Source organism: Hypanus sabinus, chromosome 28 (genome assembly GCF_030144855.1).
Source record: "Hypanus sabinus isolate sHypSab1 chromosome 28, sHypSab1.hap1, whole genome shotgun sequence".
Lineage (NCBI taxonomy): Eukaryota > Metazoa > Chordata > Chondrichthyes > Myliobatiformes > Dasyatidae > Hypanus > Hypanus sabinus.
In genome coordinates, this window is record NC_082733.1 from 23,573,811 (window position 1) to 24,150,526 (window position 576,716).

General features: G+C 38.9%; 7 protein-coding genes and 1 long non-coding RNA gene across 13 annotated transcripts in view; 4 read left to right on the forward strand and 4 right to left on the reverse strand.

Moving 5' to 3' along the window:
• Nucleotides 1–10,450: 10,450 nt before the first annotated feature.
• Nucleotides 10,451–98,698, reverse strand: lrrc28 (leucine rich repeat containing 28). Of its 4 annotated transcripts, none has more exons than XM_059952716.1 (11): nt 98,604–98,622; nt 82,514–82,587; nt 81,682–81,897; nt 80,416–80,456; nt 77,103–77,140; nt 71,903–72,040; nt 46,770–46,976; nt 36,658–36,760; nt 24,948–25,120; nt 20,112–20,271; nt 10,459–12,450 (listed from the first exon to the last, which is right to left on the reverse strand). In XM_059952716.1, exons 3-11 carry the CDS (start codon nt 81,847–81,849, stop codon nt 12,378–12,380), a joined length of 1,101 nt encoding a protein of 366 aa, XP_059808699.1. In that variant the 5' UTR covers nt 81,850–81,897; nt 82,514–82,587; nt 98,604–98,622; the 3' UTR covers nt 10,459–12,377. The 4 variants fall into 4 exon arrangements, with proteins under 4 accessions (XP_059808700.1, XP_059808699.1, XP_059808698.1 ...); XM_059952715.1 differs by lacking the exon at nt 98,604–98,622 and adding an exon at nt 97,176–97,282; XM_059952714.1 differs by having other exon boundaries at nt 10,460–12,450; nt 98,610–98,698.
• A 12-nt stretch (nt 98,699–98,710) lies between these two features.
• LOC132382486 (uncharacterized) lies at nt 98,711–108,284 on the forward strand. Its single transcript, XR_009508349.1, has 3 exons — nt 98,711–98,840; nt 100,548–100,714; nt 105,597–108,284. It is a non-coding gene; the product is annotated as an uncharacterized LOC132382486 (long non-coding RNA).
• A 6,657-nt stretch (nt 108,285–114,941) lies between these two features.
• LOC132382314 (cation channel sperm-associated protein 2-like) lies at nt 114,942–175,959 on the reverse strand. The gene is made up of 13 exons (XM_059952448.1): nt 175,878–175,959; nt 145,618–145,799; nt 140,385–140,558; nt 138,185–138,253; nt 137,035–137,207; nt 134,934–135,095; nt 132,454–132,578; nt 128,841–129,019; nt 125,090–125,189; nt 122,512–122,556; nt 120,993–121,097; nt 119,535–119,695; nt 114,942–114,973 (listed from the first exon to the last, which is right to left on the reverse strand). The coding sequence occupies exons 2-13, from the start codon at nt 145,787–145,789 to the stop codon at nt 114,942–114,944; spliced, it is 1,497 nt and encodes a 498-aa protein (XP_059808431.1). The 5' UTR covers nt 145,790–145,799; nt 175,878–175,959.
• Nucleotides 175,960–176,025: 66 nt separating this feature from the next.
• Nucleotides 176,026–206,251, forward strand: pdia3 (protein disulfide isomerase family A, member 3). The gene is made up of 13 exons (XM_059952719.1): nt 176,026–176,274; nt 183,282–183,360; nt 184,152–184,269; nt 185,287–185,394; nt 185,930–186,059; nt 187,707–187,823; nt 190,301–190,426; nt 197,441–197,623; nt 198,781–198,889; nt 199,421–199,549; nt 199,644–199,723; nt 199,809–199,866; nt 203,196–206,251. Exons 1-13 carry the CDS (start codon nt 176,141–176,143, stop codon nt 203,313–203,315), a joined length of 1,491 nt encoding a protein of 496 aa, XP_059808702.1. The 5' UTR covers nt 176,026–176,140; the 3' UTR covers nt 203,316–206,251.
• A 1,585-nt stretch (nt 206,252–207,836) lies between these two features.
• Nucleotides 207,837–253,196, reverse strand: cops2 (COP9 signalosome subunit 2). 2 transcript variants are annotated; one of them, XM_059952720.1, is made up of 14 exons: nt 253,042–253,196; nt 250,270–250,383; nt 231,525–231,602; nt 230,601–230,726; nt 223,737–223,823; nt 222,584–222,673; nt 222,404–222,481; nt 217,392–217,566; nt 214,920–215,098; nt 214,783–214,835; nt 213,673–213,770; nt 211,968–212,050; nt 211,258–211,316; nt 207,837–210,963 (listed from the first exon to the last, which is right to left on the reverse strand). In XM_059952720.1, exons 1-14 carry the CDS (start codon nt 253,093–253,095, stop codon nt 210,819–210,821), a joined length of 1,419 nt encoding a protein of 472 aa, XP_059808703.1. In that variant the 5' UTR covers nt 253,096–253,196; the 3' UTR covers nt 207,837–210,818. The 2 variants fall into 2 exon arrangements, with proteins under 2 accessions (XP_059808703.1, XP_059808704.1); XM_059952721.1 differs by lacking the exon at nt 223,737–223,823.
• Nucleotides 253,197–253,401: 205 nt separating this feature from the next.
• Nucleotides 253,402–366,631, forward strand: galk2 (galactokinase 2). Of its 2 annotated transcripts, XR_009508350.1 has the most exons (11): nt 253,402–253,577; nt 269,765–269,853; nt 275,687–275,810; nt 279,244–279,334; nt 304,499–304,645; nt 326,026–326,124; nt 332,076–332,228; nt 341,834–342,041; nt 355,736–355,937; nt 364,299–364,383; nt 365,121–365,246. XR_009508350.1 is itself a non-coding variant. In XM_059952723.1 (10 exons), exons 1-10 carry the CDS (start codon nt 253,522–253,524, stop codon nt 365,326–365,328), a joined length of 1,377 nt encoding a protein of 458 aa, XP_059808706.1. In that variant the 5' UTR covers nt 253,402–253,521; the 3' UTR covers nt 365,329–366,631. The 2 variants fall into 2 exon arrangements, 1 of the variants encoding a protein (XP_059808706.1); XM_059952723.1 differs by lacking the exon at nt 364,299–364,383 and having other exon boundaries at nt 365,121–366,631.
• A 13,726-nt stretch (nt 366,632–380,357) lies between these two features.
• LOC132382315 (protein FAM227B-like) overlaps nt 380,358–576,716 on the reverse strand; it is a 235,453-nt gene continuing 39,094 nt past the window's right edge. Inside the window, exons 8-12 of the mRNA XM_059952449.1 lie at nt 576,433–576,534; nt 550,631–550,757; nt 548,537–548,656; nt 389,723–389,832; nt 380,358–380,543 (exon numbers count right to left, since the gene is read on the reverse strand). Coding sequence (XP_059808432.1) covers nt 380,358–380,543; nt 389,723–389,832; nt 548,537–548,656; nt 550,631–550,757; nt 576,433–576,534 — 645 coding nt within the window. The remainder of the gene's footprint in view (nt 380,544–389,722; nt 389,833–548,536; nt 548,657–550,630; nt 550,758–576,432; nt 576,535–576,716) is intronic.
• fgf7 (fibroblast growth factor 7) lies at nt 419,879–479,059 on the forward strand. The gene is made up of 3 exons (XM_059952470.1): nt 419,879–420,167; nt 472,832–472,935; nt 478,865–479,059. The coding sequence occupies exons 1-3, from the start codon at nt 419,879–419,881 to the stop codon at nt 479,057–479,059; spliced, it is 588 nt and encodes a 195-aa protein (XP_059808453.1).

The following is a 576,716-nucleotide window of genomic DNA, read 5'->3' on the forward strand; positions in this document are numbered from 1 at the left end:
AAAGGTGATGTAACACAATGGTAAACATGCCTCTGTCACAACTTTTGTTGAGTGTGTTGCAGCCATCAATTTCTAAATTTGTGTATATTTACAAAATATAATTAAGTTGGTCAGTAAAACTATTGAAAATCTTTTCTTTGTACTTTTGTCAGTTAAATAAAGGTTCACGTGAATTAACATATCACAGATTTTTCTTTTTATTGCATTTTGGAAAATATACCAACTTTTCTGGAAATGGGGTTTGTAGATCAACTTTGAAAAAAATTAACTTTCTGGCTAAGCATGCTGAAAAGTCTTGAATGCGTTTGACTGGGAATCGATCGAGTGGTGGTGGCCTCGTTAAGGCGTCGATCACCACATAGGCAGCTACCAGCATTGGACCAGGACCATATGGAGGGGCAAAGCCTGGGGGCTATTCAACTGGGGTACAATGCCAAGTCTTTCCATGTGGGCAAACTCAGCCTTCACAGTTCCTAGCTTTTCTGGGTCCAGTCTATGCACATGGGCATGTACTGGTGGGCCAGTTCTGAGAATGTGGTGCTCGATCCCATGTTTTGTGACTGTAGTGGGCTTGGTGAGATCTGGGAATTCGCCCAGCAGTCGATTAAACTCACATGTGGTGAAGTAAGTACTTATCAGAGTCATTGTGAGGAATTGACTGGTGGTGGGGGGGGGTGAAGGTAACAAACCAAGGTTGTTAATATCCACAAGCCAGCAGGTTACACCTGAAATCTGCACCAAGAAGAGGTCGAGCCACATTAGCCAGGACAAAGTCCCACATATAACTGAAGCAGGGTGTCCCCCGTTATGTCCTGTAAGTCTGGATCTTGTTGCTGTTGGAGGGCTCCAGTGAGGTTTTGTTGCTCTTTGTATTCTGATCAATAGGTGATGCTGGCAGCACATTCTCTTGAGCGCCCGTGTCACACAGGAAGCGTCGCCCTGGAAGGGTGTTCATAATGAACAGTAGTTGTCTCTGGCAGCTGGAACCCATGGTGTTCACAGATCTCAGTGTCCCAATGCACTGGGACTGTTGACACTGCAGCACTTCCCGGCATTCGTACAAAGTGAGTGTGGTAAAAACACAGACCCGGCGTAGTCTGCTTATCTTGGAGGCCTTGCTGAGCAGGCTTATTGAGGCAGGGAAAAGAGGAGGAAATATGCACTGCTGCCTGGCTGAGTGTAGACCGGGGGTCGGCAACCCGCGGCTCCGGAGCCACATGTGGCTCTTTTACGTCTGTGCTGCGGCTCCCTGTTGCTTTGGGAAATAATTGGTTGTGGCGACCCTTTTCCTGGCACATCCGAACCGACTCACAATAAGATAGCCTACGGGGGTTTGCGAGCACAGAGCTTTGGAGCCTCTGCGCCATGGGGGGGGGGGCAGGTTGAGGGAGGCTTAAAAGTGAGGCTGAAGATTTTGAATAAAGTTTTTTTCCTTCGACTGCAGTTACCGACTCTGTGTCGTAATTTTAGCGCTGCGTGTAGCACACCGCTACATGGTCAGTATTTAATTAATATGTATTTTATGTTAGTTTGTTAGTTTTTGAAATGTAAATCTAAATTTGAAGATTATGGTGATCTTGTACAATCTAAATAAGACGTTGTGGCGACCCATTTCCTGACACATCCGAACCGGCTCACAATTAGCCAGCGTTCAGGCTAAGGGAGATAGCCTACGGGGGTTTGTGAGTACGTGTCTTTTGCAGCATCCGCGCCCATGGGGGGCGGGTTGAGGGAGGCTTAAAAGCAAGGCTGTTTAGTTCGAATAAAGCTATCTTTGACTGCAGTTTACTGACTGCGTGTAGCAACCGCTACAACGTGTTTTTATTGCTGGCTGTCCAGAGGGGAGGTGCTGAAACGCTTTGTCGCGCGTCTGGAAGAAGTGAAAACTTTCCTGGGCAGCAAAGGGCTCAACTTTCCTGAGCTGGAACAGCCAGAGTGGCTGGAAAAGCTACACTTCATGGTAGACATGACAGCGCACCTGAACACGCTGAACACAGCTCTTCAACGGGGTAAGGACGTACAGCCCTGCACATGTTGGAGGATGTTTTGCATTCGAGCGCAAGTTGACGTTGCTTGCCAGAGATTTACAGAAAGGCACATTGTCTCACTTCCCCAATTTGAGAGAGTTCAAACAATGTCACGACATGATAAATTCGGAGTATTTACATTCTGCAATCATCGCAATGCAAACATCGTTTGGGAAACGCTTCTGTGAGTTCAGAGAGGAAAAAAACACATTATCCTTCCCGGTCACTCCCCTAAGCATCGATCCATCCCTACTGAATACGACTGCATTGTCAGGTGTGAGTCAACCTGAAGAAGTATGATAAATATTTTAATTGCGTATTATTTTACGTATATTCATATGTTTTCATTGTTCAGTGAAATAGTCCTTTTATTTTTCAGGTTGACAGCTGGCTGACGTTATTTTTGGTTTGCTGCTGGCGGCAAATTTAAGTTTGGCGTTTTTCATAAATACAAGAAGGACTCAAATAGACGTTGAGTATTTTACTTAAAAGTAACCTTCAACCCAACGTCTTTTTTTCGGAGTTCAAAATGTTTTTGTTGCATGCAGAAATGTAATTTCGTTTTCTCTGCAGGAGTTCATCAATTTCATAAATGCAACACATTATAGTTTGTTTATACATAGCATAAAGGCAAAACAAAACGTTGCATGCAGTGTTATTTCATTTTAAATGTCAAACGGGTTTTGCGGCTCCCAGTGTTTTCTTTTCTGTGGGAAACGGGTCCAAGTGGCTCTTTCAGTGGTAAAGGTTGCTGACCCCTGGTGTAGACTATCAAGCACTTTATCAAGCTTCCTAGAGTCCTTCACTAGTACATTAGCGAGGGCTATGCAAATGTGATCAGATACTTGTTGCATGAAGAGTTCTTTAAAAATAAAACAAGGATGGTGAGTCCCAGGAGAGAGAGCACGTGGTCCATTAGCTCTGAAGGCTTAGCAGCACCAAGGCCAGACAAGGAGAGCAACTGTTTGGAGCACTCAGAGTTTGATAGCCCAAAAGTCTGTAAAAGGTGAGTTTTCACCAATCAGTATTTATTGCGTCCAGCAGGTGCTCTAGTAGACTCACCACTCTCACAGCTGTGGGCTTCCGAACGACACTACCACATGGGAGAATTTGGTGTCTTTAGCAGTGACTTCCTGCAGTGTGAATTGGGCCTTGGCATGTACAAACCAAGCAACGGCATTTTGCTCCCAAAACTTCAGGAGTTTCAAAGCGACTGGGTTGGCCAACATGTTCAATAACTCTGGAATCGTTGTAGAGCATCGGGGTCACCAATGTAGACTTTCGCAAATTAAATGACGTGAGGTGCTTTATGTTTAAGGAAAACTGTAACAATTCATTTGCTGAACTCCAGAATACTGAACAGAAAGCATGGTAAGAATCCTTTACACATTTACGTCGTTATGTCAGACCAGCCTTTAAAGTGAACCCTAACTTAATGTCAATGGCTGTGAATTATGTACATTTCCACCAATTACATTACCTCCTGTACATAATAAAGTGGCCACTGAGTGTATGTTTATGGTCTTCTGCTGCTGTAGCCCATCTACATCAAGGTTCAATGTGTTGTGCTTTCAGAGATGCTCTTCTGCACACCACTGTTGTAACGTGTGGTTATTTGAACTACTGTTGACTTCCTGTCTGCTTGATCCAGTCTGGTCATTCCTCTGACTTCTCTTATTAACAAACTGTTTTCATCCACAGAACTACCGCTCACAGGATGATTTTTGTTTCCCTCCCACCACTTTCTGTAAACTCCAGAGACTGATGTGCTTGAAAATCCCAGGAGATCAGCAGTTTCTGAGATATTCAAACCATCCCATCTGGCACCAACCATCATTCCATGGTTAAAGTCGCTTAGATCACATTTCCTTGTTATTCTGATACTTGGTCAGCACGACAACTGTACCTCATGACCATGTCTGCATGCCTTTATATAGTGTTGCTGCCACATGATTGGCTGAATGAATATTTGCATTAACGAGCAGATTTACATGTGTACCTAATAAAGTGGCCACCAAGTGTATGTGTTCTTCTGCCTTAATTTATTTTTTAGCAACAGCGTATAATTATTCCTAGCTCAAGAATGAATTCTTGCCGTACTGTAACTGCAGATGGATGAACCTAAGAAGAATGATTTCATCGGATATATTGCAGATGACCAAATGCCAAATTAATGCTTGAAAATGGATAAGTCAATGCCTTTTGAAGACTGTAAACATTCAACCTGGTGTTTTCTTCAAATGAATGCTGCAGCTTGGTGATAATGCTACAGTGAGCCAGAGTGAAGTTTGTTGATAAGTGAGCTTGGTGACCACACTGCTATAAGGGACTGTTTTATGCGCATACATTATCTGTACATATCCTTCAATGCATTTATCTGGAGACATTACCTCACTTTTCTTGGGAGAATACACTTTCACCCTTTAAAACAATTGATGACATTGCTATTGTGCAAGCAGCTATTTGCTTTGAGGCAAAATCACATCCCCTCCTCCGCCTCCAGTTTACTGGAGGTGATAGAATGTGAATAGTAACTACCATTATTAAAATTACAGCCGCATTCTTTTGTTTTCCAACTCTCCAACTTCCCTCACTGACTACATCAGTAGGGTTCATGAACAGATTGTCATCACCTTAATGCTGGCCCGTTCCCATTTGAGAAATTCTCTTTGTCCTACCCATCTCTCCCCCATGTTTAGCATGAATTTATTTTCTTCTCCCTAGTTCTGACAAAAGGTCTTCAACCCAAAACACGAGCTTTCTTTCTGTTTTCACAGATACTGCCTGATCTGCTGAGTGTTTCCAGCATCTTCAGTTTAATATACCACACTGCCCTGCACCCCAAATGTCCACAAATGCAGTTTGCTTTTTCTATTTTGCCTTACTATAAACAATGGAACATCCAACAACATTCTAGGACTAGTCTACCACCCTCATTACAGAAGCTGCAGATGACAATGTCAAAGTCAAATTAAATTTATTATCAAAGCATATATATGTCACAATATACAACCCTGAGATTCATTTTCTTGTGTGCATACTCAATAAATCCTTAGAATAATATCCATTACAATCAATGAAAGACTGCATCAATTTTGGCGTTCTACTAGTGTGCAATGTGGAGTTTCACCATCATCTTCTCAAGGGCAATTATGATAATGTAATGAATGAGTAATGCCCTCTTCCTGAAAATGAGTATTCAGAGAAGTTAAGCCAGTTTTTCGCTAATCTTTTTTGATTAAAATGGGTTACATATAATAGTTGCTCTTATAAGTCAACAACCAAGAGGAAGCTACTGTCATGAGGGAAGCCCTAAACACCACCAGAGATGGAGGACCTCCTTTGCTGCACTAAATGCCAGCAGTGTAATGGGCAGTAAGTTATAGGTCAATATAAAACAGATGCAAGATTTTTATCTATATAAAGTTTCATTTGCATCAAATTTGACAATATACCCCAAAACTTTAATACTATTTAAAAGTATTTATGAAGGTAGTTGTCTAGAAACTAATCCCATTTCAGATGTGTGAAGTGTAACTGCATACTCAATTCTGCTTCTGAAGGTGGGTTTTAGGCAAGCGTATATATATTGTCACACTGTTTAATCTGTTTGGAAGACACACTAGCATCATGTCACCTCTCATTCAATGGGCCCCCAATCTGCTAAATATAAAATATTTTAGAAACTGCTCAGATAATTGATAGCTGACAATTGGCATGTTCCAAATTTAAAATGCATTAGAGTGGAGACTATCGGAAGGCTGAGAAGCTCAGAGCAAGGTGGCTGGCTCTAAAGGTGCAAGAGAGAACCAAAGCTGTAATCTTTATAAACAAGAATTTTTGATATTCAATAGGGAGAAATTTTCTTTCTGCAAACCAACAGATTCTAAGCATGAGAGGAATCCTTTCCTTCATCAAGTCATTTAATTCTATTTTCTTTTGTCCTTTGATATTTTTTAAATACCTGTACTATACCTCTATGGATATTTTCCATTTATACTTATGACAGACAAACACAGAAAACCTACAGCACAATACAGGCCCTTCGACCCACAATGCTATGCCCAATGTACTTTTTTATCATTTTATTCACATATTTTTGGTTTTATCTAATCTTTTCTGCTTTCAATCTATTTTACTGCATTTTCACTGTCAGTTTGTATCCCCTATCTGTTTAGTCTAATGTAGGCCATGTTCTTGGCTTCCTTTAATGGATCAGCTGGAGCCTGCAAGACTTGGCAGAAAAACCTTTACAATTGGCTAGAATACAGGTACAGAGAGGTGAAAGGAAATGTCCATATGAAAGATTGTCCTCACATTGTACGTTGGTATTCTGGGTCATTCTGGCTGTAGTACACAGCAAATTCCAGACCAGTTGTGGACAGATTTGCCTAAAAAGCCGTCTTAAAACTAGCCACCACAGCAGCTTAAAAAAAGCACTCTATCCTAGGTCTGCCTGAGTTACGGGAATGGTCCAAAGTTGAAAGATGCCCAATCACCTTAATCAATGCAATATTTAATATATAAATGTCCCATGAATATATAGTTAACCTAAGTTATAAAGTTCAAGACTCAAGTTTTGAGATTGTTTAATGTCATTTCTAGCACACAAATTTAAAGGAGAACAGCATAATTGTTACTCCAGATCTGATGCAGCACAAAGAAAAACACAAGAAGGAAAATAACACAATAAGAAGAGACACATTGATTTTATTTCCATTAAGTGATGCTAGCTACTAGAGTGCCTGACAAGAAATGATAATGTAGTGGTGATGGGTTAGTGGGTGAAAGTGTTGATCAGCCTTACTGCTTGGGGAAATGATTATTTTTGAGTCTCGTGGTCCTGGTGTGGATGCTACATGTATGGCACCTAAAACCATAGCTTATACTGGAAGAAGGGAGGAAATCAAGAAATCACTATGAAAGAAACTAACCATTTGTACATTGTTAAAAATGATAGTAATGTTGCTTACATGGTACAGTTGAAAATAGAATCAAAACAACTAGTTCCATTATCATTCAGATTAACTGTAATGATAGCTTTGAATGAAATTGCAGCCTAACTAAACAAAATAAGGGAACAAGAATTGTAGAGCAATTATCTGACCAGCTCTGCCAGTTTTCTTACTAGATGGCAGAATTGCCACAATACTGAGGATTACAAGATAATAATGTAAATTTAAAGCACACATCATTCAAATAATCAAATATAGTAACGGCATATTCATAATGAAGTGAAGTGATAAATTTACACGTAATAAGTGTGCACCATAAATCTTACGTGATTTCAAATGCGAGGCTTGAACTTGGAAAGCCAAAAACAAAGTACAATTCATCAAATCCAAAAATTCCTTCACTTGCGATCTTGCCCCACATCTGATGCTCACCCCAATATGTTGTGCATGTGTATGCAATTGAGAGGGGGGGGTTTTGAAGTTTAAAAACTGAACACTGCACACTGTAACTTTGTTCAGTTCTCCTGTGTTTTTGGGAAGCGGACAAGGGGAAATTTATACATCTTGCTTGTGTCATTATGACCCAGAAGAAGATCATTTGATCCCCAGGGTCCATGCTTGCTCCATGCAAAACAATCCCGCCAGTTCCATTTTTCTTCTTTCTCTAATATTTTTTTCTTTACATGCCCAACAACTCCTCCTTAGTACTTCAGAAACTCATCTACGCATGTGGTATTTTATAATGGCAATTTACCCACCAGAACATTTTTGAGATGTGGGAGGAAACTGGAACACACTGGGTAATGCACAACACATTAGGGTTATGTGGTAGGAACACTGGCTGCTACACCATTGTGCAGTTACTTTTACTATTCCAGGTGACGGCGAGTTTTAAATAAACATACAAAATGCCAGAGGAATTCGGAAGGCCAGGAAAAAAGTAAACAGTCGTTTCAGGCTGAGACCCTTTTCCATAGATGATGTCTGACCTGCTGAGTTCCTCCAGCATTTTGTGTGTGTTGCTATGGATTTCTGGCATCTGCAGATTTTTTTTGTGGTCTTAAATAGTCATCCTTAATTGAAGCAGCTCGGCTGGTAATACATGAAAGTATATGTTAAAACACTACATTCCTGTTGGTTGTAACTTGATATATTTAAATGAGGCAATTCAAGAGGTACAGACCACCTCACACTCCTCCCCCCAAAAAAAAGTTGATTTTGTTCAACTGGATAATGAAAAATCCACAGAATTTTGTATCAAATCACAAGCAGTAGGCTAGGTAGACAGAACCAAACCAAGCTGATGGATCCTACAATACTTACTGGTGAGCTTCTGGTTGTGTGCAAAATTTTACTCATATGAAAGTAGTTATTGTAATCATGCAAAAAGAAAAAAGATTTAGGTGCTGCTCAACTATTGCTGTTGTTGGATTGTGGTCATTTCACTACTGCCAAAACGTGTGCTGTTGCTAGTAAAGTACTGAAACTGGAACAAGAACACAATCTTTTAAAAATGCCAAGTAACTGATCTATTCCACATGCTATAAAAGGAGCCCTACTCTCAAATTTTTACTGCACCACTATTCCATTGAAATGTTTACATTCTCAGATCATTCTGGGAAGAGGAATCAATGACTATAAGGCACCAAGAGATTAAATCTCAATTCTACACAAACATAAAAGCCATGGAGCTATTTCTATTTATTATGCCAATAATTGGGCTAAGTAAAAGTAGGTTGTTGTTCTTTTCAAGCTGTGAAAAGAGAGGAGTAGGCTCAAGGTGAAGTCTAATTCATTAAGTGCTGTAGATCTATAAATCTTTCCAAAAGAAATACCTCAAGATTAACAGTTCTTTTCATCAGTGATAATTTGGAAGCAGAGACAGTTTGGCACTTTCCACTCAATGGGCCTGGAGTGCACAAGCCATATTTCTATATTCAGATCCCTGACCAGAGAATTCCATTCAAAATATCTCACCTCGACTATCTTGGCTAGCATTAAGGAATGTGAAAGCAGATAATGGAGGCTTAATGCACACTTAAGATTCTTTGCAACCACCAAGTGTAAATGACATTTTCAAGGAATATAGCATATTGTATTATGTAATGACTATGAGCAAGCCACTAATGGATGATGAACTAACCTCCCAATCAATGAAGTGGTGAACAAGACAGATCTGTCTTGAGAATGACTTGGGCAAATGCCTTTACAGCTGCTTCGATAGGTAAATAAAAACTGGTCAAAACACAAAGTATAAAATACATTTGGCAAACTACATCATATAATATCTCAACTATCATGATTTTTCTGGTCAAATTTTCAGTACTTTCAGCATTCATATTGAATGATTTCTCATACAAATTAAAGCTTTTAGGTTATTCCTTTTCCTGTAAGAATGGATCAGATAGCGCTGCTAGACAAAGAATTTGCACACATGAAAGAGCCTCATCTGTTAGAGATGGATGGCATGCAGTACAATTAAGATTTTTCTCTATGTGCTACACAAATATACAGTATAGAAGCAACTAAAATTCTAACAGTCAATTGAAGTGAGGAATGATTTTTAAAAAAGGCTTACTTATACAGAAATTTACAAACAAAATAAAGAGTAGGCCATTCAAGTGTTAAACCTGCTTTGCAATAAAATCATGACAATAAAATCTGCAACTTTCCTGCACTGAATCCCATTTCCCTCAGTACTTTCAGCATCTAAAATTCTATGCTCTTTTAAATATGCTGAAGTACAGATCTCTTGGGCAGAGAATTCCAAAGTTCTCTTCTTGCGACTACCATCGGGCAAAAAATACAGGAGCCTTAGGTCCCCACCACCAAGTTCAGGAACAACTATTACCCTAAAATCATCAGGTTCTTGAACCAGTGTGGATAACTTAACTCACTTCAACTCTGAACTGATGGCACAACCTATAGACTCACTTTCAAGGACTGTACAACTTACGTTCTCAGTATTATTAATTCACTTTTTTTTTGCAAAATTTGTCAGTTGCACATTAGTTGATAGTCTTTATGTACGGTTTTTCATAAGTTCCCTTATATTCCTTTATTTTCTTGTAAATGCCTGCAAGAAAACAAATCTCAAGGAAGTATACGGTGAAATAAACTACTTTGATTATAAATTCAGTTTGAACTTTTAAAGGATGACTGTCTTCCATCAAGAGATAATTTCGTCTCATTTCAAAACTGATGACCAGGAGTGACTTAGATCACCAAAATTGGAGACAAGGAAAAGAAATTCACATTCATAGAGTCTGATGTTAAGGAAAACAGGCTTAAAATTTAAAAAAAAATAACAAGGGAAGGCATTTCCTCCCAGGTATTGGACCTAAACCCAGAGTTGACATTTGAGTAGTCATGCCAAGCATTTAGAAGCAGCTCCAATTACCTAGGATCCCATAGGCTGTACTTAGAACTTTTTAAAGAAGCAGACCAAGTCAGCAGCAGAACTTTGGTGTAAATCCAGTGACTGGCCAATTCAAAAAGGAACTGAAACCAATTTTCATCATTTTTATTCAGATATACTGTACATTGAAGCATGGGTATAGGAAAGCAATGCTGTCGTTGAACACTGTTTGCTTAAACAATTACTCCTTCATATTTTGAAGAAAAGTAGTTTTATTTAATACCTGAGTTCTCCCTTAGACTAAGGATTGCCTTCTCCGAGGGCTATCACCTTGTCATGGTGGAGATCCTGAGAGCAAGTCTGGAGTTTAGCTATCTGGAGCTTAGCTCCTGGTAGGGTCCCTCATGGCGGTAAGGTCAAGGGGGAGGTTCCAGACAGAATGATCACCCAAGACCTCAGTGGTGGAGCTGGCAGCAGCAGTGAAGAGCTCTCCAAGTCACTGGACCTCAACACCAATCAGTCAGGAACTGTGTGGTGACAGCCACATTAAACAAAGTCACACAGAGGCATTCTACTTGAAAGGAAATCCATCCTAACATTCTGGTTATGTGGATCTCTAATCAGCCTCCACAGCTAACTGAGCTCCCACCAAAAGACAACCCTTTCAAGAACGTCGTACTCGATTCGAGTGCTCGGACTACTACTTAGACCAATCCTCCTTAAATAATTCTTAAATTTCACATAATGAACTCGTAAATTATATCGGGGCAAGAAAAGGCAATTCAATCCTTTGACATTATATCATCAAAATCTAGTAATCTTGGTCAATAATTTTTCAATTAATTGCCACCCATGTCTGATTTTTAAAACTCTCTTCACAGGTCAAAACTTGTGCCCTTTCTTTTGCTTCTGTTAATGAAATCAATTTACTTTGTGTACGTGATGCATCAAACCAACAACCAATAATCTGTACAGCTTTATAATGCATGTCACTTAGATCTCCCATTCCCCACAAATGTCACGTACAAGCAGCAAATGGCACATGAACAGGTTTCTACAATGTAGTAACCTTACAAAGAGACAACTGCGTTTGTAAATAGTAACGGCTAAAATATAAATCATGAAGTATGGAAGTATAAGATAATGCCATATCTTTAAAGTTTAGTTATTCAACCAGAATTACTGAAAGCTGTTTTTAAATGACCCTTCAATCTGCCCATGGTTCCAAAATTATTACAGACAGGTTGTAATAATGATCTTACAACAGCTGTAATAATGTGTTAAAGCCTAATGGATAAAGGAAATTCACCTTTACAGAATTCACAAATCACTAACCAAAAAATTTGCGTTGAGGAAGGAAAATCATGCTCATGAAAATTACATGATAAGACAGGAAATAAATAAACAATTTTTTAAATTTGTGTTTCTTAGAGTAAGTGCAGAATTCACTACTTCGCTTTACAGAGAATTGTGGTACAGACTATTTGCTATAAATTCAGCCCCTGTAATGCAGGGTACTCCATACTATACAATTTGCTCATAACTGCTTCATGATCTATTTTATTTGAGAATCTAATTGTGGTATATTATCAGATATGAAGTAATTCCTAGGTTTTAATAACAGAGGAAATTATGGAGAAAGTCATTCAAATTCTGTAATTAACCACTTCAAACAAAGTTAGCTTTGTCCTTCATTTCTTTAAGCCAAACTGGTATTCATTTATTTGTTTGCACATTGTCGCCTGGTACTTATATTCATTAACTTACAGAAGACAGAGTCTCAAACCATCTTGATGTCTAATTATGACAGTAACTTTCATTAATATTAAGAATTTGCACAACTGTGTGGAAATGTAATAGTTATTAGTACAAATTGAAAAGTATTATCATTTTTGCAGACCATCTCCCAAAAAATTTGGCACAGATTTTTGCAAATCATAAGGGTCTTACTGACAAACTGTGCTCATCATAGAGAGTTTCACCCAGGAATGTCTCTTCCAAGTGCTGGCAGTAATTCATTCCTCATTATGAGGTCTATCATCTGAGCAAGTCAAAAAGCTGTAGACACTTGACAGAGCAGCAGTATGCTACGAAGCTCATTTTTGTTCTCCTGTGAAAACAGAATTTATAACCGTTACTCATCAGATACATTTTGAAGGATAAAATTAGGTTCAATTTTCCTTAAGCAGTTATGGTTACAATCAGGATTTATTTTTACTTAAAATGTACTTTTTCCTCAAGTTCGACCTCCCCATCTTCAGGAGAATTTATTTTTAGATAGCATAGATTTTTGACCACATTTTGTTTTAGCTTATATGAATTATGCCTACATTTCAAAATCATTTTTTGAGAACTTCTGTACTCAATAATATTTATTTTGGCTACATTTTCAGCAAATGAATAGAAATTGGAAATAAATTTCATGAATGTAACTATAAACCTCTCCAGAACTGATAACTATTAGAACCTAACTACTGGTAGGTATCCACCAATCTACTACCTACCAAGCTAATAAAGATGCTTATACAAGTGACCTCAGCATTCTGAGAGAGTAAAATTAAAATGTAACTCAGGTTTGATCTAATAGCTATTACTTAGAAAGGCAGATAACATATTAAAATTCTGAAAGGATTTTGAAATTAAACTCAAAGGGTCAACAGCAATCTACAGTATTAATGTTCATACTTAAACTACTCAAATATAGGAGAGGCTTTGGAGGTTGTAATATCACACTCATGCTTTAACAACAGAAAAGCTCAGAAATTTGGAAAGCATAATGAATTCTTGAAAATCTTAACATCACCATGATCAAGAGGAATACAAAACAGTGACATTATGAAATATTCCATACCTTTTAAATCTTGGCTCAGATTTTGGTCACTCTAGAGACATTCTCATATCATTTAAAGTAACGTATATGACATACAATTTAAACTAATACATATGAATAATCAGGAGTTTGAGGTTGTACACAGGAAAATCTTAGCGGGTGTAATACTGGGCGATTTTAACTTCCATAACATTGATTGAGAAGGACTGCCATAACGCTTAAGGGATTAGATGGGACCGAATTTACTAAGTGTGTCCAGGAAGGTTTTTCTGAAGCAATATGTAGATTCTTGACTAGAGAAAATGTTACACTCAACCTCCAGACTAGCAAATGAAGCTGGATAAGTTACTGATGTGTTAGTCAGGAGGACTTTGGGACCAATAACCATAGTTACCTTTGTCTCAAGATAGTAATAGAAGACGACGTGACGGGTCCTCAAGTTTGAATCCTTAATTGGAGGAAAGAACATTTCAATGGCTTTATGCAGTAACTCTCAAAAGTTGATTGGGAGAGGCTGTATGCAGGTAAAGGGACATATGACAAGTGTTTTTATTTAATAAAGTGAGATAGGAACAGCTGAAAGGCATTGTGCTCTTGAATGAAGGCAATGCTGGAAAGATTAGGAAACCTTGGTTGAAAAGGGTCTGGCCAAGAAAAAGGGAGTCTCATATACCTATAAATCAGGCATAGAACTTAGGATCAACAGAATCCCTTTAATAGTAAAAGGGATGTAGAACTATACTTGAGGAAATTAGGAAGACAAAAAGAGCACATGAGATATCCTTGGCAATGAGATAAAGGAGAATCATAAGTATTCTCTCAGTATATTAAAGAGTATAAGGACAGCAGGGAGGAAGTGGGTCCCTTTGAGGATTATCGTGGTAATCTACACGTAGAGGTACAGGAAATGGGCAAGGTCTTAAATGGATACTTCTCATATTCATTATCTGTGGAGAACGACATGGAAATTAGTGAGTTCAGGGAAAGCAACAGTGATATTCTGGAGCATATCAACATTAAGACTAAGGAGGTGCTGGCAGTCCTAAAAAGTATAAAAGATGGATAAGTCCCTGTGTCCTGATCAGGTGCATCCTAGGATGTTTGGGAAGTAAGGGAGAAGCTTGCAAGGGCCTTGGCAGAGATTTTTGTTACTTTGTCAGCTACAGGTGAGGTACTGGAAGACTGGAGGATGGTTAATGTTGTACCTTTATTTAAGAAAGGCAACAGACATAGGCCTGAGGACTATAGGCTAGTGAGCTTGGTATCAGTGATAGGAAAGTTATTTGGGAAGGGACTGTGACAAACTTGATTTGTTGCATATGAATCAGAAACAGGTTTAATATCACTGGCATATGTCACAAAATTTGTTAACTTTGCAGTAAAGCAGTACAATGCAATACATGATAAAGCTAGAATAAACTGAATTACAGTAAGTAGTAAGTAGTGCAAAAGCAGAAATTTTAAAAGAAGTAGTGAGGTAGTGTTCATGGGTTTAGAAATCCAAGAGTACATGGATAGTCAGCATGACTTTGGGATATCATGTTTTATGAATTTGATTTGAGGTTTTATTTGAAGTGACAAGAGACTGATGAGGGCAGGGTAGTAGGGTAATGGACTTTAGCAAGGTTTTTCACACGGAACCTCATGGTAGACTGGTACAGAGGTTAGAACACATGGGATCTACAATGAATTAGCCAACTGGATACAAAACTGACTAAGTGGTAGGAGGCAAAGGGTAGTAATGGAGGGTTGTTTTTTCAGACTGCAGGTCTTTGATTGGTGGTGTGTTGCAAATATTGATGCTGTGGTTCCTTGTTATTCATCATATATATCAAAGATTGGCTAAGAGTGTTGCTGTCATGATTGGTACGATTGCAGATGATGGCAAACTTAGAAACAGGTTGGACAGTGAAGAGAACTGTTTACATTTACAATGGGATATTTTTCAGCTGGGAAAGTGGACAAACGATTGGAGTATGGAAGTGCAAATGATGTATTTTGGGAAATTAAACCAGGGTAGAACATACATAGCGAATGGCAGGTACCTGGCATGTTTTGATCTAGGCAAAAAGATCTAGGCATATGAGTACAGAGTTCCTTGAAAGTGCAACAAATACATATAATATTGGATCACTTTTCTCAATAAATAAATGAACAAGTATGATGTTTTTTGTGTTATTTATTTAATCAGGTTCTCTTTATCTAGCTTCAGGACTAGTGTGAAGATCTGATTACATTTTAGCTCAAAATTCTACAGCGTTCACAAACTTTCTAGCACCACTGTAAACACTAGTGCTCTTTTGTGGTTTGGTATGGAACTGAAAGTCTCGAAATTTTTCTGAAAACGAGAATTTGGATGATGACCCAGAGTAAGCGTTACATCCGCCATACAATGAAACATTTTGAGTCAATACTGCAATTTTCTTAGAAAGACCATAGGAAATATATTTTGTGTGGTATCTTATCATCCATATCAAAAAACAGTTCCTTAAGGTTGTTGTAGCCAGGTGGGTGGGGGGAGGAAGAGGGGGTAGTGGGAATAAGCTCCCACTACCTATTAAGTGTTCCCAATAGCGTACATCTCAAAAAGCTTCTAAGAACCAAGTCCAGCTCCTGGTCTTTGTGTGTGGCTTAGCTACTAAGCCCAGTGAATTCATTTCCACTGACAGGAGAAGGAGCAAAATCAGGTTACTGGCACCTTAAACACAAGTTGTTCCGGGCAGATAGGGTTCTTCAGCCATGGTTTGCTGCAAACCTAGGAGAAGGAGAACTCTGATCTCAAACCTCCACTGCCTTACAGCTATACCCACTCAAGAAGGCGGCTTCGGGAGTAAACCCAAAGGAAAACTCTGGAGCTGGAGTCCCTAAGGCAACCCTTGGTTAAGTTCAATGCGGACTGGTGACTCCTGCAACACTGCTGGTGCAAAACTCTATCGGGCTTTGCCGTCCCTTAGGATTCATCAGCTACAAGGAGGGGGGAGCCTGCTGCATGGCCAACAGGTTGCCCTCCATATTGTAGTGCCATGGCCTGCTGACTGTCTTCTGTATCACAGCTAGAATGCAAATCCATGGTCGACCCTGAGAGGCCCTCCTATCAAAAATCCCAAAGCATTTTTCAAAAAAATTAATCACTGAATGAAGGAATTGTTCATCCGATCTTACTGAAGTTATTTGTTGGATGTGTTCATGACACTCATTCTGAAATTGAGGTACGAGATCCATTTGAACCACAGACGTAGATGAAACAGGTGTTGCATTAATATCTGATAGAATTGATTACACCTATGAAACTATACTCTCACAGAGGAATATCAGAACAGGCTATAAGTCCATGTCCTAATGCTGGCCTATGCACTGAGTATCGAGAGTTAGGAAAGAGACTGAAAGGCAGGACCTCAAAGGAAGTAATCTCCGGATTCCTCCCAGTGCCACGTGATAGTCAGGGTCGGAATAGGAAGATAGAATAGATGAATGTGTGCTTGAGAAATTGGTGCAGGGGGCAGGGTTTCAGGTTGTTGGATCATTGGAACCTCTTCTGGAGCAGGGGGTGACCTGAATAAGACAGGTTACACCCTGACTGGAAAGGAACCAAAATCCTGGCTGGGAAGTTTGCTAACGCTGTTTGTGAGAGTTTAAACTTACTTTGGCGGAGAGCAGGAACCCCAGGACACAAGGTCAGGAAAAGGAGGGATTGAAAGGAAGGTAGAGGTCACGACGAGCAAGAACAGGTAGGAGCAAGGTAATAGAAAGTATGGGACAGAGAGTTTCAAGTGTGTGTATTTTATTGCTAGGAGTACATGGCTAAGAGTGGTGCACTTAAAAGCATGGATCAGTACAAGAAACTATAATGTTGTGACCATAAGACAATTGGTTGAGAGAGGGATAGGAATGAATGTCTAATTTTCTAGGGTTTCAACATTTTAGAAAAGATTAAAATAAAGGAGGCAAAAGAGTCAGGAGAGTTGTACTTGTAATCAGGGACAATATCATTGCTGTGTTCAAAAGGGAGATAATGGAGGGCTTGTCCTACGAGTCTATATGGGTAGAACTCAAAAATAAGAAAGATGCAATCATGCAAATTAGATTGAAATATAACCCCTGCCCCACCACCTATATACATCTATATACAAACTATAGCCAGCAGGACCTTGAGGAAGAGCTATGCATGCAGGTTAGGGAAAGGTGACAATGCTCCTACTAATTTGTAATGACCAGTGTGCAGAAAACTCTTGAGCTGTACAATTTTTTTGCCCACTGATAACAACATGTGCACACTGAAGAACTTATTCAACAAATAAGCCAGCTCTAAAATCTGCAGACAAATCATCACAAACTCCACGTTGTCAACACTGCCCGCAGCAGAAAAGGAAATGTGTCAGATTGTGAAATATACTTAACATGCCACTGAGGTAGAGGGAGACAATCTTTTGTGTGCAGCTTAAATTCTTCTGTATGCTAGTAGCAAAAGATGTGTGCACACACAGCTTAGAGAGAATATTGGGTATAAGAGCAACTGGGTTGTTGCAATGGGTGTCTTCAACTTCTCTAATGTAGACTGAGACATCCTAAGTGCAAAAGGTTTAGGTGGATCAGAACTTCTTAGGTGTATCCAGGAGGGTTTCATAAATCAATATGTAGATAGTCTAACACAGGAGCCTTACTGGACTTAGTGTTGGGTATTAAGCCTGGACAGGTGACTGACATATCTGTGGGAGAACTGTTAGAGAACAATGATCACAACTCCTTAGGTTCTAAGATAGCTATAGATAAGGATAAGGACTTCTTGTGAGAGTATTAAATTGGAGCAGGGCAAACTATCAGAGTATTAGGCAAGAAACTTAATTGGTAACAACTGTTTTTGGACAACTTTCATATGACACATGGAGGGTGTTCAAAGACCAACTGCAAAGGGCACAGGAGAGATATTGTATGTACCAGTAAGGAGGAAGGACAAAAATAGCAAGGTAAGGGAATGCTGAGAAGTTATGGATTTAGTCAAGAAGAAAAAGGAATTATACGTAAGATTTAGAAAGCTTAGGGAATTAGGAAAGCCAGGAGGAGTCAACAAAAAAGTCTTTGGTAAGTTAGACTGAAGAGAATCCCAAGGCTTTTGTCATGTATGTCAAGAGCAAGAGGATAACTAGGGAGAAGATAAGACCACTGAAGGATAAAGAAGGGAATATGTGCTTGATGGTATAAGGTGTGGGTGAGGTCCTAACTGAGTAGGAATAGTCAATACGATTTGGTGAAGTGCAGGTCATGCCTGGTGAGTCTGACCGAAATCTTTGAGGAAGTGACAAAACAAGTTGATTAAGGCAGAGCAATGGATATGGTGTATATGGATTTTAATAAGGAATTTGACAAGGTTCCCATGGCAGGCTCATTTAGAAAGTCAGGAGGGATGGAATCCAAGAAAACCTGGCACCTGGCTGCATAGGTTTAGAATTGGACTGCCCATAGAAGACACGGTGGGAGTAGATGGAGCGTATCCTGCATGGAATTCAGCAATTCTGCATGGAATATGGTGACCAGTCATGCTCCGGGGGGGGGGGGGGGGGGGCTGTTCTGGGATCCCTTCTCTTTGATATTTTTATAAATTAGTTGAATGAGGTATTGGAAAAAAGTGGGTTAGTAAGTTCACAGACGTCAGTATGGTTGGTAGAGTTGTGGATAATGTAGAAGGATGTCATGGTTTACAATGGGACATTGATAGGATACAGAGCTGGGCTGAGAAGTGGCAGATGGAGTTCAATCCAGAGAAGAGTGACACTATCATTTTGGAAGGTGGAACTTGAAGGCAGAATACAGGGATACATGACAGTTTGGAGGCACAAAAGGATCTTGGGATCCGCCTCCATAGACCGTCAAAGTTGCAGTACAATTTGATAGGATGGTTAAGAAGGTATATAGTGGTCTGGCCTTTATTAGTCAGGAGACTGAGTTCAAGATCCATAAGGTAATGCTGCAATTGGATAAACCTCTGGTTAGAACACATTTGGAGTATTGTGCAGAGTTCTGGTTGCTTCATGATAGGAAGGAAGGGGAATCTTTAGAAAGGGTTCAGAGAAGATTTACCAGCATGTTGTTCTGATTAGAGAGCATGACATTTGAGGATAGGATGAACAAGTTCGGGTTTTTTCTCTTCGAAGGCAAGGAGGACGACAAGTGACACAGATGAAGTGAACAGCTAGAAACTTTTTCCACATGTCAGGAATGCATTTAAAGTGAGAGAGAGTTAAGTTCAAAGGAGATATGTGGGGCAGGTTTTTTTTTATTGGCGTGTGCCTGGAATGTGATGCCAGTGGGGGGTGATGGTGGAGGCAAATATGACAGAGGCATTAAATAAATAGGTACATGAATGTACAGGAAATGGAAGGATGTGAACACTTCGTAGGCAGAAGGGATTAGTTTAGTTGGGCGTTTGATTACTAATTTAGTTAGTTTGATACCATATCCTGGGCCTGTTCTTGTGCTGTACTCTTCTACGTTCTATGACCTACTGCCTCTTGAGAAAGACTTTTAAACAACCATGACTACTCAGTTACGCAGACATAAGTAAATAGTGAATGTTCAACTAGATTCTGAAACAATGGGGAATGTTTCATGAAGACAACACACAATTACTGTGCTCAAACTTTCATGACAGAGAGAATCTTAATTATCTTAAGGGAAGTTCCAAGTACATAGCTTAAATTCCATTAGGATATTACACATAATTAATGCAAAAATTACTAAAGTATTCCTCAGTAGCAAGAATGTGCAAAATTTGATTTCGGTAAGATAATATAAAAATATGCAACTGTTTTGCCTTTGTTGCAATTTAATACACTCACTTCTCAATCAACTAAAAAATATGCACTTTCCTTTGGGTACTGGTATTTTTCATTTCAGCAAAAATCTCAATGGATATTTGAAATACAATAATTTTTTTCTATAATTACCCATTATACAAGGCAGCCATAGGGGTCTCCATCAGAGGATAACACTTAGGATAGACAATGGTAAACATTGGCTTGCTGCAGTGATGACAGTGTCCCAGTGGGTAGAATAGTAACTTGTACAGATTCCTAGGTAATGAGATTGGGGACAAGATTTCCAGACCTAGAGAAGAACATAACATTATAAATTTCTTTGCAATTATCATCCTATTTAATGAAGCTTGATTTTTGTAAATTTATGCAGCAGCTGTACAAACACCACAGTTTGAATCCAGACATGCACAGCAATTGCAATACAGGTAAAGAAATAGCTTCAATTGCTGTACATGTTATGTTACAGATAGTATTATTACTGGTAGTGTACTATATAGATATTAACAAGCCCTGATATTTTCTTTTACTTATTCTCCCTAGATCAGATGTCATAACACAAACCACTTTATTAGATCAGAGGAAAAGTCAATAAACTCTGACATCCACCAAATCTGATCACTGGAGTAATATGATTTACTGTATCTCAGTTCCTCCTTCCAAATTTTGTTTCCCATTTGGTAAAGAATGCAATTTCTGATCAGAGTCCATCTTTATAAAATGAGGACCAAAGATATACAGAGTGGGGAGCTGTACAACCATTCCCCATGTCTGATCACCCTGTAACTCATGCTTCGACATCAATACACAAGAGCATTGCACAATTCTCTGAAATTCAGCAGTTGGATGAAGCTGTGAGCTCTATGAACTCAAAAGATGGTAAAAGTAGAAAATTATATGCAATTTTCTTCTACATTTATTCTTAACCAATCAAAAACAATTTGAATATATTTGTAAGTCAATTAGAAAACAGGAATTACATTAGGTGTCTTTTACACTTAGGACTCAAACAACCAAGACCTTGCTACTAAAAGTTTAAACATTTGTTTTTTTTATTAGCAGCTTGAAGAAATAAATTTGGCCCATTCTGTTTTCTGCATATATTTCATTTAGAATTAAGACAAAACAATCTGTTTGATTGGCACTCGATTCTCTACTGCCTCCATCACTGACACATGGCGGATGTGTCTGCAGCATTTAAAAGCACTGTAGCTATCCATCTATGAAACTTCAGGAGTCTCTCAAACTCAAACACTGCCACCCAGTAGGTGCAAGGGAACAGCCAGTACAAGAGGTGCATGGCAACAGCACCATCTATCAGCACCATCTGTCACACATCACCCTGAGAGATAATATCACCTGACTTTCATCATCACTATATCTAAATCTTCAGACTCCTCAGCCCGTCACAACAAGGATGGCTCACCATTAACTTCTCAAAAACAATAATAGCTGGGCTATAAATACTGGCTTCGCCAGCAATATCCACATCCTGTAAATACATAAACAAGTGTTCTGTTCATACACAGAAATTAAGAAATCAATATGACAGACAATATTCATAACATATGAATAGAAAATACATAATATAATTAGTATATTAAAAATACATCTAATCTATGACAATCTATTCTAATTATTGCAATTCACTTGTCACATTATTTAATGGAAACTTCTACTTCCTACATAAAATAAGGAAAAAGGGAAATGATTGGAAAATATAGAATAATAAAATCATAGGGTAGTGAATCGGTGGAATTCATTGCTACAGATGGCTGTAGAGGCAAAGTCACTGGGCGCTACGGTAGCATAGTGATTAGCCAAACGCTATTACAGCACAGGGCTTCAAAGTTCAGAGTTGAAATTATCTGGCGCCCTCTATAAAGAGTCTGTTCATCCTCCTGTGGAATGTATGGATTTTCTCTGGGGCTCTGGTTTCCTCCCACAGTCCAAAGATGCACTGGTCAGTAGGTTAATTAGTCATTGTAAGTTGTCCTGTGATTGTCCTGTGATTAAATATGGGATGGCGCGTCAAAGTAGCTCGATAAATTAAAAAATAAATAAATATACAAAGCAGAGGTTGATAGGTTCTTGATTAGTAGGGACGTTAAAGGTTAAAGGGAGAAGGCAGGACAATAGGATTAATAAATTAGCCATGATGGCATGGTGGAGTATACTCGATGGGATGAACTCCCAATTCTGCTCCTATGTCTTCTTGTCCATCTTAGCACACCTTCTTACAAAATGAAAGCTTTTAACCTCCAGTTTTAAAATGAGCCTTTCCTTTAATTCATAATGATCATTCATCAGAGTGTGTTATCTTAACCAAAAAACTACCATTTATAGCAATCACAACTTTAGATTGCAACTTCGCACTGCAACTTGCCACAGAATGTCACAAGTAGTAGATATGAAATTACAAAATTTTCTGAGTATGTACTTGACTATTTACTTCATAAACACCAAATATCTGCAAGTTCTATTCAAATACTTCAACCAGATTGGTAAAGAAGCAAATCTGCTCAGTATCGGTCAAATATATCACTTGGACTTGAACAACCTAAAGTTCCCGCATCATTATTAAAAATTCTACAGTAAACCAAATGAAATGTTTTCTTTTCTCTACATTATAGGCTCCATCCCCATCTTCACTGGCTGCAGTGACATAAGCCAGTGACATAATCTTGTTTAAACTACTATTAAAAATCTCAGAGTGAATGCTTGAAGGCACAGAACAGCAGACATGAAACAAAGGGCACATCTGGTTTTCAGCAGCATAGACTGTACTGGTCAGAACAAATCAGGTAATATTACAAGCAATGCAAATCGGATTACTTGGCTGCTAATTTGACAAACGTTCTACAAGGCTCATGCACCTACAGCTCCTTGATGTGCACATAATGGACAATCAAACCTGGACCCTCACCTCCTCCTCATTAGTCAAGAAGGCACAGCAGTGCCCACACTTTCTGAGGAGACTGAGGCATGCAAGGCTCTCAGCCCTATTCTAACAACTTTCTACAGAAGCATGATCGAGCGTTGTAAGTGGCTGCATCATTGGGTGGTATAAAACCTGCAAGGAACTGCAAGAGCCTACAGAGGATAGTTAAAACTGCCAAAAGGATCACCGGGATCTCCCTCCCCAGTGAGACAATTGTGACATTTACTGGGAGCATTGTATATGAAGGGACCAACCATTGTTGAGGATCCCTACCACCCATCCCACAAACACTTTGATCCTCCAATATCAGGAGGAAGGTATAGGAGCAATCAGGACTTGGATCACCAGACTGGGTAAAAGCTTCTTTCCCCAGGCTGTGGGACTAATGAATACCCTACCACCACCAAGGTCTTATCACTAGGACGGCGACCTGTATACTGTTTACTTGTGCTGCACACTTTACATGAATTTTGAATTATATTTTATTAACTTATTTGTGGTAATATTTTGTTTTATGTGCTGTATGTGATACATGTATTGTGGGTGCACCATGGTCTAGAGGAACATTGTTTCATTTGGTTGTATAGGTAGATGACAATAAACTTGAACTTGTACTCTTAAATTAAATAGAATTCTTCAGAAAACACTGAAGATCAGATGACATTCATCAGTTTCAAGAAAAAGGTCTGTTGTAGTTTTGAAATGCACATAGTTCACATTGCAATGAAATGTCATGCATAATGCAATGTTTATGGATAAGTTTTGTTTGGAAGTGATAATGCCATGCATAATGCTAGTTTTCATAAATCGGCACAGGAATTCAGTTTTAGATTATTTGAACAAGTCTAAATCACATTATTTTTTTGTTTTTTTTTATAAGGATAACCAATACAAATTTACCATTTAAAACTCTCTACATCAAATTTTCCACATAGCCAACAAATTTTGCTCTTCCTTCCAATGTCATAATTAAAGTGAAGAATCAGATAATTGAGAAGAGTTAGGACAGTGGAAAAGAATTCAATCAATTAATGTCTTATGCATGCCACTGCAAAGGAACACACAACCAACAGAACAATTTTGTTCTTCATTCTCTAGCCTTAGAATGTACTGTAGATGAGTGTGGTAAGGATCTGTATAAAATAGGTAACTGAGAGATACACATGCAAATATTATCAGTGACTTCCTAGTGAATCCCTTATGTTGCAGTTTGAAAGTGGAATGCACGAGAAGATTTTATTTATTTTCAAAATCCTGTTTTGCAAAAGTAGTACTGTACAAAGACATGAAAATCTATAAACTACCAAAAAACAGTGCAAAAGGAATATGCTTTTATCAAGTTTAACTATACTTAATGACTAATATTGTTAGAAAGATCTTGGCATGTGTCCCAAGTCACTGATTATCAAAAAAGAAAATAACAACAAGCAAAGAATTCTTGCCATTATTATATATATTGTGGTGAGACCACTCCAGGAACATTTGATACAAATATGGTCACCTTGCCTATGGAAGGATATGTGTTTATTGGTGGGAAGTGCAATGATTATAATGAGTAGCAGAGAGCTTGTTCAGGTGGCAAGGCAACATAAGGGAAAAATGAAAAGGCTGACCACTTAGACTGGATCCTTTGCCAATCAGCTAGAATTAATGGCATTTTAGCCATTAGAAATAGGCTGTCTAAATGAAGGAATACAAATTATTGCAAAATTAGTGAAGAGTAGGGAAATGATAAATCAACCAGTGGATGCTAAAAGAATTAAAGAAAATAGCAATAATACTATTATGGAAGTGAGGCGAATAGTCTAAAACCTTATGGAAGGGATAGCCTAACCCATTTCCTGTATTTATTACAAAATTGATGAGATGGTTATCATTCTTATAGTTATTGCCTGTTAACCCCGCTGGCATGTAGGGCAGCATCATCTTTATAGTACTGTAATAAAAGCATTTTAATGTTAAAACTATAAAACCAATTATTCATATTATCAGTCATTCTCAATAAAAGGATTACTAGTTAAACATGCCTTTCTCAGATATTCGGAAAACACTGTAGATAGTTCTCATAACCATTTCTTGAAGGGTTGGCACAGGGTCATTTTCTGTTCCTATTCCCAGGATTTCATTTGGCAGAATGATGGTCATCTGTTTATGGGAAAATGACAGCTTCACATCTTCATCTTGTGTTGAGAAACCGCAACTATGATTAAATAGGAAACAAAATTATATTCATAAGTCAGTAGAGTGGATTCTGGTTAATTGGGCCAATAGTTAATCTGGGCAGCTGTTAATTTGAGAGAACTTAAAGAACAAAAATTAATCAAGAAAATAACTGAGAACCTTTCCCTTTATTTGGGATATTCTGCCGCTTACTTGGGACAAGAGACCGTTGCCAAAGTTTTTAACTGGCATCTGTCGTGTACACTTAAACACTACACCATTCTTAGAGTCACTGAAAAAGGCCCTTCAGCCCATCTAGTCCATGCCAAAACTATTTAAACTGCCTACTCCCATCGACCTGCACCAGGACCATAGCCCTCCATACCCCTACGATCCATGTAGCTTACCAAACATCTCTTAAATGTTGAAATCAAGCTCACATGCATCACTTGAACTAGAAGCTCATTCCATACTCTCACAATCTTCTCAGTGAAGAAGTTTCCCTCATGTTCCCCTTAAACTTTTCACCTTACCCTTAACCCACGACCCACCCAAATTCAGTGGAAAAAGCCTGCTTGCATTTGCCCTATCTATATCCTTCATAATTTTGTATACCTCTATCAAATTTCCTCTCATTCTTCTACATTCTAAGGAATAGAATCCTTACACGTATTCAATCTTTCCTGAGGAATCAGGTCCTCCAGACCTGGCAACATCCTTGAAAATTTTTTTCTGTACTCTTCCAACATGTTTTTCCTGTAGGTAGTAGGTATGTCGCATCCAGAATTATTTCCAGGTAGCGGACGATTTCCTTCCACGCCACTCTGACGTATTGGGAAATCGCGTACGAGGCAAGTTACAGCAGTGGGTTGCCATTGCCTTCTGCCGGGTGAGTTTTTTTTTTAAAAAGAGATCACCAGCTGTTAAAGGGAGAGTGTGCTGGATTTGGAATTGGGACATTCGAACTCGGGACCTCTCGCCTCAAGGTCCAGCGCTGATGCCACTACGCCACCAGCCGGCCTGTAGGTAGGTGAGCAAAATTGCACACAATATTCCAATTAGGCCACACACGAAGTTTTATAGTACTGTAGTAGTATTGTTTATCTTCTAATTTGTTCTGCGTTTCATTTAAATACATAATTTATTACTCAGCTAAACAGTAGTTTGTCTTTTTTGCACGTTTTTAACTATTTCCATGAAACTTTGGCTAATTGGGCAGCTGCTTTAATTGAGCCAAGGTGTACTGATCCTGATGTGCCCAATTAACCGGAATCCACTATTCTGTAGAGTCACATTTTTTGTAAGTACTGTAACATGGATTCAGATCAGAATATCTACTGGTGTGTGAAGATTTTTCTTATATTGGATATCCTAATGTCTTGGTTATCATTTATTCTTTCCTACAAGTGTTTTGTTTGACAGAAGGCTGATTTCTTTACACTGTTTACCTTCCCTTGACCCTTAATAACTGTTTTACTGTGTCATGTACCACAGCATAAGAGCAAGAACTATCTGGCTGAGTAATGGCTGCTTCCTCCAGGCTGTTAGACTTCCTAACACCTTGCCGCCACCCAGCACACATGTAACCGTGTCGGAATGCCCTGTAGGCCTGCACCTCATTCTCCAATTCACAGACTCACTTTTCATCTTTTATTGCTGCAGCTTCACATACTTACACTACTGTCCATTTAATTACATTAGTGTCCATAACGTTACACTGTTTTACATAAACATGGACCTCACACTTTACATCAATCTGCCAATCTTTCTGCCATGCCAATCAGGGACTTGTGCTAATACTATTTTGTGACTGTATGTGGTCGATCACAAGTATATGCGCTGTGTGTAACTATACGTACTGTGTTTTGCACCTGGGCCCCAGAGGAACGATGTTTCATTTAGCTGTATACGTGTGTATGGTTGAATGACAAACTTGAATTTGAACTTGAACTTGAGAGAGAAAAACATTACAAACATGATGTGAGTAATTTGGTTTCTATATGAGGTCAGATGAATAAATTCTATTGAGCAAGATTTTGCTAGCAGCAGTACATGAGCAATTCCAGCTATTTACTACACTTACCAATAGGCTTTCTACGGGACTTTGCACTGGGACTTGCTCTGAATTGAGAATTGAACTAACGCATGCTGCAGAGAACCTGGAACCTTGGTGAATGGGCAAGCAAGTATCTCCTTAACTAATCATGAGTTTGAAGCATTGCTTATAAATGAAAGCAAGTTTGAAGCAGGGATGGTCAGTCAGAGATTTAATTGATTATCAAATTAGGCAGAAAAAGTGTTAAGGTGAAAGGGAAAGCATGCTGTGGGGAGATAAAAAGTCCAAGAGTTTTATTTAAAGCCTTTTATTTCTTTGAACACTTTAACAGTAATTAAAATTAAAATGAATGAATTACATTTATGAAAACTAATTTTTAGTCCCAGGAGGTTGATTGGCAGAAAATAAAACTTCAGATTTAGTCTTTGAGGGAGGTTTTTCCAGGTTAGTTAACTGAACGTATATAATCAAAGTACGGGAAGATCATACTGCTTTGTGTATTTTAGCGTCACGATACTGATCTTGCTCAGTTTCTGCAGGAGCAGGACATTCCTGACAGCAACTTCCTGGTTTATTAAAAAATATTCTTCTATCCCTATAATCCCAGTAATCAATGGGTTTCACAACCCAGTAATCTACAAACTTACAAAAGTAAAGTTCATCACTTTATGACCTACTTTAACACAAAGCTCATGGAGAGCAAAATAAAAATACTGCAAGTTCAAGCCAAAAGCACTCCAACGTACAAACAGAAAATGCTGAAAATACAGAGAATTCAGGCAGCAACTCTGGAGTCTCTATAGATTTACTGCCTTTCAGGTGCCATTGATTTCCTCAGTACTACTTTCAGATCTCAAAACTGCATGAATCAACTAAATATGGATTTGATAATTGCTTTAAGGAACACTTGCACTCAGTATATAGCAATAACCTGGAGCTAATTATCTACAATTTCATCACCCCACTCCCACTGACCCCTCTGTTTGTGGCCTCCTGCACTGTTATAAGGAGACCCGGTGCAAGCAAGAGGAACAATGCCTCATCTTCCATTTGGACACGTTGCAGCTTCTTGACATAACATCAAATTCTCTAAGTTTACACCAGAGCACTAGAAAATGGGAGCAGGACTCGGCCACCAGACTCCCCAGGCTTGCCACCACATTTAATGTGACCATTGCTGCTCTATGCTGACCTCAACTCCTCTTCAATGTAATATCACAGAACCTTCAGTTAGACAAAAGCTCTGGATAAGAACCACTGCTTGCCATCATATGTTTCTTGCCCTCAGGGAACAATCAGGTTGGCTGAACATTTCCTAATATTCCAGAACCACATCAGCAGCGAACTACACACATTATACCTCATCTCATGTGCCAATGCATTCAACCTATCAGAGCTTTTCTTAGCATACCTACATCGATTAACTTATTTCAAAGCAGCACACACAAATCCTGGAGGAACTCAGCAGGTCAGGCAGCATCTATTGAAATGAAAGAACGGTCAACATTTCAGGCCAAGACCTTTCTTCAGGACTGGAAAGGAAGGGGGAAGTTGCCAGAATAAAAAGGTGGGGGGAGAGGGAAGGAGGCTAGCTGTAAAGTTAACAGGTGAAGCCAGGTGGGTGGGAAAAGTAATGGGCTGGAGAAGAATGGGGAGTGAACTGTAGGAGAAAACTTATTTCAATCTTCCTCAGGTCTGAAGAATAGTTCTTCATCTGAAACATTAAATAGTTCCATTTCAATAGATACTACTTGGCAAGGTTAGATTTTCCAGCATATTCTTTTATTGCTTTTATTATTGCATGATTGCACTAACTCAGTCTCTCATATCCTATAGTTACAAGTCTAGGCTACCAGACTGCCCACCAACTCACTATTAATAAGTAACTCACTAATCAAACCTAGAAGCTTAATATATTGCTAACTGGGCACATTAAGCCATTTCCATTCATCCTATCACAGATACTTCACTTACTGTACACGTTCCTCCCCAGCCTCCTCTGGTACTGAAAACTAATTTATATCATCCTCTTTTTCCAGTTCTGAAAAAATATTAAAGACCTGAAATATAAACTGTTTCTCTTTTCGTAGATGAGATTTCTAACATCTTCTATTTTTGTTACCCATTGCCTGTTCACTCATTGGTTCTAATCTAAATAAGGTATTTCAATTACTCTCCATGAATTCATAGTCCACATATCGCAGCAAATTTGGTGTGTCTAATATACAGAATATGGAAATTAAAGTATCATGATTATTATATTACCTTTGTAACCTGCATATCTAATTTCTCAGTTTATTCTACATCACCAGAACAACCACTAAATAAGTTCTTTAAAATTTGCCATTTCTTAGCTGCATGAAAAATAACCATCGCTTAATTTGCTAAGCAAAAATCTTTCCACTCTACTACCTTTATCCCATTTTTTATACCAGGTCTATCCTTCTTTATTCTATCAGTCACTTCAAAAGTTTAAGTATCCTAGCAAAGAATGGCCATAGTTCATCCCTCAGTACAGTTTCACAGGCTGAAATCAAAGCCGAAACAGGCAAAGCCCCCTCCTTTGTGAGAATCACAAGAGCACTTGTTGAGGGGGGGGGGGGGTCAGTAGACTCAGGAAGTGGGAGAGAGAGAGATGTGCAGAATAGCCACAGTAAGTGGGAGAGAGAGAGAGACGTGCCGAATACCGCGTTCTACCGGGATGCAAAATAAGGCGACATTGACTATTGTCTCATGGAGACCACGTGTAAAGCCCTCGGGCAAAGTGGGCTGGTTGAGAGAGAGATTGCATCATCCCAACCTGATTGACACCTGCGACCCCGTGAGGAAGTATAAAGGAGGGTCTGGGGGGGGGGACAGCCCCTTCAGACGCACCAAGAAGACACAACAGCGATCCCGTCGTAGTGGGAAGCCATTTTGAAGAAAGCCACGTGCGTTCCGTTTCTCCTTTGCCTGGGGAGCAGGTGGCTGATATCACCGAAAAGGACTTCGAACTAACAATGGGGAACCAACGCTCCCCTGATTCAATGGAGTGCTTCATAAAGACCCGGGCAAGTCTTCCTTTTCTCACCAATCTCTCTCTCTCTCTGTCGCAACACATGAAACCCAGCGATTCCCAAAAGGCTGAAGCCTGCAGACTTCTGAGTGACTTTTATATATCCAACGGACAATATATTATCCCCTAGACAACAGTAGAGCTCATTTCTTAATGATGATTATTACTATACCCACGCTTTAGATTGAGTATTGACGACGTGCATTATCTGAATGTTTGTATTAACCTTACTTTTGTGCCCCTTTATAAATAAAAACGTTTGAAAATAGTGACATCAGACTTCAATGGACCTCTCTATCTTTGCTGGTAAGTGATCCAGTTACGGGATACGTAACAACTTGGGGTTTCTCGTCTCCAAATTTGACATTTGGGATTTGGGATTTGACACCAAATTGGGAGGCCAGTGAATCGGGCTTGTAAGTCCAAAACTTGAATCTGGTTACGCGGGTAGCCAGACGGGAAACCAGCAAAGATAGACATGGGTGAATTTATGAAAAACCCGACTGTGGGGGCGCTACAGGCAGCCACCAAATCAGACTTGTTAAATTTGGTGAAGGGTTGAACTTCGCAGAAGTGAGGTCGTCCATGAAAAAGCGGGAGGTGCGAAGGGCCATAATTCAGTATTACATTGGGAAGAATGTGTTTGAAGCTGAGGTATTGGAAGATATCCCTGAAAAGGTAACATCAAGTGGGACGGCTCAGTTAGAGGTGGAGAAATTAAGGTTGGAATATGAAATTAAGTTAAAAGAGCTGGAAGCAGCTGAGAGAGAAAGGGAGCAGGCGTTCCACCTAAAGGAGCTAGAGGCAAAACGGGACCATGAGCTCCACAACTAAAGGGGTTAGAGGTGAAAAAGGAGCAGGACCAAGCTGAGAGGCAAAGACAGCATGAAATTCAGCTAAAGGAGCTAGAAGCAGCCGAGAAAGAGAGGGAAAAGCAAAGAGAGTATGAGGAGAAAGAGAAACAGAGGAAACATGACTTGGAGATAGAGAAGATAAGGAACGAGCTAAGAGATCAAGAGTTAGACCGAGCGGAGCGGTTTAATGTTAGTAGGGAGTTGAGATTGGTACCTCCGTTCGAGGAGACAGATGTTGATAGTTATTTCTTGCTTTTTGAAAAGGTGGCAGTAAATCAGAAGTGGCCAAAAGAGCAGTGGGTGGCGTTGTTACAAAGTGTGTTAAAGGGGAAGGCCCAACGTTGTCCCTGGAGGAGGGAGAAGCGGAGAATTATGCTGAAGTAAAGGAGGCCATTCTCCGGACTTACGAATTGGTACCTGAGGCCTATAGACAAAAGTTTAGAAATTTCAGGAAAGGGTGGAATCAAACGTATACCGAGCTAGCCCATGAGAAGGGGGTGCTCTTGGACCGTTGGTGCACCGCGGAAAGGGTGGACGAGGATTATGGGCGTCTCAGGGAGTTACTTTTGATTGAGGAATTTAAAGGTTGTGTTCCGGAGGAGATCCAGATGTATTTGAACGAGAGGCCGACTAGGTCCATCTCAGAATTTGCTAGGTTCGCAGATGAATATGCCCTAACCCACAAGGCACAGTTTTCCTCGAATAAAAGTTTCCAGAGAGACCGTGGGAATGATCGAGGAAGTCCGCCGAGTGAGGCAGAGGTCCCGCCGGGAGCTAGTGTTAAGGTTGAGGGGGAAAGGCAAGACAGCCAGAGATTTCCGGGCTTGACCTGTTTTAATTGTGGAAGGGTTATTGCATCTCAGTGCTTTGCTCCGAGAAAGGATCCAGAAAAAGGGAAAGCAGCGGTCCCTATCGGGCGTGCAGTGCTAGTCAGAGAATCGGCAAGAGGGTGCCGGGTAAGCAGAGTGCGCGAGGGGTCTGAGATTTATCTGTCACACGGCACCGTGTCTTTGAGGGAGGGGGACCCACCAATTCCCGTACGGATTTGGAGAGACACGGGGCGGAGCTATCATTGATTAGCCGAAAAGTGTTAAAATCCGGGCCTCAGAAGGGAGAGGTAGCCCTGAGAGGAACAGGAAAATGGACCAAAGTGGTGCCTTTGCATCGGGTCCTTCTAGATTGTGAGTTGGTGTCGGGATCAGTGGAACTGGGGGTCCTGCTGGAGTTGCCGGCGGAAGGCGTGGACGTCCTTCTGGGGAACGACCCAGCGGGTGGGAAGATGTGGGGTGCAGCCGTGAAGCTGACCACCCAGCCTGCGAGGGTTGAGGCCACTCCCTCAGATCCTAAGATCTATACCGCCTGCGCGGTCACTCGCAGCCTGTCGAGAGCGGCAGCTGAGAACAGGAGCAGTTTAAAATTAGCCAGTTTTGATTTGGCCGAGACGTCTTTACCGACCCTGTGCCACGAGGGTGTAAGGGGTGGAAAGACGAAGAATAGTAAAGTGAAAGGGGGTAAGGGAGAGGAGTTAGATCTGCCCTTAGTGAAGAAAAAGGTCCTAGAGGTAGGAAATAAAGATGAGAAACAGATAAAGCTGTTAAAGGGTCCAGAGTTGGACATGGATGATCTGCCTGGTTTGGCAGAATTGTTTGAAGAAGTTGAGAGTTCTAAAGGTGTTCCCGATAATGAGATGAGGGCAGTCCTAGAGGGAACGGGTATCCTTGCCTTGAGGAAGTCTGCTGAGAAGGCCGAGGAGGTTGTTTCAGCTCGCAGGGTTGCGCCTTCCCCGGGTGGGAGCTGCCCAAAGAGTAACTGGGAGGATCAGGGGAAGTTAGAATTTGAAAAAGGCACAGGTGTTGAAAGCCTGGAAGAGGCCAATGTCCCGTTTGAGTGTGTCCAAGAAGAGGATGCACTTGGTGCTGAACCTGGTAACGGAGCTCAGAAGAAGTCTGAGGTATTTGATTCAGTGGAACGGGGCGACCGTCCTTGTGGGTCAGATAGACTTGGTTCAGTGAAAAAAGGGTTAACCTTGGTAACCGTGGGAAGTGTGAGTTCCCCGGTATTTGTACTCGAAGGTGGGTTCAAAGTTAATGCTGAATTTAAGAATGGGGGGGATGAGGATTATTATTGAAGGAAACGGAAAGTCTGTAGTCCCCAAATCGAAGGATGAAATCTTAAACCTGGCAGATCGCTCACAGAGTGAGCCGGGAGATAGCAGGGCCCCCCACTCTATTGTTATGCCAGGATGGGGTGTGAAGAGGCCGCATTCGAAATGCTACTTGAACGAAGAGTTCAAATTAAAAATCAATAGCCTGAAGGGTTCTGACAAAAGGGCTAGCCACCTGGGTAAGATTAAAGAATTGGGGGGAAATGGTCTAAGTTTGGGGCATGGTGTTGATAAAATAACCCCGATGAACGAGGCGGGCGGGAGTTCACCACGCCAAATTACTCAAGTTCCCCACGGGGGGTCTCGCCGGAAAAGAGGCGACGGTTAATGGGGATGCCATTTTTAAACAGCAAAGCAGGTTGAACGGGTTTGTGCCAAAGCCTGTGAATAATAAAGACCGCCCCTTTGGAGACCTTCCGGTTAAGTAAAACAACCGAAACGATTAGTATTTGCATAAACTTTTGTAGATGCACCTAAGCTAAGATCACACCTCCTTAGTTTGGTTGCTGAAAAAAATAGGTGGTTATTTACACGATGTTAAGATATTAAAGAAAGGGACACTGTAATCGTTAACTGTTTACTTACTTGAATGTATAACGGTAGTACTCTGTGAAAAGCAAAGCTTGTGCATTGTGTTAGATTCAAAAAAATCCTGTAAGACTGTGTACCACTCCGTTTTAACCGCTGGTAAAAACGTTTTTTTTTAGAGGGTAGGTGTTATGATCCCAGCCCCCTCCTTTGTGAGAATTGCAAGAGCACTAGTTGAGGGGGGGGGGGGTCAGTAGACCCAGGAAGTGGGAGAGAGAGAGACGTGCTGAATAGACACAGGAAGTGGGAGAGAGAGAGACGTGCTGAATAGACACAGGAAGTGGGAGAGAGAGAGACGTGCCAAATACTGCGTTCCACCGGGATGCAAAATAAGGCGACATTGACTATTGTCTCATGGAGACCACGTGTAAAGCCCTCAGGCAAAGTGGGCTGGTTGAGAGAGAGATTGCATCATCCCAACCTGATTGACACCTGCGACCCCGTGAGGAAGTATAAAGGAGGGTCTGGGGGGGGGGACAGCCCCTTCAGACGCACCAAGAGGACACCACAGCGATCCCGTCGTAGCGGGAAGCCATTTTGAAGAAAGCCACGTGCGTTCCGTTTCTCCTTTGCCTGGGGAGCGGGAGGCTGATATCACCGAAAAGGACTTCGAACTAACAATGGGGAACCAACGCTCCCCTGATTCAACGGAGTGCTTCATAAAGACCCGGGCAAGCCTTCCTTTTCTCACCAATCTCTCTCTCTCTCTCTGTTGCAACACGTGAAACCCAGCGATTCCCAAAAGGCTGAAGCCTGCAGACTTCTGAGTGACTTTTATATTTCCAATGCAATATATTATCCCCTAGACAACAGTAGAGCTCATTTCTTAATGATGATTATTACTATACCCGCGCTTTAGATTGTGTATTGACAACGTGCATTATCTGAATGTTTGTATTAACCTTACTTTTGTGCCCCTTTATAAATAAAAACGTTTGAAAATAGTGCCATCAGACTTCAATGGACCTCTCTATCTTTGCTGGTAAGTGATCCAGTTACGGGATACGTAACAAGGTATCCTAGCAAAGAATGGCCATAGTTTATCCCTCAGTACAGATTCACAGGCTGAAATCAAAGCCTAAACAGGCAAATAATAAACAGACAAAGCTGTAAACTTTACAGAACTTGATAACATTCTATATTCCTGTTCATGCTTTTTTAAGATTTTAACAAACTGACAAACTAAACTCAGTATTATAATTCTCAAATGGGAAAATCACCAGGTAATTAAAGGAACTGACAATTACACAACCTTGAGCAGCAAGGCTGAAGTTCTAGTAACACAAGTCATGACCTCATCAAAATCTTATACTTACGTTAATATACACCTAGTGTCCACATTACCGGGTACCATTGCATCATCATCATTATGTGGCATATCATATGACATAGGAGATCACGGTCTGATGACCATGATTGCTCTTGGTAAATTTTTCTACACAAATGGTTTGCCATTGTCTTCTTCTGGGCCATATCAATACATGCAGGGACTCCCTAGCCATTAACAATACTCTTCAGAGATTGTCTGCCTGACATCAGTAGTTGCATAACCAAGATTTGTGAAATCCACCAACTGCTCATACGACTATCCAACACTTGTTCCTATGGTTTCATGTGACCCTGGTTGGGTGGTGGGGGAGAAGGGCTAAGCAGGGTGACCTGCAGGCTAGCAGAAGGAAGGAGCACCCAACACCCCTTTGGTAGAGATGTATCTCCACCCTGTCACCCACACCCACACACCTGTTCATTAACATAAGTATCTAATCAGCCAACCATGCGGCTGCAACCCAATGCATAAAAGCATACAAACACAGTCGAGAGATTCAGTTGCTGTTCAGACCAAATATCAGAATGGGGAGGAAATGTGATCTAAATGACTTGGACAGTGGAATGAGTGCTGGTGCGAGACGGGGTGGTTTGAGTAACTCAGAAACAACTGATCTCCTGGGATTTTCACACACGTCGGTCTCAATGGTGCGAGAAACTAAAAACATCCAGTGTATGGCAGTTCAGCGGACAAAAATGCCTTGTTAATCAGAGGAGAATGGCCAGAATGGTTCAAACTGACAGGAATGTGACAGTAACTTAAATAACCACAGTTGCAGTATTGATGTGCAGAAGAGCATCTCTGAACACACATGTCGAACCTTGAAGTTGATGGGCCACAACAGCGAAAGACCACAGCAGGATCCAATGAAGTGGCCATTGAGTGTCTAGCTGCAATTCCCTCATTGTTCATTGTTCCATTAACAGGCAATAAAAAAAGAACACACCAAAGGAGTTTACTTTGTATGAACACAAACTAACATCACAACCTGTGCAAAATCTTTATATTCACAAATTAAAATAACATAATGAACATCTATATATTCAACACCTCCAGCTTTTCCAATGTCTATGGATAATAGTTGTCTTTGACTTTTTCCCAGCTTGTCCATAACAACCAATGGACTCATTTTCAAGGACTCATCTCGTTTTTGGTATTTACTGTGTATTTATTATTATTTCTTCTTTTGAACTTGCAGAGTTTGTTGTCTCCTGTATTCTAGTTGAACACCCTAGTTGGGTGGTCTTTCATCAATTCTGTTACGTTTATTATTCTATAGATTTATTGAATATGCCCACAAGAAAATAAATCATAGGGTTGTATATAATGACATATATGTACTTTGATAATAAATTTACTTTGAACTTTCTTTGAATGGTCAAGATACTCAGTTTTATGAATTTTATTACTGCCTTGATTATAAGCAACTAATTGTCAAGTTAATGTGCTCAAATATCATTTTGCACACTTAATGGCATCCAGATACGTTAATTAAAGATTAATTACTCATTAGGAAAAGCAAAATGCTCTTACCCACTGTGGCCAATAACTTTGTTATAGAGATAAGACGGTAGTCCACATAATTGAATGTTGTTGTCTACATACACACATTGAAGCTCTGGATATCGCCCCAGATCTTAAAGGAAACATATAAAAGAAACATCCATATGACCAAAACATTTTTTAAAATCAAATAAATTCATTTCCAAAACTAAATTGAAACTTGGAAATGTTCATTAAATCGTAACGGCATCATACAGAACAAAAACAGGACCTTTAGCCCCACTGGCCTGTGACAACCAAGGTGCCAAAAAATGCTAGTCCCAGTTGTCCACATTTGGCCCATAATCCTAGGGAACTTGCCATAAGAATCTTTCTGATTGAATTGGCCGCCAGTGAAATGGTTGCTTTTTTCTCTAAAACCACAAGTCCTTGTTTTGACAGTGTACCAATTCTTGAAAGCAATGAAACCTGGTTCAAACACCTAATACCCTGCAAAAAGAACCACAGAGCTGTACAACTGTGTGGAAAACGTTTCGTCAGCACAACTCATCCATGCTGAATAAGATGCACATCTCCCATTTCCTACATTTGGCTCAATCTCTCTATTCCTTTCCTATCCATGTGCCTGTTCAAATGCTTTTTAAATGTTGCAATTATATCTGCATCTACATCTGCAATTATCATCTGGCAACTTGTTCCATGTACACATTACCCTGTCTATGCAAAACTTGCCCCTCAGATTTAAAGGTTTCCCCTCTCACCATGGAACAGATTATTTAGCCCACCTTCACCCTTTATAATCTTATAAAACCTACAAGGTCACATCTCAGTCTCCAGAACACCAGTGAGATCAATTCATATGCACCTATCTATTCATATGCTCCTTTCTATTCATAACTATTTGATATAATAGTGATTATTGAGTCAGTTTGAATGGAAAAGTAGTCCATTTTGATTGAGATGTTCCTATACTGAAGTGTTTAAGCAAGATATGTCCTGAATTCAGGTGATTCAAAGAGCTGATGAATGTTCTATTCAACATATCCTCTTATGGCATCATCACATGTTGAACAAAAGTACTTAAACACTCTTTTTATTATTTTCTCTTTGATAATTTGTTTCCCAGTACTCAGTCACAGAAATTGGAAGATCAAATTACATATCTGCCTATTAACATCAATACTGGCTTTTTTGATTAGTGGAGGAAAATGGAACAGTAGTAGAAGATTACCATGATTTTATTGAACTACAGGCCAAATGTGAGGGTAGAAAAGTCCATTATATGTTTCTAATTCATATTGTTTTAGAATAAGACAAGAGTTTAACTAATAACTCATGAAGACAAAATATTAACCAGCAATTAAGAAATCATAATACAGACTCTACATACAGAAAATAAACATTAAAGATAAAGAAGAGTTTTAATTGTCATATATACACTGAAACCTACAGTGAAATGATCATTTGTGTCAAACCACACAGTCTAATGATACACTGAGGGTAGCCTGCAAGAGTTGCCATTATTCTGGTTCTAACATAGAACCCAGCGCCTGGAAGAAATCCACGCTGTCACAGGGAGTATGTACCAGCTTATTACAGACAGCAGCAGGAAATGAACCTGTAAAGTGTTACATTAACCACAACATTTACAAAGACATAAAAATTAAAAATATATAAACATATATTGTGCTGCTTGATGATTTCCAATGATTAATTTGTGATTGTCTGTTCTGAATATACGGCTATATACATTGCATCTTCTCAGTAACCATTATATGTTAAAAAAAAATGGCCATAATCAAACGCTACTTTTAGGAACAAATTTAACTTGAATAACCTGCAGGCATACTGGTAATCTTGCATTATAGCCATTTTGGGTCATGGAATTTTGCTTTTTACGGGATTCACAACTCATAATCCAAAAAAAAAATCTGATTAGAGAATATAGCTCTCATGGAATTTATATGGACAAAATAAAGTAATTTTAAAAAAGCACATTTTCATTTCTTGCAACCCATGTTTCTTGACACCAGCACAGATAACATGGCTTCATGTTTCAGAAGATTGTGATCTGGACCATTATCAAGAAACACAATTTCAGCACCCACCCTGAGTAATGCAGCTGCTAAGTGCAATGCTTTGCCTTCTAGGTGACCTTATAGAAACAGTGAAAACATTAATGACAACACAGCATGAATGACATTAAGACTTTAGCTGTAATTGCTCCAATATTTTAGGATCCAAGTTAATATTAGCAAAACTAAGGACAACCTTAATATAATTGCAATATACATTGTTCAGTCTGAGATGAAATCTTCCACATTCATACATAAATAAGGGTATAAAATAAGGGATACGGATAATGAAATATACAATAAAGGGAATTAGCTAATCTAGAAGATAAATGTGAAGATTAATGAATTGGATAATATGGAGGATCATATTAGTGCTACAGATTGCCTGAAACAAAAGTTCAAGAACTTAAAGGGGTGAATAATAGTAAATCCAAACTTTGAGGAAATCTGCCAATGGGTTAAATAGTAATTAAAATCAGGAGTTCCAGTGTGCATCAAGCTGACTTCATGTTATTATCCTCTGTGTTTTCCAAGGAAGTGACTTACTGTTTATGTTACAGATAAATCAAAAAAAATAGGCTTGGTTATAGTCCTACAAAAAATGTGTGTTTAACTAACAAGATCGCAACGGTATCTTTCTTAAACCAAGTGAGAAGAATAAATCAGTCATTAAAGTACTATTAAAATAATGGTAGACGGGAAACAAGTAGAAACTGCAAGAAAATAAAACTCAATTCACAGAAAGAGTCAACAAGTGCTTGGGGGTCACTGTAATGACCAAGGTATCAATCGTGGAAACTCCAATTTTCATATTATAAAACAGCTTTAATGGAAGATTAACAAAAAAATTCTTTTCAAGATCAGCAGGTGCAGTGACACAGCATGCTGGAACTCTAACGTTCTGTTCCATTTGAGACAGGATGTGGATTTGTTCTTTCAGTTTCCATGTGGTGCACTCCATGCTGTTGTGATCAGGTATGGAGTAAATGGCAGGTGCATCCTCACAGGAGGAAATAAAATTAATGGAAAGCGAAGCTGCTGTCGTTCCATCAGTTAGAGCTTACTCCAAAGTGAACATAATTAAGTGATATTAAACATGCATATCAATATACATTAATCTATTATTTAAAATAAATCACTCTCAGCTGTCACCTATGTGATCATACTTTTCTACTGGTTGAAATGAACACTACACATTCACCCTAAAAAACAAAATTGAAACTTAAGCAATCAAATAGAGTAAACTTGTTCTTGTCTTTCATTTACTATCTCAGTATGCTGACGTATTAAGAGTTCATTTCATAATGGTATTAAACGAGTAGATGGTTTACTTTGGGACTTAGGTCAAATTTTGTTTTATTTTGCACCTTTGGACTATCAGCACAAAGGATTTATTTAAAGGCATCAAGCTGTTCAAAAACTATGAAGTTTTACCTTGATACGTACTGTGGGCACCACGGTAGCGCAGCAGTTAACACGATGCTATAACAGCTCACGGTGATCTGGAGTTTAATTCCGGCACCATTCTGTAAGGAAACTCTGCACTCCCATAGAATGGGTAGGCTTTCTCCCAGGTGCTCCTGTTGACTCCCACGGTCCAAAGACATACTGAGTAGGTTAAAGTGTCCCGTGATTAGTTTAGGGTTAATAGGGATTGTGGGGTTGCTGGGCAGCATGGCTTATCGGGGCAGAAGGGCCTACTCCACATTAAATAAATAGATAGATAGATAGATAGAAACACTTTTCCTCACAGATGAGAGTTTATATCTGTACAATCTGAACTGCAGATTTTCCAGTGGGAGTAAGATCATTCTTGCAATGTGAAGTGACTGATCCATGGTTTTGGAACAGAATTTAAATTCCATTCTTTTACTCAATGATTTATTTTTCTTAAGGGTCCTCACTCTTTGGAATCAAGTAAAGAACCATGAACAAAATCTAATATGAAGTACACATATAACCATATAACCATCACAGCACGGAAACAGGCCATCTTGGCCCTCCTAGTCCGTGCCGAACCCTTAATCTCACCTAGTCCCACCTACCCGCACTCAGCCCATAACCCTCCACTCCTTTCCTGTCCATATACCTATCCAATTTTACCTTAAATGACACAACTGAACTGGCCTCTACTACTTCTACAGGAAGCTCATTCCACATTTGTAGAAAATTCCAAAAATCAACATCTAAATTGTTTGTAGTGTACCTGGAACTGAACAACGTTCAGTAAGGAATAACATGTGGGCTGTCAGTGTAAACAACTTTAGAGTTTAATGACATCGGTTTTAACCAAAGTCATCTGCATGAATTGGCCATTTATTAAAACAAACATGAAATACAATTGGCTTCATAAAAATGGGGTTTCACCAATAAAACTCTGATGTAAATATTAATGAAATAGCATAAACTAGCAGCTACATCATCCACATGCTCAGGATTTTGACTAAATTTCCAGAGGATGATTAGAAAATAAAACCAGAATTTCCTGGCACAGAAGTTTAAAATCTAGTTATTACTGGGGTCTGGTAGCTTTTTTTTTGTAAGAAGCAAGCACAAAAAAAAATTACCACAATTATTGTGTGCAGCATAACAAAAGTTTCCACCTCACGCACCTGGCTCTTTCCCTCACACTTCCATGTGCTGAATTCTATCCGAAGTTCCATCACTGCAAATTTGTTCTCAGTTGTTTTATGAAACCCCAAAAGCCCCAAGTCGCCACTTCAGTACAACCAGTCCACATTACCACACTCATCAATCATCTAAAACCAGGCAACTTCCCAGTCAACCAACCAAGTGTCCTAAGTTCAGCAAAATGTAGGGAGTTAATTTTGGGATAAAATGGGTTAAGCAAATCCTTGAAAATATGGGAAATGAAGGTGCAATACCACTTTACTTTAAAAAACCCCTATTTTTCATTTTAAAGTCATAATAAATTATACCAAGAGTATGAAGGATAAAACAAGACATTCCAAAGAGCAAAATAAATGCAGTCCTATGCCTCAGTATCAAGGCCAGCTGCTTTTTTTTTGTCAAAATCACCTAACTCTATAGCAATGCTTCACTAGAGAAGTTATCTTTGTTTACCTAACAGCAAATTAACACTTTTTCACATCAAATGAATTTAGAAGCATAAAGCAGGCCAAAGCAAAATGGTGAATTGCTTCAGAACCCAAAATGCCTGCTCAAAATCATTCACACTCTGTCACCCTGTAGAGTGAACAATTATCAACCTTCTTTCTTAGTTGACGATTTATTTAAGAAATAAATGGGGCAACTTTAAGTGCTACTTAAGGTCAATTAATTCTGGGCACCTTTGGGAAGTAAAATGAAGCCACTTCTACTCTGCTGAAGGAAATTTCATGGAGAATTCTGGAGTCCTCCCCACTCCTTCCCCCCCCCCCCCCCCAACAGCACCAATATGTATTGGCCGATTAATAAAGCTATACATGTACTATAATTATACTATATTTATAGTATATTACTATTCGGCTTGGTACACAAAAGAGATTTCACATCTCTTGATCATTTCAAAGGAAGCCATTGTTCCTTCATGCAACAGAAATTCCAGTGAAGGAATGTAAAATGCTCTTGATGATTCCAAGAACAGCAGAATTTTGTGATCATGGGAATTATAATTATAATAAATCATAAATCCTAATGGTGGAAATTTTACACTGTACAGATTCTTGAACAATTCAATTAGTCTCCAGAACAGAAACAGCTGGGTCTTGATTATCAAAATGGACATTTTCCAACCTTTGGAAATAAGATGTATTCTTCACATTTGATTTGCAATCTTTACATTTAATGAAATTAAATAATGATCAATTTCTCAGTAGAAATGTAAAATGTCTAGAGGTAATACAAGAGCAGCATCAATCAGTAAGTTGAAAACTTAAATCATATTCACCTTTTTGTAGTACAAAACAAAATGACAAATTCCTAACATTTCATAATGAAGGTACAAGACATTTTGCCATGTATATATCTAATTTTAAATATTAAATGCACGTACTGACCAAATTCCAAAACTGAGTCAACTTGGAATGCACATAATAATTTTCAAATCAACTGACTGGTCACACTTCGCAGGCTAAATGCCAAAAAATAATGAGACAGATGATGACTTTAGATATGGCTCATTTCCAACTGCAACGGCTAATTTCTCTGGTTAATAAGCTGTAAATTAGTAAAAAGATTGTCTCATATTGATATATTTATAGTATTGGATGAATTAATAAAATCAGGATTTCAATCGCATTCTGCATTTAAACATAAAACTACTGTGCACTTTTCAAAGAGTACAAGCCTTAAAGGTTCATTATGGGAAGTTCAATTAAAATGGATTTCATTACTGAAATACAGTAATTATTTTGACTCCAAGATGTTTTCATGCTGCTACTTTAAGGGACTGTAAAGTACTATCTGCTTAGCTCAAGGGTAAACAGCTGTTGCAAATATAGAATGAAATACTAACTCGCATCTGAGTCAAAGCAAGACAGTAGTACCATACATTGCACATACCTGATGACAGTCATGCTTAGCAGTGTTCAGAAGGAATGTAGACCAGAACATCTCGAGAGTGATATTCTGCTGCTGCTAGAAACAGTCATCTTTTATTAGCACAGTGGTGTACTGGAATTGCTCCTAGGTAAATCTCAGAGTCGTAGGATTGTACAGCACAGAAACAGGCCCTTTAACCCACTGTATTCATTCCAACCTTTTTTTGCCCATTGACTAATCCCGTTTTCCTTCCACGGCACTGGTTCTTTCTATTTCCTGCCTATTTAAAGTGCCTGTCTAAATGTCTCTTACTGTTGTTGGATAAATCATAAGTAGCAATAAGCCAACTTACAGGAGCAAAACAGCACACCTGGATGAGTGGTGCCACAACAGCTGCTTGTTGATGTCAGCAAGGGGACTCAGTCACAGTAAGTTTAAATATGTAGATTGAATAGATTAAAAATATTTCAAAAACAAATAACATATATAACAGAAAGTGAGGTAGTTTTCATGGGTTCAATGTCCATTTACAAATCCAATGGCAGAGGTGAAGAAGCTGTTCCTGAATCGTTGACTGTGTGCCTTCAAGCTTCTGTACCTCCTTTCTGATGGTAACAATGAGAAAGGGGCATGGCCTGGGTGCTGGGGGTCTTTAAAAATGGACATCGCCTTTCTGAGGCACCGCTCCTTGAAGATTTCTAGGATACTATGGAGGCTAGTACCCAAGATGGAGCCGACTAAATTTACTACTTAATGTAGCTTTTTTTGGTCCTATGCAGTAGCAACCCTTCTCCCCCCCCCCCCCCCCCGCCGCCCCCTACAATAATCAGCCTGTCAGAATGCTGTCTACAGTACATCTACAGAAGGTTTTGAGTACTTTAATTGACAGACCAAATCTCTTGAAACTCCTAATGAAGTATGGCCACTCTCTTGCCTTCTTTAAAACTACATTGATATGATCAAATTAGATCCTCAGCAATTTTGACACTCAAGAACTTGAAATTGCTCACTCTCTCCACTTCTGCTCCCTCGATAAGGCTTGGTTCATGTTTCTTCATCTTACCCTTCCTGATAGTCCACAATCGGCTTTTTTGTCTTACTAACGTTGAGTGCAAGGTTGTTGCTGCGACACCACTCAACTAGCTGATATATCGCACCCCTGTACATCCTCTCATCTCGATCTGTGATTCTACCAACAATGGTTGTTTCATCAACAAATTTATAGATGGTATTTGAGCTATGTCTAGCCACACAGTCATGAGTATAGAGAGAGTAGATTCGTGGGCTAAGCACGCACCCCTGAGGTGCACCAGTGTTGATCATCAGCAAGGAGGAGATATTATCACCAATCCACACATTTTTGGGACTTCCAGTTAGAAGTCGAGGATCCAATTGCAAAGAGAAGTATAGTGGTCCAGGTTCTGTAACTTATTGATCAGGATTGTGGGAATGATAGTGTTGAACACTGACCTATAGTCAATAAACAGCATCCTGACATGGGTGTTTGTATTGTCCAGGGGATCTAAGGCCATGTGAAGAGCCATTGAGATTGCGTCTGCCATAGACCTATTGTGGCGATAGGAAAATTGCAGTTGGTCCATGTCCATGCTGAGGGAGGAGTTCATTCTAGCCATGACCAACCTCTCAAAGCATTTCATCACTGTAGCTGTGAGTGCTACTGGATGATAGTCAATAAGTCAGTTCACGCTACTCTTCTTAGGCACTGGTATAATGGTTGCTTTTTTGAAATAAGTGGAACTTTTGACCATAGCAGTGAGAGGTTGAAAATGTCCTTGAGTACTCCCGCCAGTTGGTTGGCATAAGTTTTCAGAGCCTTACCAGGTACATCATCATGTCCTGCCCTCTTGCTAGGGTTCACCTTCCTAAAGACAATCTAACAGCGGCCTCTGAGACAGAGATCACAGCATCACCAGGTGCAGCAGGGATCTTCACAGCTGTAGTTCTGTTCTCCCTTTCAAAGCGGGCATAGAAGGCATTGAGCTCATCTGGTAGTGAAGCATCACTGCCATTCATGTTATTGGGTTTCACTTTGTAGGAAGTAATGTGTTACAAACCCTACGAGAGTTGTCGTGCATCCAGTGTCGCCTCCAACCTCACTCAAATTTGTCTCTCTGCCCTTGAAATAGTCTTCTGCAAGTCATACCTGGCTTTCTTGTACAGTTCTGAGTCGCCAGACTTAAATGCCCAGATCTAGCCCTCAGCAGATGGCGTACCTCCTGGTTGATCCACGGCTTTTGGTTTGGGAATGTACAGGAAGTTTTTGTGGGCACACACTCATCCACACAGGTTTTAGTGAAGTCAGTAACAACTGTGGTGTACTCATCCAGATTCGAAGATGAATTGCTGAACACAGTCCAGTCCACTGATTCAAAGCAGTCTTGTAGGCACCCCTGTGCTTCCTTTGTCCATACCTTCTTAGTCCTCATTACTGATGCTGTAGTTGTCAGTCTCTGCCTATACTCAGGGAGTAGAAGTACAGCCAGGTAATCAGACCTTCTGAAGTGAGGGCTTGGAAAAGCACAGTAGGCATTCTTGATGCTGCTGAAACAGTGGTCCACTGTTTTGTTTCCTTTGGTACTACGAGTGATTTGTTGTTGGTAATCATTTAGTGATTTTTTTTCAAGCTGGCCTGGTTAAAATCCTCCAAAATGATGGTGAAAGCATTAGGGTGTGCTGTTTTGTCCATGTTAATCCCATTGCTCAGATAATCTAGAGCCTATTTGACATTGGCCTCAGGTGCAATGTACACCACTATCAAAATGACCACAGAGATCTCCCACTGCAGGTAAAATGGACGGCACTTGTGAGATATTCCAGGACTGAAGAGCAGAATTGGGACAGCACTGATAAATTTGTGCACCAAGAAGAGTTGATCATTAGATGATAAATACTCATTCAAGATCTTGTCCAGTTCCATACATAGGTTACTCTTTGATCTTTAACCCATACCATGACTCTCTGAGACCCTTCAAGTGTATAAAGCACAACCATCTGCTTCCCCAATTCAGAAGCAATAAACACCCCCCAGCAACCTTTTAATGAACCTATTCTTCTCCCCAGAGATAGCGCTCTGCCCTTGATTAAAATCAAAGTCTCTATGGTGTTTTGCCCCCACCCTCTGCTCTTTGCCCCTAACTCCACCTGCCTGAAGTCTATACATCATATTCTTGGCTACTAATTTTTCAAGCTGAGTTGACCACAGCTCCAATCCTTGTCATCTGACCATCCTGTCCCTCAATCTATAACCCACTAAGGCTAAACCATGATCAATTTTTAATTAAAAGAGTATGTTACACTGACTTACTAGCACCCATTTGGCTACACTAAACTTCAGAGGATTGAAGTTTTTATTAATTACTCATTTATAGTTTGGAAGTACTAGTTCCAGCATCAGCAATTTTTTTAATCTTTCTTCAATATTTATGAAGCTTTAACTAAAAATTTAAAAGCTAACTGAAATGAAATAAAGGTTAACTTTATTTTTCCATGATTGGATAACAATCTTTCAAAGCGTTACTCATTAACAAAATACTTGAAACTCACCTTGTGGTAAACATTTTAAATTGTTGCTAGTTACAGAGAGTTCTTTCAAGTTTGTAAGCAAGCAAAGTTGCCTGGGTATATCTTTAAGCTGGTTCCGGTCGGCAGACAAATACTGCAGGGAAAAGCATAAATGAAGATTCTCTGGCAACACAGTCAAGCAATTGGCTGAGACATCAAGGGTCTGCAGTTCTCTTAGATCTCCAATTTCTGTTTAGGAGAAAAATAAAATAAAGCCCAGTCATAAATCATTTATATTGTCTCCACTCTACAGTTCTCAATGAAACAAGTAACATCTTCCGGAAGAATTAAATGAATCCACCCCTTCCACTCCATTAGGAGCTTGAGGGGATTTGGTATGTGGAACCAAAGACTCGAGCAAATTTCTACAAAATTATCTGGCATGGAGACACCAATGTACCAATGTCTCTATGCTGTCATAAGAGGCTTTAGAGCAGGGGTTTCCAATATGGGGTCTACGGACCCCTTGCTTAATGGTATTTGCCCACGGCATGAAAAAAGTTGGGAACTCCTGCTTTAGAGGATTGTAAGTTCAGCCAGATCCATGAAGGGCACAAGTGTCCCCACCATCTTCAAAAGGTGGTGCCTGAAGTAGGCAACATCTATCATGAAGGATCCTCACCATTCCCCTCTGCCATCAGACTTCTGATCGTCCATGAACTCCTAAACACTACCTCGCCATTCCTCTTTTGCATTGCTTGCTTCTGCATTGTAATTTATAGTAATTAGTTATGCCTGCACTGTTGTTGTTACAGACTTCACAACCTGGATTCTGAATCGAAAGGACTAAAACGGCTTGAGCATTTTAATAATGATTTTCAGTCATGATTCACACATATGGTTGAATATTGTTTGCAAATCAATTCCTTTATTTCATTTTACATAAACTGCTGCATTTCACTTTATTTCAATGGAAAACAAAGAAGCAGCAGTAGGCCTTAGAGCCCTTGGAGCCTCATAGCCCATTGTCTACAGTGCCATATTTCAACACTAATCCCATATCCTTACAGTCTAAAAATATGCCAATTCCTGTTTGAAATGTACACAATGACCAAGTCTCAATGGAGCACTGGGCTGGAAAATTCTAAATTTCACCACTCTCTGAAGAGTCTCAGTCTTAAACAGCCTACCCATAATTATGACACACACGCCCCATGTTAGCCAGGCAAAACACCCTTCCTGTATCCAATATCAACTCCTCCCATTATGTTCGACATTTTAATGAGATCACTTATTCTTCTTCCCTCTGCAGACCCGTTATTCCCAAAAGCAGTCTACTGAAACTTTGCTGCACTTCATCAGGACAAAGAGATCAAAACCGTACATAGTGCAGTCTTAGCAAAGCCTCACAAAGTTTCAATAAGACCTTCTAAAATCAAACCGTCTCATAATAAAGGATAATATGCCATATCCTTCAAAACTCACAGCCTCTATCATCTAGGACAAGGGTAGAAAAACATATATGAATATCATCACCTATTAGTTGCTTCCAAATCACATACTATCCTGACTTGGGATTATATTACCATTCCTTCACCATCAATGGGACACAATCCTGGAACTTCCTTCTAAGCATTGTGGACAATGTTCCCTCTAAGGTGTGTAGAAAAGATTGTCACTCTCTTGCTTGTCAGCATATTAATTATATTGCACGATCTTACATAATCACACTTCCTTTTTCAGTTTCTGATGCGGACTGTGTTGACACCATGGAGTTTGCTACAATTTGTCAGCAGATTTTAGAACTGGATTATTTATACTGTTTTTATTGAAGATATTTTTCAGTGCGCATAGGTTGTTGTCACTGGGTAAAAAATTGCGCAGCACAAGATTTTTGCGCACACTGATCATTACAAATTAGAGGGAACTCTGCGGGTGAAAGCATACCTCAAGGACTGCGGCAATTCAAGAAAGCAGCTCACCACCAGCTTCTCAAGGGGAACTCACTACAGGCAATTAAATTCTGGCTCAGCCTGTGAAGCCCACATCTCTTGAATGAATACAACAAAGTTTTATTTATTTATTTTACCTCCATTTTGATCTTCAGTAACTTATGCAAGTACCCCTAGGTCTCCACAAACATTAACCACTTACTCAGTCACCATTTAATAAACACTTTGCTTTACTGTTCTGTGCACAAAGTGACTGACCTCATACTTTTCAATATTATATTCCATCTCCCATGTTCTCACCCACTCAATCAACTTGTTCATATCCTCTTGAATCTTTGTACATCCTCCTCCGTACTCACAATTTTAGAATTATCAGCAAACTTGAAAAGATGACATCGTCTCTTCAGGCAATTTGCTGTTATATTTCCGGGGCACTGAAGGGGAACTTGCACTATCTTGTTCTGGGGAAACACTTTAGTTACGCAATCCGGGAACAACGTGTTCTTGCTGCACATCTAGAGACTCAAAACCGAACAGATACGCACAACACTTACACATTTGGACTCTCCCAGGCTGTGCAACAGCAACTGCCCCAAACATAGATCTTAAGATCAACCCACAATCCCACCCCACAGCTGAATCTTGTAATTCATAAGCAGAATGTTTTCCCAAAACCCTAGTGAGTAACACCAACTCGCTTAACCCCAATGAGTCAACACTTGCCTCCTTCCTCCCAATTCCTAATGACTGAACATTCCTTCCACCTCCCCACCCCTACACAAAATGCTGGATTTCAGAACTTCCTACGCTGGCCTGATCAGATTCCATACACAATCCTTGCAAACCCTGGACAGGGAACAAAACAGTGCATTTTCACATTTAAGGTCAAGTTTATTGTCATTCAACCTTATACAACATTTCTCTGGACCAAGGTACACAACACAGTATACAGAACTCACACACAAAGTAATATTACAAAATAAATTTACAAATAACAAAATATATTCCACAAGTTTGACATTAAGCTGAACTGTTGCAATCAATGCCTTGGATTGCAATGTAGTGATGAAGGGTCTTGGCCAAAATGTCAACTGTTTATTCCTCTCCACAGATGCCACCTGATATGCCAAGGTCTTCCAGTGTTCTGTGTGTATTACCTTGGATATAATTCATTTGGTGGGACAACAATTAAAGTGACCCTGGCCTTCGATATCCATACCCTTATAGTTATTCAGTTTCTCAGCAAAATGCAAAACAAAACTGTTAGGAAGGAAGGAGAGAACAAAAGTGCGACTCTGCAACAGTCCAGAAGACAAGATTAAATGCCAAAAGGGATATGGTTAAAGAAAGAGTAATGGAATAAGTAACAAAAATAAGATCCCTGAGCTGAAGTAAATGAGAGAAGAGAAATCATTATCTAAAAATGCTGAACTCAATGTTGAGTCTGAAGGCTTTTTGTGCCTGCTTGAAAAATTAAATGGCATTCTTCAAGGTTTTATTAATTTTTTAGGACTTGTATGGGAAGTTAAAGAATGATGTGATACGTGCTCAAGAAATTTACTAACTAGAAGGCCAGGATGATACCTATAGTCTGAATAGATATGTTCTGCAAAGCAATCACACAATCTCTGTTTGATCTCCACAACGTAAAGACCTGCTTTTGACAAGCAAATGCAATATACACCATTGAAAAGAAAGGAAAAAATACATAATTTTACCACATAATAACAGGAAGAGCTGAATATTCACAACTGGAACTACAACATTTGTGGAGAGTGAAACATTATAGATCAATAGTCCTTGTCCTTCAGAATTTGAACATCGAGGAAATTTGCAGATGGAAGGAAGGTTGGAGAAAATGAAGGTGATATTTGTGACTGCAGTGTATGAGAGTGGAAAGGGAAGAGGTTAATGAGCATATATTTCAAAGAACTTTTATATATGGCCTATGTCATACATTGCACTTCTAATACCATCTCTTTTCTTTCTTTTCAGAAGCATAACTTGGATCTCTTTAACCTCAGAAGCATAAGGATCTCTTTAACCTCACCTTCCAACTCACCAAAGAAAAGTATGTGGTTGGAACAGATTTTTATATTTAGCATCCTTTAATGAGAGAAGGTTATTCGATGATTCAGTTTTAAGGGGCCTTTGGGGAACAGAGATCATAATATTAAAATTGGAAGTGATTTGTTTAAACTCAAAAACCAGGGTATTAAGGAAATTACAGGAGGTGAGTTGCATGGAATGGCTGCAGTAGATTCAAAAACTATTAAAAGACATGACAACCCACAAGTGAATACCAACATATGAGGAATTAATATATAGTATATAAATCATATACTATAAGGCATATACTGTACTAGCATTAATATCCCATTGTAAAGCACTTTGAACTACATCACCTGTATGAAAAATGCTCTATATACAAGTTATTATTATTAATAATATATTCCATTAGACAAAATGAAGCCAAACGGACGAACAATCCAGATGCAGCTGTCAGGAAAAGTTAAAGATGGGGAATTTTAAGAATTCAGGGAAGAAGGGCCAAGGCATTGATAAGGAAAGAGGAAGTAGGATATACAAGTAATCTTACCAAAGGAACATAAAAACAGACTGAGGGCTTCAGACCGGAAGGAATACAAACAGGAACTTAAATAAATCGTTATTAGTCAGAATAAACAGGAAAGATATAGGATTAAAGAACTTTTACTTTAAACGTTACCTTGAACCATGAGAGTGTAGCTATAGGGTGCTGGTTTCAAATAATAAGTAACTCTGTACCAAACTGAATGCCAAACTCTCAATCCACCAGCTAGTCTATTAGACAAATAATACCACCAATTATTCCCCCATTGATGGGACAGTAGCAGATGAAAGATTATAGCTCAGGGAATATCAAACAAATATGTAACACACTCTCAAAGGGAAAAAACAGATTCATTAAAATGATTGCCCATGTGTGTGAAACAAAAACACCAAACTACAGTCAGGCCCCATTTCCTTTGCTATCAGATGCATCAGCTGCTGAAAGGATGTTATTCTATTCACTGAATGATCTGCAAGCAAGAGAAGTGGAAGTCTGTTTATGATTCTCAGGAAGTCTGGCTGGGTGGAAGAATACCAGAACAGGATAAATGCATCATATGAAACTCAAGTGGATAATAAGGTCAGTTTGCATCATAGCCAATCTGACCCTGTGTATTTCACAATTGCAAAATCAAACACTCCATTTAGTATTGCCAGACCACTGAATTCTTATCCTAATTTTTATATATACTACAGAAAGGAGATAGGATAACCTTCCCGGAGATCAGAAGCATCATTTTAAATGTGGTCACTTTTGCAATTAAGTATAAAATTACAAGCGTCAAAGTTTATGAGCCATTCCCATTTTACCTCCAAACGTTTTAAAATTAATCTTTCTTTCCTTCAAAGAAATGATAACACAGCTAACAGCAGTAAAGCATGGTTACAAAAGCAATTGTCTAGTTGGCTTGCACTTCAGTTGGAAACAATACAAATTCTCATCAAATCTGAAATTAAATTGTAAACATCCATGTACAAACTTTAAAAAAAACTCAAAGGAAATAAGTACCTTCAAAATAGAATTAAATGAACTGTAAACCTTTAGCAGGTATTGTGAAATGTAACGTACAGCATAAGAGACCTGAATTATACTCAGACAGTGGATAATCCAATAGAAGCCCATATTAATGATAAACTAGCTCTCAAACAACTAATAAGAGAATGGAGTAAGAGGATAAGAAGCTAGCATTTCTTATTTCAGAATCAGAATTAGGTTTAATATGACTGGCATATGTCGTGAAATTTGTCAACTTAGTGGCAGCCGTATCGTGCAACACATGATAAATATAGAGAAAAATAAATAACTGTAAGTATGTATATGTATATTAAATAGTTAAATTAAAAATAGTGCAAAAACAGAAATAATAAAAAAATTGAGATAATGTTCATGGGTTCAATATCCATTTAGAAATCAGATGGCCGAGGGGAAGAAGCTGTTCCTGAACCGCTGAGTGTGTGCCTTCAAGCTTCTGTACCTCCTTCCTGGCAGTAACAATGAGAAGAGGGCATGCATTGAGTGATGGAGGTCCTTAATAATGGATGCTGTCTTTTTGAGGCCCCGCTCCTTGCAGGTGTCTTGGATAATACGGCTACTACCCATTATGCATCTGATTAATTTTACTACTTTCAGTACTTTTTTTCAATCCTGTGCTAAATGGTGATGCAGCCTGTCAGAATGCTCCCCACTGCATATCTATATAAGTTTTTGAGTGTTTTTAGTGACAAATCAGATCTCCTCAAACACTTAATGAAATATAACCGCAGTCTTGCCTTCTAAATAGCTGAATCAATATGCTGGGACCAGGTTAGGTTCTTAGGAACTTGAAAGTGCTCACTCTCTCCACCTCTGATCCCTCTATGAGGATTGGTTTGTGTTCCCTCCTCTTACCCTTTCTGAAGTCCACAATCAGCTCTTTGTCCTTACTGATGCTGACTGCAAGGTTGTTGCTGTGACACCACTCAACTAGCCGGAATATCTCGTTCCTGTATGCCCTCTTGCCTCCACCTGAGATTCTGCCAATGATGGATCAGCAGATTTATAGATGGGTATGAGAGCTATGCCTAGCCATAAAGTCATGGGTACAGAAAGCGAAGAGCAGTGGGATAAGCATTTATCCCTGAGATGTGCCCGTGTTGATTGTCAGTGAGGAGGAGAATTAAGATTAGGCATTTTCCAAAAGACCTTCATGTTAAACTGTGCAAATAACTTGAAAGTGCCCCTCTAGATGCACGCATCGCAACAATATAGCATATCTAAACAGTCTTGCTGTTGTTGCTTCTTCATCATGATCTTTGATAGCTGATTTACACTGCCATGGTTCATCCTGTTAGGAAACTAAAGCATATTTGCAATGATGCTAACTCATAATGTGAAATTAAATTCAAATATTTTCATACTGGTAGTAAACATTCATCCTTAGCGTCAAAAGCACAAATAGGCTCGTGTTCCTCTCACCACAGGTTCGCTACAAGTCATGCTGCTAGTACAAGCAATTCCAGATGCTTCGTCATATAAACATGAATTCAAACTAAACAGGAGTTTCCACTGCAGTGCACAATGACTAAAATTACTTCCATCAGCAGCAATGTGGTTAGATGAACGGTGGCAGCACAGAGGGATGGCTACAAACTGGATGAGTGGAGGATGAAAGAAGAGAAAGGGAAAGGCATGTTAACTGGGGATCAGTGCCTTAAGCGGAGGTGGGTATAGAAAGCACCAGCATAAACCACATGGCTGTATGGAAGAGGATGGCTAATTCAGTTAGGTGAAGGGAGGGAGATGGTTCTTCTGTAGAAATAAGAGCTGCAAAGTGAGGATGCTGGAGAGAAAGGCAGTGCTAAATTAAAGACAAGAGGATTACCTAGAGAATGGTTGTGGGGTTAGGAGAGAAGTGTCAGCATTAACTGACATAATTGAAGAGACCATCTTTGTAAAACGGTGGCTATTCAGTCTCTTATGCATGGCTTTGGCAGAATGACTTCAGGATGGAATGCACTACATAACTAGCACGTGAATAAAACAGACAACAAAATCTTTGGCAGAGTGGTAGGCAAATGTAAGCATTTTCAAAAATGCACTGCTCTGAACCTCTGGCTTTGACCAGAGTTGTCATAGGAACTTCTAACAAAATGAAAACAAAAAAAAACTTCAGTTGTGCTTCCCCTGTGTAGGTTGCATTTATCAGGATGCAATGCATTCAGTGCCTACAATTATAGCAGAAGGGAGCAACAAGTTATTTTGTGTGTCTTATTTTTGCAATATGTTGAACTTATAAATGCCTCAACTAAATGTAAAATCAAGATAAATTTCTAGTGTACAGTATTAAGGGAGACAGAGTAATATTTTTTCCAGACATGTTCTGAAATTTTAGGAAATTGGTTTTTGTACACCAGCCAAAATAAAAACATTTCAGCACACAGTGTTTTACGGCCATGCTCATTGATGTATTTTGCTTGCAGGAGATTCTAAGATTTAACTGTTGCCCAAGATCAGCAGATAGTAAAAATGAAAGCACTTCTTGAATTGTTCTCTTGCCCATTTCAAATACTGACTAATTAGGTTTAGGATTTTCTCCAAAGGATACTATGCAAACTATGTTCTCACCATTTGTGTGCATGAAACTGTGTTATTTAACCAGGGAGTGCAAATCCCTTTCCATAAACAAAAACACCAATGTATTACTGCTGAAATTCTGCCAGTATCAACATCCAATGAGATTACATATATAGGTAAAAGTCTCTCATTGGATTCCTGCAATTTCACCAAGGTATTCGTTGTCCTTTATATTGCATTCTTGAGAGAAAATACTTTCCATAGCATAGCATAGCACAAGAAATAACAAACTGGAATATATCTTAATCTATGCAGCACATGGTAGACTTCTGATATTTGAAAAATGAAGCAGACAAAATAGTGCTAACTAGAAAAGGCAACGATCAATTAAACTGTCCACTAAACGGAATATCATCAAAATTATTTCCCTAGAATTCCCAATAGATATGGAGATAAAACATGAAAATCCATTGCTCTTTTCATCAACTTTTTAATAACCCTTCCTTAAATAGGACTCACTAAAGGTAAACATATACACTAAAAACTCACACATGTTAAATGCAAAATCCCCACTTGCAAAACAGAAACTGAATCAGAGGCAGGTTTAATATCACCAGGAAGCAATACATAATAATACCAAAAAATATGAAGTAAATAAATATATAATTCTAAATTAATGAATTAAAGGAGGAAGGCAGCGGAAAATAAATTATAGACCAGTTAGCTTGACCTCAGTGGTTAGGAAGATGTTAGAGTCAATTGTTAGGATGAGGTAATGGTGTATTTGGTAACACAGGACAAAACCAGCAAGGTTTCCTTCAGGGAAAACACTGCCTAACAAACCTGTTGGAATTCTTTGAGGTAATTACAAGTAGGATAGATAAAGGGAATGCAATGGATGTTGTATATTTGGACTTTCAGAAGGGCTTTGATAAGGTGCCACACATGAGGCTGCTTACCAGGTTAACAGCCCATGGTATTACAGGAAAGTTACTAACATGGTTTCAGCATTGTCTGATTGGTAGGAGGCAGCAAATGGGAATAAAAGGAACCTTTTCTGGTTGGTGTTCCGCAGGGGTCGGTGTTGGGACCATTTCTTTTTATGCTGTAAATGACTTAGATGATGGAATAGATGGCTTTGTTGCCAAGTTTGCAGATGATACGAAGATTGGTGGAAGGGCTGGTAGTGTTGAGAAAACAGGTAGGATGCAGGACTTAAACAGATTAGGAGAATGGGCAAGAAAGTGGCAAATGAAATACAATGTTGGAAAACGTATGGCCATGCACTTCGGTAGCAGAAATGTGCAGTCTAAACGGCGAGCAAATCCAGGAATCTCAGATGCAGAGGATCTTGGGAGTCCTTGTGCAGAACACCCTGAAGGCTAACTTGCAGGTTGAGTTGGTGGTGAGAAAGGTGAGAAAAGCATTCATTTCAAGAGGTCTAGAACACCAGAGCAAGGATGTGATGCTGAGGCTTTATAAGGCAGTGGTGAGGCCTCATCTTGAGCACTGTGAACAGTTTTGGACCTCTCATCTTAGAAAAGATGTGCTGGCATTGGAGAGGGTCTAGAGGAGGTTCACAAGGGTTATTATATGAGAAATGTTTGATGACTCTGGATCTGTACTTGCTGGAATTCAGAAGGATGAGGGGGGATCTCATTGAAACCTTTTGAATGTTGAAAGGCCTAGACGGAGTAGATGTGGAAAGGACGTTTCCCAATGTGGGAGAGTCTAGGACAAGAAGAACAGCCTCAGGATAGAGCCCTTTCAAAACAGAGATGCGGAGAAATCTCTTTAGCCAAACAGTGGTGAATTTGTGGAAGTTATTGTCACATGCATCTATGGAGGCCAGGTCTTTGGGTGTACTTAAGGCAGAGGTTGATAGGTTCTTGATTGGACAAGGTATCAAAGCTAACGGTGAGAAGGTCAGGAACTAGTGTTGAGGAGGAGATAGAAAAAGAGGAACAGCCATGATTGAACAGCAGAGCAGACTTGATGGGCCAGATGGCCTAATCCTGCTCCTATGTCTTGTGGTCTTATGGTCTAAAATAGTTAAATTAGTGCAAAAATTTAAAAAATGTATAAGGTAGTGTTCATGCATTCAATATCTATTCAGAAATCAGATGGCAGAAGGGAAGAAACAAATCATTCCACCTTTCAAGTTTACGACAATATTTGACTCTTCCTGAGCTTAGTTCATCCCAATTCAACAACTTAATTTTCTGTTCTTCCTTTCTCATTTATGTAAATTCTCTTGGCAAATAATCACAAACCTAGAATATTGTTCTCATGGAGTTGATATTTGTAAGAAGACAATTACAAGAATAAAAGCTTTGTTCAAGATGAAACATATTTAAAGAGTTGTACATGTAAAACTTGCATTTGTGAGACATCACAAACAGCCTGGGTCATAGATTCTGGTGACATCACAAACAGCCTGGGTCATAGATTCTGGTGATTTTTTAAAATTAAGTGTGCTTCTTTACATTTTCTAAAGATATACTGAAAATACAGTGCCTAGGACAAAGTCAATGAACCAATGAGTTGATTTAATTTATAATTAATAGCTTTTCATCACATAAAGAATGAACCGCCTTTAACATGTCAATGGACCATTTTTATTGATTTAAACAAAATCCCTTCTGCATTTCTATATTTTGTGACTTTGGCTAAAATTTTTGCTATCCTACCAGTTCTCTGGCACTTCCAGAGATTATAGAGTCTTAAGATAATAAAAATTCCAAAGACTCAATAGTTAGGGGGACAGACAACAGATTCTGTGGCGACTAGAGATGCCAAGATGATAAACTACCTCCCACATGCCAGAGTCAAGAACGTCTTAGTGCAGTTGCAGAACATTCTCAAAGAGAGGGTGCGCAGCCAAAGATTCTGGTGTACATTGGCACCAATAATATGGATAAAAAGGGAGATGAGGTCCTATACTGATAGGAAAGAGGCTGAAGAACAGGACTTTGAATGCACTAACCCTTTGGATACACCTTGTAGAGGAATGGAAAGATAAAATAGATCAATGTGTGGGTAAGAAACTAGCGCAAGTAATAGAGTTTCAGGTTCTTGAACCATTGGAACCCCTTCCGGGGATGGGGCAACATGCACAAGAATGACAGGTTGCACCCTAACTGGAGGGGAACCAATATCCTGGTAAGGCGAGGGGGGGGTCACTAGTGTTACTTGGGAGGGTTTAATCTGGCAGGGTAAACCAAAGCAGTAACTCAGAAAGTGGAGGAACTGGGAGGAAGTTATATGACATGACCCGTCAGAACAGGCAGTAACAAGATAATATTTACAACAGGATGGATGAGTGTGTGCATTTTAATATTAGCAGCACTATGAGTAAGGGAAACAAAGTTAAGAGCATAGATCAATACATATAGATCCGGCCATTACAGAGTTTTGCTTGAGAGAGGGAACGAATAGATACTTAATTGTTCAAAGGTTTAAATGTTTTAGAAAAGATAGAGAAGGAGGTAAAACTGGTGGGGGACAAGTACAATTCTACACCTGCACATAAAGGGGACATAATGGAGGGCTTGTCCACTGAGTCTATATGGATAAAGTTCAAAAATAAGAAAGGTGCAATCACTCTAATTGGATATTAGAGCCCCAATAGCTAACAAGGCACTGAGGAAGAGATATAAAGGCAAATCAGGGAAAGATGTAAACACAATAGGGCTGTTGTAGGGGTGACTTCAACTTACTTAAAATAGACCAGGACCTCCTTAGTGCAGGAGGTTTCGATGGGGCAAAATTTGTAAGGTGCATTCAGCAAGGTTTAATAAACCAATATGCAGATATATATATCCTTTTGTTAGACTTGCCTGTGCATATATTTATTTAATATACAAATGGCCTGGATAAAATGTAAACAGGTAGGTTAATAAGTTTAAAGATAGTACAAAGATTGGTGGTGGCATGAGTAACGTAGATACTGCCAAAGAATACAGTGGGATGCAGGTATGGGCTGAGAAATGGCAAATGGAGTTTACCATGGCCGTATGACATGTGTTGCACTTTGGGAGATCAAAGTAAAGGCACAGTTAATGGCAAGATCCTGGGGTTCAAGTGCATAACTCCCCGGAAGAGGCTACACAGGTTGATAGAGCGGTAAAGCCTGCTTGCCTTTATTAGTCGATGAATTGTGTTCAGGAGTTGGGAAGTCATGATAGAGCATTATTAAACACTAGTTAAGATACATCCGGAGTACTGCATTCATTTCTAGTCACTCCTTTTATCAGGAGGATGTTGAAGCTTTGGAGAGGGTGCGGAAGAGGTTTACCAGAATGCTGCCTTGATGAGAAGGCACATAATACAAGGAGAAAGTGGACAAATTTAGGTCATTTCCTCTTAAGTGGTGGAGGCTGAGAGATCTGACAGAGGTTTATAAGATTATGAGAGGCAACAGGCAAGAGTAATCAGCTGGTATCTTTTTTCCTTAGGGTTAAAATATCTAATATCAGCAGGCATGCATTTAAGGTGAAGAAGGCAAGTTCAAAAGAGATGGGTGGAGAATGTTTTTTTAAATACAGTGAGTGGTGGGTGCCTGGAATCTGCTGCCAAGGGTGGTGGTGGAGAGAATTACATTAGATATATTCAAGAAACTGTTAAACACATCAATATGCAGGCAGTGGAAGGATATGGCTACTGAGCAGGCATAAGGGATTAGTTTACTTGAGCATTTGATTACTAATTTAATTCAGCATAACGCTGTGGCCCAAAGGGCCTGTTCCTGTGCTGCACTGTTCTGTGTTCAATAAAAAATATAAAATTAGTTATCCAAGACACTTATCTTCCTTTCACATTCAGCACTCAACCATGTCACTTCTAATGTCTTGTTGTTGAATCTAGCTATAATTATTCTCCCTCTGAGATTACTGTCATTTAAAGAGTTCAACTGCCCCAATTCGTCCAACATGATTAGCTTTCTCTGCAGTAAAGAAATGCTTTCTGTACTACATTCACATTGGTTTAATACTAGGATGGCATTGTGGCAAATAGGGATGGGCTTGTATATACTATGAATATTAGTTTGCATGGAATTCATTCACAGAATATACAAAGAACAGTACAACACAGAAACAGACTCTTTGGCCCACAATATCCGTGTCACCCATGAAGGCAATTGAAACTAACCCCATCTGCTTATATTTGGTCTATATTCCTCTATTCCCTGCCTGTTCATATTCTTGTGTACATGCCTCTTAAGCATTACTATCATATCTGTTTCCATCACTTCCTCTTACAGGTCTTTCAAGCAACCAAGGTATTGTAAAAAAAAACTTGTTTTGTGAATTTTCTTTAAACCTTCACCCTCTGGAATTTGTCTAATAAGACATGAAATATCCAGCATAAACCCATGCTATCCTTATAACTCTATACTTCTTCAGATATGAGTAAATCATATCCATTGAACAAAACACATTGATGAAGGTAGAGCAGTGGATGTGGTGTATATGGATTTCAGTAAGGCATTTGATAAGGTTCCCCAAAAAATAATAAGGTATGGGATTAAAGGAGACCTCGCTTTGTGGATCCAGAATTGGCTTGCCCACAGAAGGCAAACGGTGGTTGTAGATGATTCGTATTCTGTATGGAGGTCAGTGACCAGTGGAGTTCTGCAGGGATCTGTTCTGGGACCCCTCCTTTTTGTGATTTTTATAAATGACCTAGATGAGAAAGTTGAAGAGCGGGTTAGTAAGTTTGCTGATGGCACAAAAGTTAGGGGTGTTGAGGATAGTCTGGAGGGTTGTCAGAGGTTACAGGGCGACATCGATAGGATGCAGAACGGGGCTGAGAAGTGGCAGGTGGACTTCAACCCAGAGAAGTGTGAAGTGGTTCATTTTGGCAAGTCAAATTTGAAGACAGAATATAATATTAATGGTAAGACTCTTGGCAGTGTGGAGGATCAGCGAGATCTTGGGGTCCGTGTCCACAGGGCACTCAAAGCTGCTGCGCTGGTCGACAGCGTTGTTAAGAAGGTATATGGTGCATTGGCCTTCATCAACAGTGAGACTGAGCTCAAGAGCCATGAGGTAATGTTACAGCTATATTAGACCCTAATTAGACCCCACTTAGAGTACTGTGTTCAGTTCTGGTCACCTCACTACAGGAAGAATGTGGATACTATAAAGAGAGTGCAGAGGAGATTTATAAGGATGTTGCCTGGATTGGAGAACATGCCTTATGAGAATAGGTCGAGTGAACATGGCCTTTTCTCCTTGAAGCGACCAAGGATGAGAGGTGACCTGATAGAGGTGTACAAGATGAAGTGAGGCATTGATCGTGTGGATAGCCAGAGGCTATTTCCCAGGGCTGAAATGGCTAATATGAGGGGACGTAATTTTAAGATGCATGGAAGTAGGTACAAGAGGGGTTGTCAGAGGTAAGTTTTCATGCAGAGAATGGTGAGTGCAACGACAGTAAAGACAGATACAATACAATTTTAGATAGGTACATGGAGCTTAGAAAAATAGAGGGCTATGCGCCAGGGAAATTCTAGGCAGTTTCTAGTGTAGGTTACATAGTCGGCACAACATTGTGTGCTGAAGGGCTTGTAATATGCTACAGATTTCTATGTTTCCTTTATGTTTTCTATGTATGAGAATCTGTCACAATAATGTCCATAACATTGATGTACAGCTTAATACCCTAAATTTCCTGGTTTGTCATTATTGCCCTTTTTAAACAAAGGAACAGCATTGGCTATTCTCCAATCCTCTGGGACCTCACCCAGGGCTGAAGAGGAGATAGGCCCCTGCAATCTCCACTCTTGCCTCTCTCAATACATCAAGCATCCATATTTAACAGCACCTAGTGACACTAATACTAGTTTTAGAAGGAAATTAAGTATGATATTTTTTAAATACCTTTAACACAGTAAAAACAAATAAGAGTTCTTCAAATCAGTGCAGACCAAAAGGGATAGTGGAAAAGTTGAGGTATTAAGGAGTTACTGAAAAAAAAGGGAGTTAAAAAAAAGGTAGTGCTGCATAAAGACTTTTTTATTTTAGCAGAACCCTAGCTCAGACAGATTCAATTATTAATTTTCTGAAGATGGTACTACTTGTGATTCTTTAATTAGCAAAGTCACAGAGTCATACTGTCAGGTACGGAGCAGTTTTCACTTTAGAATTTCCAGACACCTGCGTATGTTCTAACCCAATTGTTAAGGTCACAGTTATCTTTAGTGATCCTTCGGCATCAAACTGCTGCAGAGTGCCTGACTGATTGTCAATGGAGAAGTCCTGCACTATGGCAAGGCCTTGTCCACATACATATCTTCATTAGTTTGAAGTGAAAGTGGGTGGAAAGATCAATTTAATATCAGAAAATATATACAGTATACAACCTGAAATCCTTACTCTTCACAGACATCCACAAAACAGAGAGGGAAAAAATTAATGACCGAAAGCGTCAGAACCCCAAAACCCCCCTATCTCCCATGCACAAGCACCAGCAAAAGCATCACTTCCCCTTTCCCCTTCTCCCACTTGCTTCAGATTTAAGTACTTTCACAGTGTGCCATGTCTCATTCTCCCTGCCTTATTCAGCACTGGGGCAGCACTGATAGCATTGCGGTTAGTGCATCGTTTTACAGCAGGCAGCTATAAGATCAGGGTTCGATTCTGCCGCTGCCTTGTAAGGAGTTTGTACATTCTCTCTGTGACTGCGTGGGTTCCTTTCGGTGCTCCAGTTTCCTCTCACCTTCCAAAGAATTACACCTAAGGTTATGGGCATGCTAAATTGGCAATGAAAGCAGACTGCCAGTACAATCCTCATGTTTTGATTTGACGCAAACAATATATTTCACTCTACGTTTCAATGTTTCCATGTACATGCAACAAATAAAGCTCATCGTTAAGTCTGGAAACCATTTAATTGTAAAGTTTAGAAACTTGCAAACACTACAACAAAAAGAAATTTATTAATATATTTAAAAATGCTAAACTAATGGCACCTACAATTTAAGTGACAAGAGAAAAGCTACAAATTTGAACTCCACAAACGTGCAGTGACTAATATTGGAACACAGCTGCGAAATCAATGGCAAGTAGATCCCAACAAATTGAGGATTGCTTTTACAATCACCTCACTTGCACATACAAAGGGCACATGACGTGTAGACTTTTGGCACTTTCCTGCAAATGTCTGAGCCAATGAAAATGCATCAATTATTTTTCATCAAAGTGGACCAAAAAACACCTCAGATTGATGGGCAACTGAATTTCAAATCCAGACTGACCATATCTATTAAAGTGACTTTTCATTATTTTGAACAAAATTAATGCAAATCCAGTTATTTCCTTTTTAAAAAGAATTAATCCTTATAAACCTCTGCTTTCCTATTACACTACATTAGTCAACAAACTATGCTCAATGAGTATGCATTTCTTAAATCATGAGATTAACACTCTGTCAACTAAACATGAATCTGGACTGATTGCACACCAGTGGAACTAGGAGGCAGTCTAAATGGTTGGCATGGCAACACTCACTTCAGCTAAGTCTTCTACAATTCTTAAGCCGAAAATGCCCCACGTATATCACAAAGACTAACGCCAATTTTCCTACAACTCCAATACCCGCATTCCTTTGTCTGAGACTGGCTAACTGATTATGCCTGATAAGATCTAATTAATGCATTGAGCTTAGGTCAGGTGAACATTCTACAACTTTTAGATGGAGGATGGGTTTTAACGAACCCAAACAAATCCTCATTTCATTCTGCATACTTCACGAGCAGAGAGCAATTGGGATTAGGGTTATAGTTGACTTTTTGGTGTCTGAACTTTCGGGCTACTATTGATCTTTTTTATGCATGGGGGGGTGGTTTGATTTTTTTTCTTTGAATGGGTTGGTTCCATGGTTCTTTGTTTCAAGGCCGTCTGTGGGGAAAATGAATTTCAGGGTTGTATCCTGCATAACTACTTTGGTGAATAAATGTACTTCGAATCGTGAATACAACAACTATACAATCCTACAAAAAGTAGTGGACACAACCCAGTCCATCACAAGCCCTCCCCACCACTGAGTACATCTACATGAAACACTGTTGCAAGAAAGTAACATCCATCATCATGGCCCCCACCACCCAGGTTATGCTCCCTTCCAGCTACTGCCACCAGGAAGAAGATACAGGAGCATCAGGACTCACTGCACCCTGTTCAGGAACAGTTATTACCCCTCAACCATGGACTCACTTTCAAGGACTCTTCATCTCATGTTCTCCATATTTATTGCTTATTTTATTATTATTATTATTATTATTATTATTATTTCTTCTTCTTTATTTTTGTATTTGCAGAGTTTGTTGCCTTTTTCACAATGGTTGAATGGTCAAGTTGGTGCAGTCTTTCATTGATTCTGTTATGGTCATTATTCTATTATGGATTTGAGAATGCCCGCAAGGAAATTAATCTCAGGGCTGTATAAGGTGACGTACCTTATAAGTAAATAAGTTTACTTAATAAATTTAAATAAATAATAAATTTAAACTTACTTTACTTATTTACTTTGAATTTTACTGTGTTAACAATAGGACGTCACGAGTAAATGGGTAGCAAAACATGGTATAGTGACAAGAGGAAAAGGATTTGAGCCCTGCTGCAGGTTAGAGAGATATGAAGGTCTGAACCTTTATCTCTATGCCAATAGAAGTAGGGATATGGAGGAGAATGGGATCAGCGTGGTCATAACCCTGAAGCCTGTACCAAATTCAATGAGACGAATAAAGCTTGCTTAGGTCAGTGGGGCGAGCACTATTCCCACAGTTGCATTAACTTTACACAGCCCCAAAGTCAGATCCTGTTCCAGCTGCTACTTCCATCCTGCAAAAAACAGAGTGGTACATGACATGCGACTAGGAAGCGAACACTGAGGCCCCACCTTTGACAGATCTGGTGGCCGCTTGACTCTGTCAAACGCTATTAAGCCACTTTAAATCGTGATAGTGATGATTGGTGATGTTTATCCACCTTGATTTTGTGAAATAAAAAAAATATATTTTCTACCAAGGGTTGCGATATACAAGCCAACCACACCCAGTGTGAAAGTGAGTGGCTGAATGTGAGTTGCTTCTGTCCCTTCAGGTCAGTGCATTTGTGTAGAACCCATTGGCAGATCAGGAGCTCGGAAGTACTAACATTTGACCCTCAAGCTCAAACCTGATTTCAGCAATGCAATGTCAAGAGCCATTACAAGAGCAGATGTCAAGATTGAGCAGGCAAACACACTGAAAGATCAGTAGTTCTCTAAACACAAATCAACTTAAGAGCAATGCCGCCCCACTCATGGTAAAACAAAATCTGAATTATTTCTAAACCTTTCTTTAGAATTGTCTGTGGCAAAAAACAAACTTTTAAATACTGGAGTATCTATGACTGAAAACCCAAACAGTTAATCAATATTGTAGGCATAGATAATTGCAGCACATGACATTCATTTAAGGAGCATTGCAATTCTTACTTGGAAACCAAACCATAAGTAACTTGGTATTTTACACTGTGGTACCTCTGCCATCTGCTGGCCTACTGCTACAATTGTTATGAAAGAGGCCATTAATGAGTGAGATGAATTAAATCTGCTTTCTCTGGAAAAAGTAATTATTTTTCCAATTAGTTAATTTATATAGTGCCTCCAAAATCAGCAAATTTCCCCGAGCATCTCATAGTAACTTCTGAAAGAAAAAGCAATTAGAGAATGGCAAACACTCAAATAGTTAACTTCTTACAGAATTCTTTCCAAACTCTGCAAAGATGTAAAAGTATTCTGTATATACTAATTTCAAGATTATGGCATTAGACTGCACTATGGCGGACAGAAGTGCCCTACACCAGGCACCAGTCTATCTGCCATTAAGGAAATACAGAAAGGTGCAGGAAAAAGGCTAGTGATATCATGAAGGATCCCAATCATCTGACTTGTCCCACTCCCATCAGGGAAGAGGCTAGGTAGCATCCATGCCAGGATCACTAGACTCAAAAAGAGTTATTTCCCCCATGTGGTCAGGCTGGTCGACACCTCCACCAATTTACCCATCCTACCACCGCTACATACCAATCACCTGGCATCACTTAATGTACGTACAATCATTCAATGTATACAACTGACTTGTACATTGTGTTTTTTTTTGTTTCTGTATTGTGTTCTTTATGCTTATTATTGTTTTATGCTGCATCAGTCCCGCATAACAATCATTTCATTCTCCTTTCCACTTGTATATTGCAGAATAACAATATACACTCTTTAATCTTGAATCTTGAAGTCACCTGGGGTCTGGAACCAGATAAACAGAATGCCTAGTAGACCAGAGGGTGTGGGTATCAGAGCAGAAAAAGATTGAAATCATAAGCTGGAGTTAAATAGAGCAAATCTTAACACATACACAACATAATTTTCCAGTAGCCCAATCATATCGAGATCAAGAAAGGGGTCAACACACAGGTCCAAGTGAGGTTTAAAAAAGGAGCATTCAAGGGTGTTTTTCTGGCAGCCCAATCGAATTAAGAGCAAGAGAGGAGACAACTCACAGGTTCGTGAGTGAGATTTTAAGTTTTTGGGGGCTTTCAGCATTTTCTGGCAGCCCAATCAAATCGCAATTCACCATCAAGGGCTAATAAAATTAAGGAAGGGACAAGTGGAGTGGCCATTGAGTGAGTGGACTAGTGTTAGAGTGGGGAGGCTTTGGCACTTCAGGCTTCGCGAGAACAGGGTTGGGCGAGGTATGTATCTGGAAAAATTTCTTCATTATTCTTCATTCTTTGCCTGTTAGTGCATAGTTAGACCAGTAAGAGTGGCTCCATGAGCTGTATTGTGTTCTTTATGTGAGATGTGGGAATTCTGGAAGGCCTCCAGCCTCCTGGGTAACCACATCTGCACCAGGTGCACCGAGCTGCAGCTCCTCAGAGATCATGTTAAGGACTGGAGCTACAGCACGATGATCTTCCACTCAAATAGGAAAGTGAAGAGGTGATAGCTAGAAGCTCCTGGTAGATAGTGACCCCTAAGTAGCAGAAGGCAGATACCTAGGTGACTGTCAAGAGAGGGAAAAGAAATTGGCAGCCAGTGTGGAGTACCCCTGTGGGTATTCCCCTCAATAGTGACTATACCACTTGATACTGATGGGGGTGGGGGGGGAATGACTCACCAAGGGGAAGCTGCAGCAGTGGGGTCTCTGGCACTAAGTCTGGTGCTATGGATCTGAAGAGCAGTGGGGAGAAGAGGATTACAGTAGTGATAGTTAGAGGAGTAGGCACGAGATACTGTGGACACGATAGAGATACCCAGATGGTATGTTGCCTCCCAGCTGCCAGGGTCAGGAACTTCTCGAATCAGGTCCATGGCATTCTAAAGGGGGAGGGTGTGCCAGCAGAAGTCTTGATACACATTGGCACGAAAGACGTAGGTAGGAAAAGGGAGAAGGTCCTGAAGAGCAAATGTTCAAAGGTTCATTTAATATCAGAGAACATAAACAATATACAACCTGAAATTCTTGCTCTTCAGCTTTCTACCTAGGGAGCTAGGTACAAAGCTGAAAAAGCAGGACCTCCAGGGTTGTAATCCCTGGATTGCTGCCTGTGCCAGTGAAGGTAAGAATAGGATGATTCAGCTGATGAGTACATGGCCAAGGAACTAATACAGGGGACTGGGTTTCAGGTATAAAACCATAAGACCATAAGACATAGGAGCAGAATTAGGCCATTCAGCCCATCAAGTCTGTCCTGCCATTCCATCATGGCTGATCCCAGATCCCACTCAACCCCATATACCTGCCTTCCCACCATAACCTTTGATGTTCTGACCAATCAGGAAGCTATCAATTTTCACTTTAAGTATACCCATGCTCTTTGTCTCCACAGCTGTCTGCAGCAGAGCATTCCACAGATTCACTATTCTCTGGCTAAAAAAAAGTTACCTCTAAAGGGTCGCCCCTCAATTTTGAGGCTGTGCCCTCTAGTTCTGGATACCCCCACCATAGGAAACATCCTCTCCACATCCACTTCATCTAGTCCTTTCAACATTTGATAGGTTTCAGCGAGGTCCCCCCACATTCTTCTGAATTCCATTGAGCACAGGCCCAAAGCTGCTAAACACTGCTCATATGCCAACCCCATTGCTCCCAGAATCACCCTCGTGAACCTCCTCATGAACTCTGTCCAATGACAACGCATCCTTTCTGAGATATGGGGCACCAAACTCTTGGCAATACTCCAAGCACAGCCTGAGCAGTGTCCTATAAAGCCTCAGCATTATCTCTTTGTTTTTATATTCTTTTCCCCTTGAAATGAAGGCCAACATTACATTCGCCTTTTAGATCATTGGGATCTTATCTGGAGAAAGGGTACAAAAAGGACGGATTACACCTAAACCCCAAAGGGGATGAATATCCTTGCAGGCAGGTTTGCTAGAACTGTTGGGGAGGGTTTAAATTAATTTCGCAGGGTAATAGGAAACTGAGTGATAGGGCTGAGGATGGGATAATTGGTATATAAACAGAGGCAGTGTGCAGTGAGACTGTCAGGAAGGATAGGCAAAATTGCAGGCAGTGGAATGAGTTGCAGTGTAATGGGGACAAAATCTAAAAGGGTGCTGAATACAGAACTGAAGGTGTCATATTTGAATGCTTAGTATATAGAATAAGGTAGATGACCTTGTTGTGCAGTTAGAGACTGGTAGGTATAACCTTGTGGGTTGGGGTCCTGAGTGAAACAACATTTTAGTTAGGAGCTTAACATCCAAGGATACACTGCATTGCAAGGTCAGGCCGGTAGGCAGAGGCATGGCTCTGTGGCTTCAAAATGAAATCAAATCCTTAGAAAAGAGTGACATAGGACCAGAAGATTTAGAGTCTTTGTGGGTACAGTTAAGAAACTGCAAGGGTATAAAGCCCCTGGTGGGAGTTAATGTATATTCAGGACTCTGAACAGTAGCCAGGATGTGAGCTACAAATTACAACAGAAGGTAGAAAATGCATACCAAAAGGGCAATGTTACAAATGTCAGAGGGGATTTCAATATGCAGGTAGATTGGGAAAATCAGGTTGATGCCAGATCCCAAGATAGGGAGAATGCCTATGGGATGGCTTTTTAGAGCAGCTCCTGGTCCAGCCTCTAGGGGATCAGCTATTCGAGATTAGGTGTTGGACAATGAACCAGATTTGATTAGGAAACTTAAGGTAAAGGAATCCTTAGAAGGCGGTGATCATAATATCATAGAATTCATCCTGCAACTTGAGAGGGAGAAGCAGAGTCAATTGTGTCAATATTACTGTGGAGTGAAGGGAATTACAGAAGGAATAAAAGAGGAGCTGGTCAAAGTTGATTGGAAAGGGATACTAGCAGTAATGACAGAGCTGCAATGGCTGGAGATGCTGGGAGCAATTTGAAAGACGCAGGATGGATACATTCCAAAGAGGAAGTCTTTGTAAGGCAGGATGACATAACCATGGCTGACAAGAAAATCAAAGCCAATATAAAAGCAAAAGAGAGGGCATATAACAGAGCAAAAATTAATGGGATAACACAGGATTGGGAAGCTTAAAAAAAACAACAGAAGGGTAAGTTTTATAAAAGCTATAAGGAGAGAAGATGAAATATGAAGGTAAGATAGCCAATAATATCAAGGAGGATACCAAAAGTTTTTTCTGATTAATAGAGTAAAGGAGAGTCAAGAGTAGATATCTGATGACTGGAAAATGACGTTGGAGACGTAGTATTGGAGGACAAGGAAATGGTAGACGCACTGAAAAAGTACTTTGCATCAGTCTTCACTGTGGAAGAACTAGCAGTGGTCCAGAAGTTCAAGAATATCAGGGGCAGAAGTGAGTGCAGTTGCTATTACTAGGGAGAAGGTGCTTAGGAAGCTGAAAGGTCTGAAGGTCGATAAGTCACCTGAATCAGAGGGACCATATCCCAGGGTTTTGAAAGAAGGAGCTGAAGAGATTAGTAATTGCATTAGTAATGATCTTTCAAAAATCATTAGATTCTGGCATAGTTCTGGAGGACTAGAAAAGTGCAAGTATCACTCTACTCTTTAAGAAGGAAAAGGGGGGGGGGGAGCAGGAACAACATTATAGGACAGTTATCCTGACCTCAGCAGTTAGGAAGATGTTGGAATCGATTGTTAAGGATGAGGTTTTGTGGTACTTGGAGGCACATGGTAACAAAGCCAAAGTCAGCATGGTTTCCTAAGGAAAAGTCCTGCCTGAGAAATCTGTTGGAACCCTTTGAGAAAATAGCAAGCAGGATGTAGATGTGTACTTTAATTTTCAGACAGAAAGCCTTCGAAGGCTTCATGCTGCACATGAAGCTGCTGAGCAAGATTAGAATCCATATTACTGGAAAGGTACTAGTGGGTACAGAGCATTGGCTGATTGGCAGGAGGCAAAGAGTGGGAATAAAGGGAACCTTTTTTGATTGGCTGCCAGTGACCAGTAGTGTTCCGCAGGAACTGGTGTTGGGACTGCTTCATTTTACGCTGTATGTCAATAATTTGGATCACAGAATTAATGGCTTTGAGGCTAATTTTGCAGACTATAGGTGGAGGTGCAGATAGTGTTGAGGAAGCAGGGGGCTGCAGAAGGACTTAGACAGATTCAGAAAAGGAGCAAAGAAGTGGCAGATCAAATATAGTTTCAGGAAGTGAATGGTCATGTGCTTTGGTAGAGACAACAAATACTATTTTCTAAATGGGAAGAAAATTCAAAAATCTAAAGTGCAAAGGGACTTGTGAGTCCTCGTGCAGAATTTCCTACAGGGTTAACTTGCAAGTTGAGTCAGTGGTGAGGAGGGCAAATGCAATGTTAGCATTCATTTCAAGAGGTCTAGAATATAAAAACAAGGATGTAATGCTGAGGCTTTATAAAGCACTAGTGAGGCCTCACTTGCAGTACTGTGAGCAGTTTTGGGCTAAGAAAAGATGTGCTGATGTTGGAGCAGGTTCAAAGAAGGTTCACAAAAATGATTCCAGAAGTTAAAAGCTCATCATATAAGAAGTGATAGGGAATCTCACTGAAACCTTTCAAAAACTGAAAGGCCTTGATAGACTGGATGTGGAGAGGATATTTCCTATAGTGCGGGAGTCTAGGACCAGAGGGCACAACCTCAGAATACGGGGATATCCATTTAGAATTGAGATGAGGAGGAATTTCTTTAGCCAGAAGGTGGTGAATCAGTGGAATTTTTTGCCACATGGAGCTGTGGAGGCCAGGTCATTGAGTGTACTTAAGGTGGACGTCGATAAATTCTTGGTAAGTTAGGGCATGAAAGGTTACAGGGAGAAGGCAGAAGAATTGGGTTGAAAGGGAAAAGGACCATCCATGATGAAATGGCAGAGCAGTCTCAATGGGCTGAATCACCTAATTCTACTCCTCTGTCTTATAATCGCTTATGGTCTTGAAATCAAGGAGCAGAAGGATGAAGCCATCAAAAGAGCAATTCACAAATGACGAAATTTGATTTTGAAAAAGAAGCAATGCAAGCCATAGTATTATGGATGAAGCATGACAGGGGCAAGTGCACGGAACATTTCAAATTTCATAATGAGTCACATGAAAGATATAAATCAAGAAAAGCTCCTGATCTCTCTGCACCAATAACCAACAAGTTACACTTAGGTACACACAAATGACTGAATTCAGAAAAACAAAATCAAAAGCCCTGACAATAATTCTGTTTCTTTGTGGATATTTCTACAGGATCAGTAAATGTTCATGAAATAATTAGCAAGATGTATTCAATATTATAAAGCCAAAGTCAACTACTAAAACATCAATACATTTAAACCATTTTCCTTTCTTTACAATTAAAGGTATTTTTGTAAGCCTTATTCATGTTAAGTCAGCTTTCATAAATTGATTAATTTTTGAGTACAATCATTTAAAGAACTCATACTAAATACTAAAGATGATGAAAATATTACCTACATTATAATAAATATATTTTTTTCAATTATATCAGATTCAGATACCTAAAAGGATAGGAAATCAATTTGTCTCTCCACATGTGTACTTAGAAAACAATTCCAATGTCTTCCACAGATTGTACTTCAGGCCACTTCCTTACCAGAAGGAAGAAATTTCAGTCGGTTGTTCATCAATCGCAGATGCCGTAAAGATCTCAACTGACCAATCTCAGGGCAAAGGATAGCCAAGGCGTTATTACTAAGATCCAATGTCTGAAGTTTAACCAGGGTGCCAATTGCTAGAATAGAAAGAAAAAAAATGTAAAATTAACATTATCATCACTAATTTTAAATGCTTTGGGATTCAGGAAAGCTATTTTCTAAAATTTCAGAAAAGTTTTGTTTATTTGTGATATGACTAGTAGAATATACTTGAACAGTGAACCAGTGGATGTGGTGTATTTGAATTTTCACAAGAGGTTCCATACAGGAGGATGGTCAGCAAAGCTAGAGCGCACAAAATCAGGGTAATACGTTTAACTTGAGAACTGGTTGGACTGCAGAAGCCAAGAGTGGGATTAAAAAAGGTCATCACAGGTTGACGGGCTGTGACCAGAGCAAGGGGTCAGTGCTTGCATCACAACAATCCTTGATCTATGTGGAAGGAACCAAAAGTTGTTTTACTAAGTTTGATACAAAACTGCATGGATTGTGAGTACAGATAAGGATACAGACCAGTTAAGAGGATGGGAGAAAGAAATATAGCAATGCAATATAATGTGGAAATATGTGTATTATCCACTTTGGTAAACAAGAACCATGGTAACTTTTAAATGGTGAGAGATTGAACATGTTTACATTCAAAGAGAACAAAGTGCCCTTACATATAAATCACTGAAAGCCAAGGGTGCAGAATGCTGGCCTTCATTAACATAAGATAACAGCAGCAGAATTAGGACATTTGGTCCATTGCCTCTATTCCACCATTCCATCATGGCTGACTTATTATCAATGAATTCCACAAATTCACCACCAACCAGTGAAAGAAATTCCTCCTTATCTCCGTTCCTTGCATTCTGATGTTGTTTCAATGAAATTCTCCCCTCATTTTTCTAAACTCCAGAGTTTACTGGCCCAGCACCATCAAACATTCCTCATACATTAACCCTTTAATTCATGGTATCATTCTCATGAACTATCCAACACCAACACATCCTTTCTTAGATTACAAGAGGATTGGGGAACAGAGATAAAAATAATTTATTACTATCATACAGAGCCTTGGAAGACTGCACTGGGAGTTCTCTGGAGAGTTTTAGTTTGTCTTGTAAAAATCTGGCATATTTGCAATAGGGAATGAATGGTGAACAGTCATTAGGCTGATTCCAAAGATTGCTGATGGGCTATATAAAGAAGATATTGAGGTCCATATTCTCTTAGGTTTAGAGGATTGAAAGTAGATCTCATTGGAACACAAAATTTGTAAGGAGTTTGAGAGGCAGATTACAGGGAGACTGCTTCCCTAGCTGAAGAGTCTAGAAATCGTATTACTAGTCTCACAATAAGGATAGGCATTCAGCACTGAGGTGAAGAGAATTTTCCTCATGTGGACACCGGTGAATTTCTGAAATTCTCTGTCCTGATGGCTGTGGAGGCTCAAGGAATGTATTAATTCACAAAAGAGATTAATGCATTTCTGGATATAAAGAGAATGACAGGATATAACAATAGTTCAGGGAAATGGATCTGTACTAGAAGATCAACTATGATCACAGCAAATTGTGAACCATGCTTGAAGAGTCAAATGTCCCAGCATGTGTGCCAATGTTTTTAAATTATTATATCAATGATTGTTTATTTGGACGATGTCGACCAAATCCTAATGCTCAGCTACTTTTCCAACTGTTCTTAAATGAATTACATATGCTCAGTAGAAAGAGTAGCTGTAATGAATTATTTATAAACCAAACATTACACAATAGAAGTACACCACCTAATGTTAACATGCTGAAAACAAGATATTGCCAATCATGATTTAAAGGCAACTACTATTTCATAAATAACCCTTCAGGTTACCTTTATTTTAAAGGATTACAAAATATAACTAAAATTAACTATAGCTTCATGGAACTGAACTATTACCCCTTTAAAATTGTGCAAGCATAGATTTGTTTCTCATCCTGTGGATGTCAGCTAAGATAGTTTGCTCTTCAAAATAGCTTACCACAATGGTTTAAATGATGAATCACTTCAGCATACATTTTTTAATCATTTGCAATCTGGTCCAGAAAGACCATAATCACAATCATAATTGAAGATCCATCAGACAATTTCAACACCATCAATATCCCAAGAGTCACCACCAACTAGAAACATAACTGATTTATCCATGTAGATATATGATTATAAAGCAGTTCTATTACAGGGAGTATTGTGGCATTTGATTTTCATCCTGAGCCCCGAACACTTTTCTCTCTCAGCACAACATAAGTATGATGGAACATTCTTATTTTCCTGGATAGCAAAGCTCCAAAAATGCAGAAGAAGTTCAGCAACATTCATGTCAGAACTGCTCACTTAATTGACACACAAATCTCGGGACTAATCGCTCACTCAATCATTGTGTGCACCTTGGGCATATAATCGCAACTACAAACTGCAATGATGCAAGTCACCATGGCTTCTTCAATATTACCTTCCTGAAATACTTACTACCTAAACAGAAAAGAACAACAAGCACATAGCGCCTCCACTCTTGTAAGGTATAGCAGCATCTTCTAATGAACTATAGCACTTCAAGGTGGTGGCTCACCAATGAAGCCAATTGGGTACCAGTGTTAAACAGTGGCTTGTTTATGATAGCCAATATTCAAAAATGAATTTTAAAAAATAATCTGCATTCTGCTAAAGAGAGTGACCATGAGAGAGAAAAAAGAAGCAAAAATTTATACTCTCCCTCATTCCCCTGTAGGAATCATAGCCTGAATGACTTGTTCCCTTTCGCATCTGATGTTGCCTTTTTTAAAAATATTGTGATAATGACAAAATAGTCTGCTAACATCTCCACCAATTTGTGGAAATATTCATATTAGTTTATTATCACTTCATGGACAAAGGTACAGTGAAAGGCCTGCCTTGCATACTGTCCATACAGATCAAATCAATACACCGTGCATTATGGTAGAACAGTAACAATGCAGAATAAAGTGTAGCAGCAACCAAAAAAATGTAAGTAAACAATAAAATAAGACATTACGAAGTATTTTGTAAGGTCAATAGTCATTTTATCATTCAAGAGTCTGAAAACAGCAGGACAGAAGCTGTGTAGAGCCGAGTGGTATGCAGTTTCAGACTTTTGTAGCATCTGCCTAATGGGAGAGGATAGATGGGGTCTTTGACTTTCCTACCTGTTTCACTAAGGCAGGGGTCGGCAACATTTACCACTGAAAGAGCCAATATGGACCCATTTCCCACAGAAAAGAAAACACTGGGAGCCACAAAACCCGTTTGACATTTAAAATGAAATAACACCGCATACAATGGTTTTTTTTTGCCTTTTGCTATGTATAAAGAAACTATAATGTGTTGCATTTATGAAATTGATGAACTCCTGCAGAGAAAACGAAATTACATTTCTGCATGCAACAAAAACATTTTGAACTCCGAAACAAAGACGTTGGGTTGAAGGTTACTCCATAGTTAGCCTACCTTGGATCGAAGAATTAAAAGAAAGTGTGCACTGGCGGGTGTCAGGCATTGGCAGTGGTGATGTATATTAATAGCGATAAAAAAACACGTAGCGGTGTGCTACACGCAGCGCTAAAATAAAGATACTGCAGTCAAAGGTAACTTTATTCGAACTAAACAGCTTTGCTTTAAAGCCTCCCTCAACCCGTCCCCGTGGGCGTGGATGCTCCAAAAGACACGTACTCACAAACCCCCGTAGGCTATCTCCCTTAGCCGGAACGATGGCTAATTGTGAGCCGGTTCGGATGTGCCAGGAAATGGGGTCTCCACAACGTTTTATTTAGATTGTACAAGATCACCACAATCTTCAAATTTCGAATTACATTTCAAAAACTAACAAACCACGGGGAGCCGCAGCACAGAGATGAAAGAGGCGCATGCGGCTCCAGAGCCGCGGGTTGCCAACCCCTGCACTAAGGGAACAAAAGGTATAGACAGAAACAAGAGAAAGTCTGCAGATGCTGGAAATGAAAGTAATACGCACAAAATGCTGGAGGAACTAAGCAGGCCAGAGTAAACAGTCCATGTTCCAGGCCGAGACCCCTCAGCAGCACTGGAAAAAAAGAGATGAGAAGTCAAAGTAAGAAGGTGGGGGGAGGGGAGGAAGAAGTACAAGGTAGTAAGTGACAGATGAAACTGTGGGAGTGGGGGGGGGGTTGAAGAAAAGAGCTGGGAAGTCAATTAGTGAAAGACACAAAGGGCTAGAGAAGGGGGAATTTGATAGGAGAGGACAGAAGGTCACGGAAGAAAGGGAAGGGGGAGGAGCACCAGAGGGAGGTGACGGGCACGTAAGGAGATAAGGTGAAAGATGAAAATGCAAATAGGGAATGGTGAAAGAGAAGTGAGGTGGGGTACAATTACCGAAGTTCGAGGATGCTATGCAGATAGAATATAAGGTGTTGCTCCTCCAACCTGAACATAGACAGAGTCCATATTGGGGTTTTCCTGAATGTGTTGTGACCTGCAGTTTTTTGCAGTCACATGTAGAGCAGTTGCCATATCAAGCTGTCATGCATCCAATGCTTTAAATGGTGCACTATAAAAATTGGTAATGGTTGACAAGAACATGCCAAATTTCTTTCGCCTCCAGAGGAAGCAGAGACTGTGATGAGCTTTGCTATGACAGCAATTCAGTTGGACCAGGACAAGCTATTAGTGATGTTCACTCCTCGGAACATGAATGTTTTCAATCTCAACACCGTGTATGTAGACAGGAGCATGTGTACTTTCCCCCTTCTTGAAGGTAACAACCAGCTCTTTTGTTTTGATGACACTGAAAGAAAGATTGTTGTCATGACACCATGTCAGTAAGCTTTGAATATCCTTCCTGTACTCCAATTAATCATTATTTGAGATAAGGCCCACTACGATGGTATGGTTTGTAAACTTCCAGATGGAGTTAAAGCAGAATATAATAGCACCAAATATATTGCTATCCTCCAGTCATGCTGAATCCCCATCTTCAGTGTCTTTTCAACAGCACTCCTGAAGTACATTCACCATAAGATCTGCAGTAGTTTGGAGTCAATAAATGCTGTCTTTGCCAATAATGCAATATTATGAGCATATTTGAATACTGAAACAGCAAATATTTTTTGTAAAGATTATGCTTACCTTCTGGAATTGCTTCTATGTTATTGGAATGCAAATATCTAGAAAATAAAATGGGTTGCATCTTAACTCAGAAAGTAACTATTTATTCTCATAATTTACATAATGCCAGCATTCAAAAAAGGTTGTGATATATTATAGAAAGTAGCTAACATTTAACCATTGAGTCAAACACTAGTGTCAAGATAATGTTTGACTTACCAGGTTTTCAAGAATCAGTTAAGAAATATAAGTATAGCACTTTGATTGTTTAGCATAAGGAACTGAATCTAAGGGTAATTTTGTTGTACAAGGGTTCCAGATGCCATAATATTCTTATTGACTCATTAGAAATAGATGTTTGTTCAAAAATACTCTTCAATTTGTTCATCTTAAATAATTTTCCTGTTCAAATTATTTTCCCCGAGTTGTTCGAACACACCATCCATCCAGAAAAGATAATGCAACAAAATCCTCTTGTGCAGAATTGCACTCAATGCAAAATGAAATTTAATAAAATTATTATTCAGAAACACAGATTTAAAAGTGTTAATCAGAGGTGTGCTGAAGGAGTGGAAATAGTTTCCCTCTTTCATCTGGCAAAACTGGTCCTCACTCTCAATAATTTCTCCAAACCCAAGGGTAACTGCATGGACTCCAGCTATGCCTGCCTTTTCATTGGGTGTGTGAACCAGTCTGTGTTTTAAGCCTACACTGGTAACACTTCCCAATTCTTTTTATGCTACAATGATGACTGCTTTGTTGCTGCTTCCTGCACCCATGCTGAGTTCATCATTTTCATAAACTTTGTCTCCAACTTCCACCCTGCCATCAAATTTAATTGGTCCGTCTCTGACACCTCTTCCGCCTTTCTTGATCTTTCTGTCTCCATTTCAAAGAGACAGATTATCTTCTTTTTTGCAAACCTACTGGCTTCACAGTTATCTTGACTATACCTCTTCCCACACTGTATCCTGTAAAAATGCTATTCCCTTTTCTCAGTTCCTCCGGTCTCCATCGCATCTGTTCTCAGGTTGAAGCTTTCCAATCTAGAATATGTGAGATGTCATCTTCTTTCAAAGAATGGGGTTTTCCTTTAACCACTATTGATGCTGCCCTCATCCACAACTCTTCCATTTCCCACACATTTGCCATCATACCTTCTCCTCTCCACCACAACGGAGTAGGGCTCCTCTCATCCTTATCAAGCTACAAATGTGCATTACTAGCACATCATTCTCCGTAACTTTGACCACATACAATGGGATTTTACCACACTGAGTACATCTTTCCTACCCTCCCCCTCCACTTTCTATGACTCCTTTTTCTACTCGTCCCTCCTCACTGATCTCCTTCCTGACACTTATCCCTGTGGTATACCTGGTACAAATGCTACACCTGCCCTTACACCTCCTCCCTCACCATCATTCGGGGCCCCAAACAGTTCTTCCAGGTGAGGTGATATTTCACCTGGGAGACTGTCAGGGTCATCAATTGGATCTGGTGCTTCCAGTATGGCATTCTGCACATCAATGAAACCCAATGTAGACTTGATCGAACAACTTCAGTCCGTCCACCACAAAAGGCAGGATCTCCAAGTGGCCACTTGTTTCAATTCAACTTCCCATTCCCAACATATCTATCCGTGGCCTCCTCTGCATCCACAATGAGGCCACACTCAGTTTGGAAGAGCAACGCATCATATTCTGTCTCAGTAGCCTCCCACCTGGTGGCATAAACATCAATTTCTCTAACTTCTGGTAATTTCTCCCTCTTCCCCTTCTTTTTCCATTCCCCATTATGGTTCTCGTCTCACTCCTTCTCAACTGCCCATCACTTCCTTCGATGACCCTCATGGTCTTATGACCCTCTTTCTCTTTCTGCCATGGTTCACTTTTCTCTCCTATAAGATTCCTTCTTCTTCAGCCCCTTACCTCTTCCACCAATTAGTTTCCAGCTTCTTACTTCTTCCCCACCTCCGTCCCCAAACTTTCTTGTTTGGGCCTCTGCCCCATTCCTCTCTTAATCTTAATGAAGGATCTCGGCCATAAATATCAACTGTCTATTCCCCTCTACACATGCTGCCTGACTTGCTGAGTTCCTTCAGCATTTCTATGCATTGCATTTGTTGGTGTAAAATGCTATTAGTTATCGGCAAATTAAGCAATTTAAATCTATACATTGCATTTATAATATACATGTATTTGAAGGAGACGAGTCTTACAAGGTGAACCAGCATGTAATTGCCCTTCCCTTACTGCTCTTGAAAAGGTGGTGGTAAGCTGCCTTCTTGAACTGCAGCAGTCATGAGGCATGACTATACCCACAATGGTTTTAGGGAGTGATTTCAAAGATTTTGGCCAACAGCCGTGAAGGAGTGGTGATATCCTTTCATGTCAGGATGGCTACTAAGTGCTGTCTGATGTCAGGACGGCAACTTTTAGATAGTGGTGTTCCCATTCTTGTACTTTTTGACTTGTAGAGTTCGTGTGTTTGGAAGGAGCTGTCTAACGAGTATTGGTGAGTTGCTGCAGTGCATCCTATAAGAGAGTACAAACTGTTGCTACTGTGCTATCCATAGCCTACTCTACTGACACGATGAGAGCACACTTAGGTCGGAGGAATAATACATCATATTCTGTCTGGGTAGTTTCCAACCTGGTGGCATGAACACAATTTCTCTAACTTCCACTAATTTTTCTCCCCTTCTCATTCTCTCTTTCGGTTCTGGTTCCCCTCTTACCCATTCTCTTCTTCTCACCTGCCTATCACCTCCCTGATGGTGGAATGAATGAATGATTGCGCACAGGGTGCCCATAAAGCTTGCTACTAAATGCTGTGTGATGTCGAGCTTATTGAGCGTTGTTGAAGCTGCAGTCATTCAGGCAAGTGGAGAGTATTTCATAGCACTCATAATTTGAACTTTGTGGATGGTAGACAGACTTTAGGGAGTCAAGAGATGAGTTACTCACCATAAGATTCCTAGCCTCTGACCTGCACTTGTAGTCACATTGTATATATGGCTATTTCACTTCAGTACCCAGGTACGTTCATTGTTAATTTTACTTAAAGATACAGAAAGGTAACAGGACCTTCTGGACCATGAGCCTGCGCTACCCAAATACACCATGTGACCAATTAACTTACTAACCTTGGAATGTGGGAGGAAACTGGAGCACCCAGGGAAACCCATGCGGGCACAGAGAGAACATACAAGCTCCGCTAGCCACTATACCACAGTGCAAACTATGCTGTTCCCTTAATGGTGCCAAAGAAGATATAATGAAATAAAATCCATGTGAACTAAGCAACAAATAAACAAAGAACTGATACTCACAATTCAATAAGATTTGGAAGCTTCTGTCCAAGGTTTTCTGGCTAAAAATAATAAAATATAGCGCTTACAATTTTTTTTCATGTGTTTATAGGTGACCCTTTGGAAGTGTAAAATTGAATTTACAAAAGCAATCTCATATTTCTCCTTCATGGTATGACAGCAGCCCACACAAAACTACAATGCAATCTGCTCGGTTGCTGCTGGTTTTAAGGTTTCCACAGTGATGTGTTCCCATATGTTCCCAAGTACAAATGAAATCACTGTTATGTAGCAATTTCATCTGTCAAAGAGAACAAAATGCTGAAGTCCAAATATAAATTGCTGTCATCTATTTCCCCCCCAGGTTGAGGTATTCATTCAGCAGCTCTCATGAACTGAATGGCAATTAACATATCCCAATCTCCAAAAAGAGCACAAATGAAGCAACTAATGTAGCTCCAAAATCTTTTATCTTTGGCTACTGGAATAATTCCATCTTCCTTTTGTTTTCACAGAGCAGTATCACGTTCATTTTGGTTCCTTCCTTGATTTTTACTACCCCTCTCTCACTTTCTAGGCTTCTGTTATGCACAATCGTTGCACTCTGAAATCTTATCCAAGGGAACATTACTTGCTTGTGGACAATAAAACATGCTAAGATGCCATAAACACAAGATGTTCTGCAGATGCTGGAAATCCAGAACAATGCACTCAAAAATTGCTGGAAGAACTCGGCAATTCATACAGCAACTACGGCGGGGAATAAAAAGCTAACAAAGGATCTCAGCCCTAACACTGACCATTTATTACCCTCCACTGATTCTGTCTGACCTGCTCAATTCCTTCAGCACTTTGTGTGATGATGTTTTGATACCACCCAATTAGAGAAGTAGGATGATCGTCATTTGACTTCCACTCAAATTTCCAATAGTGCAAGTTGTAGGCAATAGGGACCCTTGCTATTTTTGTTAGTATCCTAATCACCATTTTGTCTGTAATCAGCTACCTCAGATCAGACTGACCACAAATCACAGGAACAGAATTAGGCCATTTGGCCCATCAAGTCTGCTCCACCATTCCATCACATCTGATTTATTATCCATCTCAATCCCATTCTCTTGCACATCAAACATGTAAAACCTTCCAGTTCTACATTCAGCCTGATATGGGCACAAGTTAAAATATACCTTTCAGCCACTAAACCTAATAAAGTTGGTATCACAAAAGCACCCACAAAACTTGCCTTAAAAACAGAAAGCAACCAAGTACCAGAAATGTTAAAAATACCAGAGTTGTTAATGAATTCATCTTCATATAGAGATGCTCTAAGTGATGTGAGCCACCATCTTTCAGTAGTTCATGAGGGAATTTGCGGAGGTTCTTGTAATTTAGGTACAGATTTCTGTGCTTCTCCTGCTTGGCAACTGTGATTATTTTCCACAGCTCCGTGTTCATGATCAAGTTCTTTTAAGCAGTAGCCACTATATCATGTATTCATGGTTCCTTTTGAAAAAGAAAGTCTTAGGTAACTCAAAAAACAAAATTAATCCTTTTGCAATTCATCATCATTAACCAAAGACAATAAAAGAAAATATAGTTACAATTTTCCGAAAGATACAGTCATCAAAATATTAAACACTCTTTAAAATATTTGTAACCCAATTTTACTTTAATAATCATATTTTGAACAGCTTAGTTATGCTTTGTGAGCAATACAAGTTATTTCAACATTTTTAAGGTACAAACTAACAAAGTAAAACAAATAGTGCAAAAGCAATTTTTGCTTAATATATGGGTGAAAGTGCAGACAGACCCATGTTAAGGGGTTGAGGGGGGCGGGGGGGGGAGGCAAGATGAGGGAATTTGTGTTCCAAAAAGAAGGTCCATATTGTGATTCCCCATATCACAAAGCTGTATCATCTTCAAAATTATCAAGAAAATGCAAGCCGAGAAAAGGTTCCACGTCAAATTATTTATTTATACATAAACCCCACAAGAACAAATTTTATTTTGGCAAATCTTTGGATTGTTATTTGTGAATTCTATAAGGGTGAAATTTTGTAACCCGAAAGGCCAGTACCTCAAATTTCTTAGTGGTATTGTAATGCAAATGTCTTACCTGTACAACTGTATTGCAGACATAGCTTTATTACTAGTACGTCATTCGGCTTATTGTCACCACTGGTTTTATGCCTGATAGAAATTCAGAAAATCAGAAAAGAGATCATTTATTTATAAAGCTGTCCTACTACCTGGTACAGGTTACATGCCACAGAAAGCTTTCTATTTTTCAAACTTAATGTACCACAGGATGTTCACTTGAAGCTTTCCAGTTGATAAGATGCATGTTAAGATGCAGGACAAACTTGACTATAAATTTCTAACAGCAGAAGTCATCAATAACAGAAATCCTTGCTATTTTGTTAGCATTCCTGCCATCATCTTGTAATATAACCGTTTACATCAGATAAGACACAGAACCTTTTCAGTTCAAGCGACTCAGTAGCAATTTAAAACTTACGACCTTTGTGTTGGGTCATATTTTATCAATATTCAGTTTATCTGAGTATTTTCCATCTCTTAAAATGTACTTGCATTGGGACAAATTAACTTAAGAAATTATGACACCAAAGTAACAAAGGCATAACAGCACATTTTGTTTTTCAAATATCATACACACCAGGAACAAAGCAATGGAGATGCTGCTGCAGAAACTGTAAAACAAAAGACTAATTTTAAACATGTGAAACCCACCCAAATGCTCTTGTAAACTAACCCTTAAAATTGTTGGACATGGAAGCAAATCAAATCAGACCATACCCACAAAATAATGCCCACAAGGACAAGCAAAATTACAAGATTAAAACTGCGCTCTTCAAATCTCTCCCATTTTCTTAATACCCGGGAAACAGTGAGCACAATATAGAGATTTGTTTCTCAAATCAATTAGCTACTTAGTTACAAATTAATATGACTAATACACAACAATGAACCCACATAATTAGTCAGAAGAATAAAGAATGCAAGAGATAGTAGAAGTCAGGTATTCAGGCCCCCCTGCTTGCTGTAACATTTAATAAAATTATGCCACTAACATCACATCCTATGATTCTCTTAATAACCAAAAATCTATCATCCTCTGCCTTCATAATTAAGCTTCATGTCAAGTCACTTTTTATTGTCATCTTGACCATAACTGCTGGTACTGTACTGATTCACCATCAATAACTCTCGGAGACAGGAAGTGAACGATAGGCTTTTATTAGCAGCAAAAGGGACCACGACATCTCGGAGACTGAGGGAGGAGCAGTGCCCCAATCGCCTTTATACCGGGATCTATGGGAGGAGCCACAGGAGCAGTCAGCAGAGGGGCGTGTCCAGACAGGTATACATAGTTTACCACATGTACACAGTGAAAATGAGACATTTTTCAGGGCCATGGTGCTACATCAAACAGTACAAAAACTACACTGAACTACGTAAAACAACACAAAAACTACACTAGAGTACAGACCTACACAGGACTGCATAAAGTGCACAAAACAGCGCAGGCATTACAATAAATAATAAACAAGACAAAAGGCACAATAGAGGGCAGTAAGTTGGTGTCAGTCCAGACTCTGGTTATTAAGGTGTCTGATGGCTTGGGGGAAGAAACTGTTACACAGTCTTATTGTGAGAGCCTGAATGCTTCGGTGCCTTTTCCCAGATGGCAGGAGGGAGAAGAGTTTGTATGAGGGGTGCGTGGGGTCCTTCATAATGTTGTTTGCTTTGCGGATGCAGCGTGTGGTGTAAGTTTCTGCAATGGCGGGAACAGAGACCCTGATGATCTTCTCAGCTGACCTCAATATTTGCTGCAGGGTCTTGTGATTTGAGATGGTGCAATTTCCGAACCAGGCAGTGATGCAGCTGCTCAGGATGCTCTCAATACAACCCCTGTAGAATGTGGTGAGGATGGGGGGGTGGGAGATGGACTTTCCTCAGCCTTCACAGAAAATAGAGACACTGCTGGGCTTTCTTTGCTATGGAGCTGGGGTTGAGGGACCAGGTGAACTCCAAGAAATATGGTGCTCTCAACAATCTCTACCAAGGAGCCATTGATGTTCAGCGGAGAGTGTCCACTGCATAGAGAAATATCTTCTCATCATCAACTTAAATCTGACTTTGAGACTGAATTTGTTACCAATTTTTAAGAATGTGACCAGTTTGAGGAGATGCCATACCTGTAGCTACCTGTAAGAATTCTGTATGCTTCAATGACATCACCTCACACTTTTCCATACTCAAGACAGTACAGGCTCTGATTGCTCAACCTTTCCTCATAGGATAAATGCATAATACTCACTATTCCAGCAATTAATTTGGTTAACGCAACACATACAAACAAGCTGGAGGAACTCAGCAGGTTCAGCAGCATCCGTGGAAAGAAGCAGCTTCCACGAATGCTGCCCGACCTGCTGAGTTCCTCCAGCTTGTTTGTATGTGTTGCTTTGACCACAGCATCTGCAGTGTACTTTATGTTTAATTTGGTTAATGTTTGCTACATTCTATATATAATTGCCAAAAGATACATTGGTTCAATTCAAATATGTTTGCATTCAAACCTCTAGCAATAAAGGCTAATATTCTTAACTAACTGCTCATTGTATCTGGGTGTTTTTTTATACATCTAACATGTTGTCCATCTGGCTGGCTCATGGAAGATATGTAATCATTTTTTTGTTAAATGTTCATTCATATGATTTGGGCATCATTGGCTATGCCAGCATTTAAAACTTATATCCTTCAAACAAGAAGTCTATGGTAAAGGGAATTCCAGCAATATTTATTCACATTATATGACTTGAAGGTAATGGTATTTCCACATCTCTCTTCTTTCTGCCCTTCTAGATGGTAGATATCTCCGCTTCGGGAGGCATTGCTGAAGCACTCAAGATAAGTAGCTGCAGTATCTTTTAAAGGTGGTGTCTTGATGCATAGTGATAGGGAAAGTGAATTTTAGGATAATGAGGAAACACCCATCAAGTGGGTTGCCCCAGAGTGTCATTAGAACTGCAGTTATCTATAAAATGAAGAAAATTCTATTATGTTCTATTCCTGATGCGTCTTGCACAAATTATTAATGTGAATTCAAAAAAATCAGGCAGGAAGAACAGAAGCTTAAATTCCAACACCACAAGGTTCAAATACCTCCCTTCAACCATTTGGTTCTTGAACCAATAGGCAAAACCTTAGTCACTGTAATTTTGGAACACTATGACCACTTTGCATGAAAATGAATTTTTTTTCTTTGCTATTTGTGTATTTTTTTAAATTGTGCATATATGTATAGGCAGCTGTCAATCCTAGGGAATCATGGGTTTGCACCTCTGGTGGACTGTATCCTCCCCAGGGTGCAAGCCTGGGTGGAAAGATTTGAAGAACCGGCTGTTGCCCATGCAACAGGATCCCCCTCTCTAGGTCAGCCAGTGAGAACAGCGAGAAGAGTTTAAAAATGAGAAAAGTTATTTCTTCTAGGCCACTGTCACATGACCCAGGTTATTAAGGAGCACCAGGCCATTGTCTCCTATACCATCAACAACCTTATCAGCTCTGGGGATCTCCCATCCACTGCCACCAACCTCATAGTTCCCACAACCCGCACTTCCCTTTTCTACCTCCTACCCAAGATCCACAAACCTGCCTGTCCAGGTAGACCTATTGTCTCAGCTTGCTCCTGCCCCACTGAACTCATTTCTGCATACCTTGACACTGTCTTATCTCCCCTTGTTCAATCTCTTCCCACCTATGTTTGTGACACTTCTCACGCTTTGAATTTTTTCAATGATTTTAAGTTCCCTGGCCCCCACTGCCCTATTTTCACCATGGACATCCAGTCCCTATATACCTCCATCCCCCACCCGGACAGTCTCAAAGCTCTTCACTTCTTTTTGGATTCCAGACCTAACCAATTCCCCTCTACCACCACTCTCCTCCATCTAGCGGAATTAGTTCTTACTCTCAATAATTTCTCCTTCAGCTCCTCCCACTTCCTCCAAACCAAGGGTGTAGCCATGGGCACCCGCATGGGTCCCAGTTATGCCTGCCTTTTTGTTGGCTTTGTGGAACAGTCCATGTTCCAAGTCTATACAGGTATCCGTCCCCCTCTTTTCCTTCGCTACATCGACGACTGCATTGGCGCTGCCCCCGTGCACATGCTGAGCTCGTTGACTTCATTAACTTTGCCTCCAACTTTCACCCTACCCTCAAATTTACCTGGTCCATTTCCAACACCTCCCTCCCCTTTCTTGATCTTTCTGTCTCCATCTCTGGAGATGGATTATCTACTGGTATCTACTATAAGCCTACAGACTCTCACAGCTACCTGGACTATTCCTCTTCTGACCCTGTCTCTTGCAAAAATGCTATCCCCTTCTTGCAAATCCTCCGTCTCCGCCGCACCTGCTCTCAGGATGAGGCTTTTCATTCCAGGATGAAGGAGATGTCCTCCTTTTATAAACAAAGGGGCTTCCCTTCTTCCACCATCAACTCTGCTCTCAAACACATCTCTCCCATTTCCCGCACATCTGCCCTCACGCCATCCACCTGCCACCCCACTCAGGATAGGGTTCCCCTTGTCCTCACCTACCACCCCACCAGCCTCCAGGTCCAATGTATAATTCTCCGTAACTTCCGCCACTTCCAATGGGATCTCACTACCAAGCTCATCTTTCCCTCTGCCCCTTTCTGCTTTCCACAGGGATCCCGACTCCCTTGTCCACTCGTCCCCCCCCCCATCCCTTCCCACCAATCTCCCTTGTACAATCTTATCATTGTAAGCAGAACAAGTGCTACACCTGCCCTTACACTTCCTCCCTCACCACCATTCAGGGCCCCAGACAGTCCTTCCAGGTGAGGCGACACTTCACCTGTGAGTCGGCTGGTGTGGTATACTGCGTCCGGTGCTCCCAGTGTGGCCTTTTATATACTGGTGAGACCCAAGACCATTTCACTGAACACCTACGTTTGGTCCGCCAGAGAAAGCAGGATCTCCCAGTGGCCACACAGTTTAATTCCACGTCCCATTCCCATTCTGATATGTCTATCCATGGCCTCCTCTACTGTCAAGATGAATCCAAACTCACGTTGGAGGAACAACTTATATACCGGCTGGGTAGCCTCCAACCTGATGGCATGAGCATTGACTTCTCTAACTTCCCCTCCTAATGCCCCTCCTACCCTTCTTACCCCATCCCTGACATATTTAGTTGTTTGTTTTTTTTCTCTCTCTCTCTCTACCCATCACTCTGCCTGTTCTCCATCTCCCTCTGGTGCTCCTCCCCCCCCCCCCCCACCTTTCTTTCTCCCAAGGCCTCCCGTCCCATGATGCTTTCCCTTCTCCAGCTCCGTATCACTTTCGCCAGTCTCCTTTCCAGCTCTTAGCTTCATCCTACCCCCTCCAGTCTTCTCCTATAATCTCCCATTTCCCCCTTCCCCCACTACTTTCAAATCTCTTACTGTCTTTCCTTTCAGTTAGTCCTGACGAAGGGTCTCGGCCCAAAACGTCAACAGTGCTTCTCCCTATAGATGCTGCCTGGCCTGCTGTGTTCCACCAGCATTTTGTGTGTGATTGAATTTCCAGCATCTGCAGATTCCCTCGTGTTTGCGGTTATTTCTTCAGCAGTTTGATCGGGGCACGACTGCACAAGCGCATGGAGGTCAGTCAGTCAGAACTGAGAGAAGAATTTAAAAAGAAGACAGCTTTATAGGGTGGGCATCAGAAGAGCAGGCAATGGAGTAGAGGGAGACAGAATAAGAAGGCTTTGTCTCAACAGGGCTTAGGCGACAATGGGTCCAGGCGAGGGATGTTACTTGTGTGGAATACAGATAGTAAGTATGTGTGAGGACGGTTTTCTGTGCTCGGTGCCAGATGTGGGAGGTCCTGGAGACTCCTAACCTCCTGTACAGCCACATCAGCACCAGGTGCGTCAAACTGCAGCTCCTTAGGGACCACGTTAGGTAACTGGAGATTCAGATTGATGACCTTCATCTGGTCTAGGAGAGTGAGGAGGTGATAGAGAGCAGTTATAGGCAAGTAGTCACTCCGGGGCCTCGGGAGACAGATAAGTGGGGAACAGTCAAAAGAGAGGACAAGAGGCAGATGCTAGAGAGAAGCCCTGTGCCTGTACTGCTGTTTGAGGACTGTTGGGGGAGACAGCCTCCCGATGAAGGGTCTCAGCCAAAACGTCGAACGCTTACTCCTATCCATTAGTGCAGCCTGACCTGCTGAGTTCCTAAAGCATTTTGTGTCAACTGTTCCTAAACCTGAGGCTCTTGTTCCGTCTTCCTGATGGCAGAAGTGAGAAGAGAGGATGGCCTGAGTGGTAGGGACCCCTGAAGATGGTTGCTGCTTTCCTGCAACAGTGTTTCGTGTAGATGTGTTTAACAGTTGGAAGGAATTTACCTGTAAAGGACTGGGTCCAATCCACTACTTTTTGTAGGATTTTCTGTTCAAGGGCATTGGTGTTTCCAACAGGGGACATACATTCATTAAAACCTACTCCCTTCAATCAAATCTTTAATATAAATTCTAAGTGGTTGAGCCTGCAACAATGATCCCTGCAGTATCTCACTAGCTTCTGACTGCTGATGTGAAATAAACCACTTATTCCTGACTCTTTCCAGATGTTAACCTTTTCAGTATCCATACTAATATACTTCCCACATTACACACAGTGATCTTTGGAATCCTCCAGCTTAGCAATCTGAGTACAGGGGTCACCTGCTTTCCAAACGTTCGCTTTACGCAGCTTCGCTTTTACAAAAGACTTACATTATTATCTGTTTTCGCCAACCGAAAGAGGATTTTTGCTTTTACGAAAAAAGACGCCCACTTTAAACTTGTGTTTAACCCGAGAAAGACTACCATGACTGTGAAGCCTTGTGCGGGCAGCTGTGTGCGCATGTGTGTACGTGCCGATTTTTTTTTCTACAAATCAGTTTTGTCTCAATCTTCCTGATCCTGATAAGTGAAATTACATTGTACATACATTATTGCTACTTTATATAGCTGTGTATTTATCATATCATTCCTGCTTTTACTATATGTTCGTGTTATTTTAGGTTTTATGTGATATTTAATGTGATTTGGTAGGTTATTCTTTGGGTCTGGGAACACTCAAAAATCTTTCCCATGTAATTTAATGGTAATTGCTTCTTTGCTTTATGCCATTTCAGCTTACAAACGGTTTCATAGGAACGCTCTACCTTCGGATAGTGGGGGGGAACCTGTATATTCTAGTTTGTAATTGATGGATTTCTGGATACCAAGGAAAGTGAACAGCAAATTCATAAGCTATGATATTAACTGGGCTCAAGGGGCTTTATGAACTTATCATGCTATTTCTCATATCCTTCACTACAATAAGTTCCAAGTGGCAGAGCCTGTCAGTTTTTAATCTTTTCTAGTTTCATACCAAAAACTGCATGGGGGGGGGGGGGGGGAATTAGAAATCTAAGATGAGGTTAAGCAAAACCCAGTGATACACATGAGGCTGCTTAACATGATAAAATCCTACAGTGTTACAGGAAAGATACTGGCATGAATGGCTGACATGCAGGAGGCAGTGACTGGGAATAAAGGGGGCCTTTTCTAGTTGGCTGCCAATGTCTAATGGTGTCCCTCAGGGGTCAGTATAGGGGCTGCTACTTTTCTCATTGTTTATCAATAATTTGGATAAAGGAATTGATGGCTTTGTGGCAAAGTCTGGAGGTGATACGAAGACAGGTGGAGGGATAGGTAGAGCTGAGGATGTAATATGTTTATAGCAGGACTTAGACAAATTGGAAGAATGCGCAAAAAAATGGCAGTTGGAATACAGTCTTGGGAAATGTATGATAATGCATTTTGGTAAAAGGCGCAATAGTGCATATTATCTAATTGGGGAAATGGCTCAAGCATTAGGGATGCAGAGGGACTTAGGAATCCACATGCAAGACTCTCATAAGGTTAATTTACAGGTTGAGTCTGTGGTAAAGAAAGCAAATGCAATATTGGCATTTATTTCAAGGGGATTAGAATATAAAAACAAGGAGATAATGCTGAGGCTTTATAGGACACTACTCAGGCTGTGCTTGGTGTATTGCCAATAGCTTTGGGCTCCATATCTTAGAAAAATATGTTGTCATTGGTGAAAGTCCACAGGAAGTTCACGAGGATGATTCCAGAAATGAAGGGATTAACATATGAGGAGCGTTTGGGAGCTTTGAGCCTGTACTTACTGGAATTTAGAAGAATGCGTGGGGATCTCATTGAAACCTACTGAATGTTGAAAGGACTAGATAGGGTGGATGTGGAGAGGATGTTGCCTATGGTGGGGGTATCCAGAGCTAAAGGGCATGGCCTCAAAATTGAGGGGTGACCTTTTAGAACAAAGCTAAGGAGGAATTTTTTTTAGCCAGAGAGTACTGAATCTGTGGAATGCTCTGCCACAGACTGCAGTGGAGGCCAAGTCTGTCGGTATATACAAGGTGGAAAGTGATCATTTCCTGATCAGTCAGGATATGAAAGGATTTGGTGAGAAGGCAGGTATATAGGGTTGTGTGGGATTCGGGATCAGCCACGATGGAACGGCAGTGCAGACTCGATGGGCTGAATGGCCTAATTCTGCTCCAAAGTCTTATGCTCTTTTGGTCCATACACATGTCTGAGAGTCGATGAGCAACCACATTTGTGGCCAAAGATTCATTCATACAGAGAGTTTGATAGACAGATGCAGCATAATCTTCTAGTCATTCACTTTATAATGCTTGCAACATAAATGGGATGTGTATTTTTAGAGCAGACTGCTGTTTTTAAAATCTGTCTGCTTCTGGCAGCAATGTGGAAGGAATTAGATAACGTAGAACAGCACAAAATCTAAAATCTTTCAGCTTAAACGTTGGTGCTTACACTTCACTGCTCAGCACACCAAATTAATGCCTCCTGTTGTTTAGGCTTTAATTTGGAAGTTTCTCAGCAATTACTCTCAACCTTTGGCTGTAAATCCACATTCTCAACACTTCGGAAAGACAAATCTCTGCAGAAATTGCTAAGAATTCTCATCTATGTATCGCCAATAGCTTTGGGCCCTACCTAAGGTGGAAACATTTTTTTCATATTTGTAAACTTATAACTAAATTGATCTTTAAGTCTAATGCAGGATCTTAACCCAAAACATCAACAATTCCTTTCCTCCCCACAAATACTGCTTGTCCCAGCAGTTTAGATTTTACTCCAGAATGCTTCGTCTACAGTACTGAGCAAAAGTCTTAGATACAGACATATAGCTAGGGTACTAAGACATTTGCACAGTACTTCATTGTCAACGTGGAGCAGAGAATGAGTTTGTAAATCTGGTGGGAGCAAAGAATGTTGGGAAAGGGGAGGGTGGAACGCCAGGGAAGGGGTGTGAGACAGGTGGCAGAGAAGGAGTGCCAGGGGTGGAAGGATAACACCAGCCTCAAGGCTGGTTATTGGATCAAGGTTATTGGATCCTAAATAACTGGTTTATTGATCTTTACAGAAGACTCTCTGGTGCTTCCCACTCTCCCTTCCCCTTTTCCAAACCATGATTCCCCTCTGCCTGCACCCTTCCCACTCTCAAACCACAATAGAAACTCATAATAGTCAGGTTTATTATCACTCACATGTCATGAAGTTTGTTTTTTTCTCTCAGCTAAATGTGTGCCTAAGACTTTTACACAGTACTGTATATTCTCACGTGACTCCATTTTACTACTCCATTGTGTCCAATATGAAGTCTCTTCTCTGAAGGGTTTCCTCTTCTCTTCTCTGAAAAGTTTCCTCTTCTTTTCAATCATCAAGAGCATCTTCTAAAGACACTACCTCAAGAAGGTGACATCCATCATTAAGGATCCAGGATGTTGCCTCTGTTCATTATTACTACCACCAGCTAACCAGAATAAGCTTAAATATCACTGTCATGAAATTTGTCGTCATGCAGCAGCAGTACATTGCAATGCTGTCAAAATGGTTGCTGTGATGCGTCTACTATGGTAATGTTTGTCGCTCTCACTTTCAGCTTCCACTGTGAAAAGGATAGCCGAATGTGCAAGTCTCACTGACAGTACACAGCCTCTCCAACAGCAAACCTCATTTTGTGCCTCCTCGCTGGCGACACACAGAACTGAACTCCTTTTGGTCTCAGGCTGAACTACATAGGATGGGAAGGAGGTCTGGCCCCTTCACATGTAGCACGCAGATCCACCATTGTGTGGACATGCCCTGGTGCTCCTGAACCAGAGCCCCAGCAAAGGGTAACTAACCCCACTGCCTTGTGAGCTGCCTTGGGAGAGACAAAGGCTACGGGAATAAACACAGACAACATCTCAGGATCTCCATACCTTCCACCCAGGCTTGTGATGATGATCATCATCATCACCCATTGTCCTTCGAGACAGACGGATGCCAACCAACCACCACATTGCAATACATTGTAATAAAACTGTAAATTAGAGGACAGAGGAATTCTGCAGGTCAGGCAGCATTTATGGAAATTAATAAACAGTTAACGTTTTGGGCCAAGGCCTAAAAAGTTAAATCAAATAAATAATGCAAAAGTTGGCACCTTATCTCCTTGCCCACCCATCACTTCCCTCTGGTGCTCCTCCCTCCTTTTCTTTCTTCCATGGCCTTCTATCCTCTTCAATGCGACTCCCCTTCTCCTGCCCTATATCTCTTTCACCAACTTCCCAGCTACTTACTTCATCCGTCCTCCGACAGGTTTCTCTCTCTCTCCTCCTCCCCCACCATTTAAATCTAGTCCTCAGCTTTTTTTTCTCCAGCCCTGCTGAAAGGTTTCAGCTTAAAACATTGACTGTACCTTTTTCCCCCATAGGTGCTGCCTGGCCTGCAGAGTTCCTCCAGCATTTTGTATGTGTTGCTCAGAAGAGTCAGTGGCAATGAATTCCGCAGACGGCTACTCATCTATGTTCTAAAGGGATGTCCTTCTATTCTGAGGTTGTGCTCTCTGGTCCTAAACTCTCCCACAATATCTAGGCCTTTCGATATTTGGTAGGTTTCCACGAGATCTTATCTCGTGCTTTGAAACACCAGTAAGCACAGGCCTAGAACCATCAAATGCTCATCATACAATAATCCTTCCATTCCCAGGATCATTCTCAAAAAACTCCTCTGGAGCCCCTCCAATGCCAGCACATCCTTTCTTAGACAAGAGGCCCAAAACTGCCCACAATGCTCCAAATGTGGTCTGAGCAATGCCTTATAAAGTCTCAGCATCATATCCTTGCTTTCGTATTCTAGGCCTCTCAAAATAAATGCAAACATTACATTTGTCTTCCTTATTACTGACCCAGCCTGCAAATTTATCTTTAGGGAATCTTGCACTAGGACGTCCAGTGGAGGACCTCCACTTTCTAAATCTGCTCCCCGTTTACACTTTTATTCCTCCTACCAAATTGTATTACCATAAATTTCCCTACACTGTGTTCCATCTGCCCATTTTCCTGATCTGTCCAAGTCCTTCTGCAGATTCCCTATTTCTTCAATACTACCCGCCCCTTCACTTATCTTTGTATCCTCTGAAACTTGACTACAAAGCCATCAAGTCTGTCATACAAATCATTAGCATATAAGATTCAAAATTGTTTCATATCATTTCCAATACACAAGTATAAAGGAGAGTAAAATAGTAGTTACTCCAGCTCCAATGCTACACCAAAAAAAGATAAAGAACACAATGAATATAAATAACTTACATACATAGATTGATTGAATGTCCATTAAGTGATGCTTGGTACAGGAGTATCCATACACAAGGTGACTCTGACAGGAAATAGTAAAGAAGTGGTGGTGGGGGTATAGAGGGGTGGGTTGGTGGTTAGAGGTGTTGATCAGCCTGCTTTGGGAAAGTAACTGCTTTTGACCCTGGTGGTCCTGGCATGGATGCTACACAGCCTCCTCCCTAAACAGAATAGGTGGAATCCTTCATGAAGTTACTGGACCTTTTCCAGCACATTTCTGTCCAACATGAAAAGTTGCAGACCCAACAACACTTGTTACCAACAGCCAACCAAACATAGGCACCCTTTATTCCCATTCTTTGCCTTCTACCAGTCAGCCAATCTTCTCACCATGCTAGTGTTTTTCCTGTAATACCACAGGCTCTTATCTTATTTAGCAACTTCATGTATGGCACCTTGTCAAAGGCCTTCTGAAAATCCAAGTCAAAAACATTCACTAACTCTCTTTAGTCTATCCTGCTTGTTATTTCCTCAAGAATTACAACAGATTTGTCAGGCAATATTTCCTCTTAAGGAAACAGTGCTGACTTCCACTTATTTTATCGTGTGCCTGCAAGTACCCTGAAGACTCATTCCTTAATAATGGATTCCAGCACCTTGCCAACAACTGATGTCAGGCTGACTGGCCGATAAATTCCAGGCTTTTGCCTCCATCCCTTCTTGAAAGTGGAGTGGCACTAGCAATTTTCCAGTCCTCCAGAACCACTCCAAAATCTACAGATTATTGAAAGATCACTATTGATGCCCTCAGTCTCTTCAGATACTTATTCAACTTGTCCAGAATTTCCTTGTCCCCATTACTACCTCTCTGGTGTCATTTTCCAGCTGTCCAATGTCCACTCTTGCTTCTCTTTATATATCTGAAACTCTTTTGGTGTCCTCTTTTATATTATTGGCTAACTTACCTTCAAAATTTCATTTTTTTAAAATTGTTTTTTAATTGCCTTCTGTTGGTTTTTAAAATCTCCCAATCCTCTAACTTCCAACTGTTATATTGTGTGTTCTCTCTTTTGCTTTTATGCTGCTTTGATTTCCCTTGTCAGCCATGGTTGCCTCAACCTCCCTTTAGAATGGTGGTTCTTCTTTCGATCCCAAATTACACCCCAAAACTCAAACCATTGCTGTTCAGCCTTCATTCCAGCTGGTGCCCCCTTCCAATCAAATTTGGCTAGCTCCTTTCTCTTGTCCTTTACTCCAGTGTAGTAAAGATATATCTGACTTTTCTCCTTCTCAATGTGCAGGGTGAATTCTAATATATTATGATCACTGTCTCCTAAAGGCTTCTTTATTTAAGCTCCCTTTCAAAACACGATATTCAATCCAAAATTTTCCCTGATGGACTCGACCCTAAACTGCTCTAAAAAGCCATTTCATAGGCATTCTAGTTCCCTCTCTTGGGCTCTAATACCAATCTGATTCCCCTAATCTACCTACATATTGAAATATCCCAAGGGTCATCAGAGCATTGCCCTTTTTACATGTCTTTTCTATCTCCCAGTGTAATTTGTACCCCACATTCTGACCACTGTTCAGAGGCATGTATAAAACTCCCATCAGGGTCTTTTTACCCTTCCAGTTTCTCAGCTCTACCAACAAGGATTCAACACCTCCTGACCCCATGTCACTTATTTCTAAGGATTTGATTTTTTTTAAACAAACAAAGCCACCCAATGCCTACTCCCCTGCTCCTTTGATACAATGTGAATCCTCGGGTGTTAAGCCACCGGCTATGATCTTCTAACTACAACTCTGATATTTGCAACTTCATATCTGCCAATTTCTACCTATGCTATAAAGTCATTCACTTTATTCCATCTACAATAAGCATTCAAATATAAGACCTTCGGTCCTGCATTCACCACCATTCTTTTCAATTTTGTCTGCCTCTTGCCTGAGGTTAGGTTCTTACCCATTTCTAAAACTTTTGTCTTATTATTCCTTCTGGAGACTTTTGTAACATCTCCTGCACTCTCCTTCCCTTTTACTTAATCCATAATTTTCCAACCTGTTGAACCCATCTCCCTTACTGTTGAGTTTAAAGCCCTATCCACAACCCTAGTTATCTGATTTGCCAGAACCTTGGTCCCACCAGGATTCAGGTGGCACCCATCCCATTGGAACAGCGCCCTCCTTTCCCAATACTGCTGCCAATATTTCACGAATTCAAACCCACTTCTCTTGCACCTATCTTAGATCCAGACATTCAGCTCTCTGATCTTATTAACCCTGTTCCAGTTTGTCCATGCATCAGGTGACAATCCAGAGATTATTACCTTTTTGGAGCTGTGTTTTAAGTTTGTCCTCTAGCTGCTCAAACTCCCTCAGCAGAACCACTTTCCTGTTCTTCCTATGTCATTGGTACCCACATGGACCACAACAGCTGAATCTCTCACTCCAAATTACTCTGTAATCAGATGCAAACTAGGCAACAGGCAGATAACACAGCCTTTGGGACTCTCAATCCTTATGAAAGAGAATTATGTCCATTCCCCTGACTATACTATCCTCAATTACAACTACATTTCTCTTCTCTGCCACCTCTAGAACTGCTCTCTGAACCATGGTTCCACAGTATGGTTGCTCATCATTTCTACAGCCCCCATTCTTATCTGCACAGAAAGCAACAATGTTCAGCCTGTGGGGCAAGCTCAAGAGTAGATACTCCTCCAGCACTACCTCTTGTATCCCCGACCTGCCTCACCAGCATTCACATTCTCTTGTCCCTGGTCACAGACCAAATTCCAGCATTTACTCCCCTTGAATCTTCATTGCACTGTACTCAGCTAGTTGTCTCAATTTCAAAACATAATCATGACCTCTGTAACAGCCCAAGATATAGTATACAATTTAATAATTAGACCCTATCTCACCCACCTCTCAGAGTAAAAGTCTATAATTCCAAAGGAACTAACATGAACAACACAAACCACAAAGTAAAGATTGTATCTCATCATCTACACGACAATATCTGTACTTACATGCACATAACATTTCAGGAAGAAATTGTCGGAATGACCATCACAGCACTGAGCTTTAGTTCATTTGATGCACAGGGATGACTTACTTGCACACCAGAGAAATGTGACTAAGGAAACAAAGCACACCTTTACAATTATAAAGGATGAGCATCCCTTATCCAAAAATCAAAAAATCTCTGAAATCTGAATTTTTTAAGCATTGACATGACGTCACGAATGGACAATTCCACAGGGTGCTGGTAAGGTTTCCGGGTGATGCACAGGTCTCTATGTACTACAGACAGTTCTGAGAAGTCACCACACATACTTAATGAACAGAAGTTAATGAAAAATAGAAAAACACTGCATAAAACAAAAAATGAAGGTCTCAACCATGTATTGAAAGAGTGGATTCATCAGCAATGGAGCTAACATATGCCACTTTAACAGCATGCTGATCATGAAACAAGCAAAGATCTATCATGACGAACTCGTGATTGAAGAGAATTGTGAATATTTAACCGGCTGGTTGCCAAAATTTAAGAAAAGGCATGGCATTAAATTTTTAAACATTTAACAACAGCGTCGGCTGATCATGGAGCAGCAGAGAGATTTATTGATGAGTTTGCCAAGATCGTTGCTGATAAAGAATCTAACACCAGAACAAGTCTACAATGCTGATTGTTTTTATTCCTTATATAAAAACCAAAATAAGTAAAATACAAATACAGTGTACTTTCCCTAGATGCTGCCTGGCCTGCAGAGTTCATCCAGCATTTTATGGTGTGTTGCTCAGATTTCCAGCAGATTTTCTCACTTATGACAGTGTACTGTAACCTTTTAATCAAAACACTGTATTATAGATGAATAAAAGCCTGCTGTTGTTTGTTGTTACTCAGATTCAAGTATTCACCCGATGCTGCTGTTGTGCTTTGTTCCCTGCTCACATTGTTTCATTAAATTGTATATAATATTTTTTACTGTTCGATACATATGTGTGATGAACAAGTGTAAGACAAACTGCATACCGGTAGGACATAAATTCAGGATCAGAAATTATGCTGATTCAAAGCTATCTCATTATATATTGTGAAATCCAATATGTGAAATACGCCTGGCCCCAAGCATTTCGGATAAGGAGTACTCAACCTGTACAATCTCCCAATGCATTTTATAGCCCACGATGCGCCGCTGAAGGTTGTCACCATTGTAACATGCAAATAAAACAAAGTAGAGTTTTGGCATTGTTAAACAAATGGCTGACAACAAAGAAGTTATTGGAGATGCGAGGCCCGATTCAACCGGTGGCCATGCCCCCGGCCCCAGTGAACACACAGGAACCCGGACAGACGCGAACACCCTACTCTCGGCTTCGGTACTACAGTCGGAGCCCATTCAATCTCACACTGGCAGCACACACAAATGGAAGACATGTTAAAACATCATTACCCTCACCTGGACGTGACACCGACGTACCACAACAACCGTGCCCCAAGCCACCTTCTGATTCGTTTACCTTTGTCAATAAAATACCAGAATCTCATACCGGAAGCACAACGGCTTCCGATTGGTCGGTGGCTCGCTGTGCATTCTGGGGAGTGTAGTCCATGTGGCTCGCGTTCTCAGTTTTCGAATGACTGCCGATTAACTCGGTCCTCTCGGAATGCAAGTTTCCTCTTCGGCTCAGTGGGTCAGAGTCTTCTCTTTCAAGTTTATTAACTTCATCCTGTCTAGGATTGGGAATGAAATCTAGGCTGAAATGAAAATGATGGAGTGAGGCTGTTACCTAAGGGAATGTGCACTGTCGGAAGTGTGTGATCCTTTCGACTCCGATTTAAGATTCCGTGTTATTATTTCAAACGCGAATAGGGGAGTTCTCCTCAGTATTCTTGCCAATATTTAATCTTCAACCAAAATCAATAAAATCAGATTTCTATTTGTGATCCTTTGGCTCCCCCCCCCCCCACCCCACCCCAACTTCCTTCAAACAAAAGGGGTAGCCATGGGCACTGGCATGCGTCCCGGCTAAGCCTGCCTTTCTGTCGGCTATGTGGAACAGAACTATGTTCCAAGCCTACACCGGCGTCACGCCCCAACTTTTCCTGCGCTACATCGAAGACCCACGCCTGCACCCACGCCGAGTTCGTCGACTTTGTCAACTTTGCCTCCAACTTCCACCCTTCCCTCATATTCACCTGGTCCATTTCTGACACCTCCCTCCCTTTCGAGATCTCTCTGTCTCTATCTCTGGAGGCAGCTTATTTCTATTGCAAACCCACAGACTAACAGCTACCTGGATTGTACTTCTTCCCACAGCGTCACTTGTAAAAATGCCATCTGCTCTTCCTCTGTCTCCAAGGCATCTCTTTTTCATTCCAGAAGGAAGGAGATGTCCTCCTCTTCCAAAGAAAGGGGCTTCCCGTACACCACCATCAATGTTGCCCTCAACTGCATCTCTTCCATTTTGCGCATGTCTGCCCTCATCCCATCCTCCAGCCACCCCACCAGGGATAGGGTCCCTCTTCTCCTCATCTACCACGCCACCAGCCTCCACGTTCAGCACATAATTCTCTGTAACTTCCACCATTTCCAACGGGATCCCACCACCAAAGACATCTTTCCCTAACCCCTACCCCCAAAACCTGCATTCCGCAGGATTGCTCTCTACTCGAGTGTCCATTCATCTCTCCCCACCGATCTCCCTCCTGTCACTTATCCTTGCAAGCGGAACAATTGTGACACCTGCGTTGCTACCATTCGGGACCCCAAACAGTCCTTCCAGGTGAGGCAGACCTGTGAGTCTTTTGGGGTCATCTATTGTATCTGGTGCTCCCAGTGTGGCCTCCTGTACATCAGTGAGACTCGACGTCGATTGGGAGACTGCTTCGCCAAGTATCTAAGCTCCGTCCACCAGAGAAAGCAGGATCTCCATGGGGCCTCCAAATTTAATTCCACTTCCTATTCCCATTCCAACATGTCCATCCAGGGCCTCCCCTACAGCTGCGATGAGGCCACACTCACGTTGGAGGAGCAACATCTTAAATTCTGTCTGGGTAGTCTCCAACCTGAGGGTATGAACATCAATTTCTCGAACTTCTGGAAATGCCCCCCCCCCCCCCCCGCTCCTCTACTCCCTATCTCCTTTTCCCTCCCTCACCTTATCTCCTTGCCTGCCCATTGCCTCCCTCTGGTGCTCTTCCCCCTTTTCTTTCTTCCATGGCCTTCTGACCTCTCCTATTAGATTCCGCCTTCTCCAGCCCTGTATCTCTCTCACCAAATCAACTTCCCAGCTCTTTACTTCACCGTTCCCCTCCCAGTTTCACCTATCATCTTGTGTATCTTCCTCCCCTCCTCCCACCGTCTAACTCTGACTCGTCCTTTCTTTATCTCCAGTCCTGATGAACGGTCCCGGCCGGAAACGTCGACTGTACTCTTTTCTATAGACGCTGCTGCACGGCCTGCTGAGTTCCTACAGTATTTTGTGTGTGCTGATTGGATTTCCAGCATCTGCAGGTTTTCCCTTTGTTTGTGGGATCGTGTAGCGTGCTGGATTGTCTGAGGTATTTTCTTCATTTGTAAAAAATAACACGTTGATGATTGTGTCAGAAGGTCAGATGTTTAAGACCAGGAAAGATACAATATAAAGAGAGACAGTGAAACAAGAAACAGCGTAAGATAGAATCTGAAGCAACAGTGAAAATGCTGGAGGAAATTATTGTTCCTCGCTGGGACATTCCTCTGAAACCTAATGATCAGAGATCAGCATCTGTAGAGGGAAATGGACAGTCAATATTTCAGGCTGAGAGCCTCTATCTTGGTCAAGATGCAATATAAGCCTGCTCTGCATGTTTTAGCTTCTCCATTTTCAATATTTATACGCGCACTTCCGTAACCCACTGCCCAATCCATCCTATAATCATCTATCTGAATCTCCTACCTGTTAATCATTTACCAGATCACCTCTCTCCAATCATCTACCCAACTAGTGTGATATCTCTCCAGATATCTGCATGACTCTGCACCAGCCACTCCCAGCCTGAAAATCATCTTTCTGATTATTTCCTCAGTTGTTTACCTTACCCCACTCATCTCACCTTCCTTCTACCATGATTTTCTGCAAATATCCAAACTCTTAAAAATCGATTGTACTATTTCTCTTGTCGATCAATGAGTTATCCTCAGTATAGTTTACATACTTCTATATTGGACCATCAAAACAAATTCCTGTCAATGTTTCTTAAAGTATTTCAGTGAGCTTGCATAGAAACATAGAAAACTTATAGCACAATACAGGCCCTTCGGCCCACAATGCTGTGCCAAACATGTACTTACTTCAGAAATTACCTAGGGTTACCCATAGCCTTCTATTTTTCTAAGCTCCTATCCAGAAGTCTCTTAAAAGACTCTATCATATCCGCCTCCACCACCATTGCCGACAGCTCATTCCACGCACTCACCACTCTCTGCATAAAGAACTTATCTCTGACATCTCCTCTATACCTCCTTCCAAGCTCCTTAAAACTGTGCCCTCTCCAATCATCTACCCAATTAGTGTGATAGCTTTTGCTATTTTGTCTCCTCTCCACACTGATGTCTTCCCGCACTCATTTTCTTCATGAGATCAACTTCTTGTCCTTTTAACCCTATTACCACTAAATTCCTGACCAGTATGCTTCTAGCGAAATGCCTTTGACCGCAACTCTATTTCTTTTTCCATTTATGATGCCTTATGAAGCTGAGTGCTTACAGCATTTTCTGATTCTGTTTCACAAAGCCTCCTTCCACTCAAATGTGTTGTAAAGGTTCCTATCCTTTTCCAATACAAAGGTGTCATCATCACCGCATTTAAACAAACAACCTTTGATCCTTCTATCCTTTTAAAGTATCAACACATCTCCAATCCATGTTTCCTCACCACAGCTATTGTTATGGATCACTGATCATGCTTTCTCCAGGGGTTCACAACCTTTTTTATGCCATGGACCCCTACAATTAACCGAGAGGTCTGTGGACCCCAGATTGGGGACCCCTACCTGAGACAAATGGTCTGTTGTCCTTGATTTGCATATTTCCTTATAACATAGAAAGGGTCGAACCAGTCTATGCTGGTTTATGGAACAACCCCATTCTCCTACATATTCTATCCACTTTCCCAAAAAGAACCCCTCTTCCAGATTCTATCATTCACCTAGAGTATGAAAAGGGGAAACTTACCTTGACCAATTAAACAACCAATTCGGACATAGATGGAATGTGGGAGGAAGTTGGAACACCCAGAGGAAATCAAGTAGTTATAGAGAGAATGGTTTCTAAGGTTGTCATAGCCGGGGTGGTAGTGGGGATAAGCTCCCACTACCTATAAAGTGCTCCAAATGGCGTGCGGCTCGAACAACCTCTGACAACCAAGTCCAACTCTTGGCCTTCACAAGTGGCTTAGCTACTAGGCTCGTCAGAACTGTTTCTACTTACAAGAGAAGGGGCATAGGACCACTGGCGCCACAAAACCTGTTGTTTTGGGCAGGTGGGCTCATCAGCATTGGACGGCAGCCCACCTAGGAGAAGGAAAACTCTGATTTTAAACCTCCGATGCCTTGTGGCCATACTCCCCCCCCCCGCCCCATGGGAAATGCTTTGGGAGTAAACCCCGAAGAAGAAATCCGGAGCTGGAGTCGCTAAGGCAGTTTGATGTTTACAATTTCACTCTGGCAACCTCTGCAATGACATTGGCGCCAAGGTGTATCGGCGCTTGCCCTTCCCTTGGACTACATCAGTGACATGGAGAGGGGGGACCCACTGCATGGGCAACAGCCAGTTCTTTAAATCTTCCTGCCCAGGCTCGTGCCCTGGAGAGGACACAGGCGCAAATCCATGATTCCCTGAGATCAACAGCCCAGCGTATCTGTAGATGTGAACTTCCCACTATTCAGGACATTTATAAAGACAGGCATGTAAAAAGGGCCCGAAGGATCATTGGGGACCTGAGTCGCCCCAACCACAAATGGTTCCAGCTGCTACCATCCGGGAAATGGTACCGCAGCATAAAAGCCAGGACTCCAGGACAGCTTCTTCCACCAGGCCATCAGACAGCTTAACTCATGCTGACACAGCTGTATTTCTATGTTATATTGATTATCCTCTTGTACATACTATTTATTATAAATTACTATAATTGCACATTACACATTTAGTCAGAGATGTAACATAAAATTTTTTACTCCTCATGTAAATGAAGGATGTAAGTAATAAAGTCAATTCAATTCCCTGTAAGGTTGGTTACAAATTATTGCACTTCCTGGATGTATTGAAAAAATGCATGAGAACATTACTTTTATTTAACTTTGTAGATTTATTATTTATCTTTCCTGATAAATGGCCCGAGTGTATTTGGAAGATCTACCATGAATAATACTATAGTTTCTTTTGAACAGTTCAGGCAGCATCTATAAGATATTTAAACAAATATCAGAAATAATTTATCCAAGAAGTCAACTGTTTCTCTTTGTACTTACACTGCCTCAGAGCTTACAGTATTTTAAGAATTTATTTCAGATTTTTGCCGCACTAGCTGTATTTTTCTTTTCTATATATGATTGGACAAAATCAGCACAGACTAAATTGGAGAACTTTGAAATCTAATGTGGAGATTTAAATGAATAATTAACCTACACCTGAAATTACAAAGCAGGAGCATGCCAATATTATGCTGCTATCTCATTTGATTGATTTCTGTATCTTGTCAACCCTACCACACCACCCATAGGTGGAATGCCAACAAAGGACAAGGTCTTGAACCGCTGAAGTCAGTTACCGATTGACTATGCTGTTTAAAACTAGAGTTTTAGAAACAGACCCTTGGGCCCAAATCATCCATGAAGATATAAAGGTGTTTTCCTGAGCTAGTCCCATTTGCCTACATTTGACCTATATCCCTCTAAATCTTTCCTATCCATGCACATGTTCAAATATCTTTTCAAAGTAAATATACCTGCATCTACCACTTGCTCTGGCACTGAATTCTGTATATTCACCTCGTGCCTGTGAAAAATTTGCCTATTAGGTCCTCTTTAAATCTTTCTCCTCTTACCTTAAACCTATGCCCTCTAGTTTTAGCCTGGAAACAAAGATAGTAAAAATCCAGTCTGTCCTTATTACTCTAGCCCTGCAATCCCAGCAACATCCTTGTTATCTCTTCTAGCAATCACATTCTTCCTATAGTATGGCAACCAGAACTGCATACCATATTCCATGTGTGATCTTGCCATCACTTTGTACAGCTGTAACATTACACCCCTCCCCAGGGGTGCCATATGCCGCCTTCTTACCCTGTCTACCCATCTCACCACTTTTAAGGAATTATATATTTGTGCTCCTATCTCCCTCTGTTCTGTGGCATCCTGCAGGTCAGCCAGCACTCTTAATGAGAAACTGTATTAGGACTTGTAGTTCAGTCAGACAGGACGTGACTCTGGCTGGGGGGAAAATAAACTGTACTTGATCCAGGTGATAGAAATGGAAAGGGAGAGTAGTGCTCTGGGAGCTAGGAAGCCTTCCAGATATTCAGAAAGTGGAGGAAGAAGATTGTTATGGAGGTCGAGGCCAGCTGTCAGCTTCCAGGGACCTGTTTGTAGTACTTCAGGGATTAAATAAGCACTGTAATTGAACAAATGAGGTCAGGATTGGTGATGCATTTTTAAATTCGCTATCTTCCAAACCACATCCAAGCTTCAATCATTATGACATTTATATCAAGCTAGTCATCTGCCTGATAAATACTCATTCTTGTCATCCACGTGCTCCTGTACACTACACATACTTGACATTGCCACAAACCTCATGTCCATAGCTTTTATCACACTTGCAGCTATTCAGACAAAACAGAGGAATTATTCACATTGCATATGTATTGTGTGGCACTAATTGACCTATGTTTTTCTTTCTGGCAAGGCAAAATGCCGGTCATGGAAGCGGAAAGGGAATAAGAGAGTCCTCCATAACACTTACTGTGGTGAACTACATATACCTGTCTGGACACGCACCCCCCCCCCCCACTCCTGCTGCTGACTGCTCCTGTGGCTCCTCCCACAGACACCCCGGTATAAAGGCGATTGGGGCCTGAGCCCTGCCATCAGTCTCCAGGATGTAGTATGGCGGTCAATTGCTGTTTGTTGCTTGTTCTTTCTTCCAGTCGATAAAAGCCTATATCTCACCTCACGTCTCAGAGAGTTATTGATGGTGCATCACTTATGGAGGTGGCCATTTTGGGTGCTACTGGAATAGTCATTGATGGGGCATAGCCAAACCACTGAAAATTATTGTACCCAAAGTCCTCTTCATCCAGCCATTCTTTTGATTTTTAAATACAACATTGTTTCCAATTTCCAAACTGCAGAATGCATGTCTGATTTCTTACATTATGTTATCCTTTTGTCTTTTTCGTTTCAGATGCCCAGAATGTGCAAACTGACTGAAAAATGGAAGTAGATCAAGCAGGTAGTTCCAATGTACAGACAGGGGCTAAAGGCATAGATAAGGATGATAAGTTAAATTTTTATTACAGTGCAACAAGATTCCATCTGTAAATTCAATCTGGTGCATTTAATGAGGACTTTCATTTTTAAGTTGTAGTGAGGAAATAATGCATTTATCAGTTACTATGATGTGAGTCTGTCCACATTGTTTTCACCCTTTCCTTTCCTTCATGTTTCTCTTCCCCAAGAACTGGGCATGTAGATGATGACAAGAAATATCTCTTCACCATGGTGAGATTGCCCAGCATGCAACCACTCATACCCACCTCAGGTTCCTCATAAAGCTCTTTAGGCAGTGCAATATGGCAGCATGGCTTTGACTGCAGATTAAACATAGTGTGAATCATCATTCACACTTTCATTTCCCCTTATGGCTCAAACATAGTCAGTACATCAAGCTGTCAGAAAATGAAGGCTTGATGATTGGTTTCAAGATTTGCAACCAGCGGTCACAAAACAGCAAGGCTTTATCTATCTGCTACAGAGCAGGGTTGACATATGTCCACAGGCATGAAGATAAAAGAAACTGCAGATACTGGAATCGGAAAACAAAACAACAACATTCTGGAAGAGCTCAGCAGAGTCTATAGAGGCAAAAGGCAATTATTGTTCTCCTAATATCCAAAGTGGTTGCCTCTGTAGATACACAAGGACACATCTGCCTTCTCAATTCTTCTGTGTTTTGGCATTTCAGGACAGAGCCCTGCATTAGGATCACTGTCCTTTTCGTGCTTGATCTCCCAGCAGCTTGACTTCTACTGTAGGCCCTGTGTTCATTTGCTCATTTATGCTTTATTGCAAGGGATATGGCTACTATGTACTCATGTCAGAAAGCAAACGTTTGCACAGAAGCTTCTAAGTTAAGAACTTAATCACCACTCCCTGCAGATTGGTGCATCATGAAATAAGCATAGTAGTTACCAAACATTTAATGGGTTAGCTAATGAAACCAAACAGAAACTAATTTCAAATTTAAGTTTAATCGCCATTCACCCATACATGAACACCCATGAATGCAGCCAAACAAAACAGCATTACTCTGCAGCCAAAGTGCAAAACGCAGTACTAACAGTCACACACAGCATAAGGCACGTATAGCTTATATAAGATATCATTAAAATACAGTCACATAAAAAATATAGTCTAAGACTTAAAATCTATCATGAATGTTGCAGGAGTCTGCAGTCAAACACAACACAGCTTGTCTTCTACTGAGTGAACACTATGGGGCAGCACTGACTCCAGCTTGGACGATGTATCATGCCACCTCTGGTGGAGCACACTGATTCCAATGCCTCTCTCCTGGGCAACTTTAAGTAGGCGAATCCGCGGCTTGAGGCCTAGTCCTCAAGATGACTGAGGTCAAACAGCTCCTCCACCAGCTGCCAAAAAATCGGTGAATCGGATTTACAGCATTCTGCATTAACAATGTCCAATAGGGTCAACTAGTCGGAACATGGTCAATAATTTCTTCAATGTGTGGATAGCAGAGTGAAGTGAGATTAAGTGTAATGGTATGATGGCAGGAGCATGAAACTACATTTCTGCAATCTTGACACTGCCCACCCTTCTCAGCAGACATGTAGTTTCACTGATGTCAAACACAATTCAGTTCAGGGACTTAAGCAGCTAATTTTGCATTTTGAGGTCTTAAAGGTTATCAGTTGAAATGCATCAAGGAATATTGCTTGATGGAAGGAAAATGCAAAATAAAGGAAGGAAAATAAACAAATTGAGAGACTTAGAACTGGCTAGATTCAACCCGACATCTAAAATCAAGAATATTTCCTAATACCAATAAAAAATGCCTTCTAATTGCTAAGTAAAGAACCTTATGCTGTAGGATTTTGTGAATAAAACATGCAAGAGTCATTTTATGTGCTGAAGTAAAACCACAGCCCATTGCAAACAAAATAAATGCAGTTGCCTTATATGGGCGCCTGTATGTCAGACACTGTTTCTTAAAAGTGAGCACATGTTTGTGACTTATGTAGAGCAGCTTCTGTTATGAACAATATGTGTCATCTATTACATTACCCTACAATGTAATTTGCAGATGCAGAACTTGACAGTTATAAAGAGTTTTCATCAATATGCTGAGCAGTGGTGAAATATTTGCATATTTCATTTCAGATCTTAGATGTGGGTGCCTGTTCTATACAAGCAAAACGGTTTTAATCCTAAGTAACTTCTAAAATGTAACTTTGCAGCTTTGGTTTTGTGATTGTCATTTTGCAATGACCTTATCACTACCTTGTGCAATTTGTAAACAAAAATCATAAACTTTGCCAAAACTTTGCCTCGCAAAAATATTCATAAGTAAGCGCATTCTCCATTTTGAACAGAAATTAACAAAGGTGGCTAAAGCCAACAGAAGCAAAAAAAAACTATTCCAGATAACAGTCTGTCTAACGAGTTCAAGAAGGCGTCATTGTTATCGGCACACTTGGGAGCTGCTCTTTCTTTTAGTTAGATCATTTTACTGCCTGAATACAGCAATGAACAGGTTACTGAATTACTGAAAAGTTGTTAATGAAAACATCCATTGTATAATCTGTTTTATAGATAGTCATAATTGTTAAAAAGTTTCAATACTTCAGTCTCTTCAATTACCTTCAAGCCACTCAAATAACTTGAGTATGAAGGTATGAACATTTAAATTAATTATTTCTTGTTTTACAACCTGTAGTAAAATGTCTTGCTTACTACTTCTTCTCTTTTATTCTCTGAAGGAAGTTAATGAATCTAATACCGTATATTATTACAGTCCAAGAATTCATTGTAAGTTTAGGACTACAGATATGTGGTCAGATTTCAAAGGTTCATTCTCCTTTCATTTAAATTAGTTCTATAAAGAATGCAAGAGGAAAAAGAATATAAGATCATAAGATATAGGAGCACAATTAGGCCATTTGGCCCATTGAGTCTGTTCCACCATTTCATCATGGCTGATCCATTTTCCCTTCAGCCCCAATCTCCTGCCTTCTCCCTGTATTCCTTCAAGCCCTGACTAATCTAGAATCTATCAAACTCTACCTTAAATATACCCAATGACTTGGTCTCCACAACCGGCTGTGGCAATGAATTCCACAGATTCACCACTTTCCGGCTAAGGAAATTCCTCCTGATCTCCATTCTAAAAGGATGTACCCCTAATCTGAGGCTGTGTCCTCTGGTTCTAGACCCCACCACAGGAAACATCCTCTCCATTTACACTCTATCGAGGTTTTTCAATGTTCAATAGGTTTCAATTAGGTCATCCCCCATTCTTTTGAATTCTACTGAGTAGAGGCCCAGAGCCATCAAATGCTCATCATATGACAAACGTTTCTATCCCAGAATAACTTTTGTGAACCTCCGTTGAACCCTCTCCAACGTCAGCACATCTTTTCTTAGATATGGGGCCCAAATCTACTCACAGTATTCCAATTGAGGCCTCACCAGTGCTTTATAAAGTCTCAACATTACATCTTTACTTTTATATTCTAGTCCTCTCGAAATGAATGCTAACATCACATTTGCCTTCCTCACCACCAACTCAATCTGCAAATTCATCTTTAGTGAAGCCTGCACAAGGACTCCCGACTCCCTTTGCACCTCAGATTTTTTAAATTTTCTTTCCATTTAGATAATTGTTTATGCTTTTGTTTCTTCTATCAAAGTGCATCCCCATACATTTCCTTGCTTTATATTCCATCTGCCACTTCTTTTCCCATTCTCCTAATCTGCTTAAGTGCTTATGTACCCTTTCTACATCTTCAAAACTACCTGCTCCTTCACCTATCTTTGTATCGTTCACAAACTTAGCCACAAAGCCATTAATTCCATCATCCAAATCATTGACATACAATCAGTCCCATCACAGACCCATCTGGAACACCACTAGTCACCAGCAGCCAACCAGAAAAGATCCCTTTATTGTCATTATTTGCCCCTTGCCAAGCAGCCAATGCTCTATCCATGCTAGTATCTTTCATGTAATACCTTGGGCTCTTAACTTGTTAAGTAGCCTCATGGGTAGCACCCTGTCAAAGGCCTTCTGAAAATCCAAGTATAGGCAATATAATTGATTTAAAATGCCATTGTTGCTCTGCCATCATACCTGCCAGTGTTCTTTTCCAATCAATTTTGTTCAGCTCCTCTCACAGCCCGCTGCAATTCCCCTTACTCCCCCTCAATATTGATACATCTGGCTTCAACCTCTCCTTCTCAAATTTCAGGATGAATTTTATCATATTATGATCACTGGTTTCTTTACCTTAAGCCCTCTAATCAATTCTGGCTCATTGCACAGCAACTGAATCCAGAATAGCTGATCCCCTAGTGGGCTCAACCACAAGCTGCTCTAAAAAGACATATTGTAGGCATTCTAGAAATTCTCCCCCTTGGGATCCAGCACCAATGTAATTTTCCCAATCTACCTGCAAATTAAAATCCCACATAACAATCGTAACATTGCCTTTATGACATGCATTTTCTGTCTCCCATTGTAGTTAGTAATTAGTAGACCACATCTTTAATACTGTTTGGGGTCTAAATATAAATCCCATCAGGGTCTTTTTACCCTTGCACTTTCTTAGCACTACCCACAATGATTCAACACCTTCCGAACCTATGTTGCCTTATCCTAATGATTCAATTTCATTTTTTACCAAGAGCTGCACCACCACCTCCACCTACCTGCCCGTCCTTTCAATACAATGTGTATTCTTTGATGTTAAGCTCCCAACTCTAATCTTCTTTCAGTCTCAATTCAGTGATGCCCACAAAGGCATACATGCCAATCTGTAACTGTACTATAAGTTCATCTACTTTGTTCAGTATCCTGCACGCATTCAGTTCTGTGTTCACCCTTTTCAATTTTGATCGCCTCTCATTGCATCTCACCCTGTTAACCGCAGTTTTGCCCTATCATCAATTTCTCCTTGCTAGCAGCCTCACTACACACTGCCTCTTTTTGTAATCCAAATACCTCATCCTCAGTACTATCACGCTGGCTCCCGTACCCCTGCCAAATTGGGTTAAACCTTCTGGAACAGCTCTAGCAAACCTGCCCACAAGGATATTGGTCCTCCTTGGGTTCAGGTATAACCCAGCCCTTTTGTACAGGACCACCCAGAAATGATCCCAACGATTCACAAATTTGAAACCATGCCCCCTACACCAGTTCCTGAGCCACGCATCTATCTGCCACATCATCCTATTCTACCCCTCACTGGCACGTGGCATGGGCAGCAATCCAAAGACCCTGGAGGTCCTGTTTCTTTTGGCTTCTACCTCACTCCCTAAAATCTCTCTTCAGGACCTCTCCACCTTTCCTACCTATATCATTGGTGTCAATATGTATCAAGATGTATAGGCTGCCTGTTGCAAGAAACAGCTATGGCAAAGCTCAGATTTACACTTCAAAAACTAAAAGCAGCAAGTAATACTGTGAGTAAACTGGTGAAAGTATATTCTCAATGAAACTTTAAACACTCTACCCTACACAGGCATTCTTTCTTGTGCCTTCTTCCATTGGGAAGAAGATGCCATCTCCTGAAAACAAATACCACCAGGCTCAAGGATAACTTCTATTCTGCTGTTCTAAGGCTATTGGATAGTCCCCGAGTACAATAACATGGACTCTTGACCTACCATTTACCTCGTTATTATCTTGCACCTTATTGTTTACCTGCACTGCACTTTCTCAAAATCTTTTACACTTTATTATGTATTCTGTTGTTGTTTTACCTTGTTCTACCTCAATGTAATGTGAAATGATTTGTTCTGTGTGAATTTCACTTTATTCTGGTACATGTGGCAATAATCAACCAATTCCGTTTCTAAAACGTTTTTGCCTTTATAAAGTCATATCATTGTGGATATTCACTCTTGCTATCATTCATAGCTTGATTTCTGCTTCAGTACTTGCAATGCATTACTGTTTACACAAACTCAGATATTTTACCACTGTCATGCTATTGTCTGCCATTTGCACTTCAGAATTTTGCAGTTTCATTATCAATGTTTTGTTTTACTCAGACTGAACATTGAAATTGAAAATAATATTGAAACTGAAAGTGGTCAGCTGGTGGTTAAAGAGAATAGATTACCTGGCTGCATTTGAAATTTTGACACTTCCTATGTCGGCAGATACAACAGCTGATTTGCATACAGTAAATACCCAAGAGTAAATTTGGTACATGATTGCTTATTCTATTCTAGTAGTGTTAGCCAAATAAAAAAAGATAATGCATATTACCATAGCTAGGAAATGAGTGTTTTAAACTAATATATACAAATAAAACACACATTACCTTGCATGTCCTGTTCAATGTCCTGAATTGGATTTTCCATACACTGGGGTTCATTGAAAATTATGGTATATATTTATTTACTGATCCATATTAATTAGAATGTTGTAAACCAACCATGACAGCTAGGAAATTTAATGTCAATCTTTTGAATTAATCTTTCATTACAACTTGGTTTCAGCAATAATAACCACAAAATTGAATATGGCATAGAACTCAACTGAATTAATTTATCGTTATCCTTCAGCGAAGGAAATCTGCTTTATCAGGTCTATGCTGTAACTTAGCCCCACCAATGAGATTGACTCATATCAGCGACTTTATCAGGAGAAATTCAAGATGACTGTTAAATGGTGACAACACTGCCTTTGGACTGTGATTAAATAACTTTTAAAACATCCAAATTCATTGGAGAGATGTTTAAATGTACTAATGAACTTAAATGAATAGGCCATATAATTGATTTAAAGTAGCAAAACACGTATTATTATGATTATATCATGTTAATTAATTCATATAGTCTTGAATCTCACAGCAGCTTCACATGGAATAAGGTAGCATAGTAATTAATGATGCTATTACAGCTTGGGGCGTCAGAGTTGGGAGTTCAATTCTAGTATCCCCTGTAAGAAAGTTCATATGTACATTCCTCGTGTGCACGTGGGTTTCCTCCCGCAGTCCAAAGGTGCACCAGTTAGTAGGTTCATTGGTCATTGTAAGTTGTCCTGTGATTCTGTTAGGGTTATTTAAGTTGCTAAGCAGCACAACTTATTGGGCTGGAAGGGCCTGTTCTGCACTCTACCTCTAAATAAATAAAATAAATGAAAGGGACTCAAAGGGCTTTGAACAAATTATCATATTTCTCAGCTGTTTTTAATATGAACATTGGAAACAAGAGCAAGTATCAGCCATGTTCCCTAATAAGCACAAATTCTTATTCAATAAGAATGTGACTGGTTTGACTTTGACCTCAGATCCACTTTTTTCTTTTTCTTAAACTCTGAATGAAACACAAAATCTGTCTATTTGGTCTGGAATTTACTCAGTAAGTCAGACTTGCTAGAACTCTGCAATAGTAATGCACAAATACTTGTGACCTTCTTAGAGAAGAGATACTGATCACGTCTGTCTTAAATTGGCAACCTATTATTCTGAAACTATGAACTTTGTAGACTGTCCTCTTCACAAACTGCTTGCTCATCTACATTTGAACTGGCTGCAGTACAGTTGGTCATTTCATCAAGGTTGTTATGATAAACCACAAAAATCTGCTAAGTGTTACACCTGTCCCTACACATCTTCCTTCATCACATTTAGGGTGCTAAGCAGTCTTTCCAGGTGAGGTAGAACTTCAATGTGAATCCATTTGGGGGTCATTTATTGTATCTGGTGCTCGTGGTGTGGCCTCCTCTACATTGGTGAGACCCAACGCAGGCTGGGGGATCACTTCATGCAGCACCTTCTGTTTGTCTGCCATAACACACAGGATCTCCCAGTCATTTTAATTCCACTTCCCAATCCTATACTGACCCATCTCTACTGCCACGTTGAGACCAAGTGCAGATTGGAGGAGCAACATTTCACATTTCTTTGTATTCTCCAATCTGACAGTATCAACATGGATTTTCTAACTTCTGGTAACATTTCCCTCCATTTTGTTTTCCCTTATCCGTCTGGCCCCTTTATCCCTTTTCTTTCCCCTATTCTGCCCTCATGACCTGTCCATCACCTACATCTTCCCTTTATTCCATGGTCTACTGTCCTCCCCTATCAGATTCATTCTCCTCAGCCCTTTGCCTCTTCCACCTATCACCTCCCAGTTTCGCACATCATCCCTTTTGTCCCCCCCCCACCCCACCTTTCTGTCAGCTCACATTCCTCCCACTCCCCCCATCCTTTCATTCTGGCTTCTGATCACTTTCATTCCTGTCCCGCCAAAGGGTCTCAGCCCAAGACATCAACTGTCCATTCCCCCCCCCCATAGACGCTGCCCAACCTACTGAGTTCCTTCAGAATTTTTTGAAGTATTGTTGAACCCTACAAGTTAGATTTGTTAATCTGTAAAAGAGCAATTCATACTGAAGCTCTGCTTTCTGTCTGTTAGTTAATCTTCTATCCCTGTGAATGCCTTGGGTTTTGACTCTGCAGAGCAGTCTTTAATGTGGCTGTTTATTAAATTCAATATTGACTGCACAAACCTTATGTATCTTCACTAATTTGACCCAATTTTGAATAAGTGTTAGACAAAGACTACTTGCCCACATCAAGTCCAAACCAGCATTTCATCAGTTACTCAATATTTTTCAAAACACCAGTTAATTTCGTCCAAGTTCTTTATATTATGAAGTTCTCCACTTACTGAGGTAGGGGAGACAGGGCTATACATAAGAACATAAGAACAACAAAAAAAAAGAACAAGGTGGACCTTTTTGTTCTTTGGACTTGTTCTCCCATTCAATAAAATGATGGCTGTTCTTTAGACCAATTCCAATGACCCTAGAATCCTTCTGTATTAAAAATCTATTAAAGTATGTCCTGAATATATTTAATAACTATGAGAATTCAATAGATTGACAAGATTTTACCGCAGGGGAGTACTTTGTTGTTGGTGAACACATATTCAGCATTACCTCTGATATTCACCTCTGATATGACAATACTGGCATCAAATCAAAACCGGGGGGTGGGGTGGGGGGGAGGGGGTGAAGTAAAGAGCTGGGAAGTAGATAGGTGAAAGCTATTCTGCAGATATTTACAGAATATTAAGATTATCTACAGATAATCTCAATATTCTACAGTTCTGGGAATTAATTGAATTAGAGTAAAAGTATAAACCCAATATATAGCAAACTAAACAATTGAAACAATAGATGGTAGTAAGTGATTTCACAAATATTAGTAATACAGGTATTACCAATTTTATTTTATTTTCTTGAGCATTTCGCCATTCACAAGAAGTCCATTTATACATCATGTATATTCATGAGGGCTTGAGCTGTAAAAAAACAAAACAACACATAAAATACAGATGGTAGATTCATTATTTAATATAATATGTGGGGTAAACATTTATCTTTCTTTTATTTCACAGTTCCATAATCTGGTTATGCCCCCACTCTATTCTCTATATCTATGTGATTGTACTGCTCCAAAGCAATCTTCAAATTCACTAACAACACTACTGGATGAGTTACAGGTGACAATGGGTCAGTTATCCAGAACGAGGTAGGTCACCTGGTTGAGTAGTGCCACTAAACCAATTTCTCACTCAGCATCAGCAAAACTAAAGAGCTGATTGTTCACTTCAGCAAGGGGAAGGAGAGCAAACATATTTCAATCTAAATTGGGGAAATGTCAGTGAACAGAGTCATAAAAACAAGGGATTCTGCAGATGCTGAGAACCCAGAGCAACACGCACAAAATACTGGTGGAACTCAGCAGGTCAGGTAGCATCTATGGAAATGAAAAAACAGTTGATGTTTCAGGCCGAGACCCTTCTTCAGGCCTAAAAAGGAAGGGGGAAGATGCCAGAATAAATGGTAGGGCCAGCAGTTTTAAATTCCTGGGCATTAACTTATCAGATGATCTGTCCTGGGCCCAACATATAGATGTATTCATAAGGAAAGCGTTCTAGTGTCTTTACTTTCTTAGCAGGCTAAGGAGGTTCAGCTTATCATCAACCACTCTGGTGGACTTCTACAACTGTACTGTTGGAAGTTTCCTGACTGGTTGCATCATAAATCTTCAGAGAATAGTGAACTCTGTCCAATACATCATGGCCTCATCCCTTCGTTCATTTGGTAATTGATGCACCATCAATAACTCTCTGAGACGTGAGGCGAGATATCAGCTTTTATTGACTGAAAGAAAGAACAAGCAGTAGTTGACCATCATACTACATCCTGGAGACTGAGGGCCGGGCTCAGGCCTCAGTCGCCTTTATACCGGGGTCTGTGGGAGGAGCCATGGTCAGTGGGAGGAGCCACAGGAGCAGGGGGCGTGTCCAGACAGGTATATGTAGTTCACCACAGTAATATCTACAGGATTTGCTGACTCAAGAAGGCTCCACCACCCGGATGATGTGATCCTTTTACAACTACCATTGGTCAGACAGTGAAGAAGCCTGAAGTTCCACACCACCAGGTTCAAGAAAAGCAACTTCCCTTCAACCATTGATTTCTTGGACTCACTGACAATGTACTACTTACTAACATTTAGCAACACTATGAATATTTTGATCACTTTGCAATAAAATTGACTTGTTTTGTTTTGATCTAATTGTGTTTTTTTTTGTAAAAATAAGTGTTTAATTTACGTTAAACACAAACAGCAATCTTGGGCAAGGATAGGCTTGGGAAAACTGAAAAATAGGACCACCAGGGTAGTAATCTCTGGATTACTACATGCACTACATACCATTGAGAGTAAGAATAGGAAGAGATGGCAGATGAATGCATAACTGAAGAATTCATAGAGTTTCAGATTTATGGATTATTGGGATCTCTTCTGGGGAAGGTATGACCTGTACAAGTGGGACCGATATCCTTGTGGGTGGATTTGCTTGAGCCATGGGGGGGGGGGTGTTAAAACTATTTTGGCAGTGGTGGGAACTAGAGTGATAGGGTTGAGGATGGGGCAGCTTGTATACAAGGAGATGCAGTGTGTAGTGAGATTGTGAGGAAGGACAGGCAGATGATAGGGCAAAACTGCAGTCAAGGGGGATAAGTTAAAGTGCAACATGGGGCAAAGGTCAAAAAACGGTGATGAATACCCTTTATTTTTTGAATTCATGCAGTATACGGAATAAGGTAGATGATGTTGTAGATGTTGTTAGAAATTGGCGGGTATGACGTTGTGGGCATTTCTGAGTCCTGGCTGAAAGAAGATCATAGTTGGGAACTTAATATCCAAGAATACACATTGTATCAAAAGAAGAGGCAGGTATGCAGAGGGGTGGGGTGGCTCTATTGGTAAAAAATGAAATCCAAACCCTAGAAAGACGTGACATACTGGTAGATCAGAGGATGTAGATACTTGTGGGTAGAATTAAGAAACTGAATGAGTAAAAAGACCCTGATGGGAATTATATCCAGACCTCCAAACAGCAGCCCAGAGGTGGGCTACAAATTACAATGCGAGATAGAAAAGGCATTTAAAAGGGCAATGTTGCAATAATCATGAGGATTTCAATATGTAGGTAAATTGGAAAAACTGGTTGGTGCTGAATCCAAAGAGTGGGAATTTGTAGAATGCCTGCAAGATGGCTTTTTAGAGCAGCTTGTGATTGAGCTCATGAGGGGAACAGCAATTCCAGATTAGATGTTATGTAATGACACAGCTTTGATTGGGAAGCTTAAGGTAAAGGAACCCTTAGGAGGCAGTAATCATAATATTGTGGCGACCCATTTCCTGGCGCATCCGAACCGACTCACAATTAGATAGCCTACGGGGGTTTGCGAGCACAGAGCTTTGGAGCCTCTGCGCCATGGGGGGGGGGGCGGCGGTTGAGGGAGGCTTAAAAGTGAGGCTGAAGTTTTCGAATAAAGTTTTTTCCTTCGACTGCAGTTACCGACTCCGTGTCGTAATTTTAGCGCTGCGTGTAGCACACCGCTACAATATGATAGAATTCACCATGCAGCTTGAAAAGAAGCTAAAACTGGATGTGTGAGTACTACAGGGGAGTAAAGGGAGTTACACAGGCATGATGAAGGAGCTGGACAAAATTGATTGGAAGGGGACACTATAGCAGGGATAATGGCAGAAAAACAATGACTGAGATTTTGGGAGAAATTCAGAAGGCACAGGAAAGACACATCTCCAAGATGAAGACATATTCTAAAGGGAGGACGAGGCAACCGTGGCTGACAAGAGAAGTCAAAGACAGCATAAGAGCAAAAGAGAGGAAATAGAATATGAAAAAACAATAGTGGGAAGGTAGAGGTTTGGGAAGGCAACTAAAAAGGCAAAAAGAGAGAAATGATGAAATAGGAATGTAAGCTACCCAATAATACTAAAAAGGATACAATTTTTTCTGATATATAAGGAGTAAAAGAGAGTCAAGAATGGATATCAGACTGCTGAAAAATGAAACTGGAGAGGTAGTAATAGGCGAAACAGAAATGGTGGAGAACTTAGGTATTTTGTGTCAGTCTTCACTGTGGAAGACAAAGAGAATGTTAGAAATGTAAAAGTGTCAGGGGGCAGAAGTGAATGTATTACAATGGAGAAGGCACTTGAGAAGCCGAATATTCTAAAGGTAGATAAGTCACCTGAACCAGATGAACTACACCCCATGATTCTGAAAGAGATAGCTGAAGAGATTGTGGAGACATTGGTAACATTCCTTCAAGAATCAATAGATTTTGGCATGGTTCCTGAGGATTGGAAAATTGGAATAGCCACTTTAGCTTTAAAAAGGGAGAGGCAGAAGAAAAGAAATTATAGGCCAGTTAGCCTGACCCCAGTGGTTGGAAAAATGCTTGAGTCTTTTATTAAGGATGAGGTACTTGGAGGGACATGATAAAATAGGCTGTAGTCAGCATGGTTTCCCTTAGAGGAAATCTTGCCTAAAAAATTTATTGGAATTCTTTGAGGAAATAACAGACAAACAAGAGTCAGTGGATGCTGTGTATTGGATTTTCAGAAGGCCTTTGACAAGGTGCTGTACATGTGGCTGCTTAACAAGATAAGAGTCTATGGTATTATGGGAAAGGTAAAATAATGGACAGATTAGCTGACTGGCAGGAGGCAAAGAGTGAGAATAAAAGGGGCCTTTTCTGATTGGCTGCTGATGACTAGTGTGTGATGCAGGGGTATGTGTTGGTGCCTCTTCTTTTCATGCTGTATGTCAATGATTTGGATGAAGGAATCGATGGCTTTGCAGACAAATTTTCAAATGATACGAAAACAGGTGGAAGAGTAGGTAGTGTTGATGAAGTTAAGTGTCTGCAGAAAGACTGAAGGAATGGGCAAGGAAGTGGCAGATGGAATAAAATGTAAGGAAGTGTTTGGTAATACACTTACACAGAAGGAATAAAGGTATGGATTAATTTGTATAAGGAGAGAAACTCAAAAATTAGAGGTGCAAAGGGACTTGGGAGTTCTCATGTAGTATTCCCTAAAGGTTAACTTGCAGGTTGAATTAGTGGTAAGGAAACCAAGTAAATGTGCTAGGTTTTCTAAAATGGACTCCTTCTACCATAGGCCACAAACTTATCAATCACCCCTCATATGTAGCACAAAGCTATTGAACCTTTGAACTTTGGTCAGCCTTTCAATAATGTTAGTTCCATTTTTCCATGCCAAGCTTACTTCCTGATACCCTTAGTATCTGGGTCACTATTCATTTCTGTCTTAATGCAATTGATAAAGAATTCACAAAGATTCACATTCCTCCAGATAAAAATATTATATTCATATTACTCCTGTGGTTCATTACAATACTAAAACATTCTGCAGCTTATGCTGATCAAGAGTCAAATTCTATCACCTGTATGATCTAATAAGACTGTTAGTGATTAGCACATTAGTTCCTCAAATCAAAGTGACACACCAACCTGCTAGAAATTGCAATGTCTTCCGTTCCTCCAAATTATATTGGAGCTGCTCAAGTAGCTCATAATAACGAAACAAGGAGTCTCTTGGCCAAATAATCTTCTCTCTTGTTGGGTTGTATTTCATTAGTTTTATATTTTTACGAATGTAGTTCCCCCAATCTACATAAAAATGAAACTGATTTGATTTTAGTTTCTACTTCTTTTCATATTTAGGAATCATGTTATAGCTATTAAAAAGAACAAGAAGTGTATTTCATTCTATACACTTATGTAGCGGCAATCACTTTTATTAAGGAGTTTGTTCTTGCAGAATTCTGACAAAGGTAAAGCACTGCCCATGGAATGGCATGTGGTTTCTATGGGTTTATCTCAAGGAGTTTCAAATTGCTAATTATGTATGTACAAATTAGTTACATTTAAAGCATTGTTAGTATGCATACAATACTGTGCAATGGTCTCTACCACTTATCTCTCACCTCTCCCACGGCGCTCCACACTCACCATTCCCAACATCCTTTGCTCCCGCCAGATTTACAAACATGCTCTCTGCTCCATGTTGACAAATACAGTAGCGTGCAGAAATCTTAGGTACCTGTTGCACAGTCCTGTATTTATCAATGTGGAGTGGACAGCAAGTTTGCAAATCAGGTGGGAACAAAGGGAGTGGTGAGGGTGGAGTGCCGTGGGAGGGGTGTGAGACAGATGGCAGAGCAGGGGGTGAGGCAAGGGAGTGTGGCTCCGGTGCAGGCATACCCAGTCATGAGACACCAGGCAAGGGCATTTGATTCCAAATAACTGATTTATTGATCATTACAGAATATCTCTCTAGTACATCCCACTTCTCGTTTCCAAACCATGATTCCCCTCTCCCTGTCCCCTTTTCAATCTCAGTCCACAACAGAGACCCATGTCAGAATCAGGTTTATCATCACTCACATATGTCATGGAATTTGTTTTTGTTTTTTGAAGCAGCAGTACAATGAAATACATTAAATTTCTAAAGTACTGTGCAAATGACTTAGTCACCCTAAATATATATATATATATGTGTGTGTGTGTGTGTGTGTGTGTGTGTGTGTGTGTGTGTGTGTGTGCCTGAGACTTCTGCACAGTACGGTCAATACATGTATAAGTTACATTTTGCTATGTGCAGTAATCACTAATAGTTGTATAAGAGAATCTAAGTGGAAATATATAATCTAGTTAATTAACTAATAGAAAATTAATTTTAACAATATAGATTTCCAGTGTTTGTGTTTTGTACCCACACAAAATCCAAGTTGAAATAATTCTGCAAAAGAAAACATTAACAGCAATTGGAAATAAATTGGGTTACTGTATTTGCTACAATTGGAAAATGTCAATTGCTATAAGATTTTTTTTATAGTTTATGATATTAGTGCATTTTGATCAATATTTAAAACTTGTTTTCATTAAATTTAAATTTCCCTCTTTCCTTTACCTGCGGCCATAGAGGAGGCCTCACTTGAGTAACTCCCTTGACTGCTCCCTTTGAAATTAACTTCACTGAGACCAGAATATTCAGAGTCTGCTTTCCCCATTCTGCAGATAGAAAGGAGTAAAAATGCTCTCTGTTACAGACTAGCTTCGCCCCACTTTATTCACAACTGAGACAGTTGTGTATATAATATTTCAGTAACATTTGAATAATCATGTACTCTATATAATATATATATATGTATATAGATAAAACATTCTTGTTCATTTGAATAATTCACTCTGGGATATATGTATCAATATGTAAATTGAATTATGTCATCCCGCTACCACATGGTATGCCTCACTTAAACTAGGAGTTACATCTGTATCTCAGACTCTCATGTCTTCCTCTGTATTTGTTTAACATTTTGAAGGTACAACACATAACAGAGGTCACTGCCTCATTTCCAGAAGTACCAAACTTCACTCAAGTGGCTACAGTTCCATATAAACACAATCTGGTCCAAATTTTTCTACAACAGAAGAATGACATTCTTTCTGCTGATAATATTAGTGAAACTGTCTATACCAGAGACAAAAGTTGAATTCCTGTTTCCACATACAAAGGCTTATTCAATCACAGAAGGGTCTTTTTTTCCCTTATTACCTAGCAATCCATATTTTCTCTCAACACTATATTTCATCCTCATGTCAGTGATATTTACCAATTTCAAAAAATAACCTTCATCACAATTTGGAAAAAAAACTGAATTAAATATTATACTATTCTTGAAGTAAAATAGAAAGGCCACTTATGTGTTTGCATCAAATCCAAAACAAGAATTCACTTCCATAAGTGTTTCAACAAAACGTGTTAGTCTCCATTCAAAAGTATAAAAAAGCTAAAGAAAATTGCAAATAAAACTATATAGAACCATGTTACACTAAGCTGGGTGAAGTTTGAAAATATTCCTGTGATTTGGAGAAGATAATATAAGAATCAACACATAGAAAATGCTGGTGGAACTGAGAAGATTAGGCAGCATCTATGAAGGAGTTCCTACAGCACTTTGTGTGCGTTGCTCCAGATTCTCAGATCTGCAGCCTTTCTTGTGTCTCAGTATAAGAATTAAACAATTGACAGCAAGACTAAGATGGTATATTTATATGGACGATGGTTTGGAAAAGGAAGTTATAGTAAAACTAATTGCAAACCAAACTACAGGATAATAAATGTCTCTCAGCAACCAAATTAAATATGTATGAGTTTAGTGGGGAAATTAATCACAAAGGAGGAGGACACTGAAGTGCTTCTTTTTGAGAATGATTGTGATGTTGGTGAATACCTGTATATGCCTATGTATACATCAACAGAGCTTTATGTCAACCAAATTGATAAGTACTAGTACTTTTACTTGTACGAACTTTTAGAGTTGTGGTAAGTTGGGGTACTCAGATAATGTCATCAAATTTATTGAAAAAAAAGCAAGGCATGCCTTATTTTCATTTTTCCTTTAACGAGCTGCAAATAACTTACCCTTTACCCAAAATGTCCTTTATGTTCGTTGGCTGACTCATCCTCCTGTACATAAGAAGTTACAAAATAGTTAAGTTTCTTTTTACCTGCTCATCCACAATTCCCCTTTTGCTGACTCTGAAAGTGAAGATGAACAGCTTCAGTCAAGGAATCTTTAAGAAACCAGCCATCCCAGGGTTAATATTTATCTTCCCAACTAATATTACACCAGCAGCTAGATGTCATTCTGGATGAAAGTTTTTCATTCGGGAGGAAGTTACAGTTTTTTTTCAAAGTAGGTTTTAAGAACATTCCTGAAATATTATCGATACCCCTGGTAATCTCCAGCCTTGACAGTAGTCAGAGTAGAGTGCCTGCTCATAAATGCAATATCTAATCAGCCAATTATGTGGTAGTAACTCAATGGATAAAAGCATGAAGACACGATCAAGACCTTCAGTTATTGTTCAGACCACACAACAGAATGGGAAGAAATTTAAGTTTTAAGATGGTAAACCTGGTGGAGCACAACACTTGTTGGTAACAAATAAAACCATCAATTACCATGTTAATCACTCTGTTTCTCAGATACAATCACTGCAATCAGCAGTCTGTACCTTCCCTTTTGGAGTTGAGTTTTTGAGCTACCTGTACGGCCTGATACTTTTCTGGTGAGAACTGAAGTCTGGAAGGTGCAGGAAAGTTGCAGTGTGGAGGGTAGTGACCAAATCAAGGTGGTGGAGCACTAACCCGAGAGCAGGGAATCAATCAATGTTTGTCCATTGCTGGAGTGGACTTGGAGGCAACTGGATGCAGCAGAATTGAAGTGAGGCAAGTGAAGGCGAGGCAGAGTTGAGGCTTCAGGGCCCAGGCCTGGGTACAAGAGGTCTGGCCGATTTAAACACCAGGCCAGATTGAAAAGGTCAGGGTGTCGGAGCAGGAGGTGAGAGAGGGACCAGTGTTTAGCTCGCTGCTCCACAAAGTTTACTCGTTTTCGTGCTGAACTGAGGCTGGGGCCTGCAACTAATGGCCCCCAGGATTGGCCGCAGCAATGTCTGGTTTTGTGGCTGTGACCTCACTTGCAAGAAGTTTGTTTCTGAGTGTCATTTGCTTACTTTTATTATTTGCACGATTTTTTTTCTGCACATCGGGTGCTTGATGTTTTTTTTAATGTGTTTCATTGGGTTTATTTGTTTTGTGGCTGCCTGTAAAGAGATGGATCTTGAGTTTGCATAAAGTATACAAACTTTGATAATAAATGTACTTTGTACTTTGAAATGTGATCTAAATGACTTTGACTGTGGAATGATATCTGGTGCCAGATGGGATATCTTCAGTATCTCAGAAATGAATGATCTCCTGGGATTTTCATGCACAAAAGTCTGTAGAATTCACAGAGAATGGTGTAAGAAACAAAAACATACAGTGAGTGACATGACTGTGGGGAAAAATGCCTTGTTAATGAGAGAAAAATCAGGGGAGAATTGCCAGACTAGTTGAAGCTGACAGAAAGGCAACATTAACTCAGTTAACCACGTTACTACAACGATGTGTAGAAGAACATCTCTGAATGCACAACATGTCAAACTTTGAAGTGGATAGGCTACAGCAGCGTACACACAGTGACCACTTTATTACATGCAAGAGGTCCCTAACTATCTACTGTGTAGATTTTTATTTTGATAAATCATAATATTGCTTGAAGACCTCCCATCAAAGTAAATATTTAATTTAGGAATAAATAATTAATTCTGTTCCGTTTAGCAAAACCATCTAATGGCATTCATATTTGACACTTTCTACCAGATTATACTAATAAATCAACATGTACAAACGAGCTGAATGAATTCAGCAGGTCGGGCGGCATCTGTTGAAATGGGCAGTCAACAAATGCTGCCCGACCTGCTGAGTTCATCCAGCTTGTTGATTTGACCACAGTATCTGCAGTGTACTTTGTGTTTATTATACTAATAAACATTATTTATTTATTTACTTACTTATTGAAAAACAGCATGGAATAGGGCCTTCTAGCCCTTCGACCCACACCGTCCAGCAATCTCCCGATTTAATCCTAACCATGGGATAGATTACAATGGCCAATTAACCCCCCAAATGGTACAACTTTGGACTGTGGGAAAACCCACGCGGCCACAGGGAGAACATACAAACTCTCTACAGGCAGCAGCAGGACTTGAATCCAGTTGTCTGTTCTGTAATACATTGTGCTAACCACTAGGCCACTGTGCCACCATCATCTTTTCAAAAGCAGTCTTTAAAACTACTTGTAGAAGCAGGTGTACACTTTGAAAGTGTTGATGGGGAAGACACTTGGTATTTCTTAGTTAATTTTTTTTTCTAGTGGGATTGGAAATACTGCAAATCTTTTCATTGGACATGGAAAATAGAAGAGATTTGTAATCAAGTCATGGCATCAAATTTCCTCACTTTAGAACTAAGTTTAAGGTTGGGGGAATGTGATATCTTTCAAAGAGTGAAGCTAGCTAACTAAACAAAGGTAATTTAGCCAGATATAAATTGCAGTTAAATGTATTTTGTATTTTTCCTGTACTGCAAACTATAATAAAATCTTGACACCTACCTCTGCATAATCTGTTGTTTAAACTCCTCTGCCTTCCGTTGGTCTTCAAGTTGTTGAACTTTTGCTGAAAGATCTTTCCTTATAGTCTGAAAATTGCTCACTGTGGATGAAGTAGTTGAAGTATTTAGTAGTTGCAATAGGTATCGGATTATAACTTTGAAACTGTGAAATTTTATTTTCAGTTTTGTTGTACTTATAAGGCAGAGTAAGTCAGTAGTTATGTTACCCAACTAGTAAAACAGAAGTTTAGGCTGAAAATCCAATTATGATTTCAAATAGCATCATGTCAGTTAGGGAATTTAAATCAAATTAATTTGTTAATTAAAAAATGTAATGTCAGAATCAGCAATTGTATTGATGAATTCACAGATTGTCAAAAAAGTCCATTTGGTTCACTAATGTCTTTTAGGGAAGGAAATCTGCTATCCTTTCTCAGTGTAATGAGACTCCAGAGCAATGTAGTTGATTGATAGCTTCCTCTCTGCAATTGGAAATGAAAATAAACACTTTCCTTTCCAGCATTACTCATATCCAGTTAGTTATTTTTAAAAGATAAGGCTCTTTACGTTTTCTACTGATTTACACCCACTCTTAACAGAAAATCCTCCAAGAGGACCACAATCTTGTTGTGGTTAGGGGGCTCATGTCCCTCAATGACCCAGAGAGCTACGTTGGCTGGAGTCAGGGCTTTACGCTTTGCCTCTTGGTTGCATCACCCATGCCAAGCAGGTCAAAGGGTAGAGGCCAGACTAAGAGTGGTCCACCGGTCCTCCAGATTCAGGGGTTCAGCTCAGGGCCAACAACCCTCACTGGGCAAACAAAGCTATTATGGAAACAGCAATGAAGAGTCCTTCAACATCCCTGTGTCTCCACCCAGAACCTGCATAACTGACAGTAGTGAAAACCAAGCTACTGGCATGATGGAGGAAGTCCTGAACACCGGCAGAAATGGAGGACCTTCATTGCTGCCTGAAATTCCAGCGATATATTGGACATTAGATAGATAAACAGAAAATTTATTTTATATCTTAATTCTACATGGCAGCTGCAAGTGGAACCCATAGCATATTAGAAGGCCATACCAAATCAAAATCTTCAGTTACACTTGGCAATACAATATACTTTATTTGTTGTAAATCCTCTGGACATTTCTTAAACTATGGAAGTAGCCTTTAGAGATCTGAAGCTACCTTCTGAAACTTGCTATCAAATGTGACTGGCCCTTTAAATGGAACTCAATTTAAGTACAACTGCCAATCAACAATTGTGAATGAACCTCTTCTCTCTGATTTAAATTAGCAATGCACAGAAAATTAAGAAAGCTAATTAAGACATATTGAGCAAATTAAAAAAAATCTGAGAACATAAGTTGTAGAGTCCTTGACATTGAGTCTGTAGGTTGTAGAATCCAATCAGAGTTGTGATGTTGTTTCAGGAGCCTGAAGGTTGTGGGGTAATAATTGTTCCTAAACCTGGTGGTGTGGGACCTAACGCTTCTGTATCTTTTGCCTGGTGGCAGTAGCAAGAAGAGAGATGGTCGGGGGTGGGGGGTGGGAGTCCTTGATGATGGATGTTGCTCAGTCCTTAATAATGGATGTTGCTTTCTTTTGGCCTTGTAAATGTACTCATTGCTGGGGAGAGCTTTGACAGTAATGGACTGGGCTGTATCCACCACTTTCTGTGGCTTTTTCCATTCCGGGGCATTGATGTTTCCGTACCAGGCCATGATACAACCAGTTAGGATACAACCATTGTGCATCTATTGAAGTTCATCAAAGATTTAGATAACATACTGAATCTATGCAAACTCCAAGAAAGTAGAGGTGCTTTTGTGCCTTCTTACATGCTGGTCCCAGGACAGATCCTCTGATACAATAACACCAAAAAATTAAAGTTAATGACCCTCTTCATCTCCAGTCCCCTCATGGACCTCTGGGTTCTTCCTATGTAATTGATAATCAGCTCATTTGTTTTGCTGATGTTGAGTGAGAGGTTGTTGATGTGACATCATTCAACTAGATTTTCAATCTCTCTCCTAAATAGCGATTCATCACCACAATGATTTGGCCCCCAGCAGTGGGGTTCTCTGCAAACTTAAATATGCTGTTGGAGCTGTAGCACTTAGTCCCACAATCATAAATATAAAGTGAGTAGGGCAGGGGGCTAAGCACACATGTTATCACCTGTGCTGATGGTGATTCTGGGAGAGATGTTGAAGGTACTGATGAAAGGTCTTTTCCATGGATACTGCCTGGCCTGCTGAGTTCTTCCAGCACTTGGTGTGTATTTCTTTGATTTCCAGCATCTGCAGATTTTTTTCTTGTTTGGGAGAGATGTTGTTGTTAATCTAAACTGACTGGGGTTTTCCATTAAGGAAATCAAGGATCCATTTGCACAGGGAGGTATCAAGGCCTACATCCTGAACCTTAGTGATTAGCTTCAATGCCCAGGTGTAGTCAATGAAGGGCATCCTGATGAATGCATGTCCTGGTATTCCAGAGATGAGTAAAGGGCCAACGAAATTGCTTCTGCTGTCAATCTGTAGGCAAATGGGAGTGAATCCAGGTCACTCCTCAGGCAGAAGTTGATATGCATCATGCCCAACCTCTCAAAGCACTTCATTCCAGTCAATATGCTGCTGGACTTACCCTGTTCACAGATAAACTGTATTGTACGAATCATTTTGGGCTCAATTGTAAATGAAATAAAGGCATTTTTTCATCAGCTTTCCTTATTTGTCCCCGTTTTAGCTATCTCGGTCTTTTATATTGTTACAGCCGCATGGCATCTCATTAAAGGAAAGAACATTTCCAACTTAAGTTTCTTTATTCAAGCATAGCAGTTGCTTCATGGTAGCTGGAACTTCAACTGAGCTTTGCATGAGACTTTGTCATAGCAACCAGGTTAGTTAGTAGCTCTTTTATCTCACCGTAGAAGGTTAGCATGGCACAGTAGTGTAGTGTTTAGCACAATGCTCAGAAGTATAGGCAACCCTGGTTCAATTCCCGCCATTGCCTGTAGCTTGATGTACATTCTCCCTGTGACCACGTGGGTTTCCTCCGGATGCTCTGATCTCCTCCCACAATCCAAAAACCTTCTAATTGGTAGGTTAATTGGTCAGTGTAAATCGCCCAGTGATTAGGCTAGGATTAAATTGGAGGATTGCCGGGTGGCACAGCTTGAAGAAACAGAAGAAAATTCATTGCAGAGTTATCCTTGGCTGATAAGTTAGTACAGTACTTATTAAGGTGAGTTTTACTAAATGGGCTACCGATCGTCAGCTGAAATATCAAACTTTAATCATGTGACAATAAAAGATCACATGATACTACTTTGATAAAGAAAAGGGTAGCTATACCCAGTGTTCCTTAATTGTCAGCCTTAAACATTATCCAGACATTATTGTATTATTGTTTGCAGGACTCTACTGTATGCAAATTAACTGCTGTGTTACTCTTCAAATTACTCTTCAAATTGCCAGTAAAGCACATTGGAATGTTGGAGGTGTTGAAAGTTGCAATAGAAATGCAGGTCTTTCTGTCTCTCTTTAAGCACACATTTTGATGTGTACTACTTAACATAAAGTTCAGACAATTGGTCACAGAGAAAGGCAAAACAAATACTGCTTTCCAAAATGTTCTTACAAATTGTTGCTCTTCATAGCCATTGTAAATAAGTAAAATATAAGGCAACTGGCACCTCTACTTTTAATGTGGTGATAGCCAACTCTAAAATAGCATCTTTTGCTTACCCATTATTCCTACAATTATATTTCTGAATATGAAGGCGCCAATCAGGATCCAGAATATTATGTAGATGCTACTTGCAAGTTTGTCAACTTCGTCTACTTCCCATATGTCAAGAAACAAACTATGCCAGTGGTCCAGGGTAAATAGTTGAAAAAGGGTCTGCAATGTATGCAGGATATCACTAGCAAAACAAAACAAAGGTAAATTAAATATCTTCTACAATATAATATAAATATAAACAAAGTATGCATTTGTTGAACCAGTTTTCCTTCCTTCATGGATGACTGAATAATGATTGGAAAATGGAAAGATTTGATTAATCTTGGAGCAGGTTAAAAGGCTGACAGAACATTGTGGGCCAAAGTCCCTGTACTATGCTGTAATGTTCTATAGTATATATTCATGTCATTAATGTCATTAAGGGCATATTAATGTCATTAAGCCTGAATGTCAGTGGTAGGAAATATGCTGGAGTCAATTATAAAAGAGGAAATTACGACACATTTGGATAGCAGTAGAAGGATCAGTCTGAGTCAGCATGGATCTATGAAGGGAAAATCATGCTTGACTAATCTTCTGGAGTTTTTTGAGGTTGTAAGTATAAAAATGGACAAGGGAGAGCCAGTAGATGTAGTGTACCTGGACTTCCAGAAAGCTTTTGATAAAGTCCCACATAGGAGATTAGTGGGCAAAATTAGGGCACATGGTATTGGTGGCAGAGTACTGACATGGATTGAAAGATGGCTGGATGACAGGAAACAAAGAGTAGTGATTAACGGTTCCCTTTCAGAATGGCAGGCTGTGACCAGTGGGGTATCACAAGGTTCGGTGCTGGGACCGCAGCTGTTTACAATATACATTAATCATTTAGATGAAGGGATTAAAAGTAACATTAGCAAATTTGCTGATGACACAAAGCTGGGTGGCAGGAGGATGTCAGGAGGATGTTATGAGAATGCAGGGTGACTTGGACAGGTTGGGTGAGTGGGCAAATGTATGGCAGTTGCAGTTTAATGTGGATAAGTGTGAAGTTATCCACTTTGGTGGCAAGAACAGGAAGGCAGATTACTATCTAAATGGAGTCAAGTTAGGAAAAGGGGAAATAAAATGAGATCTAGGTGTTCTTGTACATCAGTCAATGAAAGCAAGCATGCAGGTACAGCAGGCTGTGAAGAAAGCTAATGGCATACTGGCCTTTATAACAAGAGGAATTGAGTATAGGAGTAAAGAGGTCCTTCTGCAGCTGTACAGGGCCCTGGTGAGACCCCACCTGGAGTATTGTGTGCAGTTTTGGTCTCCAAATTTGAGGAAGGACATTCTTGCTATTGAGGGAGTGCAGTGTAGGTTCACAAGGTTAATTCCCGGAATGGCGGGACTGTCATATGTTGAAAGATTGGAGCGACTGGGCTTGTATACACTGGAATTTAGAAGGATGAGAGGGGATCTGATTGAAACATATAAGATTATTAAGGGATTGGACACACTGGAGGCAGGAAGCATGTTCCTGCTGATGGGTGAGTCCAGAACTAGAGGCCACAGTTTCAGAATAAGGGGTGGGCCATTTAGAACAGAGATCCGGAAAAACTTTTTCACCCAGAGAGTGGTGGATATGTGGAATGCTCTGCTCCAGAAGGCAGTGGAGGCCAAGTCTCTGGATGCATTCATGAGAGAGTTAGATAGAGCTCTTATAGATAGCGGGGTCAAGGGATATGCGGAGAGGGCAGGAAAGGGGTACTGATTGTGTATGATCAGCCATGATCACAGTGAATGGTGGTGCTGGCTAGAGGGGCCGAATGGCCTACTCCTGCACCTACTGTCTATTGTCTATCATTTTCATTTCAATAATTGTTGAATTAAGTAAAAGTTAATTACCAACATTGATTTTTTTAAATTCCCATGTAGATTGTTAATAATAGTGGGTTTTCAAATGTTTGGTAGTAATTCCTAATTAGCTACAGCTATTTGTAGTCTATCATATTAACACATTGACATTCCAACCAATTAGTTTCCTGGATATGAAGGAGCCAATCAGGATCCAGAATATTGTGTATTCCTGGGTTCAAAGGAGGCAAAATTATTCTGGGATTGAAAGGCTTATCATCTGAGGAGTGTTTGATGTCTCTGAGCTTGTACTCACTGGATGCAAAGAATGAGGAAGGTTCTCATTGAAACCTATTGAATGTTGAAAGGAATCAATAGAGTGAATTTGGAGAGGATCTTTCTTATGGTGGGGGAGTTTCAGACCAGAGAACACAGTCTCAGAATAGAGGAATGTCCATTTAGAATGGAGATGAAGAGGAATTTCTTTAACCAGAGAGTGGTGAATCTGTGGAATTTGTTGGGTATACTTAAGGCTGAGGTTCATAGATTCTTGATCAGTCAGGGCCTGAAGGGATACAGGGAGAAGGCCAGAGATTGGGGCTGAGAGGGAAAATGGATTAGCCATGACGAAATGGCAGAGCAGACTCAACGGCCTAATTCTGCTCCTATATCTTATAGTCTTGTGAAGCAAGATTCATACGGTATCTCCAGATAGTTAAAGATCACCTATGATGATATTGAATAGTACAACTGGAAAAGCCTCCTCCTACTTCGTTTCTCCTCAGTGTCTATGTATGCCAATGCTTAAAGGGAAACAGTTGGAGACAGTGGCTAGCTTGAGATCTCATTGCTGGAGGAGAGGTAATATTTACTTCAGTTTCACTTCTCTGGAGAAAATTTGACTTGTTTTGGTGCAGGCTGATCTGCTGATCATTGAGGGTATGTTATATTGGCGCAGGAATGTGTGGCGACACTTTGCGTGTTTATCCATAACACATCCTTATGTTGCATTGGATGTTGATATAAACAATGCATTTCACTGTACATTTCAAAGTACACGTAACAAATAAATGAATATGCAGTCTGTTGGCTGATCACAACAAAAAAGCCTATTTCTATTATCTAATTTCTCCATTAATTATAAGTAAAAATGGAGTGAGTTTATTAATCCATTGTGATGTAGCAATTATCTTTTAAATAATAGATATTAAAGGGATTTATTCTAAAATCCACTGAAAGTACTAATGACTAGTGGTAAAAACAGCAACAAAATGAAATCAGAATACCTGTTGATAAAATAAATTGAACAGACCACATGTGTATCCTGTATCTTCCTCAGTCCCCACTTTTTAATGACGGTAACAATATCATACTGAACTGACTGAAATCATTTCCGGCAAACTTAAGTGCAAAATAGAAACTTTTGATAATTAAGTCGAAGATGTTATTTTTATACAGAGCCCACAATCGCACCTGTGTAAGGGATGTTACATAAGTACACTTTCTAGAGTCCTGCTGTGGTTGTGGTTATAGGACTTAACACAACAATTCATTCATGTAATACATGACTTGCAGTGCTGACAATGTGATTAAAGTTTTATCATTTTTTTATGCAGTGCAATTTTTTTTGGTTCAATCTATCTGTCTTTCAATAAAACCTTTAATGAGATTTAATTAAAAGAATCTTTTCCATGAACAATTCCCCAAAGTTTTGAAAAATGTTGCGTGTAAGGCATCATGTTTCTTTAAAGCTAAATAAATTCAAGTTTTTGAGAGCTGTTAAAATACACCTACACAAAAGCTGTCTTATAAGCACGCCCAGGGTTGCTTGATTCTGTGTAGCTCCGAAACAGTGACACTCCAATGATTGCAAAAGCATAGGCAAATATCAACACCAACAGCAAGATGAAAGTCATTGCCTAGAACAGATAAAAATAGATTGTCTGTTTTCCGTATAGATAGATAGGTAAAGTACAGCATTTTATCTTAATTTTGGAAATAAATGAAACAAGGAGCAATTGGAAAACTATAGTATTAATGCCAAAAATTATTAAAGTATTAAAATTACTACATTTGTGGAACAACTTAGAAATCCAGGGAGCCAAAGACCTGAATTTAAAGGTGCAAAGACCTGAATTACTTTGATTCTGAGCATGTCTTTCCAGAATAGAGGAGCCAAAAGTACAGCAGAGAGCATTGAAAGCTCCCAAAATTACTTTATCCCAAGAAAGCACAGTGGGAGAATCCTGGTGATTCTGTGTGAATGAAACTTCCTTATGCTCTAGAGAGAGGCAGTAATGTTGGAACTGTTGAGGTCAGGATTGGATTCCAGAGTACAAACTCATCCTACCATCACCTCTCAAGACTAGAAATCTCGGAACTTGTGAAGAGGAGTGGATACTGAATGGGCAAGCCAGAACATGGGAAGAGAAGCATGCTACTCAAGCCGTTCTGCAGGGATTTCATCTCATCTGATACCTACTAAGCTGTATTCATTACTATCGCCCTAAACCACCTTATTTTCTCAACTATCTCAGCAATCACTGTCTTGAAAATTTCTCTCAAACCTACAGTACTGTGCAAAAGCCTAAGGCACATGTAAAAAATTCTGTAAAGCGAAGATACTTTCAAAAATAATGAAAGGAAAAGTTTATGAATATAAAAAAAATTACCAAAAAGCATATAAAAATTATAAAAAGCAGTAAACAGTAAAAAAAAACTAAATCAAAACAATATTTGGTGGGACCACCCTTTGTCTTTAAAACTGCATCAATTCCCTTAGGTCCGCTGTCATGCAGTTTTATAAGAAAATCAGCTGGTAGGTTGTTTGAAGCATCCTGGAGACCTTGCCACAGTTCTACTGCTGATTTTGAATGTCTTGCTCACTTCTGACTCTCCAAGTAATCCCAGAGAGCTGCGATGATCCAGGCTCTGAGGAGGCCATGCTATCTGAAACCATATAATAAATCTAGGGTGCCTAGGACTTTTGATCAGTACTGTATATTCAGACCATTAAAGATGAAGATATTCTAGATATTCCAGCATCTTGCATGAAAAAATTATTTCTGATTTTGCTTGTTAAGTGGCTTAGTTCACATTTTGGGATTTGCATTTTCTACCTGAATCCTTCACTAGTTTTGTTGCATCTAATGCCATCAGTGCATTTTATCAATTTAAATTTGCCAAAAACACCCCACTAAGTCGAATATCAGTCAACCTTATGCAAGATGTATCAGTTCCAATCTAGAATCAACCATCCCATCAAATTATACTGAGATGCCTTGTCCAAGATTGAACACAATAGTCCAGACAATATTTGAACAATGTTCTATTGTTACTCTGTTATAAATCCAAGCCTTTGTAACAGGTAATATTTCATTAGCCTTTCATATTATATTTGTAGCTTTACATTAATTTTTATAAATACCTAAATAAGGACATACAGATTCCTTTGCTTTTCCACAGCTTCTAATCTCCCACCAGTAAGAAAATATTCCTCTCTAGCCACCCAAGTCTTTATTGCCCATTTGTAACTTTGTGCAACAATCTACAAAATTCACTGTATGTAGTTCTCAATATCCCTTCCAAATTATTAACATATACTGCATAAATCAAATGATTACTTTTCACCCCTTTTCCCTGGACTATGTGATGCATTTTGATTTCCAACACCTGCAGTTTATCACTTTGTTGATATATATATTTTAAAACTTCTGCATGTATTTTCCTCTTTGTTGCATTAAACATTGTGCTTTTTCTCAGAGCGGGTATACAGTATCAAGAGCTTGTAGTTGCCATGTCATTCACACACTGACTATTGGGAAGTCGGTTGGTATCTTTAAGTGCACCTATGCTGGCAGTCAATGTCAGAAAGCTGCCTTGGAGGTGAGGGTAATGTGGGGGGGGGGGGGTTAGAGTGGTCACTGTGACCCTGCTCCTTTCACCAGCTCCCTCTGCAATTCTCAGCAGTGACTGTCACTTCTGCAAATGCAATGTAGAAATATATAAATCTGCAGAGATTGCACAATGTCTGTGCCCTGATTACAAACATAAAGCAGCATAAAATAAATCAGGCAGATAAAAAGAGCAAGACATCATCTCCAAGATAAAATCAATACTCTTTATTATTTGGCGAATTAACATTTGGCTGAATTGTATAACTATTTGGCATTCCTGTGTCAAAAGAATTTTACATAGTCATTCAATTTATTTCAATAAAACAATTCCGAATCATATGGATATTAACAAACTAGAGGCAATCGACATAATTTTACCTTTAGTGCTTTTGTTACAGTCAACAGAAGTAGTCGGAATTGATGAAATTTTCTCATTCTTTTCAAAGAATGTAAAACTCTGAAGATACGAAAAACTTTTAAAAAATGAAGTTTACTGCCAGTTTGGTAATAAATTGTCTTGATCACCTCTGGAATGATAGACTAATTATATAAGAGATTTAGATTATTATGAGCATATGGTGAATTTTTTTCCAGTCTATGTAGCTTCTGATGAGCAAATTTCTATTAAAATAATCCTTACTTATGACAAAGCCTGCACAATAATTTATGGCCAGAAAGCTCCTTCCTCTAAACACCAAGTCCCACTCTTCCCAATCTTTATTGCTCCTTTCAACAAACCCACACAGGCATTAATCTATCTGGCCTCAGTGTCCCAAATCCACTCATTTCACATTTTTTCCAATTCTATTTTCTTCTTACATGCAAGTGTCCAAGGAGATTATTGGCCTTTATTCCGTTTACAACCCGTGGTTTGCCATTAATGTAAAAACAAATATTAACTGAATAAAAATTATTTTCTTCAGGTTGATTTATTTAAAGTTAGCCAAAATGGAGAGAAAATGAAAAATGGCTACTTTGTCCTGGCAAAGGTGAACCTTCAAGTTGTCCTACACAGAAAATGCTGGAGGAACTCAGCAGGCCAGGCAGCATCTATGGAAAAGAGTGAACAATTGAAGTTTCATCAGGACTCAACCCAAAATGTTGAATGTTCACTCTTTTCCATTGATGCTACCTGAAGGAAGTGGCTGGACAATAGTAAAAATCATCGAATGTAAAAAAACATATAGATGAGAACAAAGTGGAGTAAGAACACAAATAGCAAAATACTACACCTGTCCCTACACCTCCTCCTTCACTACCATTCAGGGTCCCAAAAAGTGCTTTCAGGTGAGGCAGTACTTAACTTATGAGTCTGTTGGGGTCATATACTGTGTCCGGAGCTCCTGTTGTGGCCTCCTGTATATTGGTGAGACCCAACATAGATTGGGAGACCACTTTGCTGAGCACCTATGCTCTGTCTGCCAGAAGAAACGGTCTCCCAGTGGCCACTCACTTTAATTCCACATCCCATTCCCATTCTGATATGTCAGTCCATGTTCTCCTCCACTGTCACGATGAGGCCACACTTATCTCCTTGCCTTGGCGCTTCTCCCCCTTTTTCTTTCTTCCACAGCCTTCTGTCCTCTCCTATCAGACTCCCCCTTCTCCAGCCCTGTATCTCTTTCACCAATCAACTTCCCAGCTCTTTACTTCATCCCTCCCCATCTTGGATCCACCTATCACCTTGTGTTTCTCTCTCCCCTCCACCCCCCTTTAAAATCTACTCCTCATCTTTCTTTTTCCTCAGTCCTACTGAAGGGTCTCAGCCTGAAACACCGATTGTACCTTTTTCCATAGATGCTGCCTGGCCTGCTGAGTTTCTGTAGTATTTTGTTTGCTAGCAAAGATGTTGAAGGCAACTGGGTCCAAGATTGATAAACAACCAACAATAATTATGCAGGGGCATCTAAATAGTGAACTAATTCAAAAAGAGGGAACAAAAGAGAGAACTGGCAACTTACGGTCACTATTGTGAAAAGCAAAGTCCTGCAGATATGTTTATCTGAATGAATGATTTCCCACTTGGGTTCAATAAAGTATGTATTTTTAAATTATTGTTGTTATCCTTATTATTATGTCAACACCAGAAACACTCAGCAGTTGAGCTGCATTATCTCTGAACAAGAAAGAAAGTTAAATTTTCAGGTTGATGAGTTTTCCTTCGAAGTGACATGACTTAGAGATTTTCCTATTCTTTCTCTCTCTGTGTAAGTACTCAAACTTATCCACCTGTGTATACCAGAGTCTCTGGAGATGGAATGATAATATTGCATATACTGTAATTAGAACAGTAAGTGTAGGAGGCACTAACACTGTCTAAGGAATCATAGCACCAACGTGCTAAGACTGAAAAGATACACATTATAATTTTATACCATAGGTATCCCTAAAAAAAATTAAACCTCTATTTAAGTTAAGTAGGAAGGCAACATAAATAATTATAGTAAAGACCAGAAATGCTATAACCTGCTTTTCTTACAATAATTAGAACTGTCAGGTCAAAGACGTTCCAACCGCTTCTCCAAAATCCTACAAAATCTTTAAGCCACCTGAGTATAATTTCACTCATCAGTACTGAGAGGATGCACCAGTCGATGACTGACAATATGGTCGTTAGGACAGAGAAATTCTTTCCAGGATTGTGAGCAACATCTGAGGAAGTATCACAAACATACCTTGGTAATCAAAGCAAACAGTACATACCTAATTCAAACATGTTACCATCATATTTATTTATTTATTTCACTATACAGATACTCAGTGTGTTTATAAGGTGTTTCATGAATTTATCTCCATCATATGTTCAATTGTTCAATTTAATATCAGAGAATGTATACAGTTTACAACCTGAAATCCTTACTCTTCACAGACATCCACGAAACAAAGAGGAAAAAATGCAAAAGATGAATGACAGAAAAGGTTAGAACCCAAAAGCCCCCCTCCTTCCCTCCAACCACAAGCAGAATCAAAAGCATTATCCCTCTCCCCACTTGCTCCAGCAAAAGTAGCAACCCTCCACCACCCACCATGCAATCAATAGCAAAGTCCATGATCTAGAGTCATGGAATATCTTTCTAAGCTGGTATTTTTAAACCTCCACAGTTCTCGGCGCCTTTGTGACCAGTAATAAGTAAAATATCAAACTGGTATGTCCTGATGTTGCATAAAATTAACTCTTTTTAATTATTTCAAATTTTAAATATTTAATAATCCTCAATATAGCATGAGGAGAAATAGAATTCCCAGAGTATGAGCAGAAATTCTTGGCAGCATGTCATACAAAGCCAGATTGTGAGCAGAGCTTTCAGAACCATTTTTTTCCCATTTTCACACCGTAATGAGTGATTGTAGCTACATTGTAGAAACTTTACTAGTCCAGTCTTTAAGACTGTCAGTGTGAATTTCAATGCTGGGGCCTTAACTATAGTATATACAGTACTATGAATGCATGCCATGGCTTCTCTGTATATGGAACGAATTTCAAATTAAATAGATTGCTCTAGTTTTGTATATATTGCCATTTAGATAGTATAGTAATTATATCTATACACTAGTGGTTTGGTGAACTGTTTTATTTGTGTTGCATATTTTTAGGAAACAACAGAGGCAGAAAAAATTGTTTGTCTTACCTACTAACACGCCAAATACAACAGTATTGATGATAATGAGGTACAAAATAAGATTACTGAAAAATGTACCTATTTGAATGTGATCAGGAAAATATACACAGTATTGGCCCCAAACACAGAATTATCCAAAGTTTAAAAATTTCTGAAAATACCTACATAATGGTGTTGACATATTAATACCTGACTATCTTATCATTGAGTAATTGAATTAACACTAGCATTTCATCATTCAGTGTTAGATTTTTCAATCTCATTCAATGATTTTTTTTCCCAAGCAAGCATTCAAAGGTATTTATCTGAGTCCCCTGCAGGAATATTCTTGGGTGCACGTAAAGAAGGTAAAACATTCTACATATTTTGTGGTCACCGTTGTGATGTTGGTGGTCTTGGATCAAAAGGAGGGGAGATTAGGCCAGGAAGAGAGTGAATTATGAGGGGAGCAGAGAGGACTGGAAATGGATCTAGCGGTTCAAGCAAGGTAGTATTCACTGTTGGGCATGTTGTTTTGAAGCTCATCATACAAAATGTGTTTCATAGAAATGTGGTCACATTTGGATGGGACATGGGAGGATAGGAGTACATGAAACATTGGTCTTATTTCCATTAAGTTTGGACAGGGAAAGCAAGAGGAATAAATATACTAACTAGATAGAAAATAAATTTTCATAAAAGTTTACCTAGATAAAATAATTATTGTTGAGCTTTTTTTTAGCAACCTCACTTTAATTGATAGCATTTCAAAGATAAACTTCATGCATTATCAAAGTGTGAACATGCACATAATTCCAACTGTTCACTGACTGGCGGCTAAGCTTATACTTCGATGGACAACCAAATGTTTCATTGTGTTGTATGCTCTGTTTGAGGATTTGTCCAAAAGACTATTTTCTAAGTTATGTTCCTCTTCTCAATCACTAGATGTATTCTAAGTTTTCTGGTTGTGCTCTGTACAGTCAGAGTGTTAAAATTGGACAGTACAGAAGCAGAGCCTCTGTCCAGTTGGTCCGTGAAGGCCAAGGTGCCCTTATCAGCTGGTTTTACTTGTTGTGTTGGGTCCACATCCCTGTAAACTTTTCCCATCCACACATCTGTCAACATTTCTATACATTGTATTTCTACCCATTTCTACAGCTTCTGCTGGCAACTCATTCCATACACCCGGCACCCTCAGTGTGAAAATGTTTCTCCTCAGTCCCTTTTAAATCTTACTCCCTCACCTTAAATCTAGGTTCCCTTTTTAGATTCCTGCCCTAAGTAGAAGAATGACCATCCACATTTTCTACACCCCACATGAACTTATACACCCCTGTAAGATCATACTCAGCTTCCTATGCCCCAGAACTAAAAAAAATTATTCATTACTGTGTAACTCAAGCCCTCCAGTCCTGATATTTATCTATTCTGCATCCTTCCACCTTTCTTATTGGTGGGCACCAGAACTGCTCACAATACTCCAAGTCTGGCCTCATTAATGTCTTGTACTGTTGCAACATGGTGTTCCAACTTCTGCACACTAACTATACAGGCAAGCATGCCAAAACCTTCCTTCACCATCCTGTCTATCTGAATCACCACTTTCAGGGAACTACCTATCTGTACCCCTAGATACCTCTGTGCTACAACATTCTCCTTACTATTTACTGTGTAGGCCCTGCCCTGGTTTAAAGTGCTAAAAAGCAAAACATCACAAAGATGACAAAGTTTGCAGATGCTGGTCCTGATGGAGGATCTCAGCCCGAAACGTCAACTGTTTACTCTTTTCCATAGATGCTGCCTGGCCTGCTGAGTTCCTCCAGCATTTTGCATGTGATGCAAGGCTTCACACTTGCCCATATTAGATTGCATCTACCATTCCTTCACCCACTTCCACAACTGTTGACAAGATCTGTGCCTCATAATACACCAACAATATTGCTAGTCCTAGCAGAGTTCTAATCTCCAAAGTCTGCGATTTCAGGATCTACTCACAGCACATGAACACTAGGAAGATGCATTTTGACACTTCAATGCCCAAGATTATCTCTTAAACAAAATATTTAAGTTTGTCTCTTCCCTCACAGTGGACCTTCAGTGATTCCGTTAGATGAGGAGGTAGGCCCTCAGTTCCCTGGACCTACTGCTTAGATGGTGTGAGAAAGTATTACTTTCCAATTTTTAAAAGAATTTTAATTCTATATGTCATCTGTTTGATAAAGGATACTTTCTAAGATCCATGTTGCCCACATATTGAGTGGTGGATATTTGATGTAGCGATACTGAAGATAATTTCTCAGTCTGTGATTTGAGGAGATATTGATATTTCGAACTGGATTAAAATCAAAACGCACCAATTGCAGTGAATCTTCAATCATCAACTTGGTCAACATCTTTGGATCTTTTAAATAATGAAAACCCATTATTAATTTTTTTTTCATCAAATACATTACTTTCTACACTGGTTACATGCCTTCTGTAGTTTTAATATGAACAATTGTTAATTATAAAGACAAATTTAAAATCATCAGCAGGATTCTAAATGAACTGCACTGTAATGCTTTCTGCACTAGTTCGAGCTTCAGACTTATATTTTGCAGTTTCCATGCAATCTATTCCCCCCCCCCCGCCCTCATAGTTGCTGTTCGACCCACAGTAGAATACTTGTTGCTTTACAATCAATTTACAAAATGCAAATATAAAGGTTTTGATGGGAAATGTCAGCAGTATCTTCCATTATTTCCTCACAATTTTCTGAAATGTGGGATTTGGTCATTGTGTAAGTCCCAAAGGTATGGTTGGACCAGATCCAAGACATAAGAGATCCAACAGATGCAGGAAAACTTGAACAACACACACAAAATGCTGGAGGAACTTAGCAGGCCAGGCAATGTCTTTGGAGGGAAATAAACAGCCAAAGTTTTGGGTTCTTATGTCAACTGGCAATTTCTTCCCTAGATGCTGCCTGACCTCCTGAGTTCCTCCAGTATTTTAAGTATGTTGCTCAGACTAGATGTTTTCTTAATCACTTCAATTAAATTGAAGGCACCTAAGGAAATAAAATAAATATACCTAATTAAGATTTCCTAGCTAAAATGTTGCCTGATGGTCTGAATATTTCTATCATTTTTAAAATTTTCGTTTTCCAGTGACCAGTATGTTGAGTTTTCTACACACCCTGTTGTTCCACTCTACATTTTGTTCCCGCTCCAACACCATATACAAGTTTGCTGATGACGCCACTGTTGTGGGCTGTATCAAAGTTGGTGATGAATCAGCATTCACGAGGGAGATTGAAAATTTGGCCAAGTGGTGTAATAACAACAACCTCTCACTGAATGTCAGTAAGATCAAGGAACTGATTGTAGACTTCAGGAGAGGTATGAGGTTCATGAGCCAGTAATCATCGGAGGCTCAGAGCTGGAGAGAGTCAGTAACTTTAAATTCCTGGTTGTCGCCATCTCAGAGGTCCTAGACATATCATATAAATATAATTGCAAAGGTAACACAACAGTGCCTCGACTTCCTCAGGAATCTTCCTTGATTCGGCATGTCATCAAAAACCTTGGCAAACTTCTATAGAAGTGTGGTAGAAAGTGTGCTGACTGGCTGCCTTAAGGCCTGGTTTGGGAACAATCAGTACCTTTGAGTGAGAAATCCTACAAAAGGTAATGGATTCAGCCTGGTACATCATGGGGAAAACCCTCATTGGGAACATCGACATTCAACGATGCTATGGCAAAGCAGCACCCATCATCAAAGATCTTCACCATCCAGGCCATGCTCTTTTATCGCTGCTGCCGTCAGGTAGAGGGTACAAGAGCCTCAGGACTCCCTACACAGGTTCAAGAACAGTTACTACCCCTCAACCATCAGGCTTTTGAACAAAAGCGGTTAATTTCCGGCGTTCCCACAACCGATAGTCTCACTTTAAGGACTCTTTATCTTGTTATTTCATACTCGTTAGTTATTGCCGTTTATTTATATTTACACTTGCACAGTTTGTTGTTCATTGATCCTGTTTAACAGTTACTGTTCTATAGATTTGCTGAATATGCCTACAATAAAAAGAATGTCATAGTTGTATGTGGTGACATGTATGTACTCTGATAATAATTTTTACTTTGAACTTTGAATAGTTTATCTTTCTTATTTACAATCCATTTAGTCAACACAGATGTAATTAGCTTGCCTTAACCATGTCCTCTCAAGTAACACTGACACCACCTGTTTATCCAGTTTCCCTTGGTCTTCACCCTATCGTGGATATTTCCTTTAGTCCAGTCACTCATCCCCTTCTGCTCAACTTTAACATACTTTTTTCTAGCACTTCTTAGTTCTGATGAAAAATAATCAATTTGAAATTTTAACTTTAATGTCACCTGACTTTCTGAATATCTCTTGTAATTTCTAGTTTTATTTCAGATATACAGTGATAACATTATTTTGCATTAAAGAATTATTTTCAATTGCATGAATGTATTTAATTGGTTGTGAAGATGCTTAAGAACTTTAATTTTCATTTTGGTCTCAAACATTATTTAAAATATAGTTTATAGTGTGAATATTTCTAATGAAGCTTGAATATTTCTGAAAATTATGAGAGATTTACCAATCCTTGTCCAAGATCAGTGAAAATGTTATGAACTCATCTTCCAGCAATTGCATAGATTATACCACATGTTTTACCTTTTAAGTTGCACTAGGGAGTAGCATGAAATGAATGTATCTAGAAATGGAACCAACAGCTCCATGTATTTAAAGTGGAATATTTAAAATACTGTATTCTAGAATATATAAAATTAAAAAAAATATCTTAGCATAATTTTTTAGCTAATATTTTGCTTTGGAATTGAGATTCTCGTGATAAACCATTCAAATTCTGAAAACTGATCTAGTGCTCTCCCGGAATGTATGACAAGTAGTCTTCTTGGTCTTCTAGCTGGGTACAAGTATTGATTTTAATCGACGTTTCAATGACAAACTCTACTATTTTCATCAGGGTTGATGCTTAGGCATGTCTAGTCTGGTATATTTAATATAACCCTGTCGTCCGTTCCTCCTGAATGGTTAGTCCTCATCCAATCAGGTTCCCATTGTCCCACCTTATTTACAATCAAATTCCAGCTTTTCCTCAGAATAAAATTTCTTTTGCTCTAATTTTGTTAAATTTCTTTTTCTCTACTTTTATTTCAATGGCTTCCTTCACCAGGCAGTCCCAAAAGCCATTGGCACAGCACAATAGTTTTGTGCCATCGAAGTCAATCCTACGGCCATTGTGAATGCAATGTTCTGCTATTGCCGATTTTTCTGGGTAACCCAAATGGATACACCTTCTGTGCTCCTTGATGTGGGTTTCCACTGTGCATCCCGTCTGGCTGAAATCGCTGCTCCACATTCACAGGGAATTCTGTAAGTAACAGCCATCCTGATTCCCAGGTCATCTTTGATCCACATAAGCTGTGATTTGAGCTTTCTTACGGGTTTGTGGGTGGTATTAATCCAGTATTTCTTCAGGATCCTGGCAACCCTTCTAGAAACTGTGGAAATATAGGGACGACAGGGAGTAGTTACAGGAGCCTGGTTTTTCCACTAGCCCTTTTAAGGGCCTGATTGATTCCCTTCACATTGCAACCATTCTGTAGGAACATCATGCATAATCATCTTATTTCCTTGTGGAGACTCTCTGGGTCCAAAATAGTTTTTGCACTGTTAATCAATTAGAAAAAACTGCTCTATGTTGGGAGGCATGATGGTGGCTGTTATTATTGAGGTATAAGTCCATGAAAATGGGTTTCCGATAGACAGCATTCCCAAAGTGATGTCCAGTTTCCATCATACTAGAATGTCTGGGAATGGGAGGCAACCATTCTTCTCCATCTTCATCATAAATTGGATACTTGGATGTATGCTGTTCAGTTGGAACTGGAACTGCTGGAGTGCCTGGAACCCATGAGGCTACATTATGAAGGTGTCATCAACGTATCTGAAGAAGCACTTGGGGCATGAGGGCGATGAACTCAGAGCTCTCTCCTCAAAGTCCTCCATGTAGAAATTAGCAATAGCTGGCAATTAGAGCGATCCCGTGGTCAAAGATGACCTGGGCCTCAGGCTGGCACTTACAGGATTCTCTGTGAATGCAGAACAGTGTATATCTGCCAGGACACGACGCATGGTGGAAACCCGCATCAGGGAAATTGGCAGTAGCATAACATTGAATCTGCAACGGCCATAGATTTGACTTTGATGGCACAAAACTACTGTGCAATGCCAATATCTTTTGGTACTGCCTGGTGAAGGAAGCCATTGAAATTAAACTAGAGAAAAAGAATTTTAACAAAGATGAAAGTCTCGCTCTGTAAGAACTGGAATTCGATTGTAAACAAGGTGGGACAGCGGAAACCTGATTGGATAAGGACTAACCAATCAGGAGGGACGGTCGATATGGGTATATATGCCACTGGACTGGATGTACCTAGTACCTAGGCATTGTCCCTGATGCAGATGAACAGAGTTTGTCATTGAAATGCTGGTTAAAATCGGTACTTGAACCTGGCTAGAAGCCTGAGAAGAGCTTATTCATCATTCAAATTTTGCTCTGTAATCAATCAAATATCACAATTTTTCTTGGTAATTTATATAATACTAATGTAGCTTCATTTTCTTGAAGATTTTCAAAAATGTTGTTTCTTCTCTGCCAGAACAGATATTCTATTTTACCTTTGGACCAAAGCCATGCAGTTTCATTAATCAGTAAAATGATTTCATTTTCAAGGAAGAATATCAATTTGCAAAATTAATTAACTCATTGTATATAAATGACAGGACATGTAGACATTATTCTATCCAAGACTGTCTTAAAGATACTGTGTGAAAAACTTTGGATAAGCTCAACTCACTAAACTTAGGAGTCAATTCCCACAAGATATTATGTTTTTTTAAAAAAAAGCTCACTGCCAGAACTAATATGTACAGTGAATTATCAAAGATCAGAAAAATATAGCCCTTCTCTTTCATTTACCAGCATTACATAACAAAATGCTCCCACCACAAGTGTAAACATACATATATTGCACTTCGTCCACACAAACTCTGCTCTAAATTAATTTTCCAATTTTACTCTGCTTTGTCCACTGCTTGCCTGTTAAGTGTCACCATAACAGCTTTGATCACTTTGCACTAAAATGGACTTTGCATTTTTGTTTTAATTTTATTCTTTCTTGTAATTTTTTTTAATAATTTTTGTTAATTTTACGATTTTCCTTTAAATGCCTCATAGATGATGCTATGTTCCTGTAATGCTGCTGCAAGTAAGTTTTTCATTGCAACAATGCATACATGTACTTGTGGATATGATAATAAACTCAACTCTGAATGATGACTTTGAATTAGATTTTTTCTTTAATTATTATTTGAACAACTCAACCCAATTTTGTCAATTTAATGTTTCATAAAAATACCTTTGATGTCATTCATATTATATTTTGGATCATTGATGATTGATCCTTGAAAATGATCCAATAAATTGAAATCCTGAATGAGCTTTGATCGGATAGCTTCTGCCCGAGGGTTGGCCTTTGAAAATATTTGGGAAACGCCTTGACTTTCCAAAATAGATGTTGATTCGTCCATTTTTCAGTATCTATTCAACAAGAGGGAAAAATGTTCATTCATTCTGAAAATGTTCAGACAACAACCATCTCTAGATCTACAGACTATAAAGATGACTTACTTTTCCAATGCTGATCATTTGCAGATTATCAATTTGAATTATTCCACCACTGGCTGATGTGCTTATAGTGTCACTATTCCTAATCTCTGGAATTCTTTAATAAGAAAGACTAATTTGCCTGTCTATTTCAAATGCTCCAAAATACATCATTATCAGTGAAATACTCTATGTTAGTGATGTAATGTAGGAAGAGTTGGACCCAACTTGCACAATGCAAACTCTGAGAAATGGAAATGTAATTGTACCCTTTGTGATTTACCTATTTATTGCAGGATTGCACTTTATTCTTATCAGTATTGGACCGTGTAACTCCCCTGTTCTTCAAAATACTTTTTTTTACATCCGTTTGAAAGAGCTTCAGTTTCACATTCAAAAACAGCATTTCTAACAGCAAATATGGTAGTTCTTTGGAGCGTCATCCTGGACATCCATACCCAATTCTGTGCTTAGAACTCACAATTTTGACACTGAACTGTAGCTAACTCTATTTCATTATCACTCTTCGTATATCCCTTGACGGGTTAGAAGTGGCGCAAATGTTACACCTGGCTGGATTGCCCAGAAATAATGGTCACTGTCTCATAATAAAGGGTCAGCCATTCAGGCTGGTGATCAGAAGACATTTGATCAGCAAAAATAGGGTGAATCTTAGGAACTGATTATCGAAGATGGCTCTGAAGGCTCAGGTACAGAATATATTGAAGACAGAGAACAATGGGGTGTGGGGATAATGGTGCTCAGATCAAAACCAGTTGCAATCATTTTGAATGGCAGAGTATGGTTAAGTGGCCTGCAGGGCCTTCTATTTCTTCTGTTTAGGGCAATATTTATTAGTGAACCAGTGTCCTGTTGAGAACTCTGATCTACATGTTCATTTCTTTCACATCCTTCTGCCAACCTCCTATCTGTTCATATCTGTTCTTGTTCTTGCTGCGTAACCATAATTTGCCCCATGTGCCTCATAATGGAGCTGTGGACTACATTCATACGATCAGTGAGATATTTTTGATTTCCTGTCTTTAACTGGAAGCCAATGAGAGACAGATTTTGAACCAAAGCTGCTTGATGTGGAAGCAAGATTGGTGACTTCTTCGTCATGATCACTCTGCTCAACATGGGCATCCTAATGGATCTTGATGTTTATAGAAGGTGGAGTTCTTGTGCTTCTCATGCATAACCTCTCGGGAGCTCTCATGGATGCTGTTATGAGCCTCTCGAGTTACCTCAGTAAGCATCTGAGACCTCAGACTTCTACATGCTCTTTATTGAGTGTTGCCTGGTCACCTTTGATCTGTGAAGCCACTACCTGGTTGAGCCTTCTGCATGTAGTCAGACCTAATATTGGTTGTACTCTCGTTTCAACAATCAGTAGCTGTGCCTTTAGGTGCTGCCCTTTATGCATAAAGGTCACTGTACAGTCCCCTTTTACTGGAATGTTCTCTCCTTTGTCTATCCCACATGTTATTTCCTCAAAGAATTCCAATAGATTTGTCAGGCAAGAGTTCCCCTTAAGGAACCAACGCTGACTTTGGCCAACTTTATCATGGGCATCTAAGAACCCTGAAACCTCATCCTTAATAAAAGACTCAAACATCTTCCCAACCACTGAACGTAGGCTAATTAGCCTATATATTTTTTTTCCTTCTGCCTCCCTCCCTTCTTAAAGAGTGGAGTGACACTTGCAATCTTCCAGACCTCCAGATCCACTCGAGAATCTAGTGAATCTTGAAGGATCATTACTAATGCCTCCACAATCTCTTCAGCTACTTCTTTCAGAACCCTGGGGTGCAGTCCATTTGGTCCAAGTGACTTATTTACCTTTAGATCTTTCAGCTTCCCAAGCACCCTCTCCTTGCTAATAGCAACTGCAGTCATGTCTGCCCCTGAAACTCACAAATTCCTGGTGTCTTCCACAGTGAAGATTGACGCAAAGTACTTGTTAATTTCATCCACCACTTCTTCGTCCCCTAGTTGTACCTTTCCATTGTCATTTTCCAATGTTCCAATATCCACTCTCACCTCTCTTTCACTCTATATATACCTGAAAAAAAAAAACTTCCGGTATCCTCATTGATATTTTTGGCTAGCTTACTTTCATATTTTATCTTTTCTTTCCTTATGTTTTTTTCCACCTGCCTTCTAATGTTTTTTAAAAGCTTTCCAATCCTCTAACTTCCCACAAATTTATGCTATATTATATACCCTGTCTTATGTTTTTATGTTGTCTTTGACTTCGCTTGTCACTGACAGTTGTCTCATTCTCCCTTTTGAATATTTCTTTTTTGGGATGTATTTTCTCTGTACTTTCCAACTTGCCCCACAGAAACTCCAACCAATGCCATTCTGCTAATGTCTCCCTCCGATCAACTTTGGCCAGCTCCTCTTTCATGCTTCTCTAATTCCCTTTACTTTACTGTAATACTGATACATCTGACTTTACCATCTCCGTCTCAAATTGCTGCGTTAATTCTATTGTATTATGAACACTGCCTCCCAAGGCTTCCTTTCCTTTAAGCTCCCTAATAAAATCTGGTCCTCCACAACCTGGATTAATACTTTGACGTCATGTGGAGGTTTATGTGCTTCAAGGACTCCATCAGGTGATGCCAACTCAGGGCCAGCTATGTTGGAACAGCTTTAGACGAGATGCCAGACAAAGATTGATCCAACCCCAGCTCCCAAACGGACAGACTAGCATTTGCCCCTCCCAGGCCACACTTCAACATGATGCAGCCACAAGCTGGAGGAGTGGCTTGACAAAAAACAATTAGAAATTTGAAGAGAAAAAACACCTGCTGTACAAAACAACAACATCAAATCTAGTTCATTTCACATCACCCAGTTCAGAACATTTTTACCCCTGCTGGGCTCAACCACAAGCTGTTCTAAAAAAAATCTCATAGGCATTCTACAAATTCCCTCTCTTGAGATTCGGTACCAACCCGATTTTCCCATTCTACCTTCGTATTAAAATCCCCCATAGCTATCATATTGCCCATATTACATGCCTTTTCTATTTCCTGTTGAAATTTATATCCCACATCTTGGCTACCGTTTGTATATAATTCCCACCAAGGTCTTTTTATCCTTGCAGTTCTTAACTCTTCCCTCAAGGATTCTACATCTTCTGATCTATGTTACCTCGCTCTCATATCTTGATTTCATTTTTTACCAAAAAAGCCACCCCATCCAGTCTGTCTACCTGTCTGTCCTTTCAATACAAGGTGTATTAAGCTCCCAGCTCTGATCTTTGTTCAGTCATGACTCAGAGATGCCCACAACATCGTACCTGCCAATCACAATCTGTGTTGCAAGATCATCCACTTTATTCCGTATACTGCTGTGCATTCAAATATAACACCTTCAGTCCTGCATTCATCATCTTTTTCAATTTTGCCCCCATGTTACACTTTGCCTCATCCCACTGACTGCAATTTTGCCTGATCATCTGCCTGTCCTTCCTCACAGTCTCACTAAACACTGAATCAACTTGCGTACCAACTACCCTATCACTCCAGTGCCCAGCCCCCTGCCAACTTAGTTTAAACCCACCTCAACAGTTCTAGCCTGCAATGATATTGGCTGCCTCACGTTCAGGTATAACCCATCTTTTTTGTACTGGTCCCACCTTCCCCAGAAGAGATCCTGATGATCCACAAATCTAGATATTCAGGAAATCTGTATATTCATTAGAAATTTAAGAACCCACTTTTTGAACTATAGCGATAGGCGAGGAAAGAACAAACTTGGGCATAACATCTCCTGTTATCATGCAACTCATAATCAAGACTCCTGTAACTAATAGCCACTTGGAATTAATACTGAAAAATATCACTACTCAGGAAACATGAACCTAACATGTTACAAATAAACAATATTTGTTAAATGACGGGAGAAAATATGCCTCACAGCAGGAAAGCCTGGATTCAATCTTGCCTGTGTTACGTACCCCTTAACTGGGTGTCTGACCAGCAGAGAAAGAAGAATCCATTGGAGTCTGGTGGTACCAAACTAAAGGTGTTTATTAGTAAACTACACAATACAGTATCAAGAATGCAAATATATATATATAAAACAAGTTAGCAGTAATAAACCTAAAAGTGTAGGAATAATAATAATCAATAATAAACAAGCTCTACCGATGTCTAGGGGTAAAGGAATTGTCATAGGAAAGTATAGAGTTCAGTTCATAAATGCTGAAGTAGTTATGGTTGTTGTATTGAAATCGTTGGAGAGAGAGAGAGCGAGTGAGATGTAACAGCAACAGTTGCGGCAGGCAAACCTTTTTGTGGCTTTCTTAATCTGTCGTATCATTGTGGTCATTCAGTTATGACCCCTCTGGTCTTCAGCTAGACTGTTCTTCTGTGGTGGACTCGTCACTCTGGTATGAGTGGACACGCACATAAGTCCCCACCGGCCCTGCTGTAACACTGTGAGCTTTGCTGACCGATCTCCTGGTTTGGTCTCCGAAGCCCCCACCTTTCTTTTTTTTTACTTTTTTTTATTGTATTTCAAGTAGTTACAAAATAAAAGTATGAAAAAAATGTATATTACCCATCCCCCCTCCCCTTAACCCCTCCCCCCTAGCATCCCTATAGAAAAAAAAGAAGAAAGAAAGAAAGAGTGCCTGGATATTGGAAGATCCCCACATGCTCCATGGAGTTCGTAATAACTTCAGTATATATATTTATTTCTTTCCCCAAATAACCAATTATTTCATCTTCGGAGCACCTATATGTTTAATCCTGTCTTTTGTAAATATGGACACCAAATTTTCAAAAATGTTTCATATTTATCTCTTAAATTATAAGTAATTTTTTCAAGTGGAATACAGCTATAAATTTCTTTCTTCCAACGATCTATACTTTTTTTGGCTACTGCCAATGCAATTTTTATAAATTCTTTCTGATATTTATTTAATTTGGATATCAGTTTTATCCCTTCAATATCACCTAGTAAAAATAATATTGGATTATGTGGAAGTTGTATTCCAATAATCTGTTCCAATAAAACTCTTAATTTGTCCAAAAAGGTTAAATTTTAGAACAAGACCGAGTAGAATGTAAAAAAGTACCAATTTCTTGGTTACATCGGAAACATTGATCGGATAAATTTGGGTTTAATTTATTTATTTTTTGTGGTGTAATATATAATTGATGTAAAAAGTTATATTGCACTAATCTTAACCGGACATTTATTGTATTTGTCATACTCTCAAGACATAGTCTTGACCAATTTTTTTCTTCAATTTTAATATTCAAGTCACTTTCCCATTTTTGTCTTGACTTATGGACTCGTTTAATTGCCTGTTTTGAATCAAATTATACATACAAGAAATGAATTTTTTAATCTTTCTTTTTTGAATTAAAGTTCCTATTTCATTAGATTTCAGCAATAATATTGTTTGACCTAATTTTTCTCTTAAATAAGCCCTTAGTTGAAATTAACAAAAAAGACTGTTGTTTGATACTTTATATTTATTCTTTAATTGATCAAATGACATTAGTATACCTCCTTCAAAACAATCACCTATATATCTAATCCCTTTTTGAAACCAATTATATAAAAGTTGATTATCCATTGTAAAAGGAATAAGTCTATTTTGAATTAAAGATCTCTTTGCTAATAAGGATTTCTTTATCTCATCGTCAACATTTATCTTATTCCGTAAGTCAATCAAATGTTTTAATATAGGAGATTCTTTCTTTTCCCGGATCCATTTAGATTCCCATTTATATATAAAATCTTCTGGTATATTTTCTCCTATTTTATCTAGTTCTATTCTAACCCATGCCGGTTTATCTTTCTCAAAAAAAGATGCAATAAATCTAAGTTGATTTGCTTTATAATAATTCTTAAAATTTGGAAGTTGTAACCCTCCCAGATCAAATTTCCATGTCAATTTTTCCAACGATATTTTTGACATCTTATCTTTCCAAAGAAACTTCCTCACATATTTATTTAACTCTTGAAAAAACTTCTGGGGTATTTGTATTGGTAGTGATTGAAATAAGTATTGTAATCTAGGGAATACATTCATTTTTATGGTATTTACTCTACCTACTAATGTTATTGGTAATACCATCCATTTATCAAGATCTTCTTGAATTTTTTTCAATAGTGGTAAGTAATTTAATTTATATAAATTCTTTATATCATTATCAACTCCTATACCTAAATATTTTATACCATTTGCCGGCCATCTAAATTGGGTTATTAATCGGCATTGACTATAATCTCCTTTAGTAAGAGGTAAAATTTCACTTTTATCCCAATTTATTTTATAACCTGATATTTTCCCATATTCTTCTAATCTATAGGATAATTTACGCAACGAGTGTAATGGGTTTGTTAGATAAAGCAGAACATCATCAGCAAATAAGTTAATCTTGTATTCTTCCTGATTAACTCTAAAACCCTTAATATCTGGGTCCATTCTAATTAATTCAGCTAATGGCTCTATCGCCAACACAAATAAAGCAGGTGATAATGGACAACCTTGTTAACTGAAATGGTGTTGAAATTTGACCATTTGTCACTACTTTAACTTTGGGATTAGTATTTAAGGTTTTAATCCATTTTATAAAAGATAATCCTAATCCATATTTTTCCAATACCTTAAATAAAAAATCCCATTCCAATCTATCAAATGCTTTTTCTGCATCTAAAGCAACTGCCATACTCATTTCCTCCCTCTTTTGCGCTAAATGAATTATACTAAATAACCGAGTTACATTATCTGCCGATTGTCTATTTTTAATAAATCCTGTTTGATCCATATGTACTAATTTTGGTAAGCATTTAGATAATCTGTTAGATAAAATTTTTGCTATTATTTTATAATCAGTGTTTAATAAAGAAATAGGTCTATATGATGCTGGTTTTAAAAGATCTCTATCTTTTTTTGGCAATACTATTAAAATAGCTGTCGAAAAGGATTCTGGAAGTTTATGCGTTCTTTCCGCTTGGAGTATTAACTCCATAAAAGGAGGAATTAATAAATCTTTAAACTTTTTATAGAATTCAGGCGGAAAACCATCTTCTCCTGGAGATTTATTACTTTGAAATGATCCTAGGGCTTCTTTGACCTCTTTCAATGTAAAAGGCATATCTAATCCCTTCTGTTCTTCTGTATTTAATTTTGGAAGAGTTATTTGTGATAAAAACCTTTCTATCTTGACATTATCATTTTGTGATTCTGATTTATACAACTCAGAATAAAAATTCTTAAAAGCTTCATTAATTTCTAAAGGTTTATAAGTAATTTTATTTACTCTTGTTCGAATTGCATTTATCGTTTTAGAAGTCTGGTCTGTTTTTAACTGCAATGCAAGGACCTTATGTGATTTTTCACCTAGTTCATAATATCTCTCTTTAGTTCTCATAATTGCTTTTTCTGTTCGATATGTTTGGAGTGTATTATATTGTAACTTCTTATTAATAAGTTGTCTTCTTTTTTCTTCTGTCATATTTCTTTGAGATTCTTTTTCTAATTTTATAATCTCTTTTTCCAATTGATCTATTTCTATCATATATTCCTTCTTAATTTTAGAAGTATAACTTATTATCTGACCTCTCAAACATGCCTTCATTGCTTCCCACAATATAAATTTATCATCAACTGAATGTGAATTTGTATCTAAAAAGAACTGAATCTGCTTTTTCATAAAATCACAAAAATCTTGACATTTTAGTAATATTGAATTAAATCTCCACCTATAAATTGATTCCTCTTTATCTATCATTATCATTGTCATTATTAAAGCAGAATGATCTGATAATATTCTTGCTTTATATTCCACATTTTTCACTATCTTGAATGTTCGTTGATAATAAGAAAAAATCTATCCTTGAATATGTTTTATGTCTATTTGAATAAAATGAATAATCTCTTTTGGACTAATTCTTCTCCATATATCAATCAAATTTAAGTCTTTCATCAATGATAGAGTAAATTTTACTGCTTTTGATTTTGTAACAACCTTTGTTGATCTATCTAAAACTGGATCTAGACAAAAGTTAAAATCTCCACCTATTAATATTTTATCATGTGCATTAGCCAAATTCAAACAGACCTCCTGTATAAATTTTACATCATTTTCATTTGGTGCATAAATATTCATAAGGGTCCATAGTTCTGAAAAAAATTTGACAATGTATAATTAGATATCTCCCCGCCAAATCAATTAATACGTTTTGTATTTTAATTGGTAAATTTTTATTAACCAAAATTGCAACTCCTCTCGCCTTTGAGTTAAATGAAGCTGCAATAACATTTCCTACCCAGTCTCTGTTTAATTTCTGATGTTCTATTTCTGTTAAATGAGTTTCTTGTAAAAAAGCTATATCTGTTTTCATTCTTTTAATGTATGTTAAAATTCTTTTTCTTTTTACTGGCCCTATTAACATTAAAACTTTAAAAATTCAGTAAATTAGTCATTATTTTTTTAAATTATATTACTCCAATCTATAATAATACCTAATCTTTTAACTTTCGTGGTATCCTGGGAAATCTTTCTAAAAGTCTCCATGTTGCTATGTGTGTCCCCACCAATCATCCAGGCAAAAAGATAGAAGAAAAATAGAATATAAGGAAAAAAACAAAATACCCCCCTACTAATGTTGTGGAAAAAAAACACAACATTACCTCCCTCTGTTGTATGGGTCATGGCGATCGCCATGATTATACACGTGAATCCCGCAGAAACCGGTCCAAAGCTCCCCAGCCCCCCCGCAACATAAAAAACTATATACATAAGAAGAAAAAAATACTATTCTCAATTAGTGTTTCTAAAATTTTGCTTTTCTCCACTATATTATCCTTAAATGTCCATCACTTCTGTTCACTGTCTCTATTTTCATCTTTAATCCATTACGTTTGGAAGTCTCTATGTATAATTAGCCACTAGATGGAAGTTCTTGTGCGAACACCTCCGCTTCTCGATAATCGGAAAAAAATCTTCTTTTTCCCTCCTTCAAAAAAATTATCATTGTTGCTGGGTGACGCATTATAAATTTATAACCTTTTTCCCATAAGGCTTTTCTCACTGGGTTAAATTCCTTGTTTCTCTTCAAAAGGTTATAACCTATATCAGGATAAAAAAGAACTGGTTTCCCTGCTATCATCAATGGCCCATTTCTATTTTTGGAACTTTGGGCAGCCGCCTTCAGGATCTTTTCTTTATCTTGGTATCTTAAGCATTTTATCAAAATTGATCATGGATTTTGATCAGGTTGAGGTCTTGACCTTAAGGTTCTGTGAGCCCTTTCTATCTCAATTGGAGTTTCTCCTTCCATTTCCAATTTTTCAGGGATCCATTTTTGAAAAAAACTTATTGGATCATCACCTTCTTCATCTTCTTTAAGTCCAACAATTTTAATATTGTTTCGTCTACTAAAATTTTCAAGCTTATCGATTTTTTCCATAAATTGTTTTCTTTCTGATGTCCAAGCAGTATTCTCATCTTCCATTTTGTTCATTCTTTCAACCATGTCTTCCGTTGTAGTTTCCAAGTCTATAATTCTCTTTTCCATTTTTTCCTGTCTCTTTGTCATTTTATCAAACATAATCTCCATATTTATTATTTTTTCTTTGATTTCTTTTTGATTACTTTTAATGTGTCTAATTTACGCATTATTTGCCTCAAAGTCTTTTCTATATTTCCAGAAGAATTTTTATCTCCATCTCCGTCTGATCTTTCCTGAGAATCTGACTCTCCCTCAGATTCACTTTCACTTTTGGTTGCAGTCATAACTGGGCTTTGGAGTTCTGGTTGCTCCCGTTTGCGCATGCTCTTTCCTTCATGCTTGCGTAGTTCTCGTTGGTCTTTTCCTTTAGGAATGTCCAATGTTGCCACAGTTTCCTGTTCTGTATCGCCGGTAGTATAATGTACCTGAGTCCGTGGTTCTTTGGTAGAAGTGGGCCTTGGTTCTGCTCCAAGTTGCGTTGTCTTCCCGGTAGTGATTTTCTTCATCTTCCGTTTTTGAGGCATAGCTTAAAACAATCCGGAGTAGTTTATAAGTAACTTTTAGAAAGTATTGACTAACTTTTCTTCACTTAAACATTAATTTATTGATATTTTACGGGAGAGCTGGGTTCCAGCGTCCTGATCCTATGTCATCACGTGATGTCCCCAGCCCCCACCTTTCTGTGGGTTCCCAACCCTCAGACAATGTCCACTGGTGTGTCTGAAGGGTGTCTCTCCAGACCTGTCTTTTATCCGCACTCATGGGGTCTCAACTATCCATCAACTCTGAATGACTGTGTCCATCAAATCAGGCCACTCCTGCTGTCTCCTGAGGAATGTTAACAAGCAAAGTACAGTCCTTGTAGTAGAAGGTAAATAATTCAGGAAGAGTCATAATACAGTAAATCAACAGTCTCTCTCCCCCTCTTATCTGTAGCAAATGTTCTTGTCTGGGCTTTATCTCTCTCTCTCTCTCCCATGAGCAGCATGGCAACAGCAATAGTTCGTAGTTCTCAGGAGGGGGGGTTGGGAATGGTTAATTCTGTACCCCATTGACCATCAGGTCACTCATAACACCTGTATGTAATTTGCACACACCTCCTGTGGCCACATAGAAATTCTTTGGGTATTCTGCCTTCCTCCCACATGTAAAGGCATGTTGGTTTGTAGGTCAATTGCTCATTGTAAATTGCTGCTAGTATATAGGTGAGTGGCAGAATCTCAGGGAGGTGATGAGAACATGGGGAGAATAAAGATGGGATTAGTGTAGGATGTTCGACTCTACTTCATTGATTAAAGTGTCCATTAATCACCGATTAAAATGTCGAGGAAGGTTGAGACATGGAGGAGAATGCAGAAAACGAGCCAGAGTTCAGCACTGACTGCCTTCCTTTAGTTAACTGCTAAGAAGGAGCCTGTGAGTGGCCTATCACTTTTGTAGCTTGCTGTTGCAGGCAGGTAGGCTTCTGCACTCATGTGGTGTCTCTGTTTTGATGATGAAGGAGGATATTACTGTGGTTCTGCGTTATGCATTTATGGACTGTGAACTTTCTCAGACTTACAGTTTTTATATTCTGTATTTTTCGGCTGTTTCCATTTTGTTGTGTGAGGGGAGAGGGTTAGCTGGTCGATGTTCTTGTTTCATTTTGTGGAGGTAAGGGGGGGGGAGGTTTGTGAATCGATGATTGGATTGCTGTCCTTTTTTTTGCAGAGCTTGGGTCTGATGTTTTTCTTTGAACAACTTTAGAAAGAACTATAGTCTGCAAATCGACTGAATCAAGTACAGCGGAATCAGACAAGCCAATTGCCTTTGTTCTTGCCATGAGGGAGGAGTTGGAGGCTGCCATTTTATGAAGACACTCTGTTTTATGTCCTCCAGTTTGTGAGATGAAGTTGCTTGGCTTTCTGTGTTTTAAAGTGGACACAGTGATGCCTCAGAACTAAGGATCATTTCCAAATTTGTGAGTTGTTCTTTGTTTGGATACAACATGCAGGTTTGGGAATGTTGGTCTGTGTGACTCAAGCTGGTTGAGAACAAAGAGCCATAAATTACCGATTGTCACTTGCTGGGAAGATGGCAATAAGTGGATACTAGCCTTGAGCAGAGCCAATGAAGAGGTATTAAAGGTCAGCCACATGAACTACAACCAATGACACTGGAATGCAGTATTTGAATTGGTAAGAAATGGATAGAAAAACAGACACTTCAAGTGTGCTCGTGGTGGTAACTCAGTAGGAAGATAGCTATTGCGGATGTGAGATGCCCCGTGGACATGTGGAGATTTGAAACAGGGCTATGAGGAACATGTGACCAACAACAGAAGCTCCCTTTTAAATGGTATTATATTTTCTGTTCTTTGACTGTTCATGGAAATTCAGGAAAACTTAATAGGTGTGCACACGTGTATTGGTAGTGGAAGTTCCTGTGTCCTTCTGTTGAGACGGTAAAGGTACTTGCCAGTAAATGCAGATTTCTCTGTGCCTCCTTGATCATTATTACATTATTCTTATACCAACTTCCATGCTGTTTCTTTGTTTTGTGGATATCTGGAGAAGACGAATCTCAGAGTTGTATATGGATACATACTTTGATAATAAATGAGCCTTTGATTAGTGTAAATTGATGGTTGGCATGGATCTGTAAATTGAATGGCCTATTCTGTGCCATATCTCTATGATTCCATGAACTCCTGACACTATAATCGCTCAGAGAAGAATACATAATTTTTGCTTTTCAATATTATAATCTATTGTTACTGATTTATAATATATTTTTCACAAGTTTTCCTTTTGGTCTTACCTGATTGCTAAGTTCCTAACAAGAGAAGCAGAACATTTATAATATGGCACTGTTGATGTATTTCTACATGTAAGCTGAACTTGTTTTCAAATGATTCATATCAAAAGATACTCTCTGATCATAATGACATCACTATATTATGACATCAGAAAAGAACCTTAATGGAAACAGTACTTAGAATGGTAGACCTTGAGATACTTCACAAAGAATTCATCAGGACCAAGTTTCTTAACTTACCAGAGCAATTGACCCAACTTAGCCATCATCTCACTACCATTCTGATCTCTGCAGAAATACACATTAATCTTCTGACTGTATTTTAATTGTTTTCATTCATTAGCTAAATTTTTGGTCTCATAACTTAATCCAAGCCTTCACTATTCTGTCTGACTTTCTTTGTTATTTCTCAAAACCATTGCTTACTTAGTCTTCCATGCAGGTGCTGTTTTCATGTAAGTTATAGCTAAGCTTTCAGAATATAAAGCTGATAGAATATAAAGTGTACAATTAAACAAATTACATTACCACCAAAGAATGTACTGATATCATACAACTGATCACCTTTCTAAATGCACAATTTTGATCAAGCATTTAATCTATCCATACAAGCTGCTGAACATATCTTCCATTAAACAGTATCTGGCAAATACATTGCTAGATCAGGGGTCGGCAACCCGCAGCTCCAGAGCCGCATGCGTATCTTTCATCTCTGTGCTGCGGCTCCCTGTGGCTTTGGAAAATAAATGATGAGTATTTAATTAAAATGTATTTTATGTTAGTTTGTTAGTTTTTGAAATGTAATTCTAAATTTGAAGATTATGGTGATCTTGTACAATCTAAATAAAAAGTGTTTTTTGTCGCTATTAATATACGTCACCACTGCCAATGGCTGACACCCGCCAGTGCGCGATTTCTTTAATTTTTTGATCCAAGGTCGGCTAACTATGGAGAATTCTAAAAAAAGAAAAGTGATTGAAGAAAACAGAACGTTTAATGATATGTGGGCAGATTCATTTGCTTTCACTGCTGACGAGACTGGTTTACCGGTATGCTTAATATGCAATGAGAAACTAGCAAACAACAAAAAGTCAAAAGTTGCAAGACATTTCCAGGATAAACACACAGCCTTTGCTCAAAAATATCTGGATGGACATGAGAGAAAAAAAGCAGTTTCGGAACTGAAGCGGAAGGTTGATCTGAGCAAAAATCATTTCAAGAAGTGGATGATGTCTGGAAAATCAATGACATATGCTAGTTTTGTTGCCGCTCAGGAAATAGTCAGGCACGGGAAGCAGTTTACAGATGGTGAATATATAAAAGAATCTTTCATTAAGATTTCAGAACATTTATTCACGGACTTTAAAAACGAGTGAAATTGTGCAGAAAATCAGGGATATGCCCCTCTCTGCAAAGACTGTCAAAGACAGAACCATAAAAATGGCAGAAGACATAACAAGACAGTAAATTAAAGACATCAATTCAGCTGTGGCCTACTCGATTGCCTGTGATGAGTCTAAAGACAAAGGTGATATTGAACAAATAGCGCTGTTCTGCCGGTATGTAAACTCTGCCGGGCCACAGGAAGAAATGATTGAGTTGATAGCTCTAAAAGGCCAAACATGGGGGGAGGACATCTGTGAGGCTGTCTTGAATTGTTTAAGAGCCAAAGCAATAAAGACCACCCACCTGGAGTCAGTAGCTACTGATGGGGCACCAAGAATGACAGGAGCGCACAAGGGATTTGTGGCTTTACTGCAGAAGTCGCTGGACGGAAAGCTGCTGACTTTTCACTGCATCTTGCACCAAGAGGCACTGCGCACTCAAACATTTCCTCTGGAATGCACAGAAGTAATGGATGTTGTCATTCAGATTGTCAATAAAATAATGGCAAAAAGTTTAAATAACAGACAATTCCGTTTGTTACTGGGCGAGCTGGAAAGCGCATATTCTGATCTCCTGCTGCACAACAAAGTCCGGTGGCTGTCAAGAGGGGAGGTGCTGAAACGCTTTGTCGCGTGTCTGGAAGAAGTGAAAACTTTCCTGGGCAGCAACGGTCTCACCTTTCCTGAGCTGGAACAGCCAGAGTAGCTGGAAAAGCTACACTTCATGGTAGCCATGACAGCGCACCTGAACACGCTGAACACAGCTCTTCAGGGGAAAGGACACACAGCCCTGCACATGTTGGAGGATGTTTTGGCATTCGAGTGCAAGTTGACAGTGCTTGCCAGAGATTTACAGAAAGGCACATTGTCTCACTTCCCCAATTTGAGAGAGTTCAAACAAGGTCACGACATGAGAAATTCAGAGTATTTACATTCTGCAATCATCACAATGCAAACATCATTTGGGAAACGCTTCTGTGAGTTCAGAGAGGTAAAAAACACATTATCCTTCCCGGTCACTCCCCTAAGCATCGATTCATCCCTACTGAATACAACTGCATTGGCAGGTGTGAGTCAAACTGATCTTGAGATGGAACTGTCCGACATAGCCGACAATGACATATGGGTGTCCAAGTTTAGACGCTTGACAGCAGACCTTGAAGATGTTGCCCGTCAGAAGGCCGTTCTTGCTCAGAATCACAAATGGCGTGATATTGAAAACCTCCCCAAACTGGACAAACTTGTGTTTGAAACATGGAATGCTATCCCCGACATTTATGTAAACATTAAAAAGTATGCGCTTGGAGTCCTGTCGATCTTTGGATCCACATATGTATGTGAGCAGGTGTTCTCCAACAAGAACTTTATTAAAAACAAACATCACGCACGCCTCACAGATGACAGCTTGCGATGCTGTGTAAAGATGAAGGTGACGTCATACAGCCCTGATGTGCAGATGCTGTGCGCTGAAGTCCAGAAGCAGAAATCCCATTAACCAAGTATGATAAATATTTTAATTGCCTATTATTTTACGTATACTCATATTTTTTCATTGTTCAGTGAAATAGTCCTTTTATTTTTCAGGTTGACAGCTGGCTGACGTTATTTTTGGTTTGCTGCTGGCGGACAATTTAAGTTCGGCATTTTTCATAAATACAAGAAGGACTCAAATAGACATTGAGTATTTTACTTAAAAGTGACCTTCAACCCAACGTCTTTTTTTCGGAGTTCAAAATGTTTTTGTTGCATGCAGAAATGTAATTTTGTTTTTTCTGCAGGAGTTCATCGATTTCATAAATGCACCACATTATAGTTTGTTTATACATAGCATAAAGGCAAAGAAAAACGTTGTATGCAGTGTTATTTCATTTTAAATGTCAAACGGGTTTTGTGGGCTCAGTGTTTTCTTTTCTGTGGGAAACGGGTCCAAATGGCTCTTTCAGTGGTAAAGGTTGCCGACCCCTGGTCTAGATAATGTTAAGACTTCATTTCCGTACAGTTACAGAAAGCTGAATAGCATCCTGTATTCTTGTCTGGCAAATCTCTTTCTCGCTTTTCTGTGTTCAGTACAAGGCTCTTCCTTAGTTGTTTACCAAAATGTTCTGTCACAACCAGGGGTCATTTTTTAAAGAAAAAAAGGATTTTTTTTCAGTTAGTATGTGGACTGTATTTCCTCAATGTCACCTCATGGGTTTGCAGTGTTCCTTAGATTGTTTACATTTTATGTCTAATTGTTTGTCTTTGGGCTAGCGCCGGGCTTTCACTTTGTTTTGCAGGTATCTCATTTGGAATCATGGGGGTTGTTTTCCTCTCTTTGTTTATCACTTTTGCTCAGTCTGGGATAATTTAATTAGCACAGTATTATCTATGTCTCGCATTCCTACATGCTCCTGAGGGTGTACTTCAAGGGGGCATGCTAACCCCTCTCTGCTCCACCATTCTGGTTCGTTGTCTGGTGAAACTCAGACCAAGTTCTTCTGTGTATCTTGAGTGATTTCAGTTCATCACCATTCTGTAGAGTTTGCCTGAGCTCTTGTTAGATTTTCTGGTTAATTTCTGTAATAAATCTTTAGGTTTGTTTGAATTGCCAAAGTCTCTGGGATTCCTGCACTTGAGTTCACCAGTGAACCTCGTACGCAGCCGACAGGACTCAGCACAAGAATGCAACTGAGAAGATAATGTGTGGTCATCAACCTTATGAGCATAAACTTGTAATTAGAATTCAGCAGAAAAGTTAATGGAACAATTGCAGATATATTAAAGCTAAAGGCCTTCACCCTTTCACTTATGAAATATTTGCTTTTCATTTTCCCCCATCTCTTCATCCAATGATTAGATTGTGCTGCATTTACAATCCAGCACTCTGCTGCACAGAACTGTTTCGAGGTCTGTCCAACCGAGAGCATACCAGAGCACATATTAATCCTCAGCATGGAGTTGGAGGGGAAGCACATATTGATTTATCATTGCAAGAGATGTAACATGAAGAATGTCCATCCAGGACTTTCTTTCAATTATTTATGTCAGGATTAGAAGTTCATAAAGCATTCTTACTATTTTACTTTGATAGCTCTGTTAGAGTATATCTTGGGTTCATTTAAAAATTTATCAGGCAGCTTGTACAGGTTAGAAGCATAAATGCAGGACTCTCTACCTTCATTGTAAAAACATCTAGCTGAGTTGGAGACAAAATGGAGAACACGCCTACTCCAGCAGCTGTTCGTATACACTCCAATTGCTGGTCATCTGCCCAATTATCTGGGAACCTATAGACCTACTGATTGAATCTATTGAAGTTTATGTGCACAAATATGACGGGACAGTTTGAGGCTACCATTACTCAGGAATTTATCTCAATGCACCAGTCTGCTATGAAGGAAAGGCACTAAGTTAGATTTTCAATTGAATAGACATCATGGCTTCCTTGCAACCTTATTCAAATTACTATAGGTGTGGTCTCAGCAAGGAAACAAAGGAATGATTGCAACTTTACTTTAAGAGGACCACAACCTTGTCGTTGGGTTTGGAGGCTTGCGTGCCTCAATGACGCAGAGACCCATGTTGTTTGGAGTCAGGGCTTTGGGCTTTGGTTCTTGGTAGTGTCACCCATGCTAAACAGGTCAAAAGGTAGAGGCCAGACTAAGAGTGGTCTGCCGGTCCTCCAGGTTCAGGAATTCAGCTCAGGGCCAACAACCCTAACTGGTAAAACAGAAACAGCAATGAAGAATCCTTCGACATTTGAGTGCGATGGTATTCCTGAACCTCCACCTGGGACTTGCATGACTGACAGTAGTGCAAACTGAATGGAAGCTACTGATATGATGAAGGAAGCTCTGAACACCACTGGAGATGGAGGACCTGCATTGCTGCCCTAAACACCAGTGCTGTAATGCGCAGTAAGTAAATAAGTAAGATTGCAACTTTACATTGAAGCATGCCTGTGTCATCTATGACTGAGCTAGTTCCAATCTTTGAGATGCGCACTGACATCTATACATACCCTCCACCCACTATGTAAATACTTAAGAGCATATGATCAAATATTAGAAGTCACTAGCCTTTAGAGGAAAGAGAAATATCAAATGTCATACTCAACCTGTGTGGAGAGAGCAGTTAAGGACAAAGAAAGAAGGATAATACTTCAGATTCATAACATTTCATCAACCTGAATTGTTGTTTTGTCTCTCCATAGTTGTTCTTGGCCCATTATGCATTTGCAGTTTATGTTTACTGCCTGTTATCCCACTGGCGTTTAGGGCAGCAATGAAGGTCTTCCATCTCTGTTAGTGATCAGAGCTTATTTCATCATGTCAGTAACTTCCTCTCGGTTTTCACTACTGTCAGTCGTGCAAGCCCTGGATGGAGACTCAGGAGTGCTGTCACACATAGATGTAGAGGATTATTCATTGCTGTTTCCATAGCAATTTTGTTTTGCCAGTCAGAATTGTTAGTGCTGAGCTGAGTCCCCAAACCTAGAGGACCAGTGGACCACTCTTAGTCTGGCCTCTACGTTTTGACCTATTTGCCGTGGGTGACCCTATCAAACGCCAAAGCATGAAGCCCTGATTCCAGCCAACACAGCTCTCCAGATCACTGAGGCACGCAAGTCTCCAAACCCAATGACAAACTTGTGGTCATTGTGGTGCATCTGCCGTATTTCCTGTTTTAAGATCCGATGTCAAACATCTGCAGAAATTGCTTTGCAACTTTCAGCATCATTTCTGGGTAATAAACACTGAACAAAAAATTTATACTAGCTTAGTCTTTAACATGCCCTCTGTTATAGGGAGAAATTATGCAAATGTTTTTGGCAAAGATGCAATAAATCTGGGATTCATGTAGCAAGGGTTTTGGGGAAATGTAGAAACAGCAGTTTTGCTATGGAAATGTAAGCTATTTAATTTAATGTTTGGTTATATTGACATTTCATGCTTATTGTCACCAAATATTTAACAAATAATTTCTTGGATATTTTTGTTTTTTGCTATCTTTCTTTTTACTTTGTTTATTGGACCAATTAAGTGGGGAAATTGTACAGAAAATGAGGAAGCTATAACCTTGGTGAACTGGACTAAATAATGCTCCAGCACATACTATGATCTACTAAATAGCTAGTAATGTAGGTCGTCTGGAAGTAGAACATGTATGCTTTCAGTTTGTGGTAAAAAGTCCGGATTGCATTAGTAAATATGTGGTTTATAAACCCTTTTCTTCAAACAGCTGCATTGAAGCTACTTCAACTTTTCAAATAATATTGATGAAATTACTACTTTAAAACTTGAAGACACTTTTACAGTTAACAGGCAAGCACTTGAATTGACACTTTGCTGTTTAGTTAAATTTTGAATATATGAGTGACTACTTATTTTTCAGTTGCACCACATCCACGGTAGGTACTGTATAAACATGAACCACATTTACCACCAGTCAGAATAATTCACAATATAGTGAAAGTAGTGTGCTGTCTTCTGTTAATGGTTAAAAAGGAGTTGATCAAATTACTGAATCCAGCAAATGATGATTCAATGACCCACATGATACAATGGAGCATTGAAATGAGATCTGACATAAATCTGCCATGGGTGTTGGAAGCTGTGCCCTTCACAGTCAATAAAAGAACTGTCTGTGTTTTGTGATTGACTTGCAAATCTGTCTATAGAGGTTTGTGCTGTTTATGTTGGTCTGCTTCATGAACCTTGGTCAAATCAACAACTGATTACATAGTTCAAGCAAATGAGTTCTACATATTGGGGCATATGTATCTGAGATGCGCAGGTTGGCACACCTGAGCTGTTATTTTCTTTGCAAACACGAGGAAATCTGCAGATGCTGGAAATTCAAGCAACACAAACAAAATGCTGGTGGAGCACAGCAGGCCAGGCAGCATCTATAGGAAGAAGTACAGTCGACATTTCGGGCCGAGACCCTTCATCAGAACTAACTGAAAGAAGAGATAGTAAGAGATTTGAAAGTGGGAGGGGAAGGGGGAGATCTGAAATGATAGGAGAAGACCGGAGGGGGAGGACAAAGAAGCTAAGAGCTGGAAAGGTGATTGCCAAAAGGGATACATAGCTGGAGAGGGAAAGGATCATGGGCCGGGAGACCTAAGGAGAAACAAAGGGGGAGGGGAGCACCAGAGGGAGATGGAGAGCAGGCAAGGAGTATTTGTGAGAGGGTCAGAGAGAGAAAAAAGACAGAAAAGAGAAAAGAGGGAATCAATAAATAAATAAGTTAATAATTAAATAAGAGATGGGTAAGAAGGGGAGGGGGCATTAACGGAAGTTAGAGAAATCAATGTTCATGCTATCAGGTTGGAGGCTACTTAGACTAAATATAAGGTGTTGTTCCTCCAACCTGAGTGTGGCTTCATCTTGAAAGTCGAGGAGGCCATGGATAGACATATCAGAATGGGAATGGGACGTGGAATTAAAATGTATGGCCATTGTGAGATCCTGCTTTCTCTGGTGGACAGAGCATAGGTGTTCAGTGAAATGGTCTCCTAGTCTCCCAGTTTTATTTTTCTCTTTGTGATGAATGTACCACAGCTCTGAGGGGCCGAAGGGTGCAGGGTAGCCCCCTCCTTTGTGAGAATCGCAAGATCACTATTGATTTGGGTCAGGAGACCCAGGAAATGAGAGAGAGACGTGCAGAATGTCTCGTTCCCCGGCAATATAAAGCTACGGGACACGGCCATTGTCTCTTGAAGACGAACTTGTGTATTGCAATACTGTGCTACATGGAAGCCCGCAGGCAAAGTGGGCTGGTTGAGGGAGGAATTGCATCACCCCCAACCTGATTGACATCTGAGACCCTGTGAGTCAGGATAAAAGAGGGTCTGTGGGGACTGCCCCTCAGACACACCAGAAGAAACGCTAGCGATCCCGTAATAGCGGAAGCCGGTGGGGAGGCCACGTGCGTTCAGTTCCATTTTGCCCTGGAAACCGGTGGCTTTTACCACAGAAAAACGGCTTTTAGCTAATAACGGGGAAACCAACTCCCAATGACTCGAAGGATTAATATCATAAAAGGACTGGGCAAATTTTAAACCCGTCTTTCTCTCAAACCAAAACGCTGCAGCGTAAATGAACTAATAGTGACTTTTATATTTCCATCGGACAATACATTATCCCCTAGACAACGATAGAGCTATTTCTTATTGATTATTATTATACCCGCGTGTTTAGATTTGGTATTGACAACGTATATTGGCTGTCTGGTTGCATTGATATTATTTTGTGTATTTTTATCAATAAATACTGTTAAAGATAGTACCATCAGACTTCAATGGACCTCTCTATCTTTGCTGGTAAGTGACCCAGTTACAGGGTTCATAACATCTTCTTTTTCAAAGTAGTTATCATTACAATTAACAAACTAACAGTTCTTAATTTTGATCGTGTGGTGAAGTAATGGTGGCAGGATGAATGCACCTGTCTAATTAGTCAAACAAAACTAAAATAATAATAACTACCATTTATAACTCACTAGTAACATTATGTCTGAAGACACTTCAGAGCTCAGTAAATGAAATTCGACATCAACCTATTTTATGACAGACAGTCAAAAGCCTTTGAAGACAAAGCAAATGAACGGAAGTTAATGAAGAGGATTCAAAACAAAGAAATTAAAGTGATAGCCATCAGGGAGTGATTAAAACCTGGGCTCGTGCAAAATGCCAGAAGTGGAGATGCCTGCTTGACTGGAGGAAGTTATAAAAGAAGGGAAAGATGTGTAAACAAGAATGAGAAATTTCAAATGTAGGTATTGCCAATCCAGTTAAAATGTACATTTTCATAAATACAATGGCAGAGGCATTTTAAGTTAAAGGGAAACTGTAGCAAATTACTTTATTGTCAACCCAACGCAGAACATAAAGCTCAGTAAAAAACTTCACATCATTATGTCATCGCATCAGACCAGCCTCTCAAAGTGAACCTCAACTCGATGTTGGCGACTGTGAGTTATGCATATGTTTCCACCTATTACATTATCCTACAAAAACCATGCATCTGTAAACTCAGGTAGAGTAGGTGAATGGTAAAACTGAAGACATGAGTTGTCAAGATCAGATTTATTTCAGGTGGGAAGTGAAAATCTCCTCGGGGAGCCCTTGAGGAGTCAACTCTTGAGTAATTAAGAGGTAAATAGTATTTCAGCACTGGAAAGTAATTAAGTGTGATGTATGTCAAGTTAATGAAGTCTGAGACTGATAGCGTGGGTAGGTGCTCAGAATCACATCTTGGGGTTAAATACACTGAGAAGATTCTCAAACTTGTCAGCCTCAGACAGCTGACAAGAAGAGGGACTGAGTTTATGTCTGGGCTCGAGGACATTGCCTTTAAATCAGTAACAATAGGGAGAACTCCCCTGCCATGATTTTCCTAAACTCTGATGCTGCACAAGGCTGCATCCTCAGCCCCCTACCCCACTCCCTGTGCACACATGACTGCATGGCCAGATTCCACTTGAACTCCACCAACCGGTTTACAGAAGATGATGATTCAGAGTATAGGAAAGAGATAGAGAGTTTAGTAATATTGTATCATGACCTCAGCCAAGACAAAAGGGCTGATCAGTGACTTCAGGAACAGGAGACTGAGAGGGATCCTAGGAGTGAACATCACTGATAGCTTGTTGTGCTTCAATCACATCAGGAAAACTCACAATGTTTCTACTTCCTCAGAAGGCTAAAAAACTTTAGCATGCAACCATTGACCCTTTTCAGTTTTTATCGATGAACCACAGAAAACATCCTATCTGGATGCAGAATGACTTGGTAAAGCAACGGCTCTGCACGTGACTGTAAGAAACTGCAGAATCACAAACACAGCTCAGCATGCCATGTCAACCAACCTCCCCTCCATGGACTCTGGCTATCCTTCTCACTACATCAGTAAAGTGGCCAGCATGATCAAAGACCCCACCCAGCCCAGCCACTTTCTCTTCTTCCCTCCTCCAGGAGGGTAGACACATTAGCCTCAAAGCATGTAGCACAGGCCCAAGGGTATTTCTAATTGGCCTCAGCCTGAGACATTAGCTGTTCATTCCTCTCCGTGGATGCTGCCTGACCTGCTGAGTTACTCCAGCATTTTGTGTTTGTTGCTCTGGTTTCTACTCCACTGTCATATGACTATTAAATGGCTCCCTAGTATGATAAGACGGATTCTTGATGGATTCATTATTCACAAACTACCATGTTATGATCTTGCACCTTCTTGTTTACCCACACTGCATTTTTTTGGCATCTCAGCAGCAAAGCACTTGCTTGAAGCCCTGTGTACTTCGGAGTTCAATTCCGGCGGCATACCGCAAGGAGTCACAGTACATCCTCCCTGTGGAAGGTGTGGGTTTTCTCTGGGTCTTCTGGTTTCCTCCCACAAATAAATATGATTGTAGACACTACAAATGGAAGCACATTGAACATAATACTGCACAGGACCAGGACTTCAGACCACAAGGTATGTGCTGAACATGATGCCAAATTAAACTAAATATGTACATGATCCATATCTCTCCATTTCCTCAATATCCAAGCGTCCACCAACCTTTTAAATGCCAGATCAGGCTGGGGCGAGGTAAGTATGCGGTAAGTTTCTTCTTCCTCTTTATTTTTTCATTCCTTGTCTGTTTGGGCAAGGTTAGTGCAGTGAGAATGGCTCCAGGGGCAGAGTGAGATGTGGGAATTTTGGGGGCTCTCCAGCCTCCCAGATATCCACACCTGCTTCAGATGCTCCTTAGAGAATGTGTTGAGGAACTGGAGCTGCAGCTCGATAAACTTCAGGTCATAGGGGAGCCTGAGAAAGTGACAGACAGGAGCTACGGGGAGGTCGTCACCCCTAGGTTGCTGGAGGCAGGTAACCTGGGTGACTGTCAGGAGAAGGAAGGGAAATGGGTAGCCAGTGCAGAGTACCCCTGTGGCTAATCCTCTCAATAACTTTGGATACTGTTGAAGGGGACTGGGTCTCTGACATTAAGTCTGGCATGTGGCTCTGAAGCGAACAGAGGCAATGAAGACTGCAGTGGTGATGGGAGATTCTATAGTCAGAAAAGAGATGAGATTCTGTGGGCACGATAGAGATACCCGGATGTTATGTTGCCTCTCGTGCCAGGATCAGGGATGTCTCAGATCAGGCCCACAGCATTCTCAAGGGGGAGAGGGAGCAGCCAGACGTTTTGGTACCTATTGGCACCAATGACATAGGTAGGGAAGGTGAGGAGGTCCTGAAAGATATTAGGGAGCTAGGTAGAAAAGCAGGACCTCCAGGGTAGTAATCTCTGGATTGTTGGCATGCCATGCACTAGCAAGGGTTAGAATAGGGATCTCTTCTGGGAAGGTATGACTTGTACAAAAGGGATGGGTTACACCAGAACCTGAGGACAACCAATATCTTTATGGGCAGAGTTGCCAGAGCTATTCGGGAGGGTTTAAACTAATTTGGCAGGGGGATGGGAACTGGAGTGATATTGCTGAATATGGGTAGTTGGTTTACAAACAAAGGCCATGTGCAGAGAGACTACAAGCAAGGAGAGGCATGTGATAGGGCAAAATTGCGGTCAACGGTATAAGTTGCAATGTAAAAGGGGGAATAAATCAAAAATGGTGAATACAGGACTGAAGTTGAAATATTTGAATGCATGCAGTATATGGAATAAGGTAACTGAACTTGTAGCAGATACAGATTGGCATGTATGATATGAGCATCACTGAATCGTGACTGAATGAAAATTATAGCTGGGAGCTTAACATGCAAGGATACACACAGTATCAAAATTACTGGCAGGTAGGCAGAGGGTGTAGGGTGGCTTTTAATAAAAATTGAAATCAAATCATAAGAAAGAGGTCACATAGGATCGGAAGGTGCAGACTTGTTATGGGTAGAGCAAAGGAACTGCAAGGGAAGTAACAGCCTGATGGGACCCCCAAACAGTAGTAAGGATATGGTCTACAAATTACATTCGAAGATAGAAAATGCATGTCAAAAGGCCAATGTTTCGATAGTCCTGGAGAATTTAATATGCAGGTAGGTTGTGAAAATCAGGTTGGAGCTGGATCCAGAAAGGAGGGGTTTCTAGAATGCCTACAAGATGGCTTTTCAACAACACACACAAAATGCTGGAAGAACTCAGCAGGCCAGGCAGCATCTATGTAAAAAAGTTAAGTCGACATTTCGGGCCAAAACTATTTGGAGAAGAAAAGCTGAGGAGTGGATTTAAAAGGTGGGGGGAGAGAAGGGAGAAACACCAGGTGATGGGTGAAACCTGAAGTGGGAGGGATAAAGTAAAGAGCTGGGAAGTTGATTGGTGAAAGAGACAGAAGGCCATAGTAGAAAGAAAAGGGGCTGGCTGCCAGTGACTAGTCTGTGTTGGAACCAATTCTTTTTACATTATAGGTTAATGATTTGGATGATGGAATTGATGGCTTGGTGGCCAAGTTCGTAGATGATGTGAAGATAGGTGGAGGGAGGGCTAGTTTTGAGGAAGCAGAGAGACTACAAAAGGACTTAGACAAATTAGGAGAATGGGCAAGGAAGTGGCAGATGGAATACAGTGTCAGAAATTGTATGGTCATCCAGTTTGGTAGAAGTAAAAGAGTAGACTCAATGGAGAAAAAAATCATACATCTGAGGTGCAAAGGGACATGGGAGTCCTCATGTATGCTTCTGTAATGGTAAATTTCCAAGTTGAGTTGGTGGTGATGAAGGCAAATATGGTACAGCATTCGTTTCGAGAGGAGAAGAATATAAAAGCAAGGATGTAATGTTGAGGCTTTATGTAACACTGGTGAGGCCTCATTTGGAGTATTGTGAGCAGTTTTGGGCCACTTATCAAAGAAAGGATGTGCTGACATTGGAGAGGGTACAAAGGAGGTTCATGAAAATGTTTCTGGGATTCAAAGGCTTGTCACTTGAGGAGTGTTTGATGGCTCTGGGCCTATACTCACTGAAAATCAGAAGAATGAGAGGGGGACTTCATTGAAACCTATCAAATATTGAAAGGCCTCAATAGAGTGGAAGGGGAGAGGATGCTCCCAATGGTGGGAATTTCAAAGACCAGAGGACACAGCCTCAAAATAGAGGGATGTCTATTTAGAAAGGAGAGGAGTAATTTCTTAAGCCAGAGAGGTGAATCTGCAGAAGATGTTGCCACAGGTGGCTGTGGAGGCCAAGTCATTTGGTATGTTTAAGTTAGAGGTTGATAGATTCTTGACCAGTCCAATAATCCAATAACTAAACATACAATATGAATGTGGTTTCAATTTCATAAATTTCTTGGATTGAATAAATTTATCCTATCAAGTCCTATTGTATCTAATTTTTTCTTCCAACCTTCCAGAATTGATCAAGCTTTTCTTGTATGGAGAACAAAGGGAATAACATGTTTTCATGACTTATTCATGGATAACTGTCTTACGTCTTTTGAACAGTTGTCTAATAAATATAGTTTGCCTAGATCACATTTTTTCAGATATTTACAGATTAGAAACGTTTTGAATATTATGTCACCTACTTTTCTGGTATCACATCAAACTGAAATTACAGAAAATTTTTTAGGTTTATACCCCTATCAGAAGAGATTAATAGCAATAATTTATGATCTGATTACAAAAATATGTCTAGGTACATCTGTTAAAATTAAGAATAAATGGGAAAGAGAACTTCAGGTATCTTTACCTAAAGAGAATGGAAGAAAATTCTCCAACTAGTTAACACTTCTCCAATGTGTGCTAGACATGCTTTGATATAATTTAATGTGGTTCATAAGGCCCATATGTCCAAGGATAAGTTAGCTCATTTTTATTGCCATATAAATCCTGTCTGTGACAGATGTAAGTGTGAGGTTGCTTCCTTGACACATATGTTCTGGTCTTGTCCCCTTTCAAAAAAATATTGGAAAGATATTTTTGATATTATTTCAGCAGTTTTGCATATTGATTTACAACCTCATCCTATTACTGCAATTTTTGGATTACCAGTGATGGACTCTTGTCAATTATCCCATTCAGCTTGCCGTTTGATTGCATTTGCTACATTAATAGCCAGAAGATCTATTTTATTTAAATGGAAAGATTCTAATCCCACTACTACATTTCAATGGTTTTCCCAAACTATAATATGTTTAAACTTGGAAAAAATTAGGAGTGGCACTATCAACACTTCCAATAAATTTGAAGAAACTTGGAGACCATTTATTCAACATTTTTGTATGATGGAAGCTGACCTTTTCCGAGTGCTTCTCAATAACTTTTTGTTTGTGTGTTGAGGAATGGAGTTAATGACAAATAACGATTTTAACCGATGAAACAAGGCAGCCCAGGTTTTGTTTTGTTTTTATTCTGTTTTTTTTTGTTAGTTTAGGGGAATTTTTTTCTCTTGTAAAAATCTTTTTTCTTTGAATCTTTCTCATGTTTACTTACTAAGAGATTGGGAGGCTTAGATTACACATGTTACTCGGAGTCTGTTTAACTGTTATTAATGTAATCCCGATCTCTTTGTATTACTATCATTGTTATGTTTATCTATTTGAAACTTAATAAAAAAGATTGATAAAGAAAGATTATTGACTAGTCAGGTCATAAAGGGATATGAGGAGAAGGCAGGAGATTGGGGCAGAGGAGGGAAATGGATCAGCCGTGATGAAATGGCGGAGCAAACTTGATGGGCCAGATGACCCAATTCTGCTGTTATGTCTCATTGTCTTATGTTTAGCAGGTTTTTAATAATAATATCATGAATTGATACACTTCCTTTGTTTGTGTTTATATCTCATAGCTTATGGCCTGTGTCTCTTTATAAATGAGATACAGTGTAGTGACTAGTAGTCCCAGTTTTCAGCACCTCTGGATTACGTAAATGCAACGTACAGTAAAATTTCAAACAAAGAAAAGTTACAGTATGGGTTTCTCCCTGAATTAGTAAATGATTTCTCCCAAGCAAGTACTGCCACCTGCTTTGGATTTTTAGAAGGAGTTTGATATGGTCCTAGATAGGATGTCAATCAATCAGGCTTGATCACCTAGAAATGGAGGTAATCTCATTTAATAAATTGGGTATTGAGAATTGACGGTTTTATGCACAATTTGAAAGGCAGAATAATGTTACACCTGGGTGAATCCACACAGCATCCAATGACCCTGTGACCTTTGTCTTGGAAGTTCATGTCAGAACATCCATGAAGAGGGCTACGGGCCCCAATGGTGTACTTGGCCAGGTATTGAAAACCCCTGCCAATCAACTGGCCCGAGTGTTCAAGCACATTTTCAACCTCCCATTGTTCTGGTTTGAAGTAGAGTCATAGTGGGATATATATCAGTTGTGGATATGGGTGAGGTAATGGCAGATAGAGTTTAATTAAGCTAAATATGAGGTGCTGCTGTTTGGGAGATCAAATGTAAAGGAACAATATATGATTAAGGGCAGGACTCTTAACGGTGCTGATGAAGAGGGATCTTACCGTCCAGGTCCTTAGCTCCATGAAAGTTGATAGGGTGGTTCAGAAGGTGTATGACTTACTTGCATTTATTAGTCAAAGTATGGAACTCAAAGATCAGAAAGTTATAGAAGCTTTATGAAACTCTGGTTGGGCCACCTCTAGAATATATTACATTCCATTACGGTCACTGCATAACAGGAAGGATGTTGAGGTTTCAAACAGGGTGCAGAAGAGGTTTACCAAGATGCCATTTGGATTAGAGGGCAATTGCTTTAAGACAAGGTTGGGCAAACTTGACTTGTTTTCTCTGGAATGGTGGAAGCTGATAGAAAACCCGATATAAGTTTATAAGATTACAAGAGGCATAGGCAGATAGTCCTAGGATTTAAATGTCTGATACATGAGGGCAAGCAGTTGAAGGAGGAAAGCTCATTGGTTTTGTGCAGTAAGTGGTGTTGGCTAGAATCTGGTGGCAGATGTGGTGGTGAGAGATGCAATAGAGGTGTTTAAGAGTCTCTTAGTTAGTTCAAAACAACATTGTGGGGCATATAGACTGTTCCTGCACTGCTTTATGAATAAATGAGGAGAAATTTCTTCACTCACAGATGGCGAACCTTTGGAATGTTCTGCCCTACAGACATCTCTAAATAAACTACATAGTATCAGCCATGATAATGAATGATAGAGCAAGCTCCAAGGCCTACTTTCCTTCCAAGTTCACATATTCCTTTGCTGAGAGGTCCAAAAGATTGTGCTTTTTTCAGCTTTCTAGTTTATGTAATAATTTGTCTTTGACCCCTGTTTCCATCCAATGGGTTAGTGTGGACATGGTGGAGGATTACAAATACCTGGGGATACAAATTGACAATAAACTGGACTGGTCAAAGAACACTGAGGCTGTCTACAAGAAGGGTCAGAGCCGTCTCTACTTCCTGAGAAGACTGAGGTCCTTCAACATCTGCCGGACGATGCTGAGGGTGTTCTACGAGTCTGTGGTGGCCAGTGCTATCATGTTTGCTGTTGTGTGCTGGGGCAGCAGGCTGAGGGTAGCAGACACCAACAGAATCAACAAACTCATTCGTAAGGCCAGTGATGTTGTGGGGGTGGAACTGGACTCTCTGACGGTGGTGTCTGAAAAGAGGATGCTGTCCAAGTTGCATGCCATCTTGGACAATGTCTCCCATCCACTCCATAATGTACTGGTTAGGCATAGGAGTACATTCAGCCAGAGACTCATTCCACCGTGATGCAACACTGAGCGTCATAGGAAGTCATTCCTGCCTGTGGCCATCAAACTTTACAACTCCTTCCTAGGAGTGTCAGACACCCTGAGCCAATAGGCTGATCCTGGAATTACTTCCACTTGTCGTAATTTACTTATTATCATTACTTAATTACTTAGGGTTTTATATTGCTATATCTCTACACTATTCTTGGTTGGTGCGACTGTAACGAAACCCAATTTCGCTCGGAATCAATAAAGTGTGTCTGTTTGTCTGTTGAGAAAACATGAATGTTTATTTTCTCTGTTTAGGTTAATTTTATGTTGATTAAAATTCAGTGGGTGGGAAAGAATGTAAATTCAGTACCTGTTTTTATTTAGGATCCTTTCTCAGGGTACATAATTAATTAACCCACTTAACATTTATATTGTCGTTTGCCGTAAAAATGCATACGTACAACATGCTTTAATGTACCAGTGAAGTAACAGGGTGGGATTTATTATTATGGAATCTTATTTATAGGGCTCCACGTGGGCATATGCTTTGTGAAAGTGAGATAGTTTTTGTTCCGCCGCTATTGAAAAAAATAACTAGCCAAAGTCTTTCTCAATACTTTCACTGATGCAATGTCACTCCGGGGCAGACAGCTTGAACATCACGTTAACAGAATGACAGAGCAGCTTTACCCTCAAATCGTACTGCGCAGACTCCCGGGCTATGATGCTATTGGTCCAGATCGGAAGTTGTGCGGCTCTGCTTCGACACATATGATTGGCGGGGTATCCTCCACGTGAGCGCAAACCGTCCAATTGCGAGGCGCCACACGCCGACTCCGGGTGCTTCCGTCTCCTCAATTGCTCTTTCACTTTGCCATCACTCGGGGAAGTAGAGGGCTGGTGGCCGTGTCGAGAAGCGGTACCGAGGAGTGAGCTCATACGAAGCCGCAGCCATGATCCGCTTTCTGCTCCTTGCCTGCACTGTCGGCGCGTCGCTCGCCAGCGACGTGATCGAGCTGACGGACGACGACTTCGAGGATCAGATCGACGACTACGACTTGGCCCTGGTCGAATTCTTCGCTCCCTGGTGAGTCTCCAGGGTGTGGTAGCCCCCGGACACTCCTGTGCTGCTTTCCCTCCGGTGAAGCCTTTACCTGACGAGTCCGAAACTGAAAGGTGTCAGACTCCTGGAGGTTGCCCCCATTTCCTCTTCACCCCCCGCCCCCCTCAGATTGGGGGTCTCTGTTGTGTTGCCGCTGAATTCGCTGTGACGCGTTTTGTGTTGGAGTGCCACTCAATTTACCTCAGGGGATGTAGTTACCGCGTGGGGAAAAAAAGGGTGCGTTAATTTGGAGCCCGGTTAGTAGATCACATCCATGCAACGGGTGGGTGTGTTGGTTTTCTGCGGTGTGCGGGTAGAGGTTTTCGGGACTTGTAGTTCATCTGCTGGTGGGTTTTAGGTTGTCCATACCGGATGAAACTACAATACCCAGCGTGCCCGGCTGCGGCGTTCTGTCGTGTTGCCGCCGCATTGACAGCGGAAATGATGAACGCACCTCTCGTGGCGGGTGCTGATTGGTTCTCAGGGAATCGGTGGCCAGCTCTCATTGGCTCGTCGTTCCTCCGCCAGTCGCGGGTGTAGATGCTGAGGGTAAATGGTGGTGTGGTTCTGTTCTGGGCTTCTGTGCAACCTCCGGGACACCGACCTAGCTACATTTCCGTCAGTACGGTAGAAAACCATGAGACACCGAAGAAATTTATCAAATGGTGCTCGCTAATCATTTATCCCCTTTCTTGTGTAATATTAATATAGATTATATCATGAGATGGTAACAGATATAAATGTGGTATTACTCTGGTTCATGGGTAGGCAACCAGGACAAATGGTGAATTCAGCAATGCAGAATGCAGATCTACTTGTAAATGGCATGACCTGGACAAAAACAGCAGATTGACTTCAATTCAGTAGACTGTAGTCTTTGCTCTTGAAAAACCACTCTTAAGGGGCACCATTTGCCTTATGGATAGGATTACAACAGTGAAAACTTGTCGTTCTTTTCTGTTTATGATTTCTTTGTAGGGACAGAATAAACAAGTTCAACTTGATTCAATTTGTGTTCTATTACTCTTTAATGACCCAGAGGCAGAATCTGGTAACAATTTCTTCTGGTGGGGTGTAGCAATTTGTACACATTTTTACAGAAACTCTTTATTGGTACATTTCTCATATTCAGTTACCTTTTTCCAGGAAAGGCAGTATACCATTTGTTTTCCCTATATTCATATTTTGGTGATTTTTGGATGAAGACATTAGATTCTTCTGAACACACAGCCTTGTAATCTACTGTTGGATTTTTTTTTAGTTGCATGCTTTTTTTTTGCAGTTATACTTTAGCTGCATTGTGCTTACTTAGCCTATTTCCACAATTTTTTTAAATTGCGTCATTCTCTTAGCACATACTACCACCTAGATTTTGATAAAGGTTAGTCTCAATCAGCCCCTATTCATCTGCAGCAGACCTGGTCATGAAATAGTAAACTCTAATGGAAAACAGAGAAATGGTCCTGTGCATGATAATTTTCAGTATTCCTCAAAATAAGACTTACTAAAAATATTTATAATATTATAAAAATCAAATGTTTCTGCTTCCACAGCCACACCGAGAGTCATTTACGTCACTGTTTACTTGGTGACAGATATGTTTTGAAATGAAACTCCCAACCAGTACCATCTTAGTTTCTAGGTGCAGTATACAATATTCTGATTTGATTAAATTGTGTTTGCAAATTATTTGACTCTAACAAGAATCAGGTTTAATATTACTGATGCGTCATACAATTTGAATAGTTGTATATATTATTATTTATAGTTCTTGCAGTATTGCACTCTACTGCTGCAAAACAAATATATACAATAGAAACATATATGAAACAAATACGGCAAGCCACCTCCTCTGGTGGTAGCAATGAGAAGAGGGCATGTCCTTTGTGATGCATGCCTCGTGTAAGAAGCAACATCTTTTGAATGCAATCTCTACGCTGGAGAAGGCTAGTGTATGTGGAGCTGGCTTGAGTTTTCAACCCTCTGCAGCTTTTTCTTATCCTGTGCAGTAGCTCCCTCCATACCAGTTGGTCATGAAATGTTAGAATGCACTTCATAGTACATCTGCAGAAATTTGCTAGTCTTAAGAAGATTTGGTTGTCACCACACTCTTAATTAAAGACTCTTCTTGGTAATTGCATCATTTATGTTGGACCCAGGATAGCACTTCAGAGATGTTGACACCCAGGAACTTGAAACTGTTCACCCTCTACTATGGATCCCTTAAGTGTGTCTTCTCTTGCCTTCTGCTTCATGAAGACGACAATCAATGCCTTTGTGACACCACTCATCCAGCTGATCTCACTCTTTGTGTCTCCTCATCACCATTTGAGATTCTGCCAACAACTGTTGTGTCATTGGCAAATTTATAGGCGGTCCAAGAGCCAGTGGGATTTACCTATTGTGGTAGGCAAACTGCAGCAGATCCATCCTAAGAAAGCCATCATATCATTTATTTATCTTGGTTTTTACAATTAAAACAAGTCCCATTCAGTTGCTATTTCCTGCACCATAATAGTTTATATAACTGTTCTACATGACTTTCATGTAACAGTAAAAAGGTTCTCTGCAAGATGGCATTCTGGTCAAAGAACATATTGCTGAAGGTTGGACTAACATTTGTGTTCAGGAAACAATTTTGTGAAAATTTTATTGAATTCACCCCTGTTTTATTGAATCAATTCAGGAGTCAAGTAATTGAAATTTACACAGTTTTGAATTGATGCAATGTTACTTTTGCTCAGAATGTGAATTAGTCTTAAATTGGAAATTGGATGGTTTATGAATGTGACATGGACAAGTCGTTGAGGTGATAACTCATTTCTGTAAATATGATGACGAGTGATAAATCAAGAGCTATGATTTTATACTCTGATCTGTTTGATTTTGGTTTATTGGTTATGCCAGAAATGGGATAATTTAAAATATTTTGCCTGTTTGGGAATATTGATCTATGATCTCTCCATTGTGGTGTCACAGAAATTTTTTTGTTCTGTGTCTCTTGTATAGCCCTTTATCTAGTATGAAGCATGTGGCAGTGGTCCAAGGATTGTGTAGGGCGAAGGAGTAAAAATGTATTCTGACCTCTGTACCTTTGTGTTAATCTATGCACTGTTTCATTAAATAATGAGTCATAAGATGTGGCTAATGTGTGTGTGATTCTCAAATTTCAATTGGACCAAAGCATTCACAAATTTTGGAAGACTGTAGTACTTCCAAACACATTACAGCATTAAAGCTGATTGTTCATTGATGTCAAGGGGAAAATAAAATAAGATATTGGCCCATAAGAGAGTTGGAGATTTGGATAGATGGCTTACTTTGTGTAGATAATAAGGTCTTGAAACCAGTCCACAACCAAATGCTGCAAGATGTGGGCTGACGTATGCCACAATAGTACTTGCCATCTGAGTGCCAGGCTGTGATGATACCCAACAAGAGAAAATACAGCTGTCATTTTCTTGCATTCAATGATGTTCTGATCAGGACCATCAATATTTTTGAGGGGGGGGGGTGTTACTATTGACCCGAAAATGAACTAGATAAGGAACTCAATTCTTAACTCTGAAAAGCCTGTCCACCATCTGCAAAACTCGAGTCAGAAGTATGATGGAATACTCTCCACTTGCCTGGATGAGTGCAACTTCAACAATGCAAGAAACAACATTGTACAGGACTTAGCAGCTGCTTGATATACATCACATCCATCCACCTATTGGAGAAGTTTGCACTGCAGCAGGGAATCAAGTCTACTTAGATAATTCAAATACGTGAAGGCAATAAGAAATTGTTTCCTTTGGTTGCATTATGTAGTTGGAAAGGGTCACTTTATAGAAATAAATCATAATTTTAAAATGTCCTTTTTCAGCCTCCTTGCTACTTGTAACACTTATTTAGGTATCAGCAATGACTAAATAAGTGCTCCAGATCAGTGTATTGTGTTGGCCTGAGATGGAAGTTGGCCCTTATTTTATGCAGTGCCCCCAGTGAGAGCTTGCCAGAAAGTGATTGTATAATTTAGTGTTCAGGTTCTGCCTAACAGAGTATCTGAACATGTATACATGGAATGTGAGCGCAAGACAAGCTGATCAACTTTAGCTGCTCATTTTCTTCTCTTGTTTAATATTCTCCCCATTTATTTTAATTTTCTTTTGAGCTTTAATTCCTTTTTCTTTTTCCATCTTTTTATTATCAATAACAACAAAATAAAATTGGTACATAATGGGATTACAAACATACATATTTCAACTAACTATAAAAGATTACAAGAACAATGATTACAGTATAAATGAGTATTCCCATATCATAAATGATACAATATACAAATAGACAAGGCAAACCTAGGTGTATCATAATATAGAATAAAAAGGAAAAAAAATCATTATGCAAAAAACTAATCTAAAAATCTAATAACTAATAGAAGAGAAAAAAAAAGAAAAAATAAAATAAAAAAAAGAGGGGAAAAAAGGGCTGTTTATAATAGCTCACAAAAATACAAAATCATCAGTGTCGTCAACTCCGATCCTCTTGACATATATGAAATCAAAACTGGAAAATCAAATAGGCCTGGAACAGGGTCTTATTACATCATGAAAATATTGAATAAATGGTCTCCATATCTTTTCAAATTTAATAGAAGTGTCAAATACACCACTTCTAATTTTTTCTAAATTTAAACATAACATAGTTTGAGAAAACCAATGAAATACAGTAGGAGGATTAATTTCCTTCCAATTCAACAAAATAGATCTTCTAGCCATTAGTGTAAGAAATGGAATCATTCGACAAGCGGAAGAAGATAAATGAAGTGAGTCCGTCATTGGTAAACCAAAAATTGCGGTAATAGGATGGGGTTGTAAATCAATGTTCAATACCGCAGAGATGATATCAAAAATATCTTTCCAATATTTTTTCAAAAGCGGAAACGACCAGAACATATGAGTTAAAGATGCTATTTCAGATTGACATCTATCACAAATAGGATTTATATAGGAATAAAAATGAGCCAATTTATCCTTGGACATATGAGCCCTATGTACGACCTTAAACTGTATTAGTGAATGTTTGGCACATATAGATGATGTATTAACTAATTAAAGAATTTTATCCCAATTCTCAATAGGAATAATAAGGTTAAGCTCTCTTTCCCAATCATTTTTTGTCTTATAAAGGGGCTCTGAATGTATCTTCATAATTATATTATAACATTTTGATATAAGCCCTTTCTGAAAGGGGTTTAATTCAAACAAATTCCTCAAAATGCCTGAAGACACAAAGCTTGGAAAAGTAGGAAGTACAGTATTAAAAAAATTCCTAATCTGTAAATATCTAAAAAAATGAGATCTAGGCAAATTATATTTATTAGATAATTGCTCAAAAGACACAAAACAATTATCCAAAAATAAATCAGAAAATCGTAGTAATCCTTTAGTCTTCCAAGCCAAATAAGCTTGGTCTATAATTGAAGGGTGGGAAAAAAAACAATTGGATACAATAGGAATATTTAATTCCTTTTAATCTTTTCAATTTTCCAAATAGGTTGCAAAATAGAATTACATATTATAATTATCTCTATAAACAGCTTCTTCAAGGTCCCATTTTGATTCATTTGTGGCTGTCTAAACTTCAGTTATCTTGGGGGAGCAATTTTTTACAAACTGTGAAATTCCCTTCAGCTTGATTTATTATCCTCCTGGTTTTAAGAGGCGCAAAGCATTTTAATTTCTCAAATAAAAAATCACACCAGTACTGGTGGTCAGAGAATGGGGTAGGAGGCAGGGTTGAGGAGCCATCTGAGAGATTCAACAGCAGGGATGTAGATAATGGGATTGCTCTGAGTGCTGGCATAAACTTGATGGTTTTAGTGACCTTCCAGAGGGTAGAACAGTTGTGCAGTTATCTGAACTGCTGCCTCATATCTTCAAGAGGTAGCGCAGAAATGAGGCCCTTGGCCTATTACGTCCAGGCTGACTTTTCCCATTTTATCTCATTTACCAAAGTCATACTTATTTATTACCCCTCAACCATCAGGCTCCTGAACCACAGGGGATAAATTCACTTACCCCATCACAACTGTTTTTGCAACCTATCAATTCACTCTCAAGAACACTTTATCTCGTGTTCTCGATATTTTATTTGGTCTTTTACTCATTAGTTGTCTGCCCTGTTGATGCAATCTTCCATTGATTCTATTATGGTTGTTGGATTTATTGTGTTTGAGCAAAAGAAAATAAATATTATGGTCGTATATGGTGACATATATGTACTTCAATAATAAATTTACTTGGCAGTTTATGTAAGTGCCTGCCTAAATGTCTTTTAGACAGTGACTTTTTTTAAAAATAAATTTCACTATCTTGGAAAAGTATTCAGACTATTATACCTATGCCTTTTATGATTTTATGTCCCACTATCAGTTCACTCCTTGGCTACCTCCTCCCTAGGGGGCAGTCAAGTTCGTCTTTTCTCTAGAGTCCTGGCAACATCCTGTTGAATCTTCTGTTTTCTGTCCAATGCAACTACACCCCCCTTTGGTATGGCAACAATGTTTTCACATACACTCCACCTAACAGCTTAACCAGTGTTTTGTAAAGTTATTTGGTTTCTTCAGTAACTCTGTTTTGGTCCTGACTTCTCGTCAGCCTGTATAGAATTTCTGAATTCTCTCTGTAACTATGTGATTGTCTCTCCTTATTGCTGTATTTAAATTGCTTATCCCAAAGATTTTTTAGCATGGTAGATCAGTTGGGGACTGTAATTAGTGTGGTAATGTGGCTGTCATTTGATTGGATATCATAAGGAAATTTGAAATGCTCATCACATCTTCAGCAACGTTTCAGGACAATAATCTTTCATCACAAAAACCAAAATTGTCAGGTTATTTTTGTGTCTATTTCCTTACAATATATGAAAATCTTGATTCAACCTAATAGTGCAAATGAGTAATTGTGTCAGGTATCTGCTAGTTCTAATAAGTCCTTCACTCTCTGCAGGTGTGGCCACTGCAAACGATTGGCCCCAGAATATGAAACTGCCGCCACTAGGTTGAAAGGAAAAGTTCCTCTAGTTAAAGTGAGTTACTGAGGCTCTCTGCATGAACGGAATAATTGCTAATTGTGATATATTATGTGTTGAAATGTTGTTAGTTTTTAACAACTGTGCCATGCTGCTTAAAGATTTATGCCAAGTTATGGTAAAGTTATTCAAATGAAACACTAATTATGAAACAATATTTACTAATAATGATGGCTGAAATATGCATGTACTTTGTAATATTAGCTTGATTTTACAGTTTATATAGTTTAGGACCAGACATTTTAAAAACCAAGTTAGAATATATCAATATGCTGTATGCTTAAATTCTATTGGTTTTCTCCTAAAATTAATAAAATGCATATCAGAGTTAAATTCTGGCATAGTCGACCAAGAACATCACTAGAACTGCTATGTTAATTTATTGCTCTAAATCTGCAGGACCATTATGGTTTGGTGAAAATGGAAGTCACATTTTGGATACGAGATGGGGAAAACACCAGCTTTTTTTTTAAGATCTGACAGAATATTGTTCCTTGTGAATAATGTTATTATGAAGAACTAACTTTTATTCTGGTAGGGTGGTGAGTTTAGAAATTTAAGGATGAGACTATCAAAAGACACTTGATTAAGGAAGTGTCTTAATGTGAAGAGTAGTTATTATATTTTAAATATAATGTTCATACTTTTAATCTTGTGTCTTAAACTATAGATATCCTTTCCAAGTAGGAAAATATCTTTGGAATTTTACTTATGTGCAATATTGAATTTGTATTTTCAAGCATTTCAGATAAATGGATTCTGATGTGCTATATTTTGATTCTGCCAAGGTTGACTGCACTGCAAATTCAAACACATGTACCAAGTATGGAGTTAGTGGTTATCCAACTTTGAAGATATTCCGTGATGGTGAAGAATCTGGGTCTTATGATGGTCCTAGAACAGCGGGTATGACTCTATAATGCCTGGGAACTGGTGCTTGATAGGGAACTATATACTCTGGTTTTAACCTTGATTTGCATATCAAGTTGTTACTGGCATTTCTTTCAATTTCTAAGGCAGCTACCTGTTCTTGCATCCTTCTCCCATCTATGTTGTTTTGCCTGTGAATCCCTCTTTCTGTTCCCTTAATTCCATTACTATGTACTCCCTCAATTCTGAAGTAGTTTATCTTGCTTTACATTTGATAACTAGGTGAATGGAACAATTTTTGCTTTGTTACTGAAGTTCAACCATTTACAATACATGCTTCTCATTCTGTTTGAATGCGGTTATCCCTGTTCCTCAGGAAATTATTCTTGTGTCTTTTCATATATGCTTGCTTCTTCCCCCCCCCCCCAATTGGGGAAGGTGCCTTTATTTCCATGTATACTTGGATGCATCCAATTGAAATTTTCCTTCACCTGCTTTTCCTACAAATTTTGGAACAGCTGCAGTCCAATCTTTGTATTAAAAACAAACTATTACTTTCAATTCCAATCCATACTGAGGCATGATCTCAAACCTCCGTGAAAAAATTACACTTTCCTATCTCCATAACGTTGTTCGGAATCAGAATTCTCAGAATTGGGTTGATTATTATTGGCGTGCGACTTGAAATTTGTCATATTGAGGCATTTTTTTTTTGTTGCCATCTAGCTGGCATTTGGATCTGTGCCTGAACCAAATACATATCCTGTCCTGCACTCATCACTCCAATTCTTGCTGTCCGTCTTTCTTCAGATCCTGATCTCCTAATGTCACCAGTTAAAACTTGTAGCCTTTTCCTCTAATTGTAACAAGACTTTTCGAGAACTTTGCATTCCTTTGACTTGTTGTGGCCTTGTATAAAATACTGTCTCTTTGGTGAAAGATGAACTGTTCTGAGTTTGTACTTTGTCTGGTGATTCTTCAGGCTTATTGCACCTGCTTAGTTGCAAGGCTGACTTCTCTGTAGTAACTTATCTTTCTGATACATTTGTACAGATGGTATTGTCAGCCATTTGAAGAAACAGGCAGGACCCAGCTCTATTGAAATTAAAACACTGGAAGAATTGGAGAGTTTTATTAATGACGCCGATGCTTCAGTTATTGGTATGTAGCTGCCTGTAAAATTCAGTTTAAAAAAAGAGTTAAGTTTAAGGTGCTGTAGAAAGCAGCATATTCTTTACTATGGTGGTGTTTGATAGTGCTGTGGAGTCAGTGAATTCACTGGAATAAAGTGGGCATGTCCAGATGGTTTAATATTTAGATGCCAAGGGGCAAAGGAATTGTCATTCAAATTGAAGTTTGTCCCTTTGGAATTCCTGACTAGAATAATTTTATGGAAAATATGTTCAGTTATTTAATTGAGCTAGAAGAACTTCATCTGTGTAGTTTAGGTGTGCATGTTTTCTGCATTATAGCTGGCATCCAAATGTTCAGGCCTTCTGTTTTCAGCTACAGCTTGTTGGAAACAGGAATATTTTTTCTGACTCTGAATTTGAAAATTGGTACGTTTGTAGAGGAATGCAATGTACAGTAAAGAGAAAGTCCTAAATGAAAATTGTGAAATTTGTTTCTGATGCTGATTTCTCAACGGTTAAATTAGTTTGATTTTAGTATTAATATGTGCGTGCTTATTTTGCAGGTTTCTTTGCTGACCCTTCTAGTACATCGCAGGCCGATTTTCTTAAAGTTGCAAGTGCATTGAGGGAGAGCTACCGTTTTGCTCACACCAACACAGAAGAACTAATTAAAAAATATGACATTAAGGATGAGTATGTACTGACATGTATCTGGAAAGATCTAATTCTGATTAATGGGCAATAATACAGAAGAGTCCTTTGTCTAGATACTTAGCGCCTTGCATGTGTATTTTAATGGGTTTTCCTTTTTTTTGCTGCTTTAAGCCACCATATAGGTGGATTCTCTCCATATGGAAAGTTCCATTCTAATATATTAGTGTCTGATTATTTTCTGCTGTTTTGCTGAATTTTAAAGCATTAACAATGCTTAAAATAATTTTAAAATTGTATTGTGAATACTCTTCACTTGTTTCTCAGAGCAACTTATTAATCTTAAGTGGAAGACCATTTTATCTTGGTGTACATGAGTTTCAATGATAACTCAGATCTGTGTTGGCAGTGATCAAATTTATCTTACTGAAATCTTGTCAATCTCTGCTAGATCTTTAGAAATTCAGTTCAAAGTTGTAATTGAAAAGTTATTTTTATTTGGATGATGATAGATGTTACAGATAGATGGACAGTCCTTGTCTGGTGAATCTTGAACCAGGAAATAATCCTGGAACTCTTTTATTTAGAACTGAGATGAGCATAAATTATTATGTGGGTTATCAAGTTTTGGAATTTTGTGTCTCGGTACTGTGGATACCAAGTCAGTGGATGTGTTACAATCACATGATATTTTTTGTATAGGGACATAAAGTGAGTGTAGACCTGAAATTTGTTCAGCTGTGGTCTTAATTGTATGGGAAGGGGGTCCCTGCTCTTGTTGCAGGATTTTGCTCTATAATGTATAGAATGTCAGCCATCGCTTAGTTAATAGCACTGCTGTCTGAGTTAGAAAGTTTTGGGTGAAAAATACAGACACTTAAATATTAAAAATTACATCAGCATTCCATGTATAATTATAGCATGTACTGAATTTCAGTTGGACATTAAACGGAATCTGTGGGCAAAGTTCTTTAGAAGAGAAACAGGTCATGTTGTTCTGGCATGAAGATCTTAGTCCCCTGTGATTTGTTTTTATTAGAAAAGTGCACAATGGGGCAGCAATACTGCCTATGATGGGAAATCTGAAACAAACAATTGCGCAGTATGAATAAACATGCTACCTTTGACTGAAAAGCAACATAGAGGCCATTATTTGACTTTTGAACCTTGTCAAATAATTCTGCAGAGCCTTAGATAATTTTTTTAAAAATTGACAGCTTTGTATCTTTGGTAGTTGGGGAAGGTAGGTGGTTCTACTCATTTTGTAATGCTTAGGTGGATTAGCAATTTTAAATTCTTAGATTTTTAAATTAGTAGTCATAAGTTTTTCACAGTAGACCAGGGCTTTTTCCTCTACTTTGCAATTAGTACTTGAAACCCAAGTTGTTTCCCAGTTGGTTATTTGTTGACGATTGTAAATCTGCTTTGAAGGTCAAAATATTTTAAAATGGGAATGACTAGTAAGTTTTGAAAATTTTTAACTGTTGCAATAAAATCCTGCATTTCGACAGCTACGTTTCATGATAAGAAGAGTGGAAGCTATTTCAGAAGGATTTCCATTAAATTTACTACTAATTAAACCTTTCGTAATATCGTAAATTCAGTGGAAAATTGTGTTTTAATTTATGTGGTACTGGTTCTCTTGCTAATTATGAATATTAAATATCTGCTTTGATTATTTTTCAATAGAGGCGTTATCTTGTTCCGACCTCCAAGATTAGCAAACAAGTTTGAGAGCAGCACTGTTCAATATACAGAAGCAAAGTTCTCAAATGCAAAAATAAAAAGATTTGTTCAAGACAATATGTAAGTTCAAATCCTATTTTCAATTTTATGGTGATGTTTCTATGCTGCATGTTTTTTTTTAATTGCAGAGAAAAGGATAAATAATGTTGCTATGTTCATGGTCAAATTAATGAGCCTCAAAATTGACACAAAGGGGAAAAAAGTTCATTAAATTGCTTGTGGTTGATTATCCCCTTACTTTGTGTTGGTATTTCATAAAACTGCTTTCCATTTCGCCTACTAATGTCGTGGTTTTTCGTGCCTCACAAATGACCAGGAGACGCAGAAGATTCTTCAAGAAGGGTTAAACTTTAATTTGCAAATCAAAGCTGAGACAGTCAGTGAGCTAGTTGCTGATTGCCCACCAATCCTTGTACATAGCATTTTTTATAGCAATCTCCTGGTTTAGTTGCATTAGCATATCCAATCGGTCTATAGGTGCATATCACAAGTACATCCACCACTATTGTTTCTACCTATTGATTTATTCATGTTCTACTCTACATCTCTTAGCTACCTCTCATTAACACACCATTGTCTTCTACATTCTTAAGGTTTCATTCTCCTACTAAATTGGGTACATGCATAGCAAATAACAAGTGCAAACTACATAATCTACACCAAGGCTGACTACATAGTTTTGGTTACACAGCAAAGGAGTTCAAAGCAAAACATCTCTTTGCTACCTCTCATTACCACACCATTGTCTTCTACAGTCAATTGGATACATGCATAGCAAATAGCAAGTTTCAAAGCTGACTACATCTCTTAGCTACCTCTCATTAACATATATTAACATTCCATTGTCTTCTACATTCCTAGCATTTCACATAGTTTTAGTTACACAGCAAATAATACAAGTTTTATACTCCATAATATTCTTATACTCCAATACTAACTAGCCTGAAGAAATGGATTTATTTAGCATTTTGCTAAATTTTATATTTTGGTTTTAAGTTTTTGAAGTGAGTCTTTATTATGCCACAAGTAAAAGTCCTGGGTATTGTTACGTACCCCGTAACTGGGTGTCTGACCAGCAGAGAAAGAAGAATCAGTTGGAGTCTGGTGGTACTATATTCAAAAGTGTTCATTAGTAAAATAAGCAAATCAATACCAATAATGCAAATATATAGATAATACTCATTAGCAATAATAAACTTAAAAGTTAGGAATAATAATAAGCAATAATAAACAAGCTCTATCGGTGTCTCGGGGTCAATATATTCTATGACAATTCAAAGTTCAGTTCATGCGTGCTGAGGTAGATATGGTTATTATGTCGTAATCGGAGAGAGAGTGAGAGCGAGCGAGATGTAACAGCTACAGTCAGGCAAACCTTCCTTTGCGTTCTTGATCTGTCATGTCATTGTGGCCATTCAGTTATGACCCCTTTGGTCTTCAGCTAGACCATTCTTCTGTGGTGGACTCGTCACTCTGGCATGAGTGGACACATACATAAGTCCCTACCGGCCGTGCTGTAACACTGTGAGTTTAACTGACTGGTCTCCTGGTCCGGTCTCCGATGCCCCACACCTTCCCGTGGGTTCCAACACTCAATCAGTGTCCACTAGTGTGTCTCCTGGTGTGTCTGAAGGGTGTCTCTCCAGACCTCACTTTTATCCCTACTCTCGGGGTCTCAGCTATCAATCAATTTTGAATGTCTGTGTCCATCAAACCAGCCCACTCTGGCTGTCCACTGAGGAATGTTAATGAACAGAATGTTACAAGATAAATAACCCTCTCAGAAGTCATAATACAGTGAATCAACAAGTCTCTCCTCTCTCTTATCAGTAGCAGATGTTCTTGCATGTTTCCTCCTCATCTCTCTCTCTCATGAGCAGCATAGCAACAGTAATGGTTTGTGATTCTCACGGGGGAGGGAACATGGGCAACTCTGCACCCTTCTGCCCATCAGAGCTGTTCATCCTTCATAACGGTATTCCTTATCATTAGTGTAAGTGTTCTTAAGTTTTTGTTATTTCCCTATTTCATTTTGTGTATACCTTCTAAATGTGCATAAATCTTTCCAACTTCAACCTTGTCTGCATTTACCTGGCTTATCCTCCATTTTTAAATAGACATGTCATTCTCATCACTGTCTAAGCCTCTTAAACAATTCTTGTTTCCTTGATTAGATAATTATTAATCAATAATAAATCTGATATGTTGCTTCTTGAAGTGATCATGGAGATAAATTAAGGAAAAAATGGGAATTTGGGGTTTGTTACTGGTCGATAAACTGGAAGGGAAATGGTCTTGGAGTAAATCTCTAGTGGATTTGATCTAGAACACTGCCAGGTTTAGTTGACGCTCTGCTCCAATGTTTCATCATTCTTGTATGCATAATTGATTGTAATTATGTTGCATGTAATCGTATTACAAAGTATTTTTAATTAGTTTTAAACTTGTATTTAAGATCTGTTGTGATTTCTGTTTAGCATTGTGTAATAGTTTTTAATTAGGTATAAAAAAATTAATACATTTATGTTCATTTGCAGTTTTGGTATCTGTGCCTTCATGACTGAGGACAACAAAGACCAATTAAAGGGAAAGGACCTGCTGGTAGCATACTATGATGTAGATTATGAAAAGAACCCAAAAGGTTCCAACTACTGGAGAAATAGGTACTTGCTCCATGGGAAATGGATGGTTCAAGCATTCAAATGCCTTCTGTTCTTATTTGCATTCCAACATGTTTAATGATTATGATATACAACTTCTGGTTTAATTTTATTGTGCCATCCAATTAAGTTTTAACCAACTTCATGGGGAAACAAATAAGATTGAATCAGTTTGTAGATCTAGATCAAGAGTTCCCAACCTTTATTTATGTATGTCATGGACCAAATGCCTTTGAGCAAGGAGTCCATGGACCCCAGGTTGGGAATTCCTCTAGACCGAATCCAAGAATTTTATCTAGATTAGGTGATAATGAAATACAGCTGACCTTCCAATTAATTGATAAATTTATCAATTCAAGTCTGAATGAAGGCTTGAAGTAATCATTCAAGTCTTAATACTTTCTCCTTTGTAAGGTATGAGGGCAACAATATAGTACTGTGCATAAATAAAATATGCATGTTTCCTTTGGATGTTGGTATTGTTACGAACCCTGTAAATGGGTGTCTTACCAGCAAAGATAGAAATATCCGTTGGAGTCTGTGATACTATTTTCAACAGTATTTATTAGTAAAAATATATGAAAATAATATCAATGCCAATTATACAGATAATATACGTCAGCAATGCTAAACCTATAAGTGCGGGTATAATGATAATCAATAAGAAACAAGCTCTATCGTTGTCTAGGGGATAATGAATCGTCAGATGGAAATACAAAGTTCAGTTCATGCAAGCTGCGGTAGTTGTTGGTTGCGGTGTTTCAATTGTTGGAGAGAGAGAGAGAACAGTAACAGCTATTAACTTGCCAACTTTCCTTTACGATTTTGCTCCGTTGATGCGTTGTTGCTGTGGCCATTCACGTATGACCCCTCCGTCCTTTAGCTAGACTGTTCTTCTGTGGTGGACTCGTCACCCAGGCAAGGGTGGACACACACACAAGCCCCCACCGGTCTCGCTACAAAAACCCTGTGAGTTAAAATTTACCTACCCTCCGTTCGGTTTCCGGTCTCCCACCCCGTCTCGTGGGGGTTCTGATGCTCTCTAGCGTTTCTCCTGGTGCGTCTGAGGGGTATTCCCCAGACCTCACTTTTATCCCCACTCACAGGGTCTCGGGTGTCAATCAGGTTGAGATGATGTAACCCATCAAACCAGCCCACTCTGGTTGCCCCCTGAGGGGTTTCAATGAATAGAACAGTACCAAGTACACAAACCTTCTCCAAAAGACAATAGCAGTAATCAATGGTTCCGCTCTCTTTTGTTGGTAGGAGACATTCCACTTTGTGTATCTCTGAGTTGTCTCTCTCTCATTAATTTTCATGAGCTGTTATCAATAACAACTGCCCTGGCAGCTGTCCTGTGTCTCTCTCATTTCCTTGATAACAGCATCGAACTAGTAGCGATTTGCCATTCTCCAAAAAAAGGGGGGGGGGCATTGGCGATTTTGTACCCTTTTGCCCATCAGAGTTGTTCATACTTCGTAACACCCCCATCCTTCTAAGAATTTTCACCAAAGGGGAAAAATAACTAATACAGAGTCTTACAGAATTACAGAATCTAACACAATAAAGTTTTTTTTTAACTACAGAGTAATACAGATATACATTCAACTGAGCATCTAAACAGTTCGCGATTACACTGTCACTTCCTTTAATATCTTGTACCTTAATAAGTTCCTGTAGCATCAGACTCCAATTTAATAACCACCTATTTTTATTCCTTTTCTTCAGCAAGACAAAACTAAAGAGTTGTGATCTTAGCTTAAGTGTATATTACAGAAGGTGAAACAATAGGTGTGATTATTCTGTAGTACATTACAAAAGTTTATGCAAATACTAATCTTTATTTTACTTTTAAACTTAACAGTCAATCTTCCATGGAGTTGTCTTTATTATTTACATGCTTTGTCGAAATCCCTCAAAACCAGATCCTGTTATTTAAAGTGGCAGTTTTGTCAACCTTTGCCTCTTTTCCATTTAACTCTCACGTGGTTAGCTTGCTCACCAGTGTGGAATAGGCTTTCGCATACTCCTTACATAGGAGTTATTTTATCAACAATGTTTTTCAAACTTAGCCCATCTTCTGAACTTCCACACAATTCTTTATTTTTAAGCAAGTCATTACTTTTATCTTCAGGACCCTTCCTTCTATTAGTTTTCAGTTTAACATCTGCAAGGTGTTTACCTTTAAATTCCAAAACAAACTGTAATTGATTCACAGGCACCTTGTTAACAAGCCATTGTTCCTTCAGCCTGGTTACTGCTTCTGAAACCAATCCAGATTTTAAGTTTTCTTTATTCAATTTCGGAACTACACTTTTCCCTTCTCCTTCAATAATATTCACATCACCAGTTTTCTCCTCACTAACTTTTAACACACCTTCTAATACAAACAACTGAGAATTCTCACTTCCCACAGGTACCAAGGTTAACCCTTTCTTCACTGAACCAAGTCCATCTCACCCAAAAGGACTGCATTCCTTTTCAACTAAATCAGATACCTCAGACTTTTCCTGAGTTTCATTACTAGGTTCAGTACCATGTGCATCCACATCTTGAACACACTCAAACGGGACATCTGCCTCTTCCAGGCTTTCAATACTTGTCCCCTTTTCAAATTCTAAATTCCCCTGATCCTCTCAGTTACTCTCTGGGCAACTCCAATCCGGAGTAAACTTAACCCTGCGGCTTAAAAGAAGTTCATCTGCTAACCCAGCAGACTCCTTCAAGGTAACGGTATCCTTTTCATCTGGGACTGCCCTTATATCATTATCGGGAACACATTTCAATTTTTCAACTTCTTCCAACAAAGATCATCCATGTCCAACCCTGGACCTTCTAACTACCTTATCTGTTCCTCATCTTTACTCTGTGCCTCTATAAATTCCCTCTTGGCTAAGGGTAGGTCTACCTCCTTTACTCTTTCACCTCACTATTCTCCGTTTTACCATCCCCTAACCCCTCTTGGTACAGGGTTGGTAAAAACGTCTCAGCCAAATCAACACTGGACTCATTTAAACTGGTCTCTTTCTCAGCTGCCTTTCTCGACATGCTGCGAGTGATCACGCATGCAGGATAGATCTTGGAATCTAGGGGCGGGTCCTCAACACTTACAGGCTTGCTCGTTAGCTTCACGGCTGAACGCACCTCACCCCCTGCTAAATCATTACCAAGAAGGACGTCCACACCGTCTCTCGATAATTCTGACCGTACCCCTATTTCAACTGGTCCAGATACCAGGTCACAATTTATAATGATCCTATGCAAGGGTACAGCTTCTGTCCCTTTTCCTATGCCTCTCAAAACTACCTCTCCCCTCTCAGGACCAAAATCTAGTACCGTACTGAGAATCATTAACTGCTCGGCTCCAGTATCTCTCCAGATCTGCACTGGAACTGGGGTTTCTCCCTCTTTCACAGACATGGTCCCTTCTGAAATAAATGTCTCACGCCCCTCTCGTATTTTATCTACCTGGGGCTTCTTGTCGATTTGCTAATCAACACAATACACGCTGTAGGGACTGCTGCGTTCCCTTTTCATATCTCCTTCCTTGGAGCAAAGCACTTAGATGCAATATGACCAATCTTTCCACAATTAAAACAGGTCAAGCCAGGAACCCTCCTACCAGCCTGCCTTTCTTCCTCCTTACTTTTACCACTAGCTCCCGGCTTAATTTCTACCTCAGCCGGCGGGCTTTCTCTACCATTCCTACGGTCTTTCTGGTAACTTAGTCGAGGAAAACTTTGTCTTGTGGGTTAGGGCATATTCAGCTGCGAACCTGGAAAATTCTGATATAGACTTTTTCGGCTTCTCGTTCAAATACATCAGGATATCATCTGAAACACAACCTTTAAATTCCTCAAACAGAATTAACTCTCTGAAGCACCGAAAATCCTCTTCCACCCTTTCTGCCGCACACCAACGATCCAAGAGCACACTGTTCTCATAGGCAAACTCTGCATACGTCTGATTCCACACTTTCTTTAAATCTCTGAACTTCTGTCTATAAGCCTCAGGGATTAACTCATAGGTCCGAAGGATAGCCTGTTTTACTTCCTAGTAATTCTCAGACTCCTCCACAGACAACGCCACATATGCCTGTTGAGCCTTCCCTTTTAATCCACTTTGTAACAACACCACCCACTGATCTCTGGGCCACTTCTGATTCACTGCCACCTTTTCAAAATGCAAGAAATAACTATCAACATCTGTCTCCTCGAACGGAGGTACTAACCTAAACTCCCTACTAACATTAAACCTCTCCTCTCGGTCTGCCCCTTGGACCCTTCTCTCTTGCTTTAACTTCTCCATGTCCAGCTCATGCTGCCTCTGTTTCTCTTTCTCCTCATACTCCCTCTGTTTTTCAGCTCTTTCCTTCTCCTTTTCAGCTGCTTCCAGCTGTTTTAACCTAAGTTCATGCTCCCTCTGTTTCTCTTTCTCCTGTACCTGGAGCTCATACTCCCTTTTCTTCTGTTCCAGCCTTAATTTTTCCAACTCTAACTGAGCTGTCCCAATAGTTGGTACCTTTTCAGGGACATTTTCCAATACCTCAGACGAAAACACATCCTTCTCAATATAATACTGAGTTATGGCCCACCGCATCTCCCACTTTTTCATTGACCTCTGCGAGATTTAGTCCTTTCGCAATATTTACCAAGTCTGTCTTTGTGGCCTCCTCTAGCGCCTTCAGTCGGGTTTTGTGTAAATTCGTCTACGTCCATCTTTGCTGGTTTCCCGTCTGGTTACCCACACAACCAGATCAAAGTCTGGACTTAAAAGCCCGATTCACTGGCCCTCCAATTTGGTATCAAATCTCGAGACGAGGCCCCAAGTTGTTACGAACCCCGTAACTGGGTGTCTTACCAGCAAAGATAGTATCCGTTGGAGTCTGTGGTGATACTATTTTCAACAGTATTTATTAGTGAAAATAGACGAAAATAATATCAATGCCAATTATACAGATAATATACATCAGCAATGCTAAACCTAAAAGTGCAGGTATAATAATAATCAATAAGAAACGAGCTCTATCGTTGTCTGGGGGATAATGAATCGTCAGATGGAAATACAAAGTTCAGTTCAGTTCATGCAAGCTGCGGTAGTTGTTGGTTGCGGTGTTTCAATTGTTGGAGAGAGAGAGAGAACAGTAACAGCTATTAACTTGCCAACTTTCCTTTACGATCTTGATCTGTTGATGCGTTGTTGCTATGGCCATTCACGTATGACCCCTCCGTCCTTTAGCTAGACTGTTCTTCTGTGGTGGACTCGTCACCCAGGCAAGGGTGGACACACACACAAGCCCCCACCGGTCTCGCTACAAAAACCCTGTGAGTTAAAATTTACCTACCCTCCGTTTGGTTTCCGGTCTCCCACCCCGTCTCGTGGGGGTTCTGATGCTCTCTAGCATTTCTCCTGGTGCGTCTGAGGGGTATTCCCCAGACCTCACTTTTATCCCCACTCACGGGGTCTCAGGTGTCAATCAGGTTGAGATGATGTAACCCATCAAACCAGCCCACTCTGGTTGCCCCCTGAGGGGTTTCAATGAATAGAACAGTACCAAGTACACAAACCTTCTCCAAAAGACAATAGCAGTAATCAATGGTTCCGCTCTCTTTTGTTGGTAGGAGACATTCCACTTTGTGTATCTCTGAGTTGTCTCTCTCTCATTAATTTTCATGAGCTGTTATCAATAACAACTGCCCTGGCAGCTGTCCTGTGTCTCTCTCATTTCCTTGATAACAGCATCGAACTAGTAGCGATTTGCCATTCTCCAAAAAAAGGGGGGGGGGCATTGGCGATTTTGCACCCTTTTGCCCATCAGAGTTGATCATACTTCGTAACAGTATGGACTTTGTTTCGAGGAATTGGCTTAAGTCTAAGTGAACAATGAGCATTCTTAGACAATCAGTGTTGAAAGCATTCTTGACTATGTTATGATGCTGAATTTAACTGTCAAGAGTTTTCATTATGGATACATCAGAAATAATTTACATGTGCCCCACAAACTAGGATAAAAAGATGTGAATATTGACTCAAATACACTATTAGGCTAAACAGTATTTTCAGGCTCTGGCATTGTTGAGTTTCTAATCAATGCTGACTTAAGTGGACCAAGCTCTTCTCAGTATTTGATGCTTGGTAAGAACCCCCATTTTTAAATTCATATTGTCTACCAGTGTAATTTTGTCTTGCATTAAGTGTTGGAGATGAGGAATAAGGAGAGGGGAAGGCTGGGATTTGCTTCTCAAAATATTTTGTTTCAAACTGAAGCACTAAAATCATAATTTTGAAGATGGTAGAGTGTGTCACGGTAGCGGAGCAATTAGCACAAACCTATTACAGCCTGGCGGGGTTTGAGTTCGGACTTCAATTCTGGTATCCCCTCCATAGAATGCATGTTTTACTCCGGGTGATCTGGTTTACTCCCACAGTCCAAAGATGTACTGGGTGGGTTAATTGGTCATTGTAAATTGTCCTGTGATTTGGTTAGCATTTAATTGGGGTTAGCTGGGATGGCACGGCTCAAATCTGTGCAGCATAGCTAGAGTAATAGATATGTTGGGGGTGGGAGAAGTACTGTTACATAATTTACCCTTGTTGCACTAATTAAGCACAAGTATTCGCAGTGCATGTAATATTTATCTCTAATGAATTTGCCCATATTTGACGGAATGGGCTGGGTTTAAGCAAAGAAAGGCCAATTGCCTCATGTCCGTGCAGCTCATCAGGTACTTTTTCTCCAATGGTCCACTTGGCCTTCTATGCCTTGGTGATTCATGCGTATTGTTTTAAATGCTTTGAGAGTACCTGACTCTTCTGCCCAAGCAGATAGTACATTCTGGATTCCAACCATCCTCTGAATGAAAGAATTCTTCTTGCCCTTTCCCCAAGCCGCCTTGGGAGAAGTGATATTGAAGTATATAATTCATTAAAGTTAGCTTTCATTATACAGTAATATTCTAACATGCATATATTGTTTAGACTTCTAAACTTTTGTTTTTATTTATTCTAATTGTACAGAGTGATGAAGGTTGCTCAGAAATTCCTGGAAGCTGGTGAAAATCTGCATTTCGCTGTTGCCAGTCATAAAACCTTTGGCCATGAGCTCTCAGAATTTGGCTTGGATACTGTCAGTGGTGACATTCCTGTAGTTGCTATTAAAACAGCAAAAGATGAAAAATATGTGATGCAAGAGGAGTTCTCGTAAGTATCATAAATCAGATATGGAAGCTGGCTGCTTTTTGTCTTCTGTGACTGAGGGTCATGAGTCTCAGTTATAGGAGAAATGCAAAATTTTGGCATTTTAGAATCTAATTTTCTTAAACTAGGTTTTAAAAAGCTCGTCTTTGTACTAAGTGATGCATACTTCAAATTAAATGGCTTGAGCTGTTTGTGTAAATGTAACAAGAGACTGTGTAGGCAACGTTCCCTCTTAATTTTTTTCACAACTGTGCAGACCAAGCATCACTCTGAGCAGGAAATTCTTACATGACCTGAAAACTGCATAGCAATTTAATAAAACATTAATATAAAAGAAAATTCCAGCCACGCAGCTTAGAGGGGAACAGAAGAAGTAGGAATCTAGACCATGTTCTTCAACACAAGGAGGCTAAATCATAGCTGGTGCCCTGAATTTTGTCAACTGACAAAATCACTCTTGAAAAGGGAGTTGATTTGCATCATTGGTACCATCATGGAACTGTGGAAATATGGTATGTGAGGCTGTGGGGAGGGTACCTCATGGAACGTGATGATTGAGATGGATGGTTGTGCTAATGAGGTGTAGTCAGGGATTTGAAGGGGTTGGACCAGATAATGTCAGACTCCTTTAGGGTATTAGCAGTGGAGGTAGTAAACTATCATAAATAATGTAAAGTTAAAGGTTGCATCTACAGTAAGATGCATACTCCTATTTCTGGCTGTTGCCCTGATTGGGTGTTACTCTTAGCCACAAAGCAGGGCACTGCCCTCCAGATGTAACTTGCGTCCATGTTCTCACGAGCCTTGCACACAATATTAGTATGCATACTCGATGATTCTGTATGTCCTCTTCCAGTCTGAGAATAATGTTTGGGTTTCCCAGGATTTAATTCAATCTTCTATAATGAGAGTTACTGCTTGGGTGCAGAACGTTAATATACTATAGACAATTTTAAAAAGTCTGATACATTAAAGGTTCTTTGTAGAATTGCTCATAGTCTTTTGATTGCTGATTAGCTACTTGTCAAGTTTCATGGACCTAAATATAATGGATTTTGACGGTAGTTGTGCAGTGGTTCACTGTGAGCATTGTTCAATTAATAGGTCATAGTTAAAAATAACATTTTGTAAGTTGATGTTCAGAGACCTTTTGTTTCTAGGCGTGATGGAAAAGCATTGGAGCGTTTCCTTGAGGACTACTTCGCTGGTAAACTGAAACGTTACTTGAAGTCTGAGCCAATCCCAGAGACAAATGATGAACCTGTGAAGGTTGGTCTCTAGAAAACTAGAACTCATTTTTTATGTGAAAATTCATTTTCTTGGTAGCATGGTGAATTTATGCTAAGTTTTAAATGTTTATCAGTACTATTCAGGACTGAAAATTGCATAATAAATGGAAATTTTCATATCCTCTGAAACTGCCCAAACAGTGGGTGTTTTGAGAGATTTGACAGGAACTAGTGGATTTGCTTCTCCCAATATGACCATCTTGGAGTTGGGTGGCTGGAGGAACCTGCATCTATTGATTATCCCAGATTTTTTCTTGAATTGGTAGTAGGTAGATGACAATAGGCTACATTATGATAGTTTGGAATCACAAATCCATATCAGCTGATGATAGCAAGCTTTTCTGTTCTATGGGCATGAATGAATAGAGGATTTTTAAGATATGTGTAATTTGAGGTTGTCCTTTCTTGGTACTAGCTTTTTATTTTGGATTTGATTTATTAGCTCAGCTTAATCTTGCCAACTGTTCACTCCCGCAGCTGCTTATCTGCTTTTATACATTTCTCTTAACAGGTTGTAGTAGCTGAGAGTTTTGATGATATTGTAAATGATGAAACCAAGGATGTCTTGATTGAATTTTATGCTCCTTGGTGTGGCCATTGCAAGAGCCTTGAGCCCAAGTATAAAGAACTTGCAGAGAAGGTTAGAATCTATTCTATTGTCTTCTCTGATTGTGAAAGTGGATTTTTTTTGCACTTGTATTTTTTTAAATGCCTTGTTACGTTCTCTCAATCAGGTGAGCAGTGATTCCAATATTGTAATTGCCAAGATGGATGCTACAGCCAATGACGTGCCTTCACCGTATCAAGTTCAAGGGTATGATCAGTAAAAATGGCAAATTTTCATTATTAATTTAAATCACCATCTGGAGCTGCTTCTGAATGTTTGTTTTAATATTTAGGTTCCCCACAATTTATTTTGCGCCAATGGGTAAAAAGAAGAGTCCAAAGAAATATGAGGTACGTTTTGTCATATTTTAAATTTTTTGTAATAAAATGGTGACTGCATTGTTAGTTTTAGTGCTGAAGATTGTAGTGGCAAAGGAAGGAAAGTTTAGCTTGTTTTACTTAGCTTTTATCATTCAGTTGGCAGACAGCTGTATCATTTAACAAAAGACTTATTTGTCTGTGTCTAACCCTCTATCCATTGCAATTCTCCTGTTCAATTTCAAAACGAGCAGTTGGGAAACTGCCACATATAGAACATCTTTTTGACAAATCAAACATGATCTCATCAAACATCTGATGACAGTAAATGTCAAGCTACAAGGTTGCACACCATACCATACACAATCACACAAAATGTCATCTTTGCAATGGGATCTTGCTCATCCTGCTTTTCTAATTTTTGCTTGCACTTGAGGGTTTTTTTTTGAGCGATTTGACACATTATGCAGATAATGGAATGAAATTTCTCCATTTGCTTTTCCCTCAGAAGAATGTCCAGTCAACTCTTATAAATATAATGGCGTTATAGTTGCAGTGTTTAATTTTCCCTATTTTTGCCTTAACTGGCCAATAACTTGGAGTTCAAAGGGGTATCCTTTTGAAGAACGATCCCCCTCCACCTCTTGTATTTTCACCCTAACTTGCATTTCATTAGTAAGTGTCTAAATTATGATTAATCCATCTTTCTATTAAGTAGACAACTACTCTCAGATTGCTAGAGCATAGGAAAATTTCCAATGCAGCCGACTGTTGCAACCTATGCATTGTATAGCAATATCATTTTACAGTGACTTGAAGCATGATACAGAAAGCAAAACTTGTGTGGACAGAGGTTTGTGCAAGGCACTTGTGTGGCTTCGGTTAGATGTTGAGAACTTAAAAGGCAAAATATATTAGTGTTGGATGATCTTAACCATGCCAGCCAGCTTGCTTAACTCGGATGATTTCACTTGTACCAGATTGGTATTCTTTCCCCTCTTTATTCTTATTGTCTTTCCTCTGCTTATTATTAACAAGGACAGAAGTTGTCCTTAAAATATATTTTAATATATATATTAATATATATTTAATATATTAAAATATATTTTCAGATTTGAAATGTAATCTTGCACCTGCTTTTACACTTTGCATAATCACATTTCTTATAGCAAGGATGTACAAGCTGCTGTAAGTACTTGGTTTATTCCTGAAGTAATATAAACAGACTGCTTCAGTTTATATCTTAGCAAGAGCTAGGCAGCATTCCTTTGCACTTCCACATTTCTCAATTTGAAATAATGCTGATCAGGAATTTCATCATCATGCCCAATCTATTAGTACCTTATCTCCAATCCAATATGAGTGATTCATGTTAGTAAGTATTTGCTAGTTTGCATTTCAACATCCAGTTATTTAAAGAATAAAGGCATCAATTTCTAGCAGTCACTATTGAATATTTTGTTTTGGGGAATAACTTGATCTTTTTCTCTAAAAAGTATCCACAGCAACATTCTGGCTCCTGCTGATAATCCTTTATAATATAGGACCAGAATTAGGCCATTCAGCCTGTTTTCTCTATCATTCCATTATGGCTGATTTATGATCCTTTTCTACCCTACTCTCCTGCCTTCTTGTGACCTTTGACATCCTGACTATTCAAGAGCCTGTCAACCGCTATTTAATATACTTAATGACTTGGTCTCCACAGCTGTCTAGGCCAATGGATTCCACAGATTCATTACCCTCTGGCTAAAGAAATTATTCATCTGTGTTCTAAATGGACATCCCTCTATTCTGAGGCTGTGCCCTCTGGTCCTAGACTCTCCCACCATAGGAAACATCCTCTCCACGTACATTCTACTGATGTCTTTCAATATTCAATAGATTTCAATGCAACCTCCCCATCCTTCTAAACTGCAGTGAGTATAGGTCCAGAGCCATCAAATGCACCTCATATTTTAACCATTTCATTCTCCTGGACTCTGTCCAATGTCAACACATCTTTTAATGGATAAGGGGCTCAAAACTACTCTCAATACTCCACATGCAGTCTAACCAGTGCCTTATTGGTTAGCATTAACATTACATCCTTCTTGCTGTCTTGAAGTGAATGCTAACATTGCATTTGGCTTCCTTACTACCAACCTGCAAGTCATCCTTAAGGGAATGCTGCATGAAGACTCCCTTTGCACTTCTTGATTTTTTTTGAATCTTCTCCATTTATAAGATAATCTACTACTTTATTCATTCTACCAAAATACATGACCATATACTTCACAACAATATATTCCATCTGCCACTTATTTGCCCATTCTCCCAATCTCTCACAAATCCCTTTGCGGACACCCCACTTCCTCAGCACTACCTGCCTTCACCTATCTTCACATCATCCACAAACTTGCCCACAAAGCCATCAGTTCCATCATCCAAATCCTTGACATGTAACATGAAGAGAAGTGGTCCTAACACTAACTCCTGCAGAACCACTAGTCACCGGAGACCAACCAGACTAGGCCCCTTTTATTCCTACTCTCAGCGTCCTTGCTACTGAATGTTGTAGCTTTCCTGTAATACCATCAGCTCTTGTTAAGCAACTGCATGACCTTGTCAAAGATCTTATGGAAGTCTTAAGTAAACAGCATCCTGACTCTCCTTTGTTTACTTTATTATTTCTTCAAAGATTTCCAACGGATCTGTCATGCAAGAGTTCCCTTTAAGGAAATTGTGCTGACTGGCCTATTTTATCATGTGCCTCCAAGTACCCACAAACCTCGTCCTTAATAATGGACTCCTATCATTTTATAAACCAATGAAGTCAGGCTAACTAACAGATAATTTTTTCTAATGCCTCCCTCCCTGAAATAATGGAGTGACATTTGCAATTTTCCAGTCCTCCAGAACCATTCCAGAATCTAGTGATTCATCAAAGATCATTACCAATGCCTCCAGTCTCTTCTACTGCTACTTTCAGAACTGTGTGGGGTGTAGTTCAACTGGTCTAGGTAATTAATCTACCTCCAGACCTTTCATCTTCCTAAGCACCTTCTATTAGGAGATACTTTAATGATAATCTTCTGTTGCTGGTATTAGCCATTTGAGATAATTATATGTGGCAAGGTGTAATGTCACAGCAGCATCAATACTACATTTTTGTTTCAAGACTTCCCAACTTTGTATGGTTGATCTTAGTTTTAGGACAAATCTGCAGTTAGAAAGGACAAGAGTTTATTTGAAACCTAGATCTTTTAATCTAACTCTGAACAGTGTTGAACAACGCAAAATGCGTCATCATTTCGCATTAAATCCTAGTTAATCGTATTGCCTAAATTGTGAAATACTGACAAGTGTTTTTCTAAATCCAGGGAGGCCGTGAAGTTAATGACTTCATAAGCTACTTGAAGAAAGAATCCACACATCCTCTGAATGCAGTGGTGGAAGAAAAGAAATCCAAGAAGAAGAAGAAGGACAAGGAAGATCTGTAAATGACTGGAAACAGCACAGCTGCTAACATTGTTATGCAAGGATTAATTGGAGCTGGGGTTGGGTTTAGAGATTTGGTGGTGGTATAGTCACTTTCTAAGAGGATCAGCAGTCTGCCATACCAGTTCCATTTCTGTATCAATTTTACGATGCACTATCAATGAGTTACTGATTCAAAAGGGGGCAGAAATTCAGGTTTTGTTTTGGTCTCATTTTGTACTGGTGAATGTTTTTTGTACATTTTGAACAATAAACCCCTTTAAACCAAACTGATTCCAATGCACTATGTTGCAGAGTAACTTTATAACATGTTGTACATTTTCAGTTTCATATCATCAGATGGGGTTTTAATTTCAAAACAAGTGCAGGTACAGCCCTTCAAGCTTCTCAGTGATAAATCTTGAGTGATAGTTACAATACCAGAAATCAACTCACCCTGTCATCTAGTAGAGGTAGATATTTAAGTCACATCAGTGACATCCTGTTTTCTAATTTCTTCCTGCCTGATTTGTTGAATGGTTAAATAATTGCATCTACTGATGGCTGCGGGAAATAACTGTATGAACTGTAGCTTCCCTCTGAGTAATTTTGTGGATGATCTAAAAGTACACTACATATTAGCCCAAGCATCTTATCATTACTGTCTACTGGGTCTGTGCAAAGCAAGATTTGAGGTGGGTGTACTTGAGCATAGCCATGACTGGAGAATATCTGTGGTTTTATTACAACCCTTCAACCTTTATTGACTCCCTCTTTTAGCACACCTTCTGAAATAGGATGGATTACTATCTCAAAATTGTTGGATGGTCCTTGTGGAGAGATTTTTATGGCTGTCATTAAAATTATTTAAAAAAAAAACTTACCTTCCAAAGAGTGACATTCATCCTGAAGGCAATGTTCAGAAGTGTGGCAAATCAGTTGGCTCTAAATTTAGTCTGAGAATCACCCACCTGAGGTGACAATCCTGGAGTACAGCAATAAAATGGTACAATATCACTGCTCAATTCTTCAAACTCTGCATCTAACACATTAGACCTCATCGATCATCAATCATCCATGTCTTTCATTGATCAATAATTTGGCAAGAAAATCTGCTAGTTAGTAATTTCTGCCCCTAAAAAATGGTCATTTTATTTCTAGACAGAGCTGAACAAGGATAATTCTGTGGTTAGAAATCATTCTTCCATGCTGAATATAACACTTTAGAAAATGGTACCAGTTGGATGGAAATGAGAAGCTGGAAGACCTTGTTTAAGTGTAATGAGTAAAGTGTTTAATGTATTTTAAATAATCGAGGCTCCGAAATAGAAATGCATTGCTATAAAGTTTGGAGATGAGTTGATAGTCTTAAAGAGAAGCTGGACATAATGCTTGAAAGTGTGGTTGTGTAAAAATGAAATAAATACTTAAATGTACAGAGGTGAATGGAATTGGATAGATGCAAGGAACAAGGAGCTGAATCTCCTGAATTATTGCACAGAGCCATGCTTGTATTTCAGTTTAGATAGTTAATAAGGCAGCTCCTGTGTTTTACCTTACATAGTTACCAGTGTACATAAAGAGCAGATAAAGCTCTTAAATAATAGAGGGCCTTAACGAAGCTTGACAATTCAAGAGGGGAATTGAAAAGTGGTGTATTGAACAGCTGGACTGTAAAATGCTGGGTAACTTAAAATTCAAAATGCCAAATTGGTTTAATGTTCAGATTGGGTAGTAAAAGGAGTTGAGATGTAGCTCAGACTTAATGCAATTGCTTATTTGCTTCTGCAGCTTTGCTCTAACCATCTTAAATCCTTACAACCAATGTAATTTTATAGTTTTGCATAGGTTTAATTTCAACTAGCCACACTTGGGAAAGCAGGAAGGCATTATCATCTTTGCACCACCTCTACATCACATTTTGGGATGAAGCAGATCAGTGGCAACCTTGTCATGAGATTTAAAAACTTGTTGAATAACTTGTTGCTAAAGAGCCCCAAAAGAGTATTCTGCAATTGTTCAAAAAGTAATTTGAAAATTAAATATTGCTGTATTAATAACAAATGCTTTGGAATAAAAACCCTTTCTTGAACAATTGACTGAGTGATATATAACCTTGGAATTAAACTGAATTCAATCAGTTTAAAAATGTACTGCACCTTAGCTCAAAAGGTCAAGCAATGTGGCCACATGACAATCATTAAGATTTTATGCTTAGACTTGAGATCTAGTCAAAATTATGGCTATATTACATGTGCACAAATCAATTTGAAGTATGTTAAGTCAAATTTGCAGCACATTTTGAACAACTTTATTTTGGTACAGCATTACTGAAGTACTAAAACATTTCAAAGTCATGAATGTATAAAATTGGAAACTTACAAGGACAACTAATTGAATTTGTCTTTGTGCAAACATTGACACTGAAATATTGAATAAATTAATGCAGACTTGCCAGTGAATATAGAGGCAGTGGTGATCACAGAATTAACAAATTTCAAGCAATGTATGAAATTGGAATTCTATTCAATTATGGAATACTATTAGAAAATGTAAAAATCAGGGCAAGATGGTCTGTATCAATATTTAACAAACCAATTTAATATTTACATAATAACCTTGCCACCAAAATTGCACGTCACTTTGACCTTTGAGGGATTTGTGTGCCATAGTACTCATTGCAATGGAAAAAGGAAATCTGTAAATGCTGGATGTACAGTAATGGCCTGCTCTTCCATCTGCTGCTTTTTGCAAACTTCACTGTAAATCAAAGCCCTGTCATTTATGAACTATCTTAATCTTGATGTAACAACACACTGAAAATTTTACATTATATTGTCTGAGTTTTCAAAACATTCAACAAGTTGACCCTTAACCATTTTTATATGTGCCTTGCCGTTCCTACATATTTTTGAAATTCCATGGAATTTAAAATAAAATGTATTTTCTTTACTCAAAATTGTCTTGTACTTTACCCAATAATCTTGATGCAGCAACTGATCTAAAAATTAATGTTCTAAAACATTTAGTATTGTTTAATTTCTCCGCCTGCTTGAAAAATCAGTGCCAGAAGTTCTCCAAAATTAGCAGATACCACATTGCTGCATCTTTCTCAACAGTCTCCTTTCAGACCAGTGTAAGTGCTATCATCATTATGGCAGTTTGTATGAGGCTGAACCTCAAGAGCACCAGAGATCCAAGTTTAATCCTGATCTTGGGTGAAGTTGTATGTGAACTGTGGTACATTCTTCCTGTGATCCTGTGGGGTTTCAGTTATGTGGTTTAGGTTATTAAGTCACTATGAATTGGCCCTTGTAAGCAAATGACAGGTTGATGAGAGCGTGTGTGCATATATATGTGGGTGAGGGAAGGAGGGAGAGAAAAGAAGTTGGATTGATGTGTAAATGGGTGGTTAAAAAGGTCTATTTCTGTGCTCTATTTGCAACTGATTCAGTAGCTCTTGCCATTATTCCACAAACTTTATCACACTCTCCTTTAGTTAAAATATCATCTAATCCTCTGCTTGTTATTCCCTTGACTTGTCGAAAACACCGTTCTGTGCAAATTATATGGTCATCATCCGCAATAGAGCAATGTATTCTTAAAATTGAATTATGTTTGCAGCCCACTGCGCCATTACACCAGAAACTGATGAACAAGATCTCTGGTCAAAGCCGCACAAATGTCGAAGAGGTTCCTGCATCCAATTAGGGCCAAAGTTTGGATATTTAATGAAACAGGGCTACTAACAGTGATCAGTCAGAAACTCAAATTGCCATTGTGAAATGCAGACAAGTTTTTCTGAATGTCATGCGAGTTAAGATATACACAATTTGTAGATTATTACTACACAGGAACAGCATTTAACTGCTGATAATTGTTGTCACAGCTATTAGTTGAAATCTTGATCAATGAATAACAGGATTCATATTGCTCTTTATGATTTATAATGAATCACAGTGGTTTTTGAAGTAGTTACTGCTTGTCCATCTTAATTATAATCTTCACAAAGTTTAATCTTACTCTAACCTAGATGCAAATAATGATATTCATTAACACACCTTCATGGAAAATGCAAATACAAAAAGTGCAGTAGATACAAAATAATATTTTGGTTTTCTTCATTCAATACACTGGCTTGCCAGAAGAGAGGGCTCTGGTACCGTATTCAAGCAGTATCATTTCCCGTTTTTTTAAACTCAGACACTGGATCCTTTCTCTCACTTCCAGAATTCTTGATCCATCTTCTGGCCTTCTAGCCTTTTAAAGTCCATTCATTGCTAAGTGCTAACATGACATCAACAATGGATGTAAGTAGGTTTCATTCAATGTATGAAACCTTTTGAATGATACACAAAATGTACTTTGAAGTAACTATGCAATGGAAAAGGAACATGATTGCAAATAGTGAGAGAAAAATAGCAAGTTACAATAATCTGAAATAGTGCAGCCTTCTTTGAATTGAGTATCAAGGGCTCTATAGTACCGTCAATTGTAAACAAACCTGAATGTTTTATCTTAGTATTTTAAGAATTTGACTGATAAAGGGACAGATGTTACATTTAATCATAAATAATAAAACATCTAACAAGTTCATGTCCACAAGACTATTAAAAACTCAGGTGCGCAATGAATTCATCTTGCTTGTGTACGATAATTAAAAGTGTCAGAAATACCACGTATTTCAACTGTACAAAGGAAGCCTTTTGCAGTACTATAACTTAATTACAAACCACTCAGTAGCCCCTTTATTAGGTACCTCCTTCTGCTGCTGTAGCCAATCTACTTCAAGGTTCAACAGGTATGTTCAGAGATGCTCTTCTGCACACCACTGTCGTAACACAAGGTCATCTGAGTTACTGTTGCCTTTCCGTCAGCATGAACCAATCTGCCCATTCAACTTGACCTCTCATTGACAAGAAGTGTTTTTGCCGGCAGAACTGCTGCTCACTAGATTATCTTGGTTTTTGTAAACTTGAGAGACTTGTGTGTAAAAATCCCAGATCAGCTGTTCCTGATATACCTATCTGGCACCAACAATCATTTCATGGTCAAAGTCACTTAGATCGCAGTTCTTCCCCATTCTAATGTTTAGTCTAAACAACTGAACAATGTCTGAATTATTTTATGCATTGAGTTTCTATCACATAATTGGCAGATTTGATACTTACATCAACTAGACAGGTGTACCCAGTAAAGTGACCACTGAGTGTATATGCCATGTGCACAGCATATCTTTTATGCCCATCTTAAAAAAAATAAAGGGGCAACTTGCAGTTAAAGCATCTATGATTTCACTACTTTCTAGTCATATACCTGAAACCTATTTTTTCAGTAAATAATAATAAAATGAAATTATTGTTACACAACTGTTATAATTTATGTGCTAGCATGACTGGATTATATCTAGTTTTAGATTAATCATATCTTTTGGTCTGACTGCAGGGGAGGATTATTTTACACAACTCTTGAGGTTCTCTTGATAAGTAAGAGATCTGATTCTGATGGCAGGATTGATCACTGCAGTCTTTCCTCTGGAATGGACATTAAGTTCATTGGTCAGTTCCAGATTTGCACATCTATCACTTCTACTTTAAAAGTTATCTGATGCTGTAGTTTTAAAAATCAATGCTTCTACCAATGCTTTCCATTTTGTGCAGGAGTTTTCACTTAAAGGAAGCAAAACTTGTAAGAAGGCAAACAATACCAAAACCACTTGTGTGGTTTTGATCAAATAAAAGCCATTCTTTTTTAAATAGAAATCAATCCTTTGGAAATTAAGGTCTTCATGCTCAAGCCCATTGCACACCACCTCTATATATTTAAAAAAAATAGCTGCAGAACTATTAATGCAAAGCTAAACATTCAATGCAAAATTATAAATTTTAATGTTGCTAAAAAAATACTAGAAAAAAACTTTCAGCTTGGGCATATTCCTTTTGGTTGTAAAAGATAAATTAAAGATTTTAAATACAAAATATAAATGTAGTGTTCAAGACCTGGAAAACTCAGATCATTCCAGGTCAACAGTCTGGTGTCTTTATAGAAAGTTCTCTCAAGCATGTTATGAAATACATTACGTATCATAAATTCATTTGCAACTTAGCACATCATATATAAACTATCTGAATCTGTAATCATGTACATTTATCTTCCGTTAAATTAATTAGAACAGGAATGCCAATTTCATAACCAAAATTAACAGTAGCATACATCATGCTTAGCACAGTTCAAGATAAAAGTTAAAACTTTGCTTCAGAAAAGGACACCTTATTTTAAATAGGTTATAGCATGCAATGGAAATAATGAAATGTTTAGAAAAAAATATAAAAAATGTAAACCTCAAATGTGAATATTATAAAATTAAGGTTATTCTTCATTCAAGACAAATAACCAGGAAATAAATGGGCAGAACACAGAAGAACTTAAGATTTGTCCATCCCAACTCGGGTAACAATATGTTGAATACTAAACGACTGTGATAATTAGTTTATTTTTTGATTTATCAGTAAAAGACATATTAAGAAAAAAACAAAGCAATTCTTAATGTCCAAAATCAAAGTTCTGTATTTTGACTATTCATCCAGGCAGCACCCTCAAGAATAACTGCAGTCAAACAGCTTCAGCCAATCAAAGCTTTGCACAGGTTGAATGCACACAAAACCCACAAGACGTGTATTGTCCAAATATAAACTACTTAATGATATGTGCTTTCAGTTATATGTACTTTGATTAGCTCATATACTAATTGGGGACTGGACAAAAATTTAAGGTTACTTTTTTGTTGAGAAACATATTCCTGACTTGTCTGAATAAATGCTCTACTTCACAATATATGTGGATCTACTGGGGCCAAAGAAATGGAATATGTGCATGGTTTTCATATGAATTGCTGAGGAAAAAAAAACAAATGGAAGCACTCCAAAATTACAGCATTTCCCATTTCCGAGCTCTATTTTATTTTGCTGCTTTAAACCTGATGTGACAGTATGCCACAGAAGAAGGTTCCTGTCTTAATTTTTACTACACTGCAGGTACAGAAAACTCATGGGCCACATAACTTGGAAGTTGACGTGACATTTTGCAGAAAGACGCAAACATGCCAAATCATACATGAAAGAATGCATCTTCAAAAACTAGTACGCATATCAAATTATTGCAAGTTTTGTTTAACATTTCAGTGAGTTTTTTTTAAACTGATGTTTTTTTTACTTAGATGTCAAAGTGAAGAGTCTGTTTTTAAATTATGACACAAACAGCTCTCTGACGGTCAATTCCCTTATGATGGAGGACACAATGTCAATACACCATAAATCCTGCAGCAGTTTGGTTTTCTTCAGATTAAAGCTGTGGTCTTGGGACAAATGCAGCAACAAAACACGAACCAGTTCATCAAAAAGCACTTCTGCCATTGCTCTGGTAGTTTTCAGGGCCAACCAACAGCAGCACTTCAGCCATTCTCAGTTTTTAAGGTTTACATCACTGCATCTTTTCCATATTGTATTATTGTAGAAGCTTAAATTGAATCAAGCCAATTTACTGACAACTGCTTGGTTGAGTGTATTAAGCTGATTGGTCCATTTATCTAATGCAGTATATCGGGCTCCACCTCTCTTCTGATGATCTAATTCAAGAAGTTGGTTGACTTGATCAATCCGCCCATGAATAGTGCTAGAAGTAAAGCACAACAGTTATTTCAGCAGATTGAAAGAACTTTTCCATTATCATCTTATTTACTGTAGAACGAAAAAAATGTAGTGTTAAGAGTAATAATGATAAATTACATAACCATGGGTCACTCAATTCATTTTCAATTAGTTACATTTCACCTGTTTAACGTAGGAGAAAATAATACTTAACCAATTTTTAAACAAAATACTATTATATCCTTGCTGTGACTGATTATGAAAATGTTTCACTAACACACGAATTTGAAACAAACAGATTGTCAGAAAGAGTACTTACTTGTCCAGTATGCACTGCACCAACAAGCTCTCTACATCAGCTACATCTATGTTCAACTCCTAAAGCAAAAAGCAGGATTGATGAAAGAGAGTAAATTACATAACATTAAAAAAATTGCCAATGAAATAAAATCTGATTTCAATGAAATTCGTTTCACACTTGAGTGGGTAGAACAGAAACAGGCTCTGCAGAATTAAATGAACCAGTAATGACGCAAGGGAAGCAAATTACACAGAAAACTCAATCCAGGCAATAAAGACTGGAAACATAATTAACAAAAAGTTCATCCTGTCAGAAGCTTCTGGAGTCCATTTCAGAGACAATGCAACCACTTAAAACATCACCTAAAGCTGTCCAATAACCATAGGGCAAGAGGTAATCCAAACACACCATCACCTATGGTCAGTCATCTCTGTCACTTGAGGGCTCAGCTCACTGCCTAATCGACATCACTTCAGGTCACAAAATTAAGCCACTTCTTCAACTTAAGTATAGGGGCTTTAGAATTTTTATTAGCACTGATTTAAAATATTTTACAACAACAATGATGGTTAAAATAACAGTATGGAAACAGAGAGTATTTAAATTGAAATAACTGGCTGCCAAAACTTAAATTGTTAATGATAATGTAACTAGAGGGTACTTTTGGAATTTTTTAACCAAATATTGAAAAAACCTGATAAAATATCAACTTAAAAATAGGAACTCACCTTTGAAATAAATGGTATATGTATTCTAGTGTAAGGCTTTATTAATTTTATCAAGACTTGGGTTCTGATGTTCCTCAATAGTTCTGTGAGGGTGAAAAACCAACATCAGGAAAAATACAGATAAATAATATTTACTTAATACACTCACATTTCTAACTGAGTACAGGATACTGGCTTTTGAGTTGCATGTTAAATCGCATTAAGATTAACAGAAGTATGCATACAATCTGCCTTTTCTCCCCTACCTGTTAAACATGCCAGAGTATATATTGCTGTGGAGTGGAAATTTTAAAGGGAACTGAGTAAACAAACAAATGTATTTTAAAAGTGACTAAAACCAGAGAAGTAATGTGAAAATACTAAATTGAATTACCTCAAGAACATAGATATGAAATAAATACTTCTAACTCTAAAATATTTATTAATAACAAAACAATCTGCAAATACTGGAAATCTGAAACACAAAGGATAGACAGAATCTGTGGAAACAGGAAATCAATGTTGAGTTTGGTTACCCATTGTTGGTACAATTTCTAACATTTCCTGTTGACAATGCTGACCTGACTAAATAAAAATATTGAATATGTACTCATAATCTGCACGTTTAGATTTTAGAACACTGACCAATTAGTATGGTGAAATAAACATTTGACATCCAAAACACAATAATAAAACACAAATTCTTTGTGACATGCATTTATTTTCATCCTCTCCTTTCATCCACCAAAATTAAGGAAGTAACAATTATAAAGGATGCTTCAGTTTATTTGCAATTCTTTGTGACAGTGTAGACCATGATTTTAAGTTTGAATGACTCGGATAGGAAGTAAAAACTGGATATAGAGCTACAAACTAATGTCTCAAGATAATCATTAACTGCTCTATTATTAGACTTCTTTTCATTTAGAATTTGTAAAATAATGTAGCAAATGTAGATCTGCAATACCCTAATATTTAAAAAATTGCATGAAACTATAATATCCATATTAGCTCTCTCTAGTTCAAGTGAACAAATCCAATATGAAATATAACTGCTATAAATTGGTCATGATCTCCTCTGCCAATGCCTCTCAGTAATTCACAATTATTTTGTAAGGCATATTTTATGCAACTAACGACCTTATTAGATCCTTCTCTGAAGTCCTGTTCAAGCAACTCTATGTGCAAGGAACTTGTGAAATAACTACTCAAACTAACTCCGAATCTGTGGTTTGGTTGCTTCCAATTGTGCCAGACATCTGAACTGATGTTGATCATGACACTGGCACTCATCCCATATTCACAATGCTGACTACTCAAATACTTGCTGGGACAAGATGGGACCTGATCAACTCTGGCTGGGTCACCTGGGTAAGGTGTCTGATGTTGAAAGACCCAAAACACCCAATGACCCCAGGTACATCACCGATGATGCGTTCCAGTTCATCCTGGGATGTATCTCAGCATCTTTTGTTAAGATGTGAACATGAGATATTATTTGCCAATGAATTTTTTTTTCATATAAAGAGCATATTAGATTGTGGTACACTGAAGGATTTTTACTGCTTTCAGAAATACCATTAGTATGTTAAATCCTTTGTTATAATAGAAATTAAGTGACATTGCAATTATAACTGTACAAAACACTTCCCAAAAGTAACGTGAAAGCAAACAATTTATAGTACAGAGTTTTGAAAATATGAAGTTGCAAATATGCGAGCTATACCTTCTATGTGTTCTCTTATAAAGGGGTCATCCATGATGTTACTGTGATTGGTTTTCAGAATCTTCTCAAATTCAGTGATGTCATTATTTTGATAGGCACTGAGGAAAAAATACAGTTCGACTTCAATTCTCTTCCAATATATGTTGGCTGAACAAGGCCATTTTTCCAAAATAAATGTTATTAAAAGTAATCCATGATTCTATTATAGTGAACAGATTTAAACATCAATTTGCTTAATTAGACTAGGTATGGTGTTTGCATCTGGAAACAGTCTGCCTTGTATTGCAGCCAAAACTGAAATCAATCTGAGTTGAACTCAGACCACCTTCACTCATGCAAGTTATTTAGCAGAGAGAAGAAAAAAAACTTAAGTATCTCTATTATAACAATTTTAAGGTTTCAGTATAACAGCCATTACATTGCCTTTTATTGTTATACTGGACATTAATTAAGCCAATCAGATTGGATAATTAAGGTGTGTTTATACACACTATGGGTCAATCCACCATCTTGGTATTTCATGTTCAGTCACCTACTGAGATAATGGAGAATATCTGGTAAATCAAAACAATAAGAGCTTTAGAGAGACAAGCAAAATGGCAAACTGGTTCAGCACAGTTCAATACTGAAACATATATAGTAACAGAGGGCATTTGGTCATGTACTGCTATTTTCCAAACTATTTCCCAATATTATCTAAACCACATGTATTAGATTTCTCCTTTAATAGAGAGAAATAAAAAAGGGATGGGGGAAACAATACACAGATAACTATCCATCCTTGGGCTATGTTACACAAAGCCATTCAGATACATGAGTTGATTAATTGTGCTTTGGGATCTAACTGGTCAAGTATTGTGATTTTGCTTTCACCCAATTCTTCCAACAAAACCTTCAGTTGCAAACTTAGACGGTAACATTCTTTTCCATTTCAATGCAACAGCAAGCAAATTATAAGAATAGTACTTGTGGAATTAAAATTGGTACCTAAAACTAGGGAAAAAAAAGCACATACTAAACTTTGCATCTTGCAACTAAATTCATTGTTTTTGGTTTGCAAGTTGCATAAATACTCAGGAAAATGACATACTTACGCATCATTTCTCTTACCTTACTAAATTTGTCATTGCAAGAATCTCTGGATCATTTTTGTAAGGTTTGGCCTGAAAAAGATACAATAAATAAGTACTGGAATAAAATGCCACACCAATATTCAAGACACTGGTGAATTCAATTTATTATTTTACCTCCTGAGAATCAAAGGGATTAATTCCTGACTTCATCAGCATGTTAGCCAAAACCAAATATTTTAGGCAAGTGGTACGCCTGGGGCTTCCTGATTCGTCATAATTCTTGAATGCTTCGAAAAAGTCAGTGTGGGCCTTTTCAAACTCTCCTTCTCTTAAGTGCATCTTACCTCCACATTCTGCAATAAATTAGAGACACTTTGAAACAACAGATGTAAATTTGCTTCTTGTCATGGGGTTTGAACTTCATAAAAGTGATTTTCAAAAAATAATCTATTTCCATTTTAAAAGTTATAAATAAATCTCTAGTTTTCCAGTATTTACTGCTGTAGATAGGTAGTTAGGACTTTTAGAAAAACAGATGCTACAGTTCTACACCTAAAGCTGGTTCACAAAATCCATTCTTTTAACCAGTCTACCACCTGCCAAGTGTAAATGGTCATTTGTTTCTGCAACTGGAAGTTAGGCAGAGATATTCTTCCGAGATGGGTGCAAGAACCACTCCTATTTTTGACTTACATTAATAACACAGATGTCTGGACTGCAAAATTTATATCTGTGTAAGTAGTAACCTATGAGGACAGAAATATGACTTCCATGACAGAATTAAATTTCATCTTGCATTCTAACTACAAGTAGAATAAAGAGTTACAATATAAACTATTTTTTAAATGTCTAAAATGGGTCCAGAAAGAGAAACTTGGATTTACATGTGCATAAACCTTGAAGGTAGTTTCCAAATCAAATCATATAAAATATTAAAACCCAAGGAATTCTTGTTGAGCACTGGTTAGACCACAACTTGAGTATTGGGTTTCGCTTAGTAAAAGGAGAGAGGTATAGAAAATTTGCATTAACAATACATTTCAATTAATCTGCCGATGCCCTCTTTCAAAAGAAAAGATTTGGAAATTTGATAGATCAGGCTGGGACAAGATAATTAAAGAGATGTTGCTTCTATTAGCAGAAAATCAAATAATCAGAAAACAGATTTAAAGAGTCTGGTTAAATCTTTAATTTGACATTCTTTTTGGTGCAGACATCGTGGGCCGAATATTTACTGTTTCTAGTTCAAGGTTCTAATTTATTATCAAAGCATGTACACCACATACAAGCTTGAGATTAATCTTCTTGCAGGCACTCACAAAACACAACAGAGTTCACTAAAAACACACACACAAAATAAGACTGCCAGATATCCAATTTTCAAAAGAGGACAAATAGTAAAAAAAAAGGTAAGAACATATGGAACATGAACTGCAGAGTGCCAGAAAGTGAATTCACAGCTGTGAAGCCTGTTCAGCACAAGGTGAGTGAATAGCTGCAGGAGCCCAATACAACTGTTCCTGAACCTGGCAGCATGGGATCCCAGACTCCTGCACTGCCTGCCCAACAGTAGTAGTGAGAAGAGAGGGAGACCAGTGAAATGCAGGCAAATAGCTATATTCATTTCCCATTCTCGTCCTTGGTGATTTTAATCTTGCTCTACACTTTAATCAGTGTGGAGTAATGGAGATTACCAAAGAGTTGTCTTCTGCTTTTTGTCAAATGTGAAAATTACACAGCCAGCAATGCAAATGAAAATAATTTCAGTGAAGCATAGTATTAACCCTGATCACTGCTACACACCAGCTTTAAAATACACTAGTGTAAGCTCTAGCAGCATATTGCCTATGCAATTGAGGTCTCAAATGGCAATATATTTTTCAAAGAAAAAAAAATCCAGTTATATTTAAAGATCATAAAGCAGATGCTGACAATACAAAGAAGGGGAATGTTGTTCGTTGACTATTTCTCATTCAAAACTATGAATCCACCCTTCTTGATCTCAGGCCAGCAAAGACAGCCAACAGGAAACACCTGAACATTAGTCTTAAGAGGGTCAGGCCAGATTAAGAACTAAGCAATAGAATCCTGTTTTCAGATACTAAGGATTAACAAGCCTTTCCTTAGAATGACACATTTTTAGGAAGCAACCCTATTATTTAACATTAAAAAAAACAAAAGTGCAACAGAGTAAACTTTTTTCACAAAATGAACAAACATTCATGTTCAGGTACTTGATTTTCAAACTGATATAAGCAAATTGGCCTGGAGCAGGAAATTTCATTGGAAATGAGGAAACATCTTTCAGTGATTAACTTTAGGCATTATCATTCACTGATTTTTACAACAAAGAAAATGATAAATCAGTTTAAACATACTTCTATTTGAGCAACAAAACATTGGAAGTGATTCTACAATATTCTGGTCATAATAAAATATTATCTAACCATGGTATATCTTCACTAAGTATATAAATACCTTTAAAGATGGAAATATTAGCAGAAGCACTATTTAAATGAACATTACAAGTTCTTGCTTTTGCAACTTGTACAAAAAGCCTTTGTGTGAATGTCCATGAAATTAGTTTTGATTTATTCACCATCAAAACAAAATAATTCTCAACTATTCTGTTATTTGAATACTCACCTCTGATGACACCCATGATAAGTGGATGAGGAATGGCAGATTTGATGTGCAAGGACTGCTCATATAGTGCTTTTAATTTCTTATTATTCTTTTGTGCAGTATACATTTGGATCTCCAGAGCATAAATTTCTAAAAGTTGTGTCCCTTTCTTCAAATCATCCTCACCATCATCAGTCTACAAAACAAGAAAAGCAATTTTGGAACACAAGGACATAAAGGGAACAGGAATAGTTTACTTGGACTCTCACATGTGCCCACCATTCAATGTAATCATAGTAGATCTTTCAAAAAGTCTTTACTCCTCTTGATTAACTGAGCTTCCACAACTCTCCAGGATATTAGAGAATCCGAGTTTCGCCACTCTCGAAGAGAAGAAATTATAATGTGTCTCAGTGTTAAATGACCATCTCCTGTAAGTGTTCTCTTGTTTGATTCTTCCACTAGTGAAAACATCTTAATATCTATCCTGTCATATCCCTTCTTCAAATATTTCTGTAAGATCACCTATATTCTTTTAAATTCCAAAGAATATGGATATAACTTCTCTTACAATATATAGCTAATTAGATATTTATTATAAATGTATATCTAATTAGATTGTGTGGCAGGGTGTAGATACATCTCTACCAAAAGAAGAGTAAAGCGTTCCTTCACTCTGCTAGCCTGCAGGACACCATTGGGCAAGGTGTAGCACCTGCTTAGCTCCCAGATCCGGGTCTCCTGAAGCCATTGGAGCAGGTGGTGGATGGTCATATGATATGAATCAGCTGCTCACAAGTCCTGGTTGTGCGACCACTGATGCCAGGCAGAAAACAAGGCATATAATGATGATGATCTAATTAGATAGGACCCCTCATACTCAAAGTTAGCCTAGTGATATTTTTGAATATCCTCCATTGCCAGTAAGTCCTTTTGTAAAAGTAGAAAGTAAAATTGTTCATCGTTCTCTAGGCCTTATGAATTGTGGCCCTATTAATGCTCTGTATAATTGTAACAATACCATACCCACCTTGTAATGAGCCATTTGCCTTCCTAACCACATGATACTTGTTAACGTTTTGCAATTTGTGCACAAAAGTACAATAATGTATTGTGCTAATTTTCATTTATTAGTAATTCATCTTTCCTTGAAACGTTGAAACAAGAACAGGGCTGGTGCAACTAGCAGAACCACTGCCCTAATTCCAGCAACCCAAGTTAGATCTCGACATCAGCTGCTTTTTCTAGTTTTATACAATATCAGAATGATATTCCTCCAAATGCTCTGGCTTCCTCCCACTTCCTAGAGATGTGTGATATGGGGTTTATAGGACATTTTTTACCTTGAGAGTATAGGTGAGTGGGAATTGATAGATACATGGAGAAAATAAAATAGGTTTGGTGTAAGATCAGTGTAAATAGGTGCTTGATGTTTAGCAGGACTTGATCGACCAAAGGGTCTGATTTAGTACTACATGCTGATTTATGAAAGGTCATCTAAAGAGTGCAACACTTATAAATTATGGTCTTGAAGGGTAAAGGATGAAATAATGACAATTAAATATTAAGGAAAGCAGGAATCATATGGGCAGGAAAATAATATTTTCTGGAAACATAATCCAGATATCAAATACTCCAAATTTTACCTAGGTAGCAAGTTCACATTATGATTGAGAGAGATGTTGTGATTTTTTTTAATAGTTTGCAAGAGAGGTTAGGTCTGTAGGAGAAGTAGAAAGATGAGTGGCTTAGGTCCTTGGATTTTGTTGCAATAGACTATATGGCTAGGATTTGGGAGTGCAGTGTTCGCAATTTAATTACAAAATACGTCTCAAGGTGTATGAAGCCATTAGCAATGCAAAAGTGTTTTTAATGTTATTATGTGTGATACCAACTGCTAAAGTAACTAAGTAATAATCTGTACCAGGCAGTTATACAGCTGTTTCAACTGATATACAGAAGCATGATAGTGTTGAAGCCCCTTCTATGTTGCAAACTTTTACAGTTATATTAAAAGCAAGAGGATAGTGAGGGATAAAATTGGCCCCTTAGAGAATCAGAGTGGTCAGCTATGTGTGGAGCCGAGGGAGATGGGAGAGATTTTGAACGATTTCTTCTCTTCGGTATTCACTAAGGAGAAGGATATTGAATTGTGTAAGGTGTGGGAAACAAGTAAGGAAGTTATGGAACCTATGACAATTAAAGAGGTGGAAGTACTGGCGCTTTTAAAAAATTTAAAAGTGGATAAATCTCCGGGTCCTGACAGGATATTCCCCAGGACCTTGAGGGAAGTTTGTGTAGAGATAGCAGGAGCTCTGACGGAGATCTTTAAGATGTTATTAGAAACGGGGATTGTGCCGGAGGATTGGCGTATTGCTCATGTGATTCCATTGTTTAAAAAGGGTTCTAGAAGTAAGCCTAGCAATTATAGACCTGTCAGTTTGACATTAGTGGTGGGTAAATTAATGGAAAGTATTCTTAGAGATAGTATTAATAATTATCTGGATAGACAGGATCTGATTAGGAGTAGCCAGCATGGATTTGTGCGTGGAAGGTCATGTTTGACAAACCTTATTGAATTTTTTGAAGAAGTTACGAGGAATGTTGACGAGGGTAAGGCAGTGGATGTAGTCTATATGGACTTCAGCAAAGCCTTTGACAAAGTTCCACATGGAAGGTTAGTTAAGAAGGTTCAGTCGTTAGGTATTAATGCTGGAGTAATAAAATGGATTCAACAGTGGCTAGATGGGAGATGCCAGAGAGTAGTGGTGGATAATTGTTTATCGGGATGGAGGCCGGTGACTAGCGGGGTGCCTCAGGGATCTGTTTTGGGCCCAATGTTGTTTGTAATATACATAAATGATCTGGATGATGGGGTGGTAAATTGGATTAGTAAGTAAGCAGATGATACTAAGGTAGGAGGTGTTGTGGATAATGAGGTGGGGTTTCAAAGCTTGCAGGGAGATTTATGCCGGTTAGAAGAATGGGCTGAACGTTAGCAGATGGAGTTTAATGCTGAGAAGTGTGAGGTTCTACATTTTGGCAGGAATAATCCAAATAGAACATACAGGGTAAATGGTAGGGCATTGAGGAATGCAGAGGAACAGAGAGATCTAGGAATAACAGTGCATAGTTCCCTGAAGGTGGAGTCTCATGTAGATAGGGTGGTGAAGAAGGCTTTTGGAATGCTGGCCTTTATAAATCAAAGCATTGAGTACAGAAGTTGGGATGTAATGTTAAAATTGTACAAGGCATTGGTAAGGCCAAATTTAGAATATTGTGTGCAGTTCTGGTCACCGAATTATAGGAAAGATATCAATAAATTAGAGAGAGTGCAGAGACGATTTACTAGGATGTTACCTGGGTTTCAGCACTTAAGTTACAGAGAAAGGTTGAACAAGTTAGGTCTCTAATCATTGGAGCATAGAAGGTTGAGGGGGGATTTGATCGAGGTATTTAAAATTTTGAGAGGGATAGATAGAGTTGACGTGAATAGGCTGTTTCCATTGAGAGTAGGGGAGATTCAAACGAGAGGATATGATTTGAGAGTTAGGGGGCAGAAGTTTAAGGGAAACACGAGGGTGTATTTCTTTACTCAGAGAGTGATAGCTGTGTGGAATGAGCTTCCTGTAGAAGTAGTAGAGGCCAGTTCAGTTGTGTCATTTAAGGTAAAATTGGATAGGTATATGGACAGGAAAGGAGTGGAGGGTTATGGGCTGAGTGCAGGTAGGTGGGACTAGGTGAGATTAAGAGTTTGGCACGGACTAGGAGGGCCGAGATGGCCTGTTTCCATGCTGTGATTGTTATATGGTTATATAAAATCTATTAGTGCAAGATTTGGACTGTAGCTTCAAGCTTACTGCAGTTGAAACAATGTCTTGGCTATTGACAAAATATTTACTAACCAAATACACTATAACATTAAATTTAAAATATTATGCACCTTATAGACTGCAATAAATATAAGGCATTACATATTTGTAATGCAAATTGTTAAGTGATTTTACAACCAAGTCACTTGTAATTATGATCATTTGTGTTATCTGAAGAAGATTCCTCCCTCTTTAATAGCATGACACTTTGGAGCACCATCTTCAAGGGGCAGCATCTACTGTTGAGGACCAGCACTGTTGCAAACAGGTCCACTTCTTATTACTACCTGGGGAGGAGGGAAAGGAGCCTGAATACCCACACTGAACATTTTAGAAACAGCTACTTCGGAACGGTCCATGAACACATCTCATTATTCCTCTTTGGCACTATTTAATTATTTCTTGTAACTGCTAGTAATTTTTATGTCTTGCACTGCACTGCTGCTGCAATTTTTTTTAAAAAAATGACATATGTTAGTGATAATTAACCTAATTATGAACAGATGAACTTAATGCACAAACTATTAATAATACCAAATGGTAGAATTAGCAAATTAAGTTTGGTTGCTAGAGCTGTATTATTTGTGGTATCAACAATTCTCAGTTTATGCCTTAAGCAAGGATTCAGTTTAAATATGAATAGGCATTTATAAACTATTCTGGTCTGATTATTTGGAAACCCAAATGCTAATGGTTATTATTTATTTACAATCTGTGGACCTACATACTTTCAAAATTGGCTGTGAACATTGGGAGTGTGGGCCAGATATACAACTGGAGCTAGGATCAAGAACATGGCTCGATTTGGCTCATCAAGTTCTATTTGCTGCATTCCCTTTAAACCGCACGTCTCAGATTCTCTAATCTTATTTCTAAACTTATTTCTCTCTAAACTTTTGTTCACTCGAAAATTTATAACATGAATAAGTAACGAACAAAAATGGTTTGGAAAAATGTGAGTGAAATCTGCCAGCCCTGCACCAAAGTATGTGGGATGCCTGATCATCAGTTACACTGGAGGATAACTTGCTTTATACATGTGCCATATCAACAACTTATGCCCACAAAATTCCTGTAATTTAATCCATATCTTATTTACAGATACTGGACAATGTCTTAATCTTAATTCATTAACAACACTTTTTCAGAAAATCAGAATACCTGGCATGACTGGTGGAGCTGACGTAATATTTTCTGTAATTTTCCAAATTCTTCTCTTTCCAAATATAACTTGCCAAGCTGAAAATAAAGATATCATGTATCATTCAAAATACTTGCTAAATCCTGGACAGTAAACTAATGAGAATTCAATGTAATAAATAGATATTTAACAGGAATTACCTTTGTGTTTGTCTTAAACCATAATCGGTCATTTTTTGCGTCTTTTAAAGCTTCAAGGGTAGTTTCATAAAACTCTTGCAATAAGTCCATCTGAAAAATAAACGTGCATAGAGTTCCATTCCCCCCAATGTATTTTCGTAGGATCATTATCCACTTTAAAATATTAATTAAAAGTGATCAGATTTGGATCACAAACTTTATGTGAACTTTAAGAGTGAATGAAATGTTTTACAATGGGTCTGTAAAACTGGTCTTTATTAAATAAAAAGTAATAAAATAAAGAAAAGGCCATTTCTTTCTCAACCCAATTCAATAGCTGTTGCAGCTATCATTAACATGTTTCGCTCCTCCCCATCAAAGCGCATCTATTACTTTGACCACATTTTGTTTTTATATCTATTATGTGTCATTCACTGGCATTCCAAAGTTTTGACAAATCATTCTTATATTCTACTATTTCTGATAGCTCATTCTTCACAATCAAAGCACTTCCGCCAATTTTGGTGATGTGGGTTGAAAGAAGACTACATTTAGTTTGTTTTCATTTAATAACAATTTACTTACATTTTTTATTTTAAAATTAACAGAAAGCTTTTCAGGAATGTAAAAATTATTATAGCATATTCAGTTTAAGTCTCACTAATTTAACACTAAGCCAAAGACAGTTTTTCTTTGAAGATTCGGCGTTTGCTTCAAAATAAACTGCACTATAAAAATACAATGGGACACAAAAGCATAAATGAAGGCCTGCAGAATGATAATTTCCTTCCATCAATCAGCCCTTGTAACACCACCATGAAACTTACAGTTGAAGTTGATTCACACATAGGCCAATCTCACCATTTCAGTAAGCAGATCATAGTGGGACCAGAAGTCTTCATTCATTACAAGACATACTCAACAACATAAACCTTGGAAGTTATGAATGACATATATTATCTGGAAACAGTGGAAAGTTTAAATGTGCTTACAATCCTGCCTTTTCCTTTTCCACAATTTCCAGACGTCTAAGCCTGTACATACTAAGTCAATTCGATGACTGATACAAGATTGGATTTAACTGTATCACCATCTGCACCAGTAAAATCAAACACTAATGTTAAAATTTCATCCACACCTTTGCCTCCTGACATTATGCAAATCTTTTTCTGACCTTTGATTCAGCTTCCCCGCCAAAGCAAGCTTTCAGGTCCGTTTCTGCGATTTCCCCGCTGCTAACCTGCCTCTTCATCGACTTCTGCTGCTCGATCATGGTAGTTTCAACACGTTCCAGAGAGGGCAGGTAAGGGGGAAAACAAAGGAAAGGGGAAGGAGGAGATAGAAATAAAAATATGAAAAGGACAGAAAGATGTTAAAATAGGAAGAAAAGGTAATGTTGCAAAAAGAAAAGGATGGGGGAAGACATACTTAAATAAGCATAAGAACAAAATAAAAAATAAAATGTAAAAACAGGTTAAAAAAAGTTGAAAGAGAAGTAAGAAGAGTGGAAAAGTATATAAAAGATTTCTAGACTTCTTCCCTTTCATCATGCTTCCTCCTATTCTTGCCTAGGGACATATATGAATGCTTCCAACTTGCCAAAGTCCTTATCACAGCAAATTAGAAAACTTGCAGTTTCTGAGGGATAAAGGCAAAAGAGATTGGAATGATGGTCCATGTTTATGCTTTAGTGGGCATATGTCAAACAAATAAGGCAAAGAATTAAAATTCTGTTCCAGTTCACCTAGCCTGGCTCTAATAACAAACTTCTCATGAAACCAGTGTTTCATGCTGACAAATAATAGAAGTACTAAGCAGGACTGTTGATTGTAATTGGGGGGGGGGGGCGGTTAGCAGGAATGCAAAAGTGTGTACAAATACAATTAATGGTATACCATAGAACATTTTGGGTTGGAAGCTAATTTTGTTTGATTTCTAAGTGGCCAATGAAAAAGCCCTTGAGCAAGTTTTCAAAGGTAAACCATGCTCTATAATGTACACACACTTAGAGACATCCAGAAATACCTGAAAACTCAAATACTGTCCTTTATAATTCATGGTTAAAACAATTCATGTTAAATTATTTTCAGGAAGTGCAGTGGTACAAAATTATTTGGGAAAACTTTTTATATTTACAGTTACAAAATATTGATGGTGGCATGTAGATTGTGATTTTGCAATAATTTGAACAAATGTCAAAAAACACATCAATTTCATATTAAATTGCTAATCTAACATATTAAATTGTTGTGATGGGAGATTTTAACTTCCCTAATATTAACTGGCATCTCCTTAGCGCAAGGGGTTTAGATGGGGCGGAGTTTGTTAGGTGTGTTTAGGAAGGTTTCCTGACACAATATGTAGATAAGCCAACCAGAGAAGAGGCTGTACTTGATCAGGTATTGGGAAATGAACCTGGTCAGGTGTCAGATCTCTCAGTGGCATTTTGGAGGTAGTGACCACAACTCTATCTCCCTCACCATAGTGCTGGAGAGGGATAGGAGCAGACAATTTTGGAAAACATTTAATTGGGGTAGGGGGAAATATGATGCTATTAGGGAGGAACTAGGGAAATGCACAGCAGAAATGTGGCAAATGTTCAGGGAATATTTGCATGGTGTTCTGTATAGGTATGTTCCATTGAGGCAAGGAAAGAATGGTAGGGTTAAAGAACCACAGTGTACAAAGGATGTAGAAAATCTAGTTAAGAAGAAAAGAAGAGCTTACGAAAGGTTCAAGAAACTAGGTGGTGTTAGATTTCTAGAAAATTATAAGGTTGCTAGGAAGAAGCTTAAGAATGGAATTAGAAGAGCTAGAAGATACCATGGTGAGCAGGTTTAAGGAAGACCCCCAGGCATTCTACAAGTATGTGAAGAGTAAGCGGATGAGCTGTGTGAGAATAGGACCAATCAGGTGTGATAGTGGACATGTGTGCATGAAGTCGGAGGAGGTAGCCTAAGTATTTAATGAATACTTTGCTTCAGTATTCACCAAGGATTGGAAAGTTGCAAATGTTGTTCCCTTGTTCAAGAAAGGGAGTAGAGATAATCCAGGAAATTATAGACCAGTGAGTCTTTGAGGATTTGCAGAGGTAGGGGTAGTCAGCATGGCTTTGTCATTGGCAGGTTGTGCCTTACGAGCCTGACTGAATTGAGGACGTAACAAAACACATTGATGAAGGTAGAGCAGTGGATGTAGCGTATATAGATTTCAGTGAGGCATTTAATAAGGTTCCCCATGCAATGCTCCTTCAGAAATTGGTCATGGGACCAAGGAAACCTTGATTTGTGGATCCAGAATTGGGTTGCCCACAGAAGGTAAAGGGTGGTTGTAGAAAGTTTGTTATCTGCATGGAGGTCAGTGACCAGCAGTGTTCTGCAGGAATCTGTTCTAGGACCTCTCCTCTTTGTGATTTTTATAAATGACCTGAATGAAAAAGTAGAAGGGTGGGTTAGTAAGTTTGTAGATGACACAAAGGTTGGGGGTGTTGTGGATAGACTGGAGGGTTGTCAGAGACAGCGGGACATCGATAGGATGCTGAACTGGGCTGAGAAATGGCAAATGGACTTCAACCCAGGTAAGTGTTAAGTGGTACATTTTGGTAGGTCAAATTTGAAGACAGAATATAATATAAATGGTAAGACTCTTGACTGTGTGGATCTGGGGTCACTCAAAGCTGCTGTGCAGATGACAGTGTTGTTAAGCAGGCATATGGTGTGTTGGCATTCATCAACCATGGGATTGAGTTCAAGAGCCATGAGGTGATGTTACAGCTATGTAAGATCTTGGTTGGACCCCACTTGGAGGACTGTGTTCAGTTCTGGTCACCTCACTACAGAAAGGATGTGGATAATATAGAGAAAGTACAGAGGAAATTTACAAGGATGTTGCCTGGAATGGAAGGCATACCTTATGGGAATAGGTTGAGTGAACTTGGTCTTTTCTCCTTGGATCAATGGAGGAAGAGAGGAGACCTGATAGAGGTGCATAAGATGACGAGGGGCGTTGATTGTGTGGATAGACAGAGGCCTTTTCCCATGGCTGAAATGACTAACACGAGGGGACATAGTTTTAAGGTGCTTGGAAATAGGTACCGAGGTGATGTCAGGGGTAAGTTCTTCCACACAGAGAGGGTGTATGGAATGCACTGCAAGTGGCAGTGCTGGAAGCAGACACAATAGGGTTTTTTTAAGAGCACCTCTTAGATAGGTACATGGAGCTTAGAAAAATAGAGGGCTACGTGTTAGGGAAATTTTAGGCAGTTTCTAGAGTAGGTTACATGGTCTGCACAACATTGCAGGCCAAAGGGCCTGTAATGTAGATTCTTATGTTCTAACTCTGATCACAACTTCTACACTTTGTTTAGTATTAACACTAAGAGAAGCAATAACCAGGTACTTCTTGGAAATCAATGTTTGGGGGTGGGAGGATGGTTGCTTCAAAGATCTGAGTTCTTCCTTTCAAGAATCAGTCATACAGTTCTCACCATAAACAGATAATATGCATTTTATAACCTCTCTGGGACTTGAACAGATACTTCACCAGGACATTTTGGGTAAGTATTGTGGGAAGTCATGTTTTCAGGAAGAGATGTTAAAAAAAAAATCCTGACCACCTTACATGGGAGAAAATGATCAGAGGGAACCATGTAAAGTATAGAAGAGATCTTATGATGTTCTGCAAATATTTATCCTCCAGATATATAAATGAAGTTTGTGCAACCATGCAAAAGAAAATTTGCTCCCCAACATCCTATATTACATCAGTGACTATATTTTAAAAGTATGGCATTAGCTGTAAGCTACTAAAATGTTCCTTTTCTTTAGGTACATAATGTTTTCCTATTTGTCGGAAACAAAGAATTGCAAAATTGAACATGTATCTGGAGGATAACAGAAATAAACCTCTTAAAATAAAATTTGTTTTTTTTTGAAACCTTCAAGTAAAAAGCATTAGAGAAAGATGTCTTTGAAGCTCTGGAATATTTATTATTATGAGCTCTGGAAGTTACAGAAAAGTTGGCATTTAAGTGATTATAATTAATTCTAAATTCTCATATTTGCCTTTATAAATGACATCATTTAGAAGATTAGAAGAAACAAGAGGACATGAATTGAGTTAGTTAAACAAAGGGCTTAACAAAAATATGTACATACACGGACATTAATATTTGATCATTTTAGATAAATAATGCTGTCATTCTACGTTAAACATTTGTAGAAATCAAATGCACATCTTCATTATATGATACAATGCCCTACATGGCTATGGACTGTTGGCTAGAAGGTGTAATTATATTAAGTAGCTCTTTTTTGCCAGGCATTGACATGATGGGTTAAACAGCCTTTTTGTTGTCAATCTTCAATGAGTCTATCTCATTTATAACTCTCTTAATATCACTGTCCTCCAGAACTTCATCGAAGGAACTGCTCTTTCTAACAGCTAATGGGTTAAATGCCAGTCAATTATTTAACATTGGAATGCAGTATAGTTGACCATAACCCTGTGTACATATCTTCTTGTAGTCTTTAGGAAACATTAAACATAAAAATAGAAACTGACAAACTGCCCCAATGCCATACTTGCAACAGCAAATTATCTAATGATGCAATTACAGCTCGGGGTGTCGGAGTTCAGAGTTCAATTCTGAAGCCATGTGTAAGGAGTTTGTATGTTTTCCCATGAATGCACAGGCTTCCTCCGGGTGCTCCAGTTTCCTCCACATTCCAAAGATGGTTAGTAGGTTAATTGGCCATTACAAATTGTTCGGTGATTAAGCTAGGGTTAAAAAATAAGTTAGCAGCTGGCAGTGCGGATTATTGGTCCAGAATGGCATGGTCTGTGCTGCATCTCCAAATAAGTACATAAAATTGTCTTAAACTCTCTGTCCATATTCAAGCAACCTGAAGTGAGTGTTGAACCTGTTAAATACATGAAGATAAAGTTCTAATTAAACAGGGGGCAATGTGAATGGTCAGAACAGCTACTTTTCATACGTGGTGATGGAATATCTCCTCACAGTTTTGATATTGGTTTAAAGATAATCTTTAAATGTATGTATAATATACTTGTAGTTGAACAAAAACTACAAAAAAAATTACCTGACTGTGACATACAAGGTTTTGGTGTAATTTTATTCAATAATTAAACCCAGTTTTCTGATTCATAAATCTGACTTAGAAAAATACAAAGTTACTTGTGTCATATGTGGAAAAAACTTACACCAAACAGCAAAAACAAACAACACACACAAAATGCTGGTGGAACGCAGCAGGCCAGGCAGCATCAAAAGGGAGAAGTGCTGTTGGCGTTCCACCAGCATTTTGTATGTGTTGCTTGAATTTCCAGCATCTGCAGATTTCCTCGTGTTTGCCAGCAAAAACAAACAACTTTTTTGTGCATTAACTTATTAAATCTTGCAGCAATTAAAATGCAAGGTACAATTTAATCACTCGATTGCATTCTTAGCCTCAGACGACACAAAACTCTCAAAGAAAATACTGACCATTGTCCAAAAACTTCAATTTCAACAGCTGCATCAAATTCCAAATACTCAACACAGATCCCATCCACTTTCTGTAAACACAATCTCAAGCTGGACTGCACTCGCAACCTTAATGCCCGTTACAAACCTGAACCTGAACTTTCTCTTCATTAGAGCAATCATGTATAACTATCTCTATCTCTGCATTGGCTTACTCACTACTATAATCCTCATACAAGTATTCACCAAGCTATTCTACCAACCTTATGTAAAATTTTACCTCCTATCCCATTTAGCACCAATGTCATTCATTCATCAGCTTCAAGCCCTGATCTGCATCATTTTCCCAAGCCTCTAACTTAAAATCATCTCCATTTCTAAATTGCACATGACCTCATCTCTCCTCAGGAACTCTGCATTCTCAAACACTTTCCCCTTGTCAACTTGCGACTCCTTTCAACCCATTATTGATAGGTTTAGCTTCAGCTCATTTGTATTCAACAGGTGCCTGTATATTCAACTACGTAGACATGGACTTCATGCCAATACCCATTTGCTTGCCACTTCTATTAATAACTACTCCTTGACAGCATGGGGCTGATATTTTTAAAATCAGACTATGCTTCTGTGAAGTGTCATTGGATAAATTTTCATTGCAAAACATGTTTTTCACTGCAAGGTAATGAACACAAGGTTTCTTTATTTTACAGTTCATACAGAAATAAGTAAATCATATACAGGAAGTCCCAGAAGTTTTGACTTCTTGTCGAAATGAAGTTAAAGTTATGGACTTTCTGTTTGTCATGGCCTATCTTTAGAATTACCGACTACTTGACTGCCAGCCATACAGACCCATGGTAAAAATATAGTATTTACAAAGGTTTACACTTTTATTTGTTGCTTGTACTTGGATTTGAGTTTAAAAACAGTGTATTAATTACAACAATTTTATCTCCATAATTTTGTTACAGGTGCAGATTTAATTAACTATCGATAGTATTCCTCCACTGCTAGCTATTGCCTGCACATAGATTCATGTCATTTTTTGCAGTAAGCTCATGGGCAATCTCCTACAGGGAAGGTGGCTCCCAACACATCTCCATAGTCCAGGGCAAGTGACTAGCACTAAACAGCTTTGACAGCCAAAGAGCCCTGTTAACATTCACAAGCATTCAAGATCACTCAGAATCTGTTAAAAGTTTTATAAAGTAAAAACACAGAATAAACACACTTAAAAGTAATTAAAATCAATTATATATTTCTCCAGGCAATCAAGTTTCTCTCATTTATTTCATATGATTGTGAAAGATAACAGATTCCACAGCTTGGGAGATACACATAGATTTATGATGACTTGTTATACTCTAGTCACCATTTCCCTGCTGGTAGTTTCCAACTAACACTCAACTGAGTAGAAGGCTGCATTTCCAGGTTAAAGCATTATTTATCAGGATATCTATATGGATTTTATTGGAACACCACCCTATTATGAACCAATAAAGGAAACAATGACGTTAATAATAAAGTTCTTATAGATGAATTTTAAATACATACCTGTTTAGAAGTAGATATATAATCAAGGATGGAGTTGATTGATTTTTCTGAATAATTTCTTGTAACTGCACTCCGGATGTATGTTAGCAGCTGCTTATATCTGTTCATCATTTCTGGATAGTTACCCTGTGGGATAAGCTTCAATTACCTTCTGTTTGTGTCTTTAATTGACTATATTTACAATTAAATATTTAGAATTAAAGAGTTGAATGTACACAAGGAAACATGTAGTCAAAATAACTAAATTAATGTCAAAATGTTGGAAGTAGTTTGTCATTTATTTTTGGTATGAGGCTATTTTTGAGATTAGGCCAACATTTTATACCGATCCTAACTATCCTCAAAGGTGGCAGTGACCCGACTTCTTGAACCATTGTAGTCTGTCTCTTGAAGACATTTCCATAATGCTGCAGAAAAGTCTGGGATTTACAGCCATGATAAAAAAGGATATATTTCCAAACCAGAACAGTGAAGATATTTGCAAGTGCTGGTGCTCACCTGGACTTGCTGCCATTCTTCTTTGTCATAGTGAAGGCTGTACATTTGGGAAGTGCTACTGAAGTATTACACATTGCAGCCACTGAGTACTAATGCAGAAGGACTGAATGATTAGGGGGATGGACTGGGTGCCAATCAGGAGGGCTTAAAGTTTCCTGAGATGTGTAACTGAGGGTTAAATGGTTTGAAGTTTTAGGAAATGAGTCACTCACGGCAGAATAATCAGCCTCTGAAATGCTCTCCTATTACAGTATTTGTGTGGGTAATCCAACTGTCAACAGTCAACTGTCACCCTCAGTTTTGACAAAATAATAATTAAGCAATTTTTATTACTTTTTCTCTTTAAAATTCAAAAATGCACAGTCACAGTATGATTAGTGAATCTCTTTTAAGATTCTGTGTAAAATACTACATGCATTTTCTTACCAGCTTAAAGTTGATTTTAATCATCTGCTTGAGTGCTTTGAATCCCCATTCACCCTTTTCACCTTCCAGTTCCAATACCTGCACAGAACAAAGAAATGTTTACCTAATTATGTCACATGGGATCCAAAGTGAATTAGGAAGTTGGATTCGAAACTGACTTCATTATTAAATGCAAAGGGCAGAGGTGACAATAGTGATTTTCTGTCTGGAGTTCTGTGACTAGAGGTGTTCCACAAGGATCAGTGCTGGAACATCTATGACTTGTAATATTTATAAATGATTTGCATGAACATGTAGCTAATCTCATTAGTGAAAGAACACTACAGCACAGAAGGAGGCCACCTGGCCCATCTAGTCTATGATGAACCATTAATCTACCTAGTCCCATCGATTTGCACAAAACACAGTCCTCCATTCATCCCTTATACACATTACTATCCAAATGTTGAAATCAACTCCGTGTCGACCACTTGCGCTCAGCAGCTCGTTCCACACTCTTACACCGTATGAGTGAAGAGGCTCCCCTCATATTCTCCTTAAACATTTCACCTTTCATCCTCATTCTTGGTGTCATCTGCAAATCTGCTGATCCAGTTTACTATATTATCACCCAGATCATTGATATAGATGACAAGCAATAGACCAGCACTGATCCCTGCGGCACTCTACTAGTCTCAAGTCTCTAGTCAGACAGGCAAACATCTACTTACACTCTCTGGCTTCTTCTGGGAAAGCCAATGTCTATTCCATTTACTAACTCATCTTGAGCTTCAAGTAACTGAACCTGCTTGACCAACCTTCCATGCAGTACATTCTCAAATGTCTTGCTGCCTTGCCTTCAACTTTTCTGATAACTTCCTTGAAAAACTTTAATAAAATTGGTTAGACATGCAGTATCAGGCACAAAGCCATGTTGACCATCCCTAATCAGTCCCTGTCTATCCAAATACTTACACGTCTGGTCTTTCAGAATACCTTCCAATAACATTCCCATTACTAATGTCAGACTCACCAACCTATAATTTCCTGACTTATTCTTAGAATATTTTGTAAGCAACAGAACGACATTAGCTATCCTCCAATCCTCTAGCATTTCACCTGTGACTAGGGATGACTTAAATATCTTTACTGAGCCTCTGCAATTTCTACACTAGCCTCCCCCCAGGGTCCAAGTGAACACAATGCCAGGCCCTGGGGATTTATCCACTCTAATTTACCTCAAGACAGCAAAGAACTCATTCTCTGTAATCTGTGTAAGGTCCATGACCTTGCTGCTGCATTGCCTCACATCTTTAGACTCTGTGTCCATCTCTCGAGTAAATACAGATGTCATCTCTTTCAGCTCCACACATTGATTACCACTCTGATCTTCCAGAGGACCAATTTTGACCCTTAATATCTTTTTACTCTTAATACATCTGTAGAAGCCCTTAGGATTCTCCTTCACCTTGTTTGCTAGAACAACCTCATGTCTTCTTTTAGCCCTCCTAATTTCCTTCTGAAGTGCTCTCTTGTATTTCTTATATTCCTCAAGTATGTCATTTCTTCCTGTCTGCCTATACCTGCTATGCACCTCCTTTTTAGTAATCAGGACCTCAGTATCTCTCAAATACTGAGATTCTCTAAATCTGTTAGGCTTTCCTTTTATTCTGACAGGAATATACAAACTCTGTGTTCTCAAAATTTCAGTTTTGAAGGCCTCCCATTTACTGAGTACAGCTTTGCCAGAAAACAACCTGCTTCAATCCACACTTGTTAAAAGATCCTTTCAACTACCATAAAAATTGAATTTTCTCCAATTCAGAATCTCAACTCAAGGACCAAACCTATCTTTTCCCACAATTACGTTGAAACTAATAGCTTTATGATCACCAGCTGCAAAGTGATGCCATATACAAACTTCTGTCACTTGCCCTACCTCATTCCCTATCAAGAGATCTAGTACAGCACTTTCTCTAGCTGGGACTTCTATGTACAGATTAAGGAAGCTTTCCTGCACACATTTGACAAACTCTTTCCCATCCAGTCCTTTCATAGTATGTGAGTTCCAGTTAATAAGAAAAAGTTTATGAATCTTTTGCATTTACCTGTTTTTCTTCATTAATTACTCATAAAATGTGGTCTGATCTTCATCTAAATTACAATAATAGACAAACACAATCTGACAAAACTAGTAACACACAAACAATTGTATTTTCCTTGTCAATACCAAGTACGTTTTAAACAAGCACAGTCTCGGTTCAAAAAGTATGTGAACCTCTGAGGTAATGCCTTCTACAAAAACTATTTGGAGCCAGGTGTTCCAATCAATGAGATAAGACTGCAGGTGTGGGTTGTGGAGGTACCCTGCCCTACAAAAAAGACACAGTTGGGTTACTGACTGAGCCTGCTCTTCTCAGGAAGATCTGATCATGTGCACCATGCCTCAATCAAAACAACTTTCAGAGGACCTTAGAAGAAGAATTGTAGAGATGCAAGTTGAAAAAGAGTACTGTTACGTATTCAGGCAACAATAAATATATGAGATCGGCAAGGGTTTCTTATAACAAACAACACATTTATTAAACACAGAAAACAAACCCCCCAAAAGTAAACAAACACTACCGTAACCGGAAACAGCTGCTGAGCGGCAGCCCAAACAGTTCGTAAAGTGATATTCCAAAAACAGTTCTTTAAAGTGGTATTGCCAAGAGTTCGATATGCTCACAGTCCATTTAAAAGGAGAGACTTTATAGGACGATTTAGGTTCTCTTTCACGTCGCTTGCTTCGATCCCCGACATCGAACTTCCCACGAAGAATTCACGAAACAGAACGGCTTAAAGGCACTGACCTTTCCTTCTCCACTACCTTCAATCCTTTCTGGTTACCCAGGGATTAACACGAAGATAGTCAACGAAATCCTTCCAAATAAGGATCAAACAAAGGTCGCCCCCCGTTTCACCGTAGAAAGCGATTCTCCTCGATCTTTAACTTCCAACTTCGAATCTTCACTCTCCTCTAATTTCGAACTAACAGAATCATAAAGAACCTGCTGGCAATAACCTTTTAAACTTTAGGCATTAAATAAAAACTTCATCCTTCAACTAAACTGCGTCATCTCTTAAAACACGCAGTGGCATGAAGTCAACCTGGCAAATCCAGCCACGAACTGCCCCTCCTCACAGGGTGGGGTCTACCTTTTATAACCTGTAAAAAAAAACCCATCACATGATCTCTACTGGCGGGAAAATGATGTCATTCCACCATCACAAGACCATCACCTCAAGTCCAGTACAGCTTCAACCCCAGTCACATGACAAGGGCTCCACTGTCATGTACGTAACACCTCCCTCCAAAAAAACATTTTTGGTCTGACAAGAACAAAAATTTTTAACAATTGCTTACAAGAAAAACAAAGGTATAAATTTTATAACATATACAATACCATCATATAACAGCTTATAACTCACAATACAGTAGGAGTGTTACAATTGAAAAAAAACCACTCCATAAAAAAAAATTACAGTGTACATTCAACATCGAGATAGACAATCAGCAACCACATTATCTTTACCTTTAATATGAGTCATCACAATATTGTACTCTTGTAACATCAAACTCCAATTTAATAATCTTCTGTTTTTGTTTTTCATCTTACTCAGAAAAACTAACGGATTATGATCAGTGTAAACAATAAGTGGTTTCTGAGTTGTACTAACATATACCTCAAAATATTCCAAAGCTAAAACAAGAGATAACAATTCTTTCTCTATTGTCGAATAATTTCTTTGATGCTTATTAAATTTCTTAGAAAAGTAAGCTACTGGATGATCAACCTCATCACCCTCATTCCTTTGCATTAATACTGCTCCTGCAGCCTCATCACTAGCATCCACAGCCAATGAAAAAGGTTTTCCAAAGTCAGGTGCCTTAAGCACAGGTTGTTGACATATCATTGTTTTCAATTTTTCAAATGCTTCTTGACAAGGCACCGTCCATACAAACTTCTCATTCTTCCGCAGAAGGTTAGTTAATGGAAGGGCAACATTAGCAAAATTCTTACAAAATTTCCGATAATATCCTACCATTCCCAAAAACCTTCTGAGAGTTTTTTTCCCCGTTGGAGTGGGAATCTCTAAAATTGCCTGAACTTTTGCCTGAACAGGAGCTACTTTACCTTGACCCACAACATAACCAAGGTAAGTCACAGTGGCATGTCCAAATTCACTCTTAGCTAAATTAATAGTTAAGTTAGCTTTTGAAAGTCTTTCAAACAATTTCTCCATCGCAATAATGTGTGCTTCCCAAGTATCATTTCCTGTCACTAAATCATCAATATAAGCATCAGTATCTTTCAATCCCTGAATCACAAAGTTAATCATCCTCTGGAAAGTACCTGGGGCATTCTTCATCCCAAATGGAAGAACATTATACTCATATAACCCAGATGGAGTTACAAATGCAGAAATCTCTCTACCTCTGTCCGTTAATGGAACACACCAATACCCTTTCAATAAATCAATCTTTGTAAGGAACTTTGCCTTTCCAACTTTATCTACACAATCATCTACTCTAGGAATTGGATATGCATCTGTTTTCGTTACAGCATTCACCTTCCTATAATCCGTACAAAACCTAATACTACCATCTGGCTTTGGCACCATAACACATGGCGAACTCCAATTCGAGTTAGAATGTCTAATGATATTATTCTCTAACATATATTCAATTTCTTTCTCAGCAAGTTCCCATTTTTCCATGTTCATCCTATATGGATGTTGTTTAATAGGTTTGGCATCCCCAACATCTACATCATGTGAAGCTATAGTAGTCCTTCTTGGAACATCTGGAAACAACTCCCTATATTTAAAAATCAACTCCTTCATCTGTTGTCTCTGCTCTAACTGTAAATGTGCTAATTTTTCATCAATATTTTCCAGAATGGTTGAATTTGGTAACCTAACAGAAACAATGTTGGATTTAGAATGAAAGTCAGATGTATCATCTATCATGTTCCTAGTTAAATCAAACTCATTCTCACTAACCACAACAGTCACAGTATCAGATTGTTTCTCAAAATATGGTTTCAACATATTTATATGGCAAAGTTGTGTTGACCTTCTACGATCTGGAGTTTTTACCACGTAATCCACATCATTGATTTTAGACACAATTTCATAAGGACCATGAAATCTAGCTTGTAAAGGATTTGTCTGCACTGGGAAAAGAACCAACACCTTATCTCCAGGCTTAAACATCCTCATCCTAGCGTCTTTATCATACCAAGTCTTCATTTTCTCCTGAGCCAACTTTAAATTTTCCTTAGCTAAGCTACAAGCTTTAAGTAACCTGTCCTTAAGTTTCAACACATAGTCCAACAAATTAGTGTGTACTTCCTTATTAATCCACTGTTCTTTCAACAAAGCTAAAGGTCCTCTAACTCTATGCCCAAACACAAGTTCAAATGGACTAAAACCTAAAGATTCCTGTACCGATTCCCTTACTGCAAATAAAAGTAAGTTTATACCCTCATTCCAGTCACTTTCATTTTCCACACAAAATGTCCTAATCATATTCTTGAGGGTAGAATGAAACCTCTCCAAGGCACCCTGCGATTCTGGATGGTATGCAGACGAAGTGATTTGCTTAGCTCCCAATTTATAAACTATCTGTTGAAACAATGCAGACATAAAATTACTGCCTTGATCAGTTTGTATCTCCTTAGGTAATCCAAAATAAGTAAAAAAAATTTATAAGGGCCTTTGTCGCAGTCTTAGCTTTTATATTCCTAAGTGGTACTGCCTCTGGAAACCTAGAAGAAGTACACATGATAGTCAACAAATACTGATAACCAGTTTTTGTCTTTGGTAATGGACCAACACAATCTACAATAACTTTAGAAAATGGTTCACCAAATGCTGGGATAGGTTGTAATGGAGCTACTGGTGTAACCTGATTTGGTTTACCCACAATTTGACAAGTATGGCACGTTTTACAAAACATCGCCACATCTTTTCTTAGACCAGGCCAGTAAAAATGTTTTAAAATCTTGTCCACAGTTTTCCTTACCCCTTGATGTCCACCTAAAGGCACACTATGAGCTAAAGTCAAAATCTCATTTCGATAAGCTTTTGGAACAACTACCTGGTAAACAACATTCCAATCCTCACTTGCAGGAATTGTAGTCGATCTCCACTTCCTCATCAACACTCCTTTTTCCAAGTAATATCCTACTGGCACCTTATCAATTTCACTATCTAGTAAAACCTGCTCTCTTAATTTTATAATCTCAGAGTCTCTATTCTGCTCTGCTATCATCTCCTTCCGAGACAAAGATAAATCTTTATAGTCAGACTTACTCCCAGAATCTTGTTCAAACAACGAAGATAAGAAAGTCTCTGACACATCCTCAAAACTCGAATCCTGAGTCGAACAGTCCTGAATAACAACCTCATTCTGCGCATCAATCTTTTTAGCCATAGCTCTAGTCACAACACAGGAAGAATCTGTGTTAGAATTCAACTCTGGCTCCTCTGACTCCATTGTCAAATGCACTTCAGGAAAAACTTGTCCACCTGCCAAGTCATTACCTAACAATAAAGAAATACCCTTCACAGGTAAGCTATGCTGTAATCCTACTTTAACAAATCCTGTAACTAACCCTGACTTTAAATTTACTTTATGTAAATGTACAGGCATAAAATCACTTCCAACACCTCTTATGTAATTTACCTCACCAGTATCAGACCCTTCATCAAACTTCAACACACTGTCTAACATCAATGATTGAGAAGCACCAGTATCCCTAAGGATTTTTATTGGCACCAGAGTAGATCCTTCTTTCAAGGATACAAACCCTTCAGTTACAAAATGATCATATCCCTTTCTAACTTGGTCAGACTCTAACAAAGCCTCATTTATTTTTATCAAACCCTGTAACTTTACAGGTGCTTCAGTATGTTGCACACAAGCATCTGGAACTGCTTCCTTCTCTTTCTTTTTCAATTTGAAACAGTTAGCTATTACATGGCCAGGCTTCTTACAATAGTTACAAGAAAGACCAAACTGTCTTTCCTTCACAGGCTTTCCTTTCTCATCAACTTTCTCATTAACCTCCGATTTAATTTCAAATTTACCTGGAGTCTCCGTGTTATTTTTCCTCTTAAAAATTCTGCCCTGAGGAAATTTGTTCTTATGGATTAAAACATACTCATCAGCTAATCTAGCACAGTCCTGCAATTTATCAGTATCCTTCTCATTTAAGTAGGTCCTTACTTCAACAGGAATGCTTCTTTTAAATTCCTCCATTAAAATCAGCTCTCTCAATGTATCATAGTCCCCATTTACATTTTTAGAAGAAACCCATCTCTCAAAACACATAGCTTTATCATAGGCAAATTCCACATAAGTTTTTTCCACAGACTTTTTCAAACTTCTGAATCTTTCCCTATATGCTTCTGGGACTAACTCATATGCGTTTAAGATATGCCTCTTTACAATATCATAATCAAGTGCTTGCGCAGCTGTTAAAGCTGTGTAAACTTGTTGTGCTTTGCCCTTCATTACACTCTGTAACAACACTGACCATTTATCTTTCGGCCACTCTGACATCCGAGCAATAGCTTCAAAATGTTGAAAATACCTTTCCACTTCTGTTTCACTAAATGGAGGGACCAATTTAATTTCTTGACTAGCAACAAACGTTTTCTTAGAACAAGAAGACTGATTTCCAGTCCTTAATTCCTCCATTGCATATGCAAATTCTCTCTGCTTTTGTTCCGCCTTCAATTTACACCTCTCCAATTTCATTTGTTCGATTTGCAACTGCATCTCCAGATTACGTATTGGAAACGACTCTAAAATCGATTCATCAAAAACACCCGAATCCACATAGTGTGACGTGATTTTTCTCTGTATCACAGCCTTAGAAGTAGTCTGCAAAATACCTTTAAGTCACAATCTACTAGCTATCTCAAACACCTCAGTTTTTTTCGCCTTCGCCATCACCTCCGCAGCTGGCGAAGCCAGAAACTCATCAATATTCATTGCTGCCGAATACCACAACAAGCCAAACAAAAGAACCGAGTAATCCCCGTTTCCAAAACACCGATTTAAAAGTCAGCAAGCATTTAAACTCAAATGATTCAATCCCGGACGAGCCCCCATATTTAATGTTACGCATTCAGGCAACAATAAATATATGAGATCGGGAAGGGTTTCTTATAACAAACAACACGTTTATTAAACACAGAAAACAAACCCCCCAAAAGTAAACAAACACTACCGTAACCGGAAACAGCTGCTGAGCGGCAGCCCAAACAGTTTGTAAAGTGATATTCCAAAAACAGTTCTTTAAAGTGGTATTGCCAAGAGTTCGATATGCTCACAGTCCATTTAAAAGGAGAGACTTTATAGGACGATTTAGGTTCTCTTTCACGTCGCTTGCTTCGATCCCCGACATCGAACTTCCCACGAAGAATTCACGAAACAGAACGGCTTAAAGGCACTGACCTTTCCTTCTCCACTACCTTCAATCCTTTCTGGTTACCCAGGGATTAACACGAAGATAGTCAACGAAATCCTTCCAAATAAGGATCAAACAAAGGTCGCCCCCCGTTTCACCGTAGAAAGCGATTCTCCTCGATCTTTAACTTCCAACTTCGAATCTTCACTCTCCTCTAATTTCGAACTAACAGAATCATAAAGAACCTGCTGGCAATAACCTTTTAAACTTTAGGCATTAAATAAAAACTTCATCCTTCAACTAAACTGCGTCATCTCTTAAAACACGCAGTGGCATGAAGTCAACCTGGCAAATCCAGCCACGAACTGCCCCTCCTCACAGGGTGGGGTCTACCTTTTATAACCTGTAAAAAAAAACCCGTCACATGATCTCTACTGGCGGGAAAATGATGTCATTCCACCATCACAAGACCATCACCTCAAGTCCAGTACAGCTTCAACCCCAGTCACATGACAAGGGCTCCACTGTCATGTGTCACGAGTACGTAACAGTACAAAAGCATTTCTAAAGACCTGAGGGTTCATCAGTCCACATTCAGAGAAATTGACAACAAATAGAGAAAGTTCAATACTGTTGCTACTCTCCCAAGGAATGGACATCCACCAAAGATCACACCAAGAGCACAGCGTGCAATGCTGAAGGAGGTGAAAAAGAACCCAAGGTTAACAGCGGAAGATCTGCAGAAATCTCTAGAAGTTGCTAAAGTCTCTGTTTTTTGTATCCACTATAAGAAAAACACTGAAGAAGAAGAATATTTGGGGAAGGATACCATGAAGGAAACCACTGCTCTCCAAAACAAAAACAATGCTGTGTCTCTCAAGCTTGCAAAAGACCACCTAGATGTTCCACAATGCTTCTGGGACAATGTTCTGTGGACAGATGAGACATAAGTTGAACTTCTTGGCAGAAATGCACAGCACTATGTTAGGAGGGAAAAGAGCCAAACACCCAAACCTCATCCCAACTATGAAGCATAGTGGAAGGAGCATTATGGTTTGGGACTGCTTTACTGCCTCGAGGCCTGGACAGCCTGCAATCACTGAGGGAACAATGAGTACAAAATTGTATCATGACATTTTATAGGACAGTATCAGGGCAGCAGTCTATAACCAAAGCTTAATAGAAATTGGATGGATGCAACAAGACAATAATCCGAAAATCAAAAACAGAATGGCTTAAAAAGATGAAAATTGGAATGGCCAAGTCAGAATCCAGATCTTAAAGTCAAATGAGATGCTGTGGCATGATCTGAAATAGTTTTGTATGGAGGAATGATCTAAAATTTCTCCTCACTGTTGTGCAAGTCTGCTGAACAGCTATAGGAAACATTTGGTGGAACTAACACGAGGAAACCTGCAGATGCTGGAAATTCAAACAACACACTCAAAATGCTGGTGAAATGCAGCAGGGCAGGCAGCATCTATAGGGAGAAGCGCTATCGAAGGTTCGGGCCAAGACCCTTCGTCAGGACTAACTGAAAGGAAAGATACAAAGAGATTTGAAAATAGGAAGGGGAGGAGGGAAATGTGAAATGATAGGAGAAGACCAGAGGGGTGGGATGAAGCTAAGAGCTGGAAAGGTGATTGGCAAAAGTGATAATAGAGCTGGAGAAGGGAAATGATCATGAGATGGGAGGCCTACGGAGAAAGAAAGGGGGAGGTGAGCACCAGAGAGAGATGTACAGGCAGAGTGATGGACAGAGAGAGAGAGAGAAAAAAAGAACAAACAACTAAATATGTCACGGATGGGGTAAGCTTATTGCTGCTAAAGGAAGTTCTGCCAATTATTAAATATAGGGTTCATATAATTTTCCCAGCCTGGATTGTGATTGATTAAACAATGTGTTTAATAAAGACATGAAAAGTACAACTATTTATGTGTTATTAGTTTAGACAGATTGTGTTTGTCCATTATTGTGACTTAATTGAAGATTAGACCATATTTTATGAGTAATTAATGCAGAAACCAGGTAATTGCAAAGGGTTCAGAAGCCTTTTCTTGCAACTGTATGTGGAAAGTTAAAATCACCTATCACAACCTTATGTCTCTTGTAACAGTCTGTGACCTTTATAAATTTGCTCCTTTAAATCCTGCAGACTGTTAGGTAGTCAATAATATAAATCCCTTTAATGTGATCATACCTTTCACATTCCTCAGTTCTACCCATAAAGCCTCACTAGATGAGCTTTCTAGTCTGTCCTGAGCACTGCCATGACATTTTCCCCTGATTAGTGATGCAACCGTTCCCCCTTTAATCCTTCCCACTCTATCACATCGAAAATAACGGAACCCCGAAACAATAGTCCTGCCCCTTCTACAACTAAGTCTCACTAATTAATGGCTACAATGTCATAATTGCATCTGCTGATCCATGGCTGAATGTCATCCGCTTTACCTACAATACTCCCTATATTGAAATACGCGCAGCTCAGAACATTCATCCCACCATACTCAACCTTCCAATTCTTGACTTTTTATGTAGACTTAGTAACATCTTTCTCCACAACCACTTCACTATCTGTTCTGGCACTCAGGTTCCCATTCTCCCTGCAACTCTAGTTTAGCACCCTCCGCCCATGCACCCATACAGCACCAACAATCTTCCTGCTAGATATTAGCCTCCCTCCAGTCCAGGTGCACACCATCCCTACTGTACAGGTTTCACCTTCCATAGAAGAGAGCCTAATAATCCAAAAAACTGAAGCCCTTCCTCTTGCTTCCTTTGCCACCTGTTAAATTGTATGATCTTCCTCACTTCCTCTAGCCTCACTAGCACATGGCATGGTTAGCAATCCTGAGACCACAACCCTGGAGGTCCCGTCCTTTGACCTAGCACCTAATTCCCTAAACTCACTTTGCAGAATGTCACCCATCCTACCAATGTCAATGGTACTGATGTGGTCTATGACCTGTGGCTGTTCACCCTTTCACTTAAGAATACTTAAGTATACCCAGATATCCCTGACCCTGGCATCCAGGAGGCAACAAACCATCCAGGAAACTCTTTCTCGTTCACAGAGCTGTTCCCCTAACCAACAAATCGCCTATCACTACAGCTCACTTCTCTTCCCCTCTTCACTTCTGAGCCACACAGCTAGACTCAGTGCCAGAGACCTGACAGCTGTGGCTTTCTTCCGCTATGTCTTCCCCTCAGAACCACCCCTAGTGCCCTAAGTGGTATAACTTGTTGAGGGGAATGGCCACAAGGGTACGCTGCATGGCTGCCTATCCCCTTTCCCCCTTTTGAAGGTCACCAAGCTATCTGTGTCTTGGACCTTTGGTGTAACCACCACACTGGTTTAACAACCGCTCAGCCTCCCAAATGATCCAGAGTTCATCCAGTTCCAGCCACAACTCCTTAGCAAGGTCTGATAGAAACTGCAGCTAGATGCACTCCTTGCAGGTGTAGACATCAAGGACATTGGAGGTGTCCTTGCCTTCCCACATCCTGTAAGAGGAGTATTCCAGTATCCTGTCTAGCATCTCCACTGCTCTAAATATGCAATAAGAAAGAATAATTTAAAAAAATCTACCTATAGTTACACCTCGAACAGCCAAAACTTCAACTCCCCACACCTGCACTGGCCACTCTCACTATAGCCACTCTGCTTAAACTTAACTTTTTATTGGTTCTTACCAAATGCCTAATTATGTGCAATCAAGAATCTCCTTGGAGTTTGCAGACAACATGTAAATTAGCAGTTATGGATAGTGAGGAGGATAGCACAGGATATAAACCAGTTGAAGTTTTGATCTGAGAAAAGGCAGATGGAGTACAATCTGGACAAGTGCGACATCATGCATTTTAAAAGGTTAAATGCAAGGAGAGAGTATACAGTAAATGGCACGGTCCTTAGAAGCATTGATGTGTTGATGAATTTTCAGGTGTAAGTACTATCTCACTGAACGTGGGAACACAAGTGGATATTGTGGCAAAGAAGATATATGTCGTGCTTGCCTTCATCAGCTGGAACACTTGAGTCCAACAGCTTATAACTCATATTACAGTTGTACAGATCTTCGTGTTCGCCAAATTTGGAGTATTCTGTGAAACGCTAGTCACAACACCATAGGATGGATGTGGAGGCTTTAAAGAGGGTACAATGTGGGTTTTCTGCATGGAAGTGTATTAGCAATAAGGAAAGGCTGGCCAAACTTGGAATCAATTTCACGGTGATTTGATGGCAGAATCATAAAATTATGAGAGGCATAGACCAGGGTAGAGGGCTGGAGTCTTTTCCCCAGGGCAGACATGTTAAATACTAGAGGGCAAACACAAGGAAATCTGGAGATGCTGGAAATTCAAGCAATACACACAAAATGCTGGTGGAACACAGCAGGCCAGGCAGCATCTATAGGGAGAAGCACTGTCGACATTTTGGGTCCTGACGAAGGGTCTCGGCCTGAAACGTTGACAGTGCTTCTCCATAAAGATGCTGTCTGAAATACTAGAGGGCACAGGTTTAAGAGTGTGTTTGAGTGTGAGTGAGAGAGTGAGAGCACCTGTGTGTGTGTGTGTGTGTGTGTGTGTGTGTGTGTGTGTATGTATGTATGTATGTGTGTGTACACACACGTGGACATGTGCTGAGTTTAAAGAGGCAGTGCTCAGCAAGTTTTTGTTTTAAACAAGAGACTGATAGGTGCCTGAACTAACAGAGACTGATAAGTGCTACTGTCTGTTACAGGAAGTGGCAGAAGCAGATACAGTAACAATGTTTAAGAGGCATTTAAACAGATAAATGAGCAGTAGTAAACATAGAGATATGGACCAAGTGCAAGCACAGAATTGGTGGGCCGAAGGGCCAGTTCATTCAGTAATGTTTAACATTCAATGTTCTATTTTGTGCATTTGGGAAAGCTAAACATGTTTTGCTTAATTGTTCATTCCACAATTCTTAAGAGTTCAGTTACTTGCATTGTAAAGCCTCTAATTGTTTTGAAGTATTATTTTAGGTTATTTGAATCTATGCTGTTGCTACTTCAAATAAATGTACTGAATGCTCAAAGATTTAATAGTACCTTTTATAGTAAACAGCATGTAAAAAATGGAATTAATGATCACACATAAAAATCAGGACCGTGATTCAGCTGAGACACTAAGCAATTGTTACTCTACTCTATATACACACTTAATTGTATGGCGAATCACAATTCAAACACCAAATATAAATTTGTTGACAACACCACTGTTGGCAGAATCTTAAATGACAACTAGGAAGTACAGAGGAGTGAGAGAGATTGGCTGATGGAGTAGTGTCACGGCAACAACCTTGCACTCAATGTCAGCAAGACCAAGGAATTGATTGTGGACGTCAAGAAGAGAAAGTGGAGAGGAGACACACCAGTCCTCACTGAGAGGTCAGTGGTGGAAAAGGAAAGTAGTTTCAAGTTATTGCATAAACATCTCAAAGGATCTATTCCGAACCAAATACATTGAAGCTCACCAAAAATTCCTGCAAATTTCTACATATGTATGGTGGTGAGCATCCTAACTGGTTACATTGCACACCATTGAGTATGGAGGCTTCAGGGCATAGGATTGCTAGAGACTGCAGAGGGTTGTAGACGTGGCCATCAGGCACACTCTCCCCTCAACTAGGGAATGTTCAAAAGGCGGTGCCTTAAGATGACGACTTTCATCATTAAGGACAATTATCATCTGTGACATATCCTCTTCTCATTACTTCCATCAGGAAGGAGGTACAGAAGCCTCAGGACCCACCCAACCTTCTAGGAACAGTTTCTTCCTCTTCACTGTCAAACTTATGAATGGATCATGAATCGAGGAACACTACTTCACTATTACTCTTTTGAACTATTATTTATTTTGTAACTTTTATGTCTTGCACTGTACTGCTGCCACAAAAAAATTCACCATATAAGCCTGATTCTGACTCTACACCAAGCGAACAAATATACCATTATACCTCCAATCAAGCACGACATTCTGAAATTATGCTGAAGCAAGATATTTTTTCCTAGAGAATCAGATTAGATTATCTGTATGGATTCTGGTTACTTTTACATGTTAACTCCTTTGAACTATTAAAATTTTGGGGTGAATTTTATGTAAGAAACTATTCTTCAACCTTGCCATTGATGATACAGGTTAAGTAGAATAAACTGCTGATTAAGTGATTACACTGCAAAATGAGCATTACATATTTTCTCCTAACCTTGGCAGACTTGGGCAATGATTTGTGATGGAATTGAACTTTGACAAGCACTTGATTTTTGCACTAGCGTTTGAATCTGAATACAATTGTTAAATAATTTCACACAGTTTAATCCACATTTAATTCAAACATTATTTTCTGTGCACAATGATACAAATCAACAGCACTAACAAAAGGGATTTACATGGATGCCAATTATTGCACAGTATATGGATTTTGCAAATTAATCATATTAGCTAAAATGGTGTTTTAAAAAAGCCTTTCTTTAGGTGTGCTAGTTACATTATGTCAAGAAGTTATAATGCTTTACCTCCAGAGTTATACGGATTTCAGATTTATTTAACATATGTACTTTGAAACATACAGTTAAATGCATCGTTTGCATTAAGAACCAACATCTCCAAGGATGTGCCAGGGAGAACCCACAAGTGTTGCCACACATTCTGACAACAAAATAGCATGCCCACGATGTTCAGAACAACACAAGAAGCAACAGCAAAACAAAACAAAACAAGCCCCTTCCTCATCCCATTCACTCACAAACCCCAGGACAGGCACATCCAGCCTTCCAGTTCTTGGCCTCAGATTCTCAGACTTGTAGATACTGGGCCTACAACTTCGGATTTTGCTTCAGGATTCACTGATCACAGGTTGACCTTTGAGCCTAGACCCCAGAAATCACCAATCACAGGTTTGACCTCCAGGCTTCTTCTTCCAAAATCATATGGACCTCTAACTCCAGTGACCCAGGACTCCATCATTTCTATGGACTTCTACCTACAGTCTTTGACCTTTAGGGTGAGGTGAGAGTTAACTGCCCTCCGGAGTCCTGCCTGTACCTGGGGCTTGCCACCATACACATCTCCAACCCAGAACCAGGACTCACCAACCTGGGAATCGCTGGTCTCCTCAGCACCTGCTGGCATGACCTCGGGAATCGCTGACATTCAAATGCAGAGCGCTTTGACCGGAACTCAAACTCTTGCCCAATCCCTTCATTTATCATCCCTGATCTCTAACTTGCCCTCATTTCTGTCACTAAACACTAACCTGACCCTTAATTTCCTCCTATTGTTCCTAAAACCATCCCCAAGAACCTGAAAAAAAAACTAAATCTAGGCCATAACATTGACAGACATCACAGAGTAGCTGACAGGCAAGCAGTTTATCAGGTGAAATGCACAAGTACAGTGGATTCCGGTTAATTGCGACACATCAGGACCAGTAGATTTTGGCCCAGTTAAGTGGCTCCCCCAATTGGCTAAAGTTTCATAGAAAGAGTTAAAAAGGTATTAAAAAGTACAAACTATTGTTTAACTTTGTAACAAATTAAGTATTTAAATAAAATACAGAACAAATAGAACACTGCAGTAATACAAAATTAAATATTAGTTCCTAATAGTTAACTACTCAGGAGTTCATCCAGAATAAGCTGCCATGTTCCTTTGATTGACTGTAAATGAATAAAATCAGCATGGGCATCGAATGAACTGCCTTCATACAATGCTGTCGACGATTGCATCCTCCAAATCTTCATTTTTATTGTATCATTCAAGATGATTGTTGATACCTACAAATTCTTCGTAGTTCCTAACTTGTTGAAGTCACAATATCATTTCATTTTCACTGCTGGCCACTTCTGGCATTTCAAAGCCTGAATGCTTGAAATCGGAGTGAGCAAAACGTTGCCTTACTGCTTATTCCTCACCAACTGCCAGTGACAAAACTCACTGACTTTTGAACACAAATACACGCAACTGACGCTATTTAAAAATGTTCTTTCTAACCACGGTATAGTGTCTAATGGCCATGCAACTGCACACGACTGATGCTAGTTAGAAACTGTTGAGCAACAGCCTCCTGCTCCAATTAACTGACATTGTGCCTCAAATAAGCAAAAAGAATCCCGACTATTTTCTCGATTCTTTGTTCTTTAAGAGTTGACTCAAATAAGCTGCTACCCCCAATCAACTGGAATCTTCTATATTTACAAATATAATTAATATTCAAAAAATCCCATACAGTTATTTAAATTCAGTCAGGTATTGGTATAAAAGCATATAGGGCTTTTCTCAGGTTTTACAAAATTTGCTAGGGACAGGTAATTCATGACTAGTGATTCTCATGAATTCCATGCATGAGAGAAACATTTAACAAGTCATCAACAGGAGAAACTGCACTTTTACATCTTAATTTTTCAAAAACTCCAGCTTTTCAGTTTGCAAGCAAAACTATTCGGCTGAGTAAGTTAATAAACTGATGATGTTATTGATCTATACAATAGGTTTCAAATCAAATTTAATTTGGTATTTATGATAAATTACGTATCTGGAAAATATAGGTAAATGAGAAAGAAGATCCTACTTTAATAAATGGATTATAATTTTCAACAGTCAACTACATTTGACATTTTGGGCTGTAACCCTTAGTGCTTTTTCTAAACCTATAAATCAAGAGCAATATTTATTTTAGACCAGCACACAATCCGCTGGAGGAACTCTGTGGGTCAGCAGCATCTGTGGGGGAGGGGAAGAGGAGTTGTTGATATTTTGGGTCAAAACCCTGAATCAGGATTTATAACAATCCATTTTTAAAGTGTACTCTCTACCAACTTCCCAATTGACAAAATAAATTTAACTATAGGTCATAGAGATAAATTTCCAGTGAGATGTATATGAAAAGAAGATTTGCTAATACAACAGATCAGAGGATGATTGACAATCATGAGAAGAATGGTAATAGACTGTAGAAGGTTATAGGCAAGAGAGAATTTGGTAAACATATTTTTTTCAAAAGGCCTCAGAGTTAGAAAAGGCAGTTAAAAAGCATACATACAATATGTTAGTATCTAAAAGGTACAGAATACAAAATAATTAACTTGACTTAGATGCTCAAACTAAGTTGAGTTCTGGCAGTATATTGTAAATTCCAGGCATTTCATTACTTCAGGGTCATAAAAGCAAACAAAAATATTCAACATGGATATTTATTGACACAACCAAGATCAGCAAATCTACAGTTTTTTTTTCTCCATTGGAGCAAATACAGTTTAGAAACCCAATAGATTTTACTATAGAATCTTACAATAAACCAAATAAAGATATATTCTGAAAAAAGATTGGAAAAATGTTTGGGAAATTAATTTACAAATTCATAACGACACCAAATGAGCTAATGGAAATATAGCAAGAATGTAGAATTATTACCCATAACCTACTGCTCAAACACATTTATCAAGTTATTTTGAACAGAACTAGATACAGGTGGCCCCTGCTTTTTAAACGTTCGCTTTACGACAACTCACTGTTACGGAAGACTTACATTAGTACCTGTTTACGCTAACCAAAGAGGATTTTTGCTTTTACGAAAAAAGATGCGCATTTTATATGTGTGTTTACCCCGAGAAAGACTACAATGACTGTGAAGCCTTGTGCGGGCAGTTGTTTGTGCATGCGTGTATATGCATACGTATACGTGCCGATTTTTTTTCTCCAAATTGATTTTGGCTCGCTGTTTTCCCAGAGTTTTATAAGTGAAACTACACCATACCTACAATATTTCTACTTTATATAGGGTGTATATTTATCATATCATTCCTGCTTTTACTATATGTTAATGTTATTTTAGGTTTTATGTGTTATTTGCTTCGATTTGGTAGGTTTTTTTTGGTTCTGGGAATGCTCAAAAATTTTTCCCATATAAATTAATAGTAACTGCTTCTTCGATTTACGCCATTTTGGATTACAAACGGTTTCGTAGGGGCGCCCTACCTTCAGATTGCGGGTTAAACCTGTATCTGAAAAAGGAGTATTCAAAGGGTGTGGAAAAATGGTTAGAATTAAATGCAGTTTTTTTTTCCAATGGAAAATAAGATCCGTGCAGATTTGATTACACAGTTGACCCAATTCTGTGATATGACATTCTATCATTCCAGAATAAAGGAACCAAAATCTTTCATTACACATATAAAATTAGCATCTTCGGAGTTCAACAAAAGTAGGTATTGACAAAGTGTTCTATTCTCCACAGAAAATGCATTTTAATAGATACAATTGAACAAGTTACCTTCTGGAAGCTACTAAGCGCTGCTTTAGGATCATCCTCTTTCAATGCTTTGGAATTGTAGTACTGATTTTCCAAATCTACATTTGGCTCAGAGTTGCTGTCTTCAGAATATTCCTGAAAGGTAAAAAAAAATCCAGTGTATTCATCTTTGACTGTTGGAAAAAACATTGAGCTTGACACAACACAAAATAACCTACTGAAAATTACACTGTGGTTTCTTATGGTGGATAGTGCGCTGCTTCAATATTTAAATAATTCACCTTCCTGTATAGTCAATACTAAGTGCAAATGGATTTCACAAGCAGGTGTATTAATCTGATAACACTGGGATGTGAAAGTTGGAAGATGACAGATACCCTTAATAATTATACCTTTACTGAGAGCTCATCTGTAATCCATTAAAACACATTTATCAACTCATGAGTGAAAAACATTTAAATAGAGAAAATGAATGGATATTAGTAATAACCCCTACATCATCTACATCATGGAACTCACAGTCCTGTGGGAGAATTCAGTGGCTGAAGCACATGAGCAAAAGAGGCTACACTATGCAGATCTAGTAGCTGAAGTTCAGCGATGGGGCTGGAATAACCAAAGTGTTCCCTGTGGAAGTGGGTTGCAGGGAATTATAGTCACATCCACTATCAAATTGCTGAAGGAGCTAGGAATCCATGGTCAGGCTCTACAGCAAACCATCAGAGGTGGCAGAAAGAAGCAGTCACTGGCTTTGGAACAACCGAAAAGATCTCTCCTAGATTCTGAGACAGCATCAAGAGAATGGGAAGACAATGGAGAGGGTTGTGACTCTGTCATTGTTGATACCTCTGGAGATGTAGGCTAACCGATGAAACATCGAGGAAGGAGGGTACTGTTTGAAAACACATGCATGTCAACCTTGTGCCACTCCCAACATCAAGGTGGTCTTGAGCAAGTGCTCACAACCCACTGGCATGAGGGAGCCTTCTCTACTGCCACAATGAGGCCAAACTCAGGTTGGAGGAGGAACACCTCATATAACGTCTGGGTAGTCTCCAGCCCCTTGGCAGGAACATCGAATTCTCCAACTACCAGTTATTCCCTCCCTCTCCCTTCCCCCATCCCAGTTTCACTCTGCCTCCTCCTCCAGCTGCCTATCACCTCTCTCATGATTCTGCCTTCTTCTACTACACATAGTGCTTTTCCCTTACATTCCTTCTTCACCTTTCCTACCTATCCCTCCCTGCTTCCCCTCCCCCACCCCGATCTTTCCTCTTACTGGTTTTTCACCTGGCACCTACCAGCCTTCTCCTTCCCACCTCCCCCCCCCCCACCATCTTTAAAGGGCCCCACCCCCTTCCTCTTCAGTCCTGATGAAGAGTCTCGGCCCAAAACGTTGACTGTTCGTTTCCATGGATGTTGCCTGACCTGCTGAATTCTTCCAGCTTGTTGTACATGTTATCTTTTTAATTTTTTTTTGCAAAAGAATCATGATGGAATGTTATTAGTTCCTTGTGAAATTTGGATCAGTGAGACATAAAATCTAAAAATTTTAAAAATGCTCCACCCTAAATGCAGTTGTCAACTAAAAATCAATGCTTAAAAGCAAAATAAAATCATTCTTTTGAGAGGCACAGAGAAGTTGATATTAAAAGTACATTGTATACGCAACAAATTTAATAGGGAGTATATTTTTGGCCATATCAGTAAGTAGTTATCAGTGGAATAAGCACTTGATTTATTCCAACTATGACGCTTTTGTACATTTTCACGTTACACTCAGTAAGTTATGAATAGTGTATCCTGAATTAGGACTTTATGGTTTACACACATCTCAAATTAAGACAATGGTTATTTGCACAGATTATATCATATGCAATGATCAACTCCAACATTTGATTAACTATCAAAATGTTCATGTTCCTCTTGCTCAAATACTTAGCGTATACTTTTCCTCAAATTTAGTGACAATGTTAATAGTACTAACATTGTTCAAATTTATTAACTCATGTTTTCACAATCCTCTGATTATTTTATTTAAAAAAATGTTCCAAAGATCAATTCAACGATAAAAGCACAATTTAAAAGTATAAAACACATTCAAGGATCATACACGTTCCTTTTAAACATATTTTAACGAAATTCTTTCAAAAGAATGCATATTAATGACGTAAGTAATAGATAAATATTCTGATAGATGATCGTTTAATAGAATACAGAGTACACGTCAGATAACTATTGTTCACTCAGTTATTGCTACGATTTAATTTTCTGCGTTTAGATTGCTGCAGTACATTATTTAATTACGCTAAGCATGCTCGTCAAGCTCTAAATCAGCTCGCTTGTTCAGACTCTCAATTTCTGTACTACAACCGATATAATTTCAATTATTTGAAGTTGCACAATAGACAATGACCTAATTTTTAAGTATTGGGTCACTAGAGTAAGATCAGGCCCAATCTGCTTCGGCCTAATTCGGCGGACTAGGCCTGCTGCACAAGGTTACTAGACGTCTGCGAATTAGCAACTAAAATATCACCGCTAATGGTAAGGTTTTGAAACAAATACGAGTCAGTAAAAAAAAACAAATATGTTTTAGTTCGTACTGAGATTTTGTCTCTAACTACTAAGGTTAAGATGCAACAACTCGGTCACAGACTGCAGCCAAACGTCCTGCTCCAGAAGGAAGTCCAAGGCCTACTTCTCCAGTCCCACTAACGATGATCAATAAAAACTATTTCTAAAAAGGAAGGAATCTGATTCAGCGAGAAACCACGACAATGAGAGCCATACCAAGTCATAGTCTTCCTCATCATCGCACATAAAGTCATCCTCCATGTCAGACATCTTGGAAGTAGTTTGGTGTGTGTGTACTCCCCACAATCCCGCACAGCTTCCAGTTTCAGCGTGAACAGACGGGGGGACCAGTTAGATGCTACACACGCCCTAGCAACCGAGCGGAAGTGGGGATCATGCGTGTCTTTACTGTTTCGTTGTGAAGGTGCGCTGAGTAAATGTGGGAAAAAAGACACCACTAGTTCATTATGTTGCCTGTTGAGCCTAGTTTAGAATGTGTCATGGGCTTGGTTTATGTTATAGCGCTCAATTCTTCTCCACTCCCCCCCCCCCCCGCTTTCCCGGCATCATTTTCAGATGTTGGCAGGATATCCGTGGCGAGCGGAACTGGGTGGCTGGAATTGATACCTGCTCACTCCCAGCAATAGAAGGAGCAAGGAAAGGAAGGGAAGTTAACGCCAGTCCTGAGCCAGAGGGATGGCAGACTGCGCAGCGCCGCCGCAGCAGTTGGTACAAGTGTCAGAAAGTGAAAGGTAGCGGCCCTCTACACTTTTACTACGCTCTTATGGGTGTTTAGTTTTCAATCCGGAGGTATCGGGATGGACTGATAATTTCAGGCTTTACTAATCACGAAGCGAGCAGCTGTACTTTTTTCACTAGTAAATAGAGTTCCGGGCTCTGCATTCCACGGAATGCTACTAGTAATTTGATATCTTTTTGACAAAACGTGCTTAGTTGTCGTTAAACCCTCTGTATAACGTAGTCACTGTAACGTGGTCAGTTCAATCCTTCATTCATTTACTTTACGTAAAACATACTTGGTTTGGTTTATTTGATGAACTGCATACGTTTCGTTAATTGTCAGACCACTCTTACCCATGCACTTAAATTCATCGTGGTTTTCAATCGTTTAAACTGCTTTTTAGATGAAAACTGGATTATGTCACGAGATGCGTATGAACTGTCACGAGCCGAGCGTAACTCATGTTTAGTTTCGTCATGGTTCTTGTGGGCAAGGGTGTATGATACCAATGCGAAGTAGAACAGCGGGCACAAATTTGTGGACGGTGTTTAATTGGGCCCTTAATGCTTAGACGGTCATGAGTATGTTCAGATAACTTTATCAAATCAGTCGTGCTTTGCTGCAGGAAGTAGATTATCCATATAAGAGAATTCTCTGTTCAGCAAAAAAAAAAGAAGCCAATCTATTCAGTTCTTTCCCCATTAAATCTTTCCCGAGTAGAGGGGAAAATGAATAAAACGTATGATCTTATGTTAAACTTACAGGATGCCAAATTGTAAGTTCGAATTTGTCCAAGTAATTCAAACTCTAGAAGATGGGGAAACATTCGATTTAAGTAAAAACAAGGAGGTATTATGGTACAGTTAATAGAGCCACTGCTCCTCAGTTTCAGTGTCTTGGTTTCATCCTAACCTCTGTGGTGAAGCTCGTTTATTCTCCCAGTGACTCTCTTTCTCCCAAGTGCTTAAGTTTTCTCCCATATCCTAAAGGTGTGCCATTTCTTTGTTTAATTGCCACTGTAAAATTGTTTAAGCAAGTTGTAGAACCTGGGAGAGTTGTTGGTAATATGGGAGAATTTAAAAAAAAATGATGATGCAATATTGCTAGGCCAGAAAGGCAAAATACCTAACTCTTGACAATGATTTATAACGGCAGGATTTCTACTGAAACAAATCCACAAATGTATTGGGAGTTACAATAGTTTAATCGACTACCCCTTCATGTCCAGGACCAAGATTTGAACTCAAACCAGTTTAAATGTGATCCTAACTTGTGGCCCACAGTTATTTGGATATGAACCTGCTCAAATGATTTTATTACTTAAACTGTTGTAATGGTGTAGAAATCTCATCAAGTTGTGTCAAAGTTCACTGATGTTGGGGGTGGAGTTTGTGTTGCTCTGTCGAGAAAAACATTGCCTACTTATCATTGAATCATTAAAATTCAATTAGAAAGAAATCATAGCTGTGGATATGCAATATCAGTGTATTTGAATAAGGTTACAAACTGCTTTTTTCAGAATGTGGCAATTCTTGTAGTTTGCTTTGTTAGGACATTCCACTGTTGTGCCAGGTTAAAACAGTTGAAACAACAAAGACCCTGACTCTTAGCATTTTCAAGGCAGAGTTAAATAGTCCCTAAATAAGCAATAGAATGAATGATTACTGCAAACTGAAGTGCAGAATTTAGGTTTCCAGTCAATTCAGCCATGATCTTGCTGAATGACTGAGGAAGACTTGAGAGAACAGTTGACCTACTCCTGCTGCTAATTAGAATGTTTGTATGCAGACTGAAACCCTGCATAGGTTATATTATTCCCATACACTTCTTTGTATGTCCTCTTGGGAGATGAAGATGCTGAGGCTGAATTATCAAGTGATACAGCACAGAAGCAAGTCTTTCAGAAACACTTAATCATACTAATGCCATTAAGTTCCTAATTATACTAATCTCATGTACCAGTGCTTTGAAGTTATCTGCCTAATTAAATTTTGTGGGAGTACTAGCCTGTACTCCCAATCTGTGTAATAGTGTATTCCAGATTCCAGCAATTGTGCAGGTGAAGGCTCACCAATGCCTCCCCTTCTTGGGGAGACTGAAGTGAACTGGACTTTGCACATCCACACTCTCATCAGTCTGCAGATGCACAGTAGAGAGCATACTAACAAGCTGCATTGCTGCTTGGTACAGAAGTTGCATTGAGTTGGACAGGAAGGCTTTGTATTGGGTAGTCAAAACTGCCCAATGCATCACTAGCACCAGCCTACCTGCCATCAAGGACATATATACAGAAAGGTCCTGGAAAAGGGCAAGTAACATCATGAAGGATCTCACACACCCTGCTCATGGACTGTTTGTCTCACTCCCATCAGGGAGGAGGCTACGTAGTATCTAAGCCAGGACCACCAGCTCAAAAATAGTTACATTCCCCCCAATAAGACTGATTTACACCTCCACCTACTAACTCCACAACCATTGTTATTTCATGTCAGTCACCTTATGTACAGGCTAGCATCACTTAATGGAAATGCAATCAATCTATGTATACAAGCTAGCTTATGGATGTATATTTATTGTTTTCTGTTTATTAATATTAGTTTATCTTCAGTTTTTTGTGTTGCATTGGATTTGAAGTAATAGTTATTTTGTTCTCCTTACACTTGTGTATGGGAAATGACATTAAACAATCTTGAATTTGCACAATTTATTGTCTTTTGCACATTTGTTGTTTGTTCATCTTTGTAGTGTGCCGTTTTTCATTGCTACTCTTGTGTTTCTGTGAATGCTCACAAGAAAATGAATTTCAGGGTAGTATATAGCAACATATTTTTACTTTGATAAATTTACTTCAAACTTTTTGTTCTCACTACTTTTTCGAGTACCCTATATACTTTCTACACTCCTGAAGCTCCTCCCTGGTTTTCAGTTATTTACCCCTGCCATGTTCTTTTTCTGAAATCCAGTCCTTGATGTCCTTTGACATCGAGAGTTTATTGGACTTACTGTCTGTACCTTAAGAGGAATGTTAGTCCTGAACTCTCATTAGTCACTTTTAAAAGCTTCTGACTTGTTTAATGTAAATAATTGTTTCCACTCTATTCATGCTAAGTCCTGCTCTTGAAGTTAGGATCAGCCTTCTCCCAATTCAAGACAACTTCTGGACCATCCTTATACTTTTTCATAATCCTCAGATAGTTGATTTAATGTATCTGTTAAATAGTACACAATGCAGCTGTTGGCATTTAGAATGGCTGGAATGGTGGATGGGATGAATGATTAACTAGACTGTTTATTAAGCATCCTGCATGTTATATCACATGAGGCTATTTCACCATAGACTTGATTTATGCCTTGGGTGAAGAAGAGGCTATTTAGAATTAGGTTAGCCACTCTGTAGGATGCCTGGGCTTTGAACTTGTTGTGAGTGATGAACAGACCTGATGGTCAATGGGATGCAGAGTTAACCATTCCCAACCCCCCTCCTGAGAACTACGAACTATTGCTGTTGCTATGCTGCTCATGAGAGAGAGAGATGAAACACAGGCAAGAACATCTGCTACAGATAAGAGGGGGAGAGAGACTGTTGATTTACTGTATTTTGACTCTTCCTGGATTATTTACCTTTCACTGCAAGGACTTTACTTTGCTCGTTAACATTCCTCTGGAGACAGCAGGAGTGGCCTGATTCTGACTTGATGGACACAGTTATTCAGAGTTGATGGATAGCTGAGACTCCATTAATAGGGATAAAAGACAGGTCTGGAGAGACACCTTTCAGACACACCAGTGCACACTGACAGAAAGATGGGGGCTTCAGAGACCAAACCAGATCGGTCAGTAAAGCTCACAGTGTTACAGCAGGGCTGGTGGGGACTTATGTGTGTGTCCACTCATGCCAGAGTGACAAGTCCACCACAGAAGAACAGTCTAGCTGAAGACCAGAGGGGGTCATAACTGAATGACCACAACGATACGACGGATTAAGAAAGCCACAAAAGGTTTGCCAGCCGCAGCTGTTGCTGTTACATCTCACTCGCTCTCTCTCTCTCCAATGATTTCAACACAACAACCATAACCACCTCAGCATTTATGAACTGAACTCTATACTTTCCCATGACAATTCATTTACCCCTAGACATTGATAGAGCTTGTTTATTATTATTCCTACACTTTTAGGTTTATTACTGCTAACTTGTTTTATATGTATATTTGCATTTTTGATATTGTATTGTGTAGTTTACTAATAAACACCTTTAATTTGGTACCACCAGACTCCAATGGATTCTTCTTTCTCTGCTGGTCAGACACCCAGTTACGGGGTACGTAACAAATTGCACTGGTAGCCACAGCTTTTATGTGGATGGTCTTACTTTTGGATCAATGTCGAGCTCAAGGATGCTAATAGTGGTGGTTGTGCTGTTCACTATAAAGGAAAGATGGTCTCATTCAGCATTTACTTGGCACATTGTTACTTACATTATCAGCTAATATTATGGCTGAATTAACACCACTAATGAATGTGATTACTATAGTCTCTTGGTTGTGGAAGTCATAAATTGGTTATCTAATTGTTCATCTGGTTGCTGATATTACAAATTTATCGACTTGTCTCAGGAACATTCTTGAAATCTTAAATCAATTAAGTAGTGTTTATAGCAAGAGGTGTAATTTCCAAAGTCAAAATTGAGTTTATTGTCATATATTGTATGTACAAAAGTACATCACAGACATATAGCATCATATAGGCCACATTCACAAGAAAAACATAACTCTATATAAATAAACCATGTTTTTATAACGAAAAAGACAAACTTAATTTTAGTGCAACGTGGCTTCCATGTCTGATGTTAACAGTCTTTGACGTTATGTGCCAGCCATAGATTACATCCGGTAACAATTTACAGTTAGGACTCTCAACAGTTTAGCGGGGAAGCTAAAGCAAGAATTTAGTAGGTGTTTTCTGTGAACTCTGAAGTTCACTGTGGCGGTTTCTGCTGAGCTAATCAGCAGTGTAATGGAGCACTAATATATGACATGAGGGATAGAATGTGGATTCAGGCCTCAGTGCGACATCCTGTGACTTCCTTGGCTATCTTTTTGTTTACGTGGCACTGAATATAGACCAAGTATTCTCCCCTTGGTGGGGGGGGGGGGGGCGGGAGGGGGGATGTCTGAAGGTAATGTCTGGTTACAGATAGGTTTTGGCAGAAGTCTTAAAGCAAGCCCTTAGTCTGGAATCTTAATGTTTGATAATGTAAGAAGTTAAATAAGAAATGGAAAATATATACTGTAAAACTGGGAAATGTAGTAATTAATGCAGCAATAGTAATTCAAAGTTTTAACAACTTTTTAAAATGTTAAAGTAAATAATTTGTTTCATCTATATTAAAGAAAATAGCATTTTAGAAACTTTACCATTTATAGTCAAAACCTGAAGTATTTGGTAATTCTTTTATTTGTCACCACACCACAATTTGCTTGCCCATGCAACTGAGGAATAAAAATATAACCAATGGTAATGGTCAAATTAATTAATAAAAATATTGCCATTACTTGGGATTGCAACTTAAAACAAACATTTATATCTTTTTATTTCAGGCCTTTGTGGACTTAAGGTATTATTAGAGTGATACTAAGTAAACCTGTTTTGTTTTTAAACAATTTGGGTCTTATTATAAATGGTTACCCATAGTTCCATAGTTAAAGTTTAGATTCCTTTATACTGGACAAAGCCTATTTATAATAGCATTATGCAGCAGCTGTGGAGTGTAGATTGGGAGCAGCTGTGATTGGGCAAGCTCACATCTTGTATGTAGGAGTTTACTGCCAGCTGGTCAGAACAAGACTAACATGCTCTTGTGAGGCAGAAAGATGGGTATGTTTGGATTCAAGTATCCTAGATAACAAAAGGAGTTGCAAATTTAATTTGAAAAGAAAAAGAAGCTGTTTCGAAAGCTGAAATCAGACAGGGCCTTTGAAGAATATAGAGGAAGCAGGGAGAACTTAAATAAGGATCCAGGAGGGTTAAATGGGCTCATAAATGTGGTGAATAGGATTAAAAACAATTCCCAGGTATTTAACACATACGTTAAAAAAAAGAGGGTAACTAGGGAGTATGTAGAGTCATTAAAGAAAAAGAAGGGAATTATTGCCTGGAGCCAAATTTGCATTGGTATTCATTAAAGTTCAGTTTATTGTCATTCAGCTGTACACATGTATACCACCAAATGAAACAATGTTTCTCCATACCAAGATGTAAAACGCAGTACATATAACTTGCACACATAATGTATAAAGTAATGTTGCCACTAATAAATTAACAAATAATAAGGTGGATTTACAACACAAGTTAAAAAATAAGCAATATAATGCTGCTGGTGTTTCATACATGATGAGATCTGGGTGGTGGCAGGGAGTTCAGTAGTCTTATGGCTGAGCTGTTTCCCATCAAAACTATTCTTGTCCTAATGCTATGATACCTCTTGCCTTATGGTAGGGGGTCAAAGAGATTGTTGGATGGATGGGAGGGATCATTGACAATGCTAAGTCCCCTGCATGCACAGTGCTCTGGATAAATATCTTTGATTGGTGGAAGAGACACCCTGATAATCCTCTTTGCAGTCTTCTTAATCCTTTGTTGGGACTTGGGGTCAGATGCTTTGCAATTTCTGTACCAGAAGGTGATGCAGTCAGGACACAATCGATGATACTCTTGTAAAAATTAATTAGAATGGAGGGGGAGCCTCAGTCGCCTCAATCTTCTCAGGAAGTAGAGACGCTGTTGTGCTTTCTTGACCAAAGGGGCAGTGTTGAGGGACCACGTGAGATCTATTACAGTGCTTATAAAAAGTATTCACCCCTCTTGGAAGTTTTCATGTTTTACTGTTTTACAGCATTAAATCACAATAGGTTTAACTTTTTTTTTGACACTGATCAACAGAAAAAGACTCTTTGGTGTCAGTTAAAACAGATCTCTACAAACTGGTCTAAATTAATTTACAAGTATAAAATATAAAATAATTGATGGCAAAAGAATTCACCTCTTTAAGACAGTATTTACTAGATGCACAATTACAGCCTCGAGTCTGTGTGGTAGGTCTGCTGAAGCTCCAATGTCTGATGTCAAGTTGGAAAAAAAAAACCAAGAAGAGGAAGAGACTGAGCCAGAAACTATGGAACTATAACAAGAAATTAAACAAGAGGTATCAGTTTTGGACATCTCGGCACTGTAATTTTCCCCATTCTTTACAGAACTGCTCAAGCTCTGTCAGCTTGCATGGGGATTGTGAAAAAACAGCCCTTCCAAGTCGAGCCACAAATTCTCAATATGTTTGTGGTCTGGACTCTGACCTGGGCACTCCAGGACATTAACTTTGTTGTTTTTAAGCCATTCCTATGGTAGCTTTGGCTTTATGCTTGGGGTCATTCTCTTGCTGGGGAACAAATCTTCTCCCGAGTTTCAGCTCTCTTGCAGACTGCATCAGGTTTTCCTGTATTTTGCTGCACTCATTTCCCCCTCTACCTGCACAAGCCTTCCAAGGCTTGCTGCAGTGAAGCATCCCCATAGCATGATGCAGCCACCACCATGCTTCACTGTTGGTATGGTGTGTTTTTGATGACATACAGTGTTTGGTTTGTGACAAACATAACGTTGGGTATGATGGCCAAGAAGCTCAATTGTGGTTTCATCAGACCATAGACCCTTCCAGCTGACTTCAGAGTCTCCCACATGCCTCCTGGTAAACTCTAGCCAAGATTTCATGTGAGTTTATTTTCAACAGTGGTTTTCTCTTTGCCACTCTGCCATAAAGCTGCAACTGGTGAAGCACCCGGTCAACAGTTGTTGTACATGCATTCTCTCCCATTTCTGCCACTGAAGCTTGTAACTCCTCCAGAGTTGTCATGTGTCTCTTGGTGACCTCCCTCAATAGACCTCTTCTTGCATGGTCACTCAGTTTTTGAGGACAGCCTGCTCTGGGCAGATTTACAGTTGTGCCATATTCTTTCCGTTTCTTGATGACGGATTGAACTGTACTCCAAAGGATATTCAGTGGCTTGGAAATTTTCTTGTGTCCATCTCCTGACTTGTGCTGTTGAATAAACTTTTCGCTGAGTTGCTTGGAGTGTTCTTTTTGTCTTCATGGTGTAGTTTTTGCCAGGATACTGACTCACCAACAGTTGAACCTTCCAGATACAGGTGTATTTTTACTACAGTCATTTGAAACACCTTGACTACACATGGTGATCTCCATTTAACTAATTATGTGACTTCAAAAACCATTTGGCTGCATCAATGATGATTTGATGTGACATATAAATGGGGTGGTGAATACTAATACAATCAAATATTTTGTGTTTTATTAAAAAAAGCCAAATTAAATCCACCATGATTCAATGTTGTAAAACAATAAAACATAAAAACTTCCAAGTGGGGTGAACTAGGCACTCCCAGCAACTTGCTGCTCCTAACTCTCCATGGAGGAACTGTATGGTGATGAGTGGTCAGCCTGCAACTTCCTAAAATCCACAACTTCTCTTTGGTCTTGTCCATGCTGAAACTCAAGTTATTGTGCTTGCACCATTCTAATAGCGCACGCTACCTTCTCCTTGTTTGCTGTCTAATTGTCATTGTGATCACATCAATTACTATTGTGTCATCAGCAAAACTGATATAATTTGATCTGGATCAGGCAGTGCAGTCATGTTAGCAGCATGAACAGCAGCAGGCTGTGCACACAGCTCTGGGGTGCACCAGTGGTCAGCGTGATAGAGCTAGAGATATTCCTGCCAACAGGGACAGGCTGTGGCCTTTCTGTCAAGAATTCCAGGATCCAGTTACAGAGAGAGGTGTTGAAACCCAGCAAGGGCAGCTTGCCCACCAACTACTGAGGGATAATCATATTAAATGCCAAGCTGAGATAGATAGTTACTATATTAATCCCAAAGGAAATTGCAGTGTCGTAGTATCATTACAAGTGCACAGAAGAGAAGTAGAATAAAAAAGAATTACCACAAACAGTCTAACTGGAGGGTTCTTCACTTTCCCAGCTATAGGTTGACTCATTATAGAGTCTAATGGACAAAGGTAAGAATGACCTTGTATAGCACTCTTTGAAGCAGCGCAGTTGTCTATTACTAAGACTGCTTCTCTGTTCAGCTAAGGAGGCATACAGAGGGTGTGAAACATTGTACAGGATTGCCAGGATTTCCTGTAGGGTCTTTTGTTCTACCACAGCCTCCACTGTATCCAGTTTGACTCCTATAACAGAACCAGCCTTCCTAATCAGTTTATTGAGCCTGTTGGCATCACACATGTTGACACCATTGTTCCAGTAGACACCACATATAAGATTGTACTGGTGACAGCAGACTAGTAGAACATGTGAAGGAGAAGCTTGCATACCTCTAAGGACCTCAGTCTTCTCAGGAAGCAGAGGCAACTCTGGCTCTTCTTGTATACAGCCTCTGTGTTGGTGCTTCACTCCACAAGCAGTGTTCTGGCAAATAAAGCACCGCTTTGCAGGTGAGACAGAATGGAGTGACTATGGCATAATCAGTGGATGATTAGAGTGATAAGTGAACTAGGAATGTTCACCATGTCTACACCCTGCCTTGCGTAGCTGGATCCTGGACTTCTTATCACCTCACCAGCAGGTGGTAAGAGTGGACTCCCTCACCTCTGCCCCTCTGACTCACAACACAGGTGCCCCTCAGGGCTGTGTACTAAGCCCCTTCCTATACTCTCTGTATACCCATGAATGTGTCACCAGCCCTGGCTCCAATCTGCTAATCAAGTTTGTTGACGACACCACACTGAATGGCCTAATCTCAAATAATAATAAGACAGCCTACAGAGAAGAAGTCACCACCCTGTACAGTGGTGTCAAGAAAGCAACCTTTCCCTCAATGTTGCAAAAACAAATGAGCTGGTTGTGGACTACAGGAAGAATGGGGAGAGTGGTGCGGACAGCCCAGGGCATCTGTAGATGTGAACTTCCCACTATTCAGGACATTTTCAAAGCAGATATGTTAAAAAGGACCTGAAGGATCACTGGGGTCCTGAGTCACCCCAACCACAAACCGTTCTAGCTGCTACCATCTGGAAACTGGTACCATAGCATAAAAGCCAGGACCAACAGGCTCCGGGGCAGCTTCTTCCACCAGGCCGTCAGACTGCTTAATTCATGCTGACCCAACTGTATTTCTATGTTATATTGACTATCCTGTTGTACATACTATTTATTATATATTACTATAAATTGTACACTGCACATTTAGATGGAGATATAATGTAAAGATTTTTACTCATCTATATGACGGATGTAAGTAATAAAGTCAATTCAATTCAGTTCAATATAGCAGAAGAATGGAATTTAATGGAACTAGCTGCTCAAAGCACTTCATTATCATTGGGGTCAGTGCTACTAGACTGACATTGAGGCAGGTTATTGTCAGCCTCTTGGGTAGTGAGATGATGGTGCCAGCCTTGAAGCCTGAGGGGATAGTGGACTGTTCCAGAGAGATGTTGAAGATGTCTCTTTGAACCTCTGTTAACTGGGCTGTACAGTCCTTCAAGAAATGACAAGGTATGTTATCAGGTCCTGCAGTTTTAGTGGGTTAACCGTAGCCAGGGTCTTCCTCACATTAGCTGCAGCCAGACAGAGTGCCTGCTCCTCAGGGATGGTGATGGTTCAGCCTATCAGGAAATCAGAGACGCATTGCTGTTGCTGCACAGGGTGAAGTAGTAGTCCGTTATGGTGTGAATATCCTGCTTGTGTGCCTCATGTCTCTGGTTTCACAGAAATGGTTGTATATTCTCTGTGAATATTGTAATTCTCCTTCTTGGTGATGTGAGAAAGCGCACTTATGCTGACCTGAGAACTGTCTTATCTCCTGTTCTGAAGGCAGCATCTGGATTTCTCAGCCATGTCTGGACCTCTGCTGTCAGCCATAGCTTCTAATTTCCCCACACATAGATGCGTCTAGTAATGAGGACATCTTCAATAAACATCTCTAAGTAGTCAGTCTCAGATTTTGCATATTCATTTATGTTAATATGATGGTTGTAGATAGCTGCCTCCCTGACAATGTTCCAGTCTGTGTTTTCAAAACAGTCCTGTAGTGCTGATGTTGCTCCTTCCGAACAGTTCTTTATCTCCCTTTACCTCTGAAGCTCTACCAGAGGCAAACAGTGGGTCTTCACTACTGAAGTGTTCATACACCAGTTCTTATTAATATAAAATGTGTACGCTTCCACCTTGGCAGAAGTTGTGGGAATTCTGTTGGTCCGAAAAGAAGTGAAATCCTCTAGCTTGCTGGCCGTTTCATGGGTGCTGTCGGTCAGGATGAGCGCGCAGTTGTCCTTCATCTCACACTGACTCAATCTCAGGTGCAGGTATCTATTTTTTAATGATCGAATGTTTGAAAGCAGAGTCAATGGGAGAGCTGGTCTGCAGGGTTTCACCTTGGGTCGTGCTTGAGTACCAGCATGATTTCCATGCTTCTCTTTCCTTGCACACTGTTTCTGATGCCATTTCTCCTGTGTGGCTGTAGCAGGTGACAGAACAGTGCACAACAAGCCCATACTGCAGAGCTCAACTACTACCCAACAATTCACCAGTGAGTTAGATTTGTAGTACTTGGTGTTTTTAATATCCAGCAGTGCCTTTCAATCATAAGAGAAACATAAAGGACGAACAATTATACCATTAGTTGGAGCCGGAGTGGCTGCTGCGACTGGACACGCTGCCATCTTCCTTAACCAAGGACATGGAGGATAGTGAGATCAGGGAGGGGTGGCTGATAATTTAGGGTATGAGAATATTGAGGAGGAAGAGATGTTGCTGCTCTTAAAGAATGTAATGGTGGGGCCTGATGGATCTATTCCATGTCTTTGAGGAAGGCCAGAGAGCTGGCTGCTGGGGCCTTTGCAGAGATCTCTATCCTATTTAGCCACTAGTGAAATCCCAAAGAACTGGAGAACAATTGATGATGTTTCTCAGTTTCAAAGAGATATTGAGACAAATGAGGAAATCAAAGGCAGATGAGCCTACAACAGTGGCAGGGAAATTAATATCCATTTGCATCAGGAAAAATGCAGACATTTAGTGGAGATAGCATGGCTTTTTTTGGGAATGGTAGGCTTGACTGAGTTTTTGGAAGAGGTGACAAAGATGATTGAGTATAGGACTTTGGCACCAGAATATTGCTTGGATTAAGAATATGACTTGTAAGGAGAGGTTGGACAAATCTGGCCTGTTTTCCCACGAGTGTTGAAAGCAAAGAGACAACCTGACAGAGCTATGCAAATTTTTGAAAGGCATATATAGGGTAGAAGGTCAACCTTTTTCTCCAAGGTGAAAATATGAACTTTAAGAAGGTTTCAAGTGGAGGAGATAGTTTAAAGGAGATTTATGAGGCAAAGTTTTCAACAGAGAGGGAGGAAATATTGTCACTTCTGCTGTCTGGGGTTCTCACCTCTTTCAAAAAGACATTCAATGTACCCATACCCAAGGAGGGCACGGTCACCTGCCTCAATGATTACCTTCTGGTATTGCTACATCAACCGTGATGAACAGCTTCATGGAAGAAAATCAATTCAGAGATGACCAGGATCTCCTTCAGTTTGTCTACAGCAACAACAGATTAACAGCAGATGCAATTTCACTAGCCCTTCATTCTGTTCTGGACCATCTCAGAAAAACAAACTAGAACACACATCATGCTGCTTTCATTATTTACAGCCTGGTTAGCAGTGCAGTTATCCTCTCCAAACTTTTCACCAAGCTTCAAGACTTGAGCTTTTGTGCTTCCTTATGTAACTGGATCCTAAATTTTGTTCAGAGAAGATTGGTAACAGCATCTCGTCCTCACTGGCCATCAACACAAGTGTTGATGCTCTACTTTCCTCATCTCATCTTCACTGGCTTTGCTCTACTTTCTACAGACTGTGTTGCTAAGCATAGTTGTAACACCACATAACTAACTCATTTATGACACCACAATTATGGGACAAATCTCTGGTGGTGATAAGTCAATGTACAGGACTGAGAAAGGTCACCTGGTTGACAGGTGCTGTAACAATAACCTCTTGCTCAACTAAATTGCTGACTTCAGGAAGAGGAAAGAGGGTGATCAGATGCCATTCTACATTCATGCATCAGCAATAAAGAGAGTCAGCAGCTTAAAATTCTGGGTCATCAGCATTTCAGATGAATTATCCTGGCCCTAGTGCATACAACCACAGGAAGGCATGCCAGCACATCTACCTTCTTCGAAAGTTAAGGGGGTTCAGCATGTCACTAAACACTCTTAACAAAACTCTTGAAAAGTACTGTTGTAAGTATTATGAATAATTGCAACATAGATTGCTAAATCAATTCACATGCAGTGAACTCAGCCCAGCAAATCACAGACACATCCCTCCCCACAATCATAAATATCTCTATGAGGTAAAAATCTGCACTTATCATTAAAGACCTGCACCATCCAGCCCATGCTACCTTCTCACAATTACCAAAGGGCAGTGTGAAGTCTCACATGACCTGGCTCAAGAATGGCTACTTCCCTTCAGCCTTTTGGCTCCTAAACCCACCACACAGCCATGGTCATTACCTCAGTACAATAACACTATGATCACTGCACAATTTGCACTACACTTTGTTTATTTTTGTTTTTAATTGTGTTCTTTCTAGTACAATTCTTGCACAATTTAAATATGATCTATGTTTGTTACATTTTCTTTGTACCTTTGCATAAATGTACTTGTGCATATGATAAACATAATTTGGACTTGGGACAATAACAACATTGAAGTAGCATTTAGGCAGGCAAGTGATCAGGCAAGGAACAGAGGGTTATCGACCATGTATACATATATGGGATTTGTTTAAATTGTATCGTGGTCAGCACACCACGGTTGTAAGGCCTGTTCCTCTGCTGTATGTTGTGTGCTAAGTGTATCTGTAATATGCTTGAATATTATTTATCTGTAGCAAGTAAGGATTGCTCTTCAGGAGCTAGTCAAAATATTTCACTTTTTAAGTATATGCCTTTCTAAAACCAGATTTCATTTATTGACATTCTACACATTTCAAAAGCAATGTAACACTATTTTGAGTGTACTTATAACAATTTTGAGATGAATTTAATGCCTTTCTACTGAGGGGTGAATGTATAAGAAAACTTTGTGCAGCCAACTTCTATTAAGAATTTTTAAAAAAGCAACCAATCTTGGTAATACAAAGATGGGGAGGGCATTAGGTGCAACAAAGGGAAGACCAAGACCATTCTCAGAGATCAGTCTATATTTACCTACTAACTCCAATTTCATTTTATTATCTCATAACAGAAAATAAAATGCAGAATTACATAGCTTTTACAGCATAGAAATAGGTTATTGGGACCAACAATGTAGACCATTGTTTATATTCCATATTAGGGGTTTCCCAACCTTTTTTTTATGCCATGAACCATTAAGCAGTGGTTTGACCCCATGTTGGGAGTCCCTGTTCTGCATAATCAATCCCTTCATAATCTTGCCCTTTCTGGACATTATTAAATTACTTTCTCTTTCTTTACATAGCCTCCCCTTAACTTCTTTAAAGCAATTCACTTTAACTTAATCCTCGTGGTAGCAAGCTGCACATTTCTTCAACTTTCAGGATAAATAACCTGCTAAATAATTCCACATAAATCTTGTCGCTGCCAGAATCATAGACTTCCCACTTTATTGAGAATAGTTGGAAATTTACCTTTGGCATATCCCTTTGGATTTTTCTCATTCACAGCCAAATGCAAGAGATCTTCTCGTTGGATTCTCAAAATTCCATTCAATTTACATATATATAGGGAGTCTCACCATACCTGTGCAGTTTTGTCTTTGTGCCAGCTATTCTGGTAGATCTATAACAGTAGAAACAATAGCTGCAATCATTTATACCACAGAAAACATTGCAAACTAGTTTCTCGGTGTAAGTTTATAAAATGAATGCTTGGATAATGAGGTAAATTATCCAAGCATTCATTTTTATAAACTTATACCTAGAAACTAGTATCTAAGAGAAATTTTTTAAAAGAGAGAGTTCCTTAAAAATATAAAAACACAGATGATAGGTATTTAAAGAAGACAGAAAATACTGGAAAAGCCAAGCAAAATAGGCAGCATCTGTGGAAAAGAGAAACCATTGATGTTTTATGGAAGCATGAGAGACTGCAGGTGCTTGAACCTAGAGGAATGATCTTCTGGAGGGGCTCCATGGGTCAAGCAGCATTTGGGGGTGGGAGGATGGAACTATCAATGTTTCAGTTTGAGACCATGCGTCATGACTGAGAACGAAGAAAGAAGATAGCAGATGTAAAGGGGGAGGGACAAGAAGCTGAACAAACAAGATTGGTTGGAAGTTTAACTTACTCAAAAACAGCTGTTTGATTTCTAGAAGTGTCAGCTGCTTTATTAGAAAGCTGAGCTTGGCAAAATGGTGCCCCTCCCGCACCCCTGGCCTTGACAATGAATATCTATCACAGGGCAATGGATGTAACAAAGGGAATTTCTCTGATAAGGTAGAAAATTGTCAGTTAAGCTGCTTTATTTGTGTAATGAAGATTTTATGTAGTTGATATGCATAACTGGCTAGACACTACAGAATAAAAAAGGAGAGAAGAGATAGCAGGTAAAACAACAAGGGTAATGCTAATACGGAAATTAAAAAATAATGATTTAAACTTGGAGAATTCTGTATTGAGTCATGTGGGCTATAATATATCCAGACAAATGAAGAGGTATTATTCCCCAAGCCTATAGTGGGCTTTCTTTTAACAGTGAAGGAGATCCAAGACAGAGATTGGAATGGTGAATTAAAATGTCAGGCATCCTAATGGGAAATTCCCATTATTTCATCTATTTCCCTTTACCACTTTCTCTGCTGTCTGGTGTAACATGTTTCTTTCTTTCCCAGTTCTGATGAAAGGTCCTGCTCCTTAAATTTAAACTGTTTTTCTTTACACTGATGATGCCTGCCCTGCTGTTCTTTTTCAGCGTTTTCTGTTTCATTGGAGAATTTGTTCGTCTCTAGAAGTTTGCTGCATTTATTTACTGTGATATTAGTTTTTCTATTTTACTCATAATTTAATATGATGATTTTTTCCTGCCTCCTAACCATTGCAAAAAGCATTTATGTTTTGTTATTACTTTGCCAGGTTTACAAAATTAAAGGAAGCCTTTATTTCAAAATATGGCACGCCACCTGCATTTTATGCACGAGCTCCTGGTCGAGTCAATTTAATTGGTATGTGAATGAATTTTGAGCAAACTATTGACAACTTTTAAAATTTATTTTACTGTCTCACATTTAATTGCAATAGGATGGCTTTGCTATTTTGCCACATGTTTAAACAGCATCCACAACTTCAACATAATATAATAATGCATTTTTGTGCTCTGTACAGTTTGTTGATAAACCTTGAGTAACAACTTTACCATAGCGTTGTATTTTATAATTTTAGCATTACAGTGATAAATAATAAAAGTATTTTAAATTAAAATAAATGATTTGAATTATACATCTTTATAACTTGCCCCAGTGATCCTTGTGCATTCAATAACAGCTTGGTTAACACAAGATTCTGCAGATGCTGGAAATCCAGAGTAACACACACAAAATACTGAAGGAACTCAGCAGGTCAGGTAATATGTATGGAAAGGAATAAAGAGTTGACATTTTGAGTCGAGTCCTTTCATCAGGTTTGGATCTGGGACAGGACCAGTCCTGTTGAAGGGTCAGGCCCAGATGCCGACTCTATTCAATTCCATTGATGTTGCCTGACGTGCTGAGTTCCTCCAGCATTTTGTGTATGTTACAGCATGCTTAAATTTATTTAAGACCAGAAAATAAGTAAGTGAAATTGATTTGCTATATTACCAATTTCTTTCAAAATGGTCACAGAAAGGTCTTGACATGTAAGTAGTATGTATGGTATGAAATTACTGGACTAAACTAAAAGATAAGGAATGGTCAAAAAAAGGGATAAAAATAGTATAAATACTTCTAGAGCTAAAAAGGGTTATAAGGAGTAATATGTTTTTTAAAAAGTGCAGGGCTAGTGGAAACAAAGGACACAGGGAAAAGCATACATGGAATTGCTCAGAATATCAATAAGGAAGTTAACAAGCCAAATCTTGAAATATATACTTTGAGGGCAGGTAGGCAAGATGGGAAGTTAACAAGGAGTTCTGAACATGAGTTCACACAGTCCAAGAAATACAGCAATTGCATTAGGATAGATTGTAGGTTATTTGGTAACAATTAGCATCCAGAAAACAATTTAGGCATGATTCTGAGCTACCATTTAAGGAAAGACCAATAAGAGAGGAAGGGTGAGAGGCAAAATTGATTTTAGAAAGTTAATGTGTAGTAAATAAGGACCTTAGTCAGATGAGAAACGGTTAAAACAATGGAAGAAACAAGGGAGCAATTTAAGATGCAAATCCCTAATGAGAATTGTTTGCACATTCAAAACACTGGGGGAATTCAGCAGGTTAGGTAGCATGTGTGGAAGGAAATGGACAGTCGATGTTTTAGGTCAAGCCTCTTCCAGGTGATGCTGCCTGACTCACTCAGTTCATCCAACATTTTGTGTGTTACTCCAGATTCTAGTCTCTTGTGTCTCCATTGTTCACTGTGATGAAGTGGTACTGCATTGCATTTCAGCCTTGAAGGTGAGATGAAATTCAGAGATCTACTGAGGTGACATCAATGTAGCATTTGATTAAGTGGTACATAAGAGCATAAGAAGTAGAAGCTGGAATCAGTGTGATGAATATGTGGCTAGTGGAATGATATTGATGGGACAGCTTGAGATATCTTGGAGGGTCTGCTTCTGGGAAGGTGACCCTCGGGTCAGATTGCATCTGAATTAAAGTGAGAGTAGTATCCTTGTGGAAAGGTTTTCCAGTTCTCTTGGGGACAGTTTGAATTAATTTAGCAGTGGAATGGGGTACAGAAGGGTGATGCAGTCAAAGATCAAAAGGAAACTAAATCAGTCCAGTAGGCAGAGCAGAAATGGGCATAAGTTATATGGGAGAAAGGAAAGAATAAATATTTATTTCAATTCAAGGATTTTTGAGTGGTAAAGCAGATTACAGAGCATTGTTCAATACATGGGAATATGATGTTGTAGTCATCACAAAGCCATGTTTGAAAGGGAAAAACATTCTAAAATATCAGATCTGAAAGTGTGACAGGTGTGTGTGTGTGTGTGTGTGTGTGTGAGAGAGAAAATAAACCAAAAAAGGTGCCCTTGCAATATTGATTAAGTAAATTACTGCAGTAATAAGAGAGGATGTCCTAGGTACTGCCTGGGATAGATGAGACACAGGATTTGATTTTGTTGTAATGGAAGAGGCCTGACTTGAAATTATGGGAGACATCAAAAGGCTTTTCCCCATAACAGATGTGTCAAAAATGAGAGAACATGCATATGATTAGAATAAAGAGTAAGAACTTTAGAGGGGATCTCAGGTAGACTTTTTTGTGAACTTAAGGATCTTTGGAACCTGAAACATACTGCCTCAGTTGGTAGGGGAGGCAGATACAATCACAACATTACAGAAATACCTTAAAACCCTCAGAGAGAGAGAAGGATATGGTAAAGGTGCTGGTAACTGGGATTAGTGTAAATGGGTAATTGATAGCACAGATGCGGTGGACTGAAAAGTTGTTTCTGTATTATATGACTGTGCAACTCTGAGTCATCTGCTTGGCCCTTCACACCTTCTTTGGCATTTTTCAAGGTTATGACTGATCTTTTAGCTCAAGGCCCCCATTTACAAGATTTGCAATGAATCAATTTTTGTTAGACAGTACTAAATCAAAAATAGCCTTTTCCTTAATCAGTTCCTCAGTATACTGATCTAATTTATTGCTTATACCATCTAGTCCTTGTAAAATCAATGACAACCATGGTAAGCATATGCCAGTGAATCAAACAAACTTATCACAAAGGAATATAGATATGGTTAATGAAAGAGAGGGAGAGGGGGGGAGAGAGAGAAAGAGAAAAAAGAAAATGTGTGGGGGGTGGGGTGGTTGCAGAAGGAACAATCATTTCAGCCCCACAGTAACTCTGCAATGGTTCCCTATCATCATCGTTTCCTGCTTTCATTTACCCATCAATGAAAAAGAAATTCAGATTGAAAATCTTTTAAAAAACGACAAACTTGGATAAGGAATCATCTGTAAAAAGAAAAGGCCATGTATCAATTAGAAGTTGGAAAAGCAAGAAAATTAGCATGTGTTAACTTGGAGACAAAAGGCAAGGATACAGAGAACAAAAGGAATGTCTGTGACAGGGTGGAGACCAGGAGAATCTAGGTTACACAAAGACCCCTGGTGTTGTGTGAGAGAAGATGGGGAAGACTTGCTAACCATAATTAATTTGATAGTAAATCTAATTAGTGTACAGTGACTGAGGACAAACTATAGAAGAAAGTAAAAAAAAGAAAATTGCAGCTCTGAGATATAGAAAGCATCAGCTGCTGGAAATATATAAAAAAGAAAGTCGGAAAAACTCAGCAAATAATGGTGGCAAATTTGGGGGCAGAAAAAAACAGTTGAGCTTGTGCTGGATGGCAAATTCTGACAAACAGGTTGTCTGAAATAATCAAATTTGGTATGATGTCCTGAGGGCTACCATGTGTCTAGACGGAAGATGAATACCTATATCTCAAGTGTACTGTAGGCTTTATTGGAACAATGTAAGAGCTGTAAGATGAGAGACCAAAGAGCTAGTGGGATGGAGAATTAAAGTGGCACACAATGGGAAGCTCAGTGTCAGCCTTATGGATCGAATACAAGCCATTTACAAAGCAGGCCACCTTGCAATCACTGAACAATATGCATTAAATTCAAAGAAGTGCAAGTGAATTTCTGCTTTACCTTGAAGGGCTATTAAGGTCTCTGGATGCTGGGAATGGATGAGGTAAACTGGTAGATACCATCTGTCCTGCATTACATGGAAAAATGCACTGAGATAGATGGTGGTTATTTCCCCTGATATTCGTTTTAACTGGCAGGACTACTCTCCCCTGTTCGTGCCACTGCCATCAGACACAGTAAATCATCAGAGCCAATTCTCTACTCATGTTGCTTAAAAGTAAATATTTGCAAATACCCAATGTGCCAAAGTTAACAAAAGTTAATGATAATTATTGTGAATGGTTGATATCAGTACCATTTTTTAAATATTGTTTATTCTCAGCAAAATTAGTATTGATGCATTATGTATTTATTTAAATGTTGCCAGTCCACAAAGACATGTGAAATAATTATAGATGATAGAAAGTCTGTCTAATTGCAAATGATTCCAAAGTATATTATAGCAAATTAATTGCTTTTGAAGTGCATTGCTTGTTAATATAATGTGAGGAAAACATGTCAGTAAGTTTGTAGCACATACTGTAACTGCAAATACCAATAAGATAAATGATCTTCCCCCAAGCCATCAATACCCAGAGTCTAGACTGATATCTACATTATTTATTATTATATTGAAATCTGTCCTCTACTGTGCCTATTGTCTTGTTCATTAATTAATTAATTATTGTACTGCCCTGCACTGTTTTGTGCACTTTATGTAGTCCTGTGTAGGTATGTAGTCTAGTGTCATTTTTGTGTTGTTTTTACATGGCCTAGTGTAGCCTTGAGTTGTCTCACGTAGTTCAGTGTAGTTTTGTGTTGTTTCATGTAGCACCGTGGTCCTGGAAGAACATTGTTTTGTTTTTACTGTGTACTATACCAGCAGTTTATCGTCAAAATGACAATAAAAAGCGACTTGACTTGATCATCTGAATGAGTTTGGTTGTGTTTGCTGAGGGATAAGTGCCAGTCAGTATACCAGAAAAATTCTTCTGTAATTAGTTTAAAAAAAAGTGAGATTTTTTACTTTAACCCAAAGATGTTAACGGGACCTAAATTTAATACCAAAAAGGCATGACTCCTGTAATACAGCACCTAATTAATATTTCACTGAGGTGTCATATGTGGTCATATCCCACAATAGATCTTGAACTCAGGGCAAACAAGAATAGTAAGCAATGAGCTAAAGCTGATGAATTTCATACCTAAATTAAATAAATTTGAATAGATGGTTAGCTCTACATTATTGTACTGTTGATTCTTTAAAGTTAAAGAGACTGGAATGTGAAACAAAAGCAATACAACAAGAACTCAATAAGCAGCATATGTGCAAGCAAAGGTGTGGTAATGTTTTAGGTTGAGACCCTACATCAAGTCTGATGTGGGGTCTAGACTGAAAATGTTAGCGTACATCTTTTGCCTCCACTGGTGTTGCTTGACACACTGATGTCTTTGAACATTCTATTGGAGCCAAAGGCAGAATCTAAGAACAGTATAAAATGTGAATTTTGTACTGTCTTTTGGAAAAGATGAAAGTTAGATGGTTGCACATCACAACCACAAAGGCAATTCAGTGAGGATGGTTCAAAAACTATTATTCAGCATGTCAAGCCACGCTAACACATGCAAATGATTGTTATAATTATCCGCATTAGGATAACACTTTGAACTACATAACTAAATTTCAACATGCAGTACTTTATGATCCAAATGTTAAGTTGTAATTCACTTTAGTACAATGGCATAGTGGACAACTGTAATCCCTGCTGAATTATGCAGAACACCTAGATTCTTGGTTTGTGATGTATCAGATGATCTCATATCTGTATGGTTTTATTCACCAATTGGCATGCTCATTCCTGAAGGAAGGATACAAACCAGGATCTCTTTCTAATCATACTACTGAGAAACATGTAAAAGGACAGGATCAAGTTATATTGTAGCAATGTAATGGCTGTGACCAGGAGGTATACCTAAACAGTGGCTACTTAAATAGGATGATGCTGATAGATGTGAGATAGTAAACCTTGTTTTGTTTCTGCTTTATCATCTAATGGGATAGAGAATATTCATTTTCAATGTTAATTAATATAAAATCTCGTAAGTTTTTTTAAAATATGATTTTATTTGCATAGTTTATGCAATTCCTTACATATGTTATGAAATGCTTGCATGAAGATAATTTTAATTATCTCTCTTTTTTCAGGTGAACACATTGATTATTGTGGCTATGCTGTGCTTCCAATGGCTTTAGAGCAAGATATCTTGGCAGCTGTCACCCCTACACAAACAAATATAATTCAGCTGGCAAACACTAACCCTCTGTACCTGTAAGCAATTTAATTTGAAACAAGAATGAAAGAGAACTACTGCAGCTTACATTTCAATTTCTTGATGGAGCATTGTGTTTATTGGAATATCTTGATAGTGTTAAATTTGAATTCTGTACAGATATGTTTAAAGTTAACACTTAAAATTATAAAAATCTTTATACACAGCAGCACACACCACAGGGTTACCGAGATCTTGGTTGTAACCTCTAAGTTTTTCATGAGGTATATTGTCAATCAAAGCTGTGCTTTTAGAATAAGTGCCAAAAGGAGGGAGGAAGAAAAACTGGTGACATATTACTTTAGTTTGCTGTTGTAGATCTCTGAGCAGTGAGATAACAAAAATCAGCTGACAGATGTCTCGGAATGAATCATGTATGGTGTGGAGAAGATAAAAGCAATTCAGTAATGATACTTAGTTTAAAAACTATCTCTAGGAATGAGGTAAAAACGTGTTAAGAAGTGATTCAGAAATGGTTGTGATTTAGCATATGCAGTATTAATGGCTTATTTTTGCATCATTTTTAAGTGGTAAATGAATTTATATAATTTGTGCTATTTAATGTATGTTATTTAAACTACTGACTTCTTATTAAGTATAGTTTGCTCTGCTTAGCTAGGTACCCATTTCCTACTTTTGCTGCTTCCTGGAAAAGCTACTCAGCCCTAGTTACTACTATTACATTTTACCCAGCAAACACCAAGTAGTATAGTTAACAAGATATAGTAGACTCTTTCTAAATTTAAGCAGTGTCTATGGACAACATGATTAGCAACTTGTTAAATTCCATCTTCAGTGATATTTTGTACATTGTTTATATACCTGCTGAATTAGAGTTTCTGCAAAATTAGATAATTCAAAAATTGGGAATTAATGAATTTCCTAATTATGTGCATCAGATTTGGTAGTTACTGCAGAGCCAACTAATTATATTACAATTTTGTCATAATAACTGGTTTTTGTTCACAGCTTCAAGTTCAGATGACAATTTTAAATGAGGCCTCATACTGAAGAGGGGGGAGAAATTTTAATTAGTATTTTCATGGGCCAGGTTAGCTATCTGTTTGCTGTAAAAAGATAATATTTTTTAAATGCTGTAGATGTATTTTTAACATAAAGGAATGCCAACAAAAGAATCAAGAAATTAGCCAATAAATGTGGGTGGTAACTAATGAAGGGAGATATTTCTGTTTTTAGGAAAATTACTGGTTAATATTATTTGTCTATTCAGAATGATGGGAGGTCAATTTAAGAGTTTGGGTTATTTGGTAACACTTACACCTCCTATTCTGAAATGTGAAAAATCAAGGACCGAGCTGCCTGCTCTGATCACTCAGATCAATATGACCAATTTGTCGAGTCTACAAATATCCAGTATAGGACAGTTAGCCCCTTAAGTCTGTTCTTGTATCTAATAAGCTGATAACTTGTGTTAAATTGATGTTTCTGTATTTCAGTTTGCATTCAACACTATTGTTCCATAGACCTTGGCAAACAAACTCTTACTCCTTCTTGTCAGTACACTACTGTGCAGCTGGTTGTTGAACTTCCTAAGCAACAGCCTCAGATAATCAGGATTTACAGCCACTCACACATGATTGCATGGCCAAACACCCAGGCAATCACATCAAGTTCGCCGAAGACAGCAACAATGGCCTACAGGAAGGAAGTAGAAAAGCTCAAAGCATGGTACCAGGCAAATATTGTCTACCTTAATGTCAACAAGACGAAGGAGATGATTATCGCCTTCAGGAGAACTCTCACACTCACTGCAACCTCCCCCCCCCCCCCCCCCCTTTATTTCAGCAGCACAGCAGTGAAAACTGCAAGCACTTTCAAATTCCTGGGAGAGTGCGCACAGCACACAATCTCTCATGGTTCCAGAACGCACCCTACACAGTCAAGAAAGCTTATCAACAACACTATTTTCTGAAGGGGTTTAGGAGAGCTGGACTTTGCACATCCATTTTCATGTCATTTTACAGATGTGCAGTAGAGAGCATCCTGACAAGCTGCATCACGGCTTGGTACAAAAGCTGCACTGGAGCAGACAGGAAAGATAGTCAAAACTGTCCAATGTATCACCAACACCATCAAGGGCAGTGCTGGAAAAGGGTCAGTAACATAATGAAGGGTCTCACCCACCGTGCTTATGAACTGCTTGTATCACTCCCATCAGGGAAGAGGCTATGTAGCATCTACTTCAGGAACACCAAACTCAATAAACAGCTACTTTCCCCAAGAAGTAAGGCTAATCAACACCTCCACCCACTCTCTCCACCACCACTTTATATTTCCTACCAGTTACCTTATGTATAGCCTAGCATCACTTCTATGGACATACAATCATAGATATATCTATATATTTCTGTGTGTGTGTATTTCAACCCTGCACTCAGTTTTGTCACTCATCTTCTTGCTTAGCAAATATCTATCTACATCTGTTAAAGAGTGTTTAGAAACTCTCTTACTGATTTTTTTCAAATATTCATGATCCTGTGAGAGAAAATACTTTTTGGGTAATTTCAGAGCAAATAATCATGATTTTTCTTTCTCCTTTATCTTTGTTACTCTCTTAATGACACATTCTCATTTTGCTAAGTGGATATTTGATTTGTCAACATGAGATGGTTCTTGATTTGATCATTCTAAGGTACTTTTAAGAATTGTTAGTATGTTCTTTTTACGGTCAGCTTTTGTTTATATGTACAAGAAAAAAAACAATAAGTATAACATAACTAAAAATAATGCATTGCACCTTCCAAATTCTCCTTTTATGTTCATTGTTTCATTGGGGAAAGATGAATCTTAATGTGATAATTAGACCCTGTAGATCTTTTAGAGTATATAGTGAGATTGCACTGGGTGTGTTTTTCTAGTCTCTTCTTGGGAAGCCTCAGGAAGATGTTAGGAACTTTTGGGTTGAATACTTCTAAATACTTGCAAGTTACCCCATTTCAAAATTATTGAAATTAAATAATAAAGCTTAACAAGCATTGCTAAAATAGTTGACGATGTAAGGCTCATATGGCTGCATGATAGATTATATGACAGGTGATCTATTTTAAAATATGCAATCGCTTTTAAATTGTTAATTGTTTTTATATATTGAGTTGGTGGTCCATCAAATGGATTTACAATGCAACACTGCTAACCCACTACCTAATTGTTCTCAATGAATTTACCTTGCTGGGTTCTGATGCTTGTAGTCGTCCTTGACACAATGAGTGTTGCAGTGGTTATTGAAATAACATACTATAAAAATCTGCCAGTCCAGCACCATTAACATCCCAGTGTGTTGGATTAACTGAATTTTACTTTTTCATTTATTTGGACAAAGATGGAGGTGTTGGTAACTTTTGCTTCTAACCAACAGGTGGCAGCAATTAGTTATTCATTGATATACTTCAACAATGCTCTTTATTTTTGCAGGGATTATAACGTTCATATAGATAACATCCACATTGATATGACCAAACCGCTTTGGCAATACTACTTTCTTTGTGGATTTAAAGGAATTCAGGTAAGGTAAAATTATTATTGTTCCTGTACATCATTTTAAAAGAAATTCCAGTTTTTGCATGCAGTAAGCTAACATCAATGTTGAGAAGTTTATTAAAGCTAATGCTGGTAGACATTTGATTGTAGTTGCATAAAAGAGATAACTTGTACTGTTGTTACACATTGCGGTTAAGATGTAACATGTGGCACACTGGTAACACTCCCATCTCTTAAGTTTAAGTTTTACTCCAGAAATTTCAGTACAAAATGTAGGACGGAGTACTGTGTATGTCCACATTATGTGTTTCAAATGAATTGTTAAGCCAAGGCTACACCTGCGCTTCAAGTGAACAAGAGGGATTCCAAGACAATATTTTAAATAAATTCAGCAATGTTCTCCTGTCCCTCAATTTAACAAAGAGAAGTAGGCTATTTGCCCTCTTGACTTTGTTTTGTCATTCACTAAAACCATATCTGAACTGATTGTAGCAACATCTCCACTTTCCTGTATGTTGTCTGCAGTTTACAAATCTCAGACTAAAACATATTTCGTGAGCCAGCATCCATAGTTCCATGGAGTACAGAATTCCAAAGATTCATGACCATTTAAGAGAATAAATTCTTCCTCGTCTCTATACTGACCAATTCACCTTTATCCTGAATAAATCTGAAATAGGTTCTCTGCATTATTTCCAAGGCAGGAATATTGTTCCATAAATGAAGAAAGACATTCTTTGCCTTTTGAAGTAGTGGAGAGTCTTAATACTGTACACAGATTTCACGGAAATCCTGTCCATTTGGAGAAAATCTCACCTACTCTTGGACTCAATTATTGTACAATAGGCTGGCTGGTGGTGTAGTACATCTACACAGGACTTCGAGATGAGCGGTCCCGGGTTCGAATCGAGCCAGCTCCTTGCATGCTTTCTTTCTGTGCTGGGTTGAGCATTAGCATGTTGAGTGCTGGGTCAAGCAGCTAGCGGCTCATCCCATTAAAATAAAATACACAAATGCTAAAGAAGTAGCAAGACTGCCGTTGATGAGCCTCAAGGTGCGAAAGGAACCACAACAAACCATGTGATAGAGGCTAATGTTATATCTTCATTTCTAATTGGTTGGAGTACTGCATACTAATTTTACTTGTTTTTTTGAATCTGAACACCAGCATTCAATTGTCTTATTTAAATAAAATCCTACTGTTCTACTCTTCCTACCAAAAGTAATTACCGTAAATTCCGGACAATAAGCTGCTACTTTTTTCCCACGCTTTGAACACTGCGGCTACGGTGCGGCTAATGCACGTTTTTTTTTCATGCCGCCAAAAACATTTTGCCTCGTAACAGTAGACCAATAAAATTGATGAGTAGTTCACAGAGGTCCAATGAAATTGTACGATAAATCAAGCGCACTTTCACAATTAAATTATTGTAAATCAGTCATTTGTACTCACCCTCATCAACATGGAAAACACTCGAAGAAAAGCATATGATGCAGCTTTTAAGTTAAAGGCGATCAATCTGGCGGTTGAAGAAGGAAATCGAGCTGCTGCACATAATCTTGGCATAAATGAATCGATGTTGAGACGGTGGAGACGCCAGCGTGAAGAACTGAGTCAATGCAAAAAGACGACAAAAGCTTTCAGAGGTAATCATAGCAGATGGCCCGAACTTGAAAACTTTCTTGAAGACTGGGTTAACACACAGAGAGCAGGCGGCCGCGGTGTTTCCACCGTGCAGATCAGACTGAAGGCTAAAGCGATCGCCACCAAAATGAAAATAGAAGATTTTAGAGGTGGGCCATCGTGGTGTTTTAGATTTATGAGACGAAAAGGCCTGTCCGTCAGGGTACGCACGACTCTGTGTCAGCAGCTCCCTCCCGACCACGAGGAAAAGCTTGCTAACTTCCGCACATTCACTCAAACAAAGATAGCGGAGAATTCCATCGGGCCAGATGATATCATAAATATGGATGAAGTACCTTTGACGTTTCACCTGCCTCTCACTCGGACTGTTAATAAAAAAAGGTGACTCGTCCATCACACTGAAAACAAGTGGCCATGAGAGAACGCATTTTACGTGTTCTGAGCTGCACAGCATCCGGACTAAAGCTTCCACCGATGGTGGTTTTTTAAGTGGCTGACAATGAAAGTTCAGTGAAAGCTGCCATCAAGAGTACAAACTCAATTCCAGCTGTGATTCCTGGGGGCACCACGAAGTATTTGCAGCCACTGGACATCAGCGTGAACCGGGCATTTAAAGTGGCGCTGCGCGTTGAGTGGGAGGCTTGGATGACAAGCGGCGAGAAATCCTTTACCAAAACAGGACGCATGCGAAGAGCATCTTTAACTCAAGTCTGCCAGTGGATCCTAAATGCGTGGAGCCGTGTCACAACATCCACCATCACCAGCGGGTTTCGAAAGGCTGGACTGCTGCGTGATGAAAAGGACCGCGTGCGCTCAAGTGAGAGCGACAACGAAGAGACTGAAGTGAGTGACGAGATCCTGAGGTTTTATTCAATTCGGACACTGAAGAAGAGGACTTTGATGGTTTTAGTGCACAGGAGGAAGATGAAGAAGGCGATCAATAACTTTTCCTGGTAGGCTGCAGTATATATATTTTTTTTACCAGTCGTTAGGAGATATTGGAATGTTGTTCGTGCACTGTTCAGTAAAAAAGTATACGCAACATAATTTGTGTGTTACCGATACGTATGTATATTTAAAAGTAGCTGTGTTACAGGCACTATTCGAAAAAAAGCATTTGCAATATATATTTGTTTATGTTACCATATGGATTTAATTAAAAGTTAAAAAATCCTCACGTGTAATATCTTTCTGTGTAAATATCTCATATTACAACGTGGGACACCTGCGGCTTAAAATCCGTTGTGGCCTGTACAAGTACAAAATTGATTTTCTTTCTAAAATTAGAGCTTGCGGCTTTTAATCAGATGCGCTCTGTAGTCCGGAATCTACGGTAAGTACTTATTACTTTTCCACAGGATGTGCTATCTACTATAAACTCACTTAACCACTTATAGCTTTTAGCTTATAGTTTATAGCTTTAACAGGAACTCTATGCCCTCCCTATAAGTTACTTTCAAGCTCAACATTCATACAAAACACTTGATGTCTTCACCCAAGTCATTTTGGTAGACTTTAAATAGCTGAGAACCCAAACTGAACCCTGTGGCTTCTCAGTAATTACATACTGCCAATTGAAAATGACTCACTTATCCGTATAATGCTTTCCATCAGTTTGGAAGTACACTCAGTGGCCAATTTATTAGGTACACCCGTAAACCTGCTCTTTAATGCAAATGACTAATCAACCTATCATGTGGCCACAATTCGATGCATAAAAGCATGCAACATGATCAAGAGGTTCAGTTGTTGTTCAGCTCAAACATCAATGGGGAAGAAATGTGATCTCAGTGACTTTGACTGTGGAATGATTGTTGGAGCTAGATGAGGTGATTTGAGTATCTCAGAAACTGCTGATCTCTTGGGATTTTCACGAACAACAATTTATAGAGTTTGCAGAGAATTCTGCAAAAAAAAGCAAAAAGTAAAACATCCAGTAAGCAGCAGTTCTGTGGGCAAAAATGCCTTGTTAATAAGAGAGGTCAGAGGAAAATGGCCAGAGCGGTTCAAACTGACAGAAAGGTGACAGTAACTCAACTAACCATAAGTCACAAAAGTGAAGTGCAGAAGAGCATCTCTGAATACACAACATGTCAAACCTTGAAGTAGATGGGCCATAGTAGCAGAAGGCCATGAATATACACTCAGTGGCCACTTTATTAGGTACAGGAAGTATCCAATAATGAGGCCACTGAGGATATTCTATCTATTCCAAAGTATACAGTATTGTTATCAATACAGTGAACAGTAAATTCCAGTGTGGCACCTTTTGGAAATGCAAATGTACCACACTGTTAATTTCCCAATGACACTTTGCAAGTTATGCTGTTCTTGATAATGGGTGTAAGATAAGAGGTGGATCAGAAGTCTGTGATAATAATTTTGCATAAGGCTGTCAAAAGATTAAGGGTTTCTGTTGGGGTTGGTGAAATTAGGGCGGGTGTGAACATAGAAGTGATTGAGAATGGTACATCTTATAATTAAAGCACTGGGTAAAGTATAGGCAAGAGGTGATGTAAAAATGATGGCTTACGGAACAATAGATAATGTCGTCATCTATTTAATTGGCTTGATGGCAGAAAGTAAAATTAGGATCAAAGAAAAAATGTGAATTTTTGTGCAGTGTTCTATGTTTACTGCCATATATGACTGAACATTTATGATACACGCTGTAAACTCTGGCATAGTAGGGACAATAGAAGCATAGAAAATCTACAGCACAATACAGGTCCTTCAGCCTACAAAGTTGTGCCGAACATATACTAAACTGTGCTGCTAATGTTTAAGTTGGATGGCATGGAAAATTGCATTATGGATTGTCACACCATGTAGGCTTTCCAGAAGAATCCTGCTAAATCAGTGTACAGTCCTGAAAAGAATTGCTAGCTTTCAAAGTGTACTGAGTCCCAAATTTTCACAGAATTGCAGAGAATTTGGGACAGCTGACAGTTATGCGCAGGTTGGAATCTACTAGTTTGCCTACCTTTGGACTCCACATGGAATGCAACAGCAAGATTTGGTTTTGCTGGGATGTCTGAGCATTGCACTGGGGAAATCACTTCTCTGACTCTCATCCCACCTTGAGTGGAATCTGAAATGATTTTTGCATTTATCTGTTGACTTAATGTTTTAAATTATTTATTTCAATATTAATGTTTTACATATCTCTGTAAGTCCAAGACATTTAAAAAATAATGTTTAAATGCCTTGGACGGTCACATAGCTTTACCAGCTGTGAATGTCTGTCTGGCAGAAACAGAGCCTCTGTACCACACCACCTAGAGAAAAGTTGCTATTTAGAGCTTGCCATTAGTCTCAACAGAGTAGAAAGGTAACAGAACGAGTCTTCTGTCTCTTATTTACTTCCTTTCTGCCCATTATGCCGCTGGCACTTAGGGCAGCAATGAAGGACCTCCATCTCTCTCTGTCCTTGGCCATCTTCTCTATTGTGCCCCATGTGTGGTTCAGGGTCCTCATTTCTGCCTTTATGGTATGGTCCTGTTGTCTTTTGTCTCCCGTGTTTTCTCCACCTTTTAGGTGTCAAATGAAGTGCTGTCTTGATGATGGAGCTGGCCTCTCTTCTCATCACATGCTTCTGTCTCTGGTCCAGTAAAAACAGAAAATATTAGAACTATTCAGCAGGTCAGATAGCATCTGTGGAAAGAGTCACCGTTAACATTTCAGGTCAAAGACCCTTTATCTGAATTGAGAAAGAGTAAAAAAATGCTTAGCTTTAAATTAACGAGCAGATGAGAGAGAATGGCTTTGGTGATGAACTGTTTAAAAAATTATCTAGTTATTAGATTAATGAGGACCACCAAGCAGATAAAAAAAACAAAGCCATAACTGTAGGAAATACCTGGCAGATCAGGCAGTTATGAGTGGGGAGAGAAAAATTTTTAATAATAATATAGATAGAGAACGTACAGAAATCTGATTGTTTCTAATACAACTCGAGAAAAGAAGTTTACTGAAATAGTTGATAGCAGACCAAGACCAGTACAATTTAGCAAGAAGAAAGGACTACAAGAAAATCTGCGGCTGCTGGAAGCATTTAGGACAGGCAATACCTGTGGAATGAGAAAATGAGTTTCCATTTCTGGCTAAAGACTCTATCAAGACTGAGAAAGAAAGAAAGCAAGCAAGTAAGGAAAATCAGTTGTAGAATGGGCAGATCAGTGAAAACAGCTAATCTCGGGAAACCTTTACATCTTCCCCATCACCTCCCAGCTTCTTACTTTATCCCCTCTGTCCTATGAACCCATCTTCTCCCTCACCTGGTTTCACCAATGACTTGTTAGCTTGTAGTCCATTCCCTCCCCTTACCTTATTATTCTTCTTTCCCCTTGGATTTCCATTCCTGATTAAGGGTCTTGGACCAAAGCATTGACTGTTCATTCTTTTCCATAGATCCTGACAGACCTGCTGAGTTTCTCCAGCGTTTTGTATGTGTTGTACACACTTTAGGTGTAGAATTAGGGCAAGACAGTTCATTTGGTAAGATTTTAAGTGAAATATGTATCTGGTGAATTAAAGGTGGTAGTGTAGGTGAGGAAGGACGTATAAATAAACTATATTTTGCATGTGAGGAATTGATGCTGAAATGAAACTACTCCTAGTTAAGATGTAATTGGAATATTTTGAACTGTCCAGAATATATAATCTGGGAACTATATAAAAACCCTGTGGGCCGGTAGTGTAGTGACATAATCATCAGACTTTGAGGCGAGTTGTTTGAATCTGGCCGGCTCCTTGCATGCTTTCTATCTGTGCTGGATTGAGCATCAAGCTCGGCCTCAAAAAGGCAGACAAAATGTTAAAGGAACAGCAGAGTTGTCGCCTGATGCTCCACAAGTCTCAGAGAGGAATAATAATATAAAAAGAATTGACTGCAAAATAAATTCATAAGATAAACATATGAAATTACAAGATGGTAAATAGTTTCATTTGTCACTGGGATGACAGTAAACATTAAAAATGTATTTTCATGGTTGTAGTTACATTATGGAATTCATTACTAACAATGATTGCTGAGACAGTAATTATATATTTTGATGTATAATTACTGTCTCAGCTGTTTTAAAAGCTGTTTCCACAAACTAATATGTTAAAAAGCCATGAAAGCTATTCATAGTTTTTAGATTGCCTCTTTCCAGAATTAGATTTAGTACTATATTTTATCTTATTGCTTAGTCTTCAAGCATAGTAAAACTCCAATCAGCTGTCATGCTTGAGACCTTACTGGATTATTAGCTGTTAGCTGTTAAAAACCTAGCACAGTTTCTAGATGTTACAAAATATTCTAACATATTTTCCAATTAATTCACTAAGTGTAAAAGATGTGAGGGAACTAGGAGCCCATTGAATTTTAATGGGATCTGGTGATCTTTGTAGGGAAACATGGGAAACAGAACTGGTGAGTTTAGCAGAAGAAAATGAAATACAACTGGGGTTAGTTTAAAGAGAGGGCAGGAAATACAACCAGATGCTAACATATTGGGAGTTCAGAATAGTTGGTTAATTGGTTATTTTAGGTTTCTTGCATTTTTAGTTTTTTTTATTTTTCAACATTTTATCAGAGGTTTAGTTTTGAAAGAGTGTTGGATGTACAAAGCAGAATGAAATGAGAAATTGCTGCAATGAAAAATTACTTTTAATAACATGGGGTTGAATTTCATTTGTCAGAACTGCTGAAATTTATATATTTAAAAACTGTTTCAGAATAATCATTTCCATCTTTGTTTTAAGTCATGGCAATGTGTTAGGTCGTTTTGCCCTAGTTTTCAATCACTGCTTTGAGCAAATTAGAAAATTAGCTTTTTTAAATTTGAATGAGAAACTGTCAAGAACTACATACAAGAGAAAATCTGCAGATTCTGGAAATTCAAGCAACACACACAAAATGCTGGAGGAACTCAGCAGGCCAGGCAGCATCTATGGAGAAAAGTTCAGTTGATGTTTTGGGTCTAGACTGACCTCCACCTTCATGAGGTCCAGTGACAACTGTCAGACACCTCCTGTTATTTACCCCTTGAACAGGATCCCACTGAAGAGCACCATGCCATTGTCTCCCACACCATCACCAATCTATTAGCTCTGGGGACCTCCCATCCACAACCTCCAACCACATAGTTTCCCACACCCCTAGCCTCCTGTTTCTTACCTCCTACCCAAGATCCACAAACCTGTTTGTCTGGGTAGGCCCATTGTTTCAGCTTGTTCCTATCCAACTGAACTCATATCTGTATACCTTGACTCAGTTTTATCCCCCTGGTTCAGTCCTTTCCTACCTACATTCGTGGTACTTTACACGCTCCTGATCTTTTCAATGATTTCAAGTTCCCTGGCCTGGAGCATCTTATTTTCACCAAGGATGTCCAGTCTCTATGCACCTCCATCCCCGACTAGGAAGATCTCAAAGCTCTCTGTTTCTTTCTGGACACGAGACACAACCTGTTCCTCTCCACCACCATACTCCTCTGTCTAGCAGAACTTGTCCTCGCTCTCACTAATTTCTCCTTTGGTTCCTCCCACTTCTTTCAAACAAAAGGTGTTGCCATGAGTACTCGCGTGGGTCCCAGCTATACTTGCCTTTTTGTTGCCTATGTGGAAATAGTCTATGCTCCAAGCCCACACTGGTGTCACTCCCCGACTTTTCCTGTGCTACATCGATGGCAGAATTGGTGCTGCTTCCTGAACTTGTCAACTTAATCAACTTTGTCTCCAACTTCCACCCTGCCCTCAAATTTATCTGGCCTATTTCTGACACCACTCCCCTTCTCAATCTCTCTGTCTGTATCTCTGCTGTCAGTTTATCTACTGATGTCTATTATAAACCCACTGACTCTCACAGCTACCTGAAGAATGCCTCTTCCCACCCCGTTACTTGTAAAAATGACATCCCCTTCTCTGAACTTTTCTGTCTCCACCACATCTACTCTCAGGATGTGGCTTTTCATTCTAGAACGAAGGAGATGTCCACCTCCTTCAAAGAAAGATGCTTCCCTACCTCCATCAACACTGCCCTCAACTGCATTTCTTCCATTTCAGGCACATCTGCCCTCACCCCATCTTCCTGCCACTCCACCCAGCAATAGGGTTCCTCTTGTCTTCACCTACCATCCTACCAGCCTTTGCATCCAGCATATAATTCTCCATACCTTCTGCCACCTCCAACGGGATCCCACCACCAGGCACATTATTCCTTCTACCCCGCTTTCTGAAGGGATCCCTCCCTATACGTCTCCCTTGTCCATTCGTCCCTCCTTACTGTTCTCCCTCCTGGCACTTGCCCTTGCAAGCAGACAAGTGCTACGCCTGTCCCAACATGTCCTCCCTCACTACCATTCAGAGACCTAAACATTCCTTCCAAGTAAGGCAAAACTTCATCTGTGAGTCTGTTGGGGTCATCTACTGTGTCCGGTGCTCCCGGTGTGGCCCAACGTACACTGGGAGACCACTTTGCTGAGCGCCTATACTCCATCCGCCAGGTAAAGCGTGATGTCTCAGCGATCTCCCATTTTAATTCCATTTCCATTCTGACATGTCAATCCATGGCCTCCTCTACTGTTGCGATGTAGCCATGCTCAGGTTGGATGAGCATCATCTTACATTCCATCTGGGTAGCCTCTAACCTGATGGCACGAGTATTGATTTCTAGAACTTCTGGTACTGCCCCCCACTTCTCCATTCTCCATCCCCTTTTCCCTCTTTCACTTTATATCTTTGCCTGCCCATTGCCTCCCTCTGCCCCCACCCTTTTCTTTCTTCTATGACCTTCTGTCCTCTGCTTATTAGTTTCCCCTTTCTCCAGCCTTTTATATCTCACCAATCAACTTCCCAGCTCTTTACTTCACTGGCTCCCTCGGTTTCACCTATCAACTTATGTTTTCCCCCCACGTTCTAACTCTGACTCCTCATCTTTTTTCCCCAGTCCTGCTGAAGGGTCATGGTCAGAAAAACTGTACTTTTTTCCATAGATGCTGCCTGGCCTGCTGAGTTGCTCCAGCATTTTGTTTGTTTTGCAAAAACTACATATATTATACATTTTATTATCAGACATTGTAACAATGTTAGTCTCTTCTGTGCATTGGTGATCCTGCTTATTACCAACAGCAGTGCAAATAAATGAATACAAAGTGATTCCAAGACAATGAAAAAGAATTCTAGCTTTGAATAGTGAAGTGTGTTTTTTCGTTTTAGGATACACCAGGCAATAAATTTTTGAGTACAGCAGAATTCCATTAATCTAGCAGGTTCAGGGCTTTGTTACTAGATGGGAAGACTTTCTGGACTGTTGGATCTTACTTTTGAGCAGAGATCTCAACAATTATTTCTCCTCTTTTTTATCATGGGGAGAGATGTGAAGACTTAGGAATCTGGCAAAGTTAGTGGAGATGCTTTGGGAGCAGTTCATATTACAGTAGAAAAGATGCTGCATGTATCTAGATGTATGAAGCTGGACAGATCTCCAAGTTCAGATGAGATGTATGAAATTGTAGGATCCCTGACTGAGATTTCTGCTGCATTGCTATGCTTTGGTGAGGTGCCAGAAGACCAAGGATAAGAAATATTGTGCCTTTACTTAAGGGCAGTAAGGATAGACTTTGTAATTCTAGACCCATTAGCCTATGTACAAGATAGGTAAGTTTATGGAAAGCACTTTGAGAGATGTAATATACTTACATTTGGAAAGGTGGAGGTTAAGAGTAGCAAGCATGGCCTCAAGCATGTGAGATCTTTCCTTTTTCCATGCTGGACGACTCTATTGCTCTGTTAATGTATAACAAATTCATGCATTCAATTTACTCAAGGGTGGACAAAATGCAGTGCATAGAATTTAACAAACAATTATGCAGATTAATAACTGGCTAGATTCTGGAATATGGTTACAAAGATTAAAAATAAGCCGAACCTAAAAAGTTCTTTCCATCCATTTTTCATTTTGGAGATGAATACTCAATTGCTTGTGGTAAGCCCCATTAATTAGGATGATTAGAAGCATAAGATAAACTGTGGCTACCTAAGTGACTTTTAAATTATCTTTTTAAATTTAAAAGGTGATAAATGAGGAAGAAAATGATGTCAATGATCAGAATGGGTACATAAGAATTGTTCACAATTTTACCAAATGGCAAATCTATTCTGACTAGATTGCTAACTATAATCATGTTGTTAACTGATAGGTCCCTTCAGAGCTGATGGCAAGTCATTCCTTAATTAAATGGGTCTTGGTGCTTTGTGGCTAACGTCACATAGAGTCCAGCAGAAAAATTAAGACGTGCTGAAGAGTGGAGCCAGTTGTACTTTGTATCTCACTCCTTTGTAACATGAAGGACTTGAACAGGAATGCCAACCCCTCGGTTGGATGGGATTGGGGAGCCTATAAAAAAAGTTAAGTATTTGACATGGGCAGTAACCTCACCACTATCAAGGATATCTTAAAAGGCAGTGCCTCAAAAAGGCTGCAGCCATCATTAAGGATCCCAATCCCAGAGGACAAGCCCTCTTCTCATGAATACCATCATGGAGAAGTACAGGAGCCTGAAGCTTCACATTTTTGGAACAGCTTGTTTCCCTCTGTCGTTGGATCTGTGAACGGACCACCGAAGAGAAGTGTCTCAAGTATGTGGCTGCCCTGATTAACTGAGGGCCCAATTAACCAGAATCCACTGTATTTGTTAGCACAAGTTATTACTACAACTCTGATTGAGAAGCTCCAGAACCTGGACCTCTACCTCCCTCTTGAACAGGATCGCTGACTTTCTAACTGAAAGACCACAATCTATGCAGATTGGAAATAGCATCTCCACCTCGTTGACACTCAACACTGGCACACCTCAGGAATGTGCATTTAGTCTACTTCTTTACACTATCTACACCCATGATTGTGTGTCTAAGCACAGTTCAGGCCTTCTGTGAACTTGCTGATGATACAACCATTGTTGGCAGAATCTCAGATGTGATAAGAGGTGTATAGAAGCGAGATATATCAGCTAGTTCAGCGGTATCGCAGTAACAACCTTGCACAACATCAGTAAGACCAAGGAATTGGTGGATTTTAGAAAGGGTAAGATAAGGCAACATGCATTAATGCTTATAGAGGGATCAGAAATGGAAAAGTGAGCAATTTCAAGTTCCTGGATGTCAATATCTCTGAGGACCTAACCTGGTCCCAAGATATTGATGCAGCTATCAAGAAGGCAAGGCAGCAGCTATATTTCATTAGGAGTTTGAGGAGATTTGGTATGTCAACTAGAACACTTGAAAATTCCTACAGATGTACTGTGGAGAACATTCAAACTGGCTGCATCAAAACATCTGGTATGGGGGGAGGGGGCTACTGCACAGGATTGAAGTAAGCCACAGAGAGTTGTAAAATTAGTCAATTCTATCATGGGCAGAAGCCCATCTTCAAGGAACAGTGCTTCAAAAAAGCAGTGTCCATCATTAAGAACCCCTTCTCCTAGGATGTGCCCTCTTCTCATTGCTCCCATCAGGAAAGAGGTTCAGAAGCCTGAAGGCATACTCAATGATTCAGGAACAGTCTCTTCCCCTCTGTCATTTGATTTCTAAATGGATGTTGAACCTATGAACACTGCCTCACCACTTTTACATTTTTTTTGCACTGCTTATTTAATTTAACTATTACACTTATATTTTTTCATGCGAATTTTCAGTTTTTTTCTATTTTTATGTATTGAACATAGAACATATTGCACTGTACTGCTGTCGCAAAACAGCAAATTTCACAACATATGTCAGTGATAAGTTTGATTCTCAATCTGACTATACATTTTTAGGACCATGAGTTTTATGCATATTTTTTCATGTGTTTAAATTCAATTAATCTATTTATATAACTAACAGCAAGCTGACAAAAGGTGCCAACTCAGTTCAGACTTGAAGCTAAAAATATTACTCCTAAGGCACATTTGCTGTTCAGAACTACCATGACTTGGTATTTTTCAATGAACAAAAAGTGCTAGTTGGTATGTACCATTGGTGGCAACTCCATGCATTGAGATAGACCCTATGACATCTGGTCCATTAGAATAGAATTGTCAGTCATTGTATGCTGTGAAGCAGAAATGGTCTGACAAGGGCAAACTGAGTGATTCATTCTTGGATGAAGTGGTGGTTCAGTGCTTTTGTGTGGATCAAATGAATGGTGTCTAATGTTTCGACAATTCCGTTTTGAATATCCAAAGCAGTTCCAATAAATGTGGAGTAAGTTATTGAATTGTTTTCCAGCATTATCTTGGAATTAAGCAATTCAATTTACGGAAAATTGATCTTATATTTTTTTTTGGATGAGGGCAACAAACTGCTTTGCCTGGATATTGTGTGATTGTATCAGTAGTATTTATCATAGTGCTGACTTGAGCTTGGTTGATGACAGAGATTGATTGCAATGAAATAGGCCAGGCACAATATTGACATGGCTATTCCAGTTATATTTCTGATTCTTGATGGTAGGAATCTTGATGAAGGAGGTGATTTTGAGGTTTAAGTCAAGATGCTAGGTATTTTCTTTTACACTGTGGTCATAATTTCATACTTGTAAAAATAACTTCCTTTAGCCAGCCTAAATTAGACATTATTACTGACCTTGTCCAGATTTGGGTCAGTTGCTTTATAACATAATTTGTGAATGAGCCAAATACAGGGTGACTTAGAAAACAGCCTCGTGCTTAATCTTTGTAAAGTGGGTGGGGGAACAAACAGATGTTGCTGTTGGAATTTGTATTAGATGCTCTAGTAGTGATATCCTATGCTGGTGGTCTTCACTGTTTAACATGTGGGGACTACTTTGACAAAATTACTTCAATGTGGGAACCATATTACCACAGATTATTGCTCACTATTCTTTGTTGGCACATATTGTGCCACCCACACTCTAAATCTCTTAGAGATGTACGTGTTTGACTGGGATAAAGGTGCTTCAGCACACTTTCTCCTCTGTGTTTCACCCGGCCAATTCTTACCTTGACCATTCATCTCCTCAGGTCCTCTTTAACTAAATTCCTAGAGTTTCCTTCCTCCCCTCAACTCCCAGTTTTTTGACTACTCCTTATACTTCGTCTGGTGTAGTGCTAACCCCTGGCTTTCGGCTGTTCACCTAAACAAGAGTCAAGTCAAGTTTATTGTCATTTCAACCATAAACTGCTAGTACAGTACACAGTAAAAATGAAACAATGTTCCTCCAGGACCCTGGTGCTACATGAAACAACACAAAAACTACACTAGACTATGTAAGACAGCACAAGGCTACACTAGACTATGTAAAACAACATAAAAACTGCACTAGACTACAGACCTGCAGAGGACTACATAAAGTGCACAAAACTGTGCAGGGCAGTACAATAATTAATAAACAAGACAATAGGCACAGTAGAGGAGAAATTACAGTATAATAATAAATGAGATGTCAGTCTAGACTCTGGGTATTGAGGAGTCTGATGACTTGGGGGAAGAAACTGTTGCACAGTATGGTTGTGAGAGCCCGAATGCTTCGGTGCCTTTTGCCAGATGGCAGGAGGGAGAAGAGTTTGGTGAGGGGTGTGTGGGGCCCTTCACAATACTGTTAGCTTTGCGGGTGCAGTGTGTGGTGCAAATGTCTGTGAAAGCCGGAAGAGAGACCCCGATGCTATTCATTCAAACATCTGATCTTATCCTTGGCCATGCACTGTTCACGTATCCAACCCTGTCTCTGCTGCTGTCTGTCCACAAACCTGGCCCCATTTTTGTCCCAAGTTCTGGCTCCTAGCCATTAATCTGCTCCCACTTTCAGTGATGCCATGGTCTCTAACTCCCAGCCATGTACTACATGCATTTCCCATTACACTCCACAGAGCTCTTCTGTTTTTAGAAATATAAAAAACCTACAATCCAATACAGGACCTTTGGCCCACAAAGTTGTGCTGAACATGTCCTTAACTTAGAAATTACACAGGGTTACCCATAGCCCTCTATCTTTCTGAGCTCCATGCGCGTGTCCAGGGGTCTCTTAAAAGATCCTATCGTATCTGCCTCCACCACCGTCGCTGGCAGCCCATTCCATGCACTCACTTTTCTCTGTGTAAAAAAACAAACAAAAAAAAACACTTACCCCTGACATATCCTCTGTACCTACTAGCACCTTAAAACTGTGCCCTCTTGTGCCAGCCATTTCAGCCCTGGGAAAAACCTCTGACTATCCACATGTTTAGTGCCTCTTATCATCTGATACACCTCTATCAGGTCATCTCTCATCCTCCGTCGCTCCAAGGAAAAAAGGCAGAGTTCACTCAACCTATTCTCATAAGGCATGCTCCCTAATCCAGGCAACATCCTTGTAAATCTCCTCTGCACCCTTTCTATGGTTTCCACATCCTTCCTATAGTGAGGGGACCAGAAATGAGCATAGAACTCCAAGTGGGGTCTGATCAGGGTCCTATATAACTGCAACATTACCTCTTGGCTCCTAAACTCAATCCCACGGTTGATGAAGGCCAATGCACCATATGCTTTCTTAACCACAGAGTCAACCTGCACAGCAGCTTTGCGTGTCCAATGGACTCAGACCCCAAGATCCCTCGGATCCTCCACACTGCCAAGAGTCTTACCATTAATACTATATTCTGTCATCATATTTGATCTACCAAAAAATGAACCACCTCACACTTATCTAGGTTGAACTCCATCTGCCACTTCTCAGCCCAGTTTTGCATCCTATCAATGTCCCATTGTAACCTCTGACAGCCCTCCACAACACCTCCAACATTTGATCAGGCTTGGTCTGTACAGCTGTCTGTATTTCCAGCCACACTTTGATCTCCAGCTACTTCAAGAGATCCATAAGTTTGATTAGAACTGGTAATTGTTTGTGGGGCTTATGATGAAGGACATGCAATGGTATTTTTCTTTTTTCCCCAGTATGAATAACAGGAATTTCTCAAGGCTTTTCCTTCAATATCATTAAGGGTGTGACTTCTTTTTACATAATTGACTGAGTGCTGCATTAATTTTGAGGGCAGATTCTCTCTTTGCATCCTTGGTATGCAGTTATTCCATCTTTACTTGAACAAACAGCATGACGATTTATTTTGCAGTCTGGTCTGGTAGAATCCACACTAAACATTAGCGAACAGTAATTTTAAAAAAGTCATTTGCTGACACAGTTTATATGTCGTCATTAGCTAAGTGATGATTAAGGGATTGATAGAACAGCTATTTATTGTACTATATTTGATCTGCTTTTGTGCATACTAGTCAATTTGCCAAAGAGAAGCCAATATTTTTCAACTGTATTTCTGTGGATCAAATGTATCAGCAGATATATCCATGTATTTATATACTAGGTTGCCAGTGAATTCAGAGGTATAAGTGATTGTACACTTCAGGAGAGCGAAACCAAAGGTCCTCATTGGAGGATCAGAGGTGGAGAGCGACTTTAGATTCATGGGTGTTACTATTTCAGAGGACCTTTCCTGGACCCAGCACATAAGTGCAATTGCAAAGAAAACACGAGAGTTCTTCTATTTCCTTAGAGGTCTGTGGAGATTCAGCATGATATCTAAAACACTGACACTATAGTGGACAGTGTATTGACTGGCTGCATCACAGCCTGGTATGGAAAAATCCTACAAGAGGTAGTGGATTCGGCCCAGTCCATCATGGGTAAAGCCCTCCTTACCATTGAGCACATCTACAGGAAACGCTGTTGTAATAAAGTAGCATCCATCATCAGAAATCCCCACCATCCTGTTCATGCTCTATTCTCTCTGCTGCTATCAGATAGAAGCTGCAGGAGCCTCAGGCCTCGCACCAAGTTCAGGAACAGTTACTACCCCTCAACCATTGAGCTCTTGAATAAAAGGGGATAACTGCACTCTCTTACCCCCCCCCCCCATTATTGAAACGCTACTATAACCAACAATCTTATTTTTAAGGACTCTAGCTTATTATCCTATGTTCTTGTTATTTATTGCTATTTATTAATATTTGTATTTTCATAGTTTGTTGTCTTCTGCACTCTGGTTGATCTTTACTTGATCCTGTTACAGTTACTGTTCCAAAGATTTGCTGAGTATGTCTACAGGAAAATCAATCTCAGGGTAATATATGGTGACTTATATGTACATTGATAATAAAATTTAGTTTGAACTTTGAAATAGTGTATAAAATATTAGTTTTAATAGTGACTCACTATAAAAATCTAAGGATATACTGAATTTATGATGCAGGATATCCCAGGAATTCCTTTGAAGTTATCCCACCAGGCTGAATTCAGCAAAGATCCCAATCTCTCTCATTGTCACAGTAATGTTCCAGACAGGTGTGATGCAAGGACGTGAAAGAGTCTATCAGGTCACCTCTCATCCTCAGTCGCTCCAAGGAAAAAAGGCCGAGTTCACTCAACCTATTCTCATAAGGCATGCTCCCTAATCCAGGCAACATCCTTGTAAATCTCCTCTGCACCCTTTCTGTGGTTTCCACATCCTTCCTATAGTGAGGGGACCTTTCCAAATACACATTTTGATCTCACTGTATTAGACAGAAAAACAGTCTATTCAATCACAATAAAAATGTACTAAAGGTGAAAGATGGAAACACTGAAATAGTGAATAACATACACAAAAAGTGCTGGATGAGTTCAGCAGGGCAGCCAACATCTATGGAAGGAAACAGTCACTGTTTCAGACAGAGCCCTTCATTAGGACTGGATACGGAGAAGCCAACATAAGAAAGTGGGAGGGGGAATGGAGAGAGGAAAAGCTGGCAGGTAATAGTTGAGTCCAGATGATGGGGGAGGGTGAAGGTTGTGAGAAGATGGGTGTGTATAGGTGGAAGAAGTAAAGTGTTGAAGAAGGAATCTGATAAGAGAGAACAGTGAACCATGGAATAAAGGAGGGCGGGAAACCAAGGGATGTGATGGGCAGGAGAGACGAAGAGAAAGGGAGAGGGCCATCAGAATGGGGGTATACAAAAAAGGTGTTGGGAACAAAGGAGAGTGGTTACTACACGTTAGATGCAGATTACTGCAACGTTTATACCATCAGGTTGGGGACAACCCAGAGAAAATGAGGTGATGCTCTTCCAATCTGCATTTGGCCTCTTGTTTCCCCCACTCCCGCCCCATTCTGTTGGGGCTTCTGGCTGTTTCTCCTCTATAGATGCTGCCTAGTCTGCTGAGTTTCTTTGGCATTTTGTATGTGTTGCTCTGCAGAATCATTTGTGACTTGGAAATAGTGAAATTATTCCAGCAAACCACTTCAACGTAAGGCAGAACTGAATGCAGAAGTTCATTAATTTAATGCTATTTGGCAGGTGAAGTTATTGCAAGAGTCTTTAAATGATATGAAAAAGAGAAAGGTATTGTATGCTAGACTAAAAACTGAATGCCAGCGCCCATTTCACCCATTCAAATCAATAGTGTTCAGTTCAAATCAAGTTGAAGTTCAAGTTCAAGTTTAATTGTCATTCACCCGATGGGTAGAGCTAAATGAAACAGCATTCCTCAGGGGCCAAAGTGCAAAACACTGTAACAACGGTCATACACAGTTAAATTTGAAAGAAGACCTCAAGGCTAAACACTAAGTATAGTTGACTTATGGTGATTTGTGTTTCGCATTTTATTGAATGGTGGAAGTCATCCCTGTTCATGACTTCCTTTGATCTTTTCTCTATACCTGTGTTTGTACGAGTGTGCTTTTGTGCATGTGCGTACCAGATGTGGGACAGAATTACATTTGGGTCCTATATTGGACACCTAAAAAGCTTGAGAACAGTGGCAAACTAGTAATTTGTTTGATTGAAAGTTTCCTTCAACTTTGCGTTGGCATCTTAATTTAATAGCTTTCAGTAGAAATAAATATTTTATCCCTTTAGGAGGAATGGCTGAAAATGGTAGCAAATAATAAGCGGGACAGGGAATCTCAAACAAGCACAACTGTACTGACTTTTTATATGGTCAAAAATCAGCTTCTTAGCCATGAATAGGTCAATAACTATAATGTGGGGAGAGAAGCATGTGGTTGGGACTTTACACTTCCTTTTACTCTAACGAATGGTATTTTTAATGTTCAATATAATTTTTGAGTGTCTTTCTGGCATACTTGAATCACTTGCAAGGAATTGTTCTGAAACCTGTATCAGTTTAGTTCTATAATAATTACTCCCATCCTTGGGAGTAATCTCTTCTTTTTGGCAACACTTAGTTTGAATTAGACTACTTCTATGGGAGAAATTGCAGATGAGTATCTCAAACTTACTTGAATGCCTTCATTGTGCAGGCTGTCAGTACACTATGCCGGAAGGTGGGAAGAGGGGGTGTGGTCATATAACTTGGGCTTTTACACGACAGAACAGGGCCCCAAAGTAGTTTGAAATGCTACAGACTTGTACATGAATGTTCAAAAATTCCAAGGGTATAGCCTGTTTATATTAATTTGAATTTCTAACTCCACTGGGATATGTCTAAAGCAATACTTGGCAGCCTTCACTTTCTGAAAGCAAAGCACTTTGTGAAACATTGCGTGATAGTTCTATAATTTACATTCATGCAAGAGACGAACCCTGTGGATCAGTGCCGCTTAAGATATTGCTTAAGCCTCTTTCTCATATTGGGTTTGGCTAGCGTTCTTTAAGACAATATAACTGGCATCTATATATCAACTCATAATTTGCTCTCAAGCTGGCAAGGGAATTGTAGACATAATATCTTTAATTCTTTTATAACAAAGTGTTATTTTCATTCAATTTAGTTTCTTCCGCAAAGAATTTCAAACTTTTTTACTTGCATTTCACTGGGGTATGGTTCTAAAAATATGTTTGTTTGTCGTCTGCTTAAAATTTCATGAATTTGTATGACTTTTTTTTGCCTATTTTTGCCAAAATGAGCTATATCCAAGGGATTTTTGCTTATGTATATTGGCAAAGGACAACATTTTTGGTCACTAGAGAAATTTCTGTATGATTATTATTTGTGCAACTGTCCTGACTCAAAAAACAAACTTAAATACCCAACTTACTCTGGAGTAAAATTTATTGCCCATAATTGTATTTTCCTCCCAACCCAGCCAATTTAAGGAGGTTAACAGAGTTATGGGAAAATAGCTCTGTCACAGAATTTTTGCTATGAAGGTGAAAAGTGTGCGATGTTTAGAGTGGCTTGACCTTATTTTTTTAACTTCTGTTTTTCTACTTATTTCTTTTCAGCAATAACTATTGTTACTTGATTTTAATAATGATGTCCAAACAAGGTTACATTGAAGAGTTGAGTACAGAATAGATCAGCTATGATAATTTTAAATGGCAGTTTTGGTGGCCTATTCCTACTCCTCTTGTGTTTATGTGTGGTTCAGGGGCCCAGAGAAATATTTAGTGAAGTGTATAGTGTTGTGACTGATGGATTGTGGTTCTGGCTGAGAAGTTGTTTGTCAATGTAAGCAGAGGTTGGGAAAGGACTCAAGTGTTCCAGTGGTGTACTGTGTTACATTGTTCAGCTGGACAACAAGATGATTGTGGCCATAGTTGGTCCTTCCATGTAGGGTCACTCCAGATGTCCCTGGTACAAACTGAATCAACCAACTGAATTAAATTGAAATTATGTAAATCTCACTGGTCACCGTTAAGTAGGTTTTTTTTTAATAGCTGGTTTGGCATTTAACTTTCTTTAATAGAGGTCTGATTGGGATATCATCTCATATTGTGGCCACAGGGTGCTTTTGGCTCTTCTGTTATCTGTGATTGCAGCCAAAACCCCCAAATAACAACAGACTGCTCCTGTTTGGAAAGGCCTTGAAAGTAATTAATTAAAGCATGTGGCTGCTTGCATAGGTTAAATGAAGTCACTTGCATATCATGGAGCACGTTCTATACAGAGTCGTATAGCATGGAGTGGGCCTTTTGGACCACCAGATCCATGATGATCATCAAGTACCCATTTACACTAATCCCAATGTACAGCATTTGTCCATAGTGCCACTTTAGAATCTTCTTTACTGTGAGTGTTCCTGCCTCCAGCAAGCCTCAGGCAATATTCCAATCGCCCTCTTGGTGAAAAAAGTCATCCTTGTATCCCATCTAAAACTCTACACTTTACCTCAAAATGATGTTGCCTGGTTTTCAAAATCTCTACCATGGGGGAAAGCTTCTTACCATCTGCTTTATCTATGTCCTTCATAATTTTTATACCTTTATCTGATCTCTGCTCTGCCTCCTTTACATCAAACCAAGGGGCAATCAAATAAATAATTGAAAATTTACCCTAACCAGTCACTTGTTTATGAATGAAACAATCCATTTTAGGCAATATCTGAATGAATCTCTACTACACCCTTTTCCAATTCCTTTTATTATGTTGTGACCAGAATCTCACACAGTTCTCCATCTGTAGCTGAAACGATGTTTTAATAAAGCTGTACTATAACCTCCCTGTTCTTATTTTCAATGCCTGGGCTAATGCATGTAAGTATCTTGAATGCCACCTTAACCACTCTATTGATCATTAAGCCACATGATTCATAAAATTAGTTATGGACCATTTAACCACTGTGATCATAGATCTGTTCAGGGAAGATACTGTTAGAATAATTTACTCAAGTTGAAAACATTATCAAGCATGCAGACAAAAAAAGTTATTTATTTTTGACTTTCGAGATGTTTTTCACAAATAAAGGATTTAAATCCTTAGATAAAGTTGCAGCATGATTAATTAAAATCAGAAATAAAAATGCTGAAAATGCTGATTATTTGAAATTACTGAGTCCAGACAAGGAACAGTAAAGTATCTCATTTCCCAACTCAGACCATTACAGCCTTTTCTCCACATTCCCATGCTAATTTCAGATAATTATTGTGTATTTATACTTCTAGTAGGTTGACCTTGTTATTGCTGCCTTTCACGATTACTTTTCTTGGCAGTTGTATAACAGTTTTACCTGGGCAACATAGAAAGGTTTCGTGCTCGGTAGATGTTTAAATACTGTTTAAAATTATGTGGCCTGTTTAAGGTTATAATTAGTAGTGATGATTTGTTTTTAATATTGAAAAACATCTGTGATATTTATTGAAAAAGAATTCTGTGATATTTATCTTGATTCTTTTTGAACAACTTCAGTAGACTCTCCCTTTGCTTTCTCTGTTGGTTTTTGCATTGATATCTGCAGTAGGGTGCTATATTTTAAAACAAGTAATCCTTGAACCAGCTTTGAAAGTTGGGTGTTTTTAAGAGGCGTATAATTTTAAATCAACTTTTTAAATGTCATGTTAAGTTGTGTTCTACTAATCTTATTTGTTTATCCACTGTTCCTGTCACTAAATGTTAAATTTATTCCTGTTAGATGAAGATGGTTCATACCTTGTTAGGATCCAAGCTCACCTCAATGTAGGCCTTGTGCAGTGTTCCAAAGACAATAACTATCTTGCAGTCTGGTCAGTTTTTCCCAATCCAAATGCAAAAAGGGTACCTAGATGCCTTCCTTTTGAGATCTTACTGATTGATGTGAAAAGAAGACACGATAAGATAAAACTTTATTTATCCTGAAGGAAATTATGGAAAATTCAACCTCAATCTTTTCTGCCTTGTATATTGCACCAGTGACCCATCTTAAATATTAAACGAATAGAATAGCTGTTCATGTTAAAAATAAATTATCTTTTGGGAGGCTGGTATTTCCTACACGTCATGGTTTGAATGCAATGCAGCATAAAAACACTGATCCCTTCCTGTTTTTAATTCCATCATTGATAAATTTTCTTGCAGCTTCAGATGGGTGAGAAACAAATGGGTGCCAGTTGATTTTGCAAAATGCACTCTCCTGGTATTATTATCCTAAAATGTTTTCTTTATATTTGTATACTGTACGTCTTCAGCAGTTTGCAATTTTTTTGAAGTACTTTTGACTGGATGAATTGTTCTCTAAAAGTTAACACATTTGTGAATTTTGTAGTATTGTTTTGTACACACAGATCTCTATTCTAAATTTTATTGTCATTGGCATGCCATGCCAAATTTAATGATAAAAATAATACAGAGGTATAATTTTAAATAACTATAACAAACTTGGTTTAGTTCCTTTGCAAATGTTGTATTATAATTGGTATCAGGAATCAGAATCAGCTCTGTCCTATCGGACATCAGATTTCTGACCAGTCCATGAATTGGTGAATAAGACCTTATTATTCCTTTTCTCCACTATGCATTTATCTTGTAATTTATACCATTTAATGACTTTGTACTGTACTGCTATCGCAGAACAACTAACTTCATGGTCATATAAGACAGTGATAATAAACCTGATTCTGATATCACTCATAATGGATAACAATTAAAAGCGCTTTAAAGATTTCATAAGGGTAGAATATAAACTAGTGTCTTAAGGAGTACTGAGGAACAGAGAGCCCTTAGGGCATGTGCAAGATTCCCTGAAGGTGGAAGTACAGTTGGATAAGGTGGTGAAGAAGGTAAATTGAATACTGGCCTTTGTTAGTCCGGGCAAAGAATAAAGGGGAGGAAGGTTATATACTGTAATTCAATTTTTTTTACTATATATATGAAGTAGTGAGGTAGTATTTGTGGGTACAATGTCTATTCAGAACGCTAATGGCATAGGGAAGAAGATGTTCCAGAATTGTTGAGCGTGTGCCTTCAGGCTCCTGCAGCTCATCCCAGATGGTATTAATGACAAGGGGGCATGTCCTGGATGATGGATGCTGCCTTTTTGAGATATCACTTATTGAAGATGTCCTGGATGCTATGGAGGCTAGTGCCCATGATGGAGATGACTGAGCTTACAGCTTTCTGCAGCTTCTTTTGATCCTGTGGAATAGCCCCCCTCCCCATACCAGATGATGGAATATTTCAGTTATGAGGAAAAGATAAAAGGACTATATGGGTTTTCCTGACAGTAAAGAAGGCTTGGGTGCAACTAATAAAGATAATCAACATTTATGAGGTGCATCAACAGGATAAATTGTAAGAAGGATTTTCCTGTAGGATAGGTATTTAAAACTAGAGAGCATAGGTAAGGGTGTAAGGGATTTAGGTAAGAGGAATAAGGGGTTTAGGTAAGAAGAAGACCTTTTCTCATCTAGAAGACAATTGGAATTTGGAAAGCATTGCTAGAGTGGGTACTCTACATTTAAGAAGTCTCTAGACAAGCATTTGAAACACCTAGGTATAGAAGGCTATGGACCAAGTGATGATAAGTGGGATTGATAAGGATAGGTACTTGATGGTCAACCTGGGCATGCTGTGGCAAATGGTTTTTCTCTGTGCTGTATTGCTCTGCCTCGAGATTTAAAAAAAATGGTCAAAACTTTTTGAAAGTTTGCCTAGCCAGGGTGTGTGACTAACCTCTGACACATTAGAAATATGGCTCAAGTGTTGTATACTTGGCAAGGACTAATTAATAAGGATGACTTCTGTAAAGGATTTCTCACTGAGAGAACTGCAGCAGATATATTGACACTTTGTGGATAGGTGTGCCCCAAGTGCAGGTGGTACACTGTTGCCATTAAATTCTGGGCTTTGATCCTCAGTGCTAAATGTCATATCCAACATATTCTCCGCAGCTTCTGCAATCTCCAATGGTTAACCACCACCAGGCATATCGTCCCCTCACCTTTCCTCTCCACTTTCCACAGGCATCACTCTCTCTGATACTCTTTTGTCCACTCGTCCCACCCGTCTCTCTCTGAGATGGCAGAAGTTGCAGAGAACATGTTGGATATGACGTTTAATGCTGAGGATTTAAGCCTACAACAGTCTCAAATGTTATATCACCTCCCCCACCACCATTTAGGATGCTAAACAGTCTGTCACGTTAGGCAGACTTCATGTAGATCTATCATTTATTGTCTCCAGTTCTCCCAGTGCACCTCCTTTATAATAATGACACTTGGCCAGATTGAGGATAGCTTCATCTAGCACCTTCGCTTTGTCCACTGTTACAGCCAGGATCTTCTGTTGGTCCGCCATCTTAATTTCATTTCCCTTTCCCAAAAAGACATGCTTGTTCATGGCTTCCTCTACCGTCAAGTTGAGGCTAGATACAGATTAGAACAACACCCCATTTTGGTAGTCTCCAGCCAGATGGTGTCAACATTAATTTCTCTAACCTCTGGTAACCTCTCCCCTCTGCTTTGCATGTACCCCCCCCAACTTGATTCCCCTTATTCTTACGGCCATCTCCTTCCATCTATTCCATGGTCACCTGCCTTGTCAGATTCCATCCATTTGCCTCTTCCACTTATCTCCTCCCAACTTCTCACAAAATTCCATGCTCCACTGTCCACCCCTCTCCACACCCTTTTATTCTGGTCTTTGCCCTTTGCCTTCTGTTGTTTCCTGTCCTGATGAAGTTTCTCAGCCTGAAACACTGACAGTTCATTTTTCTCAATAGATGCTGCCTGGCCTGCTGAATTCCTCCAGTGATTTTTGTGTGTTGATTGGGATTAAATATTTTATAAGAAACACATACTTACAACTTCTATGTATGAATTTTATCTGCACAGAAACAAAATAACATTCTATGATTTTTTTTTCCTTCTTGACAGGAACATTTCAACCTTCCAGTGTCCACTGGAATCAGCTGTATGATTGACGGCACGATCCCAGCCAGCTCAGGACTTTCCAGCTCCAGTGCACTGGTTTGTTGTGCAGGTCTCATCACAGTGATAGCAAATGGAAAGGTTCTGTCAAAGGTACATTCTGTCTATGCATTTTATATAACTAATATCATACTGCATATATTGTTTATGAGAAAGTTGACAGACCAGAAAGCAATATTGTAGATTTGCTGCTGTTGACTGAGAGTTTAGTTGGAGATTTAGAAATTAGGGCCCTGCTTGCAAGTAGCAAGCCTTGCCTGTGGAAATATTTTGACATTCAGCAAAGTCTGTACACTCTCCTTTCACACCATCATTACCACCACTGTGCTGTTAAACACTTATTTTGAGTGTTTCTGACATTTAAGTTTTTTAATAATTGAGCTAATTTAAATAAATGTAATTGTTTGAATATTATTTAGTGCTGTTAAGCTTCCTAAATGTTAGGTTTCCAGTATTTCAATACATTTTTTCTTCATTTGTAGCAAGAAGTTCATATGTCTAATAGCAGAATCAGACAATCAAAGAAAATAGACTCCAAACCACAAATGATTCCAGTTCCAGTGTCATTCAGGTGTTATCATTTTTGGTTTGGCTCTATAGCAAAAACAAAATCTGTTATGCAACAGCTTATGTGATATTGTGTTGCTGTGCCGATTTCTATTAAATATGCCCTTAAAATAATAGAAATTCTGTGTATATGTATGTATGTATGTGTATGTGTGTGTATGTATGTATATATATATATATATATATATATAATATATACACACACACATAATTAAAAGATTCATATCATTACCACCATTATCTCCCCAAATTAACTCCAGATGTTACCTCCTGTTGCCATATCTATTAGTTCTCCATTTTCTTGCTCATTGTGCACTCAGGGATGTTGTGCAATTTCTTTTTCAGTTTTGCATAATGCTGGAACCTTGCAGGCCTTCTCTTTCGTCCTGTATCTTAGATGCAAATCTTGGAATTGTTTTCAGCATACCCGAGTGCTTGGCGTGGACCATTTGTAATTACCAAATGGAGAGCTTGCTTTGCTGCCCATATAGCCTTAATGAAGGCTAATTTTAAAAATACAAAAGGAATGACCTCATGTAGAATTGCTGTAAAAATGAAAAATAAATCGTGAATTTTCTTTAAAAAGTTAACCACTTTTTACATGTACCCCAAACCTCAATGAAAAAAGGAAGAAAATTAAAACACACCAAAAGCAAGAGTGAAAAGAATATTGCTGTCATACAACCAAACAGATTCTTCTGCTTATTTGATAAAATGAAACAAAATTTGTGCTTTACATTGGTAATGGAAAATCTTGGTATTTTCCATTCCTAATTCAAATTTCATCAGATTCCATTACCTCAAAGATCTTGTGAGAGATAAAGGAGAAAAAGTAAAAGAGAGAATCATCAGTACTGTCCTAAGTTTCTAAATATATCAATTCGTTTCCAGTATTTACAGTACTTACTTTCAGTAAAGTTATATTATTTGACAGTATTGATCTGAAAAAGTAGCATTCTTTAAAAAATTGTAATAACAATGAACATCAAGATTTACTGTAAGAAAACAAAACAAAATGATCACGATAAGCAGATACTTCAAGATAAGACATTCATCAGTTATTCATAAAGCAATGTTTTGAGTATTTTAATACACAAAATAATCGGTAGAAAAGTTAATCCTAAAACCAGTATATACTGTAGATCCAAGATATCTATAGATTGTCAGCTAGCTGCAGCTGCTGGTGAATATTGTCCTGTGATTAATGAGTTCATTAATACAAAGTCTCAGAATTGTGTACTTATATGATTCTTAATGCTTTGAAAGATAAAAGGCAGCAGTGTAGGACAAGATAGGGGAATGCTTTGGTGGCTAACGATGAAAGGTAGAAGAAACAGTTTATAGTTTGTAATCCCTGGGTTATTAAAACGTTTTGAGTAAGAGGCCCCTTAGATTAAAAAAACATTGGCAGCCAGGGTTTTGTTCTGATTAAAATTAGTCAAATGTTTACAGCATATTGTGAATTTCTTTTAAACCTAGTTGGATTAATGAATAGATCATACATGACCCTTTTCAATCTATTCATATTGTAAATAATCTTGAATATTGTAAATTCTCTTTTTAATCATTCTGGGCAAATCTATATGTGGAATTCTATTATACAGAAAATTAGTCATTGCACTGAACTTGTTTATTTCATAACACACATGAGAAATGAAGCATGTTGAAACCAGACCTGTGGCAAATTTCAATCAAAACTCTGAGTAATGCATTGTAAAGACATGAGAGCAAAAGTTGTTGGAATAGATAACATCATTGCTTAATTCTGGTGGCTATGATGACAACCAGATAATGTCCCAGCTCCTGATGAAAATAAGTACCATTACCAGACAACATATGTGAAATAACAGGAAATTGGAACTTAGCATGCAAAGTCGAAGCAGTTGGTAACTTTAATTAGTCTTGCATATAATAAGAACTAACTTTTTTTGCTTCACCCACAAGTAGTTTCTCTGATTTATATTTATAAGGCACGCTATTCTGTTCCATGTATGGCCAGTAGCAGAGCTGATACCAAATTTTGTTAGCCTTGAGTTTTCTTCAAAACTAGTAAATAATTTGCAAAGCAATTTTGATTTGAAATATTACAACAGTTGTATAGCTCAGGGTATAATAGAATGATTATTAGTACCAAAATGATGTCATTGAAATGTTTCTTACTAAATTTTCATACTTCTGAAAGGATTATTTACTCATGTCGAAGGGAGTGGACAGCAGAATAAGGAAATCTTAGAAATTCCGTTGAATCTCTGTTAATTGTTTTCTGCTGAAATGCGTGACAATGATTTCTTGACATTTGGCAACAAATTCCAAAATAGCTTTCACCATAGATGTTTTCTTCCCTTATCTGTTACTCTTTTGTTTTGACTCAGTTATGAATGGGCAACACCTTGTTTTGATTCTTCATTATACACTCTTCATGTAGAGGAGACGACATTCCTGCATCTATTCTGACAAGCCCTACTGTACAGATCTCGTCTTCCTACTCCTACCAACCCCACTCCCTCACCAAAGGTGTACCTATACCATACCTTGCGATCAGAATCACCGAAGTTCTATGTAGTGTGCTACCTTAATTTATGCTTTACTTATGTAGTCAAATCCTCTTGCTCAGTATGCTATATTTTCGTTCGGACTTTGAGTGGATTTGATATGTCCATAAGAAACCATAAGACATAGGAGCAGAATTAGTCCATTCAGCCCATCAAATCTGCTCCACCATTCCATCATGGTTGATCCCAGATCTTACTCAATCAGATACACCTGCCATCTCGCCGTATCCTTTGATGCCCTGACCAATCGGGAAACTATCAACTTCTGCCATAAATATACGCAGACTTGGCCTCCACCACATTCTGTGGCAGAGCATTTCACAGATTCACCATTTTTTGGCTAAAAACTTCCTTCTTACCTCTGTTCTAAAGGGTCACCCCTCAATTTTGAGGCTCTGCCCTCTAATTCCGGATACCCCACCATAGAAAATATCCCTGCATTCTTCTAAATTCCAGTGAGTACAGGTCGAAAGTTGCCAAACATTCCACATATGTTAGTCCCTTCATTCCCGGAATAATCCTCGTGAACGTGCTCTGGAATCTCTCCGATGACAACACATCCTTTCTTAGATATTGGGCCCTAAACTGCTGGCAATACTCCAAGTACAGCCTGACTAGTGTCTTATAAAAGCATTATCTCTTTGCTTTTATATTCTATTCCCCATGAAATAAATGCCAACATTGCATTTGCCTTCTTTACCACAGACTCAACCGGTAAAAAATTACCTTCTGTGAGTCTTGCACGAGGACTCCTAAGTCCTTCTGCACCTCTGATGTTTGAACCTTCTTATAAAAATGTATTATAATAAAAATGCATTATTATACATTTCCTAACACTGTAGTCCATCTGCCACTTTTTTGCCCATTCTTCCGATTTGTCCAAGTCCTGTTGCAATCACATTGCTTCCTCAGCACTACCTACCTGTCCACATATCTTCATATCATCCACAACCTTTGCTACAAAGCCATCAACTCTATTATCAACAAACAAAGTGAAATGCGGAGATCCCAATACTGACTCCTGAGGAACAGGCACCAGCAGCCAATCAGAAAAGACCCTTTTATTCCCAGTTACTGCCTCCTGCCTGTTAGCCATACCTCTATCCATGTAATGCCATAGGATTTTATCTTGTTAAGCAGCCTCATTTGTGGTACCTTATCAAATGCCTTCTGAAAATCCAAATAAATGACATCCACTGCCTCTACTTTGTCCACCCTGCTTGCTACTTCTTTGAAGAACTCTTAACAGATTTGTCAGGCAAGATTTCCCTTCTCAGAAACCATGCTGACTTTGACTTACTTTATCATTAATCTCCAATTACTTTGAAATCTCACCCTTAATAATAGACTCCAACAATTTCCCATTGAGGTTATGCTAACTGGCCTATAATTTCCTTTCTTTTGCCTTCCTCCCCTCTTAAAGAGTGCAGTGACACTTGCAATCTTCCAGTCCTCCAGGACCATGCCAGAATCAAGTAATTCTTGAAAGATTATGACCAATACATCCATTATCTCTACAGTAACCACTCTCAGGGAGTAGTTCATCTGGGATTTGGGATATAGTCCATCTGACTTATCCTCCTTAAGACCGTTGGGTTTGCCTAGCACATTTTCCTTTGGAATAGCAAAGCCACTCACTCCTGCTCCCTGATGCTTTAAGAACTTCGAGCACACTGCTAGTGTCTTTCACAGTGCAGACAGATACAAAGTACCCATTAAGTTCAACTGTCATTTCTTTGTCCCCCAATAATACCTCACCAGAATTATTTTCTAGTAGTCCAATTTCAACACCCTTTTACTCTTTGTATAACTGAAAAATCTTTTGGTATCCTGCTGTATATTATTGGCTAGTTTGCCCTCATATTTCATCTTTTCCCTTCTTTAGGCTTTTAGGCTTTTTTAGTTGCCTTTTGTTGGATTTTAAAAGCTTCCCAATCATCCAGCTTCCCACTCACAGTTGCTACCTTATATGCCCTTTCTTTGGCTTTTATGCAGTCTTTAACTATCTTTGTCAGCCATAGTTGCCTACCCCTGCTATTTGAGAACTTCCTCCTCCATGGGACATATCTATCTTGCGCCTATTCTCAGAAACTTCAGCCACCTTTGCTCTGCCATCATCTCCGCCAGTATCCGCTTCCAATCCTCCTGGGCAAGCTTCTCTCTCATGTCTCTGTAATTCCCTTTATTCCAATGCAATACTGATACATGTGAGGGATGCTTCTCCCTCTCACATTGCAGTATTAATTCAATCATATTATGATTACTGCCTTCTAAGGGTTCCTTTACGTTAAGCTCCCTAATAAGATCTGGGTTATTACACAACACCCAAACTAAGATGGCCTTTCCCCAAGTAGGCTCAAGCACAAGCTGCTCTTAAAAAGCCATCTCGTAGGCATTCAACAAATTTCCTCTCTTGCGATCCAACACCAACTTGATTTTCCCAATCCCTTTGCATATTGAAGATCCCCATTACAACTGTGTCATTACCCTTATTACATGCCTTTTCTGGCTCCCTTTGCCACACTCTTAACCCCACACCTTGTTTACTATTTGGAAGCCTATATATGATTCCCATATTGGTTTTTTTACCCTTGCAATAGATTGAACATTCTCTGACCCTATGTCACCTCTTTCTAAAGATGTAATTCGCTCTCTTACCATCAGAGCCACCCCACCAATGCCTGCCTGCCTGTTCTCTTGATATAAAGTATATCATTTGTTGTTAAGTTCCCAATTGTGGCCCCCGTTCAGCCACGATCAGTGATGCCTACAATGTCATACCGACCAATCTCTAATTGTGCCATGAGTTCATCTACCTTATTGCGAGTGCTACACAGATTTAAATACAGCACCTTCAGTCCTGTATTCTTTGCCTTTTTGAATTTAGCCTCTGTTGTACAATTTAACTCTTTGTTCTGCCTGCATTTATACCCAATCATTGGCCTGTTCTTTCTGACATTCATGCTACACCCATTATCTACTTGTAAACCTGCTGGCTCATCCTCAGCTCTATTATCCTGGTTCCTCCCCCTTTGCCATATTAGTTTAAACCATTCCCAACAGCTCTAGTAAATCTGCCCGCAAGAATATTGGTCCCCCTCGGATTCAAATACAACCCGTCCCTTTTGTACAGGTCACACCTACCCCAGAAGAGGTCCCAATTATCCAAAAACCTAAATCCCTGCCCTCTACTCCAATTCTTCAGCAACATGTTTATCTGCAACCTTATTCTATGTCATGTGGCACAGGCAGCAATCCTGAGATTACTACCCTGAGGTCCTGCTTCTCAGCTTCCTTCCTAACGCCTTATATTCTTTTTTCAGGACCTCCTCCCTTTTTCTTCCTGTGGCCTTGGTACCAATATTTATCACAACTTTTGACTGCTCACCCTTCCTCTTCAGGATATTGTGGACATGTCCAGAAGCATCACGGACCCTGGCACCTGGGAAGCAAACTATCATCCTGGCATCCATAGAATCATCTATCTGTCCTGACTATAGAGTCCCCTATTACTATTGCCATCCTGTTCAGTTCCCTACCATTCTTAGCACAGGGCCAGACTTGGTGCCAGAGGCATAGCCTATGTTGCTTTTTCCAAGGTAAGTCGTTTCTTCCCCCCCCCCCCCCCCCAAACAGTGCTCAAAATTGAGTACTTATTGTTGAGAGGGACGGCCACAGGGATGCTCTCAACTATCTGACATTCCCCCTTCCCTCTCCCACCAGTCACCCATTCATCTGTCTCCTGTAGCCTCAGGGTGACTACCTCCCTATAGCTCCTGTCTATCATCACTTCACTTTCCCTAAAAAGCCAAAGGTCATTGAGCTGCAGCTTCATTAACTTAACATGGTCACGAAGGAGTTGCATCACGATGCAACTGGTGCAGATGTGGCCACTGGGGAGGTTGGGAATTCTCCTTGAAATCCCACATCTGAGACCCAGAACAGAACACTGGCTATGTTGACATAACCCCTATTCTCTCAAGATTTAAGTAAGAAATAAGGATTGAACTTACCTACTTGCTTTGCCTCCATCTGTTTTTGCGGAATCCCTGTTATGCTAAAGCCTTCCTACTCTGCTTCAGACTACTCCGATGACAACCGCTCCCATGGTAACCACTTTGCTAGGTAGTGCCTCTCTTTTACAGAGGGTGGTTTTCCCTCAAGTCTTTGTCAGGCCCGCAAAAGGATGCTCCTGTTGCATCTGTGCAGTACAATCAACAACTCTCATTGAAAAATTTACTGCTTTTTCAAGCTCTTGGTTGGACCTGCATGGGAACGCTCCTGTTGCGTCCACACAGTACTCCAATGAACAACACTCAATATCACCAAGGACACTTGCAAATTTCTGCAAATGTACCCTGGAAAGCATTCTGACTAGCTGCATCTCTGTCTGGTATGGGGGAGGGACACTGCACAGAATCAAAATAAGCTGCAGAAAATTGTGAACTCAATCAGGTCCATCATGGGCAACAGCCTCCGCAGCATCCAGGACATCTTCAAGGAACGATGCCTCAAAAGGAAGGCATCCATCATTGAGGACCCCCATCACTCAGGATATGCCCTATTTTCATTGCTACCATCAGGGAGGAGGTACAAGAGCCTAAAGGCACACACTGAACAATTTAGAAACCGCTTCTTCCCCTCTGTCATCAGATTTCTGAATGCGCATTGAACCCTTGAATACTACCTCGCTTTTTTTGCACTACTTATTTGATTTAGCTATGTATGTGTCTGTGTATATACATATGTGTGTGTATTCACCCCCTTTGTTAATATTTAGTAAATGCACCTTTGGCAGCAATTACAGACTTGATTCTATGTGGATAGGTCTCTATTAGCTTTGCGGATCTGGACACTGCAATTTTTCTCCATTCTTCATTACAAAATGCTCAAGCTCTGTCAGATTTCATGAGGATCATCAGTGAACAGCTCTTTTAAAATCCAGCCGCTAATTCTCAATTGTGTTGAGGTCTGGACTCTGACTTGGCCACTTCAGGACATAAACTTTGTCATTTTTAAGCCATTTCTGTGTAGCTTTGGCTTTATGTTTGGGGCCATTGTCTTGCTGGAAAACAAATCTTCTCCCAAGCTGCAATTCTCTTGCAGACTACCTTAGGTTTTCTTCCAAGATTTCCCTGTTTTTTTTTCTGCATTTATTTTACCCTTTACCTTCAAAAGCTATCCAGGGCCTGCTGCAGTGAAGCATCCCCACAGCATGACACAGCCACCACCATGCTTCACGGACGGGATGGTATGTTTTTAATGATGTACGATGTTTGGGTTATGCCAAACATAGCGTTTAGTTTGATGGCCAAAAAGCTCAATTTTGTTGTCATCAAACCATAGAACCTTCCAGCTGACTTCAGAGTCTCCCATATGCCGTCTGGCACTCTCTAGCCAAGATCTCATCTGAGTTTTTTTCAACAGTGGCTTTCTCTTTGCCACTCTCCCATAAAGTTGAGATTGGTGAAGTACCCAGGCAACAGTTGTTCTCTCCCGCACATTCTCTCCCACCTCAGACACTAAAGCTTGTAACTCCTCCAGAGCTCTTGGTGGCCTCCCTCACTAGTCCCTTTCTTGCATGGTCCACTCAGTTTTTGAAGCTGGTTTACTGTAGACAAATTTACAGTTTTGCCATATTCTTTCCATTTCTTGATGATTGACTTAACTATACTCCAAGGGATATTCTGTGACTTGGAAATTTTCTTGTATCCATCTTCTAACCTGTGCTTTTCAGTAACCTTTTCACGGAGTTGTTTGGAGTGTTCTTTTGTCTTCATGGTGTAGTTTTTGCCAGGATACTGACTCAACAGCAGTTGGACCTTCCAGATACAGGTGCTTTGTTACTACAATTAATTGAAGCACCTTGACTGTACATGGTCATTTCCATTTAATGAATATGTGATTTCTGAAACCATTTGGTTGCACCAGTGATGATTTGGTGTTTCATATTATAGGGCTTGAATACTTGTGCAAACAATTATTTTGTGTTTTATATTGGTAATTAATTCAGATCACGATGTAGAGATCTGTTTTCACTTTGACTCAAAAGAGTCGTTTTCAATTGATCAGTGTCAAAAAAGCCAAATTAAATCCACTCTGATTCAATGTTGTAAGACAATAAAAAATGAAAATTTCCAGGAGGGGGTGAATACTTTTTATAGGCACTGTGTGGATATGTACATTTATACGTGTGTGTGTGTTTGCATGTAAAATATGTATGTTTCAAAGTTTTCATTCTTATGTACTGCCGCTATGTAACATACAAATTTCACAACACATGCCAGTGATATTAAACGTGATTCTGATTTTGCTATTTGTCATCCTAATTGCTTGCTGTACCTGCAGATGAATTTAGAGGCTCAAGGACAAGGGTTTCAGAACATCAACATCTTTTTCTCTCTTAGTTGTCTAAAAGATGCACTGCTTTTCTATATTTTTCCTATCAAAATGTATGCCCTTACATTTTTCTACTTTCTCCATCATTTCTCTGCAGAAGACTCCCTTCATCGTTAACACTGCCAACTAATTTTGTATTATCAACAAAAATGGAGAGATTTCATTTGGATCTCCCTTTAAGTTATCTATATAGATTGCAAACAGCAAGGACTTCAGAAGTAGATACTCACTGTCCACTTTCTATCATCAATCTTCAGGTAATGCCACTAGATTCCATTCCCTTGTGCTCTATTTTATAACTCTACTTTATTCTACTCTACCCTACTCTACTCTTTTTTATGCTCTATTATATAACCTACAATTTGAGAAGGAGAAGGGAAAATCGGATGTGTCAGTATTACAGTTGAACAAAGGGAACTATGAGGGAGGAGCTGGCCAAAGTTCAGTGGAACAATACCCTAGCAGGGAAGACAGTGGAACAAAAATGGCAGGTATTTCTGGGAATAATGCAGAAGGTGCAGGATCGGTTCATTCCAAAGAGGAAGAAAGATCTAAGGGGAGTAAGGGGCGGCCGTGGCTGACAAGGGAAGTAAAGAGCAGTATAAAAATAAAACAGAAGAAGTATAACATAGCAAAAATGAGCGGGAAATCGGAGGACTGGGAAGCTTTTAAAGAGCAACAGAAGATAACAAAAAAGGCAATACACCATGAAAAAATTAGGTACGAAGGTAAACTAGCCAAGAATATAAAGAAGGATAATAAAAGCTTCTTTAGGTATGTGAATAGCAAAAAAACAGTTAAGACCAGAATTGGGCCATTGAAGACAGAAACGGGTGAATTTATTATGGGGAACAAGGAAATGGCAGATGAGTTGAACAGGTACTTTGGATCTGTCTTCACTAGGAAAGACACAAACAATCTCCCAGATGTAATAGTGGTCAAAAGAACTAGGGTAAAGGATGAACTGAAGGAAATTTATATTAGGCAAGAAACGGTGTTGGATAGACTGTTGAGTCTGAAGGCTGTTAAGTCCCCGGGACCTGATGGTCTGCATCCCAGGGTACTTAAAGAGGTGGCTCTGGAAATCATGGACGCATTGGTAATCATTTTCCAATGTTCTATAGATTCAGGAACAGTTCCTGCTGATTGGAGGGTGGCTAATGTTGTCCCACTTTTCAAGAAAGGAGGGAGAGTGAAAACAGGGAATTATGGACTGGTTAGCCTGACGTCAGTGGTGGGAAAGATGCTGGAGTCAATTATAAAAGAGGAAATTACGAAACATTTGGATAGCAGTAGAAGGATCAGTCCGAGTCAGCATGGATTTATGAAGGGAAAATAATGCTTGACTAATCTTCTGGAGTTTTTTGAGGATGTAACTATGAAAATGGACAAGGGAGAGCCAGTGGATGTAGTGTACCTGGACTTCCAGAAAGCTTTTGGTAAAGTCCCACATAGGAGATTAGTGGGTAAAATTAGGGCACATGGTATTGGGGGCAGAGTACTGACATAGATTGAAAATTGGCTGGCTGACAGGAAACAAAGAGTAGTGATTAATGGGTCCCTTTCGGAATGGCAGGCTGTGACCAGTGGGGTACACAAGGTTCGGTGCTGGGACCGCAGCTGTTTACAATATACATTAATGATTTAGATGAAGGGATTAAAAGTCACATTAGCAAATTTGCTGATGACACAAAGCTGTGTGGCATTGTGAAATGTCAGGAGTATGTTATGAGAATGCAGGGTGACTTGGACAGGTTGGGTGAGTGGGCAAATGTATGGCAGATGCAGTTTAATGTGGATAAATGTGAGATTATCCACTTTGGTGGCAAGAACAGGAAGGCAGATTACTAATTAAATGGAGTCAAGTTAGGAAAAGGGTAAGTACAGTGAGATCTAGGTGTTCTCATACATCAGTCAATGAAAGCAAGCATGCAGGTACAGCAGGCATTGAAGAAAGCTAATGGCATGCTGGCTTTTATAACAAGAGGAATTGAGTATAGGAGTAAAGAGGTCCTTCTGCAGCTGTACAGGGCCCTGGTGAGACCCCACGTGGAGTATTGTGTGCAGTTTTGGTCTCCAAATTTGAGGAAGGACATTCTTGCTATTGAGGGAGTGCAGCGTAGGTTCACAAGGTTAATTCCTGGAATGGCGGGACTGTCATGTGTTGAAAGATTGGAGCAACTGGGCTTGTATACACTGGAGTTTAGAAGGATGAGAGGAGATCTGATTGAAACATATAAGATTATTAAGGGATTGGACACACTGGAGGCAGGAAGCATGTTCCTGCTGATGGGTGAGTCCAGACCTAGAGGCCACAGTTTAAGAACAAGGGGTGGGCCATTTAGAACAGAGACGCGGAAAAACTTTTTCACCCAGAGAGTGGTGGATATATGGAACGCTGTGCCCCAGAAGGCAGTGGAGGCCAAGTCTCTGGATGCATTTAAGAGAGAGTTAGATAGAGCTCTTATAGATAGCGGGGTCAAGGGATATGGGGAGAGGGCAGGAACGGGGTACTAATTGTGTATGCTCAGCCATGATCACAGTGAATGGTGGTGCTGGCTAGAAGGGCCGAATGGCCTACTCCTGCACCTACTGTCCATTGTCTATCATTTTCATTTAATAGCCTTTACTATAGCACCTAATTAAAGGAACTTCAGAAAGTCAAAATGTATCATTCTTCCATTATCAGTTGTTAGTACCAAACTAAAAACGCTCAGATTTATTAAATATGACTTTTCATTCACATATTTATATTGACTCTGCTCAATCCTGTTATTTATGTGTCCTTTTACCACTTGCTAAACCTTAAATTGTAGTATTTTTAGTTACAGCAAAGTCTGGCTAACTGGTGTGCAGTTCTTGCTCTCTTTCTCTTATTTTTTTGTAATTAGTGGGATTATATTTGCCATTTACAATTCTTGGGGAACTATTCCAGAATATGTAGAATTTAGAAGATGATGATGTATCTATTGATGTCGGACTTAGGAATACCAATCATTAGTTTCTAGGGATTTGTCAGGTTTTACTCCAATTATTTTCTCCAGGAATGCTCTTTTTATACTAATGATTTCTTTCAGGTTTTCAGCCTGGACCTGCTTTACTCCACTGTTTCTGAGAGACAATGTACTTCATTTGTTTTAAGATGCTAAGAGTAATCTCAAATTCATTTATTGAGAAGTATGGGAATAGGAAACATAACTAACTAAGTGGGACCTAATATCATCATAAAAGAGATGAATAAGCATTCATCTTCAGTACTTGCATTTGTTCACATGATGTTAGATCTAATGTTAACTGAATTCAGCATCTAGCTCGAAGTCTGCCAGTTTTTCACATTTTAGCTTTTCACATTTTATCTTATCTTTCTGGAATGATGCAACTGAAAACCCTGCTACTATATTGCTTGGGAATTGAATTTGTGCTTCTGGGTTGTTGAGCTGGGTAAATGGTCCTGTGATCTAATAATTTTGCCACAACTGTATTAGCAAAGTAATCAAGTTTGTTGTGGCAGAGGACCACTCACTCCTTGAGCCTGCTTTGCCATTTTACATGACCATAGCTGATCTGATTGTTTTTCAGCTCTGCATTTCTAGTGAACTTTCAGCTTGCTGCTGACGAAGAATCAGTCTACCTCTACCTAAAAAAGATTGAAAGAATATGCTTCTGCTGCACTTTGAGGGAGTGCCAAAGTCACACAACCCTCCTAGACAAAATAAGTTATCCCATCATTGTCTTAGGTGGACAAGTCTAGAACTGGATGCCATTTAAAAAGTGATCCCTAGTTCTGGAATCTCCTACAAGAGGAAGTATCCTTTCCATCACCACTAAAACAAGACCACTGAGGATCTTTTCTATCATTTAAGTCACATTTTTTAAACTCAAGTAGATGCAAACCTAGCTATCCAACCATTATTCATAAGACAGGACATCCATTCGAATATCAGTGAAGTAAGCCTTGAACAGCTTGAAGTTTCTTTACATCATTCTGATGTGATGATTATACTGTACATAGCAATGCTGTTTATAACTGAAACATTACCTCCCTACTGTTGTATGCAATTTTTCCTAGAAGCAGGCAAACTCCTTTTCAAATTTTTTTGCTGGACCTACATATTTGTCTTTTGTGAATTGTGTGCTAGGCACCATCCCCCCCCCCCCCCCCATGCCCATTTGCAGTTCAAGGTTCTGCAGTTGCACGCTTTTTAGATAATATATTCTTTAAAATTTTTCTCACAGTATGCATTTTTACATTTTTCTACATTGTACTCCATTTGCCAGATCGTTGTCTGCTCACTTAGCCCTGTACCTTTAGTAGCCTCCTCATGTCCTCTTTACAGCTTCATTTCCATACCTACCTTTGTGTCATCAATAAATTTAACCCCACAATTTGGTACCTTCATTCAAGTTATTTATACAAATCTAAAAAGATGAGGCCACAGCACCAATCCCAATGGCAGAGTGCTCTTAAATCTTACCAGACAGAAAAAAAAATTCACCTCTGCCTTCTCTCAGTTTCTTTCAGTGGTTGCAAGAGGAACACATATACACAACTATCTTATCTTAATTTGAATTATACAATCTATACTTTCAGTTGTGGGAAAGTTACTGGAGGGGTTTCTGAGAGACAGAATCTATCTGCATTTGCAAAAGAAAAAAACTAATTAGGGATAGACAGTATGGCTTTGTGCATGAAAAATCGTGCCTTATGAATTTGATTGAGTCTTTTTGAAGCGGTATCTAAGAGGATTGTCAAGTGTAAAATTATATACATTCTGTACACGAGACAAGAACATTCCAAGCTCCCAAGGCAGAGGTGTGCCCTCCGCAGGTATCTCATTTCCCATGTAAACCAACCATTGCTTGTCAAAATATTAGCACTGGTAATGAACTCATGATTTCTGAAGTTTCATTTGAAGAACCACGATTCATAAACCATCTGAGATGTTAAATCTAGTAACTGTTCATATCACCATCTCACCTACTTCATTTTAACACTTCACTCAGGCTTATGTTACCTGTTTCTTCATGTAAGGGAAGTTTAGGGGAGACATCAGGGATAAGTTTTTTACAGAGGGTTGTGAGTGCCTGGAATGACTTGCCAGGGATGGTGGTGGAGGCTAAAACATTAGGGGTATTTAAGAGCCTCTTGGACATGCACATGGATGGAAGTACTAAACAGTGTGGGTTTAGTACTTTTCTTTTAAGGATTATATGGGTCATGAGGGCTGAAGGGCCTGTATTGTGCTGTAGTGTTCTGTGGTAATGCTTTGAGATAGGTATAGAATCTGCTCTAATTTAGCAATAAAAAATGTCGACATATTTTGGCCAATTATCAAGAGTTTGTTTCTAATAGCATAGACATTGAATGTTATAATGGGAAGTGTGAAATAAGCTATTTCCATTAGAAGTATTTAATTTAGATATAATGAAACATTGTGGAAATGGTATCTGAGAATTTTTCTTCATTGTAATGTGAAAGGATATAAATGACAAATGAATTTTTATCTCCTTTGGTGCTGCTGGTATTAAACTAAAATATGGTTAAATTTAGTGTGACTAACATCTTCTGTTGTTTTCATCATGTATTTATTTCTGGTGGCCGAGGGAAGAGAAAAGGTAAAGGAAATGCAACAATCGTCCTTTTCACCTCTTCTTATCCCACCACCCAGTGACCCAATTTTTCCAGGTAAACAAGTGGTTTACTTGCTCTTCCAGTGTACTGCATTCAATGCTTACAATGCAGTCTCCCCTGCTTTGAAGGATCCAAAATCCAGATTAGGTAATCACACTGTGGAACAGCAGCACTCAGTCACAAAAATTATTCTGAATTTTTGTTGCCTCCCACTTTAATCCCACTGCCACTCTGTCCTATCTGCCTTCTGAACTGTTACCGCAAGGCCCAACACAAGACTGAGGAATATTGCAACCTTCTGGACTCAGAATTGACTTCTCCATCATTAGGTAATTTGCTCTTTCTTTCATTCTGTCTGTGTTAGAATTACCAAAATCTGCCAGTCAACTCTGTGATTTTAGTTCAGTTTTTCTTTTTCTATACTCCATCTTGGTGAACATGCAGTTCTGTATAAGTAATACAGTTCTAGCGTTGTCAATATAAATCATAGATAAAGAGGCATAATCTGATCCTAACTGCCATATTGACTCATTTGGTCTCATTCTGTCAGTGACAGTCCCTGAGTTTTACCCACTCGTCTGTCAAATTTTCTGTTAATGTAAAGTTATATGCAAGTTATTTTTCTAGTTTCTGCCCCAAAGGTCAGTCATATATCTATTGCCATATAACTGAGATAAGCTCTTTCATCATACTCTGAGTACTGAACCTATGCCCTTTTTCCATCTAGTGCTTCATTACAAGCCATTTGGTAAATTATTTGGAAAATTCAGAAATTCAGGTCTGGCACAAAAAGTAACATTAAAGTTCTGAACCTAAATCCTTTTTTTTCTCCTGTTTACAATGTTATTTATGTATTTAACTAAACCTATCTTTTGTAATCTTTTGAATATTACAATATTTAATCTATCCACTCTTATATTAAGCATTAGGGCATCTGACATTTGCTGAGATTTAGGTATAATTGGTAATTTTTCAGCCATTTGGAGATTGTATGTTGAAGATGAGTTTGAATTGTAACTCCGATGCAGTCATGTCAAACTGGGATACTGATTTGCAAATGCTTAATATTTGCCCCTTATAACATTGATGTTGATACTTTTGTAATATAATGTAATACAGCCTTGAGTTTCAAGGCACATAGGGAATTTTTAAATGTATGATTAGTAATTATTTTAATGTGCCATAATTATAAAAAAAACATATTATAAAATTAAGATTAGAGCAGAAGATTAAAATCTACATAATTATCAGACTGAATATCATTTGAAAAAAAAGATTAACAATTGTGTGTCCTTGATTTATTTACAAAATATTCACTTCTAATATGTGATATTGAGTGGTTTCTTTAAGTTTAGTACTGCAATGGGAACTGTTCAAATTAATGTACACCTGTGACCTATGGGAATTCTTTACCTGTCTTTGATTCCTTGTGCTTACTTTAATGTTTTTTAATATAAAGTTAGAATTTTTATGTTTTAGTTACTGTACTTTATAAAAGTAATGAATATAAAATATCTACTCATGATTTCAAGTGGAAATCTCTGTCTTGTTCTCTTAGATTGCCCAAGTATCTCAGTAATGTTGGTTACATTTAGGCTTTGCAAGCGTGCACAGTCATGAGGAAAATTGTATTATAATGCAATTGCATGTGACTGAATCCAAAACAGTGGGTGGCCCTGTTTTTTTGGCTAATTATCTAAGGAATCTATTGCACTGGGAGAGCAGTTCATCTCTGTATTCAGTGGTCATTCTTATTGGTGAGAAAGCCTTGGCAAGTTGATAGCCCCAGAGAAATGCATTTTAATGTTGAATTGAACTGGTCGCAGTATTTCATTTGAATTCAACTTAATATTGGCTTGCCAGAACTCTTTAAAAACAATGAGAAAATCATTTTAAAACATATTCGTAAACCTACTTGGATTCCTAAATTTTCCCATGGACTAGTTAAGATAATATTTAAAATATTAAATGAAATGAACAGTATACTTTGCCTGTACATACATATTGTTGAATTCATTGCAATCCACATTAGTCAATGGCTGTTCTTCTGGACTAATATTACAGAGACAGATTCTAATCCACAGTAAGAGAATTTCAGTTTAATTAGTTTAGAAACGTTAGCAATAATGGCTATATAGAAGCAAATGCTGAAGATGCTGGGAATATGTCAGTAATGATGACTATTAAGTTGTAATAAAAAATCTTGCGACATTTATGGAAGCGAATCTGGGGTCCTTTCAATCTGGGCTATGTGTAATTTGTCAACCACAGACATATGCTAGAATACTATCTGAAATAGCCAAGCACGCCACTTGGCTTTTAATTATTCAGTTAAAATAAGAATACGCAAAGTAAAATGCCCACCACTTACAATAGAGAAAAACAATAAAATTGTGAATGAGTACTCAACTGTACTTGCATTCAATTCCTTGTAAGAACTTGCTAGACAAATATCATCTGACATGATTGATGAGATCTATTGAGACTTTATTTTACAATGCTCATGACTGTCCCAAACGTGTAAAAATGTTCAACACCCAAAAAATTAAATGATCAAAATATGTAGAAGCTTTTCTTAAAAATATGTTTAAAATAACATTTAAAGTTACAACATTAGAGCAATCAAATGTATTTTTATTTAGGAAGTAACACCATTTGCTCGTTTGCCCTTCTTCTTTGCATATGTGAAATCGGTATTTTGATAAATGGGCTCATGTTTCCAAAAGACCTCCAGTGTGGTATGGGATCCAAAATGATTGTGAAGTACCAATGAACACCACGTGGAATACATAGTAGAGCAATCAAAAATATGTCAGCAATTTTGGGATTTTTACACTTGGACAAATGCTGAAGTTCCAAATTTTGTGATATTAATGAAGCTTCACTGTAGATCTGCCAGTGAAATACAGCAATAGCTGAGCCACTGTTTTGAGGCCAATACAGGCTGATTCGAGTGGGGAAAAGTCATCACTAATGATTTTAGTCAAGTGTACCTACATAGCAAGGTTCATGTACGGTTTCAGAAAATAAGCAGTCATGGAACTTACGGCACCACAGAATTAAGAGTTTGTTGCAGAATACTAAATATCTGTGGAACTAAGGAAATAAACATCACTAATTAGTTTCTGATAAACAATTTCCTGGATGAAACAGAAAACACTGTGCTTTACAATGTTAAGTGCATTCCACAGAACTGTCCCATAGATCTAATTGGAGATGACTATGGGTGTAATTTGTTGTTGATGGAATTGAAAGATAACTTTGAATATACAGATGACAACTTGTCATCATTACTAAAGAATAAAATAGGGCAATGAAATCTGCCAGTGTAATACTGCAGTAAAGCTCCAGTAATGTGATACACTTGGTCCAGATTGGTAGAGTTTCCAGAAAAGTAAAAGTTACTTAATGCACCTTGTGCTAAATAATCACTCTTCTGGAATATATTTTACTACTTGTAATTTATTTGTGGCACTACGATAGCATAGCAGTTAGCACGGTACTATTATAGCATGGGGTGTTCTAGAGTTTAATTCCAGTGCTGTTCAGTAAGGAGTCTCCTTGTCCTGCCCATGGGATGCATGGATTTTCTCCGGGTCCTCTGTTTTCCTCCCACAGTCCATAGATATAATTGGTCATTGTAAATTGTCCCATGATTAGGTTAGAGTTAACTGGGTTTGTCAGGGGTTGCTGGGGCAGTGTGGCATAAAGGACTGGAAGGGCCTACTTCACACTGCATCACTAAATAAGTAATGAAATAAATAAATCAAGATGTACAAAAAAGCTGGATGAACTCAGCAGGTTTTTAATTCCCTTCCTTTTCCTTTCCCCTTCCACCTTCACTCTGTCTCCTCTTCTAGCTGCCTATCACCTCTCATGACTCTGCCTTCTACTGCCCATAGTGCTTTCCCTTTAGATTCCTTCTTCACCTTTCCTGCCTATCCCCTCCCTGCTTCCTCTCCCCTACCCCCTGATCTTTCCTCTGATTGGTTTTCCACCCTTCCCCCACCTTCTTTTATAGGGCCCCTGCCCCCTCCTTCTTTAGTCCTGATGAAGGGTTTCGACCCGAAACGTTGACTGCTCTTTTCAACGGATGCTGTCCAACCTGCTGAGTTCATCCAGCTTTTTTGTACGTCTTGATTTGACCACAGCATGTGCAGTGCACTTTGTGTGAAATAAATAAATATTACTTTGAATTGTGTGTGAGTTATACATAGTGTCTTGTGAACCTTGGTCCCAGCATACATGTACTGCATGACAATAAACTTTAATTTATTAATGTCCCCATATACTTACAATTCACATTTATTAGATGTTGCACAGTATTACAGTCAATTTTCCTGTGAGCATGGTTAGTGCAAACGGTGTACAGGAACTAGCTTCCTGTTGCCTTTCAGGGACCTTTGGAACAGGGGCCTCAGGGGAGCCTGAAATTGTCACTTATGAACCAGATACTGAACCGGCAGGATTTCTGCATAGTCAGATTGTGGATTATTGGAGTTTCACTGCCTTCAGAGTTTGAGAGCTTGATAGCATTCATGAAGTGGTAATGTCTGTCTTGAGTTTCATCCCATTATCCTTTTCTTCAGTGGCGTGATTCTACTCGCTAGTACCTCTAAAGCTCAAGGTATCTTCTGTAACTTTTGAGTGCTTTGAACATCTTTCCTTATGCAATAATGATCCAGATCATACGCAGTATCTCAGTCAAGGGTAATTCAATGCACATTATAATCTCAGAATCATGTTCTATGATTAATCACTTCATTCTTGTCAATTTGAATTTAATTTGATGGGTTCAATGCCATTTCACTTATTCAGAATATGATTCCCATTGGTTGTTTCTGGTTCACTTTTTTGCTCCCACCAAAAAATACTAGTGTAATTGTGACAAAAAAGTCACTTTAATTAGTATTCTCATTTCCAAGTCATTAATTTCCAAGCTCACTGTCAGGTAGTACAAATCATGGAGGTCCTGCTCAATTGTGGGAAGAATGGTATCGACATAGGGAGTAAATGCTTTCACTGATATTGTAGAGTTTTTTTGACTAATTCTTTACCTATAACAGATCAGGACAATGGTGAGAAAACTAGAGAGGGCAGATGGGATGGTTTCCTGTCAGCAAGTTGTTATGATTAGGGATGTACTAACTGAAAAGAAGCAGGTTCAGTTTAAAATATAGAATTTTAAATATAGAATCCACAGGACTCACGAAGGGTCTCGGCTCAAAACGTCAACAGTGCTTCTCCTTATAGATGCTGCCTGGCCTGCTGTGTTCCACCAGCATTTTGTGTGTGTTGCTTTTATCTGTGTTGTATGCTTCTGTAATCCTAAGGCTATGGGTAGAGCATAGGTTTAAAACCGATGGGTTCCCACAGATTGCTGCGGATGGTGGGCAGAATAGCCTGCTTCCATGTTTTATGAAACAGCTCCCCACCACCTTTCCCATTCATGGAAGAGTTTATTGTTCCCACATTGGCCTCATAGCTATCACAGAATCCATAATGCCCGAGTGGAAATAATTTGTCCTCAGAATGCCTAATAAGATTGCAGTGAAGAAGAAATAGGTATAATAGTACTTTTAAGTGAGTATATTTTGTGATTACTTTGCTATGTTGTCAGAAATTCAAGTTGTGGTCCAAACTCAATAAGAAATTAGAATCTATCCAAGTTTATTTTGCAGAACTTCTTAAAGCCAATAGTTCAAAGCTATATTTTGACCTGGATTTGAAGTAGTTCTACAAAGTGACAACTTGGCATTGCATTGTTCCACCAAATCCCCAAATCATTTATCTTCACAATATGTATCTAGTCTGTGTTTCATTTAGTTATTCTGAGTAGTTTATTATTTGAATTTTTGTTTTATTTGAGTTAAAATTGTGGATTACACATCTAATCATGGCATTAGCTCTTACATTTTCAGAAAATTGAATCTTCATTTTGGCTATATAATCTGATTCTGCCGGTACATTCCTTCAACTATTCTAACAGATCTTTAAAGTTTGCAAGTTAGTTTGCAATTGTATTGAATGGACCTACTTATTTTATTGCAGCACCTCCATTTTATGACAAATTGTGTTTTTCCACTTTGGTAAATCCAAGAACACCACTTTACCTCCTTCTGTGCTCCCTTTTTTTAATTAATAAGTTGCACAAGTCATGGTGGTAAAAGCAAATACATCACATTGAAGTTTACTGAAAAATAAGTAACCTTTGAATTGCGGCTGATTGCAATCGGTTGTTTATTCCTATACAAGTATTAATTTTTCATTGTTGACTGATTTGCACACTGTTTGTTTAATTATCCTTTGCAATTTATATATAGATGGAACTTGCAGAAATTTGTGCAAGATCTGAGCGCTACATTGGAACTGAAGGTGGGGGTATGGACCAATCCATTTCATTCTTGGCAGAAAAGGGAATGGTAATTATTTTATTTTGAATTTTGAGGTACATCATTACTTGCATGAAATGATTACAGTAGTCTGTTTAACATGCTTCCTTTTATTATCATGTCAAAAGTGAGGATGTTTGATGGTGACTGCACCAATTTCAATTTTAGTTTCAACTCCTCAGCAAATGAAGCAATTATAATGTGTGTAACAAGATCGTCATAAAAGTTGGGAATCGACTAATAAGTGTAAAGGATCATTAATTCCAGGCATTGGTCATCTCCAACATGAGAGGCTAACTGCCTATTCTTGATATTAAATGAGATTACAGTTGTAGAATTCTCCAACATCAAAATTCTGCCAGTCACCATTGATTTATAACAAGACCAGTCATGAAAATAAAGTGCCTTCAAGAACAGATTGGACATTGGGTTGCCTTCAACAAGCAACTTGCCCCTTGCCATCACAATGACTTTCCACTGTTTACTAAGGACATCAGAAGCAAGCTTAAATATGTGAGAGAGTGGTGGAAGCAGTTATTTAAGGAATGTTTATGAATTGGGCCATATCTATATTAATCCCATCTTCTAGATTTGAATCACATAGGCATGAAAGGCAATGAGGAAGGTGCAGGAAAATAGGATTAATACAGATGAGTGCCCATTGGTCAGTGGGGACATGGTGAACTGAGAAGCTTGTACAATTTTTTAATTCTGAATGTTTACTTCAAAAAGTAGGACTCTGCAGATAGAGTTGTAGTTATAGAGCAATACAGATTGGTAGAGGCCCTTCAACCCAAAAAGTCCATGCCAACCACAGTGCCCATCCTTCTAGTCCCAATTTCCTGAGTTCAATACATCTCCTGGCAAGTTCCATCCCTCCATGTATCTAACCAAGTGCTTCTTAAATGTTGTTGTTATACCTACCTTAACCACTTCCTTTAACAGCTTATTTAATTTATTCAACACCCTTTGCAAGAAGTTGTTGCTCCTTGGGTCCCTTTTAGAGTTTTTTGTATGCCCTCTAGTTTTGGACTCAGCTACACTAGGGAAATGTCTGCTAGCCAACCACCTTTTAAGTGTCTCTCATAATTTCTTTCTGTAAGGTCACTCCTCATTCTCCTATCTTCCAAGGAATAAAGACCTAGCCCAACCAACATCTTCCTCAGGCCTTATAGTCCTTTGTACATCCTTGTGAAAAATTTGTGCACCTTTCCCAATTTAACCACATTGTTCCTATAACAAGGTGACAGAAACTGTGTATAGTTCACCAAGTGTGGCCTTACCAATGAATTGTACAACTACAATATGATGTTCCAACTCCTAGTTTCAAAACTAACTGATGAAGGCCAACAAGTTAAATTTGAGAAATCTGAAATAAAAACAGAAAATACTGGAAATGTTCAGTAGTTCAGAAGCATCTGCACAGAGAGAGTGAAACAGAGTTAATGTTTTGGATTGATGAGGGCACACGCAGGTTGGAGGAACAACACCTTATGTTCCGTCTGAGTAGCCTCTAATCTGATGGCATCAACATCGATTTCTCAAATTTCTGGTAATGGACCCTCCTCTCTCCTTCACCATTCCAAAATCCTCTTTTCCCTCTCTTACCTTATCTCCTTGCCTACCCATCACCTCTGTCTGGTGCTCCTTCCCCCTTTTTGCCATGGTCTTCTGTCCTCTACTATTTTAGATTCCCCCCTTCTCCAGCGCTGTATCTCTTTCACCAATTAACTTCCCAGCTCTTGAGCACTCCTCCCCCTCCCAGTTTTACCTATCACTTTATGTTTCTCCCTTCCCTCCCCCCCCCCCACACCTTTTAACTCTACTCATCCCTTTTTTTCCAACCCTGCTGAAGGGTTTCGGCCCGAAATGTCATCTTTTCCAAAGATGTTGCTTGGCCTGCTGAGTTCCTCCAGCTTTTTATGTGTGATTTTCTCTTGTTTGTCCTCTTGCTTGAATGGGTGCAACTGAAACAGTACTCCAGAAGTTTCACACCACCCAGGGCAAAGCAGCCACCTCACCATTGTCCCTCTACGTTGCATGGGTGTGTAGCCGCGCAGTGACTAAAATGCTCCCACGGCCATAGCCTTTCTTGTTGTGCAGCTGGAAATTCCTTTTATAGAATGTTAATAATAAAGTGCCACAACAGTTCAGGCCATATAAAAATTTTCTGCTCAGAGAAATGGTTGGTCTGCACAGCTGTAAAAAAAAATTAGAGGGAATGTTGTACCCCATATATCATCATGAATATTCATTCCTTCCATCACCATCGCACCATGGATACAGCATGTATATTCTCTAAAACTCTTCACGCATTGTTGGTTATACAACAATGTTTGCCAAACCTGGGTTCTCTACTGTGAAGAAGGGAATATTAAGATGCACTCCATCTGCAGCTTACCATCATGATTTGTGCATAAAATATATTACTTTCAGCTCTATTAGGTGTAAATTTGGAACTGTCATTGGAACAGCTTTCAGCAGGAAGTTGAAGAAAATGGCATGGCACTAATGCGTCAGATAATACTGACTCTATCAGCAAACATAAATCCCAAACATAAACAAGTGAAAATAATATTTGGAACATGTTTTAATGTTGCATTAAAATAATACAAAATATTTAAAAGCCAAAATAGCAATGGTCCAGATTACATTCAAAGCAACTGGCCCCACCAGCCCTGCAGCTGCACCTTTTTTTTTAGCTTTGTCAAGGCTTTGGTTTAACAGCAATTTTGCAAGCAGGTCAGGCTGTGAATGGTGATCTGGCCACTTGATAATGGCAAGTTACTTCTGTGGTTAAAATTACTTGGCTTCATTAGTATTATTGAAAAGTCAGGAGATCCTATGCCACCATCTTCAGAGATGTGTGTTACATATCCCGTAACTGGATAACTTACCAGCAAAGATAGAGAGGTCTGTTGAAGTCTGTTGTCACTATTTTCAAACGTTTTTATTTATAAAGGTACACAAAAGTAGGGTTAATACATACATTCAGATAGTGCACATCGTCAATATTCAATCTAAAGCGCGGGTATAGTAATAATCATCATTAAGAAGTGAGCTCTGCTGGTGTCTAGGGTTTAATAGATTGTCCGTTGGAAATATAAAAGTCATTCTGAAAGTCTGCGGGCCTCAGCCCTTTGAAAATCGCTGGGTTTTGCGTGGGGCGACCGAGAGAGAGAGATTGGGGGAGAAGAGAAAGAACTTGCCGAGTCTTGATGAATCTTCCGTGAAATCGGGGGAGCGTTGGTTTCCTCTCCCTGATGTTAGTTAAAAGCGGTTTTCTGTGGTTCCAGCCACAAATTCCCTTCCCGGAATCTAACGCACGTGGCTTCCTTCAGAATGGCATCCCGCTGCTGCGGGATCACTCTCTCGTGTCTTCTGGGTGCGTCTAAGGGGCTGTCCCCCTGAGACTCTCCTTTATACTTCCTCACGGGGTCGCAGGTGTCAATCAGGTTGGGATGATGCAATCTCTCTCTCAACCAGCCCACCTTGCCCGAGGGCTTTTCACATGGTCTCCATGAGACAATAGTTGCTGGCATCTTATTCTGTATCCCTGGTGGGACGTGCAATTTTTCACATTTCTCTCTCTCTCACTTCCTGGGTCTACTGACCCCCCCCCCCCCCCCCCCCCCCAAACGGGTGCTCTTGCGATTCTCACAAAGGAGGGGGCTGGGATCATAACATGTGCAGCATTTCAACTATTTGACTTCCCCCAAAATATACTAATATCTTCAAGATATTGAGTGAGTCATACTTGTATCTTGGGGTTGGACTGTGAACAATGTTTTCACTATATTGAGAAAAGATAAAAATAAGAGTTTGGCAAATTCTGGATCTATTATTCCTCAAAATGTAACAACAGTGTTTGGAAGCAACCTGAGATGTTATATTCATCTGAACAGCATATATATTTGAATAGAGCAGTGGGTTATAGCACCAGCAACTCTATTATTCAAACAGAACAAGTGAAATTCATTTTCAAAAAGTTTTTAATATAGCAGTTTGTGAAATTTACATAGAATGTTCATGGTTGTTAAGCTGGTAATTGTTTAGCTAGATGGATTGAATTGTGTCTTGATGCCATGAAGCAGTATGAAATGATTTGTCTGAAGCAATGGTTTAAAAAAGGATCATTAAAGGTTTAATATTATTCATAAAATTTATAAATGTCTTCACATAATTGGAAAAGTTAATTATTCTTTCTCTCTCTATGTAGCATGCACAGAAAATGAAGTAAACTATTAAAGTTATAGACCCATTTTAGTTATTTACAAAACAGACCAAAGTCTGCATATACTACCTGAAGTATAAAGATTTTGGGTTATCGTATTGAAGGTGTCCTGTGTGTTGAATAAACAATATGATGTGATTGTTTGATAGATTTGGAGAATGGACACTGCTTTTTGAAGTGTTTATCTCTAGAAGAATGAATACAGTAGAACCCAGGATGAAACATGATGATCAGTCATTAGACAATGTACATCAATTTCAGACTAACAGACTATCATCTTTTAACCTCTGGCTGAGCAGAATTTGTCCCACTTGGTGGCTCAATAATATCAGCGCCAGACTCTGGAACGAAGTTCCCCGAGTTCAAATCCAGGTCGGGTTGAGTGTCGAGCTAGCAACTCGGCCTCGTAAAAACAAGAATAGCTTGCTACAGAAACACCGTCATGACTGTCCCAATAACTCCACTGCCGAATTAAGGGCTATTCTTCTTCTGAGCAGAATTTGATTTAAAATTAAATTTTTAAGCACTGATCAAGTCTTGCAAGTTTGCATTAAATAGCAGTTTAATTTTAGTGATCAGTTTTCCTTTTGTTGGAATGTGCATTAATTTTTGACTATAACCTGCAAGTTATTGATTTATGCAATTCCATTGCCATCAGTGAATGATTAATTTATACTTCCCTCTGATGGTATACAATAGGAATATTTTCTATAGAAATGTTTCTGCAGCCACAGTTACTCAATTGTAAAAGATCTGGCAAGTTTTAAAACAGTTGGAAATGCTGCCAACTGAAAATATTCCTATCTACAACCCAAGCAATCATGGTACATTTCTTTTGTGGTTATAATTGAGGTTCATGCAGAGTGTGATCTTTGAACATATTTTTTAAATCACATGGGGTGGAACAATGGGTCAACTGAAAATTTAAGAATGTTTGAAAGACCCATGAATGCCAGGATCCTCAGAGTACATCTGTTCTCTGTCCATGTTCTTACTCCGATTCAGAAGAACAGAAGCATGTGGAAAATAAAATATTTTCCCAGTTCTGCCATAATTTGCCCAGCACTTTTTTTCATCCTGTGTTTTATTAAAAATGCTAATTCATACTGTATTTTTGGTTTCTTTTGATCCCTACCTAACTGAACTGTTTACTCTGAATGTATGAGTTTTCATAGTGACTTGGAAGGTTGCATGACATTACATTATACCCTTTTCTTTAAGCATCCCTTCCAATTTAAATGCTGACATGGTCTCTGCTTCAGTCACTGACATTTTGTAACCCCCTAACTCTCTGTATTTATTTTTAGAATATTCGTCCTCACTTCACAAAATCATTTATGAACACGGCTGCATTAATTCTCATGTCAAGTGGCCTATTTCTATTGTCACATCTCTTCATATTCCCAAACATCTCTATGAAATTTCCATTTCCTTTTCTCTAATGAAAGCAGATTTGCTGGCCTTATTCCCATCCAATTTCTGAAAGACTGACTGAGAGTGGCTGTGTGCGAATTTCTTTCCTCATTTTGTGTTCCTACTGTCTTTTAATCTTACCCCTTTTAATCTGGAATTGAAGCATTTTGAAGGTAAAGGGATTAGTACCATTAACTGTCAAAATAACATTGAGCTGCAAATATTTGGGGTGAAGAGATATTGTTGTTATGTAACTTGAGGCTATATATGGGTGGTCTTGAAATGTCATATTGAATGGCCTTGTCAGTTTCATGTCTATAAATTATTTTCATAGGCCAAGTTGATTGAGTTCAACCCACTTCGTGCCACCGATGTTATGGTTCCAAATGGAGCTGTTTTCGTCATTGCAAACAGTTGCAAAGAAATGAATAAAGCTGCAACAGCTCATTTTAATATCAGAGTTATGGAGTGCCGCATTGCTGCAAAGGTATGGCTACAAATTTTTCCCCCTTACAAATCATTGTACATTTGCCTCAAAGTACAGTAAAATATTACATATGTGGCACCACCAATCCATTTATTGCATTTTGTTTTGACGAGTAAACTATGATTACATAATAGCCCAGAATTTGCATAAGAAATAAATTTGAGTTAATCATTGCACCCTTATCTGTAGGAAAAAGGTATACAGATGCCCATTTAAATGCCCCAGGACAGAATTTTTGCCTCAATACATCCATACAGAAGTGTTCAGTATTCTTCTACTTAATCTGCAGAAATCTGTGAACTGATTTAAAAAGTACTTATGCTGCAAAACCCTGACAAAATTATGCTCTGCTGCATGAGATGTAGCTGAGTTTTTAATGGTGTGTTAAACCAAAATTATGCTTCATACCTCTGGTAATGCTGTTTTACTGAAGAATATAGAAGGCATGCCAAAGCTGGCACCAAATGAACATTTACATGAACTTGCAACATCATAAGTGTGTATGCTAAATAAAAAAACAAGCATACACTAGATATACAAGTGATCCCACTACTGATGAATCAGATAAATGTCCTTCAGTACTTCAGATACAATTATAAGTGGTGGCGTTGAGCAATTAAACAACTCTGGAGATTGTTATCTTAATGTCCAGTTGAAGTCCTTGTCATCATAGAAGCTAGTCTTCCACCTCTCAACTAGTATTAAAATAAGGTTGAAAGCAGTGGATACAGCAAAGATTTTGAGATGAAACAACATCCTGACTGTGGTGATGAAAACTTGTGCTCTAGCACTAATAATGATTCCAACTAAGCTAATCCACTACAGTTATAGTATTGAATATATGGAAAATAGCCCAGGTGTGTACCACCCTCATAAACTAGTGTTGCTGAGGGAATGGAGCCAGAGTGCCTTGGCAGATAGCGGAGGGGTTGTGGGGAAAGATGTTATTAAGCCTACATACAAAAACAGGAATTGAAAGGTTGAGCATAGTGGGGATAATGTTCTGTTGTCTATTTCAATACAGGAAGTATTGTAGGTAAGGCAGATAAGCTTATGACATTGTAGCCATTAGTGAGACTAGGTTTGCAGGAGGGCCACTCGATGTTCTAGGGCTCTGTTTTTTTAGACATGACAAGAGGAGCGGTGGTAGTCAGGGAAAGTGCCCTGGCAGTGCTCAGACAGGGCAGACTGGAGAACTTGTCTACAGAGGCTACATAGGTGGATCTGAGGAATAAGAAAGAGATTACCACATTAATATAATTTTAGAAAATTCAATAGTTAGTGGGATTTAGAGGAGAAAATTTGCAGAGAGATCTCATAAGGAAGAAACATAAGGTTCTGATAGTAGGTGATGTTAACTTTCTGCATATTGACTAGGACTCCCATACTGTAAAAGGGCTGGATTAGGATAGAGTGCTGTCACATGTGTTCAGGAAAGTTTCCGTTATCAATATATAGAGGTCCCAACTAGAGAGAGCGAGATACTATTAGGGAATTAAACAGGCAGGTGACCCAATTGTGTGAAAGGGAAGAGTTGGATCTGGTGACCAGAATTCCATTAGTTTCAGGATCATTATGGAGAAGGGAAAGTCTGGAACTCAGGTTGATGCTTTCAGAAAGGATCTGACAAGTGTGGACTGGGACAAGTTGTTTTCTGGCAAAGGCATGCTTGGTAAGTAGGAGGCCTTCAAAAGTGAAATTTTGAGAGTACAGAGTTTGCACGTTCTTGTCAGAATAAAAGGAAAGGCTATCAAGTTTAGGGAACCTTGGTTTTTCAAGAGATATTGAGGCCTTGGTTAAGAAGGAGGAGATATTAAGTTTACCTTGTTTTTCAAATGAGAATAAAATTGATGACTTTGCTTTCACTATCCACAATTGCAAGGTAGATTGAGTGAATATTATTCATATTTCCTTCTAAGATGATCATCAATACAAATGACATTTTTCAATCACTCTGATTCATTCCAGATATTAAGAAACACCTGGGTGCATGGGATAAAGACAAGTCAATTTTATTGCAAAATTTATGGTTAAGTACCGTGAAAACTTGTTTGCAGCATAGGTACAGGCAGCACAAAATTAAAATCCAACATAAATTATACATAAAAATATGCATTCGAGAATAAAAAAAATCTGTGCAAAAGCAAGTCCTTAATGCCAAAAAAATACACCACTGAAGACCTTAATAATGCAAGAGATGGTCTGTTGTGTTCCATTGCTGAGGTAGGATTCAGGTTGCGCACATCAATTCAAAAACTTGATGGTTGTAGGGAAGTAGCTCTTGAACCAGAGGGTATTACTTCACTCACCCCAACACAATTATTCCCACAACCTATGAACCCACTTTCAATGACTCTTCATCTCATGTTCTTGACACTTATTGCTTATTCATTTATTATTAATTTTCTTTCTGCATTTGTACAGGTTAATGTCTTTAGCACACTGGTTGTTTGTCCATCTTGTGTGCAGTGTTTCATTGATTCTATTGTGTTTATTTATATTTACTGTGAATTGCCTGCAAGAAAATGAATTTCTGCATTGTATATGGTGACATACAGTTGCAAGTAAAAGGTTGTGAACCCTTTGAAATTTCTGCAATCATTACACATAAAATGTGGTCTGATCTTCATCTAAGTCATAGTAATAGACAAACACAATCTGCCTAAACTAATAACACACAAATAATTGCACTACTTCTCATCACCTATCACAGTCTAGGTTCAAAAAAAGTATGTGAACCACTGCGGTAATGCCTTCTACAAAAGCTATTTGGAATCAGATGTTCCAATCAATGAGATGAGATTGGAAGTGTGGGTTGTAGAGGTGCCCTGCCCTGCAAAGTCAGGTTATTGACAGAGCCTGCTCTTCTCAAGCAAGATCTGTTTATGTGCACCATGCCTTGATCAAAAATACCTTCAGAGGAGCTTAGAAGAATTGTAGAGATGCATGAAGCTGGAAAAGGCTTCAAAAGCATTTCTAAAGACCCAAGTGTTCATCAGTCCACGGTACGAGAAATCGTCCTCCAAAGATCACACCAAGAGTACAACATGCAGTACTGTAGGAGGTAAAAAAAGAACCCAAGGGTAACAGCAAAAGACCTGCAGAAATCTCTAGAACTTGTCTCTGTTCATGTGTCGTCCACTATCAGAAAAACATGGAAGGACACCATGGAGGAAACGATTGCTCTCCAAAAAAAACATTGCTGCACATCTCAAATTTTCAAAAGACCACCTGGATGACCCACAGTATTTCCGGGGCAATGTTCTGTGGAAAGATGAGATGAAAGTTTAACTTTTTGGCAGAATTGCACGCTGCTGTGTTTGGAAGAAAAATGACACTGCACACCAACACCAAAACCTCATCCCATCTGAAGCATGGTGGAAGGCGCATCATGGTTTGGGGCTGCTTTGCTGCCTCAGGACCTGGACAGCTGGCAATCATTGAGGGAACAATGAATTCAAAATTGTATCAAGACATTGTACAGGAGAGTGTCAGGATAGCAGTCCATCACCTTCAGCTTAATAGAAGCTGGATGATGCAACAAGACAATAATCCAAAGCACAAGAGTAAATCAACAACAAAATGGTTTAAAGAGAGGAAAATTCATGTTTTGGAATGGCCAAGTCAGAGTACAGACCTTGACATCAATTGAGATGCTGCAGCATGACCTGAAGAGGAATGCTCGTTCAAGCTATCCCAGAAATGATGAACTGAAACAGTTTGTATGGAGTGTGGAGTATTTGAAATATGGATTTATATCAGCCCATGCAACCAACAGCAGCCAATGTCACTGTTGTGTGAAAAAATTTTTTGCAAATGAGTCATTGAGGCCATCCAAGCTCCTTGAACATTTGAAGAGAATATACTCCAAGAAACAAGAACTTGACTTATTTTCAGTCACATTGTGAAAACCTTCAGAAATGTAATACACTTCAAAACAATATTTGTCAACATATCACAACAAAACAGTGATGGTTTGTGTGCTTTGTACAACATGCTAAAATGCTCATTGCTAAATCTGGAAAGCCCCATACAATTGGAGAACTGATTCTGCCAGCAGTAAGGGAGGTTCTGTGTATGAATTTGCATTAATCACCAGACCAAATAATTAAAGCTATTTTGCTTAATGACAATTCTGTTCAAAAATGAATAGATGAAATGCCTGAGAATGTGGAAGACTCATTGTGCAATATACTTAGGGCAAAATAATTTTCTCTGCAATTGGATGAGTCTACATTGCCAGGCAATGAATCTTTGCTTTTTGGTTCTGTTTGCTTTATAAAAGACAAAAGCACAATTCAAGAGTTACAAAAAGGAGTCAATATTTTGGGTTGTTGAGCAATTTTTCAAAGGGAAGGACATTTTGCTCACTAACATTCTTGCTTTTGCAATAGATTGGACACCATCAATGACAGAAAACCACTGTAGGTTTATTAATTTCTTGAAAAAAGCTGCATCTAACATCCACACAAGTATTGCAGATGCTGGAAATCAAAATCAACACACACAAAATAGAGGAACTCAGCAGGTCAGGCTGCATCTGTGAAAGTGAACAAGCAGTCAACATTTTGGTCTGAGACCCTTCTTAAGGACCAGAAAGGAAAGGGGAAAATGCCAGAATAAGAAATAAGGCGGGGGGAGGAGGATGGCTGGAAAATGATAGCTGAAGCCAGGTGGGTAGGAAAGGTAAAGGGCAGGAGAGGAAGGAATCTGATAGGAGAGGAGTGTGGACCATAGGAGAAAGGAGAAAAGGCAAGAGAAGGGGCACCAAGGGGATAGACAGGTGAAAAGAGGTCAGAGGCCAGTTTGAGGAGTAGAAGACGACAGAAAGGGAGGGATTTCTTTTAACTGGAATGATATTGATGCCATCATGGTGGAGGCTATACAAACGGAATGCAGAGTGTTGCTTCTCCATTCTGAAGGTGGCCTCATCGTGGCACGGGAAGAGGCCATGGACCAACCTGTCGGAATGTGAATAGGAATCTGAATTAAAATGCTTGGCTAACGGGAAGTACCCCTTTTGGCGGAGGAAGCAGAAGCACTCAATGAAGTGGACCCCAATTTATGACAGGACTCACCAATGTAGAGGAGGCACTTCGGGAGCACCAGCACAATAAATAACCCCAGCAGATTTGCGGTGAAGTGCTTGGACTGTTTGAGGCCCAGAATGGAGGAGAGGGAGGAGATCAATGTGGCACTTTGGTCACTTGCAGGAATAAGTGCCATGAGAAATGTATAGACAAAGGGAATCACAGAGAGAATGATCCCTACAGAGAGAGGTAGAGGTAAAGTTGTGTCTTGCCATAGGATCCATTTGGAGGTGGCAGAAATTTCAATGAATGATGTGTTGATTGTGGCAGCTTATGGGGTGGTAGGCAAGGACAAGAGGAGCTGTAAACCAGATAAGGCAGCAGGAAAATGGTGTGAGCATATTTGTTCAGGAAATGGAGGAGATGTGGGTGGTGGTGGAAGGGAAAACCCATTCTTTGAAGAAGGAAAACATCTCTGATATCCTGGAAAAGAAAGCCTCATCCTGGAACAGATGTGGTGGAGACAAAGGAAATGAGAAAAGGGAACAGCATTTTTACAGGAGGTAGGGTGGGAAGAAGTATAGTCAAGATAGCCATGGGAATTGATAGGTTTATAAAAGATGTTGGTCAACAGTTTATCTCCAGACATAGAGACAGAAAGATCAAGAAAGGGAAAAAAGATGTCAGAAATAGACCAATTTCATTTTAGGGCAGGGTGCAAGTTGGAGGTAAAGTTGATGATCTCAGTATGGATGCATGAAGCATCACTGATGGAGCCAGCTCTGTAATGGAAGAAGAGTTGGGGAGCATTACTGGGGAAGGTTTGGAACATGAACTGTTCTATATAACCAACGAAATTGCAGGCATACCTGGAGCCCATGCGGGTGCCCATGGCTACCACTCGAGTCTGAAGAAAGTGGTAGGAGCTGAAGGAAAAATTTTTGAGGGTGAAGACCAGTTCTGACAGACAGAGGGGAACTGGTTATTTATTTTATTGAGAAAGAAATGGAGAGTTCTAAGGCCTTCTTGAATGGGAACAGAAGTGTGTCGGGACTGGACACACATGGTGAAAATGAGGCAGTCAGAGCCAGGGAATTGAAAGTTCATGACAAGATCAAGAGCAGGAGAAGTGTCGCAGAACTGGGAAGGGACTGAGCTAAAGGGAATAGAACAGAATCAAGATATGAGGACACAAGTTCAGTGGAGCAGGCAGAGACAATGGGCGTACCTGGACAGTCAAGTTTATGGATATAGGGTAGGAGGAAGAAGTGAGCACTGCGGGACAGGGAAATTATGAGTTTGGTGGCAGTGGATGGGATTCTCCAGAGCTGAAGAAGTCAGTGATGAAGTTGGAAACCATCACTGATGATCTGGAGTAGGATCCTCTTCAAGGAGGTGTCTGAGGGTAGCTACCTGGTCTCAGCAAGGTAGAGGTCAGTCTGCCACACTACAACACCACCTATTTATCTGTGAGTTTGATGGTAAGGTTGTGATTGGTGCAGAGAGAGTGGAGGGTTAGTACGTTCAGAGAGGGTAGGATTTGAGGAGGGGTGTTAAAGTTGAATCGGTTGATGTCTCATCGGCAATTAGAGATGATAGGATCGAGGGCAGGCGGAGAACTAGTGTGGAGTGTCTAAGAAGATGAGGTTTGGAGATGGGAGGAGGGCGCATCAGTGCAGGTTGAGGTATTCTTGCTGAAAAAGTGGGCTCAGAGACGTAGGCGATAGAAAATGAGCTTAGCATTGAGGTGGGCACGGAACTCACTAAGGTGCAGGCAAAGGGACGAAAGTAAGGCCCTTACTGAGGACAGAACTACCTGCCCCAGAGGGGGAAGGCCAGCGGCAGGTATTAGAGCTGGGATGAAGAGGAGAGGAGAGTTGGAGGCATCAGAAGGAGGTGGAGGGAGGGTAGGTTATTCAGGGATGATGGAATGAGAGAAAGATGAAGGCTCTGAGGACCCAAGAGATGATGGTAGAGCCTGAGATTTACCATACATTTATGATTCTCTATGTAATTCACAGACAACATCCTGTTACAAAAAACCTCAGTGATCAGTTGCACAAATCATTAAATGCTGCTTTTTAAAATCAAGTCCCATGCTCTCAATTATTTCGAGAAATGTGTGTTGAGAATGATGAGCGGTCTGAACACTTGCTGGCTGTTGCACACTGGCTCTGTAACGGAAACTGCCTGAGATGCTTTTATCCACTTTTTGAAACTGATAAAATTCTTTGACGACTGAAATGCTGCATTCAGTAATCAACTCAAGATATTAGGCACAACATTGCTTATTTGCCACAATAATTTACAAAGTTTAATTAAATCTATCTTCAATTGCAAGGAAATTATGCGCATCTTATTAAAGTCAAATCAGTTGTCTCCACATTTCTGTTCAAGTTAACTCTGTCTAAGTGCAACATTGGCCATCACGACCTTTTCCGATTTCCAAACCTCTCTGAGTTGGAAGAAAAAGAAAGAATAATAGATGATGATCTTCTGTGCCTACCTCAGTGATCTATCTACATATAGACATAACAAAGAGATTTCAGGATCTTCTCTCAATCCAAATTCCAGATTAGGTAATAAATCCATTCCTGAACACTAGTAATGAAGAATTAATAGGAAGGATGAAAGAAGAACTGATCTCACTACAAAATGACTTTGAGCTGTAGCTGAGGTTGAAGAGAATCAGATCAGGACCTCTAGTTGCAGAAAGAAATCTCTGAATGTTATCCTGCAGTGTGGAAAAAGTTCAAGATGTTTTTTATTGCCTTTCTAACATCATATTTAGTGGATCATGGTTTGAGCAAAGTCACTCAACTTCCTTCAAAGTAAGGAAACAGACTGTAAATTACTGAACATGGGGATCTGAGATTCCTTCTGAGTGATATTCCACCTGCTGCTGAGAAGCTGCTGTCTTTGCACCAAGCCCATTTGCCTGATTGAAAGGTGAAAAAGCAATGAAGTAGTGAATTGTTGGACTACTAATGTGTGCTCTAAAATTATTAAAATTGTTTCACAGTAATTATATTAAAAATCATTTTATTTGTAACTTTAAATAGACTTGAATAACTTTCGCAATTCCTTGTCACTGCTATGAATTTGCAGTTTTCACTTTCTTTGACTGTTCATCGAAAACAAAAATTCTTTATTGTATTTATGAAGTGGCCAGAAAAGGGGAAGGGAGTGGCTGGGGATGTGGTCTGGGAGCCAAGGAGATGGTAAATCAAAATGTTTGGGAATCGCTGGTAGAGAGGTAGCAGGTGACTTCACTTGACGCATTCCTGTCCAATAAGCAGTTTCTTCTGAACTCTGCCACTAACAATTAAAATCCTGCTCTGAGCTTTTAATAATCTTATTATAGACCATAAGGTATAGAAGCAGAATTAGGCCATTTGGCCCATTGAATCTGCTCCACCATTTCATCATGGATGATCCAATTTTCCTCTCAGCCACAATCTCTGCCTTCTCCCTATCTCCCTTCATGCCCTGATCAAACAAGAACCTATCAATCTCTGCCTGAAATACACATAAAGACTTTGCCTCCACAGCTGCCTATGGCAAATTATGGGAATTTATAATTTATAGCAAGATGCCAGCCCTTTAAAATTCAAACCAGCTTCTTAATAAAGTAGTCAATACAATTGTTGCCATATAAGTGTGTATTTTAATTGGTTAACATTTGTTTAAGTGTGTATATTGAGATCTAGCAGCTTTACTGCTTGATTAATCTGAATTTACTTGGGAGGTAGACACAGTCTGTAGAACTAAGACAAAATAGTAACAAGTCATGAACTGTATTAGGATTGCAGAAAAGGAAGTGCTGGCTGTCTTGAGGCCAATTATTCCACAGAACTACATCCATTTGACTTGAATTTCCATGATATTTACTGGTCATATTGATCTTGAAACCTTAACCCATACAGTTGTTCTTCAGTGAAACTTACTAAAATTTAAAGCGTTTTAGCTGGAAATTGTGCAGATGGATTGGAACACTTGAGAACGTTACTTCATGGGATATTTCCCAGTGTGTGCTATATATTTACAGAGGGGTGATTCTAAATTACCTGCTGCCATGTTACAAAAGTAGGCTAAATCAAAATTTCTTGGGGTTCTGGTTACAAGGGAAAGTCAGTTTATGCAGTATCTTTAACACCTTTCTACAGCTGATGAAATATGTCTGAAGCATTGTCATTTTTGATTCAGACAGTTTGTGCAAGGCTAGTGCAATAATTAGTTTTAGTACTGATAGTTTAAGGATAAATATTGAGCAGTACATTGGTTTAGGCTGGATATTTGTGTGCAGTGGGCTTTGAATCCATCACTTTATGGCGTGAGAGTGCTGTACATGGCTGCAGCTTTTAACAAATTATCAGCAGGTCAGACTTCTGAAAAGGTTTGAGTTTTCCTCCAGGTACTGTGGTTTTTATTGTTGCTTATCATAAAATAACTGTATGAATTTGCATGGAGACTGACCCAATCAAATTGTCATGCTGTTTGTGATGTAACAGGAGAATTCTTTAGCTACTTTTTCATGTGAATCTAACACTGGTATGATTTTGTTTTGTCCTTTAGGTTCTAGCAAAAGCAAAAGGCCTTGAGTGGGAGAAACTTTTAAAATTGGGAGACATACAGCAGGAGCTTGGGGTTGATCTGGAGACAATGCTCTCAACTGTGGAAGAAGTGTTGCATCCTGAATCCTACAGTAGGACAGAAGTTTGCCAGTGCCTTGGGATCAGCGAAAAGGAACTATGCACCATTCTCAGTCAGAATACACAGGATGGTGAGTCCCTGGTCAAACTCTGACTAGTATTATTATGTTTCTGGTCATACAGTTTCAGAGATGCTGGTCAAATTTTATTTAAAAGCATTCTTTTGGTTTAGAAAGTCATGAGGAACAAAATATAGCAAAAATTTAGTGTATTCCTATCATCCTATTATTTAACAGGTAGGAAGAACAAAGTACTCAGTTCTTAATTTTAAAAAGAGAAAGTCAAACTTTCAGAAAATACAAAGCTCATTGTTTTTCTTAGTTTGATATATTTTATAATGTGTTTAGTGCATTAAAGACAATAGCATACATCCTGTGATACAATGAAACTGGATAATAGTTGATATGCATTTTTAATTATCCATCTTTGGTTCCCTAACCTTTAAAACCAAAATGCAGCATTAGTTTGGAAATTTTGCATAAATATGCCCAAATCTGCTTTAGATGTGTGAGCGTGCGCGCACGCGTGCATCTGTGTGTGTGTGAGAGAGAGAGAGAAAGACGATGGGTTGTTGGGGTTTTGGGGGGAATACATTGGTGAGGTCCATTTATTCTCACCATCTTTTCTGTGAAGAAATGGCTTCTGATGTAACCTAAGGACTGTCTGCCTCTAATTTTAGCATTATGCTTCCTTTCCCTATCAGAGGAAATAGTTTATCACCATTAAGCTTAAAAGGCTCTTCAATTTGGCTGAATGAATGTTGTAATAGAGTTGCATCATGACATCCTAATTTTTATACATAATGCCCTCACTAATAAAGACAAGCATACTGTACACAACCTTAGCCATCCACTTTCAGGAAGCAATGGGATTTGTAACCCAAGATTCCCCTGTACATGAATATGCCAAATGTGTGGCTAATTAAGTTAAAACTAATAGTATCTCTATTTCCTTGTTGTACTCACCATTTCTGCAATCAAAACATGATCACTGATTAGATATTAGTACTTTTGCATTTGAGTAGATAATTGAGTTAATATAAGGAGGAAAGGTTGTGTGTTTGCATAATCACATTTCTACTTTACATTTCTAGAGTTCTGAACTTCCATCGTTTCTGCTTTTGTTGTCTAAGAACAGTTGCAAAGTGAACTGTAAGTTTCCAGTAAAAGTTCAAATCAGTCATAAACTGAAGCTCTCTAAATCTTCTGGAATCAAATGTTTTAATAGATATACTGTCCCAGTATTCAGTATTAGAGATATAATCAGTCAAATCTTTTACATTCTGTTGGGATGAAAGGTTAGACTTTTGAAAGGTTACCAGATTTTTGGATTTCTTTTTTGGATTTGTTTAAAGAAGGCAGATTGATGTCTTTTGAACAATTAGTTGATAAATATTCCCTCTCCTATTCACCAAGTTAGACATTTTTTGCAAAAATATTTAAGTAATTTTCCTTACATTTTGGAGGCTGACTTGTTAGATACTATTATGAATATGAACCCTTCGATGAAAGGTTCTATTGGAAGAATTTATAATTTATTATTACAATGGGATAAGCATCCTTTACTTAAGATTAAACAGGATTGGGAGAAGGAACTCAATTTGACTTTTATGTGGGAGGATTGGACGCAGATTCTGAAGCTGGTTAACTCTTCTTCGATCTGTGCTAGTCATTCACTGATTCAATTTTAAATGTCACATCGTTACCATTTGAAGAAGGAGAGAGTTTCTAAAATATTTCCCAATGTTGACAAGTATTGTGATAGACGTAAAACAGAGATAGCTACACTGACACATATGTTCTGGTCATGTTCTATATTAAAACAGTTTTGGAAGTCAGTCTTTTCGACAATTTCTAAAGCACTCAGAATCAACTTGCAACCTAATAAATTAACTGTGCTTTTTGGAATAATTTCTCAAAATATCCATGATATTTCTGTGTCTGACCAAAATGTTATTGCGTTTGTTACGTTGATAGCTAGGAGTGCCATCTTGTTGAAATGGAAGGATATATCAGCTCCTACTTTGTCACAATGGTTCTCTCAAGTGATGCTGTGTCTTAGCTTGGAGAAAATTAAAAGTCGAACCTTTGAACCTCTATTTGATTTTGAGAAGAGATGGGGCTCATTTGCTTGTTATTATCATTTCAGTTAACTGATAGATTTCCTCCATGATCTAAGTGTAAGTTTTTTTTTAATATATCTTTCTTTCTTGTTGGTGGTTTGATGTTTATTTTTAGAAGCTTTCTGTATGACACATGGCTCCAGGGTTGTACTCCCAATGGGTTTCTTTTTTTTTCTCTCTTTTCTTGCTTAGTAGGGTTGTTTTTATTCATAAAAATTTTCAATCTTTAAGATAATTTCTTTTTTTTTGAGGCATTGTAAGTGTTGTTACTTCGATGTACCTGTGTTATTTTTGAATAATAATAATAATAAAAAGATTTGAAAAGAAAGGTTACCAGATTTTGAATAGAGACTTAACAGATCTAAACACAGAAAACTAATTAAAGTTTTCACATCTGTAAATTCAGAATTGATTTTAGGAAGTTTTTCACTCAGTAATCATTATGTAGAGTTAACACCAGTAGTGGAGACAAAGATAAATTAAAAAAATAAATGCATTACTGAAAGATTTATTTTTAAACTCTTACCAATAGATAGTTAAGGTAGATATAATGACCTATCTTAATTATAATCACCTGCATATGACCAACCATAATTTTTATTTGTGTATAGCATATGAGGAATCAACAGCTGATGTTCTCAGTATTATTTTTTTTCTTTTTAATTTATTATTGGTGCAATTTGCCACCTTCTGCATGTTCAATATTTATCAGTCTTTATAATTTTTCATAAACTCTATTATCCTGTAAATACCTGTAAGATATTGAAGGTTAAGGTAGTATATGGTGACATAATAAATTTACTTTGAACTTCCAAGTTTTTAATCTGATTAAAACTTTGAGGTGTAATGCAGTAAACCACCACCAGGGGGCATTTATTTCGATTGTAGCACATTTGTTGTATCTCTTTAAATAGCACTTTACCTCATCACTGAAATATTCCAAAATACCTGATGCAACAAATTTTATGAAAATCTGGTGTTTTATTAAATAAACAGACACCTTAACCTTAATTTGCTAGCAGTAGCCAAATGTAAGCAGGTAATAACTAATTCACATTCTTTTGTTGCCGTCAATGAATGATGAATGTTGGCCAATATGTTTGGAGATTTGTTTTACTTTGCATAATGTCCTGTCATATCACTTGCCGATGAAATGAGATTGATTATTTGTTATGCGGTAGTTCTACCACTTTAGTTGTGATCATAATTGTGGTATTAAATGTTGTATTGCCTAATCTTCAGACTCTTGGTCAGAAGATCACAGTGGTTGCTTTTAGAAAAGTCCTTCCTTTTGTTTTTCCAAATTTAATTTGAAATATATGTGCTTTGATGAAGTGCCATATGCTGCATGTGCTGTACATTTATAGGTAAAATAGTCATAGCAAGTGATTAGCCAAGTAATGAATTGATGATAACCCTTCCTGTACTGGTGTAAAATAATTGTACAAACTTAGATGATAACTGGCTGACTTAACATGTAGGAAGAATATTTATCCTGGTACTAATGTTAAAGGCTCCTCACCTAGGGTGAAGACTAACTAATACTTGCTACATTCTGCTGAGATGTGAGTCTAAGATGTGTGTGTGTGTGTGTGTGTCTCTCTCTCTCTCTCTCTCTTGCTCACACTCACCTGAACACCACTCCACTCCCTTTGCAATTTTTGCTCATTTCTTTCTCAATTCCTTCTAAAACATTGTTTACATTTACATCATTTATTATTATATTGTAATTTGCCCTTTACTGTGCCTATTATCTTGTTTATTAATTATTGTACTGTCTTGCACCGTTTTGTACACTTTATGTAGTCCCGTGTAGGTCTGTAGTCTAATGTAGTTTTGTTGTTTCACGTAGTCTAGTGTAGTTTTTGTGCTGTTTCAGGTAGTCTAGTGTGGCTTTGTGTTTTTTCATGTAGCACCATGGTCCTAGAGGAACATTGTTTTGTACTGTACCAGCAGTTACGGTTGAACTGACAATAAAAGCTATTTGACTTGACTTGAAGATGCTACTTTGGAAGAGCATTCATCACCAAAGTCCATTTAATCTACAGCTATTGGTTGTGATGTTTAGGTGCTGTGCCAGTTGCTTGGTGCCATCATTTCACTTCCAGCTAGAATTTGTTTTAAATGTCCATGTTCATCTGATTTAATATCATCAGCTGCATTGCTGTTCATAGGCATTGAGCAAATGCTTAGTCCTTTTCGGAAAGCAAATGTTTTTGTTCAATTGATGACTGTTCTTAACTGAGAGTACCACAGCTTCTGCTGAAGTTGAATAATGAAACTATCCTTGACACAATTTCAGTAATTCTTGTATATACAGTTGTATTTTAAATATGTTCATGTTTTGTTGTGATCCACCAGTATTTGAATTATACTGTACCCTTAAGCAGTTAAAGTTGGTAAATTGGTTTATTATTATTCACATGTACTGAGATAGAGTGAAAAACTTTTGTTTTACATGTCATCAGTATATCAGTGCGCTTGCATATAATCATGGATGTGCATTTTAGTACAAAAGAAAACAAAAACAAAATACAGAATAAGGTGTTGCAGTCACAGAGATAAGATGACACAATAAGCTGCAAGGCATTATGAGGTCAAGAGTCCATCAAAGCAGGTAAAATTATCCAAAGCTGCTATGATAATAAGTAAGGTTGCTGTTAAATTTAGATTGTGACTCCAGTATTAAAAAGATGTAAGCTTAAAATTAGCTACTTGTATCAAGGCCAAGGATTAGAGCTTTTTTTCACACCTTGTGGAATAAGTATGTGAAGTCATACCTGTATTTAATTCAACACACACAAAATGCTGAAGAAGTTCAGCATGTCAGGCAGCATCCATGGAAATGCATAAACAGTCAATGTTTCAGGTCGAAACCTTTCTTCAGGATCTGTATTTAATGGTAAGTTTTTAAAGGCAAATATCAAAAGCTTTTTCAAAACTATTTAGTTTTATTTAGTTAAAGCTATTGGTGAGGCAAATTGTAACCAACAGGGCTCAGTGAAGAGCAATAGGAATAAGATCATAAGTTACAAGTAGTGACTTCTGAGGCTGAACATGGCGAATCGTCTTCTCTCCCATTAAAAACAAAGGTCAAAGTCAGTATAATACAGAAGAGGCTATGTGTCCAATTTTCACCCTTCCATCCTTGGTAATTGTTGCTGAATGTGAGGTGCGATTTGTTTTCCATTATCTCACCCAACTTCCTATTCTTCATCAAAGTACCACTGGGCTGTCTGTATCAATACCACAGCCAAATATTGCTGGCCTTGCCTGAAGGCCACATGTTCTCACCTTCAGAGTGGACACTGAAAGCAACTGGAAGTTATCCCCCCACCCACCCCACCAACCATTTTTCTAGTAATATAAAAACTTCAGAATTCTGCAGTCAATTGTAACACACAATCAACTAGAAATAAAAACAGATCTTTCATGGATATTTAGAGCAGACCACATTATGTAGTGCATTGCCCATAAATCCTTGAAGGAGACATTTCCTCAGATTTTTCTCGGACTTCTGATTATAAATTGGCTCAGTGGCCTGATTAAAACAACAGAAGATTTTTGGCACACTGGTTTTTGGATCCTGCTTCTGGAGTGGGATGAAAGAGTAAAGACAATCTCTGTTCCTGCCACAGCATAGCTAGGCTGACACTGATAACTGAATTAAAGAATTTTTATCCTCTATCTTTATTTCTCAGCACAATTGTCTGTTGTAATGAATTGCATTTAGGATCTAATATAGCAAATCTTCATCATCATCTCTCACCTGCCTACTCCAAAGTGACGAACACCTTGGGGGGAGAAAAGATTAGTCCTCTTTTTCCATTATCTAGATGTGAAGAGGTATCTGATTCAGTTTGCTTAATGCATAGATGGTGTTGGAGTTGGAGACTTCTGGCGATTTCATTCAATGACCACCTGTCTTAAGCAAATGGTTTGATTCAGGCTGGGATGAAATTGTTCAAGAACTATTAGTTAACTGCATGATTTAAATCTTCGATCTGAACCCCATGAGGTTAACATTTTTAACATTTGGCAATGTAAAGGAAATTACAAATGCTATTGACAACAAAGGTACTGTACAATTTCATAAACCTATCTTTCCACGAAACTGCTTTATTTGTATGGTATGTTAGTGTGTCAGCAACAGTAAAACTTATTGGAATATGATATCAGCAAATCTTCTCAGGACCTTAATTAAGCATGTTTAGTGGGCTGCTTGCAGAAGTCATATATTATGGAACTAAAAAATATGTTTAAAGCATATACAGTACATGCTTTGAAGTTTCTGATGGAAAATGTAGATTAACTCAGTTGTCAGTCCTGTATTTCATACTCTGGTCCCACAGTGTAAAACAATTCCACTTGTTCTCTTTAATTTTGTTTTCAAAGTTCAAAGTAACTTTTATTATCAAAGTACATGTAAGTCACCAACTACAACCCTGAGATTAATTTTCTTGTGAACATACTCAGCAGATCTATAGAATAGTAACTATAACAGGATCAATGAAAGATTGACGAGAGTGCAGAAAATAATAAACTCTGCAAATGCAAATATAATTAAATAGCAATAAATAATGAGAACATGAGATAATGAGTTCAAAAGTGAGATCAGTGGTTGAGGGAGCATTCCAAGGATGGGACAAGTGAGTCTAATTATCCCCTTTTATTCAAGAGCCAGATGGTTGAGGGATAGTAACTGTTCTTGAACCTGGTGGCATGAGTCCTGAGGCTCTTGTACCTTTTACCGGATGGCAGCAGCGAGAAGAAAGCATGACTTGGATGGTGGGGATATCCTTAATTCGTACATATTGAGAATGTATCTTTAAATGTAAGTTTACTAAATTAATTTTATGTGTGTTTGTATTTGGCCACTTATATGGAGTCTTTTGTAATTTTTCTATTATTTAAGCTTATCTCTAGTGTTTAAAAGAATGATTTTATTTCACTGATTTGGTGCAATGTTTTGAAAAGGCAGCAAATGTAAGAGGAATATAATTTAATGTGTTCAGATGCTTATTTGTAGAAGCAGCAAAGAGTTTATGTCTAAAACTAGGCACAACAAATAAATAGATGATATGTTAATGATTCAGCTATGTAAAATTGTACAGAATATAATTTCAACAAATCCTCTCATCAGTATGTGCAGTTTCTGTGGATTAGGTCTTGTCTTTTAAGGAGAATTAACATTAATTTTAAACCAGATAATCCCTGTGTTTGCGTATGTGTGTGGGGTGAGGGGGAGGCCCTCTAGTTAAGACTAACACAAGTCATCACAAATATGTAGTCATTTTTCCTGTAAAACACAATGTGTTGGTTTGTTTCTTTGCCTTTCATTAGATATAATTATATCTCTGGCAAAAACACAATGTCAATTTTCCTCTTGACACGCACTGTGTTCTTTCCAGAATTTTGACAGACAACCTATCCTTTGGGTCATGCACATGTTGTATATTAGTAGTCTTTAGAACTTCATGACTCTGGTTGGCATGCCTGTCAATTTTTATTTTTGTTTTTAGGAGATGATCATTTTCAATATAACACCTCCCTCGGGCAACCAAACCAACTGGAACTTGCTGAAGGGGTAACCAGATGATGTGAACTGAAGCTATATTCTGGGACATGATGCCAGGGACATCTAACTGTGATATCTGTAGTATTATGAGTAATAACTGCCTTGTGATTAGTCTGAATCTCTTGACCTGCCCTTAAATATATCTTGAAAAATATAATTAGTAAATGCTGACATGTGAGCAGTGACAAATTCTGAACTTTAAAGAAATTTATTTTGAATTTTCTACTTTCAAGCGGTATTTATTGTTAGCTTCAATGATCCTTAAAGAGAAATGTGGTGTACTGTTGATGTATGTTGTTTATCTCAGATTGCTAAGACTGATCATGCTGACTAGATTGCTTGACCTCCTGAGTAATTTTTGATATGTAGCCAGTAGTTGGAACACCATTCTCGTTCATAATGCATAACGTGACGAGAGCACCAAAATCATAAAGGTATTTTAAGGTGATATGGCTAATAAAGCTTTCCTCTACCAAAGCGTAACTCTGAATCAGTCCCAGTCATTGGCAAAGACGCTGCATTAAAATTAAAAACAGCTATGGTTTACTTCATTCTTTGGGTTACTACTGTTCAATTTTGATTTACAAGAATATGTGAGATATGGAAATCTCTCACGCAACTTAGATCTGCCTTGAATGAGTGTGCTTTCCTCATAATAACGGCCTAGCTATTGAGAAATATCTTAATAGAGAAAGCATCCAGGGGTAGGCATATCCTGCAGGATTCATGCTAGCCCCTGGTCATTTAGTTTGTTGTTTTACTAACTAATTTGCAGTTATTTTCAGAGAAATTAAAAACTTAGTGCTTTCATAATTTCAGTATTTTTATTAACATCATAATTGATTAGCTTAGAGTTTTGAGTAATCTTTCTTAAATAACTAATTAAAAATTGTTTTTTAAGTTATTGGCTTTTGACTAAGTATATATATTCCCAGAAGAAAAATCAATTTGGGAATAAATTGAAACAGCTGTAAATTTTTCTTCTGAAAGCCAATTTTTTTACAGTATGTATGTGTCAGTGTCACAAAGAGCAGACTATGACAGAACAAATTGGAAACACTGCTTTCTTTCTAGTTATTTTGTAATGATATTTGCATGCAATATTCCTGTTATTTATATCTTGAATTAATTGCTATCTCTTTGTTCTGCCAAAGTCACTGCTGTAAAATATGATATACTGAGAGCGTATCTTAGTTATATGGAACATTCAGGGAGGTGGTAAACTTTACACACATTAATGGTATTACGACAAAATTACAAAGATGAGTCCTACAGTGTAAGTGTCCCTGCATTTGGATGGTCTCAGTCTCCCTCTTCCCCCCCCCCCCCCCCCCCCCAATGCTGTCTGAGAATGGTGCTGGAGTTCTGGGTCTTAGATAAGATTTAATTGACAGTTTGTGGACTGGACTCTGAGATTCACTTTACAATGTGTTTCTGGTCACTCCTTTTTTGGATGTGATATTGGGTGATTTTGAATTGGGGCAGTCTGCAGATAATGAACACTGAGCTGAACGGAATATGCTTGGACTCTTCGAATTTTGTGTTTTATATTCTGTGTTTCTCACCTGGTTTTTTTTTTTGCTATTTGTGCAATTTGTTGTTTTGTGTTGTGGTTGATGCTTTTCTTTGAACGGGTCCATGGTTTTTTTTGTCTCATGGCTTTCTGTGGGGAACACAAATCTCAAGGTTGTATGATGCATAATACTGTGTACTATGAATAAGTGTACTTTGAATTTTTTAGGTTATTTAATTAGTGTTCTTACACCCTGAAAAGGTCTGGACTTTCCAGATGTAATTAAATATACAGCAGTAAAAGGTAGTTTAATATATATATATATATAGTAGTATTAACAAAATTAGATGATCAGACCTAAAATCTAATCCTACTCCTCAATCTGTTTTTCTATGAGATACTGGTATTTACAAAGATCATGCCAAAAAAGTTCAAAGTCACCCTAATATCAAATGGCTGGCTGATGGCATAGTGGCATCAGCGCTGGACTTCGGAGCCAAGGCTCCTGAGTTCGAATCCAGTCGGCTCCCTTGTACGCTTTCCATCCATGCTGGGCTGAGCATCGAGCTAGCAACTCATCCTTGTAAATATAAGAAAGCCTGCTTAAAAAAATGCCATCACAACGGCGTCCCAATGACTCCACTCGGAGTTAAGGGCTTTCTTCTTCTAATATCAAAAGGATGCTTCTGCCCAATCAGGTCACTTACCTTCCTCACTCTGTCCCTCTCCTGAAAATCAGCACAAAATTGTCTCAAAACTATTACCTGGGATAACAAGTTGAGGGAGGAGATGGTTTGTATTGAGAATTGTCCATTAAAAGATCTGAGTCATTCCCAAATAGGGAATGACTTTAGTATAAAAGTGTTGTTGCTGTAGCTTACAAGTGCAACTATCCTTTGTTTATCTGTGTAATGTATCGTCACAGGCCAGCTTTCTTCCTCTTGTGCCCCAAGAGTCAGTAGAAGTTAGGGTGGAGCAGTCAAGGAGAAGGTTTTGATAAACATGCTGCATTGTAGTATCTGTACCCTTGGGGATTGGTGCATTGGAGGATAAAAATTAGGTTAGCAGCTCACATGTTCCAGGGAGGTGCTGCTGGCCTAGGGATCAGAATTGGTGCATGCCTGCATCCTGCCCAGGGATCCTTTGGTGATGAGGTTGATCTTATTGTGAAATGATTCCAGCCTGAATGACAAGATGCCTTTTCTAAGTTCTCTGAGATGAATGTTTGGCACCAGGGTGTCATGATTTCCATTCTTGAGGCTGATCATCATTCCCTGTATAATGCCTTCTTGAAATGGTAACTTCTGCAATGGAGAAACCAATGGACCTATCTCTATTCAGTCTCATCCTGATCCAGCTAGATGTCTGGTCTTACCACACCAGTGTACCTAAAGAGCTGATATTGCTGTAATACAGTGAGAGTATATCTTTCATATGCTCGGCAACATTGCTCTTGTTTCTCCCTGTGTCTCTCACTTACTTTCACTCTTCTACTCCCTCAGTCAACATCCTCTCACCTCTTTCTCCTATACCTTTATACAATGACTGTCAAAGCAATTCCCCAAGTTATCCCATTTCCGATTATGTCAGCTCACTGTGTGCAAATTATCGGCCACATTTGTTGCAATACTGTTGGGGACTTATTTTAAAAATTCTTATTTGTCCTTAAAGAGCTAATGGGATGTACTGAGGCTGTGAAATAAATAACATAAATGCAAGTTTTTTTATTTTCTTAGTGGATGTTTACATCAGCAGGCATTTAATCAGTTTATGTTTTGAAAATAACTCATTTCATATGCAAGGGTGTTCCCAAGTTATGTGTAGTGAATTTTTGAGATATTTTGTAATTTAAATAAACCATGATGATTTATTTTTCTGCTTTATGTGAAAAGCATTTTTAAGGACTACCAGTGCTCAGTTCAGACGAGTGGTGAATCATTAGATCAGGAAGCACAAAATTTCCTTGTCTATGTTTAGTCTGAAAATAAGAGACTTCATGGAGTCTGGAGTTAATTTTGTGAGCTTCTTGAGACGCTATCCTCCATGCCGGATATCATTGTGCTCCCACCTCTGGGCGTCTCTCAAATAGGACCGACCAAAATATGTTGTGGAAGGAACTCGGGGACATGTGATGGTTGGTGTAAAGACACTAAGTGACTGTCAAGCCATTGACTGACTATTCTATAAGACAGCTTTTACAGTCTTCTTGAGTGTTAGTGGGGAGATTTGGCACCACTGATTAGACTTCGTCATTGCCATTTTAAGGCTATTAAATAGTCTTTATATTTATCATACTTGTTTTCACTGCATCCTGGAAGGTCCATTGCATGCAATCTTTATAGCTTCTTTTAAGAAGGCATAAATACCTTTTTTGGGATCATCATGACTTTATTGCAAATGCTTGCTTTTTGGGTCACACATCTTCTGTATCTTCATCCTAGTCATTTATATAAACTGTAAAAAAAAACCGAGGTTCTACATGATGGGTGATGGCCTCTTGCATTCTAACACCATAGTCAAAATCAGGTTTATCATTACTGACATATGTTGTGAAATTTGTTGTTTTGTTGCAGCACTACAGTAAAATTATTTTAAGTCTCAAAATAAGTAAATTAATTAGTGTTTATGGACTGTTTATAAAACTGATGGCCGAGGGAAAAAGCTGTTTCTAAAACATTGAGCATGGATTTATGTTTCTATACCTCATCACTGATGGTAGTAATGAGAAGAGGGCATGTCCCAGATGGTGGAGGTCTTCAATGATGGATGCCACCTTTTGAAAATATCCTTGATGGCAGGGAGGGTTGTGCCCGTGATGGAATTGGCTTAGTCTATAACCCTCCTTCAGCCGAGTTCGATTCTGCGTATTGGAGCTTCCAGATCTGGTGGTGATGCAGCCAGTCAGAATGCTTTCCGCCATACATCATAGAAATTTGTTAGAGTCTGAGGAGATTTGTTATGTCACCAAACTTTTAAAGAAATATAAGCTGCTGGCGTGCTGACTAAATCAGCAACAAAGTTCATCTGTGTGGATCCAGTACACTGGCCTGCTGAGTTTCAGCTCTGTGCTGTTGCGTGATTTCTATCTTCCACTGCATCTCCCATTGAACATCTGCCACAGCGCTTTACAACTCTATTCACATGCCAGCTTTCATTTCTTCCAGTTCCCTGATTTTAATAAAATAGTATTTTAAATTTGGCTTCAGATTTTAATATAAGGACAATAATGTGTGTATAGTGTTGTGCTGTCTTTACGACAGTTATTTAGTTTATAATATTTTCGCTTAGTAATTCATTTGTTAGTATTTTCTAGTTAGAATTAGAAGTGTTTAAAGTATATTCATTGCATGTAAAATATATCGGCATGGGATGACGTCACATCCGGTTTCGCCGCACCTTGTGGGAAAGTACCGGTTTGAAATTAACGCGAGGGTGGGGGCTCACCACGAGGCACACCTGAGCAGAAGTTGTTTGCAGGCATTAGAAATCACAGTGAGAGCAACGCTGTAAGTTAATAGATAATCGATATATTGAACTAAGATGTTAACGCCGATCCTGTTAAAAGTAACGACGGTCGATAGTGTTTATGTTTTCGTTAGTTAAAGAGTTGCGGATAGTTCGCATTGAAGTGTATTTAAAGTAGTCAATGGCGCAGGTAAACTCTGCCTGTATACTGCACCTTAGTGTAATGTAGTTATAGTCACCTTTACAAGTATTTACAATTGAAATGTGATATTAAGGAAGGAACAAATACTGTATCAATCTTGTATTGTTTTATCAACAGTTTTCACCATATGTTAATGTGAAGAGTGAACTGTAAATGGTTAATCTTACTGCTATCTGGTTTCATTGACTGTGGTTTATCTCGACGTTGAATTCAGCGTTATTAGTACACCCGAAGGAGAACGTTACAAGTGTTATTACTTATTACATCTCTTCCAGAGGAGTGCAAGCTGAAATAGTAACTGTTGTTCTGGGTATTGCATAGAATAAACCCAACCATTACCTTAAAAATTAATTATTTGACAACCATAAAATTGCAGCAAAGCAGAAATCATCATTGTTTAATCATAATATAATGACTTGTGACTGAACAGATTTCCCATCAAAGTTTCATTGTTCGTATCACATTGTACTATCACGCTGAGATACTTCAATATTCTTTGGTTAGCTTCAGCCTTACAAATAAGAAATCATGCAATTTTCACTAATGAACTTCTCAGAAATATTAAAGAATTCATTTTTTAAATGAGATTTTTTTATCTTGACTGCAAATTCCTGTTACTACAAATTAAATTTTGACCAGTTGGAATTTATTATGGAGGGGAAAACTGATCATAAAGAAGCACTTTTTAAAAAAATTGCAATGCTTTATCTAGAACAGAACCTTGTCAATGAAATTAAATAGTTCTTTTCAATTCCAATCTATTTCATTGCTCATCATTTTCAGTTCCCCTGGTAATTTGAATTACATTATTAATTTCATTGATTATGTTTAGTTATTCAATGGGCAATATGTTATTTAAAAACATTTTTATTCTGTTTTATTCAGTGGCATCATTTAAACTTTATCAACGTGCTAAGCATGTTTACAGTGAAGCTCGGCGTGTCCTGGAATTCAAGAGAGTTTGTGATGAGACACCTGCCAATGCATTGCAGCTGCTGGGGGACCTGATGAATCAGAGCCATATCAGCTGCAGGGATATGTACGAATGCAGCTGTCCAGAACTTGATCAACTGGTGGACATCTGTTTGTAAGTTTTCCAAATGAGTAAGACTTAAATTGGTTAGACTATATGTTAATTATACTTGGGAATATTTTGTTTCACATTTTCCAAATAACAAAAACAACAAAATCAAAACTTTGCTTATAGCCAGCAAATAAAACCACAAGGAGTAACATTATCTCAGCTTATTGAAGTGGTAATTTAGACATGATATTCTGAGCATAATCCTAGAATATGTCTGTTCTATGTCAATGTAACCACAATATTTCAGTTTAGAAGCCAATATGAAAACTATTTTTGGAACAAAGAAACTGTTTGCTTATATCTCTGCTTTCTTTTTTTTTTACGTATGGAAGGCAGTGAGCTGATTTATTTGCCCAAGACTATATTTTATAGATTAGGAAAAATTTTACAAATACATTTCCACCTATCTGCTTTAATAATTCTGAACTGAGTGGGAGAAATACTTACACAGAAATGTTTTACAGATAAGAAATGTATTTATCCAAGGTACTTTAAATGTTATATAAACTTGCCAGATTATTAACTGATGTGAAGACATTCACATTACTTGCAAAGAAATACAGCTCCCTTGCAGACATTGGAATATGCCCTTGATTCGAAGAAACTGACCTACTGGCTGGAATGTCGACAGATAGGAAATGTCCTTCCAGTGGTTCATATTAGAAGCATCTTGGTTCAAGCTTATTTATGGCTTCATATAAATTTTGCATTCCAGGATAGCCCATCTCAATCACATAGTGAAACCAGATTTACAATATTTATTTATCAATTTAGATGGTTAAATACAAAGAATTAAGTACGAAATAATTACTAAGAATTAAAACTTATGAAAGTCTAGCTGCCATTTTGTGTGGTTTATTTACCCCACCAAAGTTTTGCCATTGCTGTTGTTAATCATGACAGTGCATTTGCTCCCCCAGACACCTCTTAAATGGTATACGTACAGGTGATGTTAGGGAGTTCTTTGGTCTGACTCTGAATTCACAATAAGGTAGGAATCTGCAACCTATAGTTTATTTCTTCTTTCATTTGGATTCCCAATGAAATTTTCATGATATTACCAGCAGCCACCACATTAAATTCACATTCACCCAAATATTCCTTATCTTGATAAAGGAAATATTGTGGATATTGCATTATGGACTTTCGAAAGGTTGTATATCAGAACCATGGATAAAGGTAAAAGCACAAACTATTAGTGAGGCTGTGCCAACCAAGATACAATAAATAAAATTCTATTAGCAAAACAAATGATTATACATATTGTTCAGATCTGTGAATGTTAATAATGGAGTTCCTCATGGGATCAGTGTTGGAGCCATCACTCGTTATATGAAAGTGATCTGCGCTTGCAAATTTGGGTCACTATAGTCATTTGAACATTGCTGAAACTTAGATTTATACTTTAAATGATTGTGGAATGATTGGACAAGCTAATATTTTAATAAGATCTCAGATGAAATGCTGTGAATTGCATGTTACATCTTGACAATACTGTATACCCTATTGAGATAAAAATCTGTGCAATGTATTGTAATGCTTTAGCGCTGGTGGGAATAAATGTGGAACAGACTGATGGGAAACATTGCCCCCCACCCCCTTGACAGCTATGGAAAAGGTATTGAACTACAACATCACTTTGCTAACTGAAAGCACGTCATGCTTTTGTGAAGTTTATTTTTGACAGATACTTCTCTCCTGTTCCCTTGTAACATTAACAGAGATTGATGTGTACATTTCTTGTGCAGCATTGTGAAAGCTGAAATGCTTTCTCTCCCCAAATGCAACTGTTAAGTTTTATCCAATGTGCACTTACCAGCAAGCTAGCTTAACGTCCAAGGACAAGACTGTATGAGTGACTGCAAATAAATTTAAAGATAACTACATGTAAGACTGAGTAACTCATTGCTTGTCAGGCATTCCTTCATTTATGGAGTCATAATCTGGAAAAAATGTATAAATTTGTAAATCTAAAAGATGTTTCCTGTTTGTTTCATTGAAAAATCTCTGGGTGTATTCGAGGTCAAAATCCAGTTAAAAATCGTAAACACTTAAAACTATATCAAGGTAATTAAATATTAAATTAAGGTTTCACCTGTAATTCAGACGGAGGTAAGTAAGAAAGCAGTCACAGAGTTAACTCTGCTACACTTCTTAATAGGCATCTTTTTATCATGTCACCAAAAAATGCAATAACCAGGCCTGGACAATGAGAATCGTTGTTCATGTTATGTTCCTAAACAATATTAATCTAGTATTCTTAAATCAGAGAAACACAAACTATGGGCTGCCAAAGGAAAAAGTTATACTCTGGAATGATGCAATTTTGCAAGGAGTCAGGTGTCTTATAAACCTCTCCCACGGACTTGAATGCCTGTAGATTATTACTTGATACAGAAGTATGAGGAATACTAGACTTGTGAAAGGCAATCTTTTTTTTTAATCTTAAACCTAAAAATGTAGCATACCAGACACATATGTCATTCCATATTAAAAAGTTTACTATGCTAACTGACAGTTATTCGTTACATGATCCTGCTTAAAGAGGGCCTCCATCCTTAGATGAATCACTGAGATGGATTACAAAAGCATCTAAGTGTTTAGGTAGCATTGTAACCTGTTATATTAGTTTAATCCATAACTGTTTTATTGTTGAGGATTCCAAATAAAATTTTTGAAAAACAATGAAAGTTGCGTTAAAAGTTAAAACTGTTGTTGTTGTTCGTCCTTCGGAGTCGAAGCCAACCACGACTTCTGTCAGGTGGAGGGTTTGTGACTGTGGTCCGGAGGTGACTGGTGAGACCAATCCAGGCCCTGAAAGCTCGCCCACATGTGGGACACATGAGGGTAGGTGCTGCAGTGGAAGTGGAGGTAGCTCGAGCCTTGCACACGGCGCGTTTCCTCTGAGCCTCTGCGGTGCATCTGATTTCTGCTGCATACGCTCCTTTGGTGGTCCTGCTCCACCAGGTTGGGCAGTCCAGAGCAAGCGATTCCCAGCTACTGGGATTGACGTTGAGGTCTTTGAGGGACACTTCGAGGCAATCTTTGAAATGTTTCTTCTGCCCTCCAACTGAGCACTTGCCCTGGTTCAGCTCTCCATAGAGCCGCTGTTTTGGTAGTCGACTGTCAGACATCCTGACAACATGGCCATCCCATCTGGCTTGGGCTTTCTGTAGGAGGGTGTAGACGCTGTGGGTGCTAGCCCACTCCAGGACCTCCGTGTCTGGGACTTTGTCCTGCCATCATATGTGGAGAAGTCTGCGGAGGCAGCTCAAGTGGAAGTGGTTGAGCTGTTTAGCATGTCTGCTGTAGACAGCCCAGGTCTCGCTGGCATAGAGGAGGGTGGTGAGAACCACTGCTCGGTCGACCTTCAGCTTGGTGGTAAGGCTGAGTCCTCTCCGCTCCCATACATTCTCATGGAGTCTCCCAAAGGCAGCACTGGCTTTGGCAATTCTGTTGCTGATCTCTGCACCTATTTTCACTGCTCGTGATAGAATACTGCCCAGATAAGTAAAGCTGTCGACTGCCAGTAGCTTCTGCCCCTTTACTGTGTTGTGTGATTCCTGGTAGGGCTTTCTGGGTGCAGGCTGGTACATAACTTCGGTCTATTTTGGTGCTGATTGTAAGTCCAAAGTTGTCACAGGCTCGTGAGAAGCAGTCCATTTCTCGCTGCATCTTCTGCTCTGTGCTGGCGTTGAGGGCGCAATCATCAGCGAATAAGAGGTCTCTGACAACAGTCTCCTTTACCTTTGTAACAGCCTGTAGACGCCAGAGGTTGAATAGCCCACCGCCAGTCCTGTATCTGACGTGTATACCATCCTGACAATCGCGGAAGGAATCATTTAGCATAGCAGAGAAGACCATGCTGAAGAGTGTAGGGGTGAGAACGCATCCTTGCTTCACACTGTTTGTCACTGGGAAGGCTTCTGACTCATCACCATCATCCAAAACTTTCACCATCGTGGAACTGCCGAACAATCGTGATAAACCTGCTAGAGCAGCCAAACTTCTCCATTATCTTCCATAAGCCATCTCTGCTGACCGTATCAAATGCCTTGGTCAGATCAACAAATGTCATAAAGAGGTTTGATGTGCTGCTCTTGACATTTTTCCTGGAGTTGGCGTGCAGCAAATATTATGTCGACCGTACCACGCTCTACACAGAAGCCACACTGGCTTTCTGGGAGGAGACCTTGCTCAAGTTGTTGGAGAAGGCGATTAAGCAGGATGTGAGCCAAGATCTTCCCAGCTATGGACAGGAGGGAGATGCCTTGGTGATTGTCACAAGACTGGCAGTTGCCTTTCCTCTTGTAGATGTGGACTATGCTGGCATTTTTCAACTGTTGCAGGACCTTTCCTTCATTCCACATTGACTGGAAGAGCTCAGTCAGCTTCTGCATCATAAGTGGGCCTCCTGCTTTGTAGACTTCAGCAGGGATTGCATCTGATCCTGGTGCTTTGCTACAAGAAAGTTGCCTGATGGCTTTTCTGACTTCTTCTTCTGTGGGGAGGTTGTCAAGGTCCAGGTTGATCTCCACCTGAGGCAGGCGAGCAATGGCCTCATCATTGATTTCGGCAGGGCGGTTGAGGACCTGGTTGAAGTGTTTAGACCCTCTCTCCAAAATCTGCTTTTACTCTGTCAGCAGCCGAGTCCCATCTGCACTGAGGAGTGGGGAGGAGCCAGAGGACTGAGGTCCATACATAGCCTTCGAAGCGTCGTAGAAACGCTTGGTGTCGTGACTGTCTGCGTAGCCCGGGATCTCATCGGCCTTATTGCTGAACCAGACATCCTGCACCTCACGGAGTTTCTTCTGCACTTTCTGTCTTGCACTGGTGAAGGCATCTGTCTTTGCTTATGATGTGGGATCGTTCTGGTGCGCTCTGAACAGTTGGCGTTTCTCTGACAACAGGGCCTGTATCTCCTCACCGTTCTCATCGAGCCAGTCTTGATGTCTACGGATTGCTGGTCCGAGGTGTTTGAGAGTGGTAGAGTAGACTGCATCTCCGAAAGCCGTCCACTGCTCTTCAATGCTGGTGTGGTCATCCTGGGGTGTGTCAAGCAGCCGGCTATCTAGTTCTTCACAAAATTCTTCTGCAACTGCGCTGCTCTTCAGCTTGGAGACATTGAGCCTCTTTGCAGTCTTCTGACCTTGGGGTCTTCTCACAAGCAGGATGCAAAGTTTAAACGTGGACACTATGAGTCGATGATCCGTCCAGCAGTCGGCACCACATGTGGCCTTTGTCACTCTCATGTCTTGCCAGTCCCTCTTTCTGGTGATGACATAGTCGATCAGATGCCAGTGCCTAGAGCGTGGATGCATCCAAGATGTCTTGCTATGGGTAGGGTGGCGGAATACGGTGTTGGTGATGACAAGGTCATGCGTAGCCCATGTCTTGAGGAGCAGCAGGCCATTGCTGTTACACTTGCCAATACCATGTCTTCCAAGAATCCCTTCCCAGGTCTGATAATCTGTCCCCACTCTGGCGTTAAAGTCCCCGAGGACAATAAGCTTCTCTGACTGTGGGACTGCTGCTATGAGGGCGTCAAGTTCTTCATAGAACTTATTCAGCCGTCTTGTCTCCATCTTGCAACTGGATACAGATAGGTCGGGACGAGAGAGTGAGGATGACAATTTGCGCAACTTTCCCTCATTTTAATCCAAGTCAAGCGCAAGTCACGACCCCAAACCCATTCCGCTAAAAAAACTTCAAGTTCTGTGGCGATGGGCGAGTGGCGAAGCAGCAGGTGTGGATGCACTGGAAGCTGTAGTCACAAACCTGCACACAGGCGGCCCAGAGCATTGGGTCATTCTCCGCTGGAATGCAGCGGCAGTGGAGCTCGGCAGCCCCCTGGGTGTCTGAGCAGTCCTCTTTAGGAATCGCTCTGCTCACCTCCTTGGAGGAAGGGGCTAGAAAAGGTGCCTCAAACATAGCCTGCTTCATCTTACCCTGGCCAGCACGCCGCGGCTGGTGGGGATCCCACTCAGCAGTCGAACTACAAAGAAGACGAAAGTGAAGGTGCTCAACCTTAGCACGTGGAACGTGCAAACTCTGCTTGACATCACCAAGGCTGTCAGACCAGAAAGAAGAACAGCACTGGTCACCAAAGAACTAGCCCGCTATAACATGGACATTGCAGCACTCAGCGAAACATGCCTAGCAGATAAGGGCCAGCTTACAGAACGTGGTGGTGGGTACACCTTCTTCTGGAGCAATCGCAGTAGCACTGAACGACAAGAGGATGGCATTGGATTTGCCATCCAACCCACCTTGCTCGTAAACTTGCCAAGCTTCCCGAGGGCATCAACGATCGCCTGATGACTCTTTGGCTCCCACTTGGCAATAAGAGGAGTGCAACGCTGATCAGCGCATATGCCCCAATGATGACCAACCCAGATGACATCAAAGGTAAGTTCTATGAAAGGTATAAGGCAATCTTATTAGCATCTAAGGCAAAAATTGCCATTGCATTGGATGGTATAAATTTGTTTCTTGTTCAGATTAATTTCATAGGGTTCCACTAATTTAAACATTGCAAGATTTCCGTGTTTATTATGCAGTTCACCTTGGGTGAAGGGAAGTAGCTATGTTGTAGTTGCTGGCCTGATGTGCCCAATACCCTCTGCACTTGCCGCAAGAATATTAAAGAAGTCAACCCCTCATTAATGTGGTCAATGATCCTGGTATTAATTGTATAGGTAAGGTAACCCTTTAAATTTTAAAATATTTCCATTACGCTACAGAATCACCTGGTATGGGGCACAATTATGGCAAATGTTTGTAAAATGTACCCCCATAAGTTGTAATGAAGTGATTTACCATAGGATTGATTTTATCATATTGAACCATTAAAGTAAGAGCAATGGATGGAAGTACTGGAGCCTAACTTTATCAGATCATTCGTGGATACAAGAACACAAATTTAGAGTTTCCTATATTGTCAGTAGACCCCTGGGAAACTGATACTAGCAAGTCTTAATCAAACCAGAAACAAGCATAATCACTGGACCAGTAATTTGTACACTGTTTTTAGTGAAACGTTGTTTATACTACAACAGAGCTACATTTCAAAATCTCTTGGATATAATTGTCACCTTGACTTCATAACTCAGTTTGCGTTATCTGGTGGATCTTATTTTAAAATAGCATATGATTCTAAATGGCAAGAGAAATCACAAATTCAGACCTCTGAGACAGAAAATAGCAAAATAGCTGAATAGGTCAGTCAGTATCTATAGGAAGAATAAAGTTATTGTTTCAAGTCACAAGCAAGAGAAAATCTGCAAATGCTGGAAATCCAAACAACACACACAAAATGCTGGGGGAACTCAGCAGGCCAGACAGTATCTGTGGGGAAAAAAAAGTACAGTTGACTTTTCGGGATGAGACTCTGGCAGGACTGGAGAAAAAAAGATGATGAGTAGATTTAAAAGGTGGGGGAGGGGAGATAGAAACACAAGTTGAGAGGTGAAACCGGAAGGGGGAAGGATGAAGTTAAAGAGCTGGGAAGTCGATTTGTGAAAGAGATACAAGGCTGGAGAAGGGGGAGTCGGATAGGAGAGGACAGAAAGCCATAGAAGAAAGAAGAGGGAGGGGGAGGCAATGGGCAGGCAAGGAAATAAGGTGAGAAAGGGGATGGGCGATGCTGAAGGAGAGGTGGTGTTGTGGCATTACCAGAAGTTCAAGGAATCAATGTTAATGCCATCAGGTTGGAGGCTACCCAAATGGAATAAAAGGTGATGCTCTTCCAACCTGAGTGAGTCCTCATCATGACAGTAGAAGAGGTTATGGATTGACGTATAGGAATAGGAAGTGAAATTAAAGTGGGTGGCCACTGGGAGATCCTGATTTTTCAGGATAAATGGACTCCAGTGTCACCTCACCTGGAAGGGCTGTTTGAGGCCCTGAATGATAGTGAGGGAGAAGATATAGGGGTAGGTGTAGCACTTGTTCAACTTGAAAGGATAAATGCCAAGAGAGAAATCAGTGGGGAGATACGAATGGACAAGGGAGTAGAAAACAGAAACTGGGGGTGGGGGGGGGTGATGGGAAAGATGTGCTTGGTGGTGGGATCCCTTTGGGGATGACAGAATTTCTGGAGAATTTCAACCTCAGGTGCTCCTCTCCCCTCTTCTTTCTTCCGTGGCCTTCTGTCCTCTCCTATCAGACTCCCCCTTCTCCAGCCCTGTAACTCTTTCACCAATCAACTTCCCAACTCTTTACTTCATCCTTCCCTCTCCCAGTTTCACCTAACACCTTGTGTGTTTGTTTTTGTTTTCTTCTCTCTTCCCCCCCCCCCCACTCTCTCCCCCAGTGCCGCTGAAGTGTCTCAGCCCTAAAGGTCGACTGTACTTTTTTCCATAGATGCTGCCTGGACTGCTGAGTTCCTCCAGCATTTTGTGTGTGTTGCATTGTTTCAAGTCACAGCCTTTACCAGAACTGAAATCAGGTCAGTCTAATTAGAAGAATAGATAGGGAGGGCAAAGGGTGAAACAAAGGAATAGGGTGAAATAATGTAGCCATTAAATTTACAGTTCAGCTCTTTTGTCTATGTAATGCATTGCCACTGTTAGGAGTCCTGAGTGATGTACAGTCTGGATTACTGAGACATGCCCTGCAGGCCACTCAAAGTACCTGATTGCAATTGATTAGATTTACTTTAAATTCTATTTCAATGGGTTGTATGCAGTGTGAAAGAATATGAAAACGTGCTTTTTTAAAAAAAAATCAATCTTTGTATGACATGACATTAATTAAAGATCATATGCGGTGCTTTCTAAACTTAATTTTGGAAAAGATGTGGAAACTTCTTTAAGATGCATAATTTTGTCTTTTAAATTAGACATGAAAGGTGAATTTTTTTTAAAGCTGCAGATGCTTAATCTGAAAATGTTGGAGATGTTGAGGGAGATCTGTAGAGAGAGAAACAAAATTAATCTTGCATGTGAAAAGTTACTAATCTCAAACTTTAATTCATCTTGTCTCCCTTCTGACAAAAACAACTTATGATTTAATTTTGTCCACATAAAGCATCCTTTGAATAGGTTGCTGACCATTCCTTAGCACCAGCATCCTTCACCTTGCTCAATACAAAAAAAAGGAAACATCACAATTAAACAATTGAGGAACAGGCTTGATGTTTATTTTCTGCCTGACAATATTCATTTTTTTAAATGTCTTTTTCAGACAGTCTGGTGCCATTGGCTCACGGTTGACTGGAGCAGGATGGGGCGGCTGCACAGTGTCAATGGTGCCCACTAACAAGTTGGATTGCTTTCTGGTCAAGGTGCAAGAAATCTATTACAAAGTGAATGGTCAAAGAACAGCTGAGCACACACAAGTTCTGTTTACTACCCAGCCTGGAGGAGGAGCTGCAGTTTTTCATGAGGTTTAAATAAAGTCTCAGGATGAGTAGATGAAGTTCTCCCCTTTTTGTTTATTAGGATCATTTAGTCAAAGAAAAAAAATCATATTCTTGCAAGGAAATAGAACTGATCACAATCTACATTTTTTTCAGTCACCCTTTAATTTGTCATCATACCATTCCAGAAAATGCTGTTTTTTTTTGTAGCAAGATAATTATTGGATCTTTTAGTGGTTTACTAGGGCTATAACAGATTGTATCTAATGGTAACTGATGTGAGGAAACAGCTCCATACAGATCATTCCAGTATCAGGATCTCTTCATGCTAGAGCAAATTTGATTTCTGCTGCTCATCACTAGATTCAGCTGTATTCTAATGACAAAGTAAAACAATCATGAGAGGAAAGAAATATTATTGTTCTTAAACATAGGTATACTGTGCCAGATATTTTCTGATCAAACATTAAGACTAGAATATTTAGACATCTTTCTGTCAACTTAAAATGAATTGGACATGAAAATAGGAATCTAAGTCTGATCTCATCAAAAAAGTCTATCAAATTTTGTTCAGTAGTTCTTGAAATATAATACATGGTATTTTGGCCATGTGGCAGTGAAATTTGTATACAGGGAAGGGAAGTAAAATAGATAAGTTATGATGCTAGATTATTGTAGTTATTAAAGATCAATACTTATAATAGTTGGTATTCATGCCTACTGTAAATCAAGATAACCGCTTTTGAAGACACTTGTACTGTATAATTCATAAAAATAAATCATTTTATGTTTACAAAATAGTTTTGGGATGTATTATAGCAAAGAAATACAAATATATTGTGGATGTAGTGTGTTTATTTTCTATATTGTAATTGAAACATTGAAATAAATTTCAGTCCTATAGCAAAAGCATTATATAAAAAAGAGAATATAGTACATTAAAGGGATATAAATGTAAGAAACATGATCATTGTTAACAGACAGATAGCAGGCCTGTTGCAGCTTGCTTTTGTAGATACTGTCTCATTAGAAAGAAGTTATTGATTAAAAATCAAAACAGAGGCATTCTTTTATTATAAATGGCACTAGATGTATTAGTTACATACAATGAATAAATTAATTCATAAATAGCATCAATGAATGGAGAAGTTCAATTATAACTATTCTTTAATGCGCACTTACTGGTTTGCTGGGGATCATCTGATTTGCATATTCAAATGTATCTGTATTTTTGGAGAGCTCTTTTTTCAACCTTGCATGAAATAGAGAAACTGTTATTCTTCTTTCCATCAGAAGAAATGTATAAGTTCTATAATAAATTGACACTTAACCTGAAGACTCTAACTGGCTATCATTTATCTTTTATATGGTAAAACTCTCCCTGTGATTTTGTTTTCTCCTTAGCCTTTTTAAGGATGATACTTGATTTTGTGAAGAAGTTCAATGGCTGTTTAGTACTAAACTGATAGTTTTCATATTCCTATATAGCTTAGGATAGTCTATTCAAGTATGGACAGTGTATACCAAGCTATGGTCCCTGCTCACTTCACATTCAGACCACTTGCACGTTTGAGTTGGATATTTTTCGGAAACTCAACTCTTCTATATTTTTACTGCTTTCAATCTTGACTCTTGCAATGGAACATTATCTGACCAAGATACTTTTATCCTAAGAAATATTGTCACACGTCTCCTCTGGGTTATGTGAGGGGCAAAGTGGATAATGTCATAGAACAAAAAATAGTACAGCACAGTACAGGCCCTTCGGCTCACAATGTTGTGCTGACCTTTAAACCCTGCCTCCCATATATCCCTCCCCCACTTTAAATTCCTCTATATACCTGTCTAGTAGTCTCTTAAATTTCACTAGTGTATCTGCCTCCACTACAGACTCAGGCAGTGCATTCCCAATTCCCAAGTCATCCCAATACATTCTAAGTAGAAGCTTGACAAATGGGTGTTCTTTGATTTAGTCTTAATAGCTCTTTAAATAAACCCCAATAAATTTTTAACAGCCACAGTTTCTTTTTAAATGATGAATATTTAATATAAATAGTAATAGATAGTAAAACTTTAATCTGTCATCAACTTAGTTTTACACCAAAAAATAAACTTGTCCTTTGTTGGCACTACAGTTATGTGTCAAATACTATTTTGCTGTAAAGTCTTTGATCCTGTAAGTGGAGATGAATATAAAATTTGCATTTGATTACTTTATTGTTTCAATCTTATGGTCAATTCTTACATTAATATTATTCCAAGTCAGAAAGATGGGTACATGGTAGCTCCATTCTGGACAACCAACACCATGTGCCTCCAGGCTAAATCACATTCAATTTTTCTGTGAACTGCACCTAAAACCTATTCCTGATGCATCAAATTCCCGGCTCATATTACGAAGTAACCTACATTGCACAACCTGATCAAAGACCGAAAAGTCTAGATAGACAAAGTCTTAGGAGGTTATTTGCCCACATTTCCTCAATAAATTTCAGGTGTTTAAGAAAGCAAGCCAGGCAAGAGAGAGAAATTGGAAAACTTTCATTGATAGCAAAGTAGCAGATAAAGCACAGAATGTACTTCTCTAAAAAGTAAGTGTAAAATGTATACCCTGAACCTCTAACAATTCAGCATTTATTTGTTCACGGGGTTTCAGCTCATCTATTATTCCAGATTATCAACCAGGTCCAGAGTGCAAGCATTGTCTGCAGCTGGGAAGGGGTAGAGTGAGAAGCATAAACTTGAGTCTAGGGCCAGGCTCTGGAATGCTCAGACATGTCCTATACACTTTAATTGCTCTGCAAAATTTGTTAAACTATTATGCAATGTAAAACAAAGTGAAGTAAAAGCATGCTTATAAATTAATTGGTGTAACGGCCAACAGTCTAGTATTACCAACATTCTAAGCATGCCAGATGATTCTGGTTTTATTCTGTTCGGGAATTCTTTACACAGAATTAATATCTGAATAGATGTGAAATCACTGGAACTGTTTTAAAACCAAATGTATTCTGCAAATGGTGGGACAGTGTAGAATAAGAGAAAATTAAAGAATTTGATTTAACTTCTTCCCATAAGCTGATTAAGATCTTAATTCAGTTTTCTGTTGTCATTCTCTATTTCTTACCTTTCCTACCACTGTCAGTGTATCTTTACAACCACTGTATACTTTAAAGAGAAACTACCTGGCCCGAGCATGGCACATTTTATTTCTAAGTAGGAATAAGTGCTGCATTGGCAGAACCTAGGGTTTATATCTAGAAAGGGCATTTCTCTCATCTCACCATTCATGGGATTATTAAAGCAAATAAAGTTGGCAACTAATGTATACTTCAAGCAATGAATAATCTCTTGCAATAACCAATATCCATTTCATCAAAAGTTGTACAAACCTGTCAATTTTTTTGTTTATCTGGATCTGGTCCCACTTTATTTTTGCAATTGCACTTTGTGTTTGCTTTTGTAGACTAAAATAAATAAAGAAAAACTAAAATGGGACTGTGTTAAATCCTTAACAATGGTTCTTCGTTAATTGCATATTATTTACTGTATAATAATATTCATTTTGTTCAAATATATTGTTTAAAATATATTATCATTAAACTACTCAAGGGATAGTATTCCATTAAACCATGCTAAGTGATTATTTTTAACTTACTTGATGTGTTTCTGGTGAAGATCTTTGCTGACTTTTTCAGCTTCTGTGAAAACATCTTGGTAGGTTGGATGGAGCGGTGTGCATTGATTTCAGTTAAAGTTAAAGCAGTCTCTATTTGAGGACTATTTAGTGTCCTAAAACAGTAATTGACTAATTTATCTCATTAATCTTTCACTTTAATGCTTCAACAAAGAGGACAAGGTAACAAAATAGTGCCAAAAATAACATGGGTGAAAATCTTTAAAAATGGGGTCCAAATGGCAGTCAACATAATTTTGAATTCTCTTGGGATATCAGCACAGTGATGGGCTTTGTTAAAGGTCAAGGCTTAGCAATGAAAGCTTAATCACCATCAAATTAATTTAAAACTCAAATCCAGACCCAAATTAGACTCCTGCTGCAGGCTAAATTTCAGCTAAATGCTCCTCTCTAACAAATTAATACCACCATGACAGCCCACCAACAGATTTTAAATTAATGGTTCAGATTGATGGAAAGGTAAAACAGAAAAGATAATCTTTAACTTTAAGACAGATTGGCACAGCAACAACATAACTGCTGATTATTTACTTTAAAAATAATGTCTTTATTATTGTAACTTTAATTTGGTTACTGAACTTGTGAACTATGAACTGCCCTTGTACAAATTTACAATAAACACTAAACCACTTTCAGTTCCAAAAATTCTTAAAAGTAAGTTTTCTCCAAGAAATGTGCTTTTTACAAAATTCTTCAGCAAATAACTTTTTAATTTAATAGCCATTTAAGCACATTTTGTTAATCGGTATTGTTAATGAAGTTGCTTTATCTATTTAATCCACTTTCGGTTATTTGTTTTTAACAAAGAAATCTAAGTTACAAATAGTTTATGTAGTTTCCATATGACATAGCAGAATTAGCCCACTTGGTCCATTGAGCCTGCTGCGCTGTTCAATCATGGCTATTTTATTTTCCCTCTCAACACCATTCTCCTGTTTTCTCCCTGTAGCCTTTGACACACTTACTAATAAAGAATCTATCAACTTCTGCTTTAAAATCTACCCAATGACATGACCTCCATGGTCATCTGTGGTAACAAATTATACAGATTCATTACCTCTTGACTAAAGAAAATCCTCCTCATTTCTGTTCTAATGAGACAATCTTCTATTCTGAGACTCTGCTTTCTGCATTTAGAATATTGGTAATATCCTTCTCACATCCAGAAGGTTTAAATGAGATCCCCCTCATTTTCCTAAACTTAAGTGAGCACAGACTCAGAGATATGAAACACATCATTCATAAACCTCCTCTGGACCCTCTGTCAATGTAACCTGTTCTATAAATGGGGCCCAAAATGGCAAAATACTCCAAACATGGTCTGACCAACTTATAAATACTTAGCATTACATGCTTGCTTTTATATTCCAGTCCTCTCAAAATAAATGCCAAGATTGCATTTGCCTTCTTTACTACTGACTCAACCTGGAAGTTAACCTTTAGGGAATTTTGCACTAGGGCTCCCTTGTCCCTTCGCACCTCCTACTTCTGAATTTGCTTCTCATTTAGAAAATAGTCTACACCTGTTTGTCCTTCTGATGACCCCCTGCTTCCTAAACACTACTTGCCTGTCCACCGCTCTTTGTATTATCTACAAAGTTGCCCACAAAGTCATCAATTCCGTCATTCAGATCATTAACTTATAACATGAAAAGTAGCAGACCCAACAGCAACCCCTGAGGAACACCACTCGTCTTCGACAGCCAGCCTGAAAAGGGCCTCTTTTTTCCTACTCTTTGCCTTCAGCCAGTCAGCTATTCTTCAGTCTGTGCTAGTATCGCTCATGTAATTACCATAGGCTCTTATCTTGTTTGGATGTAGCACCTTTCAAAAGGCCTACTGAAATTCCAAGTAAACAACATCCACTGACTCTCCTTTGTCTGTCCAGCTTGTTATTTCCTCAAAGAATTCCAACAGATTTGTCAAGACAGACCATGCCAACTTCCACCTATTTTTATCAAGTGCCTCCAAGCACCCTGAAATCTCATCCTTGATAATGGACTCCCAACAACTTGCCAACCACTGAAGTCAGGCTAACTGCCCAATAATTTCCAATCTTTTGCCTCTCCTTCTTAAAGAGTAGAGTGACATTGGTGATCTTCCAGTATTCTGGAACCATTCCAGAATAATAATAATACTTTATTGATCCCAGGTGGGAAATTAATTTGTTACAGCAACAACATTTAAAAACACATTTAGCAGTGTGCAGACTTAACTAATAATATACAGAATAATAATGTACACAATAATAATTCACCAATGTCCAATAAAGTGAAATAAAATAATAGAACAGACACTATTGTACTACGATGTGTGTTCTCCTGCTACACAGAAATAAACTGTTGTATATGCTTATTGCATTTGGTAGGAAACATCTTCACTGATGCTGCTCCCCCAACATAAACCTACACTTGCTACACCAGAATGGTAAAAGATCTCCAACATCCTGCTGCAGTGATTCTCAAGTTCAAGTTTATTGTCATTCAGCCGTATGCATGCATACTGCCAATCAAAGCAATGTTCCTCCAGACCAAGGTACACAACACAGTATATATAACTCACATACATAACACAAAGTAATATTACCACTAATAAATTAACAAAAAGTAAACAGTATAATGCTACTGGAGCTTCATGTGTAATGAGACCTGGCTGGTGGCTGGGAGTTCAGTAGTCTTATGGCCTGGGGGAAGGAGCTATTTCCCAGCCTAACAGCCCTTGTCCTAATACTATGATACCTCCTGCCGGATAAATATTTCTGATGGGTGGAAGGGAGACCCTGATGATCCTCTCAGCAGTCCTCGCAATCCTTTGTAGATGGTGATGCAGCTGGTCAAGACACTCTCGACAGTGCTCCTGTAAAAATTGGTTAGAATAGAGGGGCCTCACTCCTCACTTGCCTCAATCTCCCCAGGAAGTGGAGACACTGCTGTGCTTTCCTGACCAAAGAGGTGGTGTTGAAGGACCAGGTGAGATCATTCATTATGTGCACTTCCAATAAATTAGTGCTCCAAATTCTCTCCACACAGGAGCCATGTATGTATAGTGAGGAGTGGTCAGCCTGCCCCTTCCTAAAGTCCTCAATCATCTCTTTATTCTTATCCATGCTGAGACTCAAGTTCTTGAGCTCACACCATTCTACCTGCCACTCTACCTCCTCCCTGTATGCCGTCTCATCATTGTTGTTGATCACACCAACCACTGCTGTGTTATCAGCAAACTTGATGATTCAGTTTGAACTGAATCTAGCAGTGCAGCCATGTATCAGCAGCATGAGCAGCAGTGGGTTGAGAATTCAGCCCTGGGATGTGCCAGTGTTCAGCAGGATGGAACTAGATGTTTCTGCCAACGTAGATTGATTGCGGCCTTTTTGTCAAGAAGACTTGGATCCAGTTACAAGGAGAGGTGTTGAGACCCAGCAAGGGCAGTTTACCCACCAGCTTCTGAGAGAAGATCACATTAAATGCCAAGCTGAAGTCAATAGATACATCCTGGTATATGAGGTGCCATTTTCTAGACAGGACAGGATGGAGTGCAGTGTAGACGCTATAGCATCATCATTGGACCAAAAGACATAGGAACAGAATTAGGCCATTTGGCCTATTGAGTCTGTTCTACTCTGACTTGAGCAATAAGCGAACTGGAAAGGGTCCAATGTAGCACGAAGATGGGATTTGATGTGATTCATAACCAGCCATTCAGAGCATATTATTATTGTTGAAGTCACTGCCAATGGACAGTAGTCGTTGAGGCAGGTTCCTGTCACCCTCTTGAGCACCAGGATAATGGTGGCTCCCTTGAGGCCTGAGGGGACTGTGAACTGTTCCAGAGAGATGTTGAAGATATCTGTTAGAACCTCCTGATAACTGGGCAGCACAGTCCCTTGGCGCCGACCAGGTACATTATTAGACTCCAAACAAGACAGAATCTGCAGATGTTGGAAATCCAAGCAACACACGCAAAATACTGGAGGAACTCAGCAGGCCAGTTAGCATCTATGGAAAAAAGTACAGTTGTCGTTTTGGACTGAGACCCATTGGCAGGTAGGGTTTCATAGATGTTGCCTGGCCTGCTGAGTTCCTCCGCATTTTGGTGTATGTTGCACATTATTAGACCCTGCAGCTTTATGTGGACTAATCCTGGCTAGGGTCTTTTCACATCAGTTGTAACCAGACAGAGTGTCGGCTTCTCTTGGAAAGGGCATTGTTGGCACATCGTTCCATGCATCAAACAGAGCTTAAAAGACATTTAGCCTACCAGGAAGACAAGCATCACAGTTGTCGACAAGCAGGGTGGACCTGTAGAATTGTATGGTCTGAATGCTCTGCCACATGCGTTTCATGTCTCTGGTGTCACAGAAATGCTTTTTGAATAATCCCATTTGCCTTCCTGATGATGCATGAAATGGATGTATACAGCCAACATCACAACAGCAGTGAACTCCCTCAGTAAATAGAAGGGCCTGCACTTCACTGTTAAAAACTTTACAATAGGCAAAGAGAGGATTGTCACTAGTGAAGTGTTCACACACCAGTTCTTATTAATACACTTCCTCTGCAGGCCTTGCCAGAGATCGCAGGAATTCTGTCGGTATGAAAAGAGATGAAGCCCTTTAGCTAGATGGCCACTTCGGTGGTGGATGCCGGATCTAAGTTTCCATCAGGATGAGCCCTCGGCTGTCCTCCATCTCATGCTGATTCAATCTCAGATGCAGGTAAACTAGTTTACTTTCTAGCAATCGAGCATTTGAAAGCAGACTGGATGGGAGAGCCGGCCTGTAGGGTTTCGTCTTTAGTCTCACACAAATGCCATGTGCTTTCCATGTGCACCACTTCTGGCACTCTGGGTGTCTGTAGCGGGCGACAACATAGTGTGCAATAAACCCATGCTGCAGAGCTCAGCTGCTATCCAGCAGCTCACTGGTGAGGTAGACTTGAAGTACTTGGAGTTCTTAATACCCTGCAACATCTTGTGATTATCAGAAAGACGTAAAGGACAACCAATTACACTATCAGTTGGAGCCAGAGAAGCTGCTGTGTCTGGACGTGACACAATCTTGGATACTAGGAATAAAGATTCTTGAAAGATCACTACTAATGCCTCCACAATTTCTTCAGTAAATCTTGCAGAACCCTGGGAGGGGGGGTAGTCCATCTGGTCCAGCTGACGTATCTGCCTTCAGACTTTCCAGCTTCCTAAGCACCTCAGTATAGTGACAATACTCATCTCTGCCCCGACACTCTTAAATTTCTGGCGTGCTGTTGGTGTCTTGCACAATATAGGCTGAAGCAAAACACTTATTCAGTTCGCCTGCCATTTCTTTGTTCCCTATTCCTACCTCATCAGCATCATCTTCCCATGTCCTATTGTCCACTCTTGCTTCTCTTTTACTCCTTATATATATGAAACCAAACCTTTGGTATCCTCTTTGATATTCTTGGATAGCTTACCTGCATATTTCACCCTTTCTTTCTGTATTGCTTTTAAAGTTGCCTTGTGTTGGTTTTTAAAAAAAATTCCCAGTCCTCTAGCTTCCCACTAATATTTACTATATTTATGCCTTCTCTTTTGCTTTTATGCTATCTTTGACTTGTCTTGTCAGTTGCCCAATTTTCCCTTTAGAATGCTTCCTTGGGATTAACCGATCTTGTGACTTCTAAATTACTTCCAGAAACTCCAACAATTGCTTCTCTACCTTACTAAGTGTCCCCTTCCAATTAACTTTGGCGAGCTGCTCTCTCGTGACCACTGTAACATTGCTGTTTTTACATGCCATTTATAACCCCGGTTGTAATTTCTACTTTATATCCTGGCTATCGTTCAGAGGTCTGTATATACCTCCCATCAAGGTGTTTTTACCCTTGCAGTTTCTTCATTCTACCCACAATGGCTCTGATCCTATGTCACTTCTGTTACCAACACTCCCTCTGCCCACCTGCCTGTCCTCTCAATACAATATGAATTCTTGGGTGTTAATCTCCCAGTTGTGATCTTTCAACCAGGACTCTTATGATGCCCATAAAGTTATACCTGCCAATTTCCAAATGTGCTACAAGATCATCTATCTTATTTCATATACTGCATGCATACAAATATAACACCTTCCGTCCTGTATTCCCCACACTTCTTTTGTCTCCATGTTGCTTGAAATTTAATTCTTATCTCTTTCTAAACATTTTTGTCTTATTTTTTACTCTACAGACCTCAGTAACCTCTCCTGCATTCTTCTTCAATTTCGCTTTATCTCTACTTTCCCAAGGTGTTGAACCCAATCCCCCCACCTCACTATTTACTGTAGTTTAAAATGCACAGACCTAGTTATGTGATTCATCAGGACCCCTGGTGCCAGCATGGTTCAGGGGAAGTCCATCCCATCAGAACAGCTGCCTCCTTCCCTAATACTGGAGCCATTGTCCTACGAATTCACTCACACCAATCTTTGAGCTATGCATTTAACTCTCTGATCTTGTTAACCCTGTGCTATTTCATGTGGCTCCAGTACCAATCCAGAGATAATTACTTTTCTGTATTTTAATTTAGTCCCTAGAAGCTCAAATTTCCTCAGCAGAAACTCTTTCCTTGTTCTTCCTGTCATTGGTACACACATGGACCATGACAACTGCATCTTTCCTCTCCCACTCCGAATTCCTCCACAGATCAGATAAGAAGTCCTGAATCTTTGTACCAGGCACAAAACACAGCATTTGGGACTTGCAATCCTTGCAACAGAGGATTGTGAATATTTCCCTAACTATACTATCCTCAATTACTTTAAAGGGTATGCAAGGAAATCCTCTTGCATTTGTACAGAGCCCTGGTGAGACCACACCTGGAGTATTGTGTACAGTTTTGGTCTCCAGGTTTAAGGAAGGACATCCTGGCTGTACAGGAAGTGCAGCGTAGATTCACGAGGTTTATTCCTGGGATGTCTGGACTGTCTTACGCAGAGAGGTTAGAGAGACTGGGCTTGTACACGCTGGAATTAAGGAGATTGAGAGGGAATCTGATTGAAATATATAAGATTATTAAGGGATTGGACAAGATAGAGGCAGAAAATATGTTCCAGATGCTGGGAAAGTCCAGTACCAGAGGGCATGGTTTGAGAATAAGGGGTAGGTCATTTAGGACAGAGTTAAGGAAAAACTTCTTCTCCCAGAGAGTTGTGGGGGTCTGGAATGCACTGCCTCGGAATGTAGTGGAGGCTAATTCTCTGGATGCTTTCAAGAAGGAGCTAGATAGGTATCTTATGGATAGGGGAATCAAGGGATATGGGGACAAGGCAGGGACCGGGTATTGATAGTAATTGATCAGCCATGATCTCAAAATGGCGGTGCAGGCTCGAAGGGCTGAATGGTCTACTTCTGCACCTATTGTCTATTGACTGTCTTCTGAAAACAGTGTCTCAGTGAGTCTCTCATTCCCCAATGTTTGAAGCTCAGATTCCAGGTAATCAATTCCAATACCTTATGTGAAACTGTATAGACATTACAACAGGATGTAAACAGTTAAATGTCTCCATGGCTCCTGAGTGTTGAACACTCCAATATTTGTGAACAGTTCCAAATAGCCATTAATCTATTAAGTATTGCTTCATTATAATACCAGTTTCTGGTACTGTTTAATGACTTACCCAAGGTTTTTATTTGCCTGAGAGTTCTAATTAGATTTCCCATGTCAAAATTGAATACAGGAATGGGTTTCTGTGAGTTACTGTTTCAATGGTACATGTGTTTATAGTAAATGTAAAAGAAACAGAGATCACTTGATTACTGAGAAAGAGGCATTGTATTTCCTCATTTCCTTATCGTGTTTAACTTGGTTGGCAAGTTGGAAATAGATTCAAGATTGGATCCATTTAGTAAAATTACAGCTAAGCATCCTCCCAGTTTTGTCATACCATGGATAAAATGTGGCTAACATGATGGCTAACTGATACAATTTAGTTACATATAGTAAAGAAACAGTATATAATGTTTTTCTTTAGTCGAGGCATTGAGTTCAAAAGTCAGGAAGTTACGTTGCAGCTTTATAAAGCTATGCTTGGGCCATTCTGAAGGACTGTACTCCATTCAATTCTCATCAGTCCACTATAGGAAGGATGCAGAGACTTTAGAGAGAGTGTAGAAGAGGTTTACCTGGATTCTATGGAGTACTTAGAGCTCATAACTCATAATGAGAGGTTGACAAACTTGGGTTGTTTCCCCTGGAGCCGTGGAGATAGAGGTGAGATCTGACAGTAGTTTAGAAGATTGTGAGAGGCAGAGAGTAGACAGCCGGAATGCTTTCTACCCTGTGTCAAAATGTCTTACACTAGAGAGCATGCCTATAAGAGGAGATAAGTTCAAAGGAGGTGTGAGGGACAAGTTATTATTTACACAGAAAGCGGTGGGTCTGGAATTTGCTGCCAGAGGTGGTAGTGGAGTCAACTACGATAACACTTAAAAAGATAGATAGACACACGAATGGGCAGAGAATAAATAAGGATAAAGACTAGCTTTATTTGTCATATGCACATTGAAACATTTAATAAAATGCATCTTTGGAATAACATGGAAGCAGAAGGGATTAGTTTAAATACTGGTGTAATTAGTTCAGCACACCATCATGGGTTGTGCTGATTTATATTCTGTGTACTTCAGAATGATGTCTAGAAAGCATTCAAAGCTATCAAGCCAAACTCTTTGTTCTGCAGGTTAATGAGTTGGAGGCAGTGAGAGGGTTCTTTTGGTATTTCTGCAGATAGAACTGGCTTCTATTGGTGACACAAAAACATATTCAAATCCTACAAAAAAGTATGATCACTTTATCTAGAGTTGGGGTAGATAAACAGAATAGATGATGAAATATTCACTGCAGAGGCTAATTATACAGTTGTTCTTCATAGACAACTAAGAACCAACATTAAAATGCAATGCTCCACACATCCAGGTAGCACGTTTGAAACACCTATTAGCCTTACCCTGTTCCCACATCTCTTTGACACAGCAGTATCTCAGTTCAGCAAGACAGATTTATTTTACAAAAGGATTCCCATCCTCAAAAATCTCAACATATTAACATATTAGTAAATAAACATCAATGTTTGCATGTCTAAAAGATTACTGTAGGAAGCAACATAGACTAAATCTGATTTACAAACTTGAATGACAAGCCATTGTACCAGATTGCCATCTTTTAATTTTTAAATTAATTTGAAGATTATTTCCAAACAATCCACTAAACGGTACATTACTCTGCAAATCTGATCTCGCTGTTTGGTATCTTATTTAGTTAATGCATCAGATACTTCGCCTTTCCTTAAGCAATCATAAAGATGACTAGAATTGCTTTGTAAAGCTTGAAATGCCAGAAGCAATCTGCAGTTTTAATAAGACTGATAGAAAAATACAATTAACTCTTGAATTGCATGAAAAATAATAACAATGACAACTTTAACATTGTGGAATCACAAATGAATATTTTGCATGTAAACCACCCTTGCCATTGAATCTCAGACACAGTCTAAAATTTGCAAGATTATGTGCTAGTGGTTTTCCTTCCTCAGGGGACCTATATGTTTAGTAGGGTTAAGATTCATGTAAAATGTTAAAGTGGATATCCATGTTGTAAACTATCTGCTGGGAGTATTTTGCCATACAAAGGGAGGTGATGGCTATGAAGATAACAGTAAAGATGATTTGAATGAAGCAACTGCCTTGGGAAAACAGCTAAACCTTCTGGCAAACTTGCCTGCTGGAAGCAATTATACATTTAGGAAGGATAATACTAATTAAGATGATCTTTAGTTCCGAAAGACATTAGTTTAATATGTAAACAATGATGCCTACATTGTATCAGGGGACAACAGATGTAATTTGGTGTAAGACAACATGGCTACAGTATATTTTCACATTTCCTCCAATGAGATACTCCGCAATGATATGAAAATCTGAATTCAGTAATGAAATTTTCAACAAACTTTTTGTAAAGAGTCTAGGTGTAGAACAAAGTCCAAATTATTAAAATAGTTCCTAGATTAAACATTTCTAAAGTAAATGTACAGAAGACAAGCTTTATTAGAATTTGAAGAACTTCATCTGCCATAAGTGATTCCATGTTTTCTATTTTAAATGAGCTATGAATCTCAAACAAACTAATTTAACAAGTTCATGTCTCGCTGTGTGACTAACCACATTCAGATTCTTATTCAGCCCTTTGTTAATCTTATTGATGAATGAGAATGGCAATATTGGTATAAAATTTATTTAGCCATTTGTTCATTTGCTATGTGCCACGTCGTATGATGTGGTTGATCACCGCCTATCCATGACTATTATTCTTCTTGGCAAATTTTTCTCCGAAATGGTTTGCTATTGCCTTCTTCTGGATAATGTCTTTACAAGGCAGGTGACATCAGCCATTATCAATATTCTTCAGAGATTGTTTGCCTGGTGTCAGTGGTCATGTAACCAGGACTCGTGGTATGCACCAGCTGCTCATACGACCATCTACCACCTGCTCCCGTGGCTTCGCCTGACACTGATCTGGGGCTGGGGGGGGAGGGGTTGCTAAGCACATGCTACACCTTGCCCAAAAGTGACCTGCAGACTAGTGGAGGGAAGCATCTCTATACCTGCCACCCAAATTCAGCCTCATGTCCCCCTAAATATTTTCATTCACATTAATACTAAGTTGCTGATTTAGTTTTCAGAGTTTTGCCTTTCAAATGACCTTGTATTAACAAGCTAAATATCATAAAATACTTCTGCATTGAAAAGGTTTATAATTTCATTGAGATATGTAACAGATTTTTACTTCAGCCTGTTTGGCCAAATTCAAATGTGGTACATCAGCAGTCATATTGTACAGGGCCTCTGCCACATATACTTTTCATGCAGTTCTGTATCTGTTCAGGACTATTAAAGTTCTGTAGAGTGAGGACATTCTTTATAGATCTGCTCATCTCCCGCTTCCATGTCTGTGCTCTACAGCACAGAAATCAAGAGAGCATCTGAAGGCCAGATGCCAAAGCTTTTGACCTCCCACTCTGCTTGCTGCTCAGCTCCACACATGAACTGAAATGAGAGGTTGAATTAATTTTGCATCCAGCCTCTCAACTTTATACTAGCAATGTTCTCCAATTGATTGTGTTGAATGGCATTGCTTATCCTGATTGAAAAGAGAACAGGTAAATTTAATGTAATTTATAGTTTTAATTCACTTTTGTTACTGAAATATATGTACAAACTTACCTTTTGTAGTTGTAAAACAATTTAATTCTCTTGAATTGTTTTAAAAGGGATTAGATTATGCTCAATCTGGCTCCCTATTATTACTGCATAATTTTTCATTAGTGATAAAGTTTAAAACAATATCTAAATACATATCAACTTGATAGAAGTAAAGGATATGAATCTTTGGAAATTTCACTCCATTTCAGTTTTGGTCCCATGGTACCTAAACTTCTCCCTTCTATCTTCTTCATGTTGAGGAAGTGAGAAACCAAAGGGCTTCGACCAGAAAATCTGAAAAGAACATGTCTGAATTCTGGGCCCAGGCCAATATAAGATGACTATAAGGATAAAATATATTAGTAACTGTTTAATAGTATAGTAAAATACAACATTCAGAGATTTTTGTTTTTCTAAAATAAAAGAAGTACCACAGGACCTTTCAGTTAATGTTCAACACTACAGAGGCAAATTATGGTCTTGATTCTTTTTAAATTGCACTTCAACTCCATTCTAGAATTTATTTATTTATTTAGAGACACAGCGCTAACTATGCCCTCCGAGTCACACTGCCCAGCAACCCTGACACCCCCAATTTAACCCTAACCTAGTCATGGAGCAATTTACAATGACCAATTAAGCTACTAACCTGTACCCTGTATGTCTTTGGACTATTTGAGGAAACCAGAGCACCCAGAAAAGACCGATGCGTTCCACAGGGAGTACGTACAGACTTCTTACAGAGGACGCCAGAAGTGACCATCACGCTAACAGCTACTCTATTGTGGCACCTTGATCATAGAATTTTTGTCATGGCCAGAGATTCTGAAAGATGAGGATGCACTTATATCAGGTCCTCCCCTTGCACATTCCATTTCTTCCATCGTCATATAATCCTAGCTCAGAAGCAGTACAAGAATATGCAGACTGTAATCATGATAAAAGTGACCCAGTCATTCCAGTCAGGAATAGGTGCCCATCTGTAGTATCTGAAATCGCATGTCCACAGTTCTGAGGAATGATTAGAGCATTTAAATAGTGTCATTCCTGCTACTGTATTGATCTTAATTTCAGAATTTTGAGCACCAAATGCACACTGCTGAAGTCATGGCAATGCCTCTTTAAGTCAAAAGTCGCTGTGCAGTCATTGAGAAATGTTCACTTCAAGCTCAACAAAGCAATGGGCACTGCATTTCCAGGTGGCTGTGTTCAAAATCTGCTTTAAAGAGGCTGGAAGCTAGTGGAGCACTTCTGTTCACAAAGAACCCTCTGAAAATGATATGTCAAAGCAGGTTAATATCAAGAGCTGGTCATAGAGGAGGAAGATATTTAATGATCCCAAGCGCACAAATCTCATACACGTTGTCAGCTACTACTTAGTTATGGTACGCACATCATATAGATGGCATCATACTTGAGAGCATATTGTACACTCAGTGACTACTTCATTAGATACACCTGTACACCTGCTTGTTAATGCAAATATCTAACTCGCCAATCATGTGGCAGCAACTCAATGCATAGAAGTATGTAGATATGGTCAAGAGGTTCAGTTGTTGTTCAGACCAAACATCAGAACAGAGAAGAAATTTTATCTAAGTGTTGCTGACCATGGAATAACTGTTGGTGCCTGACAGGGTTGTTTGAGTATCTCAGAAACTGGTGATATCCTGGGATTTTCACACACAGCAATCTCTAGAATTCACAGAGAATGGTGCACAAGAAAAAAGACAACACCCAGTGAGCAGCAGTACTGTGGCAAATACACCTGGTAAATGAGAGATGTCAGAGGAGAATGGCCAGGCTGGTTCAAGCTGACAGGAAGGTGACAGAAATTCAAGTAACCATACATTACAAAGGTGGTTGCAGAAGAACGTCTTTGAATACACAACACGTTGAACCTTGAAGTGGATGAGCTATAGAAGAAGACCACGAATATACACTCAGCAGCCATTTTATTAGGTACAGAAGGCACAGTACATAATATCATCACCACTGAGTGTATTTTGTCTTTTACTAGAGAAGGAAGTGCACACCCTCTACTTTCAAAAACATAACAGCACAATGCACTGTAGTGGCCAAAAACAGGTCACTAAAATAGGAAATCATAGGGTTTTTGTCATGGTTAGAGACTGGGAAATATGAGCATCCTCTCCTTGCACATCCAATTTTTTCCATCATCACACAACCCTTCAAAAACTGCAGTTGGTTAAAAAAGTTATTGAACCCACCTCACTTATCTTCTAATTTGCCTCAACTATATTAATTCATACCTCTGATTGATGCAACAATCCAAGAACTCCATCCCTGTTATACCAGCTATTTACCTCCTTTTAATATGAATACATTTATTATCTTTCACTTTCCAACTGAAAGCATTGATTAAGGTGTGATTCTCTACTACTTAGGAAAAATAGTAGATGGATAGGTATACCAACACATTCTCAATAATGCACTAATATCTATACTGGGCCAATCAGCTTCTTAAAAAAATTAACATTCAAAAATGGTTGAACAATGCATTCACAAAGAAGAAAGCCAAATGTCAACACAGTCATCTCTCTGAGTATATCACCACAAATGTTCTCATTTTAGTAAAGCAGAATAATAGATTAATGGGGCATAGCAGTTAGTGTGACACTATTACAGCTTGGGGCATTTGAGTTCAGAGTTCAATTCCAGTGCCATCTGCAGGGAGTTAGTACATCCTTCCCGTGAACGTGTGGGGCTCCTCCCACAGTCCAAAGACGCACTAGTTGGTAGGTTAATTGGTCATTGTAAATTGTCCTGTGAGTAGGCTCAGAATAAACAGGTGGGTTGCTGGGTAACACAGCTCATTGGGCCAGAAGGGCCTGTTCCACTCTGTATTTTTAGATAAATAAAATAACTAAAGAAATAAGCAATTCTTAAGATACAATGAGAGTCAATAGCCTGAAAAGTTCACACTAATGCTATTGGTAAATGTTGACTGTTCTGAACAGAGTGCCCAGCATTCACTCTTTAAGGCAGTAGTATGAATCACAGATGTCCTGATATTACTGTCAGATTCATAGAACATAGAACAGCAGAACACGGAATAGGCTCTTCTGCCCATGGCATCTGTGCCAACCATATGTCAAATTAAACTAATCTCACCTGTCTGTACATGATTTATACCCCCCCCCCCAATTCCCTGCATACTTATTGCCAGTCTAACTGCCTCTTAAATGTTACTATCATTTCTCCTTTCACCACCATGCATTCCCGGCACCAACCACTCTCATTGTAAAAAAAAATTTAACTTGCACATTTTTTTCTTAAATGTTCTCTACAGAGCATAATGCTATCCTCACTGGTGTGTGACTTTTAAACCACAGGAAAAGCCTCTATTTATCCGTTCTACACCATTCATAATTTTATAAGCTTCTATCAGGTCCCCCCTCAGCATCTGAGCATATCATGAAAACAATTGAAGTTTGTTCAATTTCCCCTCTAACTAGTACCTCTCTAATCCTAGCAGCATCCTGATGAACCTCTTCTACTACCTTTCCAAAGCTTCCAAATCCTTCATGTAAATGCCACAGAGAAATACACATACTCCAAGTATAGCCCAACCACAGCTGTACACTTGCTGATATTTATACTCAGTACCCTGATTGACAAAGGCAAGCAGCTGCAGGCTTTTTCTTTCCTTTCTACTTGTGTTGCTGCTTTCAGGAAGCAATGGACTTGCATCCCAAGATCCCTCTGGACATCAAGGCTCCAAGGGTTCTGCCATTTCTCTGTTTAACTTCCTCTCTCTTTTGACCTCCAAAGTGCAACTCCTCTGCTATTTCTCCACACCCCCCCCCCCCAATCTCCGACTGAATCCTGCTGAATCCTTTGACAATCCACAACACCATAAATCTCTGTGTCTCTGCAAACCTTTTAATCAGTCCATCTACATTTTCATCCAAATCATTCATATACATCACAAACAACAGAGATCCCAGTTCTGATGTAGGGCCTCCGACTCAAAATTTTGACAATTCCTTTTCTCTCACAGATGCTGCTTGATCCATTGAGTTCTTCCAGGAAATTGTTTGTTGCACAAGATCTCAGCACTGATCCTTGCAGAATACCACCGGTTGTATAACTCCAGTCAGAGAAACACTCCTTCACCACTACCTTGTCCTCAATAGCCAAGCCAATTTTGATTCCATTCTACCAAGTCACTGTGTATCCCACATAGCTGATCTAGAAGATTAATACTATTTTATTTAGAGGTACAGCACAGTTAACAGTTCCTTCTGGCCCAACCAGACCCTGCCACTCAAGTACACCCATGTGACCAATTAACCTACTAATCTACAAACACAAGGAAATCTGCAGATGCTGGAAATTCAAACAACAACACACACACAAAATGCTGGTGGAACACAGCAGGCCAGGCAGCATCTATAGGGAGAAGCGCTGTCGACATTTCGGCCCTTCGTCGACCCTTCATCGAAGGGTCTCAGTCTGAAACGTTGACAGCGCTTCTCTCTATAGATGCTGCCTAACCTATTAATCTATATGTGTTTTGAATGTGGGAGGAAACCAGAGCTCCCAGAAGAAACACACATAGTCACTAAGAGCATATACAACTCCTTACAGACAGCAGCAGAAATGGCTACCTTGAAGGGCCTCGTCAAATGCCATGCTAAAGTCCACGTAGACAATAATCCCAGCCTTATCCTAATCAATCATCTTCATCATCCCTGAAAAATCTCTATCAATTTCATAAGAGATAATTTACACCTCTCAAAGCCCCATTGACTATTCCAAATAGGCCCATATTTTCCCAAGTGCTTGCAAATCCTATTTGAAACCAGATGCTCAATCACCTTAGATTTTATTGTCAGACTGTGGAATAAGAGGCAAAGAGTAACTTCAAAAAATTATTTCTGTTCATTCAGGTGTGCTTAATTATTCAAAAATATTTTAATTGATTACCTTTTAAAATATTTTTGAGAATAATAATTTTTAAAGGATTTACTTCTAATTGACCCCAGGTTTTGTACGCATTTAAAAGCTATTATATAATGCCTACAGCTGTGATGGCTCTTCAGGACTGTAAATTTTCAGGTCAGATTCAGGGATGGAACTTCTTCAGGGTATTCCTGAGAGGCCTGCTGCTGTTCATCATGCCACTGGAGTCTAGACACAGTGGTATGATAGCCCTCTGCATCTAGAACTGAATTACTAGTGTGGGGTGACCACAAGCGGTGATTCAAGGTGAGAAGATCAGACCAGCAAGTTCTGCTCCTTTAGTTTGTGTTTTTTTTTCTCAGATGTTACTTAACAGCTGAGGACTTCCAGCTTGTTTTATTGGCAACACGCCATTTTCTTTGAGGTTCTATCTTTCAGACATAATATTCAACAATGTCTGTTCAGGTAATTTTAAGAGAAGGCTGGTGACTACCTGAGCAATTTCCTTTCATAGTAAACTGTTTCAGCTGTACAATCCTCTAAAACTTTTTGCTTTCCCCCCCCCAATACTGGCCTTTTTTGTATTGCCAATTCCTTTATATCATTTTTCATCTGTAACTACCCTGAACATTCCACTTGCTACCAACAGCATGAAATTCCTACAGTTGTGAGTTTTATCCCTCTTTGTGTGTAAAATAATTTTGCTCTCCAATGGATTGCTTGCTGATCATCCCTTGATGGTTCACAACCCCCCTTCCAACCCACTGGCTAACGCAGAGTTGCCAATCAGTACCCTGAAATGGGGATAAAAAACAGAACAACTGCAGATGCTAGAATTCTGAAAAAAAAAACAGAAAATGCTGGAACCCCTCGAGCAGTATCTGTGGAAGAAGAAACAAAGTTAAGGTCTCAAGTCCAAGGTCCTTCATCAGAATTGAGAAAATAGGATGCTTTGGTGATAATGTTTTATTAAGTGAATGAGTTTAGAGCCTGGATCAGTTCTTGGAGCTATGATGTTGTGGCCATTACAGAGACTTAGATGGCTCAGGGGCAGGAACAGTTACTTCGAGTGCCAGGCTTTCGATGTCTCAGTAAGTACAGACAGGGTGGCAAAAGGGGTGGAGGCATAGCACTGGTGATCAGAGATAGTGTCATGGCTGCAGAAAAGGAGGAAGACATGGAGGGATTGTCTACGAAGTCTACGGGTGGAAGTTAGGAACAGGAAAGGGTCAATAAGTCTACTGGGTGTTTTTTTATAGATTACCCAATAGTGATAAGGACATCAAGGAGCAGATAGGGAGTCAGATTCTGGAAAGGTGAATTAATAACAGAGTTGTCGTGGTGGGAGATTTTAATTTCTGAAATATCAATTGGCATATCCCTAGAGCAAGGGGTTTAGATGGGGTGGAGTTTGTTATGTGTTTTCAAGAAGGTTTTTTGATACAATATAGAGATAAGCCAAAAAGTGGAGAGGCTGTACTTGATCTGCTATTGGGAAATGAACCTAGTCAGGTGTCAGATCTCTCAGTGGGAGAGCATTTTGGAGATAGTGATCACAATTCTACCTCCTTTACCATAGTATTGGAGAAGGATAGGAACAGACAAGTTAGGAAATTGTTTAACTAGAGTAAGAGGAAATATGAGGCTATCAGGCAGGAACTTGGAAGCATAAATTGGGAACAGATGTTCTCAGGGAAGAAACGTGGCAAATGTTCAGGGGATATTTGCGTGGAGTTCTGCATATGTACATTCCAATGAGACAGGGAAAGAATGGTAGGGTACAGGAGTCGCAGTATACAAAGATTCATAAGGTTCAAAAAACTAGGTAATGATAGAGATCTAGAAGATTTATAAGGCTAATAGGAAGGAGCTTAAGAAATAAATTAGAAGAGCCAGAAGGGGCCATGAGAAGACCTTAGCGGACAGGATTAAGGAAAACCCCAAGGCATTCTACAAGTATGTGAAGAGCAAGAGTTTAAAATGTGAGAGAATAGGACCAATGAAGTGTGACAGTGGAAAAGTGTATATGGAACCAGAGGAGATAGCAGAGGTACTTAATGAGTACTTTGCTTCAGTATTCACTACGGAAAAGGATCTTGGCAATTGTAGAGATGACTTACAGTGGACTGAGAGGCTTGAGCATGTAGATGTGCTGGAGCTTTTGAAAAGCATCAAGTTAGATAAGTCACCGGGACTGGACACATGTACCCTAGGCTCCAGTCGGAGGGGAGGGAGGAGATTGCTGAGCCTCTGGTGATGATCTTTGCATCATCAATGGGGACGGGAGAGGTTCTGGAGGATTGGAGGTTTGCGGATGTTGTTCCAGTATTCAAGAAGGGGATTAGATATAGCCCAAGAAATTATAGACCAGTGAGTCTTACTTCAGTGCTTGGTAAGTTGATGGAGATGATCTTGAGAGGCAGGATTTATGAACATTTGCAGAAGCATAATATGGTTAGGAATAGTCAGCATGGCTTTTTGAAAGGTAGGACATGCCTAACAAGCCTGATCGAATTTTTTGAGGATGTGACTAAACACATTGATGAAGGTAGAGCAGTAGATGTAGTGTATATGGATTTCAGCAAGGCATTTGATAAGGTACCCCATGCGTGGCTTATACCCCATGCATACTGATAATGGCTGGGGTCACCCGTCTTGTAAAGACACTGCCCCGAAGAAGGCAGTGGCAAACCACTCCTGTGGAAAAATTTGCCAAGAACAACTATGGTCAATTAGACCATGATAGCTTACATTATACAACACAGCACATAATAATGCTGATGATGATAACATATGTCAATATTTGGTGAGTTTTTCCAGTAGTAGTATATTGATTTCAGCAAGGCAATTGATACATGTATTTTAGCAAGGCATTTGATAAGGTACCCCATGCAAGGCTTATTGAAAATGTAAAGAGGCATGGGATCCAAGGAGTCATTGCTTTTTGGATCCAGAACTGGCTTGCCCACAGAAGACAAAGAGTGGTTGTAGATGGGTCATGTTCTGCATGGAGGTTGGTCATCAGTGGTGTGCCTTAGGGATCTGTTCTGGGACCCCTACTCTTCGTGATTTTTATAATTGACCTGGATGAAGAAGTGGAGGGATGGCTTAGTAATTTTGCTGAATTCACAAAGATTGGAGGTGTGTTGGATAGTGTGAAGGGCTGTCAGAGGTTACAGCGAGACATTGATAGGTCGATTATGATGGCAGAATATAGTATTAATGTTAAGACTCTTGGCAGTATGGAGGATCTGAGGGATCTTGGGGTCCGAGTCCATTGGATACTCAAAGCTGCTGTGCAGGATGACTCTGTGGTTAAGAAAGCATAGGATGCATTGGGCTTTGTGGGATTGAGTTTAGGAGCCGAGAGGTAATGTTGCAGCTATATAGGACCCTGGTCACACCCCACGTGGAGTACTGTGCTCATTTCTGGTCGCCTCACTATAGGAAGGATGTGAAAAGGGTGCAGAGGAGATTTACAAGGACATTGTCTGGATTGGGGGGCATGCCTTATGAGAATAGGTTGAATGAACTTGGCCTTTTCACTTTGGAGTGACAGAGGATGAGAGGTGACCTGACTGATGTGTATAAGATGATGAGAGGCATTGATTGTATAGATAGTCAGATGCTTTTTCCCAGGGCTGAAATAGCTAGCAGGAGAGGGCACCATTTTAAGGTGATTGGAAGTAGGTACAGAGGAGATGTCAGGGGTAAGTTTTTATGCAGAGAGTGGGTGAGTGTGTGGAATGGGCTGCTGGCGATGATACAATAAGAGACTCCTGCACAGGCACATGGAGCTCAGAAAAATAGAGGGCTGTGGGTAACTCTAGGTAATTTCTTGGGTAAGGACATGTTTGGCACAGCTTTGTGGGCTGAAAGACTTGTATTGTGCTATAGGCTTTCTATGTTTCTAAAAAAGTTTAAGGAATTCATATTTAGGTATTTAGGTGCTGTTGATTAATATGTGAACTTGTAGGCATACTAAAATGCAGTAAGGTTCCACAAATGGTATTGGATGAATTATCTGTTTTGAGGGTTTATGTTAGCTGGCTGAAACACCCTGACAGTGGGGTATCTATTACATTCACTTGAATGGGCATTCACGTGAATAAGGGCAGGACTGCAAAGATGTGAAAATCTTCAAAATATTCACAAATCCTAGTATAGGCTAGAGACCTTTGGGGTTCTTCAAAGAAGCAATTAGCTCTTTCAATCAATTGCACCACAAAAGCAAGTCTTCACATCTTTAAACACCACAACATACCCCAGCACCCCAACTCTTTCTCCCCATAAATAACAACACAGCATTCTAGACCCTGGTAAGTGATGGATTGTCAAACATTGCTAAGGGAATACTTGAAGAAAATGCCTTAATTGCTACAGTTCTCTCCTTTATATGTTAATATCTTATGATTGACATGTCAAGCAACCTCCTGAAATTGCCAGTATTTTATTGTTCCATTGTTATATTGAATTTGATTTTCACTTAGATGATTGGCCTTCACTGCCTTAGCAATTCTAAACTGTCCTCACTGGCCCTTAAATTGCAATGCACTCCTGCTCACAGAGTATCCAGAAAAGGGAGACGTACCTCAATCTTATGAACTGGAGGTGAGGCTTTCAGAGTTGTTGGATCTCCCTTTGTCAGATTGCCATTGTTTGCTATTTCCTCATCCAGATCAAATTTGAAATGGAATGTGGCTAGAAAATCAAAAAATCAAAAAAAAAACGATCAGCAACTTTTTTAAGAGATAAAAAAAACCAATGTGGCCATTTCTGGGGAAAGCCCATAAGGAAATATTTTTCTTATTCTTAACAGCTGCTCTTAATAGTAGAAGCTGAGCAGCCATTATTTCCAATGGCAGTACCAGGAAACAGGCTGTCAAACTATTTCCTGGTTTCATTTTTTTTTGCATTGATAAACTTAATGATGGTTCATAATTTTAAAAATATGGCACACTTCATGAATTTGTGACATCAAGATGCGTGGGAGCAGTGGTGAAAGGGTAATTAAAATAAAGTATGCAAGTGATTGGCTGACTTGCTAAAATTAAAAAAGGTTAATCAAGAGAAGTAGCAGTTACAAAGGAGAGCAAAGCAACTAATAAAACCATTCATAATGGTTCAATAATAAATGCAGAATATTGATTAATCTCTTGAAGGAGCTGTTTGATCAAAATTTTATGATTTCAGAATTAGGTTTAATTACATTTTATGCATGTTCAAGTACATTACATTTGAATCTTAAAATTTAGGGCAACTTTTCTGAAATGGGAATCCAGAATATTCAAATTAACTCTGCAATGAGAATCATTATGTGGTAAAATAGTTGATCACAAATAAATAAATCCTGTATACTATTTTGTTTTTGAAATTGTTATATGGCACTGATTATAAAATAGGGTAACAGACAAATTGACATAGAAACAGCTGGAGCAAATATTCTCCTCCATTTCAGCCAAGTATTGTTTTCCTACATTATTGTACACTCTTTGTGATACGCAAATAGAAAATTAAAATGTTATCTTTGAAATGTAATAGAATAAACAGAACTTTCAAATGCAAACTAATTTATTCTGGGTAAAGATATAAAAATTACCTTCCTTTAAAAACATTGATGAACTACTGTAAGTTGGAATAACATCATGAATTGGCAGCTTTGTGGCCATTTAAATTGAAACTTGTAGATTTTTTTGGGTACCAATGCTGCTCAGAGTTTTCCAGAAGGCTTAGTAAAAGGTCACAATAGTTTGAACATATTGATAGGATGACAAATATATTGTTGCTGCTACAAATCAAATAAACACTCTGCAAACTTACCACCTATTTTTAATTGAGAAGAACCTGATCTATCGGTTTCCCCAGTATAAGAAATTGATATCAAAAGATGCTGATACATGGTGTCCCATGAACTGAGGATATACATACACTCAGTGGCCACTTTATTATGAACCTCCTGCACCAACTACAGCGGCCACTGAGTGTACGTTTGTGGTCTTCTGCTGCTGTGGCCCATCCACTTCCAGTTCAATCTGTTATGTGTTCAGAGAAGCTGCTCTGCACACCACTGAAGGAACATGTAGACATTTCAGTTAATGTCTTCCTGTCAGCTTGAACCAGTCTGGCCATTCTCCTCTAACCTCTCTCATTATCAAGGCATTTTCACCCACAGAACTGCTGCTCACTGGATATTTTTTGCTTCTTGCACCATTTCCTGAAAACTCCAGAGAATGCTGTGTGTGAATTCCCAGGAGATCAGCAGTTTCTGAAAAATGCATATCACCCCATCTGGCACCAACAATCATTCCACAGTCAAGGTCACTTAGATCACATTTGTTCCCCATTGTGATGCTTGGTCTGAACAACAACCGAACCTCTTGACGATGTTGCATGCTTTTATGCATTGAGTTGCTGTCACATGATTGGCTGATCAGTGTACAGATGGCCACTGAGTGTATATATACAAAGCTTTGTCAGCTCAGACAGAAGATAAACCATTGAGAGAAACTAAACTGCTTAAAAGTTGCAGAATATTTTCTTAATGACCTGCTGAAGGGGCTCAGCCTGAAATGGCGAGCATACTCTTTTTCACAGATGCTGCCTGGCCTGTTGAGTTCCTCAGGTTTTTGTGTGTGTTGCTTGGATTTCCAGCATCTGCACATTCCCTCTTGATTGTTCTTAATGAGAGTGATAGCTTTGATACCAAAGAATGAGCTAATATTTTGGTGAAGAATATACAATTTTTTAATAAGATACAGATATATATATTAACTAAATTGAAAAGATCTAATAATCCAGATAACATGAGCTCACATCTTGAGGAACATTGTGAATTTCTATTCAAAAAATGTGAACTGAGAACAAAAGTAGTTAATTGAACTCTTACAGTACGTCTCCGAACCAACACAATTGCTTAGAAATTGCAAAGTGTTAAATTGGGTCACCCTTAATAAAAAGACAGAATTTGCTAGAAACAACCATTGTGCAGTTTTAGTGTAGTTTGCACTCAAAAAGATTCATGAATCAATCAATATAGGAACACACATTTATTGCAGCAGCCTCCATTTTATCGAACAGCAAACCAGGGGTATTAGCTGTTAACAGCACACTCTCCATGCTAAACAGACAATAGCAAAGAGAAGCAACGCACACAAAATGCTGATGGAACGCAGCAGGCCAGATAGCATCTATAGGAAGTAGTACAGTCGACGTTTCGGGCTGAGACACTTCGTGAGGACTAGCAAAGAGAAAACAGCTAGTATGAAGGTGAGAGGGGACGGAGAGAGTACCAAGGTTCTCTGAAAGAGACACTGAAGTAAGTATTGGTGAATGATATACGCACTGAGAGTGAGAACCCATGCATAATAGATTCATGCTTGAAAAGAAATGATAGATTTCACTAGATAAGTCAAAGTGTCAACTACACAGGAACCAAAATAAATGTATACAGAAACACCTGTAGCCTGTTAAGAGATGACTGATCTTTTAATTGACTGCTAAATGTATAGAGTGTTAAGTCATGTTTCTTTTAAAATTAATGCCAAAAACAGTTTTCTTTTGCTCCTGAAAGCTTCAATTGATCTTGGGAAAGTTTCAAACCATCCATTGGATGATAGCTGACAGGTGTGTGTCTCATGCAGAGAAAATATTTGATGTTATATCACATCTTCTGACCAGAAAGACCAGCTCCAGGATCGCGACTGCTGCATTTTATGCAAAAAAAAAGATTGCTGATGTGATTTACTCTAGCTTACGTAAATTTTGGTATGCATACTGCTGAAGAAAACATTATTTACGTCTTGCATATAATGACAGCTTAAACGGTGAATCATTGCTTTTTATGAACCTATTGACAGCACTGATATTATATTACAAGAGTGACTAAACTTCTGCAGCACTTCATTTGCTCTACAATACTTCAGGATGACAGATGTTAAATGAATGGAAGTTATTGTTTATAAAGCTTTTGAAGATAGTACACAAAATAAAAACAGACAGGGATCGAGAAAGAAATAATAATCTGCTCTGAACACAGTAAAATGGATATCTTAACATGGATTATGCTCAGTAAGTATTATTAAATGAATTCTTAGGAGGCTTGTAATTGACTGGATACATAGGTATAGGTGGTTATTTTTTTAAAGCCTGGTATCTTCTCCAGAGTACCCAAGTACTACAAGTAAACATAGTCAACAGCAACAACAAAAAATTCCACTAATTCAGAATCTATTCTATTAATTACTTGTATAATTTTCCATTCATTGGAGTTACAAGCTTTCAGAGGTCTAAAGCTGCTAAAACTTTAAAAAATATTGTCACATTATTTTTTCATAAATTCTTGTACATCTGAACCTAACTTGCTATTTTCCATAAATCCTGAATTTAAATTTAAATCCTGAACACAATAGAAAAAATTATAGACTTTGACTCAATTGTATTGAATTAGATCATTTTAATTTGATAATGAAAAATCTGTACACACACACACACACTATAAACTTAACTTACTCAGTTAAAATTACTTAAAATGAAGCAACCACATTTGATCCTGAGATGAACAGAGGGTGAGGTTTCTCATCATGCTAGACTGTACTAATGAAAGGCCTGCTGGGAGGTTCAATTTGTAACATCAGTGGAGGTATAATATTTGTTCCATTTTTTAACATTATAGAAAGCCATTCAATCCATTAAGTACATGTTGAATCTCAAAACAGTCACATTACCTGGTCCCCCACCCATCCCATATCAACTGCTCCAGGATTCTGCTCTTGCCCAGCAAACTAAGGGAGCCAATTACAGTAGCCAATTAACCTACCTGTAAATCTTTCTGAAATGGGAGGGATCCAAAGCACCAGTGGGAAACTCACAGGATCACAGAGAGAACATGACAACTCAACACACACACAGCCAGAGGCCAGAATTGAACTCAGGTCACTGGAGCCATGTAGCTTGATTGTCCTTGCCAACTTTGTTGTTTGTTTTATTTTGTCAAAGATGCAATCAAGAAGCAAGTAAGACAGTAGGAAATATTTATATCAAATGGAACTAAATCAAGGAAGCTACCAAAAAAATTTAGTAAATAAAAAACACAAGGCAGGTAAAACTTGATCAATTTTGCTTTGGGCAACATGAAATCTTCAATTATTACATTGGATACTATCATCTCAATTCACATTCCCTCTAATTGTTTTATCTTACAATACTTTGACTTTTGAATTCTGATTTTAATGGTTTTTTCACCCAAGGGCACAGAAATAAATATCACCAACAGTTTACTCACGAGAAACATTAGCTGATTCTAATAGCAATGTAGCCTCAAGGCAAAAGAAAAATAGAGTGTAGCTGCAGTTTTGTTCCACTCATCATCATCATATTATGTGCCGTGTCTTATGACGTGGGCAGTCATGGTCCATGACCATGATTGTTCTTGGTAAATTTTTCTACAGAAATGTTTGGACAAGAAACCAGCCATGCTCAATACTCTTCAGAGATTTTTTGCCTGGCATCAGGAGTCACATGACCAGGACTTGTGATATTCACCAGCTGCTCATATGACCATCCAGACCTGCTCCCTTAGCTTCACATGACCCTGTTCGTGGGTGTGGAGGGTGGGGAAGGCTAAGCAGGTGCTACACCCTGCCCAAGGGTGGTCTGCAGGCTAGCGGAGGGAAGAAGCGCCTTACATGTCCCTTGGTGGAAATGCATCTCTACCCCACCACCCACATATATTGTTAGTTTGTTCCACTAATAAACTCTAACTAGAATGACCTAAGCTAAACCACCTTGTAGCAGTTTGAACAATATTTCAATTAACACAAATGGTAATAACAACCGGGATTTGTTTTACATGGGTTAACTGATTATGTAAGAATGTCAGTCATAAATGCATTAGGGACCAGCTCGAAGACTGATAGAATCAACCCAAAGTCTTGTCCTTTAGTTTCCAGCCTACCCATTTTGTGATCAAAAAGTTTACACATGTCATTATTACTTAATTATGGGTGTGCAGAGTGACTCAGATGAAACCGGAGTAAATCCATCATATCTAATTCCAAATACAGGCTACAAAGCAATGAAAAAGTGACACCATATGTAAGATGAGCATACACGACATATTAGATCATTTCAATGAAGAGATGTTTCATTCCAATAACATTCACAAGGGGTTGGCACATCTGGTTTCCACCATTTCTAATCAAATCCTTTGGTTTCAACAGCTTGGTTCTTATTATGCATACTTAACAAGACTAAATTTAAGCCAAACTAGCTCTTGGTTTTGGTTTCCACATGATTAAGAACCCATGAAACAAAGTAATAGAACATGTTCTTTTAAAAACATCAATAGTTGGTATTATGCTGGAGAATCTGACAAATAGTCAAAAAACTGATTTTGAAAATACTATTTTTGACCTTTTTCATGATCTGCTTGGCTGCAGCCAAGGTTCTAACACCTAATTGTCAAATGTAATTCTAGCAATTATGAATCTTGACTGACAACTATAGATCAATGCTTGTGGGTTATGATGTAATGCACAAACTTCCAGCCATGTTTCTGACATTAATGATTACAAATCAAAAGTACTTCATTGGTTGCAAAATGCTTTGAAATATCTTGAGTGACAGCCAAAAGCTGTGGAACTTCAGTACAGAAAAACATTGACAGGTAAGGCATTGTGTAGGAATGCCACCAAGATATTCATCCCTCTACAGCACCCTATCATCTGTGTTCTTCTATGAAAAATATTCTATGAACTTTGAGAGAATCAGGTCTTTAAATTAGTCAATTTAAATGCTGGAGATGTAACTGAACTTTTGTTACAGAATCCTGATCCTGGTAAGATAGCGCCTCTCATGTAAACAGAGCAAGTTACCAAAACATGGCTTACCAAAATATGGTAAGCCATATTGCAGCCCCAAGAACTTTGACACATGATGCATTAATGAAAGCTTTATTTCTCTGCGAAGAATGCCACCATTTTATGTTGTAGAAACCTGAAATGGAGAAAGATCATCTGCTGTAGTTCAGTGTTTTAATATGTCTCTCTTCACTAGTGAAGAAGAATGAGAATAAACAAGCTAAATAATCAAGGCAAATTACCAATACCTGTGTAGCTCCAAAGACAACTTACCTTATTGGTAATCTAATCTATTATTTAAAATGCATGTGCATTACAGAACCTGATGTTTAAGTAGTAATATTTTCATATCCAAGGTAAACATAACATGCAATTCTTCTCTGTCTCTCAGCAGTGCCAATATCTAAAATGTAAACTCAGAAAATTAACTAGAGGGCAGAAAGATTCCTGGATTTCGCTCTGCCAAAGTAATACAAAATCAAATCTGTAAAAACAAATGCCAGTGTTTTAATGTGTAGCTAGTCAAATGTAATGTGATTATGTTTTTTCTGGTTTTAGATTCATTAATTAGACCAGTATTCTCAGTAATTTTTTTATTTGCACACTTTTTCTTCTTTTGCACATTGGCTGCTTGTGTGCCTTTGTTTATCTATTTTTTTACTATTGTGTTTCTTTAATGTTCCTATAAACACCTGCAAACTCAAGGTAGTATTTGGTAACATATACATACTTTGATAACAAATTTACTTTGACTTCAAATTCCATCATGAAAACTTCTGAACCAATTTTAACAAATGCGGCTATTTGTGAATGGTACAAATAATATTGAATATAAAAGCAATTATAGTTATCAGTACAATTATATATTTCCTTCAAAGATGCTGATCTAGCTGTAAATGACTGTATTTTGCACTAGATAGTTGATTCACTCTGAGGTGAATTAGTAGGTCATTTATTGTAAGGTTAAGAAACCCTGTGGGTATACTGTAACGACAATAGTAGCTACCATGTTAGGGCCATCCACATGTGAACAAGTAATTCTATTCTTCCAGTCTATCCCCATTACTTGTAATCAATATAAACCAATATTCACCTATGGACAGTTGGAATAAATCATAATTGATTTATTCTTTGTAAATGTATTGGATCACACGTGGAGCTGACAGTAAAACCACATGATTCAAGATACTAAAGATGATAAATTTTGCAAGCTGGCTTTCAACTGTAGGAAAACTCTTGTGGACTTAAGCAAAATCTGCAACAGCATAATGGAACCTGAGAGGTGGAGTTTATATAAATAAAAAAATTGCAGGATTTGGATACGAAATTATCTGCCAGATCAAATGGGTATGGCATCCACATCAGTGATAAACATCAAAAGAATTCTGTGCAGCCAGGACTAAACAGGGACAGCAATTATTTCAAAATTACTTCTGCTCCATTGGGAGAAAGGCTGCATTATTGATTGTATTTTACAGAATACAGAATTTCTCAGCTCAAGTTAGAAATATTTTATTGATCTAGCTAGAAGTCAACACAGTTTGAAAGAAAGACATGCATCAGACCAAGATACAAATTACTCACTTATATAGGAATTCTCCTTCAGACACAATGGCAGAACAATCAACTCTTGATATGTTGCTAGAACATGTCAGGAACATGAATCGGTTCTCCACAATGCATGTCCCTAGAGCGAGGGGTGTAGATGGGGTGGAGTTTGCTAGGTGTGTTCAAGAAGGTTTCTTGGCACAATATTTAGATAAGCCTACAAGAGGAGATACTGTACTTGATCTAGTATTGGGAAATGAACATGGTCAGGTGTCTCACAGTGAGAGAGCATTTTTGAATAGTGATCACAATTCTATATCCTTTACCATAGCATTGGAGAGGGATAGGCACATGAAAGTGTTTAATTGGAGTATGGGGAAATATGAGGCTATCAGGCAGGAACTTGGAAGCATAAATTGGGAACAGATGTTCTCAGGCAAATGTTTGGAAGAAATGTGTCAAAAGTTCAGGGGATATTTGCATGGAGTTCTGCATTGGTATGTTCCAATGACACAGGGAAAGGATGGTAGAGTACAGGAACAGTGGTGTACAAAGGCTGTTGTAAATCTATTGAAGAAGAAAAGAAGTGCTTACAAAAGGTTCAAAAATCTAGGTAATGATAGAGACCTAGAAGATTATAAGGCTAGTAGGAAGGAGATTATGAAAGAAATTAGGAGAGCCAGAAGGGGCCATGAGAAGGACTTGACAGACAGGATTAAGAAAAACCCCAAGGCATTCTACAAGTATGTGAAGAGCAAGAGGATAAGATGTGAGAGAATAGGACCAATGAAGTGTGACAGTGGAAAAGTGTATATGGAACCAGAGGAGATAGCAGAGGTACTTAATGAGTACTTTGCTTCAGTATTCACTATGGAAAAGGATCTTGGCAATTGTAGAGATGACTTACAGTGGACTGAGAAGCTTGAGCATGTAGATGTGCTGGAGCTTTTGAAAAGCATCAAGTTAGATAAGTCACCGGGACTGGACACATGTACCCTAGGCTCCAGTCGGAGGGGAGGGAGGAGATTGCTGAGCCTCTGGTGATGATCTTTGCATCATCAATGGGGACGGGAGAGGTTCTGGAGGATTGGAGGTTTGCGGATGTTGTTCCAGTATTCAAGAAAGGAAGTAGAGATAGCCCAAGAAATTATAGACCAGTGAGTCTTACTTCAGTGCTTGGTAAGATGATGGAGAAGATCTTGAGAGGCAGGATATATGAACATTTGTAGAAGCATAATATGGTTAGGAATAGTCAGCATGGCTTTTTGAAAGGTAGGACATGCCTAACAAGCCTGATTGAAATTTTTGAGGATGTGACTAAAGACATTGATGAAGGTAGAGCAGTAGATGTAGTGTATATGGATTTCAGCAAGGCATTTGGTAAGGAACCCCTTGCAAGGCTTATTGAGAAAGTAAGGAGGCATGGGATCCGATCCAAGGGGACATTGCTTTGTGGATCCAGAACAGGCTTGCCCACTGAAGGCAAAGAGTGGTTGTAGACAGGTCAGATTCTGCATGGAGGTCAGTCACCAGTGGTGTGCCTCAGGGATCTGTTCTGGGACCCCTACTCTTCATGATTTTTATAATTGACCTGGATGAAGAAGTGGAGGAATTGGTTAGTAAATTTGCTGATGACACAAAGGTTGGGGGCGTTGGGGATAGTGTGCAAGGTTGTCAGAGGTTATAGCAAGACATGGATAGGATGCAAAACTGGGCTGAGAAGTAGCAGATGGAGTTCAACCTTTTGGTAGATCAAATATGATGATGGAATATAGTATTAATGGAAAGACTCTTGGCAGTGTGGAGGATCAGAGGGATCTTGGGGTTCGAGTCCATAGGACGCTCAAAGCTGCTGTGCAGGTTGACTCTGTGGTTAAGAAAGCATACAATGCATTGGCCTTCATCAATTGTGGGATTGAGTTTAGGAGCAAAGAGGTAATGTTACAGCTATATAGGACCCTGGCCAGACCCCACATGGAGTACTGTGCTCATTTCTAGTTGTCTCACTATAAGAAGGATGTGGAAACCACAGAAAAGGTGCTGAGGAGATTTACAAGGATGTTGCCTGGATTGGGGAGCATGCCTTATGAGAATAGGTTGAGTGAACTTGGCCTTTTTACCTTGGAGCGACAGAGGATGAGAGGTGACCTGATATAGGTGTATAAGATTATGACAGACGTTGATTGTGTGGATAGTCAGAGGTGTTTTCATAGGCTGAAATGGCTAGCACGAGACTGCATAGTTTTAAGGTGCTTGGAAGTAGTTACAGGGGAGATGTCTGGGCTAAGTTTTTTTTAAAACGCAGAGAGTGGTGAGTGTGTGGACTGGGCTGCTGGCGATGATGGTGGAGGTGGATAAAAGAGTTTTTTTTTAGGGACAGGTACATGGATCTCTGAAAAATAGAGGGCTATAGGTAACCCTAGGTAATTTCTCAGGTAAAGACATATTCGGCACAGCTTTGTGGGCTGCAAGGCCTGTATTGTGCTGTAGGTTTTCTATGTTTCTAATGGCTCACAGGTGGCAAAGACAATTTCAGCTCTAAATCTCAGCCACAGGAATCTGAAAATCAATACCTAGCCAAATAAATTATCTGATTGGATGCAACCCATTTCTTCAAAAACAAAATTTAAAATAACACTCCAATGGTATTGTATCCAAGCTGTGGCCTATTTAGAGCTTTTATCACTGTAAGATCAAATGCAAGACAGATTATATTTATAATGGAAGTGATAGCAGTTAGAATGTTATGCTAGCAAATGTCTTCTCCACAAGGATAACAAAACAATATTTAAAACTAGAATCCAATACATGCAAATTGAGGTATCAATCCCCAAGCCAAACAACAGTTTCCAGACTGAAATATATTTCAGTCAAAGGTCATAGAGGCGGAAGCCTGGAACTGCAGATTCTCGTGTTGCCTTGCCAAGTATTGACTAAATCTGTATTGCTCACACATTCAACTTCAAGTCACAAGGCCAGGGGTTCAAATCTAATTTTGGAAGCATGAGGGGCAAGGCATAGGTTGAAACTGTAAAAAGTGCAAGATTCAAAACTGTTATATCAAAAGATATGAGAAGGGCTGCATGCACTGTGTTAACTGAATGCTCCTGCTGCATTATTCTAATACATGTTCTGTTATTGCAAAATGCAAACACTGCAGACAAAGCTGATTTCAGGAGCAGATTCAAGATGGAGTGGGAAGAAGAGGAGGGGGAAGAGAAGATTGGGTGTAAGGGAACATTAGGGATAATGGAAAAGATTGGGTGGTGGTAGGATGTTTAGTCAGCCTGATAGTGGGATGGGATTGTTCCAGTCGGGTCAGATCCCAGGCATTGTTTCAGTAAGGTTCATATATCTCAATGTAGCAAAGCAAGCCTTAATTTTTAATTACGTCCCATGTCGGGGTCCATGGATGTCGCATGCACAGCACCATTGGCCTTACCCACAATGAAAATCCAGAAGTGTGCTTTAAAAAGTTACTGTACAGTGTGTTCTTCCAAGAATTTCTAGACTGGATGGTTTGTGTATGAGCTACTAAACTGAAGCTCAATGTTGGAGAGATATCAAAGACCATTCAGTACCATTTTGAAAAATTTGTCTTTCATAATTTTAGCCTCCAGTCCAATATCATTGATTATCACATCAATCTCTATGCGTTTCATATATTATAATAGTCATTATACTTTAGAGGCCACAGTGTGCTTAGCGAGACATTCTATGTAAGTGCAATTTTCTTTTTAAACCCTTATGTTTTCTGCTTTTTTAAATGACACTTCTAAGCTGTGTTAGTTGAGTTGGATGAAATTAGAAATTGATCACCTGAAAACTACATTTTACTACTCAGTGAGGGATTATTTTGATGGAGACTTATTTTGATATATAATTTTAAAGGACTTTTAAGTTGGTGACTTATTATGCTGACTATGTACAATAATTTACTTCACCATAATTAATCTGCCCATGGCAGAAGTAATCTACAAATGTTTGTAAAATAACCAACCAGCTTACACATACAACATTCCGGAGGAACTCAACAGACCTGACAGCATCTATGGAAATGAATGTTTCGGGCTGAGACCCTTCTTCAGGACCAGAAAGGAAGGGGAAAGATGTAAGAATACAAAGGTAGGGGAGGGGAAGGAGGATAGCGAGAGGGTGGTAGGAAAAGTAAAGGACTGGAGAGGAAGGAATCTGATAGAGAGGATTGTGGACCATAGGAGAAAGGGGAGGAGGAGGGGATCCAGTGGGAAGTGATAGGCAGATGAGAAGAGGTAAGAGGCCAGAGTGGGCCTGTACATCTTTGGGATATAGAAGAAAACCAGAGCACTCAGAGGAAACCCGCATGGTCAGGAGCTGAATATGCATTCTGCACTCAGCCAGACCACTTCAGCATGGTCACTGGAGCTGTAAAGCAATGCTACTTCCTTTTATGCTAATGTGCTTCCTGTTTATAAGCATTTGAAGAAAACTTTGTTTTGGAAAGAATTCTGGTATTAGGACCATGCTCAGCATATTCAAGCAGGCAGCTTGGATGTTTAGGAATCACCATTTACCCAACATTTTTTGGGGGGCAGAGACTGGTATGGTCAAGTTAGCTGTAGGAGATATTGATAATTTAGGGATGTTATATAATATTCAAGAAATCTAATTAATATTGAATATTTTACAATTTTATGTTTGAATCATTTAAAGTTCCATGTGGTATAGGTCTCTGAATACCAGTAAGTTCAATCTTCTTTAAAGCAAGCCTGATATCTGACCTTGGAATTTATCCAGTTTAAAATCAAAGGGCTATACTAACCATTTACATTGGTAAGAATACATTATTAAATGTCAAATTCTACACTTGGCTTACTTTTTTAATTAGGAATATAAAGAGATATTGATAATTTAAAGACATTATATAATACTCCTGTTTGAATCAACCTTTGTTCAGCTATTTGAAGTTAAAGGACTCAGTTCATCATTGAAATATATCATCAAAGCAACAGTCTTAAGTTCAGTGCCAAAATGGTCACAAAAATATCTATCTCCCTGGTGACTTTAGACAGGTTACCATTAGAAGGATCTAAATAGTTTACTTAGATGAAAAGCCTAGCAAATAGACAAGCTAATGACAGGCATTTTAGCTACCTGGACACAGTACTTTATTCTTACCCAAAATGTTATAGTGCTCGCACAGAGAGATTTTATTTTTTTGGCTAACAAAGAGCCTCCCACAGATGTCATGCTTGACTTCATTTTTGATAAGTAAATAGTAGGAACAGGTGATTTTTCATAGTTTTTCAGGAAGCTAAGAAAAATAATTGCTCAATATAACATTTTTTAAATCAGGCACATTATTCAAAAGGAATATAATCTATATAAAAAGCAAACCTATTTATTGTATCAAATGTTTGTACACTTCAGTTAAATTTAGTCACATGACAGTTTAGAAGGCAATGGTAGAAAATGGATAATGAAAAGATCTGGCTTTGGTTAATTAGATAGACATAAAACGTCAAATAAAACAGGCAAGCTGAAGGAACAAATGAAAATATGATATTTCAGTTATTACTGAAACATTGCTAAAAGGGGGGGTAGGAATATCAATTTAACATTCCTGGTTACAGCTTTCTCATGAGATAGAAAGGGCAATTAAACAATGGAGGAAGGGCAATGGGTACATTGGTATCAATGGTTAACAAGACGGTTATATCTGTGAAAGAGATTTCAACGTCAGTAGAGTCACTAAATAAAGTTACATAAATTGAACTACAGAACAACAGATGTCTGTTCACATTTCTGCAAATGTATTTAGATCTCTAAACAGCTTGATAGAGAAAAAAGAGTAAACCTGACAGTGAATTCCCTGCAACAGCGAAAAAAAAAACCAAAAAGTGAGGCGTATTCAAGAATGGAGAAAAATGGTAGCAATAACACATGGAATACAATCCCAAAAGGGATTGAGAAGAAAATGGATCAGCCATGATGAAATGGTGGAGCAGGCTCGATGGGCCAAATGGCTTATGGTTTTATTCATTCTTGAAAGATTTAAATTTGTCAACTATTTCAACTTATGCAGTGTTCTTACAGTTATGTTAGTTTAGGAACTGCCTTACAAGAAACAAATGGCTCAAGGTCTAACGTGTCATTTGCATCAAGAAAATATTATGGTATGTTATCATAAGAGCAGAACACCACAGAAACTGAAGATGCTGAGATCTGGAGCAACACACAAAAGTACTGGAGGAAATGGAGACTCGACATTTCAGGTTGAGATCCTTCATCCGGACTCTGTGTTTGAGTCCAGATGAAGAGGTTTACTGAACCAAAGCTGACATATGAACTTTTCAAGCATTTGTTAAAAAAAATACTAGATCATACAGTATTTTTTAAAAATCTCTTATGGTCAGTAAGTTTCTATTCAGCTCAGTATTCAAATCTTGCTCTTTGTAATATGCTGCTCATTTAGATTGAAGTTTGCAGGTGATACAAAAATTGTTAGTGGTTTTGTCAGGGAAGCCAATTGGTAGAAAAGCATGGAGAAGTCAAGGCAGGACACTTGGGGAACAAGGTAAAAGGCACTGTAAGTGGGAGAGGTGTGGAAGAATAGATGACCATGTAGCATGTACTCAAAAGCAGGGGTTCAGTTCACAGACCTCTTGCTTGATGGTATTGGTCCATGGCATAAAGAAATGTTGGGAACTCCTGCCCTACAGCTAGTAGGTGATTAAAAAGACACGTGGATTCTTTTTGCCTTTAAGTGAGACCGAAAAGTAAGACCAAGGAGGTTCTGATGGAACTTGTGTAAAATGCTAGTGGACCACAGCTTGAGAAGAGTTTATTGGTCTTGTTACAATATTGGAGGAAAGACGTGATTGCACTTGAGATATCTATGAGAATGTTGCCATGACTTGAAAATTTTAGCCCCAGGAAAAGAATGGACAGGTTGCATTGCCTTCATTGGAACAAAGGAGATTACAGTGAAATTAAATTGTGGTGATAATAATTTATAAGGAGGCTAGAGAAAAAAATATTTTCATTTAGAGAGTGGTAGGTATAGCAGAGATAGACATTGTCAATAGATTTAAAGAGTACCTGGATGTGCACGTGAAAAGCTGTAGCCCTGTTGCTGGGAGGTAGGCTTCGATTAGGTATCTCCTTTTTTTGACCAGCAGAGGCACAGAAGGTGGCTTAGTGGCCCTATTTTGTATCCAACAATTTCTCTTTTTCTATTTAAAAACGTAATTTCATTTTTTTGGCCTAGAAGTGTCTTTATCTTTGAAGCTGTAGATCTGGTATATATGAAAGCACTTTGCTACTTCTTAGACCATAACATCATAAGACATTGGAGCAGACTTAGGCCAATCAGCTCATCGAGTCCACTCCACCATGCCACCATTACTGATTTATTATCCCCCTCTACCACATTCTCCTGCCTTCTCCCAGTAACCATCAACACCCAGATTAATCAAGAATCCATCAACCTCTGCCTTAAGTATGCTAATAAACTGGCCCGCACAACTGTCTGTAGCAATGAATTCCACAGATTCACCACCTTCTGGGTAAAAATTTTTTCCCTCTTTGTTCTAAATGGACATCCCTCATTTCTGAGGCTGTGCCCTCTTGACCTATATTCCTACACTGTAGGAAACATACTCTCCACATCCACTATCTAGGATTTTCAGTATTCGATAGATTTCAATGAGATCCCCCACCCCACCATTCCTTTAAACTCCAGTAAGTACTGGCCCAGAGCCATCAAATGCTCCTCATATGTTAACACTTTCATTCCTGGGATAATTCTGGTAAACTTCCTCCGGACCATCTCCAATGCCAGAATATTTTTTCTTCGATAAGGGGCCCAAAACTGTTCACAATACTCCCAGTGTGATCTGACCAATGACTTACAAGGCTCAGTATTAGGTCCTTGCTTTTATATTCCAGTCCTCTCAGAATTTATGCATTTGCCTTCCTAACCACTGAGAAGGGTCAAAGGAGTTTCATAAAAACGATTCCAGGACTGAACGGCTTGTCATATGCAGAGTGTCTGATGATACTGGGCCTGTATTCACTAGGATTCAGAAGGTGATTTGAATGGTGAAAGGCCTTGATAGAGTGCAGGTGGAGAGGATGTTTCCTATGGTGGGAGAGTCTAAGACCAGAGGGCACAGCCTCAGAATAGAGCAGCATCCTTTTAGAGTGGAGATGGGGAAGAATTTATTTAGCCAGAGGGTGGTGAATCTGAGGAATTCTTTACCACAGGCAGCTCTGGAGGCCAAATCTTTATGTATTTTTAAGGCAGAGGTAGATAGATTCTTGATTGGTCAGGGCATGACAGGATACAGGGAAAAGGCAGGTGATTGGGGTTGGGAGGAAACTTGGATCAGCCAAAATGAAATATCGGAGAAGACATGATGGGTCAAATGGCCTAACTTTACTCCTATATAAAACAAACCTGCAAGGCAGCCTTTAGGGAATCCTGCCCAAGGATTCCCAAGTCCCTTTGCAACTGCTTTCAGGATTTTCTCCACTTTAAGAAAAATAGTCCATGCTCTTATTATTTCTACAAAAGTACAGAGAAATAAGAGAGGAATGGCAACTACTAAGAATGCTCCAAGAATCAACATAGAATCAATGGGTCAAATGGCCTCCTTCTATAGAGATATTAAATATTTCCTTCTGTAGAAATATTAAGTGTAAATATCTGTATCCACATTCCCTGGACTGTCCTTGAGCAGAGTAGGCTGAATCCCACAATTACATTTCCAGTCTCAAACATTCTTCATATCATACTAGTCTCTGGGGGAACTTAACATTTAACTAATACCCTGTAGAAGTAAAGTTTCCTACTTTAATTTCTATGGCCCTCTTAAAATGACTAATTAATCTACTAGAACAGTATTAGGCAAGTTTAAACTGCTATTGAAATTGATGCAGGAAAGGTCTGCTTTACTACTTAACCAAGTTGTTTAATGTTCTTGTTTATTAACTAGTGAGAAGGAATAAGAAGTCATAACACCCAAATAATCTTGACATACTATAATGGCAAAAAGTAATCAGGAACTGGAGTTACACTTCACCATGTGCTTGAGAAAATGCTCTACTCCAATGTACAGTAGTTCTAGTTTTAGTGCAATATGAAATCAGACATAAATCTGACTCTAAAGTTATATGGGTATAGTACATACATGTTGATACAGCCAGACCCTGATAAGAAAGTAACAGGCCAGAAAAGGTAGGAATCTTCCCAACCATCTTATAGTAAGAGCAAAATCATACAAATTACAATATTGTTATAAAAGATTTCCATTACACTGCAACTGTTTCATTACAGATCCTGGCTACACATTCCACTTAAGAGGTCCAGAAAGGGGACAATAAAGTTTCAAATTGCTTCCTATTGTTGAACCATTTCTGAATCCACCTTGCTGGCTATCCCTGAATTCCAATTTAACCTTCCAAATCAGTCAACCATGTGGGACATTATCAAAGGCCTTGTTAAAGTTCATATAGATAATATCCACTGCCCTACATTAATCTCTCCCTGTAGTTACTTCTTCAAAAAAACTCCAAAACGTTTGTCAGACAAAACCTCCCACACACAAAATCATGCAGACTATTCCTGATCAAGCCTTGACTATCCAAGTAACGGTCCTCCAGGACTCCTTTCAGTAACCTCCTTACAACTGAAGTCAGGTTCACTTTCCTGTTGTTCACTGGCCTGTCCTAGCTATCCTTCTGGAAAAATAGAACATTAGCAACCCTCCAGTCCTCTGGAATTTCACCAGTGGCTAAGGATAGAAACATAGAAGACCTATAGTACAATACAGGTCCTTCGGCCCACAAAGTTGTGCCGAACATGTCCCTATCTTAGAAATTACTAGGCTTACCCACAGCCCCCTATTTTTCTAAGCTATGTACCTATCCATAAGTCTCTTAAAAGACCCTATCATATCCACCTCCACCACTGTTGCTGGCAGCCCATTCCACGCACTCACCACTCTGTGTAAAAAATTTACCCCTGACATCTCCTCTGTATCTATTCCCCAGCACCTTAAACCTGTGTCCTCTTGTGGTAACCATTTCAGCCCTGGGAAAAAGCCTCTGACTATCCACATGATCAATGCCTCTATTGGAAGCACAAGGGCTTCCAGTAAGGTCAATGGTTTCACTTGGGGATTTGCCCACTTTAATACACTTCAAGGCTGAAAAACATTTCCTTCGTCATAAAATGCCTTTTATCTATTTGATATAACTTTTGAGCTAGCTCTTGTGATTCCTGTTGACATCAAACAGAAAAGGATAGAAAGCTGTTTTAACAATCTGACCACTCAATGAAAAGCAAGTTGTAAAGACACCTATAAATATCTAACATTTTGGGATCATTTTTAGGGTAGTTTGTGATTATTGCATGTCATAAGTGCAGCATTGAGAAAAAAATATTAACATTAGACCCATGTTTCTCAAAGCTGTTAAAATGATTTTTCCTCCTGCTTATTTCTTCCAGACTGGCTGGCTGGTGGTGTAGTGGCATCAGCGCCAGACTTTGGAGCGAAGGCTCCTGAGTTCGAATCCAGCCGGCCCCCTTGCACGCTTTCCATCCGTGCTGGGTTGAGCGTCGAGCTAGTGACTCGGCCTCATAAAAACAAGAAAGCCTGCAAAAAAAAAAATGCCGTCATAATGTCGTCCCGATGACTCCACTTGGAGTTAAGGGCTTTCTTCTTGGTTTCAGGGTACTTGGAGGCACATGATAAAATAGGCTGAAGTCAGCATGGTTTCCTTAATGGAAAATCTTGCCCGACATATCTGTTGGAATTCTTGGAAGAAATAACAAGCAGGATAGACAAAGGAGAATTGGTGGATATTGTGTACTTGGGTTTTCAGAAGTCCTTCAACAAGTTCCACCCATGCTGAGTTGAGCATTGAGCCAGCAAGTCAGCCTCGTAAAACGGGCAAATGCTGAAGGCACAGAGAGGAACTAACTTTGACAGGGTGCCATACATGCTATATAAGCTAAGAGCATGTGTATTACAGGAAAGATACTAGTACGAATAGATGATTGATTGATTGGCAGAATGCAAAGAGTGGGAATAAAGGGAGCCTTTTCTGGTTGGCTGCTGGTAACTAGTGGCGTTCCATAGGGCTGTTAGGACCACTTCATTTTATGTTTTATGTTGATGTTTTGGATGATGGAATTGATGGCTTTGTGGGCAAGTTTGCGGATGATACGAAGATAGATAGGGAGGCAGGTAGAGCTGAGGAAGAAGAGAGGCTACAGAAGGACTTAGACAGATCTGGAAAATGGTTAAAGAAGTGGCAGATGGAATATAGTGTTGGGAATTGTTTGGTCATGCACTTTGGTAGAAGAAATAAAAGCATAGATTATTTTCTAAATGGAGAAAAATATTCAAAAATCTGAGATGCAGAGGGACTTGGGAGTCCTCATGCAGGATTCCCTAAAGATTAATTTGCCAGGTCGAGTTGGTGGTGAGGAAGGCTAATGCATTTTTAGCATTCATTTCAAGAGGATAAGAGTATAAAAGCAAGGATGTAACGTTGAGGCTTTATATGGCATTGGTGAGGCCTCATATGGAGTATTGTGAGCAATTTTTGGCCTCTTAGCTAAGAAAGGCTATGCTGATATTGGAGAAGGTTCAAAGGAGGTTTATGAAAATGACTCCAGGACTGAAAGGCTTACCATATGAGGACTGTTTGATGACTCTGGCCCTATACTCACTGGAATTCAGAAGAAAGAAAGTGGATTTTATTGAAGCCTATTGAATGTCGAAAGGCCACGACAGTGTGGATGTGCAGAGGATGTTTCCTATGAGGAAGGAGTCTCAGGCTTGAGGACGGAACATCAGAATAGAGGGGCATCCGTTTAGAACAAAAATGAGGAGAGTTTTTTTTAGCCACAGAGTGATGAATCTGTGGAATTCATTGCCACAGGCGGCTGTGGAGGCCAATCATTGGGTACATTTATGGCAGAGTTTGATAGATTCTTGATTGGTCAGGGCTTGAAAGGATATGGGAAAAAGACAGGAGATTGGGGCTGAGAGAAAAATTGGATCAGTCATGATGGATTTGTGAAGCAGACTTGATGGGACAAAAGGCCTAATTCTGCTCATATTTCTTATGGTCCTAAATCAGGAATGGAAGAAAGCAAACTGATTATTATTTTTAAGTTAGAATCCAAGTGAGCTGATACTACCCTGCTGCTTTAACCCTATTGAATAGTTTTGGATAGTCAAGGCAAGTTTATGTCATTTAACTATATACATGTATATAACCATATAATACATATAGAAATGAGACCTTTCTCTGAACCAAGGTGTATAGCACAGTAGTACACATAACACACAAAACACATGATAACTTACGAAGGCAAGGATAAAATCTACAAATGAAATGCACATAAATAACAAATGAAAGTGCATTAATACTAAATATTGTAAGGTACAGATTAACCAGTGACACGTTGAATGCGATGTGCAGGGAGTTCAGAAGCCTAATGGCCTGGGAGAAGGAACTGTTTCTCCTCCTGACCATTCTTGTTTTTATGCTTCGGTGTCTCCAGCCTGACGGTAGAAAACCAAATGGATTGGTGGGATCCTTAGTAATACTAAGGAATCTGTGTACGCAGCATTCCTGATAACTGTCCCCAGAGGATGGTACAAAGGCCCCTATGATCCTCTCAGCTGTTCTCATCATCCTCGTAGGACTTCTGGTCTGATGCTCAATTGCTTCCTTACCCGATGGAGATGCAACTTCTCAGGATACTCTCAATGGTGCTCCAGTTAAACACAGTAAGATTGGGGGGCGGTGTGGTGGGCAGCCTTGCTTGCCTCAATCTTCTTAGGAAGTGGAGGTGCTTCTGTGCATTTTTGTTCAGGGAGATGACATTAAGGGACCAGGTGAGGTCACCTGTGCTGAGAACTCCCAGGAACTTGGCACACTTAACTCTCCCCATGGATTCGCAGAGGGGGTTGGTTTATCTGAAGTCAAGGCCTGATCAAGAATAGTCAGCATGGTTTTGTGCATGGGAGGTCATGTCTGACAAATCTTTTGGAATTGTTTGAACAGATAACTGAGAGGTTATATGAAGTTAGGGCAATGGATATTGTTATATGAACTTTAGGAAGGCATTTGACAAGGTCCTACATGGCAGACTGATTTGGAAGGCTAAGTCGCATTGGATTCAGGGGGAGCAAGCAAGATGGATTCAGAAAGTTCAGAGGTAGGAAGCAGAGGGCAAGGGTTCAAGGCCATTCTCCGAATCGAGGCCTGAGACTATTGAGGTGCCCCATTGCTCAGTTTGGGACCAATGCTGCCTGGCCTAGAGGCCTGAATTATAGGGCGAGGTTGGTCACACTGGATCTTTACTTTCTGGAGCACAGAAGGGTGTTGGGTGACCTCATAAAAATTTATAAAATCCCCAGGGACATGGAATATTCTCCAGAGTTGGGTGACTCCTTCACTAGAGGTACAAGATAGAATGAGACAGTTAAAAGAAATCTAAGAGATAATTCCTTTACACAGAGGGTAGTGAGTACCTGAACTGAGCTGCCAGTGGAAGTGTCGGGTGGAAAAAATTACAACATTTAACAAGGATTTTGTGGTGCATGGAGTGGAGGGGCTTGAAGTATTATGGGACAAACGGGGTTTCAAGGACTAGCAGGGAAGTTACTAGAGCTGACTGGACCAACTGGGCCAAAGGATCTGAATCTGTGCTGTATTATTCTCTGACTCTGTGAGTAATGGCCACTGAGAAAATTGTCTAGCTGGCTCAATTTATCATTGGTACAAGAATTCTAATTTCAGGTTAGGAAAATACAAAATATTTACAATTTTATTTTGATGCACTATTTAACATTAGAGTTAGTGCAGGCATGGGCAAACTACGGCCCGCGGGCCATATGCGGCCCATTAAGCTTTTTAATCCGGCCCGCAGAACTTGATGAGATTATATTAATAAATCTTGTTAACGTTTTTTACCCGCAATTCTGGCGTTTTCCCAATAGATGACGCACTCTATATGCATTGACCTTTGTTGAGGTGCAGCGTATTACTCCACATTTGCGCTTTACTCTTTGTTCGGCTCGACCTATTTGTGTGAACAGGCGTTCAGCGTCATGAACATCAACAAAGCCAGCCACAGATCCAAGTTAACTGACCAACACCTCAGATCCATCCTGAGAATCGCCACAACAAAACTAAATCCAGACTTTGATGCGCTGGCTAAAAAGGGAGACCAACAACAATGTTCCCACTGAAATTAAAAATAAGTTTCTTTGTTGTGTTATGTAAAAAATGCATTTGAAAATATTTTTTTCAATAAGCCGTACATGTTACATGTCATTTCTGTTAAGTGATGGAGATGAGTAGTGCACAGGTGCACATACGTTCTCAAAATAAAAAAAATGCGCTCCAGATCAAATAATGCGCTCTGCATACTGGCGCGCTGTCATTGTTCTGTCTTTGTGCTGGTCGTTGTTGAGTTTTGGCAAAGGGGACAATTGAATAAGAAGGAGCAGGACAAGTAGACCTGCATCTCCTACCGTTTTTGAAATAAAGACAGTCAGGAGGAGAGTGATGATGATAATATCTTGAAGGATGACAGAATTTTCAGTGCTTTAAAATAATAACTGTTACTATTAAAAAAAGCTGTATTTTATTCCTTTAATTTTCAGTGCTTTAAAAGTCATTTCAATAAATAGCTAAATACCATGGGACTTCAATGACAGATATTTTGTTGTAATGCATTTGTTCATTTTCAATTGAAATTAAAGCACATGTTTTCTACATATCCCATGATATTTTATTTTCTCTTATGAGGTGTATTACCAAAACACTCCGTCCATCTGCTCCTGGTCCGGCCCCTCTGTCAAATTTTAGAACCCTTTGTGGCCCACAAGTCAAAAAGTTTGCCCACCCCTGAGTTAGTGAATAATCTAAAACCCAAATGAACAAGAATTTCAGCTGAGGTGTAAAATTGTTAATATTCCTTTAAGTTGATTTGTAACGACTACTTCATGGTTTGATGTGTTACTAAAATTGTAACAATGTAATAGCTAGCTTCTTTAGTCATTGAACTTTTTCAGTGATTTAATCCACCAAAAAAATCTCAATTCCTCTGAAGTTCATGCATACTTTGGATAGAATACGATAATTAATGGGATGATTTTGACTCTAATATGTCAGTAACAGGAAGATCATTTCCATATTTCATGCTGATTCTCAATCCAAGCTTGATACAGAGAGAAAAATTGATATATGCGAAGTTTCTACTGAGAATTCAGTACAAAGAGTGATGTAACTGAAATACTATGTATTAATAAAAAGTGCCTATATTTCTTTCAGTCAGTTTTCTGTTACGGAATTGGGAAGCATCTAATCCATTGGGAATCCAGTTTGGGTTTCACCAGTGCCATTTGGCCCCAGATCTCAGCATAGCCTTAGATCCAAGAGAAAAAAATTCTAATAGTGAGGTTATACTAACAACCCTTGACAGAAAAGCAGTATTTAGCAGAATATGGCACATGGGGCCTTGGTAAGATTAAAAATCAAAGGGCTTGAAGGGAAAACACTCCAAAACCTACTTGATACAAGACAATCATCTCAGGTCATCCCTGTAGAGGTACCCAAGACAGTGCCCTAGGCATAAAACTAGCTTTATCAGTTGCTTTATCAATGACCTTCCTTCCACCATAAGATTAGAAGTTTGGACGTTAACAAATGATTACATAATTTCAATACTATTTAACAGCTCATCATAAAAAGATACTCAGCACTCAGACATAGGCTAATAAATGGTGCTCTTGTGTAGCTCAAGTGGCTAGCAATGATGCAATATCTAGCCATAGCTGAGAAATGGTCTACAATATTCATGCTTCCAACATAAACAATATGTTTATCTTAACAATATCTTTCTTTGATACGCCAGATATTATTACTGTTGTCAACCATCATCATCCTCGGGGTCACCACTGACCAGAAATTCATCAGGATAAATGGCATACATAAATAAAGTTATTAGAGACTTGGTATCTCAACTTGGAGCAGCTTCATTTTTATTTCACTTTTCAGAAGGTGGTAGCCACCTAGATCTACTACCATACCTTTGGGGAGCAAATGCTGATGGAGAGAGAGTGACAAAGGAGGAATAGAAATTTTTTTCTAAATCAGAATGGGGACAACTCAGAGAACATACAGGTGGTTGTTTTACCAAGTGTCTGAAGTCCTTCTTCTGCTTGGTGGTAGAGGGCTCTGAAGGTGCTATTGAAAGAGTCAAGGCAGTGTTTTTAATGGACAGCATGCACTGCAGCCATAATGCCAGTGCTGAAGGGAATGTATGTGAATGGGGTAGCAATCAAGCTGATTGTGTTGTCTTGGAAAGTGTTGGAGTTCATAAGTGTTGTTTGAGATGGAGAATATTCTGCTATACTCTCTTTCATGAAAGTAGTTGGTGAAATGTTTTTGGGTGCTAGGAGATAAATCAAACTCAGCCAACCACAGCATCTTTTTGCTAATCCCAGTTTTCCAGCGCACCTAATAAACCTCCAACTCATAAATTACTCATTCGCACAATATTAGAGTACTGAAAGGTCTGCTGATAGTAATGTTATTAAGTATCAAGGATATGTACTTTTGTTGGAGATGGTCATTGGTGTGAATGTTCCTTACCACTAACCTGCCCATGTTTGAACATTTCCTAAATCTTGATGGACTATGTTTAGCTAATGTGTTGCAAATTGAATTGAGTATTAGCACAATCATCATTGAAGCAAGTGAAGATGGCATGGGTTGGGATACAGCACTGTGTCCTCCAGCAATATTCTGAGGCTGAGATAACTGGCCTCCAAAAAGACAACCACTTTCCTTTGTACGACCAATATAATGGTTTTAGCTTGATGCTCATTGACTTTAGTGTATAAGGGCAAACAAAATGGGCAAAGAATGGCTTCTGTAATAGGGAATACTCATACCAGGAAGACTGTAGCAGTTCAAGAAAGTGGTTTATCATTCACTTTTTAGCATCGAACCTTAGGGAACAGCAGACAGCCTGTGCCTTGAATCTGTGAAATAATTCTTCACCATCACTCTTGGTTCCTGTCATAAGCCATTGCATATCCTATTACATCCATATTGCTACTGCTTTATGTTCCTTTAGATCCAGTTTTGTTTGTAAGTTTATTATGTTGCATTTAATTAACCTTCACTATGACCTTATCAAAAATAAAAATAGATAGGTAAACATGATTTATCTTCAATAAATCAATATTGACTTTCCTTTATTAGGCCATTCTTATGCAAGTAACCATTAAAATGTCCTTATTAGGCATTTCTACCACATTTCCCAGAACTATGGTTATTTTACCAGCATAGAGTTGTGGATAGGTCATTTTTCTACTGAAGACAAAAAAAACAAAATTATACTACATGTAGATCTTCAGTATCACTCACAAGTCTAAGGAGGATCATAATTGATTTGACCAATGGCCTCAATTCTGCTTTTCTGCCCAATTCCTGTCATCTTTAATTTCTTTACCATTCAAAGATCAATACACTTAGTGAGTCCACAATTGCTGCCCTAATGAGGTAGATAATTCCAAGTGTTGACAAACGTCAAGGAAGAAAATTTGCTTATCCTCCTGACCTCTTATCCTTTGACTACGTCCCCCTCATTATAGAGTCCTCCATCAAGGGAAGCATCCACTTTAGAGGATTCCAAAGAATCTTGAAATCTTTCAATTGGAATGTATGTCATTCCTATAAAACTTCAGAAAATATAGACCAACATCCCCAAATGGCCACCTCACCATTCCAGGAGACAACTTAACAACAGCATTTTCTCATGTAGCTTGCAAATCCAGCCTCCTCCCCTATTTACCACACTTCATCATTATGCTTTCCAACACTTTATTTTATCTCATATTTCTCCTAATTCAGATTTTACCCAATTTCTCATACTCAAAAACTAATTATAATATTTCAGTCTGTGTCTTTTACACTTCTACAGAAGAAAATTTAAAATCATAATATGAGATGGTTTTGAATACTCAAGTTACTTTCCTCATCCAATGTGAGACACTCATGAATTCTTCAGTCTTTGACCAAGTTCATAAGTGAAGAGATTCCAAAATTCACCTACTAACTTTTGCCAAGTGTGAATGTCAGCAATGCTTGGAGTTATTGATTGATCTACAAAGTATTATTTAATTATCATTATTTAACTATTTGTGTTATAACAGCAAACAAGAAGGGGGTTTGGTGATCCAAAGTTATCTTGTAATAAAGGTATTATTGCAGACTACTAATTGTTCATCAACTTAATCCACCTCCCATGAAGCTATCTGAAGGAATAGAGGCAAGTGATACATTAGAAATTAAACATAGGTTCTCGAGGTTAAATGTACTGGTTTGGGTTATCCTGAGAAAAGGGGAGCAAATTTCTAAGTGAAAGAAAAAAATGTGTACCATTACTCAGTGGTACCTTCAAGTACATGTAGTTCATAATGATATCTCTGGAAATATTTATGGACTGGTAAATGACTTACTGCTCTTCTGCAGTGGGATAGATATGAAAATAAATTTATAATAGGAATGTTTTGCATGTGTCAAGTGATGAAATATAATGGCGATAAAGTATGTGCTGCTCTGCTGGAAACTGCTTTTTACAGTTATATAAACTAATACTTCTATCATCAACTTTTTACTCTGTATAGCTGACCAATTCGTTTTCTTGGATACAAAATAAAGTTACTTTTTTTTAAAAAAAAAGAAAACCATTGTACTAATTAGATTAAATGTGCAAGCCATGAAAGAAGATGCCATTCTGCAAGATGGCTTGCTAATTATATACATATTCTTTGTAACTAATAACTTACCATGGCTTTCAATTAATTTAGTTACTTTTGATCCTACCTGAAACTAAATATCCATAGAAACTGTAGTCCAATGAATAATACCAGACATTTTTTCTTTGTATGAAAGCACATAACTCATTTATGATAACTATATATATGAGTTCTTGTTTTTCATATTCATAAAACCACTTCCACAACTTATTGTAGAGGCTTATAATTTAAAATTCAGATTAGTGGTTGGCTCTCCAACTGAAGTTTCCAGCAATATGTACGATCAATCCAAAGCTGTAATAACTGTCCACCATCAAAAGGATTAGACCATGAAAAAGGCAAATCTCTTTCCCCCACAGTGCCTTGGAAAAGTATTCAGCTCCAACCCTTTTGTTCACATAAAAGAACATTACAACCAGAGACTTAGATTAATTCAGCTGAAAATTTTTATTTGTGAATCACATGCTCCTTTTTCACAGTAGAGCCCAAAATTCAGGGAAAATTATAAAGCATTAAGAACTAAAACTTCAAACACTGAAATTTCAACAGTTCAAATATATTTGCTGCCCCCAGCACCTTTGCACAGAGTTTAGATGAACCACCTGATGCAGTAGTCTTTTTTGGATGTCTCTTTTAGCTTTGCATAATGTGACGGAGCAAGATTTGCCCATTCCTTCTTGCAAAATTGCTCAAACTGTGCCAGGTTCGTTGGGGAGTGCCAGTGGACAGCAATTTTGAGGTCTTGACAGAGATGTCCAATTGCCTCTGGACTTTGACTAGGTCACTCAAGGACATCAAAGTTCTTCATTTGAAGCCAATCCATGGTTTTTCTGTCTGTGTGCTCTGAGTTGTTGTCCTGCTGAAATACAAACTTCCTCCCCAGTTTAAGCTTTCAAGCAGAAGCTAGTAGGTTTTTATCCAGGATCTCTTTGTATTTAGTAGTGTTCATTCTCCCACCAATCCCGATCATATTTCCTGGCCCTGCTGCTGAAAAACATCCCATTACACGATGCTTCCTCCACCATATGCACATTGGGGATAGAGTTACCTGGCTGATGCACAGTATCAGATTTGTGCCACATGTACTGCTTAATGTTGAGGCTAAAAAGTTCCACTTCGGTCTCATTTCACCACAAGACCTTCTTCCATATGTTTACAGTATCTTCTAAGTGACACTTTGCCCGCTCTTTATGGGCAAGGATATACTTTTTCTTTATGCTTTCCTTGCCTCTCTTCAACAGGGCCTGATCTAGGCAATGTGGCTGCAGTTTCATATATTTCCAATTGTTAACAATGAACTTTACTGAGCTCTAAGGTATGTTCAGTGTCTTTGAGATAGTCTTGTATCCTTCCCCATACTTGGTCTTTTCTATGATCATTTTCCTAACTTGTCTCAAATGCTCTTGTCTACAACTTGGTCTGTTGAAAATCTACCACACTGTTGTACCTTACAGAGAGGAGGTATTTATTCTTATGAATTCATTGAAATTAGGTGGTCCTTCAATTTTCTACATCAACAAATTGGATAAGTTAGTAAAGTAATAAACAGTATTACACCTGTGGAAAGTTAGCAGAGTACTTACAAAGGGATGAATACTTCTTCAACCTCAAACTTTTGGTTTTTAATTTTTAGTAAATTGTTGACAGGATTCAGAATTTTTTTTTTGATTTGACATGATGAACAATGTTTTTTTTTAGATTAGCTCAAAAAGTCGCACTTCAATACATTTTAAATTTATAAAACGAGACAGTAAAATGTGAAAATAGTTGTGGTGGCTGAATACTTTTTCAAGGCATTGTATTAGAAACCTCCACAAGAAATATGTCAATAGGCATTGTATGGAGTATTCAGAATTCTGATCAGAAAGAGCAGCCAGAGGTAGTTCACTCCCCTTAGGTGCTATATTGCTTGACAGAGGAAAATATTTTAAAATTACGGTACCAAAGCAAATAGTAATAGACTATTTAAATAAGATTTATAATTATTTTAGCACAGGTTAAATTTTACATTTTTCAACTTATTGTAACAAGGTAACCTAATTATCTTTAGTGGCTGATCCATTTCCCAAAACACAATGAATACAAAAGAAAATGTGTGTTTTATGTTAACTCGCTCTTGAATTCTGTTTTTTTTTCCCCGCAGATGGTAACATATCTAAAGAAACGGAGCACTTTTTTTCTCCCATGATTGCAGCAGATTGGAATTACTGAGCAGAGGATAAAGAATAGTGACATCGTGTGGAAATAAGAAAGCCCTCTCCAAGTTCATAGCTCCCTCTGATGACCATGTGGACATCTGACAAAGGGAACCTCACTTTTTTTCTTTGTTCATGCAGCCAACTGACAGCTGACTGGCTAAGATCTAATTACTTCCAAGTGAGGTCAGGGAAAGGCATTTATTGAACAGAACTGCACAACAACAGGCTCATGATGCCCAGAAAATCCCTCCCATGTTAACACTTGATTTATGGAAACAATTATGATTCTGCTGGAATCTTCCTGGACTGGGATATAATCCACAATGACACACAAGCTGATGATGTGAGTGGAGAAAACAATGGATATTTTCTGTGCACAAATTGTCTTCAACATAAACAAAAGTAAGTTTTTAAATCACAAATCATCTATTGTTATATTTAATTTCTACAATTGACACGAGAATTTTTTGAATTAAACTGGCTTAGATTAAACATGTGTATTTGACATTGAGGTAGTTGTGAATGCTTCCAGCCAGTCTAGACAGCGAAACAAAAATTCTGTATAGGAAACACGGGAAGTTCCATAGAAAGCATTTGGTTTACCACATAAAATATGTCGTGATTACTTTTGAATGAATGCATACAATATGACAAGTGTACAGAAGCTTGGGGAATTGATTAAGCAACAGGGTTTAGCGGAGAAGTTAAAACTTCAGTGGAATAGTAATGTAGAACTAATTTTATGCTACAAACATCACACTTTTTAAATTATGTATGTAAAAGACTAAAATTATGGACATTTTGAAAACAAGATACATATTCTACTTTTTGACTTTACATATTTTTTTAAAGCAGGAACTGGCAACTAACTGGAGCTTTTTAAAAAAAATTGGTATACACCTCCAAGCTTGTTGCTATGGTTGTAATTTATTTGTAACAGCTGACTGTAATGGCTTGTTAAAGTTAAGTGATACTTCTGCTTGCAGCTTTATTATCGTCAAACCTCTCTGTACAAAAGGAAAATACTAATAGCAAAGAAGATCAAGACATTCAAGAGTACTACAAACTGAATTGCTTATAGCGGAAATTGTCAGTGCATCACTTCTGAGAAGAAACTCTGGCTCAGCACCATAAACTTTCTCAGGAAAAATTACACACATTCTAAAGTGCTATGCCACAAATAAAAGAGATCCAAGGTCACGGAGTCCAGGCAGAAGCTGAGACCCTAAACTAACAGCATTCATCTGATTGAAAATTTAAATTGCAGTATGTCATTCATGAGAACCCAGAGCAGTGCACTATAATGCGCAAATGGATGCAAACATGGATCCTGCCAATATTGTTGTACAGACTATACTTTCATTGTATCCTTCTAGCAGGAAATGTGTCTATCGCTTGCAATGACATGATTCCAGACCAACTAGCTGCAAGTGTGAACTGTTCCACCAGTCCTGAACGGCACACCAGAAGTTACGACTACATGGAAGGTGGAGATGTAAGAATACGGAAACTTTTCTGTCGAACACAATTTTATCTGAGGATTGATAAAAAGGGAAAAATCAAAGGCACAGTTAATCCCAGCTGCAATTACTGTAAGTAATACTTTAATTAGTTTGGAAAGACACACACTAAAGGCTTTAGCAAATCAAATGAGTGCACAATTTCAAGTTTACTAGGCTTTATAAAGCAAATTGACAATCTATCCCAAATCATTTATATTAGCTTAAAACATCTGGTACTCATTTTTTTTAAAAAAATGTATACCTCTCAGTGATACAAAACCAGCATATTTTAGTTTTGCTAATGTATTAGTTGACAGCTGGTAAATGTTTGCAGAAATTATCCCTTTTATTCAAACTGACAAGGAATAGAGATATCAGATAACACTTTAGACCAAAGTAAAAATCATTAGAGTTATCTGTTTTTCATGTGTGGACATTTGAAGAGTGAATTACTGGGAAAGTGGGTTTGTCTGACAATTCCTTTTGCCTCAGATTGTATTGCTTTTAACAGTAGATTTTGTAAACAAGAAATATACAGTAAAATAATCTGCATGCCAATTCATTGTATCTTTACAACTTGGCATTCTAAATACATTCCTTTGAAATCATTTTGATTTTACTCAAGTTAGATTACAGTTCAGAAATGGTTATTCCCAAAATGTAAATTGCTTAAATAACATTATACATATACTTGAGCATTATTCTGGCATGGTCTAAAGATGATTAGTAAGATTGATTTTTGAGAAGGTTGTAAGAGAACCAAGTTTCAACAACTCTAGAATTGCTTTAATTAAAAAGAGGAATGATCTACAGAAATACCCTTCCTAGGTTTATAGCTTTTTGAAACACTGCCAGATTAGAAAAAACAGGTATTGTTATTGCTATAAGTGCAGCAAAGTGGAGATGTGATTACTCATCAACATAGATTACGCCTTTTAACATCTTGTGATGGATCGCAAGTATAACACAACAGCTTTTAAAACCAAATGGAGCTTTATTAATGCAGTAACAAAGTCAAATACATTATTTCAAAGAAACAAAATAATTGATTTGATAGCTAAATAAAACATACTTTACCCATTAACATTGAAACAATATATAAAGACACTATTAATTTATTAATGGTGGAGAGGGTCAGTAGCTTTAACTTCCTTGGTTAACAGATCAGAGGATCTGTCCTGGAACCAGCACACAAGTGTCATTACTGAGAAGGAATGAGAGTTCCTCTACTTTCTTAGAAGTTTGCGGCATGTCACCAAAACGTTTACAGATGCACAGTGGAGAGTATCCTAACTGGTTGCATCATGGCCTGGTATGGAAACCACAGTGCCCAGGAATGGAAAAGATTAGAGAATGTGATTGAAACAGCTTGGAACATTACAGTAAAAGCCCTCCCTACTATTGAGTACATTTGCATACAGTGCAGCCACAAGAAAGCAGCATCCATCATCAAAGACCCCCCGCCATCCAGGCCATACCCAGTTCCTGCTAGTACCATTGGGGAGGAAGTATAGAAGCCTTAGTTTCCAAATCACCAAGTTCAGGAACAGTCATCACTCTACAATCATCAAGCTCCTGAACTGGAATGGACATCTTCAATCACATTACTCTGAACTGATTCTAATACCTACAGACTCACTTTCAAGGACTCTTTACAACTCATGTTCTCAGTATTATTTTATATATATATATATTTAATTAATTTGCACAATTTGTCTTCTTTTGAATAATGGTTGTTTGTCAATCTTTATGTATAATTTTATTGTATTTTTCCTGTAAATTCCTGCAAGAAAATGAATCTCAAGATGGCATAGGGTAACATATATACACTTTTGATAATAAATTTACTTTTAATTTTGAATATTATGAAACGTTAACAGTAAATCATTAAGTTAGATGGTGGAAAATAAATCACATCTGTTAAAGAAATTGACAGTGCTGGCATATAAAGATGCAAATTACAAGGGGTAAAAGTAGCCCAAATAATTGTGACCAATAAACTAGTCAACTTACAGCTCTTGCACTACTACTGCATGACATTACAGTTCATCTGTAACATTGATCCACCTCATTATAATCTTTTTCTGAAATTATTCTCCCTAACCCCAGTCTCCCCTCTGCACTTGGCTAGGTTGAATGCTTGAGGTTTAACAATTTCTAAGAATGTTACCAGTTCCTTATGAAACCCACTAGGAGACATACTTGAGTACAGGAAGCAAGGAAACCCTTTTTCCTTAGCTGAACATTTCTTCTGTTCATCGGGCACAAAGACATAAAAAGTAACGAATTGCAACTAATCCAATTGGTCTCTCAGTTAAGAACAGCAAATGTTAGCCAAAGTCATCAATTGTCAGATATTTGTTTAATATCAGTGGAAATACTCTTTTATTTTGCTTCGGTGTAACAGTAAGGTAGAATGCTAATTTTATGCCGAAATCAATGGCTTAGATCCAGTATCGACTCCAGGTAAAATTAAAATACTGCACAGGCTACAGAGTTTTTGCAACTATTAAATCCTCAAAAACTTTCTGTGATTACAACGGCATGAAGGCCTGTGAGCAATTCGTTGAACCAGTTTAATAATTTTGTTCACCTTGCTGTCCCTGAACTTAATGGCAATGAAAAAGGATCTATTAAAATTCAACGCTGGCAGCTCTTCTCTGGCAGCATTAGATAATGCCATCATTAACTACAATAATAAGATACACAAATCAGGAGGTCCTGGATAATTAAATCAGTATTGAACACTCAGTGAGCTAATCTCATCCAGGTCTGTGACTGGGTTGTTTGAATTAGTTTCAGTGCTTAGGCTAAGCAGAATGAAAATCAGCCAAAGTTCACCATCTGATTGTTATCGTGTGACTTCTTCTAGAAAACATATTTCTGGCATTGTACAAGGACTCAATTGGCCCTGTGGTAAAATAAGTTGGCTTCTCAAATTGTCTGAAAATACATGAAAGGAAGATGATCACATTGGCAAGGAATTCCTGCCCATGGAAATATAGCATAGAAAGTCTAACATGGTTTGGGGGGCTGCAAGAAATTTGCAACAAACATTTGTTTTATTTGTATTTCTTAGCAAGGATAAAAGAGCAATACCATTTAAATTACTGAGCTTCCTGACATTGTTTCTGTTTTCATGAATCAATAGCCATATCAACAATGGGTGCACGACATAATCATCTCAAAAGAAGAAACATACAGAAGCCAATGGAACAATGCAGATGTCTTTAATTTGGAAAATACTAAAAATTATCCGTCTGGGTTTCTAGTTTTAAAATAGTACATTTGTCATGCATTTTTAATGTTATAACATACATAACAGGAATAAATATGCAGTGAGCACTATAATCCCTAACCCACAATCTGGTTTGTGGGTGACTTTATTATTGTTCCATATAACAGGAATGAATAACAACTGGGAAAGTTAGGAACACTGCAATAAGGAAAAATTGCACCATGTTAACCAAAACACCAAGAGATTGTGCAGATGCTGGAAATGCAGAATAACGCACACAACATGCTGGAGGAAATCTGCATGCCAATCAGCATTTATGGAGAGGAATAAACAGTCGATGCTTTGAGCTGAGACCCTTTATCAGGACCTATATGAAGGGTCTCGGCTCGAAACATTGACTGTTTACTCTTCTCCATAAATGCTGCCTGACCTGCTAAGTTACGCCAGCATTTTATGCTTGATACCATACTACCCAATGCACGCATCACAGATTTCTGATGGACTAATTTGTTCTTCCCTAACCTTTGTGTAGTAAGGAAATAATAACATTATACTTGAATCTCTGTGTAAAATGCACAGAGTTCCAAGTGTCAGTACTGTGACACCTGTATACATGATAATTTCCCTGTCAAATTTAATATAGATGATTTGAATATACAGAAAACTGAATATACAGAATATACAGAAAAGTGGATTTGTTGTGATCATGGCAGAAGTATAAAAATGTATGTCAAGTGCCAGAAACTTCTGTGTTGTTGTTTTAATCAAGATTTAATAAAGGACAGACTATCTGGTCAAATTACGTCAATTTTCTCAAATCCTCAGAGGACAATGGAAGTGACAAAGTAGCATTTTCTATTAGTAGTGTGCAAAGCAGTTACACAAAATATTTGGAAAGACATCTGCCAACCAGATTCTATTAATGGTGTCATTGAAATACATATCCAAGTATGATTCCAACAAAAAAAAAACACAGGAAGATAAACTGGCTGTTTAATCCTCCCAGCCATTTAATGAGATGGTGGCTGATCTATGACCTTAATCCATATATCTGCCTTTTTCCCAAGTCACCAACTACCTATCAAACTGTCAATTTGAAAGACTAACTGACAGTCAATTACATTTGTGGAAGCAAGTATTAATTGAATAAATGTTTTCTCAACCACTTCCAAAAGACCTGGCTTTAATTATTAGACTACGTCTCCCTGCCTAACCCTAGAGTTCCTGCCCATCAGAAATGTTAATTTAAGTTTTGGACTCCATCCAAAAACAATCTAGTCCTCCTAAAATGTCGTGCCTTGAACTACTTTGAGCTAACCAGTGTATTGCACAGCTATAGTTTCTACCACCACACCCCCACCCCTCCCAATCTCCCTTCCTTTTCATACAAAGGCTGCATTCCCTCAACCTTACTAATAATTTTTTGTGTGTCCCTATCACTTCAATTCATACTCTTAATCTATTCATGTCTCTTGGTAATCTAATGTTCCCCTTTACATTGCTTACAGAGCCATTCATATGTGGCTTTCTGTAGTATTTATTACAAATAATGGGACTTGTGGGATTATACTAGCAGCAATCTCTCAATTTTAGTACCTGCACATTATTCCCATGTTTCCTATAATTTACCGATTTCCCAGCAGTTAATAATTTGACTTAATTTCTGAGCTGCAACTCAGTGTTAAATATCTTCTTGAAATTCATAAAAATAATCAAGGGCATTATCCTCTCATCAACTGCATCTAGCTTTACAAAAGAAGGAGTTTTGCATGGGATAACCCACCTTTTATGTTGTCTCTCTCTGGTCATTTGAATACTTGAGGTGTTAATTTCTCTATATTTGATTATAAACAACAGATGTTAGGGGTTAACTTGGTTTATCACCATCCCTAAATTGCAGAGTGACATGTACAAATATGAGCTGCACAGTTATGTGGTTTGCATTTTGTGAATCAGGCTTCAGTGGTTGGGAAAATGTGGGAAGGAAGATTGTTAACAAGGATAAAGCTTTCTTCAAATGAAGAAGATTGCAATTAAATGGGTAATGTAATCATGGCCAGCCCCATCTTCTCCATGGGGTAAAAGCATGAACATCCTATCCCTAGGCATCAAATCATAAACACGAGAAATCCTGCAGATGCTGGAGATCCAAAGCAACACACAAAATGCTGGATGATCTCAGCAAGTCAGGCAACACCTGTGGAAAAGAATGTTGATGTTGCTGGCCGAGACCCTTATCAGGACCTAGGCAAGCCTGGCCATGTTTGTGTAACACACGTGTGGTGAACTACGTGTGCCTGTCTGGACATGCCCCTGCTGACTGCTCCTGTGGCTCCTCCCACTGACCCCTGTATAAAGGCGATCTGAAGCCTATGCTCTCTCTCAGTCTCCAGGACGTAGTATGATGGTCACTCACTCCTGGTTCCTTCTTCCAGTCAATAAAAGCCGATATCTCGCCTTACGTCTCAGAGTGAGTTATTGATGGTGCATCAACATGAGAGGGGAAAGTATGTTTTCAAATGTCATGCAATCTCTTTGGGCGATGTGGCTGTTGTGGATATGTCATTGGCATATTGTGAAAGCTTGGCAATGTAAGCATGTGCAAAGTGTGTAAAGGTGCAGAGAACCATAGAATGCTACAGCATAGAAACAGGTCCTTTGGCTCAGCTAGTCCACACCTGGACCATACCCCTCCCATCCATGTACTTAGCTAAACTTCTCTTAAATGCTGTAATCGATTACATATCCTCCACTTGCACTAGCAGTTTGTTCCACATGACCACCCACGAAGTGAAGAAGTTCCCTCTAAATCCCCTTAAGCATTTCATCCGGAAGAGTAAAAAGAATGGGGTCCATGGTGAATTGGCCACTTGGATTCAGTATTGGCTTGCCCATAGAAGACAAAGTGTCTTATTTTAGATGGAGGTCTGATTAATGATGTTCTTCTGCAGGGATCTGTACTGGGATACTGCTGCTATTGCATATAAATGACCTGGACAAAAAAGTAGCTGCGTGAATTATTAGGTTTGCAGGTGACACTAAGATTGGTGGTGTTGTGAATTGCATAGAAGACAGGCGAAGGATACAATGGGATACTGATTAATTGCAGATATGTGCGGAGAAATGGCAAGTGGTGCTTAACTGGGCCAAACATGAAGTTTTGCACCTCAGTAGGTCAAATGTTAAGAAAGAGTACACTGTTAAAGGCAAGACCCTTAAAGTTGTTAATGAGCAGAGGGATCTTGGAAGTCCAAGTTCATAGCTGTTTGAAAGCATCTACACAGGTTGACAGGGTGGTTAAGAAGGCTTATAGCACGTTTGCCTTTATTAGTTAAGGCATTGAGTTCAAGAGTCAGGAAGTTATGTTGCAGCTTTGTAAAAATCTACTGAGGCCACAGCTGGAGTATTGGGCACCCCATTAGAGGAAGGATGTTGAGGTTTTGGAGAAGGTGCAGAAGAGATTTACCATGATGTTGCCTGGATTAGAGGGCATATGCTATAATGAGGGGTTGGACAAATTTGGGTTGTTTTCTCTGGAGCAGCGAAGGCTGAGGAGAGATCTGTAAGAGGTTTATAAGATCATGAGAGGCATAGATAGAATAAACAGACAGTATCTTTTCCCTCAGGGTTGAAATGTCTAATAGCAGAGGGAATACATTTAAGGTGAGAGGGGACGAGTTCAAAGAGGATCTGAGGGGTAGGATCTTTTTGTTATTTTTAATAACATAAATATTGGTAGGTGCCTCGAATGTGCTGACTAGGGTGGTGGTAAAGGCAGATACATTAGGGACTTCTATGAAATGTTTAGAAAGGCACATGAATGTAAGGGAAGTGCAAGGATATTAACATTGTGGAGGCAGAAGGGATTAGTTTAGTTGGCTATTTGATTACTAATTTAACTGGTTTGGCAAAACATTGTGGGCCAATGGGACTGGTTCTGTGCTGTACCATGACAAGCTCCATTTGTACGAAGTCACTGAAATCTAAGTCCCTATGGCAGGAAGCCTAGCATTTAGTTCCAGAAGTACTTGCTACCACAGCATTCTGGATAAGAGAATGGGTGGGCTGCTTGAGCCCATGCAGGAACTTGTTCGAATTTTGCACTACTTTTACGAAGACCTTTCGTGCAGGAATCACCAACATAGAACATTGGAGCACTACAGCACACTGCAGTTCCTTCAGCCCACTGCCGCTGGTAGAGGCAGTGTGTGGAACACCTGCTTTTACCAGTACCCCGGCAGGAGCCCCACACACCCACCACTCTGTGTAAAAGAACTTGCCCCATACTTCCTTCCAATCATCTTAAAACTAGATTTGATCTTTCCTACATGTGCTATTCCTCAATGCTTTCTAGGTCAAAGTCACTTTCAATATCTGATCTAGCCATCTTGCTACTCCCTCAGAAGAGGCATAGACAGACATTAGCCAGGATAATTGTTTTAACTGGAGCTAGATGTTACCATATTAACCCCTGCTGATGTGTCCAGGCAATGAAGAATGCAGTTAGTTCTTACAGTACATTGAAATTGAAATGAGCAGGCAGCCCAAATTTGTCATTCTGTCAACTTGACATCACTGGGCATAGGTTCATTTTACACAACCCCTGCAGTTTCCTGCAGTTATTGAAATGATAAGTTTTATCACAAATTTTATAGGCATTCCAAAATGGATAAAGTTTTCTTATTCAGCCAAGCTCTAAATACTATTCTACTTGAATAAACCTGTAATACTTAAAAACAACAAAAGCAGATGGACAACACTGTGGCATTCCAGCCTCTAAAAAAAAATACTACATTGCTTATTCATTATCAGATGCTGTCATTACATGTTGATTGTGGTTTGGCTGCCTTTTTTACGTGAGGAGTGGGGCTTCATAGTAGTTTGTAGTTAATGCAACACTATTACTGCTTGGGGCATCAAAGTTAAAAGTTCATTTCCAGCATCCTCTGTAAGGAGTTTGTACATCCTCCACATGAACACAGGGGTTTTCTCTCACAGTCCAAAGATATTCCAGTTTGTACACTGATCGGTTATTGTAAATTGTCCTGTGATTAGCAGAGGGTTAAATAGGTGAGTTGCTGGCCGGTGCTGGGTTGTTGCGCCAGAAAGGCCTGCTTTGCACTGTGCCACTAACTAAACAGTTAAAAAAGTAAATAACCTCTCTTCAGAGTATGATTACACAAGAAAAGAACTCCAGTTTTGGTAGTGTTCATTATGTTAATAATGAGAGAAAAAGTTACCCAGAATCCTCTGTGTAATTACTGAATGAAACGAAGGATTTCAATTGGTTATGCTACTTAACTTCTCTAAGTACATTAAATGATAAACTAGAACATGCTGCTAATAAACCATTTTGGCAATTTAAAAATGCTTAAAATTGGTCTCATTTTTTCCTCTTGCTCCTTGGGACTATAGAGTCTTAATATCACTCAGTGTGCTCAAAAGACAAATATGTCACCAAGTAGCAAATGGTTGAACTAGAAATATTGTAGCATAATCCTGTCTCCTACAGTAGTCCAATAGCAAGTGAAAATATTAGCTCGTTCAATTGAAACATATTAACATTTTTACTACAGAACCCACTGCATACTGCATGTTCACACAACTTGTGAACTCGAATAGTTTATGGCATTCAAGTCAATATAATTTGGAGTTTAACTGCAAATAAATCTGAGGACATCCATTGTATTGGTTCATTTTAAATTAGATTTTAATTACACATATGCAGGAAGCATACAATATTCTCTGTATTTGGTGAGTAAGAAACTAGAGAAAAGTAATTTGTGAATGATTAGTTTATGCTGATGACATGCCAAATGCAAGTTTGGATTATAATTCATAAAGGATATACAAGGTACAAACAGGTAAAATGTAATTGCACTGTAATAAGCTGACTCAATACAATTTATACATGCTATAAGAGTAAAGCAAGTTATGCAAGGTCCATGTATATATCTCACAAATATAGAGGTCGCTCTAAGAGCACTGGATACAGTAGGTGACTCCAACAGACACAGAGGTGAATCTCCTCCATCACCTAGAAGGACTTTTTGGGGCTCTGAATGGTGGTGATGGGGGTGATGAATGGGCAGGAATAGTACTTCTTCCACTTGCAAGCATTAATGCCAGGAAGGAAATCAGTGGTGAGGAACGAATGGACAGAGGAATTACGGGGAGTGCAATCCCTGCTAAATGCAAAGAGTTATGGGGGAGGGGGGTAAAGATGTGTTTTGGTGTAAGGATCCTGTTAAAGATGGCAGAAGTTGCAGAGAATGATAAACTGGATGCAAGGGTCATGGAGTGGTAGGTAAGGACTAGAGGAACTATTAAGGCAATGGGAAAATGGAGCAAGGGTAGATGTCTTGGAAATAGAGGAGATATGGTGAGGGTAGAGGAAGGGAAACCCCGTTCTTTGAAGAAGTAGGATATCTCTGATGCTCTGGAAAGTAATTCCTCGTCCTAATAACAGATACGGTGGAACTGGGAAAAGGGAATAACATTTTTACAATTGGCAGGGCGAAAGGAAGTATAATCAGGATAGCCACACAAGAATCAGTAAATTTATAAAAGGTAACAGTGGGGACAGTATGTCTCCATAATATTGATAAAGATTTGGGTGCAGACGCTGTTTGTTAATTAGTGGAGATTGGTGAAAATTCAGAATTGTTAGCTTAGCACTCAAAAATTTATGATGAATTGGCTTTTCCAAATTACCTGTTGTGTAGAATCAGAATCAGGCTTAATATCATTGGAATATGTTGTGAAATTTGTTACTTTGCAGCAGCAGTATATTGCCTTACAAACAGTAATAATAACAATAGTATAAAGTATATATAAAAAATTAAATAAGTAGTGCAAAAAGAGAAGGGAAAAAACTGAGGTAGTGTTCATGGATCCATTGTCCATTCAGAAATTTGACAGGAAAGGGGAAGCAGCTGTTCCTGAAACATTGCGTATGGGTCTTTGGGCTCCTTCGCCTCCTCCTTGATTGTAGCAATAAGAAGAGTGCATGTGCTGGGTAAAGACAGTCCTCAATGATAGAAGCTACCTATTACTTTTTGAAGTAGTCCTGGATGCTGGGGAGGTGAGTACCCATGGTGTAGCTGGCTGAGTTTGCAATGTTCTGCAGCTTTTTCTGATCCTGTGCAGTGCCCCCTCCATTCCAGAAGGTGATTCAACCAATTAGAATGCTCTCCACATAGCATCTGTAGAAGTTTTTGAGAGCCTTTGGTGACACACCAAGTCTCCTCAAACTCCATACAAAATATAGCCACTGCCGTGTCTTCTTTGTAATCGTATCAATATGTTAGGCCCAGGATATATTATCAGAGATATTGACACTCAGAAACTGGAAATTGCTCACCATTTCCACTGCTGATCCCTTGAAGATAACCGGTGTGTATTTCCTCTACTTACCCTTTCTGAAATCCAATATCAATTCCTTGGTCCTACTGACATTGAGTACAAGGTTGTTACTGTGACACCACATAACCAGTTGATCTATCTCACCCCTGTATGCCTCTTTGTCACCATCTGAAATTTATAGATGACATTTGAACTGCACAGCTGTGGGTGTAGAGAGAGTAGAGCAGTGAGCTAAACACACATCCTTGAGGTGCATCAATCTTGACTGTCTGCAAGGAGGAGATGTTATTTCCAGTCTGCACAGACTGTGGTTTTCCAGTAAGGAAGTCAAGGATCCAGCTGCAGAGAGAGGTAAAGAGAGCCAGGTTTTGGAGCTTTTTGATGAGAATTGGAAATATGATTGTGTTGAATGCTGAGTTGTAATCTATAAACAGCAGCTTGATATAGGTATTACTATTGGAGAACCAGTGAGATTGCAACTGCTGTACACCTATTATGGCATTAGGGAAATTGCAGGTGGTCTGGTGTTTACTTAGGTGGGAATTGATTCTAGCCATGGCCAACATCTTAAAGTACTACATCACAGTATATGAGTGCAACTGAGCAAAAATCAATGAGGCAGCTCACCTTGCTCTTCTTGGGCACTGGTACAAGTGTTGCCTGTCTGAAGGAGGTGGAAACCTCTGACTGTAGTAGTGAGAGATTGTAGAACACTCCTATTAGTACATTGGCACAAGTTTTCAGAGTCCTACCATCAGAACCTGATGCCTTTCGAGGGTTTACCCTCTTGAAAGATGTTCTGATGTCAGCCTCTAAGGCAGAGATCACAGATGTTGCAGGGATTCATATAGGTGCAGTTTTCTTCTTTTTCTTTTCAAAGCATGCATAAATGGCAATGAGCTCATCTGGGAGTGAAGCATCACAACCATTCATGATGCTAAGATTCACTTTGTAAGAAGTAATAGCCTGCAACCCCTGCCAGAGCTGACATGCTTCTGATTCCATCTCTAACCTCAATTGTAATTTTTTTTTTGTTTTTAAAATAGTCTTCCATAGGTCATGCCTGGACTTCTTGTATAGTTCTGGATCACTGGCTCTTGAATACCACAGATCTAGCCCTCAGCAGGCTATGAATCTCCTGACTTTTAGATTGAATATGTCAATATGTCCAGTATGTTCTCAAAGGCATACACTCATCCACACAGGACTTGAAGTCAGTGAAAACTGTGGTATATTCATTCAGATTCAAAGATGAATCCATGAATATTGTCCAGTCCACCAACTCAAAGCAGACCTGTAAGTGCTCCTCTGCCTCCCTAGACCATAACTTCCTGGTTCTTACCATTGGTCTCTGCCTATACGCTGGGAGTAGAATTACAGCCAGGTGAGCAGTGTGCATTCAATATTCCAGAAATATTTGATTAATATCGTAAATATATTGCCTGACTCAGCACTCCTGTTTGTTTACATAATTCTTACAGGTTATATGTAAGACCTACGTGAATGGCATACATAATTATGGCCACTACGTCATAAGGGAGTACCCCGCTAAAGTAAAAAGAAGTAGACATGTATCTCCTGGCTCCCATGTTTTTCTTTCAATTATTTTCTGGAGTTTAAAAACATAACAGTGGTGATGAGTTGTGTTTCTGTTGGGAGCCATTTCTGAATGCATTTTTGTAAAATTTCACAAACTACATGATTTCTCAGCGCATTGGTAAGCCAATCACAGAACGAGCCATGCTCAATCTCTTCAATTCAGCCATGTAAGCTGAATTGCCCCCTAGCTCAAGAAGCTGAAATGAATTCCCTTGCCTTTTGATTTCCCTTTCAAAATCTAAAGCATTCTGCAAAATCAATGATTTTGGTTCAAAACATTTCTGCAATACTTCCATGATATCAGTAAAGTTTATTTGAGGTGGTTTGATTGGAGCAGTCAAACCTCTAAGCAAACTGTATCCACTCATCACACTCAGCAAAACTGGCACTTGTTTCTCATTGGCTATCATTGATACAGCTGTATCAAATGAAGCTCAGTTGGGTTGCTGATAGGAATGAAAGTGATTGCAAACAAAATTGCAACATCTAAACAGAGACCTGCTTGGCCAAACAAATTATGATACAATTCCTGGCTGAACAAATTGTGTACTGTTGTGGCAAGGGCTCACAGGATAACACCAATGCTGATTTAAAGGAGAAACTTGCAGAAAATACAGATAGCATGTTAGGCAGACAAAAATAAATGGTCTGCCCAGGGAAGAGAATAAGATAAAAGTTGTAGTTTTAAAAAAAACACTAATCTGCATGCGGTTGATGAACAGTCTGATAGTGATGAAAGTGATACAGGACGAGGCAGCCTTAACATTTACAATGTGAAAACTAACAGGAGACAAGCACTGCAGAAATGAATGGTAAATTAATTAAAATGGAATTATTTTAGTCATCCCTTAAAAATGAATATGAATGGCATTTCAAAGATACTGAACTGAAGTATGCAGATATCCAATGAAGAACATATACTGGAGAAAAGGTAATTCCTAAGCGATGACATTTGTAACAGTGAAATACAACAACCAACAAGCCTCATTGGGCTTGTATGTGGTTAAAACAGCAAGGCCAGCATTATGAGGCCATGATTTGCTGAGACAACTACAACTTGATTGGAGATTCATCCATCTTTTGCATTTCACATCCCCTGCAACAGTGTCAACTGAAAGCAAATTAAGAAAAGGTACTGGATGATGTCACAGCTTTGTTCAAGGATGTCACTGGAAAGCTCAAACGTATCAAGAGTAAAAATTGTAAAATGAAAATGTTACACCCAACTTTACAAAATTGTCCAGTTTCTCTACCATCTGTAATAAAGTAGCCAGTGAGCTAGCTCACATGGAGGCTAAAGGAATTCTTTCCCAGGATGAGTGGAGCCCATGGACAACACCAGTGGTCCCAGTAGCCAAGAAGGATGGGTTTTTTAGGGTCTATGGCAATTTAAAGGTCACCATCAACCCAACACTGAAAACAGATCAATACCCTCTTCCCAAGAGAAAGGATAACTTTGCAAACTTTTCTGGAAAAAACACTTCATCAAATGGTTTTAGCTGAGGCCTGCCTACAGATGGAGATAAAAATGCCCGAAGTGTTCCTCACCATAAACACTCACATGGGCTTTATTGCTCTGATAAGCTAACTTTCGGAGTAGCATCTGCATTTTCATTCTGGCAGAAGTGATGGACTGGGTGCTGCAAGGCTGTCCAGGCACCCATTGTTACCTGGATGACATCTTTGTTACTGGTGAGGATGCCAAAAGACAGTGTTAGAAAGATTACATTATAGACTAAGAACATGAAGTAAGAATTCTTTAAATCAAGCATCACGTATTATGGTCACACCATTATTGTACAAGAATTACACAAGCATGCTGAGAAAATTCAAGCGGTGGTGGTTGCTCCAAAGGACATTTCACAGTTGTAGTCCTTCTTCCGATTTGACAACTACTATAACAGGTTTCTGCCTACTGGGCTCCACCCCTTGAACTCATTATTGCAGATCAGGAAGAAATGGCAACAGACAAAGTAGTATGAAATGGTTTTCAAAAAGGCAAAGGAAATGGTCATGCCAGACTCTGTACTCACACATTATAATCCACATTGTCCAGTGAAATTTTCCTGTGACGCTTCACGTTATGGTTTAGGTGCAGTCATGTCACATGTTATAAGCGATGGAAGTGAACAGCTCATTGTATTTGCATCATGTTTCCTTACCATTGTAGAGAAAGATAACGCACAGATTCACATAATCCCACAAGAAATCCTCTACAGGAACTAAATCTTTAGGCCTGAATGGGTCAATGTGTAATTTAGTATGTTGTGGATGTCTGTGTAGTTGTCGTGTTATATAGTATACTGTGTATACATACACTACTGTGCAAATGTCTCGGGTACACATATATATAGTGAGGTTGGCTAAGACTTTTTTCACAATACTGTATTTGTCAACATGAGGTGGAGAGTGAATTTATTAATCTGGCAGGAGCAAAGGATATTGGATTATTTTACAATACTTATTTAACTATATAATATACAGTATATCTTCATACTGTAATTCACAGTTTTTCTCCATTGTTATGTATCGCATTGTACTGTTGCTGCAAAGTTATCAAATTTCATGACATATGCTGGTGATATTAAACCCGATTCTGATTCTGAAATGGTGAAGGTGGAGCATCGTGGGAGGAGTATGGGACAGGTGGCAGATAGAGAATTTCAGGGTCCTGTGATGGCGTGGGTCCAAACAATAGGTTTATTGATCATTACAGAATGTCTCTTCAGTGTTTCCCACTCTTCCCCTTTTCCCAACCATGATTCCCCTCTCCCTGCACACTTCCCATTCTTACGCTTGACAAGTGTACACAATATTCTAGCTGCTATCTAGCTAATGATAACTTAATATAGTTGTGCTATAATCTCCCTAACCTTATGTCCTTTATCCTAACAAAAATATGACAACTATCTTGTATGCTTTAGAAACATAGAAAGTCTACAGCACAATACTGGCCCTTTGGCCCAGAAAACTGTGCCAAACATGTCCTTACCTTGTAAAGTACCCAGGGTTACCCATAGACCTCTATTTTTCTATGCTCCATGTACCCATCCAGGGTCTCTTAAAAGATCCTATCGTATTCGTCTCCACCACCATTGCCAGCAGCCCATTCCACACGCTCACTACTCTGTGTAAAAAACTTACCCCTGATGCCTCCTCTGTACCTACTTCTGAGCATCTTAAAACTGTCCCTCTCATGCTAGCCATTTCAGCCCCAGAGAAACTATCCACATGATCAATGCCTCTCATCAACTTATACACCTCTATCAGGTCACCTCTCATCCTCCATCGCTCCAAGTAGAAAAGGCCGAGTTAACTCAACCTATTCTCATAAGGCATGCGCCCCAATCCAGGCAACATCCTTGTAGATCTCCTCTGCACCCTTTCTATGGTTTCCACATCCTTCCTGAAGTGAGGCGACCAGAACTGAGCACAGTACTCCAAGTGGGGTCTGACCAGGGTCCTATATAGCTGCAACATTACCTTTTGGCTCCTAAACTCAATCCCATGATTGATGAAGGCCAATGCACCTGATGCCTTCTTAACCACAGAGTCAACCTGCGCAGCAGCTTTGAGTGTTCTATGGACTCAGACCCCAAGATCCCTCTGATCCTCCATACTGCAAAGAGTCTTACCATTAATACTATATTCTGCCATCATATTTGACCTACCAAAATGAACCAATTCACACTTATCTGGGTTGAACTCCATTTGTCACTTCTCAGCCCGGTTTTACATCCTATTGATGTCCTGCTGTAACCTCTGGCAGCCTTCCACACTATCCACAACACCACCAACCTTTGTGTCATCAACAAAGTTACTAACCCATCCCTCCACTTCCTCATCCAAGTCAATTATAAAAATCACGAAGAGAAGGGATCCCAGAACAAACCTCTGAGGCACACCACTTGTGACTGACCTCCATGCAGAATATGACCCATCTACAACCATACTTTGCCTTCTGTGGGCAAGCCAGTTCTGGATCCACAAAGCAATGTCCCCTTGGATCCCATGCCTCCTCCCTTTCTCAATAGGCCTTGCACGGGGTACCTCATCAAATGACTTGCTGAAATCCATATACACTACATCTACTGCTCTTCCTTCATCAATGTGTTTAGTCACATCCTCAAAAAAATTCAATCAGGCTCGTAAGGCATGACCTGCCTTTCACAAAGCCTTGCTGACTATTCCTAATCATATTATGCCTCTCCAAATGTTCATAGATCCTGCCCCTCAGGATCTTCTCCATCAATTTACCAAGCACTGAAGTAAGATTCACTGGTCTATAATTTCCTGGGCTATCTTTGCTCCCTTTCTTGAATAAGGGAACAACATCTGCAACCCTGCAATACTCCGGAACCTCTCCCGTCCCCATTGATGATGCAAAGATTATCGTCAGAGGCTCAGCAATCCCCCCCCCCCCCCCACCTTGCCTACCACAGTAACCTGGGGTATATCTCATCTGGTCTGGGTGACTTATCCAACTTGATGCTTTCAGAAAGCTCCAGCACATCCTCTTTCTTAATATCTACATGCTCAAGCTTTTCAGTCTGCTGTAAGTCATCCCTACAATTGCCAAAATCCTTTTCCGTAGTGAATACCGAAGCAAAGTACTCATTAAGTACCTCTGCTATCTCTACCAGTTCCATACACACTTTTCCACTATGCTTTTTTAACATATAATCTACCTGTGCTTCTGCCTTCATGGATCCTGGGGTATGTGCGCCAAAATCCTTGTGTTCAATCAGATTTTGTCAGGCCCAATAATTCATTTTGGATAGCCTAACTGAAGTTTTCCCAAAATGTAACATTCTACCTTTTCTAAGATTAAATTTTATCTGCAGTTTTTCTGACCATCTAACCAACAGATCGATATTGTTCAGTAGCTATCTCTATACACAACACCATCAACTTCATGTTATCTTTGAACTAATCACACTTCCTACACTAACCCCTGATCATTAAGACATATCACAAAGAACAAGAGCTCCAGCGCCAGTATCCTTAGGACACCACTGGACACAGACTTCAAATCACAAAGACAATCCTCAACCAACCCTCTGCCTCTTAGCACCGTCCAGTTTTGGTTATCAAATTGCCCCACGTTCCAGTGGCATTTCCCTTATCTCCATATGTAAATTTGTGAAAGGTCTTCAAACTGGTAAATCTATAATATGCAATGCTTTCTTGCAATAAGACCATCATCACAAATGGTACGTAAAATATGCTGCAAGTACTGAATCTGGGACCATTCCTTCCCCATTCTTTTGTGTCATTTCAGATCTTCTGCTGAGTTGCATGTACAAGATGCTAATTACTGCAAATTATTTTTAAATTAGTCATCATTACTACATGTTATCTGTGGTATACATTGTCTTTTTCTGCAAATTACAGTGCTGATGAAATGTGATAACATCGGAGGGTCCACCATTTGAATGAACATCAACTCAAGCTCATGTTTACTTGTTCTGCTGGACATTTTACAATACCCTGAAACTACTGACAGCTCTTCCAGTGAGACAAATTGCTTCCTCAAAGATCATCTACAAAAGCATAATCCCTACCCTTTCACCTTACTCAATTTTATGGCATCTTATTGAGTGGGAGCTGGGTGCCACGTATTTCTGTAAAGTTTTCACATCATAGAACATTACAGCTTTACCTTCTCATCTTAAATTTATGGCTACTCTAAGATCTACCTAATCCTTCCCTCTTACATAGCCCTCCATTTTTCTGTCATCCATGTGCTTATCTCAGAGTTTCTGAATTACCTCTAATATATCTGCCTCTACCACCACCCCTGGAAGGGTGTTCCACACGGCCAACTCTGTGTGTGAAAAAGAAAACTTATCTCTGACATCCCCCTATATTTCCCTCCAATTACCTTAAATTATGTCACCTTGTACTGTATTAGCCATTTCTGCCTGGGGAAAAAGTCTCTGGCTATTGACTTGACCTATGATCCTTATCATCTTGTACACCTCTATTAAGTCTTATCTTCCTTCACTCGTGAGGAAAAAGCCATAGTTCACTCACCCTACACATACTCCAAATTCATTCATTCGTCCCTTGTGAAAACGTGAGATGTCAGTCTTTTTCCTTTCAAGTTCAAAGGCTTACAATTTCCAATTTTACCAAAGCTAGTAAATACTGCATATAGCATTTTTGAAAAGATACACAAGAAAAAAGGGCAATATTACATGAAAAAAGCCCAAACGTATTACAAAACATTATCTTGCAAATATACTTTAAACTACTATTTCCTATACTAATAGAAAATAGAAACAGTGAAAGGCATTAGTTATGTCACATTTATAAACTTTAGGTATTTATTGTACTTTCCCACACTGATATCCAATGTTGGACTACTTTTTCTACTTAAGTTGGTATTTGCAACCATTCATATAAAATGAGCTTTGTCTTATTGAGCAAACATAAAAAAATCTGCAGTCTCAGCCCAAACTGTCAACTGTTCATTTGTCTCCATAGAGGCCGACTGATCCGCTGAGATCCTCCAGTATTTTGTGTTTATCTTACTGAGCAAAGACTGACCCTGAAAGTTTAGTCAACAGATAAGATTCCATCCAAATTAAATTTTCCCATCAAGAACATTCATAATAACTTGCAAAATAAACCAATCTTGTGATATTATGATGGAAGTCATTAGAATTACATGGGCATTAGTTCAATAATAAATACAACCCTTTCAAGAATAATACATCATCTCTGAAGAGTACTGAATTGGAGAAAGATGTGCAAAATGGTATTAATGATTCCTCTGATCTAGTTACAGTGTTGGTGAATAGGAATATGGGAGTTCTCAAACTATCCATTTATTTTACATCATTTATATTAATACATTTAAATTATCTCATTTCATAGATGCAAAGTGATTGTATTTAAAATAAGCTCTAACAGTGGCAGAGTTAATCTATTCTTTGACAGTGAATTATAGCAGATCTTCATGGCTACATTCATAATAGATACCAGAACAAAACACTTCAGTTCAGCAACTGATTCAGCAATTATTGAACAGTATTGTCAAAGAGGACCATCTTAAAGGTGTTTGATCCATTATCTCAGCTACAAAAATGCACTAAATATATGTAAAAATACATTAACTTTTCAACATGAATGGCATAATGCCCTAAGAAACCCATCTATTTAGTCAATCATAACTGCATGCTATAATCCAAATATTTCTGCACAGCCATAGAATTTATTCCATCTGTTACATTTTTCCTATTGATGAAAGATGGTTAATAGTGGACTATATGAACTGCAGCTTTTCTTTTACATAAATCACAATGATAACCTCCCAATGGCACAGATGATTAAGAGTCAGTTAAACAGATTATCAAGAGGGTGTAACATGTAACGCTTTCCATTCATTATTGATTATTTACAGGTCAACAAGCGCAAGCCCAAATTAAACCTCACTTATGCTATTCCTTGGGGCAATTACTTACTGGAACCTATCAACTATGTTCACACTAGGAAAAGATCCATTCAGAAATGGTCTATGCTGCAGCGAATTGAAATAAATATTGAATGAATTGGTTCCACATTCTGATGCTACTAGGACTCATTAAATGCTATACCATATATAGACACAAACACACACACACACACACACACACACACACACACACAAATGTTTACATTCAAATATTTACTGCAATTTTCTTTTCTTTAAGTATCACATAAATGCCTTTGGCAAAAGGGTTATCAAGTATCCTATTTCAAGGCTCTGCCAGTGCCTTCTTTTCATCAGTAAGTGTATAAGTACTGTTGAGTAGAAGAGTGCCTAACCATTTAGCAAAAGCTCATGCAGTACCTTGTCTATTGCTTCACAAAACATAGTTTTGATAACTTACATTGTTAATCATATTTTCAAGGTTACTGAATACATTGCTGAATACAAATATGAAAATGAAATATTTATATAGATATAAATATAGATAGCTGCTAGCCTTTGCCTTCTTTGGTACCAACCCCCTTATCTTTGATCACCCCTTACTTCTGGATCTCTCAGTCTCCATCTCAGGAGACAAACTATTGATTGAAGTTTACTACCTCACCTCTTATATCCCTCTCTATTGCTCCTGAAGCAGCTGAATCCTGGTACACTGAGCTGCCAGTCCTGTCCTTCTCTCAACCCAATCTCTGTAATGGTTAAATCGTTGAAGTTCCTTATACTAATGCAGACCATAAATTCATCTGTCTTACCCATAATTCTCATTACATTGGAATAATACTCATCAGCCAATCAGCCCTACAATGTTAATTAATTGGCCCTGTCTGTTCTTCCTTCCAACCGGACTTACTCTAATCTCCACATTCTCCTCAATCCCTCCATTTCCTGACCTATTTACCCTTGTTCCCATCCTCCTATCACACTAGCTTTACACCCTCCTGAGCAGCACTTATAAATTTTCTTGCAAGGATATTGGTGCCCCTCCAATTTAGGTGCAACCCTTCCTTCTTGTAAAGGCCCTACCTGCCCTGGAAGACTGTGCAATGACCCGAAGCCCTCCCTCCTGCACCCGAACAATGCATTTAATTTAATTATCTTTCTATTTCTTGCCTTACCAGCACAGGGAGCAATCCTAAGAATACAATCCTAGGGGTCCTGCCTTTTACTGCTTAAGTCCCTAAATCTTCTTTGCAGAATCTCATCATTTTTTCTTGTCAATGTCATTAGAGCCAATATGGACTACAGTATGGACTACAGACTCTGACTGTTCACCCTCTTCTTTCAGAAAGTCCTGCACCTGACTTGACCCTGGCACCAGCAGGGCAACACACCAATCTGCAATCTTACTTACCGCCACATAAATATTTAAGCGTGTCTCTGACTAAACAATCCCCTATCCTGAACAGTACAGAATTAATCATGGTACCACTGATATAGCTACTGCTGTTATTTTCTCATATTATTATGCCTCACCTGGCCCCTCTCCCAAAAATATCCAAAAGATTTACTTGCTTGAGAAGGGACAGAGACTGGAGAATTCTGTACTTACAGCCTAACTCTCCTTGTGATTATCTAATTACCTGACTAAGCCTTTGGTGTGAGCACTTCCCTGAAACTCATGTCTATAACACTCCCTGGCTCGCACCTGCTCCTCAGTGAGTCAAAGTGCTACTACAACTGGTCCATGTGATCTATGAGGAGATGCAGTTGGAGACATTTCCTGCTGACATAGTTGAACTTGAACAGTCAGAATCTCCCATAACTCGCAGGAGGAGCATATCACTCTACCATCTGCCATTACTGCAACATTAGACTAGAGTGAAAGGGAAGTCTTCCCTTCCTAACCTTAATGCTGCTCATGTTCTTCACTGACACCAGGGGTTAACTAAAGCTGACACTTCAATCTACTAAGCACTTCCACTTCAGTGCAACCCTTAAGATAAGCAGGACAAGTCCATGAAAGGACTTTGTAAACATTTTTTTTAAAAGACTGTTTTGATATGAAACAATTGTTCAGCAAACAGATTTTGTAAGTGGGGAGGGGTCATCTGGGTCAGCAGAGAAATAGTAGAGCTGACTTAAATTTTATGTTGAGCAGAACTTAGAAACTGTTATTGGCTGTAACAGCTAAAACTGCCTCCACTTTTTCCAAATGTGCTGCAATTTTAAATTTATTGTGAAGTTCATTGGAATTGTTAATTTTAAGTCATATAGACATATATTTAAACAGAAAGTGAAGTGAAGCAAGGCTCTGACTTGGCAAAGACCGGCAATTAGTTGAAAACTCTTGTGTTATTTCAAAGATTAACTTCATTTGTCGTATGTTAATTGAAACACTGAAAAATACAGTGAAACGTGTTGTTTGTTGCAAATCAAATCAGCAAGGATTGTGCTGGCAGACTGCAAGTGTCACCACGCTTCCAGCACCAACATAGCTTGCCCAGAAGTTACTTACCCTAACCCGTTCGTATTTGGAATGTGGGAAGAAACCTGTCCAATTATAGGGATGATGCACCATCAATAACTCACTCTGAGACATAAAGGCGAGATATCAGCTTTTATTGACTGGAAGAAGGAACAAGCAGTGAGTGACCACCATACTACATCCTGGAGACTGAGAGGCCGGGCTCAGGCCTTGATCGCCTTTATACAGGGGTCTGTGGGAGGAGCCACAGGAACAGTTAGCAGGGGGCATGTCCAGACAGGTATATGTAGTTCACCACAAGGGAGGATACACAAACTCCCAACATTCAGCTGCGAGAACTGAAACCCGATCAGAGATCACTGGTGCTGTAATTCCGTTATATTAACCACAATGCTACAGTGCCACTCTTTAGAAAGACTTGTAGAGTTTTCCATACATCTAAAACAGCCCCATCAATTGCACATTTCTGGGCCTACAACATTCATTCATTTCAACTACCCAAATTAAATATGGATTGAAAATAATTTTGTGAGTGATTGATCTACAAATTTTCAGTGTTACTTGTATCTAGCCAGGATAATAATATGCTCAATACAGAAATTTATAATACTGTATAGGATGTACATCTATCAGTTGCATTGATGTTTATCCCCCACACAAACAAAAGTCCTGAACCTATGTGCCTCTATTACTATTTCCTCTCAATTTCAGTTATCCTATCCAATTATATAACTTTCCTTAACAAATTGGGATGTGAGCTTCCAGTGAACTATTTTCATTTTGGTACATTTTTTTGGATACGTGGCAGGGAGTCAGATAACTGAAGCAATTAAGGTTTCAGCATAATTCTGATGAAGCTACAATGGCAGAACTTACTAATGAATTCCATTCAATCAGAAATAGCCCAAATGAACTCTAGAGGTCCCCAAATTTGAAAATTACTCTAATTATGCTCAACAACACACACAAAATGCTGGTGGAACACAGCAGGCCAGGCAGCATTTTGTGTGTGTTGTTGTTTGAATTTCCAGCATCTGCAGATTTCCTCGTGTTTGCTCTAATTATGCTCCATTTTTCTCTTTTCACTCAATTTGTAATCTAATTATTCTTCCATTCTCTAATTTTATACCCTTTGATCTTCTGCAAAATGCCAAGGCATCTGAGGATTGGGATGAGCACTTAAAAAGCCATAGCATAGAAATCTTTGGGCCCAGTGCTGTGTGGTGAACTATGTGCCTGTCGGGACACGCCCCTGCTGACTGCTCCTGTGGCTCCTCCCACAGGCCCCTGTATAAAGGAGATCTGAGGCCTGACGCTCGGCCTCAGTCTCCAGGACATTGTATGATAGACACTCACTCCTGGTTCCTTCTTCCAGTCAATAAAAGCCGATATCTCGCCTTACGTCTCAGTGCGAGTTATTGATGGTGCATCATGCTGAAAAATGGGATTAGCACAAATAGGTACTGGATGCCCAGCATGCACTGGTGGATCAGACAACCTGTTCTGTGTCATATAGATTTCTGAATCTGGTAGACACCTTGTCAAAAGTTTTCTAAAAGGCCCTATACATAGCTTCCGATGTATTTTTCACATTCTAGCACCTCCTCAAAGGACCTTAATCAGACTGCAAATCACAGTGTTTCTACTTAAAACTATTTCAGATGGTGAGCATCATTTTCCAATTTTTAACTAACTCTGGAAATCTGCTTCTATTTTCATTACAGCAGCAGTTCTGCTTTCTTATAAATTTTATTATAATTTTTAAATTTTGAATTCCAACTCATGAGGAGCTTGACCTCATCATTTCTCAGGAATTCATATTAGAGGCATGATGTCCTAAATTGAATTGCCTGTAAAATAGATGTTTTCAATCATGGACTTTAACTCTTATTGTTCGTTGCAATTTGGTATATGCTTTAACTTGCTGAACCAAGGATAATGAAACATTTTTATCGCTAGTTATTTCTATACAATATTTTAAGCTTCTGATTCTGACAATAATCAGTAGAGTTCAAAATAAATTTATTATCAAAGTAGGTGCATGTCACCATATACGCCCTTGAGATTTACTTTCTTGCTGGCATTCACAGTAGAACAAAGTACAAAACAATCAGTGAAAAACTACACACAAATATTGACAAGCAACTAATGTGCAAAAGATGACAAACTGTGCAAATACACAAAAAATAATAAGTAAATAGTTAGATAGATAAATAAATAAATACTATGGTGAAAGTGAGTTGTAGAGTCCTTGAAAGTGCTTTCATTGGTTTCTTTCAGTTGAGTGTTGAGGTGAGTGAAGTTATCCATGCTGGGTCAGGAGCCTGATGGCTGATTGTTAATAACTGTTCCTGAACCTGGTGGTGTGGGATCAAGGGTTCCCGTACCTCTTTCCTGATGACAGCAGTGACAAGAGCTTGGATGGTGAGGGCCATTGATGATGGATGCTGCTTTTTTCTGGCAGTGATCTTTGTAGATATGGACAATGATGAGGAGGTTATTTCCTGTGATGGACTGCGCTGCACCCATCACTTTGTGTATGTGATTCCATTCCTGGGCATTGGTGCTTCCATTCCAGGCTGTGATGTAACCAGTCAGGATACTTTCCACTGGGTATCAACAGAAGTTTATCAACAACTCCAGTTCCAAAATCTGTAGCCTTTTCAAAGTTCTTTCCACCAGCAACTGCTGAAAATATAACCTGAAGTGGGCAAAACTTATTTAAAGTCAGCTTAGTTTGCTTTTATATATTCTCTGCTCACTGTCTTGTGCCTTAAGTTGACATTTTACAACAAACTATGAAAGATAAACTGGGCATGAAAAAGAGAAAACTGAAAAATATGAACAGCAAATCACTTTGGAAGCATAGAAAACTTGATGCATTTCAGGCAGTAAAAGAAGGGATGATGGCACAGATATATTTATGTCAATTCTAATGCTTAGTTCAAGGCAAAATTTGACACTTTATTGTGTATGATTATTGATGCATATGTATACATAGATAATAGACAATAGGTGCAGAAGTAGACCATTCGGCCCTTTGAGCCTGCACCGCCATTTTGAGATCATGGCTGATCATCTACTATCAATACCTGGTTCCTGCCTTGTCCCCATATCCCTTGATTCCCCTATCCATAAGATACCTATCTAGCTCTTTCTTGAAAACATCCAGAGAATTGGCCTCCACTACCTTCCGAGGCAGTGCATTCCAGACCCCCACAACTCTCTGGGAGAAGAAGGTTTTCCTTAACTCTGTCCTAAATGACCTACCCCTTATTCTCAAACCATGCCCTCTGGTACTGGACTCTCCCAGCATCTGGAACATATTTCCTGCCTCTATCTTGTCCAATCCCTTAATAATCTTATATGTTTCAATCAGATCCCCTCTCAATCTCCTTAATTCCAGCGTGTACTAGCCCAGTCTCTCTAACCTCTCTGCGTAAGATAGTCCAGATATCCCAGGAATTAACCTCATGAATCTACGCTGCACTTCCTCTACAGCCAGGATGTCCTTCCTTACACCCCTGGAGACCAAAACTGTGCACAATACTCCAGGTGTGGTCTCACCAGGGCCCTGTACAAATGCAAGAGCATTTCCTTGCTCTTGTACTCAATTCCCTTTGTAATAAAGGCCAACATTCCATTAGTCTTCTTCACTGCCTGCTGCACTTGCTCATTCACCTTCAGTGACTGATGAACAAGGACTCCTAGATCTCTTTGTATTTCTCCCTTACCTAACTCTACACCATTCAGATAATAATCTGCCTTCCTGTTCTTACTCCCAAAGTGGATAACCTCACACTTATTTACTCCCAAAGTGGATAACCTCACACTTATCTGAGCTTCGAAGTGAAGTAAACAAATTGTGTTTAATGACTTATGTGAATACTATACCTGAAAAATAAAAGTAAATAAATAAATCAAAGCAAAATGTAAAGGGAATATTCAAGTTTTTATCAACATTAATAGAAGTGCAGAACAGTTTAAATTATATTATACTGCTGGAGAAACTAAATAAATTTACCGAAGCTGAAGGAAAACTTCTTAAATGTTTCAAACAGCAATAATTCTATGAAGAAACATTTGCACTCCATATGTGAGCTCTGGGATCTCCTAACAATCTGTAAACATCTATGGCTGCAGTTATATAAAATGTCGAAGAAGTTCATTTTCAACAGTGTTTGTTGAAAATGTCCATCCTGCTGGTTACTATCGAATTTCTATAATTCTATCGATCTGTGCTGACATAATGCATCAAAAATTAAATTCAAAACATTACTTGCATTATAAACTAAATTAGTTATTTCAGGCCACACCTACAGGCAGCCACAAATTTAGCCTCAAGATACAGAAATAGTTATAGTAAGTAATCAGAAATAAAGAGTTAACCAACAAATTAAAAATCAAGAAAAAAAAACACAAACCACAAAGTTATTTCAGCATAACTGAAGAGCTGCAGATCAAATGTAGACAAAATGTTCCAGAGGAAATTTTCCAGGGATATTGCCACATTAACAAATGAATGATTTAATTTATGAGGGTTATAAAATTGACATTTCAAAGGAGAAAGTCATCCTCAACAGTACCTCCCTTAAAGGCAAGTTAGCTAGAATCTAACTATTTCTGAGATAATGTCAAATGTGCCTGTTCCTGACCATTAAAAGAACATCTCTTTCTTAGCTAAGAATTCGGGATTATCTGAGACTCATTTTGGGATACACCTTTTATTCTATGTCTTAATGAAGTAGAGTTTTAACAGCAAACAGTAAAAGTATTCAAATATAGCCATGCACAGGAAGCATTGAACTTTGGCAAATCAAAGAGACCAGAGAGAGAGTTGCATTGGAAAGTTAAATTTCTTTCAAAGCGATAATACCTATTTTTTTCATTATTTTCATTTCCATACTCATCATTGCAGAGTTAGCAAATTAAAATTATTCAATAAAATTACATGGATTGCACATACCATCCACATTTTGTTCTAAGAACGTTGACAACAAAATTAACTTCAATTATGTAAGCCCGCCAAAAATTACCTTCTTTGTTAACATCTGCTTCATAATAGTCTAAATTTTGTTCCCAAAGAAATAAGCAATTGAAATGGCAAGTCCTAACTTGTCCTACCTGTATAAAGAAATGAAAGGCTAGTCTCCAGTGACATCAAGATGATGACATTTTGCATTCTGTAAAGCTGAATTTACTTCTACTGATTGCTAGTTTTCTACAAGTTATCTAGCACATAAATGGATTGAATATTTATTGAATTATACCCGATAAAGGCAATTTAAATACCTTAGTCACCTTATGTACAGATTAGCATCATTTTATGGACACACAAATAACCTTTGTATATAAGCTATCTTATTTATTTATATTGATTGCGTTGTTTTGAACCTTTATCATATTGTCTTCTTTGTGTTGCATTGAATCCAGAGTAACAATTCTTTTGTTCTGTTTCATACTCGTGTACTGGAAATGGCATTAGACAGTCTTGAAATGAATATGTTAACTATGTTTCTCCTTTTACAAGTACTGTGTGATCCACTGAATGCTTCCAGCATGTTATGCTTTTATTTCAGTTTCTTGTGTCTTTATGTCACAATAGTGATTATTACTACAGTGCTATCTGTGTAAGTTTGCTGTACAGCTCTTTATTTGCTGCAGTCCTCTCCGCAGCATTTTATGAATTCTGAGGTAATGGAAGGTGCTATATATGTTGAACAGTTTCTTTCCTGATTTTAATTTGTACCGAAAAGCTTTCTTTCTTCTATCAACAAGAAACATTAAAATTCTTCAACTATAACAAATAATAAAAAGTATTTAAAAGTCTGTTTTGAGCACAGAAAGACTTGGCATTGAAACTACTTTAGGTCCCTTATTTCTAATGCTCACCCAAAGCATAACGTTGCAAGGACGTGGCGGTAGAACAAACCCAAGTGGTGAACATAGGTGCGGAGGCCGAGCCTACAGGCATTACCGCCATAGCAAGCGTGGAGTGGGTGCCAGGGGAGTCTTTACCCAGAGTCTTGGTTCTAGTAGCGAATTCAGGAATGATACTAGACTTAGAACTGATAATCCTAAGAACCATGGAAAAAGGTTACTTGTACACGAGTCAACCTGACACCTTCTAGTTGTGGTCACAAGATTCCTATACTGCACTGGCTGATCGAAAGCAGGTGTTTTGTACAAAGTAGTTATTGGAACCTGGGAATGATTGGGAACTGAACAAGGTGATTAAGGCCCAATTCCTGAGGAAGATAGCCAGGTGCCAGAAGGGACCATGACACATAAGATTGAAGATAACCAGTTATTGGGAATTATGTGTCTAACTTTAGCTCAGGGGTCGGCAACCCACGGCTTCAGAGCCGCATGCAGCTCTTTCATCTCTGTGCTGCGGCTCCCCGTGGTTTGTCAGTTTTTGAAATGTAATTCGAAATTTGAAGATTATGGTGATCTTGTACAATCTAAATAAAACGTTGTGGAGACCCCATTTCCTGGCACATCCGAACCGGCTCACAATTAGCCACCGTTCCGGCTAAGGGAGATAGCCTTCGGGGGGTTGTGAGTACGTGTCTTTTGGAGCAACCGCGCCGACAGGGATGGGTTGAGGGAGGCTTTAAAGCAAGGCTGTTTAGTTCGAATAAAGTTATCTTTGACTGCAGTGTCATTATTTTAGCGCTGCGTGTAGCACACCGCTACAACGTGTTTTTTTTTAATCGCTATTAATATACATCACCACTGCCAATGCCTGACACCCGCCAGTGCGCGCTTTCTTTTAATTCTTCGATCCAAGGTAGGCTACCTATGGAGTAACCTTCAAGCCAACGTCTTTTTTTTGGAGTTCAAAATATTTTTGTTGCATGCAGAAATGTAATTTCGTTTTCTCTGCAGGAGTTCATCAATTCCATAAATGCAACACATTATAGTTTGTTTATACATAGCATAAAGGCAAAAAAAAACCGTTGTATGCAGTGTTATTTCATTTTAAATGTCAAACGGGTTTTGTGGCTCCCAGTGTTTTCTTTTCTGTGGGAAATGGGTCCATATTGGCTCTTTCAGTGGTAAACATTGCCGACCCCTGCTTTAGCTCATAAGACAAATTCCTATCATTCCATAAAAAGAATAGAACAGCAACTAGGGTGGGTGGGAGGTAATAGAATTAAGGATATTGTCATTAAGGGAGAATTCCTGCCCTTCCTAATTCAATTGTAATAGGGCTCATGTATTTATTTTTGCTGATAATTGCTTCTATTCTATGAAACCCAGCAAAACAAAAGACCTCATTAATTCAGTTCACTTTGGTTGAAAGAGCCAAAAACAGGCATTTTGCAAGCTATTACACATGCAAGGCCATTTTAATAGCTGACATGAATACTCAAATATTTAACATTGTATTATAGATTGATTTCTTTCAAATATTCTTAAAACTGTTATAAAATGGCAAACTTGTTCAACTGCACTTATCAAATGAATCAATTATAACATTGTAATATTTATCTAATCTCATATTTTGAACTTTCTATTTTGTGTTGTTCCTTACTCCAATTAAGCTTCAAAAATAAAGTTGATGAATTCCTGAATTTATTGGGGAAAAATGTGCTTACTTGCCTCATTAAAACCTTATAAAATCTAAAGCATCAAATCATTTAAACTTTACTAGCAGTTCATTGTTTTATTCAGGGAAAGAAAAAAAACTCCTGAATGGAAAACACTGCAGGATTATGATATTTTAATACTGTGGCTAAAGAATGGTATTGAACCAGAATTAAAGTTGTAATTCATAAATGCTGCATGTCCCATTTATCCTTGAAGTTACATTTTTTAATTTCATAGTATATTTTTTTCATCTCTACCAACCAATCCTAATTATGGCCTTATTTTCCTTCTTAAGAATTAACTACTGTACATCTTTAAATTTGAGGTACTATTTATGGCAGGAATGAATAAATACAAAGTGGTGGTGATATAGTCAATCCTTCAAAATAGACATTAAGTTGTAATATAAGTAAACACAAAATAAATTTTAAAACATGAAAACATGTATATTGCACAAATTGATCAAATGGAACATTTCAAATATCATAGCAGTCAAGAATTTTAATGCTCTGGGGTCTGAACATTGACTTCTCTAATTTCTGTTAATGCCCCTCCTCCCCTTCTTATCCCATCCCTGACAGATTTAGTGTTTTTTTTTGTTATTTTCTCTGTCTCTGCCCATCACTCTGCCTGTTCTCCATCTCCCTCTGGTGCTCCTCTCTCCCCCTTTCTTTCTCCCGAGGCCTCCCGTCCCATGATCCTTTCCCTTCTCCAGCTCTGTATCACTTTCGCCAATCACCTTTCCAGCCCTTAGCTTCATCCCACCCCCTCCGGTCTTCTCCTATCATTTTGCATTTCCCCTCCCCCCACTACTTTCAAATCTCTTAGTATCTCTCCTTTCAGTTAGTCCTGATGAATGGTCAAGGCCTGAAACATCGACAGTGCTTCTCCTTATAGATGCTGCCTGACCTGCTGCGTTCCACCAGCATTTTGTGTGTGTTGTGGCTACAGTCTATATCATCCGTCTTTTGAAGTGGATGACATAACCTAATTGTGGCTTTATTATTTCAAGTATACAGAGGTTTTATAATTTTCAATAATAGTGAAGTTAGTGGAACAATAAAGAGTCAAAATAGGTTTTATAGGCTCTCTGAAAGGTTGACAGCGCAATTCCAAATTCTAAATAATGAATATCTGTGCAGAAATGCATGTCTCCTTGGTGAACCAAGGTTGCCAATACTACAGTGGCATACTACAGAGCCTATCCAAGCACAGACAGCAGCCGTGCCAGAGGAAGAACAGCATACATATAGACCTGGAGCTTAGGATGTGAAGTTACAGCCTGAAAAACAGTGACAATGTGAAGAGCAAAAGAACAGCAGGTCTCTCTGGCAAGTCATATATAAACATCAAGAACAGAATGCAAGAGAGAGGCAGGATATGATGGCTTCCATTCTCCATGAGATAATTTTATGTACAGCCTACAAGATCAACCTTAACATAAGCCTTGTAATCCCCTCTACAGCACAATCCATAATACCAACAGAGTATACAAATTATCTGGGAGACCCCAAATAGTGTATAAAATTCTTTCTGATCAAATTGTCCTACACAAAATACAACACATCTATGATTGATTTTGTTGCGAATTAATCTTCTTCCTACTGAGTAATACTTACTGAAAGAACTGTAACCTCTGCCCAAATACACTTCTCTCAAAACCAGTCCAATTCTGCAAGTTGAAGCCTTGAACATTTTGGACTGTATATTCTCTGTATGTAATGAATAATTGAGTGAAAATAATGTGATAAATCACAAATATGTATCATGTTATTGGGTGCACTAGGACAAAACTTATTAGAGATGTCCAGTAAGGGATTGCCATAGGTTCAAATAAACCTAAGTAAATGAAGAACCTGCAAAATAATTCAATGGGTTGGAAATACCAGTGGTTCCCCAAAACATTATATTACTAAAATAAAATGTCTTTATTGCAAAAAAGACATACTTACTTTTCTATAATGTTACTTTACAGCACAGTATAGACCGAAGGGGATTTTTGAATAATTAATCTGGCGACCATCATATGGGTACTTTCAGCTATAAATGTTTTCCAGAGCTATTGTTTCTCATGGATGAAGCCTACTATATAATAATTGCAACCTTCAATGACATATAACCACAGGTATATGTCATGATGTGATTTGTGGAGGAGGGGGTATCTTCTGCAGCATGAAAGTGGTGGCTATTGGTTTGTTGATGGACATAAAATTAATTTTTACCAAAATAAATAAAGTTTTAAAAAAAGTTGTTAGAGTAAAGAATTCTGAATTGAGCTACATAAATTTAGAGTTTAAAGGAAAGTCTTTATTGAAATCAGTGGCCATGCAGGCCAAAACGGAACTGGGATATGTCAATCCCTTTGCACCTTCCAGGATGTTCAAATGTTCATCCAGGATATTTAATTTTGAACAGAGATTCTACCATGATTCCTTTTTTTGGCAGAGTTCCACTTCCCTATCATTTCTAGCTAAAAATCATTTTCCTTAGTGTTCTGTTAATTTATCTAATGTGAGTCTATCCTTTAGTTACTCAGTCTATGTTAAGAGTTATACACCCTTCCTGATCACCCTATCTAAATCTTCTGCTAATTACCTCTTAGTCTTTGTTCTGAAGCAACAAAGAATGCCTCTTCCATGTAAGTAAATTTCTCCTCCCTGACAATATAGAAAACTCCTCTATCTCCCCAGTGCTACAATTATTTTCCTGTTAAGTGTTAACCAGAAATATATCTAGCTATTTTAAAGTGTTCAAGCATAATTTCACCAATCAATAGAGAATGATCAAGTCTTATTTTACAGAAACAAGCCTTGAGTCCACTGTGTTGATGCCAAGAATCAAATACCAATCTATACTAATCCTATTTACCAGCACAAGGTCCATGATCTTTTGTGCATTGGTGATTCAAGCGCTCACCCAGATACTTGTTAAGTGTTGTGAGAATACCTGCTTCGACCATCTTCTCATTAAATGTATTCAAACTGCAGTCACTCTTTAGTTTAAAAAACTGCAATATTCTAGTAAACCCATTCATCTTCTTCAGTGCATTCATATCCTTCCTATAGTATGGCAACTAGAACTGTTCATAATACTTTAGTTGGGGCTATCCAGAGATTTATAAAGTTGTACCATGGCCTCCTTGTTATTACATTCTGTGTCCTAGCTAACAATGGCCAGCACCCCATTTGCCTTCTTCACAACCTGCACTGCCACCTTTAGGGGTTGATGGACTCGCACACCAAGGTTCCTCAGTACTCCCTTTGGCTTTATCATTCATGTTATCCTACTCTTAGCAAACCTACTAAATTATTTAATCTCATAGTTATTGGGATTAAATTTCATCTGCCATTGCTCAACCCAATTAATCAGCTGATCAATTTCTTTCTGCATACCAACACTTCTTTATTATCAATACCACCAGAGTTTTCATCTTATCTGCAAACTTACTAACCAAACCTCGCTTATTCATATCCAAATCATTAGTGGAATATGATAAAGAGCAATAATCCCAATGCTGATCCTTAGATTCATAAACTTCTATTCACAAAATCACATATGCTAGATCAGTTGAAAGAATGTTTCCTAATCCATTTTAGCTTCCTGTCCAATGACCTTAATGGATCTGTAGACATCCATGTATGGTCACGCTATGCTTCCAAGCATCTACTATTTATTGGACTACCTGAGCTTGCTTGTCCACTCGAGAAACTTTGCTTCACACTTCCCTAGGTGAAATTCCATCTCTGCATTTTCTGGCAGTCTAACTGGATCATTAATATTTTCCTGCAGCCTATAGCTTTCTGCTTCATTATCAATCACAGCAACAATTTTTTGTAGCTAGCACCAAACTTCTTAATTGTGGCCTCAACATTTAAGCAAATTAAAATTGTTTTAAACTACTGAATCCCACTACAGGTATCCTTCAATTCACTTCAACTTATTCCCCTATTCTTTTTGCCACTGTACTTATTTTGGATCCTGTTTACTACTTTCCCTTGGGTCCAATGTAACTTGTAGGACTTTCTGTGGATTATGAGCTTAGTCTTTGAGGGATAAACCTAAAAAATGCTGTCACACAAACTGGCCCAGGGAAGATTTGCCTATGGTCTTTTCTTACCCCCTTCTCCTTGCTACCTGTCAAAACTGGCTCTTCAAAATGGGTGGATCCCTCATATCGATGCTGCCAATAGATTGGCTATTAGATTGCTTGAACTTCCCAACTTGCAGAGTCAATCACATGCTTCTTCATAGACACTTTGAGGGTTCCCTTGTATTTCTTTTCCTTTGAACTTTCCAAGTTCTGCACAGTAAGCTTCCTGACCCTATAACCCTAAGACTGATGGAGTCAAATCATCCTCTCGGAAGTAAATTAAGGCATGTTTTGACATCTGAATGCAATGCTGAATTGATGCCACTGCTGCCAAATTGGAGCCACATGTTCCAAATATTGCACTCTCTTAATACTGCAAAGCTGAATTTTATTCTAGAATTGCAACCCTAACTCACCCATCACACATAATATTTCAACTGATTATCAACCTGCGGGCTGTTCAGATTGGTTTTCACTAGCTGTTGCTATGATTCAGAAAATATTAGCAGAGTAGATTGTTAGATTCATTGTGGACTGGTATATGCCACATGACTGTTATGTAAGGTTCATCCTTGACACTGAAATTAAGGAGAAAGATTGCAAGCAAAAGGAAAAGGAAAAGGTGGAGGAAGTACAAGCAGAGAAAGGTTTGACCATTTTTTACTCATAAAAGCTTCTATGCAGATAAATTCTCAATAGCTAATATGTTTTATGCAGTATAGCCTGGCTTCCTAAATCAAGTTAGGCTACACTGTATAAAAGTATTATTCATGGAGTTCTTCAGTGGCTACAGTATGGCTGGTGGAAGCCTTTTGACTTTCATGGAACAAAATATAAAATCTAGAATCCATTAAGATGGTGGAACGGTGCAAATAATAATAGGGTTGGGCAGAAGCAACATGGGCTAATGAAACAGAAATTAGCTTTAGCAAGTTGTTAGAAGTTTCTGAAGTTGTAATTACCAGAACTGATAATGGTTATCCATTAATGAATAATGGTTATGAAGAACTTCAGCCATATCCAACAGGATCTGACCACCAAGCACGTCTTTCCCTCCCTCCCACTTTCTGCTTTCCACAGAAATCACTCCCTATGCGACTCCCTTGTGCATTCATCCCGCCCCACTGATTTCCCTCCTGGCACTTACCTGTGCAAGCAGAACAAGTGCTACATCTGCCCTATACCTCCACACTCACTAACCATTCAAGACCCCAAACAGTCCTTCCAGGTGAGGTAACACTTCACCTGTGAATCTGTTAGGGTCATCTACTATGTCCAGTGCTTCCGGTGTGGTCTCCTGTATGTCGGTGAGACCTGCTGGAGATTGGGAGACTGCTTTGCTGGGCACCCAATCTCTGTCCGTGAGAAAAAAGCGAGATCTCCCAGTGGCCACCATTTTAATTCCACTTACCATTCCCATTACGATATGCCTATCCATGGCCTCCTCTGCAGTTGTGATGAAGCCACACTCAAGTTGGAGGAACACCACCTTATATTCCGTCTGGGTAGCCTCTAACCTGATGGCATGAACATCGATTTCTCGAACTTCCGGTAATGCCTCCCCCCGTACCCTTCACCATTCCCCATCCCCTTTTCCTTCTCTCACCTTATCTCCATGCCTGTTCATTGCCTCTTTCTGGTGCTCTTACCTCCTTTTCTTTCTTCCATGGTCTTCTGTCCTCTCCTATTAGATTCCCCTTTCTCCAGCCCTGTATCTCTATCACCAATCAACTTCACCCCTTCCCTTCCTGGTTTCACCTTTCACCTTGTGTTTCTCCCTCCCTACCTCCCACATTTTAACTCTACTCCTTATCTTTTTCCCTCCAGACCTGTTGAAGAGTCTCGACCCAAAATGTTGACTGTACTCTTTTTCCCACAGATACTGCCTGGCCTGCTAGGTTCTTCCAGCATTTTGTGTGTGTTGCTTGGATTTCCAGCATCTGCAGATTTTCTCTTGTTTGATATTGGAATTGAAATTGGTTTATGATTGATATATGTACCGAGATATAGTGAAAAGCTGTACTGTTCATACGGATCAGATCATTACTGTGCTGTCTTTACGACAGTTATTTAGTTTATAATATTTTTGCTTAGTAATTCATTCGATAGTATTTTCTAGTTAGAATTAGAAGTGTTTAAAGTATATTCATTGCATGTAAAATATATCGGCATGCGATGACGTCACATCCGGTTTCGCCGCGTCTTGTGGGAAAGTACCGGTTTGAAATTAGCGCGAGGGTGGGGGCTCACCACGAGGCACACCTGAGCAGAAGTCGTTTTGCAGGCATGAGAAATCACAGTGAGAGCAACGCTGTAAGTTAATAGATAATCGATATATTGAACTAAGATGTTAATGCCGATCCTGTTAGAAGTAACGACGGTCGATAATGTTTATGCTTTCGTTAGTTAAAGAGTTGCAGATAGTTTGCATGGAAGTGTATTTAAAGTAGTCAATGGAGCAGGTAAACTCTCCCTGTATACTGCACCTTAGTGTAATGTAGTTATAGTCACCTTTACAAGTATTTACAATTGAAATGTGATATTAAGGAAGGAACAAATACTGTATCAATCTTGTATTGTTTTATCAACAGTTTTCACCATATGTTAATGTGAAGAGTGAACAGTAAATGGTTAATCTTACTGCGATCTGGTTCTCATTGACTGTGGTTTATCTCGACGTTGAATTCGACGTTATCAGTTACACGCGAAGGAGAACGTTACAATTACACTGTGCATTTAAGATAGAACAAAGTAAAACAATAACAATGTCGAATAAAGTGTAACAACTACAGATAAGGTGCATTGTAGGTCTTTGATAAAGTGCTACACAAAAGTTTATGGAACAAGATTAGAACACATGGAATTCAAGCATGGATTGAAGACTGGTTGTCAAACTGAAAGCTGATAGAAAGAATCAATAGGCCATTTTAAAGACAAAAGACTGTGATTGGTGTGTACTGTAAGGAAAACTACTATTTCACCCCACCATAACCCTAGTTGTTCACAATTAATATTCATGATGTAGATGAGATAGTCAAGTGTAATGTGTCCAAGTTTGCTGATGGTACAAAGCTAAGTGGATTGCACGGATGATGGAGAGCTTCAGGGGGATACAGACAGGCATGTCTATAGCCGATGAAACAAATCGTGGAAAAAATTCATATTATTCAAATTAGTAGGGAAAAATGAAAGTTTGAATATACTTCAAAATTACGTCAGATTTATGTGTTGGTGTTCTTATATAAATCAGTATAAGGAAAAATCCAGGTGCAGCATGCAATTAAGAATGCATATGCTATTTTGACTTTATTGCAAAAGAATTTGAGAGTTCTTACTCCAGTTCTATAAGGTTCTGCTGAGAAAACCCAGAAAAGAAATATGGGTTTGGACTTCCTAGCTAAAGAAAGGTGTCTTTGCAACAGAGGAGGTGTAATGAATATTCACTGAATTAATTCCTGGGATGAGGGGATTGTTGCACAAGAAAAACAGTTAACAGAATGGACCTCTGTCCTTTGGAATTTCTCCAGTGACAAGTAATCTCTTTGAAATGTGCAAAATTCTTAGGTGACTTGATATGGTGGATGCAGAGACATTGTTTCCCTTGATCAAGGTATCCGAAACCAAGGGTCAAGGTCTCAAAATAATAAGTCAATCATTCAGGCAGAAATGCAACAAAACTTCCTTCATTGAGAGAACAGAGAATCCTTGGAACAGGGCTGTGGATGTTTGGTATATTCAAGACAGAAATAAATAGATCTTTTAATACTAAAGGAATTAAGGAATACAGTTGAGTGCAGAACATGACAATGCAGAAAATCATCAGCCACCATCTTACTGTGTGGTTAAGTAGACACGAGGGGTTGAAAGGCTTACACCTGCTTCTGTTTCTTACATTCTTCTCAACAGCAGATTTTCTTGAAGGGTGACCAAGAGTGATCCTTACCCCAACAGGCCTGGCTCAGACTGTACTTACTCAGCACTTCCGTCAACAACATTTTTTCATTGATGATGGCACTGGCTGAGTGGTAATATCTGGACACAAATATTGTCATCATGAAATGAGACAGCATATTTTTGATGCACAGGGCCAAAACAACTCAGCAATTTGTAATCTGTTGGATTATTGTAGCACACTATGCAACTCTTCAGCAAATGATGGCAGAAGTTTGAGCTTACCTGAAAGCAACATGAATAAATCTCTGTTTCCTTATGTTGAGTGGCTTATGCTTGTGCTGCAATGTAAGCTGAGCCACCTGCATCATACCTTTGCATCTGTGGATCTGCGAATATCATTGACCAGTGCTTGGCTGCTGAGAAGAAGGGATTCCAAGGTCTATGCAACTGTGCATGATTAGAGCTAAAAGCCATTGAAGTTGAAGTCCATTCACCCATTAGTAGTTTAATTGTCATTCAACCATACAGGAATACCCATGGATAGAGTCAAATGGAATAGCGTTACTCCAGGACTAAGGTGCAAAATGCAGTACCAACAGTCATACACAGCACAAGGCACATACAGTGACTATAAAGTCTATACTATGAAGACTATACAGTGCCTTCATGAAGTTTTCATGTTTTGTTGTTTTACAGCTTTGAATCACATGGATTTAATTTGGCTTTTTTGACAATGATCAATAGAAAAAAATCTTCGTTGTCAAAATAAAGACAGATCTCTACACAGTAAACCAAATTAATTACAAATATAATACACAAAATAGTTGATTGTATAAGTATTCACCCCCTTTAGTATGACACACCAAATCATCACAGGAGAAACCATATAATTTTTAGAAGTCATATAATTAATTAAATGGAGATTTGTTTTTGGAGACCTATATGCAGCCAAGGTGTTTCAATAAATTGTAGTAAGAATATACCTGTATCTGAAAGGTCCAACTGCTGGTGAATCAGTATCCTGGCAAAAACTGTGCCATGAAGACAAAAGAACACTCCAAACAACTCCGCAAAAAGGTTATTGAAAAGTAAAAGTCAGGAGATGGATACAAGAACATTTCCAAGTCCCTAAATACCCTTTGGAGTACAGTTAAGTCAATCATCAAGGAATGGAAAGAATATAGCACAGCTGTAAATCTGCCTACAACAGGCCATCCTCAAAAATTGAGTGACCTTGTAAGAAGGGGACTAGTGAGGGAGGCCACCAAGAGACCTTTGACAACCCTGGAGGAGTTACAAGCTTCAGTGGCTGAGATGGGATAGATTGCACATACAATTTTGCCTGAGTGCTTCACAGGTCACAGCTTTATGGGAAGGTGGCAAGGAAAAAGCCACAATTGAAAAAACTCACATATCTCAGCTAGAGTTTTCCAGAAGGCATGTGAAAGACTCTGAGGTGTGCTGAAAGAAGGTTCTATGGTCTGATAGGTCCAAAATTGAGCTTTTTGACCATCAAACCAAACACTATGTTTAGCATAAGCCAAACACTGTACATCATCAAAAACACACCATCCTGACCATAAAGCATGGTGGTAGCTGCATCATGCTGTGGGGATGCCTCACTACAGCAGGCCCCGGAAGGCTTGTGAGGGTAGAGGGTAAAATGAATGCAGCCAAATACAGGGAAATCCTGGATGAAAACCTGATGCAATTTGCAAGAGAACTGCAACTTGAGAGATTTGTTTTCCAGCAAGACAATGTCAAGCATGAAGCCAAATCTGCACAGGATTGGCTTAAAAACAACAAAGTTAATGTCCTGGAGTGGATAGGTCAGAGTCTAGACCTCAATATAATCGAGAGTGTATGGCTGAACTTCAGAAAGCTGTTCACTCATGATCCCCATGTAATCTGACAGAGCTTAAGCAGTGCTGTAAAGAAGAATGGGGAAAAAATTGCAGTGGCCAGATGTGCAAAGCTGATAGAGACCTATCTACACAGACTCAAGGCTCTAATTGCTGCCAAAGGTGCATCTACTAAATACTGACTTGAAGAGGGTGAATACCTGTGCAATCCATTATGTTTTGTTTTGTATTTGTAATTAATTTGGATCACTTTGTAAAGATCTGTTTTCACTCTGTCACAAAATAGTCATTTTCTGTTGATCAGTGTCAAAAGAAGCCAAATTAAATCCACTGTGTTTCAATGTTGTAAAACAATAAAACATGAAACTTCCAAGGCAGGTGAATACTTTCTGTAGGTACTGTATAGCACATATAAGATAGCAGAAAAAATGCTGTCACACAAAAAAATATATATAGTCCAAGTCCCTAAGTCCATGAACATTGCAGCAGTCTGCACTCAAACACAATACAACTTGTCTTTTGCCATGCGAACAGTGGCGACAGCACTGACTCCAGCATGAATGTTACACCACACTGCCACCTGCACTCTCATGGAGCACCCGAATCTAATGCTTCCCACTGGATGGCTTCTTCTACATTGGTGAGATCTGAAAACAATTGGGGGAAAGCTTTGTCAAATACCTCCACTCCATCTGCCAAAAGCAGAATTTCAAGGTGGCTACTATTTTAATTCCTATCCCCATTCCCGTTCCAAGATGGCGGTCCATGGCCTCTTATTTGCCACGATGAGGCCACGCTCAAGGTGGAGGAGCAAAACCTCATATTCATCCAGGAAGCCTCCAACCTGATGACATGAACATTGCTTTCTCCTTCCTGTAATTTTTCCTTCCCCCTTCTCTCTTCTTGGATTCCCCATTCTGGCCTTTTCTCCTCACCTGCCTATCAACTCACCTTGGGTCCCTTCCTCGATTCCTTTCTCCTGTGGTCCACTCTCCTCTCCTATCAGATTCCTTCTTTTCCTGCCCTTTACCTTTCCCACCCACCTGGCATCACCTATCGCCTTTTGGCTATCCTCCTTCCTCTCTCTCCCTCCTTTTTATTCTGGCATCTTCCCCCTTCATTTCCCATTCTGAAGAAGGGTCCCGGCTCAAAACATTGACTGTTTATTCACTTCCGTAGATACTGCCTGACCTGCTGAGTTCCTCCAGCATTTTGTCTGTGTTGCTGTAGATACTACAGGGCAGTGGGAATAAAAAAACAGAAAACAAGCTATGGTGAACTTTATCTCCTATCAGTGTGTACCTCCTCTTTTCTATGTGAAAAGAGTCTGACCTTTGTCACATATCCTTTAAAGAGACAATATGGCAAAATGCATTACTTACTAAGAAACTGCCTTTGATTTTTTTTGAAAAGCAAAAGAGAATAAATACCAAGGCATTCATAAAGACCACTGCTATCAAACAGGATTTGTTGACGAATTTGCAGTGTGAGGAGAGATCCTCAGGCAGGGCTGAATAGTGAAGAATGCACCCATATGTTGAAATTCAGATCCTCATCAGATTATATACATTGAAGAATAATGCAGAATTACTGTGCTTAGGCCAGCACTTAAGAAGATTTCCAGCAATGATTGTGACCCTTTAGGATATTCTGTTGTAAAGGCAGATATCATTTCAAGATTAGCTAAATTTTTTGGGACTCAACCCACTGTCCATAATTGATGTTTGCAGTTCTCACCTGTACGCTCATTTAATCTGGATAAGGAGTGAGGATAGATGGTGAAGTGGAGGAGGATACTACTTTGCAATTCCCACAGCTGGGACTTCAAGTCAAGTCACTTTTTATTGTCATTTCGACCATAACTGCTGGTACAGTACTCAGTAAAAACAAGACAACATTTTTCAGGGCCATGGTGTTACATGAAACAGTACAAAAACTAGACTGAACTACGTAAAAAACAACACAGAAAAAAAACTACACTCGACTACAGACCTACCCAGGACTGCATAAAGTGCACAAAACAGTGCAAGCATTACAATAAATAATAAACAAGACAATAGGGCAGTAAGTTGGTGTCAGTCCAGGCTCTGGGTATTGAGGAGCCTGATAGCTTGGGGGAAGAAACTGTTACATAGTCTGGTCCTGAGACCCCAAATGCTTTGGTGCCTTTTCCCAGATGGCAGGAGAGAGAAGAGTTTGTATGAGGGGTGTGTGGGGTCCTTCATAATGTTATTTGCTTTGCGGATGCAGTGAGTAGTGTAAATGTCCGTAATGGAGGGAAGAGAGGAAGATGATCTTCTCACTACCCGCTGCAGGGTCTTGCGATCTGAGATGGTGCAATTTCTGAACCAGGCAGTGATGCAGCTGCTCAGGATGTTCTCAATACATAATGCAGAATGTGATGAGGATGGGGGGGGTGTTGGAGATGGATTTTCCTCAGCCTTCGCAGAAAGTAGAGACGCTGCTGGGCTTACTTTGCTATGGAGCTGGTATTGAGGGACCAGGTGAGATTCTCTGCCAGGCAAACACCAAGAAATTTGGTGCTCGAAACAATCTCTACCGAGGAGCCATCAGTGTTCAGCGGGGAGTGGTGGCTCTGTGCCCTTTTGTATTTGTACTTGTATTGTAGCATAGTTTAAAACCCGTCCCCAGAATCTACCAATGTTTGACAGTGGACGAAGTTGATGCAACAGTTCAACCCCAGAAATGAATTCTTTGATACAAAGTCTTTAATTGTCTTTGTTGGAGATATTCAAATGATTAATATAAAAATAATAATAAATACATTTAAGAAATAAAAAATAAGCATCAATTAGCATACTAAGAAAAAGTCCAAGCATGACAATTTGAAGAATGAAGCAGACCAATTGTGTAAATGGCACGTCTTTGAGAGTGTTCAGGTACAGCCTGATGAATGACCAGTTATATTTGTGCTACATTAATGCCTGAAAATGGCTACTTCCAATGAAAATCTAACCACATCCAATGATAAAGAATGGCAGTGCCATTGCTGAGGCTCTCATCATAAACATCCTGGAATTCACCATTGTTGAGAAAGTTAACTGGACCAACAATATAAATACTATAGCCAGAAGATCTGGGCAGAAACTGAATACCTTGCACAAAGAAATTCAACCTCACAAAGCCATTCTATCGTCTATTCTGCAGGTAACATCAGAAGTACAATCAAGTTGAATTTGAATTTGCATTTGAATTTGAATTTTAAAAATCCTACCTCTGTCCCACAATGTGAGGGAGTAAAAATATTTGTGTTATGACTCTGTTGTAATATACAGACATGTGAATTTAAAAGCCTAATGGCTTGTAGAAAGAAGCTGTCCCGTAGCCTGTTGGTTGCGGCTTTAACGCTGCCGTTCTGTTTGCCAGATGGAAGCAGCTAGAACAGTTTATGGGCTGGGTGACTGGCACCCTTGGTGATCTTCCAAGCCTTTGTAATTCACCTGCTGCTGTACATGTCCTCAATGGAGGGAAGTTCACATCCACAGATGCGCTGGGCTGTCTGTACCACTCTCCGCAGTGCCCAGCGATCAAGATTGGTGCAGGTCCCATACCAGGTAGTGGTACAGCCAGTCAGGATGCTCTCAATGGTGCCCCTGTAGAAGGTCTTTAACAGTTGGGGGCTCATGCTGAACTTCTTCAGTCGCTTGAGGTGGAAGAGATGCTGTTGTGCTTTTTTGCCACACAGGTAGTGTGTACAGTCCAGGTGAGATCTTCGGTGATGTGTATACTGAGGAACTGAAACTACTCACCCTCTTAACTGCAATCCCATTGAGCTTGATTGGGGATAGCTTGTCTCCATTCCGCCTGTAATCCACAATCAGCTCTTTCGTTTTTTGGACACTGAGAGAGAGATTGTATCTTGGCACTACTGTGTCAGGGTGTTAACCTCTCCTCAGTAGGCTGCCTTGTCACCTCTAGAAATAAGGCCGATCAATGTCATGTCTTCTGCAAATTTGATCAGCAGATTGGAAGTGTATGTCGCAGCATAGTCATAAAAGAAGTAAAGGTGGGGACACAGGACACAACCCTGGGGGGCACCTATGTTGAGGATCAGGTGGCAGAGTTAAGGAAGTTGATCCTTACCACCTGTCAGCGATCTGATTGGAAGTCTAGGATCCAGGTGCACAAGGCAGGGTGCTGACCAAGGTCTCTGAGCTTCCTGTCAAGCCTGGAGGGAATTATGGTGTTGAATGCTGAACTGTAGTCCAGGAACAGCATTCTAAAGTATGCATCCCTCTTCTCCAGGTGAGGGAGGATGGTGTGTAGTGCTACGGCTATGGCATAATTGGTAAACCAGTTCTGTCAGTAGGAGAATTGTAGATGTGGTCTTTCAAATGCCTCTCAAAGCATTTGCTTGTAATTGAGATGAGTGGAACAGGGCGACAATCGATCAGGCATGCTACATTGGTTTTCTTAAGTACAGAGATAACGATGGACGATGTGAAACAGGAGTTTACTACACACTGGGAGAGGGAGAGATTAAAAATGTGCATGAAATAAAAATGCACCCTCCCCCAATTATGTGCATGAATGCAATTCCATCAACTCATTAGAAGTCCTTTGGCAAAATTGAAACCTATTAAAAGTGCAATACAAAGTGGTTTTGAGCCAGGAAACAGAGAATAAGTGGTGAAGATTACTTGAGCCACAAGTTTTCTTTGTTTATATCAATGTCTTGGGCTTGGCTGTACAAGGACAATAACAAAATGTGGTTGACACATAACTTGTCTTACATAGTATGGAAAGTAGTGAGAGACATAAAAGAGGACTGAATAGTGAGGTAATGAGTGGAAACAAAACAGATATAATCAAACAATTATTAAAAAAACTTATTTTGTAGGAAGAATGAGGAGATTCAAGATAATCCAAAGAAAAAGTAGAGACAGGATAGCAGTGGGTATATATGTGCAATATTTTGAATATTGAATGGCCAGGAAATAGTTGCAAGAAAAAATGGTTACAGATACATAAGATGCAAATGTAAGAAAGTCTTATAAGATATTGCTCTAGCTACTGTCTGGGTATTGCACTTTAGAACAGATCTGAAATCATTAGACAAGGTGAAACAAAGATTTACTGGTCTGATTCTAGTGATGAGAGACTTCAGTTACAAAGAAAATCAGTAAAATAAAAATAAGTTAATATTAAAACAATTAAAATTAAGTGATTATATGTTTCAAAGACATGTTCACTTCAAGATATTTCAGGACCAGTTGGCTTCTCAATAAATTCACAGAAACCATATTGCTGCAGGTTGCCATGCATTATAAACTCATGGAGCCAGAAGTAATAACAATATGAAAAGAGAAGATATTCAGATATAAGATTACACTCTGTGCACTGAATGACCTTGCTTTCTCACATATAATGGTTTATTTGATCTTTAATTCGTAATGGTTACTGAAGTTATATTAGCAAACACCCAACCCATCCTTCCTTTTCTTTCAAACCCATCAAAAATGTTCAGTGCAAATATGAGGTGTTCTTTTACTATACATCAAAATATAGAGCATTTTGCTGGTGATCATATATCATTTTCACATTTTCTTCCTGTTTTGATACACAATATAATGGTCGGTGATCTTAGAAAACTGTATCAAGGCAGTCAATTATATATTATTTACTGAGACAACTTCTTGTTTAAACATACTGTATTGTCACTGTTTGACATAATTTCCTTGAGCATTTGCCAAAAGATATCAGCAATAGTATTAACAGTAAACAATTAGCTTTGATGTCTCCTGTAATCACCCAACAAATTATAGATTGCCAGATATGCTGCAAAAACATTTTTGTTCATAAAAGCCTTGATGCACCAGATGATATCACATAATTACAGCTAATCCCCATATCTGAGCTTACTGAATACAGCTGTCCTGAGGTTTTAAAACTTCAGTTTTAAAATCATGCAATACATAATGGGAAATTATTGAACCTCTGTCATTATTTATCCTAACTCAAAAATTGTGGTAGCTGTAGGCCACCTGATATACAGCTGTCTATTATTCCCTTTGTAATTTACAGAGGGTAAACAATTTCCTGGTGACAGAATGGAAAAATATTATTACTTCTTTCTCTCTTCCAAAAATACAATATGTCCCATTACAAGTGTTTATACTGTATCATTTGTCATTTATCATGGAAACAGGCCTGCCAGCTCACCAAATCTACGAACACCATCTGCAACTCATTTTATTCATTCCGCATTCTCATCAAGCCTCCCCCCCACCCCCCATCCCCGATTCTATCACTGGGGATAGGGATAATTTACAGAAGACAGTCAACCTACTAAGCACAAGTTTTGGGATTAGGAGGAAGTCAGAAAGGCCAAAATCCATTTTGGAAGCAAGTGGTGTCCCAAAAGAAATTCCGAAAATCAGTGCAAAGAGCTTCAGCACTGAATCTACAATATTATCATCATAGCTGAGAGAAGGAGAGTATACTAGGGGTCATCAGAGATTCCATAATTGTGACTATCTTCCAGAAAGGAAATAAATCTGACTTTGATCATCTTAGAGAGAGAGATCTCCCTGCTGTATAGAGTTTGTACATCCTCCCATTGGGTGCATGGGTTTCCGCCGGGTGCACCGCTTTCCTCCCAGTGTTGAAAGACATATCAGTTAGTAGGTTAATTGGTCATTATAAAGTGTCCTGTGATTAGGCTAAGGTAAAATAGGTAGGTTGCTGGGTGGTGCAGCTTCTTGTGCTAGAAAGACCTGTCCTACACTCTATCTCTAAAATAAATAAAATAAAAATAATCAGTGACATAGAGCTAGTAGAACACAGGTACAATCCTCATCCCCCGTGGATTGGTGAGGAGTCGCATGTTTCACCTGTGACCATGCTGCTCTACTCTGGATATTCCATTCTTCTCCTACATCCCCTCCATATATGCTGCCTGACCTGCTGAGTTTCTCAATCATTTTGCATGTGCTATTTTAGTTTTCCAGCGTCTGCAGAATCTTTAATGTTCATCATTTTCTTGCTTGGTAAAATTATTCAGACTTGGATTCTTTACAAGGCACATATTAGATTTGTTTTAAATCTAAATAACTCAAAATAAAATTGTAATTATTAATTTAAATGACTCGCTGACATTTTGTCTTTCAGTATACTTTTGTGACCTACAGGGCATTCTTGGTGTTCCATAAGCTGATATCCCTTTCCCATAGAAGTCCTAGAAGCAAATCTATGTAGTTTCTATGCTCTATAATAATTCTATCCTATAACTTTTTACTCACTTTCTAATCAAGAATCTATCACACCTTATAAAAACTGTTTCTCCAGATGCCCTCTCTTAGAGATCTTGCAAATCTGAATGACAGTGAGATTCACAGTTTAAAATACTCTGAAGGGTAGTACTTCTGAGCAGACAATGTAAAGTTGTCAAATGTTATCTTATTATGTGTTCTGACAGCTGGAGTAGGGATTGACATAAACTTGTCAATCAGCAGCAAAATGCTTCATACATTCATTTATGGGATATGATTGTTGCTGGCAAGCCACCAACTAATGCCCATTGCCATTTGCCATTGAAGTGAACCTTGTCTTGGAATGCTATAGGCCTTGAGTAGAGAGAAAACGTTTGGTTAATATTTTTTTATTCCTGGAGGTGCATGAGCAGTAGTCCTGTCACAGTTAATTACTGTTATAAAACTTGAAATGCAGAGATGCAGTTAATTAAATTTGAATGCTTACAGAGAATTCAAACATTAATGAGGCATTTATCAAAAACTTAGCAACATGCCCTGCATGTGCTAAGCATATGAAAGTAGCTCAGCACAAATTCTGTAATGAGGAAAACAGTCTACAATGATTTTGAAATAAAATTATTGTAAACATATAATAGTGGTGATACTCAATGTCACACAAATAATATTTGAAAATTTACTGGAATTGAACCTATGAAAAAAATTAAAAAATATTACTTAGATCTCCAAAGACAAATTCCATTCCAAGGATTACATATTAGATTAAAAGCTGTAAGGTTTCAAGGTATTATTGAGGGATGGATATGTAATCACTAAGAAGGAATTTATGCTCAGTTTGGTGGTGTTTACTGCACATTGCCCCAGGGTCCTCTGCTGGGATAACTACTGTTTCTAATTTACAACAACAATTTGAATTCAGAAACACAAAGCAAATTGGCCTAATCTGCAGAAAATATCAAACTAGAAGGTGCAGTATAATCAGCAGAGGTAAATCAGAAACTGCATTTGACTTAGGTAAAATACTTAAATGCATTGAGCAACAGCAGGTATCATTATATGCCAGTAAGTAGAAAATGCCGTGCACAGAAAAAAAATGGGATAACATACTTAGTCCATAAGTGCTCTTAAAACATAATGGAAGGGACTTAGTAATCCCAGAAGACTCTACCAATGTCTAGTACAACCAATAGTAGAATGTTAAATTATGGCAGTCAGAAATGCCAGCAGAAGAAGCTCTGATTAAATTTCAACTCAGATGAGAACCAGGTTTTGAGAGACCAGGAGATAATCTAAACACAGGAGCATTGAAGTGAAAGATCACCAGGTAGATCCAAAATTGGCCACCTCCGTAGTCCTGCTGAAGGGTCTCAGCCCCAAACATTGACTGTACTTTTTTCCATAGATGTTGCCTGGCATGCTGAGTTCCTCCAGCATTTTGTGTGTGTTGCTTGGATTTCCAGTATCTGCAGATTTTCTCTTGTTTGTCATCTCAATAGCTTTTACAAGTGTTTATATTTTAAATATCACAAACAGATAATTGAATAATGATCACACAGAGGTATATGATAGTTATAGGTTTGATAAAAGTTGTTCTAGAATATTACTTCAAATTAAATGGCAGTAATAAGACAAGTTTAAATTATCAGAGAAAATTCTTCATTTTGGTAAGGCATTTGATAAGGTTCCCCATGCAAGCCTCCTTCAGAAGTTAAGGAGGCATAGGATCCAAAGAGACCTTGCTTTGTGGAACCAGAATTGGCTTCACCACAGAAGGCAAAGGGTGGTTGTTGATGGTCTGTATTCTGCATGGCGGTTAGTGACCAGTGGTGTTCTGTAGGGATCTGTCCTAGAACCCCTGCTCTTTGTGATTTTTATAAATGACCTGTATGAAGAAGTAGAATGGTGGGTTAGTAAGTTTGCTGATGTCACATAGATTGGGGCTATTGTGGAGAGCCTGGAGGGTTGTCAAGAGGTTACAGCGGAGCATCGATAGAATGCAGAACTGGGCTGAGAAGTGGCAGATGGACTTCAACCCAGTTAAGTGTGAAGTGGTTCCTTTTGGTAGGTCCTATTTGAAAACAGAATATAATATAAATGTTAAGACTCTAGTCAGTGTGGAGGATCTGAGAGATCTCTGGGTCCATATCGATAGGCCAGTCAAAGTTGCTGTGCAGGTTGACAGTGTTGTTAAGCAGGCGTTTGATGTGTTGGCATTCATCAACTGTGAGATTGAGTTCAAGAGCTGTGAGGTAATGTTATAGCTACCTAAGACATTGGTCAGACCCCACTTGGAGTACTGTGCTCAGTTCTGGTCACCTCACTACAGGAAGGATGTGGATACTCTTGAGAGGGTGCAGAGGAGATTTACAAGGATGTTGCCTGGATTGGAGGGTGTATCTTATGAGAATAGGTTGAGTGTACTTGGCCTTTCCTCCTTGGAGCGACAGATGATGAGCAGTGACCTGACATAGGTGAATAAGATGATGAGGGGCATTGATTGTGTGGATAGCCAGGGGCTCTTTCCTAGGGCTGAAATGGCTAACACAAGGGGAATAATTTTGAGGTGCTTGGAAATAGGTACCGAGGGGATGTCAGGGGTAACTTTTTCACACTGAGAATGGTGGGTGCATGGAATGCACTGCCGGTGCCAGTGGTGGAAGTGGATACAATAGGATCTTTTAAGAGCCTCTTACATAGGTACATGGGGCTTAGAAAAATAAAAGGCTACGTGTGAGGGAAATTCCAGGCAGTCTCTTGACTAGGTACATTGTCGGCACAACATTGTGGGCCGAAGGGTCTGTAATGTGCTGTAAATTTCTATGTTCTATGTTCTAAAATAACAAGTTAAAGTTTGACTTATAATTTCCAATATGCTAAGGAGGTCATGTGGGAGACATAAATATCACCAGAAGTAATCTAACAATGGATTTTCATCAGATGCCCTTGAAATGCAGGATATAGCTCCATAATATTATGCCCTTTAAATTTAAAAAATGGAACAATAAGAATAAAAAGAAATCAGTTTAATTTCATGCAGCACATGTGCTGGCAGTGTAGTACTTTAAACATGAATTTGAATCAAATACAAACTGACTAACGAGTTAAAATTCCCAACTTTCAGCCATGTTTGATAACAGATTCCTGCCTACAATTTATCATTAAAATTGCTGTTAAAGTGGCAATCTCATTAAAGTAAATGAATGGCTATGCAAATGTGTTTCCATGGGAACAGAGGAGATCCTCCTTAGAAGGATGAAGCCACAGGGAATAGAAGGTGATGGAAGGAGGGTTGCTTCTTTATTTAATCCATGGGATATCTAGTTTAAGTGAGCTTGACTGGTGATAAAAAAAATCAATGCACATCATTGATGTCAAATAGATACCCAAAATTAAATATGTTACAAACCAATAATTTTACCATCTCCCTGTCATAATAGTATGCAAAATATAAAAGTGAACTCTGCAAACTGTGGCATCTAATTTTTTTTCACTATACTTATTTGCGTAGTTGATTCCAAAGGACATTAATGTTAAGGCTGATGAAATGTAATGTACCCTTTGTACTTACATTCATATTATAGATTTAAAAGACATTGGCACTGATTTTCTGATATAGCATATGCATGTCAAATCATAAAGCACATGACAAATTAATGTATTTTTACACTATGAAAATTTTGACAATGAAGTTTTGTTAATTACCACGTGTTATGTACAAATGATAAAAGTCTCACAGTACAGTCTACAGGCTGACCTATAAATTTGTTCAATAATTTGACCTATAAATAATTTGTTCAATTGAATATTAGTTTTACACCACATCATTGTATGTGTTCTTTATAATAATTCACTGATTGCATTTCAATATTAATTACAGGATAACCTTTATCTTCACAATTCAAATTACTCCATTACTTTACTTCTGATAAAGTGCATCGTACACCTTAATGAAATCTCGGTTTTCTTGTGCTACATGCATATTGGTTTGAAAACAAATGTGTGAAGTGACTGCTCCTTTAAGTGAGATGCTGGGTCAGAGGTGTCTGTGAATGAAATGGAATACTAAGGGATTTCCTTGACAGTTTGCTTTAGGAAGTTTTTAGTTCAAGGAAATTTTTACTTGAAAAAGGATCCAGTACTTTCCTGGCATATATGATGAATAAATTCTTCTCGGGCTTCCAGGCAAGTACAGGTATTAGTTTTAACTGATGTTTCAATGACAAATTCCGTCATCTTCATCAGAGATTTTGCCTAAGCATGTCTAGTCCGGTAGTATATATACCCCCGTTGTTCGTCCCTCCTGATTGATTCGTCCTTAATCAATCAGGTTCCCTCTGTCCCACCTTGTTTATAATCAAATACCAGTTCTTACTTGAATTGAATTGAATTGACGTTATTACTTACATTCTTCATATATATGAGGAGTAAAAGTCTTTATATTACGTCTCTGTCTAAATGTGCAATGCGCAATTTATAGTAACTTATAATAAATAGTATGTACAACAGGACAGTCAATATAACATAGAAATACATTGTATCAGCATGAATTAATCAGTCTGATGGCCTGGTGGAAGAAGCTGTCCCGAAGCCAGTTGGTCCTGGCTTTTATACTGCGGTACCGCTTCCCGGATGCTAGCAGCTGAAATAGTTTGTGGTTGGGGTGACTCAGGTCCCCTATGATTCTTCAGGTCCTTTTCACACACCTGTCTTTGTAAATGTCCTGAATAGTGGGATGTTCACATCTACAGATGCACTGGGCTGTCTGCACCACTCTCTGCAGAGTCCTGCGATAGAGGGAAGTACAGTTCCCATACCAGGCAGTGATGCAGCCAGACAGGATGCTCTCAATTATGCTCCTATAGAAAGTTCTTAGGATTTGGGGGCCCATACCAAACTTCTTCAACTGTCTGAACAAACATGAAGATAACCAGATAACCATACTTAGAATAAAGGTGAAGGTCTCATTCTGAAAAAGAATAGGAATTCAATTGTAAACCATGTGGGTCAGAAGGAAACCCAATTGGTTGAGGACTAACTAATCAGGAGGGCTGGACAACAGTGCTATATATGCCACTGGACTAGATATGCCTAGGCATCATCCCTGATGAAGATGGTGGAGTTTATCTTTGAAATGTCAGTTAATATCAATAACTGTACTCAGCTGGAAGCTTGAGAAGAGTTTATTGATAATATTTTACTTACCTGAATTGATTTTTTGTAATTTTGTTTGAAGGTCATGATTATGTTTTGCACTGGAAATATACTCTCAGTAGCCACTTTATTAGGTACACTTGTACACCTGCTCATTAATGTAAAGATCTAATCAGCCAATCGTGTGGCAGCAACTCAATGCATAAAAGCATGCTGACATGCTCAAGTGGTTCAGCAGGTGTTCAGACCAGACATCAGAATGAGGAAGAAATGTGAACTGAGTTGGTGCCAGATGGAGTGGTTTTAGTATCTCAGATCTCCTGGGATACTCATGCACAACAATTTTTAGAATTTACAAAGAATGGTGTGAAAAACAAAAAAAAAAACAGTGAGTGGCAGTTCTGTGGGCAAAAACATCTTCTTAACATGAGAAGTCAAAAGAGAAAGGCCAGACTAGTTTAAGCTGACAGGAAGGCAACGGTAACTCAGATAACCATGTGTTATAACAGTGATGTGCAGAAGAGCATTTTTGAATGCACAGTCCATCAAACCTTGAAGTGGATAGGCTACAGCAGCAGAAGGCAATGAACATAAAGGAGGTACCTAATAAAGTGACACGAGTGTAAAATCTTCCATGGATAGATGGAATTGTACTGTTGAACCTCTTTCAATAATAAGATATATTAACTATAAAATAACTCTTAATCAGAACTTGGGTGATGCTGACTAACTTTGAATTAATGGTAACTAGAAATGTCATGCTTCAATAATTAATAATTTGCAATTTGTTAGACTGTTTAATAATGACATTGTAATCTGTTTCAGGTATTTTGGAAATCAGAACTGTAGCCATTGGAGTGGTGGCTATCAGAGGTGTAGAAAGTGACTATTACCTAGCAATGAACAAATCTGGGAAGTTATATAGCAAGGTAAGTCTATACATAGAACACAGTGGTCTTTTAGTTATTTGATATAGTGTTTCCTTAAACATCAACTTCCTTAAACAGAAATGCCTATAGTCCAGGAGAGTTAATATTCAGTTTATGCCACTGTCTTTGTTTAGGGAGCAGTACTCATACATTCACCTCAGCAAGAAGCAATAAATCTAGTCTCCAAAGAGGTGTTCATCAAAACATACTAAGTTATGTCGTCACAATGGGTGGTCAGTTGCAGTGAGGGTGATTAGGATCTGCGAAACCTCACAACTTGCAGAATCGGAGACTTATTTAGGCTTGGAGTGAGGCTATTCATCAGGTCTATGCTGTACTAAGTAGGACAAACCTCTCAGTAACATGAGAGCAGGATTGGAGGCCCTGTACTCCAAGAGAATCAAAATGTCTCCTCCTATGTGGGCAAAGCATCTTAGCACGTGGAGCCATAAAATGCACTAAAATTGCATTGGAGCAATGTAAGAACCCGGAAATCTGCAAGAAGCACAAAGGGTTTTACTCTTTTTTTTACCAGACAGTCTACAACAATTTGTAAAATGGTCAAAATGATCAATGCTTGCTTCCTGAGGAGCCATTGAAATTTATTCATCATGTAGCTGTCCAATGTGAAGAGTACCTCTTGTTAGTATGCTCAATTAATGGATGGTGACATAGTGACAACAGATATCTTTTAACTATCTCCCTCCTTCTACCGGTCCAAAATCCTTACACAAGAAGAAAATGCTTATATAGTAAGAGTCATGTTGGCAACTGCACCATGTTGTTTGTATAAACCTTATCATTTGTAACAAACAACATTAGTGTTTTGGAGGTGCTTTGCTGTACAGGTCTCCAAATTTGTTACTACAGTGCCTTGAAACAGTACTCAGCCATCACAGCTATTTTCACATTTTACTGTCTCATTTTCTTGACTTAAAATATTTTGATGCAGGATTTTTGAACTGATCTACAAAACATTGGGCATCATGTCAAATCAAAAGAAAAGTTCCAAAACCTTTTAACAATTTACTAGAAATTAAAAATCAAAATTGCCAGGACGAAAATGTAGTCATCCAGTTTGTAAATACTATAATAACTTTCCTCAGGTGCAATACTACCTTACCAACTCATTCTGGCACAACTTGAGCAAGTTTGCTAGGAGGAATGGGCAAATCTTGCTTCATCTCATTGTGCAAAGCTAACAGGAACTAATCTGAAAAAACAACTGGATATAATATCTGCGAGAGGTGGTTCAAATAAGTACTGAGCAAAGCGAATAAATACTTTTGAACTGCTGACATCTCAGTTTTTGAATTTTTAGTTTTTCATGTTTTACAATTTTCCCTGTTTTTGAAGTTGTAATTCAAATTACATTTATTATCAAAGTATTAATTACACAACCTTGAGATTTGTTTGCTTACAGGCAGTCACAAAGCAAGAAACCCAAAAGAACCCAATTTAAAAAAAAATAAAGACTAAATGGATGCTCGGAGAAAGGGAAAATAAAACAAATCATGCAAACAACAGAAGCGAGCAACATTCCAAACTAAAATGAGTCCTTGGATCCGAACCCCAGAGCAGCTCAGAGTAGGCTCAAGGACTTGATATCCGTTCATCATATTAGTGGATATGAAGCACAACAGCCAGGGCAGTCTTCATATCCTCAGCACCCTGGAGAGAAGAGTGAATGTTATGGGAGAGTGGCTGAAATCAGCTCTCGCTTCCGATTCCGACACCCTGTCTTTCCAATCTATCTGGGCAGGTGTTTAAATTGTTCAAACAGCATATTATACCTCCGGCACAGCTATAGAGAAAGGATCGGGGCCTAGAACACACCATCCAGCAACACACTCCAGGCCAAGATTGCCCAGCCCAGAGCACCTTCAACTTCTTCAAATTGGCTCACTGCACAGGGCAAACCAACCTCGTACCCAGGCCAACACTACAGGCATGGAAACTCCTCTGCGTCGATTTCTTGCTGAATGGCTCACTCTATCTGTGTCAGTTCTGCAACATACCAGCATCCCTCAACTTCATTTCATCTTAATTGTTTGTGGTGATAATTTACTGCAAAATACTTCAGAAAATGTGTTATTAGTTATGTTTTTAGTCTAACTTCTTGCCATTTTGAACTACCAGTGAGTTGTCACACGTGTTCAGGAGTTCCATCTTAAACTGGAAGGAGCATGTGATTCACAAATAAAAATTCTCAGTTAAATTGATCAAAATCCCTGGTGGTAATACTTGATTATGTGAACAATGAGTTGGGGATAAATAGTTCTTCAAGGCACTGTATACCCAGCATCCTCCTCAATTTTTTAATAACATGATCTTAGACCATGGCAACAGCTGAGACAAAGAGAAGGAGGGAAAAAGAAGCAAGAGGAAAAGAAAGAAAGTGACATGGAGAAAAATGAAATAATTCAAAAATGAACATGCAAGAGACTACAGATGATGGAACATGGAGCAACTTGCAAGATGCTGGAAGAACTCAATGAGCCAGGCAGGATCTATGGAAGACAATAGACAGTCAACAGCAGAAGTAGGGGTGAAATAGCTGGAAGTGATAAGGGTTGAAGATGATGCAATCAAATAGGAGAGGAAGGTAGAATATGGAACAAAATGAGGGAGTAATGGGGGAGGGTATGTGGGTGATGTGTGAATGGAAAGGGGGAAGAAGGTGCAAATAGCATGGTGATGGGAGCCAGGTAGATCAGGAAGGAGGACAGCAGTTACCAGAATTTGGAGAATTCAATCTTTATACTGCTAGGTTGCAGGCTGCTTAGGCAGAACATAAGATGCTGTGCTTCTAGTTTGCACTTGGCTTCAACTTGGCAGCAGAAGCTAAGCACAATCCAGAGGAACAGCACCTCATATTCTACCTGGGCAACCTAATTATAGCAGAATGAACATCAAAAATGAACAATCGGATCATAATCCCAACTCCCTGTTCTACTGCAATTTCCATTTTAACTTCTTCCGGTTGCTGACCATCTTCAGCATTTCCTTGCTAATTATAAAACCTACCCTCCAGATCCAATCACCAGACACAAAATAAATACAGAACAACTGATCACTTTTCTGTATGCCCTTTTTTAACAGACTGCCCTGTAGTCTATCCAACTCCACTTTAACAGAGCACAGGTACAAAAATGACTTCTGAGATGGTAGCCCCAGTTGACCCTATTTCCCTGTCCTGACTGCCAGAAATTTGTGTGCCATTACCCAATGTTATTAAACTAATTTCTACAGTAAAGGAAGTATTATTGATTGAGCAGACAGCTGCAAGTATCAAGTGCTTCCACCTTCTACTCCCACTTCACTATGAGCTGTGGGTGGGGGGGGGGGGGTTGCTATCTGACTTTCAAAGTACAGAGAATTTTTTTCTCACCTCATCTGAACAGTAGGTATTTAGAATCATATCAGAAAATGTTGATGTGCTTTCTTGTGTGTGTTTTGCCATTAGTTTCCTACAAACTACCACCGTCTGATGATTTATTTGCTCGCTCAAGCCACAAAGCAGATGCAAGTTGGTTTTAATAACGCTTGTTGAAACTGCTGCATGAATCTCTCTAAATTGGAGCATACAGACATGCAGAAGTGTGGTTTTGATGAATTCATGTTAATGATATTACCATACTAATTTTTGTATTTCCTGCAACATCTAATGCGCTTAGATTAAATGGGATTTTGAATCTCGGCAGTTGCTTTTTCTTATACTGTATCTTTTTGCATACCAGTAGTATCCAATTTCAGCCCCAAAATCTTCAGCATGAAATCTTCCATTTTGTAGTGTGTAAGAAGAGTATTATCAATACATTCTAGGTACACTGATGAAAGTAAATAAGGGCATTATTTATTTAGCTTCAATAAATAAAAAACATCAATTAAGAACATGTAGCTTTTGTCTATCTTCTATTTCAAGCATCGGTGAGATAGATTTGAACTTTTGGGAAAAATCCACTTCTAGGTGCTTGCTCTAGTTAAATAGATCCAGCAACATGCTCCCCTAAAACAGATGGGCTTGTGTAGCTTATTGGATTTGAGCCAGGGCAGCTTCAGTTTGCAACAATTGGAGGAGGTAGGGGAGACTGGGTTGGCAAAAATCTACATTATTTTTGAGAGACCCAAAATCGTTTTAACATTTAATTTTCTAAAATCATTTCAGCCGTGTTGACAGTAAAACTGATCAGAGAATAGACTGCACATGATTGGATCTGTCTATCAAAATAGCAAACAGAAACAGAAAATGCCAGAAGCACTCAGCAGAACAGGCAACAAATGTGAGGAAAATGAGGCAACACTTCAGGTCAAAGACCTTTTATCAGAACTGGGAAAGTCTAAATAGTAACTGGAATCCCATCCACATAATAGATCACCAACTTGAAAATATTAAGAGCCTGACAAATAAAAAGGGTGAGTTTCTCTGAAACAAAGTAGAAGAGTCTGTCAAAATGGCAACAGTAAGAGAATTGATAGTAACAGACAACTAACTTTCTTTCAGTCATTATTGCTCCAATATCAGAAAGTTTAGCAAGTTCTTACACTTGGAATGACAGCCAAAATATACCTATCAACAGACTAACTTTTGTCTCATAACTGAAGAAACTGAGACTTTATAACTCTTTAAATCTTTTCCAATTAGAACCACATTTTATTTTTACATATTTCCATTCCATATATAAAACAGTTCTTCTGTTCTCCAGCATGAACTACGTAATTAATTTTGTCTTGAAGAGACAAAAAATGACACAACGAATGGAGGCTGGTACAAGAATCCAAACCTTTTCACACACATAAGCAATTTTACAGATACTAACTTATGGATAATAATAACCTTTGCATAAACTATAATAATGTAATAAAAATGATAACACAGAATAAGACAGTCACTATGTAAAACAATGGGATTAGGCACTATGTGATCAGGGAATATTAATGCCTAATGCCCTTATTATTTTTCCAATTTATTGTCCTATCACTTGTTATCATGAGAGTATTTTTAAGTGGATTTCTAAAGACCTAGTAGGAAGACAAATGCAATAATGTCATCTTTCCTAGCAACCAAAGCTAAACAAAAATATTTGGTGAAAGTACAAATATTATTATGTGTAGCTCGACCACAGATGTCTCTATTGCACAACAAGATTCAAGCTATTTAGTGTTTTTATGCAATGACAGACTTTTTGGCTAGGGATAACTAATCAACATTTGAATAAAGCAGTCAACAAAAATCATTGTTACATCATGCCAACCACATGGTTAATTTTATTCAATGTTTCTTAGCATCAGAGAAGAAAGATAGTATTATAATCCGTATGCTAAATGGAACATAATGATCACAGTTGCCAGGAATTGTGCAATCTGTCTAAATAGTGCATTAACTTCATGGACGCAAACTCCTCCTTTTGAAAACAACTCAAAACACAAAAGGTTTGAACACTCCTTGGGGATTTGGGAGAATATTATGACTACATTTGGATCCACAAAGGAAATAAAATACATCTTCCAACATCTTTAGGTACCCCAGGTTAGACTGGAGAGTAAACCATTTTGGTTTCTCCACTTAGACAGGGGTTGAAACTACACTCAGGTACCAGTTACAGTATCAGGTACCCATAGAGTAATATAAAAAAGTCATTAACTCTGAGCAAGTATCCTTGACACTGCTCCACAGATTAAAATAATGGAACCTTTGCAACTCAAGGAAAGATGAGAGATACAGGAGATTTTAAAAGCCTACCTTGACAAACAAGCTTAAAAATCACTCGCAGCATTTAACTGGAATCAGTTGTATAATCAATGAAATGAAATCAATATATGATTGAAGAATAATTCCTGAATATCACCATTATACTGTAAATTGTATATATTGTTATCCTATGCTTCTACAGTAATAATGTAAATTTTATATTTCATGTTTCCACAGAAAATCTGCAATGAAGACTGCAATTTTAGAGAGCTTATAGAGGAAAATAATTACAACACATATGCTTCTGCAAAGTGGACACATAATGGTCAACAAATGTTTGTAGCATTGAATCAAAGGGGAGTAATAATTAGAGGCAAAAGGACAAAGAAAGAAAGTAGATCATCTCATTTCCTTCCAATGGCAATATCATAACAAAATATTAAAAAGAACATCAATCTCAGTAATGAAAAGATGTCCCAACTCTGCACATGTATCACTGAAACCTTAACCACACAAGCTAAGATACTACTGACATCTGGAACAAGCTGGGCTTGCGCTTTGCTATAAAAATGTACCCTATCATTTTGCACGATTGTATTCTATGCAACCCAATGTCACTCAGATGTAAAGGGTGAAGTTTTGTAAATTTAATCCTGAACAGTTGTCTGAAAGCCAAATGGATGAAAGAGTATGTTTGATCAGACAATCAAATGTATAAAGAAGAGTAAGTATGTTATAAAAAGGAACTTTTCCTAAGACCATAAGACATGGGAGCAGAGTTAAGCCATTCTGCCTATTGAGTCTGCTCCATCATTCAACCTCAGCTGATAAAATTTCCCTCTCAACCCTATTCTCCTGCCTTCTCCTTGTAATCTTTGACACCCTACTAATCAAGAACCTATCAACCACTGTCTTAAATATGCCAATGACTTGGCATCCACAGCCATCTGTGGCAATGAACTTCACAGATTCACCACCCTCTGGCTCGAGAAATTCCTCTTCATTTCTGTTCTAAAGGGTTGTTCCTTTGTTCTGAGGCTATACCCTCTGGTATTAGACCCCTTCCCCCTGACTAAAGGAAATATCTCTCTATTTATGCCTTTCAAAATCAGATAGATTTCAATGAGATCCCCTCATTCTACCAAACTCCAATGAGTACAAGTGCAGAGCCAAAACATGCTCCTCATAACATTAACACTTTAATTCCCGGGATCATTCTTGTGAACCTCCTGTGGACTCTCTCTGATTCCAGTACAATGTTCTGTAAATATGGGGCCCAAACCTGCTCACAATACTCAAATATGGATTGTCCAATATCTTATAAAGCTTCAGAATTACATTCTTGCTATAATAAGACCATAAGATATAGGAGCAGAATCAGGTCATTCAGCCAGCGAGTCTGCTCCGCCATTCCATTCTGGCTGATTTATTTTCCTCTTCGATCCCATTCTCCTGCATTCTCCCCATAATTTTTGATGTCCTGACTAATTAAGAATCTAGCATCCTCCACTTTAAATATACCCAGTGACAGGGCCTCCACAGCTGTATGTGGCAATGAATTCCACAGATTCACAGCCCTAAAAGACATTCCTCCTCACCTCTGTTCTAAGTGAATATTCCTCTATTCTGAAGTTGTGCTCTCAGATCCTAAACACACCCACTATAGGAAACATCATTTCCACATCCACTATATCTAGGCAACACAAAATGCTGGAGAAACTCAGCAGGCCAGGCAGCACTTGTGGAAAAGAGTGAACAGTTGACATTTCAGGCCGAGACCATTCATCTGGACTGGAAAAATAGATGAGAAGTCAGTTCCACTATGTGACGTCTGCTCCACTATATCTCGGCCTTTCAATATTTGATACGTTACAATGAGATCTCCCATTATTATTCAAAACTCCAGGGAGTACAGGCCCAGAGCCATCAGACGTTCCTCATATGTTAACCCTTTCATTCCTGGAATCATTCTTGTAAACCCCCTCCGGACCTTCTCCAATGCCAGCACATCTTTTCTTTGACAAGGGGCCCAAAACTGCTCACAATACTTCAAGTGTGGTCTGACCAATGACTTATAAAACCTTAATAATACAGCCTTGCTCTTATATGCTGGCCCTCTCGAAATTAATACTAATGTTGTATTTGCCTACCTTGGCATTGACTCAACCTGTAAGTTAACCTTGAGGGAATCCTGCACAAGAACACACAAATTCCTTTGCACGTCAGATTTTTGAATTTTCTCCTCAATTAGAAAATAGTCAACACCTTTATTCCATCTACCAAAGTGCATGATCATACATACTATACTCGATTTGCCGCTGCTCATTCTCCCAATCTGTCTAAGAACTTCTGCAGATTCCTTGCTTTCTCAACACTACCTGACCCTCCATCTACCTATGTATTGTCCGCAAACATGGCCACAAGGCCATCAATTCCATCATCTAAATCACTGATATATAACATGAAAAGAAGCAGTTCCAATACTAATCCTTGTGGAACACCATTCGTCACCAGCAGGCAACCAAAAAAAGCCCCCTTTATTCCCCACTCTTTGCCTCCTGCCAGGGTGCCAATTTTCTGTCCATGCTAGTGCCTCTCAAATAATACTATAGGTTTTTGTCTTGTTAAGCAGCCTAATGCGTGATACCTTGTCAAAGGCCTTCAGAAAATCCAAGTGAACAATATCCACTGACTCTCCTTTGTTTATCCTGCCTGCTATTTCCTGAAAGAATTCCAACAGATTTGTAAGGTAAAATATCCCCTTTAGAAAACCATGCAGACTTTGGCCCTCTTTTTCATATGCCTCCAGACATCCCAAAACCTCATCTTTAATAATTGACTCCAACATCTTCCCAATCACTGAAGTCTGTCTAACTGGTCTATAATTTCCTCCCTTCTTCCTTAAAGAGTGGAGTGGCATTTCCTGTCCTCTGGAACCATCCCAGAATTTAGTGATTATTGAAAGATCACTACTAATGTCTCCACAATCTCTTCAGTAACCTCTTTCAGAACTCTGGGAGGTAGTCCATGTGGTCCAGGTGACTTCAAAAGCAACATTTCCAAAAAAAATTGTTATCCAGTGTAATCTACCATTCAGCCTCCCTAGCACCTTCTTCTAAGTATAGCAACTACACTGACTTCTGGGCCTTGACGCACTCGAATTGCTGGCCTGCTGTCAATGTCTTCCACAGTGAAGTCTGTTACAAAATACTTAATAAGTTCATCCACCATTTTTTTGTCTTCCATTACTACTTCTCAGGGTCCAATATCCACTCTTGCCTCTTTTTTTATTTTTTATATCATACATCTGAAAAAAAACTTTGAATACCCTCTTTTATATTATTGGCTGGCTTCATATTTCATCTTTTCTCTCCTTTTGTTATTTTTAGTTGCCTTTTGTTGGTTTTTAAAAGCTTCCCAATCCTTTAACTTCCCACTATTCTTTTTCTATATTATAAGCCCTCTCTTTTCCTTTAATGCTGTTTTTGACTTCCCTTATCAGCCACCACTGCCTCATCCTGCCTATATAATACTTCTTAATCTTTGACAATGTATCTATTGTGCACCTTCTGAATTCCCCCCAGAAACTCCAGCCAATGCTGTTCTGCTGTCATCCCTGTTACTGTCCCCTGCCAATCAACTTTGGTCAGCTCCTCTCTCATGCCTCTTAATTCTCTTTGCTTTACTGTAATACTGATACATCTGACCTTTACATCTATGCCTTTACTCCTTCTACTAATGTTCATGGCCATGCACTTCCTTACACTGTATTTCATCTGACACTTTGCCTATTCTCTTAATCTGCCCATGTCCTCCTGCAGGCTCCCTGCTTCCTCAACACTGCCTGCCTGCAACATCTATCTTTGTATTATCAACAAACTTGGCCACAAAGCCATTAAGTCCATCATCCAAATTATTAGCATGTAACATGAAAAGTAACGAACCCAACACAGACCCCTGTAAAACACCATTAGTCACTGGCTGCCAACCAGAAAAGGTACCCTTTAATCCCACTCTTTGTCTTTTGCCAATCTTCTATCCATGCTCATGTCTTTCCTGTAATGCCATGGGCTCTTGTTTAGTAGCCTCATGTGCTACCTTGTCAAAAACCTTCTGAAAATCCAAGTAAGCAAAATCCACTGAATCTCCTTTGTCTGTGCTCAAAGAATTGCAGCAGATTTGTCAGGCAAGGTTTCCCCCTAAGTAAACAATCCTGCGCACTTTATTGAGTGTGTCTATTACCCTGAAGCCTCATCCTTAATAATGGACTCCAGCTTCTTGTCAACCACAGATGTCAAGCTATTATCTTTTTCCTCCCTTGCTTCTTAAAGAGTGGAGTGACATTTGCAATTTTTCAGCCCTCAAGAACAATTCCAGAAAGTGGTGATTCTTGAAAGATCACTATTAATAACGTCTCCAGAATTTCTTCAGCTATGTTTTTCAGAATCCTGGGTTGTAGTCCATCTGGTCCAGGTGACTTATCTACCTTTAGAACTTACAGCTTCTTGAACACCTTCTCCTTAGCAATAGCAACTACAATAATTTCTGTCCCTTGACACACTCAAGTTTCTGACATGTCTTTTCTGGAATTTCTGGCATGTCTTCCACAGTGAAAACTGATACAAAATACTTATTCAGTTTGTCTGCCATTTCTTTATTCCCCATTTCATAGATAATACTTTTGTGGTATAATGGTACTTCATTTAAAAACAGTACTACATGCGTTTTTTAAATAATCATTGTTACATTAAGACACTTTGCCTTCAAACTGATACATTTATTCCTTGAAAAAGCACTGTAGACAATTGTTGAATTAAATATCATATAATATATGAGTCTAGTGATGAATGTGTAGCTTCACATACAGCATTTAATTTTTGTAATTCATTATTTTAAAAAGATAAAAATGTAGCTACTGTAGTATTTTGATTTTCACAAGATAGTGTGTGTTCAAATATCTCGTGAATGGTCAATGATTTTGCCATGCTGTAAATGACTAGTGAAAATAATGATTCTACAGTACCAACAGTGCTGCTCAGCTCAATAAAAATTAATGCTTTTTCCATGGATTTTTCAAGTCAATCAATATTCGATTTAGAAAAAATACATATTAGCAAATTAGTAGCAGACTCCATAATTGACATTTGAAAACCAGAATATAACTAACCAGATATTCTACTGAGCATTGTTATAATTACTGTGCAAAGGAAGGCAGTAATATTTATGTTTTGATGAATTAATTTATGCACTATGTGCACATTTGAACGTTATGTTTGGGTATAAGCAAGGAAGCTTCTGGAAATATACTGTGATGCCAAAAGGCTTATGAGGGTTGTTTTGATGTGAGTTGCCGCAGTGGTATATGGAATATGTGTTTTTTCTTCAGCAAACTGCCTTATTAATAGCACAGTTAGAAATCATTTGTACCATCTACTTCCTTCCCAAAGTTAAAAGGTGTTTCCTGGCACCCTCACTATTTCTCGGCTTCTTTTCACCCCTCCCACAACTGCTCAAAGATCATCTCATTGCATTGTATATTCTCCTCCTATGCACCATCATATCCCCACGTGTTTGGTCTTCCTCCGATTCTGAATTTCCCATCTCCCAGCCCCACACTCAAACTTGTACCGTTCACAACCCATACACCGTCCTTCTATAGTACTTCTCAATGTTTGTTTCAATTCCTCAATGACAGGAGGATGCTGAGAAAAGGACGTTGTGAGCATTTACTGCTTTTCTACCAAACACATCCTGAGCGCTGTATGCAGCAGAACATTAGAGCTTGCTGACGACCAATAACTGAGCACATAATACACCTAAAATTGCATTTTCTGTGGCTATCATTGATTAAACATAAATTAAATACAGTTATTCTTCATGGTATGAATAGGGATTTAAAATATTGTTTAAATAAATTAATCTAATAAACTGTTTAAATTATACCATGAAAAATGGTATGTTTAAATACAAATAGAACCATAGAACACTACAGCACAGTACAGGCCCTTCAGCCCTCCATGTTGTGCCGACCCATATAATCCTTAAAAGAAAGTACTAAACCCACACTTCCCCATAACCCTCTATTTTTCTTTCATCCATGTGCTTGTCCAAGAGGCTCTTAAATACCCCTAACATTTTAGCCTCCACCACCACCTCTAGCAAGTCATTGGTAAGGTTTCTCAGTATTTCTTCAGGTAAGGACAGAAGAGATAAATTCTAAGTAGGTGCTGTCTTTGAGGAAGACTAAGAAGTTAATTCTGGCAAGCTGTAAACAAATACATGGTATCAATCCAAGGATTTGTCAAGAGTCCAAAAATAATATTTGCATAAAACCTCTTAATATATCAAATCTCCTTTTGAAATGTTTAAATTATAAAGCACATCCACACCTACAATACTACTGACTTTGATGGGATTTGACAGTCTATTCTGGCAAATAGCAAAAGCATCTGTTCACATGTAACAGTAGATATTTTATAATCACTGTCATCACAATTAATGTTTCAGTGATATGTATTATGTCCAAAGTTATCTGAAGCCAGGATTCCATGAAGGGAAAGGAAGTCAGAGGCAAGGAAATTCGCTGGGGGGAAATGAAAACTTGTTGGATCAAAAGCTTCAGTGCCATCTGAAGATGAGAGGACGTGAAGATGATATTTTTAGTTTTAAGTATTCAATGATCCTGAATTGTTTGCATCATTAAATATTTTGCAGGCCTTTAAGGTTGGCACTGATGTGATCTCAGGAGTGCATAAGTTCCCCAGCAGTGCCTTAAAAAAAGTGGTGACATTTCTTGACATGGAAATCACTTTGGGATCATATGAGAAGAGCCCAGAGTAATGTTAATTATCCCAGCTGCATTATCATCTTGCCTAATGCAGGGAAAGTTACTATTTTCAATTCCATAACTCTGAAAAAATTCATACCTTATTCATAGAACATAATAGCACAGTGCAGGCTCTTCACCCTATGACGTTGTGCTGGACTTTTTAACCTTCTCAAAGATCAATCTAACCTTTCCCTCCTGCATAGCCCTCCATTTTTCTATCAACCAGTTTGTAAACAGTGAAAGATATCGAAGAATCACAAATACCTTATTCATATAGATTGGAATTATTCATATACAAATGAACAGAATATCTGACCAGCAGGAATTATAAAATTATAAAAGCAGGAGGAAGCTGCTTGTCTGCTCCACAATTCAGTAACAATGCCTACATTAAACTTATATCCCTTAATATTTAAAATCAGATCTTTGATTTGAATGTATTCAGTCACTGAGCCTCCACAGACATCTTGAACAGCAAATTCCAAAGATTTTTTGCTCACCTGGGTCTCAAATGGCCAATGCCTTCTATTAGGCTCTGACTTGTTTCTAGACACTTCAGTCAGAGGAAGCATGAACACTATATCTACCATTTCAAGCTCCATCAAAATGCTACATATTCCAAATTAGATCACTTTTCACTATTCTATATTCAAGATCAGGTTTAGTTTGCATAATCTCTCCTCATTTGTCAAATACCTCACATCACAAGAACCAATGCAGTAAAGAAAATCAAAAAAATGCAGATGCTAGAAATCTGAAAAAAAAACTGAAAACTCTTGGTTGGTCAGGAGCATCCATGGAAAGGGAAACAGTTACGTTTTAAGATTAGCTAACTTCCCTGATAGTACATAAAAGGATTAGTTTGGTGACAACTGTCTTCCAGATGCAGTAACAGCAGGTCTCTGTACAACTAGGAAAAGCATCTCTTCTCAAGTCATTCTGCAATAAAGGCCAGAAAAATGTTTCCTGAACCTGGATGTTATATCTCTCAGTAATTCATGCACAAAGGCAGTTAGTTCTATTAATCAACTCCTTTCAAATTTTCTCCAACAGGCTTAGATATATTACACATATGTTCATATATTACACATATACTCATATAGTCTGTTCATTCAAGTCACTGATACAGATTGTGAGTACCTGTGGCCCAGAACTATCCTCATGTTGCCGCACTAGTCATAACAATCCAACTTAAAAATACCTACTTAATCCAATTCTGTCTGTTAACTAATCCTCATTCTCTGCCAATATATGTCCCAAATCCACCAGTTCAAATTTTCTTTTAATTATGTGACATCTTACAGAATAGCTTATGAAAGTAGAAACACACATCAGCATGTTTGCCCTTGTGTTCTCTGATAACTAAAACATTAAAAAATTCCAACAGATTGATCAAACACGATTCCCCTTTCAATAATTCATATGCTTCATCCATTACAATTTTCTAGGCACTCTGTTACAATTTCCTTAATGATTAATTCCAGCATTATCTTTTACTAATTGGCTTGTCATTCTGTTTTCTATCTCCTTCTTTCCCATCAATGGGAATAGTTCCTGAATCTAGGAAGTTTTGAAAGATGATGACTATCCATCTCTTTTAAAATTGTATGAATTGAATTCTTGGGGTTTATTAGCTATTAAGTCCAAAGTTCAAAGTAAATTGATTATCAAAGTACATATATGTTACCATGTACAACCCTGAAATTCATTTCCTTGTAGGAATTCACAGTCAATCCAAGAAACACAATAGAATCAATGAAAGACCACACCCAACAGGACAGACAAAAAAATCAATGTGCAGAACACAACACACAAGACAAATACAAAAAATATATAAATAAATAAGTAATAAATACTGACAACATGAGATGAAGTATTTGAAAGTGAGCAAGGGTTGTGGAACACAACACAAAATGCTGGAGGAACTCAGCAGGCCAGACTGTGTCTATAGAAAAGAGTACAGCTGATGTTTTGGGCCGAGACCTTTCACCCGGACTGGTAAAAAAAGAGTCAGAGAAAGAAAGCAGGTGGATGGGAGGAAGAACTACAAGGTGATAGGTGAAATTGCGGGGGGAGGGGGAAGTAAGTTTATTGGTGAAAGAGATACAGGGCTGGAGAAGGGGGAATCTGATAGGGGAGGACAAAGGCCATGGAAGAAAGAAAAGGGGGAGAAGCACCAAAGGGAGGTGATGGACAGGTAAGGAGATAAGGTAGGAGAGGGAAGTGGAAATGGGGAATGGTGAAGGGGGTGCATTACCAGAAGTTCTAGAAATTGTTGTTCATGCCGTCAGGTTGAAGGTTACACAGACAGAATATAAGGTGTTGCTCCTCCAACGCAAGTGTGGCCTCATCACGACAGAAGAGGAGGCCATGGACAGACATGTCGGAATGGGAATGGGAGGTGGAATTAAAATGGGTGGCCACTGGGAGATCCAGCTTTTTCTGATGGATAGTAGGTGCTTGGTGAAGTGGTCTCCCAATCTGCATCAGGTCTCACTGATATACAGGAGGACACACTGGGAGCAGTGGATACAGCAGGTAACCCCAAACAGACTCATAGGTAAAGTGGCACCTCACCTAGAAGGACTGTTTTGGGCCCTGAATGATAGCGAGGGCAGAGGTGTAGGGGCAGGTGTAGCTCTTGTTCTGCATCCATGGAACAGTTCAGTGATGAGTGAAGTTATCTCCTCTGATTCAAGAACCTGAAGGTTGAAGGGGACCTTGCTAATAACTGTCCCCGAACCTAGTGGTGTGGGTCCTGAGGCTCCTGTACCTTGTTCCTGATGGCAGCAGTGAGAAGACAGCGTGGCCTGAATAGTGCAGATACTTAATGATGAGTGATGATTGCCTTTGGCAGTGCTCTGTGCAGATGTGCTCAGTGGTAGGGAAGACTTTACCCTTGATGGGCAGGGCTGTATCCACGAATGCAGGATTTTCTGTTCAAAAGGATCGTGATGGCCCCAGTCAATATATTCTCCACCACCCACCTATAGAAGTTTGTCAAAGTTTTAGATGTCATGCTTAACCTTCACAAACTTCTAAGGAGGTAGAAGAAGTTCCACTAATTTCTTCAATTTTTTTAATGTTAAGCAAGACTAACTTCTTTGAGCTCTTCCTGTACTCTATATCTGTAGCGCTCTGCTATTTCCAGGATGCTTTTTTTGTATTTTTTTAACAAAACAAGATACAAAATATGCATTCAATTTCTCTACCATTCATTTACTTCATAATTTCTATGTCTTAGTCTGTATGGTAACTGTAATGAACACAAGTAAAGTTGCTAAAACACTCAATTACATACATTAGGTAGTTCAGTAAAGGTGTGATAAAATTAAGAAAATGTGACAGGAGAATGCAGCCTTGACACAAGCCTTCAATGACATTGGCTTTGTTGTAAACTGATGGTTAGCATCATGGCTTGTATACAATCATGAAGCAAACCTAACATTTCTAATGGGAATGGAATTTGAGGAGTGTATTTCACCATCCCACAATTGATAGAATCAAAAGCTTTCATGTCAAAGAAAAATTGTTAACAACATTGTCTGCATCTTTCTTAGAGTTTTCATGCAGTGAAGGTCATATCCACTCTGCCTCCATTTTGATGGGATCGATAGTAAAATGTGGGAAGTGTAACTTTTCCAATATTTTTATTAGTTCCTACATAGAAGAATATGGTGTACAAGAAAGTGTATATAAAAGGTCAAAAATGATTTTAAAAAACTAAGAATTACATTATATCTATTTATAAAATCAATTACATTACCCCGTATTCATATAAGTGAATCAATAGTATTATTGAACTGTACCAATTTATTACAAAAAAAAGAATCTAACCCCTACCAAGACTGAAGCGGTTGATTAGGAGAAAAGAAGGTAAAATACCTTCTCATATAATAAAAATTTATAATAGCTAACATCTGAGTTTAAACAATGAATTGAAGGTTTTGAAAATAATTCAGAAAAGTTCCTCACAACATTTGAATGTCTTGACAAGATTCAGAAATTGAACAAAAAATCTTCTCTAAATCTAAACATGACATAATGTCACATAGCCATTGAGCATGAGTAGGAGGAAAAACATCTTTCCATTTAAACAAAAGCGTCCTCCTGGTTATAAGAGAGCTAAAGCCCGAAATATGCAAATCAGATGCCTTCAACTTAATATCTTGTCCTGCAACAATACTAAATAGGGCCGGCAGAGCATTAGGCTTAAAATTGACTTTAAAAAGTAAGAAAAAAGTTTGAAGAGCTTCCTTCCAATATTTTTCAAGATTCGGACAAGTCCAAAACATATGAATTAATGAAGCTTCTCCATTATTACATCTGTCACAGTAGGGAGATATATCCAAATGAAAAAGAGATAGCTTATCCTTAGTCATCTGAGTTCTATGTACCACCTTAAATTGTATGAGGGAATTACCAGCACATAGTGATGAAGTATTAATCAGTTTAAAAATTTAATTCCAAGTTTCCTCAGATATTGATGTCTGTAAATCTTGTTCCCAGAGATTCTTAATTTTGACTGAAGGAACATACCTTGTTTCCAGTAACATACCATAAATCTTAGATATTGAACCATTATGATAAGGTGCCAAGCTAAAAATTACGTTGAGTAAGTTCTTATCTGAGCTTACAGGAAATGTACATAATTGAGATCTTAAAATGTCTCTGATTTGTAAATATCTAAAAAAGTGAGTTTTGGGTAAGCTATATTTAGCTGACAATTGCTCAAATGAAAAAAGGTATCCTCCAATAAACAGATCCCAAAAACATTTAAAACACAACCTGTCCCATTCTTTAAAAACTAAATCAGTCATGGAGGGTTTAAAAAATTAGAATAAATGGGACTTGAAAGGTTAAATCTCGATAAACCAAAGTGTTTTCTAAATTGTATCCAGACCCTCAGAGTATTATCTATTAAATTAACAGTTAGTTTACTTACAGATAAAGGAAGTGAGGATCCAAGAAGAGAAATAATAGAAAATTTATTAACAGAGTTAGCTTCTAAAGAAATCCATACCAGATAATCTACATGATTAATATAATACAACCAAAATGTAAGATTTCATATATTAACTGCCCAGTAATAAAACCTAAAATTAGATAAGGCTAAACATCCAGACTTTTTAGATTTTTGAAGATGAACTTTATTTAAATGAGGACATTTATTTTTCCATATATAAGAGGATAAAATAGAATCAAGATAGTCAAAAGGGATTTAGGAATAAAAATGGGTAAAGCCTGAAAAAAAATTTAGGTAGAATATTCATTTTAATAGAACTAATTCATCCAATCAACAATATTGAAAGAGGTGACCAATTTAATGATACTCTTTTTACATGATTCAATAAAGTAAGAACGTTTTCTTTAAACAGGTGTTTGTAATTATTAGTAACTGTTACAACCAAATAAGTAAATTGATTCCTTACAACTTTAAAAGGGAGATTAGTATTAATTGATACCAAATTATTTAAAGAAAATAATTCTGTCTTATGTAAGGTCAATTTATATCCTGAAAACTGGCTAAAACTGGAGAGTAAAGAAAGTACAAGGTCTCAACATTAAAGATAAAGAGCAATATATCATCAGCGTAAAGTGAAATTTTGTGAGTAATACCTCTCCTTAAAATACCACAGATGTCATTAAATTATAGAAAAGCAATGGTAAGTGGTTCTAAAGCTAGATCGAAGAGCAAAGGGCTCAACGGACAACCTTATCTAGTTCCACGATGAAGTTTAAATGGTTTGGAATTCTGAAAATTAGTAACAATCTGGGCAGAAGGAGATGGATAAATTAATTTAATCCATTGAATAAAATCTGGTCCAAAATTAAATTTTTCTAAGGTTTTAAATAGATAATTCTATTCAACCCGATCAAAGGCCTTCTCAGCATCTAAGGATATCACACATTTCGATATCTCCTGGGAGGGAGAGTAAATAACATTTAATACACGGCGTATATTAAAATGGGAATGTCAGTTTTTAATAAATCCAGTCTGATCATCAGGAATAATAGAAGGTAGAATACTTTCAATCCTATGAGGCAGAACTTTAGAAAGGATTTTAGTACCAACATTGAGTAATGAAATTGCCCTATATGAAGAGCATTCAGTTGGGTCCTTGTTTTTCTTTAGGATAAGCGAAATAGAGGCTTCATAGAAAGATTGAGGCAAGCTACCCCAATTTGCGAGAATCCAAAAAGACTAAGTGTAACTGCAGTATAATTAATGAAAAAAAAAAAGCCTTATAAAATTCCCCATAAAATCTGTCTGGACCAGGAGCCTTCCCTGAGTGTAATGAATGTATAGCCTTGGCAATTTCCTCATAAGAAATGGGTTGATCCATCTGTTTGCAATTATCTGCAGAAAGTGTAGGGATATTTAATTGCTCTAGAAAATTATTCATTACAGTATTATCTTTAGGGGAATCAGAACTATAAAGTTTAGAATAGAATTCTCTAAAGGTATCATTTATTTCAGAATGATCAGTTGTCCTGTCACCATTAGTTTTGCAAATTTCTTTAATTTGTCATTTAACAACAGCAGTTTTTAATTGGTTGCCCAATACTTTGCCTGATTTATCTCCGTAAATGTAAAATTGAGTTTTATCTTTAAGAAGCTGAGTTTCAATTGGATATGTTAACAGAAAATCATATTTAGTTTTAACTTCAACATGTCTTTTATATAAAACAGGATCTGGAGCTATAGCATACTTTTGATTTAATTGTTTCAATTGATTGGCTAATTCAATTCTTTCTTTATTAGCTTTATTCTTAACACTCACAATACAAGAAATAATTTGTCCTCTAGTATAGGCATGAAAGTGTCCCATACAATAAGATTAGAAGTCTCTTTCTTTTTATTCTCTTTAAAAAACAAAATAATATGCCTCTATAGAAATTTTTAAATTTCCTTATCAAATAAAAAAGTTGTTTTAAAATGCCAAATTCTGTTTGTTTGAGGAAGACCAGGGAGATTTAAAGATAGAAATACAGGAAACTGATCTGAAGCAGCAATCTCTTTATATTCACAGGAACAAACTGATAAAATCATTTGACTATCAATAAAAAACAATCAATGCTGGAATATGTATGATGAACATGGGGAGAAAATGAGTACCCCCTATCTAAAGGATGTAAGAAACGCCAAACATCAACAATACCACATTTCAATAAAAAAAGATTGAATTAACAAAGAAGATTTATTAAGAGACACTTGTTTAGAAGATGATCAGTCTAGCCAGCTGTTATAATCTCCTCCCATCAACAAAGAATAAAGACTCAAATCTGGTAGAAACGAAAAAAAAAACACTCAAAGAATCCTGGATAATCTACATTAGGGGTATACACATTGGCAAATACTATTAATTTATTATCCAGTTTTCCTGAAGCTATAACAAAATGCCCATTTGTATCAGACACTACCTTATGTTGGACAAAGGAAAGTGTATTATCTATAAGAATCGAAACTCCTCTAGATTTGGCCTGAAAAGACGAATGAAAACAAAGACCGTTCCAACAGCTAAAATGTAGATGATCATATTTGCATATGTGAGTTTCTTGTAAAAATATAATAGGGACTTTAAATTTCCTAATATAAGCAAAAATCTTATTACATTTGACAAGGTGATTCAACCCATTCATGTTAAAACTGAGTAGATTAATAGTTTGGTCCATTTTTAGAATAATTTAAAGAAAGGGTTAAAATGTAATTAAAACCAACCCATAAACCTTGAGAAATGGTAACCAAGCAACAAGTTGGCTAAAAAAAAATCTGAAAACAGCTTCTGAGAAAAGCTCCCCCGCCCATCTCCCAAAGAAAGAAAACTGACCAATAGAAAGCCGGCATCTACAACTACGGCCAACCCCCTAAAAAACCTGGTGATCGCTCCAATTAGTTTCAAGTTGTTTATATTCCAACCTAGACTAAACAATATCCAAACAAGATATTCAATTCTCGTATATCAAAAATACAGCATTAAAAAATACAAAAGGAAATTAGTTACAAAGGTTTACCAAAAGTAAAAGATACCATTATTCATACAGAAAGACATTAAACATTTAATCTTACATCTTTTTGAAAAAAACAGGCTAAGCAGTTAGCTTTCAAATTAAAAAAAAACTTTATGCTTCAGCATTCGAACAAAACCATTCGAAGGGTTCATCTTCAATGAGATACTCAGTCAAACTAGGTAGCCAAGGGATGGGTTAACCCTTAATAAAAAAAATTCCAACAAAGCTTGTTTAAACTTAGCACATTTCTTGCAAAACCTCAAGCAAATAGTCTTCGAGAATCTTAATATTCCACCGTATAACGTATCATGCCCCTTTGATGGGATTTGCAAATTAAAAGTTTCTCATTAAATCTTGTGTTTTGATGTAAGGACAGACTAAGCAGCTAGCCTTCGGATTTTAAAAACATTTGTGCTTCAGCATCCGAACAAAACCATTTGAAAGAACCATTTTTAAGTGTAATTCTGAGATGAGCTGGATAATGAAGGGAGGGTTTAAAACCCTTGTTAAAAAAATTCGGGCATAACTTTTTTGAACTTAGCATGTTCCTGCATAACCTCAGGTAGGTAATCTTCAACAATTCTAATCTTGCCGCCACGATAATCAATCATGCCTTTTCGACGAGATTCGCATATTAACAGTTCTTTTGTTTTAAATTCATGAAAGCACATTATTACGGATCTTGGTCTATCTCTGTTAGGAGATCTAAACATGGGGGAGCTGTGAGCTCAATCAATCATAGGCAAAGACACCAAAGTTTCCAGAAATAATTCTTGCAGAAAGTTTGCAAAGAATTCCATAGCATGATTACCTTCAATGAATTCTTCGAGACCCAGAACCCATAGGTTGTTCCTTCTACTTCTATTTTCTATGTTGATAATCTTTTGTCTTAACTTTTTGTTGGACTTCGATTGTTTTTCACAAAGCTTTTGCAGTTCATCCACTTCCCTTTCCAGAGACGACAACATTGCTTCATTATTTTTTATATGTTTACCGTGTTCATTAAGAGTTTGCTGAATAGAATCCAATTTACCATCTATTTGTTTAAATTCAGAGCTGAATTGTTGAAACTTCTCAGAGGTTTCTTGTGTATGACTTTGCAGCAAATCCATAATAGAATCCAAAGAAGCAGGGGGATCATCCTTTTTAGTACCTCTACCACTCCTTGATGTAGCCATATGAAAAAATATCACACTAACAAAGGAAATTTCAAGACAAGTTGAAAATAGTAAGATAATTAGAGTTGGAGCAACAGGAGATTGCTGCTACTCCATCAGCCACCAACAGGAAATCTCAGAAGTGTGACTTAACCAACATTATAACTTCATGATATATGTCAATTAGTTTATGGTGAAATATTTTCTGATTTAGGGATTGAGAACGGAATATGCTATATAAGTGCAAAATCAGAGTAATGAATGTTGGTATTTCAACCTCAAAGTCAGTGAGTGATTGCTTGAAAGATTTACTACTGCTGAAACAAAAAAAACTGTCAATTTTCCTATGGTGACCGATGCTTTAAGTCAGATGAACAAAATGATATTTCTGAACTGCCTATGAACTATATCATATTAGATGTCTGTTCAAGCTGAGTGGCTCTACAGAAAAAAGTGCAGAATCTAAAAAGGCATACATTATTTTATAATGTACTTTGTGCAAAACATCAACTACACATTACTTGCATTACTGGAAACTCTTATCAATAATGCAAATGCGAACTATGGCAAATATAATTTGGCTAATCATTTTTTATGCACTAAAAATTACTTTGACGAAACACTGCCTTGCAAACACTGCATGCATACAGATGATTAATGAAGTTGACATTGAAAGCTTTGTTGAAAATTTAGAACTACTTTCAGTGTCCACCAACTAGCAGTGAAGAAGTCTCTATGAGTTTGTTGTGAGGAAATGGAAAAAGATATGAAGCATTAATGAAATATGAATTCTTATCGAAGTATAAATCACCATACCCTAAATAGCAGCCGATCAACAATTCAGAACCAGGCCTGATATTACATTTCACTTTTAAGTCACTAGGGAAATCTCATCCTGCTGTACTGAGGAACAAATGCAAAACAAATGCCTTGATTCTATGACGAAAAACGCAATGAAGATGTTGAAATTTGTTAGCCATTATAGGAGGTTTTAATTCTCAGATCAAAGGAGAGAAAGGCGCAAACTAATAATGGGGAGGATCTGAGAAATAACAGATTCTTAACAGGAATTCTACACTCGTTGAGATGTGATAGATATATCCAGAAAGAATATTGCCAAATCCATCATTGAAAAACAGATGTATGTGGCCCAGAGAAAGGGAAAATGTACAAATTGTGCCATTGAAGTGTACTGGGAAAGAACAGAGGAAGACACATGGAACAGATGCAGTCTTAATGCAATTAAAGGTAAACTGCAAACTTGCATAAACTTCAGCTTGTCCTTCAAAGATTTCAGGTCAACAAACAGAAAGATTTCAGGTTTGCTGAATGCTGCAAAAAGTAAATACCCCAATCAAATGTGTATGAAAATTAAATATTATTAACACTAATGATGGGAAGCATGGGACAGAGCATTAAGAATGCAGTCCACTGTTTTTGAAATAGAATGTAAACCTAGCCAGAGGCTGAAGAGTTGAGAATTTGGAAATGCAGTTGAAAAATTTTTCTTTTACCAGGGGCAACATGAAGAACTAGAATTTGGCAGGGAAAGGATAATATAAGCGGAGAATAAAGCCAAAAAAAAAAAAAATCAGAGATTGCTGAATCAGCAATAGTTAGGATTTGAGGAAATAACAAAATAGTAAGTTGGCCATGAACACTGGAAGAAGGATTTATTGGTAGGGAGCAAAATGGAAGAGCTGGCAAGAAACTCAGAGGAGAAGTTAATGAAATGAAAACTTAAGTTACTGAAGTAGGGAAGTCATGCAGAAAAGATGCTGAGGAAGGAAATTGGAGAGAAAAAAATATTTTAAAACTTTGCCCGAAACATTGGTAGGTAATAAGGAACAATATTTTTAAATACGAGGAATGGTAGTGAGGAACAAGTTGACACGCTTGAAGCAAAATAAACCATCAAAGGCATCGTTTGATCTAAGAATCTATATTTTCCATAGTGATAACCATGGCAGGACGAAGGTCTCAGTCTGAAACGACGACTGTACTTCTTCCGATAGATGCTGCCTGGCCTGCTGTGTTCCACCAGCATTTGTGTGTGTTGCTTGAATGTCCAGCATCTGCAGATTTCCTCATGTTTGTGCTACAGCAGTAATAGGTTTTTCATATTTTTATGAGTATGATAAAAGTAGTAACATTCTAACATTTTGTCAAAAGGCACAGACACAAGTCATGGAGGAAATAACCAAAATCTCAATTATATTATATTTCTTTGTCAAAATACCTTGATTTTACTTTTGACCTTTAACAACTAATCCCAACTCTGAAAACAATTAGTGGTTTTGGACTTCTTAATTATGACTGTGCCTGAAAACTTCAAAAAATGCCACGATATGGACTAAATCATTAATCAAGCAACCAGCTATAATGCCAAAACTCCCACACTAACAACTACAACGGCATCCATTAGTCCAGCAACATGAATTTTCTTTTGTTCTAATCTGCTGCCTTTGCCATTCAGTAAGACCACATCCAACACATTCTGGTCTCAACCCCAACATACTGACAACATTTGTATATTAACTTTAACAAGATAAATCATTCCAACATTCTTCTCAGCACAGTAAGCAAACAGAATGCGGCCTGAGTCCAACAAGCATGTGACCAAAAGACTGAAATAGAAGTACTGTAAGAAATATCTTGATGGTAGAAGAGGAAAGAGAATTCCAGAAGTGACCCAAGCAACTAAATGGATTCTGAAAAAAGACAAAAATTAGGAAGAGGTATCTCTGGAGATCTCACAAGGATATTGATAAATAAATTAACTACCTACATGCTCGAACAAAAATGTTGGTCACGACAACTATGAGAAACTTCCTCAAAATAATGCCACTTTGAAATGAATCACTGGATATGAGCACATTAAAAATTTTCTGGATGGTATGGTGCATAAGAACAATTAACATTTATATAGTTAAGAATGAGCTCATACTAAAAGAGGGGTACCATCTAGTGGAGTGGGCATTGTCAGAGTGGTATGGGTCAGAATGGTATTGCTTTAGGTCAACAGGGCTTCAGAAAGAACAGGCAGAAGCAAGATAAGTAGGTGAGTTTAATTCTTATTTCTTTTTTCTTATTTAAATCTTGAGTATGTCTACAGACTTAGTGTTCTGTGCTGGGTGTCAGATGTGGGATTTCTGAGAGACTACCAGCCTCCCTGATGGTCGCATCTGCACCAGGTGCATCAGGATGCAATTCCTTAGAGACACTGTTAAAAGAACTGAAGCTGCAGCTTGATGACCGTCAGCTAGTTAGGGAAAGTGAAGGAGTGATAAACAGGAGCTACAAGGAGGAAGTCACCCCAAGGCTACAGGAGACACATAAATGAGTGACTACCAGGAGAGGGAAAGGAGAACATTAGGTAGTGGAAAGCACCCCTGTGGCTGTCTCCCTCAACAATAAGTACTCCATTTTGATTGCTGTTGGGGGGCTGGGGCTACCTGGGGGAGGCAACAGCAGCTGTGCCTTTGGCACTGAGTCTGGCCCTATGGCTCAGAGGGTAGGGAATTGAAGAGGATGGCAACAGTAATAGGGGACTCTACAGTCAGAGGCACAGATAGGTGATTCTGTAGACGTGAAAAAGAAACATGGAAGGTAGTTTGCCTGCCAGGTGCCAGAATCCGGATGTTTCCGAACGTACCGACAATATTCTGAAAAAGAAGGGTGAGCAGTCAGAAATCATGGTACATATTCGTACCAATAACATAGGTAGGAGAAGGGAGGAGGTCCTGAAAAAAGAATACAGGGAGTTAGGAAGGAAGCTGAAAAGCAGGACCTCAGGGTTAATCATTTCCAGATTACTGCTTGTGACAGTGAGGATTGGAATAGAACGATGCGGCAGATAAATGTGTAGCTAAAGAATTGGAGCAGGGGGTAGGTTGTTGAATAATCAGGACCTCTTCTGGGGCAGGTGTGTCCTGCTCAAAAGAGTTGGTTGCACTTGAATCCGAGAGGGACCAAAATTCTTGTGGGCAGGTTTACTAGAGCTGTTGGGAGTGGTTTAAACTAATAGACCAGGGGGCTGGGAACTAGTATGATAGAGCTGAGGATGAGCCAGCAGGTTTACATGTACAAACGTTTGTAAATGAGGGATGTAACATTAATGTAAGGAAGGACAAGCCACAAATTGGGTACAGATTGGGTACAAAATGGTGTTGAGAGTGGAACAAGATGCCAACGCAAATGGTGGATGAGGAGTTGATTTCACCATTTAAGAGAAATTTGGATAGGTATCTGGATTGGAGGGGTAAGGTCCAGGTGTAGGTCAATGGAGTTGGGCAGTTTAATGATTCAGCATGAAATAGATGGGCTGAATGGCCTGTTGCTATGCTGTAGTGTTCTATGACTCTAAATGCAGACAAATCAAATAATTAAATTGTACCATATATGGAAAGGGTGAAGAATGCAGGATTGAAGATGCTGTACTTAAATTCACATAACATTTGGTATAAGGTGAACAAACTCATGGCACAATTAGAGATTCGTTGGTATGATGTTATGGGCATCACTGAGTCATAGTTTAAAGAAGGTCATTGTTGGGAACAAAGGTAAAGCATACTCTTTGCCATAGATAGTGTCTGGCCTGCTAAGTTCCAGCAGTTTGTGTGTGTTGCTTGGAATTCCAGCATCTGCAGATGTTCTTTTGCTTGTCAAAGAATAAACTTTGTATCAAAAGGACAGGTAGGAATGCATAGGCGGTGGTATGGCTTTGTTGGTAAGAGATGGAACTGTATGTTTAGAAAGAGGTGATTTAGGGTGAGAAAATGTTTAATCTTTATGGGTGGAGTTAAAAAAAACATTATGGGAATCATATATAGACTTCCAAATAGTAGCCAAAATGTGTAGTTGAGATTGCAAAGGAAGATGGGAAAGGCATGTAATAAGACTAACGTCACAATTGTAATGGGAGACTTCAATATGCAAGCGGATTGGGAAAATTAAGTTGGTGTCAGATCGCAAGAGGGAATTTGTTGAATGCCTACGAGGTGGCTTTTTAGAGCAGCTTGTGCTTGAGCCTACTCAGGGAAAGGCTGTCTTAGATTGGGTGTTGTGTAATAAACCAGATCTTATTAGAGAGCTTAATGTAAGGAACCCTAATGAGGCAGTGATCATCTAACGATTGAATATATACTGCAATTTAAGAGGGAGAAGCATAAGTCATCAATATCACAATGGCTAAAGGAAATTACAGAGGCATGAGAGAGAAACTTGCCCAGGTGGATTGGAGGAAGATACTGCCGGGGATGATGGCAGAGCAGAGAAGGCTGAAGTTTCTGAGAATAGTTCACAAATTGCATGATAGATATGTCCCACAGAGGAAGTAGTTCTCAAATAGCAGGAGTAGGCAATCGTGATTGATGAGTGAAGTTAAGGTCTGCATACAAACCAAGGAAAGGGCATAAAAGGTAGCAAAGGTGAGTGGGAAGTTGGATAATTGAGAAGCTTTTAAAATCCAAGGCAACTAAAAAAGCTGTAAGAAGGAAAAAGATGAAATATGAGGGCAAACTAGCCAGTAATATAAACCAGGATACTGAAAGATTTTTCTGTTAGATAAAGAGTAAAAGGGAGGTGAGAGTTAATGTTACACCACTGGAAAATGTTACTGGTGAGGTAGTAATGGGGGACAAAGAAATGGCAAATGAACGTAATGGGTACTTTGCATCTGTCTTCACTGTGGAAGACACTAGCAGTACGCCAGAGATCCGTGAATGTCAAGAAGCAGGACTGACTGCCATTGGTATTACAATGGAAAAAGTGCTAGACAAATTCAAAGGCCTTAAAGTGGATGTCACCTGGGCCAGATGGACTACATCCCAGAGTCCTGAGAGAGGTTGCTGAAGAGATAACAGATGTATTGGAAGTTATAGGCCAGTTAGCCCAAGTGGTTGGAATAGTGTTGGTGTCTATTATTAAGAATGAGGTTTGGGGGTACTTGGAGACTAATGACAAAATAATTCACAGTCTACATGGTTTTTGTAAAGGGAAATCTTGCCTGACAAATCTGTTAGAGTTCTTCAAGGAAGTAACAAGCAGGGTGGACAAAGGAGAGGCAGTGGATGTCATTTACTTGGATTATCAGAACACACTTGATAAGGTGCCACACATGAGGTTGCTTAGCAAGATAAAGTCCTATGGCATTACAGGAAAGATACTGGCATGGTTAGAGGAATGGCTGACAGGCAGGAGGCAGCGAGTGGGAATAAAGAGGTTTTTTTCTAGTCAGCTGCAGTGATTAATGGTACTCCACAGGGGTCAGTATTGGGACCACTGCTTTTCACATTGTTTGCCAATGATTTGGATAACGAAGTTGATGGCTTCGTGGCAAAGTTTGCGGATGATACACAGATAGGTGGAGGGGTAGGTAGTGTTGAAGAAGCAATGTGATTGCAGCAGGACTTAGACAAATTGGAAGAATGGGCAAAAAACTGGCAGATAGAATACAGTGTTGGGAAATGTATGATAATGCATTTTGATAAAAGGAACAATAGTGTAGACTATTAACTAAATGGGTAGAAGGTTCAAACATCAGAGGTGGAGAAGAACTTAGGAGTCCTTGTGCAAGACCCCAGAAGGGCTATTTACAGGTTGAGACTGTGGTAAAAAAAGGCAAATGCAATATTGGCATTTATTTAATGGGGAATAGAAAATAAAAACAAGGAGTTAACACTTGGCATATTGCCAACAGTTAAGGGCTCCATATCTCAGAAAGGATGTTTTATCATTGGAGAGAGTCCAGAGGGGGTTCATGAGAATGATTCCAGGAATGAAGAGGTTAACACATGAGGAGCATTTGGCAGCCTTGGGCCTGTACTCACTAGAATTTAGAAGAATGTGGTAGGATCTCATTGAAACCTACTGAATTTTGAACGGACTAGATAAAGTGGATGTGGAGAAGATGTTTCCTATGGTGGGGTATCCAGAACAAAAGAGAACAGCCTCAAAATTAAGGGGAAACCTTTTAGAACAGAGGTAAGGAGGAATTTGAATCTGTGGAATGCTCTATCAGAGACTATAGTGGAGGCTAAATGCATGGGTACATTTAAGTTGGAAGTTGATTTTTTTCCTGATCGGTCAGGGCATCAAACGATATGGCGAGAAGGCAGATACCGTATATGGGGTTGAGTGGGATTTGGGATCAGCCATGATGGAATGGTGGAGCAGACTCGATGGGTTGAATGGCCTAATTCTGCTCCTATGTCTATGGTATAACTTTCATGAGTGCTATATTTGCATTAAATAGATTTTCTCTTTCGTAATTCATTAATTGTTGAATCAAGCACTACTATTTATTTAGGATCTTGTACCCTATCTGTTTTTATCTTTACACAATGATGTCTTTTTGAAATTGAGATAAACTTTTCCAAAAAAAAGAATAAACAACAGGAAGGAACTTGGCAATGGTAGAACATAGGGGTTGGAGAAGACTGGAAGTGAGAAGTGCTTTCTAGTTTCTGGAAATACTTATCAGAATTATTATTACTAGTGACACAGCCAATAATTTTAAATGAATGCCTGACTCCCCATCAGAACTGAAACAGAGTAAATTTCAGCCCAGCCAAAGATATAAGCTGATATCACTTTTGTATCCATATTTATTACAAAACAATTTCCCATATCTTTTCAAGAAATATATTGCTGCAGGACTTAAATATCAGCAGCCCCAAAAGAGGCAACAACACAACATTTTGTCTGAGAGTAATCAAGAATTTTTTAAATTTATGAATGTCAGTGATCTACTACAGAGAGAGAGACCTTTAATTTACTGTGGCCTGTTGGTTAGAGATCAGAGATATAAAGGAAATCTTCAGTGAATAGCAAAAGATGCATCAAGAAATCTGCAGCTAGTGGCTTTTGCATTCAGTATCAATTCCATCAATCATCGTGGCAAGAAGTTTAACATAATTTATAAATATGACACTAAGGTAAAGAAGCCACATCTTTCAATAACTAACAGAAGAGTTTCTGCAGATACTAGAACTCCAGAGCAGCACACTCAAAATGCTGGAGGAGCTCAGCAGGTCAGCAGCACAGATGGAGAGGAATAATTGTCAATGTTTCAGGCTAAGTCCCTTCATCAGGACATATTTCAATAGTATAGTATTAAGCATGCCTGTTGCTCACACTTTATAACATTTCACTAGTGTGATTAGAGACTTTGAAATGATATCTGCTTACTCATGGCTCCAAAGTTATATTTTAAATAGCCAAGAATGAAACCAAATCAGACCCAGGGCTCTTAGAAAATAATACAAAAAAATAATTTAACACATCTTCCATTTCTTGAATCCTGTTACTAACAGCTTTGTTCTCTGGAGGTCCCACACCAAATTTAGCCACACTTTTTTATTCATGTATTTGGAGAAACAATTACATTTGTTTTGATATATTTTCTCTTAAAATTATTTTTTTCCCTTCATATACTGCAAGTTTTCTTTGACTTTCAAAACTGAATCCAATTCCCAAAAGTTCCAGGACCCTTGCCACTTTGTATGACATATTTTCCAATTTAACATTATTCTTGCCATCCTTTGTTAACCACAGATTATGCATCTTCCTCATAGAATCTCTCTTTCTAATTAGGATAAATTCCTGCTAAGTATTATGGATCAGCTGTTTGAAAATCTGTCACTGTTCACCCACTGAACTTAGCTTCATTTAGCTTAATTTCCAATCCACTATAAACAACTCCTTCATACCATCATAATTGTCCTTATTCAGGGTTGAAGATATTGGTTACAGTCCTGTGGAGTTCACCACTAATCTGGAATTCTATCAAATTGTGATCACTTCCTCCAATAGGATCTTCAACCACAAGACCTCTTATTCATCCTTCCTCATTGCTCATGAGCAAATCTAAAACAGTATGTTCCTGGGTAGTTTCTGTAACATATTATTCATGGAAGTAACCCCTTATGCTTTCCACAAATTCTTCTTCTACAGTACCCTTGCCAGTTTGGTTCATCCAAATAATATGCTAAATAAAATCTTCCATGACCAACATGTCCTATATATTTACATGTCCTAAGTTATGCTCCACCATATCAAGTAGTTACATTCTGGGGGCCAGTAGACTATTCCAACCTATACCTTCTTCCTTCTGCAATTCATGATTTCAACCTAAACTAATTCTACATTACTAACCACTGCCTCTATATCATGATTCTAATTCCTTTCTTGATTATCAAGGCTACCCCACCTCCTTTCCCTTTTGTGTTGTTCTTGTAGAATATCAAGCCCTCAATCATGGTCACTCTGTAACCACATCTTCATATTGTCTTTTAGATCAGTTCATCTCTCTTACTGCAAATGCTGCATGCATTCAAATAAAATACCATAAAGCTTTGGTATTTTTCATTTCAGCAAATAAATTTATTCTGTGCTGCTTAGTTTTATTAATATATTTTCCACAATTTTGTTAATTTCTCTCCCACTGTCCTATGTGCCACCATTCTCTCATTTTCACTTGATTTATTAAACATTCTGTAAATGGAGTCCTCCCCCTTATACTTGGATTAAAATCCTTATCAACAACTCTGTTTATTCAATTCACCATGAACCAGAATCCGTTTCTACCAGTCTATTTTGAATCACGTATTTACCTCTCTCCCAATTTAAACAGAGTCTAGAGAATAATCCAGTGCTTATTAACCCTTTCTGATTTTCAATCCTTCCCCTCCCATAGAACCATAGAACATTACAGCACAGTACAGGCCCTTCAGCCCTCCATGTTGTGCCAACCCATATAATCCTTAAAAAAAATTACTATACTCACTCTATCCCATAACCCTCCATTTTTCTTTCATCCATGTGCCTGTCCAAGAGGCTCTTAAATACCCCTAACGTTCTAACCTCCACCACTATCCCTGGCAAATCATTCCAGGCACTCACAACCCTCTGTGTAAAAAACTTACCCCTGATGTCTCTCCTAAACTTCCCTCCCTTAATTTTGTACATATGCCCTCTGGTGTTTGCTATTGGTGCCCTGGAAAACAGGTACTGACTATCCACCCTATCTGTGCCTCTCATAATCTTGTAGACCTCTATCAAGTCCCCTCTCATTCTTCTACTCTCCAAAGAGAAAAGTTCCAGTTCTGCTAACCTTGCTTCATATGACTTGTTCAACAATCCAGGCAACATCCTGGCAAATCTCCTCTGCACCCTCTCCATAGCTTCCACATCCTCCTATTCCAGGTCCTTGCCCAGCCTAGAAGAGATGCTGCTCATGCTGACACCAGACAGGTAACACAGCCTTTGAGCCTCTCTGCCTTTGCTTTAGAGAAAAGTGTCTCCGTTCCTAACTCAGCTATTGCCTATGACTACTACATTTCACTTTTCTTCCCCTGTTTGAATTGCTCCCTGTGCTAAAGCCCTATGGATAGTTTGTATGTCAGCCCTGTATTCTGCACCTTTGTCCATACAGGGAGCAAGAATCTCATAACTGTTGTGTAAGGGTAAGGACTAAAACTCCTCTAGATCTGTCTAACTGCCTTTTCTGCTGTCATACAATCCTGTCCTTGTAAATTTACCATACTCTCTAATTTAATTCTCTAAACGTCTCCGTTTACAAACTCTGAGCTCTTTAGAACTATTTATATCTTGGTAGTGATAATTGATGTCTGTCATGTACAGGTGTGATGTCTGCATGGAACTGGGGTAGAAATGCTAAAAATGGGGCATATGATATTGCTATAACCTGCCCAATTTATTTAACACACTGAACATTTTATTCTGGGCTTGTCTGCAACAGAAATGGTGGTGAAATTGGTAAGAATTCAGTAGAATGGAGATGGCCACATTTCCAATCCTTCAAGCAAAACATCAGCCAATAGAATTCAGTTAAAAATAAGGCACAATGCTTTAGTCCATTGAAATTCTTAGTATCATTATTATCAGTCTCTGAAACAACATGTGAAACATTCAAAAAAGGTCACTGATTAATAGCAGGTTGCCGGGATTTCTTTTCCAAGTAAGTGGTTCTAGTCTGGAATGCATTTCTAGTAGCAGAAGGGAAGACAGAGTCAACTGGTACATTCAAAAAGGAGAATCATTAAGGGATAGAAATTACAAGACAATGAGGAGAGGTAAGGTGAATGGACTAGCTGCATTGCACTTGTATAGGGCTGCTCTAAACTCCACGGGCTGAATAATCTCCCTCTATATTGTAACCATTCTGTGACATGGCAGTTATAATTGTTAGTACTGTGGTTAGTCTCAAAGCTCTATAAATTCAGGCTTGATCCTGACCTTGGGTACTGCTTGTGTGGAGTCTCCATGTTCTCCCATGAATGGAATTCTGCTGGTCTCTGATTTCTTTTCGCAAAAGACCCATCTTTCTGTATTAACTGACAACTGTCAGTGTAGGTAACAGAATCAAATAGGAAGTTAATGGGAATGAGGGAGAGAGTAAATTGTCAGGATTTGGAAAAATAAGGAATGGGAGGAATGCAATTAGTCTTTAATGTGTTGTCATAAGTATGTTTCAGCAAGTGTAAAAGCCTTGTTTCCATGCAAAGCTCCTCCTACCGTTCTGAAAGCACTACCAAAAAGTTCATGAACTTTTAAAAAATGTGACTGTAGGGTACCTTTCACTTTAGAATGCCTGCAGCTAAGACCAATAGTGGACAATTGAAAAGGATGCCTGTCAACACACCAACCAAGCTCAATAACCAGGATGTCATTTTTCCTTTTACTTCTGTGAATACCAACAGCTCCGACACTATGCCACAAGCAACACTAATACAGTTGCAGCTCCCTTTTCAGATTTAAATATAAGTACAAGATTCTGAACAATGTACCGCATTGAAGCCCTTTCAATAATTGTTGTAATAATCAAGGAATCCTCAACATTTACGGCTGTTAGTCTGCACACAATCAAAGTCATCTTAATGTATTCCAGCAGGACAGAAGGCACGCATATGAACATTTGTTATCTGTAACATTCAGGACTTCATCAGAATTACAAGTTTTATTCACCAATGGCTATCAGTTTTTTGGTATTATGAACTGCATGTTGTGATGATGTTGATGGTTTTAGACACAAAGGAAATTAAGTTAACTTTGACAAGATTATGACGATATGAAGGCCACATAAGTCGAGGGCACAATCATATCTGAAACAATACCCAAAGTTGCTGATACCTTAAATAGGGAAAAACAACTTTGGACTAGCGTTTTTCTTCTCTCCCTCAACCATGCACCAATTTCATTATGCTTATTTTGTTGTTTTGTTTTGTACTCTTTCAAGCTATACAGGTGTCAAAATGGTGGTTGTCTGGTGGTGGGTAGTGGTTGTTGCTCTCACTTTCAGCTTCCACTGCTGGCTAGCAGTCAGGCATAAAGAAGAGCTGAATGTTTAAGTCTTTCCCTGGCAGTACAGAGGCTCCATGAAGTGCCTCCTCACTGACGACACACATAAACTGAACTCCCTTCGGACTCAGGTTAAACTACAAAACACAGAGAGGAGGTCTGGCCCCTGCCCACATAGCAGGCAGGCTCACTGGTGTGAGGACAGGCCCTGGTGCTCATGAACCAGATCCCCAGCTATGGGTAAATAGCCCCACTGCTTTGTGGGCAGTCCCGGGAGAGACGAAGGCTACAGAAGAAAACACAGTACCTCCAGTTGAACTTTGTCTTTTTGGGTGTTTTCCTCCTAGCCATCAGTCTGTAGTTTTGTATTGCCATGTGCTCTTGTTTGTTTTCATGCCCCATGTGCTCCTGCTCCCTGCTCTGGCTCTACTCCGGCCCCTGTATTACTGAGTACTCCATCTCTCACCTGTTTCTCATTATTCTCTGTATTGCTGCCCCTTCTGTCTCATTGTGTTCCACCTATCATCTGCCTCTCTGTTTATTGCTGTGTATTTCAGTCCTGTGTTTTCAGCTGCTTGTTACCAGACTGTGCCGGTGAGTTTTCTTGAGCCTTTCCAGTATTCGCATCTGAACTCTGTCTGTCTGAATATCAACTCTGACTGTTTCCCGATTCTGGTTTTTGGATTTCTCTAAAATTTTTGATCTCCACCTGAACTTTGATGCCCCTCTGGATTTGCTACTCAGTAAATATCACAGTACAGTCTGCGATTGGGTCCCTGCTGCAGCACCCTGATACCCAGACAGCAAATCTGAAGTGGAGCCCCTCAGGCAGTTGAACATCATTAAACGTCCTTCTGGCAGCTCCTGCAGCTAAACTGGTGCCAAACGTATTGCTTCATAAGCTTTCCTTTGGAATACACTGGTGAGGCTGAAAGGGGGATCTTGATGACTGGGCATCTCAGGATCTCCATACATTCCACCCAGGCTTGTGATGATGAAGGTCATCACCCATTATCCTTTGAGATAGATGGATGCCAACCAACCAAAGCTATACAGAATTTATGTTAAGTTTATGATAACTTTTGCCTGTTCTTATCTTGAAATATACTGTGGTTCTGCTGCTGCAAAAGGATAATTTTCATAAACACAAGAGACTCTCCAGATGCTGGAAATCCAGAGGAACAAACACAAAATAATGGAGGAACTTAGCAGGTCAGGCAGTATCTATGGAGAGGAAGGAACAGTTGATGATTCAGACTGAGACCATTCATCAGGACTGGAAAAGGGGAAAGAAGACAGAATAAAAAGGTGGGGAGAGAGGGAAGAGCACAAGTTAGCAAGGTGAATCAGTGAAACGAGGTCAGGGGGAGAATAGCTGGTTTAGGGAGTGAGAAGTGAGAAATTGGAAGAAGATAGGCTGGGAAGTGGTTTAGTCAAGATAACCATGCAAATCGGTTTCTAATATTATAGAGCAGGTTACAGAGTAAACATACACCATTAACTTCACTGATTTCAATAGTTAAAAATAAACTGCCTTGTGACATAGTGGAAAGGAAAAAACTCTACTGACACCAGAAGGCTAAGTTCCAATAGAAAACTCAGGGTACGCATACAAAACAGTGCATGGAAAGGATGTAGGGGATTCAGCACCTTAATAACCATAGCCTATCCATATTCTTCAGTGCTGACAAGCCCACCTACTGCCTAAACTTCTGCAGCTGAAGAACCAGGGAACTGAAGAGAGTTAGAAAAACTCAACAGTACTCTGCTCCTGTTATTATTGAATTTGATTCCATTCTATAATAAATTGTTCTCTCATAACCCCAGACCAATAAGAAGGTAAAAAAGTTTTATAATAAATGTAAACTAGCAAGGTACTGTACATGTTGAGGTGGAGAGAACCTTCAGATACCAATTCACATTCTTGTTTCCCACAATTGGGAAGAGAAGAACATATTTCAATGGACCCTATCATTGTGGCTTGTCCTCAAGAAATGAGTCAGATCTTTGATGATGACCAATATATTCTTTGGATGGACAACTCCATTCAAAGGGGAGAAATTAGCCAGCAGTGCCCCTTATACATGGGCATTTTCCACCTGGCAAGGACTTTCGACCAACACGTACAAAATGCTGGAGGAACTCAGCAGGTCAGTTGGCATCTAGGGAAGGGAAGAAACAGCTGTCAGTTTGGATCAAGAAGCTTCATCAGGACTGGAGAGGAAAGGGGGAGAAGCCAGAATAAGAAAGTGGGATTTGGGCGATTAATTGTGAGGTACTATGTATTACCCTTAGGAAATTCAGCAACTATGATTTTTTCCAGTGGGCTCATAATATAATTAATACCAATGAAGATTTCTCATGGAAATACTGCACCACACTCCAAAAAGTCTCCCACTGGAGTGGAACTAATCTACAGAATAAATTGAAAATATTCAACTTATTGCTTCCACTTCAGAACCAAACCCAGCTACCAACCTGCATGTGGCACAGATAACACTTGCATGTGTGTGTGCATTCCAAGCTGAGCACCAAGTTGTTGTTAACTTCTTCACCAAAGTACACAAGAAAATGGGCACAAGGCTGATGATCCTTAGAACTTGCTCACATTACACAACCCTACACCCACTCAAAAGTGACCTGCAACAAGATTTTTGAAAAGAAGGACCACTTCTCATATCTCAGGGGCAACTCTTAATGAAGACAGGCATCAACCTTCAAATTCACTATCATTTTCAGTGCTCAATAGAGCCTTTGGCCAGCAGAGAAAGTTCTCAAACTTAAAAGACAGTAGTAATTACTCTTCTATACCCTTCAAAGAAATGAAATGCCTGTAGAACACACCTTATGACACTGCAGCGGTGCCACCAACAACATCCACACAAGATCCTCTAAATCCACTAAAATCAACAACAATTGCCTCTTTACCTGGAATTACTTCTTGCAGACCAATATCCTCAGCATCAAATTACTAACTAAACAGCCTCAATATTTTACCATCTTAAACAGCCCAAATTATTCACATGTCTGACACTAAATGTGCAAGTATTACACGCACCATTATAGCAAAATATTAACAGAGAGACAGAGGAATTGATTAAAGGATACCTCAAAATCGCCTTTAAATATTGTAACATTCTCTCCAATATGTGAGAGTCCCTGATACTTAACCCCTCAAAATGGAGGAGTTTTGAGGTGTCACTGAGAATTTTAATATAAAAATAATAAAAATATAAAGCATTATTTAAAAATCAATAAAACCCCAAGAAATAATTAAAACATTAAAATTAGCTACCCTTTTCCCCCACAGAGTCAGCAACCCCATACAAATGAAAATGCCAAGATACTCAGCTGGTTCAGCAGCATCAGTGGGGTCAGAAGAAGAGATAGCCTTATTTCAGCATTTCCTGATTTATTGTAAATTTTCTGGTATTTGCAGCACTCTCCTTTTGAAATACATGGGATTGTTGCTCTTATGTTATTCCTCCTTGGTGTAAAGCTGAGGGCTGGATGCCAAGTGCATCTGGAATTTCGCCTCCAGGGTCATTGCTCTGCCACTGAACTCAAAATTAAGCCCAACAGCAATGTATTGGCACTTGACCCTTCAAACCTCAAACGTCCATGTGAGAGATGTACACGCAAAGCCCAGGTCTTTCTGAGGAATGAGCAGCAGATACCTGGTAGCTTCCTTCAGAGATATTCAGAATGAAATGCTACATTTATTTTAATAATATATTTCAAATCTTGATTTAGAATACAGTACATGAATGAATTTACAGGGCAGATGGAATGCAAGTATATTTTTAAATAGAATATTTTAAATCAAATCTCGTTTTTTATATTTATTGAACCTGTGGGTACATGAAGACTAAGAATCTTGTTAAAATTTACAATGGCAATTGTATGAACTTCTGGTGGACATTCAGTTATTCAATTGATTTTTGAAAATTTACTCATTCAGTAATAAAATATCAAAGTTGTTTTTGCTTATTTACTTCTCAAATCTTGAGGCAAAGATAAAATTTGATATTTGCGCTTAATCTACATACAAGAAACCCTTCCCCTTCCTCCAAAGTATGAGAATGTTGGAATTATCATATTCAATTTTTTTGGCTTACTGACTCATATAACAAAACTCTAATTTGCATATTAGCTTTAAAGAATATTTTAAAAATTCTTCAGAAGCCTGCCGAAATGCTAAGTTTCACAGCACTTCTAAGGAAAAAATCCACAAAAAAAGGGCTTTTACTGTAACATTACACCCTATCAAAAGCAAACATGTAGCAGAACAATTGGCAGACTGCCGAGCAGATAGAATTATAGAAGAAATTAGACCATGTATTTGATGATGCAGCTCACATCTGGATCAAAATGAAGCACTAGAGATAAAGCCAGAAGCAGTTCAAACTTTTAAGTTACCTGTTATAAATGCTATCCAAATGAATATGTTGCTGTGGTGCCAAGTCATGTTAAGTAAGTCTTAGCACGAAACCCAAAATTCTCTCTTGCTGCAGATGTCTGTTGCAATGTGGTACTTTTATTATCAGACAAGGTGAAACACCTGTGAGCTGAAAATACATGTCTTTTAGGGTTTTACAGGTCTACAGGAGAAAAAAAATTACTTTGATACATGACCACCACAGAAATGACATACAACAGCCCAAGGCATACGGTACTAATATTACTGCATACTGTAATGGTATTGGGCTTGCTAACCACAAAGTTTTCAACTCATATGAAGACTTTAAACCCTATCAGATAAAAGTAGCCATTAGTACTCTCACTTAGGGATATTATACTGTAACTACCCAATCTTTAAAGACAAGATTATTTCACTGTTATTCTCCACAGTGAGTTTAGCTGCCAATACCCACTATCTGAGCCATGCATCCCCTCTCCCTACCAAGGAAAAGATATTTCTAGCTAATAAAATAGTTTAAAACACAGTTTATTTATTTACAGAGATACAAATTTAAATCCACACAACACTCTTAAAACACAGAGGATTTCTATCTTAAATTTTACTTTCCCAATTACAAACCATCTCTAAAACACAAAAATATTCCAAAAAGCAGAGCATAAGGAATTTCTCAAACATTAAGGGTTAAAGATTTCTAAAACATACTGTAGGTACAATTCCCCTAAACTAAAAAGACATCCCAAAGAAGCTGACAAACAAGTTGTCCATCGCAGAAAATGAAGCTGCAGGAATGGATTCTAGTTCTTCCAGGTTTCTTATCCCATTTCTAATAAGCCTGAACTGATCTTTATACTTATACCCTTTCAGCCACTTTGTTGACTTCCACAAACAGACTAAAAGCATTTTTGGAGATATGAATCTTAGCTGGCTATCATTAATGCTATAAAGCTAACTTCTGAGTACGTAAACCACAACGATAAACACAATATTTATTGATAATCTAAATGATATTATTCATCTCTTCTGTAGGCTTCCTGGAACTAAGTAACTTAAGAGTCAACTTCTCTATATGAAAGAACCAAAATTAAACAATGCATTGTTTTATCATCTACTCTTAAGCAATGCTCCAATGCCATTTTCAAGTTTACTTATGACACCACTATCAAAGGCCGAATCAAAGGTGGTGAAGAATCAGCAGGTAGGAGGGAGATTGAAAATCTGGCCGAGTGATGCCACAACAACAACCTCTTACTCAATCTCACCTAAAACCAAGGGCTGATTATTGACCTGGAGGAGGAAACCAGAGGTCCATGATCCAGTCCTCATTGGGGGAATCAGAGATGGAGAGGTTCAGCAGCTTTAATTCCTCAGTGTTATCATTTTAGAGGATCTGTTCTGGGCCCAGCACATAAGTGCAATAAAAACAAAAGCACAGCAGTGTCTCTACTTCCTTGGGAGCTTGTGAAGACTTGTCTTGACATTTTAAACTTTGCCAAACTTCTATAAATGTGTGGTGGAGAGTATATTGACTGGCTGCATTACAGCCTGGTATGGAAATGACAATGCCTTTGATTGAAAAATCCTACAAAGAGTAGTGGATACAGCACAGTCCATTGTGGGCAAAGCCCTCCCCACCATTGAGTTCATCTACATGGGGCGCTGTTGCAGGAAAGCAGCATCAAACATCAGGGCACCTACCACCGAGGTCATGCTCTCTTCTCACTGCTGCCATCAGGAAAAATGTACAAGAGCCTTGAGAATTACACCACCAGGTTCAGAAGCAGTTATTACCCCTGACCATCAGGCTCTTGAGCCAAAGGAAATAATTTCACTCAACTTCACTTACCCCTCCCTGAATTGTTCCCACAACCCATGAACTCACTTCCAAGGACTCTTTATCTCATGTTCTTTTTTTTTGTAATTTTTTTTATTGAAGTTCATCATCAAACATTTCCATAAGATGTATTTCAGACATTGTACATATATATCATATAATCATATATATCACAAATCTCCACAAAGTATTTATCTGAGGTATACACTTATAGAAAAGAGTGGAAAGAAAAAACAAGCAAAAGGAAAGAACTATGTACAAGTAGGGAGTGCTTTTTTTTTACAACAGATTCATTGATTTGTGAGAATAAAATCAGGCCTATGAGGCATTTTGTAGTTAAACCATTTTTCCCCGTATGAATCAAATTGTTCCAGCTTATGATTAACAGATGCTGTTATCTTCTCCATTTTGTAAATGTCCATTGTAATTTCCATCCATGTATTTAAAGTTGGGCTCTCCTGTGATAACTATTTCCTAGTAAGAGTCTTTTTTACCAGCCACCAACAGTATATTCATTAAATATTTATCTCTTTTCAACCATTCTTGAGGTATATATTCAAAATATATGGTGTTCGTACCCCGTAACTGGGTTAACAGACCAGCAGAAATGGAAGGATACGTTGGAGTCTGGTGGTACTGTAACTAAAGGTGTTTATTAGTAAACTAAGCAATACAGTATCAAAAATGCAATATACGTATAAAACAGGTTAGCAATGATAAATACAAAAGTGTAGGAATAAGAATCAAAACCAAGCTCTATCAAAGTCTAGGGGTAAATGAATTGTCATAAGGGAATATAGAGTTCAGTTCAGTTCAGTTCGTGCTGAGGTAGTTATTGTTGGGTTGCAATGTTGGAGAGAGAGAGAGAGAGAGCGAGCAAGAGATGAGCAGCTGCAGCTGGCAAACCTTCTGTCGTCTTCTTGTTCCGTTGTACCATTGGGGTCATCGGTTATGACCCTTCTGTTCCAGGCTAGACCGTTCTTCAGTGATGGACTCGTCACCCAGGCAAGGGCAGACACACACACAAGTCCCCACGGGTCTGCCTTCATCCACCGTGCTCCGGACCAATTCTCCTGAACCGATCCTCCAGGTCCCCACCTTCCTGTGGGTGCACAACACTCTTTCACTGTCCACTGGTGTGTCTGAGGGCGTCTCCCCAGACCCGTCTTTTATCCCCACTGACGGGGTATCAGCCATCCATCAACTCAATATGTCCATGTCCATCAAACTAGTCCACTTCCTGGTGCCTCAGCAAGAATGTTAATGAGCAAAGAAGTGTCCTTGCAGCAAAAGACTGTTTACCTTTCCATCAGTGAAGAAGCCATAATATTAAATCATCCATCTCTCTCTCTCTCTTATCTGTAGCAGATGACTCTACCTCTGCTCTTCATCTCTCTCTCTCATTAGCAGCATAGTTCCCGGGGGGGGGGGGTCAGCTCTAGACCCCATTTCCATCTGGTTTGTTCAGCACACATAACAATGGTCTTACTCTCTAAGGTATTTCACATTTAAAGATGTCTTGTAGGGCACTGTGTATCCCTCTCCAATAGTTTTTGATAACAGGGCAGTCCCAAAAAATATGATAATGATTTGCATTTTGATTTCCACAATTTATCCAGCAAACAGGGAGGTTACTATCATAATGGGATTTCTGAGAGGGTGTAATAAAATATCTTATCAAGTTTTTCCATCCAAACTCCCTCCATTTCTGTGAACTGGTACACTTCCATTGATACCTCCATATTGTTGTCCATTCTTCCTCAGAGATAATTATTCCTCCTTCCTTCTCCCATTTTGTTTTAATGTATGAAGTCGAATGTGTTTCAAGATTTGACAAACCCTTATACATGCTTGAAATGATTCTACTACCATTATCTGAATTATATGCTTTCCTAAAGAGTTCTAGCAAGCATGTACTTGCCTTGGTTACATTTTTAAGCATCTTATTAACGTATTGTCGCATCTGTAAATACCAATAAAAATCTTGTTTTTTCTAATAAGTGTTTCTCTTTAAGCATTTCAAAACTGAACAGTGTTCCTTCTTTCATTATGGTGCTAAGAACTGTTATTCCTTTAGCTGTCCAGTCCTTAAATCTAGCATCCAATTTATTTGGTGTAAAATCCGAGTCATATGCACACCATTTAAGAATTGCAATATCTCCCTCTAGACTACATTTTTTTTTAGTAGTTTTCCATATTTTAAGAGTCAATTTCACCCATGGGTTATCAATAGTATTTATGTACCTTTGCAGGTTGTTATCAGCCAAAATTGCTTGTATGGGGATGGGAAGTACCTGCTCCTCAATGTTTTTCCATTGAGCGTCATATGATGGGTTGCACCAACATATCACAGCTCTCAACTGTGCCGCAAAATAATAATCTCTGAGAGAAGGTAGGCCCCATCCCACCTTTCTTTATATGTTCTTGATATGTTCTTAATGATGGATGCCGCCTTTTTGAGGCATCGCCTTTTGAAGAAGTTCTTGATGCCTGGAAGGCTAGTGCCCATGAAGGAGCTGGCTGAATGTTCAACTTTCTGTGCAGTGGCCCCTCCATACCAGATGGTGATGTAACCAGTTAGAATGCTCTCCACAGTACTTCTGTAGAAATTTGTGAGGATCATTAGTGACATACCAAGTCTTCTCAAACATGTAATGAAATATAGCCGTGGTCATGCCTTCTTTATAGTTGTATCAATATGTTTGGCTGAGGATAGACCTTCAAAGATGTTGAACTTGAAACTGCTCAACCTTTGCACTGTCGATCCCTTGATGATGACTGGTATGTGTTCGGTCAACTTCTTTTCCTGAAGTCCACGAGCAATTCCTTGGTCTTACTAACATTGAGTGCAAGATTGTTGTTGCGACACCACTCAACGAGCTGATCTATCTCAGTCCTATACACCTCCTCGTCACCATCTGAAATTCTTCTAACAGTTGTGTCATCAGTGAATTATAGATGGTGCGTGAGCTGTGCCTAGTGACACGATTGTAAGTAGCAGATTTTAAAAGAAGAAAGCATATGCTGAATACAATTGGTATAATATTAGGTATATAAAGTTGAACAACTGAATGGTACATGGACTGTAAAAATATTCTTTCACTATCTCCTGTCTTGTTTATATGCTGGGAAGAGCCTTTTGCCGTGGAGGCACGCAGGTCAAAACCTCCCTGTACATGGACACTGACACTGTTTTCTGCTCAACTTCATGGTCAGTTTGCAGATAGATCAGCATCTGCAACCAGTTTGAGTTGGTATCTGGGGCAGAATCAAATGCAGGAAGAGTGAGGCCATGCTCTTAAGTAACTGGTCCAACTGATGCAATGACCCCTTCATCATCAGGCCTGATTACATTAAGGTACTGACAATCTGATTCAGAGGGTCTGAGGCATGTAGCAAGAATTGGCTGCTGTGGATTTGGAACAAAATTTGGGTTTGTGGCAATACCTCTGTCAATATTCTCTGTCAATACCTAGGAAGACCTTAGTCATCTGGCACGACGTGCTCTCAGAATTGCTGCACTTGGTTCAGTTATAGCCTATTCCTCACTCCTCTACCTTGATAATCATCTGCAATGTCTTTCAATTTATCTGGGGGTCCAAGATGGAATGATTTTGTCAGATCATGATGCACAAGTCCCATAAGAATAGATCCAAAAGCATACTCAACGATGCCCTCATCCAAATATGTCCGACTGTATCAGTCAGTGTGTGGACCAAAGCACGTGGAAATCAAGTTCAGCACAGACTAAATTTCTACCTATCCCTGGAATTGCAGAAGAAAGGTCTGGCCCCTCTACCGAGCAAAAGCCCAGTCCACTGGACGATGACACTTTACTTGTCCTTTTGGTAGAATTCTTCCAAATAAATACTTTCGACCACAAGTCCATTAGCTAGCAGTCAGCATGGAATGTACTAAGAACTTTGTGGGTTAGGAACACTATAGTTTCTGTGGTTTATTCCCTGACCAAACAGTCTAAGCCATATCAAGCACCAAGACCTCACTTGGCTAGCAGTGGGAGGTCCTCCCAGTCAGTGTGTCCTCCCACAGACAACATATCACTACCAATGTATGGTTCACTTGCAATAGCTGCAACGAGGAAGAAACAGTCACTCACCTCTTTGCAGACTGTAGATTTGTTAAGAGGGTGTGGAGATGGGGCAGTGCCCCGGCTCATCCACAGCATCTGTGTTACAGAGACCTCTCTGATTTAGAGAGACACACACATCAAGTGCAGCTGAAAGGTTATCACCTTAGCGAAGGATGATATTTGGTCTGCCCATAACTTGTTGGTCTACCAGCACTGTGAGATGTCTGTAAGGGAAAGCTACTGACTGGCACAGTCCAGGCTGCAAGAGTACATGAGGAGGGAAACACTGAAGCTCAATGTAGCCAATGCAAAGGGCTCTGTGGGGAAGAACCAAAGTATAGGCTCCTTCTGCTACCACACATAGAGAGAAACAGTTGAGTTGGGAAGTCCCTCGAATAAGGAAAGGGGTATCACCTCAGGGAGTCGTGTGAGAGGCAACGATGTCATGTTTGTTGGTGATTTTTCTTTAAAGTTTATACTATGAATGGATCATCTAAGACTGGTAAGACTTTGTTGTGCACTGTTACTTCCTATGCACATTTTTAAAATCATGAATAAAGTCCACTTTAAAAAATTGGATTAGATGATGGGGTTGTCCACTATTTTGTGGTCAGTGAACACCAGCTTGATTTGTGTTCCTATTGTCCAGTTGGTCCAAAGCTGAGTGAAGAGCCAGAGAAATTGTATCTGCTGTTGGGCTGTTGCAGCAGTGAGCAAATTGAAGTGTATCCAGGTCACCACTGAGGCAGGAGTTAGCTCATGGCAAAACCAACCTTTCGAAGCATTTCATTACACTTGATGTAACTGCTACTGAATGGTAGTCATAAATGCAGGTCTCTACATTCTCCTTTGGTTCTAAGGTTGTCAAGCCGAGGAGTGGTAGTGGGGACAAGCTCCCACTACCTAAAAGTGCTCCTCATGGCAAGCACCTCAAATAGACTCTGACAACCAAGTCTAACTCCTGGCCTTCTTGTGTGGCTCAGGCTCTAAGCCTGGCAGAACTGTTTCTACTGACTGGAGAAGGGGCGGAGGCGAGTCCTGGCACCTTAAAACCAGTGCATCGGGTAGATGGAGCTCATCAGCCTGGGAAGGCAGTCCAAGAGAGGGAAAACCCTATTTCAAACCTCCGCTGTCTTGCGGCCATATCCACTCATGGGAAAGGCTTCGGGAGTAAACCCTGAGGACAAATCCTGAGCTGGAGTCCCTAAGGCAGTCTAACGTTGCTTTCAACCTCGCTCTGGCAACACTGGTGCCAAGCTGTATTGGCCTTGCCCTTTCCTTGGACAATATCGGTGGCGTGGAGAGGGGAGACTTGCTGCTTGGGCAACTGCTGGTCTTCCATACAACTTTGCCCAGGCCTGCACCCTGGAGAGGCTAAAGCAAGACTTTCCAGATGCAGATCCTTGGACTCACAAGACTAACAGATGCCATCCCGTATATTCCCCTTTGGCACTAGTACAGTAGATACATTCATGAAGCACATGGAAATCTCAGACTGCAGAATTGAGAAATTGAATTTGTCCACAATAACCCCAGCCAGTTGGTCCACTGGAAATTTAGTATTCAACCAACTATGCAGTGGATCAGATGCCTCTCATGAATTCACCCTCTTGAAGAGCACTCAAACATTGGCCTCAGAGACTAAGATCACAGGGTCATCCAGAGATGTGGGAATTTGTTCAGGTGTGTCACAGTTCTCCCTATCGAAGTGATGGGTCGCTAATCGATCTCACCTTGTAGAACGTAGCATTGTGCAAGCCCTGCCACAGCTGTCCAGTGTGTGTCTGTGATTCCAGTTTAGTCCAAAATTGCCTCTTTACATTGGCAATGGCCTTATGAAAATCATATGTGACTTCTTATATGACTCTGGATAGCTAACCCTAAGTGCCTCTGATGTAGCCCTCAGCAGATTATGAATCTCCTGGTTTATCCAGAACTTCAGGTTGGGGAAGTCATGGAATGTTTTTGTGTACCCACAATAGGATTGGAATTCAGACAACGCATACAAACTCTTAATTTTATCTAAAGACTTTAGCTAGGAGTTAACTATTCATACTAAACATGGTTCTCTGATGAAAAGAAGGTCTATTTATTAAATGAATCACATGCCTTTTCCAAAGCAGTATTAGAGTAGGGACACATTGTACAGTACTACTGCAGATAATAAATTCTAACCTTTAAATCTTTTCATTGTTTATGCTATATGAGAAAAGAAGGCAAACACTAATCAGAAATAAATGGTTAAAATTTCGCACCCAAAGTATTCACTGCAATCTTTCAGAAAGTAACTGGAAAAGCTTCCTGAGAGTCAAGAGCATCTCATTTTATAGAAGTGGTTGTTAACCTTTGAAAACTGAAGATAAATCTTTCCTGAGATTTTTTTTTCATGTTCAAAAAGACACTTTGCTTTTATTTTTGCTTTGTTCAGTGATTTAAGAGCATTGAGAGATGGTGCACAAAGTTCACACCATATCTGAATGGGACAGGCTTGATTGATGAGGTGATCTTTATCTACTTATGTGTTCTTATTTTTCCAGTTTCACATCTATTGATTGCACTTTGTGGAAAGTCATTTAAATATATTACGATAAGACATCAGTGTTAGCTGTACAAAATATTTTGATTATTATTTGTCATGACTGACAGCGGACAGGGAAACTTTGACAAGAGGCTTACAACCATATTGTATTCAAGAGTAATATGAAGTATATAAAATGTATGTTGACAGTAAATTCTGGTTAATAGAGTTTTGGTAGAAGAGTAAGTTGGAATGAGATAAAGTAAGTAATATCTCAAGCTCATAATGCAGGTGGTAAGATGGAGTATTTGAAAATGAATTCAATGAACTTACCAAGAGGCACAAGATCATTAACTATCTGACAGCACTTTGTCTAGGACCTTGGGCCAAATCTCTCAGCATTCAGTTTATCTATTGCCTTTTCATTACATCTTTAGATTGGTTTCGGCAAAGGGCTCACTGCCTTCCTTCAAAGAGAATACATGGATATTCCATTTCCTCAATGAATTCCACTTCCTCCATTTCTCTTACTGCAATATCCAAAAGCCTGGACATTCAAGTCAAGTCAAGTCAAGTCACTTTTTATTGTCATTTCAACCATAAACTGCGAGTACAGTACACAATAAAAATGAAACAATTTCCCTCCAGGACCATGGTGCTACATAAAACAACACAAAACTACACTAGACAATGTGAGACAACTCAAAACTACACTAGACTACAGGACTACATAAAGTGCACAAAACAGTTCAGGGCAGTACAATAATTAATTAATAATAAACAAGACAATAGGCACAGTAGAGGACAAATTTCAATATAATAATAAATTATGTAGATGTCAATCTAGACTCTGGGTATTGAGGAGTCTGATGGCTCGAGGGAAGAAACTGTTGCACAGTCTGGTTGTGAGAGCCCAAATGCTTCGGTGCCTTTTGCCAGATGGCAGGAAGGAGAAGAGTTTGTATCAGGGATGCATGGGGTCCTTCAAAATGCTGTTAGATTTGCAGGTGCAGCATGTGTTGTAAATGTCTGTAATGGCAGAAGGAGAGACCCTGATGATCTTTTCAGCTGACCTCACTATCCGCTGCAGAGTCTTTCGATCCAGGATGGTGCAATTCCCGAACCAGGCAGTGATGCAGCTGCACAGGATGCTCTCAATACATCCTCTGCAGAATGTGCTGAGGATGGGGGGGGTGGGAGATGGACTTTTCTCAGCCCTTGCAGAAAGTAGAGACGCTGCTGGGCTTGCTTGGCTATGGAGTTAGTGTTGAGGGACCAGGTGAGATCCTCCGCCAGGTGAACACCAAGGAATCTGGTGCTCTTAACGATCTCAATGGAGGTGCCATCAATGTTCAGTGGAGAGTGGACACTCTGTGCTCTCCTGAAGTCAACAACCAACTTCTTTGTTTTGCTCACATTCAGAGACAGGTTGTTGGCTCTGCACCAGCCCATTAGCCGCTGCACCTCCTCTCTGTATGCTGACTCATCATTCTTGCTGATGAGACCCACCACGGTTGTTTCATCAGCAAACTTGATGATGTGATTCGAGCTGTGTACTACTGCACAGTTGTGGGTCAGCAGACTGAACAGCAGTGGACTGAGCACACAACCCTGGGAGCCCCCGTGCTCACTGTGATGGTGTTGGAGATGCTGCTCCTGATCTGGACTGACTGGGGTCTCCCAGTTGGGAAGTCTAGGATCCAGTTGCAGAGGGAGGTGTTCAGGCCCAGCTGTTTCAGCTTTCCAGTCAGGTGCTGAGGAATGATTGTGTTGAATGCTGAACTGAAGTCTATGAACAGCATTCAAATGTACGTGTCTTTTTTGTCCAGGTGGGTGAGGGCAAGGTCAAGGGTGGTGGTGATGGCATCGTCTGTTAAGCAGTCGGGATGATACGCGAACTACAGGGGGTTCAGTGAGGGGGTAGCAGGTTCTTGATGTGCCTCATGACGAGCCTCTTGAAACACTTCATGATGATGGATGTAGTCTTTGAGGCAGGATACTGAAGACTTCTTTGGCACGGGGACGATGGTGGCAGCCTTGAAGCACATTGGAACAACAGTGCTGCTCAGGGAGATGTTGAAGGTGTCAGTGAGAACATGACATCTCTTATGACAATTAATGTTTACTCTTACAGACGGTCATTTCAATTGTAGAACAACTATAGCCAACATGCATTTCTGCTTTAAGAGATGTAGTTTAGTTTTAAGTAGTGCAAGTTGTTAGGTAGTTGTAACAATGGTGGTCCTGCTGCCAGTCAACAGGATAGTTATTAGTAGCTGCACACTGGAAATAAATATAATAAGCAGGTGACACAAAATTGCCCTGCTGCTTGCATTACACATTAGCAACTCAAATTAACTTTTTAGCTTAATATCCTTGTTTGTTTTCAGGAGTTATCCAATTTAACTTAAGCCAATGATGATAAAAATTCATGCATGAAAGAATAAGATGAGAGGGGTGAAAAGTCATGAGGTATTTTAAATTTGATGCAGTAAATAACAATTCAAATGAAATAAAACCAAATAGAAAACTTAATTTTTTAATGTTTTCCTTTTAATGGAAAGGAATTACATTGGTTGTATACATCAAAAGGCAAATAATAAACCTAATAATGGATAGAGTTTAATACTTCCATAAACCCTGCCTTGAGGTAACTGTCAGCAGTGTAGCATGATGCCTCTGTTGTAGAGTTCCGAATTGATTTTTCCTGAGTATTTTGAAGATGTGGTAAACCAAGTTTGTGATTAGTTACAGGCTAAGGTTGTTTAAGGATAGTACCAGCTGGATATCGGATGTTGGAGGAGAAACTTAACTTTACTCCTTTTGTTTTTTTGAGCAAATCACTGAAGTTCAAGGCAAGCTTGAAGTGTTCTTGTATCCTCAGGTTTCCAGTGGAAGTTAACCAACTGACAAATTCAAGACAGACATGGTCATAACTAGTTGTAGGACCAAACAAAACTTTGCACTTTGCACCACCCATACTACTTTGGAATGCTCCCATTTTCATGGGCTATTTAGATATTCTTAAAGAAGTCACCCGAGGTCACCAATAAAAATAACCAGATTTGTTCCACTAGTTATATTTGAGTGACATCCCCATCGATTCTCATTCTTGAACAAACTACGTAACCTATTCTTTCCACACCACACAACTTCCCCTTGACTCTTCTACTCTCTCACCTTCACCAGAGGCATTTTTATATCAGTTAACTAACCTACCAAACCACACTTTTTTGGGGGGTATGGGAAGAAATCAGAACATGTGAGAAAATATACAAAAACATCTGACATCACAAATAAATTCAGGTCAAAGAAGCTGTGAGGTAGCGGCACATACCACTTGCTGCTCCAATGTGCTACCCAACAAAGCAAGTCAGAATAGAAGGACAGAGGAGGAAGAAATGGAATAGTTCCGGAACAGAACCAAAATAATCTAGAGACTAAACTGAACAGCAATCTGGGAATGTGCACTGGAACTGCAGTGCATGATTAATTCATGCACTATAAAATTAACACAGGATGCATCTGAAATTCATGGTGCATGCTTACCATCCAACCAACACTAACAATACTATTGGGTGCCTTTATGTATCTTCTCGGAACTGATATCCTGAGAAGCTAGCACCAGTTCAAGTTAGCTTGTACTGTTTAAAGTCAGTCTGCACCTCATAAAGAGAATAAAACAAAAAACATGCTGGAAGTATTTAACAGATCAAGCAGCCTTTGTGGAGAAAGTACAGAGTTTATATTTCAGATCATATGCATTTCATCAGAGCTCGGTTCTGGTGCACTGTGGCTGGAGCTGTTAGTGGTATCAGTGAGACTCAAGCAATATATTTTGGCAATACAGTATGATTTCTCACAGCATTGATTAAAAAGGATAAAAACGTGGTAGTGCTATGGTTTGAAAAGTAGTGTTAATTAAAAAGTAATTCATATTAAGTATATATCTTGAACAGAAAATCCTACAAAATGTAGTGAATATGTCCAGTCCATCACAGGTAAAGACCTCCCCATCTACATGGAGCACTGTCAGAGGAAAGCAGCATTCCCCCACTGTCCATTCCCAAGCTCTCTTCATGCTACTGCTATCAGGGAGAAGATAGAGGAGCTTCAGGACCCACACTACCAGGTTTGGAACAGTTATTACTCCTCAACCATCAGAGTCTTGAACCGGGGGAGATAACTTCACTCCACTTGCCCCATCAGCGAACTATTCCCATAACCTATGAATTCATTTTCAAGGACTCTTCATCTCATATTCTTGATATTTATTGCTTATTTCTTTCTTTCTTCCTTTCTTCCTTTCTTTTGTATTTGCATAGTTTATTGTCTTTTGGACATTAGTTGTTTATCCATCATGTTGGGTGTGGTCATTCATTGATTACACCGTGTTTCTTGGATTTACTGTGTATGCCCACAAGAAAATGAATCTCTAGAGTTGTAAATGGTGACATACTGTATATGTACTTTGATAATAAATTTCAGCATGCAGGTAGATTGGGAAAATCCGGAGGGTCCTAGAACCCAAGAAAGGGAATTTGTAGAACACCTACAAGATGGCTTTTTAGAACAGCTTATGTTTGAGCCCAGTAGGGGAAAGCAATTCAGGATTGGGTGTTAAATAATGACACAGATTAATTAGGAAGCTTAAGGTAAAGAAATCCTTAAAAGTCAGTGATCATAATATGATAGAATTCATCCTGCAGTTTGAGAAGGAGAAGCAAAAGTTGGATGTATCAGTGTTACAATGGTGTAAAGGGAATTACACAGGAATGACAGAGGAACTAGCCAAAGTTAATTGGAAGGGAACACTAGCAGAGATGATGGCAGAACAGCAATTGCTGGTGTTTTGGATGGAATTCCGAAGCCTCAGGAAAGATACATCCCAAAGATGAAAAAGTGTTCTAAAGGAAAAATGAGGCAACTGTCGTTGACAAGGGAAGTCAAAGGGAGCATATAGCAAACATGAGTGGGAAGGTAGAGGATTGGGAAACTTTTAAAAACCAACAGAAGGCAACTAAAAAGCCATAAAGAGAGAAAAAATGAAACTTAAAGGTAAGATAGCCGATAATATAACGGAGAATACCAAACGTTTTTTCAGATATATAAGGAGTAAAGGAGGTGATTGAGGACATTGGACTGCTGGCAAATGACAGTGTAGGGGTAGTAATGGGGAACAAAGAAATGGCAGAGGAACTTATTAAGTATTTTGTGCCAGTCATCACTGTGGAAGACACTAACAGAACGCTAGAAGTTCATGTGTCGGGACAGAAGTGAGTGCTGTTGCTATCACTAAGAAGAAGGTGCTGGAGAACCTGAAAGGTCTGAAAGTAGATAAGTTACCTGGACCAAATGGACTACACCCCACGGTTCTGAAAGCAGTAGCTGAAGAGATTGTGGAGGCATTAGTAATGATCTTTCAAGAATCTCTAGATTCTGGAACAGTTCCAGAGGACTAGAAAGCAGCAAATGTTACTCCACTCTTTAAGAAGGGAGGAAGGCAGAAGAAAGGAAATTATAGGCCAGTTACCCTGACTTCAGTGGTTGGGAAGATATTGGAATTTATTATTAAGAATGAGGTTTTGGGGTACTTGGAGGCACATGATAAAGTAGGTCAAATTCAGCATGGTTTCCTAAAGGGAAAATCTTGCTTGACAAATCCGTTGGAATTTCTTGAGCAGACAAAGGCGAGAATAGACAAAGAAGAATCTGTAGATGTTGTTTATATGGATTTTCAGAAGGCCTTTGATAAAGTACGGCACAAAAGGATGCTTAACAAAATAAGAGTCCATGGTATTACGGCAAAGGTACGAGAATGGATAGAAGATTGGCTGACTGACAAAAGGCAAAGAGTGAGAATAAAGGGGGCCTTTTATGGTTGGCTTCCTGTGACTAATGGGGGTGTACTACACTTGGTTGGGACCACTTCTTTTCACATTGTATGTCAATGATTTGGATGAAGGAATTGATGGCTTTGTGCCCAAGTTAGCACATGACACGAAGATAGGTGGAAGGATAGGTAGTTTTGAGGAATTGGTGTGCCTGCAGAAAGACTTAAGACAAACTGGAGAATGGGCAAAGAAGAGGTAGATGGAATATACTATAGGAAAGTACATGGTCATGCATTCTGGCAGAATGAATTAAGGTGTGGACTCTTTTGTAAATGGGGAGAAAATTCAAAAATCTGAGGATCAGAGGGACTTGAGAGTCCTTGCACATATTCCCATAAAGGTTAAATTGGTGGTAAGGTAGGCAAGTACAATGTTAGCATTCATTGTGAGAGGACTAGAACACAAAAGCAAGGATGTAATGCTGAGGTTTTATAAGGCATTGGTCAGACCATACTAGGAGCATTGTGAACAGTTTAGGGCCTCTTTCTAAGAAAGGATGTGCTAGCATTGGAGAGAGTCCAGAGGCAGTTCATGAGAATGATACATACTGAATGAGGTTTGATAGCTCTGGGTCTATACTTGCTGGCATTTAGAAGAATGAGGGGGTATCTCATAGGAACCTTTTGAGTATTCAAAGGTCTAGATAGAGGAAATGTGGAGAGGATGTTTTCTATTGTGGAAGAGTCTAGGACTGGAGGACACAGCCTCAAAATTGAGGGATATCCATTTAGAACAAAAATGAGGAAAATTTCTTTAGCCAGAGAGTACTGAATCTGTGGAATTCTTTGCCAAAAATGGCTGTGCAGGCTAAATCATTGGGTATATGTAAATCAGAGTTTAATAGGTTTTTGATTAATTAGTGTGTGAAAGGATACACAGAAAAGGCAGGAGAATGGAGTTGAGGGATAATAAATCAGCCATGATGGAATGGTGGAGCAGACTCAATGTGCCAAATGGCCTAATTCTTCTCCTTGGTCTTAGAAGACCTGCTTTCTAGAACCAACTGTCAGAGTTGATTGATCCAATTGTCTTTGGAGAATTCCTGCACACTTGGTATAGTGTATATCCAATTTCCTCATTTCTCTCTTTTCAAAATACGGGTTCAAAAAATCTTTGTAGCCCCCCTTCTTCACAATAATGTGGAAGCTAGAGTGAAACATTGTTAATCCAACATCTGACTGTTCAGAAATCCAAATGGCTTGGCATCTGATTCACTCATTAATATCAGTAGTTTATTCCAATTGTCTGAAAGAGCTGGAATGTGCATCTCTACCAATGAAGTAATTCCAGAGTGTCAGATATGTGTGTGGCTGCAAATGAACACCAGAACCATGGGAATGCAGAGCTTGGGCCAGTTACGCTACCAGACTGAGGGTCTGTGGTATAATTTTTTTGAGAAGCTTAAACCCAAGCTTTCATATTCATTGGCAAAAAGAGAGAAATAAATCATTTTCAGCAGCTTTAGTATTTTGTGTTACCTACAGTAAGTCCATGCCCCTGCCCCTTGCAACTTATGAAGACAGCATTATACATTATTATACAGGCTCGTAATATTGTTATGTACAGATCATTATACTTGAACTACATTATCATTGGACTACTGTGCAACATGTTTTAAAAAATAAATAAGAATGTTTTAGGCTATTGATAGGATTAACATTCAGTAGTCTGGCAAATCTACCAATCTGACATCACTGATATCCTGTGAACACTAGATTAACAGAATTTTACTTAACACACTCCCACTTTAAGAAAAGCCATTTATGATGCACCATGAAACTATAAGTTTATGAGTCTCATATTTGTTTTTTTCCACAAAGTTGACTTTCTTTTACAAAGTTTAATTTTTTTTTACAATGTTGACTACAAAAGCTGCTACACGGTTGCAAAAAGCCATACATGGTGTTTTGCCCCTGATCAAAGAATTGCACCTCAAGATTATCTTTGGAAAGAGTTCAAAACACTTCTTGAAACCACAGTTCACTTTTACCATATTTGGTCTAGCTTTAATTACTGGAAGCTATCATTAAGTAGCACTTGTCACTCACTAAATCCATTCCTACTGAGGCAGATATCCAGAGAACATAGCACTAAATCAGATGAATTAAATGAAAGCATAACATATATATTAAAGGAACAGGCATGGATTGATTGTGCATCCCCACATAACTTGTGAGATTAACTTCTTGCATTTCTAGTAATGGCATGCATTAGATGTGGGAGAGTTCTATAATTTAGGTCTGGCTTGTCTGTTCTAAAATGCTACTTAACGTCTGACATAGTGTGCTGTCTTGAAATATCCGGGTGAGGCCACAGCTGAGTGGATGGAAATATTTCTGAAAAGGGAGGGAAACACCTCACCAGTGGTTAACATTGGAAATAATGACACTGAAATAATAACATACAGGACTAGCACAGCAGCTTTGAAGAATTACCATAAGTTTCAGTCCATAAAACAACTTTCTAGGTACTTCTTGTAGAGGTCAAAAATAACTTATACAACAATGTATCTAATGATACTCATTGGAGCTCACAGGTCATGACACAGCTGAGTCATATTTAGCCTTCATGCACCCAGAACATCAAACCACCTACTCACCTACTGTCACACATGTTGCTGACTGCGTCTCCCTCACTATGGGATTGCATTTCTATTCCATCTTGTACTGTACATTGAAAGCTAATAACACTGACCTACTTCAACTGCAGGTAAAGGTGCAGATTTCAAGCATTTTTTTTAACCAGCTTTGTAATCTGGGCATTAAGTTTGCTCATAATACAAACTGATGGCAACATGAGCAACTCCCAGTTATGTGAAGTAAAAGCAACTCATGAAAAAGTCCCGGCATTTTCAGGAATGGTATTTTCTTAACATTGATGTCTCCAAAAGGTTGGTGGGGCTGGAGGGGCGTGGGAGAAGATCAGTGAGATACATAATTGAGACGTGCACTATATTTTACAGTAGATGATGAATTAAGTGCAAGGTGTTGAGAATAATATTGATGTTATTTATTATGTTAGAGCATATTAACATCATCATGGTTCCAAGTACTTGGGCCAGAACCATCACTAAAGCACACTTCAGCAGAATTGAGCACACCAATACCTTTGCCATGAAGGTAATTAAATATAAAAAAAGGGAAAATAGAGATAATTTACAAAATACTGAAACTAGATGGAGCAGAGGATCACAGTTCAAGAGTAGATGTTGACAGATCACGTAACTGCGGACTGCAAAATAATTAAATACTAGATCTTTATAAAGCATACTGAGTTGCCCAGAGAACTGAAAACAAGTAACTCTCACATCTGTTTTGGTAAGGTGTTCAACTTTGAACCAACACCAGAAAAGATCATCACAAAAGCTGCCAGTATGTTATAAGAGAACAAGGATGGGAAATCACCTACACATGATTCTTGCACATTTACTCTAGTGTACTATCACTTTGAATCAAATACACTTGCATGAAGCCAGAGTCCTTAAAAGTTGAAAGGAATTTTCAGTGAACCAATACAAGGTTATGAGAATAGTATCTTCAGAACATTGCTGAGCATAAAACATTGAAATGACTGTCCCTGCATTGTAGTATGAAGAGAGATTAAGGCTACCATTACAGTCAATATAAATACTGGAGACAACAAAGTTCTAATCAAAAAGATATTCAATAGGCTAACAGCATTTACTGTATATAGGTAACAGAGCACCAACATGAAATGAAATTGTAAATCTGAATGTAAACAAAATTGATGCAAATGCTCAGGCAGCATTATTGCTTTATTTATTTACAAAATCTGGGCATTGCTACCAAGATCTACATTTATTGTCATCCTTAAATGGCTTGGAACAAAATACAATATGGGGTTACTTCAGAGAACAGGTATGATTAAACTATTATTTGAATTTAAGACCATAAGACCTTAAGATATAGGAACTCAATTAGGTCTTTTGGCCCAATGAGTCTGCTCCACCAGAACCAGGCATTCTTTCTTTCTTCCTTTCTTTCTTTTTTTTCTATAGGGCAGTTAGGGGGGAGGGGTTAAGGGGAGGGGGTATGGGTTATATACATTGTTTTTTCATACTTTGTAACCATTTAAAAATGCAATAAAAAAAGTTTAAAAAAAAAGAAAGAAAGAATCTATCAACCTCTGCCTTAAATATACATAAAGACTTGGCCTCTACAGGTGCCTGTGGCAAAAAATTCCTCAGATCCACAACTCTCTGACTAAAGAAATTTCTCCTCATCTCTATTCTAAAAGGCTGTGTCCTCTGGTCTTCAACTCTCCCACCATAGGAATTATCCTCTCCACATCCACTCTATCATGGCCTTTCGCCATGATAGGTTTCAATGAGGTCACCCTTCATTCTTCTGAATTCTAGTGAATACAGGCCCAGAGCCATCAAATGCTGTTCATATGACAAGCCATTCAATCCTGGTTTATAAATCAGCTTAGAAAAAAACAGTAAATCTCCTTCCTTAAAAGGCCAGATAGATTTTAATGATCATTTAATAGTAAAATAATTATTTCCTCTAATATTATTTTCCTTCTTGATGCTTTATTATGTAGCAAACTGCCCCCAGTTACTTTGGTAGAATATGAACTCATGATTTCAGTCCAGACCATGCCCATGTATTCTCAGTCTATACAATAGGTCATCAAACTGACTCAGCTAAATGCCTGTCACTTGGCACCTCATTAGAAAACTCAATCAAATTAGTAAGACATGATTTGCCCCAAACAGAACATGCTGGTTCTCCCTAATAAGGCCATGTTTTACCAAAAGCATATGAATCCTATCCCAAAGAATTCTCTGCAGTAACTTGCCTATCATTGATGTGAGACTTGCTGGTCTATAGTTTCCAGTATTAGCCCTGGTTCTCTGCTTGAACAACAGAACAACATTAGCTACTTGCCAGTCCACTGGGACCTCATCTGTGGCTAGACAGAACAGAAAGATATTGGTCAAGGCCCCAGCAATCTCAGCTCTTGCTTCTCTCAATATCCCATCAGGCCCTGGGGACTTAGCTACCTTAATGCTCTTTAAGAGACCCAGCACAATCTCCTCCTTTACTTTGAAATGCCCTAGCATATTAATACTCTTGATACTGATCTCCCTATCCTCCATGTCCTATTCCTTGCTAAATACTGATGTCAACTAATCATTAAGGACCTCACTCACATCCTTCCCATCCAGGCAAATGTTTCCCAAATTACCTTGAGTGGTCCCACCATTTCCCTAGTTATCCAGTTGTTTCTGGTGTATGTATAGAATCTTTGGGATTCTCTTTAGTTCTACTTGCCAAGGACTTTTTGTGGCCCCTCTTCACTCCCCAAATTTACTTCTTGAGTTCTTTATTGGCTTCTTTATAATCATCCAGGATTCTGTTTGATCCTAGCTTTCTAAGCTTCACATAATTTTCATTTTTGCTTGACTAAATTCATCACTTCCCTTGACATCCAAGGTTCATTTATTGCCACCCTTCCCTTTCCTTCCGTACTCTGTGCAGTTGGTCTTTAAACACCTCCACATGTCGGATATGAACTTTCCCCAAAATAGCTATTCCTAAGACACTATCGCTAGTTCTTACCTAAAGTCATGCAATTGTAATTTGCCCTGCTCCAGTTTAACACTGTCCTGAAGAAGGGTCTCACCCCAAAACATCACCTGTTTATTAATTTCCATAGATGCTGCCAAACTTGCTGAATTCCTCCAGAATTGTGTGTATTTTGCTCTGGATTTCAAGCACCTGCAGAATCTCTTGTTTAATGGTTATTCTAATCTATAACTATCATAAAACTGAAGGAGTTGCAGTTACTGTTCCCTAGTTGCTCACTCAATGAAAGATTGGTCATCTGGACAGACTCACTACTCAACACAGCTCATTATCTAGTGTCATTTAATGTCATTTCCAGCACTCAAGTGTAAAGCGGAACAAATCAACTGTTTCTCCAGCTCCAATGATGCACCAAAAAAAGATAAAGAATACAATCATAAGAAAACAATAAATATAAATACATAAGATAGCTTAATAGAAGCTTGATCAAAATAAAATGATTGTATATCTATAAAGTGAGGCTCAGCTGAGGAGTATCTGTACATAAGGTGACTGTAGGAAATGATAAAGTAGTGGTGGTGGGGGCTGTAGAGGGGTGGTTTGATGTGTGGAGGTGTTGATCAGCCTTACTGCTTGGGTAAGGTAAATGTTTTTGATTCTGGTGTGGATATATGTAGCTTCCTCCCTGATGGGAGTGATATCTTTCATGATGTTATTACCCCTTTTCTACCACCTTTCTGTATATATGACCTTGATGGCAGATGGGCTGGTTCTGGTGATGCACTGGGCAATTCTGACTGCCCATTGTAGAGATTTTCTTTTTGCCATAGTGCAGTTTCTGTACCAAGCAGTGATACATCTTGTTAGGATGCTCTCTTCTACGGATTTGTAGAATGCTGTGAGTATAGATGTGCATAATCCAGTACTTTTCAGTCTCCTCAGAAAATAAAAGATGTTGGTGAGCTTTCCTGCTTGTGTAGAATGTGTTTGGCTGTGCAAGATGTCCCAGACATTTGAAACTGCTCACAGTTTACACTGCTGTGCTGCCAACGAAAAGGAGGGTGTGAGTTCTCCTGACATTGATAACCACCTCCTTTACCTTGCTTACTTTGTGAAAGAGGTTGTTTGCTTGGCACAAGGCCTTGAGCTCTTTGACCCTCTCTCTCCAGGTCATCTCATTGTTGTTGGTGATGAGCCCCACCACTGCTGTGTTATCGGCAAACTTGACAATGTGATTACTCTAGTGTTTGGCTGTGCAGTCATGTGTGAGCAGAGTGTATAGCAATGGGGGGCACCTGTGTTGAGGATAACGGGGAGGGGGGAGCAGCTGTGCATCCTGAATATCAGAGGTCTGGTGGTTAGGAAGTCCAACACCCAGTTCCACAGTGGTGTATTTAGACTGATTACGAGAAGTTTGTTTTCCAAGCTCTGTGGCCAGTAGTGTTGAATGCCAAACTGAAATCTGAAGCAGCATTCTGACATTAGTGTCCTTGTTTTCTAAGTGTGTCAGGACTACATGCATGACAGATCTGTCAAATAGCAGTTCTCTTGGTTAGCATATTGGTGAGTGCCCATTGTCGTCGGAATGGACTTTTTGATATGTGCCACTATCAGCTGTTCAAAGTACTTCATGATGATCAGCATCAGCACCATCTGGCAGTAGTCATATAGTTCTGAATATGTAGAATTCTTTGATACAGAGATGATGGTGACTGATTAGAAACATGTGGGGACAGCAGCCTGGAAGAGTGAAGTGCTAAAAATGTCTGTGAAGATGTCAGGGCACAATCCCTGAGAACTCGGCCTGGAATGTTGTCTAGCCCTGCCGCCTTACTCTCTACAGAGCCCTACTCATGTCTGTTGCTAATACAGACAGTGGCTGCGAGAGGGGCAGCCTTCGTGGCCAGCATTGTGTTGCATGCCTTGCAGTGGCAATAAGAATTACTTAGAGGCAATTGGTACAACTGGTACAGTTGGTGCTGTTTCTCTTTGCATAGTCAGTAATGCCCCTTGATGCCCAGCCATCTACACCAGGGATCATTACCAGGTGTTCTTGAATTTTTTGAGTGTAGACAATCTTTGCCCTCTTAATGCCCAAGATGAGGTTTCTCCTGACTGCTTTGAGAGCTCTGAGGCAGTGTCCTGGGTTTTGAGTAGGGAGCACACCTTAGCGTTCAACCAGGGTTCCTGGTTGGGCCATGAAATGACCATTCTTGATGTACCAAAGTTATCTACACACTTACTGATGTCGCCAGTGACAGATGAGGCATTTTCCTCATGGTTTGTGTCTTCTCTGTTTGTGGCAGCCTCTTTGAATGGCTCTGCCAGTTAGTCAGAGTCATAATCATAGAAATAGACTCTTTGGCCCACCTAATCCACACTGAAACAATTTAAACTGCCTTCCCCCACCAACTTGCACTGGGACCATAGCCATTCAAAGCAGCCCCAAAGCATAGAGATTGCCTCATTACTTCTGACAGTGATGGTTCTCTTGACTGGTTTCTCCATTTTCAGCAGTAGTCGGTATGCAACATTATGGAGATGTGGTCAAAGAAGACAAGATGAGGGCATGGGATGGCTCTGTAAGTACCACGTCTGTCTGCATAAACTGGTTGACTCTGTCTGTCTGTTCACCTAGTAGATATAGTGTAAATTGGGTAAAATGTCATGCAGCTCTTTTCTTGTTGGTCTATCTGCATGATGATGTAGGAAACCCTCCTCGATACACCTAACAAATTTTGCCCTATCTAAACCACTTGCACTAAGAAGGATTATTGTTAGCATTAGTGGATGTCATTTATCCAAATTTTTAAAAGACACATGAAAGGCTGTTACATAAACTAAGAACCCCTATGATTAAAGATATTAAATTAACATCAACAGAAGCTCAGCAAGCCAGACAGCATTTATGGAGGGAAATGTACAGTCAATGTTTTTGGCAAAGGATCTTGACTTGAAACGTCAACTACCCATTTTTCTCCATAGCTGTCGCCTGACCTTCTGAACTCCTACTGCATCTTGTGTATTGCTCCAGATTCCAGCATCTGCAGTCTCATGTGTCTCTAACATCAACAGAAGACTAATTAAAAGACAGTGAACAAAGAGTAGGAATAAAAGGTTCTTTTCAGTTTGACACAGTGTTAACGGTAGAGCACTGCAAGTATCAGTCCTGATCTCAGTAATTAGATGAAATAACACAGAGGATTTATCCAGATTTAAAGATAGCAGGAAAAACCATTTAATGAGGAGAATGAAAAGAGCTTGTAAAGGGATATAGACAGGCCAAATGTGTGGATGAAGAGATATGTGAGGTATATATGAGATTATTCATATTAACAGGACTAGAAAGAAAATTACTTAAATACCAAAAAAATGTAAATCTAGATGTTTAAAGAGATCTAGGAATGTTGATGCACAAAACATACAAAATAAGCACACAAGTATGAGACATGAAGAAGATAAACTGTACACTGGTCTTTTTACATTCTGACTGGAATAAGTTTTCATTTCTTATTACTAAGCTTTGGTGATGTCATAGCTGGAGTACTGTGTACAGTTGTGGACTCCTCAGCCTCCTCTTCTCCAAGCTGCACAGTCATGAAATTAGAGAGGCTAAGCACATTGTGTTAAGTGTTAACAAGGAGGAGATGTTACTACCAATCCACACTAACTGTGGTCTCCTGAGAGGCAAATTCGAGATGCAGTTTCAGAAGAAGGTACAGAGGCTCAGGTTTTGAAGCTTGCTGATTTGTCATGAAGGGATGATAGCGTTGCATGGGATCTATAATCATTAAAAGAAGCCTGATATATATTTATCTGCCATCTAGGTGCTCCAGAGAGTCAATAAAGAGCCAGTTCACTAGTGTCTGCTGTACCCCCTGTTGTTGCAATAGGCAAATTGCAGAGGGTCCAAGGGCTTTTGCTGTTGCCTGTGTAAAATGAGGAGTGGGGGAGAGCTTTGGGGCTTCAGTCTTTCTATCATTCATTCCATGGGGTTTCTTGTTTCATGGATGTCTATGAAGAAACATAGAAAACCTACAGCACAATACAGACCCTTCAGGCCATAATGCTGTGCTGAACATGTACTTATTTTAGAAATTACCTCGGGTTACCCATAGCCCTCTATTTTTCTAAGCTCCATATACCTATACAGGAGTCTCTTAAAAGACCCATAGAACCATAGAATATTACAGCACAGAAACAGGCCTTTTGGCCCTTCTTGGCTGTGCCATTGGATGCAGCCCATTCCACACACTCACCATTCTCTGCATAAAAAATTTACACCTGACATCTCCTCTGTACCTGCTTCCAAGCATCTTAGAACTGTGCCCTCTAATGTTAGCCATTTCAGCCCTGGGGAAAAACCTCTTACTATCCACACAATCAATGCCTCTCATCATCTTATACACCTCTATCAGGTCACCTCTCATCCTCTGCTGCACCAAGGAGAAAAGGCCAAGTTCACTCAACCTATATTCATAAGGCATGCTCCCCAATCCAGGCTACATCCTTGTAAATCTCCTATGCACCCTTTCTATGGTTTCCACATCCTTCCTGTAGGAGGTGACCAGAACTGAGCACAGTACTCCAAGTGGATTCTGACCAGGGACCTACATAGCTGCAACATTACCTCTTGACTCTTAACCTTAATCCCACGATTGATGAAGGCCAATGCACCATATGCCTTCTTAACCATAGAGTCAACATCTGCAGCGGCTTTGAGTGTCCTATGGACTTGGACCCCAAGATCCCTCTGATCCTCCATACTACCAAGAGCCTTACCATTAATACTATATTCTGCCATTATATTTGACCTACCAAAATGAACCACCTCACACTTATCTGGGTTGAACTCCATCTGCAACTTCTCAGCCCAGTTTTGCACCCTATCAATGTCCTGCTGAAACCTCTGACAGCCATCCACATCATCCACAACACCCCCAACCTTTATATCATCAGCAAATTTACTAATCCCTCCTTCACTTTCCTCATCCAGGTCATTTATAAAAAATCATGAAGAGAAGGGGTCCCACAACAGATCCCTGAGGTACACCATGGGTCACCGACCCCCATGCAGAATATGATCCGTCTACAACCACTCTTTGCCTACTGTGGGCAAGCCAATTCTGGATCCACAAAGCAATGTCCCCTTGGATCCCATGCCTCCTTTTATCAAATGCCTTGCTGTAATCCATATACACTACATCTACTGCTCTACCTTCATCAATGCGTTTAATCACATCCTCAAAAAATTTCAATCAGGCTCATACGGCATGACCTACCTTTGACAAAGCCATGCTGGCTACTCCTAACCATATTATGCCTCTCCAAATGTTCATAAATCCTGCCTCTCAAGATCTTTTCCATCAACTTACCAACCACCAAAGTAAGACTCACTGGTCTATAATTTCCTAGGCTATCTCTACTCCCTTTCTTGAATAAGGGAACAACATCTGCAACACTCCAAACCTCCGGAACCTCTCCCATCCCCATTGATGATGCAAAGATCATTGTCAGCAGCTCAATAGTCTCCTCCCTTGCCTCCTACAGTAGCCTGGGGTATATCTCATCTGGTCCCAGAGACCTATCCAACTTGATGCTTTCCAAAAACTCCAGCACATCCTCTTTCTTAATGTCTATATTCTCAAGCTTTACAATCCGCTGTAAGTCATTTCCACAATCGCCAAGATCCTTTGTCATAGTGAATACTGAAGCAAAGTATTCATTAAGTACTTTTGCTATCTCATGGCCCCTTCTGGCTCTCCTAATTTCATTCTTAAGCTCCTTCCTGCTAGCCTTGTAATCTTCCTGATCTGTACCATTACCTAGTTTTTTGAACCTCTTGTAAGCTTTTCTTTTCTTCTTGATTAGATTTTCAACAGCCTTTGTACACCAGAGTTCCTGTACCATGCCATCCTTTCCCTGTCTCATTGGAACATACCTATGCAAAATGCCACTGAAATATCTCCTGAACATTTGCCACATTTCTGCTGTACTTTTCCCCTAGAACATCTGTTTTCCCAATTTATGCTTCCAAGTTCCTATGTGATAGCTTCATATTTCACCTTACTCCAATTAAACGCTTTTCTAACTTGTCTGTTCTTATCCCTCTCCAATACTATGGTAAAGGAGAAAGAATTGTGATCACTATCTCCAAAATGCTATCCCACTGAGAGACCTGACACCTGGCCAGGTTCATTTCCCAATACCAGATCAAGTACAGCCTCTCCTCTTGTAGGCTTATCTACATATTGTGTCAGGAAACCTTCCTGCACATACCTAACAAATTCCACCCCATCTACACCCTTTGCTCTAGGGAGATGCCAATCAATATTTGGGAAATTAAAATCTCCCACCACAACAATCCTGTTATTATTACATCTTTCCAGAATCTGCTCCTTGATGTCCCTGTTACTATTGGGTGGTCTATAAAAAACACTCAGTAGAGTTATTGACCCCTTCCTGTTTCTAACTTCCACCCACAGAGACTCAGTAGACAATCCCTCCATGACTTCCTCCTTTTCTGCAGCCATGACACTATCTCTGTTCAACAGTGCCGTGCCCCCACCTCTTTTGCCTCCCTCCCTGTCCTTTCTGAAACATCTAAGCCTGGCACTCGAAGTAACCATTCCTGCCCCTGAGCAATCCAAGTCTCTGTAATGGCCACAACATCATAGCTCCAAGTACTGATCCATGTTCTAAGCTCACCCGCTTTGTTCATGATGCTTCTTGCATTAAAATACACACATCTTAAACCATCAGTCTGAGCGTATCCCTTCTCCATTATCTGCCTATCTTCCCTTTAACACTATCTGCAAGCTTTCTCTATTTGTGAGCCAACCGCCCCTGCCTCTGTTGTTTCAGTTCGGTTCCCACCCCCCCCAGCAATTCTAGTTTAAACTCTCCTCAATTGCTTTAGCAAACTTCCCTGCCAGGATATTGGTCCCCCTTGGATTCAAGTGCAACCCGTCCTTTTTGTACAGGTCATACCTGCCCTAAAAGAGGTCCCAATGATCCAGAAATTTGAATCCCTGCCCTCTGCTCCAATCCCTCGGGCATGCCTTTCTCCTCCACCTCACTCTATTCCTGTACTGTACTCACTGTCGTGTGGCTCAGGCAGCAATCCCGAGATTATTACCTTGGTGGTCCTGCATCTCAACTTCCTACCTGGCTCCCTGTAATCTGTTTTTAGGACCTCCTCCCTTTTCCTCCCCATGTTGTTGGTACCAATATGTACCATGACCTCTGGCTGTTCACCTTCCCACTTCAGGATATCATGGACGTGATCAGAAACATCCTGGATCCTGGCACCCGGGAGGCAAACTACCATCTGTGTTTCTTTCCTGCGTCCACAGAATTGCCTGACTGACCCCCTAACTATAGAGTCCCCTATTACTGCTGCCTTCTTCCTTTCCCTACCCTTCTCAGCCACAGGACCAGACTCTGTTCCAGAGGTGTGGCCACTGTTGTTTCCCCCAGGTAGGCTGCCCCACCAATAGTACTCAAACAGGAGTATTAATTTCATGTTGTTTACTACATATATTCTCTGCTCTTGTATATTATGGTCTTAAATGAATCTTTGAATCTTGCTCAAGCAGCAGTTTATTTGAGCTGTGGCCAGCCTCTGAAAGTGCTTCATCTCTATAGATATGAATGCTGCCAATGAGATAGTTGTGTAACTCAAACTGCTCTGCTTAGGCACCAGTATGTTTGATGCCTTTTTGAAGAAGGTGCAAATCTCTAACTGCAGTAGTGAGAGGTTCAAGATGACCTTGAACACTTCAGCCAGTTGGTCAGCACAGGTTTTCAGGACCCTGCCAGGTACATCATTGGGGCCCGATGCCTTGTGAGGTTCACCCTCATGAAGGATGTTCTGACATTGGCCTTTTGAGACAGTGATCACAGTGTTGCCAGATGCTGTGAGGATACACATGGGCATAATGTTATTCTCTCTTTCAAACTAAGCACAAAAGGCATTGAGCTCATCAAGAAGTGAAGCATCGTGGCCATTTATGCTACCAGGTTTTGCCTTATAGGAAGTAATGGCATGCAAACCCTGACATAGCTGTCATGTATCAGACTGTGTCTGTAGCATCATATTTAATTACCTTTTCACAGTAACACTGGCCTTTTGTAGGTAAAACATAACTTCTTGCAGGGTTCTGGATCATTCGTCATTAAAGACACAGATCTAGCCCTCAGCAGACTGTAAATCTTCTAATTCATTCAGGTCTTCTGCTTTGGGAATACTTGATATGTTCTTGAAACATACATTCATCCAAGCCAGTCTTGAAGAAGTTGGTTATAACTATGGCATATTCGTTCACATCCCAAAGATGAATCCATGAATATGGTCCAGCTCACCAGTTCAAAACATTCTTATAAATACTCCTCTGCCTCCCTTGATCATTATTTTTGCTACCCTCACCAATGGTGCTGTGGTCAGGAAGTCAAAATGGAACCAAAGGCTCAGGACAGCCATTGTGAACAGAACACAGGTGTACTATAAATTAGTTGCAATGTAAAGGAGGCTCTACCAGGAGCACCAATTACAGCAGGTGATGTTGAAGGAAGTCCAAGAAAATCTTTCCTTAGCTGAAAGGGCAGTTTAAACAATTTTGAGAGAGGACAGGGAGGAACAAGTGTTGCAAATCTTGAAATTTCAGGGGAAATTGGCAGGGGTTAGGGAGGAGTTGGTATGGAGAGATGAGTGGACCAGAGACATGGATTGAGTGATCCCTGTGGAAGGCAGGAAGCAATGGGTGGCGAATATGTGGCTAGTGGTGGGATCCCACTGCAGCTGGCAGAAATGACAAATTGCATGCTCAGCATCAGTCACATTATAACCTGAAAGATGCTTAATACATCTTTTACAAAAGAAAATAAACATTGACATCCTCAGATAAGAATATTTACAATGCCATCAATTTGATGAGTTATTGTTTCTTCCAAAGTTTAATACTATTTTCCATCAGGATTTTTCTTGTCTTATCACCACTCCCCTCCCCTTAAGGTAAATGATTATTTGGACTCTTGGTGCACACCTTAATTATTTTTGTTCTCTCTTTTGTTAGGGGTTTCTTTTGTGTGTTTATACATGGATGTTTTTGGAAAATTGTTCATTTTGTGAGGTGCCTGAATGTGGAGTGTTTTTAGTGGTAAAAGTTTTCTCTTTTTTGTCATACAGTATACATACAAAATAAGGTTATTTAAAACAGTAAAAATGAAAAGACAAATTTAAGAAAATTATAATGAAAAACTTCCTTGTCTTTGAATTTTGTCCATTGTGCTGTATGTGGCATCTTCTTAGCTACTGAAAGAGCTTCAATGTACTTGTCACCACACAGCTTGAGCTATGCTAGTCAATAATTTGCGCATTCTCTGTGTGACTCTTTTCAGAAATGGATTTTCTGTCTTCAAGTTATTCTGTATGATATTCTGCTCTGGGTAGACTTTTATCTGTTATTCATTTATACTATGATTTTGACAGTGTGGTCCACTAGATAAACTTGGCTGCTGTACAAACTAGCTAGCTTGTTCCATTTGGAAAAAGAAGTTAGTTTAGTGAACTACCACTAGGTGCAATGATTCAAACAGTTTGTTGAACTAACTTTGCACGACAGGATGTGAAACAGAGCTGTGATCGTTTTTGATTTATGGTGTATGTGTTTTCCCTGTTTGAAATTACTCCTTCGTGTCACGGATCCCTTGCTTATTGTGGCAGATTTTACAATATGTTCCAGCAATGCAAGTTGGATAAAAATTGTGAACTTAGTCATGAATCCTGAAATGAGAAGACCACATCTGGATTTGATTGATGATGCAGCCAAGTCTAACTATCAATATGAGCTTAAGACTTTCAGTTCTTTTAACCATGGATTTCTCCTGTGAAGGTTTTGATGGTATAAAGTATGTTATCTTTTGTTCTCAAGCACTTTGGCAGTCTGCATTAATGGATTCCCTAACAATTGTAAATATAAGAAGGAAGTCATTGCAAACTAACTTTAACATACACCACTTCTTTTTCTACCCTATGCCCTGGCACTATCTTCCTTTTTTTTGGAGGTAAGACAATCTGCTGGAAGAACTCAGGGGTCCAGCAGCATCTGCAAGGTAAAGGGAATTGCTGATGCTTCATGGCTAAGAGTAAAAAGTACAGCAGTATAAAGAGAAGAGGGCAAGTGGTAAGACAGGTGTTAGATATGTTTGGTGGACTGAGAAGGGGTGAAACATGATGGACAGTAACTGCTGCATCACTGTGCTACATTATTTAAAATGGTGATACATTTAGTTATGAGGACTTACAAACTGGTAAATTATGGGAAGATATGGGACACTGCCAATCATACATTAACATACTGCAAACCTAACTACTGAAGTTTGAAAGACATCACATTTTGCAATTAATTATCTCAAAACCTGAACTTGTATTCAGCATAATAAGAAGGGACAATTGAGAGGGACTACATTGAACTTACCTACAGGGTATAAACTATTTTGCAAATACTAGGCTTTGTACAGTTCCTAAAATATGCTGTTATAAAGCAAATACAAGGTTTTCATTTCTACAATATGAAGATTAATATCACATAACAATACCCTAATGCATGCCTGAGCAACAGTCCTTCCATTGAGGAAAAATACTTAATTTGGAAGTGAAAACAATGAAATCAAATCAACAATAACTTGGTATTTCGTAATTTGGAAAACCAACATCTAAAATTTCAAGCAAACTCTTCCTAAATTAGGTGACAAGCAATAACTGAGTTATTTTCCAACTGGATGCTTAAAATATTACATTACAAAACTGTAGATTTAATACATACAAGATGTTGAAGACGTTGACTATTTAACATGAAGTAAAACTTCTGAAACATTTATGCAGCACACTTACACACTGTTCTCCCCTTCACATGGCCAATCGCTGACCCTTCCTTTTCCCATATATCTGCTCTCACTACCTTTTCCACCTGGAACAATGCAAGTTTCATGTTATGCTCACCTTTTACCCCTCCAGACTTCACATTCAGTTTCCAACAACTCCGGTGTTGCATTGGACACATGCTCTTCTCTCCTTACTTTCCACATCTTAAAGGGACTGACTGTTCACTTTAGAACATAGATTAGTTCCAACAACAGACCTTTCAGCCCACAAATAAATTAGTAATTTATTAATAATCAAATGCCCAAATAAACTAATTCCTTCTGCCTGTACAATGAGTATATCCTTCCATTTCCTGTAACATCATGAGCCTATCTAAGAGCCCCTTGAATGCCTCAATTATATTTACATTTACTACCACCCCAGGTGGCACATTCCTGGTATTAGACTCTCCAGCCACGATGTAAGTTTATAATTTTTTTATGAGATCTTCTCTCATCCTTTGATACTTCAGTGAATATAGGACTAACCTACATTCAAGTGGCACAGTGGTGTAATGGTTAGCGCAATGCTATTACAGCTCAGAACGATGGAGTTCAGAGTTCAATTCCAGCAGAGTCTGTACATCTTCTCCATGGAATGCGTGAGTTTTCCCTGAGTACTCTGGTTTACTCCCACAGTCCAAATACGTACTGGGCAGGTTAATTGGTCATTGTAAATTGTCCCATAATTAGGTTAGATTTAAACCTGGATTGTTGGGGGGTTGCTGGGGCAGCATGGCTCAAAGAGCTGAAAGGGCCAGAGGGGCCTATTCTATGCAAAATAAAAATAAATAACCGACCTAATCTCTACTCATCAACACGTCAGGAATCTGCTGCACAAATCTTCATTGCATTCTCTCAATGCCAAGGAAATCCTTCCTCAGATAAAGGGATCAAAATTGCCCACAGGATTTCCAAAGTAGTCTAAGACATTATAAGCTGTAGCATGACATCTCTTTTCCTGTACTTAAAATTCACTTGCAAAAGACAAAATGCTAGTTTTTAGTAACAGGTGCACTAGAAAACTCAGGTCTTGTTCCACTTTCCCTTTTCCCAATCTATTTCAATTCAATAATTTGCCTTTCTACTTTTAGAATTAAAGTGGATAACCTCTCATTTATTCACATTAAATGACATATATCATTCACACACTTACTCACCCAACTTGTTTAAACTATACTGGTGTCTCTTTTCTTCTTCTCACAGCTCATTTTTCATTCCCCATACCCATCCAATTTTGTGTTGATTGCAAACTTGGCAATGTTACCTCATCCAAATGATTGATCAAACATTATTACGAATAAAAATTTCTCTCTTTATCTTCTTTTCTCAAACACCATCTTAATGTATTAGGAAATTTCTAGAACATCAAACATAAATGATCAGCTTCAAATGACATTTTTAAAAAGAGACTCAGAGGAAAGTAGAATCTAAGTAATATCTCAATTAAGTACTCAGAAATTTATTTCATTTATTCAATATTATCTAAATTAAACCATTGAGAAGAAAAAGACACTAGAAGCCAAAATGTGAATACAGCTGTTTCATCCAAATGAGTAACAATGAAGATCTTTTAAAGTATTATTATTACCTTGCTTATGTCCTAAATGTCCATAGCATCTATGCACAGCAAAGTTTAATGAAGAACAAGGTAATATTATTATCTCTGTAGCTAGTGGAATTGAGTGCTCCAAAGGATACTGCTTCTGAAAAAAATATTCCTCTACCCTTGAAGTGTCAGTGCATTGTGATCAAATCCCTAGAATGGGACTTTTAACCCATAGTTTTTTGAATAATTAATAACTCTGTACCACTAAACCAAGTCTAGCATACAGCTGAAGAGGCAGTAAGTAAAAGTAATCAATATAGGGAAAAAAGAAAATAATTCTGCTTTACAATCATGTTAAAATAAAATATTAACTTCATTTCCCTTCTTTAAAAAATGTAACTATATACACAATAACCTTTTTAACATTCTAAGATATTTTGATTTTCTTTCTTTTTTTTTTAAGGTCAACAAATATTAAAACAGGGCAACAAGTGCAGTAACATGAGAAGACCTGAACATGCTGGAAATCCAAGTAACGCACACAAAATGCTGGAGGAACTCAGCCTGGCCAGGCAGTATCTATGGTAAAGAGTAAACAGTTGAAGTTTTGGGCCAAGACCCTTCATCAGGACTGGAAAATCAGATGGCAAGTCAGAGTGAGAAGGTGGGGGGAGGACAGGAAGTGCTTGCTAATGAACAAAGTCACCTTTGTATCTGACACTTCAGGGACTGATAGGTATAAACATGGGGTGGTAGGGATCTTCATCTGCTATACTTTCCAAAGCCAATAGGGTCTTCTTCCAATGATACCAAACCCTGGCTTTTTCATGCTTGCTGGCTCATATTTCATTGATGTTCCAAAACCATCTTCCTAAGACTAAGATTTCCTGTTTCAGTCATCTACTCTTGCCCTCGATCTTGCGACAGCAAGTGCTAAGTTCATCACTCAATGCTCATAAAGCTTAAGGACAACACCAAACATGACTTTACACTCTCCTTTGACCTCAGACTATTTTCATCTAATGTTCCTAGATTCTGGATGTTATATACTTAATATTACAGTAATATTTGAGTAACTTTGTAAATATATTGTTTGGATTAAACATTCTTTATTTGTTTAAATAATTCATTATGGTTAGACACAAAAGTACATGAATAGCATACGTCATTATGCCACCATGTCAAATGTACGTGTTTCATTAAAGTAAAATCAAAAATAAAAGTAAATGGCTTATTCCCAACTCCATGTTTTCCTTTCAATTAGTTTTATGTTTTGGAGTTATAAAACATACATTGGGAATATGGTCCTAGTGATGAGAGGGGTCCTTATTCACTCTTAAACGTTTGCAAAAGACTCCTAGAATACTCCTCTAGATTTCCTCTCACCCCAAAGGGCTGTGTACTTAAAAGGGCCACTCAGAAGAATCTCAATACTCTGATCTGGAGCAAAAAATCTCTGAGTCAGGGAGCATTTGTGGAGGGAAACAGACAGCTGACATTTTGATTCAAAACCATTCATCTATTTAGACGAAGAGTGTCAACCCCAACACTGTCCATTTCCGTTCACAAATGCTGCCTGAGCTGTTGGGTTCCTCCATCAGTTTGTGTTTAGTGATTCAGGAAATGGGATCTACTTACAAGAACAACTGTTACCATGAATTCAAAATAATATCTATAAAAAGCAAAATTCATAATATAATGAAGATTTCATTTTCTACTGAAAGTCCAGTTCCCACATACCCAAGAGCCAAATTCGCTGCTGATAATTTTGCATGGTATATTCCTATACTCATGAGATATTATTCAACCCACTATGTCTCTGTCAGCTATTATTACCCATCTATACTAATCCCATTTTCCATCACTTGGTCCATAGGCTGCAATGCCTACGGATAAAGTTATCAAATGTGAATATAAGTTCATAAGCAGTAACACTAATGTGGGAAATGCACAGGTGTTCACTTCATAGAATGAAATAAGTCTGAATATTTTATAATGAGCACAAGATACTTCATAATATTTTTAAATATCAAACATGTAAATACAAATATTTCAATGAGGTATGAAGAATTGTGGATCATATCATTTGTCCTTGAACATAATAATATTAGATTCTACAAAATTGGTTTCAGAGAAGAACATGTACATAGAAAGAAATATTCTGAAGGGTGAGAGTTGTAATTTTCACAAATTACTTTATAGCAAGAACATTAATTGTCATAGTGCTGCAAAGATAGTGAATTAGTAAACTAGAAACAAGAAAGTTGTCTATCAAGCTTGCTTCACAGAGTATAATATCTGGAATACTATAACTAGATGTTCAATCCTAATCAGAGTTTTAGTCACCATCAGCTATGTACTGAGGAAAAGAAAAGAACAGCCAAAGAAAAATTAAGAGTTAAAACAGGGAAATTTCTCAGGTGCCATTCATGTGCTTCATTTAACTAGACTAGTGATAATTACTGGTATGAAAGGCTTAGCCTTATATCAATGATGATAACATCTAATATTTCTTTACAGCATAGGAGATTATTCATCTCAATAAGACTATGAGTCCAAAATAACCAAATTAATTCTGTTTTCCAAACATAGGCAACCATTTTAGCATTTTATCTCTTAAGAAGATAATTAAAGGTTATGAAGCCAAGCCGACTAGTCCTTAAAAATGCATGTTTTTGAACATACGGATTTGGAAAAAATTGCTTCAATAATTTCCAGACATGAATATTGAATCATAGAATGCTATATCACAGTAAAAAACCTACTTGATTTTCCAATCTCTGCTTCTGTATGTAGTTATCCTAAATTTAGATCCTTTATTTCAGTTTTACTAGGCAATGAAAACAATCATTCAGCATTTATATTATTAAAACCGACCATAATCTTGAAGAATTAATTAGGTTTTATCCTTACATTAACTCTCAATCCCTTTTTCATAAGCTCAAAATACTCAAGTAAATCTACACTGTAGCTCATACTTAACTATAACCATTAATCCCTAACCCTTATATCCCTTTATTAGACTGCATTTGGCATCAGAACCAGTCAGCCAGAATCGGGATGATTAGGTCATTCCCTTAATAATCAAGTTTATGAAACACAGCAAATTGTATGTGATCCCAAATGAATCATACTATTTTTCTGGAGAAATGACCCATGTTTTATGGGAGAGGGTACTGTAAGTTATTTATTTTTCATCACCTTTTAAATAGAGCAGTTACCGAGAATATTGGTTTTGCTGAATAGGAATAAAAAAACTGCAGATGCTGGAAGTCCAAGCAGAAATAGCAAATGTAACAAGTGCTTAGGAGATCAGGTAGCATCAATGGGGAGAGAATTAAAGTTGATGTTTTGGGTCAAGAATCTTTCCTCAGAATAAGAAAAGTAAGAAGATGACCATATTTTGAGTTGCAGGAAGGCAAAAGGACACAGAGAACAGAAGTAACACCAGTGATGAGGTTCAATGTAAAATTGTCCAGGTGATAATTAATTTACAAGCCTTGGGAGTTGATAATATGGATGCCAATAGTGGAACAATGTAACTTAAAATATACATGATGAAAGACATCCTAGATGACAATACATTTTGGGTAAGTTATGAATATCGAATTGGGTATAGGGTTGCCAACAGAGAGATTTAGAAGTGGTCAATGGTAATTGGTTGATTAGTGTCACTTGTACCAAAAAACGACGACAAGTTTTTGCTATCCAGATATATCATTCCATACATAAGAACAGTATGTCAATGAAGTATGAAAGGGAAAAAGCATCAGAATGGAGAATATAGTGTTACAAACAACGTCAATTATTAAACCGGGACATTTGACCAGGATCCAGTATAGGGAGTTGAAGGACACAAATGACAAGTAGATGAAATTTATATTATTTTGTGTGAACTGTGAGAAGTTATTTGATTGACCTTATGACTTTAAGGGTTACATAACCTTTGAGAAAATTAAGTTGAAATGTTTTGCTGAAAGGTGATGTTGATAGATCATTCAAAGTTTCCTGTCACCTTTGAGAGCTGTTAATCCAAAATGAAGATCAGAAATATATCATAAAACATGCTGGGTGATCATTTGCCAACATTCAGTAAACCTAATTCCAGGCTACAATGACTCATAACAAAATATTATAAACATTGCATGAAAATGAACACCATCTTTTACTGGGAACTGAAAGCAAATTCTGTGCATGTTCAAAAGCTTAGAAATAATATACCATAATACACAAAACAAAGAATCTTACTTGATCTAGTTGTACATCATATTTTATAATTCTTGTATTGGCAATCACTTTTAACTAGTAGCAAAGTCAAGAACATCAAGAGATAATCTGCATTCTCTGCCATAACATGATGGGATATTTTACACCAACACCAAAATTATAAATGGAAGGCTCTTGATTTACACTACAAACCTGAATGAAGGAAGTGTTGTGTCAGGGGTGCTGTATATCAATGGAGATATTAAACTGTATCTGCACTTGTGGTTGAATGCCCATCAGCAGATCTCAATGCTATTTTGTGTCTCATATTTCACTTCTATTGCAATAGTAATTGCACTTAAGAAAGTATTCAATTGGTTGTAAAGCATTATGAGACATCCTGAAAGTGACATAAGGGCACATTATAAATACCTGTCCTTCTTCCACTTCACAGTCAAGATGGACTTAAAATTTCTGTACCTAAACAAAACGTTCTCCTTTGTTCCTACTGCTTCAAAACTGGATAAGAAAAGAGAACCAGGAATCTCAGAGAGTACCAGAATTCTTTACCTTTCTCAATACACTATCATGTGTACCTACTTGCTTTGAGGTCTATTTCTGCCAGAACATTTTTTCTTATTTCAGAACCTCCTCTACTCATTGAGTTTTCTAACTGTTCCAGATTCCATTTTCTCCAGGAAAATTCTTCTGGCTTTAGCCCTAAAAGTTAAAGCAAAGCTTAGACCTGTGAACTTCAAGAAAATAGTTCCTTCTTTGTGCATGTAAAATTGACAGTGTGCATTTTTGAATTACTCATTATAATTAGAAAACTACAAATATTGCGAAAAAGCCAGCAAAAATATGATGCTGAAATACATCCTAGGTTACACTCAGACAGGGGAGTAACCTGAGATTATTAAGTGTTTTGGGTCTGTCAGCATCAGACACCCTCACCTAGTCGACCCAGCCAGGTTTGAAGAGGGCCTGGCTTATGTCCCAGCAGCACTGATCCACGAGTCACATCTTGATCTATAACCATCTGGAGGCTTGCTCAGCAGCCATTGTGATGGTCCTGTTGGCTTTTCTCTTTATAGCCCCCATTATGCCTAGGATAGAGTAGGTTCTGCAGATCAAGCAGCCAGCAAACCTCTACACTCCACCTCAAAAGACTTACTATGTGCCTTCCACCCCTGTCTCTGGCACTGTTCTGGTACTTAGCAATCTTACACTCAAACATTTCCTCACTCCAATCTTCCCAAGACATTGTCAGTTCTACCATGAAAACCTGCTTCGAGATTTCTGACAGAATGTTCATGTCAGGACTCAGTGATAATGATGCAATAATGTCAGGGAACTTCAATTGCTTGCCAAGATCCACTTCCAGTTGCCAGTCAGATGCTGTGGCAAGCAAGCCTTCTGGTGATCTGGCCTGAGGCTGTGGGTGGTCTCCAGTTTTGACAATGGCTCTGGGCATTCTGGGTTGGCAGAGGTGCCTACTATTGTTAAAGGCTATGGAGATAACTTCTGCCACTGCTTTCAGCAATTGGTCATGACACCATCAATGGCAGCCTTCTCCCAGGGCATTTGGGCAGATGCTGAAGATGTGTTCCATGGTGTTAAAATTAATGGCTACACAGTCACTTGCAATGCACATACGCATGTGCACACACCCATATGCAAGCACTGGCACATGCACGCACAATAATTAGTGCTAAAGGCATTGTGTGCAGTTTAATGTTGGCTCTGGGCCAAGACGTGCAGGACGATTATAAAACCAACAAGAGACTGCATCCACATCTGTAATTCATCCACTGACCCTATTTACATTCAATTATAGTGAAGCTCTGAATGACTAGTAATCCTAATAAAAAAATACCAAATTCACCATCCAGAAATTACAAGCAATAGGAAATAAAAGGAGAAAACTGCACATATTGTTTACTTTTTAAGATCTGCCATTAAGATGAATTTCAATAATATGTAATGTTTTTACGAGTAAATATTGCTGTTCCCTATATGCACACTGATCTTTTTTCATGATTAACTGGCAAATACACACAGCTGCAAACCATTTAACCATTGCGTTCAACAGTTTACATGAAGTTAGGTTTGAGGTACAAATATGGCTTTTGAAAATAGTTATGAAGTAAATTGCCATTTTTATGAAATGTGCCACGAGACAAAAAAAATTCCACAATCACCAATAACTATGGAAGCTCCATTATCTGGCTGATTGTGCGTTTCTGGATCTATGAGCAGATTGCAACTGCTATCAGGAAGGATACAAGGCAGAATTTTTTACGAGCACATTAAAATTTTGTTGCTCTTTCTAGTAAGAATAATTTACAAAAGCAGTCATATTTAATTCCATTCCTTGGATGAAGCCTTTAATCATCTATCAGCTCTCAAGTGTTTATTAATGTTTCTTAATGTGAATCTTTATACATCTTGATTTAAAAACATGCTGTCTTCCAGCAAGTGTGATATTAACTTTGTACGTATGACTAGGTACAAGATGAGAAGCGATCAATGAATACTGCTCAGAAATTTGGTTAAAATAAGAAAATATAAATGACAGACTTCTTACAATCTAAGATCAGCCAGATCATGCAGATATTAAATTTGAGAATTAAAATGCCTGCTTAAAATTAATTATGAACTAAAGACTGGTATTCAGAATCAAGGGATACATACCTGTCATCCACAGTGAGATGAGTTCAGTTAGCTCACTCTTAAATTCATCACCAAACTTGTTATGTGATCCTGGGAAAGACTTGTAGAAAACTGCAAAGATGGCTTGAGATAAACAATCAGGATACACCTAACAATAAATAAAATTTAAATATGTTAGTAGAATACTGTAAATTTTTAGGAAAATTGGCTTGTTCCCACATGTACTTTGCAAATTAGAAGCTTAGAGCAAATACAGGAGATTACATGGAGGTGTACAGGTTCATCAGGACTGGATTAGACAAGCTGGATGGAGGGAACCTGTTTTCAACACCAAATTCTTGGGGAGAAGATAAAATATGATATGAAAGAAAACTATTCTTAGAGAGTAATCACATTTTGAAATCACTGTCAACAGAATAACGATCTCTTTGATCAATAATGCTATGCCTTCTCCACTATGCTTATAACTTCTATAGTCTAGAATGTTAAGTTGCCAGTCCCTATCTTCTTTCAGCCATATAATTCTAGCCTTTTACTTAAACTACTTTGCACAGATACTTTGTATGTTAGTGTGCTTGCATGCATTTTACATAAAGGTACAAGAATGCATGTAAAAGTTGTGGATCCAGAACTGGCTTGCCCACAGAAGGCAAAGAGTGGTTGTACATGGGTAATATTCTGCATAGAGGTCGGTGACCAGTGGTGCACCTTATAGGGATCTGATCTGTGACCCTTACCCCGCGTGATTTTTATAAATGACCTGGATGAGGAAGTGGAGGGATGGGTTAGTAAGATTGCTGATGACACAAAGGTTGGAGGTGTTGTGGATAGTGTGGAGGGCTGTCAGAGGTTACAGCAGGACATTGATAGGTTGCAAAACTGGGCTGAGAAGTGGCAGATGGAGTTCAACCCAGGTAAGTGTGAAGTGGTTCATTTTGGTAGGTCAAATATGATGGCAGAATATAGTATTAATGGTAAGACTCTTGGCAGTGTGGAGTATCAGAGGGATCTTAGGGTCCAAGTCCATAGGATGTTCAAAGCAGCTGCACAGGTTGACGCTGTGGTTAAAAAGGCATGTGGTGCATTGGCCTTCATTAACTGTGGAATTGTATTTAGGAACCAAGAGGTAATGTTGCAGCTATATAGGACCCTGGTCAGACCCCACTTGGAGTACTGTGCTCAGTTCTGGTCGCCTCACTACAGGAAGGATGTGGAAGCCATAGAAAGGCTGTAGAGGAGATTTATAAGGATGTTGCCTGGATTGGGGAGATTGCCTTATTAAAACAGATTGAGTGAACTTGGCCTTTTCTCTTTGGAGTGACATAGGATGAGAAGTGACCTGATAGAGGTGTACAAGATGATGAGAGGCATTGATTGTGTGGATAGTCGGAGGCTTTTTTCCCAGGGCTGAAATGGTTGCCACAAGAGGACACAGGTTTAAGGTGCTGGGGAGTAGGCACAAAGGAGATGTCAGAGGTGAGGTTTTTACTCAGAGAGTGGTAAGTGCGTGGAGTGGGCTGTTGGCAACGGTGGTGGAGGCGGATATGATAGGGTCTTTTAAGAGATTTTTGGATAGATACATGGAGCTTAAAAAAATAGAGGGCTATGGGGAAGTCTAGTAATTTTTTAGGCAGGGACATGCTCGACACAACTTTGTGGGCCAAAGGGCCTGTATTGTGCTGTAGGTTTTCTATGTTTCTATGTTTCTAAAATATTGAAATTAATCTTTTTTCTCTATTCTGTTACAAGGTCCATTTTTGAATGAGGCCATGTAATTTCTATATGCAGATGAATTCTTCAAGAGAACAGCTTTGACTTGAACAATGCAAACCTGATTTTACTTTGCTGCTGAACTTTAACAATGCCATTTTAGTATGTGGTTGTTTTTATTACAAAGATTCCCCAAAACATTCACTCTTGTTCGTCATCAGAAAGTGAATCATCAGAAGTAAGTGGAAAGAAAAGTAGGAAGAATTTGAGAGTTCTTCCAGTAACAATTTTCATAGGACTTCAAGAAGGTATAACACAACATTCTCTGGTATGCAATGAGTAAGCAACATACACATTTTTGGTATTTCACAGTGGAAATGATTCAAGATTAAAGAAAATACAGCAGTGACTTGAACAGATGTTTCTCTATTGTTTTCAAAATTCTACTTTATTTTTCAGCAACTGTTCTCTTCTGTATCTAAAATGTTCTGTATTGTCTTTTTCTACTCCCTTCATTCACCTCCCTTTATCTTCCAGCTAGAACAGTTTTAATTAACAATCACCGATAGCATTTCTCTCACCTAGCCAATCTTGATCATCACCTAATCGGAGACACAAGAGATTCTGCAGATGCTGGAAATCTTGAGCAACATGAGCAAAATGCTGGAAGAACTCAGGAAGTTAGGCAACATCTATGGAGGACAAAAAACAACCAAGCCAAGGAAACAAGCGTTTCCTTTGCTTCCTTCCATCCAAATCAATGTTAGTGATTAATTGGCATATAGCAACAAAACTGAAAATCTGTTGAATAGTGCCACAACAACAACCTCTTACTCAACTTCAACTAAACCAAAGAGTTGATTTTTGACTACAGGAGAAAGAAACCAGGTGTCATAAGGAGAATGGAGGTGGAGAGGGTCAATAACTTAAAATTCCTTGGCATTATCATATCAGGGAATATGTCCTGGGACTACATGTAAGTGCCATTATATTAAAAAAAGAGCAAGACAATGCCACTATTTTCTTAGATATATGTGCAGATTTGGCATGTCATCTAAAACTTTGACAGACTTTGAAAGTTGCACAATGGAGAGTAGACTGGCTGGTTATTGTGGTTCGATATGGAAAGATTAATGTCCTCAAAAGTTTACATAAGGTGGTGGATTCAGCCTGTCTGAGGGACCATAAAACATAGGAGCAGAATTCGGCCATTCAGCCAATCGAATCTGCTCCACCATTCCATTATGACTGATCCCAGATGCCACTGGACCCCATACACCTGCCACATAACATTTGATGCCCTAACCAATCAGGAAAATATCAATTTTCACTTTAAATATACCCACGGTCTTGGCCTCCACAGCTGACTATGGCAAAGCATTCCACAAATACACTACTCTCTAGCTAAAAAAAAAATCCTCCTTATCTCTAAAGGGTCGCCCCTCAATTCTGAGGATGTTCCCTCTAGTTCTGGACACCCCCACCATAGGGAACATCCTCTCCACATCCAGATTATCTAGTCCTTTCAACATTCAGCAGGCTTCAATGAGATCGCCCCACATTCTTCTAAACTCCAGTGAGTACGGGCCCAAACCTCCCAAGCACTTCTCATGTGTTAACCCCCTCATTCCCAGAATCACTCTCGTGAAACTCCTCTTGACTCTCTCCAATAACAACACATCCTTTCTAAAATATGGGGCTGAAAACTGTTGGCAATACTCCAAGGGTGGCCTGACTAGTATAATATAAAGATTCAGCATTATCTCCTTGGTTTTATATTGGCATCTAGAGCATTAGAGAATCGTGGTCTGATCAGGGACAGTCAGCATGGCTTTGTGGAGGGCAGATCGTGTCTAACAAGCCTGATAGGAGGTGATCAGGCATATAGATGAGGGTAGTGCAGTGGATGTGAGCTACATGGATTTTAGCAAGGCATTTGATGAGGTACCACACTGTAGGCTTATTCAGAAAGTCAGAAGGCATGAGATCCAGGTAAGTTTGGCCAGGTGGATTCAGAATTGGCTTGCCTGCAGAAAGCAGAGGGTCGTGGTGGAGGGAGTACATTCGGATTGGAGGGTTGTGACTAGTGGTGTCTCACAAGGATTGGTTCTGGGACCTCTACTTTTCGTGATTTTTATTAACGACCTGGATGTGGAGGTAGAAGGGTGGGTAGGTAAGTTTGCAGACGACACAAAGGTTAGTGGTGTTGTGGATAGTGTTGAGGATTATCGAAGATTGCAGAGAGACATTGATAGGATGCAGAAGTGGGCTGAGAAGTGGCAGATGGAGTTCAACCCAGAGAAGTGTGAGGTGGTACACTTTGGAAGGACAAACTCCAAGGCAGAGTACAAAGTAAATGGCAGGATACGTGGGAGTGTCGAGGAGCAGAGGGATCTGGGGGTACATGTCCACAGATCCCTGAAAATTGCCTCACAGGTAGATAGGGTAGTTAAGAAAGCTTATGGAGTGTTAGCTTTCATAAGTCGAGGGATAGAGTTTAAGAATCACGGGGTAATGATGCAGCTCTATAAAATTCTGGTTAGGCCACACTTGGAGTACTGTGTCCAGTTCTGGATGCCTCACTATAGGAAGGATGTGGAAGCATTGGAAAGGGTACAGAGGAGATTTACCAGGATGCTGCCTGGTTTAGAGAGTATGCATTATGATCAGAGATTACGGGAGCTAGGCCTTTACTCTCTGGAGAGAAGGAGGATGAGAGGAGACATGATAAAGGTATACAAGATATTAAGAGGAATAGATAGAGTGGACAGCCAGCACCTTTTCCCCAGGGCACCACTGCTCAATACAAGAAGACAAGGCTTTAAGGTAAGGGGTGGAAAGTTCAAGGGGGATATTAGAGGAAGGTTTTTACTCAGAGAGTGGTTGATGCGTGGAATGCACTGCCTGAGTCAGTGGTGGAGGCAGATACACTATTAAAATTGAAGAGACTACTAGACAGGTAATATGGAGGAATTTAAGGTGGGGGGTTAAATGGGAGGCAGGGTTTAAGGGTCAACAGAACATTGTGGGCCAAAGGGCCTGTACTGTGCTGTATTATTCTATATCCTATTAAATAAATGCCAACATTGCATTTGCATTCTTTACCACAGACTCAACTTATAAATTAACCTTGCATATGGACTCCTAAGTCCCTTTGCACCTGTTTGAATTTTCTCCCCATTTAGATAATAGTCTGTGCTTGTGTTCCTTTTACCAAAATCCATTATAATACATTTCCCAACATTGTATTCCATCTGCCATTCTTTTTCCTATTCATTCAATTTGTCTAAGTCCTTCTGCAATCGCATTGCTTCCTCAGCACGACCGAACCTCCACCTATGTTCGTATCATCTGCAAACTTTGCCACAAAGCCACCAATTCCATTATCTAAATCATTAATGAATGTAAAAAGTAGCAGTCCCAATACTAACCCTTATGGAATATTACTAGTCACTGGCAGCCAACTAGAAAAGGCTCCCTTTATTTCCACTCACTGCCTCCTGCCTGTCAGCCATTCCTCCATCCATGCCAGTATCTTTCCAATAGTTTTGAATGCCAAACTGAAATCCAGAAACAGCATTCTAACATGTGCCCTTGTTTTCTAGGTGTGTAAGAGCCAAGTGCATGATAAATGCAGTAGCATCTGTCTTAAAGCGGTTCCGTCAATAAGCATATTTGTAAGTGTCCAATGTGGCAGGAATGGAGTTTTTGATATGTGCCATTACCAGCTGTTCAAAGCACTTCATGACGTATCAGTACCAAGGGGCGGTAGTCATTTAGTTCTGAAGGTGTGGAGTTCATTGAGACAGAGAAGATGGTGGCTGATTTGAAGCATGTGGGACAGCAGCCGAGATGAGTAAAGTGTTGTAGATGACCATGAAGACATCAATGTGCTGGTGTGTGCACCTTCTATGTACTCGACCTGGGATGTTGTTTGAAGTAGAAGAAAACTCCGTAGGCCAAGCAGCAACTTGAAGAAAAGAAACCCGAATTAACATGTCAGGTCCACAACCTTATAGCACAAACAGAAAAGTGAAGACAGGCAAGTTTTAAATTGAAGACAAACACAGGGATCAAAGTTGGAAGTTCAAAATATTTATTAAGAAATTATGTATGTATCGCCATATACTACCTTGAGATTAATTTTCTTGCAGGCATTCACAGCAAAACAAAGAAATACATTGGAATTAATGAAAAACTACACACAAAGACTGACAAATAACCAAAGTGCAAACGCTTTATGGGGTCGGACACTCTGCAGAGTCCATCTCAGATTTCCTGCTATCATAGATGGTAGCTTTCACCTGAGTGGGGCAGGGGGTAGCTTTTGTGGCTGGCATTCTGTTGCATGGTTTGCAGTGTGCAGAAAAGTTGTATAGAACATTAGCAGGGGAGCATCAGCATTACAGCTAATGCTGTTTATTCTTGCAGCCACTGACGCCCAGCCACATATTCTAAGCATCACTATTGGACAGGTAATCCTGACCTTTTAGAGTGGAGAAGGAGTTTGCTCTCTTGATGTCTAAGATGAGGTTTCTCCTAGTTGCTCTGAGAGCTGTTCTGTCACCAGACTTGAAGGCAGTGCCCAGGCTTTTAGTAGGAAGCACACCCCAGTGTTTCTGACTGGACCACGAGATGACCATTCCTCCCTACCAGTGACAGCCCACCCCATCACTGAGCACATCTACAAGAGTGTCACCACAAGAAAGCAGCATCTCTCATCTAGGAACCCCACCATCCAGGCCATTCTCTCTTGTCCTAGTTGCCATCAGGATGAAGGTACAGGAGGCAGATCTGTTTCAACCATCAGGTTCTTGAACCAGCATGGATAACTTCACTTAACCCAACTCTGAGCTGATTTAACAATCTATGGACACTTTCAATGACTCTACAACTCATGTTTGCTGTATTATTTATTTATTTATTTTATTTGCACAGTTTGTCTTCGTTTGCACTTTGGTTATTTGTCAGTCTTTGTGTGTAGCTTTTCATTAATTCTAATGTATTTCTTTGTTTTGCTGTGAATGCCTGCAAGAAAATTAATCTCAAGGTAGTATATGGCGACACATACATAATTTCTTAATAAATATTTTGAACTTCCAACTTTGATCCCTGTGCTTGTCTTCAATTTAAAACTTGCCTGTCTTCACTTTTCTGTTTGTGCTGTAAGGTTGTGGACCTGACGTGTTAATTTGGGTTTTTTTTCTTCAAGTTGCTGCTTGGCCTACTGAGTTTTCTTCTACTTCAGATTTCCCACGTCTGCATTTTGTATTTGGCATTGAATATTTATGCCATATTGGCTTCTCTATCATAAAGCCAACTCAGAAAAACAGGCAGAACAATCCAGTATTTAATATTTCAGTAACACGAGTAATATTGTAAATATATTGCTTGGATTAAGCATTCTTTTTTGCTTACATAATGCACTGCAGGTTATAAGTAAAAGTAAGTAAATGGCATATGTCACTACTCCACCATCTCATATGTGTGTACCTCACTTAAAGTAAAAGCAAAGTTAGACTCACTCTCAAATTGTCCTTTCAATTTTATGTTTTATGTTTTGGAGTTACAAAACACAACAGTGACAAAGAGGAAGATTTATTTGAACACAAGGTGACTACCCATTTGCTGAATTGCAACAAGATGCTCGAGGTTTAAAAAAAGTGAAGTAAGCAACGATTGAGAGAAAAATAAAAAAGATGCAGGATGTGCTTCTTTGGGAAGGAATAGGAATGGTCGAGTTAAAAAAAAGCAGAAAGCAGAAAAATTCATTGGTTCATGAACACTGTGTAGGAGGTGATAATAATCATAAAGCAGAGATAGCTGGCTACATCAGAAAGATTAGCCAAGAATTAACTTGATATTCTAACAGCGAATTGAGGAGTGTTTTGAAGCAAATGAAATAGCTAATGAAAAGCGAGTGCCAGTTTTGCTGAGTGTATTAGGTTTGAAGGCACTCATTTTGCTTATAAGCTTAACTGCTACAATCAAAACAGCTGAAGTGAACTTTGCTAATATCATGAAAGTAACGCAGGAACATTTAGAACCAAAACCACATTTGATTGCAGAACACTTTACGTTTCATTAGTGGAATCAAAAGGAAGGGGAGTCCAGTTCAGCATGCATGTCTGAATTGAACAGGTTGTCTGAGTATTGTCAGTTCAGTGATAGACTTAATGATAGTTTAATTTGTGGAATCTTACAAGAAAGCATTCAGAAGTGGCTCCTAACCGGGTTAGGCTTACATTTCGAAGAGCAGTTGTAATGGCTCTGTCAATTGAAACAGTACAGATGCAATGAATTGTAGTCAAGAATGAAAGTGAGTACAAACAAAATTGCAACTTCTATACAGAAACAGGCCTGGCCAAACAGACTGTGTTACCATTGTGGCAGGGGCTCACATTCACCGGACCAATGCAGATTTAAAGGCAAAACTTGCAGAATACACAACAAAGTAGGGCACATACAAAGAGCATGTTGGACAGACAAAAATAAATGGACTGCTCAGGGAAGAGAAAAAGAAAAAGATAAAAGGTCAAGTTGCAGTTTCAAAAAGAGCACCAATCTGCAATCTGCTGATGAAAAATCTGATAATGATGAGAATGACTCAGGACTGGGTAGCATTGAGTTTATAATGTGAAAACTAACAATAGACAAGCAATATGGCTTACCCTAGAAGTAAACAGCAAATTAATTAAAATGGAATTGGACACTGACTCGGCTGTTTCAGCCATTCCACAAAATGAGTTTGAACAGCATTTCAAAGATACTGATTTGAAGCCTGCAAATATCCAACTATGAACTTATACAGGAGAAAAGATAACTCCTGTGGGTATGGTATTTGTAACAGTGAACTGCAACAACCAACAAGCCACATTGGCTTTCATGTGGTAAAAACAGAAGGACCAACATTCTGGGGTGTGATTGGTTGAGACAACTACAACTTTCTTGGAGATCCATCCACTATTTGCATGCCACATACCCTGTGATAGTGTCACCTGAAAGTGAATTTAAAAAGGTACTGGATAATACACCAATAGTGTTCAAGGATGGTATTGGAAAACTCAAGTATATCAAAGGTAAAATAGTGCTAAATGAACCTATCCAGTTCCTTATACCATCCATGACTAAGTAGCCAGTTAGCTAGGTTGCATGGAGTCTGAAGGAATTTTTCCTAGGTTGAGTGGAGCACATGGGCAAGCCAGTGATCCCAATAGCAATGAAAAATGGGTCTATCAGGATCTGTGGTAATTTTAAGGTCACCGTCAACCCACTAGTGAAACTAGATCAGTACTCTCTGCCCAGGATAGAGAATATGGAAACCTTTCTGTAGGAAAATACTTCAGCAAACTGGACTTGGCTCAGGCCTACCTACAGATGAAAATGCAAGAAGAGTTTAAAGTGGTTCTAACCATAAACACTCACAAAGGGTTTTATTAATATAATAGACTTATTTTTGGAGAAGCATCTGCCCTTGCACTCTGGAAGAAAGCTATGTATCAGGTGCTATAAGGTTGCTCTAGTACTTGGTGTTACCTGGAAGACAGCATTGTTACAGGTAAGGATGACAAGGAACATCTCCAAAATCTCAAGACAAGTATTAGAAACGTTAGAAGATTATGGGCTCGGAGCATGATGCAACAAGTGTGAATTCTTTAAACCAAGCATCACGTACTGTGGTTATTCACAAGAATTACATAAGTGCGCTGAGAAAATTCAAGCAGTGGTGGATGTCCCTAGGCCAAAGGACATGCCACAGTTGCAGTCCTTTTTAGGATTTGTCAATTACTATAACAGGGTCCTGACAAACCTGGCTACTGTGTTCCAGCCCTTGCTCTCGTTACTGCAGATCAGGAAAAAAAATGGCAATGGAGTGAGCTGGCTTTCAAAAAAGGAAAAGGAAATGGTGGTATCAGACACTATTCACACATTATGATTCATGTCATTTAGTGAAGTTTACCATGCACTGTTTGGGATGCCAACACATCCAAAAGGTCAGAATCAGGTTTAATATCATTGGCATAAATTATGAAATTTGTTAACTTTAGAGACAGCAGTACAATGAAATTCATAATAATATAGAAAATAAATAAGTTCATTACAGCAAGTATATATACATATATTAAATTGTTAAATTAAAAATAGTGCAGAAACAAATAATATTAAAAAAAGTTCGGTAGTGTTCAATGTCCATTTTGGAATCATATGGTAGAGAGGAAGAAGCTGTTCCTGAATCACTGAGTGTGTGCCTTTAGGCTTCTGTACCTCCTTCTTGATGGTAACAATGAGAAGAGGACTTGTCCTGGGTGATGGGGTTCTCTAATAATGGATGGTACCTTTCTGAGGCACTGCTCCTTGAAGATGTCCTGGGTACTACTGAGGCTGGTACTCAAGACGGAACTGACTAATTTTACAACTTACTATAGCTTCTTGCGATCCTATGCTGCAGCCACACCTCCCCCACCCCCCATACCAGACAGTGATACAGCCAGCCAGAATGCTCTCCATAGTACCACAGTACATCTGTTGAAAGTTTTCAAGTGTTTAGGCAACAAACCAAATCTCCTCAAACTCCTTATGAAATACAGCCATTGTCTTGCCTTCTAAATAGCTGCATTGATACACTGGGACCAGGTTAGATCCTCAGAGACCTTGCCACCCAGGAACTTGAAATTGCTCAGTGTCCAGAGTCAATCCCAGAGCTGTCAGAACCAACTCTTACAGTCCCAAAGTCAACTCCTATAACTACAACAGAGGTGGCCCCAGAATCTGGGATTGTTTCACAGTCACAAGTCTCACCTGCCAAGCAGAATGATGTCCCTTGTTAGGAAAGATTTTATCCCACAAGAGTAAGGAATCCTCCATGTCAATTAAACCTTTTGGCCTGAACGGGACAACTTAAAATTTACTATGCTATGGATGTCGATATAGTATGCTGTGTATCTAAGTTGAGGTGGATTCTGTATTGAGCCGGAGTTTATAACTAAGCAGAATCAGGTTTATTATCACTAGCATGTGACGTGAAATTTGATAACTTAGGGAGGAATGTTGTGTATTTAATATTTCAGTACTATTGTTTGAATAAGCATTATTTGTTATTTACATAAATCATTACAGGTTAAATGTGGAAGTACATAAATGGCATACATCATGCCTATACGTCATACTTGAGTGCCTCACCTAGACTAAAGATAAAGTTAGACGTACATTCCTGGCTTCCTTCTTCTTCTTTCAATTAAGTTTAATGTTTTGGAGTTAAAAAAAAACAGAAACCACTTAATGTCTTGGTCTGCTTAGAAGTAGAAGGTTCACAGTGTTCAAAGCAGAGCTGGGGTGGAGCAGTGAGGTGTGAGACAAGAGACTACATAGAGATTATTAAGACAGATCAAGCGAAAAGGGTTTTATAAAAATGAGGTGACATGTGATACAAGCATGATAGTGGATAACAATAAGGGAAAGTTTACCTGAAACTGGAAAATTCAGTTTTTTCAGAAGGTTGCAAATAAGATAGTATGTTGCTTATATAGTTTATATAAGGCCCCATTATGTCAGTAAAGGGGGCTGCATTTATTAACACAAGAAATTCCGTAGACATTGGAAATACAAATCAATGTACACAGGTTTGGCAGTATCTATGGAGAGGAATAAACAGACAACGCTCCAGGCCATTCTGACAGGTTGAAAAGTGAATGAGAATTAGATTGGCAGATGATATAAAAATAATGATCATCCTTTTGGACTAAGTGCAGGTGCTCTGCAAACTAATCATCCAATCTGCATTAGGTGTCTGCAGTGCCAAAGAGGCCACATTGTAAGCAGTGAATGTGTTAGACTAGATTAGAAGAAATGTGAGTGAATTCCTGCTTCAGTTGAATATAATTTGGGTTCCTTGTCAGGAAGGGGTGAGTGGGCAGGTGTTGCACCTCTTCCAGATGTTCACAAAGATGTGTGGGACAGATGAGGGAAATGGAGTCCCAGAGTGAGTCATTCCTGCTAAATACAGACAAGCAAACGAAGAGGGGAAGATGATGGAGTTGACAGAAATTGTAAAAGATAATACATTGAATGGGAAAGTTAGAGAAAAGGGGAAGAGCCAGTGTACAACTTCATTTGCTGCCATTTCTCCGCTGTGAACTTGTCACATAGTTATGATCCTGCTATAACCATAAAAATCAGTAATTCCTAGGCATTTATTTACTCATTGCTGATGTTATATATTGTGAAGCTAAGATGACACCTTAAAGTTCCAAAAGGATAAACACTTCTTCAGATTACTTCACAGAACAGAACATAGCACGTACTCAAGTACTGGACAGTATTTTGTGCAATTCATTGCTTATTTCTCTCTGCGTTTCTTTATTTAGACCTATGTTCTACTTTTTTCCTTTCAGTCACTGAAACAGTTACTGACCGAATGTGAAAGTCAAAAGTAAATTTCCCCATTCTGCGGTGCATTGGAGGTTAAGGGGAGACTAACCAGAAATTCATCAAATTATGACAAGCACGGATACAGTAGATAGTGTTACAACCACGGATTCAGCAGCGCAGTAGATACGGCAATTGTGCTTGTGAATTTGCACATGCTAATTATTTAATCATGATAGTATTTAACTCCATTCCTGTCGATGTAGTGCTTGTTGAGACTTGGACAGAGCATAGCAACTCTTCGCTGTTGTTTTGCATTCAGCCTTCCCTGAGATATTGGACTTTCAAGTCAACCGACTCTGAAGGCTAGCAGTACTTGTTTTATGTTTAGACGTTCTTTTCAGCTGCAGTGTAGGCTTCGTTTTCCTTTTGAGAGTTTTAGTTAATGGTCCTGCTTGACCTAGCATTTACTGTTTTATTTTCCCTTTAACACTGTTCGTATTGAAGTCTGTAAACTATCAACCTGCTTCAGTGTCTCGCACTCCTCACCTGGGCCAAACCCGAACCTGGTAACAGCAAATCTCAACCAACAAAGATGGACCCAGCAGAGAGAGAGCAGCTGACCTTGGCCATGAGATTCATTGGCCAGGTAGGAGACAAGCTACAGGCAATGGATTCTGTTCTCAGTGAAGTTACAGAGGCAATGAGGCAGAAAACCTCATGCCAGCAGGCCCAGTATCACTTGGAGGAACAGGTATCGTCCCTAGCTGCAACTGTTCAACAGCTCGCCACAGACAAATGGACTCGTGTCTGCGATTTCTGCACTCACAACCGCTGTCCTCGACCTTACCACGAACAGCCAGCATCAGCTGACAACCATTAACTTTCTTGCCAACTCAATTTTGTAGCCGCAAGCTGCCTCAGTCCCACTCCCAGCATCTCACAGGTCCTCCTTTTCTGCTGCCCCGACAATCTCTGCTACTAATGCTCCTGCTCCCGTACTCAGACCAGATCCGTCTCCCACGACCATTCAGGAACCGAGTATCCCACCACCAGGCAGATATTCTGGTGATCCCGATGGTTGCAGAATTTTATTACCCAATATGAGCTGACACTCCATGTCCAGCATGGTCATTTTGGTGATGATGCGTGAAAATTGGTGCACTTGGTCAGTCTTCTTGACGGGCCTCCACTCAGCCTGTTCAGTGCTTTACAAGAGCAAGGATACCCCACAGCCCAGTCGTTCTAATATTTTGTGGCGGAGTTAAGGAGGGTTTTTGATCTTCCAGTACAGGGTCAGGAGGCTGCCTACTGACTCTTGGACCTGCGCCAAGGCAGAGGAATAGTGAGCGCCTATGCAGTCAAATTCCGTACCCTTGCAATAGAAAACGAAGCCTACACTGTGGCCGAAAAGAACATCTAAAAGTAAAACAAATACCTCTAGTCTTCAGAGCCGGTTGACTTGAAAATCCAATATATCAGGGAAGGCAGAATGCAAAACAGCAGCAAAGTGTTGCTATGCACTGTCCAAGTCTCAACAAGCATTATGACGACAAGTATAGAGCTAAATACTGTCACTATTAAATAATAATTAGTTGACACGTGCAAATTCACAAGCACAATTGCCGTATCGACTGCATTGCCGAATCCGGGTTTGTGACAGATAATCAGAGCCTTTCTCTCGGGGTAAAAATGTCAGATATTAGAGGACTTAGCTTTAAGTTGAGAGGGGAAAACATTGAAGAGATGTTCAGGATGGTTTTTTTTTAAAACAGAAGGTGCCATGTATCTGGAACATGCTGCCAAGATTGGTGGTGGAAGCAGACACAATAGTCACATTAAAGAGCCATTTAGATGGACACACAAGTGTGCAGGCTGTGGTGAGATATATATCAAATGTACGCAGATAGGTTTAATTTTATTTAACATCACAGTTGGCACAAATATCATGGGCAGAAGAGCCTATTCCTGTGCTGTACTGCCCTACATTCTATTTTACAGCTATATGACCACTCATCTTTAAGAGAGACATCCTTTCAGTATGATTTTCCAATACCACATCCCCTACACCCATTCTCAGGGTAAACATGCATTGATAACTTAATCGCAATTTAAAAAAAAACCTGAACAGGGAATCATGTATGCATTCAAATCACTGAACTTCTACCTGAATTTGCAAATAACCTTTATGTTTTCAACATTCAGTCTTACCTCTCTACACTAAGTCTAAGTAACCACACTGAGTACTGGAAGTATTACTGAAAGAAATTATTGACACTATTTCTAGCCTTTAGTTTCACACTTTTAAATCATGCATATTTTGGTTATTATAACCCATAAATCTGTACAACATTCAATAACAGATGTTAAAGGTGTAATAAAAATCATAAGCTAACAGGCCTAGAATGCCATCCTCACAAGTCTGCAAAAATGCAAGATCCATATTCCAGTTCCAACCTGGGAGATGAAGAAATAAACAGCATAAAAGAGAAATAATTAGAAAAACGTGCAGAACACCCAAAAGAAAAAAGGGCTTTCAACAGTGCATAACAAAGCTAAAATTTTAGCCTGATAGAAACTGCAGGTAACATGTTTATTCTTTCATCAAATTTATATGGAAGGAGAAAAGAAATAACAAGTATTCTCTGTTTTATCATAGTCCTAAAACAAAGTGCTACTATTTGGCACCCATTAACATTTAGCACTTCACTGGTCTTATTCAGAACAGTTGCTTTCTGTTTGGCCATGGAAAAAACATTTACTATCCTTAAAGCAATGAATTAGTACCCAAATAACAAGGAAGCAATTTGTTCTCCTGGTTTTCGTTCTGCTATATTAATATTTTGTCTGAATCACAGCCTATTTCCTCTTGATTCATGTAACTAATGACTAAATATTACAAATTCCAGCAAGAAAACTTACAAGTACAATTACTTCTTATTCTACTCTGCTAAGTACATTTCATGGATAATTATCACAGTCACTCATTCTTACTGAGATTAGAATAACAGATTGATTAAGTGTACTCGTCTTAGACACAGCAAAGTGTATTCTAAACTAAACCCATGAGGTTAAATTGCAGCCCTAAGTTGCAATGCATGTTAGAAAAACAAAATTCGAAAGTTATAGCTAGATGTATATTTGGAAACTGGAATAAAAGCAGAGAGAAAGAAAGTATCTTTGTTGCTGAGTAATGCTAAGCATCTTATTGATAATTAGGATGGAAGTGCCAATTTGAAGCACAAGTTCAGTTTTGCAGGTGCTTTTGTGTCAAACAATTCTCCTTTTACAGCAGTACAATAACTTGTGCTGCCTACATTTCTGATTTTTCACAGTTGTATGGTACTTAAGAGTGAAGTAAATTATAAAAGATCCTTCATAAACCCAAAGTGGCAGAGTACAATGCAAAACTGATATATAGTAGAACTCCAACCCATTATCCAACTAAAGAAAAATCCCTGAAGTTCAGCATTTGGTTCATTGTCAAAAATCCCAATGGTTCATTCTCTTGCTCCAGGGAAAGGAACAACACAATTTTTTTTCAAAAGGCATCAATCATTATCTAAGACATTTAAGCTGTTCCTGATCATTTGCCACTTGATGAGACCTGGTTCCCGCATTCCCCAAGCAGTCACATGCTGCCTGTAAGGAGATTGTACGTTCTCCCTGCGACTGCGTGGGTTTCCTTTGTGTGCTGTGGTTTCCTCCCACAGTCCAAAGATGTACCGGTTGGCAGGTTAATTGGTTATTACAAATGGTCCCATGATTAGGCTAGGATTGAGTCAGGAAATTGCTGGGTAGTGTGCTTCGAAGGACTGGAAGTGCCTTTACTGCACTGTACTTCAATTAAAAAAGATTCACTCCAATTTAAGTTACAAGACTTAACTGAAATAGACCATGAGGCCCAAATAGATGAACTACTATCTATGTTCCTTATGAATCTTTTCCCACTATACTTCATCTAACTGTTGTTCTATCATTGTTCCACTTACATACTCATCTACCTTTCCTTTAAATTCAAAATGCTATTGGCTTTGATACTTGATGCATTAGTAAATTCCACATGTATATCAATAAATTTCTCCTAAATTCTCACTGGATTAGATTATCCTGTCCCCAAGCAAGTTCAAATTGAAGTTCTAGTTTCTTGTCATCTGACTGTACATATACACAACCCCAAATGAATCAATGATCCTCCAGACCATAGTCCACCCACACAACATATATCACACACAGCGCATAAAGCAAATTTTATACTATAAATAAATTAATAAAATATAATTCAAAATGCATGTGGTAAAGTGCGGCATTAGAAAACAGGAAACAGTGCAAAAAACAGCGTTTTTGCATCTGCAGATTTTCTCATGCTCAGTGTATTCATGAGTCCACAGCCTGAAGGAAGAAGCTGTTAACCATTCCAGCAGTCCTAGTCCTGATGTTTCAGTACCCTCTTCCTAATGGTAGTGGAGATTGTGGGATGGGTGATAGGGATCCTCAACAATGCCTTGAGCCCTTCATCTGCAATCCTGTGCAGTTGTGGGTCCAGGTTACATGTCCGTTATGTGCACACCAAGGATCTTTGTGGTTTTTACTCTTTCCATGGCAGAGCCATTGTGCAATGGAGAGTGGTTGACCTGTGCTTTTCTGAAGTCCACAATCGTCTCTTTTGTCTTGTCCAAGTTGAGACTCTGGTTGTTGCTCTCCACCATTTGACAAGCTCCTCTGGCTCTGTATGTCGACTCATCTTTGTTGCTGATGAGGCCAACCACTGTATTATCAACCCTGGGGAGCACCAGTGCTCAGTGTGGTAGAGTTTGGGATGGTACTACCAACTCGGACTGACTGGCATCCTTCCATCAAAAAGTCCATCATCCAGTCACAGAGAGGGCTGCTGAGTCCCAACAAGGACAGTTTAGCTACCAGTCTCTGAGGTGTGACCTTGCTAAATGCAAAGCTGAAGTCAATGAACAACATCTTGCATTTGTTTTTGAGGTGGGACAGAATGGATTGGAGGGTTCAGGCTATGGCATCATCAGTGGACTGATTTGAGCAGTAGGCAAACTGGAAATGGTCCAATTGAACTGGAATCCATTACCAGCACCTCTAAGCACTTCAGTGGCACTGGGCAGTAAAAACTTAGTCCATTTACCATGGTTCTCTTGGACTCTGGAATGATGGTGGCTGTCCTGAAGCCTGCAGGGAGAGTGAGCTGTGTCAGAGAGATATTTAAGATGTCTTTTAGGAACTCTGTTAGCTGGGCCACCCAGTCAGTCAGCACCTGACAAGTTATGTTGTGTGGCCCTGGGTTTATCCTGGCTAGGATCCTCCTCACCTTGGCTACGGCCAGATAGTGTGCCTGTTCTTCAGGAAGGGAGGGAGCTTTCCTCAATGTCACAGTATTCAATCAGTCAAATCGTGCATAGAATGCATTCAGCCTATAGTTAGGCTGAATGCCTAACTAGTTCAGCCTAAAGGGATAGTTGTCACTGATGCACAGGGTGGACTTGTAATCGGTTATGATTTGTATACTTTACCACATGCACTGTGTGTCTCCTCTCCTGGTGTCACAAAGGTTTCTGTGGATTTTCTGTGCGTACTCATGCTTTTTCTTCCTGATGGCAGACTAATTCCTTACGTATGTCTGCATAATGTCCAAACCTCTCCATTTTCCTCACATTCATGTGCCTATTTCAACGTTTCTTAGAAGTCCCTTCTACCACTACCCCAGGCAGTGCAATTCAGAAACCCACCAACCCACCACTCTCTTTGTGAAAAGCTTTTCTCGCACATCTCTAACCTTTAAAATTAACCCATTTCACCTTAAATGCATGCCTTCTGGTAATAGATATTGCAATCCAGCGAAAAAGATATTGTCTGTCTACGCTATTATGCCTCTCATAATGTTATAAACTTCTATTAGATCTCCCTTCAGCCTCCACTGCGCCAGAGAAAACAACCCACATTTATTCAGGCTCTCATGATAGCACATGCCCTCTAAACCAGGCAGCATCGTGGTAAGATTCTGCACCCTCTCCAAATCCTCAAAATCCTCTCTATTATGGGGTAACCAGAACTTTATGCAATAATCCAGATGCGGCTAAACTAGAGTTTTAGAAAGCTGCAACACAACTTCCTGACGTGAAGTCAATGCCTCACTAATAAAAGCTATATGCCTTTTTTACCGCTCTATAAACCTGTGTAAGCACATTCAGGGAACTATGAACTTGGAGCCCAAGATCCCTGTGTTCCTCAATGCTGTTAAGTGGCTTGTCCTTAACAGTGTACTGTCTCCTCACATTTGATCTACCAAGGTGATTTGGCTGGGTTAAACTCCATCTGCCATTTTTCTGCCATTATCTGCAACTGAACTATATATCCTGCTGTATTCTTTGCCAGCCACAACATCACAAATCTTTGTAGCATCTGAAAAATTACTAATCTACCCATCTACAGTACATTTTCATCCAGGTCATTTATATACATCACAAACAGCAGAGCTCCCAGTACAGATTGCACAGAACACCACTAACCACAGACCTTCAGTTAGAATTAAGTCTTTTTGATCACTGTCCTCAGTCTTTTATGGGCAAGACAGTTCTGAAATCAAGTGGCCAATTCACCAAGGATTCCATGCATTTAATCTACTGATTGAGCTTCCCAGGAAAGATCTTGACAAATGTCTTACTAAAATCTATGTAGACAACATCCACAACTCTATCTTTATCAATCACCCACATCACCCCATTAAAAGTCTCTATCAATTTAGTAATACACAATTTTCCCCACACAAAGCCATGCTCACAATCATCATTATTGCAGTGCTGCTTGACGTGGGCAACCATGGTCTTCGACTATGATTGTTCTTGGTAAATTTTTCTACAGAAGTGATTTGTCATCGCCTTCTTTTGTGCTGTGTCTTTACAAGCCAGGTGACCCCAGCCATTACCAATACTCTTCAGAGATTGTTTGCCTGGCTTCAGTGGTCACATAATCAGGACTTGTGATATGCACCAGCTGCTCATAACAACCATCCACCACCTGCTCCCATGGCTTCATTGACTCCTGATTGGGGGCTAAGCAGGTGCAACACATTGCCTACGGGTGACCCATAGACTAGTTCTCCCTAATAAGGACATGTTTTACCAGATGCTGATAAATCCTATCCCTAAGAATTCTCGCCATTAACTTCCTTACCGCTGATGTGAGACTCAGCAGTCTTTAGTTTCCAGGATTATCCCTGGTTCCCTTCTTGAACAATGAAACACCATTATTTACTTGCCAGTCCCTGGGATCTCACCTGTGACTGGAGAGATCAGGAAGATATTGGTCAAGACCCCAGCAATCTCTTCACTTGCCTCTCTCAACAACCTGGGGTATATCCCATCAGGCCCTCGGGACTTATCCATTTTAATGCTTATTAAGAGACTGACACTACCTCCTCCTTTACATCAAAATGCCCCAGCATATTAATACTCTCAGCACAGATCTATCTATACTGCACGTCTTTTCTGTGTGCTCTTGGTGTATGTATAGAATCCCTGGGATTCTCTTTAACCCAACTTGCCAAGGACTTTTTATGGCCCCTCCTAGCTTTTCCATTTCCCTTGAGTTCTTTTCCGGCTTCTTTTCATCCTCAAGGATTTTGTTTGGTTCTAGCTTCCTGAGCTTTACATACTTTTCCTTTTTCTTCTCAACTAAACTCATCACCTCCCTCAATATCCAAGGTTTCCTTACATTGCCATTCTTGTCCCTCCTTCTGACTCGAACATACCTGTCCCATACTCTGTGCAGTTTGTTTTGAAACATCCACCTCATGTCAGATGTGGACTTGCCCAAAAAGAGCAGTTTTTGTCTAATGTTTTCATATTTTGTCCTCCTCCAGTTTAACCCTGTCCTGATGAAGAGTCTCATCCCGAAACATCAGCTTTATTTATTTCCATTCATGCTACCTGACCTCTTGAGTGCAGCTGTGATATTGTCCCTTATTAATAGTGCAAATTCACTGCCTTCCCTTTTTTACCTCCCTTTCTATCTTTTCATCAAAACTCTGAGACATTAAGCATCCATTTCTGTCCCTTTTTCTACCAAGTCTCTGTAATGGCCACAACATCATAGTTCCATGTACTGATCCGTGCTCTAAGTTCATCACTTTTATTCAGAATACTCCTAGCATTAGAATAAATACACTTTGCACTGTCCATTCTATGGTATCCATCCATTACTTTGTTCCTGCCTGGTTTTACTGGCCCTGGTATCTACCTTCCTCTGCATCCCTCTGTCTTCTGACTTGGTCCCCTGGTTCCCACCCCTTTGTTTGAACTCTCCCAAATAGCACTAATGACCTCCCTGGCCAGGATATTGGTTCCCCTCCAGTTTAGGTGCAACCTGTCCCTCTTGTACAGTCAGTCCTGCCCAAGAAGAGATTCCAATTATCTAATCTGAAAGCCTGCTCTCTGCACCAGTTCCTCAGCAACTCATTCATCTATATTATCATCCTATTCCTGCCATGCACGTGGCACTGGGAATATAGTGTGAAGTGGTAAGCAAGGATCAGCAGAGCAGAATTGAGATTTAAAATGAAGTGCACATGCTAGAAATCTGAAAAATAGTTCAAAGTAAAAACAAATCTGACAGTGTCAGACCAGAAAAATATTAACACTGCTTCTCCTTCCCCAGATGCTGTCTGACCTCCTGAGTGATTCCATAATGTCTTGATTTAATTATTGCAGAACTGAGGTCTTTTGCCCAGAATACCTAATAGCATTTGACAACACACTGCCTAAAATATTTTGAACAGTTTTCATGCGTGTCTGATAATTTCTAAAACTTAACGTAATTCATCTTGAATTAGCTTAATAACCTTCTAGCTTAGTACTGTGGATTTTACTTACAAAACACAGATTTAAATCACAGTATTGAGTCAGAACAATGAATCAAGCTATTTTAATCTCAAAATGATTTGATAACTGTGAAGATCAGAAATGTTTCTAGACTAATCAAATTAAACACATAAAAGTCTCAAAAATTAAAAACAAGAAAATGAAGTAAAATAACAAACACACAGCCTTTTCCTCTGGACCATCAGCTGTATGTTAATAAATACGGTAACCATTCGTACATCAGCTCTCCTAGATTAAAGCTGATATGAAGCACATATGGACCTTACAAGGCATCACTACTTCACGTGAGCATGTCAGTTACAACAGCAATCAGATGTACCAGCAAACAACGTCAGACCTTTGTATGGGACTGGTTGAAGATGGAAGTCTAAGGCTCCTGGGGTTGCATATAGCTAATAGGCAGCATTTCCAATCAGAATCTGTGCTATTGATTAAAGTGATTCTGCTCATTAGTGCTTATTTCATATTTATGAAACCCTTAAACATCACCACCAACACTGAGCAACGTATCCTTAGGTGGAACCATCTTCTCTAAGATAGTAAGAGCTTATTATAAACAAATGCATTAAATTGAAAGAATTCATTTGAGTGCATCTGAATGGTAGACTCTTGCCAAATAAAGACTACAAGGCTTTGCAATTTAAGTTTCTATCGTGCCTCTCCTATCTCTTGACTCAGAATGCTGTACCTGGGACTTACAGCCTTAGTTACCCTCAAGAAAAGGAGTACAAAACAAACTGATGAACTTAGAGTGGTAATGTGGTGGATATGGATTTTAGTAAGGCATATGACAAGGTTCCTCGTGTTAGACTCATTCAGAAAGTTAGGAGGCATGGAATCCAGTGCAATGTAGTTATGTGGATTCAGTACTGACTTACCTATAGAAGACACGTAATATAGAAACATAGAAAATAGGTGCAGGAGTAGGCCATTCAGCCCTTTGAGCCTGCACCGCCATTCAGTATGATCATGGCTGATCATCCAACTCAGAACCCTGTACCTGCTTTCTCTCCATACCCCTTGATCCCTTTAGCCACAAGAGCCATATCTAACTTCCTCTTAAATATAGCCAATGAACCAGTCTCAACTGTTTCCTGTGGCAGAGAATTCCACAGATTCACCACTCTCTGTGTGAAGAAGTTTTTCCTTGGTAAATGGTGGTAGATGGAGTGTATTCTGCCTGGACATCAGTGACTAGAGTGTCCTGCAGTGATCTGTTCTGGGACCCCTGTTCTTTGTAATTTTTTATAAATGACTTAGATGAGGAAGTGGAAGAGAGGGTTATTAATTTTGCAGGTGACATGAATGTTGGTGGTGTTGTGGATAGTGTAGAAGGTTGTCGTATGTTATAATGGGACATTAGTAGGATGCAGAGTAAGGCTGCAAATTTGCAGATGGAGTGCAATCAGGAGAAGTGTGAAGTGATACATTTTGGAAGGTCGAACTCAAAGGCAGAGTACAAGACTAATGACAGGATTCTTAGCAGTGAGGAGTAACAGAGAAACCTAGGGGTCTACGTCCATAGATCACTCAAAGTTGCCAAGCAAGTTGATAGAGTGGTTAAGAAAGCAACACACACAAAATGCTGGAGGAACTCAGCAGGCTGGGCAGCATCTATGGAAAAGAGTAGTATCGATGTTTTGGGCTGAGACTCTTCATCAGAACTGGAGAAAAGAAAGATGAAGAATCAAAGTAAGAAGGTGGGGGGAGGGAGGAAGAAACAGAAGGTGAGAAGTGAACCTGGGAAGGGCAAAGAAAAGAACTGGGAAGTTGATTGATGAAAGAGATTCAAAGCAGGAGAAGGGGGAATCTGATAGGAAAGGACAGAAAGCCATGGAAGAGAGAAAATGGGGAGGAGCACCAGAGGGAGGTGATGGGTAAGTAAGGAGATACGGTGAGAGAGGGAAGTGGAAATGGGGAATGGTGAGGGGGGGGGGGATATACAGGAGGCCACACCAGGAGCACCGGATACAGTAGATGACCGCAACAGACTCACAGGTGAAGTGTTGCCTCACCTGGAAGGATGTCTGCAGCCCTGAATGGTAGTGAGGAAGGAGGTGTAGGGGCAGGTGTAGCAATTGTTCCACTTGCAAGGATAAGTGCCAGAAGTGTTATCAGTGGGGAGGGAGGATTGGACAAGGGAGTTGCGTAGGGAGCAATCCCTGTGGAAAACAGAAAGTGAAGAGGGAGGGGAGGATGTGCTTGGTGGTGAGATCCTGTTGGAGATGGAGGAACCTTCTCCAACCCTATTTCTATTAAACCAATTAACTTCCCAGCTCTTTATTTCACTCTCTTTGTTTCACCTATCATCTTGTGTTTCTTCCTTCTGTTCCCCCTAACTTCTTACTCTGATGCTTCATCTTTTTCCTCCAGTCCCGATGAAGGGTCTTGGCCTGAAACATCAACTGTAATCTTTTCCATAAATGCTGTATAGCCTGCTGATTTACTCTAGCATTTTGTGTGTGTTGCTTGGATTTCCAGCATCTCTAGATTTTCTCTTATTTGTGGTTAAGAAGGCATATGGTGTGTTGACCTTCATTAGCCATTGTATTGAGTTCAAGAGCCACGGGGTAATGTTACAGCTCTATAAAACTCTGGCTAGACCGCACTAGAGTATTCTGTCTGGTTGTTTCATTATAGATAGATCTGTAAGCTTTAGAGAGGAATCAGAGAAGATTTATTAGGATGCTGTCTTGGTTAGACAGCATGCCTTATGAGGAAAGTTTGAGTGAACTAGAACTTTCCTCTTTGTAGCAAAGGAAGATATGAGATGACTTGATAGAGGTGTATAAGATGATAAGGTGCATAGAGTGGATAGCCAGCAGCTTTTCTCCAAGGTGGCAAAGGCTAATGAGAGGACATCATTTTAAGGTGATTGTTGGAAACTATAGTGGCGAAGTCAGAGATACTTTTGTTTTACACAGAGAGTGGTAAATGCATAGAGGGCCCTGCCAGGGATAGTGATAGAGTCAGATACATCAACAATGGTTAAGAGACTCTTAGACAGGCATGTAGATGAAATAAATATGGAGGGTTATCTGGGAGGGAAGGGTTAGGTTGATCTTGGAGTAGATTAAGAGGCTGGTGCAACATTATAGACCTAAGAGTCTGTACTGGGTTATACTGTTCTACATTTTACATTACACCTTTATAACATATTCATCATTTCATTTAGTATGCAAAAATATTCATAATTATGATAATTTTTTTCAATGACACAAAATGCATAATTTCTTTAGGATCAATCTGCACATTGATACTAAAATTGTTGAAACACTATGCATAAAAATCTGTTTAATTTTGTATGCAATAATCAATTTCAAATTTCAATAATCAAATAAACCAAATCACAGGAGAATTACTTAATGCCTTTTATATTCTTCTTTCTTGACTTCTGGTTTCCATTTTTGTAAATGCTAAAACCTTAAATAATTATCAGTTAATGATCATACTTGTTATTAACATACTGACCTACATAAAGTCACCTAGTGTTTTTAAGGATTTCTGGTTGCCATGGGAGTGAGAGAAAATATGGTGGGAAGAAGATTCCAGCAAGAGACAAGGGGGATGGGGAAAGTCACCCATGGGTCTCCCAGGGAGTAACCCTTTGCCTAGACTGTAGAATAGGTGCCAGTAGCCACATTTAGCAACACACTTGGGTCCAAAGATCAAGGAGTCTCACAAAATTCTATTCTTATGGAAGTATGGTGCTATTCATTAAAAAAAATAAAAACTATATGCTTTCATTCTTAAAGGTACTCCAAGTTTATTTATCGTCATGATTAAAAGCTGTATGTCATGACCTCTTCTCCAAATTTTTGAAATTGAGTAATTAAAAAGTATGATGCAAGGGATGACAACATCAGAGATGCAAAATGTGAGCGGGAAGTGAAATTTGCATTAAAGTAATTTTTTTTCAGGGCAATTTATACATGCATTAAATCCAAGAGGGTACAAAGGACAATTCAGGGATAAGGGAGCTGAATTTATGCCTGAAATCAAAGGAAGTCAGCAATGTACTAAGAGATTGCAAGGACAGCAAGTCAGGGAGGGGCATAGAAATAATGTCGTGCATTTGATATCGAGGAAGAGGAGTTGTTGGAGGCTCATGAAAAACATTAAGATTCCTAGAGTCTGATGGATTTGAAGTATTAAATGCAGTTCTGGTCGTGGCAGTACAGGAAGAGTGTGCAGAAGAGGTTCCTCAGGATAATGTCTTGATTAGAGAGAATTAGTATAACAAGAGATTGGACAAACTAGGATTGTTTTCCCTGGAGCATTAGAAGTCAAAAGGAAACCTGACAGAAGTATATAGAATTATGAAAGACACAGACAAATGTGGACAGTCAGAATTTTTTCCCCCAAGGAAGGAAATGTCAAATACTCAAAGGCTTAGTTTTAAGGTGAGAGGAGGAAAGTTTAAAGGAAGTTTATGATTCAAGTTTTTTTTTAACATAGAGAGTGGTAAGTGCCTAGTTTGTGCTGCAGGGAAGGTGGTGGAAGCAGATACAAATGTAATTTTTAAGCAGCACATGAACTGGTGGGGAAGAGAGGGTTACAAACCTTGTGTGGGGAAATGGAATTAATTATGTGCTAAGAAATACCCTGACCATGTTCCCTCTAGACAGACCTTCGGAAAGAATTAGGCGTAAACTCTTTAAAATTGTTTCATTATATACAATTTATGAAAAGAGTTAGTTCAGCTGGGCCCAATGCACAGGCAACTATATCCTGATAGAAAGTTAGTGTTACCAATAAGCTAGAGTAATATTTAAGCAAAGAAAAACCAATATTGAATAGTAAATACGGTAATAAACCTCACCAAATGTTTACATTTGGGTGACGTACCTGAAAAAACATATCTAGCACCTCAACAGGGGCAATCATGAGAAGTGCCACAAAACTGTCTGCAATTCTGCTAAATAGGTAATCTTGATCTTCTCTGGAAGGCTTGTAATGATCAAAATAAAAATAATTTGTTAAAGTCACTTGTTCATTAATGAACAGTTCTATAAGGTAAATACAACTGAAAATCAGATGCCAAATGCACCATTTTCTAGCATGTTATTATTGATAAAGAACATAAGAGCTAGACGCAAGATTAGCTAACTGGCTCTTTGAGCCTCCTTTAT

Coding starts and splice junctions, on each gene's coding strand:
- lrrc28 (XM_059952716.1), bottom strand. CDS start 81,849: ATGAACACGGAGCTGTGGAAAATAATCACAGTTGCCAAGCAGGAGAAG. Junction 46,977..71,902: donor ACTGAAATTTCTTCCTTCTG/GTAAGGAAGTGG, acceptor TCTCCTAAACAG/AAATTGGAGATCTAAGAGAA. Junction 36,761..46,769: donor TTTAAAATGTTTACCACAAG/GTGAGTTTCAAG, acceptor GTTTCCTTTAAG/ATCTGGGGCGATATCCAGAG.
- LOC132382314 (XM_059952448.1), bottom strand. CDS start 145,789: ATGGACGAATCAACATCTATTTTGGAAAGTCAAGGCGTTTCCCAAATA. Junction 140,559..145,617: donor TAATATGAATGACATCAAAG/GTATTTTTATGA, acceptor ATTATTTAAAAG/ATCCAAAGATGTTGACCAAG. Junction 125,190..128,840: donor TATAATTGTAGGAATAATGG/GTAAGCAAAAGA, acceptor CTTCATCCACAG/TGAGCAATTTTCAGACTATA.
- pdia3 (XM_059952719.1), top strand. CDS start 176,141: ATGATCCGCTTTCTGCTCCTTGCCTGCACTGTCGGCGCGTCGCTCGCC. Junction 176,275..183,281: donor GTCGAATTCTTCGCTCCCTG/GTGAGTCTCCAG, acceptor CACTCTCTGCAG/GTGTGGCCACTGCAAACGAT. Junction 190,427..197,440: donor TCCAACTACTGGAGAAATAG/GTACTTGCTCCA, acceptor CTAATTGTACAG/AGTGATGAAGGTTGCTCAGA.
- cops2 (XM_059952720.1), bottom strand. CDS start 253,095: ATGTCTGACATGGAGGATGACTTTATGTGCGATGATGAGGAAGACTAT. Junction 215,099..217,391: donor TATCATGGGTGTCATCAGAG/GTGAGTATTCAA, acceptor AATTTATTGCAG/AATGTGGAGGTAAGATGCAC. Junction 214,836..214,919: donor ATCCCTTTGATTCTCAGGAG/GTAAAATAATAA, acceptor TATCTTTTTCAG/GCCAAACCTTACAAAAATGA.
- galk2 (XM_059952723.1), top strand. CDS start 253,522: ATGGCAGACTGCGCAGCGCCGCCGCAGCAGTTGGTACAAGTGTCAGAA. Junction 269,854..275,686: donor TGGTCGAGTCAATTTAATTG/GTATGTGAATGA, acceptor CTCTTTTTTCAG/GTGAACACATTGATTATTGT. Junction 342,042..355,735: donor CAGTCAGAATACACAGGATG/GTGAGTCCCTGG, acceptor TGTTTTATTCAG/TGGCATCATTTAAACTTTAT.
- fgf7 (XM_059952470.1), top strand. CDS start 419,879: ATGCGCAAATGGATGCAAACATGGATCCTGCCAATATTGTTGTACAGA. Junction 420,168..472,831: donor TAATCCCAGCTGCAATTACT/GTAAGTAATACT, acceptor AATCTGTTTCAG/GTATTTTGGAAATCAGAACT. Junction 472,936..478,864: donor CTGGGAAGTTATATAGCAAG/GTAAGTCTATAC, acceptor ATGTTTCCACAG/AAAATCTGCAATGAAGACTG.